The sequence below is a fragment of the Syngnathus floridae genome, chromosome 5 (assembly GCF_059516105.1).
Source record: "Syngnathus floridae isolate MCC-2025c chromosome 5, RoL_Sflo_1.0, whole genome shotgun sequence".
Classification (NCBI taxonomy): domain Eukaryota; kingdom Metazoa; phylum Chordata; class Actinopteri; order Syngnathiformes; family Syngnathidae; genus Syngnathus; species Syngnathus floridae.
The window spans coordinates 6,746,102-7,239,662 of NC_142417.1; the positions used below are offsets into that span (position 1 = coordinate 6,746,102).

Consider the following 493,561-nt stretch of genomic DNA (forward strand, 5'->3'; position numbering starts at 1 on the left):
CTGGAATTAACCATGAGAATCTCTAATTCTTCTTTTAATATATCCCTAAGACTGTAAGGTTGGATAAAACATATTGAAAACAATCAATCGGTCAGTTTATGCGTCTCAAGTCCTGGTGCAAAATCAATCAAATAAAACTGTAAGTCCATTATTTTCATTTTGAATAACTACGAAAGGACACAAAAGAGTCAAATAATCAAGACAATGATGTTACCCAGTGGTCAGGGTCCCCTGGTTTTACTATCCTGGGGTGGGGCAGGTATGCGAAAGTACCCCCATGGGCCCCTCTTTCCTGAGGAAGCTACACAACAACCTGGTGGTTAACTTTTTACAGGTGCGCCGTGGACACTGTCATCTGAAAGTGCATCACAGCATGGTGCGGCCGCCGCACTGAAGGCTCATTAAAATCACTCGCCTCATGATTGGGGCCCACCTAACTACAAATAGGGGGGACATTGAGCAGGCCGACTGTTGTCAAGTATGGGCCCTAAACATCGTCCTGCCCACTACCACCTACCTCTGTAATGAATCGCAAAACAGAACCCAGAACACACTGCCATTAAGTTTTGACATTGAATTTAAATTTTACAAATTTATAGGCATGAATTAGTCAAAATGGCACTAAAAAGTATTCATAGAAAATGCACACATTAAAACTCTTTCACTCCGTCTCTCATTTTTGTTCAGAAAAGAACATATTTGGCCCATTCTTTAGGAGGGTGATAATCATATAGCACAAAAAGCATAAAATAAAGACAATGTGGATGATACAAACTATTATTTCCTCTGTATCTGAAACACAGGAAAAACTTTGTCAGTTTGTGTATCTTTTATGAAGTATGTATTTGTATGCATCGTCGTGGATGTGTGCCAACAGACTCTGCAATGCTGTTTCACATTGGTCACAGCAGCCTTCGACTTTTTTTCTGCTGATCTCTCGTTTCCTCTTGAAGCCAAAAACCTTGAAAACAATGCTCTGAAGGTATAATATTTGCGCTCTGGGTGGATGTGCATCTTCTATTCAATACATTATTATTTGCTGTATACACATACAACTGTATTTGAAGGATACAGTAAAATATCTACAATATTGTTAAGGTATGAGAAAGGAATTCAGAGTTTTGCCTGGCTTCCAGAGGAATACGGAATTCAGAATCCCTAAAATTATTGACCATTTTGTGCATGTATGTATTGTCAATATGTGCATTTATTATCATGATTATTTAAAAATATTGTCTGAATATATTTTTGTATTTAAATTAATCATTGTATTTCAAACTGTGTTTAAATGTGCATTTTTTAGTATAGAATTGGTGCAGCTGCATGGCCCTGGTGCCTCGGGTATCAAGATTACTACATTTCCCACAAAGTATTGCGCGCAGTAAAACTGACGTCAGTGTCCATCAGCCAATCGAATTCCTTCGTACGCGGAAGAGGGAAATACGGATTGTTACCCTCGTCTGGGACGAATTAACTTGATTTCTTTAGTGTAAAATGAAAGCGATACATTCAATACGCCACGATTTTGTCTAGCTATTTAAGGGTAAGTAGCTTTTCGGCGTTTGTTGTACGTATGGCACCGTCACCAGGGTGTCAAAAATGCTTGGAAATAGCTAGTGCCTGTTCGTTGAATTATTCAACGTAGGAGGCTTGTATACATATTAATTTTCACATTTATATTGAGATAACACACGTTTGGTCCAAGGTAAAGGAAAAGGCACTCCCAATAGACCAGTTATTGTATCGCTAAAGTTTCCAAAAGTGTATTATATTTCTTAAATCTACATTTTCCTTATCCGTTCATACGTCTTCAGGGTTTTCCTAATATTTTCACACTCTTTTATAACACCGTTAGTTTTAAATAGAAAGTGAAGTTTTACAGATTTGATTATACTGGAATAATATAAACAGTCTCATAATTGGAACAGCAAACCGACCCCAACCTAAAATCCACAAGCTTAGTCGAACAAATCTTCAAAGATAATATTTGACCAGTCACATCTTATTCCTTCTCCGGAGGCTCTCTGGGCAGTCAGAAACTAAGGCAGCAGTTGAGCGCTTTTTGTGCATGTACATATATTTGTGGACAATTTGTGTGCTTGTTGTCATTGTGTACTGAATGTGCAATATGAACTTCCAGTATAGGATAGAAGTTTTGCATTGTACTCTTGACGAAAGCTTAAGTTCGAAAGCTACTGCAATGAGCAACTTTTTGCTTACTATATCGTCACATGATACTTGTCAGCTATAGTTAGCAGTTGCCTTGGTGATGGCTGTGTAGCATTAGATGTTATGACATCACAAAGGTTGGAAGCCCAATACAAAAGGACTGCTGCGTCTTCCACTGGTGCTTTGACATGCACGATTGTAAACATGCTTTTTGTAGTCCACAATGTTTTCACGGCTGTTGCGATTAGCCTTTGACATCTACGGCCTGGCCTGCCAGAAGATGTTCGGTATGTTCTTCGTGGCAGAGAAGGATCGTCTTGAGAAGGAAGTGAGGGACCTGCAAGCGCAGCTCCAATGTCTGGAGGAGCAGGTCAAGTCACAAGGGCCCGCCGTGGAGGAGCTCTCGGACAAACTGCGACTGGAAATGGACGAGTACAATACCCTGTGGGAGCAGGTGGAGTATTTGACCAGAAAGGTGGAAGTGGAGAAGATGAGGAAAAAAAGCGAGAGTGATCTTCTCCAAAAGGTACGGGACATGGGTTTGAGAGACGAGCACGAGAGGATGAGACAACTCCAAGAATTGGCCACGGAGGGAGACCACGTGGCCGTCAAAGGTCCGACGCATCCTTTCCCAAAAGAAGAGGTCGAGGGCGACGAGCGAAGGTGGAACGAGATCTTTGTGGAACTGATGGAAGCAGAAAGCCAGTTGTCTTATCAGAAGGGTCTGGAGGAGGTGTTGGCCTTGAAAGAGCGCCAACTTCGCAAGGAGGAAGCCCAGAACAACCTCCTCCAGTGGGTCATTGACAAGGAGAAGGTGTTTGCCGCCGATTACGAGAATGAGTTGCAGAGACTTTACAAGAGCAACAAGGAAGGCATTTCTCACAGTTGAGTAAAAGTTTCAAGAGAAGCAACATTCATTTGCAATGAACACTTTTATGTATTCACTATCAAGGAAAGGATGATCTGCACCACAGTAGAGACTAATGGCGAGTGCGTCAGCCACAAATCAAAAGCGGATGGATCGGATGTTCTCAACTTCCATGTTCCATGCCAGAGTATAAAATTCCTCCTTTGAAGAAGGGTATTGGATGGATAGCTGAAGTCACGTTGCTCTCCTTCAATTAACCGATGGTGATGCTGGTGGAGGACTAACTAGTGCGCTTCATTTTGTCTCAGTTGCTTCAGAACACTGACACTATTCACCATCAATTGATAAATCAGTCAATCCTAATGCCACAAAGTTTTACAAAAACATATTTTTTTATACAGCTCTTGTGTTGCATCACATTAAATTGTGTACCCAATGGCCATGTGTTTTATCATTAAAAAAAAAGAAAAAAGGTGATCTGTAATGTTTGTGAGTCAGTGCGTGTTTTTTACTTTTTTATAGTGTGGCCTTATTATTTTACAATGTGCAACCTTAACCAAAACATGATTAAATTTTGATGAAACCAATGTGAATGCTTACAGGCTCTCTTCCTGTTCCTTGACAAAACACAGTCCGTGACTTGCCTGTGTAATTATGATAGTGAACACATCTCTCTTTTTTTTTTGAAGGATCCTCGTTAAAAGTGAACCATGTCTCAATCAGTGGTCCGAGTCCAGCAAACAGAGATGCAGTTGTGGCTGGACAAAGTTGAGGCTTGGGGCCAAGCCGACAGCGTGGACGTTCACAAAGATGCATGCGCTCATCTGTGTTCACTGAGGGATTTCCTCCAGCGACTTCTCATGCACATTGACAACATGGTAAGTATTCAAACATACAGTAGGTGTTCTTTCATACAAGCATGCCTGGTGGCTCGCAGACTTGACACTCTACCCGCTGAGAAAAATTATCAATTGCATCAGCAGCCAAACGGCCGTTAGATTAATGATGCTACACACACACACACACATGCACACACTCTTCAGCTTCTGTCCAAGCCAACCCGTGAACAGTAAGTCCAGCGTTCGAAGGCCAACAGAGGTTGCTCTATGTGCCGCAGAGGTTGCCTGGCTGGCAGCACTGCAATGTTGAATTTGTCAGGTAATAGTCGCGCTGGGACCTACAGTGCTAACCTAATGTATCCCCAAATCAGCTGCAGCAACCTTGGGCAGGAAGGTGCGAGGGCAGGGGGGTTATGCAGAACTGTGAGATTTCAGTGTTGCTACGACCGCAAGTGCTCTATCTCCCTCTGTAATCGCAAACCTGTTGGAATGGTGTGCTTGAATAATTTTCATGCAACGCTAACTCTAAATGGAGCTTTCTTGTTTAGCTAAGAAAAAAAAGACAAGAGCCGTCCAATGACTGTCAAATATAGAGTGGTACCTTGACTGACAAGTTTAATTTTTGAAACGAGCGAGCCTGTAACTCAATTTAACTCTCATATCAACTCAGGCAAAATGTTTTTGATTCGCTAACTAGCATAAAGATTGGTGCAATGGAAAAGGGGTCATGGGGTCTGAGGAGACCAAATATTGTTATGGCGCAAATTGAGATTTAATGGAATGATGTGACGTTGCACAATTTTATTGACACTATCCCACAAGCCAAGTCAATGTAAATAATCGGGCATTAAATGGCCTTTCTGTGTAAATCCAGACAAAGCGTTGATAGCTATGCCTAAAAGAACAGAACTTAACATGAAGGCCTGCATGAACATTAAAAAAAAACAAGATCTTTCCATCTTCCAGTCTGCGAGCATGACTCCGGGCTTACGTCATGCCGAGGTGCGTAAAATGAAGAATTGGTTAAGAAACAAAAGCTGCTATAGTTTAATTGGACTGAAATCCTTTTTACAGGCACTGGAGTCATAAAAGACCATGTGAGGATTGCCTGCTTCTTGGCAGTGCTCCGCATCCCTTGATGACTTAACTGCTTTCTTGTGGCCGATGCCCAAAAAGTGGTGTTGAATAAGAACAGTTGCTCTGGAAAACAAAGTGGATGTTTCTCATTTGCTTGTTGATCTCCTTCAGGTTTCCAATAACTTTTGTCATCTAACTTTCCAAAATCACAAGCAATTAGGATAGCATCTCACTCAACTGAATGAGTCAAGTTAACCATCTTGTCTGTTGCCTTTTTTTTATTTTCTTTTAAGCCATACAGCTACCTAATCATTTGCTACTCTGAAGAATTAATTGCAGTTCACCTCTTTTCAATGCCTCTCCCGCCCTCGTATCAATCCCTTTCTGTTCTTTTACGGCGAAACCCCATGGAGGTCTTTATCAAGGCGTTTCCCCATAAAACTGAAAATTACATACATACTTTCTGCCTTAGGCGTGGCAGTAGTGGGTCTTTGAGGACTTGGATTATATCTTACAGACTGGGAAGGTTTGAGATCCATACGGACAAAATCCTTCTTAGACGGTTTTTATGTGGGTGAAGTCGCCACCATAGCATTGAAGCACATCCGTAAACTGCGTAAAAGCCTTCAGGCACAACAAGCTTTGTTTTGTTGTTTTGATCAACATCGTCACTAAAACTGTCGTTGTGACACAATAAAAAGTTAGTAAAGCCATTAATTATGGTTTCTTTGCATTTCGGTTTTTAGAGAGGCGGATTTCTTTCAACTGAAACCGCTGTGATTTTCATGTCAGACAATCAATGGAGATTACAATGTAACCAAAAAAGAACAAAAAAACTGATGTGCAATTATTTCACTGTTTAGACCAGGCCAAAAGCAGGAAGTTAGCATTTTCCCCCAATGATGCAGATGTCGTCTAACCGATTATCCAAACCTATTGAAGGCCCATCATTTGGTGAAGCCATGTGATCGTATGAGATCTTTTTCTACTTGGAGGCCCAGTTGGAGTTTCTCTCTGCTTGAGCAGCAGCACATTGCCTCAATTACACTTTTGCGCTGTGTGGCCTCCTCCTGCAACAAAGCTATGCTGTTGAACTTAATTAGCTCATAGTTCAAACATATCATACGGGCTCGCTACGGGTTAATTAGATTCCGTAATACTGTACACAGGCTGGGCTATTTGTACGCACATGTGCCGACATTTACTTCAATATGTTACCGCTGGGTTTTGGTATTTTGTTGTTTTTTGTTGCTGGGGGGCACTCACAATAAATGTTGCTAAATCCTCCAATGTAGCGCTCTCAAACCCTCTCGCAGACTTAAAGTGCCTGCCGGGTGAAATAAAGCACATGGTGGCTTGCGAGCTCCATAAACAAACCCATGCGCACCCAGAGAGTATAGAAGCATGGACTCCAGCCAGGCTCTGCTCCGTCTTTCACCGCGGCCGTTATAGCGACAACCGCAACATGAAAATGAAGCGGCTCTAGGAGAGCGGCGAGCCGCTGCCCTGGCAGACCGGTCTCCCCATATTGTCGTAATCCTGCTGAGATGGCGGGAATTTGGGGAGGGTTGACGTCGACCAAAATCCAATGTAAAAAAAAAGTGTTGCTTATAAAAATCGTATAGTGTTGGGTGCCTGTTTGTGTTTCTATTCATAGAACCACTTATGTTAGCTTGTATTATATTTCATTACAGTTAAGGAGTGTTGACTTGTGTTTTACATGTAAAACGAAAATGAAATGAGTGATTTTCTTTTGTCTGTTCCAAGGGTTCCACAACAGAGACTATGAAGAAGATGCCTTTGCTTGGCCAGATTGTAGGTCGCTTGTGCTGGAACCCCGTTGTCACTGCTGACGGTGAGACAGACCCCTTGTGAGCCGCTGTGAAGTGTGTCTTGCAGGCTATTTGTTTTCCCCAACTGTGATGGCGATTGAACAGATGAGTGTAAGATTTTTTTTCTTTTAACAGTTAAAAGCAGTGGGCTGATCTTCCAGTGTCTGTGGGCGCTATACTCTGAGCAGCCGGCCAATGCTTTGGAAAGAAAGGCTAACCAGTGGATACAGGTATGATGGATGTTATCCAGTTGATCTTCTGTGGAACCTTCTAAGGGAAAAAAAAAATAGAATTATTGTGCAGTTTGTTTATTAGTACTTTTCAATTCAGTAACAGTGCAGGCAATTAAATGATATGTTAACTCTGGTAAAATACTGCCCCCTATAGGTGTGAAGTGTGGAAAATAACCTGCTCCCTTTTTATTACAAACATGGTTTAGTGCACTTTTTTGCTTTGTGTTGTCTATTCTCCTTTTTAAATGATTACTTGTGTCGACATATTTTTGCCTTCTCATTTTGTTTCCTCAATGTGGGCCTGTCACCACCACATGTTAGCCTTCTGACGGTGTTTGAAGTCTACTGCGTTCTATCTTTGCAGGAGGACCACACAGTGACGCCTGTAGCATGGCGGGGTCTTTGAGGAGATGATAAATAAAGTGTGAGAGTGTTATATTAGAGGACTGGCGATTGCTCTTCTTTCAAGGGGTTGCTTTAGTGACTCAAGCAGTGTGAACCACAGACGGTCCCTGGAGCCTTTGTGGTTGCTTTCCGGTGTTAAAACATTGCCCTGACTCTTAGCTCACACTGGCTGTAATACTTTGTGTGTTTTGGAAATCATTTGGGCTACATCAACGATTCACTTCTATTTTGCCGTGTCTGCTTTTATTGCATCCTATTTAAATTGGATTTCTTCAAAGCTTCCTTGATGTTTGCCCAAACTGTGCTCCGGCTTTATGCAGAAATGCATACAGTATTTCTGTGGAGCTACGGGTGGAGTAAGTCAAACAGCAAATGACATTTCAGTTCCTTTTAATTGGGATTATTTATTTAATATCCAGGTAAATAGCAGTACAAGGCAAAAATGGTAAAAGCGAAAGTGAGAGAGGTGAATCTGCATTCTTGAACCGACTGTGGTGGATCTCAGATGTTGTCTATATATGCTTCTCTCATTGGTTTGGGCTGTTCAGCTATGTCTTAGCCAGTGCCATCTGCTTTTGTATACATGGCTGCTTGGAAGGGTATAATTGCTGCGGTGTCTCCGAGCCAGCTTGGTCGCTGGCTGTTTTTCTGGGAACATAAGATGACTTTTGACTGAAAACATTTGCCGTCCAACAATGGGTTTGTCTTTCATCGCTGGTGATCACGCCCTTTTGTTCTATTCTGAAGATCCAGCAGTTGGTCGTCATTGTGTCTATCCAACCAGGCTTCCTTCGCCATCCTCAATGTGCCTTCAAACCGAGCTGGATCACTTTTGTGTGGACTCGGGCTCGGAGGGCGCTCAGATGGTAGTGATTGGGGTTTCTTTGGTGAGGCGACGTGGAGGGTATGACCACACAGCTCCGCCAACAGCGCAGCATTCCAACAATTCTGCTTGTCTCGCTTTCCAGTCCCCACCATTCCCTTCTGTCCGCAAAGTCCACTTCTTGTGGTGAGCTTATTACTGCGGTCCATTGAAGTCACCAAACGTTGTAGCAAAATGTGAGGCCCTGTTGTCCAAAGTGCCTTTTCTAAACAAGTCTATCACTTTAATGTGGTCCAACAGAAACGGTTACATCAGGGAAACCAAACCTCTTCAAACCAAACCTAAAATGTTGTTTTGGAATCACTTGTTGCTTTTATTCCAACTTTGGGTATAATTGCCCGGATGAAATCACCATTTACAAAATCTCCCACCACAAAAAGCAGAGTCCAAAAGGCTCTTTAGTCAACATTTCTATTTCATCCGTTTAGCATTTCCTCTCCTTGGCCCTTCATTATCACCATCACCACCGTCAGCCTTTTTCACAGTCAAGAATGATTCGAGTTTATTGGTGTCGTTTTATCAGTGTGTGTGTGTGAGATGAGGCCCCTTCTGAAAAATGCTTGTAAAACACTGAGGTCCTTTGCAACAAAGAATGCTCACATCTAAAGGTCTTCCTCATATGTTGTCAATACATTCTTACCTCCTGGAATGCTTTTTTTATTTTATTTTTTGAACCATTCCCGCTCATGTCTTTGAAAAGATGCCAACTGAGTTGTCCTCAATTAGCTTTGATGGTATCCACCTTAGGCATTGTTGCCGGAAGCATAAATCTGCTGCTTCATATGTATTTTGTTGCTCCGACTCCCACAGAAACTGTTGTGTCAACTTGCCACCGAAGATGACGAATCACTAGCCAATTCTTTGCTCCAACATTTACATGTGTCGCCAACTCAGTACCACCTCCAAGTCCTCCGAAAGGTATCGTGTAATCATAATGGTGGCTGCTATGATACAGAAAACACAATAATTCTTTCCCCACTATTCAGGTGGTGGCAGAGTTGCAGAAAGACATTGGAAAAAGCTGCTGTTCACTGGGAGACAGAAATGCGAGGTGATCCCCGAAAAGTGAATTCTGAATTCTGTAGACTGAAAAGATGTACAAGAGAAGTAAGCTGCAGTGTTGAATTTTTAATCGTGCAAAGACACTTGATAAAATCTTTGTGCGCAGGTGTTCATGTGATAGGATGGTGGCGACATGCGAGGCTTGCGTTCCCCTGGTTACTTGCCCCGAGGTTGCTCCTCTCATTGGAACTTTGCTGCAGCGGTCACTAACATGTGCACAAGCAACTCTCCCGTGTGACTTCCTGGATGCTCTAAGCTCTGCCTATAGCAGGTACTCTAGGATACATTCAGAATATATTATTTATCACAAGACTTTGTCGTTTACGATAATTTTGTGCTCATAATATTTTTGTTTTGTTCTCGTAAAGTTTAGACTTTTCATGACTGTCTTCTAATATTTTCTTTCCTTTTAATCTCGGAAAATTACAACTTCATTGACATATAATTACTGCTTGTTTCTTTGTAGATTTGCAACTAATACTTCTATTATACTCTCATGATATTTGTAGTCACTTTAAATTATTGACTTAAAGATCACTAGTTCCCCTCACTCTTAAAAAATATTATAATGTAATATAATATAATAATGGTAAATATTTATTTTCTTACAGTAACAACTTTAGTCTCTTTGAAATTACTTAACCTTAAAACCTGAACCCCAAATTGTGCTTTTGTTTTTAGACCCTTCATATTTCTCCTACATTGGGTTTTGACAACGTTTTAGGTGATTTAATCAATGATTGGGCTCGGCCTCTTAGCCCTCCCTGAATTGTAATACTTCCACTTCACGTGGTTCAAGCTCCTTTGGCAACAATACGTGGCACATGTTGCTTTTCATCTTCCTCCTATTCTTCTAGGAGCAATCAATGTTAAGTTTGTTGCGTATATCAGGACACAAATCAAAGGCTCTAAATTCTTCATTTCACTCTGATTGCATTGTTTTAAAAAGAAACCAAAGCCGAACCGCAACATCTGGTTAACAGATGGTTTCCCCTTCCGATGTGACATAATAGATACGACTTGATTTTTCACAGTGGTCGCTTGTCACTGGAGGACCAGGCTGTCGTGGCCCTGTGGTATCACAGCCTGCCCAGCCTGGAGGAGACGGTGCTCGGTCTGTTGGAGTCCACCGCCTTCGCTGACGCGCCGCCGTCACCGCAACAGCTCAAGCGGCAAATAATGCAGTCGCTGCTGGTAGGTTTGCTACACTCCCGTTAAATCACTATTAAACAAATGGGACGCTTGCCATTATACATTTCCCTTATTTGTCTCCTTGGGTAGTAATGTAGCATGTAGTCTTATGGCAGAAAGATCAAACAGGCCGTTGTACTCATCGGCCCGCAAATAGCGTCTCAGATCTGAATTCATTATTTTAATATTACCGTTGTTTTTCATAACATGAAACGTTTCCACAGATTAGGTTTTTTTTCTTCAATAATTGACTGTTTCCTTTGCCGTTGTTGGATTTGCCTAGTGTGTGTCTCATGTCATTTGGCCAGCTCCAAACTGCGTCTCACATCATTTGGCGTGCACCACACAGTCTTTATTGTGCGGGTTAAATCGTTCGAGTACCCGCTGCCTGAGCCCCCAAACCCCACCCCACCCCACCACCATCTCATACGCTCGGGTTTGTACAGTGGCAAAGTCATTGATCACATGATGATGATTAAGGTAATGGAGAAAGGAGTGTTGCGAGAGAAATGTACAAGCCTGTCCTACGTAAATAGCGTCACAAATCATGTTTGTACATGGGGAAAAAATCGCTTATAGAGACTGTTTAATATTTAAGTTTTTCATTCTTTTCATCTAGTGCAGTTTACTCATCACTTTTTATTGGTGAAATTATCACATCTTTTACATATTTCAACTTTTTTTTATTTTTACGACTCAGTTGTTTTTAAAAAGTACATTTTCAATGTGGGCTGAGCACTCCTACTTCGTAAGGTTAAACTCTGGTGGGAAACGATAATTTGGCCGCCCTCTCGTCACGCTCAAGTTTTTGTCGGGCATGTCACTGCTGCTTTCCAGCATTGATGGTCCACTTGAGTTGCGTTCAAGTGCCTAACAATGCACACTTTTGCAGTTTCAAGTTCTGTACCCATTAAATAAGAGAGATGACTAACACTGCACCGAGAAATACTGAATATCCGCCTCTTGATTGCACTCGATGACCATCTAACGTTCACACGAGTTACTAATCAAGTCTGACGAAAAGAGGTTTTTGTTTATGTCAGTCCGAGATTTGTTTATGCTTTCATCCCTTGCTGGTTTACCTCTTGTTTTTATCACCTTGGTACACACACACGCACATGCGCGCACACACACGCACGTCTTTAGTGAATGTTCTTTAAGATATTACATCTGGTGTAGTGTGTCTGTCGTTAAGAGAGTAGGAGGCAAAGTTTAGGTTTCACTTAGCCTTAAGGTTGTTTGGATGTCAGATGTGCACACACATGTGCAAAGGCAAAAAAAAAAAAGGAAAAGTCGACTGGCTTGTGTCTCTCTTCTCTTTCTTTTCAATCACCGCCGCCAAATGGGGAAACCTGACATTAAGGCAGACATTCCTCGTTGGACTTATGCCGCCACCTCTACGTGATCTATTCTGATTCGAGCCCCAATGACAATAAACCTTCGCTTCCTCGTTTCCGAACGCCAAAGTAAAAAGAAAAAAAAAACAGGATGTTTGTTGCGTGCCGTAATTGCAGCGGTAAGGTTATGGAGGCCAACGCGAAAAGGCCCGTCCATCTGTTTTGAATAGCAGGAGCTGTGGCACAACCTGCAAATGCCCACATTAGGGTGCATTTGCATGCATTTATGTGGACAGTGACATGTCGCTGCAACCCACCCAGCCACTCGCTTACACGCAAGCTGCTCTGCTTGCAAGGCTCACCTTTCTCAAGAAACATGGCAAGAACATGATGAAAGGTGGTGATGTTGTAATAACATCAGGAATCCACTAGATGCTGCTGTTTACCCAAATCTCCGAACTTCACATGATCGACGCCCGCTTACATTTACAAGGGAAAGAATAGAAAATCTTAAAATTACTTTCGTTCTACTTCTTCTTGTAAATGTAAAGTGTATTTTTGCATCGAGATAAATGTATGTTTTCTGCTGTCAAAAGCTCACATGAACAACTTAAATGACACCCAAACAAGAGTTCAAGATGTGCTTCAGTCCTGTGTCTGTATGAGAGAGTACGTTATTATGGTATTAGTGCTGGTTATTAATTAAGATGTGGAAAATCCGAATCAACTGTCGAGACATAGAAGAGGGAGGAGGTGCGCTGTGCAGCTGTTAAGCGTTTGTGCTGGGGCGTTTTTAGAATGTGTTAAATGTAAAACACATGATGCGCTTACAATATAGTGGTGGGGATGTGTGGAGAGACGGGAAAAAAAAGAAAACTCGAGTTAGGGCCAAAAAGTTGATCTGGAGGGACATCTAGTGGTGTGTATTCACAACCAGCTTGCCTGTTTTTCCAGCCCAAGGCCTGTGCTCAACACTGCGCCATCTTCTTGGTGGTGAGTGACATCTTTCGGTGAGTCAGTCTCACTTGTGTCCACTTTCCCTATTGATATTCATCTTGTTATTTTGGACTGACTTGTGAGCATGTGTTTTTGACAGGTCCATCCTAAAGAAACAAGAGGATCACCCGTGCATTCGGGATCTCATCCAAAGCTTTACCAGCTGCTTCTATAGGGAACTGACAGTGTCGCATACACAGGTACTCATTCCATGTGTTTCTTGAAAATATTTTTCATTAACAGAGCGTTTGTTGAGTGTCATATCTCTAGCTACTAAAATAAATTTGTGTTTTATATTTTCATTGGATATTATGTCATATATGTACACTAATATTTAGCCTTTTTATATTATGATTTCATTGATCAAAGTATATTTATTACACTGCTCAATAAAACACAAGGTCATGTTATGGTTTATTTTCTTTATTTGTAATGTTACATTTAATTCCCTCTGTGTATTATGACCTACTCTGTTAAAATAAAGGTCTCCCTTGTAGTTTTACAACCATGTTAATGTATTACTGTTGTAATATTACGACCATGTACTTTAACATTTGCTCAGTGTAGTATTGTAACTATTTGTTATATTTCCTCATTAATTTTATGACTTGAATGTAACTTGCATTACAATGGCAATTTTTGAGTTGAAGATTTTTTTCCATTGCAAACACTAGATGGCAGTGGCAACTTACTCAATGCATCACGCTGATGTCTGCTGTCACACTGCTCAAATGCCAACCAATTACACGCTACATTACAACACACTCTCAACCAGTTTGTCACCGCTCCGCAACCTCATCGTCACAGCGACATTTGTCACATTTGTCATTGGCAGGTTGCCACTCATTCATTCTCACTTTTTTTACCCTGTGTCCCTTCAGACATCTTTGAAGGCCTTCTTCCCTCAGTCTCCCCCAAATCTGCTGCTTCCGCTCTTGACCCAGCCGTCAGGTCAGTGTGCGTGCGCGCGTGTACGTATAATCACTCAATGCACAATACCTTGTATTGTCCGAACAAGTCGCGGCTTCCTGCTATGTATTGAATGAGCACTTGTTTGGCCAATCGATATTAGTTAATGACAGTGGTGATTGCACTCACATGAGGTTCATTCAGTGTCAGCCATCACCTATTAAAAGTATTAAGCAACGGGTGCAAGCTTCTTCCTTGTAAGCCACCGCCTGTGCACTCATCGGTCAAAAGATTAGGTGCACTTTGCGCAATCAATATAAAAGCTTAGTTCTACTTTTACGTCAATATTGCTTGTTTGACACTGCCAGGCACAAATACAAAATGAGAACAGTGGCAAGGAGCTGCTGTTAGCCACAGCTAAAGCACAAATGTTCACACGGGGTATTTTTTATGTTTGCATCTTTTTTTCTGATTTATTCATTACTTTTTTCCCCACATTACAACGTAAGATAAAAAGTATCATTTAAATACCCCCCAAAAAATCAGTAAGGTAACCAAATGCTAAAAACAAAGTAAGTAGTACATGTAAAAATACTAACAAAAATGCTGTTACATCTCAAACTAAATTAAGATTCTTAAAAAAAAAAAAAATCCCTCTTGGTAACACAATTGTGACTGCAGAACCAGTTATGAGCAGATGCATGTCATTTATGTACTATGTTCAGCATTGCATTGAAGAACTGCACAGTCTGTACTTCATGCTTCATGCCATCAGAAATGTGTAGCAAATAAAGGTCACCACATTTGATATGTTTTTCGTTTTGTCAGTATGGGCATGTCTAGTCGTGCTTATCAATGTATGCCCACACCTGGCCTGCATGCGTAGAGGAACGATTGACATGAATGGTGCCATTAAGGGAACACTGGAGTGCAGCCAGAACTCCGAGTTAATGATTCCTACTTATTTTTGTGTGCGCGCGAGAAAGGGCAATTTTTCACATCCGCCTGAATGGAAATGAGAAGTGTGACAAGTTGAACATTTCACTTTTTCCCCTCACTGACAAGTTGCCTTTGCATTGTTAAAACACGGCTCAAGGGTTAAGCCAGGATAACTAAATCCTGCTTACTTAACACACACTTAATAAGGCACACTTGCACAATAGCACAAATACTCAATCATAGGAAATAAATATGAAATTAGATGTCTTTGTAAGGCAAAGCTTGCCGTATTGGATGGAGATCATTAAAGTGTTCTTAAAAAGTGTGAATTTTCCTAAACTGCAAAGTCATCTCTTGTTTGTCGAGAGCGGAGTTTTTAAATTGGGGATGTTTCTCCTCGAGTACAGCTCGCTAGGTTGCAAGATTTGCAGATGGTAATTGAGTGTAAAAAGTGCAGATTTGAGTGCTCTTTTTCTCTGTGTGAATGTGTGTGTGTGCATGTGTGTGTGTGTGTTTGCCTGCGTGTGTTTGTGTGCACGCACACCAATGTGTCATTTGCAGAGGCGTCTGGGGAGGCTCGCACACGTCACCTGAACTGGCTCAGCAACTCATTACGAAGACTGACAGAGGAAGCGGAGGCAGACGGCGGCGGCGGCATCGGCGGGTTGGATGCTCCATCCATCCATCCATCCATCCATCCATCCATCCATCCATCCATCCATCCATCCATCCATCCATCCATCCATCCATCCATCCATCCATCCATCCATCCATCCATCCATCCATCCATCCATCCATCCATCCATCCATCCATCCATCCATCCATCCATCCATCCATCCATCCATCCATCCATCCATCCATCCATCCATCCATCCATCCATCCATCCATCCATCCATCCATCCATCCATCCATCCATCCATCCATCCATCCATCCATCCATCCATCCATCCATCCATCCATCCATCCATCCATCCATCCATCCATCCATCCATCCATCCATCCATCCATCCATCCATCCATCCATCCATCCATCCATCCAAATCTGAAAAAGAAATTGTTTTATATGATATTAAGGGAAAAACAATCAGGCAGTTAGATTATTTGTCCAAGTGTTCAGTCCAATATCATAATGTAATGTCATGTCTCGCTAGTGGTGGTGTTGGCGTAGTGTTTGAGGCCTGGTTCCTGCTGGTCCAGTGTTCTCATTGGGTCCACGAGGCCTTCCAGTTGCTGGCCACCGCCGAGCCCCAAGACTGCCACCCCTCGCTGTGGCTCCTGACCTTCTACCACCACCCCACCAACAGGGGGCACCAAAGGAATCAACAACTGGTAATGCTGTCTCCAAAAACAGTGTCGCTCACAACACAAAGCAAAAAAATATGTGGCTCCTTCATAGCTCATTTAAATGCTAAAACGTCCTAAGAAATACCCTTCCAGCGGCAATGTCTTGCATGGAAAATTGAGTGGCGCAAAATGTCAACCCCTGAGATCTCTTAAGTGTTAAATTGCTAAGAGCAAAGTCGTGGCTGAATGGGATTGGGGGTGTGCCATGTGTGAAGAGCAAACACAGAAGGAACAGAAGGAAGAAACACATTAAAAAGTAAATAATGGATGACCGCTATCGGAGGGAGGAGGAGGATGAAGAAATATTGATTGCTCCCTTTGGGTCGCCTTCTCGCATAACGGAGGAGACACGCCGTCCGTGGCCGTCTTTGCACAATTGCGCATGTATTGATTGACTTTCTGCTTTGGATCTGCAGGTACGTGTGCAACAAATCTGGGAGCAGATGCGCATCCTTTTCTCAGATGATCATCTTGACCCTGGGGAGCAACTCCGCGATGCGCTGGCCGTCATTTCCGCGAGCACTGGACGGCCATCGCCGTTACTGACCCTCGGCCTGGCGCTCAACTGCGCCGTTTTCTCCCGCCAGTCGCACGGCGTCTCTGCTCGCATCGTGTGCACGGTGAGGTGGCCGCCATGCAGATAGGTTATGTTCCGTATCATTAAACCTACTTTTACCCCCAAACCCTTTTTACAGTGTATGTGGAAATAGTGCACAGCAAGTTTGTGGACGCTAATCTAACGTTACAGTGAGACAAGTACGCCATTTGTGCGCCTCCGTGTGCACGCCGTCGAATACATTTGCATATAATTAGGCCTGTGTATGCACATGGGCCAGGTGGCGGCTGCGTCCGGTCCGCTCAGTGAAGCATTACGAGTCCTGAGCCTGCTGGAGCATCGGCTCGGCATGGGAAGCGGCGACGGTCCCTCATCCAGTGACCCCTGCGTGACCTCTGTCAGGATCCGTCAGCTTCAGAATGCGCTCGCCATCCCTACACCACCACCACCACAGCAACTGGATGTCACTCATGGGGGATACGCCCACCTCTCACATTCACCCAGGTGAGACGCACACACGGTAACACACACTGTTGAGTTGGGTGTCAGTTCAGGGTCTGCTTCGTGAGCAATGTTAGCATCGTTAATGAAGGCCACGCTCTGGGCAGTACGTGACTCTGTATGAAAGGACAGCGACGCAGTCAGCCTACAATGAATAAATGTCAGACTTACTTGAGCTTAATCTTGGACAATATCAAAGCAATCGCCCAAATTATATCTGTGCAAAATAATGTAGTAAGTGCTCAAAACTAAATGACTTTTTCCTTGTAATACTGCAACTTTTTTTATAGTACAATTATCTAAATTGTGAAATTACTATTTTTTTTTTTTAATCAATTTTTAATCGTATCATTACAACTTAATTTCTTGTAACTTCACAACTTTTTTGAATTTGTAATGCACAAATACACAATTCTCTAGTTCTGCTTTATACAAAGTTTAACTGTGGAACTCTCATTTGAAGAAACTAAGATCTATTATTATTATTCTATCTATCATGACCCCATGTGCGCTTCCCACGTTCTTATTCACATTGTGCTGTATCCCTTACATGAAGTCATGTGTTATGTGTGAAAACACCTCAATGAATTTCCAGTCTAAACTCTGCACAGCCTGATTGGAGCTTCAGACTAAACACAGCACAAACACATGGATCAAGTTCTTTTTTCCATTTTTATTTCAGCAGTACAAAAAAGTGACATTTTTGTGCATGACCACAAAGGTTACAATGAAGCAGTGTCTGTCTTTCAACCTTTTTTCTTTCTAATGTTTTTTTTGGGGGGGGTTGTTTCCTCCACAAGTTAGCAGCCTTGGCCAGACTGTCGGATCCCCACAAACATTCCGAGTGGTCGACACAGGTGCCCCACCCTCTCACGACCTCCTGTCATCTTCTCATTTGTTGTCAGCAGCCTTGGAGAAGAGAGAGAAAGAGGGGTGCCCATTATGGAACCGGCGTGACAAGGCACATGTTGGAGTGTATACAGAACTTTTACATTCCCTCTAATAGAATCTACAATCATTTGGGAGATTGATACACACCATTTTGCTCGACTCATGTGACTGTTGTTGGTCAGTGAACTGGACGCCTGTTCCTGCTGAACTGAGCCAGTGGTTGTGTACGACTGATTATCAGCTCAGTAGGCACAGGCGGCCAAGCCCATTTCTTGCTGCCTATCCATCATATGCTGCATTTTATGATATGATTCATGTCTGGGGGTCTTTCGTGCTGTGAGTGTAGTTAGTGAAAGGTGAAGCCAACTCTGTTTTGAGACCTCAACGCTCACTCACCTTGTATGGTTTTAAAAAAGTCATAAACCATTCAAACATCAACCTTAAATCCATCGAGTGCTTTGCCACTATCAACAGTTTGATTGCGCAAATGAAGAGATGCCTTTCTGGTCTTGTGCCATTAGGGCATCATAAATCACAGAGGCTTCTCCAGTATATATGTGGGCACTGATGGCTGTCATATGGCCATTGCTCTCTTTAACGGCCCTTTGATGGCCATTAGTCTTTTAATAGGCCCTAAATATAGGTGGACTGATGACACGCTCCGCACGGACGGACCTCATTTTTAATTCACACATCCGTGCTCGTTTAGACGGATGGCACCCTCTGCCACACGCGTCACTTGAATGTCCTATATATGGACGCCTCGTGCTCCTTCATCAATGCGTCAATCAGTCAGGAGTTGGTGGGAAGCCCCTTTTCTGCTATTCCTTTTCTTTTGTGGACAATGTTCTCCTCAGGTGCAGAACTTAGCCACTGTGAACAAAGAGGAAATCAATCACTGTTCACCAATCAGCTAAGCTCTGTGCCTGGCTGGAGACAACACACACGACCTGTTTAAGACTCACGCACGCACAAACACACACGAAGAGCCTATAGTTCTAATCACAGCCAACTCCTCACTCTCTCCTGGATAATCATGTCTTCAGTTGGAACTGTGTGTGTGTGTGGGGGGGCGTTGCCATGGTAGCCGGTCAGGTCAGGCCTGTGTGGTAATCCCTGGCAATGTGATTTTTATCATAAGTCACAAATCAGCATGCCAGGAACCCCCACAGCCCAGACAGTAGGCATCACGACACAATCTTGCGCCTTACCCTTTCCCTCAAAAATTCAAACTTTCCTCAGTGGATGTGAAGTGTACAGGAAAGAAAGTAAATGACTAGACCTTTCCTTTCATTGGCCACGCTCAGCTAACCTGGCGATATGCCCCTCATTAGTGGATCAAGAGGGATTCCAAAGGCATGCGGCGCTTGGAGGGAACGCTGGGATGGGGAGACCACCCGTCTTTCCTTTTAAAGGCTTTGAAGAAAAAAAAGCCCCAATTGACGGATGGATGTGTTTTCAAAACTTGCTCTGATCTCAACAAGAAATACAGTTAAACCTCGGTTTTCGACCACAATCCATTCCAGAAGGCGGTTCGAGAAGTGAATCGGTCGAATTCCGAATCTATTCTTCCCATTACAAATAAGGGAAAAATTTTTAATCCGTTCCAAGGCAAAAAAAAAAAACCCCTAGCTAACGGCTAACTTTATTGCATGAAGGGATGCGCTGTTATGCAACAACGGGGAGATTATGCTTCTCTTTGGGTAATCTTGATTTTATAACACTTAAAATAACGTGTATGCATATATACGCCTAAATATTGTTATCCAATATATCTACTGCAATTTCACATTAGATTGCTGGTTTGAAATTTACTTTTATTACTATTATTATTATTATTTTAGTTAACCATTAAAACCTGTTAAAACTTGTCTGGTGTTTTATTCCTTGTTTTTATTTTTTGGGCAGGAAAACAAAAATCTGACATTTGGTGAACTGCTTTATATGACAATATGTATGTTTTACGTTGTGTAATATGTATTGGTGTCCCCAAAATAAAGAGCAAGTAGTCAAATACACATTCTTGACGTACAAAAGAATGCATAAAGTTATTAGGTAGACTTGAAAATGGTGGTGTACCTAATGGAGTGTCTGTGTGACGTCACAGATCAACCAGCCAATCAGGAGGTGGGGGTGAGGGTGGGTGTGGCACTTTTCACTTTCAGTTAAGCTTTGGCCAGGATTTTTCCCTAATGAACTGGCCTGTTATTAGGTACACTTGAAAATGGCAGTGTACCTAATGGAGTGTCCGTGTGATTCCCTCGTTAAGCGCACCTGCGTGAAAAGTTTCTGGTCATTTCACGTTTTGCAAGAGCTAAAACTTTTCACGCAGGTGCGCTTAACGAGGGAATCACACGGACACTCCATTAGGTACACCGCCACTTGAAAATGGCAGTGTACCTAATGGAGTGTCCGTGTGATTCCCTCGTTAAGCGCACCTGCGTGAAAAGTTTTTGGTCATTTCACGTTCTGCAAGAGCTAAAACTTTTCACGCAGGTGCGCTTAACGAGGGAATCACACGGACACTCCATTAGGTACACCGCCACTTGAAAATGGCAGTGTACCTAATGGAGTGTCCGTGTGATTCCCTCGTTAAGCGCACCTGCGTGAAAAGTTTTTGGTCATTTCACGTTCTGCAAGAGCTAAAACTTTTCACGCAGGTGCGCTTAACGAGGGAATCACACGGACACTCCATTAGGTACACCGCCACTTGAAAATGGCAGTGTACCTAATGGAGTGTCCGTGTGATTCCCTCGTTAAGCGCACCTGCGTGAAAAGTTTTTGGTCATTTCACGTTCTGCAAGAGCTAAAACTTTTCACGCAGGTGCGCTTAACGAGGGAATCACATGGACACTCCATTAGGTACACCGCCATTTTCAAGTGGTGGTGTACCTAATGGAGTGTCCGTGTGATTCCCTCGTTAAGCGCACCTGCGTGAAAAGTTTTTGGTCATTTCACGTTCTGCAAGAGCTAAAACTTTTCACGCAGGTGCGCTTAACGAGGGAATCACACGGACACTCCATTAGGTACACCGCCATTTTCAAGTGTACCTAATAAAAGGCCACTTTATTTATTTGCGTATACGCTCACACCTGGGATTGAACCAGGTTCATACTGAGCGAGAGCCCGTGTCACTAACCAGTCGGCTATTTCGACCTGGAAAACCATTACCGTCTGCACTCCTTTCTACTAGTGATGTGCATTCCAGTTCTTAGGTGAACTGAATTTTTAGAATCGGTTCACTCAAAAAATTTGTTCAAAAGAATCGTTCACCGAATCGTTCGCTACACTATTTATTCTTTTTTTTCTTTTTTTTTTTTACCTCGTGTAATTGGCGAATATAAAAACAAGGAATAAAACACCAGAAAAGTTTTAACAAATGTTTATTTAAAACTAATAATAATATTAAAAGTAAATTTCAAACCAGCAATCCGATGTGAAATTGCAGTAGATATATTGGATAACAATATTTAGGTGTATACATGCCAAATACATGGTCATTTATTATCCCAAGAAATAACTGTGTGGCAGCTGTGGCTCAGGCCGTAGAGCAGGTGGTCTTGAGGGTTGGTGGATCAAAACCCACTCCGAGTCAAGTGTTATGCCCCGAAAAAAGCCTTACTATATGTTTTTTTTTTAATTAAAAAAAAAGCCTTACCATATATGGTCTTTTTTTTATTTAAAAAAAATAGCCTTATTATGCGTATTTATTTAATTTATTTATCTATTTATTTATTTACTTACAAAAAAGGCTTACTGTACATGGTTACGTTTTTTTATTTAAAAACAAAAACCTTACTATACATGGTCATTTATTTTCTACAAAACAAAGCTTATATACACGGTTATTTTGTTTATTAAATTAAGCCTCATTATAAATGGTCTTTTTTTTTACAAAAAAGGATTACTCTCCATGTTTGTTTTAAATTAAAAAAGCCTTACTATACATGGTCATTTATTATTATTATTATTATGATTTATTATTTTTTCTTTATTATATGAGACCCCGAGGACTGCAGTTCGACACCCCTGCTCTACAAGGTCTCTTTTTTTTTTTGATTTAAAAAAAAAGTTTAAAATTCTTACTATACATGATCATTTTTCCTTGAAAGGGACAAAGGTGGAGACAAGATGTACAATTGTCACACTTCTGTTAGCGAGATTTATCAGGACACAGCCAGCAAAAAGCCTTTCATATCCTGGCAGCTGGCTGTCTAGTCGTGTGTGCGTGCGAGAGAGATAAGATAAAAGCAGTCTTCTGGTAGTGACCTACGTAAAATCAGATTTTTAATGTTGGAAATCAGTCACTCAGGTTAATGTGGACCCGAGTTGAAAGCAGCACATCGAGGTCATCTCCACAGAAGACTGAATCTTGAATGAAAATGTTTTTCTTCTTGCAAGCATGTTGACTAGTCTTATATACGCTCAACAGACAGAAACATTGGGACACCTTACCACTGCATCAACCTACAGGCAGTAGAATTGGAAGAAAAAGCTAAAATTAAGTTGTAAAGGTCTTTATGCTGGACATTTTACGCGAGTAAAAAAAATTGGACGCTGTTCATAGAAATTAATGAGAATTAACTGAGAATGGACACCGTTATAAAAGCTTGTGTCTGGTCTGGTTTGACTCATCAAACACTCCGGACGGTGAAAATTGCAGCCATACACAAACAACAGAGGACGTTTAAGGGTTAAGGCTTAAAAATGACACTGGCTGATCCACTCCCCCCGGCTTTCACTTTCCGCATTCCCAAATACCTTCTCTGACAAATGCGTCCTGATGGTGCTACTGTGAGTGCCTGGAAAAGGCCCCTTCCTGAGACTGAAACTATGCATGCGCACACACACAAAGCAGGATCAGCGAGGAATGTGTCACTGTAGGTAAGAAGCGAATCCCAAGTGGAGTGGAAATCTACTTGGGAACATTAAACCTTAGTTTGAAACCCTGACCCTAGTTTTAAGGACCTCAAAACAGCGCCTGTCTGCATGTATTCAAGACAACACATACCTCCACCAAGGCAAGTGTATAACCTGTGAAATCAATGAGTAAACACATTTTAGAATTCCTGCAGCGTACCTCAGATTGCCTCTATTTTCAATGGTGCAAAAGTATTTGGACAGTTGTCACTATCGTCAAGGCAATCATTGACCAAATACTTTTGAAAAGGATATTGCACCAAAAAGTGGACAGCAAGTTTTACAAAAAAAACACACCTGTTTAAACAGGTTAATAACCTTGGGGGAGGTAATCCTGAAGATAAAACAATGTACTGGGGATACCATAAGCATAAATGACATCAGCAATGAAATCAATGGAAAGATTTCATGATAAATTAGTCTGCTCATTGAAATGCTGCTGCCATGGTAACAGGAGTTCAGAAAATGTCATGTTGAAATTACGAGCGAACGACAAGTAACAACAGACTTGCCTTTACCTGTCAGAGCACCATCTCCTCCACCAGCCTGCGTGCCGATCGGTCCATTTCCTCTCGGGCCAATGAAAGGCAGCGACGAGCCAGCGCCTGCTGCTTGGCGTCCTCCTGAACCATCAGCTCGCCGTACAGATACACGCCCATAGCCTACAGTGATGCAAATGCGCCGTTTGATTGTATGAACTAGTTGATAACCATGTGTGTCATGCGTCTTTACTTGATCATGAAGTAGGAAGTGCTCCACGTGGCCGTAAGCGCTGGCATATCTGTGCTTGACCACCAGCTCGCACCAGCGATGGCGCACCTGTCACAATACAGGTTCATCTTAAATTTGTCAGAAAATGCTACTAAAAACAGTACTAACCTTTGTAATGAGGTTCATAAAATATAAATCAGGTTTAAGATGTAATTGCTCAAGCCTCATCACCCCCTCGCTCTTTTAAGTTCTGGTCTCCTTGAGTCGGCAAAACACCCGAGCGCTGAGCTCCACGCCTGGCAGGCAGCCACCAAAACACTTTAAATGGAGCTGACGGCTCATCTGTGCTGGCTGAAGGCGTGAGAGTGTATTTTGGCTCCAGTCCTGACCCGCTGCAGTCCAGACGTGACGTGACGTTCTACGAGGGAGGCTACGCGCGTGACCTTGTCAAGGTCGGACGTCAACCTGATTTTTCAAGATGCTCATCAAGAAAGGAGGGAGGCTTGATTGAATAAACGTGATGCTTGACCACTCATAAACAACAGGATGAACTTTGGAGGACAAACACTCTCTGTCTTCTTTTCCAAGGTGCACTAACGGCTTGCCTCCATTAGGACTCTAAAAACTAACATCGAACGCATCATAAAAAAACACATAAATGATGAGTGTTTTTAGGGCCAGGGTGGGGCTGGAACAGATTTCAAGTCAGTTACGAGTTTGCTCAAGTCAAACTCATAAGGTAAAACCATAGCATCAAAGGTCACCGCACCAAAAATTGTACACTAGCCACAAACCTTTGCGATGTTAAATTATGAATTGTTGTTTCCAAGGATAAAGTAGGTGCTCCATTGCCAAGGTAACATGAGAAATAAGCAGGTGGAAAGGCGTGGGCGGCAAAGGCCCACGTCAATTCCCGCGACTGGCGGTTTGGAGGACTACTGTGCCACGCTCAGCCCGTGGTGGCGCTCACTGACTCACGCACCCCTGCGCAGCTGTTGCCATGGCCGGGTTACATTCCTGGGGAGAGCCCTGGGGCGCAGCAGCTGCGTGGACTTCACGCTCTTATTTTTTTCTCTTAGGGCCCCTCTCGCGCTTACGGAGACATTCCTCTATTTATTAGTACAGCCCACTACACATCTCCGTGGTGTCAAAGTCGTTGTGTAAAGTGCGTGATAATGTGTGGAAACATTCACGGTTCAACTTCCAATATGTGACAGTAATTTCACTGTTATCGATTAGAGTGCTGATGATCAGACTTGAGTGAATTCAAAATAGTTTTTAAACATGCTGAATTAATATATGAGTCTAACGCACATTTGCTTTGGCGATGCACCAAAACGTGTTCATTGTGCGCCATTTGGAAGCTGCTTAGATTTGAAAAACTGATGCGTTCAATGCGTTGGACTGACATGACCTTTGACACATAGGAAAAAAAATAGGGCATGTCTAACAAATATCTACATTAAATGCACATTTCAGTGTGCTCACACACACACACACGTAAGTCAGAGGCTGGACATCACATGGGAAAAGGAAGTGGGCCAAAGTCACGCAGCAGGCCTCATACATGCAGACACATGCGCCACTCACTTTCGCCTTCGTACATGCGTGGTCACTCACAGCGTCCCACAGGGGCAGGCAAATTTGCGGGTAGCTGCCCTATTTCCTTTGGCCGACTGAAAGCGAAGCTTCGCACGACTCGCTCACAGCAACGCCGACAACTTCATACGTTTAGCATTAAAACAGATGCCGCACTTTTCCAGGAGCTTTTCACTTCCAATCAAGTTGCTGTGACCAACACGAATAGCAGCATAATGTGTTCCTCCCTGCGATGGGCTTTCTTTTCCCCCCGCCAAGCATCCATCCATCATTTTCCACACCGCTTATCCACATTAAGGTCATAGGTGAGCTGGAATCCATCCAGGCTGATTATGGGTGGGACGAGGTGCCAAGGGGCAACCGACTAGCAAAAAAAGACAACAATAGTACTTAAGCTCAGTTTTCCAAGCTCAAAAAGAGGAGTCTTACATTGTATAGCTACCGCTCTTTCACATTAACTAGACAATATAAACACAGGAATTGAAGTAACCCAAAAAAGTGGCAGGCGTTAGCCCAAACTCCCACAAGACTCAACAAGCAGAGGAGCAAAAAGTTGAAGTGGAAATGGCCCCATTTGGTGGAAGGTCTGAGCAATAGTCAATTATTTTTTTTCATTTTCCATGAGTGAAAATGGGTCAACCGCTTTCCAGGTTTTCCAGGGCAACTGTGACTAAACGGTCATGAAGAGGTTCAAAATACGACAAACTACATGAAGACAAATAGTTTGTGGCTAAAGTCCAGGGAGCGTTATGAAAATTGTCGCTAGGCTATCATCACTCTTGTGCAGAGAAGATGCAGAAGAAGCACACTGACAATAAATCAATTGAGATGATGAACACACTTCTTCAGATGAGAAATGTTCCTCAAGAAAGGTGTGCGTGTGTTCATGTGTGTGTGTGTGTTCGTGTGTGTGTGTGTGTGAGAGCGCTTGTATTTGCCTAAGTGTTTTTCCATGCACCGCCATGTGCATAATGGCCCCGTGTATTTTTAGTACACACTCAAGGTTTTTTCCTGGAAACTCTGGAGTACGACTCTCCTCCCGTGTGCCGGGAAATTCAACTAAGCGTAGCAATTGTGGCCCTGGAGCCAAATTTTCAATAGGCCGACGACAAGGACTAAAAAAGACTTTACCTTGTTTTCACTCCGTGACCGTAGCTGATTTAGAATTGTTGAAAGCTTTCCCAAAGGGAATAATATAGAGCGAATTGATTAGCTGAATAGATAAACTTTTATTAAGTGTACTGGTTTATTAGCCTTAACCGTCATACGTGTGTGAAGAGAACTTAACCATCGAATTATACATTTCAAATAAAGTAGAAGGCACGTTATGGAGCGGAGTAAAACCATCACCTGGAACACTTTAGAGGTATTACCGAATTTAATAAACAGCACCGTTCTTGATCTGTATGGCACGTTAAGTAGTAACATTTCTTTCTATGTTAAAAAGTTTAGATTATTAGCTATTTTCAGTTAGCATGTGTTTCATAAAATCAAATAATGAATTGGATTGCTGGCACACTAATAGCACGCATATTCTGCAACTGCATTGATGCGAGGCAAGGGTCGTTGGTCTGTGAGGAGATACGTTTTTTTTTTTTTTAATGAAATCACCTGTTGCCATCTGTTTTTAAGGGTAAGTATTATTTTATTATTTTTTATTTTTTACTATTTGCCCTATTCTACGGCTATCACACTTTTTGGTGACATCACATATAAAAAGTGAAAGAAAAAAATCAAGTTAGTCCTTTCGATTCTCACTAAGCGAAGGCGTGGCGGCACACAACAGTGGTCTAAACTTTGGTTTGACTTTTTTTCGGCATATTCCACCTTTAAAATTGTCCAACTTTCCTGTGCTTCCACTCATTTCATCATGTACTTAATGCGGCGACCGGCGGGTGCAGGAGAGAACAAATAGAGACAAGTAAAGCACACATACACGCTCATTTTGTTAATAGCACCATTAAGGAACTTTGTGCAGCACAAAAAAAAAAAAAAAAACATGACGAGCATACTTGTGGGATTTTACTCAGTAATGGCGGCTGTAAAGAGGAGAGTTGCTATTACGGGGAGAATTTACTACGCATTACTCAGCGCGCTGGAAGCTGGGTCGGGAGGCGAGAGGAGACCTTGCACTCGTTATTCTCGGAGACTGCGTGCGTGTGTGTGCGTAGCTTACCTCAGCGTCTTGATTGTGTAGGTCGTAGGCGCGAGACAAAATGCGCATGGTGGATGCGCTCAGCTTGGCTTCTTCTAAGAGGAGCTCCAAAAGCAATACAAGTTGCTCTGAGGTTACCTGTAGACAAAAAACAAATAATGACCCAACGTTAATAGCTTGACCCCAAAAATGTGAAAATACTGTGCCTAAATGCCACCTCGCGCTCGTCAACTCATCCGAATGGCGCGTATAACATATTTGCAAACACATTTTCATTTTGTGGCATTTCCAAGAAGTTTCATTTTGTACGCGGCGCAGAGACAGAACACATCAATATAAGTCAATTAAAGCATCCGTTGGAAGGCAAGAAGCATGGAGATAATAAAAGGGAGCCGAATGCGGTAATGAAATAAATATGCTAAACTGAGCGCATCCTTTGCAACTGGGGGATATTAGCAAAAGAGGCAGAAATGGAGTGTAAAGCGGAGGAATTAAGAAAGCAATAAAAGTGTAACATTTTAATAAAGCTGAAGGAGCAAGTCGACTCAATGCTGCTTGCGAAGGGCAAAAGCAGCAGAGGAAGACCTCTTCAGAAAGACTAAAAGGCTTGGACTTCTTTTCCTGTTGAAAGGCCACGAGGGATGGCGACAAGTCAGCGGTGAATGGAAAAGATGATTCCGGCGATGGATGTGGGCTGCTATGTGCTACGGTGATTCAGACTCCTCTGGGGAGGGAAGGCTCTCAGCTCCCAGACGAACCTTCCCTGAGGGGCTTCCCTTCTGGGACAACATTAATGGCTCAGGCCTCCATGGAGGCTCATTTGAAAGTTAGTGTGAGCGCGTGAAGAACAACTGGGAGGAAGACAGGAAGTAGATGTTCTCATGCAACATATTTAATATCCATCCATCCATCCAATACTGTAGCCTACAGCCACCCATCCCATTTCCATCTATATTCCATGGCCAGTCATTCGCAGGGCACATATGCATAACTGCAGAAAAACAAACGTATAGTTTACAATGAACCTAACACACATGTGTTTGATAGATGAATACCCAGAAAGAAACATGTGAACATCATAAGCAAAATTCTGAGACGAAATTTGAATCCAGAGCTTCAGAAGAGTGAAGCGGGTGTGCTCACTATAATTTCACCGTGCTGTCACCTCATAATATATTCCTCCTATAACCGAGTCCTTGAAACTGCTTTCCATTTCTTAACAAAGAAGAAAATCCTGATCGATGGTTGGCCTCAGTTATCCGAGTCTTCAGATCATCTAGCTACCCTCAACCCCAACCTGCAACAATCCACACTTTCCACCACCCATCTAGCCAACCATCTCTGTCAGTCATTCAAACCGCCCATCAACCAACCACATCTCCAACCATTAAGCCTCCATAATGCAAGCCAACAACCCATCTAGCAAATATTCGCTTCCAACCATCACACCAACCACTCGTCTGTTTCACCCGTCATCCAGCCGTCCATCCAACTCACTGCAAGGAAACCCCCAACCCAAATCCAGAAGCACCAGCATGCAGTTGTGGCTACTGAGAGCACACATGCACACACTGGAGAGCCTTTAATGTGAAAATGTGAGATCCAGTCTTCATCTTCACTTTACGTCCCTCCTCTTCCCATATTGTAAAGCTCGAGCACTCTCTGAAGTGGGGCCCCCATCTCTGGAGGGCTTCTGTGAGGCCCACCCATGATCTCACTCACCCTCTCACTCTTTAAAAAATTCCAAAGCAATAAACCATAGATCTATCGCACACACACACCCACACATACACACGCACGCACGCACGTAGACACACACACACCTCTGCCAAATGTGGTGTGCCTCTCTGCACACGTGCTGCTAATCAATATGTCTGCGCCACTGTCGCCATAACAATTTAGCAGCCAGCAGTGGCTCATAAATAAAATCATAATGCTCTACTAAATATGACGTCAATTATTCTACTGTAAGATATAAATGGCAGTTTTTCTTTTTACTTAAACACCAACATGAACATGATGCAAAGATGTTTATTTGGACAACTGCATTTTGGGGATATCAAACAGGAAACAAGGCCGACGGGATGATGTAACAGATAAGTCATGCGGTTTCCCGAAATGTAAACCTTGATGCAAAGAACACGGAGAAGAGATCACATGTCAGGCTCTACTAAATAGACCCCATGCAATGTTTGGGCATCTTAGTGAGCAGCAAACTCCATTACAAAAGATTACTGAAATGCTGAAGTGCTGCTGTTTTAGTTAGCAACAGAGCTCAAATGGACAATAGTTATCTTTTTCACATTTGTGTGTAGAAAACCGCGCAAAAACAGTTACGACCAGTGTTTTTGTTCCTGATGGGAAAGGTGGGGCAACGTCTTAAGTGCATAACACACCTAATGACTATTCGAGGAAACCCAACTCAACCGCAACGGCGAATGGATCGCAACACAATACAAAAGAGACTTTTACATACTTTGCACTCAGACTTGCTCATTTTCTGATTTATTGCTCATTAGCATGGCTTGCATTGTGTTTGTGAGTGCGTGTGACGCACAGAGAAAGCAATTACGGGGGAAAGGTGAACTCCATTGCTGAGTGCTCACTTATTAATGAGAGAGCCGCTAGAATGGCAAACAACCACTTAGCAGCAAGCACACACAAAAACAACACAGACAAACAACCACTCACAAACAAAATGCAACTTTAAAGAAGCATCACATTGGACACCGTCGTTGAGAATGGCAGAACGCCGCGGGGCAGATTGTCGTTTATAAGACGATAGGCGCCCTAACATACACGCAAAGTGCTGACACAACCGCCGTCAGGTAAATATTGAGCCAGGTCTTGCAAAGACCTCGGGGAAATCACACTGCGCAGAACAATGGCGTGTACACATCCGCTGTCATAACAACAACAGATATGAATGTGAGTATCGGTCGCTTTGAAAAAGTCCAAATATCTCACGTGGGCGTACGGAAGCATGGGAATAAGCCAAAGCGGTCATGCGGTTGTTGCTTCATTGCGTGTTTATGTAACCCAAAATTGAGAAGACCACGGTCGCACACACACGTAAACACTCATGGTTGCAAATTCACATCAGAATCTATCTTGGCTCGCTCTTGGGCGCTTCACTTTCAGAGACAGCCCAAAGAGATTTAAAGGGGTTGTCCAGATAAAACATTTCAATCCTAAATCTGTTTCTGGTCCTTGCCAGCAATCCATCAGGGTCTCCATAGCAACGGCACCAAGTCGAGCTCGAGTTTGTACAGTAAATAGCAGAGCGAGCCGGTAATGGCCCCACGCTTGGATTGATAGTGAACCTTTCATTTTCTCCGTTCATTCCATCGCATCTGCCCAGCGGTCACAGGTAAGCCTTGGCAAGATGAATGCTCATCTGCTCCATTATTAATTAATTACAGCTTTAACTGGAGATGATTGTAAGTCAACGACAAAAGCATTCCTGCAACGGGGAGACACACAAAAGCCTGGAGTAAAGAGTCAAGGATTGCTGACTATAAAATGTATTGTATATAATGACCCCAAAGAACATTCTGCCATTGGCACCTTTCAAAGGCGCACAGAGGTGTTGCTAATGCTTTCTTTCCCCTGCTTGCGTGCCCGCTAACCCCCAAGGGAGAGTGCGCTGCTTGTTCAGTCGTAGCGCATTAAAGGGTTTGGCGACGTTGAATAACTGTGACATTATAAAACCAAACTGTGATTTCTGAGAGGCCATTGACTTGCGTGTGTGTGCGCGATGCCATTCAGCCGCTTGGCTGCCTTTTATTTCTGTCTGACCGCAGGCTTGTAAAAAGCCATTCTGGCTCCAGCGGCTAAAGGCCTCGGCGTACGTGTCAGGTACTAAGGTTTCACTCGCCCCCCCCCTCGCCCGGTCCCTTCGTTTTTATCTTCCTCGGCCGCCCCACGTCTCCATGGTGGTCTGCTCTCCTGCGACAAGCCCGCTTCTCGTCACTCTTCCTGTCAAGCGCGCCTTTGTCTGCCCCCGTCTTATTTTAGCCTTGATTTAGGACTCCAAACATTCATCTGCTTTAACTGCGGTGGCGTTCACGGGTCTTGACGAGAAACGGCGCGCCGGACAGCTGCTGGGATTCGGTGCGGGCCGCGACAGCCTAAGTGGCATCACAAACACTCGCACGTTTAATTAGCCCGTAAGTGCTCGATACGGCTGCTCAGAATTTAAACGCGGAGCAAAGATGGGGCAGATGGTGGGGAGTAAAAGAGCAAGACGAGAGACTTTAAAGCCAAATGATGTAAGGCAGATAAATAATGGTAAAGCGTTGCAGTCATCGAAGTCTCTCTCTCTCTTTTCTCTATACCCCAAATAGTCAAGTCATAGTAAAGTCGATGAAATAACCGCATCCCGCCCTCACATGTTACCAAGATGTCCCTCTTCTCATTATACGGCTTGCAGAAGCATGTGTGGGAGACTTTAATAAAAAGGTACAGCAGAGATGACGGAAAGCTATAAATATAAAAGTCCATAAATACGGTAAGTGGCCAGAGCAAAATAAAATTCCCAGACTGCGGGGATATGATACTGCAATCTTGTGGTTTCATATGGTCAAAAGAGACGTTATTAAGAAAATAAAAATAAAAAGAGGCTTGCTGACATTATAGAATTTGCAAACCAATTTTCTGGTAATGGGATTGGAGATTGCGAAAGGTTATCGGCCAGTCGCACGCTAGCCGTTGGACTGGCGCTATCATCTCCTCCGGCAGTGTTTACACCTGCTTCTGCTGCAGCACGCCGATGATATCGCAGATAGTTCCGGTCACAGACTGATCACTCCGCCGATGACCTACAGTTGGTGTAATCTGATCATTACGGGAATCGGCAGCCCGCCTATCATTTGAAAAGCACTTCAACAACTGCTAGCTAAGGAGCGGATCCAGGGCTGCGTTTGTGTGTTCAAGACACACACGGAGAGAACCCCGCGGCAACAGCAGCCACGATCAATGTCGCATTGATGTGCTCTCCGACTCGGGAATGTTTGTCGCCATAAAGATCAAATAATGGAAGGCAAAATATTCAAAACACACGCACACACAGAAATGCCAATCAACTGGGGCCATTGGAAAACAAACGTGATTCATTTCATCTTTTCGCCCGATACGCTAAATGGTTTTTTTCCACCGATCCGGCCGGGAAACGTGACACGTCCAATCAAATCAACAACCAGAGGAATTAAGCACTTGCCTCTGGCTTGACAAGCAGCTGGTCTTGAGTATGGTCACTTGTTATCCAGAAACAAAGAAAAGAAATATAAATATTTGTTCAGCAGTTCGTTCTTCACTGGTCCCACAATGTGGAAATTTTCGAGGTATTATCGTTTCTTGTTAACATTTATATCACTGACTGTAAACTATTTCCAGCAAACACATGGAAACAATATGCTGTACTGTCCTGTTTATCTCCTTCTCAAAAGGTCACTGACGGGTCAGTTGCAATAGCCTGAGGCTTTGTTAGAATGCGTGATGTGTTTGTGTGAACACAGCTACATCACACCCCTGCTCAAGTTTTTACACATGTAGGATAGTCGCAATCCGTGCTACATGTGCGTATTAAATGGCTGCCAGGTCTCCAGAAGTTCCCACAGTGCCCAAGCTTTCTGTCTAAGTGTCTCCCACTGCTTGTTGCTCTACGTAGCGCCCAATCTGAAGAGTGTACATTAACAGTTTTCGACCAATCATAGAACAGCGTGGGTTCACCGAAGGATGGCTAGGCAGAGGTTAAGCTAGTCAGAAATATCCCTGTGGGTTTTGCCATGAGGGAAGATGGTTTGTGATGCCAGCATGTGCACACCATCAGATAACTTTCCATCGCCACTTTGTTCTGTCTTTGTGCAGCTGTTGTTATGTAAAATGATACCTTCCTGCAGTTGGGCCCCGATCGGCAAGGCAATTACCACGTTTTCGCTGCTGCTCATCACCACTTTGACTCAATCATTCACACATCCACACACACAGCTCCAAAACCAGGAGGGAGTTTAATTAATCTCCAGCACTTTTTGAAACCCACAAATGGAGCCGTCCCGAGAGAATGCCTCCCTTGGAGCCCAATCACAGTTGCCGCAATTTGCCATTCCGTTGACGATAGAAACGTAAGCAACTCCTCGGCTACCCTCACGACTGGTTTTTATCTTTACACCTTCATCCTAGTTTAGTGATAGCAATTCCCCTGCAGGACGGGGGTTTGTGTTCTGTTGAGTCTGGGGAGTTGAAGATAGAAAAGTGTCTTTTTCACTTTCCGGCTCCTCTGCCAATGTGTAAAAAGACCTCTTAGATCCAATTTGGTCTTCAACTTGGGGATTGAACCCAGGGTCTCGGAAGCAGCTGCCTAGCATTGCCTTTGAAAGGAGAAGATTTAGACAGCGTGCAGAAACAAATGGATCAAATGAGGGCATGATCTGAATGCGGTGCATTTTCATAACTGAACATTTGGACCTTTAGCCTGTGTAACAAGGGGGGATGAGGAGGAAGTGATGGTGGCTTCAGAACAACTTGAAAAAAACAAAGAATTGATGACCAGTTTTTGGCCAGATGGGTGGTCCTCCGTTTATGGCTCAGTTCTAAGGCAGCGGTGTACTTTGAATTTGCACTTACAAAATACAGAGCGGTCTATCACTAAACTATGTTTACCCAGTAGATAAGTCATAGTTACAATCGAAATTTGGATGAAAAACACATCCCACCTATAGATATAAAAGCCAATAAAAAAATATTACAGGCCTAGCTGAGCTCTCCTTGTGTTCTTACATCGCAATGCAAATAAACTAGCTTATTTCACGACCTCATTATCTCTAAACCTCGTATATCTGACTGTCGTAAACCTAGGATGAGCTGTAAATTCCTGATCACAGTAAGTAGTTCACCAGACAAAAAATCCAGCTAATATTTCATTGAAATATTCCTCCCTTTGTGGAGGTACTTTCCTGCCAAACACGAGGAAGACGAAAACATCTAACATCCAATCACAGAAATTCTTGCTAGAAATCAAGGAAAAGGGTAATCTTAAATTGAGTTATATCACAGACTTTTAACACCATCATTGTAACAAATAAGGTGCTCAAGTATGAAATGTGACTAAAGGCTGAAAATAGCTGCAGTCCCAGATTTAATTTCCTCTTGTCATTTATTCTGGCCCCGGATCCCGTGGGGTGTGGGAGGTAAAATATCATCCCTGAGGGGTGAAAAGAAACATCAGTCACCTCTGGCCAAACTGTAGCTTCCTTCAAGGACTCCTAGATAAATATTTGAAGTGGTGGATGCAGCTCGTGATAATTGCTGAGGTTAAGAGGGTACGGCCAGACGGGGGCCAGCAGTGGCTTAGCACAGGAAGGCTGCGGGTTCAAGGCCAACTACACCCAGAAAGAGCAGATGACCAACTGCAGACAGGAGAAAAAAACACTAAGGTTTTGTAGCATAAAAGGATTGACTGTACTTTTTGCCATTGGGTGCTATAAGGAAAATAAGTGTCAGGAATGGCTGCACGTTCAAGATCAAAAAATGCACACAGAGAGCAGACTATAGACTACAGACAGCAGGAACAATGAGACCAAAGATGAGATGACTTGCAAACAAGAGCAGGGAGTGGCGGCGAGCGACGAATGGAGAGGAGACGGCACAGAGACGCTAGCCAGAGCCAATGAACAGAAAGGTCATGTTCAGGAAAACACACTGTGAATTTGCTTTTGTGTCTGAAGTCAAAGTACATGAGAGGTATTCAGAAAGGACTAAAAGCAGTTACCTTGGGTAGGGAAATGCTCATAAAAGCATAAAGTCGCACACGCTGGGCACATCAACCCACGGCCAAAAGCGAGACGAGAGGGTGTGGAAAAGGAGAGGTAAATGAAAAAACACATGGCAAGAAATGTTTTTTTTGTGTTACATTAGAAAGTGTAAACTCCTGGGGAAGATAATCCTTCTATTTACTGCGATAAGCCCGCATCCAGCCTCGCATCACATGATAGCCCAGACGCCCAAACTGCCTGCAGTTGGCACCGACTCGATGGCTTTCACACGAGTGCGCCGGCCTGTCTAACGAGATCTGAGATTACAGCAGACTTTGGATGGAGTGAGACAATAATTCCATGTTGTCATTCCTTTGGCAGAGTGAATTACAGCTTCTTTTGTGGGGGAACATATTTGTCACCGCCGTGGCTTTCCTACTCTCAAACGCTAACGTTGAACCATCCTAACACTGTGAAATTCTGAAGATGGCCAAAAGTTCAAAGTGGGAGCTACCATCGTGCATGCGAGAACTCGGCAATAAATGATTTATTGTCCTATTTTTGTTGTTTCGCTGTCTTTTATTTGGCAACATCTCCAACAACATTGCATCTGAGAGGTTGACAAAATTGATGGTGTTTTCATGACTTGTTTGGGATATTATTCGGAATCTGGTTCACGGGCAGCATGGTGCCTTCCTGGCTTTTATGAAGTTTCATGACCAGCTCACGAACATTCACCATGCAGTCTCTCTAAAACGTTATATTACAGATTAAAAAAAATCTCTCAATGTTCTGAGCTCCTTTTCTCCAAGAGAGTCATACTGGGCGGAATAGAGCTATCCAAAGTTGGAGGTCTGAGTATATACAGCTCAGCTCAGCTTTGGTTACAATACTTTCATTTCAATTTTCATAGGATGACATAACGTGGCCTCCTAATCCATAGAGCTGTCTTCCACCTACAAATACTATAGCTATTGGCTTCATATCAGAATATCGATGTCCGTGTAAACACAACAGCAAAGATAGCTGTATACATTACAAGCCAGCTAGTCAGACGGGGATCCAAGTTTCTATATACCCTTCGACAACACACGCACGCACAGATCTCTGGCGATTGGTTTCACGCGCAAAGCTATTCATCATCTTTGGAACACAGCAGCACACAGCTGACATCACTTTTTGCATGCATGTGCAAGTATGCGTGTGTGTGTGTCTCTTTTTGACGAGGCTAATTGCGTTAGGGCCGTCAGAGGGCCCCGTTGGCTCCCCAGTCGTTAGTGGGACCGACAGATGTTTCAGCGCTTAGCACGCTGCAATAATTACACACCAAAACATTAGCCAGCGTACCCATGAAATCTATGAGGCGTCACCGAGAAAGAGTGTCTCAATTCATCAGCCTCCGCTAAAAAAGTCATCATACCGACCCACATTTTCTTTTTTATGTCACGTCAACACGAAGCAGAGAAAGGAAAATTACAGAACATATCACAAAATGTCAAGAAGAAGAGGCAGACTGGAAAAAAACACTTGAATGCAACTCTCGGTGCGTTTTCATGCTCTTTCTATACCACCAATTCATCAAAAGATGACACCAAAGCCCCGGCTGATAGAAAATTAGTAATTGGTGTTAAAGAGGTTATGGAGAGTCTTTGTCATACGTTTATGTTTTTACTCTGCTGATTGGTTATTAATGAAAGCTCAACTAAAAAACAACAGCAGGCTCGCTCTTGCTTGACAATTATTTTTATGGGTTGTGAAGAAGACACACATGGGGCCCACATTTCCGGTGCATTTTTATTTATTTTTTTAACTCAGATCATCTGTGAGCTATTCTATTCTATTCTTCTATTTTCAAGGGTATCATTTTAAAATGAGTTTGATATTATATTCAAGTGTTTTGGGACAAAAAAAACTGTGGTGTAGTTAAGGTTTAATCAATTAATATCATCAGTTCTGAACATATTTGGGATGCATATTTACTCAGACAATAAACACAAAAGCGACGCAAAGCAGAGAATCCCTCACTTGAGAGATTTTAAACGACCCCAAAAAGCAGAACTGCTGCTGAATGATAAATGAGACAAATACACACTGGCACCCTCACATTGTATCCCCTTTGCTCATTAACGCAACACGAACGGAGCCATCGCTCAGAATAAAAAAGTCGGCTGCTACTGATAGATTGGAAATGTCTACCTTTAACTGTGGAAAATAGGAGTTTCTCTCTCCGTGCAGCACAAATCTTACTTACTAATTGTTGTTTGTTAGGCCAAATTAAACAGAAGCCAGGTAACAACAACCTATTGATGCCATGATTAGTGTGAGAGAACACATGCTCGGGACTTTTTCCCGAGTTAAGGATAAAAGTGAGTGTACGATGGCCTGAGTGTTTTTCTACTGTCGATTAAGTGTTCTTCGATCTCACCTTTATTGTCATATCGAACGACATGCACAAAACTCCACCTGTCATGACGTCTCGCTAGGACAGATCGAGTTGAAGCTTCAGCGGGCCTTCGTGTTCTCTCACAGATAAAGCAGCCAATTTTCTCTATATGAGCACCTTTCTGTATTTATCGGCATCTCACCCATTTATGGCAGGGTATTAACCTTTCACCTGGAGTGGAATTGTCACTCCATTCCACTTTCTGTCCATCCATTAGTTCCTCCACAGTTCCTGCTTGAAAAACCCCTAAAAGAAGGCCATCTATAAAATAGGCCACAATCTATTGGCCAGCCTTTATTTGCAACTAGACTTCTACCAAATGCACCTTTCAAAGTCCACTTTCCAAAAAATGGCATTTAAAATACTTGCATGACCCCTCAGGTATATCATGGGTGAAATTGAAGGGGCGTGTCGTGCATTAGTAGACCAACCTGATGCCTCACTAGAGCTGATGATGGAGTAATGCATTGTACAAACACAGACACAGCATATACTGTTCTTCTGACCATTTCCCATCCTGCTGTGATGAAGCCTGTCCGGAAACAGCCTGCCATTTCCCTGAAGGTTCCAATCGCTCCCCTCCTGCATCATCTCTGATTCATTGCCAATAAATGCCAGAGACGCAGGACCAAAGAGAAAGGGAAAGGGTGATGGAAGGCTGGGAAAGCAATATAAACCAAGAGACATTGATGGGAAAACAAAGAGCAATGGAAAAACAGATGTGTGAAAGATCTCCTCAACACCAGCCTTGCCAGAAACAGTGCTTTGAAAACATGACAGGAACGCTTCGTCAAAGTCAAACCGGAGAAGTGTTAAGTATAAGGAATAGAGAGAAGAATCGCTACCCCAACGATGAAACCAAAAGCATTGTGTTTGAGGCATTTTGGACTAATTAGAAGATCTTCACTCAACTCGTTGGATAGTGGATTTTTTTTTTGGGGGGTGTTGATGTTGCTCTTTGCTCTCTGGTGGATCCATGTTTGAAAACGCCAGATAAAATGTTCGCATACTGTTGTTTATATCCTAAAATAGAAATGAGTAACTGTACATAATTTTGAAATATACCAACGCTCCTCTGCACTTATTCCAATTTAACTTCAATCACGCTGAACTATTAAATCCTTCAACATCCTCGCATATCATTAAATTAACTCGACCAAGACTCCAAAGACCAGTGAAGTCTGTTCCCACAGACGTTCAATAAGCTGCTTCCATAATGAGCAGGAACCAAGTGGCGTGTTTTCATAGCGTCATATCGAGTCAAGTGGGAAGGGGCAGACTGCAGCGGAGGTGCAAATGAGGTGACGGCAGCATTTTGCCTTCCTGCAGTCGCTGCCAAAATTAACTAACATATTGCACGTTCTTATTTTACCATGGACGACAAAAATAGTGTAGAAAAACCTGACAAACGCAATGGTTGACTCAATTGTCGGAAGGAATGTCAAGAATCTAAGATTATCTCTCGGATGTGTTTATTTGGAGGAAGCATGAGAGGAAATATTGTTTAAATACTGTGCAAACCTGCACATTTACACAAAAGTCGAAGTGTTCGTTTGCGTTCTACTCAAGATATGTACAACAGAACTCCCACAAGTCATTAATAGTTGTGGACCATAAAGCTCAATGGAGGGAAAAGACGCAGAAACGCTGCAGGCATGCTAAATTTAATCAATTCAGATGATCGTGTGAGTAGTCAAAAGGCCCGCAAGGAAGTCCAGGTGAACAATTTGATCAATTTTCCATCTTGCAAGTGCTATTTTTAAAGACACCTTATCAATGCCAGAAAAGTCCTATTAGGCGTTCCCAGCCATTTGCCGCTTGGAGGTTTCCTGTTCTGACCAAGAGGGGCAGACGGCGGCCTCATTATGTCGACCACAGAGGAAAATGAGAGCAAAATGAGGCCCATTACCACACGGCCATGACTAATATTCCGCTATAGACTTCTCAGCACACCGGACACATGTATGTTGGCTACATGTGCGTACGCTCGTTATACCTGTCTACGAAAAGTAACGGAGGTTAGGCGTAACAATCAATAACATTACGGCAGAAACACGTACGATGGCAAAGGGGAAGTTGCTCATAAACTCGGACTTTATTGGAATGACCAGAACTGGCGGCTCAGCAGGGGGTGTCTGGCTCTTTCTATCGCTTGACTTAAGAGTGTGTGAGCGCTTGTGTGTTGTATTCCCTAATCATCCATCAGGTCATTAGCCCGAAATGCCGTCCGAGCTACAGACGCTCCACCTCCCTCAAGCTTTTCTCTTTCTCGACACTCTTGACCTCTGACATCACTGCATTCTTCAATTAGTTTACTTCCAATTCTGAGATACTCAAGATACCAAAACTGCAACTGCAACCAACAAAACTTTTGCACAGTCCCGGCCCTCCGTTAGACATTGAAGAGTATAAAAACGTGTCAATTCCTGTATGGAATTTGCACAATTTTGCACAAAACCAAATAGCTGAATATACATTTTGAGGTACATAATTGAAACAGCTCCGATTTTTATGAGGGCTGGGGAACCTCCAGCCCATATACGGCCTGGCCTGCGAGAGTCTTTGATCCGGCCAGCCATGCAATTCAAAAACAAACAAAACCTCAGCGGAGCCACTGTTAAAATAGCCAAAACAGTGCAACCCACGATATCATAAAATATAGAACATTTGTTCATTGCGTCGTATTTTTTCATAGCGGGTAAGTTCTGAATGGCCCTCAGAGGACTTTCTAAAAAAAAAAAATGTATGGTGAAACATTTCCCCGAACATCGTATAGTGCTAAACCTTTCATACAGTTTCCAGTCAAGTCGTAACAACCACCTCCTTAATTTCCCTCAATGGATTCTTTAAGTATACAGAAGGTCCTCGGTTAACGACAGAATTTAGTTCCTATGGCAACATAATCCGAATTTGTATTCGTCAGACTGCGCAATAGTCTCTTATTAACTTACAACAACAAAGTAGTGAAGTCAGAATCACACCAAAATTACACGTGCCTTTACGAACTGTGCCACGGGAAATAACCCAATTCCACCTAATTAGTCCAATTGTTCTTTCGACTATAAATAATGTACCTTTGTTTGCCTTTTAATGCCAGCATAGCGACAGGCAGGCAGAACAATGAAGACGTCTCCCACTAGATGGCAGAAGGTACAATTAGCCTGTGCATCAACCTGTTGCCGTTCGCACAGCAGAGCTTTGTGTTCAACTTGTGTGAAGCCTTTGTTCAATGTGTCACAAGATTTTCTCCAATATAAATATGTGCCTTGGATCAATCAGGTTTGAGGAAACAGGGATCTATTCGCACTTATCTTCATGGCCCTTTGCTACCTCCTTTCTGCTGTCAATAATATTCAAACAACAGGCTGGTGGAGAGAGATGCACAGAGGAGGGGGCCGAGGTGAAATTGGACTATTAGCGTTTGAAGTACATGAAGGAGTACTATAAAGTACACCTGGTCCATCCATGGGGCAATCTGCACACACATCAACAAAGGGAGGAGCGTGCCTGGATGCAGGGGAGAGGGTTGAATGCAAAGGGGAGGTTTAAAAAAAAAAAAAAAAAAGGTGGCGGTAGAGGGGTCACTTCGTGTTTCCTTTCAGCATGGCTTTTATGGTGTAACTTCAAACGCTGACCTCCCCCTCCCTCTATCCGTCCAGGCACTCGTCCCCTCCCTCTCTCTCACTATTGTGTACGGCCAAGTGGACAGCAATTGGCCATTCTTTCATGAGGTGGATTATGGCACCCTCCCTTCACTCCATCTTCCCCGCTCTCCACCTCCGACAGGAAGAGGTCCTTTTGCTGCCACTTTTGGAAGTAAGTGTTTGTGCACGGGTGTGCGCCTTGTAAATATACCAGACGGTAGTTTCAGGCGCTTGAAAAGAGGGGCGCTCTACAGGCATATGCAGGCCCCTGAATGGAAAAAAAAAAAAAAAGGAAAAGAGTGTACTAATCTAGATCTTTCCCAAAAAAATTCTTGTCCGGGCTTGAGTATGCTGTGAATTGCAGCTACGTGTACGTACAACTAAGTTTTAAATAGACACATAACAATACGTTGCAAGCTATATAAAGTGGTACCTCTAAAGTTCGACACAATATGTTATGGGACGCTGCTTGGAAACAATGATTTCCCATAGGATAAAATGAAAAGCAAACAGTCTGTTCAAGAGTCAAACTGTCGACATTACAGAAGCTCGTGTTCTCACTAACATTCCAAACTGCTAAGTGTAAAAATAAGCTGAAAACTGTTATGAAGATGTAAAATCAATACTAGACTTCTCACGTGTCTAATTTGTCATGCAAGTCACTTTAGCTCATGCTAATACTAAAACATGCTACCTTGACATGAGTACAGCAAGCTAAACACAAAATCGGTCTAAATTTGAGCATTTTCCATTTGTGAAATTATAACCAGAAAAGCGCCAGTGTTAACATTTGGCCCAGCTTTTGCTTTTCCTTTTCTTTCTATTTTCTAGCAGTATATAAGCAAAGGTTAGAGGGCTTTGCTAGGTGAGGGAGAATTATTCCACCACACACGAAGATTACTGTAAATATAAACGGTGTAAATTCCCGCCATGCAGAGCCCACTGCTGGTGTGTGTACAGAATGAAAACAAATTTCCCCATTTAGCAAAGTTGAGCAAATGTTCCCTGGATGTCCCAGGAGCAAGTACAGTCTTTCAAAACAATGTGTGCGTCAAGGCACACGTTTTACATTAAAAAAAATCTCACTGTTGGCAAAATTGGATACGCTGGTTGATGTGTGTAAATTCTGCCATCTAGTGGAATAGCACTTAATTGACTGTCACAATATGTCAGTGGCATAGATAGTTGAACAAAGAATACATTGTTTACAGCAAATACATAACTTTTATACCAATTGGATCATTTCCTATGGCATACGAGTTGGAAATTCCAGATCTAAACTATTACAGACAATGAGAAAAGCAAGCACGCACTTTGTGATGTCTCCCACATTTGGAAAAATTGCTTAAGACGTTAAAAATGTGTATGCGTGTACACTTTGTGTCTTTCTCCTCGAGTCCACATAATTTCCCTTCCGTATGTTCTTCTCTCTCGCCGTTGTCTGAAAACCCCTTTCTTTCAATCAAGTGTAAAAAAGACAAAGCAGGCACGTCCTTTGATATTCTCAATGTATGCCAGGCCTCGCGTGAGCTGGTGCATGACAGCAGTTTTCAAAATTCAGAGGTCTGTGTGACTTATGGGGCATATTTTTGCTGACTTAAGAGGATCCACTGTATCATATTAAATGCCCTTACTCCTGCACAAAATAATAAATAAATAAAAAAATGGTTTGTCAAGTGCTTCATACAGTCCAGAAGCACACGGAGGGCGATATATAAACGGCGCGCTACTCTGGCTAATGACTCCCGGCCCCCTGCGTGGCTCTTGGATCAGTGTGCGTCCATTAATGATGCAGGCGTATGTGCGTGTGTTTGTGTGTCAATTAGTGGGTGGAAGGGATTAGCTGTCCCTGGGGATACCTAATTAACGCCACACACACGTACTTGTATGAGTGTTGTTTTTTGGGAGCTCGGTACTATTTTAGTGGGTGATCTACAGGCCAATGTGACAAGTACTGCAGCGAATGAGACAGACCTTCACTGGCAGAATGTCATGGCCAAATTGCGTCCACTCTTCCCTCCCCCTCCTTTCTCATACACACACACACTGACCATGACCGCATGCAGACTGAGTGGCATGTGATGTATACAAGTGCTTAAGAGGTTAAATATGTGGGCAGAGGGTACACCACATCAACAGGCAAGTGTGTCTATCCTACGAGCCCCGACACAAACATACGCGACATTTTGTGATTTGGGGAAGAAAAAAAAAAGAATGCAAAAGAGCCAAGTAAAAGTTGTGTTAATGTTAAGTCAATTGCCGCTTACCTCTTTGTAGTTCACCTTGGGCTCTGATCGCTTCCGCTTTCTGCCCTTCGCCTGATGACTGAGGAGAATCCATTTTGCAACCTGCGGGAAAAAAAATGAGGCGGGTGGGTGGCGGAGGAGGAGGAGGGGGGGAGCAAAGAGAAGGAGGAGGGAAATGAGGGGCGTAATGAGGTGGAAGAAAAAAAACACCAAAAAGTAGTGTTGAGTGAGCTATGAGAACAGGGGGGGGGTAAAAAAAAAAGTGAGCGGCGAGGGAGACAGTGAATGCACTTAACCTGTGTGTGACGTCGCTGGAGTGGAAAGTCACACTGGGATTTATTTGAGAGAGTTGCTCAGTGAGCCACACTAGCCTTAACTTAACATACAGTGCACAATCTCTCTTTCATTCTCCTTCTCACTTGCTCTCTTTTTTTTTTTTGCAGACAAACACATTAATTCCAACCTCTCAGCGCTCCGTCACGCTCCATATATAACCCAGACAAACAGACGACTGAGACAAAAGAGTTAATAGTGAAAGTGCAGCCCTGGAGCGCCCGCAAAACGGAGCTGCATTACACAGTCCAAAATGTGCACTTTTTGCTGCGGCTTCAGAGGGAGTCATTCTCAAGTATCTGCCACAAATGGTGAACTTAACAGGAGAAGGGGGGGGGGGGGGGGGGGGTATTTGGGAACTGTACGGACGCTTTTTGCGGAATGTGATAGGAGGCACGGACAGAAAAGCAACAGATGTACAAGCGACGGGCACTGGGAGACGGGGGAAAGAAAAAAAAACAGATGTGAAGATGAAAGATGCTATCAAACATGAAGAAACACAAGATTGCAAAACAGACAAACAGTGGCTGAGAGTGCCAGGAATAGGAAATAGTTGAAAGTGGAAGACAAAGGGAAAATAAAGACTTACCTCCTCCTTGACTTCCTTCACGAGCGTCGCCTCAGACCACACGGCGCTCCTTTCGTGCAGCCACTGGACGACAGAGGAGGAGAAGAGCCGTGAGTGATCGGGACAGAGTGGAATGCTGTGCAGAGAGAGAAAGAGAGAGAGAGAGAGCAGGAAGGGGAGGGAGGAGAGGTGGGAGTGCAATCACTCGCTTCTTGGACGGAAACTCGCGACTTGACTCTTTGGAGGAGGAAGTGGATGAAAGGCGATATCTAACATCAGAAGGAACGATCGCATCATGCTACACACGCACGCACACATAACCAAGTACAAACACACACACCACTTACTTTCTAACCTTATTAAAGGCTTTCAGCAGGTCTGATGCCAGAGTGATGCGGACCCCACATCAATAGACAAAAGGAGCACTCACAGCACGGACCTCCAAGACTCAAACCCGCAAAAATCACTAAGTGAACGGCTGTGATCGTTATTTAAAACGAGGACTGTATCGTGTTCAATAAACAAAAAATTAGTCCGATGAACTGGATGGGCTTTGATGTTGAGATTTTTCATTTGAAATTCAAATATTTTCGTAAATTTAATCCAATTTGGTTGCAACTTCATTGAGGAAAAAAAAATACTCATGGACATATACAATATTTAGGAAATGAAAACAAAATTATAATGCAGGACACCCCCCCCTCTCTTCCCTTCCACGTTTCCACAAAGGGCCAGTCACGATCCAGCCTGTAGTATCTTCTCCATTGGCCACATACAAAGTCCAAATACTACGAGCGCATGCCTCAGTGTGTATGACACAAAGCTACTCCAGCAGAAATAGCGTGGCAGGCAAAGATGGAGAGCGGCTCAGAGGAAGTTGTCAGAGTGGGCTGCGGAGAAGCCAGTGAGTGCTGAGGCAGTAAATTGGCATTGTGTAACGGGATAGCACACATAGCTCTTTTTGCAGCCTTGATCCGCGCTGCCATTCCACAAATAGCAAGACTTTTTGTCTACCTCGCTGCGAGTCCCCCCGACACCCCTGTCCGTGTAGTGTCTCTTCCAGTCAATCAATATTATCTGGATTCACCATCATCTCATCGTGCTCACCTCACTTTCACCTGATTTTTTTTTTTTTCATCTATAAAACGAGGCTTGTTTGAGGCTAAATATTTCCAGTGTTGCAAATAAGATTCACGTCATTATTGTTGGAATCCCATTTGTCCATATGCCAGATCCATTCAAACTTCGAAAGCTATTTTTGTTACATCAACCAGTGATACTGTAAGATAAAAATACAAATATGGAGCGGTTAACGTTGGCTGAAGGGGCCGCTCTTGTAAAATCGTGGGCCATATCTTTATTTAAACAAAGTAGCTCAGCCTACATGCATCCTCCCAAAGAGACTGCTGAGTCATCTGTTGATGTGTCCAAAATAAGCCGCAACTTGTCTTTCCATTCTGGTTCTGTAGCTGCGGGACAGCTAAATGTCATTGTTTAATATTGCCTGCCTTTCCGCAACTCAAGCCTCCGCCGAGAGCCCCGCGGACGCAGGGCAAACACCACAAAGTCAGAGAACCTTTTCTTTCCTTTTTGAAGCATGTTTGTGTCCCGCGTACACGGCATACACAAGCGCGTGCATTTGTAAAAGGTTTGGATCGATGAGGCTGATCTGATTAGGCGGTGACTGGCACATCAAATGCAAGAAAAAAGGCCTCTGCTGCGGGCCAATCGGGTACGACAAAACACAAGTCTGCTCCCTACTCTGTCAGAAACAAGCTCCCACCCCTCCGAACCTGAAGGCTCCTGTTACATCATCAAAATGAAAGCTCCCAGCCAGACGGTAACACATACACTGCTGATTAAGATGAGTCATCATGAAGGGGAAAAAGGACAATCGACATGCGGCGAACGAGGATTGATTATGGAACTGACAAAGCCAAAAATGACGCTTATTGATGAATAATCACGCGTCATCTTTAAGAGTCGTCGCTCATGTAAAAGATGTGCTTCATTAGCGCAATCGTCAGTCATCCCTCCAAATTTTTGTGAATTAGACCACAGACACTGTGATTTATGACAGTCCAATGGAACTACGTGTGACTTCATTTGTTGTTAATGAATGGAGCCCGTCGCTCCCGTGTTGATTTGCCGACAAGGATGATTGATATGTGCAATATTCACCACATGCGTGATGATGTCACAGCCCGCAGTAGACACAAAGTGGCCATCAAATAGCAAATAAAAGGGAACCGAAACACGAATTGCCCATTGAAATCGTAATAAAAGAGGTTTAGGATTACTTCAAATAATAACACACTGCACACTTCATTTGGTGCAATCAAATGAGATGCAATGCAAGAGCCATGTTGAAAATTCTGCCTCGAAGACAATAAAGCTCACCACAATAAAAATGATAAACCTATTGCCAAATCAATAGGTGACCTATTGAAACAGAGTCCCTCCTTATTTTAGGTCACTAGGGTCTTCTCGGATCATTTTCTTCAACATTTCAATTTCCTCTCACTTTTAACTCTCTAGATATTTTTGACTTGCTTCGTCCTCATTACACTTGTTTTTCATCAGGACATTTTGTTACAACTGTTGTTAATTTCGTGTCTTTTTCTGCTGTTTTTGGAAAGTTCCCGCTGTTATAATTGTATTTATAATCATGCTTCCTGTTCAGTGCATGCATCGCTATGAATGCTTAATGAGAAGCATGTGATCTGCTGCATCTGACGATTGAAAGGACCAAAAACAATTCCCATGTGGTGCTGTTATATTACATTATTTTTTTTTACTTAATCCATAACAACTCTGTGAACCTCAGATGACAGACGCCAACAATTTTGGCATTCTCTTTTATTGTAATTGTGGCCTTTTCTGCTACTCTCCTCCTTTTGTATTTCATTATTATCTACTTTTAATCATTCACGTGCCATTTGGAGTCTTTGTGGCTCATTTTGTCAACCTTTTCACGTGTTCTCACTTCAATTTTATCGTGGCTCTTGTCAATTATGACTTTTTCTCCTGCATCCTCCTTGTCTTGTCACGTCTCTTGTCATAACTGACTAAACAAAAACTTTTTTTACAATGCAAATAGCAAGTGTAAGAACAATAACAACCATAGTGGATTATTTAAAAAAATCCTGTTCACTTCAGTCTTGAGATTGTTGGCCTTGGCATGTATTTGCCGTGCATCGCAATACATGCTTAATAAGAGGCATGTGACTCGCTGCTGCGTGCCATATAATTGGAAGGAGCAAGAACATATAAGTAGAGTGATTTATGTGAGATGACAGTGAAACATTACATGTGTGCTGCAGACACAGTCTAGCCAATCCATTTAAGAGTTGATGTTAATACTAAAATGAAGAATTAAGAAAGAAGAAAAAAAAAAAAACCTCACCTTGGGAATTCCTGGTCGATCCAGCCAGTCGGCATAAATGGTGTCGAGAGTTAGATCTTTTCTAAAACACAACGGCACGAGTGTTAGTATTTTCCCAATTATTATGAATATTATTGCCCAAAATACCCAATGAAGTCAAGGCTGTGGGAATATGTTAACAGCAGATTCGGGGTTGGCGCCAACACCTTAAACAAAACGTAGGGCACACCCAGAGAGGCATGTCAAGACAATCAAGTCAATTTCAATGTATGCCGGGAGAGTAAACAGAAGGCGCGTGCGGCTGAAAAAGTCGCAGCACACACTCTGAGACCCTGATGCTTAATAAACAGAAACGTGCGTGCAGACATTCCGAGAGTGTTTGTCATTCTGCACATATACAAAGTACACACAAAGGATCATGGTAAACACAACATATTTCCACATCATTATTCCGAGTCTGGGCTTGAGGGGAATTCCACACTTGGCTAGGCTGACTCATTTATGGCACATTAATGTGTCAGTGAAGTCGTGAAATAACATTTCTAATTAAACTTTTATGTTAAACCTTTGGAGTTGAAAAAAAATAAAAAACAAGCGTACTGTAAGAATGAGATAATGTTAAAGTTTTATTTAACAAAGTGCTAATCATAACCTGCTCAAATAAAATTGAAGCAATGTTCCTTGCAAGAATGTGTCAGAATGCGATGCATCTTATCAGGTCGTTAGATTTAGGTCAGGGCTCTGGCTGAGTCATTCCAAAGCATTTTTGTTAGCCATTATGTGCTAGTAGTCATCTCGAAAGGTGAAATTCCATTCAAGCTCATCTATCGAGCAGACATCTGAAGTTCAAGGGTCAAAAATGACATTTGGAAGTCACGCTGCCGTACCTCATCGTTGCTTTAGTTTTTGACATTTTTGTAAAGAGGAAAAAAAAAAAAAAACGATACTCATTTTATTTATGCTACAGAGTATAAATTTCTCACACCAGCAAGATTGAACTGTTTAACAGTCAGACTCTGGCAAGCTCATGTTGTCACAAATTTTCACCAGTCCACGTTTAATGGCCAGCCCATGTGAGCAGCACATGTTTCGAGGCTGTCGCTCTGAGCGGCCATGCTGTTAGTTATTTAGGACTCCTGCTAAACATTTCTTAAAAATGTCCCTGATGGTTATGCTCAGTAGGGGTGAGAGAACTCGTGCGATAGCCTGGCACGGAACTTGCGCTGTTCCATCATCTCTGACGCCAGCAGTGGCCGCGGTGGCTCGTAATTGCAGGCTAGGGGTTAGCTTAACTAGCGGCTGAGTGTTCTTTGAAGTATTTTCATGGATGTATGCGAGTGGTGAAAGGGCGAAAAAAAAAATACTAGAAGAGATGCACTCTTTTGTGTTAAAAACATTAAAAGTAGATACTTATGAGTATGGGGGAACAATTGGCTCCACATTGCATTATCAATGGAAATTTAGAAGAAAAAAATAAAACACTAATCTAAGGCAGTTACAAATTCCATGTTTAATGCAACACGAACATAGATTAGCATGTCTATCCCGACACAAGAATTTATCTAAAGGCTTCCTCTGTCCATGGATAAAAAAAAATACCGAATGCTAAAAAAAATGCCCTGGTCTACTGTTGAGGAAATCGTGTAAGTGTTGAAAATATCTGCAAAATGTCAACAATGAATACCGGTACCGGTATCGGAACTGGATGATGAAAAATGGCCCCGATGAGAGCAGCCAGTTGTTTTCATGTTGTACATAAACAGCGATTGCCTCTGTTAATCACCTCCTCTTTTGAATAGACTGACTGCATTCTCAGTAGTAATCAGTGACTTATTTTAATGTGTGTGTTTTCCTCCACCTCCTTTAATGCTTCGCTCTTTATTTTTTATGTTTGGACGGTTTACTGGCGTACACCGTGGGGACCGTCTGTAAGATGAATGCGGCAAGTGCCCACTCACATCGCCCAGTGTAGCTCTTGTAGTGGGCTGTTTACTGGAAGAGGCATCAGACCCAAATATTGACCACCGCCAACTTCCTCTCTGTTTAATTCAATCAATCTCTCCTAGTCAGGCAGGCACACGGGAGGGAAGGACAAAAAAAACAACAACGCAGACAGCAGACAGAATGGTGCTGAAGGCCGGAGAGGCGAGCGCCACGAGCAGACGAACGCAAGTGAACGGGGCCAGACGAGGAAGCGTGAGACGGGCAGTGGGAGAGGTTAATGAGGCAATCATGAGAAATAGAGAATTGAGTGATTAAGCCAGCACCGGAGAGGAGGTTGAAAATTAGAGAGGAGGAGAGCGGGAGGAGCGCTTGTCCTTTTACACTTCAGTTAATACTGGAGTGGATGAGACTTGTGCTTACAAGGATTGATGTTGGGGCCCGGCCTTCACTGAGCGGAATCGATGAGAATCAAGGCCAAATCCGGCCAGACTCCCCTGACACTAAGTTCTGCTCCAAATCATAACAAGTTACTCAAGACAATGCATGGCAGACACACATATGCCCCAATACGTGAACGATTTGAAAATGCACCCATTTGGAGGATGCTCAGTGTTTTGAGTGACAGCCAAAGACCCAATCGGGTCACCAAAAATACAACTCTGCCAGCTATTTTATTGATCATCATGCAGGGACACATTTTCTTGGAAAAGCACTTTTGATTTATTCTACAATGCACTCATTGTGGAGCGCTTGTCCTCAGGCTAACCCAGCTGACTTTGGCCAAGGGGACAAAGGGGGACACCCTGGACTGGTCATCAGTCAATCACTGGCCACACATTCACACACAGACAATTCTTCAATTGCCATAGAATGCATATTTGTGGAAAGTGGGAGCAAGAGCAAGTACTCTGCGAAAAATCACGCAGCAGAAGAACAACATGCAAATTTGACACAGGAAGGGCACATTCAAATCAAGAGTTAAATCTCAAACCTCACAATTGCGAGGCAGACAAGTTGACCGCCTATACTGCTGCTTATTGATTTGTGAAAGTGACTTGTAAAGAATTGTAAAATTGACTTGTAAAATATCCATGTCTGTTTTCTAATCATAAATCCATTTCATCCCTGCCGACTTTGAAGAAACGCAGAGCACATATGTGGCTTTATCGCAATATACTACGATATTTTGGGAAAATGTAATTCATGTCAGTAGTTTGATTCAAAACGTGAAACTCATTATGGAAAGTCACTGCAAAGTGTGAAATATTTCACAATTTGTTTATTTTTGGGTAATGATGATTATGCGTAGGATAACACCAATTCACTCTGTCAAGTCATGAAAATATTACGTCATTACCATTACATAACTCCTAAAATAAATGAGCTATTCTATGCTATTTAAATTCATTGAACTGCACATGTAGACAAACAACCATACTCACATTCACATCACTGGAATCTTTGCCAAACCCAACATGCATGTTTTTGGAATGCAAACAGAGTTCCCAGAGAAAACACATGCAAGTTCGATGGAAACATGCAAGCTGAGTTCCAAACACGGAACCTCAGAACTGTGAGGCACTCATCCTATCTAGGTCAATGTGCTGGCTCCCATACATGTATGTATTTTTGATCATGCCGATCATATGATGATATACTTTAATCCATTGGGGTCCGGGGAAGTAACCCCATTCCCATTTTGTGTTTGAAAATATTTGGCAAATAGACAATGTTCAGGTGTGACCTACTTATATCCCATGAGGACATACATATCCCGTTAATGCCAGAACTGTGCCAACGAGTACATAAGCCCAGCCCAGACACATAAAGCCTTGTGTCTCTGAGTCAATTATTCATGAAAGTAAGCATCGGCCATAAGCACTTGATGTGGAGTACATACCTCGCAAGGTCAGGAAAGGTAGAAAGCAGCATTTGCAGGAAGTCCTGTCAAACAATGATCGATAGAAATGGACACATTAGGGGAGGTGTGTAAGAGATTGTGTAAGACCTTAGGTGTTGGATGCCAACGTGTTTACATTAGTCCCATTACTTATCAAGAAAACAACAGCAGCCAGGTGGAATCTATCTCACGTACACACAGAGCCATTCACACAGGTGTGGTTGCTCAGACACCAGTAGAATAAACACACGTCGCTAAGCTGATGTACGGTCATCAATTTTGGGGGGGGAGAAAAAAATATTGTAACACAGTGGCAGTCAAGCTTAGAACGCATCAGCATCCAATTAATTTATGGAAATAACACAGCGCCTGGGAGGACGGGTCACATTAAACGGTTCAAATCGGAGCTGAGATTTGATTAACAAGCGCGGAGGAAACTGCGAGCCACCATGGAGATTCCCAATTAATGCCATCGAGTGGAAATTAGGGCTCACCTGAGATAGAATGAGTTGCCCGTGGTATTTCTTCACAAATAATCTGAAGAAGTGAATAAAGTGCTGCTCTCCCACTTGACTGGCCAAGAACATGAGGAGGAAGTAACCCTATAAGGGATGGGTCAAGCAAATAACATTTATTTATCAGGAATGTACACACTGGAATGATTCAACATGTTCTTCTAATAGTTATGCAAGCAGTGTTTGGGGTTATTTATTCACTCGACTGCAGATGTGTATTAGGAGGGAGGTGTATAATGAGCAGACGTCTGATTTTGGTCAACTAGATTTTTGAAGAAATATCAAACAATATTACTGCTATGGTGTCGAGTGAAACTGCAGTTTAAAATAAGATGGAGGGACACAGTAAAGGGCAAGGAATATTATAGCGATTACCAATGTCTGAGGAAATGCGACAAACAAAAAATAATAAAATACCGCAGTGATTAAACCCTTAGTAAACTACAAAGACAATGTTGAGTCCATTCACAAACATTTGCAAACATAACAAAAAAACAGTAATGGTTCTAAAAATGTGGTTTGTGGACCAACATTGGTTCCTAGGAAACCTTAAGTATGATCCATGTTTTAATGTCCAGGGGTTGCAAATCATTCCACCAATACAGTGCAATACAGAATGTAGGCAACATTTTTCAGCAGTAAAACCTCCTACATCTAAAATTGGCCAATTTATTTTTTTTAGTCAGTCCCTATGTTGGCTTTAAAAAGAAAAAACAAATCATTGTCCAATCTAAGGTGTTGAAAATTGTTTTTTTTTCTATGACAATACATGTTAGAGGTTCAACAAAAAATACTAAGTTTCTTCCTTTTTTACTGAAAAGTGGAGATGCAAGGCTTCTTTGGAGATATATTAGTTGACAAGTATTTGTTTTGTTTTAATCAAAAAAGTGGTTCAGGCTTGAGAATCAGGGTAAAGCCACAATAACATCATGTTCATTAATGTTGAATTGAAATAATAAAAGGTTCAGCTTACTAATTATAGTATTCATTACACGTTACATAAATGTGAGTAAATTGTCATGAGAGTAAGCTTTTTTAAGTTGTGCTGGAAACAGCAGCACTCATTGCGATGAATCATTTTCCACAGATGCTGAGCGAGAAATTGAACGCTGGAACCACTTAACCCACTGATCCACTGTGTGAGCCAAGAGTTCCTTCACTCACCTCTCAGTCAAACTTGGAAGATACGCAATCCAGTACCGTAAAAAAGTGTGACAACAAAATAAAGATAGATTTCCCCCAATATGCATTCAACACCTTGTTGCTGTCATTTTTGGTGGTGCAGCTTAGTTTTTCAATCACTGTCTGGTTTTCCAATGGACTCACCTTGAGGTAGTGCACTTGCAGGAAGGATTTTTCTGGGTTGAGGGCATGTCTTACTGTGGAGGAGCCAGATTCACTGACCTGACCTGTTTTGTCCATGTTGGGTCTGCATAAGGACAAACAAAGCAGACAAACAATCCACATCACGATAAAATCTAACACAAGAAGCAAAACAACAATAGCAAGACTGGGATATATTCCAGAATGTATGAGTGTGTGTTTTATAAATCGCACTGTTTCCACAGAGTAAAAGTACAATGTCAGCAGCAACGTTAAATTCAACGACTCAGCTCATCTTTTCAGTGGTTAACACCTTGCTACCACGATTTACCCGAGGCACCCTACAAATTCATAAAAGCACGCTACTCAGTGTTTATATGATCTCATAGCAAAACGCTGCTTGCATTTTACTGCCGGTGACTCACCAGAGGAACATATAACACAAGAAACCCACTCGGTGAGCACGCACGGGAGAAACTAGTGGCGGGCTTCTCTGTTACACAGATACAAATCATTCCTCGGACCCCCGTAAAAAAGATAAACAAACACCTACAAACCCAATAAATCCCGGGCAAACAGGTGAGTGACGTGGGACGCTGTGCAATGATAGTTCCAGTTAGCCCGTATTGATCCGGCCGGGCAGATTAACTCAGTGTGCCAATAGGAAGGCCTTGAAGGATGGCCCCGCTGACAAATCGATACGGCAGGCGCCTGGCCCACCAATCAATACGCCCCCTCATCACCAGCTACCACTTTTCCAACTCATGACAGGGATGTCAAATGAACACACAGGCAGACACGGAAGTCCAAAAACGTGTCTAAAATCACACACTTGCGGCACAGGAAGCACGAATTCAGGGGGTTGGGCATCTGGATTGAGTTGATTGATTTCTGATTTGGAAATAAAAAGATGTTTTGAATGAATTTGTGACAAACGAAAAAGACTACAGAAACCATTTACTATCCGTTTCAATATCTTCTGCAACCCATTTGTTCAGTCAAGTACTTGGGCATGAGTTGTTCGTCTTTTTAATGACACATCAATTATGATGATTGAATTGAAGATACAAGATGTTCTGGTTAGATTTTGTTTACACAGTATTTGTTCGGCAAGCCAATTAGTTCCCCTCTAAAATAAGCCACTCCATTGCACAACGCCACCATTGTTGAAATTTCCCAACAAGCAACAACTGACAAATTTATTGCAATCCATCTAAGGCAGCCAACTAATTTGCACCAGTATGTTATCCTTGGTTGGCAGTCGTTATGTCTTAAAACATAAGTGATATAACATCCATCCATCCATTTTCTGAAACGCTTAGCCTCACAAGGGTCGGCATAAAATCTTTACATTGATTTAATCTGTTGTTTTTCCATTCAGATTTAATGTACAAACAGTTTAGCCGGCAAATTAGATGGGATTTTATCACTTTGTTCATTAGGACTGCAATATGCTTCCTGCTTCAAGACTGAACAACAACATAACTCCAGTAAACTGGTTGGGCATGGGTCTCCTACTGATTGTTTTTGGACATACACAGCCATGACACCAGTTAAATATCACATGATCATCAAAAATTTACAATTATGAACGTTTTTAACCAATCACAACCAAGCACAATGAACAGAAAGGTTAAGTCACGTGAAATCAACTAACTCTGAGGAGGCAAGCGGAGGAGGACTTGGGAGAAATGGAGAATGGGAGATAGATAGGAATGTTTGGTTTGCTCGGTGGACTGAGGGAGGAAGTCATCAGCTTCCTGGAATTTCTAAATTTGACTGGACAACTCTTGCGAGGGACTTTCATCATGCATCTGTAGGCGTTCGACTCCATGTACGCGTTTGCGTCTGTCATATAAATGACACCGAGTGACCTGATTTGGGTTTACAAAAAAAACAAAAAACTCAGTAATGTTGAAGAAGTGAACATATGCGCTAAAATGGAAAATGGCGTTAAAATAATTTGCATGATGTTTGAATCATTTATCATAGGTTTGACTTGCCGTCTGTCCACTCTCATACCCGTCGTGTCAAAATGCATCTGCTACTGCTGATAAGATGAAACAGACTTTTTTTTTTTTTTTTTGGCGGGCAGCAGGATATGCACTATCCCTGGGAAATCATACAGCGTGAGTGGAATTTATGTGGAAAGTGAGTGTCAGGCAGGGGATTAGCGAGCCAAAGAGCAACTGAGGAATGGGACAAATACAATGACAGAAATTGTATTCCTACAAGATATGCACGCCAAACACACTGGCGGAGTAGCGCGGCGAGGAAAAAAAAACATTTAACCGTCACTGCCGTCTTATACAATGGATCTCCGCCCTTGCCACTGTCCAGACCTGGCATGTTCGGACGTGTAAATCCCTGCCTCTCTTTTGTCGGAGATGATTTATTGCAGCTTTAAGAGGAATCACTGCTCGCTGCCTTGGAGAATTGCACAATAGGTCAGTGTATTTCAGAATAAATGCTTCTCTTATCTGCCTCGTAGGCCATATGCGCGCGCGAGAGGGCGAGTGTGCGTCCATTCTTGTGTGTGTGCGTGTGTGTGTGTGCATACACCTACCTGCCTGGGTGTGTCTGAGATTGAGCGACCGAGGGAAAGCGCGGGAGGAAATAAGGAGCTATTACTGACAGGACTTAATGTCAAAGGGACACACGCGCACCGGCACACACCCACCCACCCACCGACACACGCACACACACACGCACACGAGAGGTTTATAGCACCGCAAGCCATATCCTGACAAATTACACTGGGTTGACTGTGGAAACCGGATAAGGTAGAGCAGGGCTCCCAGCAGCCCAGTAAATCAGCAGGGAGAATGGTGTCTGGCCCGGGCCACCCTAAATATAACTCATCTGAAAGGCACTGATAAACACGGGCCACGGGCCGCCCGCCGCTGGACGAGCTGCTGTCGATGGTGACCCACTGAACTTGGACAGCGCAACCTGACATTTAGCCTTTGTGAGCGTAGAACTGCTCGCCTATCTCGCTGCGCTTCCTATTCTTTGCCCCTCGCGGCATTCTCTTCAACCTTTCCTCTGTGCATTGTGATAGCTGCTGTGTGTATTTGTGTCCTGTTGCCACGCCGCCGTGATGTGCACAAAGTGAACGCTACTAGAAGACGCTACTAGAAGCAAAATCAATGGGCGACATGTTGTCTCTCTCCAACCTTCTTGTGACCCTTGTGCTCCATTCATGCCTAAGGCTGCAGAGCTATAGGTGAACCTTTTGTCCGACAATCAGCCGTGACGAACACTAGATGAAAGACGAGTACGAGTGAGTGAATTCGTGATGCTGGTTTTTTTCGGGGTGTTGTTTATTCAAGCCTGTCAGCTGCAGAGAAACCTAATCCTGATGCTGCTAATCACCCGCGTGTCTGTCCGTCCCCCTCATAGGGGAGCTCCCTGATGAAGACTGCCAGATAGCTCTAAGTTTAACCCTTCGCTCTTTCAGTCGCATAGCTCGGCTCACAAACAAACCCATTCATCCATCGCGTTTGTCCTCATTAGGGCAGCAGGTGAGCTGGAGCCGATCCCAGCCGTGAGACGCAGGGTAAGACGTGTTGAATTTAGAGCCTCTTTGTCAGAGAGACAAGGTATTTATCCACCTTTGCCTTTCACACAGATCCAAGCGAAGGGGCGCTACACATCATCCTGCCATCAGATGATGTCAACTCATAAAATACCCGTTGGACAGTATCATAGCTTTCCATTAGACAGGAATGGAGACGTGAGCGTTGAGCTTCACGCCTGTACCCCGCCAATCTCTTTATCACATGAACCTCTTTTACATGTCTGACACTCCCTCCGAAAATTCAGACAAAAGCAAAACACTTTGTCCCTCGCGTTTAGTGACACGCAAAAAAAGCCCAACGCTTGCTAGCTTTAACAGGCTGTGTAAAAGCGACTGAGATCACTTTTCAATGAAACACTGCTCAGCAGAGGGTAAAATTGAGTACTTAGCTGTTTTCATTATGCTCAGACAGCACATTATTTGAAAAATCACACATTTGAAGTTAATGCCAACCAGAAGTAGAATAAAATAAATAAGAGGCTGACATGCACACTATTGCTGATTATAATTGCAAATGTCAAAAACAGAATACGCAGCGAAAGCTTGTTAAACAAAGTTGCGGGGTAGCTACAATATTCCCACCCTGAAACAGTTAACTCCAGTCAGAGGTTTTCTGATGCCACAGTGATTTCCAACAAACAGGGTGCGGGTCATGAAGCTCTACAAAGAGTTGGCATGTGCGTGTGGTCCCTCGTGTTGGCCGCACAAAGAACACAATGCTACACTTCACCGAGATAACTTGCTGCACTCTCCTGCCACACCTGCAGCTCTGGAATGCTTTTAGTACGCTCACGTACAGGACAGGTATGACAAAGGCTTAGCAACTCATTTGTTGTTTGACATCAGCTATGGGAAGTTGGGCGGGCTATGGGAAGCTTTATTCCGCCAGAGAGACAAACCTGAGAATCTGAAGTTCCTCTCCGGAATTTTGCAACTCGTCGGACAGTCTTCGCCATCTCAGCAGCGCCTTCAAGTTGGACTCTTCTGCTGCTTCTGGCTCAGAGAGCTGCATGGAGAAACTTGTTAATGGCATGTTATATGCAGGAGTAAATACACATGAAGGACTAGCAGATGGGTAAACAAATGTGCACACAATCAATCAAAGTCATTGAAGTCACCTTTTGGGATTTAGAGACAATAATTAATGTCAGGAAATACAGACTACATGGAATTATGTTGCTGCTTTGGGAGGGAAGCAAAAGCATACTTCCACTTTTGGCTGTGTGTAATGTGCGTTCATGAACCGCAAACAAAACAGGACATCTCAAACTAAGGGGGAAAAAAAAACACTGTCAATGAATTATATCAAGGAAAAACACAAACACTCCACCACGTTGATTTTAAGACTGGACCAAAGCTGCAAATAAGTCGGAAAATGTCTGGATCAAGTCGGACCACACATAGGCAGACTTTACCCCGCCTTGACCCCGGCTCTTTGGGAATACACTGAGGATATTGTCTTCAGCTGCTGATGTTTTGATCATGTGACTGCGAGGCTTTTTGAATTTAGCGCAAGGGTTGTTTGCACGAGAGCACAGGCGATAATGGGAACCTTCTGCTTGTAATTTTACCACCTGTCTTTGCAGCCAACAGTCCTCCCGAAAAAATCCATGGCAGTAACACGGACGTATGATGTATTTTCTCATTCTCCTCAAGACAGCGCCAATATCGCAATTTAACTCGGCTATCGTGATCTTTCTGGAGCGCTGGGACAATTAAGTTACATGAAATAATAGCGGCAGTAAACTACAATAAGAGCGGTCCGGTCCGTACTTGCTGTGCTCGGGCCCAGATAATGTCCTCTAGGTAAGTGGCAAATCCCTCGCTGATCCATTCCTCCGTCCAATCCCTGGCCCCGATGAGCAGACCGAACCAGGAGTGGGCGATCTCGTGGCACAGCCTGGACCCGCACAACGACGGGCTGTTTTCTCTCGGAAATGAGCTGCCGACACGCAACACACTCTGAGACAGGAAAATGATGTGCGGGCTGGAGGAAACAAAGGACACACACAAAGTAGTAAGGGAAAGCCAGTTGGAATTTGACATGAAACAAACCGAATAATACGTGACTGTGAGGGAACACCAATATGACATCACCGGAATTTAGTAGCGTCACAGTAGCTCCAGAAGAAACAAGCTAACATGTAAAAAGAAGACACAAAATTTCCAGATGAGACATTTTGAGCTGATTTTCCACACTTACTGTTAAAGAAAGTTTAGCCGTCATTAGGTTCAACAAAACAATTTTGTTTTCAAGCGGTTCGGCCAAAATGTAACAGCTGAATCCTTCACAATCTCCCCAGGAGCGCAATCACCAACCACAAGTGGGAAAAATCAATTAAATTAAATTAGCACTTTTAAGAGGATTTTATTTGACACGACTTCAAGGCAATGCTGTAAATTATAGTATAAAAAAATCACAGTCCGACTCTTTTAAGCTTTTTCGGACCCAAAGGAAAATACTCGGCTCACTAAGCTTATATTTAGAAAATGATCTGTAATTACTGCACATCCGTATCTGATTTACTGGTTTGCGGAGATTGTCGCGATTTCATTTGACGACAGGCGGCTATCGAACATGTGGTTTCACTTATGATATGGGTTCAGATGATGTGCCTCAGAAGTTCAAGTTTAGAAACAGGGATGCGCCGGCTCTGCTTGCACTTATCCTGATAAGATGCTGTATGTTCACAGCGATTCGATTGAATCCAGTCCTTGAATTTGCTTATATGGATCTTTTTTTGTAAACAGCATTGGATATAACAGTTGCCTCATTAGCCACTAAGAACACTGATGAAAGTGATGGCTCAACAAAGAAGGGATTAAGGAGCTTATTTGTGATTAAATTCAAATGTGAGTAAATGTGAGCTAAACAACACTTTCATTTCATCATTTCGCCCGATGTGCGTTCTTGATGGCTTCTTGTTAAAAGAATTGCGCAACAAGTAATGCAAACAAATGATAATAATGATATTTGACAGCGCATGAACTGGTGAGAAGACTGATGTATTTTGTTCGAGATGAGATCTTGCCCCAAGTGGAGGAGTTTGAATATTTTGGGGTCTTATTCACGATTGAGGGAAGGATAGAGTGGTGGATCGGTGTAGCGTTCGCAGTGATGCCGATTGCATCACACCGCAATTAAATGTGATGTTTCAAAAGGTCAAAATAGTTAGCAACAGAAAATAAAGCACACTTCCAAAACATTTCAGCACAGGAACACGTGACACATGTGACTTAACCATGAGACCGCCCTGACAGAACAAGAGGGATAAAACGTCAAAGCCAAGGTCACGGCTGAAGACATTTCCTGAACATCCTTTGCTTGTGTCTTACGTAAGCGTCTTCGAGTAGCCCGGGGGCTGTGGGTGGGGGTTTCCCAGGCCCACTGTGCGCGAGAGGCCGGCAAGTCTGCTAGGGGAGAATGGAAGATGGTGGGGTGAAGATGAATGCATTCTCTTTGTCTTGGTCTGCTTGTTATGCTCACAGGAACTTAAGAAGTCCCAACTGCTGTTGACCTGACATGGATGGAAGAATTTGTATTTAAGTGCTTTCGAGAAGTGTCACGTCAAAAGTTTTACAATGAGCATATTTATGTGTTAGAGTAAGCCGGGTAAAATGGCGGTGGATGAGCTTTTCAAATTTCCTATCGGTATGAAATCAAATGTTTGGCTCACATTTAGTATGAGACCATTCCTGATTTTCGAACCTCTGAAGCGGAACCAAATTCCGTTCAAAACAATGTTTTCTGTCTCCATCATTGGACATTTATTAACTAAGTACATTGAACACTAGTAAATTAGTAGTTGTCATCAAGGTTACATCAGAATCCTGAAAGCGCGATTACATTTTGTTTCCGCAACAAAGTCAACTTGAAAGCAAGTAAGAAAAAACAGCGAGTGAGGCTAAATTGCATCTGCTTGACAATCAATTTAAGAGCGTCATAAGCTGATGTTGGAAAGACTTGTCTGTTGTGTCTCTGAGGAGAGTTAATCAAATAGAAAGCAGCTTCTGTTGTTTAGCAACATATCGACATCATACAAAAGGGTCTTATGGGCATACATCTCAAATGTAATCCCACGTTTCTCCTGATTACTCCAACAAAGGCGCTCCCCGGAGCAGCGCACGCTAACATTCGCCTTACGACTGTCTTTGTAGCCTAATCTTACTCCCCTCCGATTGGATAAGCATGCCTTTGTTGTCCGTTCCGGCGGCGCACATGTGCGTGAGTGAGCGTGAAAACACAAAGACAGCCTTTCAGCGACGCCGTTTGCACACGCTCCTCGGAGGGAGGCGGAATCCATCACCACGGTGACAAACGGTGTCATCCCACCACGGCCGGGGACACCAAACAACGGCATCTTTCACGTTCGTTGGTACACTGACTGACAATAGTTGGCACGGGGGACCCGTGGAGGCGACCCGCATGGGTGGACTTGCAGAAACGCAGAAAAGCAGACTTGCACACCTGCGTTCACAATAGATGTGAATATTAAGTAAGCCTTCAAAGCACTTTCATGCCATTTAATAATTCCTTTGAAATGTATGTCTGGCAAGACTACAAAAAAATTACCTGCGTATCCCAGCTGTCACCGAGTTGTGGACTCTCAAAACCAAACTTTAGAATTTCCTGCATTAAACCTGTGCGATATATCGCGGTGTGATGGAAAAATGTTTGCTGGCCTACAAATCCAAGTGAATCAAGTTGAAAGGTGGTCTAAAGATTGGATAACAAAGCAAATACCTCAAGTAGTACATATAACCCAAACGGGTCTTAAAGACTGATTAAAGCCCACTCGTGGCCTTTCATGTGACAACGGGGCGACCGCCACTCACCCTGGGTGAGACGGCCGGCCCTGAGCGTCAGGTGTGTGCCAGGGCAAGTCTTCAATTTAGCGGGACACAGATTGCAATAGCGTTAGGTTCCTCCATCTCTCCATCCATTATTCATCCCTCCATCCATCATCCCTGGCTGTAGGCCATTTATTCCCCAGCGGGACACTGCCATGCATAATGCAAGAGGAGCCCTATCATAGTCCTGTAATTGACATCCTCAGCTCGACTCATAGCAGGGACACTACTAAAACATCCCAGGGAGAGAAAATGATGATGTTGATAAACACGCAGTATGGATACTGTATGGGTAAACAAGTGGGTGAGAAAGAAAAAGATAACATTCAAAGATAATTTGAAATATAGGGAGCGATTTTGGGGAGATGGTAGGAAAACAAAATGATGCTCTGAAAGGACCATATCAGACAGGCGATTCAAGAAAGATGAAAAGAGAGAGAGAGTGAGAGAGAAAGAAGGAAAAGAAGGAGCAACTTTGTTGAACTTGTTGAGGTGACCGGTGATCGAGCAATGTGTAATCCACCTTTTTAATCACTAAATTCAAAATTGATGGATAGATTTCAGCCAGAAATATGATTACAGGAAAAATACACCGGTACATATGAATATTTCCCACCAAATAACACTTTAGCCCAGATAAGAATAACCTCGGCCACTGCAGGAGGAAATACTGTAGATTCAAACATGCAAACATGAACCTTTCAGTGAGAGGGGAAGGAAGTACAGCGATGGACAAAAGCCACATGAAAGATGACATTCGCACAAAGTACGTTGTTGTCTATTCTTTTCTATCAACGGAAAGGTCGCCTGTTCCTAATGTCAGCCGACGGGAATAAACTTTGTCTCCCCTCCCCACCCCTTCCTTCTTGGACAAAGTCAGTGGGCTATTTTCGAGACTATTTGACCAAACTCCTACCAGCCTTCATCCTTTTTTTAACAAGTCTGACTCCCAATGTCTGGAATTCCAGGCTGGCTGCAGATCAGCTCTGTACTTCTCAGACAGTGCCCCCCCCCCCACAGGGCCAGGCCAAATGCCAGTCCATGTAGGGCCAGATCACATGAGCACAGGGGCCAGACCAGGGTCCCCAGAGAGATGCCCCAATCACAAAGATTGTATCGCAGTCAAGTCTAGAAATAAATAGCAGCTATCACAAAAAGGATCATCTGCTGCACTGTTTTTTTCTAAATAGAAATATTTCATAGTGACATAAATTGGTGTTACGTTAGACTGTAGTTTTTGTGGCTGTCATGTGGAAGTTCCACTTTGCATCACATGGACGGCATCTACACGAGTAAAAACTGATGAGGCCAAGCGTGCCCTATGTAGGCTTTCTGAAGAAAAAAAACAAGACCTGACATGACCCCCCTTCCACACACACACACACACACTTGGGTAAAGTCACTTTTGATCCATATCAGCAGAGCAGTGATAGCTGAGCTGTCCTCTCCTAACAATAAAACAATTCTGTGCCATTCATTCCTGGTCTGATGTCATGCCAGAGGAATGTCGGTGAGTTTATGCGTATGTGCTTATTATATATATGTGTGTGTGTGTGTGTGTGTGTGTGTGTTGGTAGCGATGCTACGGCATAGATTTCAAACATTACAAACACTCAGACTGGCGAGCCGGCCGTCTGCTCCGATTGTGTCGCCCGCCGCCGTTTCTGCCGGCGAGTCACGTAGATGCTGCGACAGGACAACACATCTGTTAAACGACTGCCTGCCCTAAATGACTGCTTGTCACTCGCGGCACGCTCCATTATCAGAAGATATTTATGAGCCGGTGTGGGGGCCATACTTTAGGGTTTGTTCATGTCACTGATCTAAGCGAATTGGTTATGTGCTTTCACGCTCTTTTGCATATCTATTTAATTTAAATGTTTCTAATGAACGCATCTCCTGTTGGTATCAAGGAGGCAGCTATAACAACACACGATATCATACTCAGGTGTCAATGGCTGCATGGGCTAGTTAGATCCACTTATAATATACTATTAATAATTAATTGTATTCATTTATGAGAAGACGTAATTAGTTCTCATAAATATTAGGAAAAACATCATTGTAAACATGTCTTCAGCAGTTATTTTCAGTGAAGTGCAATGCATTAGACATTTAGACCAAAAAATCTCTGAATTCGCTTAAAATATTGACTGCTCCAATATAAAATAAAATAAAAACAAAAACATATATTAATAGATAAATAAAATAAATAAAACTATTGACTGCACCATCGTTTGATGTTGTGAAAACGGTGTCAAAATTCTAACAAATCCAAAGTCAAACAGCATCCTGGAACATAAGGTTGTAGTAAATTGTGCCAGGTCATGCAATAAACATAAATCACATTTTAGGAAGTCAAATTTCAGTTTACCTGGCTTTGACACGTATCAGTTTGTCAGCGTTGAACATGACACGCATAGTCTTGCCTTCATGTACACATTTGCATGCAAAACAATCAGCCATCGCACAGCACGAAAGATCCCCCCCATTTGGCTTCCACCGATGCCTCAGTGAAAAGGTTCAGGCGGAAAACACATTTCTAATGGTAGGTGATAAAGGGAATGTTGTTCCTTTGCTATGCAACGCCAGAGAACAAGGTTCTGAGGTGATAGACTGTGAAAGCGCCGCATCATCTCCAGAATATAGAAGGAAATCGTAAAAAAAAAAAAATCATCATAAAAGTTAGGTGTTATATTGAGCTCATAACTGCACATTAGCAAAGCAATATGGTTGGAACTGCTGCACCGACTAACATGGAGCCGATATGCTGTGGCAAAAAGGCTACGTTTTGCCATGGAAACAGTCTGCAGTCATACAGATGTTATTTTCTATCCACCTACCTAACAACCTAACTACCTAATCTAGTGTTGCTATTTTTTTAACCCCACTGATTCCGCACAATATCATACATTTTTAAAAAGAACAAAAAAACGATCACGGGCCCGGGTATGTTTGTGTCACAGGTATTTCTTGCAGCAAAATTCCAAAATTGATGGGGAGAGGGGCACACTGGTCAGTGACTCTGCTAGGGAGCCAAGTGAATTCTAAAAGGTATGTTTGGCACAGACACTGCTCATCAACTAAAGGATGCCATAGATACTGAAGCATGGTGGTGGCAGAATCACGCTTCATAGCTCTTTTTCCCAAGGGCGCGATTAGAGTAAAACACTCCTCGGCTTTAATTATACAACATGAAAAAAGCATGACAATGACTATGCGTGCCATGTGACTACATATGCTTACACCGCAAAAATAAAAAGAGCCCATTACTAATTGCCATCTATAAAATCACAACTTCATGTCTCAGATTTCGTCCCCTCAGTACAGAATGCAAGACGTGCATCGTACAGAGGACTCGGAGCGCAGCTTTCTCCCCGAGGCTTCGCGCAACGTGAGGGAAGAGGAAAATATTACAGCATAGCTTTTCGCAGCACTTTGTTTCGCAGAGGTCCCACGCCCATTAAAGCGTCTGGCTTTGCACAGACAGATGAAATTACCCTCAGCCTCAAGGTTCCACACAAACACACACACACACACAGAAAGCTGAGGATACGCATGAAGAGCAGCCGTGTCCCCTACGCTGCACAATGGATCCATCCATCACTTCTTGCAATGGGTTCTGTGGACTCCTCCATTAGTTAGGGGAATGGGTGAGCAGGGACAGGCCTGTCTTGCCGTGGCCTTTAATCCAGAGTTATAGCACAGTGTGTCTGCTTTACTGTTACTTGCGGCACTATATGCCAGCTGTTGCCGGCAGCTTCGTATCTGAGGGCAGTTCGATGCAACACATCTCGGTTATCCGATCATTGATCACAATGGGGGCGTAGAGACGATGTCACCTCCAGGGGAAAAAGGAGGGGGGAGATTCGAGAGTGGCTATAATTTTGAGTAATGCCGCAAATGCATTTTTACAGTTGCTCGTAAAATCCTTAAACTATCAAAAATAAATCCTTCGTTGATTCTTGCCGCAGAGAAATATTCACACTTTTTCACGACAAAGTGTGTCAGCCGCGCCTGTCAACTGGAGTAAAATTGCCCGGCTTGAAGCTTCAATAGGAGGTAAAACTTTATTGCATATGAATGCTGGTCTATTGAAAGCGTAGGGAAATGCTGGATAAAAAAAATGCCAAGATGATGGATCTGGGCCTTGTGTTCCTCAGGACAGCAGAAAGATCACAGTGCCTTTAGCGAGCAACAGAAATGGAAAAAAAAAAAACTATATCTTGATCTACGTAATTTTATACCCCGGGAAAAATATATACTGTATCTTGATGGATTTTTCTTAATGATAACATGAAATGAAAGACTATATTTTTACCATTCCTCAATTTATTAATAAAATGGAGCAGTGGGCTCAAGTCTGGATTTCAAGCAAGTGATACACTTTCAAAGTAGGCTTCCAAGTGTGAAGAGCAGCCAAAGGTGCATGTAGAGTAGACAATGCCGAGCTACCGAGAGCGTGGAGAAAGAATCAAGTGCCAACACTTTGGATTTGTGAGCTGGGAAGAAAGGTTCCAGGAATAAAAACGCTCTTCCAAAAAGTCTTAATTACTTGTAATCACATTAAAGTGTGCACAGGGCACTCCTCCATCCTCTGTGCCTGTGCAAGCATGCGGACTTTCCTTTTCACCCCGTCACGGTGCCTCTATGGCCCTACAGAAACGGAGGACATCCACTTAAGGCAGGAAGAAAAAAAAACTGCTCATCCTTAACTACTTGATTAACAGATGTCGCCCTCCCGATACAAAAAAAGAAGAAAAAAAAAAATCACACCTTCCTCTCACAATACCTCCCAAGTCGCTCCTGAAAAGCAAAGACTCCTTCGCACACTTCTAGAGTTACGGCACGGATCGAGTCGGAGAGGAGAGCAGAAAAGCAGGAAATCCTTTGAGACGCGATAAACAAGAGAGAGGAGGACAAGACGAGGGGGAATAGCAGAAGGACAAAGAACAGCGGCTTTTAGCGGTTATTTGCGCTTTAAATGGACGTGACTAACCAAGTGTGTTTGAAATTGACGGAAATGAAACTGTCGAGGTAGGGTCATTGAACACAGATTTAGAAGTTTGATAATAGATTTACTTTATTTATTTATTTGAGAGGTTAAAAAAAAAAAAGTAGTGTACCCTAAATTTTCCCAAGTTTCCCAACCCTTATTAATTTGCAAAATCTTGATCTTGGCTCAATTTACTCATCAATGGTGCACATCCGATGAATGCTAATTATTATTGTACACCGGTTGGAAATCACGGCGCTAAATTGCGGCTCGTGAAAGGGCGAAAGGATCAAATATGGTGAGAAACTGTGTTTGATGGCGTGTGCATTCGATGAAATTGTTTTGTACATTTGTTCTCACATGTAGGTGGTACAGCTTTTAATCCAGTGCGCTTTGTCGTCGGCAAATTACGTCAGTTTCATGGATTTTCTGTATGTAAATGTTCACTTAGGCGAGCTCACGAGCCGGTACTAAAAGCACCAATCTTGTAATTAGTGGCCGACCACAAAAATCACGCAATCATGGGCTCAGTCCAATAAAAGTTTAAAAAGGTGTCGCTGCACTAAAGGGCATCGTGGCAGCTGGATAGCGTCCAGCGGGGTGCCCAGAGCCTCAGGCAGCCCGGCGAGTAACTTCCTCCTAAATGGGACCGATGTTACTTCCTGTAAGACCATAAACATGGGATGTAGTCAACTGAAGTCAAGCTGAAAATCCTCCGGTGCCACTTAGTAAGGTCAAGAGGTATACACCGTGGTATAATTCGCCCACTATGACAGCTATATGGCCACTGCACTGCAAGCAGAAGGTCCGTGATCCTTTTTACCCAATTTTGTTCAGACAGCCACCTATCAGCTAAAAGGCTTAAAAGGAATCAATAAAAAAAAAAAAAAAAAAAGAGGATTAGGAATTTATCCAATGAGGTCTGAAAACTGTTTTTGCAATGAATGTCAGACACACAGGCTTATCAGAGTCCACTATCAAGAATGTAGGGTCATCTCACGTTTGCCTGCTGGAAAACAACATGACAATGACATATGTGTGTTTGTGTGACATCATTCCACAACACGTATCGTGACCATTACACGAACAATGGATCCATTCATATCGAGACAAGCACAGGAATCCGTGTGTCAGCAGTGAAGCGTAACACCCTCATCGCTCATGCCACTAAAAAAAGGTCCATTTCAACACTTATGTCATTTCACGACAAATGTTTTTTCGGGGGCTGTGATTACCACTTTCTTAGCATGCCCTCATTTGGCCTTGCTACGAAGCTAAGCTCATTTCTGATGGGTTTGACAAATCCAGCAGGTACAGACCTCGACTTTAAAGAGGGCAGAGGAAACGCGGTGCCCTTCCTGTCACTCCCATTTGGAGGCAAATGACGTAGCGATGCGACGAAGAGATAGTACGTGGTGTTCTCGAGATGACTAACGCAGTGGAGCATACACATACAGCTCCAACTACAGCGCCATTGACAATCGTGGGTCTCCTCCCCCAGACCAGATGTCTGTCATAGCAACTGCACTGAACCAAAAGAGGGAGCGCAGTGCCGCAGGACATCATGCAGACTGCCACAAAAAACAAAAAAACTTCAGCACTGGTCCAATATACTTCACGTAGTGTATTTGTGCGGCGCGCGACTGCACATGTGGTTGCGTTTAAAATCAGGAAATGTATTTTTAGAGCGGGTTTTATGAGTCGGTGACGTCATTACGCTGGTGTGCACTCTCCGCGGAAAATGCCAACTCTTCCACTGCCGTACGGCCAAGAAAGAAACTTTGAAACACAGTTCCTGTTGATTTCATGGGAATCGGTGTTCAGTAGCGCCGACCCAAATGGGTCAGTACCGAGAAAAGATCAGTACCCAGCCCCAAGTACGAGTTATTAGGATACGGCGGGAGGGGAAAAAGAATCGTTTCTTTCAAGGCCCCTTTTGTCTCTCAGCAAGAATTTGAAACTGTTCTTCTCCTTTCTACCCAAGCCATCTCTCTATTTGTGCTCCTTTTTCCGGTGTCAATTTGTCTTCCTCGGAGAAAAACGTTGACTAAAAGAATTTCTTTAGCCAAAGAACACGAGGCTTATGCTGGGAGGGGGAAGGGGGGGGGGGGGGGGGACACTTGGTTCTCATAGTTATATAAAAGCGCCTAAAATTGGTAAACTCCATCAAGTGCTGACTGGCGTCATGCCTATATTTGTGCAAGCCATATTCACACATAATTGTGTGTGTGCTGAGACTACACAGCGTGGCAGTCTCCGAATGCAGACCTGCCCTTACTTGACTTCTTAATCTTGCGTTTCCTGCCCCCCCCCTACTGTGTATCTGGGTAGAAAAACTTCACACCACTGTGAATCCTCCACCTCTCCCTTTCCTCTGGATCACAGTCCAACAGCTTCATGCCTGCCTGCCACAGGGCCCTCCATTCCTGCTGTTTCCACCGGGCCACTGCACAAAATCGGCACTTGGCCCATTCCCAAGATGTTCCCACATGCCTCCCAATTTCGAGATTAAATAGCGCTCGTCTCTGAAGTCCTTCCAGAGGCTAATGGCTTTTGTTGCTGGGAATAATCCGCACATCCTCTCCCACATCCCGGGGGTCCGCCGGCCTGTTGCGAACCCCGCCTCGGTGTCTCATCTCAGTCTCAATCTTCCATTTTGGTTGACCTCCCCACCATCCGAATGCACAACTCCCCGCTGTGACGTGCGTGGGCAACTTGGGACCCAAACCACCCGCGACGAAGGGAGGATTCAAGCTAGATGACCGAGCTGAGACCCATGTCGAGTTTTATAGGGAGTCAATGCAAGTGTTGTCTCAAGCTTAATGAAGTCCTTAAATCTTGTTCCCCGGTAGTGAGTTAATTTTTAGCAGACAGACAAGGGCGGGGAGTACCATATTTCCTCATAAGTGGGAAGTGCTGTTTATTTATCAGGCACCTATTACAGACGAGGAGTTTAAAAGTAAGGAAACTATAGTTTTATTAGTTGAAATAGATTTATCGACAGATAAATAATACGGCTTCGTGCGGCGAGTACGTCTGCCTTGGAGTTGTCAGGCTTGGGGTCAAATTTCATTGAATGTACTTTTTTTTTTTTTTAAATGCAGGAGGAAGTCAAAGTAGATGGAGAAAATCCACACAAACAAAGGGAATGTGTTTAAAAGACAGAGATTTGAACCCAGAACCTCAGCACTGGGAGACAGATGTTCTAACCACTAGGTGCAGTGCAGAGTAAGCACAGATGTGAGTGGAACGTAAATGGTCAGAAAAACAACAGTCGGTGTTGCCATTTTAGTTAGCAAAAGAGTTCAAATGGGTTCAACAATGAAATCTCACAATTGAAGTATGACCACAATATTTCCCCGAGGCACCTATTTGGGGTGAGGTGTTTATTTTGCCTCAACAGAGACACCTATTAAAGTGGAGGCCACTATTTGCAGAAATGCGGTATGAAAGTACTTGGGAGCTATCCTCTTGAGGAACTGAAAACATCTATCGGGCAAAAGCCGCAGAAGAGCAGCCTGTGTGTTAAAACTTGATGTGCTTTCAAAAAATAAATGCAGCACAGGAAAAGATTTTTACAAGACCAAGGGATCAAGATCAAAGGGCATTTAGGGGGAACATTTGCTGCAATAAATGTGCAAAGTTGAGAAGTGGCCCAGGCAGCGACCCCGACGCTGTCCAAATGTTTGCGAGAGAAGCTAATCTGGGGCCGTGACGCACGGAGCAGGCATTTGCGGCGATGAGCTCACGTCCAGTCTTGCGAGGGAATAAAATAACAGAGACACGGACAACGTTGACTGAACACTTGGGCTGCCGAGATTAGACTAGTCACGATTATGTCGACAACCCAATCCGTTGACAGCTAATTTAATCGACATGTTATTTATTTATTTATTTATCTATTTATTTGGCTCAATGCCAGCACATTTAAAAAATATAATAATTACAGAGAATGTTTTTTTTCTGATATGAATGTTAATCTAATGTCATTTTCATTTCAGCATTATAACATGAGTATCATCTTGATAAAAGGATACAATTTATGGTTTTATTTAACAGACTAACAAATGTTAATATTAAAAAAAAGGCTGAACATTAGGATGATAAAATATTTTGGAAAAAGTAAAACCTTACAAGTATTAGGTCATACTGATTTTTGTTTTTTAGAAAAATTACAAATAATCAGTCAGATTTTTATGGTGTTTAAAGGTTATTATAATACAAAGAAATAGAACTCGGATTTTTTTGTCTTAAAAAAAGTTTTTAAAAAAAACAACTGGGTAATTTTTTAAAAGTTTAAATACAATATAATAAGATATCAAAAAACGTATGCAAAAAAGGTTTTGAAAAAGTCCAGTTTGCAATGTTTCCATATAAAAGACGTGCGAGTAGGTAGAAGGTGAAGAGGACATGGTACGTTGAAGGCGTAAAAAAGATCTGCATAAAAGCAGATTTATCTACTTTGCGGAGGACCGTGAAGGAGCCTTGCCGCATCTCTGCCCCCACACATCAACAAGCAGACCTCGGCTTACATTGCACGCAAACACATCAACACATAGCTGGCTGTTAGACAGGAGAGCCTGGAGACCACCTGAACCACTGCTGAGGAGTGCAGAAGGGGGGATTGAGGGGAATTGAGCTCAGGATGAGAGCTTTTTGCAGATGTGGGATGTGTAGGGAAGATGAGGTAGGCCCAAGTCCAGTTTTTACGCAAAGGAGATGAAGGCCACATATCATAAGCGGAGATAACTAATGGGGAGTTACACTTGGACCCTCCAATTCTGCGAGGACCTCTAAAAGAAGGCTGAGGGGAGGGTTACATGCAAAAACCAGCCATGAATCACACTCCAGAAACAAGTGAAGTGGAGCCCAGGCCGCAGATTAAAGCGTCAACAGCATGGCAGCCAAACTCAATGTTTTCGTTGCAATGCGCAAATTATAGCTTGCGTCGTCCAAAAAGGCTAAAACACCTCAGAACATATCATCTGAGGATTTATATGTCCAGCTTGACCAATGATCCAGTGAATACATACAGTACAACGATTTCTAATGAACGGAGTCGGTCTATATTTGCTTTTTTGACCACAGCCACGAACCGGTCCTACCAGAAGGTAACTAACCGTTTCTCTCTGTCCGCCCTGAGCGTGTGTTCGTACCTGGCCATGCCCAGACTGGAAAACCCCGCTGGCACGATGAGGACATCAAGGCGGGGGAAGGGATGAACTCCCAGAACCGCCTGGGCCGCGGCTAAACATCGTGGCAACAGGGCGAGGATTCGGCTCTAGGATGACAACATGAAATACATTTATTGAGAACATTTATTCAACAAAGACAGCGGGAAACAAAGGACAACAATGGAGGACAGAGTGCTCACTCCATTCTGGTCCCCTCTGTTGATAGGCAAATTATTTCATCAAAATAATTTGTGTAAAGCATGAGTAAAGCTAAAATCTTAAAAGTATTTAATACAAAAGTTTAATACATCATTTTTCTTGCTTAGTTTAACAGGATATTCAACTGGGACACAGGAATAAACAACTTGAAGCAAGCACACTTTGTCTCTTTTTGTGAAGGACTACTTCCTGCCAAAACACCTGTCATGCTCAGGGAGGGCAAAATAGGCAACATCTGCATCTTCTCAGCACTCACATTCTTTGGAACCATGGTTAGGAAAAAGCTCACTCGTGAGAAAAATCAAATCGACGGCGCGACTGATTGTGACTCAATCGTTAAGCCAAAGCACCATTGCGTTATCATCTGAAGGGTGAACGGTCCCAACCTGAGCCTTGTGCAGTAGGCCGGTGGGTGCAAACACGCGGTGCGGGATCACACGCTGGGACTTGAAAGCGCGCTCGATGAGGCGGCAAGGGTAGTCGCCATGGGAACAAGGGAAGCCGTCATCCAACATGGCTGAATGGTCGAGCACAGAAACGCTCTCGTGCTGAGAGGACGAGGCCGAGCGGGCGGTCCGCTCTTCCCTTGGAACGCATTGAAAAGGAAAAGACAAGTTTAATCCAAAGTTAATAAAAAAGCCTTTTAATAGACTTTTCCCATTGAGAGCAAGCAGTGTGCGTGAGGTATAATACTCCTTCCATGTGTGCTAGCTCTTTGTTCTAAGCGTGGGAATGAAAGTCGTGGAAATATGGACTATAGACAAAACCGCTCCTAAAAATATCAAGGTGTCACTCTGCAATCGTATTCTTTCTGAACGCAACGGCCAGCCAGTGCTGACTCCGTATCCGAGGCTTTTCGAGCCGCATCCAAGTTTCCTTCCAGCCATTCACTGAAAATAAAGGCCTGCCTTGTAGTGGGAGATTCCTGAGGCCGGCGGCAGGCTACGGCTGGACTGCCACGGGAGGAAAACCAGGGCGGGAGGAGGAGGCTTACTGGAAATCACTGGCAGACACAGCAGGGCTGAGGAGCGGGGACCCTAAGCCAAGAGCGCCCTGCAAGCCAGTCCCTCACTGTAGCCTCTATCCATAAAAATGTGTGTCTGCTTTACTTGTTTGCACTCCAAGGATAATTTCTACTGGGCGCCGAATCCAAAGGACGGAATTCTCAGCGCTTTGATGTGTTTGTCATGAAAAGGCTGAGCGAGAGCTGCTGCACCCTAAAGCTCACCATGTTTGGGGGGAATGAAAAGGGAAAGGTTTGTCATGGAATGTGCAATGGCCAGACTCGATTTAATGACGCCAGGAAAGGAGGAGCTCTTGCCAAAATATAAAGCAAACGGTACAAAAAAATAACACGCTACCTGCCAGTGTGGAGCCTGGAAGCTTTTACTATTTCGCGGCTTGAACCTCCGCATGAGGACACTGGGGCGGACTCCCCAAACTCATCAGCCCTTTCGCTCCGCCCTATTACGCACGCGGGAAGTAGTTGAGCGGGGACTTGTTGCCAGCGGCCCACTGCCAAGGTGAAGGTGGAAGCCGGCATGGGCATCGTAACGTAGTAGTTCCACAGCAACAAATCTGTGGAGACGGGAGACAAAGGCTTGTAAAATATCTTACGTGCTATGTTTACATGAAATCAGGGAGAAAGGAATGCTTTCATTGTTTGAGTACAGATGTTTTCCAGATCAGTCAGACTTTTTATACCATGTACCACGTAAAACAAAATACATCCTCTCCAAGTCCAAATGTCTAAAAAGGCAACTAAATGGACAAATTACAACATTAGGTCCCTTTACTCCATAAGAGTTACAAAAAAATCATACTTGTGTCCCCATTCTCAGTAGGCACAACCTGCTCCTCCCCACTCATCAAGACCACACAGTCGTGGGGGGCCCGCACTCTGGCCTGCCACGTTGACATGGCAACAGGCGGCTCCTGGCAAGGGAAGAGGGCTCGGTTGTTGATGGGTGAGCCGGCGGTGTACACACACGCCCTGGAATGAATAATGAATGGGAGACCAAATTCAAACACCTGAAAAGACTAGCACAATTTGGAGTAAAAAAAAAAAAAACGCGGTAAAAGCATGTATATTTAAAAAAAAATACCTTGTGAGACATATCAATATTTTTAGTGATGTTTTTGTTTGATGGTTTGCCATGTTTTTTTCTAATAAATAAAAGTTGGGAAACAATGGATTATCAGACTGCCTAGTTTGACTCACCTGTTGTCCTGGTCTTTGGTCCACCTCACCGAGCCCCCTAAAGGCATCGTCTCATAGTAAATCCTGATGGCCCGAGGGAACTCGCGTGGGGAGGAGACCCCCGGCTTCCACACATGCAGACTCCAGCGACCAGTGTGAAAATGCAGAGGACCACCATCCTGGTCAAGACCAGGTGCACGGCTGCACGCTGAGAAGAGCTCCTGCTGCCTCCTCCACTGAGCAGAAGGCATGGAGAGCAGCTTTTGGATAAGGTCAGGGGGTCCGACGCCAGGAAAGGCGTCCGACAATGAGGTGACGTCTACTTGCTCCACCTTTGACACAGTGATGTCACAGCAGTCCAGCACTAAAATGAAATGACCTTCCGATGAGGACTTGATATGATCAGCTGCCATCCTGACACTTGGAAAATCACTTGGCCGTTGTTCAGTGTTTCTGAACCATGCAGTTTGGTTCCCATCATGTTCCTCGGGTTCTCCAAAAATCGTAGGTTCCAGGAACAGAACCACGCTACCACTAATGACTTTCCTGTCAAAACAAACAGCTAGGTCAAGGGCATAGTGCTTGACTAGAATGTGGCTGGTATTGGCACAAAGTGGAAGGTCGTCTGTATTCGGGTTTAGGTCCCCTTCTTGGTCCTCCATGTCACATAAAAGACAAATAATAATAATTCAAACGTTCGAGTGACAGTATAACGACTTAAGCTCTAACATTTGAATTCCATCGAGACAGAGTGACAGACAGGACAGTTAACACAGGTGCAGTGATATGAAGTCGTGTATAAACTTTGCTTTCCATGCGTTCACAGACCCTGACTGAATTTGAGCCGTGATAAAATGCCCGACTAACATGACCTCGTTTTTATTTTAATTTCAGTCCCTAACGTCAGAACAATAGCAGTAAAATTTAGTATAGAATGGAGAGACTTGACGAACCGCTGAGTCTGACTGACCTGACCGCCCCTCACCGACACACGAAACTAGACCGCCAAAGGTGTCGAAATGTGATGACGTCAAACAAAATTGACAGGAGGGAAATGTAGTTCTTTTCCCATCTCAGGTCTTTTTCATGTTACATAAGTCTAATTGATGATCATCTATTGTGTGAATATCTTGAATGTATCAAATCGCACATATGTTGCGAATTAAGTTCGAAACAATTGCTACGTTAAGGAACTTCAAATGCAAATAACGTTGTCCTATAATTGTGACGTCATAATCTCGCGACTCCAGTAATTTGTAGTTTTTCGTTCTTTTTCCATAATCAGTGCATTGAAACTTTTAGATGGTATTTTCACTTACTTGCTGAAATTTTTTCTAATCTAACCTACATAAAAATATAAAATGAAGATGCAATTCTTCTTTTTAAGTTAACAAGTAATATAGAGTGACAAGAATATTCTATTGTTTATTCAGGTGCTTTGCCAGTATGTACAATACATGTACAGTTAAACTTCGGTGTTGTAAAGAAAAAAAAAATGCAACAACATTGAAATAGATTTAAAAAAAAAAAAGATTGAAAAAAAAAAAAACATTTATACAGTCAGGTACACCGACAACATGTATTAGGAACAAGAATAAGCGCTGTTTACAAAGACATTGCTCCTTTTTTAATTGAAATCTGCAGCATTGAAACGTACTGACAGAAATCTATTAACCACTCTCAGTACGACCCAGTTCGGTTTACACAATTATACATGTATTGATGAACTTATACATCTTTCTGAAATTGTCACTCAAACCCAAGCATTCTCATTTATCTGTGTGTATTGGTTCTCACTGCTTGTGAAAAATTCCTTAAAGTTGTGGTCAGTGAGTCTTGCCATCTTACAATACATCTCAAGGCCAATTATTATATTAGTATGCCTCAAAACTGGTTTGGAAAATATAATTTCATTTAATAGAGTGATCTGTGTAAAAAAATGTTATGAAGTTTACAAAATAGTACAAAAATATGTAATTTACCAAATGTGCCTTGGATAAACAAGCTGCATGAAAATAAAGAACCACCGAAGGCTCGTAAGTGAAATGAGATATTTACAGGACCACTTAGAACATATATCTCCTGGAATACATTGTGCCAAAAAGTAAACACGAACTTAAGAATGTGCACTGGCTTTTGAAATTATTGCTCTGTAAATTTAAAAATATATATACATTTGGCACTGTGAAACTGCAATAAAAATAGTTTAATCAGTACCAAACCCTGACTATTGTTTTTAATCAATATTAATGTAATCTACAAAATAGATTTTAAAATTAAAATGCACTCTTTCCTCATAGATTTGTAGACTATTTTGTGTGTCATGGATCACATCTATAGTCAAGCTAGTACAGATTAAGTCCGTCCACCGCATATAAACTTGTCAGATAACTCCAAATAAGTTAAATAATAATTAAAAAAATAGCAACCTCAAATTTAAACATACAAACATTTAAATCGCACGTTTTACGCTCAGATTAGAATTTCAAAAAGCCCTTTATCACCATTTACAGTACACACACACACACACACGCACGCACACACACGCACAGCATTATTGGCACAAAAATAAGGTCCTAAGCCAGCAAGAACCTAATGGTGAAGATCTCAAAATGTTTACAGCATCATTAGGACATGTGAATATGTTCCAGTGAACGGCTCCATGCATCAAGTCCTGCTCCATTACAATGGAAAGGTCTATATTATTATTATTATTAACACTGGTTATCTTTTTGAGAATTGTGAACCAATTGTCGCGGGGTCCATTGAGGTCGCTGTTGACAATTTATTCCGCCCCTTCACAAAGCGCCACATCCCCGATTCACCGTGGCCCCTCAGGAAACTTCCTCCTGGGTTTTGCGAAAACTGAGACGTTTGAAGGAGTCCCTAGGAAGAAATACCAAAGTGTAAACATACCGAATTTGAGCATTTCCTCTCATAAATCTTGTTAAAATTTTTATTGGCTCTATGCATGTTTTATGTGACTGTAGAAGAGATTTTCAATGATTCAACTCTAATTTCCTGTTAACAGAAATGTGATGTACGTCGATACAGTATACACAAGCATTATGCAAATAAAAGCTGCTTCTTTATTCAAATGTAGCTCTAATTTGAATGTGTGGCGCTGAAGCAAGTGACTTTCACGTGAGCCTTCACCTGTTCTCCAGCCGAGGTCTGATGATGGGCTTGTACAGCTCGGGGATCTTCTTCTCCAGCATGGGCCTCAGGTTCTCACGCAGGCGGTTATAGTTTTTCTTCAGCTCCTGCTGGTACTCCTTTTGGTCTGACGTGATCAAGTGCTTATTCTTCTCCACCGCCTCGCCGCACCTGCAAGGAGGAAAAGTGGTTTATAAAGTGGATCCAAGGCTTCTTACGGTTTTATGGTGCATAATCATAAAAGCACTCTTTGAGGATCTATTCACAGCGGCACGTCGACATTTGCATTGTGTCAAATATCATAGTTCTTTCATCTGCTTTATATTGTATAAGTGTTCCCTTTACTGAATGAACTTTCAGAAGAAAGCTTCGACTTGACTTTTGCATATGATGTCATGACCACAAGCCTAAAACCAGGATCATGAGAGACTCCAAGCAAACCAATTCAAGCGTAATCCAACCTCATACTAACTGCAGCCTGCATCCATTTGACACAAATTAAGAAAGCGAAAACAACCTCAAAAGAGACTTTTGGATGTTTCCATCCGCTAGTATGTAACAACATAATCAATTGCACGCCAGAAGCCGAGCCACGGAATTACGCGCAGGAAAGAGGAACATGGGTAGATTATAATAATAAGGCAAAGCGTCTCAAGTGGGACAGTAAGCATGTACAGGAGGTCCGCTTGCGGTCCTCCACAACGACAAAGCGGTCCGCAGCAAATCAGGGAGACTGCCGTGATTACAAACACATGTCACGGTTAATCCTCAACTTTCGAATGCGGGTGATATGGAAAAGGGATTGGCGTGTAACACAATACGGTGCAGTAAATAGTCAGGCGCACGCTTGACCTGAGGGAAGGCTTTTCCGCGACAACGTCTACTCACGTGGAAGCTGGGTGGCTGCCGCATGACGAGATAATGACATTTACGCTCGTTACTGAAAACTTTTAAAAAGCTTTTTGGTTCAAAGACTGGGCTCAAATGAGCACTGGATGCTCAATTCCCACTATGCTGTGTTTCACACATTTATTTGTATAAAATGTTGTTGTGTCTTGATTAATAATCTGCCATTTTAACCAACAGTTTTTTGGGGGGGTTTTGGACAGTACTGTGACGCCTGTGAGAAACCACATCTCCACAATGTTTACCATAATTACATGACGAAATCTACATAAGATGATTTGTTGCAGGGCTGCCTATTAGAGTGCAGAAGAAAGCTTAGAACTAATATGACACTATGAAAAACTAAACACTCAGATTTTCCCTGCTGTCACACAAAGGCCCCATTCCCCCTGGATCGAAAATAAGAACCGTTTCGGAAATTACAGTAAATATTTGCCAACCTGCTTGTAGCAATCAGCACAGACCGGAATGTGACATGCGAGGGTTTGGAAAATGAAAACCACCTTTTGGAGGCATAAAGGACCAATGGCTAACCAGGTCAACATACACATGCAATGCAGTACACACTTTTCTTCCTCCAAAATTACTTGAACAGACGCATTTCTGTGAGCAGGATGGTTCAAATTATCGTTTTAATTATTCCAAATACAATGAATTCCTTGGGAACAATGATGCTTTGAATGGGAAGAAAAATAGCTTGGTGATAACGTGCGGAATAAAAGCTTACGCTATCATAGAAGGGGGAATGAAGAACAGCTCCATGATACAATGGCTCGTGTTCATTTCTATTCATCCTTCCTGTTTGATTAGTTTCACAATCAGCAGTGATCATCAGCCATTTTGTAACTTTCATCATTCAAAAGTCAAGGCGGAACCATTTTGATTGATTGTGTATTGTATGCTATCTATGTAAAACTTTATTCCAAACTCATTCCACAGCTTTGGTGGCACTTGTATTAAGAAAACCGTTAATATTATCAAATGCCAGTTCCAAGATAGCAGAGAATTAAACTATTGCTGTTTGTGACATTAAATACCTGTATGACGTCATCATCAATTTATTTTCAAATCTTATTAACAGTCGTTAAAATATTTGTACACTTTCCATGAGCAAAATTAACATCCTCCTCCTCCATTCTTACATGGCTTTCGCTCAGCAACGCCATCTTACCTCATAATAAACTCCTTGAAACACAGCCGCAGTTTATTGTGGTGACGGAAGAGCTTGGGGTCCGCTGGGATCTCATTCAGGAAGACCTGGGCCACTTCCAGCGGGCCCTACAATGGGGAGAGAAGGAGCCCAAACACACAAAAGTCAAGGTTCAAGAAAGAGAAAGCAAAAACAAAACCTCAGGAAGGAAAAAGGAGCTTATGAGAGGAAGTGGAGCAATGTTGGAGCGCACCAACAAAAGAAGAATGAGAGATGTCTTCCTGTCACCCACTATAGCAGTGATGTTCTAATGCTGGGACCCAAAAGTGGGTCAGTCTTGGTAAAAATTACAATTAAAAAAAAAGATTTATTGTGCATCCGATAGACAGCTGTAAATATGACGAGAAGGATTTTAAGAATGTGGCTTGTTGCACATTGTGAAGAAAAAGGGCTATAAACCCCAATGTAATGAAATGTGTCTCATTTGCATAATTTCATACATTTAAACATGCACTTGTCATGTTCCTCGTCAGTTCTTGGCACTCTAAAAACAAAACTGCAAGAACACTTTTTCATAATTCATTTGTGCAAAATGTGCAAAGTGGGTCATGACTTAATGACGGGGTTCCACCGACGTTTTCCCATTTTCATATGCATTGTCGTCGTCTAATAGTGACAGCAGTGCAACTGGCAAAAATGTCTAGCTCTTACTGTTGTCACTGTGAATTGAGACCTTTGGTAGCTTTGATTAAAAAAAAAAATATCAAAGTGTCTGCACCACTGGGACAGCAGCAAGTTTGTTTTGCTACAAACGTCTCTGGATCATCCATTGCATGAAAAAGGGAAGGGGAAAGACTAGATGACACTTGGATGTCTCGCTAAGGATGTAAATTAAGACTAAAAGAAGGAATCGAAGAAAATTGTTTTTATGAGGCATTTGTTTGCCTGATGGCAAATCCTCCCCTTGTCTCACGATGGGACCAGCTGAGGAACTCCTGCCACTCGCTGTTTACCAGCTATGACACCTGATGACTTTTCATTGCTTTTCTTTGTTTATCTCGAGTCAATTTTGTTTGGATTTTGTTTGTTGCTATTTTTGAAAAACGTGAGCTACAGTAGAGAACCCCTATCCCAAAGCTCTCGCCATTTGGCTCCTAGTTTCCAAGTACGAGACGTAGTTATCCTAACATATTTGTCACGAAACCGCAGCACCGCTCGCTCGCACAGCGCCCGCTTCATGACAGGAGCGGCTAAACAGCTCTGATTAGCATCCAAAAAAAGCTTCTTTCATGTACTGCGGACCCAAACAGAAGGAAAAGCCAGGCCTCCTGTGCTGATTACGCCGGAGACGCGGATGTTTACGGAGCTGCTGTGCGTTACGCAGCCGTCGGGTCCTGAGTGACGAGACCTGTCAGATTACACGTTCGGAGATAAAACACGGGAGCGTCATCTTGACATCCAGCGCGCCGGCAGGACCTGGAAGCAATCACATCAAAGCGAATCTGGTTGGGGCGAAGCGCGCACGACACATGAAAGGGAGGGTGGCCATGAATTGACATTTTAACTCAATGCGAGGGGGGGATTAAGGTTATGGATGCTTCAAAGACTTTGATCATGTCTCCCACCTGCAATCTGCCACTACAATGCTAATTGTAAATATGATAAGTTAAATGGAAATAATTTATGCTGTCTGTTTAAGACTCCCTCCCCTCAACTGACACATTTAGAGGGGAGCACACAGGGGACAAAGGGGCGACGAAGAGAGAAGACAAGCGTTCGGGGGGTAATATGACCCACTCAAGAATAATACCCAATGTTTTGTGGCAGCTGGGAAAACTTTCTAAGGCCTTTCAGGGGTCTCACACACACACACAAACACACAACACATGTATTACCTGGTTAACAGTGGCTCCCACTGAACCTTGCAGCAACATCTGTAACATAACAGCATCAGGTTGCTCTCTGTGCGTGGCCACCGCCAGCTCCCTGGTCTTCTTCTGCATGTCCTCGATAGCCACCTCAATAGGTGTCAGGTCAAACTGGAGGAAGAAAACTTAACATTGTAGGTAACCTCCAAATATGGCCACAATGTCTTTGGCACACTACCTCCTCCTTCTGGATGACGTTGATGCGGGTTTTGACATATGGGAACGCGTGCATTGTTGTGAGGATGGTCTTCCTCTTGTACTGCTCGTTGAGCTCGCCGCGCGGACGCCCGCTCTTGGTGAAGGGCGTGGTGTACATGAAGCGCCGCAGATTGAAGTTCTTCTCGAAGTTAGTCATTCGGTCTTTCATTTCGTAGTCGTCGAAGTAGGGCTCAACGTACGTAACCTGGATATAGGCCTGCGAAGGAGCACAAGTATATTCACTGAAAGCTACATCATTGAATGCATAACCAAGATCATAATTATTTTTGTTTACTCTATCTTCAGAGATTTTCTTGTTTGGTGGCGTGCAATTAGATTTATGCTAAATAAAATGGGTACCTTGGCTCAATAAATGTTGGGAATAATAAATCATGAGCAACAGAAAGTGTCTTACCTTGTTGGGGTTAAGTTGTTTTCTGTCAACAGGCGTCGAGTCTTTGATCATCACTAGGACGTTCTCTCCAAAACACTGCCCGTAAAAGTTCTGGCAGCCAGAGAAACATGCACATTTTGCACGGCAGCGTATCATTGTTTATGATTATATAGATGTGATCAGTAATTAAAAATCACTTAAAGTGTATTTGTTTGCTAATGTAATGCAGCAACTCTATCTTGACAGTGCCTTTGAGTCACAATTCAGGGAACAACCAAAGTCTAGCTTGGCAGCTATTTGCGGCCCGCTGCACTTTTTTTTAATAGCCTGCCGCATGAACTAATAATAAGATAGGGTAAGAGACCTGTGTTTCATGACTCAAAGCCAAAGTGGGTTCTGCAAACTTGCATTTTTACCTTAAGTGCTGTTCATAAATGGTGGATTGATTTTGTTTATTCTTCCTGCTCATATTGAATGTGAGCAGACCTTTCTAGAGCAATTAATAGAAAGCTCAAACAAGTCATCCCTAATGTAGACACTTTATGCTACGTTTGTCTCTCACCTCTAGCCGGTGAGATATCTCCGGCAGGTGAGTGATGGCCGGCTCCTTGTAAATGAATTCCCGCTCATCCAGGTCTCCAAACTTTCCGCCGTAAAAGCCCACCCGGAAGTAGGTACCGAACATCCTCTTGTGGCCCTGCAGGGAAAGGCGGACATATATCTCCATTATGACTTTCTCCACAGTAGGACATTACAGAGTCATTTTTATTTCTTCTTATTGCCATAAAGGCCTGTTTATGGGCCTTTTATGAGTTCCTACTGTCAGTGACTTTCAGGTCATTTAAAAGAAACAGATGCTGTTAATAAATAAAATAATGAGTAACACAACACCATATTATCTGGGAAGAGGACAAGAGAATAGATTAAATTTATTTTAAACTATCCTCAAGTTGTTGTTTGCATCCTTGTGTACTGTTCTTGTTTACCATGTTTTGTAAATCTCACTATGAACAGCGTGTTTTCAGCGGTTGTTACCTTCTGAATGATATTATCAAAGGCTCTTTGCAGTTTGTCGTGAGTGGACGCCAGCTTCTTGAAGTCACGGTGAGCCTCCAGGATGGGAATGATAACCTTGTAGACCTCGTTAACAGCCTCGTACAGACCTCCCTGATAAGAAAAAAGTAGCGCCGTCTGTTACCATGGTGACATACAGCTCACCAATATTAGACACTAAGTGACGAACGGATGAAAATGGTGGCATGATTTGTCCATTACATTGCTGAACAGCTCAGCGGCCTGCTCCAGCAACCCCACGAGGCCACTCTCGGTGAAGTAGCGTCCCGAGCACACGCCATCCTCGTCGGGGGACAGGATGTCGTCCGACACGGCCGACTCTTCCAGCACATTGGAGGAAATGCTCTGAGGGGGGAAAATCCATGGCTCCAATCAATCACTTAGTCCTCTTAATCAAATTAGCAGTCACATGGCTGAATTGAAAACGGGGAGCAGGAAATGGAACTAATGTGATGACCCTCCAATCAATGACCTGTTGACTGCTGGAGGTCAAGATGTGTTGGGCGCACACATCTCATTGCTAATTGTGTGTGTGTGTGGGGGGTTAGTTTTTCATTACTCGTAGCAAGGAGGTTATTTTGTCATCGGCATGAATTTGTGCATTTTAGTTATTTATAGCACCTTCTGATCAGCAGGCATTTAAAATTAATTATTTATTCACTCACAATGTTGATGTTGTTTAATAATTTAATTAGTATCTTTTAATTTGATAACAATGGACCAAAATGTATAATCAGCAAAGATTAAAAATCGGATACCTAGCAGTTCAACGCAGTTTAATGAGAATCCAAAAATGTTTAGCTAATCATATGAATGCAATATCACATACACTTTTGAATTGTTATAAAAAAAATGTTCTGTGATTATGACATAAGCTGATGTCTGCAACGGTGTCCTCTACCTGGAAGGTGACACTGCCAATGGGCAGGTATTTGTGATCCTCCAGCATGCTGAGGTACTCCGCCACCAGAGCAGCGGCGTGCACCAGACACATCGCCGACTCTGTGTAGCATTTCCTGTTGTTGTGCTTCTCCGCCATGTTCTGCAGCCACGTCAGACGCAGGTCAGGAGACGTCTGGTAGCCTTTTGCTATCCTGTGGGGCAGGCAGGATGGAGGATGTCACTGCTATTGATTTACTACCCAAGAGCATCATAAAGTCTTTTATTCTAAAAGACGATAATCTGGTTTAAGATTCATGAGAGGGACAAAATATTACAAACAGCTGTCAGTATCACGCAGTGCACAAAAACCACAATAACAAACAATTTGGTTGACATTTTGTCCCAGCTGAATTGAGGTTGGCGGCGGCGTACACACGAGACTGGTCGTCAGTCAATTGAAGCAGGCAATATAGGCAAAATTAGGCGGTTGGTGAGTTTGTGCGGGAGGGTCTGGATGTGAACTGTGGCCATCATAAGCTGTCTTGCTATGTTGTCATATGTGCTTCTTTTTTTCTTTGACGTGCGGGTAAAAAAAAATTAATCTTATGGCTGAGACACAATGCAAAATGTCAGACAGGCAAACGAATAGCAACACCGGTGTGGTACGGCCCTTTAAGCAGTGCGTCTATTTAACACAAACGGTACAGCAACACAAATAGAAGGACAATATAACAACACTCACAGGTATATACTCTTTATTCTCTGTGAGAAATAACTAATAATACTGCAGCTTACTTAGTTGTGAAACTATTTCTTGTTGTATGTGTATGACTTATACTAGAAGAAGCAAAATGTGTGGCGGGAACGGGACTGGAATTAATCTCCATTTCCATACATTTCAATGAGGAAACACAATTTAAAATGTGAGATTTTTGAGTTATGAGTATGGCCACAGAATGAATTAAACTCCTAAGGCAAGTCTCCATTGTAAACGGCAAACATATTCAACAAAAAAATCTGATGTCCCAGAGCTGTGATAAGTGGAAAACTGTGATGCCTTTGAAGCATTAGAAGAACAACAATTTTAATGAAAGCCTTGAGGCATTTACTACAGTATTTATAAGACAACCAAATTATGGAAATTATTCTCATAAAAGGAATTCATGTATGCATTGCATTTAGATGGAATGCCAGTTATTCATTTTCTTCGTTAACATTAATTGATGAATCTGGAGGCCAAATTTTTCATACCCTACAACAGAGCAACAAGTGTGGCGAGCTCGCCGGGGTGATTTCAGGTGAAAGTCTATGCACTTCCGTGAATAAGACTGAAACTGGAGCCATGCGTAATAAATAACACATGTAACACGACACATGCCGTGCGCATATGGTCCTTTGGTCTCCTCTGAACCCACTGTTTGCATTTGCATGTAAACAAAAGCGGCTCAGAGGGGAGCCAAAGTGCTAGCACATGGTTGCCATGGCGAGGCAGGCAAACAGAGGCAAAACAAACCCCAGATAAAGAGAGAGAGAAGAGGGTGTGGTGGGAGGAAAGTGTAGAAGGTACCTGTACATGAGGTCCATGAGCATCTCCGGATCCTCTTGGAACTCTCGCATCTTCACCGTGTCAGACAAGATGCTGTTGAGGTTCCTCAGGAGCTCGTCCACCTGGAGACCGAATTATTTATATAGCATCAATATGTTCATTGTAATATACACATTTGCTGCATGTGTTTGTTAAAAAATACAGTACATGGGAAAAATATTAAATTGTAATTGCAATACTAAGGGGAAATAAAATCCCAATCAGAATTTCGTTTTATTATTCGGTGCTAGATAAAATCATAGTTCAAAACATGTGATGTGATTGTATTTAGGAACTAAACGTATTGTAAATTTAAAAACATGATACCTGCTGGGGCAACTGTGTGTTCTGCATCTCAGCATCCTCCTCGGCGTAGGCTAGGATTGTGCGCAGGGAGCGTCTCAGGTGCTCCTCCTCAAAGTCGGAGGATTTGCCCACTAGGGAGGCTAGCGACATAGTAACCTGCATCTTCACCCTGGAAAAGTTCTGCTCCAGACACACACACACACGTATGATGTACGGACAGATAAAATTATGTGTATTGTTTTGCTTGTTGACAGAGGTGAAGAAGTGTGCCACATCCCACAGAGCAGTATCTAATATTTTGTCCCACAACTGCAGCTAAATTTGTCAATTACCCATCACGGCCTCGCCGAGAAAACAAAAATGACGTCAAAAATGTAGCGTGCAAATTGAATCAGCACCCGAACGCATCATGGCGATATTGAATCAGGAAGGCACAGTGGCCTGATTAGGTTGCATCCTCTGCTTGCTGTTGTTTCGCCATTCATTCTTCACACTACCTGTCAGTGACAAGCTACCACATGTGCGCACTCAGGTTGCGAGTGTGTACGTGTGTGTATGTGTGCATGTGTGTGCGCGCTGAGCGCCATCTATCTCCGACATGAGCGGCAAAGCGGGAAATGATCCCCCATTAGCAGAGACATAATCACCCATGGATCATCTCTACGGCCCCATTCTGTTCAACTGAGCATGGAGCCGCAGCCTAACCACCCATCACTGCCCACTAATGCACTTGATGTGTGTCTGTGCGCGCGTGTGTGGTCAAAAACTGCGCCTATATAATAAGATTTGTCTCATCACTCGACATCTCATTTTCTTTCCGAGTTTTTTAGAAGCATCTGAAGCACAAATGTCAGCTTGTGTGTTTTTCGGCGTGAGCATGATGTTGAAAAAAATGGCTTGATATTAGGAAGAAAATTCTATTTGAGTGAGTCACATGGCCACTAAGCTAATTCCCAATGCTGCATCGTCTGCATAAACAAATACATGGTGGGTTGGAGAGGCGTGCACGTTTGTGTGAGTACGAGCGCGCATGTTCCAGAGGCTGCTGTCTGACTTTCATTACACTGCGAATGCTGTAAACGCAGCAAATATCAAAGGAGCACGCTTAGTTTCATTTGAACACACGCACAAGCAGAACCACTTTAGGCACTACTCAGACCCACCACAATCATATGTTGGACATATGCTGGAATTTTGTCATTGGGATTTAGAAATTATTATTCACTCAGACACAGTTGTATCTTGACTGAGTGTTTCAAATTACATGCTCTTCAAATTCAAGTTGTTGCTTGGTCCATTTTTACTCTGTATTGCGAGCAAAAAAAATTCTGAAAATGAGACCAAGACACACCACCACTAGATGGCGGCAATGGGCACTAGGCTAATTCCCAATGCTGCATCGTCACATTTGGACAATCAGATCACACTTGGGAGTGCTAGGATTTTTTTAAGGTAGAATTTGGTGTCACAATATTGCAAACTGCTATTTTAGCGAAAGGCTTCATAGTCATATTACTGATGATCTGGCAGTGACTATTGACTCATATATACTAACTATATAACTAAAAATGGATCTCATTACATAGCGCAGCAATGTTGTGACCCGGGAGTATCTCCATTTCAATACACACACACAGTAACCCAGTGTGTGTGTGTGCGTGTGTGTGTGTCATCATTAAAGAGTGGTAAGTGTGGGGGAGGCAGACAGTGACACATCACTCTGCTCTCTATTCACCCGCACATACTTCACCAGAAACTTTTTTTCTACCAAGAGCTGAGAATAGAAATAGGAACGACATAAAAGCGGGATAAAATGTGCATGTGTGTGTGTGACAAAAGCAGACATATCATGAGCCATTCCCTTCTCTTCGGTGCACTTCAATCCAATTCCTTCAGGTTAGATAAGGACTAAAAGGTCACCCGCCATTTACTTTGGTCTGCGGCCGGTGGCTCAGATAACGTCGAGTGAGTGATCACAGGATGTTGACGTGTGTGCGCTTACGCTGGCATTGCTGTAGCTGTATCTCATGATGAGGTAGAGGGTGGCACACGCCTGGCTCCGGTTCTCATCCACCGGGCTGCTGCAGTACTGAAGGACCTTCTGGCACAGGTCCGCACATTGCTCAGCCTCTTCTTCAAAGAGCAGCTCGCCAAACTTCAATGAAGGAAATTGAGGACTATTATGCCATTTGCAGAATAATATAGTCAACCCCAGTTCAACAAAGGAGGAGTGCAATTAACAATATGACTAATAATCCTGTGGGGTACCTTAACAACAAGTGCCCTGAGTGTGCCGAAGGTGTGTGTGAGGAAGGTGGTGCTCTGATTGCAGGTGAGCGAGTGGAGTAACACCTTCAACAGACCACCCACCACGCTGTCCTTAAAGTCCGCCAGTGGCACCGCCTGCATGGAGGACACAAGCAAAAGGAAATGATATTCGTCCAGATTAGTCTGAGAGTACACTACCAAAGATAGCTGATGTATTTTTTTTCCAAAGTGCTTCCACCCAAAAAGTGTAGAAAGACTCATTTTGATCTGACATTGCCAAGGTTTGCATGTGTGTGGGCGGTTTATTTAGATACGTGAATGCAACCAATTCAAACTGCTTGGTCGAAATTCTACAAAACATGACTGCGAATATTCTCATTCATCTGGGTCTTCCCACAGGACTGAATATAAAGCAACTGATGTTCACGTTAACGTGAAGCAAGCAATTCAATGACCTGAGTAAAAGGAACTCAATTCAATCAAGTGATCGTGATAACACACAATCCTCCACTTAGAGGAGTGCTCATACTGACCTGCACGATGGTTTCCAGCAGGTCCAAAACGATGAGGTTTGCCTCTGTGGCCAAATTTCCACTGATCAGAGCCTCCTGATCCAACTCCGCCTTGGTCCTGGTGCAAGGTAAGATGATGAATACTCAGAATTGAATGAGTGGCGTATGTTTGGAGAAATGAAACTAGACATACTTATCATGTCTGTCGTTGGTCTGTCTCCACTGGGTTTGATCTTTTCTCCAGCGCAGGTTCTCTCTGTGACCTATGGATCGGTCCATTCCTGAAAAACAAAAAAAAAATAAGAACATCAGAAAGTAAACTATGTAGTTATGATGAGCAGTTAAAAATGAGCTCTGTGGTCAGCGACCACTTAATTAGGTATACCTAATCGAAAAAGACAACAACTATAATAACAGGTGCAGTATGGCCCCATCTTACATTGCAATATTTAAAGATTACAAATAAGTCAACATTTCAATGGTTCTATCTGTTTTTAAATAACTAGACTAGACTAGTGAGCTCTGGAATATTCCGGAATTTATGAACAAATGTCAAATTTAGATTAAAATGAAATAACGAGATAGTACTTTTGGCCATGTTGACATGAGAACGACCGTTACGAACAGAGAAGGTCTTTAAGGTCTAAAATGGATAAAAATGTGCTCCCTGGCGGCAAAGTCCCTCAAAGTGCGCGTTACCTCCGACTCGCTTCATCATCTCCCCGCGGGCTCCCATCCCTCTCAGCAGGGCTTCTTCCAGCTGGAGCTTAGCCTGCAGGGATTTCTGTAAAGCTTGTGTGCTCACTTTGTCGCTGCTCTGATGAGCCTGGACACACACAAATACAAATAATGGAGAGTTATTGACCAACAAGGCCTATGAAAGGACTCCATGCCGCCAAGCAAACTGACCTGGTACTCAAAACAGGACACGCAGATTGTGAGGAGCTCCAGCAGCTTGTTGAGCTGCGAGGGGGGCATGTCCACAGTCCAGCGTTGGATAAGACCCCGGTCGGCGTTCTTCATCACCCAGAGGAAGCAAATCAGCAGGTGGCGGCTTGTGTCCGCCGCCAGGGTGGCTACCGACTTCCCCTGCTGTGTTAAAGAGTGAGACGCTTGTCAGAAGTCAGGCAAAGGCTTATTTGAAACTACCAATAAATCCTGCAGATCACCACAATACATTGCCTGGCCTTGAGTAATCTTACTGTTATATTTTTGCAAAAAGATCCCTGACATCCCAAACTTAAATAAAAAAAAAAAAACTATAACAAAACACAAAGCAGCAATTAAAATTAAATATACTTAAAAACGTGGCAGATAAACTTATTTCTCATTGAGGAGCTGAAAGTAGAAATGAAAAGAATGAACACGGTGGACAAAGAAACCAACAAGAGCACTTCAAGCAAAATCCATTCCTGATGTTACAGGTCACTGGAGCCTATCCTAGCTGACTCTAGGGTACACCCTGGATTGGTCGCCAGCCACAATTCAACAATTCATGAATGCACCATTAACACCCAAATGTCCTGCTCTCACGGGAGACCCTGATGCAGCATGCACACACGTTGCAAGGATGGTCGACTACCTCTTTTCCTCATCTAACGGACGTGAAAATCTACTGCAGACTAATTCACCTTCATTCTCCTGATGATGAATTACGACGCGAGAGGTCTACTGCTGCTTCACTTGTGTGGCAGCTCTTGATAAATGTGGCCATTATCGCCCCAGTGCTTTTGGGTGTCCCGCCTCGTGGTGGGACCCAGCCCAGCTTTTTCCCTAACAGACATTCTCAGCTTTGACACAAAAACGCTGCTGTGAAAATATCAATGAGGTGAGAAAAAAGCAAAAAAAAAAAAACATTGATCGAAACGGCTGAAGTACATCAGCTGCCATGTTTGGAACTATGATGAATATCAAGCCGGGGGCTGCGTTGTGTGAAAGTCACTTTTCCCGCTGCAGTGGTGTTTCATGCAAAAAACAAAAAAAAAAAGAAAAGCATTCTGGGGTCACTAGAATGAATCTCTTGGAGGTGACTGTGGAGTTTGATAGGTAGATACTACAAATGATGGATGTGTTTTTTCAGATATGACGACCAGCTTATAACAGCATTGCATATAAACCATTTTTGCGCGTGTATGTGTATTGGCGTGCGAGTGGCTCTGACAGCTAATCAATCTACCTCAGCGAACTTCACATATTTGGCACAACACACACACAGCCCAAATATATATACACTTCTAAAAACAGCCTAATAGTTGACAGTTTTTTACCATGGATGCCATGGAAACAAGAACGCTCCTCCCCAGCGTGTTGAAGGGGTTCCCAGCGATCGCCATGGCAACAGATTGATTGATGGGCGGCACGCTGTCAAGGTCGTCCTCAGGTCCGCCACTTTTGTTCTTTGCGCCGCGTGTGTCTGACACTGGAGACAGACACACGGACTAACTTGCAAGGCGCACAACACCTACACATACTGTACAGTAGCTTACAAAAGAGAGCACACCTCAAATATGTCTAATTTGATTGAACAAAACCCAAGAAATCATACCTGCTTATAAGTAGCCATTAAATTTACTGTTCCCTTACTGGTCAGTAAAAGTATAATATGGCACCTCATGGCAAAATCATCTGAGAAGAACATGTGTTGCTCTTTAAAATGAAGGCACTTAGGGGTGTGCTCACTTTTGTTGCTAGAGCGTCAGATATGATTGACTGTATGTTGAGTTATTTTCAGCACAGTTATACAAGATGCACACAATCTATCGAACATTATAACCAGGGTAGGATTTCAGTTTTTGGAATAATACATACCTGTAAAATCCAGGTAATTGGTGGAGTCAATGATGATGCCCACCAGGGGCAAGTAGAGGGCGGCCATCTTGGCTCTGACCTCGCTCTTGATACAGCGATGGTCCAGATCGTGAGAGCACAGCAGGCTGAAGATAGCGTTGATGGCCTTCCTCTGAACCTTTCCCCTAAAGTCAAACAACCAGTTACTCAAGATAGTGAGGCTAACATTTAGTATTTCATCAAACATAGTTCCTCCTTTTTCCATACCCTTCAGATTCCATGTCGAGGGCTGCATTGAGCTCGGTGAGCAGCAGGCCAGTGAGGTAGTGCTGCTGCTTGAACTCCTGAGAGAGCTCAAACAGGCCCAGGATCCTTTGCTGCTCTTGGAAACTACACGAACCAGAGCTCTGTATGGCGACACAACACAGTACACGCGTGTTCACACTCATTCCATGCAAATTTCTGTCTAATTACCAGTACATCAAACAACGGACAACGACGGACCTGTGAGGAAATGGACGGGCACGGAGAGGCAGGAGCTGAGGCTGGACTGCTGAAAAACAGGCTGAGGTTGAGGTAGTGCTCGTGACTGCAAAGGATTCGCAGAAACTCCAGACGCATGCTGATCAGTGTTGGCATCGAAACACTTTTGGCGGACATCTAGACAAGAAAGAAAAGAGCACACTTAAGAATGCCGCTGACGTGGAGGATAAGTGGCTGTGGGGTTTGACCTTGTGTCCATGTGCCATATCGTGAATGAATTGCACAACTCCACAAGTTAAAATACTTTTTTCATACATACTAGACACATACAATATATTTTCTTTCACGGTGTTCATTTTGATTCTACATACTCGAGGCTCTGCTCATGCAATTAGGAGCCACTCCACTCCCGGTCGTCATAGTAACAAAATCCATATACTTAACATTGGCTCAGTAGTAGCTGAGTGGGTATACAGTTTCTCACAAGTGTTATAGCAAAGTAAAACCAATATAGTCTGCTATAACTCTTGATCCTCCAGTTATTTTGGCAAACACAAAAAGCATGTCTGTCACCGAGAAAAAAAAAGAAAAAGCATATTACAGCTATGAGCAAACTCCATGAAAAATGCAAAGGCTAGTGTTGGGTTTCTAGTCAGACACTTGTATTAATATTAACTCAGTAAAATCTCCTGTATGTGATAATGCTGCTTTAACATCATGCAGGTGTACCTAATGTAACGTCTATTGAGCTGTACCTGATTACAGTAGTTTTTCACCAACAGGAAGACGAAGCCCCGGTCCATGAGAGACAGCAAGTCGTAGAGGAAGAAGGCCAGACTGATGTTAACTTTCTCTGCTTGCTCCACCTCCTGAAACAGACGTCAACAAAGTACAATCGGCGAAGGGTCTCGCTTACACTGAGCTAAAGAGGCATCAATGCCCTACCTTCTGTTGCTTGACTAAGATGGTCCCGATCTCAGCTGTGACCACGGAGACGATGGTGGTGATGTCATCTTTAAAGCGGTCGGAGAAGCGGCTCCTCCGCGGTACGTTTTGATCCAGCTGGGACACGTGCTGGGCCATGCTTTTCACCTGTTTGGAAGAAATTCGGGAAAATACACAGGAATTGATCCCAATCAAGCGGCATTTTGAATGCATTGTAATTTGCAGGTTGACCAAAGCACATTTAGGGGGTACTCATACTTGTTGTTGGAACTATGCTTAAACCCACTTGACACCTAAACTTCAGAACTGACGAGTGAAGTGATTCTCCAAGTGTGGTACTACTAGTGCCTAAGTGCCACTCTGTTGTGTTTAAATAGCTTTTAATCTTGAAGAACTGTTTATTTGTAATTAGTGTCATTAGCGTACATGTTTGGCTCATGAATAGTATTAACTAGCGTACTAGCCTAACACTAATTAGCACAATCTGACATAACATCATCACACATGGGCAAACAAATATAGGCACTAGCAGAACACAGAGGGTGAAGTCATTAAAACACTCTTTCTAGCATTATTATACAAATACAAATGTGGGCAATTCTGTACAAGCAGACTACACAGGCTATTAGTGCCAATGGGAGAGAAGAAAAAGACTTTCAGTTTCACTTTTTACATTCCCCAAAGTGTAATCAACAAACATCAAGAAAACTGGACAGCTTAAACCCACAAGATAAACTACTATATCAAAAAATTGAACCTAGCAACAACACCTCATACAATAGAAATGACACAACGGGCAGAAAAAAAAAAGCCTATTGTCAATTTGTTTTTAAGCTGATCCGAATAAAACAAAAAAAAAAACTTATCTGAACTCCGCCAAGGTAAAAGTATAAAAATGCATAGTATACAGCCTGAATTTGATTCATCCCTCAAGTGAGGTCAGTGCAGGACAAGTATGACTAAGTGAGATTAATGGAGAGGTTGAGAATAAATGTGAGTAATGATATGCCTCAGTAAAAACAAAGGGAGCGAAAGAGGTGAGAGAGAGAGAGAATGGGACAGAAGAGAGATTCATGGTCAAATGATGTGATACATAACACATCAACATCTCTCTTTTTTTTTTCTCTAATGTGCCAGTCAATAGGCGGCATTGTATATTAAATCTACTGACCAGCAGCTCAAAGAAGAACCAGGCATATTTGTATGCGTTCTCCCTGCACACTCCTGTGCTGACCACCATTTGCAGGGCCAGCTCCTCATGAAATTGCTGCAAGACACAAAAACACACAGCGCATGTATAGAAATCGATTATTTTTGTTACCAAGTGGCGGAACTTGAACGCTGGGAAAAGAGAAAAAACTTATACCACACTGACACCTTGTGGATTCACAAAATGCTGGTTTGTTCTTATGGTATGATAACTATAGTGAACCAAAAACACTGTGCAATGGATGTATTTTCTGCTCACGTTGCAAACAAATCTGGCTAAATCTGGTATAATAATGGTTTTATTTAGGGTCTCTTGTGCTTTTACTGTTTGCTATTAGCATTTTTTTTTTAAACGGTTTACTTGTTTGTACACCAAACTTAATTGTTAGAAGGGCAACATAAAAAAATTATTTAAAATATAATAATAATAATAATATAGTAAAATAAAATAACTTGAAGCTCTTTTTATACAAAGACTACTCTTAATACTAGTAATCATTACCCTCATTGTAAAATACTGTTCCATTTTTTTCCTTTGTTAAAAATCTGAAAATTAAGCAGTAGTAGTTGTGTTTAAAAAAAATCTGTATTCTTTAAAGGAGACGCCTAATGGACATTGGGAAAAATATGTCACAGTAAAACAACTAAAGTCTGTACTATACACAGGGTAAGTGTGTTTTTGGATATAATTACAGTTAAATTGTTAATTTTTGGAGAAGATATTAAGTCAAAAAGTTTTCATATGTAACGTAAGTAACCATAGCGACGCTCCCCCCTGCTTGTACCTTCCTGCTGGAGGGCCTGGTGGTTCCTGTTGCGTTCTGATGGCTGTTTGTGTCCAAAACAGTTGACATGCGACTGCCTGGAACGTTGTGGCCCTGCAGACAAAAACACATACACACGTTCCATCACAATGAGCATGATGGATGTCCTCATTAGAACTGCTGTCTGCCAGCCTATTACAATAGCTAATGTACTGGAGGAGTAGGAATCAAATGACGTGAGTGATTGTGAGTGCGAGTTTGTGAAGAAGCATGGTGGGTGATCATGTAGAAAAAGTGTGAATGTACCTGTGCAGCAGTTCTGAAATTATTTTTTGTGGACCTGAGAGGTCAGGACTTCAATCATGACTTAATTGTGGTCATACTTAAGTAACCAATTTTAGGATTTAGGAATTGCTCGGATAAAACCTACGGAAGACTTGACTTGAAAGTGCATAAACAGCTATGACATTAACTTCAACCATCACTATAAAGGCCATAAAACATGTGTATGACTTGCACAAATGTGACTCACACCCAACCTCCAGCATACCTTGGCAGCCAAGATGAGCTTGATTTCGGCATCCTCGGCCGATGAATGCGGCACGGGGATGTCGGGGTTGCTGCTGCTGCGGATCCTGGACTGCAGAAGCGTGTTGCCCACCGTGGTCGCGGATGCACGGCCCATCGTGCTGTACCGGCTCTCTGTGGACGGCAGCATCACACCACCTGTTCCTGTTTGCGGCCAAACACAGATTTGTATGAGCTCAGCTTTAGAGTGGACACTCCCTGTCCCTGTACTCCACATTCCCAAAACATCATTAAGACAAAGACATTTACTTTCACACAGAAGTGCATATTTATCAGTGCATACCATTTGGAATGTCTCGAGGGGGGTCAGGTAGACGAAACACCCAGTAAAGGTAGGTCGCCAGTAGGCTGTTTCGACCCTGCTGGTCCTTGGTCAGCTCCTGACTGTTATGCAGACTGTTGACAATGCACACCACCGACTCGAAGGCGATCTGGGCCAGGTTGGCTGAAATGTTTTTTTTATACGTCATGACATATCTACTGGACGCATTGAGGTCAGCGATATCATCAACTGAACTCACCGGTCTGGCCGCCAATGAGCATGGGCTGCATGATGAGCGTGAAGAGATTGTCCAGAACCAGGTGTAAGAAGAGCACAAGTGGCTCCAGGCTGGACGACGCCAGGGAGATGATGCTGAGCTTCAGCTCGTGCTCCAGTTTGTTCTCAGGAATCTTCTCCTCTCGGACACGCAGCGGGAACGTGGCGCCGCCCTCCAGCGCGTGACACAAGGTAAAAAAGCGCTCCAAGTGGTTGTCCTGGTGGGTAAAGCAAAAGAGTGGGGAAATTGTTGTTGATTTTTTTATATACTGAGAAATTACTGAGAAATGTGTTGTAGAAAATGAAATATATGAAGAGCACATATTTTGTTTTCACTTTTTGTCCATGTTTAAATTAGCATTTTAGCCATACATCTAGTTAAGAAGTGTGTGGCCCTATGTGACCCCCCCCTCCCTCACAAGCACCGATGAAAATTTTCCAACGACTGTTCTAAACCATGAACTGCAACTGACCTGAGTGTGCACAGAGGACACAGCTTGGACCTCCAGATTGAACAATCCCTTGTGACTTTCCATCCACTTGACTGGGATGGTCTGAGAAGAAAGTTTCTGCACAACAAACAACATCAAAAGATAGCAAACTCTTATCCGTACTTATACGGGATTAAAACAAGTGGATGCTGATAAGTATTTTTCCACATGTTTACCTCAGCAGTGTGTAGCGAGTAATTAGGAGGTAGTCGCTCCAAGGCGATGGGCAAGCAGAACTGACCCGTGTGCAGTCTCTCATTAATCCATATGGGCAGCCACTATATGAGGAGGTGAGCACAACAAAACAGTGTTACCTCAGATTTAACAAAAAATAATAATAAACAAACTGAATGATGGTTGTGAGTCTTACAGAGTAGCCAATGAGCGTTTCACAGCTGTTGCACTGGTTCTGCTTCTGCTGGCAGCTGATGTGGTAAAAGGTGAAGAGCAAGTGGTGTCGCTCCGTCAGACGGGCAGGAAGGGCCAGCTTCACTTCCTCGTAGAAATCCGGCGATCTGCCCAAAAACGACTGTCAGAGGGCAGGGCTCCTGACCGCTCCTAAATGGTGGCATTTTGCTTTGTGCGACAAGTGAATGCCTTTCATCCGGTTTAATCACATTGGAGCTTATTTAAACAAACATTTTAAACTCATTGTATTTCAACACATTTAACAAAAAATATGCGATGGGTAAACATCATTATGGAGTTATATTAATGTACTTGCTTGTTATGGTAGGTAACAGGTGTGTAAACTTCCTGCACAAATTCAGACCCACTGGATTTGCCGAAAATGAACTGAGGGGACACACAAACACGCAAAATTAAATTACTGTGAACAGTATGTATTTTCATCATTATTGATAAATAGCAATCAATGAAAACTGTGGCAGAGGTTAGCATCGGAACCCAAGTGTTTTGTTGAAGGAGGTACAACTATGCAAACATTACATACTAGTATTATAACCTATTAAAGGACGAGTCAGAAAGATACATTGGTTAGTATTTTTTTTTTCTGCTGAGAGTTTGCATCTGTACTCACAGGTAGAGCGCAGCTGGGGTCCTCGCCACTCATAAACTGGATTTTGATGCTGATGTTTCGCGCAGACGTTAGCCTGTTGACAAAGTTCAGCCTCTGGGGATAAATAAAGAGCAAGTTCCTGCAGAATGCAAAGCAAAAAAAAAGGTGATGTATTTCAGGTTTCAACCGCTAGATGGCAATAGTGATACGCAATGAGCAATTTAGCTTTTTACACAAAATTATAACATCTTGAACTCAGTGATAGGAAGTCATCATTGAAGACATTGTCAGAGCATCCATGCATGTTTTTGTTTTTACAATTAGAGTATAGGGTGTGCCAAAAATTTGACATAAATGACAAGCAACAAATCAAGCTCCTTTATGCAGTGTTATTTGAGGCTTCTCGAGACTGAGAGTCCCTCCAGAGCAAGAGAAGTTCAGCTCTCTGAGTCTGGACTGCAAATGAACTGGCTAATTATTGATTTCATACTTGATAGGTAAACTAATTGTACACAAATTAACTTTCCACAATGTCCCTTTCAAATTACAAATGCAGCATAATGAAGAGAACAAGCAGCGTGACTTCTAATGAGTGCGACATGACTGTTGCTTGAGGCATGTTAGAGGAATAAATACTGTTTCTGTTGAGACAAGGAGACGTGTTTGAACCTTGGGCTATTTTCTTTTCCTCCTTACATATCTGTATTTCATATTTGAGCATTTTGCACAAATGCTTCCAAGGCTTTCACAGCGGCTCACCTGTAAACGTTATGAGGGACGTAAACTTCACTGGAGGGGAACTCCAGCACTTCTTTGACGTGCCGAATGTTCTTCTCGGCCACAGGAATCAGGGGGATGAGCTCGGTGGACAAACAAGCCTGAGGTAAGTCGTGCAGTGGAGTCATGTCCAGCTTTATGCAGCCTGAAGACAACAAGACATCAATGTGACTAACACTGACTATTTTCACCCCAAAAAATAATATATTATTTTTCTAAACATGACAAGCGGGCACCTGGTATCGTCTTGATTCGTCTCTGTGGAGTGGATGTTTTTTTAATCTCATACAGGAATTTCAGCAAGTCTTCATCACTCAATCGATCTCCTTCCTGCAAGAGGAAATCAAAGAAGTTCCAATACGTAATGCGCTAGACGATTTAAAAATCTGGCCTTACATTGCCAGCCTCATAATGATGAATATTGGTGAATCACCCAAGATATTTCTCAAGTTGCCTGAGCATCAGCGCTAACGTCACTTTTCTAAATTGTGTGTGGTGGTTGGAGGAGCTTTCGCATCCTAAACTACTGATTTAATTTTAAGACAATGGCATGTTTAGCCTTCAAACTCGATGTCTCCTTCCAAGGTTAAATACCTTGAACCGTTTTTACAGCAGCTTGACGTGGATGCCAAGCATGGTTTTGTATTAATGGAATGCATTTGGAAGATTAAAATTTTGGACAGGACATGATGAATCTCAGTATGACAATAGAGTTGTTTTTTTGCATTTTGAAGCCGGACCTGTTTGAAGATGGTGTTGATGGTGATGGTGGCAGGCTTGAAGGCAGAGATGTTACACGGCTGCTCGTCAAAAGTGCTGAAACGTTCAGAGTTCCTCCTGGGCAGCTGCCCTTTACGATCAATGCTGCTGGATTTCCCTAATGAAGATAAAAATACATCTAGCTCACATGACAAAGAACAAAAAAGGAGGGGTGTGTGTGTGTATGCAGACCTTTTATGCTGTCTGAGTCTGTGACGTCGCGGTCGATGGCTGCGGTGCTGATGATTTCCATAATGTTGACGGTGGCCCAGGCGAAGGGCATGCGGTAGCGACCCAGCCTATGGCAGAAGGCCTCGGCCTGGCCTCGCAGTTTCTCTACCTTGTCCTTGTTCTGGAGGGACACAGGCACGAGTTCTTTAAATGCGACCGACATTCACAAAAATGATATACTGTACTCTTATGTTACCTTTGACAATTCACAATCCCTCAATGTCATGTAAGGCTCGGCGCAGTCGCTAATTTCGCCCTGCTGGAGAACCTTTTCAATCTGGAACACAAAGCACAAAATTCCATAGAAAGAATAAAGTTCAATCAAACTCAACATGAAAATCCATTAAATCCAGAAGGAAAGCAAGGAAACCATAGCTTCTTCTTCTTTTGGCTGCTTCCGTTAGGGGTCGCCGGATAAGTATTCTTTTTAGATGGTACCGTAAGATTCCATGCTCACCTTGATGACCAAATAAATGTCGGGCGAAGGGTAGGTGACGGAGAAGATGGCCGACCGAGCCAGCGTGGAGGGATCTACATGAGGAGTGTGCGATCGCAAGAAGCTTTTAAACTGCTCAGAGTTCAGGTCACAGTGGAAGTTCTCAGATATCTGAAAGAAGAGAATGGTCTTGTCTCAACATCAAATGAGAGTGCAGAGAGTGTCCAAAGATTTGGAGTCTTCAATGAATTTAACATTAGGACTGGTTGATACATATTTAAATTGTACATGCTGATGCTCAGGGGGGCTCAAGTTTTGAAACGTCTTTGGTATTAGGATAAATAAAGCAAATCTCAGACAGTGGGAAAAATACTACAAGTGCTGGTGAAGGAAATCAATAAAATTATAAATATGACTTTCAATTTCCCGAAAAATCTCATATTGTATTTTCTGGCCAGATTACCCAGCCATAACTAATTTTATTTTAGCTCCCAATCAGAAAGAGAAAGGAAATTTCTGTATTGTAATTATGCCCAGATCTTGTGTCAATTTGTACTAAATTTTCATGGTGCTGGATGACTCCACACATTGTCTGATGATACCAATCTGAAACTAAAGTAAAGTGAAGCACTCATCTAAAAACGTCTCGCCTGTTTAGCAAGAACATAAACGTCACAAACATGCAATCAAACTTGTGATCTGTGTGCTGCTCATAAAAATTAACAGCGCCAGCAATAATTGCCAAAACGGAGGATTAATACAAGCTGGTTCAATGAGTACACATCCAGCGTAAACCGCTGCAGTATTATCATCACAACCTCAGGCTATGAAGAAAGCCACATGTGCCGGTCATGTGATCCTTGTGATGCTTGGCTTTTCCCCTCACTGGGCTTCTTTCCAACATGGCTGACCACACTTAGCACCGCAGCAGACTTTGCGGTCGGCTCAAAAAAAGGAGCACCAGATGTCAAATAGTATCCGTGAATCCTGTGACACGCTTGGTTCTGTCACTCTCTGTGTAGATGAAAACCTCATGTTGATAACGGGCCATGTTACAGGAAGCCAAATGCAAGGGGTGTGGTTAAAGAGTCATCATCATCGGTCTTCTGCTAAACAAAGGCGTCAAACAAAAGCGCCTTTGTTGTGACCTCATGGTTAATGACAAACATATTTACTTGTGAAAATGGGCCTTTCAACTTCCAGTGTCCAAGAAACAATTCTGAACAGCAATATTAGCATTGATGCTATTGCAAACACAACATGATGGGTCCACTAATAAACCCATGTGTTTTCAAGTGCGGCAAAATTTGTACAGTGCTGCACACAAATACGTACATAATGTTATTTTTAGTTCAAGTTATTACAGATCACTGCTTTTGTGCCCGTTATTACCCATCAGCCCAAATCAGAGTCATCAGCATCGGTTCTAAGGCGGTCAGAAGAGGGCAAGGCCATTGGCATAAAAGCCCATCACACTATCACCACTAGCTATTAATCATGAGCTAAATCCTTCCGGCCTCTTCATCCACAAACCCCCCTCCGTTAAATCAGTCCTTCAAAAACATGCAAACAAAGTAGCCGGTTGGGAAAAATAACTGCCCAGCATTAGTAGCAATTGAGGCAAAACATGCTGTAGATTACACTGATCCCTCACCGACTTGAGTGCATGAAAACATGCAGTAAAGCAGGAGGCACATGGCACGCAATAATAAAATCGGGGAGGTGGGAAATAATGAAATAACTCAATATTAAAATAACTGTGAGCTCGGAGGGGACTGCTTGAGTCCTGAATAAATTAATTAATAGTAAACGCTTGACCTATAAGCTTTTTTTGTTACTAGTGACTTTTCTTACCTTTTTCTTCTCTTTTAGGTCATACAAGGCCATGGTGGCAAATATGGGCTCGATGTCAATCTCAAACCTGAGAAGAAAAGAATCATTCAGAAATGACTCAAGTGCTGAAACGTGCTGATATGTAATTGACGTTTCGCCCGGTGCTATGCTCGTATCGTATTTCTATTCTACTTCTTCCTATCCCGTGACTTTGTTGTATCTGGAATCACTTTGTAATGTGAAATGTGTGTATGAAGCCAGGAAATACATGCAGTGGGTTATAAGAAGGACACGGTTGTGTTTGCGTATTTGTAAATGCTATAAAGGAGTGTGGAGATGTTGTAAATTAGTGGGGGAGGGAGGGCAACTGTCGCCAAGTATGCTGTCTGAAACCACGAATGGACGCAACATCCAAGAATGTGCGATGTGTGAGATAAAAAAAAAGCCTTTAAAAACATCTGCCGGTGAAGTCATACAGAAATTTCCAACATACTTGATGGCCTGGCATCGGATCTGAATGCGGTCTCCAGTGTGTTCTTTGGGGCATTCGGGGATAGGTCGAATCTCCACCGCATCTTCCTGGAACACGAAAGAAGTCTTACTTTTGGAAACTATGCAAAAAAGAGCAGGAGGAGGAAGGATTGAGTTGCTAAATTAGTGTCTTTACTTTAGTAAAATACTCCTTTATTTAGCAACAAGAGTTCATTTGTTTGGCACAAATGACAACAGAAATTATGACCAGACTTTTGGCCGAGTTTATCAGAATGGCCAATATTTTGCATGTCTTTAATTTCCCGATTGTCCAACGATGTCATTGAAATTGAAATAAGACATTTCAGCTGCACATTTACCTGTGAGACAAATTCATTTTGTCCCCTACGAAACAATTTAAACGTCACATAGCGAACCAAATACAAATCCCACTGAATCAAACCACGTCAGATGGTTTAAAACATATAATGCAAACCCCTAAAAGTAATGGATGATGCCTCACCTCGTCAATGGGCGGGTACAACGCAAAGACCTCAGGGTGTCTGTTTCCCTGCCGGCTCTCCTGGTTAAAGCGGTCTAGTTCCTCGGGACTGCTGAAGGCCAGCAGCCCCGGCACCCTCTGATCTGGAGTCAAACAGCGCAAGTTGAAGTCGGAGGACGTCAGCGTGCGGCCAGAGTCATCATTCAGCCCCGCTAGAGTTGGAGACTTGACCTGGGCAGATGGCAAAAAGACAGGGTTGAATATTGAAGGAAAGAAAGGGTGGAGGGGAGCTGGTGTCGTTGAATGTGAGAAAAAAACGGAATACTAAAACAACCTGATCAATAAATGTCATTCCAATGTTTTGTGAAGCGTAAAAATCACACTTCAGATTTGAAAAGAAGTCTCTAGTTATTATGTTGTCAAGGACACTAGAAAAAAGCTGACAGGCATCCAGACAGCCCTGACAGTCTTGACAGTCCTGACAGTTTTTTGCCCCCAGACAATAACACAAAGTTGTCTGGTCTGCTCAAGGTATTGAAAGGCTCTCCTCAACATGTGTGCCTAATGCTGCGGCTGCTAAAATGTAATCAAGTCATCAGTATGAAAAAGGAAATCAAGCCAAATGTGATACTTTGCAGTCCAATGAAACTGGAGCTGCTTGTCAATAGTATTGATGCATTCTGCAGTTGCGGATGTAGCTTTGAAAAGAAAGACATCCCATTAGTCGGCTGGATTATTCGATTACAGGATGTACAGTTATTGTAGCTTTGTGACATTTAGGTTATGCATATGGAAGGAATCTAGCAAGATCCAAACCAGTTTTTTTGCCTGCTCTTGTTTGGCCCAACTCATCACTTTTAGTCAACACAACAGAACATTTGTATCATAAATTATGCCGCTGTGTACCAATCATTATTATCGTGGATAACGTTGGTACTGTACTGCATCATACAAAGGAATATTTTTAATATTTTGGCTGCCCTGATGGTCATTAGACTTAGTTGCAATTAACCAACTGGAGCATCTGCTCCAAACAAGTTAGGGCGGGCCATGACATCAGTCAGCTAGAATTACTCCACAGGCATGACCATGCCGCTCTTGTCTTTGAACCTTCCTCCATACTATCCCCTAAGCTGTTCTTGTCTCTTGGACTCCCGTCACACATCAATCCCATATTCCCGCTGTCAAGAACCGTCTGGGCATTGAGGCCACGACAGCAAAACGGACCGTGACGTGCCGAAGGACAATCGCCCCGTTCTTCCCTTCGCTGTCACACTCTATCTGGCATGCAGATCATGGGAAGCTGGCTGCTCCAATAAAGACCTTTTTGGTTTGGGTGATTAAGCGGTGCTGGCATAGACGGAGTGACAGGGTGGGGGAGGAGGGCACTGAGGATGGTGAGGACTCAGATTGGCTGGCGCTGCCGCAAGGCCTAGAGCCCAAGTGTTGGTTCATTTGGGACAAAAGAGGATGGGAACTTGGCACCAAACGCCAGTTGTGGGCCAAGAAAGGGAAATGGGAAGTAATTAAAAGAAGAGAACTCCCTAAAGTATGTAGAACCACCAGTCCACCATGTAAGATTAATCAGCTAACTTGAGAGTCAAAAGTGTGAAACATACATACATACATGCGTGACAGAAAAGCCACTGGTGTATTGTCCACTTTCTACCCTACCCCCCACCCCGTTGTATTGTTGTTTCCCTCTCAAGCCTCAATCAGTATGGACTGCCATGCCGCTCTAACTTCAGGCCTGCTTCCCACCAAAGGCTGCATATTCGGAGTTGTAGAGCCAAACTGTATAAAACAATATGAGAAGTCATGGAATTTAACTATGACCACACAAAATTATGGGAAATAATTTTCTGACAAAAGAGTCATAGCACTAAGAGATACAATTTTGTAATTTCATGAGAATAATTTAAATAATCCCAAAATTACAACAATAAAGTGGAATAGAAATATTTAAATAGTTACCCCCATGCCACCTACACATCCCTATGGTGATGCTAACCTAGATTTTTTGTCTTGTTCAAGTCCAGCGGGCGCGTGGAGAATTTGAAGTGACTAACGCAATACGAGTGTGACACAACAGCTGAGAGGCAGGTCAGGAGTATTACATAATGATAGAAGAAGGAAATGAATGAGTCAAGGATGGAACTTCTTGCCTGCATGACAGAGGTTATTATCTAAAGCTCAAGTTCCCTCAAGTCTTCTTGTTCCGACAGCTGAGTTTGGACTGCTTGTGGTGACACAACATGAAATATTTACATTTTGCTATACATGACTCACATCCAAATACAGTACTAATGTTGACTTTCTGGAGTCCCTTACTACTCTGCAAGTGTGAAAATAAACAATAAAAAGCAAAAGTAAATATTGATATTAGTAGGAGTGGTACCATATTTCTGAAAATGTAAACATATAGAAGAAATTACTTAGTATTTAAAATCACCCTTTTTGAAAAGATTTGAACTATTTTCCTCCCTCCTGCAAAAGATTACGCTTTGCATCTTACTGGTGTGTTTTCTTTGAGGGACTTGACGTCAGACTCAAAGGTCTGCTTCTGGAGGAGTTTGTGCAGGCCGGCTCGATCCGAATATGCACTCCAGCCATCGCCTTGGCACCTTTGAGGACGCACAAACACAAGTTAGTGAGTGAGCGATGCACACACTAGAAACAACAAAGCATGGTTACCGCTGATACACCTCTGCACTTAGATAACCAGACACATCAAAGTCTTGCACACTAAGATAGTGTCTGATTTAATGCATCAGATTGGAGGTGTGTATTTATCGGCCTCTCCGATGTGTGTCGTTTCCTTTCTCCAACCTCTCAAGGAACTCAAGTGTCTGCAGAAAAGCCTGCACAATCTGCTTAATCTCAGATTTTCTTTTTTTCTCAAATTGAACCCTCCCCCGATTTCATCATTTTAAAAGCTATGATAATCGGTGAAACTAAAGAGAATGGGACTGGCTGAAAGGCCTGACCTTCTAGACACCACAAGCCAAGGTTGGGTGTAACTCTTGACGCAATCCCTCACATGGGGATCCAACTCCACTCTGCAAAATAGAGACAAGATGGAATGATTACACATTAGCAGAAGAAAAGCTCAGAGGGAGAAACTAAGTAACAAATGACTGTGGACATGAAGACTATACACATACTATTTGTTCAATGCCAGGTTTTTGTGGTATCAAAATTTTCCACCAATGTGAGTTACAATCAGCTCAACTCAACTCAAACCATTACTGATTTAAAAAAAAAAAAAAAAAATCAATCGTGGGACAATTTTTTTTAAAACGTTTTTTAAAAAACATTATAAATCTAACACAAGTACAAAAAACACAAAACAAAAATTTTGTGGTACAAAAATTAAACAAATATTTAGTGTGGTTTCCCCTGACACTGATTGGATTTATCTACCCAGGTAGCTACTAAATAGTTCCTATGGTGATTCACATTTGTGAGGAAGCGACCCACCCGTCGTCAGGGACAGGATGCCGGATGGTACGACACTCCTTCTCCACCAGGTCCACCTTTAGGTCATCGTCGGGAAAGTCGCCGAGCTCCTGCATCAGGGCGGAATCGCCACTTTGCAGCTGCGACATCAGGAACTCCTCCAGGTCCAAAGGATCCACCGCGTCATACGACTGCGGCTGAGGAACCAAATTGAAAAGTTTAGGACAAACATAACTAAATGCAGTTCTATTTTTCTTCTAAGTCATTTCGGACAACTGTAAGATTCCAAGCAGCGCTGAAAATTAGTCTGGTTTACACTTCTGAACATAAATGTCAGAATTTGAAGCAGAACCTCAAACTAAGTGGCATGTGCGTTAAACACTATCCCACTGTGCTACTCCGTTCAATTTGTTCTATCCGTTCAGTTTGACTGGAACCAGGAGAATACATTAGCAGTAATCAGTAATGAAAAAAATGATTATTCTAAAAGGCTATTTTCTGCTACCTCTTACCTGTCTCGAAAAAAATCACAAAGAGGCCTGCATTAGACAGATGGTTCTATTTTTAGCTACCAGTACAATTCACAGTCACTCTTGCACCGAGTCTTTGCCTGAGTGAGCTTGGAACACAGCATCGAAAATCATCCCAAAACACATTGAAGCTACTGTCGGTGGCACTTAAAAGAACACCACAGAAGGTAGGGGAGGCAATGCATAAAAAACAGGTACACACACATACGCACAAACACACACACACAAAAGATGGATGCCAGAATGAGCAAGATAATGACAACTCAAAGTTAAAATGATGTTGCCTACATCAATACAGTAAACGCTTGATGTCCTCAGCAGACCTCACGAGGCCTCATCTCAGCATGCAATAAAAATATCGTTAGGGTATCACATTTACTTTTCCTTTGGGCTGTTTTTTGCAAGAAGAGGAAGATGAATCTGTGGCTTTAGTAAGTCGTCAGGATCCTCGTAGTGTTGTTACTTGTTATCATAGTCAAGATAGAATCTTGGCGATAGGCTGAAATAAGGTCTACCGTTAAATGAAATAAAAATAGAGAGCTAATAGAAAAGTAAGATTATCTCAATCAAATTAACAGTGAGGAGAAATTACTGCAGGAACATAACATGATGAGTCACCGCTCAAGCCGACAATTGCGCGCCAAGCAAATTCCATTTACCTACAGACATGTTGCTGCACATCTGTCCACCCTAAGGCGTGGTTTTTAGCAGAAAATTATATCGCGAGTGGTGAGCATTAATGTTCAAGGGGTAGATCATTAGGAGCAGACGCAACCTCACTGTCTGCATCGTCGCCATCGTGTCTTTCAAGCGTGGCGGCAAACTAGAACAAATGAATGCAAATGTATGCATGCCTCTGATCAGTGCATGTTGCTATGTGGAGGCAACACTATATTTTTTTCAGTAGTTGATGTCTGAGTATTAATCATTTATATTAAAAAAAAAAGTTAAGAAGGTTAAGCAAAACTCAGGAAGTCAGTTCAAAAATCTCAGTACATAAGATTTTGTAAGATCAAGCAAAGTGTACAGCACAGCACAGCACAAAAAATGTGTCATTTCAACAACTGAAGTAGTCTCTAAAAACAATTTTAGCAAGCCCGTCCTGATATGTGCTCATAGAGAAATGCTGCGGACTTACCCTGACGACAACTGAAAAGTGACAGAAAAGGGGAAGCGTGCAAAATGGCGCATGCCGGATGTGAGAAGTGACAGTGTGCACCTACACTGCACGGCGCCCACTGCTTTTTAATGAAACTAAGCCGTGATGCAGATCCTCTTAAATATTATCCATCCTCATATTCCTAGAAGCTGAAAAGTACAGTGGCTCAAAGATCAACCTTATCAAACAAATGCATTTCTTTGGCCAGTATAAAGTCTTTAAATTGAGCTTTGAACATAAAATTTCAGACAAACCACAAGGATTAACAGGAAGTGACATCTGCACGTCCTCCTTCCATAAACTACACACACAAACACACATGCAACTTTTCTTTTTAATGTAAGCACCGTGCACCACACTTTTAGGTTCTGATTTGAATTTCAAACAAGAACCCGTACACCTGCAAACATAGTGAAGACAAACTCGATTGATGGATGAATCTGTTTGCCATATGAGTGAAAACAAAACTGGAAAAGCCCATGGAGGGAATTCTGAAAACAAATAAACAAGGAAACTATCATCCCAGAGATTATGGCATTAAAAATCCCTCTCCCACATCCCAAATCCGGCCATATGAAACATTTGCCCATGTAAGCTGCAAGGTAGGCAGACCCCCATCCAGCCTAGCTCCTGACCCACTTCGCAAGCAGGTTAAGGATTAACCATGTAGCAAGTCGTCACAAGCTGGAAAAGAGTTGAATGGTGAGAGGCATCCTCCTTCAAGCCTCTCAGTTGACTCGTTCATGCATCTTCACTGGGGAGTGTGCGTGTGTGTTAAATCAAAGGAGCACACTCAGTCAGAGAGAGTGAGTGTCAGGAGTGCCGCCTCTGAGCTTTGGAAAACTCGGTCGGCTCGGGCGAGATGTAGGTCGGCAAATGCAGCGAGGAAGGGTGGGAATAGAAAATGAAAGTGTGAAGAGAGGGTTCACAAGAGTGAGAGCGGGAACAAATCCCTTCGACGGATTACTGAGCATCAGCTTGACAGAACCTGAGTGGCTCCGGCTCCAGCTTGTCACCAACTTTGCAGCAGATGAAATCTCCCAAGTATGTTCAAGTACAACTATTGTACACATTCTGATTTTTAACATCTTAAATGATTTTTATAGAATGTGACAGATCCTTGCTTCAGACAATCACAATCATTTACAATCATAAGAGTCACGTTTGTGAATAATAGGACAAACTCAGTGTCAACAAAGCACAACTCACCACGGTGAGGTACGTCGTGGTTGAGGCGTTGGAGTTTGTCCGTCTGTGATAATAGCCATAGTTGCCACTGAAGTTTCGCCTGATCTCGGCAGATGAATGCCTGGAACAAAACAATTTTTAGACTTTCAAATGACGTGTTCAGACACACATCCGACATTGTTGAAACTACATTTTAGGCATATATCAAGCAACAGGCATGTCATGGGACTTAATGAGTGCTACAACTCCAGCACCACCATTGTTCCCACTCGCATTAGTTTGAATTGCTCATCCATGGTGATTCCATTCACACTATTGTTCCCTCCATACTACAGAAGCACAACTCAGTGGAGGCTTTGTCGCGTTGGCACCCCGTGGAATAAATATGGGGTACTGATTTAAGAGTCGGGCTGTGGCAGAAAATCGACATGACATTACAATGGAAGGTTAAATTCAAAGACAGTTGGAAGATACAGTGGGTGTTCATGTGCGCTTAGTTGCGTGTTTGCAATGCCAAAAAGTGGGTAGGCGAAAGAGAGAAAAGAAGAAACCATTGAGGACGTTTCTTGCAGCTCACCTCTATGCTTCCCCAACAGAGAGACATGAATATTTATTTAGGAAAATTACAACAGCCTGGAGGTAACCCTGCATCATGTGATCAATTGTGTTCTAACTTTGGAGTTTCCACTTTATGTGGGTCTATTTTATTTTCTAAACACAATAAAAGCAGCCACTTGGGAGGGGGGGTGTTGACTTTTTATATCTATCTATCTACAATAAGGGCAGGCCATGCCAGTAGTGAACCCACACCACAGTGCCGCCCACTTGTCCAAGTTAATGCCAGGTTCCAAATAGGAAGGACGAGTCTTGCTAATTACAACTATGAGCCCAGTCCAAAGTGGAGGCGCAGCAAAGCGCCTAACTCGATGCATCCACCAGAAGATTCATTTGAGAATATTTAAGTGTATTTGATTTTCTCGGAAAAAAACAATATCCATTGATTGTAACATACTTTACATTATAAGCCTTAGGCTACAGAGGAACACAGAAGAAACTGTACTTATTCTTCTACAATGCTGATGTCGACCAAAATAGTGTGGAATATTCCTCCTAATTCGCATAAAACTCTTAGACGGATTATTACTATTTCCAGTATTTCCTTAGAGGGGGGAAAAGCATTGAAAGATACAAGATTCAAGTGGAAGGGATCAGAGGTAAACAGATTGTGTTCCATCTTATACGCTCTAGTGTAAATGTGACACACCTTCCATTTACAAACAACGTCAAGTGTTATGTGAGTAAAGACACGACATACCTGGAAGGTAGGGGACATGCTCGGTTGAGTGAGCTGCATCTAGTTTTCAGGGCAAAGTCCAACACTAGAGCTTCCTTTTATGTAATCAACACTACTCTGCCTGTCATTAGAGAGCCACGAATTAATATAGGTAAGGAGCAGTAAAAATAAAGAACAACAGACGTTTTAAACACGGGTTACGTCACGGGTCTGAATGTCTTCTTCGCTCAACATCACGCCAAACACTCATATACTGAAGCCTTTATGATCATTTTTATTGCCTGTAGTCTATAGGTTATTTTTGAGATGAGTGGATGACGGCTTCATTATCTTGACCGAAATGAAATAGATCATTTACAAAAAGTCTCAAAAAGAAAAGGCAGACAACATCTGGATTGCAAGACTGGAATGCTCAAGTTTCACTTTTATGCAGCAACTGAGCCAACACAAAAGAAAAACATGACATTTTTCTCCGACCCCGAGAGAGTATTGACCTATGACTGTATTAATATTATATGTGTAGCAATTCAAGCCTTGTAAAACGTTTTTAACAGTCTACTTCTAAAGGGGCAAGCCCTAACCCTAAAACCACAAAGTACACTACAAATTTTCTGCCTATATACTGTACATTCCACGACAATAAGCAGAAAAAAAAAAAAAGGCCTTCCATATCCATGTCACTACAACCCTGAATATAAAAGTATCATTTGCATGTGCACGAGCATACTCGCAAGCACACCCACTGCGGTTGGTCGCCTGCTACCATTCAAAACACAAAGCGCCTGGCTATAAAAAGAGCAGGCAAGTAAAACAGTAATCAGGCCTTGCCAGCAGCACACAGGCATTATTTCATCACAGCACACAAGCAGCCGGTGACTATTGTCTTCTTTGGACCAGGCCGTCCTTTTGCTAGAAAAAAAAATATCGGGGTAGCATTTAGGTGCTCTGCTAATTTTGTTCAGTAAAATGTTGGATAAAAATGTTAACGTATCATATTTGAGTATGAAGACACCGTTCGTGCAGTTGTGAAGAAACAATCACGATATGAAGAGTTATGTGTTGTATTCTGCTGCGTCAGCCCAGTCTGGGACGTCAGGGTCTTTGATCCCGTGAATGACCGCTAAGTCATTTCCCAGCCGGCTCTCCCTTTCAGCTTGACGCTGTCGTCCCGAAATAAAACCCCAGCGCAGCCAAGCAGTGGTGCATTGGCAACTCAGGCTGCAACAGTGCGAGAGATGTCCCAAATTGTTTTGTTTTGGGTTTTTTAACAAACTAACTTTAATGACAGGACAACTGGACAACTAATGATTAAGTCAGGAAAGAGTCACACCCTGAAAAAAAGACCACTAAGAGTCACTTTACTCAGCTGGAAAACAATAATCATGTAACATCATGACCAAAAAATTGTCCATGTATTGCCGCAGTTTACGATCCATGTTCCAAAATAATAGTAAGTGACAAAAAACATGTTGTGAAATAACAGTATGCTTTGAACCAGCCTGTGGAATCAAAAACATCATAAGTCCAAAAACAAAACACAAAGTGGTAAAACAAAACTTGGGACAGATTCACAAAAGGAAACAGATACAAAAACTGACAAAGACAGAAAGAAAGCAGGATACTAAACACAAGCAAACTGACAAGATACGAGTGGCTGAGGGAGCAAAATGAACAACAAAAAAAACAAATGAGATAGACATGTCCATAATGGCCAAGATGTACTTATTCAAATCCTGTATTTACTCGCATTCTTAGAACCTGCTCCCAAGTTATTTGGCTCCCCCAATAGCAACTAATTTTTTCTTGTGTCACGCTTGCAGGCCTGCACTTGCTGTGTGTGCACATGGTGTGTTTTTGTCAGCACTTCTGCAATCGTTGCGCAAGTCTTCCTGAATATGTGACAATCCCCCCCCCACACACACACCCGATACCCCATCATCACACATTTTACCAACTCTTACTGACACATTCTGATTGGATTTCTGAATAGGGAACTCTGCTCTTGATTATCTCTCTGCATATAGTGATACATCAGCTGGGATAGTCTCATGCCAGAATGGAGTGATGGAATTTAACGCTTCAGGGCATATGAGGTTTGTCAGACAAAGTTTGGTCCATTTGTTAAAAACTAAATTCCATGCAGAGTGAGTGGCACAAGTGTGCCAATTTAATGGAGGAGGTTGCTGGCAGGGAGGTTGACCACGTGGTGTTAGCACATAGAGACAAAAACTACAAGTCTTCCGAACACAGCTTGCCCTCCCCAAAAAAGACCACCTCCCGTCTTCTGGTCCAAAGAGGAAGTGGAAGAATAACAGAGTGTGGTGTGGCGTTGACTTCAAGAGGATTGTGGTGGCGGGATGCCCCCGCTGTGTGTCTCATCCTATCATATGTCTCCAGACTTTAATGGGCCGTGCTGCTATCAGCTCCATCGCGCTTCAGCTTCCTGCCAGGGGCAGGCACGCACAAACACAGGAGTAAGCCCAAGTGACCAAAACAAATCTTACTGCCAAGTTGATTTCAATTCTTAATACGTTTTTGGAGGGCTTTTTTTTGTTAGTCCGAGTAAATCCCATGTAATTCAATCCGGACCACCCCCGGTCACTTAAAAAGTATTGAACGGTGGAGACTCCGCATCCACAGCTGTTCTCACACCTGCTACCATATGGTCATGATAACCACCATGCTACTTCTCTTCATGGACAACTTCTTCATTCTGCCTTCTTTTTGCTTACAATGAAAAAAAAAATCATTTTGTGGTAGAAAAGTGAAGTGAAACCGGAGCAGCACTATGTACAGGATTTCCTCCTCAAGCACTGTTGGAGAGTCTGGATTCATTTTGTACCAAGAGACACATCCTCCATATGGGTGGGATTCATGTTAAACATTAGTTGCGCTGATTTGTAATATTAGAGTGGAGGTGGTGGACTAGCATCAAGATAAGACGTTATATGCTAAAACCTATGCAAGGCTCGTCTTGACTGATACTTTCACAAATCTTTCCTGTTTGCATTTGACATCTGCCTTCAGAAGATAATGTGCCGTTTGTTTTGTGAAGAAAGGGGTTTTGTGGACCTTTGTGTAAACCTGGCAACCCACTACTACGCTGTGAAGCGGAGTGCAGAAGCCACGTTGTGAAGCAAGTGTCATGGAGGGAATGCCTAGGATGATTGCATTTTGATTCAAGGATTATTTTCAATACGATCAGGAAAAAAAAAAAAGAGTGTCTTAAGTTATTACTTGGTAAAGACTATTTGACTTAGTATTTCAAATATAGTGGGGGCTTGAGACTTAATTGCAACTTGTACATATATGACTTGCTCCCACCTTCATACTGACCAGAGTCTACAAATGGGTGCAACAATTTACGCGATTAATTTGTCATTAACAGCGCTGTCAATCGTGGTGAATCGACGGACTCTGAAGAAGAGCATTATCTCAGCAATGGAAAGTTTTTTCACCTTTGGTTGCATTTTAAATTTCATAATATAAAAAATAAAAAAACTTTATAAATGTTCAAACATTTTCCGCACATTGAAGGCCAAATGTCCATTCCTGTGCAGTGCATTTTTTTTGTTTTTACTTTTATCATAAAACGGCACAATTCTTCGCATAAACAAAATGTCACTATACTGACAATTACTTATTTAATTGCGATGAGGGAGATCATGTCACTATCAATGAGCATATCATTGGCGTGCGTCCTTGGGCCTCACGGCACCCTGCAAGCAGCTGCTCTGCTGGCTCATCAGTGGATTCAGACAGCGGCCCAAAAATCCCTTACATCCCCATGCAGCTGAGCTCAGCGCTGCACAGCAAAGCAACATCCTTGATGTGTCATGGATTATGAAAAAAAATAAATAAATAAAATCACTGTGCAACATTCCCTCTGGAATGGATAAAGGATTTGACATAAGATGAAAACAGTCGCACGTGATATGGGGACTATTTGCTATTTGGATTCAATTCTACAACTGAACACCACAGGAACTGGTATTATTAAAAAAATAACCAACACATGCTCATAATAACATTTGTTCAATTCTTGTGTGATAGATCTCATTTGACCCTCAGTTGAAGTGGGTTGGAGTTGAAGGTTCGAATGGGAAAAGGGTGGATAGGGACAATACACAGGATTGAAAAATGTTACAGTAAGCACTTTGCTTACTCTGCATCTCTCACATTGGATGACTACGTTGCAAAAGTGGAATGTGCAAACCTCTGCCAAGGCTGAACAATCATAATTGGGATCAGCACCAAACTGGACACATTCGTAGAGGCAAACCTTCCTATGCTGGATTTTTTTCCCCATTTAGATGAATGTATAATTCACTGATCAATTAAACACTGACATAATAACTCTGTGGCAATCTTTTGACAAAACTGCTGCCGTGAAAACAATATAAAACACTTACTCTGTGCATGTGGTGAGTGCAGCACAAACATCACAATTCGTCAAACAGTTCATTCAGTGACACATTTTTGTAATTAGGTGTATTTTGAAACATTTACTTAGTTGAGTAATTCAATGGCTGGGTTTGATACGAATGCAGATTGCAAAACTAGAAAGACTCTAAATCATCTTTAGTTATGCATAGTTGTTTGTCTCTAGAGTCTACGGAGGCGACCAATTGAGGGTGCACACTGTTTCTCAACTCAAGTCAGCTGGAATAGGTTTCAGCACTCCCATGACCAATAAACCAGATAGAAAAGGAATGAATGAAGCAGCTTATAGTCACAGGGAGTGGAAGTAAATAATTTCCCACTGTATGACAAGATGTACATTCATTCACCTGTGCATCCACATTCTGGATAAATATGTGGCTCAATAAAAATTGGAAAACACTACTTAAAAACCATCACGTGCCTCATTACAAAAACAGGGAAGCGTCACATGCATTGACAGTTATTCACAGGAAGCTCCCGTTAGGCTCTTTTAATGAGTTAGCGTTGAGCATAAGACACAATGGACTTCCATGTACAGTAGTAACTTCCTCTACACCTGCAGGAACTATGAGCACATGCTTTCTCATATAGATTACAGCATAATCACTAGTGTGGCACACCACAGGATATAATGGTAGTGCGTGGATCTATTCACCGGAATACAGTAGTAACGCATGGAGTCAATTTTAATAAAGTCGAGTCGAAAAGAGAGAACAAAGCCGATGTAGCAGTAACCTGTTTCCCTTTGAAAATGAGGCTGACTGTTCCCCGTAACAACTGGTCAAAACAGTTACACAAAAACATTAAAGAGTTATTGTTGTTTGTTTTGTTTTTACCTGTTGATTTTCAAAGCAAAAGCCCGTCGCTCCGCACTGGTCACAGATGCCATGGGAGACCGGAGGTCGAAAGTCCGAAAAAGAGGGGGGGGATGCTGCTCAACCGCTGCCGGTCGGTTGTCTTCGGTGTGTTGGGCTGAGTTCTGCCTGCCCGTGGCTTCTCTTCACCCGCCCCGGCTGTCACAGAGGGACCGCCTCCGCACTACAAGAAAAGCTCTGCCGTCGTCAGAATGCGCGCGCTTCTTGATTCCAGAGTCCGGAAGTACGAGTTCGTGAATCTACTTCCTGTCCGGGCGAGAAGTGCCAGAAAACTAAAAGGCAGGCGCGAGAGCCGGAATTGAACCCGCAACCTCTGAACTGTGGGGGGGACGTGCTAACCATTACTACAACTTGAATTTATATGAATTAAAAAGAAATTATGTGTGTCGTCTATAGCCGTATGTAAGTAATAGTAGTCGTTTGAGAATTTATGTTTAAAAATTACTTGACTACATTTAAACATTTAAATGGACAAAGACGTCCTCTATCAATTTTACACAAATGTGGTTTAAATGTTTGTATATTTAATTTTTAAACTGCTGCTTACTGCAGCGGAGCTAACAAATGAAAGGTCTATTAGGGCCCTCTTGTGATTATTATTAGTTCTTACATCCATCATATACATATATAAAATGTAAATTTTACATACACATGTATGTGTGTGTATGTAAAATTTACTCAATGAAGGTCAATTTTTTTATTTACCTTTATAACGCATTATTCTTGACGTTTTTAGCTTCGTTTTATCACCCGGACCTTCCTTCGTTGTGTGAGCCGGACTCTTAAACATACTGCACACTGCCACAACCTGTAAACTGAGCAGACAGAGCCACTACTTTTTATTAGTTTATTAGTTTTAGTTTTATTACTGTTTGGATTTCTGTATGACTCAGCGGGTGTTGGGTATTTTCCCCCTCTGTATACGTTATTTTTGTCTTTTTAACCAAATAGGAACCTCCATCTTTGGTGATATTATTAGCCGGACTGTCAACCACGTTGTACACTGTTACCTCCTGACGTCATACGCTCCGATACTTTTCTAGTAAAATAGTAGTAACTCCGATTGCCGGTGTGATTAGTGCTGCATCAGGTAATCGTTTTGCCTTGCTTTGTAAATTGATAGAAGAGTAGCTAGTGTGCAGTCATTGTAAATTCGAGAAGAACGTAGGGATGAATCATGCTAGCTTATCGAGTTAATAAAAGAGGGTGAATAATATTAAAACCTAAAATCTTTTTGATTGTTTTCATAATCTTTGATTTACCCCACGACAGACAGACAGACAGACAGACAGACAGACAGATAGATAGATAGATAGATAGATAGATAGATAGATAGATAGATAGATAGATAGATTTCCTTTCTTATGTAGCTAAATATCCATCCATCCATTTTCTGAACCGCTTAGTCCCCACGGGGGTCGCGGGCGTGCTGGAGCCTATCCCAGCCATCAACGGGCAGTAGGCGGGGGACACCCTGAACCGGTTGCCAGCCAATCGCAGGGCACACAGAGACAAACAACCATCCGCACTCGCACTCACACCTAGGGACAATTTGGAGCGCTCAATCGGCCTACCAAGCATGTTTTTGGGATGTGGGAGGAAACCAGAGTGCCCGGAGAAAACCCACGCGGGCCCGGGGAGAACATGCAAACTCCACACAGGGAGGGCCGGAGGTGGAATCGAACCCGCACCCTCCTAACTGTGAGGCGGACGTGCTACCCAGTGCGCCACCGAGCCGCTGTAGCTAAATAATGAAACCAAAATATCTTCCTTCATAGTGATGCAGTCAGTGTAGTTCCATTAGTCTCACTGACAATTAGAAGTTAAGATAATAAATTGTGGGGGAAAAAGTCCAGTTACTTGTGTTACTGCATCTCATGTCGTGTATCAATGAAAGATCTAGTGAGTGTATTGTCTTTGTGTTGATTCAATAGATCATTCTGTCTGTTGCCCAATGGTTTGAACGGGATGGAGGATGAGGACGATTGCCCAGAATTGGTGCCAATTGACGTGCAGTCTGGTACACCTGCAGAGCAGATCCCTGTCACCATCATCACTGGCTATCTTGGTGAGGCATGCACCTGCATCGTGCATTCTATTTCTGTCCATGCAGTCACTTAGTCAGAACAAGAACAGAGGGGTGAACATTTTTCACAAATATTTATAATTCTATTTATGCTACTTAATTCCCATAAACTCCCATTGTAGATTTCCAGCTTTGGAAAAAAATAATTTTGCAACCCGATTACTGTTTTTCAAACCAAGGTTAATATTTGTTCTTTTGTAGGTGCTGGAAAGACCACCCTCTTGAATTACATCTTAACAGAACAACACAACAAGCGGATTGCAGTCATACTGAATGAATTCGGTGAAGGTAAAGCTCATGTTGATCATGCTGACTCGGGGTTCCCGGTTCAGTAGTTTTCCACCGGAGGGCAGCATAGCTGCACCTATGATGGCCAAGGGTAAATTCACAGTTGTGATCAAAATCATTAAAAAAAAAAAACTCATTCAAAAGTCTTCTGGGTCCAATTAACTGAATTTCCATTTGTATTTTATCGAGTTACAGTATTTAGTGGATTTATTCAGTCTCTTTGAAAAGCATTTTGCATGACTCTATGCGATGTATTTTTGTCTCTTTTTTTTGCTCATGTTCCAAGTTACCTTATGACATTCCTTTTCCCTTATTCATGAACTGCGTTTACTCTCTTACAGGAAGCGCACTTGAGAAGTCCCTCGCCGTGAGCCATGCTGGAGAACTTTACGAGGAGTGGCTAGAGTTGAGGAATGGCTGCCTCTGTTGCTCTGTCAAGTGTGTCCATTGTTGAGATTCTGTGCCAAGTTATTGATTTTTTTTTTTTTTTAACATTTCTTTGGCTCTTGCTACAGTTTACATTTTCATTTTCAGGGACAATGGGCTCAAAGCCATCGAGAACCTGATGGAGAAGAAGGGCAAGTTTGACTATATCCTCTTAGAAACCACGGGACTTGCTGATCCAGGTAACAATAATTGCCATTATTATTTTGGGTTGGGTGGGGGGTGACTTCCGAGTGGACCTTGGAGGAAAAATCACTCTCAATAGCCCCCCACAGACGCATATGATTGGTCAAGCTGTAATAATAATGATGATATAATGATAATAATATTATAAGAGACCAATCCTGTAATTGGACCTTTGCTGACTTGAACTGGAGCTGAACTGTCCAAATTTGACCTTTTTAATTATGTGTGTATAAGTCTAGCACCAACTGAGCCTTGTGCTGAAGTGATTGGAGGTGTCAGGGGAGGTTGGACACATCGCCATCTTCAATCCTTTTGACATGTTATTAGAGCAGACAAGCTTGTTATCTACTGCTCTTGGCCCTGCCGCTGCTGTCAATCATAACGGCAACTTTAGGGGAGGGGTCGCCCCTCCATCAAGAGAAGGGTCGGATGACTTGCACGAAACGTGTCACTCAAACACTTTGTTTTCATTACACGGCCATCAAATAGTTACAATTGCTCTCTATTCCAATCTGGCAGCTTGACAAAAGTGCATTATGCGAACAAGATGTGGCTGCCACAGTAACACGGAGACCTGTGATGACTTCTTGGATAGGAAGATGGGAGCAAAATATGCGTAGCAGCTGAGCTGGAGATAAACAATCAAAAGCCTTGGATAATGACAGCTGCATCTAAGAACTGGCTTGAAACTTAAATGCTGAATGTGTTTTGTTTTGTTTTGTTTTTTAAATAATACTCTTGTTTGTAGCTCAAAGTGCCATAATTTAATTTTGTGCTGAACATAATTTTGTCTTGTTGAAATTAGCTCATTTGTAGGATCTGTTTCACATCTGAACATAAGATTTCATTTGTCATCCAGGTGCCGTGGCGTCCATGTTTTGGGTCGACGCAGAGCTCGGCAGTGACATCTATCTGGACGGTAAGTGAGTTGATTTCATCTTAGCTGCCAGTCGTTGATGGCTCCATATAAGTTGCATGTTAAAAGAAATATTAGTGTTACCAACACTAAATTACATTCAAACTAGTATTTCTGACATTAAGGCTTAAAATTCAATCAAAGCACAGATTTTTTTAAACGTTCTTTGTTTTCACACAAATTAAAAGAACATTGTGTGCAACTTTTATAAGAAAGTCCTAAATGTAAGACAGTCAACTCTGAAAGTTAAAGGTTGTGCATGGAAAAGTAATTTCAAAACATTACTGCAGGGAGTGGCTAATGTGTACCCAAATGGTACCTAGTATTTTGTGGGGATGACATATTTTGTTTGCTTTTGTTTTGTTTTGTGTACATGAAGCCAATGCTCAGCTGTCCGCTGTGTTGTTTCAGGGCAGTTGACCAAATGTCAAATTTGTTGAGAGAAAAACATCTCCCTCTGTCTCATGTCAACACAACAGACTTGAAGTCAAAACACCAAAAGGCTGCATGCAATTTAGTCAAGAATGTGCACAAATTGTCAGAATTTTTTTTTTTTTACACCTCGTCATCTTGTTTCTCTCAGGCATTGTGACCGTCATTGACGCCAAGTATGGACTCCAGGTATGCTATTGCATGAACATTCCTTGAATAAAGGCTTTAATGTAAATCACAAGAATTGGGATATTCTGTAAATATGTGATAGGGATTATATGTGCAACTTTATCCACAAATCTCTCCTAAAATGAGATTTTCATTGATTTAATGTCTTCAGTGTGTTCTCAGTAATTAGAATAAATGTAAATAATTAATTAATAGATCAGGATAAAAATATGTTTTGTTAAATGAAAATCACTCAATCTATCATCAGCTCAATAACTGAGCGATGCGAACTGCTTTTTTCCTCACAGTTAAAGCATTTTTTTTTTAAAATAATAGAATCACCACATTGCCCTTAATGAAACATAAAACATCACCTCACACACCAGGGAGACGCACCTAGAGTGTGAGAAAACCGTTTTTATTTCAAGATGGAATGGCAAAACACGCCTGTTTCTAATGCAATACTTATCATGCGCATTCAAATAGTGTTACTTTTAAGCCTGAATAAAGATGCTAAACCCACAAAATTCAAAGTTTGCAAGTGCAGAGCAATAGATAGCACACAATAGCAGTGTCACATGAAGACACACACATCCTACGCTCCCGAGGGCATTTAGAAAGAACAGGACAAGTGACACCTGCATAATGAGCTCTATTGCAAAGGTGTCGAGCCTGCCCAAGTGACAACTTTGGTGGAGGAGGCCAGATGCCAGTGAGAAGAACTTCCAGTAAAGCAATCATTCCAATACAGCTCGCTCTTCATATGCTCTGCAGAATATCATAATATCTAAAGTCTTTTGACCAAACTATTGCAACACGCAAAACACTTTTCAATGCATTTTTTTACATTTCCTTTGGCTTGCAGAAATGTATATATGACATATATACCTACTAGTCTGCTTCTTTTTTTGTAGCATCTAACAGAGGAAAAACCTGATGGACTTGTGAATGAGGCAGAAAGGTTAGATTTTTTTTTATATGTTAATGAATGGGTTTATATCCTAAATAGACTACTTTATATATTTTGTGATAATGAGCGGGATTCTCAGCACCCATCTTGAGAGTTTGAACAATGTTTTGGACTTGATGTCACAAAAGCTCAGCAAATCTTGCAAGACCTGCAGTGTAATTCTAGCCTAATAATTTTGCTGTACTAATAAATCTTGTATTTTGTATCTTTTGTAGGCAGATTGCACTCGCAGACCTGACAATTATCAACAAGACTGATCTGGTGAAGGAGACGGAACTTGTTCAACTCCGAGATGCTGTCAGGTAAGATCTTTGTGTGCTTCACCATGATGTGGGGACATGTTGAAAATGATGGATGTGGTGGTAGAAGGAATAACAATTGCTGCTCCCACCCCCAGGTCAATAAACGGTGTGGCGAAGATCCTGGAAACCCAAAGATCAAGGTAGTTAGCGCTGTCGTGCTCACAGCGGGGTCTTATTTTTATCGTGAGATTGTAAAGCGTCTCTGCGGGCCGCCCTCTTTGCTTTGTTTATAAAGTGTGGCGGATGAACTCTCCATGCTGCCCCTGCTCAGATCTTCATATCAAAGATGAAGGGGCGTAGGCGTGACATTGCGTCAGAGGGCCTGCCTCCTCTTCCTTCTCACCCACACTCACATGATGAAAACATGCATCCGTGCAGACGTGCACGGGTGTCCAGTTACCCAGGATGCTTTGCTCTCCTTGACCCGGGGTCCTCCTGCCAACGGGGATTGGGTGTGCGTTTACGTTTGCCGAGACTCTGTTGGCTTGTTATTGGACCCAGGTAGCACCTGGCTGACACAAGCAGCGTCTACCAAAGGTTGGGGAGTGTGTGTGTTTGTCCACCCCCACCACCAAAGTTCACTCAAGGGCAAGAAGATAAAAGGGGCCACGCAGCGAGGGGTTAATCAGAAAAACCTTCTCATAAATCGATATATTTTTGCGTCACTTTCAGGCAACAAAAGTTTTCATTTCTGCCTTAGGCTTAACCCACAGTGTCTCTAAAGGGATGAGAAAATGGCACAAAAAAAGTCTTAATTTGATTTTCTTCCGTAGGGTGTCCCTCTCAGAAGTTCTTGACCTTCATGCTTTTGACTGTAACGATGGAGCAAAGTAAGTTTTACCATACACACCTTAAAAGAATAAACTCATCATACACAAGAATAAGTGTTAACTTTTATACGAATACATTTTGGTCATTGATAAAATTAATATGAAAAGAAGAAGCCAACATTTTACAGAAAATAAAACTACTAAATTGTCCAATTTTTGGTAAAGTCAGATTTTTCAATCCTCTTTAATGTGATTTGCAGGTGTGTCTGGTGAGCGTAAATTCCCGTGTTATTTGTTATTGTACCGGTTGCTAGCGTACGGCGATAGCAGTGTTCTGCCTCGACAGGCTTTTGTTAGCCGTCCATCCGAAACGTGTAGCCAACAGTCTTTGACAGTGTTACTCGCCGTGTTGCTTTTAATTAACAGACTCTTTTATTGTGCGCCCCCCAGCCCACCCCAGGGTGGTCATCATATTGTGTCCCCCTTCTCCCCTCTGGTAGAATGTCATTGTCATGAATAGAGTGAGTGTTCATCCCTTCATGTGAATGAAACGGGCCACGGCGTTAAAGCTCTCTTACATGCCCTCGCTCAGTGTGTGTGAGGCCAGCTGCAGAGGATTAGAGCCGTGTGTGTCCGCCGGCTCCCGAGGAGTCCCCCTTGTCCCAACAGATAGCTCCTTTCCCCCTCGCCTTTGAGAGTCGGGGAAAGAGGGGGGCTCCTCCCCTCCCCAGAGCCCACGCTGGCTGTTTGAAGTGGTCCCCCCTGCCGCTCCGCTTGTGTGGCACTAACTAACAGCGCATCGGGCTCAAACCGCTGGGCACAACATTTAGCCTCCTTGTGAGGTCAGCCGGACTGGGAGGGGGGGAACAATAGGCCGAGTTTGTTTGGTGGCTGCAGTGAACGTTTTGCAGGCTTTAATTGCTATTTCTAAAGTTTTCACAAGTCCATTGAGCGGTGGTGTTGTTAAGCATTGATTATACCGCAGGATGGGGGAAATAAACCAAGAATGATTCCTTGTAATCTTTAGAGGCAGTTTACATACGCACAGTGTTTATATTAAAAGGGAGGACATTTTATTGGGTTGGCTCAGGATGGGCGAGTATCGATTCCAGATATCTTATCGGTGCCGATGTCAGCCTTATTTCAAGGTATTGGTACTCGCAACGGCGGACGCCCTTTTGTGTCCGTTTTACGATCAACAATTAGAAATGCCCACGCAGATCCTGCTAATGCTTTGTTTTCAGACTGTTTACGGCGTTTCCATGGAGACTTTTATGCTCTTGTTTGCTTCCACTTTTGGACTCATTGTGGAAAAAAAACAATTGTCATGCAAACAAATAGCCAAGGCAGTGCCAGTTTGTCTGATAAAAACAAGATTGTATGAATGGATGACAGCAAAAGCCGTCAACGATGAATATCTGGAGTCTTGTTGACCGCATTGGAGGATCTCAGAGTCACGCTCCTACTGTACCTGTAATAAATGTAAGATCTCAAGATTTGAAAAGATCACATTGAATTCTATTTCTCCTCTTGACAGTCTCGTAGAGAAGCTGCACCTTGTGAAACCAAGCAGACCTCATCTTGACAAGGTATTGTCTCATTCTCCCACCTTGTATTTTTTTCATCACTCCCTTGGCCTTTGTGTTTTGTTTGCTAATTTCTTTTGACACATCATTTCCTGCAAGATTAAGGGAATGCATTCACCTGGGGGCCCAAAAACTTGTGCCTCGCATCCCCTCGGGCGGCGACACCACGGTGTAAACTCCCTCCCCTACTTTTTTTTGGGGATGGTGATCAACTTGGAAGCTTTTGATGTTGTTGTTTTTTGTGTTATCTTACACATAGAACTACTTTGAGTCATGCACGACATATTAAGAGTGTTAAAAGTTGGAGTGTATTTTATCTTTTTACAGTAGCAGATGATATTTAAGTCGACCAATATCAAATTTGTCATATTCCAAATGTATTTCTAAGGCCTTTTTCATCAGGTGTTTTCTTTAGAAATGAGCCTAAATTGCTCATCACCTCAATTTGCCTTCTATTGTTTGATGCCCATTAAGTTTTACCACAGGATGGATGCAGATGAGACGCGTTTGTGTGTGTAAATACCACCATTGTCGTCTGTTTTCTTCACGTTGCCTTTTCCCGCATGAAGCCAAACCCTCCGTCAAGTAATCCCCCAACACAAATGCCACCCCCTCCTCAGCCTGTTGCTCTTTTCATGTAAATGAGAAGACTGTTTTGCTGTTGTTATACCAAATGAGAAGGAAGTGTGTAACCTTAACACTTTGACACAAAAACAGCAAATATCTGCAAAGTGCCCCTTTAATGCCACGAGGAAGTTTCGAGAGGAGGGTGAGAAATGAGGGACGAGAGCAGGGTGGGCTATTTTGCACTATTGTTTGTAAGCTGAAGAAGAGAGGTGCCAAGTGGAGTTGTGCATTTCAACATGGTCGTTAACATTGTCATCATCCGGGGTGTCTTTTGTTTAACCGTCTTAATGGCTTTTTTATTCCACAGTCTTCTGTTAAAAAAAGAAAATGTGTAATGTGTTGTATTTTGTTTTTAACATGCTTCTATAATTTTTTATCAAAATGTTACATTTGTTGGAACAACTTCATTATTCTCAAATTCTGCTTGTATGAGCTGGAAAAAAATACTATACTTTTTTTTTTGTTTATTTATTTTATCTTATTTTTTTCTCCCAGCAGAATTTATTATGTCTCTTGCTCATGATCTCATGATGTACCTATTATTGTGGCTAGTGTCATTGAATGAAGCAGAAAAGTTGTCATTTGTTTTAAAATGAATCCTCTCCTGTTGTCAGAGTATTTTGACAGTGACTTTTGAAGTGGCGGGAAGTCTTTCAGAAGATGCTCTGAATCTTTTCATTCAGGTACAAACACATGTTGTGATCCTCTGCTTTGCCTCCCCATTCCCGTTCCCCAATTATCTCACTCACAATGCGCCTCTTTGAGAAAGTAAATCCTTTCTTTTCTTTTTCCACACATTTTGCAGGATCTCCTCTGGGAAAAGACGCTGAGGAACAAAGAGGGGCAACCCATGACTGTCATCCGCTTAAAGGTACAGTAAAACAAAATAGTTGCCTCAGTAGCAGGCAGCCATCAATAACCCGCACCCTTATTTGTATTCATCAGTCCCGAGTCCCTTTCTTTGGCCGTGGGTTAATCTGTCACCAGTAACATGTGACGTGCGTGTTTCTAGGGAATGGTGTCGCTGGCAGCCAAAGCACACCAATTCATGCTGCAGGGGGTCCACGAACTGTATGAGCTGAATGAGACTCCCCAGCTTTGGGAGGAGCAGCCGCGGATCAACCGGCTGGTCTTTATAGGTAGAGAAACAACACGTACCCAAACACACACACACACACACTGTCACATTGCTTTTCACACATGTTCCCTTGTGAATGTTCACTAAATCCAGCTAATGTATAACATGGTCATTGAAGCATGAGTCTTTAGAATCAACAAGAAGGATCGGGGGGGGGAGGACATTCACATGACATCTTATAAAACCTTTGCCTTGTTTAATGACTAATAGAATGGTGCTTAGTCAATAACTAATGTCACCGATTACAGATAGTGGTAAAAGCACTAGCGTGATGACAATTTCTGTCCTTGCTGACTATCAGGGAGGAACTTGGACAAAGATATTCTCCAACAACAGTTCATCTCCACTGTGCTACAAAGACACAAATAATCTGCAGTGCTTCTCCTGGAAAGCTGCCAATTCTACAGCCAGTCTTCTGATTTTGGTCAATCAAGAGACTAATTGAGCGTCATGTAGGCATGGAATATAATGAAGGATACCAGAGGTTAGCTAATGTTAATGAAAAGTCCAGAGACTCCAGACATTTTACTTTGAAAAGTGGTATCTGATTATGCTGATGTTTATATTACAAATGTACTATGATCATGGGGTATGGAATACAAGTTACAAGTAACAGATTACAAGGCTGTATTTTTAATTAACATTGGAAATTTCACTGTGCAATGAAAGTCATGCATCTGCAACTATTGTTTATCCTCACAATAAACAATTTGATTTAGCATATTTACTCTATTGGTTTTTTTCTTTCACACAAAATGAATATTTTAAGGACTATTTTATTGTTTTTCACATGACAAACATGAACATTTTAAGGACTATTTTTTTGTTTTTCACATGACAAACATGAACATTTTTATTTTATGTATATGTTTATCTACACAAAACAGAATATTTTGCATTAGTTTTTCTTGTGCATAAACATATTTTTTGTGATTTGTTTTAATCCTAAAATAGTTTATATTTAATATTTGTTTCAATCTTAAAATAGTTTATATTTAATTCATGCCATTGTCTATTCTACTAAAAAGGAAATAAAGCGTACCCATGTGCAGAAGTGAACTTGTTCTTTACTTTTCATCCAGAACATGCGCTTAAATGATTAACAGGTCTGTGCTGACATGTTGCTGCTTATGCATTAAATTAAGTCTGTGCACGCCATACTTGATATTTGGTACCGTTTAAAGTTGCCGTGTTGCTGTCATGTGAGCACCATTAGCCTTGTCCCCAATGTGCACACATACACTAACGCGCTCAGTTCAGGTGAGGAAGTGGGTGGAGTTTTCCCAGCACTGCTAATTTGCAATGGAGATATCGTTTTTGTTTGTGTTTTGTTTTTTAAGCACATATCCGCTCACTTTGCTTTGATGATGGCTCCTGCTTTATTCAGGTCGGGTTGTAAATCCCCCCCCCCAACCAAGCCCTGGGTCGAGCCGAGCGGCACCGTGCAGCTGGGCCGTTTCCTACTCGATTCTGATGCTGATTGGCCTCGTTAATATCGGCCATTGGCTCTTTTCTGCACTGCCCGGCGGGACGTCCCACCATGGCCATTTTCATGGTCACGCCCCCCTGTGGCCATCCCGAGGTGGCAAACTAAACGAACCCACAGGGGAGTGGGGTGGGAGGGCGAGTCCACCAAGATGGAAACCTTTCAACAAGGCGTGGTGTTACTAAGAAGGTTTCACAATACTCAACATCCGATACACTCTCCTCCCATCTGCCTTTTTTGTCAATGGATGTTTGGAAAAGTAAATCATTCATCCATATTTAAAATCTTTTAAGTGTTTTGTTTGTTGCAAGAATGCACATACTGTACATTATATAAAACTGTATAAGTGGCTCATTTTTACTACAAAAACTACATTGAACATGTTTGCAATGTTATGCATAGTGCTCTTATTTATATTGAAGAGAAAAAAAATCATACTGTATTTAAAGTTTTGAGCCAGGATGGCCAAGCAACATATTGCATATTATAATTGTATATTATAATTATGTGTACCACGTTAGTTCTTATATTAACTTCTTTATTCAATAGGACTGCATTAAATATACATGCATTATTACTAATAATAACGTATCTGATATATTGGGGGGGAAATAGTAAGTTTTACAATCTAGATTCAATATATTGTAGTCTACATTTCTTGCTAATGTAAATTATGTATAAATCACTGCATAATAATGGCAATTAACGATCATGCTAAAAGCAAAAAAATCACGGGGCGCATTACTATTTTGCAATTAAATAATGCTCATGTATAGTTCCAAATGACGCTTCAAATCTTTGCCTGTAATTACAACTTAGCAGAGTCCCATTTGGAAATACATAGAGATTTAAATATGATATAACGTGTGCATGAGTAGTTTGACTCCCCCCACCTGTTCGCTCTCCTTTGGCCCCCGCTGCGGTAAGGGGATCTTGTGATAGGCCCAACGGACCCCCAACCCGGGTGGGTCTACCCTGCTGGGCAAAAGCCTCCCAGCTTATAAAGCTTCTTCCCCCAGGTCAAAGCTGAGGTGGACGAGCGAGCACATGCACTTTAACGCGCGAGTGGTTTGGGTTATTACGCACGGCGCGTCGTGCTTCATTTGCGGGGGGAATTTTCAACCTTTGTGAGTTTTGCCATGACACTTTCCGGTGATTTTGAATCTTCCCCACACACCGAGTTGCCTCTGGCAGAGGATGAGATCGACATCGTGGGTGAGGATGACCCGGAGCCCGCCGACCTGGGCTCGGGTGCCGACTCTTCGGGGACGGAAAGCGAGAGCGGCTTCTGCTCCGGGAAGGCCGGTGGGGGGAGCCTGGTGAAGCCCCCTTACTCCTACATTGCTCTCATCACCATGGCCATCCTACAGAGCCCCCTGAAGAAGCTCACCCTGAGCGGCATCTGTGACTTCATCAGCAACAAGTTCCCCTACTACCGAGACAAATTCCCGGCTTGGCAGAATTCCATTCGTCACAACCTGTCGCTCAACGACTGCTTCGTTAAGATCCCCAGGGAGCCGGGCAACCCCGGCAAGGGCAACTACTGGTCCCTGGACCCGGCCTCGGAGGACATGTTTGACAATGGCAGCTTCCTAAGGCGCAGGAAGCGGTTCAAGAGGAATCCACCCGAATTCGGGAAGGAAGGACTCGTGTTCTGCTGCCGACCTTTCGGACAACCGTACCCGGTGCAGGGGCGCGTCACCGCGACCGCTGTGGGCTATGCGCCGCTGCAGGACGGCGTCATGATGCCTTCTCCCTCGTCTTATCACCTTTTGCCGCAATCTCGGAGCGAGTCCACTGGACCAAAAGAGGTCAGAACTACAGAAAACATCAAGTCCATGAAGGGCGTGCAGGGCAAGTGCTCCTTCAGCATAGACTCGATCATGAGTAAACCGGCTCCCACCAATGGGGGTCCACATCAGTATCCCCTTGCTTACCCACGCTTCATGTCAAACCATGTGGCCCCCTTGGTCCCCACACTCCTGCAGAACCCAAGAACTCATTTTGGACCCCCTGCCATGCTGAGTGTTACCCCTTTCATCAGTGAACAACTAAGACGTTCATACCCACAGTGCTGAGGTGTGGTTGTTAATATTATTATGTTGGTGTGATCTTTTGTGTCATTACTTAAGGCACGTGTTTCTCATTTCTTAAAGAAATAATTGGACTGCATGATATTTATGTTGAGTAAAAAAATTCTATGTTTCTTTAGACAGTATTACTCAAAGTTTTTACATCAAGGAGGCTATCATCTATGTTGTAAAATAATAATAATAATAATAATAATCAAGCACTGCCATCTTGACCAACTGCAAGTACACTGCCAGTTCAAAAGTTTGGAGACAACTTTCATGTAAAAACATGAAACTGTTTCAAAACGTTTGACTGGTAGTGTATATTTATCCATATTGTATGCCACTGTAACATTATTCTACATGTATTTATTTGACTTCAACAATAACAATGGTTTATCTACAAAGTGTTGACCTGGCATCTGGTGTTTAAAATTGAAAATTTGCTTTCTTTCTGTGCTCTACTGATTAGTTGAGGCTTAATGTACCGAAGGACTGTTGTTTATAATTATCCCTCTAAATAAATATTACTGCTGTGAAAATAGTTTTGTGTTGCTGCTTAGTTATGTCTGTAGAGTTGTCAAAAGTACTCACACTCTTGAGTACTATACTGAAGTGCAAGTACGAATACTTGTTCTCTACCTGAGTAAAATTTAAAAAAGAGCAGACTGAGTACAAAAATTAAAAAGCAAAAATCATTGTTTGTTTTTGTTTCATCAATCAAAGTAATCTTCCCCTGTTCTAAATTGTCTAATATGAAGTAAAATAGTAAAATTTGTGAAATGAATGTCATCTTTATTATGGAAGGACAGTATGTGCTTAGTAGTCAGTCACAAGAATACAGTAGGGCGTAAGTGAAGATTTTCCCCATTCTGCCCACACGATGCCGCTATTGATCAAATGTTGTGCGCAACTTTTTTTAATTGAAGAAAAACACTAAATTAAAGTATTCGATTACATACCAATATCAAGCGCATGTTTTAAAGTATGTTTAAAAGATTTAAGATAAGAGACTTGATCAAAGATTGTAAAAAAAAAAAGGCTTAATATCACTTTCTATAACTTATAAAACGGTATACAATTGAGAATTCAAGCATAGTTTTTTTTACTGTCTTTCTTTGGTACAGTCCCAACTGTCCAGTCCCATCAGTCAGAGTCTATTTTTATTTGTGATCTGGACCCTCCCAGTGCTCTGTTTCCCCCCTCTAGTGTCAGTTGTTCATGCTTATTAGGAAGAGAGAAGAGCTGTCACGCTGACTCTGTTCCGAGGGATGTAGCAGCTCTCTGGTGAAGAGGTCTCCGTGCCTAGCGCTTTCCGCTTCTCCGGCTCTTTTTTACTGTTGGACCCTTTCCCGCTTTGACGATGGAGACCAGCCCGATCCCGGTGGTGACGGTCCAAACCACCCCCTTCGATGACCAGCGGCCCGGTACCAACGGACTCCGGAGGAAGACAACCGTGTTCGAGGGCAAGAAGAACTACCTTCAGAACTACATCCAGAGCGTCCTGTCCTCTATTGACCTCCGGGACAGACAGGGCTGCACCATGGTGGTGGGCAGCGACGGACGCTACCTGAGCCGGGCGGCTATCGAGGTGATCGTCCAGATGGCGGCCGCCAACGGGGTGAGTTTGAGCGGGGGCGGTTTTGGAATCGGAACCCGCAGCCAGATTTCCCAATAAACTTTTTTTTTTTTTTTAGTTTGCAAACCAATCTTAAATTTAAAACTTTAAAAACACAAGGTTGGAAATATATCAAGCGTGTAAAATGAAGCTTTGTGAAAAATCAAGCCCTACTCTCCGCTCTCAAATGCTGAGGGCAGCTAGTTAAAGTTAAAGTCCCAATGATTGTCAGGATCAATTAGATATTTGGTTTCAGGCTTATTGGTTTTTCGGCTAGGCCGACGCGTGGCCGACGCGTGAGCGCACTTTGTTGTGATCGGATGGCGTTGAAGTTTTTTAATCGATGACAGCGGAATAAATCAGTAATTTTGTAGTATATTAAATATACAAGTGAGCAATATTTTTGGGTTGGTGTTGTGTTAATGTTGGTGAGCAACAGAATTTCTTCAGTATCATAACTTGAATGATGGTGACGGTGTTTGGTGGCTCAAGCAAGATGGTGTTTTTGTGATTTCCTGGAAGGTAGTGACTTTAGAAGTGTCAACATATAAAAAATATAAAGGTTTTTGAGTCAAAGTTTCATGGTGTGCGTTGTTAACTGCTCTGACCGCATGTGTTGCTGGCTGCGATGTTTGTGTGCAAATATAAATACGAGAAACTCAGTTTGAGACACAAAGGGAGAAAATTGACAGTGACTGTTTGTATTAAAAAAAACTGCAAGTTGGCTTACTCCACAGTCCAAGTCCCATTGCATTTGAATTGGAGTTGCAAAATGGGTAGCCCGAGTCAGTTGCTTGTTAATCCGACTCCAGTGTTACAATCGCGGCTGCTGCATCACTTTTGACACATGGAAAGAATCCGATTAAGTAATTATTTGTGTTAACACGAGGAAACTTGACAGCTCTCCAAAGAATGAAAGCTGGAAGTGAGCGAGAAAATCCCCACTGCTCCACTCTGACATCTTCATAATTGCTTTGGAGCGCCTCCAAGGGAACATCTGAAGGGAATCTGATTTTGTTTTGGTGCCAAATGTCTCTGAGTGTCAGACTTATCAGCACTTCCATCCATCCTGCTCTATTTTCCGGTCTTGTTCCTCTTCATCTCTCTCTCTCTCTCTTTGGTCAAGCTTTTGAGAGGACAGGAGTCAAGATGGTCCCGACATTGTGCTGCATATCTTCCTTTAACATACGCATTATGCATGCTAAGGACCACAAATGCCTCTCTGGTGAGGAAACGCCTATTATAGGATGCTGATGCCATTACCGGGTTATATGCCGCAGACAATTATAAATAGTGTGGCTCCCTCTGTTGTGTTATTGAGGCTCCACTTGGCATGAGGAGAAGCTAACATTTTATATGTGGTGACTATAGCTTGGACACGCCCTTCAAATTGTGTTGATGGTAACAAATGACTTCTGGATGAATCAAATGGTTATTCATTGTACTTTTCCAAAATGAAGACGTGATAGACAAACAAATGGAAAAATCGAATTTGATACATTAATTATTTTGGTGAAATTGGATTCACCATCTCAGTATTAATTTTAAGATGGTTGATGACACACCGCTGTTTTTGGAGAAACATTCATCTGGGTCTTGTACCTGTGATGTGCAGATCGGTCGCCTGGTAATCGGCCACAATGGCCTCCTGTCCACCCCTGCTGTCTCCTGCATCATCAGAAAGATCAAAGCCATCGGTGGGATCATCCTCACAGCCAGTCACAACCCCGGAGGTCCCGGAGGAGACTTTGGCATCAAATTTAACGTGGCTAACGGAGGTGTGGAAGGAATATGGCCAGTCAAACAACCTCTTGTTTAGACTCTCGTTTTTGTAAGAACCTTTGCTCCTTGGTTGCTTTTGGGTTCGTGCCACAGGCCCATCTCCAGACACGGTGATGGAAAGGATCCATCAGGTGAGCCGCACACTCGAAGAGTACGCCATCTGCCCTGACCTCCGCATCGATCTGTCCAGACTGGGACGACAAGACTTTGACCTGGAGAATAAGTTCAAACCTTTTCGAGGTACACTTGCAGGAGTAAAATTATAGTAAAAAGTACAGTAACTGAGCATGCCTATGTATAAAACCTGACTGTGCTTCCAGTGGAGATTGTGGATTCTGTGGAGGTGTACCTCCAACTCCTACGAAACATCTTTGACTTCAGCGCCATCAAAAGTCTTCTGACAGGACCAGGGCAGCTGAAGATATGCATCGACGCTATGAATGGAGGTGAGACCACCGTCATCATCCTCTTGTGATAAAAGCCAACTGAGCATCTTGTCAGTGTTAACGGCATCTCCTCTGCTGTTACAGTGATGGGCCCTTATGTCCGTAGAATCCTATGCGATGAGCTTGGGGCCCCCGCTAACTCCGCCGTCAACTGCGTTCCTATGGAGGACTTCGGGGGCCGGCCCCCCGAGCCGAACTTGACGTATGCCTCTTCGTTGGTGGATGCCATGAAAGGAGGCGACTTTGGCTTGGGCGCTGCCTTTGACGCAGACGGGGTGAGATTGGGTCAACTAGCTGCTAAATGCTAACGACTACAGTATAGAGGGTGATAAGCAGTGTGGCGAGATAGTGGGCACTCTAACAGCTGTTTGGTACTACGCAGACTCACTGCCACCTCTTAAGGAACAAAGTGGTTTAAAAAGATTTTTTGCTCCTGCTAAAACGGCCACCCACACACACACTCGACTGGAAGGCCACGTTGGCGTCTCCACCAAATTTTTATTTTTAGGAAGTTACAGTGCTTGTGTGAGAGAGAAGGATGATTATGGTAAAATATTTGACTTACTGATGGATTGCTATGAAGAGTGTTAGTAATTATTTATTGTCATGAGACACAGAGACCCATGATAAAATTTGTTTAAATATGACAAATGGGAAGATAAAACAACATTAGAGACACATTGAATGTTTATCAAAAAATGTGTGTTTGCTGCTTGAAAAAATATACAGCTGTTGCATTTCTCAGTACACAGGAAAAGAGGGGATTGTTTTATTACTTTTAAAAAAAAAAATACTTATAAATATCTTGGGGGAAAAAAGTTTCTGAGGCCGCAATAAGTAGCTCAAATTTTCCACCAAGTCGTCCAATTGTAGGCGCACTGTGTCCTGAATAAATGATCTTATCATCAGGGGATTTATGTCATATGAGCTCCCATCACGATCAAAACCGACCCAGTGATTAGCGAGGGTGTTTGTAAGATATTATGTAACACTGTCATCGCTATCTGGCAAACTCCTTCTACATTCAAAAAAATATATCATTGTAATTGTTCGTATGTTTAAATGCAAGTGTGAATGTGGCCTGCAAATGTGCAGCGAATCCAGGTTGCACCTCAGCTTTATTCAGGTGGTAAAATATATGTTATATCTATCAGGACCGCTACATGATCCTGGGAGAGAATGCCTTCTTCGTGAACCCGTCGGACTCTGTCGCCATCATGGCCGCCAACCTCTCCTCTGTGCCCTATTTTCGCCAGCTGGGAGTCAAAGGCTTCGCCAGAAGTATGGCCACCAGCGCTGCGCTCGACAGGTACAACACACAAGCGCTATGCTTACTGAGTGGTGTTATTTATTTCAGGGACTCTCCGATGACGACTGACCTCACACTGAATTTGCGACCGTGTAACCCCCTTCTAGCACTCACATGCACATATAGTACTATATGCACTTTTACTCACAGCCTATAAATATGACGTGTTATGTGAGGGTAGAGTAGAGCAGGGGGCATTTAGTGAATGGGTGCCATCGCTAAAGTTAGGGCTGTTAAAATTGTTCCACAAAAGTGCATGGAGGAATTGGGGGAAGCGCAGCTTTGAATTTGCCACACTGAGCTGATCAAAATTCAACTTGCTGCGGTTATTCATCATCATTTTTACAATATTAGATGTCGGTGAAGATTAAGTGCAAATTTGTGGGTTGTTTGAGGATACGTGAGTAGGAAAGTCAAAAATAAACACACATGCTTAAGTTAGATGAGCCCTTTTTACTCTGGAGGCTGCAGTGTTGTACTCCTCATTCTCTACTTTGCTGCTGCTACCTTCTTGGACAAAATGTCTCCTTTTCATGGCCAAATTTATCTTACAAAAAAACAAGACTAGGAATAGTAGAGCCCAGGTTCCTTGTTTGTCAAGGTACCACTGTGCTTATGAAACAACTCAACAATTCCCTCCAAGCAGTTATCTAACCAAAAAGAGGTCTTTGACAACTTCTAAACCTCAACCAGAGTTGTGCTTCGTCACAATTTAATATCAGGCTTCCGATATTGGAGTCAAGGAAGAACTCCCATTTCCAAGTAAAGCTCCAGCATGCGGTGCTTTTTTGTCCAAATGCCAGACCAAAGCTTTTAAATCTCAGCTGATCTCTCATCAGTGGAGACGGGTCACTGGATGCTATGTTTGGCCAAATATGAAGTCAGTGCCAAAAGCTGATAATATTTCACCTCCTCTCTACTTGTTACTGCTTTGAATGTACTGAGCAGATTGTAGTGATGTTAGTAACCTGGACGTTTGTGTTCGTGTTGGGTGTAAACATGCTGTTTCGGGCCTCAAAACCTCATGGGAAAACTAGGGTTATTATATTTTTTTTGTCTGTGTGGAATGTCAGGCTTTCCGTTCCAGCCTTCACATCCCTGAGGACAACTCTGGTTTACTCTTATTTGGTCATTTATCCCACCCTCGTGTAAACAACTGCACTGGGCACTCTGGGGGCTTTATTTGTGCATGGAATGATTAATTTACTCTGTATCCATATATTGCATCTCGAAATTTTAAGAAGTTGACTTTCAACTATTATAGTCATCTCTCATCGGAGCCCATTTGTACAGTGACACATTCAGTTGATTGAGTGGAAGAGAAAAAGGTTATTGTGAGTAGAAGCTGGCACACACTTTGAAATGAGCATTACCGCCACCTAGAGGCAGGGGCGTCCCACCAAAACTCAGGCTTCCATTATTAATTGTCATCACGAACATTTCAAAAGTTCACTGCTGAAGCCATTTAAACTATTGCTAACCAAAACAGCAGTACTTAGCAAGGCACATAATCTCTTGAATGAATACTGCGTTGTTTTTTCCAGTGAGTTTCTTGCGCAGTAATAAAGATGGTCTCACACTAATGTTCTAAAAATAATGTGCGTTTGAAATCAAAAAGGCCCTCTGCCAAAAAGCCCCGGTCTACATTTGAGAAAAACTCTCAGACCACTATTTGTTAACAAAGTATTACTATACACTCAGTTCGGTCTACCTACACACAATTGCTCATCTCCTTTCCACCGCGGCTCACTTTCAAAGGCGACATGAACTAAAAGGTTCACAGACTCTGTTCATTTACTTTATTAAAGTGGACAACCTCTTGGCTCGTCATGAAACATTTGCTTCGCTTCATTTAAAAGTTCATGGGAACGCTTTACGAGAAAGGGCTGCTGGTTGCCAGAAGAGGCACATAACAAACACATGCTTCAAAAACTAAATTTGTTTTTTATTGTAATCTTCTTAGGGTAGCCAAACTCATGAAACTGGCATTGTACGAGACTCCTACCGGTTGGAGGTACTTTGGAAACCTGATGGACTCGGGCCGTTGTTCCCTCTGTGGCGAGGAAAGTTTCGGGACAGGTACGGCATCTACTCAAGCACAAACAAGATACAACGACTCTTGTTAAGACATTGATACAACAGTTTGACCAACATGAGAACAAGTTCATTTAGTGGTAAGCATTTGAGATAGTAGGAAAGGTGTTAGGATCGGAATGGACCAGGGTTTGAGGGAAAAGGTAGTTGGAAGGGAGGATAAAGGGAACAAATTAAAAGAACCAGCAAACTAACATAACTTCCTAACAAAACAACGGGACTGACCGACCGAAGGACAGGGTTGGCTAACAGACAGAACAGAAAAACAGGAATCAAGAAACAAGAACAACATCCGCGACCCGGAAGGGGAGTGAGGACCAGACAGGACTTAAATACAAGATAGGTAACAAGAGATAGGTGACTGTGATTACATTGATTGAGGTAACACAGGAGGGGAGGGGCGACGCGAGCAGAAACCATGGTAACATATTGACATAATAAAGCAACCGGGGACGAGTCGTGTCACCTATTGCAATCAGAGAACTCTGTTCTCACAGGAATTTAGTCGGATTTTTTTCCCATAAAAAGTTAATCATTTGAGAACTGACATATTTTTGTGATTAGTTTAACATGTTTTGCATTTTTTTAATCAACGTTACTTTATGAGAATAATCTTCACATTATTTAATATAAAACAGAGGAGGCAGTTCCCACAAGATTGTTAATTTTTTTTGTACACAAATTAATTGAGTAATCAGTACAGCATTGGCCTAATTTTAAAATTAGCTGAGCAAGCTGTCATTTTTAGTGTCGTTGCAGTTGCAAAGCACAGAAAAAAAATTCTCGTGAATTTAGGAGGATTTTATTGTCACGCAATTTGCCACTTGATATTTGTGAGGACACATTGAGCAACTTATTTGCTAGCCCTGCTTATTTTGGCAGGAAAGATTTCCAATGGACGTCCATGTCTTTTGCTTTATTATTGATATGACATGTTCCAAGACTCTCGCCTCAGAGTACAATTTGTCTTTTAGCGATTGAGAAGAAGGCCAACTAAAAGGTCCTAACAACTCTACCTCTTCTGTATTTTCTCTTGAACACACGGCCATTCTCCGGCGGATGAATGCATCCTGACTGCCGCCTAATAGATGTTGTGGCCGTGACCCAGGCTGCCTGTGTAAATAATCCCCATTCTTCTGCTATAAAAGGAGATGGGAGCTCCTTTTGAATGACTCCAACACGCAGACAAGGCCCGCTGAGGCACACAAGCACATTTGCCGTGTCTACCTGCCTCCAACTCTGTTTCTTAGAGACGACAGGGGAAAGTGAAGGGCTGCGCGAGTGTGTAGCAAAGAGCAAACTCGACTGCTGGGAGGAGAGAAGTGAAAGGAGCACTCAGAAGAGCTTGTCTGTCCTTTTAAGGCCAAACAGCTCAAAGGGGAGCTTTGCAGTAAATCATCTCAACTGGACGTGACTTTCCCTTTTTCCGAACTCGCTGTCATTGCAGTTTTGGAAATATCATTTATGATTATCATCATGTGTTGTGGTACGTTTTATGACCCCAAAGAAGTCTCTTAGGTTGTTGTCATGTGATAATAGGATCTGATGAATTATGTGATCCCAGACAAAGGCAGACAGACAGCAAGACTGGGATTAAATACTGGCGACTGTCACTTTCCCAACAGATGTCAGTCACAGATGCTCAGGATCAACAACAGAGGGAGGGAGCAGGTTATGCCAAGTGTACAAGAGATTCATCTTTTTTTTCATGTGGTCCTTTTCTGCTCCACGCCCTTTTAGGGAAGTGTTGCTCTCACATTGGTTCTTGTTAAAATGTCAATGTGTTCCTAACAAAGTGTGCAGCTGTCCATGTGAGGCAGCGTAATAGCTCCCCAATGAAGGGTGTTAGCGTAGCGTGTGGATGTGTGTGCATCTCGGGGTATTATTCTCGCTTCGGGTGTGAGAGGTCTCGGGTTCAAATTCCAGACGAGCCCTTCTGTCTTATAATGACCATCATCGACGTGAGTCCTGGAAACCAAAATGCTAGCTCATGTATTTGTTTAAAATAGTCACTTCCCTCAAGTAGACACCTATGTTTATATTATCAGGAACAGATTAATATCCAATTATTTCAGTTCTTAACATTGAATGTCCACACTTATATGTTAAAGTGTTTACCATTGAACTCTGCTGCTAACCAAAACAGCAGCACCCATTAGGATTCTGGTTGACTGGTTACTCAACAGCCTTGTGTTTTTATGTTTTCCTGCAAATATTGTGTACAAATTGGAAGCACTGAATTTAGAGATTGTCATCAGAATGTTGTATTTTCTTTGCCAGGTTCGGACCACATTCGTGAAAAAGATGGTTTATGGTCAGTGTTGATGTGGCTGTCTATCATGGCCGCTAAAAAACAGAGCGTGGAGCAGATAGTCCGAGAGCACTGGGCCAAGTTTGGACGCAACTACTTCTGCAGGTAAACGCGACATTTGTTTAGAGTTATCACGTCTTAAAATATTTACTTCACATTTGTGCCTCACAAGCAAGTCTGTTGGACTGCAAGTCATCATCCCTTGTATGGATGAAGCCAAACATAGCTCCTCAGCGTTCACCTTTGTCCACTCCTCTTTCTTCTCCTCCAGTCGGCCTCCCCAGTTGCTCTTGCTTTAACGTCTCCCCAGTGAGCAGCAGAGAAACTAACGAGAGTAAATGTTCCCGATGACAATTGCTGCTGCAGCAGCTTTTTGTGTTCCCACACTTGGTACACATAAAAAAAGACAGTGGCCATGGTCAGGTAGTGCGCTCGTAAAGCCTTTAGATGGCACTGCGTTGGAAAAAAAATACTTAGACTGAAAATATTCCACTGCAAAACTATTTTATGTTCATGTAGAGAAGTGCTGCTTTTGGAATAATTTGATGTGTCTGTTCCTGCCAACTCTTTTAGTCCCTTTTCAGATGAAAGGAATTAAAAAGAAAATTCACAAAGTCACAAATATCCTTTGTGTCAGGTTTGACTATGAAGGCCTCGAGCCCCGTGCCGCCTTCTACCTGATGAGGGATCTGGAGTCGGTCATCTTGGACAAAGCGTTCAGCAGCCAGAAGTTTGCTGTAGGCGATCACATGTACAATGTGGAGCGGGCCGATAATTTTGAGTACATCGACCCGGTGGATGGAACGGTAGCAAGAAACCAGGTGAGGGCTGATAGTAGAATATTGTTTAAATTAGCTTTTTCCAAAAAAACATCACTGTCCAACTGCATATTATTTCTCTTGGAATATAAATTAAGCAGCAAATCTTCATCAATCCCAGGGGTGGCCATTTTGCCTCTTACTGTCAACTGAAAATGACCACAGTTGCTCAGGCTACAACCAATCACAGCTCACCACTTTTTTTTGAAGCTCAGCTGTTGAAGCTGTTTATTTGCATTGAAAGTGCAATCATTTTAATCATACAAAATTGTGATGTGACTTTGTGGTAATGTTGGCTCTTCCTGCTCGTTGTGTTTGGAGACAGACCACCCCTACTCTGCTTCATCTGAGGAGATCCATGTTTGGATAAGATGGTGGAGCTTTCATTTTAAACCATAAACAGACACACGTACACACACACTTAGGGAAGTCTGACTCTGTGCGCACTTCCTGTATGCTCCCCTGTCCTCCATCGAAAGTTTTCCCAGCTGACTTCCATTGAGGCTCTTCTAAAACTCCTAGCGCTGACACTTGCCCCTCCCTGCCACATGCCTGCCACATACACACACGCACTGTACTCTGCTTTGTGCATACTAGCAGTTGGCCCCAAACACGCATACCAACACCCAGCCACTTTGTGCGACAGTTTTATAGAGCGACAAGGAGAGCGTCATTCATGCTGCTGATGAGAACAAAGTGGTACCACAGTAACAGTTTCTCCAAAATGTGGTTTTAACCTCACTGGTAAACCCTCCATGCCCAGTTGCTCTCACTGTGTTATTGTAACCCACATTCCTGCCAGGCCAGAATTATATCAGCTGTCGCCTCCGCTCTCCAGGAGACAAGAACACACACACACAGACACACACATATATGCTAACACATTTTTGGTGAACATCTAAATATCAGTAGCTGGGCCTTAAGGCATAGGTTGTAGCATTTGATTTAGATATAGCCACGACAGCAGTTGGACGCTTCACCACATCCACCTATAAAACAATCCATGAGTCTTAAAGCAAAAATGGCACGGATCGGAATGGAGCTGGGCGACCAAATGCAGCTCGGACCAGGGTTTATCGAGGGAAAAGGTAGTTGGAAGGGAGGATGAGGGGAACAAGACCAATAGAACCAGAAAACTGACATAACTTAACGGACCGACCGACAGACTGGCTAACCGAAACAGCGCTGACAAAGACAGGAACCAAGAAACAAAAAAGACATCAGACGACATCCGAAAGGGGAGTGAGGGGCAGACAGGACTTAAATATAAGACAGGTAACAAGAGGTAGGTGACAGTGATTACATTGATTGAGGTAACACAGGAGGGGAGGGGCGACGCCAACAGAAACCATGGTAACAGATAATAAAGCAACCGGGGACGAGTCGTGACAAAAATATTAGACACCCCTTTCTGGATGATAGTTCCACATAAACAAACCTATTTTAACTGACCATGGAAGTGTGGACATGTGAGACAAAAATGTTGCTTTAAAGTTATTGAAAACATTGTGTGACATCAAATTCCCAGTCGTTCCACTGCCCATTTCCGTGACGACAGCTAATCTTCCCTCAGGATTCTTAAACATTTCTTCAACAGTATGAAAGCCATCCCTGCCAGGATGACTAAATAAAATAAAAAGTGAACAAACTCATTTAAGACAAATAGTCCCATTTATTCACCTACAGGCTGACCAGTAAATATATACGCTACAAATTTTAAACCTACATTAGAGGTAGGAATAAAGAAAGGAATGTGTGCTGCTTGTGACATCTAGTGAATGATTGCTGCTGTTGCACATTGAAGATGCTCCCATCCGCTGCAGTTTGTTTTTCAGTAAAAAAACACAACCACTGTACATATATGAATGAATGTATCATTACTATTATAGATATATATTATATATATACTTTTTAAAATTCATTTATTCATGTTCACATATATAAATGTTTTAAAAATATATATATATATTATATCTATATATATTCTATATATATATTCTATTATATATATATTTATATACGTACATACATACATACATACACATATACACACACGCACACACACTGAGTATATATAAAAGAAGACAAACCTGGCAAACAAAGTAACTGCACTTCCCCGCCCCCCCAGGGTTTGAGAATTGTCTTCAGTGACGCATCCCGTCTGGTGTTTCGGATGAGCGGAAGCGGTGGTGGCATGGGCGCCATTATCCGCATTTATGCAGAGTGTTTTGAGAGAGACCCTGAGAGACATAGCAGAGAGACGCAGGTACTGTATGTGTTTTCATATATGACTTTTGACACTGCTTTCCAAATGACAGATTTTATAATATTATGTCTGTCTGCACCTTCATGTGACTCTGTAGATTAAAGTGTAGAAGTGTGTGACTCAGATCACATTGTCAACTTTGGTCCCAAGCTGTGTGTTGCTCAATGCAGGTGGCGCTGGGTCCTCTCATTGCCATCGCGCTCAAGATCTCCAACATCCACGAGAGGACGGGACGTCGCGGTCCAAATATGATCACATGAGTGAAAGGAAATGAAAGAAAAAAAACACAAATTAATGCAGTCAGAAAGTGCATAGAAAACAGCCTTCCAGGAATGCGTATACAGCCTAAAAATACACTGTTCTCCCTAAAAGCGACCATCAAATAACAATTGCAACAGGGAGTTTTTGAATTATAGATGAAAAATGTCTAATGAATGCGCATGTGCATTTATTTGTCTTTTACAGAGTTGGTTTGGCAACTATCGGGAATTATTTACCCACCTTCATGCTGAGACACTTTTCCCCCTAATGTTGTTTGTATGCACCACTATAAAACACTTGAATGTAAAATTGAGCAGGCAATGCATCAAAGCTAATAAAGCCTTGTGAAATAAATACGTTTGAGTTTTATATCAAGAACGGGATTGCGGATTTCATATCACACATTAATCAGCAACCCACTCAAAATGTGTCAATTTTGGTTCTCAACACTGGATTAACAGTATTCAAGTCTGTTGCATCAAGATAAGAAGAAAAAGAGTCAATCTTTACAAGGACTGAAATTGACATTGCGAAACGGAACTCATAAACACGCTGATTGCCGTGGTTACGAGTTGAGGATGTTCCAGTGAATCTCCGTGTGGATGTCTAGCTGTATTTATTTAGCACCCACTTGTTATTGCACCATCAGGGCTTATATATTTCACAACACTTAGGTCAATCAAGCATAAAAGCATTTCTGTTTTTCAACACGCTTAGAGTTAGCACCAATTTATTTCTAATATATTGCCACAGGTCATATATTGTTGAAATGTAAATAGGTTAAACTGACAAGAAAATATCTGTTTTGCTGCTCTCGTCTTGAAATCAGGTAACAAAATGTCTAGTAACATTAAGTTATGTTACACCATTAAAATATAATTTAAATTAAAACCAAATCACCAATTGAAAAGGAATATGTTCATAAAAACAAATAAGTGATATAAACATAAAATGTGAATTAAAAAACAAGAATATCCAATGCTATGTCCTCTTTGGTGTCTCTCTCCATGGACGCATCTCGTCTGGTTAACTCTGTGCTGATGTCCACTTCTAAAGAACATACATCTTCACCACATCTTCCCGCTCCATGGTGAGCCACCCCTCCTCCGCATGTCTCAAATGCAGTATCCTCATAAGGTGGCGGCTGTTCCCAGCTCCACGTGCAGTCCGGGCTTTGCGTACTGTCCTGGCAATAGAGTGGCGGTGCCAGGCTCAGAACTACCTGAACCCCATCTTGGACTTCCACGTCCTCTGGATCTGCCTCTGGACATCGGTGACACGTCTCGGACTCTTGGTAGGGTGGAGGGGGTGAGCTCGGCCTCCTAAACAAAATAGTGGATATGTTTCATTTCTTTCTCTACTGTGTGCCGAGAGAAGCCCAAGTTTATTCTTATTCAGTGTAACTGACCTCTCGATGGTATACACTTCTATGTTCTGCTCATGTATCTTCATCCTCCTCCAATCGTCCACCGCACTCTTGCAGGCGGGCCAGATGATGTTGGCAAAGACAGGCAGTAAGCCGACAATAATCAGGACCAATGGGATGGCTGGCGTGTCCACCACGCACACAGACACAGGGAAAGCCACAATGAATGACGCATGGCAAACACACAGCGACCAACCAGCCAAGCACCTTCTTGCCATTGTATACGATTTCTGATTATCTTTGCAGGTTGGCAAGATGTCTTCAAATTAGACCAGGAGTCTTCTCACCAACAAATAACTAGTGTGCTAGAAGATGTGGCTATATAACTGATTATTTGAAATAACACAGTGTGGCAGATGGGAGGAACACATCTTCATAGAGACAAGTCATCAAAGATAAAAAGAGCGCATGACATCACAAAGGACAAACATCACCCAACCCCTAACTGTAGGCCTGCTGGGCGAGAAGCCTACCACTGAGTTCCCTGCCTCACCCAAAGTCAGCTGGGATAGCTTCCAGCACATAAACTGTGCAGAGAATGGGTGGACATGGCATATTCTGCCGGTAGAGGGCACTGTTGGCCATATATTGCGTTGTCTGAATGGAGCCTCTGCTCACCTCTCACCAAACACCACATAAAGATGTTGATGATGAAGATGATGATGAAACAGATGTTTCAGGGCTTCTTTTACATTTGTCAGGGCTTCTTTTACATTAGTCAAGTGTAACTTACTTTTTAAGTCACAGTAGTAAGTACAAATAGTCCACCATGTTCATTTCCTGGTTTTTGGAAACAATTTGGTCATTTTAATGTCAGTATGTGCATTGCACATAACTTGTGATGGTCCTGGTTGGTCCACCAATATCATCGGTCACTAAAGCAGGTGGTCCAGTGTTGCTATGGAAACAGTGAAGCTAGTGTTCTCAGTGTAAATCAGTGTACCATCATTTATTATTTTGAGGCAATTTTTATACATACTGTTGCTTTCTGATGCAAGTGAGGTCATTTCATTTTTGTACACTGCGTTATGAATGAAATGACAGCCACGCAAGGTTTGGTAGCACTTTCATGTTATCATCAGGTGTCAATTCCATTGAGTGGCGTGTTGCACCACAGCCATGTTTTTTAACTAAGCTTGCTATCTGCACAGATGATCCAGTGATGCCTCCTAATGGCGGCACTAAGTTCTTACTAGATCCTACTTTAGATTAGTGTGGCTCGTTTACATATTCAGTGCGCTAGTGTGTCATTTTCAAGAGGGTAACGATGATAAGAGCATCTTGTATCGTACTTCTCTGAATTTGCAGCCATTATCTCAATGTGGGTCTCGGGTGAGTTGGAATGTGTCCCAGCTTATATTTGGACGACAATGGCGGCAATTCCAAAACCAGACATCAGAACTGTGACACAGACATGCTTACCGCTAAACATAGTCTAAGCATTATCTTTGCTGAACTGTCATGCGTCACACATGTAATTAGAGTAGCGTGTGCATACATACGTATGCACATATATGACTGGCTTCTTTTAGATCTCATTATGAAGTGATAATAATAGACAGAGGGCCATTAGTGATGAGTGAAGGTGTGACAGTGCCTGTTATTAATCAAATGGACTTGATGAGGAACTGCCAGCTGCCCTCTGATATTAATAACACAAAGTATCACAGTTTGACTTCACGCTGCTAAAAGTGCACAACTGTGGACACAAGTAGATTCATGTTCACATGTGATTTGTCCCCTAATGTGGGCCATGTTATGTTGTTTTTTCTCCCATCCAGCAGAATTCAATGTTGGACAAGCAATGGAGAGAAAGATGGATTGGCGTCCCAATATTTATGTCCATGTACAATGGAACACAACAAAAACACAACAACAAAAGTCCATCCTTCCAAGACAGACGTCCGTCAGTCTGCCCGCCCATCCGTCCATCCTCTGACTGCCACTTCTATCTCCGTAACAAAAAGTTGCAAAACGCAACTTGCACCAAAACAGCACCCCGCAGGTTTCGCAGATTATCAGTCTGCCTCACACCGCCACCTCACTTGTGTTAATAAACACAGCGGGTGCACGAGAGGTGCGTTGCAGAGACAGGCAGCGGTGACAACAAGGTGATTCAGGCTGGAGCTACCCTGCTGTTCTCATTCCTGATTTATATTCAAATGTTTTGCACCGCTAGGCTCAATCAGGAACATGAGCACCTTCAGCAAAAATAGATTTTGGATGCAGTCAGTCCATTGCCAGCTCTGAGCAACTAGGAAATCATAGTGGTACCTTGACATGGGAGTGACCAGTGCCTGACATCCCTCATTGGGCCATGGTCCTTAAAGGTACACAAAGTGTTTCAATAAATATTAATGGGAAAATTGTACCCGTAGTGGCAAGACACTACCATACGCATTTAATATCTCTCTTATATTGGATGACAAGCTTGAGCGGTGCGTCATGCATATACGTCACGCACCAACGCACGTGAGAATGTAAAAGTTGTCCATGTTGGCGGCAGATGTCATCAGAGAGTTGCAGCTTTTACATGCCTCCTGGGTAGGATGATCGCTTGATAAGGCCAGAGACATCCCATACGCGGGCCTTGGGGGAGAGGTAATAATGGCGGCGTATAATTCAGGGTAATGAAGGCTGCACCACTAGATCAGTCATAAAGAATGATAGCGAGGCAGACGTTTGACCTCCCCTGGCAGCCCTCTACTCTCAATAAATGTGTTTGCTCACCACAGCACTGAGACAAAAGCAAAGAGAGAAGAGAGGAGGAGAAGAGGGTGGAATTTGGACTTGATTTAATGTTAGGCAACATCCAGGGATCACATCATGGAATCTGATTTCAGCCAAGGAAAAGGACTGGACTCTATCCTTTGAACATATTGAGTCTATTTTTAAACAGGAGGAGGGCAAATGAAAGTAGTGTATCCTTAAAACATTACCACTGCTCTCAAGTCATGTTTATATATATCGTTTTTTTGGTTGTGGATATGAATCCATCCTGGAACTTCCAGGTGACCTATCCAGGACATAGCCCAAAGTAGTCACCTTGGCAAGGCTTCAGCCCGCTTAACCATGAACAGAATAAGGTTGAGTTGACAAACAGACAAAGCCGCGCCGATAATATATAACATCATCATCTCCCCAGTGGAGGTAACAAGTGGGGCACACGCATGGTTCGTCCCTGCCTGGCTGTACAGTTGATCGGTATGCAGGCTGCGTGGAGCGTCCTGTGGGCAGACGAGGGGGGCGCTGCTCTCTTCTACATGTCTGCTAAATGACAGTAATTATTTTCCTGGGCTGCAGGCGACTCATGCATGTTTTATTTCCACCTGCACCTCCCCCATCTGCCTGCGTGGCTACGCGTGGCACACACCACGCCGGAATGGGGGGGAACATTTTATTTCTCTCCATACCTTCTTCCTATGAGTCCCACCGGGTTCCTCCAGCTTCTATTCTTTCACCGAGGAGGCCCTGTCTTTTTTATGGCTCCGGTGGGGTTAAGCAGGGTCTGACAGATGCTGTTAGGCTGCTCTCATGATGGTCCAGATACAGATAAAGATACCTAATGGGGGTTTGTGCACACTGGCTGATGTGGTAAGCATTTTACTTTAAAATGGCAACCATGTTTCAATTCAGGTCCTGGTGTCACTCAGGCTATGCCCACAGCTGCACTAAAAATATACTTTCTATTCTAGAAACAGGTTTTCCCTTTTCTAGTGTTTGAAACAACCTCCAGCCACACAAGAGTGCATTTGCAAGCTGGTAGGTGTGTGTCAAAGCAACAAGTGGCAAGAGAAACCCCCAACACAAAACATTTGTTGTCACTTCAGGAGAGGACACATAATTTTGGTAAGTGAAGGGGAACGTGGAAGTGGATACACTCCAGAATATAAAAAAGGGGACATTTACCATCCCGAAAATTAGATATGCACAAATAATCAGCGACAACCTTCGATTATTCAGCAATTACGCATTTTGGCATCAACATAACAATGCTGAAAGCAACGCGTAATTTAATAGTTTGTTAACTTTTTAAACCGTTCATATTGGGATGATTGAATGAATGGGGGGGGAATTTTACATTTATTTTACATTATTCCGGTCATTTGGGTTAGAAAATTGATCAAAAGATCGACTTGAACTAGTGTGGGATTTGGGGTTGAAGAGGATAGTAGAACTGTGGGACCATAGAGTGAGGGTGGTGGAATGCATGCTAGGCAAAGAGCCAAAAGCAACCAGAATATTTAGGTAATTACCGTATTTTTCAGAATATAAGTCGCACCATTTTTCATAAAATTATTTCATAAAATGTTCAACTATAGTAATGTAATTAATATTATACGTCAGTCTTTGCTTGCCAAAAATATGTGAGTATAACTTAGTTTCCTTCCAGCTAAAAAGGCCAAATTTGCTTTTATGGGAGGCAGGGGGGCATCAGTATTGCGATATGTGGACCCACAATGCATGCTGGGAAATAAAATCTACTTGAAACAATAGAGAAGCGTCCCTGCTGGATGTCTGTCAAGGTTGGCTGACAAACTCATTGACTGAAGGAGCTTGTCTATTTTTCTTCTTTGTCTCCTCGTTCCTCCATAGCGCCGTGTTGTGTGTCACTTGGTCCTGTGACACGCTCGCTCGCTCGGCGCCACTCGGGGGATCTCTAAGCCCCCCGCTGCTTTCATAATGAACATGTGGCTTGTCTCTCTTGGGCACAATTGAGCCAAATTCATAGGCAGAGGACGGGGCATTAGCCAGATGGTGCTGTGGGTGGCATCCTTTCTCTGGCCATCCATTAGAGCCGCGCTGCTGACAAAACTCCAATTTGTGCACGCAGACATGTATCTGCTTTCAATAGCACATCTCTCGATCTGTGTGTATGTGTGTGTTGGTTAAGTGCATGCTGGATTTCTCGAGGGAGAAAAGAAGTTCAATAAGACAAACGATTATACATGAATATATGTAGATGCAATTCAAAAATGGAAAAAGGATTGCCAGCTGCTTATGTTTGATTGAGTTGCTGCGCATATAGTTTTTATTCCGCCCATCGACGCATTTGGCTCGCTCACAGCCATCAAAGTCCAACGTTATCATTTCAAAAGAAAACTTTCTGTAGTGATGACTCATGAGCAGTTGACGCCTACACCACAGGCTTTATAATTGCCTATCGATGCTGCAGGATAGCACCAAAGCACTATTTTGCTGTTAGACAAAGATACGGTCCGACTAAATGGAGATCAATATGCTTTTTTTGGGCCCAAGATGCCACGAGGTAGAGCCATAGCAACACAGCTTTGACCTGAGCATAAAAACAGCGAATAGACTATTTTTTTTAGTGAATAGCAAATGATAAATCCCCTCAATAAAAATTCCACAAATGAGTGAATTTGCAAATGGCAAATACGCAGGGGGTACACAGTATGTGTCCTTCAGCTTATCGTTCCCTCCTCCTCCCTTGCAGTGTGGTGAATGAACAAAAACCAAAAAAAAAAAAAAAAAAAAAAAAAAAAAAAACCTTGAGCAGTAACATTGAGGATTTTGCTATTACTTAACAAGGGCCCAATATTGTAGAGTGCAACAGCATAGTTGGTGGCAAGGGGGATTCATACAGATGAGCTTCTCCTTCCGAGGACAAACCAGTGACCCATCAACATGATCATGACAACACGGTGCCTTCAAGGCTCAGCTTGTGAATATCACATGACCAAACATATGCAAATACATTTCAATGGGCATCAAGTACTCACCAATTTTCACTTTTCATGGGCTTGCCCCCTGTGAACATATGGCAGAGGAGCAATACAGCAGCAGGTCCTTGTGTAAAACCCTTGCAATTGCACCGAACTCGGTGGTAACAATAAATAAAAGAAAGCCTCGAGGACGCCCAGCTCTGTTAACATACCACTCACTGCAACTACTAGTACTACTGCTGCTGCGTGCAGGAAGGCTCTTTATTAAACACGCCCACTTGATTAACACAGGTTAGGTCACTTAGACAATCAATCAACATTTTTTGTTATTATAACAAATAATAATAAAGGAGGAGGAACTTGCTTCCACAACTACACTAGAAAGCTGTCTGTATGAATTACAAAATAAACATTAAGGCAACACATTTTTTTCCATTACTGTGCCGTCTGCTGGATGTGGTGGTACACTGCAGCCATTAGCGGAGGTGTCGCACGGTCCCCATGGCAACCGTGTGGTAATAGGCAACAGCCGTAATTCAATCTCAGAGGCTGAATGATGGTGAATGGCCGAGTGTCTGCGAGCCATCTTTAAACACCTCGTCTCCCCACTCAACTTCCACATCTTCTCCTAAGCGTCTCTTTCTCATTCAAAAACTTCCCTCCTCCTGGCATCCCTTCCACTCTCGTCAATCAATACCTCATACGATTCCTCTCTTCTTGCCTCCCCTCCTGACATTCCGGCTCTGGAAAATAATAGGATTTCATTAGTAGCACTGGATCTTGTTGTATTACTCTTATCCCTCCCTGAAGAAGGTCGGGATTAGTGTTGGTGGTGATGGTGGGGGGTGTCTGTAACTACACACAACGCTAAGGTGAGGAGGCAGGGAAGCAAATTGAGGCGAGACTAATGGTGTGACCGACCAATCCCGCGGATCGTTACAGAAGGAACTTAGTTATGGGGCGGTGCATAATGGCTGTCATTGGTTGCGCATATAGAAAAAGCCTGAGAAGGGCTAACGGTGTTTACAGATGGGGAAGGAAGGAAGAAAGGAAGGAAGGAAGTGGCCACGTTTGCATCCTTCTGCCTCTTGTGCTGCTGCACCGTTTGTGCACTATCAATTTAGTTTGGCCATTGCAACTTTTGTGGATATTTAACAAAACTCCACTTCATGTATAGAGCAACCATAGCTGCAAACAAAGACATGCACATTAAAGTGAAAATCAGACCTACAAACAGAGACAGTTACAACAGTAAATTAATAACAAACAGTAAACACACTAAAACGATGCTTGCCTTGAATGGTTTTGCAGTGAGAGGAGAAAAGGCCTCTTTTTTGTTCCTCACGACAGCTTCATATTAAAATTCATGGCGTCTCTCAGCAGCTAGCACAAATGTCAGCGACGAGGGCCGTGATGTATGCTCTCATTCTCTTGCCTTCCTGTCGCTCCATCCTTCTTTTTCCGCTCTCTTCCCGTCTTTGTTCCAGTCGGCTGGAAGCTCAGCGCCTCCTGCTGCTGCTGCTGCTGCTGTTGCTGGAGGAAAAAGAGGGAAGTGAAGTGGACGTGGATGACTGAGCGGGACGTCACGCTGCTCCTCGTTTAGGCTTTTAATCAAGCAGTCTGCTGGGGAATATGGAAACGCATCTCTTGCGCTCCTGTTTAGGCCCACGTCCTCGTGGTGTGCATGTTACTCGGAACACGCTCGAACAGTGGTTCTCAAACTGGGGTCACCGGAACCCCTAGTTGCAGGGCTGCCATTAGGGGTCCGCAAAAATCATCTGAAATAATTTACACAACCCACCCAAAGTTTGGGATATTGGTATTTTGGAGAATATTTCAGGTGAATCTAAATGAGCTTGGATTCCGAAGTTTGCGAGGAACACCGCTGAGAACAAGTCTAACCATGTCATTGTCATCTATTTTAGATGTTACACGTGGAGTTAAACGTCTGCTGAGCGTATTTGCAGAGGGAAAAACGAGGAGTCAAGTGGGCTTTTCCTCCATTTCTCTGCTCTCATTGTGACATTCTAAACACTAGCCGACAGATTTAAAGCCCCGGCAGGGACATCCGGCGCACACTAGGTATAAAAAAAAGAAATAAGTTTGGAGCAGGAGAGGAGGTGACAGTATTTTTTAGATGTCAGGCTGGTCTTAGGTGCATAAATCTATGTGTAATTCATCCAGTGTATCAAGGGTGGAGGCTAAACAGGAGTGTATACTGTTTGTTGGCTCGGCCCCAGTCTGCTCCACAGAGGTTTCCCGTCATAATTCATCCCTTTTCATTTAGCTGTGTGTTCGCAAGAAGAAGAACAAGAAGGAGGAGAAGGAAAAAAAGAAAGTTTTTCAAAAGAAGAAGCAGGTTGGACAGTATCGCTGACGTCCTCGCTCAATATCCTCCAATTGCTTATAATCATTACAGATATCGGAGCCACTAAAACATTTGTGGGCCGGAGATTGTGGGAGGTGTAAAAGTAAACGACGTGTGTAACTTTGTTCAAACATTTTTGGACTCCTCCGAGGCTCGTAGATGTTCAGCGGCCTGCGAAATGTCCCAAAAAAAAAAGAAAGAAAAAAAGAGGTCCAGTGTGTGCGTGTATGTGTGAGCGCTCACTGCTCAGGGTGTAAGTTATGGTCGTAACTTTCCCACTCTGTCAGGCGCTTTAAGCGTCTGTCCTGCAGGACACATTCACGGGCCGGCCTTAAATAAAGTCCTTTAAATAAAGCTGGGGGGAGCTCAATAATGAGAAAGCGGCCTGTCCGCTTTTAAATGAACCCGGGCACAGCTCTTATTAATGTCCCCTTATCGCTCATCATGGCCGCTGACCTGCTGCCGTAACCCCGCCTCCCGCCAAGTGGTCGCCGGCCAAGTAATTGAGGGCAATTTTCAAATTAAAATTTAAAGCCCTCGTCCATCTCGGAGAGAGAGAGGAGCAGGGTTTGGGGGGCTGAGGTCTTGGTGAGTCGGGCAGGTAGTCCGTGATGAACGAGGGGCATTAATCTCCATGACAGAGCGAGAGAGAGGAGTTAACGGCGGCGATAGCGGCGCTAACGGATTTAATTAGCATTTAATCAGGTGCCTCGGGGCAGATGGAGGTGGTGGGGTGGGGGGGACGGGGAAGAGAGGAGATCAAACTCTGGCGGCCTTCTGGAGGACGACGAAGACGAGTCCCGCTTTGCTGCGGGACCGTGTCGAAGAACAAGCGCCTGTGATCCTTTTTTTTTTCTATTAGCCGTGTAATGCTAACGAGCTTGAAGCGTCCCACGTACATGAAGCGACGCACCAAAAGAACCACATGAAACGTCTGTCATTCAAAGAGAATACGTTAACATCACTTACTGTACGCCTTGCTACGATTGCCCAAACTTGGGTCCTCAGTTCAATTCCATTTTAATGTATCCCTTCAGGCACTGGTGTCAAAGCAATGGCTTGGGGGCCGTTTGCGGTTCACCGTCTATTTTTGTGCAGCCAGAAGCATATAATAAAATTGACCTTTGACGACCTGCAATGCAATAGCTGCTGAAGGGTGAATTTGAGGGTGAATGGTTGTCCATCTCGCTCTCATCACCTGTGACTGACTGGCGACCAGTTCAGGGTGTAGTCTGCCTTCCATTAGATAGGATAGGCTCTCCATGAACCCACTAGAAAACCACAGTATAGCTGGGTATTCAAAAATCAAATCCAATTAAAAAAATGTTCAATTCAATTCAGTACATTGCTATGTTCTCTGTGCACTTTCAAGGGCAAATGAACATCTGCTTAATACTCGCTTTGCACACACGGCAAGACACCTGAAACTTGAATGAACCCCTGATCATCATCATGAAATGATTATCGCTGCTGTCTGACCAGGATGATGACATAGATGCTCCTGTTCATCAATCAGTGCAACTTATGTGTTTTTTTTAAACAGCCTTTTGTTCTATCTTCAAACTATGTTCTTTGTCTTAGAGGTGAAAGTTGAAAGGCGGACAGACTGACAGCTCCGGTGAGTAAACGTCAGCCTTGATGTAGCTCGAAGGCGGAAGATGTTGCCGTGGGTTTTCAAATTCATGCTATGTTTTTTTTTCTTTTTTGGGCATGAAAAGCAGCCTCGTGTGATCACGATGTCATTAGAAGTATACTCTCAGACAGGCCTGCTTGCGCTCGCTTGCACCCACGGGACGTCATTACCAGCTGCTAGTGAGGCAGGGACCTGAATGCAGGTCATACACACACAGACACACACACATATGCATAACTATCGAACACCTGAGTGTGGCCTCTGACAGCAGAGCGTTACTTCTGTTCCTAAAGCTGGTGAATTTCTCATTATCCAGGTTCACACTTCTATATTCCGAACACACACATGCACACGCACATCCACACACGACTGTTGGACTCTTGTCCCATAACAATTGGACATAGCACATGATAGCAGAGATTTACTAGTATGCTAAAGCTAATAAATTCCTCCGTATTCAGGTGGAAACCTCTTTAGACAACGTTAATAAACACGCAAACACAGAGAAACATATGCATGGCAGGCAGGCATCTGTCACATATCAATTGGACACCTGAGCTTGGATTCTGACAGCAGTTTCTTTAGTTTATAAATTGATGAATTCCTTGATATTCAGGTGGACGACATTACACAAACGTGCAAGCGCACACAAACACACACACGCTTCATTACTGTTCACACAGACAGTTGTGGTGTTTTTGTGTCAATGTTTAATGAGGGGGGGCTGTGAGTCAGGGGACCTTGCTGCTGTCAGGAGCTCCTGTAAGTCTGCCGCCGCTACCACCTGTTCCCACCCGCTCCCTCAAGACCCCTTGACACACACGCACACACACACACACACACGCACACACACGCAGTCAGGTAGCGCAAACAAAGTGCAGCAATGTAGTCATCCTGCAGCCCGGCTGACACCACAAAGCAAAATGGGGGGACTAGCAAGGGATAACATTTCCACATGACAGCATTGTGCACCCCCACCTGATTTCTCTGATGGGCATCTGCCTGCATACATGCTATAATGACATGCCCCCCCCCCCAAAATAAACCAAACTGACAGGGCATTAAAACTAGGGATTGTTAAGATTTAGCGATTTCTTTGGCATTTCAACCCGATGACAAGATTTTTTTACTATTATTCGTATCACCACAAACGACAAATTAAACGATTCAAAGGGGCATTTGCTTTTTTGTTTTGGATTACCGAAACCACCACGTCTGAGGAACAACAACCTATCAGAGACAAAAGATACATTTTATTATTACGACTAACTAGCTGTAGGGTCTCAACGAAACATTGTCAGGTGATTACGAAGGGAAGTGGAGCAGAAGACGTCAACATTTCAAAAATTAACTTTTATTTAAACAAAACAAAAAAAAGAAACAAAAAAAATCAATTATCGACTCATTAACAAGATTATAAAACAGTGATTTAGTTACATAAATAAAGTGATATCGGCGTATCAAATTTGAATTTCATAAGCATGTATACATGGGGTCGTCGTAATAAATAAAAAAGGGGAGAGCTTTCTACACAAACAAAGAAAGAAAAACAGCTAGAAAGACTCAAGAGGAAATTGTTGCGAGACACCGGACAACGACGTATGCACTTTTTCTTTTTTCTCTCAACCACCAGACACACATGTGAGGAGCTGCTTTGTCGTCAAAAGCAGGACGAAGAGTTAATAACACAGCCATTCACTTTTTTCCTTTCTTTTTTTTTTTATGTTTTCTTACTAATTAAGGACACTAAAGCTGGACCACCGCCTCTCACCCCTTTGAACGCGTTTGGTTGTTAGACAGAACTCCTGTTTGGTTACGTTAAAGCGTTAAGACAAGGCAAGAAGAAAAGGCTGCTTTTTTTTTTGTTGGTTTGTTTGTCGAGACACTCTTAAAACAAAGGACACAAAAATGACGGTGAGTAAAAGTCAGACCTTAGTTGACGGGTGCGCGTGATATGAGACTCACTTAGTGTCGATTTTACTGCATGAGAAATGAATTTAAAGTGGATTAAAGCGACAAAAAATGTGTTACTGGCCCCCAGTGAGTACTTTTGACCTCCCTTCCTGGTGTGTTTGCTTTAGTCAGCAGGAATGAAGTCTTGTCCTCCTGATATGTTTCCATCACATAAACCAAAAACAAATAAAAAGGAGACAGGAGAGAGAGAGAGAGAGAGAGCAAACTACAGCGGCTTCAAGTATTTCACATTACATAGAATACTCTGTATAAATTAGTTAACATATACTTTCAGCTCCTCCATATTCAGACATATACTATGGCATATATACAGAGTACAATAAATGCTCGCTCATGTCTTTTTTTTTTTTTTTTTTTTTTTTCCATTGTCCTGTAGTCAGTCGTTGGTTTTGTTCCGCCTTTTTTTTTTTTTCATGTGGAGGAAAAGAAGAAATCCCTGAGAACGTTCCGGTGGACAATTAGTGGCGCTTGCACACTTTTTTTGTTTTTTCTTCTCAACAGTAGAAAGTCTCATTGCAATGACACACAGGGAACCGAATGACACTGGCCTATTAAAGAAACGGGAGAGGGCAAAAAAGAAAAAAAAAAATGGCAGAAATGAGATGGGGAGTGACGCACGTGCTTGTAGCCAATCCGAGGGTTGGGATAAGAGCGACTGATGAACACCGTGTTATATTATGTGCGACAAATCTCGTCCGTGACGGCACGTTTCTGCTGGGAGCAGGTTCCACACTGCATCAATGAGGTAGTCGCTCCCCGTTAAACACAGCTCCAATCATTGGGCATGACAATAGGACACCTGCACAGTCCAATAGGAAAATGCTAATGCTCACTTTTCATGAACATTGTCAAAACATTTTTGTATGTTAAACAGATTTAAAAATCTGTTATGATTGACTAATTGTTTTAAGGCATCGTTTGCCTAGATTATGTAACATTTCTATTCATTGATTTGAAACAGATTTCTTGTGCGCTGTTAATTCAATTTCTTTTGGCTAAAAATAGTGGAGAAACATGTTTCATTTGACAGCAAAGTGATATTAATAAAAGAAATGTGCGGATTGACTGGAACATTCAATGTTTCTCTGTGCAAATATTACAAAAATGGAAATATTTTGTTTTCCACAAGAGAATCAAAGACAAGATTCTTTAGGATGAAAAATGACGCTCACTGTTTTGTCTTAACTTCCTAAAAACAAACTTTTGAAAACAATTTAGCAGATTTTTCTGAAAAGGTGAATTTCATGTTTAACCTTCATGAAATTTGACTTTTTGGCCATTTTCTACTGTCGAATCAACAGTACTGCTATGGCCTCAAAATAGGAATCATCCAATCACATTTGACAAGATTGAAACAGCTCAGTAGAATGCAGCTGCAATAAAACAAAGTCTGGAATTTCAATAGCGCTCTTATATCGGATTATGCAGGTGTACCCAGTGTTAATTTATAATCCGGGTTGGATTAAATCCAATGTGCCACGGCTGCAGATCGCCGCATACATCACATTACACAGGTGGGTGCTAAGAGCACAGTCGTGCGTATTGGCGCTGGGAGAAAACTAATGGCTGCTCAAGTGCTCCAAAAATGCTGATGGCGGCTTTTTTTAAGATGTGCAGTGCTGCCTGGCGCCCCCTGTTGGGGGGCCCGGGGGCCAAAGGGGAGGTGCTCTGTGTGTTTTTAAAGCCTTAGTTTCTCTTTCGAGGATGCAGGTTTTTTTTTGTTTTTGTTCTGCTTTTTTTATGACGAGCGCTACTGTAGAAGGCCTTTAGCCACATACTGGTGCATCTCAACACACTGAAAACATTCATTTGAGGAGTTCAATTCAAAAACTTGCTCTTACATTGAGTGCTGGCGGGCCGTATTTGTTTTTTTTAAAACGGACAGACAGGGCAAAATAATTTGAAACAATAACAATAATGTTAAGCTTTTGCAAGTTCTTTTTTTGTTCCCTTTTGTAGTCATTTAAACAATAAAACAATTACCGAACATTATTTCTGACTTCAGAACTAATGACTCCTCAATTTGTTGTGTAAATATAATGAGACGATTAAACATTTGGTTTCACCATCATAAAGGCCCTCCAAGGGGAATCTGTAATTGTGCCCCATGACAAAAACAAGTTTGACAACCCTGATCTATATCGAGATTTCACTCCGTGCTGTGAATCGAGAATTGCCTTATTGAATTCAAATCCTGAATTACAACAGAGATCCTGATGTATTGAGATGCACCTGTACAACGCAACAGAGAAAGATAAAGATGTTTGAAAACAAAATGTTGTTCTCCTTTCATACACACGCAGACCCACAACATTCACGTGACAAATTTCCTCTCGTGAAAGAAAAAAAAACACTTCTGTACAAGTAGTAGTAATAATATTATTATCAATAATAATAATAATAATAATAATAGCGATAATGTTTGTAACGAGATCAACAGCAAGAACAATAATACCGCGTGTGGCTCTGTGGAGTTTGTTTTTTTCCTTTTCCGCTTCATCGCTTCGTTTCCACGTCCGTTCTCTCTCTTTTTTTCCCGGAAGTTCCAAAAAAAAAAAAAAAAAAAAAAAAAGGCAGACTCGAGTCGGTAAAAAAAGTAGCGGCGCTCAGCCGAAGCGCTCCCTCACCAGCATCATGAGTTTCTTTTTGCCCTTGTAGATCTGTTTCAGGTTGTCTATGAACTGCGTGAATTGGATGTGTCCGTCGTGCGCCATCATGAAGGTCTCGCGCGCCTTCCCAAGGAACTCGATGAACTCGCTGTAGTGGCGCGGGCTGATGTGCGTGAGGCGCGAGTGCGTGGTGTTGATGTAGGCCCCGATGGTGGCGTCCAGCAGCTGCCTAAGCGGCGCCTTGTCCAGCGACATGAGCTTGCCCGAGTTCCGCCGGCTGTGCAGCGCCGACACCATGCCCGGCGTGGTCAGCGTGCAGCGGCGCAAGATGTCTGAGAGCACGGTGGCGCACTTGACGCTCTTCACCACCAGGGGGATGACGGCGGCCAACTCGTTCTTGCCCAGCGAGTGGCTGAGCGCACAAGCCCACAGCACGTCGTTGATGGCCGGGTGCGTGTCCTGGTTGTAGCTGAGGTTGAGGTGCGCCATGGCCAGCGTGGCCAGCTTGTACGCGCGCATGGGGTAGCCGCGGTGCTCCATGTAGCGTGCGATAGTGAACAGCTGCGTGTAGCTCATCCCCGTGGCGGCGGCGTCCAGTACAATCTGGTAGGCTGTCTCGAAGGCAATGTGGTCCTTTTCGCAGAGCGTCAGAGCCGACAGGGCGCAGTTCTGCGGGTCCTTCATGGCGCACTGCAGGGCAAGCGTGCGCGCCGACGACGCCAGGTTCTCCTGCTGGTGGCAGTCCAGGTGCAGGCGCACAATGGTGCTGTTGGACATGACCGTGGTTGCCACGATGCTGGTGGCCTCGGTGGGAGTGAACAGGGTGAACCAGCTCTGCATGATGCTGTCCAGCGCGTACACCCCTGACACAAGCACGCACACACACAAACACACACAGGTTGGTCAATTTTGGGAACAAAAATTACAGGCCATGCTCCTGGCCCACTACAGCAGTGGTTCACAACCAGTGACAGGAACGTCCCCAATCTTACCTATTTGGTCCAAAAATTATTTACAACAAATAATGGGACATTGTTTCACTTTGTTGACAGGCAGAACAATTAAATGCTGTTCCAGTTGATGTCAATAAACCTACTTTGCGATTGTGCAATCAGTCCACAATGCTAAAATCTTCCTGTACTGTACTTAAAACATATGAAACACATCATCGACTGGTCGACTTTGAATTGAGAAAAAAAAAATTGAGAAAAAACAAAAAATGAAGGTCAGCCTGGCCTTCATTTTTTGTACAAAATGCCCCTAAATTGAGTACAACTTAAATGAAGGCAAGCTCCCTTACCAACTTCAGTGGCACATGTGACTAACCAGCGCACCATTTCCCGCCGCCTCCAGTTTAACGTGGACAGCGTTATTCTCATCACCTGATCAGGACAAAAACAATCGGTAAGGCAACAAGACTCCAATAGAAGCGTTTCATTTTTGGTCCTCTAGTGTTGGATGAAGTGGACAGAGCCACACTCGGTTCTGCACCCCAGTTACCTGCAGTCCCAGCTCCAGGGCAACTTTTAGCAGCGTGATGTCGGGCAGACTGTCCATCAGAGTGGCGATCTTGAACGCGTCCTGCGCCAGTTTGAAGATGTGAGACGACGAGTGGATGTTTTTCTGGATGGACTCCAGAACTGTCTCCAGCCTGCGACTGTCACCTGAAATATCAAAAATAATAAATCTAATTATTTTCTGCTTGTAACTGTCATGTTTGGTTTATTGCATATCTAAAAATATGGTTGAAAAGTAACAGACTTTGCATCTTCCTATTTGATACCTTTTGCCTATACTTTTTACTAAAACTAGTACAGCTTTGGTTGCGTGTGTTGGAGTGCGCACCTTTGGCCGCGGTGAGCATGGTGGAGGCCAGCTCGCACTGCTGAGACTCGATGTGGCTGAGGGTGAACCAGCGCGGGTAGCGATTGGGCACCACCGACACAATATGATGAGGCCGCGACAGGTCGCCGGACGACGCCGTTGACTCCAACACGGGCAACCTGAATGGTGGGATCCCAAAATATCAATAACATGTTCACCTAGGGGTGTACTTACTTTTTTTGACATGAATGCTTGAGACAGCAGGAACTGGAACTCAGAAGGACACGGTCAGAGCCAGCAGGAACCACAAAGTGCGAAGACTCACAAGAGAAGCAAGACAAGTTTCTATTCTGACTCGAGCGCTCTGTATTCAAAATAATGCACATCTGCTAGATGCAGCCTGGCCAGCGTCTGGATCAGAAGATGAGACGCACGAACTCTTTGGAAGGGACAGTTAGCCAGTGCGCATCACTGACTTTTTTCCCCTCCACTCTAATTGCTTCTTATCAACTCGGAGCCCGGCAACACCTGCTGCGGACAGAGGAGCCTCACCCTCTCATCATCCTCATCATCGTCACGGCAACACTGAGCAGGCCGAGCGTTCCGCCGTACCTCATCTCCTATTCCGCTTCAGTCTTGAGCCACGGTTCCCTTTTCAAAAGGTCTCCTCCGCTTCACAAGGCAGCAACCTGGCCTCCTCTCCACCAATCACAAAGCTAATTGAGTCCGCGGGGAAATTAAGGGATTCACCTTCCAGCCGCACAGGGCCTGGACACACATCAAACAAATACCGGCACACACACTCGCATGCTCACACTCTCATACACAGACCTGCCCTTTTGGAAGACATCAAAGCAGACTGGTGAAAAGCAAGGCGATGCTAAATGCCAACTTTCAATTCCACTGCGCGTGATGATGTCCGATATGAAGGCATGTTCAAAAACACTCCACTTTCTGCACCGCAATTACCTTCAAGTGAGAAGGCGATAACAACCCTGTTGCTTATAGATGCTACTGTGACCTTGCTACCTAATGAAGTGCAATGCGATAAACTAATTTAAAGTTAAATACAACTGAATTGTACGTAAAGGTAATGATTCTTTTGTGTACCAGTAGAAGGGGCCCAAGTAGCACACTTTCGCGGTTTTAGACACCGATGGCCGGGCTACGACGGAGCTTGAAAGTGGCTGTGGAGCTTCACCCAACCTCATGGGTGAAGTACCCGGCAGGGTGGTGGTGATTATGTAACGCAGCCCCACTGTTATGCAACATATGGCCCCTTTAAGCAATGCTTAGCGTTGGCACTGCTTTCATTTTAGCAAGCTTCTGCTTTCTGTTCTGCTCATTCTCATTGGTTTGAATACGAACTAAATTTGAAGAAATAGGATTTGGATAGTGGTGACAAGTCTTTGTGCTATTTGGAACATTTGTATATTTTCCAGTGTTATGTTTTAAAATTTCATATATATTTGTGGTTGATTTTTCATTATGTTGTATGGGTGAGATAAATAGACTCCACTTTTTGCATGACCACAAAACATCCACACTGCAGCAGGAGGTGATAAAAACCCTGTCGTGATACATTCAGCAGTGTGAACATTTGCACTTGCTGGAAAAATGTGAGGTTTTCTTCTCTCTTTTTTTGATGGTCAAGTAACAGCCGGGCTCCTTCCTCTCACGCTATCCAAAAAAACAGTCACTAAAAGCCTTCGCCACATTGGGGGCCCTTCTGGAAGAATCCCGGGGTGCGGTAAAGCAAAGCAAAAAAAAAAAAAGGGCCCCGGGTAAAAATGATGGAGGCCTCATCAACATTCCACGCTTTGTTTGGTTTGCACCAGAGAGAGCCAGAGGGCCTCCAACTGGATGGGAGCTCGACGTGTTAGGGGTGGAAATCCATACTGGGCTTTTGTTGTGCCGTATCCAATCCCCAAAACGACGGTTGCGCAAGCATTTACTCAAGCACAAGTACAGTGGGACCCCAACCGTGGGATGCAAAATGGTGAATGTAGGCTGCATCGAAAACATCTTCGTGTGTTGTGCAACTGTCGACTTTCTGTAATGCTTCTCTTCATTTGGGTCATGGGTGAGCCAACTATGAGCGGGATGCAGGTTACACCTTCTCTTTTGCCAGCAGCCAATCGCAGGGTAAAGATAAAACATTCAATTTACCGAAATAGGTTTAGTCTTTCCCATTTCATTGGACTTCCCTGACTTTAATTACTACATTCCTAATGGCCAGGACTTTGGTGCCATCTTGTGGCATCTTATAGTATATTCGAAAGAGCATAAAAACATCAACCACAGAAAAAAATGCGAATAGGTGAACTGATGAAGAGTGAAACTTGAAAGGCCAATGTTAGGTTTCGAAAGAAAATTGTACCACTGGAATCCAAAACCGACCCTAACCTTAAGAAAAGTAACAAAGATGTATAAAAAAGCTAGAGGGAAAAAGAAAGCATATCCTGGTTTCACTCCAATCCTAAGGCCCCCAGATGAGATATCTGGTCAGCATCACCATGACGACCAAGCCTCCCCTGTGTTACAGTCCTTTCCTCATCTCGACTGTAAACACCCTTCGGCCCTCGTCACTCTTGGAGCGCTCATCCATCAGCTAAGCTGCACATCCGCTGACAAGAGCCACGTCCATACATAAACCACGTTTGGGCGCCTCTGGGACTATCATCTCTTGTCATTTGTCAGAGCGTTACAGAGAGTTCACTTTATTAAGGACTCCACATGCAGGGAACTATTTTAAACATTACACTTGATGTAGAATGTTTTTGATGCGTCTGCCACAATTTAAAGCCAATGTCATTGCTTTAACATTGTCGCAACGAGAGCATAAACAGTGCTGCGTCGGCAAAGATTATGCGGCGGATCAAAGGTTGTGGATTATAGCGGGGATCTAGCTTCATTAGCATTGCAAGTCTCGTATCGCCTATGGAAATCTCAATATGATAATACCGGCCGCTTCGGATTCAGCTACTCAGCTTCGGAAGAGCGCCGATAAGGAAAATGTGCAAGAGCGACAAGATTGCGCTTCTTCTTCATCTTTTCCTGCGCTCTTTTTTTTATTTTAACCTCACGAGCCAATCAGACAGCTCCGCCCACGCTAAGGGCTGGAGAATGTTTTAGTAAAAAATGTACATAGGATGACTATGTTTAATATGGATTATTAAAAGTAACATAACAGAAGCAGCACATGTGCAAATGTTTATTTGCGCCTGAATATTTACTCAAATTCTTCATTTAAATTAACAACATGTTCCTTTCTTACTAATTGGGACCACTTTACAGTAAGAGAAATTGTTTGCAAGTTGAGGCCTTGGGTACTATAACTGCTTTTTATTTTGCGACAAAAAAAAAGGAGAATTTTTTTTTCTTACTATACAAAACCACCATATTTTTAATCCTAAAATTGGAGGGCTGAAAAAAATGTCTGTTTCCATCTCATTATAGTGCACTTGCACTTTGTATGAAATCTACTAAATTATCATGGAAAAAAAAACTTCTCTTTACACACATGATTAAATAAATAGCTGCACAGAAGCAGCCTTGCGAAGTCAAACACAAAAAGCATGTCATGTGAAAAGGTCTGTCACTTTCTCTCTCTCGCTCGCTCTCGGTATGTATCAATGATAATGTTATAATGGGGCCATTAAAATAGCCCCGGCTCCTTTACCTCCTCCCCTATATTTAACTGTCCGCCATCCCGTGGGAGCGCTGAGCTATACGCTCTCATATTACACTACGCTACATTACACACATTCATTATGTGCTGAGTAGACACCACCGGGCTCCCACGAGCACCCATAAGTGGCCCGTATTATTCTATATCGGCCCGTTTCGCACCACAGCGGGGTGTACGGAGGCGTAACAAGTAAGGGAGGCTGAGTCGGGGAAAAGTTTGGGGAGTGAGAGGCAGTGCACTCCATTCGACAAATCGTTCACGTTGCAGACAGACAACCAACTGTAATTTCCCACACTTCCCAGTTCCTGCTGGCCCTTTTGCATGCAAAGCAATGTGTGTTTGTGGTGTGTGTGTGTGCGTGTGTGTGTGCGTGCCCCCCTTCTCCTCATTACAGCCACACTAATTACACTCTCATTAATGTAATTAATATCCACTGATCCAGTTCCCGTGAGTCACAACATCAAAACACAGCAGCGCAGTCTGATTAACACACATTGTCCACACACGGCTGCGCGCACGCAAACACACACACACACACGGGAGACCCAAAATAGAGAGATCACACACACACACATGGGCACGAGCAGGACGGAGGCCAACACAAACACACACACACATGTTAAACATGCACACACACTGCAGTCTTGGTGACGAGATATCAAACACTACTGTACGATCAGTGTCCTGAATTATTAATTCAGTTCAAATGATTAACCCGAGCGCTTCAAGATTGATTAAACAAACACAATGGCCAATCTTTGAAAGCAAGTGCGATGTTGCAAACTTTCTTTTTTTTGCTCATTTTAAACATTTTTGATGGTGAAGTCAAGTCTAAAATTACAGTTCTGTTCTATGCAGCGCCACTATTCTAAATGCAGTATTCTGGTCAATATTGTGGCTGATGAATTAAGGAGCAAAATCTGTATCGGGGCGTCCATTTTCCCTTGCAGTCAACTGAAAATGACATCACAGCTTGGCCAATGTCACGGCTTACCTGTTTTCCGGGTTTAGTCACATGATACTCATATTTCGCAAGATGAACCCTTGGGCACTGTGATGTCACTTTTCGTTCCCAGCAAACGGCAATACAAGCGGGCACGTACTGGGCTCGAAATGTGTTTGTTGTTTTTACTGTAAAGTTTATGCGTGTGCGACACGGTGAGCTTGTATAGTGGATAACGACACGGCTGAGTCACCAGAGAGCAGTGCTCCACTGCTCAACAGCCCCTGATTTGTTTGGTGATGACTCAGCACAGATTAAGTGCTTAACATTCAGTCTTGCGTGCATTAAATGGGGTGCGAGTCCCCAAAGTCCAGATCTCAGCCATAACACCCTCCCTTTCCCCTACAAACAGAGTGGATGTCAGGAGGTGACAATGGTTTTGTGTCTGCTCAGGAGACAACCAAGGTAGCTATAAAAATAAAAAAGTGTGTGTGTGTGTGTGGTGCATCACCTACCGCATGGCTCTCAGTGCAATTTTGTACGCCAGTTCAGCGTCATGAGGTAGGAGGGAGGTGAAGAGATAGCGGGCAAAGGTGTGCATGGGGACGCTCTCTCGATGGACGATCTCCCCGAGGCCGGAGTACGGACCGGCTGTGTGGAACAAAACACACAAGCTCGTCAGACGAACTGTTGTTTTCACCATTGTTTTAACCTGGATTCCATGCACACAACTCTCCTCTTTTTACTAAGAATTCAAATTTGGAGGTGGTCTACTTCTTTCCCATTATTTAGATTTTCCTTTCCGCAAAGGAATTTCTTCAGGTTTGTGATTGGCTAAAATGCCCTAAAGCTCCACCTGTGGTTTGGCATGTGGTGCGTTTTCACGTGGGCTGCGATATTTTTAACCCTGTAGTGAGAAAATAATGTGTTTAAAAATAGTACAAATACACATAGTGATAGAGTGGTCTATCCGTTGTGACCACGTGGTGTTTAAACAAACAATGATGTCAAAAACCATATGCTCGGGCTTGGACTTGCACTCTCTCTCGTGTCCCACCCGACGCCGTCGTTATTTTAAACCCCCTCGACCGCAGACCACATCACAGGGTGGCGAGGTTGTGGTCTCTAAGGGCCGAACGGGGCGCGGGAGGGGGCTGGCGCTCTCGATTAGAAACAGAGCCAGAGGTGGGTGGTCGCACCAGGCCCTGGTTTAGATGCTGATGGGGGTTTGGGTGGGGACCGGAGTCAAATTTTGACTCCTCCCTGTTGTGGCATTCTGTAATGTAAATGAACACAGGGGTGTGTGTGTGTGTGTGTGCTGACACAATGCGCCGGGTGTTGCAAGGCTAAAAGGTTCACTTTGGTCAGCTCAGTCTCTATTTGACGCCACAAAATGAAAAGATGAAAAATGAAGTGGTATCTTGACTTGAGGTGATGCTTTGGTTTTCTTTGTTGCCTGTCAAAATTTAAGTTAGCTCCTCGAGTGAAGTGGTAATAAAAGTCACAGTTGCCAAGGTAATTTCAGTAATTTAATGAATGGGGGAAAAGTCAAACAAATATAAAATGAGAACGGTCATAAGGAAAGGCTGACTCATGAGGTCAAGCCCCTCCCTTCCAGATAATTACCCTTTATAAAACCTATCTGCAATCTTTAAAAAAGTTTCTATGTTGATTCAAATTGGCAAATCAAGGTACCACAGTGGTGAGTCACAATGTGAATGCTGTTATGAGTGTGGATGTGTTTCAGTGAGTGGTAGTGTCTCACACGCACGCAAGAATTGGTCCAAGTCCAGCATTCCCTCCTACCTTCAAGCAGAAAGACAGCCTCCTTGCGGAAGATCTTGACCAGGGAATCGTCCAGATCCACTTCCTGAAGCTTGGCCAGCAGCTGTTCCTCATTGCGGCACACCTTCTCCTGAGCGTAAAGGCCGTCGGGCATGACGCGCTGCTGGCCCAGACCCATCAAGGCCGTCTCCACCGCCAGCGCCACGTATGACTCGCCGTCACCCAGCAGTCTCTGCACGGGCATCCGCTGGAGGTCTGCCCGAGTCACCACGCTGGAGCAGTCTGTTGAGAGAACCATGAGATGATTATCAGATTTGGGTCCTCTTAATTAGCGATCACACATTTGCTGTTAAAAACATTTGAATGAAAAACCAAATGTTCCGTTCTCGTTCAGTTTTAAAAAGTACAGTCACTAGTAACTAAACGGCCAAGAAAATAAAATAAAAACTTATGTAGGACTTGATTTAGGTCTCTCAACCTAACATTTATGAAATTGCGCACTAGGCAATTCATTGGTGAGCATTCATTCAGTTTCATCAATTTGAATATACACATCATGAGCGGTAGCTACCTGAGAGGTCCAAGCAGGTATTAGATCCCTCCTCTCCTATCCGTCCCGACTCTGTTAGGGTGCTGAAGAGGGTGCCGATGGGATCCAAAGGGTGTCCCACCCAGCCCTCCATATTTGTAATGGAAGTGTGGCCTTTATGGAGCAACTCTGAGACAAATAATACATTTATCAGCATACAACTCAGAAAGATAGTGTGGAGTGAGAATGGAGCTTGACCTTTTTTGTGCCGGCGGAAGTGCTCGAGTTGCCGCTGCTGTTGTCGCCGTAACGTGTTGACTACGGCGATGGCCAGACGGAGTGCTTCTCGTGGGTAACCGTGGGAACGCAGGGCATCCACCCTGGCGCAGGCTGTCGGGACGTGTTCTAAGATGAAAAAGAGAGAGATGGAATTGAAGAGTTTGATGGACATGTCTCCCGTGTTTCTATTCTCTCCACTCACCGTGCCACAAGGGCCAGCCGCGCGCGTCAAACAGGGAGCCCTCCTGGTTGTCGTGGTAACAGTAGTTGGCGTAGAGGTCACTGGCGATGATGTGCTGGAGGTGGCGGTCCTGCCAGTGCAGGTCGCAGGCCTCGATGGCTCGAGTGAATACGGTCCTGTGAGGCCGCATCTCTGCGAGGAGGAGCATCATCAGGAATTAGAGAATAGAATAAAAATCAGAAAATACATATTTTAAAATGTTTCTTTTGAATACCAAAAAAACAAATTCATTGTTTCAAACCTTTTGAAAATTAATGCAGCATATAATAGACTAAGCCAGTGACAACAGATTTCCAAGCATAATTTCCAAATCGAGACTCAGTTTTTAACAGGGTATGAATGTTTTTCAACAAAGTACTCGAATATTAATAAACAATTGAGAAACAAAATAACAGTACCGCTAATTATCCAAAGGATTACATGCTTTGTATGCTCACTGTACATACCAAAACCAATTAAAAAAAAAACTGCCAGGCAGCTAATTAATTTCTATCTTGAACGCCATAAAATGAAATTGACATGTAAAATGAAAAAAAAACCTGTGCAACACCGACCTTGGTTGCTGTGAGCACCCTGAGGGAGCGAGTGGGTGAGGTTGGGCAGCTCGTTGCCGTGGTTTCCGTCCTCCCAGGGGCACACGTCCACGCTGTTCCACCTGCGCAGCTGCCGCAACCATGATGACTTTTGCTCCGCCTTGCAGTGTGGGTTCAGCACGATGCACATCCACAGGGCGCCTGGTGGTCACCAAAACACGGAATGCTTTTTGTGCTCAGGGGCCATTTTTTGGTCATTACTCTGGACGGCCTAAAAAGCTCACGAGAGCAGCCCCGGGCCATAACACACAGCCACATCCCAAATTAAGAGGGTGTGTACACTTGTGCAACTACATCATCTTTTATTTTATTTTTACTTTCCCTCTATAAAACATTATACAGGTTGCATTATTGGTAGAAAAAGTTTTGAATTGATTCAGCCTGGTCTCATTTTATTTGTCTCAAAAAATGTGGCATTTGAACAAGGAATGTGTAGACTTTTTATATCCATGGCACATCTTGAGGGTGTCTTTCAAAGAAGCACAGCACTCTTGAGCGGCCTCACTATTTTCCTCCTGGAGCACATTTTGTACCCCACAAAAAAAGTATGTGAAAGAAATTAACTAGTCCCAAGGCAACGTAGACTGCGCACACATCATTTTGGAGCAAATTGGAACAAACAGAATATGAAAAGTGTTTCAGTCTCATGAGATGTGACTACATTTGGGGAATTTTACTCTGTAGACTTGTGTTGCAAGCCCCATTGTGTGTGTGGAAAGAAGTTGAGGAGAAAGGGCGAAGACAAGGACGGGTTGTGAAGAGGTAAAAGAAAAAAAAGGGGCTGAATATAAAGAAATGCAAAGGAAAAAACTAGGAAACGGAAAAGAAGCTGCGGACGATGACGCTTGGCTTTGAGTCTGGAGGAAGACGAGGAGCCGCAGCCTCAAAAGGAGGCAAAGACAAAAGAGCGAGGATGAAGGAGAGAGGGAGAGAAAAGAGTCGAGCAGGGCGACGTTGAGCGCGCATCACGGGGAGCGATAAGGACTCGAAAAGAAGGGTTTGAAGTGTCGACTTCAAAAAGACGAGAGCCGACGTACACGTCCAATTCCGGGAATACGTGGCGCTGAAACGGATGAGATCATTGGGCTGTCCAAACAAAAAGTGCACAACGAGAGCAAAGAGACATGGTTGTCAACAATGTGAAAGACGGCAACAAAGGCTGGAGACAACATGGCGGCTGTCCTGTCACGAGGCATCAAATAGTGCTCAGCTGAAGAATATGTGCAGGGATTTATTTTTTTTTTTTTGCAGGGCCGTGTGGTGGCCATGTTTGCAAAGTGTTCAACTGCAGTCCGGCCATGTTTGTGGAGTGTGTTGCAGCCATGGAGTTTGTTACCGAACGCCTGGCGTGTTAATCAAGAGCAGTGCAGCCATGTTAGAAGATCACGTGGCAAAATGTCATGTTGGGTGAGTGTGTTGCAGCATATCAGCCATGTTTGGGGAGCGTGTTACTGCATCTTGCCTATGTTTGAGGAATGTTATTGGGCCAATATTCACACTGGACTTTCTGTGTGGGTGCGCCTGTGTGTGTGTGTCTTTCGCTGTCTGTGTGAGCTGTCAACAATAAAGAATAAACACACAAACACTTCTGCGTCTGATTGACACTGTCATAGTAAAGTCTGGGTCCGATCACCCACCTTGTTGAATCTGCGCGTCTGTGTTTTGTGTACTGTGTGTGTGTGTGTGTTTGCGCATGTATGTGCGTGCCGTACCCAGTTCGTCCCAGAGCTGTCTGTACTTGTCTGTCATGGTGGTGCCTTGCTGTCTCCACAGCGCCAGCCGGGGGTCGGCCATGAACTGCTCTGTGATCAGTGTTAACATCCTCGCTCCGTTGGAGTCACGCATCTTCAGCATCTCTCGCACCTACAGGGGCCAATAGGGAGGGGCGTTAGCATGCAATAACAAACACAAACTTGTAAGCGGCTTAAAAAAGGTCACTTCATGGACACTCAATGAGAAGAAACACACAAACTGCAAACAAAGGTCAGGTATAACAAATGGAATCGTGCTCTGGTTTCCATCAAGGCCAAAAATCCAGACCGAGTGGGTCACAGACGTTCTTGGTCACGTTGCAATCAGAATGTTAGCAGTTAAATAAAAACAAAGTGCTTTATTTTGCATGTGAATCAGAATGTTTCTTCTCGGTTGAAAGTTTTGGAAATCGGTTATTTTTCTGCATCGTCATTCACTTTCCTCCAACTTAACATGTGGCCAGTCATTCATGTGAATCAAAAGGCAAAAGAGAGGCAACTATGAAGCTATGCTTTCATGAGATGATTTAAATACATTTTTCTTTGACGCATTGGATTTTCCAATGCCTTTTGAAATGGTCGCCTTGGTTGCTAATTGTAGCATTTCATTTCCACGGTCACATCATGTAAAGAAATACAGACACGCTTCTTGGCGTTGAGTACTTTGGGCGTCCTTGCGCTGATGCCGACTCGGTTTGAGCCTGGAGGACGTTCTGAAGGCGGGCATTCATCGGAGTGAGAAGACGGACCACACATTGAACTTAAACTGGTGACACAAACTAGTTGTTATCGACACTGGCTGACACACAATTCCACTTTTAAATTTCACATGTCAGCAAAAAAGAGAACCGGTGTCATTTATTTAGGTGTCATATCTTTTCTATACGTGTATTAGGTTTCAAATTCTACTCTGTGTGCGTGTGTGCATATGTGTGTGTTTGTGTATGTGTATACATAAATACAATTAAAAGAGCATGGAGCCGAGCAGCCTGGACGTTAATGGTATTGCTCTGCTGACTTTACAAAATGCACACAACACATTAACGCTAACCTCACCTTTGCTACTGTACTGTGCTAAATAGTGCTAACTTTTGATTTATGCTATCAGATGCATATTAAGCAAATCTATGGTAATAAATGGTAGGAATCAGCTTTTGTCGACAATTATGAAAACATTTAGAAGAAGTAATGATAACATCGATATCGTGATATTTAAATGGCCAGGATATCATCGTTGTCATGCCACAATCTTAAAAAGAGCACATCGCCGTGAAAAAACTCCATAATTCCAATCAGTTTGTTTTTATAAACTACTTTTACTTGACATACATTGTTTTACTGAGGTAATATGATTACCAATACCTCCTCCCTCCATCTGCAGGTGTGTAAATAAACACCCCAGACTACCATTTGAAGCCATACGGGGTACCTTTGTGAAGGCGGAATGTTTGATGGCGCGATTGGATTTTATTAGATTGCGGAGGTGTACCTAATGTCGTGGCCCATGAGTGTATATCCTTACATACTGCATATATCGTCCGCTGGCTCTCTCCAGCAATTAGCCGCAAGCTAAGAGGCAGCACAGCTCTTCTAATGCATGTGCCAATGCGCGTTGGAGATTACTTGGAGAACAAAGGTCTCCTCTCAGGAGGGAGATGAGGAGTGTATAAGTGCACTAGAGAGGGAAAATATTAACCAGATTCAGAGTAGAGACTACATTTGTCTTGTTGTGGTGAAAAATAAAAACCGAAGGCGGAATGGTGTGTCAGGGATTGAATGTGTCGTCGTGTTTGCGATGTGTATGTGGAAGGAAGGAAGAACGCCGGCGGCTTTTGACCTTGCTGAAGAGCAGGTTGAGCTGCTTGCCCGAGCCGTGGTACCCTCCCTGGGACAGGAAGAGCTTGACTTGCTCCTGAACCTGCTCCTCGTCCAGATGCCAGCAGTTCTCGTCATCCACGCTGGCCCCCGCTGTGGGGTCCGGTGCCCCTATATGAGAAATACATGTTTGACTTTTTAAAAGCGTAATAAAGAATAATTACTTTGAGCCTAATTTTTCTAAATGAAAATTATTTTACTAAAACTTCATTACAAGTCACAATACCAAAGTACAGTAGCAACAATGACTAACGTAGCATGTCTCGTGCACATTAGCAATGGCTTTGGTGAGTGAGCGGGTGAACCATGCTCACTCCGAACGACCCCTTTAATGTATTCGCACGTGTACAGGTGAATAAAAATGATAGCTACCGTTGTACACAAAATGGGACGGAAGCAAACAACTAAACAGAACAGACACTCCTTATTTTAAACCTCCCTGCAATCATCCCCTTCTCGTTATCGCTCCGCTTCGAGAGGTAAATAAGGGCTCTATATAGCGTTGATTAGAGGCATCCAATCTCCCCTTTACTGTCTGTGTCCCATTAATGAGTACGGCATTGATCCTACCGCAATTTGCCTTCATCCCTGAGTCGATACCCACACGCGCACACACACAAGTAGGGAAAGGCCAAACGACAAACCAGGTACAAATGACTGCATGGTTAAATGCATGCATGGCCTACATCAAATATTGAGTAGGAATTACAGAGTAGCTCTCTTCCATAGAAAGCATTGATGATACAATCTGGATAATCATGGAAAGTAAAATTCATATGCAACAATCACTTTCATTCAGAATGTATCATCCAACCAGATAAACGTATCATCACACTACGATTGTATGTTGACCCCCCAAAATTTAGCTCGATATTTCTGCAGCTAAAAAAAAAAACAAAAACTCATTAAATAGGTCATTTACCTACTAATCAATCATCATGCAGGTCCTAATAAGATCTTAATTTCATATCTTGTCATTCGGCTATCAGTGTAGCGCCTGATACACCATCAATGAAATATTTTTCCAACACTTGCCTATATATAGTGGCTGTATAATAATCCATACTTGCAAGGATGTCAATGATTATACAGATCGATATCCATGTAACCAGGGAAAGGAAAACCGCTATCAAGCCATCAAAGACGGGATCATTGTCATTGGACAGAGTAGCATCCAATTAAATGTGATACTTTGCATACAAGTATCACGAAGAAACAGATGTGTATGATAATCCTTTTTTTTTTTTTAATGAGAGCCTGAGGGGAAGTCAAGTCAAAACAATGTTAAAAAAAAATGTGCCAAGCAATTTTTGTGCAAAGTAAATTGACCCAACTTAGGTTGGGCCAATTTGAACCCAAATTGGGTTGTTTTTAACCCAGCATTTTGACGGGTGTATTCAGCACACACTCACCGTGGACCTGGTTGATCTCAGAGTTCTGCGACAGGATCTCGTCAGCTAATTTCTGTGCGGTAGGTAACACCTCCGTGTGGTGGACAGAGATGAGATACTGGACGAATTTTTGCAGCTGGTCGCGGCTCATCTGGAACAAGGTTTCCGAGATGGGCAGGTGCAATTTGACCTGCTCGGGCTTGCGTACCCTATAAAGCGAGAGTGCCACCACGTGGGCGCAATAGAAGATGTCCTTGTTGCCGCAAGTGCACGTGACCGCCGTGATCTTGCAACGGTCGAAGCTGACGCTGACGCTGCATACGAGTTCGGGGGACGAGGGTGTGGCCGGATCCGTTACGGTGCCGCTCAAGTGGAAACCTGGAGAAGAGAAACACAAAAGACAACGTTGCGTTGAATTAAATGTTCAAACTGTGCCTAGTGTAAGTCATTTCAGTGTAGTACATTTGTTACAGTTCAGTTGTATTTAACTTTTAAGTACCATACATTTCATCAATTACAATGATAACATTCACCAAAAAATACGTTTTACTTTTTTATCTGTCTCTTGAGTATGGCAAACACTATACAAATATGCACGTGTGTTTTTGTTATTTTTTTCCCCCCCTAAAAGGCTTTCGCATTTTAAAAAATAAATCCTGCGGACCCCGCTTAAGTGAGACATCTCATCAAGTCCACATCTGCAATGCATGTGAACGACAATGAGGAAGTGAGCAGCGTGTGGAGACGTTCCAGCATGAATTATACTCCCCCTCTTTCCTTCTCCTCCTCCCACGACTTTGAATACAATGTTTGATCTTATCCCTGACTGTGCTATCTGGTGGCGCGGCCGCTTTTTATTATGGCGAGATGAATATGAATGAGCAGGGCGGGGCGGAGACACACACATGCACAGGATGAACATATGAAACAGACACGCACACGCTTGGCCGCAGCTTGAGATCATGCATTTATTAATAATGGGAGTGGTTAAGGAGCGTTATGAATGCATTGATGCGCTCAGGAGAGATGCACAGGCGAAGACATACATCACCTAAACATGTTTATCAAAGGGTTCGAGCGCACGCAACGCTGTTCTATCAAGCATGTATTAGAGCAGATATCAAAGCGGCTCCTCCAGTGATGTGAGAGGCGAGGGAGGAGTTGAATATTTCATTGCGTACAGATGGAAATGGGACACATGCGTCGGCTAAACAAGGGGTCAGTTATCAAGGGTCTCAGAAAATGCAACCCCAGCAGTTTGGATGCTAAATAAAACAAGTCTTTGAAACACTTTGGAAATATACTATTTGTCATTTCTACTCCTAATAAACTTGTTACTTTTGTCTCTTTCCGTAGATTATGATGACGTAAAAAAGATGGAGGTAACAGTAAAGTTGGTACTTTGACTTCAACCAGTCTTTTTTTTCGGTACTTCTACTTGAGTTCTTTTGCCGCCTCTGCTGAGAACATCAACCTATCTGCAACCATCTGCATGAGCAGGAAGTGCTGGTGGCAAATATGCAAACGTTGCCAAGGAAATACGCTTATTTCTTTTTTTTCCTACCGCGGTGAAAGCCAGCTGGCACAAAGGAGTACACCTTTGCAAACAATATTCACACAAGACGTGGTGAGCGCGGAATATGGCAGCCGCCTGCATCTGCGCTGATCAAAGCGAGCCAGCGCTGCTGCGAGGGAGTCACGCCGACTCACCTAAGTGGGACAAAAAGGCTTACAACCGTGCAGCTGATGCGACAACGGAAGACTAAACAGGATTCTGTTCGTGTGTAACGACACACAGTTAACAGAAGGCTTTGGAGAAAAGATGTTACACTTTTACTTTTGTTCCTATAATTATGTCAAAACCAGTTTCGGGGAATCTGTGATAAAAGAACACTGAAGGCGTCCTGTAGGAAGGCTTTCTCAGTGCAAGAAGTGTCATTGAGTTGGTGATAAAAAGGTCGCCATGGCAACGGCAGGGATACTATCCTCCTGATTAAAAGCTGGTGCACTAACAAATTGATGCTGAACCACTTTTGTCTACCGAGTACTACGTATTGTTGCTGGAATACAAAAGTGTTGTTTGTGAGCGTGTGTGTGTGACATGTGAATCATGAGGAGTCAATGAAAAGAGAACATCAAAAACACGTGAGAGCAAAGACAACAGGAAAAAAAAAACATACTAATGCAAAGAATGAAACAGCTGCGCCATCTTTTTGTTTCCAGCGTTTTTCTGTTACCCCTCGTGAGGCTAAATTAACACAATTCTTCTTCAAATTCATCACACATGGAGGATGAAGTGGTGATAAAACTCATTCAAAAGTCTGTTTTGTTTCGCCCTCCCACCACCCAACCAGCCAACCAACGCTTGTGCTTTTCCCACAGCTCTCCCTCTCACTGACAGATGGGTAGGTAATGAGTTTCGCCTTTCCCCGTCCAATCGCCTGGGCACCAAAAAGTGCCCCCCCACGCCAAATATGCCCTTTTAATTTAGCCAAGTGCTGAGTACAGGGGTATTACTGTTTAGCTACACACACACGCACGCCGTTCACATCTCCCATGACTGCTGGTTGGGCGGGTTTTGAAACCTTCCATGTCTCATGTGCTCGCTATTAAAGCGCCTGGTTCCCACCCCGGTCCACCTAGCACCCCCCACTCCCCCTACCCCGAGTGGTGCTCAGGGCTCTTTTCTGTGCCGGTTCAAGAGGCCGGCCTTGGCTTTCAAAGTAACCATGGCGGCCATTTTTAGAACAAGGCCTTAGTGAGGTTGCCCTAGAAACCCCTCCTGGCCGTAGCGGTGAAATCACTCTTGGCCCGCGGCGTTGTGGAAGAGCCAGCCAGAATGAGTGCGTGTATATGTACTGTGTATGTATATATGTATACATGGCTCTGATTAACTGTCTTTGAGGAGAAATTTGGCACTTTAATAATGAAATCACACTCACGCAAAAGCTGCTGTGGGCCACAGCTAATGCCCGGGCGCTCACAAGCATGTCAAATACCACCTGAATGGGCCCATTTAAGTATTTAACACAGACATGACAATTTATACAGTATTTTCTATATATCTTATGGTTGAGGTTTGTGCGCATGCTCAAGTGTGTTTCCAAACATGTTTTAGAAAAATTCAAGTCATATAGGTTAGATTGAAGACTCTAAATTGTCCATTGTGTGATGCGAGTTTGAATGGTTTTCAGTCAATATGTGTTGTGCAATTGGCTAGCATCAAGTCCAGGGTGTTGCATCACCTAGCGCCCACACCATCTCACCTGTAACCCTGACCAGGATGAGCGCTAGAACATGGATGGATGAATGCACCGGTTATTATATGATTTTCTCCAAAGTCGTTGAGTCTAAACCTCATCCCTACACGACACCCATTTCTTGGAGGAAAAGCTGCAGACTGGGAAGTCTTCAACATAGCAAGACAGAATAATGCTGCCTTTATCCGTGGCCTATGAAATAGGATTTAGCTCCCCGCGTGAAGGCGGCCCGGCAGGGATGGCGGGCGGCACTCTCAAAGATACGCACAAAAAGCGCTCAGTGTCCCAAAAAAAAAAAGGGGGGGGGGGGGGCTGAAATTAGATTGAGCGACAAACATATTTCTGTAATTGAGTTAAGATCCCAAGTCAAAGTAGAAGACGGGGAGTGGTCATTATGTTTATTGGCTGAATTGGGAGTGATCGTTAACAAAATCTAATCGGGGTGTGCGAAAAAAGTCTGACTCCATGACTGATTTCGCTGTGAAAGCGAGTCAACAAAGAGAGCAAATAGATGTTAAATGTGCCTGTGCTCATCCACTTTGGCCTCACACATTAATCAAATTACCTTGTCAGACAAGATGAGGAAAGGGGGGGATGCAACACAAGCTTTTTATGATCCGAAGCCTGTGAGCGCCTGCGGCCGATCGGAAAATACGCCATCTGACTCCCGTGTTGACCAAAGATGGCTTGCGAAAAACCTCATGGATAAAAAGGCTACCGGGTTGGAATCCGATCCCAAAAGCTCAGATTTGCAGTGGGTCGAAGAGAGGTCGCCGCGCAACCCCCACCTTTAGACCCTCGGCACACCCACAGTCAAAAGAGCTCCCCCCTAATCTCCACACCGCGACTCGATTAAGAGGTCTTTTCGGATCTCCGAGCATGTGTGGTCCTATAAGGAAGCACCCAAACGGAGACCATAAACAGAGATCAATGCTATCCTGCAGGAGACCTTGCCTCAAATGCGTGTGTGTGTGCTAGGTGTGGGAGGGGCAGGAATAACACAGCTGAGCTCCAAGGGCGGCCATATTTATGCCTTGAACCCTCCGGGGAGTGCGAGGAGCCTTCTTCTCCCCAGATGTGTTTTCCTCTCACCTCTCTCATGATCCCAACTTGCTTGTGCAGTGCTACCCTGACATCTAAGTTACCAGTGCCCCAATTTACAGCTAAAGGAACTTGCATGAGGGCAAGGAGTGCTAATGCTTGCTCGGCTGTTTACCGAGTCAAACACGTGAATACAAAATAAGAAAACATACAAGGAGCTGCTGGAGGACACAACTCACACACCAAGACGCTTACACGGGATGAAGCTTCTGATGTCACTCACTACTAGGCCACGCCCCAAGTCAAGGTACCGCTTCAGAGCTTGAATTAGCATTTGATGATCTTTTTTCGTGTGCATGCTAATCATCAGGACAGAATGGGATGCGCACAGAGGAGCCCGGGGGGATGGTTGGGGGATCGGAGCTGTCACTGGCTAGCGTTTGCAAGTGACAAGCCGCCGCCAACTTGCCACTTAGTTGCCAAGCGCTACATCCAGAGTGACTTGCAATTTTCCAACTATCACTTTCAAAATGGATTGTAATTCCGCAGGACAGGAGGCCCTGTCAGTGACGGATCCCAAAAGGTTGGCCGCTCTGAAGGATGGGCGGCAATGCAGAGACAGCTGAGCGTCTGCATGAGGAAGAAATCGAAACAAAAGAAGGAATGAGAATTATAATGGGGCGGCTGTTTGGACAAGAACAGAAAATAATTGAAACCACCACTGGATTCCTCACAATATAAATTAAAATGAACTATTTTAATATTTGCAATAATATATAATATACGTATTTGAATGTATTGACGTTATCTAAAAAGTAACATGCATTATCGGTGTGTCCAATGGAAAGCATGTCTCCTCACTATTTATTTGAAATGGAAAATATTCTTTGTTGTTTTATTGGCCACAAAAGAGGAGCTTGATTTTTATGGGAAATCAACAAAATATAAAAAAAAAAACATCACTTTACATTTTATTGAATTGAATGCATTAATATGCATATATAAACTATTAAATGCAGTAATAAGTAAAATTATATCGTATTTATTTCAAATACTTAGTCAAGCAACCAACAATCCATTTTGCAGCATTGGTGTGAGAGTTCTCGTCTCTCTGGGGCGACATCAGTGAATCGTTATTGTGCTTTTTGCACAATAAACAAGGCATTGCCATCATAAAGCTGTATGCTATATTCGGTGTGTACATTTATGTAAATTTACATTTTTATGTTCTCGTTAGCTTTAAGACGGTAAGACATCAAATTATTCAATAAAGCCACCGCCGATAGCTGTTAAGCTTAGTCTACCTCAGCCACAAAGGACAGCCATTTTACAGTACCACTTAATATACAAAAATTCAAACAAAGCACATATTTTGGGACTATTTATAATGTATTTTAAGAAAGCTACAACCAGGAGTGACAACTACTTTTTCAGGTCGAAATGCTTTGAGGCCTATTTGCCGACAACTTTGTATCAATGGTTTTTTTTTGTTCTAAAATTATGGAGCTCAGGTTGAAAGCATCCCATCATCTGACTATATACCCAAGTCACTTGAGAAGCTGGTGGCCTGCTAATTCCGTCTCCTGGCTGTACATTAACTTAACATTATAGTCATTTGTGTGTGAGGTTCATTAGCGTGAATGAAATTACAGCAGGACCAGGGAATGAATGTGCGTAATTAGCGAGAGGTGTGTCCCAAGAGGGCTGCTGAAGCTACAGTATATGGACTGAGCCCCATTGAATAGCCATCGCGTGCTCCTTCAAGCCTAACGACATAGCCATATAGTAGCGGTAGTGGAGCGTGGTCAAGCCGAGCGAGCGAGGCCTTTTCTGCCGGCTTAAACGCCATCAGAATCAATCACCAACATTTCCAACCCTTAGCGCCAACATTTCTTCCATGAAATTTCAATCGCTCTATTTCATGGTATTTCTATTTCCAGTACATGTGGATGCTACGTGTTACTGCCATAGCAACCTATTTAATCTGGTCAGGGTTTTCAGAATCAATCATGCTGACAAATGTAACCTATTAGCAATGAGATTGTGCCTTATTTCAATTTTAGTCACACGGGCCTGGCACATAACATCTGCATTGTTTTGTCCTCTGTTCTGATTGGTTGGTAACGGTCAAAATAGTTAGAAGCAAGTTCCACTAGGAAAACACACAATCTTTATGCATTTAATTGTCTGATTGGTTGGTAAAATTGCGACGAGATAGTGATTGTATTAAGTGGTGGATGAAGTCAGGTAAGTCCCTGCAGAAGGTACCAAATGCACAGCACGCCACTGAGTCGTGGAGACATGATCATGCTGGCCCAGTGAAGTGAGATGATGCCGCCTGGAATCAGTCAAGCGTGAAGAATAAACAAAAGAGTCAAACAATAAATGCAGCTCAATGGTTTGGAATGTATGTATAAGTCGAGCTTGTGTGTGTTTGTGTGTGATTAGCACAAAATGACATTGTGCCAAAATTGATTACATGTGCCTTCTCGCCTCAATTGCACTTTGACCCATAATAAATCATTTTGATCAAAGGCCTTTGGAGGATTTGTTTTGGCGTGGAAAAGTTGTTGCGAATGGAACACGACGCACTACAAAGGCGTGTGTTACAACACAGAGGCCAACTGAAAATAATTATTTGCATGCAACCGGATGTGCACGTGCACCAATGCAAGTAGCCTTGTGTGTTTGTGTGGATATTATTTAAGTCCAGGAAGTAGCCAGGCAAATGTTTACCCTCCCTATTAAATGGATTCAGTGACAAAGTTGTTCGGTAGTATATGGCAGCAACAGAGCCGGCCGGATGCAAATTGTGATGACAACCATAGCGCAGAAACACAAGTGTAAGAACATAAGAAAACAGTTTGACATCATTTGAAACTCATCTTACAGCATCACCCTAAAAAATAAATGGTAAAAACGCTCTGGTCACTTCTTCCGTTACGTTAACAAGCCAGACTAAGCGTGGGCTATTTGTTTCTCACTTGAGATGTCTTTGACACCAGCAACCATTTTCCTATTTGGTGTCATCTTGTGACAGAAAGAGCACAGACGACACAAACGTGTGTTTCAGCAAATAGCTATCGAAAGTTTCCATAAAAAAACATCAATAAGTGAATACTAAACTGTGAATATGCATGGGGGATTACGGCAGCATATCATCCATTTTACTGTACATTATAAATACATGTGTACGTTTTATCAGCCAGGCCTGATACACATCACTCACGTCGGCTTCATGCATACACTCCTACTGGCTTTAGTGGCTGTCTACAATCACCCTCCTTCTGCTCCCAAACAGCTCCTCCTCTCTCCTCAATAATTGGCTCATCTGCGGTTGCCCCCTCCCATCACAAACACGCACGCACACACACACGAACACACACACACACGGGGAATGTTCCCTAGCCTTGTGCTGACCCGTTGTGTGTGTACTGACGTCACTTACTAGACAAGGGGAGGCATCATTCCAGACACACACACACACTCACACGCAGAGTCACACACGTGCACACATAAACACACACACGCAAAGGCCCCAGTCGAAGGGGTGGGGTGAAGGAGGGGGGAGCATTCCTGAGCAGGCACACAGACACACATCACCACGCCTGGCGGAGGGGAAGCGTGGGGAGCGCTCAGCTGTAGCGGGTAGGCGGGGTAGAGCAGGGGGGATGGTTGGCGGATGGGAGACGGGGGAGGAGGGGGGGTCGTGGCAGTGAGCCAGCGTTCCTCTGAGCTCAGCACTTCCCCTTTCAGCTCCAGCCAGGCGCTGCTTTTTTTTTTTTTTTGCGTAACGCACAGCAGCCCCTCGCCGACCGGACCGCCAGCTCCATTTAACCCCTTCCTTCCCGGATGCACAGAGGTCACACCGGCCGTTCTCATCATCCTCCGCGTGTGTGCTTGTGCAAGATCCCTCCACCACCACCATCCTGCCTAACAGCCCCCCAACATCCTATTATATAGCTCATAGGTTCATATTATTACCTTGACACACATGAAAGAACACACGCATGCACACACCAGGAAGTGAGTTAAGCCTCTCGGAATCCATTTTCTTTTTGTTTTTAACAATGCTGAGAGGCTTTGTACTGCTAAATGTTCCTGTTATTGTTCTTTGATCACAGTGAGGGTGAAAAGTGGAGTCCAAAAAGTACAACATTATTACAAAAGATAAACAACTCCATGCGGTGTGCCCTTTAATCTTATTGCAGTCCATGCATCCAATTTGTACTCATTAGGGTCAAGCGAGAGCCTATGTCAGCTGACTTTGGTAGACACGGGACTGATCGCCAGTCAATCGCAGGGCGCCTATAGACAGACAAGCGTTCAACTTTGGACTATTCTTAACACTCAGAGGTCAGAGCCTGTGAGAACGTTTACATGCAGTCAATACATAAAAGTAGACGATTGGTTTTCAGGTTTTAAAGGCCATGTAAACGTGAGCAAAAAAACCCCCAAATATAGTCTTATTTGGGGTTTTCAAACCCTGAAGAGGAGATAATGGTTTCTTTTTCCAACAAAGGGCTACAAATAGCCTCATGCAGAAGTGGCAAGACAAAGAAATCTCACGGCTCACATTAACCACAACAGACAGTTCTTGGCGGAAGGGTGGGCCACGCAAGGAGGTGAGCCTCTCTCACGTTTTAATATTGCTTGACACACGTCGCGCAGCATCTCTCAAGTCCACATCAAATACCTTCGGTCAAGGGGGCGGCGAAATGAAGGGGCGGGAGGATGAAGACGACGGTAGAGGAGGCGGGGGGGAGTGTCTGGAGAAAGGTAAGAGTACACGGGGTCGATGCTGCTGCCTGCGGGCTCTTGCTGTAAATATTGACGTTGATGTTAGGAGCACTCTCCCAAGGATAAACTATAAAGCAAAAGGGAGGGGGTAGCATCACATGCTACAGAAGGGGGTGGAGGGTTGGAAGAGAAATCAATGAGGGGTGAAGCCTCGCAATCGGAGAATTGAGATCCTCTTCCTCCTCTCTGGGTGGCTTCGGTTTCAACTCTCACGCTAAAAGCAGACATTACAGAAAACATATCGCCTTTCGCGCCAATGGAGATGAAATAGACCCCCACTGGAGGAGAAGAGAAGAGGAAAGACCCAACCCCACAGATACTCTCTTTTGTTGACATCTGTATGTGTCGCCATGACAACCCGCCTAGTGCAAGCATCCGTATTTGCATTGGAGGGAGCGTGATTGTTGGCAAATAAGAGGTGTGCACGGCGCAGCCATTCATTGTGTGTTCATCACACTTGTTTGCCTCACGTCGTCTGTTCGATGATTGCGGAATATAGGCCCGTAGCGCCGTCACGTTAGACGACTGAGGACATCATCCCGAATGTCGCTTGGTCTTTGCTTCAATAGCCCCCGACACATGCACTTTTGTTCACGGGGGTATGAACCCAGCGCCATGGCAACCAGAAAGGACGTTGGAAGGACCTGCGAGTTCATCGCAAAGGATAGAGAATGTGTTTATGTGTTATTCGTATCCTGTGGGCAAGTCAGCATTCACCCATGAAGTAGGTCAGTGAAAAATTTCCCAAATTAGGTCACTGGCAGTCAATGGATGCCAATGTGTGTGTGTGTGTGTGTGGCCATGTTTCTACCATGCGGTACGCTTCGGTGGGCAGTGTGGTTTGAAGACCTGATGTGGCGCCCACGTCGGGGTGTGTGAAAGCTGCGTCAGCTTTGTAAAAGCCCGTGACATCATAGTTGAACAAAAAACAACAATATGAGAGGAGCACATCAGAAATTAAGAGCAGGAACGAAAAGGCCATTGAGTTGTAACTGGTAGCCCACCTAGACGATATACAACGAGGTGAGCCGCTAAACGACTGGTAGCCCCAATTAAAAAAGTGAACGCCACTGCACCACTTCCTGTTTCCACCTTCTGTTATGAACACATTGTTAGCATTACAAAGTACTAGTAATAGAAAGTTTTGTGAAGCAAGTGGACTCAAAGCAGTAAGACTCCAGAGTGGACTGGCTGACTTCATGTGAGTTTTCCCAAACAAAGTTGTGTTACTTCATACAAAAGCAGAATGAGGCATCAAAACTGTCCCAAAGCAGATTTTTTTTTCCCCCGACCAACTTCAAGCAGTCACTTTTTCTCTGCTCCAACATCGTTTGCATCAGGAGGCGTGTGCATCAAACAAGCCCTTTTGATTGAGAGTGCTTATGAAAAGCAGTCCGATTCGGTTACAGTGCCTAGGTCTGATTATTTAGCAGCCCTCCTCCTTTTCCTCCATCGGGCCCCCTCCAGCTGTTTGGATGGCTGCTCGCTTGTCATCTGCCTCTGTTCCTTCAAGTTTCTCCCCTCCCCATTTTCAAGAAGCCACAGTGGGAGCGCGGCTTGTTGCCGATAAATGGCGGAACACAGGACACTTTGAAGTGCGCGCTGCGTTCCGAATGTGCTTTCATCGTCCCGCATCTGTCAGTCAACGTGAAGAGCCCAAAAGGAAACTTTTTTTTTTTTTGCTGCACAAACCACGCGCCCACCCTCCCCCACCTGCCCCTTTGGTTTCCTCTTTGTGCATACACAAACAACCAAAATGGCAACAACAGCCAGAGTGGGCTGGATAATAATCCACAAGGCGCTGCTGCCGTGATGTGAGCGAGAAGCTACGGCTTGTGTAGCGGTGGTTCTGTTTAGGTCTCAATTAATTGTTAATATGAACCATGACACTATCAACGGCCCCAATGGTGAAATTCAACTAGACATGGCCACAACACTGCAAAAACTACTAGTGGCCCCCAATCAAGAGGAAGTTTATCCGTGGGGTGTTTTGAAACTCCATGCAAGGGGCGAGGGGTGTCAGAGAGGAAGTGGAAGACCACTGACAGGTGTCTTCTATGTGCAAGACCCCCAACCTAATCCCGCAAACCCGCAGCCTAGCTCTGTCAGCCACCGAGCTGTCCAAGGGAGGGGGACGAAAATCTCTGTTCCCTGGGCAGAAATCAAACCGCCAGGAGATGTGACAAGGCCCCACTTCCCCCTTCCACCCCCCGCCATCTGCTGCCAATCACACGTCACATGCTTCGCACCCTCGCCCGATGCGCACGGTGGTCGTCGGTGCCAGGGCCCGAGCTGTCTCTGCAAGTTAAAGAGACGTAAAGGAGAGAGCGAGCAGACAAAGAGTCACATGCGGAAAGAGGCCTCGAATGCGCGAGCCGAACGTGGCTTGGAGGAGGGAGCGAGCCACAGTGAGTTACAGTGACTAACGTTACCAGCCAGGGAGAAATGCCTGGAACAGAGCGGCCGGGTATGCGAGCCAGAGGACTGAACTGCGGCCAGCCTGGATGGAGTCTCGGTCCAGATAACTTGGGCTCGGACCAAGGGCCCAGCCGCAGCTCGTCGGCGACGGGAAGGAGGGAGGGAGAGGGGGAGAGGCGTGCTTATGGGCAAAACAGAGAGTGTTTAGAGGCTTTTCAGCTGCAAAAGTGGGGATGGTTGGAAGGGAAGCGCTGCGAGTCAAGCCAGCTGAGCTGGATCCGAGGCGCAGAGGCAGGGCCGAGTCGGGGCGGCGGAGAGAGGAGCCAAGGGCTGGAGGCCAGAGGAAGGAAAGGAAAGAAGGGAGGGCTGGAGCATGGCTGGGGCTGGGGCCAGGGCCAGAGCCAGAGCCAGAGCCAGAGCCAGGGGCCCCCAGCTTTAGATTTAGTCAGCTGTTCCCCTGGCCAGCAGCTGGAAGGACATACAGAAAGACGGGTAAGGCAAGGGGGGGAGGGGTTAACAGGAAAGCAGAGAGGGAGAGATGGATGCAGGGGTGGGGATGGAGGTTAAGGAGGTGGACGAAGGAAAATCCATTAGATTCCAACTACTAGCAGAGGTGGCAGAAGCATTCACACTCTGTAGAAGTTAATGGCCTAATCATAAAAACGGAAGAAATACAGCCTAATTGCGTGTGTATTTTTATTTTTTTAAAGATTTTAGCAGACAGAGACTCTTTGAATGCCAAAACCATTATTGGAGTTGACAATAAATTCTCTTCAATTCGGCCATGGTTGGAGATTATCTTGCTTATCCAAATCTGTCGCCGTTATTACTAATCGTTCAGTCCTCGTTATGTTTAGTTTTCCCACTTTTTCAACACTTCAAGACCTCAACTATGGTTGACTGCGCTTATATCCAAAATTGGTAACAAGTCTATTTTGACAAAGGTGCACTAAATAGCTCTTTACAAAAAATACCACTCTAGTAGAAGAAACCTGAAAAATCTACTTAACTACAGTCAAGTATTTGTACTTGGTTACTTCCAGCCGCTGCTGACTTTAGCATAGACCGGAGAAAGCGCAGACAGGAGGTGGTTAAGGCTCACTGGCTCCCCTCCTCACTGGCTGGCCAGCCGCTCAGGCAACAGTCCTGCTATTCATTGTGGACCGCCCGCCGCCGTGATCCGAAGCACGCTCCGAGAGCTCTCCGCTAACAGGTGCCATATACGCACAGTGTGCACTCACTTGAGAGCTAAGACTATGAATCAAGAAAAATGAGGGTTAGCAAGTACTGCAGAAGAGAGAGCATAGACAAAACAGGGATGAGAGACATTTAATTGCACATATTTGGTTTCTAGGAAAAGCACGATCATATTCCACGGGACAGAGGCGTTGCGGCTAAAAAGCATTTTGGCCGCGAGTGACTCAGCAGTGAGATTTTGCAGGTGTGCAACGCTTGCGTACCTGGGCTGTGCAATGCATAACAATGAGCTCCATGTGGCCTGCTGCTTCCTTCATTTGCTTTCACAAATGCCACAATTTTACATACCAAAAAAAAAAGAGGGCTTTCCTTAAAAAGGAGCCATAAAAATAACTATGCAGCAGGAAAAGATGAAGCAAATCCAATTTGAGCTCAACTACAAAGGTTATTGTTTACGACGGAGTGATGTCACCCAAATATGTTCGGAACTCCAGCACTAAACGTGGTAACTAAATGTGTCTTCTTGAACCATATGACCAAACGCAAACACTTGACTTGTTTCCTTAGCAACAAGGACTGTATGTATTTTCATCTGCTTATCTTTAAATTATTATATCCAGCTATTTAAATCAAAATTATACTCATCAGATTGAATCGGATTTAAGGAAAAAAAAGATGGACGTTCAAACAAATCCGTTGTAACCCGCACTTGATCCATGTTGTGCAGCCATTTAAAAGCAACATGGAAAATCCCATTTAATTTAGATTAACTAAATATTGGCAGTTAAAAATCCACGCTAGCCCCATTTTTTTGTCGTTTTGTGAAACAGTTAAATGTTCAGCCTGTACTTCCAATAGATGTAATGGAAACAAAAAACTGTTCTGAACTGGTTTGTCTACAATGTTTTTTTTAAGCAGATCTAACAGCTCCATTGCGGGTTGGGTCATGTAAACCTTAAACAGCCCTTTGGCTTTCCTTGTCGAGATGCGTGGGCGGTATGACGAAAGCCGCGTCAGATTTTGTAATAGTTGGACATCATCCGCCACACATCATCGTAGTAAGAATGTAGTTTAGCAATTAAGTACAGAAAAAAAAGGAATGTTTCACAGTACAGGGAAGTTCAAAGTCATTCACTTGCTCAAAACGCATCTTGTGAAATATCTGCATGGAGGCCATTACGGAAGATTTTTACACACTTCCCACACAGACACGTACAGGGAGTCCTCACTTTACTGTGCTGCCAAAATGTGAGGTTTTGAGCAAACACACAGTGAAGTCCTTTTTCAGATCAGTTGCAGTTTTTCATTCTATTGTTTTGCATTTCCCACCTAACGCCTAAAGATAATTTAAGAGTCTTCAGTTCATCCAGCATACATGTTTTGGGGACGCGAGAGAAGCCGGACAACGAAGGGAAAAAATGCCACACAGGAAGGCCAGAAAAATCCGAACACCAAACCTCCGAAGTGATCGCTCCTCCGCAAACCATACCAACTGGTGGATCCAAAGCTTCATACTTGAAAAGGTATTGGACCCCTCCTTCTTCTCCGTCCCGCCTCCATCACTCTCCTGACTCCCCCTGCACCCATCTGCCGTCGTCGTTCCTCAGCTTCCCTGCCATCTCATCCCCCCCGTTTGCGCCCCACTCCCCTCCGCCCCGCTTAATGGCGCAGGCATCCAGTGTGGAATATAGATCAGTGCGAGATGGATGGGACACCGGGAGCTCCGGCCAATCACGTAGGTCCCAGACCAAAGATTAACTAAATATTAGCTGACAGCGAGAGAGCGAGGCCGGGACACAGCTGCAGCTGCCCGTGCCACGGCTCATGGAACAAACGACATAGAGTGGGTCGGCCTCAGCCGGGGAGGGGTGCGGATTCGGGTGTGCGCATGCAATCAGAGGCGCCTTGGGAGAAGAAGTGCACTAATCAAATTCTCTCCTGCCAAGGCGGACTGCGAGGAGGTAAAAAACAAAAAGGGAATAAATCTTTATTAGGCGATGTGTCCCCTGCTTTATCGATCGCTTCGCCCCCTTCCCTCGCTCGTCCCCCTCCTCCTTTTGTTATTTTAGGAGCGCGTCTGCCATCCGCTCCAATCCGGTCGGGCCGTACATCAGAAACGACCATTACCGACGTCTCCCCGGGCCGGGGTGGCCTGTCAGCGGCTGTGAAAGGGTTAGGAGGTTAGATGACGTAGCCGCCCAGGAGGGACGGCTATACGCTCGCCAGACAGACAGACAGGCAGCCAGATATGAGGTTCTGGGCAAGAATGCAGACGGACAGGGTGGAAATGCCACTGCGGCGGCCAACTGTCAACAACACTACGACGGCTTTTGTTGAAAGTCGTGCACGGTTGTGCAGCAAAAAGCATGGCCGAGACCCAATAGAACAAGGCGCGGTAAAACGGGTGCAGGTTTTCAAGAACAAAAAAAAAAAGGAAATAAATCTGAGACTCTATTAAATATGTCCACAGGAGTAACGATAGCCCAGTTTTAGCACGCGAGCATACTACGTAGGAATGTTTTTCTCCCCAACAAAGGGAAGCTGTCGTACACATGCTGAATATTGTATAAAGACAAGCGGTCGACAAGCACTTTACCTGTACAAAACAAGGTCTATGTTTTATTGATGCTAGCAACTCAAGTAAACAAGGTTACAAATCGAAGCAGACGTGAAAGCTTTTGCTTCTCATGAGAATTTTGACAGATTTTGTGCAAAAAAAGGCTTGAGGTTACTTACGCTGGATTTACACCACACAGCCAAATACCCAATTGCAATTAAATGTTAAATTTGATTTGTTTGCTTCCACTGAAAACATGAAATATTCGATCTCAAAATACACATACACTCAAATATTAATAATACAATTAGTAAAGTAATAATTGACCTGACTTGACGACTCTTCCATTGATGAGAAAAACCTCCATACGTGCCATGATTCTGCTATATTTTAGATTTCTTTAGGTTCGTTTTTTTAATGTCAATTTGCGGTGATTTAGCACCAAACTGGGATCGGTGTAAATCCAATCGGCACACTCTGCAGTCTGCACTCACATTGGCGGATTCACAAATAAAATGTTGAGCTGCATTTTCAAGAGACTCTGAACATATTTGATTCCATTCCATTTTCTTTCTGTTCTGCCAAGATGCATATCCCAATTCTGCCACTTGAGCGCAAACAATTGGAATCGTATGGCTTCAGCTTCGCAATGTCAATCCAGCCTTAGTGATTTGGCCTCGGTTTGTCTCAAACCAATAATCACCCCAACACAATCAATGGAACGCTAAATGATCCATTAATCGACCTAATATTACGCCCAGCGCGGTTTTCCTGTCTGCAGCTCAAAACTCAAGACCGGCTACAAACAGAACAATTTGTACCATTTGCTGCAAAAACAGCCCAAGAACTCGAGGCCTAAACATGAAAGAAGTTGTTTGCCCGAGCGAAGCGTGTATAACATAAAGGGGAGGAATTGCCGGGGAAAACTCCAGAGAGCTAAAATCACAGCAAATAGGCCGAGTGTTGTTCCTCCTAATTCTAGACATTGGTAAACACAGCTTCTAAATGTAGCAGCAGATAGCCCTGAGGTCACGATGCGCACTCGCTTTGACTGGGAACGAGGCGCCGACAGGGAAGAACGCTAGCCGTGTAGGCAAGCCATCCTCGGGGAGATTGGACACAGGAAGCATTATGGAAACATGCCGTATCTAGATAGGGTCAGTGTAAATAAGATATGAGTTTCTATTGCCCGGCTTGGGAAATGAAATGGGGGGAAAATTGAGAAGCGTAGAAATGGAGAGTCTAAGAGCATATCAAAAGGAGAGGGAGGAAAAGAGACATGCGAGATGATTAGAAGGAGCTCGAGAAGAGGAGGGAAATCTATGGGTGAGTACAAAGAGCAATAATTAAGGGTACGTTTACACAAAATGACCCAGTAAAAACAGGGACCTCAGCGGAAAGAGGATAATGATGTCATGTATGCCCGGCCACTAGTTGGCAGTGTCAAAAAGGCATGCAGCATCTCTTTTGTCTGTCCCCAGTTTGGCGTATGAAAGTAATGAGACTCTCCTGGACACAGTTGAGGTGTGGTTATTGTTTATGTTCCATGCTAGAAGCACAAATGATACTACAGGGACTCGTTTGTGTTTTCAGAATTTAACTCTCGCGTTATGATAAAGATTAAATCGACCTGTTAAAAGATTATATTTAAAAAAAAATGTCAAAGCATAAATTAAAAAAGTAATAGTCTTTTTTTGTTGACTAGTACTAGTTGACGTGTACTATTATTTGCAAAAAAAAATCTTTATTTCTTTTTTATCTATGTACTGTATTTTTGGATTAAAAAAGGAAAGCAAGTGGATAGGCCCATTAATATTTCTGGTATACCAAACAAACAGTATATACACAGGAGGGTTAAACAGAAATACTAATGATGATGTATTTCGGTACAAAAGATGTCCGTTTATTCCCATATGGTCTAATTTGGATACGAGTCATGCCAGAGTAAAACGCACAGAATCGGATATAGTCGGATCAGAATCAGATGATGCCACTGGCCTAGAGTGCCATCAGATGTATCACTTGAAATGTACACTGGAAGTGTGAATTTCAAATCCTGGCATGTTCAGGCTACCCAAAAAACAGCATGGGTGCAAATGTCTCTTTGAAGTGAAACAAAAGTGAAGCAAGCCACGTGGCTGCCTGTCATACCAGGACGACCTCTCCCTCTCGCGTTTTCAGCCGAGCTCATGTCTCGCATGCCACAGCGGCCTGACATCGCTGCACCAGGCGCAGCCAGAGGCAACTAGTGCGCTCTCGGCTTCCCGACACCGCCGCCATCACCGCCACCCTTTCCCGCATAGCTCACATTGTTCCAGAGGACTGCTGAACATTCTGAAGGGGTAAAAAAAAAAAAAAAGCTACTTTTCTAGGCCCTGTCACACGATGCAAAGGGGAAAAGCTGAATCGTTTTTTGTTTACACTGTAAACCTTTTTAAAAAGTCTCCATGAGCAAGCTAATTATCATTTATTATACCTCGGATTGAATTTATAGAGGTGTGGGTAACTTTTTAATCATCTACTATAAGCACAACTTCATTTGTGTTTAATATTTATTTTCTGAAATAAAAACAGTTTTTAAACGTTCATTATCAATTAGGGGGCTGTGGCCTATGAGACGCTGCGCTGTTTGTATTCCCGACGTGCATTTTATTTTTAATACTGAGCAGTATTAGGGTTGTGGGTGAGATGGAGCGCATCCTAGCTAACAATTTTTAGCCTCAAATGAGCCTAACATGAATTAATGGACTTGTATTCCCTGCAATGAATGGGCGTTCACCGTGTGCCGATTATAGTCGCTAGCCTAAATCTGGCTCTGATTCCTCATTGCATGCCGGTTCCAGTAAAAAAAAAAAAAAAAAAAAAAAGACTTCAAAAGCCAATATTGTAGAAGAACTGCTTCTCTTTGCATGCACAAGGCCAGCTCGGTTGTTTATTGGAAAACAATAATGACAGCTCGCTGGTCTAAGTAGAGCAATTGGCCACTGGGGGGTCGGTCTGACCATGATGCTCTTTGGCTTTAGTAATCCCTCAGGGAGGGGGGGGGGGGGGGTGTAGGGAGTAAAGTGATGAGGTCAACGCTGGGACAGCTCGACGAGAGAACACCCCTAACTCGTTGTGCGCTTGCGTGGCAGGGGTCAGCGACAGGTAAGCCCTCATCGCTGTCGGTTGTTTATTCTTAGGCGCCGAGGTGGTGGCGCCCCGGCATTGCCGAGCCAAGGAGCGCCTTTAAGAAAAAAGAAAAATAAGAAACGAAGCGTGTGTGTGCGTGCAGGAGTGGAAAAGAGATAGCGTGGGAATGAAGACAGACGGGAATGTCATCCACCCGCTTATCATTTACATGCCTCACCTTTTAGTATTGGCCTCACCGTAAACACTCTTGGTGAGCCCTTTGTGCTAAGATAAACATCTCAAGTGGCTAACTATTAGCACATCGTGTCACTTTAGCTTCGGGAACATTTTTGCAAGACAACAGCGGGTAGCTTTCCGCTCTTTACTCAAAAATATTCACCGATTACGTCCGCACGCACGCACGTCCGCAAGAGAAACAGGATTGGCAAAGTAGTTTGGCTCCTGGCGAGGAAACAGATGTTGATCAACATGCACCGAGAGCTTTTCTTCTGTCTTAAAGGACAAATATTTTTGCTCTTTCCGCAATTCAAAACAATTCCTCAGGTGTTTCAGTAACACGTGCGGCATGCTTTTATCATATTTCGAACAAACTAGATTTCACTGTCCACAAAATGGCCACTCACACAAAGACTAGCTCGCATACAGCATCCATACATTTAAACATTCCACCGCAGTAAGCAAGCAAGCCACTTTGTGCTTATTTCAGCAGGCCATTGGTGCAACTAGGAATTCATTAAAAACAGAGAAGGGAAAAAAACACGTGAGCATCTGATAGGAGAATGCTGAGTGCTGCATTCCCTTGTTATTATTGCCCAATCGAAGGGCAGCGTGGCAATAAAAGTCATTAAATGAAATAGGGAAAAAAATGGCTTTTAATAGGCCGCTGTCATTGTGGATTTAGTAGGGCCTTTCTGCCGCCGCCCCGCCTGCCTGCTCGCCTTGCTTGCTCCTTCCTCGCGGGGAGGAAGAGGAGCACCGGCGGATTCCTAGACAGTCTCGCAGCTGACGCAAGGCGAGCAGCCACAGTCTGGGAGTGGAGACAAGTGGAGTTGGAAAAGGGGCGGGTGAAGGGGGACCGGGATAGGAACTCACGCAGGAGTTTTATTACTTTAGCCGGTTTATTTTAACAGGGGACACACAAACGGACATAGTGATAGGGCGAATTGAAAATGCGTTAGCGTGAGGGGTGATTTTGAAAAGCTACATCTGGACTGTGGTCGTGAGGAAAAAGCTGGAAGCAACCATGTCTGAGGCTGGGAATGGGAATCAGAGGGAGAGACGGGGGGCTGGCACCAGTGGGCTGGAAAGACTGGAAATAGGGCAGAGACATTTGGACTCAGTTGATGGCAGAAGGACAGTCTTGGTGAAAAGAGAAGTTAAAGGCTGGGTGTGGAAAAGAGAACTTGGAGGGGATGTGTGGGTTTTTTTGAGGTAGGGGTGATTCACTTGGGGGGGGGGGGCATGACACACACACACACTGTCTGGGACCGTCTGGTGTGCAGGGGACTTAACAGGCTGTCGTAAAGGGACACGTTTGATCACCCACTTCCTCGTTTCTGATGCTTTTCCAGACAAAAAAAAAATGACAAATGTTTTTTTTTTTTTTTTCATCGCATATGGCAGTGATTCTGTTTTGATTGCTTGTCGGCCACACGCACACACACATCACAAAATAAATTGGGTAAATTAGCATTTTAATGCCTGTCGCCAAAATAATCAGGCGATTGGAAGACGTTAATGGGAATAATTGCCACACTTGAGATGGCAAACACAAAAAACAGAATGTGTTTTTCCTCCAGACACATATACTGTAAAGACTTTGAGAGTTTTATTTTTATAATGCCATAATGACTACAACCATACGTAATTAGTATCACTAAGTACAGCACAGACATCAGCAAAACCTGACAAACAAGTGAAAAAAAAATGATAGCTTAATAATGGACAGCCATAATTGTATTTGTTTGTCCATCTGCAGGGCACTTCCTGGTTCGTGAAGGGATGACCAACTTGGCGGCCATTATCATGGTGCTCGGTTCCATTTGCCATTTTAAGTATGGCAGGAAACTGCAACATCTAGGCTTCGTTGAATGCACCAGTGGGAATGAAGCACAATGACCATCAGCAATAACGGAGAATGACATTCTCCTGTGTTGAATTCTCAGCATGTGGCTGTTTTACCCAAACAGACACAAAAGGCAACAAGGAAAAAAAGAGATGATGAGACTATGGATCATTGCAGCTAAGTGGAGACTGTGGAGTACAATACAGCAGTGTCCAGAGTTGAGGCACAACAATGGTGTGAGTTACCAGGTTACCACAAATTTCAGCGCCAAATTTGACAAATCTTAAGCCAGGAGACAAAGACGACACTAAGGGCCGCTGCAATAAAGTGGAGACTATGGAGTGTAATACAGCACCTAAGTGAATAGCAGTGTCCACCTTTGCGCTAACATGCTAACATCCTAAAGCCTCTTTGGGTCTTGGAATGGAAATGTCAGACAAATAGCAAGCAAGAAAATGGGACCAAGAGTTGTATCCCCAAAGACAGTCTTTCACATGAACGCAGTCGCTGCCCCCTCGCCGTCCCTCACGGACAGCCAGATGTTTATACTCGCTCCAGGCTCGGCCATGTTTCCATGACGATACAAGCCCTGGGTTAGTCACATGGTAGATGCTCAATCCAAGATTTTGGCTCACCTTTGAGGCTGCGAGAGGGTTATTGTGCGAATGCTGACGAGCGTTCATTGTTATTATTCTGCCAATTTCCGCCGTCCTACTCCTTCCACATTACTCAGCCCATTCAAAGCATTTCATTTGAACTTCAAAAATTCCCAAAACAAAGGACACATGGTGAATTACTTTCCACATACCCAAAAAATTCCACACCCCTAAAGCCAATTTCCCATCTTTCCATATCCAAACTGTTCATCAAAGTTACCACAAAATTCCAATCACAGAAATCCAAAATTCCACGCACTTCACAGTAAAATTCACAATAAAAATCCTATATTTAAAAAATATTTTTTATACAATTTGTCCCACCTCCAGTACACATTGAACTGATTCAAACAATTTCAACTCTGCTGCTCATTCAGGAAATTTTAGGAAACAATCCCAAAATTTCACAGTAAAATACTCATTGACTTTCCTCTTCTACAATTTTATACTAATTCAAACGATTCCAACTGGAGAATTGGTGGGGGGGGGGGGGGGGGGATGATTTCCCAAAAGTTCTGAATCATATTGTGTCAGCAACTTGTAAAGCTGTCACTTGGGCGCTGCGCATGTGGGCTCAATTTTGACTGGCATTGAAGGAAGAGGAGGAGGAAAGATGAAGAAGGCAAAGAAGAAAAAGAAGGAAGAGAAGGAGCAAGAGAAGAAGGAGAAGCTCTGAGATCCAGATCCAGCCACCCACACTTGAAAACAGCCCACACACAAAGACGAAGACACCCTCAACCACCTCAGCTTGACGGTGTCTGGCGTGCGACATGCTCATGCAAGATTTATGCATCATGCGCCTCATAAATTCTGCACCTTTCTGGACAAAATGTCAAGCCCTCGCCATAATAAACATAGTTAAATTAAACCCTCTGACAGTGTCAATCAAAAGTGAGCATTCTTATCTGTAATGGCAGAATGCATTTTGATGCATATTTGAACTGGATCTCAATGATCGTGACAAGACTAAAAAAAAAAAAAAAAAATGCGGTTAGCGAGTCAAAATTTGTGGGAGGAAGTCGGCGTACACAAAGAAACTCCACACAAACAAATAAAATATGTGCCAACTAAAAATTCTGTGTAACAATGTGTTCAAACAGCAATTTTTTAAATCTCTTTTTTCATTGTTTTCTGACAATTTATAGCAGCTGAAATTTGAGATCAGACTGGATTCAGACATGATACACTGACAAAATGTAAAAAAAAATCCTAAAAATAAGTAAGTAAATAGATAAATAAACTTTATCACTACAGTGGCAGTGTAAAAAAGCAAGGGGGGGGGGCAGGAAACCACCTGCCTGCCTGTTACTTGACTACCATGATACAATATCAAACAAAAGGAAAAAGGGAGAGAGAGAGAGAGTAGATGACGCAGAACCCCAATTAAGACTCTCCCGAGCGTGAACAAATTAACCCGAGTTACGAGCAGAGACGTGCGTGCGTGTTCGTACACGCACACGCATACACACACCCTGGCAGAAAGGAGGTGAACCGGAGCAGGATGACATTCACACTCAAACAGGCGCCACTCCCGCCCGAGTGATATTTGTAAGGCGACATGGATCAGTCGCACCACTGCGGGCACTCTTTTTTTATTTTAATCTAATTTTAACCAACTAAAAAAGCCTCGTCCCGTGCGCCTCGTCATTGAGATTTGGGGCAGCTGCTTGATAAAACTGACATCTTTTTCCATGTGAGAATTTCCCCTAACAAGGGGGGAAGGAGGCGTGCGGCCTAATGACATTGCGGAGAGCGACATATGCCAGGCATCACTATGTCTGTCGCTCCTCGGGGACATTACGGTAACAGGATAGTAAGGAGGAGGCGGTGCAGTGTGTGTGTGTGTTTTACCTCCAGGCAGAAAGCCCTGGAGACAGTCAGAAGGGGGGGGGGGTGCGAAGAAGAAATACTGGCGCGAGGGGTCAGCAAGAGGAGGAGGAGGAGGACAGTAGATGAATGGGAGAAGAGGGGATGAACTTGACCCAGTCTGGAGGACTAAAAACAGGAAGGAGGGTAATGAAGTGGAAACATGCTTTGTCATGCCTCGCCAAAGCCATAGGATTAGACTTCTATAATTAGAGGACGGGGGGCATCATAATGCTAGCCTTCCTTTTGGGCCACCGTGAGCAGCTACGGTTAAATTACACAAGGTTCGTCCTTGGCTTGTCGGGGGAGGGCGGCAAAGAAGCTACCAAGAGGTGGAAGGTTTCCGAACGTCTGAATGGATATGACCGCGGCAACTCCAAGGACGATGGTCATTCAGGGTACATTAAGATAATGACAACTTTGGAAAAACACAAAATGTAATGTGCACTCCAGATCGTTAGATGGCGATATGAGTACCGATTGCGTGCCCTGCCACCTTTTGAGAACAGATTACATTGCTAGCTAGCAGATAGCTAGCAGATAGCTAGCAATGTAACTATAAAATACAAAATATTATATTTAAATGTTTTTATGTTAGACCTGTGCCTTTAAGAGGCAGGACTTGGTGGGTCAATTACTGTGGTTATCCTTTTCCACATGTAACCTACAGTAAATCATTTTATAGTTAAAACATACAACATAAATATGGTTTCTTGCAACAGACATATGATCAGCAAAAAAAACCCCCAAAAAACACAGTAACAGGGTACAAACGGTGTACAATAAAAGAACTTCAAAAAGCACACTTGGTTGTTTAATCATTTAAGTCTTGTGGATTTCTGTAGCTTCCTTCCTGGAATTTCCGAGCTGTTAGCCAGTAAAGCGTACATGAAGAAGCTCTTAAGAGCACAGGTAGCCCACCTGACATATTCATCACTGCCTGCACGGAGCACCGGACCGTCGGCTTCCGTATGAATATTTATCTGAAGAGTGTTGCCGTCGGAACAGATGAGCTCGCGAGGGGGGGAGCGAGCGAGCCATCCATCTCACTCGCTCGCCTTTGCCGCTCCTCATCCTTTACTTTTCTCCTGCAATCACCATTTCAATACCCGCCTTCCCCCTCCTCTGGGCTTCCCTGATATCACCCCGTCTTTTCCTCTTCCCCTTAAACGCGGCCCACCGCCACCAGCCTCTATCCAACCCCTCGACCGGGCTGATATATGTATGCTAAAGGATGGATGGCGAGAGGAAGGGGGGAGGAAAAAGTGTGTGATTAATGTCTTGGAGAAAAAGATAAATAATCACAGGAGACTGGGGGCTGGTAGTTGGCCTTAGGGGAGCAAATATGGAGAGTTTTACGGCTGGGGGAGGAGGAAGAGGAGGAGGAGGAGGAGAGGAGGAGCACGGCGACGGCAGATCCATTCAAGTATATTAGCCTCCCCCTCCCACACGCACACAATAACCTCAGCATCTATTCTATTGCGCTACTGTCTTTCATCATCAACAATGAATCCCATCCCTGTGACAGCACACACACACGCTGGTTTTTTTCCAGGCCAGTGTGTGTGTGTGTGTGTGTGTGTGATGGGCCAATACATGTGCCGTGTGATGTGGCTGACAGCCCCGTCCAGCACTCCCCCCTCTCTCTTTCTCTACCCTGTGCTGCCCTGCTTTTAAGCCCCTCATCCTCCAGTGGCTGCCTGTCCCCTGGAGTAGATTGCATCTTTTATTTATCATTTTTTTTCCCTCCTCCTTGGCTTTATTTCTTCTCTACAGCCAACCACGCTACATAACCCCCCCATGCACAAAGAAAAAAAAAAGTGGAGCAAAAATTGCAATCAGCATAACACGTTGTCGTCGTCCTCCTGCTGTGTGCTCGCCTGTCATCCTCGCCTCTGTTGTGAGCGGATGAGACTGACAGCCCGTGCAGACGAGGACACAAACACATGCACAGACCGTCACCCCCCGCGTCCGCCGCTCTTCATCTCACACACGCACACACTTGCAGACAAAGGACAGGCAGAGGAACCAATTAGACGATTAATTGATTGTTGGGAATGATTGCGATTGTGCGAGATTGATTGCTGATTAATCGCGTTTTGAAGCAATGGAGACAAAACGGAGGGCTCCGTTTAACGGATGACGACAGCCACGGGCAGAGGGGGTATATTGACACGGAAGCAGGAGTTTAGAATATTCAGAGAGTGCTCCCATCTAAGGTTGGGCAGGATGGACTGCTGTGACAATGATCAACTGTTTCCATGCCCGTGTTGCAGGGAGAAGAATTGTGCAAAGTGTAGCCATGCCAAAGTTGTGGGATGTGTTGATGCAGCTCAACTTCCCATCGCTGATGTCATGGTTATCTTCGATTTGCTACAGGCAGTGGAGTGACTTCCATGCAGACTGACATGGAAAAGGGAGTTTAGAACATTCAAATGGATGTTCCATCTCAGGATAGGTACTATTTGAATAAAAAATTTGTGAGCCATTGCTGGAAAAATTATTTTGAAATCACACATCCGCTTTTTGAGATATTTTGAATTTTTGTTATTATATTTGGCCTATGAAAGCTTGCACAATACTGATTTAACCACGCATTGTAATTTATAGCTTTGACGTTTCTGAAAATAAATACAGCTGTTGCTGAAACTAACCTTTAATTCATGAATATTATCATTATTATCATTATTAAAACCTGATGCAAGAGAAATAAAACAATCTATTAAAAAAATGAGAAATTTTGTTGAGCAATGTTATTGATTACTTGTTGTTCAAATACGATATTACAATTGATTACATCTCTGTATGTTCTGAAATTCTATTTCCCTACCATTGTCGGATTACAGTGCTGAGAAAAAAATGTTACTTCCAATCGGTGATATCACATCCCCTGTGCTCTTTTCAAAAAGTGCTGCGACTGAATCAACAGCGCCTCTGCTGGTTGCAGCCTAGACGCGCACGCCGTCAAAACAATTGACGATCATTTGCTTACTCATCAATTACACTACACACTGACATGAAAATACTTTAGTTATGGCTTGTGGAATTAGCACACTGTGCAACATTATTATTATAACAATTAAAATAATATATTATTATTAGATTTGTTGTGTTTGTTGTGCTCTTTATTGTTAAGTTTCATGTTAATTTAGAGTAACACGTTGTGTATTTTAGTAAGTTTGAATGAGCGATGCCGTGCTCCTCACCTTCAATCCATTTTTTAATGCGCTTGTCATATTTATTATTGCACGTGAGTTGGAGCCTCTCCGTGAAACAAAGATTCAAACCCAGACCTACTGATTGCAATCCAGATCTGCTATCCACTACATAGCTATTCTTCCAATGGTGACATCTATCCATATGTTTTCAACAGCGCTTCTCCATATTAGGGTGGCAGAGCTGAACTGACTGTGAAGTGAGAAGTAGGGTTCGGCAAGGACGGATGGGTTATTCCCACTCAAATTATGCAAAATGTGAATTCTTATTACCTTAACATGCAGGGTTTTGCAATGGGAGGTAAAATGAAAGAAACCCGATGCAAACTCCAAGTGGAGATTCAAAACCAGGACCTTTCACTGTGAAGCAGACATGCTAAGTGCTGGTTCAGCATGCCGCCAATGAACTAATAACAGTTCATTTCTCCTTCATTCTGTTTCTGTCCTCAATCGAGTCCCAAAACCCCAACCCTGGAGCGTGAGCGTCCAATGAGTCTAATAGTGGGGAATCTGGTAAACAGGCCAGCTCCAGAGGAAAGTGGATGAGATGAGAAGAGAGAGGAGAGAGGAAGAGGAGAGGGGAGAGCTGCCCGCCCGCCTGCCTGCCTGCCTGCTCCATGGCTACTATTGTGCGCTGCACATTCTCCAAGCCCACAAGAGCTCCAGCCATCTCCGCACGCAGATTCTTTGGAGGCATAGCGAGCCAAGGAGGAGGAGGAGGAGAAGGAGGAGGAGGAGGAAGATCATGCATAAAATCTTGTTTGCGGGATGCGTTCAGATTCAGATGAACCAGGGGAGGGTAATGGGATTAGAATCCTGAACATCTTCCAAGGGTGTGGAGTGGGATTGACAGCTCAGAGTCCAACGCTCTTGGTGAAATATGATGAGGGGGAAAAAAGGCGAGAGATAGGGGGGTGCTTAGCCAACATTCCCCACTCTCTCATAATAAAACTAGGTGAATCATTTGCATCCAGCAGCCACATACGTCCTGGCATTGACAGAGTAAGAAAGAGAATGAGTGTTTGGCAACCAAAATAGACGCACTGTGGCTTTAAATCGCCCCAGCCCTCCCACCCTTCTTTTCTAAATATCGTCTATTTAGCCAGCGGTGAAAAGATATAGGGGGGCTTTTGTCTGTGGATCGGTCGGTGCTGGTGGGGGGAGAGCTGCAAAGGCAGAAAAATAGGAACAAAGTGCTATATAAGCTTCCAGTGGAACGGGAGGGGGGGGGGGGGGGGTGCTTCGGGCAAAGGAGAAGTGGGCTACGATTACGTGGAAATACCCGGCATTGTTTACACTAGAATAGAAAGAAAAAAAAAGTCTGGTGTTGATTGGCACTCACCGACTTGCAGTACGTTGTCCACCCAGCCGCCCTCCAGCAGAGTGACACCCCGTAGGAAAGGCAGCTGAGTCTCGTCGTTATTGTCCCCACTAGTTCCACTCTCCTCGGCCCCGGCGTTGAAAGACGAGTACATGCAGATCTCCTTCTCGCTCCGCGGGAACGACCAGTATACGATCCGGCGCTGCACGGGCTCCGGGATCCGCTCGAAGCGCTCCTCCACCCGCTGGAAGGGCCACTTCTCGGCCACTCGGCGAGCCGCGATGTCGAGCAGCGACTCCGGGTTGTGCGCTTTGCCGCTCTGCCCCGCGGTAGAGCCCGAACCGCTGCCTCCTCCGCCGCACAGGACTCCTCCAGCCCGCTGCCCCTGCCTACATGCCGGGTTGTAGCCGGGCCGGCAGCAGAGCCGCTTGGCTGGAGGCTGCTGGACTCGCTCGGCCATGTTCGCACCGCTTCCGACCTGCCTCGCCGAGCCTCTCCGATCATATAAACGGGATAAGGAAGAGAAAAGGGTCACTCTCGCGCCGATTGTTTGCCCTACATGGGCAGGTGAGCCTTATTTGGTGATGTGGGCGGGGCTGAAATGTCGTCACAGAGCCCTTTGTGTGCAGCTGGGCGTGGCCTAGGTGGGGGGCTGCTGCTATAAAAGGAAGCGGAGGCGGAATTCCCGAATGTCGGCAAATCCTTTGTGAAGCCGTCGGGGCGCGCGAGGGCGGAGCCCCGACGGCCGACGGGGTCTTTTGAAGTTTTGCCTTCTTGTTGAGAGTTTAAAGGCGGGGGCTTAATCCAGAGGCGGTCTCGGTGGCTCTCAGCGGGCCCAAGGGGGGGCGAGAAAGCCCACTTTTTTCTCCCCTTTCATTTTTTCTCCTCCAGTGGAGCTGGAGTTGCAGTAATAACATGATGCTTGTTTTTTGAGTGGTGTCCCCCCCAAAAGCTGACTTTTAACTGTTAAAATAGACAAAAGACAGGGTGGTAAAAGTTAGTGAAGTGAACATGAAAATGAACAACACCATTTTGACTGAAGGGGCCATGCACTTGGGACCTTGGCCTTGTAATTCTCAATACCACCACTTTCATATCAGTATTACACAAAAATGCAGCGTACAGAACTGCTATGTACATCATTGAATATAGTTATCTAAACTGGCTAAAAACAGCATAAACTTTCTTTGTGGAGAGCGCATTGCCACAGCAACTGTGCAACAAAATATTGTCTACTTCCCCCAAAAATGTCTGCTGTTTCTCAGTGTCTGGCCACAAGATTACTTTCCCCTAACAGTCATTAAAAAGTCGTGGAGGTGGAGGGATCCAAAATGGTGGTACAGCTATTTGGCGTGCCCACCTTCCTGTGTGTGTTCCTACTGTGACAAGAAAGCGGAGCCATGCCTTTGCGGGTGTTTGCTCGTGGTTACATTGCCGGCCCCCGGGCTACCCACCACTGACGAGACGCCCAGAAACTACCGTAATAATTAAAACAATTCAACAAAATGGCTGGCGTGCTCCTTAATGGTCTATAAAAGGCAACCAAAAGTATGCCTGTGAATGAGAAATGCTAGCAACGTGTTCCCAGCAGCCCCCGTCGCGACTCATGCGAGGGGGACTAAAAAGGCTGCCCTTTGAACCTCGTTGAAAGCGATCCATGCCGTATGGAGCCAGCAGATGTGGCCTAACCTGATTTGGTTTCAATACTTCCCCACAGGAAGTTCACAAAGCCAGGAGGTCCTGCTTTGTTATGTTAGTCATCTTTCTCAGAGGGCCAACGAAGCCTTTTTGGCTCCCTTTCTTCTTGCGGACGGGAGTTATTGCTTTATAATTTGCAGGATTGTTCAAACAGAAAATTTACTGGTGATCACATTTTTTCCATAATAAAAGCCAGGTGTCATATGTTTTTGGTGTGTGTGCGTGATTTTTTTTTTTTTTACAAGGTTACATGTATTTCACGGTGTGACTCTTCGAATAGTGGTCTGTACTTTAATACAGACCGTCTCTGTTAATCAGTACTCATCTACGATAAACGCCTCAATTTCCCCCCTTTCATTGAAAAGAAATTAAATAAAACAATAAATAATACAAGGGAAACGTGGTAGCTTACAAGTTACAATGCATCTTTGCATATAGTTGTTATAATTACAAACTTTTTATAACTGAAGTATTATTTTTGATTGAAATTAGATATATTAAATGAAATGTACATATTACATAGTTTCCACTATGATATGCATCATGACATTATATGACATCACAGCAGCATCACAGGGTGTTTTTCTTCAAGTTCATCCAAGAAAAATTCTAAATTATGTTTACTCGACAAATTCTGGATAGTTTTATGAGATCCTATCCTCTGGTTCCATCCATCCATCTATTAATTTGTTAAAAGGAAACATCATAAACATCTAATTATGAATAATTAATTAATTTGTAGCTGTCCAAGTTTTTCATGTATTCATTATGTTGGACATTTTAATCAGAAACACTGTCAAATTCTGGTCATAGCTACCGTTGTTTTTACTCTGCATAATAAACATCACGAATGTTTGATTTATCATCCCAACGAACTACAAATCCCATTCAACACTCGGATTACGTCACATCCTTCCCAGCACTGCATCCGGAAACAGGAAAAGAAATCGAAAAGGGGTAGAAATAAAAAGAAATCACAGCGCGCAGGTTAGTATCTGTCTCACTTTGCAAGTTGCGAGCATCGGCATTGGAACTTACCTTTTAAAATCCGCACATGTTCGCATGTTTCGTTTGCTGAGATTTCGTCTTTGATGCAACTCAGACCGTTACCCGGCTACTGGTTAGCTGATGATGCTAACCCCGTTCAAAAGTCTCGCTCAAATCACTCACGGAGGCAATCAAACTTCACGTATAATACTAACGACAGATGAATAGAAACGAATTGTGATAATTTTGCGGACGTGGAGCTATTTTTTTCGTTCGTTTTGAATGATGAACAAGTAGCGAGCATCAAATTAGTAATTATTCTAAAGGTGTGACGTTCATTTTACTCACTCATATCGGCGAGTATACGTTATTTACGTCTGATTTAGCTCGAATTCATGCTGCCGTGCCTCCAGTTTATGCTGGTGGAGTAGTTAGCTCGTGCGCCTCGGAGTTCGAAACCCGTCTTCTGGCTTAGTATGCGAAATGCAATGTTTACCCCGTGCTAAACATGTTGAGAGTTCAAGTATTAAAATATTGAATGTGAATATGGTTGTCAACGCACATATGTGATTAACACGCTCCACTGAATGTATCTACAAACTAAATTGGGAATTGACTGCCCATGATATATCGGGGTACCAAAGATAAAATGCAATATAACAGGAAACACTATTTGTACTTTAGTTTTACACTCCATGACGTTTGCCCTAATGTCTCCCACTTGTCACCCAACCACTGATGCACTATTCTTTCCCCAGCACCATGATTGAAATGATGCGAGCATGGGTCCAGTACATAGTGGAGTGGTGCGCCAAGGATCCCTATGGCTTCCTGACCAGTGTGTTGCTGGCACTCACGCCCCTCTTCATCGCTTGTGCGCTGTTGTCGTGGAAACTGGCCAAGCTGATCGAGGTGCGTGACAAGGAGCAGAAGAGGAGGCAGCGGCGTCAGGAGAACCTGGCTAAGGTGAAGAGGAACTAATAAGATGGCTGTGTGGAGGATGAAGGCCCGCCCACCTGTTGCCTTCACCGCCGCTGCAGATCCTTTAGGGCAAGGATAGTGCGCGCCTGCACACCACTGGTCGAACAGTGTCGAGACGGACATTCCCGTCGGACTTTCCTCAGCAAGAGTCTGTTTGACATTTTTATACACAGGTTTGCTTGTCATTGTGTGTAGCGTTTGCCACACATAACATTCCTTTTTTAACATCTGCATTGTGTTCAAATGAAATGAAGCCCTACTGTACTGAACCAATTTATTTGTAATCAATAAAGTTTTCATGGTTGCTTTAAAAAAGGTCCAGATTTTTAAAGTTCGTGAGAGTATGTACAATAATGTGATATTCTGAGCCCATCTTCCCCAGTCATAGTTACATTTTAAATTTGATAATGGAGGCAATAAACATTGTGTGTGTGTGTAGGTCCTTAAGATATATATTTCCATAAGATAAAATGTAATGCTATTTTTTGTGACACTGCGATCAAACTAAACCCTCCCAACATTGTCAGGTGCTTGTGTAACGTTTAATAGCATCATAAAACACAGCTTCCTAATTTCTGGATGTACAATTTTCTTCAAACAGGATGCAAATAATATTTGTATTGCTTATTAACACCAAATGAATTGCACTTACCTGCCACTTCATTAGCAGCATAATGAAAGAGCTCTGATACAAGAGCTGAATGAAAACAGTCAGCCTTTCTTTCTGTGAGATTGCATTCTACTGCCAAGTGGTCTAAGTCCATACCACCGTCTCTTCAGGTTTCCTGTTTGGGATTAGGACGCCAGGAGCCCGGCTGGAAGGTGTTGGCGGTGCTAGTGGGCTCCTTGCTGAGCTCCTGCTTGCCAAAGCTGGTGGCGGCCGCATGGCCCGCGGCCACAGTCCTGGATGGAATCGCCACCAGGCCTTCATCGTATTCCTTCGTTCTCAGGGCCAAGTCTTTCTCCTCCACTTCCCTGGCCTTCAGCTTGATCTGCTCCCTGTAGGCCTCGTTCTTCATCAGCTCCTGCGTGAATGCACACCAATCATCATTTGGACACAAATTGGATTTTGTGACAAAAATTTGCTAGCTAGAAGATAACAAGAGATAAACCTAGAGCGATCGATAGCGACAAATATATAGAGGGATAGATAATCTGACTTCATTTTTCCCTTTTTTTTTTTGGAGGGGTACACAAAGCAGCATCTGCTCACATTTACAAAAAAAAAAAAAAAAAAAGCAACTCAAAGTAGCAATGCCAGGAACAAATGCGCATTTATGACAATGAGTGAAACGTCTAATTGTCCACGCTTGGAAAAGCCTGCTCAACCAACATTCCTACTCTAAACAGCTCCCCCCTCCCTCGCCATCACTTGAGCCATGTCATAAAAAGGCCGTGCCGACTGGGCTGCTGCTGCGGCGCGCTGGCCTGGAAAAGTGAGCGGCGCGGCCAAAAAAGCGACACTTTGGGGGGAGAACGGAGGCAAACATACCAAGCTGCTTTTCCAGCCTGTTAATGACAGGATTTAATCCAATCAATTTATGTCAGACTTGGACTGGGAAGAGAGACAGAGAGAGGTGACAAGGGGGTTTAGGGTAAATGTGCCGGGAGTGAAGCCTCGGTCGGTCCAGCTGTCGACGAGCGGACACGAGGCAAAGAAAATTGGAATAGAATGTTCTGGCACAGTGGTGGGTAGGGATGGCACAAGCCCGCTGGCGAGGAGAGGCGGCGATCGAGTGAGCGAGGGATTTCCTACATCGAGCCACATTTCGTTTGAGCCCCAAACCGTTTCCAGCATTCTCGCGTTTAAAGAGCAATTAAAATCCGGAGAGAGCAACACAAGGGAGAGGAAGGAAAAAAAAAGAACCAGCGTTCAACATTCCCATCTAGGAGAAAGCCATAAATAAAAAAAAACGACACACACGGACCTTCTGCATCCATTTTGTACAGCTAGCTAATCTTCATTAGCAGCAATCAACAGTAAGACATCATCAGAAAATTAAATACTCACATAAAGTACCTGAAAAATCAACTTCAGCGCATTCACGGGCTTTAACTAGGACATGATGTTTATTTTAATGCTGCTCCCAAAAGTTGCTCGTTCGAAAGCGAAAGATAGAAACCAAATCAAAAGCCTCTCCTTTGCCTTGAAAGCCCACCCCCCAAGAGTCCAAGCATCATCACAGCAGGGATGCTGCTGCTGCGGTGGGGCGCTGGCGGGGGAGACGTACCTCTACAGAGGGAGCCTCCTTCCGTCTGCCTCGAATCCAAGCTGCAGTAATAATAAAGAAAAAAACAGATAGTGAGAACACCCACACAAACAAAACATGCAGTCATATTTCAAAATGGCAATTATTTTTTTAAGGTGCCGCAACCCCTTGTTGGGGCAACCTGGTCCTCATGTGGAGTTGTTGTGGGTCCAACGCTCCAGAAGGTGAATAATTCACAATTCAAACATTTGATGTCTGAGCTACCGTTGTGCATTACAGCTTATCTCGTGAGACCTCAATTCATTTAGCAAAATTGTTGACACCCCTTTATTTCCCATCGGAGGCCAACTCGTGTCCTAGAACAGATTACGGTGAGCAACGGAGGAAAGGAAACAGTTGCTCGAACCAGTTGGACCACTGAGAGTCCTGGAAGAGAACGGGTGGATCCACTCTGATCTCGGAATTTGAAAGCGCACGTGCTCTGTCATTTCTCATCAGTACCTTTGTCCTCTTTCCTCGCTTCTCCTGTCATATCACTGCACTTTTTTTTTTTTTTGAAAGGAGCTCTATTTTGGCTGAGCTGGCTGCATAGCCTAGCAGGTTAAAGGAAGCCAAAGAGAGTGAGAGAGAGATTCTCCAACTCTTCCTCCAGCTAGCGCTGGGGATTCTGGGCCCTCTTTTATCCCTTTTCTTATTTGCATGCTGATGAAAATGCATGAGGGATGGGGCGAACCGGGATGAGGGGTTTAAGGTGGATAAAGCCAGCCTGAGACAGAGGGAAGCGTTTGTATCCACTTGTAAGGAACGCTATTTTACCGGCACACTTTTATAACGCTGGCAGAAGGTGTCTGATTAACCAAAAAAAAAAGCATTCACAACCTCCATCTTGCAACGCGAGTGTGGAATTAAAAGAGGAAAAACATAAGCGAAGGCCTCGGTTTGATGCTTAGAGAGGGACTGGCGCTCACCGTCCCACTCGATTGGTATGCTGCCTTCCGTATATTCGTACTCTGCGGGATTTGAGGCCTCCACCATCCTCTTGGCACGGACGAGTCTCCCTGAAACAAAAGGAGAGGGCGTACGAGATGATGCAAAGCGGTACAAACAAAAAACAATGACAAGTCTCACTTACACACACACACACACACACACACACACACACAGATACACACACACAGGCCCCCTCCTTGTGCGCACATATAAATACATGGAGGAATGACAGCGCTGTGACAGACCATGGATGATTACCTCGTGGCCCCCGGGCCCTTCTCCTCAGATCTCGCTGAGTGGCTCCAAATCTGGGCTAAGCCTTTATGCAAATGAGGCTCCCTTTCACCCGACCAACCACGGCCCCCCTCCGACCGCCTTTCGCCGACCAGCTCTACCAATGGCGGCGCCGCGGCTAACAATGCCCTCCAAAATCAACATCAAGCCGCGCAGGAGACAAAAGAGGTCAGATATCAGAGGGAACAGTAGGGGAGGAGGGGGCAGGCACGAGCCGTGTGGAATATTAAGTGCGCCTTTTCCCTATCTGTGTACGGCACGAGGCTCGCCGGCAGCAAGGCCGCCACCAATTATTTTGGTGGAAATCTGCTGATTAGACAAGTTTGGCTGGCACACAATGACACGGAGATGGCGACGAAGGAGGAGGGCGGGCGGGTGAGGATTAGGAGAATGAAAGAAAACGCCTTTGTATGGCGTGCAGGTTTTGCTGTCTTTCCACAGATTCAGCCTCACAGGTAGTCAGTCGCACGTCCGGCCACCCCCCCCCACTGAGAGAGCATGAGCGTTAGGAGGTAAAAAGGGGGACGGTCGACAAGAGAGCTAGAGTGATGATGCATGGCAAAACATGGCTAGCAGGAGAGAAATAGATGGGCAGGGAAAACAACACGCTCCAAAACACAGACAATCGTCAGGATTCCATCAGCGTACGGCGGTAGCTGACTGGATGCGGACTGATGGCCTTAATGTTTAGATCTCTCGGATACACGTACAAGGGCACCAAAATGGCAGCGTTTAACGTAAGAGTAATTAAAAAGGTCATTCATTCGTATCTTTGTTATTCATCCTTCGGATTCGAAGACGACCACTGACTTCAATTTAGATCGATGATTGTATCTTAACGTCAATTCAAATGACAGCAATATTATTTTAAAGACTTTCATATTATCGCCAGCGTTAGCCCAGCGACAGTTAGCACACCGCTGTATCCCAAAACAGAAAGACAGACTGATACTTGGATTAACGGCCATTACTGTACTAATCTGTTTAATTGGTTGTTGGGTTATACATATGTGATATCACGGTATGTACGTATACATATCCGCATTATGAACCCTTGGGATGAAAGTATTCCCTTTGTAAACACGCCCATAACGGTCCCAACCGAAGGTTATTGCGCTAGCATCTTCTCAGCATGTTTACTGTTGCTGTGAAAAAAAACAAAAGCCGCTTCCAAGCGGCTTCCACTTCTGCAATTATGCCTTACGAGCTTGTCTCTATACTTTATGTGCCCGCCTATATAGTAATCAGGACAGCTAATTAGGGCTAGCATTGCTTTGGTTCTGCTTTGGTTACGAGTAGAGTCACAAAAGGGCCTTGTCGGCTCCTCAGCTTCTTCTTGATACACAGGTCGGGGGGGGGAAACAGGACGGATTCAGGGCCACTCATGCTTGTCTACCAAGAAATTGTTTCAGAGAAAATGCTATCATCTAACATCTATCTCCACCCCCTCCATGATTGCAGAACAAAAACAAATGCCAGCAAACAAAAGACTCTGGTCTCCACTCGTAGCGAGCAAATATGTTTAACAGGTATGCTAATTATAAACTGATCCCATTCCATATTTGCATTGGGTGTGGTGTGGGTGGCAACGGTACAAAAACGGTATCCCCTCCACTAACACAAGCAAAGTGTTTGGCTATAGCTAATGCCGAACTAATATGCTTACTGAAAATCAAGTACACCGTCTGCATCGCTTTCCTCGGCTAGGTTCCGACATGGTTCTCATGTCTCGTTACTTTTGCAGCATGACTAAACCCCTCGGCCCACCGAGGCATTTATTCACGGATTTGAATAACATATCCAGTGTGTCCATATATCTCTGAAACACAGCGGATTCTCCCACGACATATACACACTGGAAGGGGGGGGGGTGCTTCGTGAGCTCTGCTGGTAACCTCACATCTAGGACAGCTGCACAAAAACACGCGCAGGCCGTGGTTACACAACCACCCCTAGAAATGATGCAAGCAAAGGCAGCAGTTGTCCTCATGAACAAAATACTTCACAGTGGATTGTTACTGATGGTGGTGAAGTTACACACAAATAAGCGTGTAATGTACAGTACACGGCAGCTGTTTAAGTGCGAGCATGACCACTGCTTGAATTTCTAGAGTATTTGTTTATTTTAAAAAAAAAAACATACATAGTGAGCTCAAATTTATGGGCAGCCTTTTGACTTTTTTATGTCGTCTATTAATTTTCTTGAGTAGGTACTTAACAGCACTAGCCAAACTGTATGTGATTTGTTTTTCCCAATGTTTACATAAAATAATGTAAAACAAAATTAAATAGTGTTTTTCTATGACAATTATCTGAAAAACTGACACATATTTTATTTTATGTTTTTTTTCTTTAAATACTAAATATTGAATTATCAGTCCTGGGCTATCTTCTTGGTATCATTTATAATTTCTTATTATTTAATTCCCTGTTGCAGAACTACTTATGAGTGTAATACATGCCATGTGACCGACCAAGCAACTCATTTTCCTGGTATAATTAAATAAATATTCCGCCATTTAAAGGAAATGACATTCCATAAATCTGTTGTTTCATGTCTTGATGAGAAAATATGCACGATATTACATCAAAACAAAACATCTGCAATGGAATGAACTAGTTTTAAAAGAGTTTTTGCTGGACAAATTAGCTACCCTTACTATACGTAGTTGTGCCTAAGTGTTGTGGCTGCCATGCTTTATGCCTGAAAAGCAGACTACCATTATAAGGTGACTTTGACCTGCTTTCGTTGAAGACCATAAACGCAAAGGACATGAGAAGGCTACGTGTTGCAGTGTTGTGTGGATTTCCATTAAGACTTTTAATAGCTTGCATGTGAATCACATTAAGTTGCTGCTTGATGAAAACCCAACATTTCCTGCACTTTAAATGTAATTAGAAAAGCTTTTACAACAATTTAATAGAGGGCTTTTATTGCGAATTAGATGAATGTAATAATATAATAGCTATTGATTGTTATATATATCATACAGTCCTATAAGTGAATTGCATTACAATTGCATCTCATCGTCATGGTAGTATATTGTCCTGCCCTCTTTAAACCCAACCAGTTAATGGTTTCCCCGTGTTAAAGCTTCATTTTGGTTTTTTCCCTCCTGTGGTCAAAGTGCTTGTTTATGTGGGAGTAAAAAAGCATTGTCTAAATTTGTTTCTTTCTCTATTTATATAATAAAAGGTCACTTTTTAGTCCGCATAAATGATGTAAGACAACAAGACTATTATGTATTTTTGAGTGGCTGTTATCGTTAAATCTTGACACAACAATAGGAAAAAAAAATCATAATAATGTGACCCACAGAATGAATGGCAGAAATTTCAATAACACGCTTCAGTAAAACTTGGATTTTGACTCTTTAGACAAATGACTGCGTCTGCCAACAAAATATATCTTTTTTTTTGGTATGACCATGACAACATAGCATGATGAAAATCCCTTTAAACTCATTTATCCAACAATTTTTTTTGTAGCGCTTGTCCTCAGGTGAGCTTGACCTGATCATGGCTGACTTTGGATGAGAAACAGAAACTGGATTAGTTGCCAGCCAATCACAGGGCACGTTTAAAACTACTCTGTGGAGTTTTCGATCTCATCTATCACTGTAGGAAATGAAAATACATCAAATTAGCAGATTTCTTTTCTTTCTTTTTCTTTTGCTGCTACACCTTCCCTGAAGTCCTCTGGTGCCCCCCGGAGGAAGGAAACCTCCAGTTCCCAGTTGAAATTGAACTCTAACAACTGACTTTTGACTTTATGCAATTTTTTTTCTGGTCATTCAATCAAAGTGGGACAGTTGAGGGCCCCCTCCCCCCTCGTGGAGAGAGAGGTGAGAGAGGCATGAAGGGTGTTAGCAGCTCTCGATCTCAGCGGGACCCTTGTGACAGCTCTGCCTCCTCATCACTCACTAGGGGGAACCTACTTACCAATATGCACGCACACACACAGGCTGGTGAACAGGCAGATTAACCTGAGGGACAGGAGTGAGGGCGCTGCCTCTCACCGTGAAGGACAAACAGCGACATTGCGTCGGGGAAGGGGGGGGTGGGCAAAGAAGGGGGGGGGGGGGGGGGGGGGGGTTGGGGAGGGGCTCCGGCAGCTTTAGGAATGAAATCCCCGCTGCATTAATATTCATGAGCCATCTCACCTGTCTGAGTGCAACTCGTCTGCCAGCCCCCAGGTGGGGGTGGGGAGCTAGGGAGGGAGGAGACTTAGGGGTGGAGCGCTGAAGGAGGTGAGATGGGGGTTGCCGTGGCAGCAGTGTGGCGTGCCAAATTCCAACGGCAGGCACGCCTTCGCTAGAATATGACGGCGCGTGTGTGCTCTGAGGGGGGCTGCTCTTTGAACCCTGAATCCACCCTGCTAAACTCAATCACCTGCGCCAACTCACCCGCTGTCTCTTATACACAGACACACACACACACAACCCCCAACTTGACACATCATCTCCCAGGTGACTCCTGCCGGGGGCGACCTAAGAGTTTCTTTTTTTTTCCACCTCCGCAATGTCGTGGCGGGTGTCCCTAGACTGTCAAGCGCTCACTCTTTTGATGGCTCCCGCAGATGTCAGCGAAGGGGAAAACAACCCGACTGGAAACATCTGCAGAGAAACTGATAAACAAATCATCCCTCTCCGACGGGTGGACCAACGCCTCGCCGGAGGAGCACCTGACTCGCAGCGGGGGGAAAAGTGGGGAAGAAGGAGCATATTTCAAGCCTTGGAAAAATAAACGACCACCCGTAGCAGATTGTAGTTTGAACCTGCAACCACGAGACCCTTAAAATCACAATTTATTTATGCATTTTCAACACTGTCACAAAAGTGACCTCTTGTTTCATAATGGGATGGAAATAAATGGTAAAAAGAAATAAGAAATCAATGCCTAAGGATCCCCACCCGCAAGAAGCTGGGTGAAGCGGAAAGTCGGGGTTTCCTAGCTAAAGCTACTACCTCTCCAGATAAGCGGAGCAAAATGGATGGATGGATGTTGATTAAAATAATCATTAGTTACAGCTAGAATAAATTGAAAATATCAATAGTGGTTGGCAAATCTTACTTATGATCGAATCAGAATCGGCAGCAAAAAAAACCCCCCAAAAAAACGGAAGATCCGCACTTTAACTATACCGTGGGGAACCAAACTGAACTGGACCACCACGAGCAAACCGACTGCAGCAGAACAAAAAGGCAGATTGAAGACGCCCATCTGCACGCCTGGACCGAGTCTCGTTTATTTCATTCCGAGGGAATGGACAGCCTTATGAAGATGGAGTGATCCGATAAGCATCAGTGATGCCAGGGAAACCAGGTAGCAATCCGGACTCTCTTGCTTCCAATCTCTAATCTAACTGGGAAGGGAGGGGTGTGTGAGGCCCGTAACCATGGTTACCTATTAGCTGTGAGCCTTGTGACGCAGAGAAAGGGTTTAAAGGAAAAGGCCAGCCGTTGTTTTGCATCCGCTGTGGAGAGAGAGGAGGAGCTTAAGTGTAAAGTAGGCCCGCTGCCGCTTGGGCTGGATTTTTTTTTTTCATACTTTTTAAATTCAGCCCTCATTCTGTTTGTCCCTGCCGCCACTGAAGCCACTGAGGCTGAGCAAAATAATTCATACAGAAGTAAAAGAAAAGGAATGCTGATTTCCCCCGAGTGTCACTTTTAACTAAACGCAGGCACGCTTGTGGGGAAGAGGGATGCGATACCCCCGCTCGCTTAAGACCAACAGTCCTCTTGAAGTCAGTCTCCTCAGTACTGGAAGAAGGGGGGGAAAAAAATGGTGGCGAGCCAGGAACTCAGCGTCCTTTTGTGTAACCCTCACCATGTGTATGATGTCCATACACAGAGCTGTCCACCCCTCTCCATTCACCTCCATCACGCTCATCAAATCCCCTTCCCGTTAACCTGCCTCCACCTTCTCCCGTCTGCCCAGTCCACCCACTCATTTCACCCTCTTTCTGTCAGAAAAAAAAACGCCTTTCACGCTCACCATTCTTCTCCTTCATGCCATCCGCTCTGTAATTTCACCCCGGATGTCAGCACTCCCGTTGTTCTTTGTCAGTCACTTTCTTTTTTTTTTTTGAAGTCTCCTTCTCTTTCCACCACACTGTGCCTTATCACTCCCGCTTCCTCTATGCCTGTCTGCTTCATTAAAATATTCAGAATAAGTCGGGACCTTTTGTGACAAGAAAGCCCTCCTCGGGTGGCGCAACATCTTGCCAGCCCATCTGAGATTAGAACACCTCGGTTGGTGAATTGCATCTCTGCGGAAATAAAACCATTGCTATCCGTCGCCCACTTTTGAGTCTGCGGGTGTACCTAATGAAGTGACCCGCGAGCGTACGCTCAAGTTCAAGGCTTGAAGTGTGAACTGTGGTGACATTGGCAGCATTGCCCTACTTGTGATGCTCTCCCACTGGAATATGTCGTCTTTGATCTCAGCTTGAGCATCCATCTTTGCAAATGCCTTTTTAATTTAGTAGTTAAGCCACCCCATGATGCTCCATCTCACACACACGCACACACACACGTGCCTCCACTTGGCAACCGGCACCGTGCAAGATGAGCCAAACACACTCGTGTCTCCATAACGATTAAACAACCTTCATTTAAACCTTGTGCACCGCAAAGCTGCTGATCAATTAGCGTGATTTACTGTAGCGGGTCTGGACAACACCGATGCGCGGTAAACGGCACCTTGATGTCCTACTGTAGGGTAGACCTTCCTTCATGGCACCCGAGGGACGACTTGTGGCAAAATAAACAGCCATTTGGACCCGCGTCTCCCTCCGCTGCGACTCTTTCCATGAAAATAAGCGGCTTGAATCAACGATCTGATGACACGCGGCCATCTGTTGTTGTGTTAAGTGTGTTAGGGCATGAAGCGGGGAGGGGAAAGAAAAACACACACACACACGCAAGCAATCGCTGATTCCTTTTAAATACAAAGCCGATACAAATGCGCACACGCCACAGAAACACACACCGCCCTCGCAGTCCCGAGAGTCGCCCATCCTGAAATAGCCGAGTACAGGCCTTTTCAGTTTGGACTTGATAGGTGAGAGCTGGCTGATCAAATAAATAATAGACAAAAGGCAGAGGGATGGTGATGGTGCACCTTTTTGTCTGACACAGCGTGGTGCACCTCTGAGGAACCTCTGAAACCCTTTCTTGCTCCACACACAGGGAGAGGAGAGGAGCGATAGATTAAAACTGCATGGCAGACGCTGCTAAAAATGAATAGGGCTAAAAATACTCCCCTTTTCAGGCAGACATGAAAGAAGACTGCCTTTCCTCTGTCCGGTATTGAGCAGCCATTGATTCCCCGAGACAAAAGGCTACACCTCCTCAAAGAGGTGAGAAAAATAGCAATCATACAGGCAATTATTTTCAAATGCGCCTGCAGCGGCCGATAATGTCAGCGCGCCTCCTTTCTTCCTAAATAGAAAAAGGAGGCGACGGCAGGCGTCGGGGACGGCAGGCGTCGGGAACTGCGGGCGCGCCGCCGTACCGGGGCTTGTTCGTCACTTCGGCTTTCATCTGGTTAGCGTGACACGGCGCCCCGTGCGGCGGGAGGCAGAGCCGGCCGGGCCTGGGAAGCGAGTGCACAAAAGCAAGGGAGAGAGTGGAATGAATATTGATTACGTATTCATGCGGATGGAGACGACTACAAGGGTCGGCAAGACCAGTGCCCGTAGACAAGCATCAGCGGGGCACCGTGGTCGGGCAATAGGACGGCGCTGGGTATCTACAGTTGCTCCCTCTCCAGGCATGCACTTCACACTGAGGCCTGTTCGTTTTGATGTGAGGCACTGCAAGGGGTAAGGGGGGAGAGTCCAAGCCATTCCACCATACTGAACTACTCTTGTGTACTGAATCGCAATCTCGGCTGGCAAGGCTTCAAAGGGAGAGAAAGTCGAGAGGCGGCAACAAAAGGAGAACTGGGGCCAAGGGGAGGACGGACTTGCTGGAGGAAAAGAAAGAAGTCGGCATGAAGACACAGTGAAACTCAGGCTTGACGTAATCATAAACAATAGAAGAGGCCCAATGAGCCACATATCTATTGTACTGTTTTGATTATTGTCCCACTTAAAAATTTGATTTGTTGATACCACAAGTTGCAGTTTTTAGGTAGTTCTACTAAACAACTGTCCTATATATGATCAAAACAACCTCATGCTTTTTGCACCAACAAGGCGGGCGTGTCCTTTTAGTCCTCTCTCGGCACAACTATTAAAGTCTTCATACATAGTTTACTACACGCAAGATTGCTTACGCCCCAGTTTTCTAAAGTTAACAGTCCGAGAGAGGTAGAAAATGGGAGCAGCAAAGCATGGATAAAGGTAGGAGGATGGACCACAAGCACTGGGGGATGAACAAATGAATAGAAAGAAGGAGGTAGAGCGGAGAAAGCTTTCGCTCACCCTGCCCGAACCGACGGCTGGTATGCAGCGGTGAAAAAAAGCTCAGCGGTCCAAAGCCTCAAGGCCACGAGCCCACGCTTGGCCTATCAGTTTAAGATCAAAAAGAGCTGGCTTTAGCGAGACATATGGCCTGAATAATGCATCTGCTTTTATTTTCACCAGCTTGGACCGGGCAGAGTGGCAAGAAAAAAAGGACATAAATATGGACAGAATATATTGCTTTTTTTTTGGGCAATGCATCGGCGTGCTCACACGTGTGTGTGCACGGCGTCCAGCGTTTTTTTTTCTCCAGCAAGCCGGCGGTGTCACTCATTGAGATTGGCCAGTCAAACGGTGGCCTGTAGCGTGATGGGAAATGGGCCTGTGTGATGTCTCATTTGAATAGTCTGACAGCCCGCAGCCTTGTAATGAATTATAAATATGAGGTGGGCGCAAGTTTCCCCAGCAAACTGCAAAGAAAAAGGTGAAGCACAAAGTCAAGTTCAGTCAGAATGAAACCATGCGTGCAAGCCTGCTGGAGGCTGGCCTCTCCGCCTCCAGACCAAGACGTTAACTTCACAAGAAGAGTTCATTATTACTAAACGTATATAATCTATTTAATCAAAATGCGTGCCATATTGTCAGAAGATGACATAAAAAATAATTTTGTATGTAATCATCCATCCATTTTCTATACCGCTTATTTTCATTGGGGGTGTGCTGGAGCATATACCAACTGACTTCGGGCAAAAGGCAAGGTACGCCCTGGACTGGTAGCCGTAACAGGAGTCAGCATTTTATCTGCTATGCCTTTCACACAGAACTCAAAGTCCAGTCTCATGCAATGTATACAAATTCAATATTTGTCCTAGAATTGCGTAATCAATCACAGACATCATCCAGACTCTGTTACCGCTCTGACAATACCTCAGATGATAGAAAATTGCTGTGTCGACTTCATTCCATATTTTTTGGGGCAGAGGAATTTATTGAGACAGTAAACAAGAAAAAGAGGTGGAAAGTAAGGTTCTTAGAAATGATGTATGTAAAAGGGCTTCTGACACTAAATCAAAGGCTTAATCATATGGAAAGGTGACGTGGACAAAAGGTGAAATAGCTTTTACAGGTTATTTAAAAAAAAAAAAAAGGCTTCTGATAGCACCCTCTCAAATGTCAAAAATGACCAACTTGGTCCCCTCAATTCTGTCAGTGCTGTATATACAGAACAAAACATTATAAGCAAAATGCTTATAAGCTTAGAGTCTAATACATCCTGCAAAACCGGAAGCTTGACAGGTTGGACCCCACAATTCTGTGTTGATACATAACACAAAAAAATGAAAAAGGCAGAAAAGGTCATTGGTTGACTTCAGTTCTCCATTTTGTGTTGACAACACAACAACAGAGAATAAAGGTGAAAAAATGATACGACCTCTGAAAGATGAGATTTGTCAGGTAGGCTATGCCACATCATTCTGTGTCATTCTGTGTTTATGCGCATCAATGCCGTTTATACAGAATATTAACACTTCAAAAACGAGGGTGGGGGGCAGTTTTACATTCAATGTGAGGGGTTAATTATTTTGATTTTCAGGTTAATTATATGGACGCCCAAAATGGCAAACATCCATTAATCCTTTTATCTCTTAAGTGTTATTGTTTTTCAGTGTTTTTTTCTTTTACAATTTAATTTAAAAAAAAAAAAAGAGCTACAGTATACATCGCATCTATTTACTGAAATCAGCAGATGAATAACTATTGAGCCTCGTCCTCCATCTAGCGGTACACGTGAGGTACTACAGAGGTGAAAAGGCTGTCAAACCAAGAGTGCATACACTTTTGAAAGTTATACTGGCAAAATTCTCGCAAAATCCACAAAACATTGATGACAAATCGATCATAGATGTTAATTTGACTAGGGTGAAACGACATTAGATGAAAAACATTATGTCCAAAGCAGGCAAGACCATCCATTGCAGACATCGTAGAGGGGAACAAGACCGTATTGAGTCAATTGTTTATAAATTGACTCTGCTTTAAACCATCCTTTACTGAATTGTTAGGCAAAATTGCATCGACCTAAATTCTACAAGCCACTACATGGCTTACCTGTCCATGTCTTCTGTTCGGGGATAATGTAATATTTGTTCCCCAGGTGGTCCGTGCCGACGTGTTCCCGTACCACGCCGAACGTCCTCCGCAACGCCCCGACCATTTTATTCATATTTGCAGGAAAGGGGAAGGTTTTAGTTGTCTTCTGTGCACCCTTGCCAACGGGGTTGCGCTTTACTCCGGTTGTTTATGAAAGACTTCCGGTAGATGGTCAATTGTAAATAAACTGAATGCTGGTTGGCCAACTTCAGCAGGAGTCGCGCCTTGGGGGTGGGCAAACCTTGAACAAACTGCTCTCCAATTGGACATACGGCGGATTTGCAGAACCAATCTGCTCATTTGTTACCGGAAGTGTTTTTTTCCCCTTTAAAAATGGCGTCGTATCAGTGGCAAAATGAAATTACAAACAAAGCCACTTAATTAAGAGCTTACATTACATTGTAACGTGGATGTTACCGTTGCATATAGAGCGATGGATGAGCTGTAATGTCAAATAGTGTGACAAACTTTTTTTTGTTAGAAAATCTCAATTTTACGGCAGATAGCATGCCAGCTCTTTTGTTAGCATCTAACAAATCTTGCATATACACAAATTTAACCCCCTGTTATGTTTTTTTGAAACAATGCTGGGTTATTTGGCAGCGAGGCGTGCCGGTCTGGATGACCCTCTGCGACTCAGGCGGGTGGAGGCGACAAGAAGGTAAACACATGCTCTTTGACACACCACTTGCCCTTGCAGTAAATAATACTCTTCCTTTTTATGCATCTTAAAAGAGTACTAAGCCTGCAGTTGAATGCAGACAGGGATGTGGAGAGAATCCACGCAAATGGTGTCAATACCGTTGACATTGAAGTCATAGAAGGCAAATAGTGAGTAAATGTATATCTTTATTTTCTATGAATTATAGTAACCTCTCCCCCGGCCTATAGTCACGTTTCACGTTTTTCCCCTGTGGAACTTATGCCCATGTTTTTACAAAAAAAGAAAACCTCACTAATTTGCATTCTTTAGTGCTCTTTATGGTTGAAAAGCAGAAACATGCCACAAGATGGCGCCAGCGTACCATTTAATCATAAACGTAATTTACGGGTGACTAGGAATATGTCCCCTTCATTTTTGTTTAGCATGTTGTCTGGCGGTGCCGATGGAGTGATTGTCATCTATGACCTGGAGAATTTTAGTGGGAAACCACAGTACACCTGCAAGGCTGTCTCCACCATTGGAAGGTGAGTCTTGACCTCCATTTATGTTTTATGTCCAGCAGAATCTCTTTAAATCTTATATTATTCACACAATTAACAATTTTCGATATAATTAATTGTAGGTCCAGCAAGCATGCCCACAAATTCAGCGTAGAGACGGTCCAGTGGTATCCTTACGACACTGGCATGTTTGTATCCAGCTCCTTTGACAAGACAATGAAGGTGTGGGACACAGAGACTCTTAAGGTAACACATGTCACTCCCACACACGTGTGACATGGCGAGTTATTGGTGAGGCTGTGTACCGTAATAATTGATTCCCTCGAGTTCAACTGCTGTGTTACCGTGCATCCATTCATCGATTTTCCTATAGCATTTGTCCTCCTCAGGGTCACGAGTGAGCTGCAGCCTATCCCTAGTTGACTTTGAACAAGAGATGGGGTACACCCTGGACTAGTTGGCCAGCCAATTAAAACTCTATTGTAAATGCTGCCTTCAGAGTTTGTCAGGTTCATTCAAGATTGGAAATCTCAAAAAAAAAAATCTCTAAAAGTGCTAAATTCCATTTGAAGGCGTGGCCGTGTCAAAGCTTCCGACTTTGTAGGTTCCATTGTACAGATTTGTCGTTGCCGCCCCCTTTGTCTCTGTTTCCAATCTTTGTCTTCATAATTGCTTCATGCTTTCTGCCTTCCTATGCCACACTGTCGCAGATGGCCGGTTCTGCCTTGAGCTACAGTTTCACTGGCCTCATGGTTACATCACAAGTTCAAAGAAGGGTCAAGAGAAAAGAACCTACTGAACCTTTATAGCTTGTTGAGTTTTTTTGTGTGTCTCCCACAATTTAGGGAGTATGTTTATACAAACATAGGCTCCTCTGTGTGCCCCATTGATAGGCTGACTAGTGGCAAACTGACACATGGTGCAGCAACAGAGGCTTTTTTGTATTTGCTGGAGTATTTGCAACAGCTGCACCAATGCGATGCCATTCTCGATTCGAAATTGCTCCTGTGTTTGTTTGCATGTGCACTGTCAAGGCTGTGCAAAAGGAACAATAATGTTTAAATGGCTAAGGCCGCCACCAGCCTCGTTGTTGTATTGCAGTCAAAGGTAGGGACAATTTACTTAATAGTTTGCAGAACACAGTTTGGTCAATTTAAGGTAATTGTTTTCGGTTTGGTTTGGTTTGGTATGCATTGAGTCATGGTTAATTCATTGATATAATCACTGGTGTCTGACATCTGACACATCATTGTGACAATCTGAGGTTAAAAGTAGGTGAGCTGGCAGCAAGAAGTGAGATATTAGGAGTTTCAACATACTTGTCATATTTTTGGCAAAAAAAAGTTATTTTTAACAAATGTTGAAAAAATAATAAATTAAAATGTGGATTTTTTTTCTAAACACCCCTCTTGTCGTCATTTTCCCCTCAGCCCGCTGAAGTGTTTAAGTTTGAAGGCACCGTCTACAGCCACCACCTGTCACCCATCGCTAGAAAGCACAGTCTTATCGCAGGTAGGCATTTGGGTGCATGCTCTTACTCATTAAAACCGAGCGGAATGAGCAAAGGCTCGGAAGTGTGATGTGTTCTCTATGCTGTTGCACTACTACATCACCGAGCAGGAACAACAGGTTACCCATACCAGTTGTCTTAGTCATACATGTGCTTCAGAGAAAGAAAAAAAAAAGTCTCTCTCTGTCCGACGACTGTTTGTTGATCTAGAAAAATCTTTGAATCAATCTGCTATTAAAAAGAAACTCAACAGTTGAATTTGATCATTTTATATTTTGGAAGAATTTCACTTGCCCTGATGTGCACGGACTCCTTTGTTGAGCGCACCGCGGTTGCTTGTGATTAGCAGTTGTTATCTGTATCCTGATTCACCACACCTTGTTTCTGACAACCCTGGGAGTCCAGTTTTGGAGCTTCCTCCAAGCACCCCTCCCTTGTTGAACTTTGGTTTCGAAGGAATGTGTGACAATGTAGTTTTTAGTGTGTCTTTCTGTGTGTCCTATCTTGTCAGTTGGCACCGAATATCCTAAAATACAGCTGTGTGACCTGAAGTCCGGTTCAAAGATCCAAGTCCTGCAGGGTTAGTGTGCTAGATGAAAACACACACATATACATTTTTTATTTGAATGCTACAGTATCATCATCAAAATGAAAAGAAATCACTTTGTGCATCTAGATCATGTTTTTCACATTTAAATTGAACTAGTCAAATCAATACATTTTCTACGATATTCTAATTAAGCGTATGAATGATGAAAACTAACTTCATCCCCACCTCAGGTCATAGAGCAGAGGTCCTGTCTGTGCGATGGTCACCCAGATACGAACATATCCTAGCCACTGCCAGGTAGGCACCAGTTACAACCCACTTTGCTCCTACTGGTGAAATGCATGAATGAGAAGACTCAAATCTGCTGGAAGGATGTAGCTTTACAAGTTGGATTAATGGGACTTTCTTCTTATTTAAGTATGTCACACACAATTAATTGCAGCATGACATCTACTACACTGAATTGAACGCTATTAATTAAGCAGGTATTCTAACACTCTGTCAAAATTAACAGAATAATTTTGGTTACAGCTTTTACACTGGGTCTTGTTATATTGTGCAGGCGTACCTTAGGAAGCATCCGGTGAGTGTAATTCACCCCCAGAGACCCATCAAAGAGAGAAATAACAGGCAGCAGATCATTCCACCAGCTCATTTTGTCATTCCCCTCCCTAGCCATCTGGCCACACGGTAGCCTGAAGTCAAAGATGATGGCTGCACATCTCGAGCACTCCACTATACGTGTCACCAAAGCATATGGTGGATGCTGGCCCTCCACCTGTTTTATGCTACATTAGACCTACTAATTAATCTAGTGGGACCCATGCGCCGCTCTCCCTTTGGAGTCAAAGTGATTTTGAAAACAACTGGCACAAAACAGGCACGTGGTGACGCACGCCTTTGTGATATTTAATTTGGCTGCATGGTTAATCCCCACATGCAGAGAAATAACAATTAAAGGTAACAGTAGGTATACCAGGCTAATTCTTCCTCTACAAATATAATTATGCAAATTTTTTTATTGACACTGTCAAAGAAAGATGGGTATTTAACATCTTATCTAACATCTGAAGTAGCTGCTATAAGTCCAACAAACATGGTGATTTGTCTTTGCCAGTGCTGACAGCAAAGTGAGAGTGTGGGATGTGCGTCGGGCATCAGGTTGCCTATTTACGTTGGACCAGCACAATGGAGACAAATCAAAAGGCGCTTCTGAGGCAGGTATGCATTCACTCACTTAGGACATTTATTTTGTATTTTGTACACTGTGCTGCAGGATTTAGGCAAGCTATATGTATGTTTCTGAACTGTATCATTGGCTTAGTCGCTAATCGTTAGCTTAATAGACCATGAGGAAAATAAATTGCTGTCACAATTTTGAATTGCTTTTGTGACAGCAAGTTTAAATGATGCTATTAGGCTAACGTAATGTGTTTTTCCTATCAATACCCAGCAAACACAGCCCACAACGGCCGAGTGAACGGCCTGTGCTTCTCAAGCGACGGCCTGCACCTCCTCACGTCTGGGACCGATGATCGCATGCGATTGTGGAACAGCGCCACAGGGGAAAATACCCTGGTATGTTAGTTAGGACTAATTGCATTGTGTGTAAATGATCCTATCTCAACCAATAAGAATGGATTTGCATAACCCGTTGTAGACTTCTTTAATTGGTCGCATGTGACAACATCGTTAACATTAAGGCTTGAGGAAAATCTGCCATTACTATGAGACCGTAACGTATCCCTCAGATGTAATTTCCAGCTCGGCTGAAATGTACAGGGGTTGCTATTGTTTTTTTGTTGTTCCACCTCCAAGACTCAGCATCACGTAAGAGGTGGAGAATCTTTCCTCAGGGGAAAACAGAGCAACAGTCTTGAGATGGTTGATAGTTGAGCTGAGGAAATTGAAAGGGCACAGTTGAACAAGTAGGACTGAGTACATTTTCCAAACATCCCTTTGTAGTAGCAATGGTTAGTATTTGGGACAAAACACATCTGTCATGATTGCCTGTTTTATTTAAACATCATTCCCTGGTTTTAGTATGAACGTAGTCTTCACCCGTTTCCCTCAGGTGAACTACGGGAAAGTGAGCAACAAGAGCCGCAAGCGGCGTCAGTTGACGGTGTCGCGGGGCTGCAGTCCGGAGTTTGTGTTTGTGCCGTGCGGTAGCTCAGTCGCCGTGTACGGCCTCCACACGGGCGAGCTGGTCACCATGCTGCGGGGTCACTTCAACTACGTGGACTGCTGCGAGTTCCACCCGGACCACCAGGTGAGATGTCCCTAAATGGCCAAAAATATCTCATCCTCCAATTGCTCCTAATGGGGCACGTTTGAGCCTATGAGAGCGAGAGGACATACCACTTCCAATGCATTGTGTCATGCAGGTTTTGTTTGTACTCTGCAGTGGGAATGCCGTCAAGCGGCTTTTCACTCATGGTTCAGGGCAAAGAAGCCACCAAATGGCAATCTGTGTTGACCCCATTTTTTTGCTTGTGTAAACCTTTTTTTTTTTTTTTATTTACTGTACTTGCAGGTAACAATTCAGCAGTCCTTCTGCACGTGTGTGTGTGTTTTTTTTTTTAGGTATTCATCCAAACATACTAAATACAGATGGGGAAACAACACAAAAATAAACTAAATACATCCAGGATAAATGCTTTCTTTTCTTTTGTTTTTGACAAAAAAAATGTGCCTGTCAGAAATTGATGGAGCTCATTTTGTGTACATATAACTTATTTGTGTCTTTTCCCGGCATATAGGAGTTGTACAGCGCAGGTAAAGACGGTAATATACTTGCATGGGTTCCGGTCCTACGTGGCCCGGATGTGGAGGAAGAGTCAGATCAGGTGACATGATTTGTAATTTCCAAATCCGAAAATGTTTGTCGGTCCGAAATGATGAGTCATCTACTCATTTACATGCATGACCATGAAAATCTTTTGTCAGTTATGGCTTTGGTCTACTGTTATATGATAATCATGACAGGAATGTAAAACGACGTCACGCTGTTCTGCTCCACACTTGCATCACCGCATTCTGTTTGAATACTAAGGCGGTAAATCCAAAGCGCTGTATTTTAATGTTGATGCTTCATTTAACTGTCATTTTCAGGATGCTGCAGTGAGGTCGTCAGTGGACCCCGCTTTCCAGGACAACTGGAGCAGCGATGAAGACTAATGATCGCTTCAAGGTTTCAGCAATGGACTCCAGCATTGTTTGAACTATGGTGCTAGCAAATTAACAGATTGACAGATTCAAAAAATCATTGTGAAACAATAATCCTGACATCATGGTTTACGTAAGGATTAGTAATGATTGACTTGAGAGGACTGCTATACACATACAGTATTTGTCAATTCTCCTATTGTATTTTTACTAAACATTTTCTTGCCACCATCTGCAAATCAATGGATGGGTGTTACCTTGCATTGCAAAACATACATTACCGGTATGCCTTAAGTCATTCGTGGTTCAAATTTGCATCTGTGTTTATGTTGGGAGCCCTGTTGTTGAAACTCATGATATGATAAGAGTAATACCAAGCAAGGCCTCTCCCTGATGCCCCTTAAACATGTTCGCTTTTGTAAAACTTAATTATTTTTAAATAAACTGACTGGCCTTTTTGTGTCCTGTATATAGTTGAATGTGTCAACATTTTTTTGAATACTTTTTCTATTTATAAAAATAAAACCTCTTGAAAAAACAAACAGCCTTGTTAAGAAATTTGCAAAAGTATATTAAAAAAATACATCTTTGTTGAAAAATACTTTTTGTTACCAAAATCTTCCATGAATCAAAACAATAAGCTGACAATTTTTTACCCTTTGTTGATAAAAATGTAAAAAAGGAATACAAATAAATAGATCTGATATAAAAAGATTTTTGTGATTTTTTTCATTTAATAACCTTTTCATAAAAAAGTACATAAATACATATATATATTTAAATGTAAATACGTATATACAAGTTTATGTTTTGTGTATTTCTTTTGATTGAGAGTTTTTTGTAACCATCTAAAGGTGGAAGAAGTACAAGAACATTAATTAGTGCTATACAATGTGTGTGTCTGTGTGCGTGTGTGTGAATTGAAATATTTTTATTTTTATTTTTATTTTTTCAGATTTTGGGGTGTACTGTTCTTATGGGGAAATGCATACTGTACACGCTGTACCGTTTCTGTTCAATTATCGAGCATGACAGAATCAGTGTGACGCATCGCATAGGTAAGGCATTGTGACGTTATAATGAGGCATTGCCTCATTGACTGCCGAGTCCAGGCACCGGCCAATCAGCAACCCCGAAGGACTCGAGACCCGCCCCCTCAAAAACGCCATAAATTTCCACGGGCGCGCGCATCATTAAGACGTGAACTGAGCTCAAGACTCACCTGTGCAAGTAGAGAGTCATACACGCCCCGACTCTTAATTCTTTTTTTTTGTAACCGCAGTTCAACGTTGGAAAGGATTTCTCACTGGGTGGTTGTAGGACAAATTTCCAGGTAAGACTTAATTTTTAAGCAGTGGAGTGTGTGAACGTGTGCGTTGCAACTGCTGCTGGACTTGTTTTTCATCCCTTGCGACACCGCATCACAACCACAAACGTTCTTTTGTCCTTGCGATTGTCAATTTAAGACTGCGTGTGACTCTAAAAGCAGGTATTTGGTGCTTTTCAAAAATCCTCATTTTTTTCTACCTCCGTTGATGTTAATTATAACTCATGCTAATAAATGGGCGTCGTTTAAGTAGGCGCTTTAATTTGCCCATGTTTGCACATTTTGTGCTGGTATAAAATGGTGCTTACTCCAGCCGACCTCTGAAAACTTGTCCCGTTGCCAAAATGTCTTTTATTTTGTCTCTCCTGTTCGTACTTCCGCTACTATTTTGTATTCACGTGTACTTCCCGTCTTTATCACCAGAAACCTGCAGCGATTTCCCAATAAGGACTTCCGGTTTCCACTTTTCTGCATTGTTCCTCAACTGGATTGTCACAACTGGTCTTGTTTCATAGAACCAGTCAGGCCAGTTAGTCGTACACTGCAAAGTTGAAATAACAAGTTTTAACATCTCCAGTAGGACCGTTAATAAGCGTTAATAATTGCTTACACAGCAGCTTGGTTTTTTTATTTTTTTTTTTATTATTTTTTTTAATTCTTACCTGCTAAATAATTTTGAAGAGCCAAGTAAGCTGCCCAACAGAAATAAAATGTTTATCTGCATTTATGATTACTTCTTCCACTGTTAAAATGTTTGCCCAAGAATAGATTATTCAAGAATATAAATATAGATTGGTACTGTTGGCTGTGAGGCTGTTACTTATTGTACTGCTCATACAGTACTTGCTTTGTGTGGCCTGCTTGCCTGCCTTGTTGTCTTGCATGCGCACGAGCACGCATACCTTTTAATTCTTGCTATTCAACGAAACTAAAGAGTTGGCAAGCCGAATTTTATTACCTTGGAGATATGTGATACAAATCAACTTAGTTGAAGTACACAAAACATGCTAACAGACCTCCTGTCCTTTTCCCCATAAGCTGAACTTGCGACGATCTCACAATGGAACTGCATGATATCAAGTCTTCAGTTTCGCACATGTATGATGACTTCATCCGGAACGCAGGTCAGTTCCTCCGCCACAGTTTTTCTTTTATGATTAAACTCCGGTCCTTACCCGTTTTAACTCCTGTTGCAGACGCTCGTACGGAGAACTGGCTGTTCATGGCATCTCCCATCGTGCAGAACATCATCATCATGGCGTACATCTACTTCGTCGTATCACTGGGCCCCCGCATCATGGAGAAGCGCAAAGCTTTTGACCTCAAAGGTGTTCTGGTGGTGTACAACTTCAGCGTGGTGGCACTCTCGCTCTACATGTGCTATGAGGTGACTCAACATAAACTGTTACTCATCATGCTCGCTCACGGCCCGTACGCGATGTTGCCGCATTGGGTGCATGTCAAATGACTGATTTGCTTGCTTGAGTGTGCAATATTAATGATTTAAAAAACATGTTGGAAATTTTGCTTGCCAATTAACTAGAGTGTCTCTTTCTAGTTTTTCATGTCGGGATGGGGAACAGGATACTCCTTCCGCTGTGATCTCGTTGACTACTCTGACTCGCCACAAGCTACAAGGGTAAATGTATTTACATGGAGTCCTCTGTTTCTCACAGCACCATTACACTATAATTTGTGGTACAATGGCAGTCTAATTTCTTTGGAAACAAGTCATTTTGTTAGCTAATTTGATGCCCGGTTCATGAAAGCCGTACCTCCGTTAGACATTGTCATCGTTGTAAATTTAAGATGCATTCAATGACAACTCAAAGTAGGAAGTCTCAAAATGACAGACATCCATGAAAAATTCAATTCATTCACCAAATGGTAAAGATGAGTATGTTGTCATAATTCTAGTAGTCGAGGTGTAAAGACAACCACGCTTAACACTAAAATAAAATACAACTTCAGATTTGTAATGCAAAGAGAAGCGCAACAGTGTCACCTAGTGGCAATTTTCAATTTTTGGTTTATGTCTCAGTTTCAATTAGCACCTTCAGAAACGGATGTTTGTAATTCTGATAATCAACACATGGACTGCCACGCAATTCAAATTGAGTTTTGCTCTGTTTTGCAAAGACTGTCTTTTACATCATGCAGTAGTTTTTAAAAGTTGCAACTGGCTGTGTGACCAAATGCTGAAAATGTCTCTGTCCAATAGATGGCAGAAACGTGCTGGCTTTACTATTTCTCCAAGTTCATCGAGATGTTGGACACGGTAAGTCGTGGCGGTTGCGTAGTCAGTCTTGGATCTAGACAATTTGACAAATATTACAATTTGCCCTTTTTGTTCACTCTCCATTAAAGGTTTTCTTTGTGCTGAGGAAGAAAAACAGCCAGGTGACATTTCTTCACGTGTTCCATCATTCTATTATGCCGTTTACCTGGTGGTTTGGTGTTCGCTTTTCTGCAGGTAACACAAGCTCTCTACTTGTGGCCTTAGTTTCATTTTACGTGGTTTTTAACCATATACTTCACCCCGCTAGGTGGTATGGGGACTTTTCACGCCGTGCTCAACTGTGTCGTCCATGTCATCATGTACTCTTACTACGGCCTGACCGCCTTAGGGCCCAAATACCAGAAGTACCTGTGGTGGAAGAAATACCTGACCACCATTCAGCTGGTACGTTACGTTTGCTTCCCCCGTTAAGGCTGGTTTTGCTCCATGTTGCAATCTCCAGATTTTTCAAAAGTGGAAGGTTGTTGCTAAATGAGAATACCAATGGTAGCCATTTTGTGTGAGAGTCCAAGGTCCTGACCCCCCCCCCCCCCTACTTCTCGTGTACAGATCCAGTTTGTGATGGTGACCACGCACATCTCGCAGTACTTCTTCATACAGGACTGCGCCTACAAGTTCCCCATCTTCATCTACATCATCGGTCTGTACGGCCTCATCTTCCTCTTCCTCTTCCTCAACTTCTGGTACCACGCCTACACCAAAGGCAAGCGGCTGCCCAAGGTGCTGCAGGCCCAGATGTGGGCCCACCATTCAAACGGCGTCATGAATGGCAACGCTAACCACACCAAAGAGGAATAATTGGCCGCTCGGCACGGGGCTTTTTTTGTGGCGGACTACTGCTCTGGTTTAGCTTTTTCTACTTGCAAAAAAGAGACAATCTTTATAAATTATGACCAGTTATATTTAACCCCAGACAAAGGGAACTTTTGTATTTTAATATTTTGTATTGACTGTATAGTTAATTAAGACACGACTGTATAGTTAATTAAGCCATGGGAAAAACTGTCATTTATAGGGCTTCTCCAACGGCATGACTGAGACTCCATGACCCTGATGTGTGCAGTGCCCCTCTTAAAAGTGACGGGTTGGTGTGATTTGTTTTTTGTTTTTTTTTCCCCACATTTATTTTGTCTTGGTGGTTCACTATAAAAGTTGGAGGGTAATCCATGTTGCCTTAATATTAGTCTTTGCAAGGCTAGTTTTATGGTCACATGCATACAGAGTAGGGTGTTTACTTTTATTTTAAATATTTCACACCTTGACGTTTGGAGTCACAGATCTGATGTTTTCAGTGGAATGTTCTCTTGAAGTGTGACCAATTGATCCCTGGAAGGAGAGCCAGGGGGCGCTCTTGTGGAGCACCAGGGCATTGTTCACGAAAAAAGTTGACTGTTTACAGTGACATGTCTTTGGGTCAGTCACAGGAGTGTCTGTGTATTATGATGATCTTAAGCTCCAAAGTGAATGAAACGGCGCTCCTGTGATTGACAAAAGGAGATAAGAGTATGAGATCACTGGTGGTGTGTATTTGAGAAGAGGGTTAGTTCGAATGATGCAGTTCATGTTCACGTCTAATATCCTGTTCTCAGTCCAATTGTTAACCATTTAAGACTTATGTGCCTTAAAAAGTTGTTTATACTGTTTTATATGTATTTATGTATAATAAATGTTGACTATGTATTTGTTGGTTTTAGATCTTCATTTTGAATTTCACTTTCATTGTCAAATTTCATTAGGTGAATGATTTTAGATATGTTTCAAGTTTTAGCTCAGGGTTTTGTAGGAACTTCCCAGTTTTGCTCTAATATAGTATAAACTTGGTGTTGAAACCAGATTCTAGCATGGAGAACAAACTCACAAGAAGGTCAGGGTTGAGATTCAAACTAAAAAATGCTGCCATTTAGGGAATGGTGAACAGGGAAAAAAAAATATTGGCCACTTGGATGATCTGAGAACACAATGTGAAATAGTTGAACGTCAATTGATCAGGAGCAGGAGAGTCCAATGTCCTATTTCTAGGCAGAGGTGCGCACACTGATCTGTCTACTGTCACCACACACACTGCAGAATGCTGCTGCTGTCAACTCTGCCAAAGTACAGTGTGACTCCTAAACTATTCCATAACAGGACATTTTGAAATGGTTGCAAAATATTATAGAAATGTCATATCCTACTTTCCAGTAAGTTAGTCACTAAAATTAAATGGAATAACCTTTTAGGAGTTTTAGGAGCTTAAAGACAGATGGAAGGCTGGCAATAGGATCACAAAGCTACCAAACAGGAGTGGTTTTTGAGAGAGCCTGTTATTTTTCAAATGCCAGTCACGACCACCATGTTAACAGAAAAGAAGGGAAAAGGTTTCTCCATATGCTTTATTTTGTTAGAAGCGTGACATGACTTGCACACCAGTGATGAGCCAAAGTGTGATACACGGGCTCCCTCTAGCGGCGCCTGAACTCAGAATTTGAAAAAAGTTCAAAACTGCATACTAGTATCGTGCCCCAAAACCTTTTGAATTAAAAGTGCAGTTCACTTTTATTTAACTTCAAATAGAATACATTTTTAATTCATTTTTGTGAATTGTTAGTTTTCAAACATCGATTTAGAGTTTTTTTTTTCACTTATATATATGCAATCTATTTCATCGACTCGGAACCTTAATTCTAATGCCAACCCTTAAGAGTTTGCCTCTTGCGGCTATGACTGTTTATACCATCACGAGTAGGTGGAGATTTCCGTGGCTTGATCTGATTTGGTTCGAGGAAAAAAAAAATCTGCGTCAGTTCACAATTGCTGATTCGAGCATGTGCGGGTGGGTGGTGACTGTAGGCAACGATGAAGTGGAAAATGAATGCGACTTCATCTTGAATCTTTCTTATGCCTACTCATAATATAATATTTAATCCGCAAAATGGAATATATCCTACAGGGCTTTTCTACACTTTGATATTAAGGCACCCCAAAGGGTTTGACTGTTAAGTTGGACTTTCTTGACACTCTTTTTTTTTCTTATTTGTGCTTGCACTTTTCTCACTGTGACACGTTTGCACTTATTGGCGTGTGGGCATAGCCAGTTACCTCAATAATGGTGGTTTGTAGGAGACAGAAAAACAAACAAAACCACAAACCTCATTTGCCTTAAAGTAGAAAAACATTCCACAAACTGCAATTAAAATAGTCGCTCTCGCCTTCTCACTTTCAACTTAGTGAAGGTAATTTTTAAACGGTCTGTAGGCTAGTCTTATTACTTCTGCTTTAAAATACTCCAAATCCAAACTGATGCACAATTTGGACCGAGGGGTGTTTTTGTCACTTTTACTTTAACTTTGCGGAGCACCAAGTTTTCACACCTTACCCCACAAAGAACATCCCTCCTCGTTTCATTTTTGTGATGGCAATTGCCAACAGCTTCGCCTTCATCTCGTCGTGCACAGTACTGGAACAAATGTGATTTTCACAGGTTCTTATCTGCCTTGCAGCACTGTAACACATCTCCAAAGTCGACTTATTGATCACTGTTTTTTCATCCCCTTTATAAAATAGAATTTTCCCCCATATCACTGAATTTGTTCCCCTCTGTTTTTCATTCATTCCTCACGCTACGATGAGTATTCCAACCGATTTATTCAGTGGATGTTTATTATGATGCAAAGATTCAAAATGGAGGAGCAGTGGAGCCTTTTGCATAGTATTTGCATAACCTTTCCACTTCCATGAGTTTATGAGCCTCGCAGTGGTCCTGCTTGCTTTGCTGATTCCATGTCTGCATTCCTCTTTGCCTCACTTCCCTGAGGGACTCGTCCGTCTCCTCTCCGGGCAGTATCCCGGCTCCCTTTTTTATTCCTGTTGGGAAACAGGATGTAGCGCTAGAATAGCTAGTTAAATAATGGCTATACTTACTGCTAAGCAAAGCGCCGAACAGCACTCAGGAACAAATTCAAGTGATGTATACTTTAGTACACAGGTGTCAAATTCAAGGCCCGGGGGCCAGATACGGCCCACCACATCATTTTATGTGGCCCGCGAAGACAAATTGTGCATCAAATTCGTGTCGTTACTAGAATTGCAAATTGTCTTCACTTTTAATAATATGTTTTTTTTTTTTATATTTGACCAGTTTTTACTCGTCTGATTTGAAACCGAGTTATTTGTCAGTTTGTTTTGTAGCTTTTATTGTATATAATATGAGGTGCTCATACATTTATTTGGGTTGACAGTCATAATGGCCCTCCGAAAGAAGCTATGACTACAATGCGGCCCGCAAAAAAAAAATAAAAAATGAGTTTGACACCCCTGCTTTAGTAGAATGAAATTTGTCATCGGACTTCAACCCTTGTGACTGCACTTGTACTAACAGATAATCATACTAGATTTCATATGGACTTTTATTAGGGAATAAATGAATATGTGGAATAGAGGCAGGCCGTCCCGATTTTCCCCTACGAGTGCAATCTGTTTGCTATGTAGCACTGCCACATGTGACCCAAATGCAAATCACCAATTGGCTGCATCTTATTCAATTCATACAATCTAAACTACAGCCAGTGTTTTGGTTTTATCCTGTATGTTCTCTGGTGCAGAAAAGACATAGTTGGCTGATGGCTCACAGTGAGTGAAACGCCTTGGGCTAAACATGTTCCAGCCATGTAAGGAAAAAGGCAGAAGGACTAATATGATGTGATGACTAGTGACACTGTTACATAGGTGAGTGTCTTTTTTTTCTTGCAGTGTTCGTCCCTACGTGGCACGAGAAAACACAAACACACAACTTGATCCCTAAGGACATTTTAAGGACTTTTTATACACTTATGGGAAAGTGACAAGAGCTTCATGTGGTCATTTTTTAGGTTACATTTTGTTCTTAGGGTCCAGATCAGGATATTTTCTTTCCGCAGCATATCAATGCCTAAGGGTACATTGATTTTACAGTGTGATAAATATCACATTGCCACATTTGACATTTTCCCAAAAATCCTTTTAAATCAAATATTGATCTTAATGTTTGATAACCTCTCTTTCCTCATTCAGTGTGTCTCTGAAGAAATATGCCACAGGTTCGATGTCCAAAGGTTTTAGCTGTCTCATTCAATGCGCTTCACTTAAAAGCAGATCGCTTTGGAAATGTCGCCGTTCTTACCATCGCACACAGTGGCCAGGAATGTAACTCAATTTCTGGGAATTTTAAAAAGCAGCTGGAAAAGAAGCAGCTTTCTTTGCAGCTCTTGGCAGGACATAGTATGAAACAGCATGCTTGGAATTATGCTTCAAACTAAATTAAATTTCTTATCAGACCCTTTCGACTGTCCGAAGGCCATTCAAGAATAAATAGTGGTAGCATTTAGGGGTTAAATGTTTTTTGGACTTCTCACAATAGTTCCTTTTTTATTTTTCTGTTCTTAAAATTCTGTAGCAAGTCAGCTCATATGCTTTGAGCCCATGGGCTATAGTTTCCCTGCCCCAGTTTAAAAAGATAAACTGTGTTTAAATTGGTTTTATGTGCGTTTTTGTAAAGCTGTGCGCAGTTTGCAATTGAAAAAAACCCCAAAACGTCATATTTGCTGCAGAACTAAAACTATTATCTGAAAAAATGCACCTATCTTGTACTCTGTCTGACTCTGCAAGAGATTAATGTAATTTCCAATGAGAAAAAAAAGGTGTTTGCAAAAAATAATAATAAATGGAGTGTATTCAAAATTAATCACCACTTCTCCCAATTAAATCAATTGTTTGTCAATTACCTCATGCGGTTTGTTCCACTCTCCAGGGCGGAGAGGAGGAGGCGGGGGGCCCGTCCGTAAGAGCCGCACCATTGGTGGAGGTGGGAAGCAGGAAACACTGTGACGTCACCAGGCCGCGCGGCTGGCAGCTCGTTGAGGAGAGTTCCCTCCTTCCTTCCATCACGAGAAAGCCTGAGCACAGTGAGCAGGCAGCAGGAGTGGGAGCATGGTTGTGATGATGCATGCATGTTTGTTTTGGTTCTAACTGACTGGGACTACCAGAGAGGGGAGACACCAAACAAGGATCAATACATGTAAGTTTCTTTATGGATAATAACAATAGCTGTGATGATGAATGCAATACAGACAGTCTTCATGCTGTGAGAGTTTCTTTCCCCCCACATTGTATATTACATTAGAATTCATTGAGTTAATGTGCTGTGAGAGATGCGTAGGTTGCAGGAGGAGAGTGCTGCAAACTGCATTGCCTCACTTTGACTGAGGAGCTCAAGGACTTCATCCCCCTCCTCCTCAAAATCCCTGGTGTGACTTTCAGGGGTCGCGTCCCAAACCGTGCCGCAGATTCTCATAAACTTCACTAGGCGAACATAAACTACACTACTTTTATTCTACGTCACGTGTTGCCATAACAAAGTCATGTACAAATGATAAAGAACATGAATTAGTGCAAAGTGACCTATTGTGACTTTTGGAAAACCTGACATATGGAAATGGAACATAAAAAGTTGCCCATTTGTAAATGTGTGTGTGTGTGTGCTTGCATGCATGTGTGTTGTAATCATTGGTACGGAATGGGTGTGTTTGCATGTGTCACACTTTCCCTTGTTCCACTGCCACATGCAGTTAAGATGATTTGCTTTGCAGAGCTACACATTTCCCCGGTGGAAGTTTTGGCTAACCTGTCACAGGATTCTAAATTGAAACCCAACACTAATGCAAAATGTATAAACAACACACACACAAGTGTCAAGCATATGGCAGCTAACCAGGTGGCGCAGTGAGCTGGGAAGCTAATATAGCAGTCTAAATCTCAACTCGGTGCTCCTTCTTGCCAAACACAAAGTGACGTGGGAGTGATCACCTTCGGCTGAGAGGCAGAACAAACTAAATGGGAAGTAATTCCAATCATTATACATGTAGCAGCACTATACACGATTAACGTTCACATTTTCTTTTTCTTTTCTTGCAACTAGTCTATTTTGCACAAAGTCACAAAAGGCCAAAAGAAAAAAGTTTCGATGCTGGCTAAAATGAGGTTTGGTGAGGACCTATGCTAAAGTTACGCTTGTGTCTTATACAATATTGCTTAAAGAAAAAGCCACAACAGATTTTGTAACTTCAGGAAATCCCTAAATTCAATTGTTATATCTATATGTCGAGCGTTGCCATAACATCAATGGTAATGTCTATTTATTTTATCTTTATATAGAAAAACAAATAGCCCAAGTGAAATTCAAAATGCACGATTTAGAGTCTACAATAAAACTTAGGTTGCATGTTTTTAGGAGAAAAAAAAATACACCCGCCGAGCCTCATGATCAGATGTGGCTACATGCAAATAGTCATCCATGCCCAACATTCACGTCAAGGAATCAATGAGTCCTTTGTCTCACCTGCACGTCATCGTCACCTTACGTCACAGAATTCACCGTTTAATTATCAACATGGCAATGAGGGAGGGTGGGGGAAATATTGTCTCAACTCTTTAACTTCTCAGTCAAGCATCTATTGTGCATAGCAAGACCCAATTGGGGCGTGCTGACTTAGCAATTTGTTGTTTTCACATCATCACGGCCAATGACGAGATGATGCATTGTAGCAGTTGTTTGTTTATATGAAGCACTTAGGGTAGGGGATGCATAGCAGGAAAAGTACATTACTCTCTTGCTGTCTTGTGTGCTTACTTTCCTACAGCAATAAATAACATAGGCCTAATCTGTAGACCTTTATTTAGCATTTTATGGACCAGCTACTCCAGTGCTGAGCCATTTTTGTCCCTTTATGGTTACCATAGGCTTACTTGTGTTTGTCAACGCAAAAGCTATGCTACATAGCAGGAAAACTCAGTGACCTGTAGAGCTCATTAGCTCCAATGAGTCCAGTAGTGAGCCTTCTTCTACCCAACTAGTTCCACCTAGTAGTAACAGAGCCTGATGACGCCTGTATAAATGCTGGGATGGCGAGACAGATGTGTGAAGTTTCACACTTCAGCCACTAGTGTGTTGAAAGCGAATTTTTTTTTTTTTCATACATCTCGCCAGACCTCCAACTGGTGTCGTCATTTAATGATCCGATTGCAGGATGGTGACTCACTGCGTAACAGTACGAGTGGTTGTGGAAGTATTTCACCTTCCGTGGCTCATTAGAGTGCCTTCAGTTAATAACGAGCCAGATGCACCCTAAAACAGGGTACACACATACTAGAGCGGTAATCGATCTGAATTTGACAATTTTCCCTCCCTTGCAATCAAAGTCAGCAAAAGCCGGATTGTCTGAGGTCTCTGAACGATTGTGCTGTGGTGAGGTGTGTTGAGAGATTACCCCCCCATCCTTCTTCTCCTTGGAATATGGCAGGCAATCATAAATTTGAAACCTATTGAATATTTACAATCACTTTTTGTGTTTGGTTCAGCGCCCCCTGCTGTCAACTAAAATTGACATAAAAGTGCCGTAGGGCTTGCATCGCTTGCCATTGTTCGTAAATGTGAGCTCCCGGGCATATTGACGTCAATTTAAGTGGACTGCAGGGTGGGTGCTGCATAAAATTGCACCCTCCTTGGATGGCTAAAAAACACATCACAGGGTGTTTACGGTATTTACCGATAATCGATACGGTACAGCAACCGGAGCTCAAGAAAATCTTCAATAATCAGGCCTTTTCTCAAATTCATCTACGTACATCACTTTTGATAAAGTGTGATGACAGCATTAGTCAAGTTCATGAATAAGTTTTACTCTTTCGAGTTGATTGGGAAAAACATCGGCCCTGCTTGCTTCAGTCCATTTGGAGCATTAAAGGAGCGTGAGCATCCCAACATCTGCCACACTTTCCGAACGATGTGCGGAGATGAAAAGCAGCCGTGTACGTCACGTCTGCTCGTCTCCCCCTCAGTTCAACCACTTTGATCCGGAACACGTGGATGTGTGTAAATGTTTATCTGACTTGAGTTTATTCCAGATGGTCCTCCTTTCTGAAAGGAGTGCTTTTTAAAAGCCATGCTGAGAGGATGCACTGTGGTGCTTTGCAGAGGTGAAAGTTCAGGGGGTAATATTGCAGAAAATGAGGAGGGATGGGGGGCGGTTTGCCTTGGTGCCAACAAAGTTAAATGTCACATATTTCCCTGAGCCACTCTTGCCATTTCATAATGGAGACTTAATGGAATATTATATAAGGTGCTTATTAAAGCATATTCATGACTGTAATAATAATCCTGTGTTTGTTTTTATTAGCGAGGCAGCGTATCCACACACATTTTTAGTTTCAGTACATTTTAATTGAATAGTTGGTTCCCATAACAACACCGAACATGTACCGATGCTATTTAAGGTCATTGTATAACATCTCAGTTGTATTTATTTTTTCTTCAAACATATCTCCTCAATGTATCATGTTAAGGACGCTCCCTGCATGCAGATCTTGGCGGATACTGTCACCATCCCAGTGATTAATGCGGCACGCATCCAAGAAAATCTAAAGACTTGTGTGACTTTTGAACTCATAAAGGATGGTTCTCACTCTATACTTCCTTAAAAGGCAGCTGTGTACCTTCACAGGTCATCATATATTAGCTCAAGCACAGGTGGTCTATTTTTTTTTTTTTTAGTCCAGGTCGAACACAGTCCTGAATATATTGCAATTTGCTTTGCTGCATGGGGGGGTCAAGGACATGTGCCAAATGGTCAACAGGTCCTGGATTTAGATCTTGGCTTGGCCTCAGGCTTCCTGTGTGGAATTTGCAAGTCTTGGTTTTCTCCAGCGACTTCCTACCACATTCTAAAAACATGCCAGTTAGGCCCACTGAAAATGCAGAATTCTCCACAGCTATTAAATGAACTTTGAATGGATGTCTCTATGTTGCCCACTGACTGACTGAGAAGCTAGAATAGGCTTCTGCTCTCAGATGGACACAAGCTGTAGGAAATGACTAGACACATGGAATGAGTGTGGCCATAAAGCCAAGAAAAAGCAAAACAGACATTAATCCTTTGATTCATCTGAAGTGTATTAAGGTCATCATGGCTAACAGCAGTTGAAACTTTGGACTTCCACTGCCATGGATGAGTGGTTATGGATGTGGCATGTGGCTAAAGGTCCCCAGGTTGTTGTCTGACAACTTGAATTGGTTTGACGTTGTGTAAACTTGCAAGCCGATGATGATAGAGGATGTGTGTGGGAGGGTGTGTAACTGCGTGTGTGCGTACGTGCGCGTGTGCGTGACGACACAGTGTGACGCGGGACATCAGGAATGACCTCGCAGGGAAACGAGTGAGTGGAGGAAGCAGAGAAGCAGCTGTGTCCCAGTGCTCATCTTTTGTTTTCCTTTCTCCTCGTCCGCCTGGACGTCCTGCCATTGTGTTTGTTTGCCTGCGTCAAAAAAACTAAAGTATCAAGCAAGAGGTTAAAAACACTAAAGACACTGTGGGGATTTGGGAATGGAAGGCGGGGGAATAGAGGGTGGGCTTGGATTTATGATATCTCGTGAGAATGATACGATGTGCTGCGGAGTACCGCACAACCGGAAGGTTGTTAAACAACTTTTGTTTTTTGTTCCGGAACCATGGAAAATTTTTCCATTACAACTGTTGACATTTTCACTGTTTTTTTGGACAGTGTCACTCTCCTCTCTGGCCTTTGCAAATGAAATTCCCAAGGATCTCAACTCCTTTAAAAGGAAAAAGTTACAACAGTGATATATATAGTACATTAGTGACTATATTAAGGAAAAAAAAAATCCAATATATTTAATAAATAAATGTGACTATAGATAAACATAAATATATGCACATGCAAAAGCGCACAAAACAAACAAACAAACAAACAAACAAACTAATGAATATAAGCTAAATAAGACATAAAGAAATACATAACAGACATAAATTAACCAATGGATAAAACCACAATAAAAAATACATATAAATGAATAAGCACTCCATGTAAAAAAAATAAAAAAAAATAAACTCCTTGTCGGCTGACCTATTCTTACTTTTACATTCCTCGTGTGATTCTCATTTCATTTTTGAGGAACACAGATATTTTACTTACTTTATTCACATAAATGCACAAAATATTCATATAAAATAAAATAAATATATAAAATATTCTCAGCACGATGCAGCGCAGTTATATGCCACCGCAGACATCCACAATAAATAAATACTTTCTTTAACGAATAGCTCTCTGACACACTTATCTTTGCAAGGGCGGAATTTTTCTACACTGTGCATATGCAAACGACGTTATTCGCTTGCAAAGTCATTGTTACAATTTCAATCAAAAGCGGCAATTGAATAAATTGAAAATGCACGAATGAGGTGCGCCTTAAGGCATTGGCATTTATTTGTTTGGCTTACTTGAACTCGTATTAAGCTACAGTACGGTGAACTGCACATGTGCGAGTGAATCATCCTCAAACCCCCAGTTAAGGTCTGGATTGAACAGAAAGGGAGAAAAATCTCCACAGCTCTCTGCTGACATCTGCAGGTCTGATAGTGTAGTACAAGTTAAAGCAGAAAGTGTAAAGGCGCAGTTGATAGTCAAGTTTATTTGTATAGCCCTAAATCACAAGCAGTCTCAAAGGGCTTCACATAGACAAAAATTGACAATTATTCTCAAAGCATCCCCTGATCTTAAGCTCCCAAAAGGGCAAGGAAAAACAAACAAAAAATAAATAAGATAAAAAAATAGGTCGGTAACTTGATTGTAAATTGACCACCATGAGTCAATCCACTTCCACGTTGGCACAGTCAGGTTTCACAGTACACACGGACCTCGAAGGGAAAAAACTTGCAAAGCTGCTTTAAATCTGGAAAAAGTAAGTCATGATCATCATTAATCCGCTTCCAAACAATTAAGATTACCCAATAGTGGTTTGCACGCCTGATGTCTGGATGTCTCGAAAAAAAAAAAAGGCCTTTATTGTAAACTTGCACGCAAACACATCAACAGACACTTTGCTCCTCATAACAACAACACAAGTCCGCAAATTAATCGTAGCCGGCGTGATACATATTGGATGATGTTAGTTTGATAGGATCATTCCATTTCTGATTGTGGTATAAGGAGGATGTGTAGTGCGGGCTATGAGTCACTTCCTTTTGCTTATTATTTTGGGGTATAAATTCCAAAAACATTTTTTAATTGAAGACAAACCTGTCCAAGGGCGTGAAACTCTGTGTGAAATGAAAGGTTGTATGGTGACCCTATAGTATGTCCCCAGTGATTGATTCCCACTAAGCTGAAATCTCACATTTACTGATGTCAGGCACGTTGGTAGAATTTTAAATTGTGCAAGCCTGTTCGAGGAGTAATTTATCAATGCCTTAACTTTAATTTCACACACTTTCCACTCCACTCCCCCTTGTGATGACCCAATTTCACAGCACAAAAACCAAACAACAATATGAAGAACATGAGTCATACTTGACGCCGGGAGACAAGACATAAAAAGGGTTTCGGGAGCTGATTTACATTTCAAGTAAATATATTTCATCTCCCCTGTCCAATTGTTGTGAAATTGTTTCAAGGTGCGACAAAGGCCCAGTCGCATGTCAAGAGATGAATGGCGATGGAAATCCAGGCTGATATGTTAGCGATCACAAAGTAGTAATCCCACCTGCACCGACTGACATCTGTTGGTTCCACGGTTGTGTGTGTGATTGCATTTCATGAGCTGACAGGCCCTCGGTGCTTTGATTGTACTTGATTTATGTGGGGAGAGGCAGCAGGACTGGAAAGGACAGGACAAGGTCGTGCTTACCCAGCCGCCCAGGATCTGATCCTCTTCTGCGTCCCCCCGTAATAAAATATCATCCCACTGAGCTTTTAACTCATCTTTTCTTCTTTTTCTGGTGCTGGCATGTTGAGTGTAGCACCACTTGGAGGAGCCACTGCTGCATTAGATGCTTCAAGGAGGTAAATCATTGATTTATTTATTTTGCTCTTCCCTACCAGGACATTCATTTTGGGTAATACTAATACATTTAGGCAAAATTGGAATGTATTTGAAGATCATTGTCAATTTTATATGGTGATTTATGCTTTTATTTCGAATTCATTCATCCCACAGGAAATAGGCCATTCATTCCCGAGTTGAGCTGTCACCGTTTATAAGACGTTTTTTGCAGTATGGGGGATTTTAATCAACATGTCACCATAATTTACTATAATACTTAAATAAAAAGATTACAGCGGCTAATAACGAATCTGAAAATCAGTAATGTGAGCAGCAGAACACAATTTGAACACTGTGTAAAAAAAATAATTGTTGTGATTAATAGTATTAATAAAAATCAATTAATTGCCCAGCCCTATTAAATAGATGTTGCATTATGGACTCATCCTGAATTGCACATTCCTTTCTTCTGTTTATTATAATCGTCAGCAGAAGTGCATTATATTGAGCGGCCAGGACTGTGATGTGCTTTCCTCATTTCAAGTTAATGTCACCCATGAGCAAGATCGATGATGTGATTGGCTGAACTTGAATGTAGGTTCTTGATGCTTGCGCAGATGCAGCTTCGCAAAAGCTCTTTTTGACAGGTGCTCCATTCTAGTAAATAAAAATCTAAGCTTGGATGTTTGTGACTGCAACGGGCGAACGCCCACGGATTTTTTTTTTTTTTTTTAACAAATGGAACAAAAAAATATCCTCTTGATTACTATAGTGAGTGCGCAGCTTTGCTTTCAAAGGGAATAAAAGCATCAACAAGCTCATTTTTCCTGATTGGACAGCCATGATAAAAGACTAAGTTACTTTTGTGGGATTATTCAATAAGCAGCCTCGACATAGAGAAAAAAAGACATTTCACAGAGAAAATTGAAATCCAGAAGCCCCGTTAGACAGCCGTGACCTTCCTTGGCCGGGTGCACCCTTGTAGCCCAAACATTTTTTTTTCCCGGGTTAATGTGATGAACTGTCACTGCACTTTTACTGATGGCGGAACATTCAACAGAGGACATATCAGTGGGGCAAAATGACATTCACAGAGGGTAGACTTGTAGCCAAGCTCTTTGAGTTCATCCAAAACATTCTTTTATTTTCTGTAGAGCTTGTTCCTATTAGGGTTGAACGAATGCTAACCATCTAAAATGTCATTTTATGAAACTATTACAGTGGAACTTAACTTGGAACTTGCTCTCAGCTGCCATGTTTGAAAATTATATTGACAAAAAAACAAAAACAAAGCCAAACAAAGCAGTTGGATTTCCATCCATCATACACCTAAACCACTTTGGACAACTTGCTAGCCTTTTGCTCACTGACAGGCAAAGAAAAGCTCCCCGCGAGGGATGTGCAGCCTTTTAGAAACTAAAGAAACAAGTTAACTTTGAGCTCAGACAGAAATCAACCTCCTGCGGTTGCGCTATCGGCACACGCTCCACATCTACTGATCATCCATCACGCACACGAGCAGCACACAGAGGAGAGGAGTTCCCCACTAAAGCTCACACTCCCGGTCACAATATTAGGTACGGTTTTACAATCTAACATGGGGGTGTCAAAATCTGGTCCGTGGGCTAAATGTGGCCCGCAGTGCAATTATATTTGGCCCGCAAAGACAAATTGTGCATCGACTGTATGTGTCAATATAAAAATTGTGTCTCCACGTTTGAAAAATAGAGAGCAATTTTTACTACCATTCATCTTTTAAAATGTGGAACAGTTTTTTTTCTCAGATTTCAAACTAATTTTTTGTGTAGTTTACATAATATGAGACGTTCATACAATTTTTTTGGGTTGACAGTCATAATGGCCCTCAGAAGGAAACCATGACTACGACAAAAATGAGTTTGACACTCCTGATCTAACAGGTTCCGAAAACGAGCGATGATTTTTGCAAAGATAACCATGCTCACTTTTGATTGACACTCTGAGAGGTAACATCCAGGTTTCGCTTTTTATTCCCGGTTCACTTGTTTATTTACGTCCTCTATTCAGTTTCTTTCTGATGTATTGACCTGAATTTTTTGCAATGACAAGAAGGTATTTTTCAAGGATTGTTAGTATGATGAGAAAGTTTTGTGCTGTTTAGAAAGTTACATTTTTCACTCTTCGGATGACAATAATCGTCCCTAGTCTCCACTTTGCTGCAGCAGACCTTATTCTCCTCTCGAATAAAAGCGTCACTGTGGCTGAACGTATCCAGCCGGCGGGGCTGCTCCTATTTTATGAGCACTTGCTGCAGCACCCCTCAACCTCTTAAAATGAAATCTTCTTCCTAGCCGTCAGAAAACAGCTACCGTGTGAAGACCGAATCCCAAAAGGAGGCTCTGGGGCCAAATGTATAACAAACAAGCTTATTAAATGAAGCAGACTGATATGTTCAATGCAGTGTGATTAATGCAGGTTTCCGCAATAATATTTTGTTTGGCCTTGGGCTAGCAACCCACTGAGCGGCGAAGGTTTGTGAGTGTCTGCAAATGTAGTGAATGTTGATTTTTCATCAAGGTCTGATGGTTGCAGACATTTGCCAGACATTCACCCACCAATAGTTATAATTGGCACAAACAGTTTTTCTTATAGCCATAACATTTTGAACATGTGCAAAATTTGAGTCTGTGGTGCAATTTCTAGTCAGTTGTATTACAACCAATCATGGCTCAGCTTCAGAAAACTGGTCAGCCTGAAACTAAGACTTGGCTACTCTGTCATTTTCAGTTGATAGCAAGTGGCAAAATGGCCACCCTCTAAAATGGGTGAATTTTACTGCTTAACTCCTATTCCACAAATGGAATAAAAATCTAAATGTATTTGGACTAGTGGAGGCACATACAACATATTGCAAAGAAAATTTGGAGGTTGATTTGCCCTTTAATTAACCAAGGCATTTTAAATGTGAATCCACCGTGTCACTTTGTAAAGGTGCCCACCTTGGATTAAGAGAGCGAGAAATAGCTGAGCAGTGAAGTTATTTCTGTGAGAGACTTATTATGCAAGTGTGGTTTGCCGGAGTTCCCGACAGATGCAAAATGTCAGCGCTTTCAGGAGAAGATGTTCATTAGCGTCTCTCGGCACGCTGAAGGCTCCAAAGAGAAGCGGTGTCGACTGAAATGCAGGGATCAGTTCCCGTTTTCTAACCAAAGCATTGACAAAGCAACTGGCTTGTGGAGTCAAATTTATATTTAGGATATTATAATGTTTAAAATAGATGTTGGGGTGAGGCAGTGCATAAACGTCAAACGAATTAACTTTTGTTATTGTCCATCAAAACTGAGCATTATAAACTGAGGTGAAGCAAAAATATGATGCACAAGGTTGTGCGGCATGAAATTAATATTCTTTTCTCATATTCCAGCTTTTTTCCCTGAATATTGACTTATTTTTCATCTTGTTACGATTTTGTTTTTGTAACTTTGACTCTCAAGAAAATATGGAAGCTTCTTTTTCTATTTTGATAGCAATCATTTCCTCATATTCCAATATTACTGGCATAACAGTCTGACTTCATTCTTCTGATGTTACCATAGTAATGGTAGGCTATTTTTTTTCTATGAAATATTAAAAAAAACACTTTTCCTCTTATTTTAGGAAAATTAGGACTTATTACCGCATTCAAAATGTTCTTGTTAAAACATCAGCTTTAAATCTAATCGTACAATTCTTTTTTTTAATTATTCTCATGGCTTCATTCAGATATTATTTTTGGAACGTTTATTTTTACAATATTAATATTACAATATTTTACAACATTTGGACTTTTCTCTTATCCTCGCTTTCTCTTTCTCATGCATATCTTTTAATATTGACTTTATTACTACTATATTCAGACTTTATTGTTGTAGAAATTGCTACTTTTTTTTCATTGCGAAATATGACATATTTACACAACCTCTTTACACCAAAAGCCTTCGTAAGACACCGTTGTTTTTAAGTACATATCTCGTAAAGCAGATCAGTACTGTTGATAACTTGTGTGATAAGCATCTCCTCCCCTTTGCTTCCATCCTATCTCAAGTCTGCAGTAATTACCAAGCCGGGCTGTCACTCCGCAAGTCCGCATCTATTTACTGGAGAAGGTCCCGCTCATTGGTTGCACTCGTCACAGTGCTGTTGACAGGGTCAACGAGGAGTTCCCTCCAATATGGGTCATGTTGCAAATGGCAAGCGAGGAGGAGAATGCAAATATCAACTCGGTGGAGGCTAGAAGTATTATTTAGGAAGACTCACATGGATCCAAGTTTGTATGAAGTCGCTTGCTGACTTGTTTCTATCAATAGTTGTGATCACAAAGCTGAGATGCTGAGGTGCATGGGCACATATCAATCATTAGATTAATCTTTCCACTTGCAATTCTTCAGATTTATCTCTCGTGGACTGCAAACGACATTTTCCACTCGGTGCAGAACATTCAGTTCAGTCCTGTCACGAAAAGACAATAAAAAGAGAGGGAGGCAGGTGTCTGCTAGGGGTTATTAGGCCAGGTAAACATAACAGGCTTGTGTAACTCTGGCTTTTAATTCATTGACCTTTACCTTTTACAGCCTAATGCATTCTAATAGGCCAGTGGATCCCCGTATGAACCCCCCCCCTCACCACCACCACCCATACACACACACACAAGGTTGTCAAGGAGATCAGGGCATCATGGTACACTTACAAGAACCAAAAAAAAAAAACCAAACCTAACGTGATTTCCAATTCTTTATGTACAAATGCTATTAGAACATCTTGTCAAGCTTCTTGCTGAACACACACATTATGTTCTTCTCTGTCTTTGTTTTCACCAGCACCCTTCCTGATTAACTGTGTGAGTGAGCCCTGCCTTGTTTCCGGAGGTTGCGCACACCATGCAAAAAAATGACCTGTCTGTGGATGACACCCAGCGGGACAGCGTGAGTAAAACACAGCTCACCTACTTTTTATGCCCCTCATTATAATACTCATTTTTCATTTATTTACCTAATAAAAAATATATTTTTTAATAACGCTAATGTACAAGGGCATGGTACATACATGTACAAAATTAATCATTGTTATTGCCTTATAATTAGATTAAATTACTTTATGGGGGAGCATTTTCAATTAACTGCAGACAGGTAGAGCTTTATATTGGTTTCAGGGTGTGTCTACACTGTATGTGAGTTTTAACTGATATTAAACAATGTTACCAAGGTATTATAATGTCCAATATGTCAAGTGAAAGCGGCGTTTCGAACATAAAAGAGGTATTAAAAAGTAATGAATCAGACTAACATGAACCAAGGGCAGACTTAAGGCTGCTTTAGCACATAAAAAAGGATATTAAAGAATAATGGATCAGTGTGACATGAACCAAGGGCAGATTTGGCGGCCGATAAATGGCAGCGCATAACATTGTGGAGCAATCACTAATTGCAGAATCTCCACATGACTTGGGACTTTTTATTATTGGCCGAGAACTTGTTTACAACCCAAACCAATTCCTAGCGGTTCAAGATAATGTCTTTGTGTGAACAATAACATCTATCAATTGCAGTTACAATCGTTTTTTTTTTCCTCACGGGAAAAAGGAGGCATTTATTTGTCTTAGGTGTATTTGGCGAATAATTGGACAGATGTTCCATTTGTACAATCTTATCTCCCAACAATATAACATTTGTAAAGGCATATTTTTTTAAATATATATTTATCAGTTAGCTAACATTGAGTCCAGTTGCAAGTATGTGAGAATAATCAATATAAGAATTTAACCTAGTTATTGAAATGTCACAACTTTCACTGTGCACAAATAAAGCATTAAATAATAGCTAATTACTCCAGACTACAAAGAACACCTGGTTAACAGCTACATTTAGTAAATGTTAATTTTAATAATAATCATTTTTAAAAAATTTTTTTTTAAACAAAATATTTTTTGCCCATGTCATGTGTGGAGAAAAAAAATCCTGTAGCCTTCCGTTTTTAACCAAGATTTTACACGACATGCTTCTGTTCATTGTGCCGATGTCGTTCAGTGCCCCCTGCAGAAAACCAGCCCAGAAACACAATGTTTCCATCACAGATGATGTCAGAGCTGAGCGCGAGTTATCTGTCACTCACCGCAGGCTGTCTGGATTTAATAGACGTTTCTTAGAAGTCCTGATAAGTGGCGACAGGTTGGAGCAGCCATGTTTAACTGGAGCTGTAGCTCGCATTGACCCGCCGCGGATGGTCCTGGCCTTTTCCTTTCAGGCATGAACAAGAAATTCGATTTTTCTCGATAGCCGTCGATCCCCAGATGGAAATCTCCCAAATGGGCTGACACGAGAGACCAAATGCATCGGGTACACAGATGGCACTTTTCTCTCGGCGGGAAGTACAGTAAAGGCCAAAAGCGTAATAAGATGTTAAATATAAATGGAAGGTTTAAGCAATTCCCATTGATGTTGTGTGTTCTTCACATGATGGGGAAAGTATGAGTCACGGCAAAAAGATGAGATTGAAATGTCAAAACGACCATTACAGCCGGGTTACGATGATCCACTCGGTTTGGAAAGCGAGGAGGGCGGTGGGGGGTTGTCACCACTGAGACGCCAAGCTTCTGCCTTCTTCTTTCCATGATGAGCAGTATTGTTTGTGACAAACATCCCTTTTGGAGTCAAGTTTAACCTTGGATGAATTGGTCCATAACACATTTTCTCAGGTGCTTGGTAGATTTTTTTAGGGTCCCTTTGCAGTGGAGTGATTGCCATTAGCTTTAGTCTTGCTGTTTACCTCCAATACTAAACGACTGAGTTGTGCTGCTATAAAGTGGATAAATCCCATGGAGATATTTATTAATATGGCTTTATAAAACATGCTTTCATTGGTTAACTTCATAGAATACGTACACTGATTTTTTTTGTCACCTACGGAAAACATCTGAAGTGGGTTTTAGTATTTTCTGGAGTTTGGCTTCGCCTCAGAGACAAGCAAGTAAAACTGCAGACAGCTTCTTTAAATCAAAAGGAGTTCAGACACTTGATTAGAAGACCTCTTAAAATGGAGATTTTCTAAGCACGTCCAATTGATAGGCACCCCGGAGATGGTCCCAAAACACGAGCTAGGGTCGATACAGTACCTCCACTGGCCTGCCATTGACCTGACGTACCCACTTTTGAAGAAGAGTTCTGTCAACGGTTACAAAGTTCTCCACATTGTGTCAAAACACTGAACAAAGTACAGAGGCTACTGAAGTTAATGCAAATAGCTCATTTGCAGGAAGAATAGGCAGGCCAAGCTGGAATTTATGCTAAAGTTCAAAAAGGAGCCTCGATAACTCAAGTCAAAGTTTTGCTAACTGATAAGACAAAGATGAATCTTTGACAGAACGGCTAGAAAAAACAATCTGCTCATAATTCCTCAAAAATACAGGCTCATCTGTCAAGCAGTGAAGGATTAAGGGGCTTTTTTGAAAACAGGCTTTCTTATCATCATTGATAGATAACACATAAATTCTGAACTCTACAGAAACGTTTTGTCTGCCATGGTTTTTTGATCAAAATTGCGATTCCAGACACCTGAAAACTGTTTTAAATCACAGTATGTCTTTTTAAAGCAACCCAGTGGCTGTGACTAAATGATATTGGCCAGATGGCTTGATTAGAGCTAAACAAGAAGCTTATGTGAAAGATATTTGGCAAGGTTAATAACAAGATCTCTTCAAAAGCCAAGCTGAGTGAAGCTTGCGGGTAAAGGTGGGGAAAAGAAAGAGGCGGGGACATCAAGAGGACAGGTAATTAAAGACGTCAAAGACAAGTCGGGACGCAAACACGGCGCCCAGTCGTGAGCCCCGCAGAGGTAGCACGGGGACGCAGGACTGCACTTGATGAATGCGTTCCTGGCTCATGACGCTCTTGGGGGTGGCCCGTGCAATCAGGCGCGGCTATTGATGAATAGTCATGAGTCACCTTATCAGCATCGCCATGGCAACACAGATGCATCTGTAACTCCTGCGAAGGCACCGAGAGAGTGGGCTGAATGCACCTTGAGCGGGCCCAGAGCCAGGTAACCATAAACGATGGATAAATGAGTCCCTGTATGGATACAGAAATAAATGAGGACTTTAATTTGTTAAGGCAAATGAAAATGCAATTAAAAAATAACACATTGAGTGAACATGCAAGTGATGGCTGGGAAGCAGAGGGAAGGAGAAGTGGGTGACAAGATATTAAATGAGCAGAGCTAGGCAGCATCGGTGCAGGACGACATCATAAGAGAGATGGAAGAGTAACAGCTGCCGGAAACAAACAGTCATGATATGGAACAATGGAGGAGTGAACAGTGATTCATTACAGCGTCTCTACAGGACACATCTCGTTGTACTGAGTGACAACAACAGTGTGAAGAGTCCTTGTGAGTAGAAATGACCTTAAGGAGCCCAGTCAGTATATTGATTTTGTTCACTTTGTGCCCAAAATAAGGTATGCTGAGGACTTATGTCGAAAAAAAACATGCATTTTCTTTTTTTAGAAAACTGCGAATATTATTTTTGAAGCTCTAGTTGCTCAATCAATCAGTGCAGGACATTTCTTCTAATGCTTATGCCTCAACTTGAAATTGATTCCATAAATTGACAATTTTTAAACAACATGGAAAATTGGGAATGTTATCAAGTGTATTTTTACGAGCTGCTACTGATTCAAGTAGATGCAGTGTAGGAATGTACAATTATTTTATTTATTTATTAATTTTTGGGCCATAGCTAAAATGGCACTCAATAAGGCACTGGGGCTTCCAGCATAAGTTGCCCCTCCCTGTTAGAGATTTGTTCACTCAAACAATATCTTGCAAGAACCACACGGAGACAAGTAAGTCCTTTTTGACACCTGCAGGTGGAGAGTTCACTCACTCCAGAATGAAGTCTGAACCCTTGTTCCTGCGAGGGGATATTTATTAAGAGAAACAGAGTGGGGGTTGAGAGTGGGCAAATGGCCGAAGCCCCTGGCTGATCAAAGCACAGCAGGGGGTCCTTCACGATGTTGTGTGAACAAAACACTTTGGTTGCTTCCTCTGCAGCTAGTCAATCAGTTCAAAAGATCTTAGCACTTTGTTCTACTACTTTTGTTAAGACAGGACAAGCGAGTTTAATTATTACAGGTTACATTCCAACATAATCATAGGATAAAACTAACCAGAAAACCCTAACACTCCCCTTCCATATAATATCTTGAGAGCCTTCAATCACATTAGTGGATTTCTGGCACAATTGCACAATATTTAGTTATTCATAAAAATAATAAATATACCTTGGCCCATTTATGCTGCAACATTGTGCAAATGCCTATGTCATAATTAACACATCAGGTACGTGTCCTTATTTAAACTCCCAAGAAGAGGAAGTGACGCTGGGGATGAGACCACCAGCCACGAGCCGGTCAAAAGGCGGAGCCCCATAAGCCCGTTACCTTAAAAGCCAGCTGGTGGCTAGCAGCAGCAGCATTAATAATTGTTGTCAAGAAAAAAGTTCTTTGTTCCCCTAAGGCCCTCTTCCAAATTGTTATTTGTAATGGGACAATCCTTCTTTGAAAGTTCAGAACTTCCATTCCCATGCCATGTTTTATGAATCCCAATATTGCTGCCTTAGGCCATTTGTGGAGGTTTCCGTGGCAGTAGCTCAACTCCCCGTAGCTGAAGTCATGTTCATTAGACTGCAATTGCTCCAAGACATTTCAGCAGTTCCTTCAACACAATCGACTAAATCTCAATGATTATAGTGCCGATTACAGCCATGTCATGAGAACATCCATCTAGACCAGGCATGTCAAACTCATTTTTGTCGCGGGCCGCATTGCGTTTCCTTCGGAGTGCCGTTATGACTGTCAACGCCTTATATTATAGGCTACACAACAAACTGATGAAGAACTAGCGTTGAAATCAGAGCTTAGAAAAACTGTTCTAATATTTTAAAAAGATGAATAAAAATTGCTAGCAATATCTGTAGTTTTTAAAGGTGCAGACAATTTGCAATTTTAATATCGACACAAGTCGATGCACAGTTTGTCTTCGCGGGCCACATAAAATGATGTGACGGGCCGTATCTAGCCCCTGGGCCTTGAGTTTGTCACCCAGACCGTCATCTTTATGTCCTCATGATATGGAACAATGGAGTGAAAATAGGAGGATGTTATTTGAGGAAATACGGCAATTCACCAAAACATTTTGCCCCGAGTAGAAGTAACAGAGCTCTCAGGGTCCTCGCTATCAGTGATTGGCCAGGACTATTTATTTGTTTTTGGGCCACTGCTTATCTACCTGCTTTATTTATTCATAGAGGTGGTGAGCAATCCACTGCTTATTTGAAACAATTAAATAAATTAGTAGCCAGCTTCATTTATATGTGTCTTTTGCCTTAAGCCTGCCAAAACTCATTTGTTTTAGCTATCTGTTCCCGAAAATTGGGTCTGTTTGTCTGCTCGCTCGGCCTGATGTTGGAGAGGTAAGCGAGCCCACTATTTCTTTATTTCTTTATTCTTTAAACCCAGTCTAAAAGGAAAACATCAGCAGCCGCCCAAACATTCTCATTTCACAGCCTGTTGAGCGCATTTAAAGTGTGATTAATCTCGCAGGTGTTTGGCAGCACGCTCAGCGAGAATGTAGGCCCGATGTATGAAGAGTGATGTGCGAACTCTTCTCGGGAAGGTCGTTATGGAGATTTCACGGTAGGATGAAGCCACCTTCCCGTTGATGTCAAAGTTTAGTCGCTTTCAAGTCATGGCTGACACAGTGAATTTCCTTCCCAGTACAAAGCAAATATAAAATCGATGCCTTTCGGTGCGAAGACGGAATAAACTGCAAGTAGGATGTTCTTTCTTTCGTTCTATTCTTTGACATTGACTTTTGGTACAAAATTACAGAAAATGTGCATTCGTTGCCCTACCTTGACCCCACCATCTCAGGAAAAAAGCTCCAGCTCACCTTTCACCCTGAACTAGATAAGCTGCGGGAAATGGATGGACAACTCGCAAAATGGGTTTCCATGTGCCGCTCTTGCTTCCACTTTGAGCGAATTATTCGCCATTTCTTTGTATTCCTTCCACTATGCGTTTTCGAGGTGTTTGTTCTACATCATCAACCGGGCTAATCCTCCAAACTTTACATTTGACAGCTCACTATTCCCAAAACGTCACACTTAAAATTTCTGCCCAATCGCAAAATATTTCTTGAATGCCGTACAAGAGAAAATTTTGTTTTTCTGGGATTTTATGGTTTATGAACATATGAAAAAAAAGCTGACTGAATAGACTCAAGTTATTCTCCTACTGAATGAACAAGTAAGAGTTAGCCACATTCTTTCATGCCATAGCGTATCCTGGGGGCATTTATTTACTTGGGTCACATAAGGGGAAGCAGCAAAAATGAGGAAGCATTTTTAGAATTATATATAAATACTGAAATGAATTAAATTGGTGTTTAAAAACAAAACTAAATAAAGCATGAACATTGGCAAAAACAATATTGTAGAGTGATCACACGTCAGCATCTACTTGAATTTGAATCGATTTTCTTTATTGTATAAGGCAGTGTGTATAAACATTAAAAGTGCAAATACCAATGCCATCTGAGTCCCTGAAAAAAGTTTAAGTACCAAAATAATGACATAAAAATAATGGCCCAAGAAACAGGTGCAAGCGTTCCATTACCGTTGCATAATGTATGAAAACATCACGAACATTTAGGTGCACGTGTAAGCATGTGCTAATCGTAGTCGGAAAATACTTGTGTGAAACTCACGATATTTTCGATCATGTTAACATAAACAATCGGATCAAGTTCAATACTTTACTTGTTTTCAACATCCGGTAAGAATTCCCAGTTTAATTAACCTCTCAGTTATTATCTGTGTGCGAGCAATGCAATATATGAACTGAGCACATTCTTTTTTCTCCCTGATTTTTAAAGAGTCATTTATTACCCTAAGTGGGAAAAGGCAGGCGTTTATTTCTCCTAAGTGGGGGAGAGGGATGCATTTCTCTGCGGATGACTAATAGTGGCACAGCCTCTGTCGGCAATAGCATCTAATTGTCAACAAAATAAACAGTAATAAAATCAAATTCGACGACTGACTTTTAGAGAAGAATTTCAAACACTGCCACTAATCACCTTCCCCACCTTGCAATGTGTTGCGAAAAATGTGACCTCTACACACAGATAGATGAGTTAATTTTTACTGCCTCCGGGATTCTGAGCCAGGTGAGACAGCAGATCAAGCTGTTAAGAAAAAAATAAATAAAAATACACACATGGCTGTAAATTCCAGGGTGCAGCAGATAAACCTCTCCTTTTACTCAAGTGATAAGCCCATATGTGCGTGTGTGTGTGTGCATGTGCGCGTAGGAAGCACAAGTACTCACAGTCTGTCTCGAAGTCAAAGCATACTAAGAGAAAAATACTCCTGTAAAAGCATACCAATTCAACTCCATCAGAAAAAATAGGTAAAAAAACCCCTCCTGATAACAATTTAAAAAAAATACACCATAGCTTTATATTTTTCTTATTTGCTGCAAATTATTCTGGTGGGCCACAACATCAGGCTCCTCTGAATCTGCAGCTTGGAAAAAAAACTAATATTTTGACAAAGTTGTAAGTTCTTCAAATTTAGGAAATAAAAATATGCTCAGATACCTTTTAAAATCTACCGTATGAAATGTGTTTGTCATTTTCCGCCACTGTGTATTGAAAATGACCAAATCACGAGGAAGATTCATATCGCTCTTTACGAGAATCACCAGGCTTCACCTCTTCACCAGCTATCAATAAACCGTAGACGAAAGCTCACTTGCAAGTGTGTTTCAAGAACATTGTTCCGCAAGCGAGACTGCTGGCAGAAAAATGGAAATGTTAAAGAGCTTTTTTTTTCCCTCTGTTGTAAGCTGGTGATTGAGAACTTCTCCAATCGTAATCTCTCTTATTCATCTCCTCCGCCCTTCCCCTTTTTAACTTCTTTCCCTCGCCTCACCTTTGCTCAACAGTCATTTCAGATTCACTCTCCGATAGAGTTGATTGCGAAAATCATAGTGTGGAGATGGATGATGGCACTGCTGATGAAAAGTTGCACTTTTTGTGGGCATACTGTTCGCGGGATACCTTGTGGCTCCCGGTGATGATGGCGAACTCTCATATTTATTGCTGCGCCTTCGGGGAGCTCGCAGCCTGAAACCTAAAGAGGAACTCAGGCCTTACTAAATTCAAGAAAGATTGCAACACTTGGGACAGATGGTGCTGATGGGATAAACAGCAAAGCACAATAGTCATGTTCAAGATGCGCATAATGTTGCAGCGGATTACATAACACACTAAATTCAATAGGAGTGAAACCTTGCAATGTGCAAATTTTGATATCCAATGTCATTATAATAATATAACTATCTAATAATTCTATGCAGCTTCACATGTGCTTAATATGTGCACTGTCACACAACACGCATTTCCCTATTTGTCTTACTCTTGAATTTTTTGTGCCATGTTCAAACTGTTCAAAATGTCATCTACTTTGCAGTTAGTGTATTTTAAGAGTTTTACTCAATAATTACACCTAGAGAATTTTCAGGTATTGTCAAAACTAGAGATTATTAAACTACAAAATGTTCTTTTTATGCTCATTTGTGAGTTCGATGTTTTGATATTTTTTCATAACAATGCCTCTGAACTTTTGTTTTTAGAAGAAGCATTTGTCCCGCCCGCACATGCCACAATCGTAAACAATTGTCCCACCATGCTAAGTACACCATAATCTTGTGCAAAAGTAAAAACCCCACACAGGCCACATTTGTAGTCACCTGAGTACTCAGGACAACAGAAATAATGCGAAAAAAAAAAAACCCTGAAGAAATGACTTCCTCTTTGCTAATGAAGCCATCTAATTGATCTGAATTAATTCATAAATTATGTATGAAACAAAATGTATCTGGAAAACCATTAATTGCTCCCATGATACTGCCTGATTGGAATTGGGAAATTGTGCCAGATGTTGAATAGGGAACTGAGGATGTTGAGAAAAATCTATAGCGTGCGCCGCATTGATATAAAATTATTTAGATTCTGCACCACAGCGAGGATATCTCTTCAAATCAAGTATATATTGTGAATGTGTATTTTTAAGGCCCATGCAATCAAAAAGTAAAACCAGATTTCCTTTGGAGTTTATGTTCAGCTTCCCAGAGTTGTGCAAAGAGGGAACAGGAGCTTGCTTGCATTGATTTATTTTGCTCTCCCGCAGCCGCCAAAACCCCAAACACAGGTCCCGTGAAACCAGCAAATGATTCTGGACTTGTTCTTTAGGCGGGAGGCAAGCTTTAACTCTCAAGGCTGCTGGCGTGAGATGTTGCTACACCTTCAGCGTCAAATAAGGGCCCCCAAGCAATAGCTTCTTTTACATTATATTCTTTGTATTTCTTCCTCACTAAATCAATAATCCACTATAATTTATTAATGTTAACATGGGCTTTTCGTGAATGTATCCGCTGACTCGACTTTCTCTGACCACTGTGTTTTTTAATATCACCGGTTTTATCCAATGAACTGTCACGGGTCGCTATCTCGCCTCTGAAGTGGCTCCAAAATTTCTCGTTGCTTGTAACAATTTTTTTTTTCCTGTTTTACTTGCTCCCCGCGGTTCTATTGTTGACAAATTTAACTGCGGACTTCAGTCTAGGCCGGGATCTGCTTGCATCAACGAAAACGTAATAAGATATTAACAAGAACAAGTCCCCTGTGGAAAACGGAAGTGGCCGAGAGAAGGTGCTGCAATTGTGAACAGTCGGACCGAAGCTCTCATCTCAAAGATTAACTCCACACGTGTGTCATGCTATATCTTTTTGTCATTTTTTTTTTTTTTTTGTGAGTGCGATTGGATTTTTGTGTGGTCTTGAAGTTGAACTGGATACTCAAATACTTCTGCCACCTCCTAACATCAGCAGCATCGAGCACCGGGGATGCTAACACTGCTGAGCACAGCGCCATTTAAAAACACAGAGGTATAACGTGATTACTGCCATTAATCTTAAAAAATAAATAAATAAAAGAAGCCTCCGTTTTTTCCCCATCTACATATGAAATCATATTTTTTAAAGAGTCAAGTTGTTAACTCAAAGGCAGAAGATGGTAAGCGGAGTAGCAAGTTTGACCTTCCACATTTCAAATAAGATGATTTCGGCGCCGTCTGAATGGCACATCAAATGCAGAAGAGTCACTGTCGGCTCATTAACCTTAAACTGATCCCACTTATCATGAAGTGTCTCTTCAGACATTTGGTGGCGAAAGGTTTGCATGAGCAAAAACAGCAAACTTGATTCCATGTTGGCAAACAGATGTGTGGAATCTCCCCGACACTACAAACTCGCCTCAACAAGGATTGCATCTGCCAAACACGGCACATTTTATTTTGTAAATCGTAGAACGTTGTGGGAATAGTCTCTTAGCGCTCGTGTGCTAATTTGCGCTTGTTTTTTCAGATCTCAATAAATCAGCCACTGAAGCCTTGCACAAGCGAGTTAGACCCAAAGACTGCAAAGGTTAAACTCATACAAACAATATGATTGCAGCATCTTGTCTTTTCTCGTCACATTACGGTGTTAACGGTTATTCGTTTTCCTCATTGGATGATGAGATTAATCATTTTACCTTGGATCGTCTTAAATAGTGAGGTTAATCAAATCTGCCCCTTTGTGCCCCACAATGACAAGTCGCAGTCTGTGGCGCTGAGCGTAATGCACCTAATTATGTGGAAATGGCAGCTCAATGGCTTCTACAATGACGATTGACACTTTGATGGATGCACGCGGGCATGCGAGTTCGTGCTCGGTGAGGCGTTACCTGGACTGATAAAGATGTACAGTGTGTTGATGTTCACGCTACAGAGCTTCACGCTAATCCGCAGACTCATTTGATTACGCTGGCCCAGGCCATGCATACAGTCGATGAAAATCCGGAACCTTTACTAATCCTGTGATGAGCCTACCAGTGCTTTTCTTAACTTTTTAATATGCAACTTCTGTATGGTTTGTTTACGTAATCTTCAAATCACTGCCTGCAGTGTTGTCAAATTGATGGTTGGTGTTCAATTTGTTGTTGAGCTGTCGGGATAGAGCGCGTTTCAAAAAGGTGTTGGCTTTCAAAACTAATTAAGTAGACTGCATTTGAGTTTTTACTGATCTGTGAATGCTAATGTTAAAAACAGTCCTATAAACGAAGTTGGAACTAGCAAGTTTTGAATTCAGCCTCATTTCACTCCCGACTTTCGTCCATGGCTTGTTTATGTTGAAAAGTTGTAAACACCAGCGTCAAATAATCCGTTCATGATTGATGGTCAATGCTTTCTGCAACAAAATACCCTACAGGTTTTTTGATAATAATTAAAGATAAAATTAAGTACATGAGATGGGGTCACAGATCGATGATAATCTACATCTCACTGCAACCCTTGACAGGATATTCAATATACAAAACGGATGGACTGATGCTGTGCGCGTGGATGATGTGGCGCAATGAGATACGGAGGTCCGCTGGCAGGGGGTTACCCCCCTGTCAATTTAATGTTGTTGTTAAGACACATTGGGGGTTCTAGGATTGCATTTTCCTGACAGAAATTCACCAGGTCGACATATAACTGCTCCAGATACGCCAATCATTCCTTCTACCGCCTGTCAACTGAAGTCTCAACCTGCCCCTGATTCCAATGCGAGCCAGAGGAAAAACTTAATTCATATAATATTTGAGAAGAGGCCTCTGAGTTCTTAGTAATGCCGCTAATTCGGCTTCTACGCTAATCTCTTCAGGCGTTGTTTACAAGCTTGTAGTCTTTGCTTCAGTGACAATTAAAGCGGTACTTCCTCAAGGAACACAAATTAGGGTTTTAAGCAATTGCTATTCTGTCAGTCTAAAGCTTAACGGGGTGGATTGTTTTAATTTTCTGTGGCTTTTTAGTTAAACAGATTGCCGTCTCACAATATTTGTATAATTGCTTAGTCAAATATTCTCGCTCCAACAGAAGAGTGCTTTGCGGTACTTACTGGAACCTGTAGAAGATAAGGTATGAATAGGGACCCAACAGCAAATAAACCGTGTCAGGCTAATCCAACCTTGACCTTTTTGTCGTAAAGCAGGTTGTTTAAATGGTCTATCTCAATCCGTGGTTTTTAATGTGTCTATTTTTAGTGAGGGGCGCGGCGCTGCTTGTACAAATGGTGTGGAACTATCACCTGGAAAAGAGCCGCGCGGGATATCCGTGCTGACGTCTGAGCCTCACTTCACGGGACAAGTTTTCTTATTCATGCACAACAAATGAAAACTCTGGGCGGTTTGCTGCAAGATAAATGGGCACCATATCTCCCTCAGTTTATCATGCTGTTCCAGCCTGTGCATTTGTACCTGTGTATTCAAGTGTGGCCTGAATCAAGGATACTCCTGCGAGCGCTCAATAGGCAAATAACTGATTACCTTTCTACCTTCCCTACGGACACTTTACCAAAGGAAACCCAAACAAAACAAACAATAGAAGACATTAAATTGAACTCCCTCTAGTCCATTTCCAGCCATCTGAGCCTTGGGTTTATTGTGTTCAATAAGGATTGGAAGAAAGAAAGCAACTCACTCTGGAGTTCAGTCCATCACAGACTGAAAGAAATGAGTCATTTGTTTTGACTATAATGGAGAGAGCCTCCGAGTTGCTCAGCATTGCGCCAGCTTTTACGGTATGGCGATTATTTAAATAATCTGTTCATTTTATGCTGCATCAGTCACTTTAATGTGCTCCTACCGAGTTACCTTAGCGTCTAAGGTGTAACCTCAGAGGAAATCACGCGATTATTTGCAATAAATGCAATCCACCTTGGTGTGACTCAAAGCCACACAAGCGTATGGATATTAAAAATAGCAGCAGAAGCTTTGCATAACTGAGTCATGTTGCGGGTCATGGGTTTTGCTCCTTTAGGGGAGTGAAACATTTGTTTCTCTGGTTGACGTGATTTTTTTTTCTTTTCAGGATGGCTCGGTTAAGACAATTCCATTCATAGAAATGAATTGTAAATGGTGAAGGAAAAATATTTTATATTTTGCTGTTCGGATCCACTCCAGCTACGGCAGAGACTATATAGCCGCCTCGGGCAAAAACAAAGATGGTGGCAGGGTCTGACATTAAGCCTTTATGAGTTGAGCCATTTTGTGGTTTCAATAGTTTTTATTTATTTATATTTTATTTTATATTGAATCTATAATCTTTTGTCTTTTTGCACAGAACTGTCTCCCTCTGAGCAGAAACTCTTTTTGTCATCTTGAGATGCATTTCTGCAATTCTTTGTCTTACTTAGCTCATTCACCATCCCAGTCACAATGCATAAATGGCATGGATGTCTTAAACAAAACAGCGGTAATCCAACTTTTGTATTAGTATGACATTAAATGAATTTATGACATCATTATCATCAAGTTTGCTCACGACACGACTTGCTCGATCACCGGTGGAGACGAGACAGCCTACAGGAACGAGATAGCTCAGCTGGTGTTCTGGTGCAATCAAAATAATCTCTCCTCCAATGGTGTAAAGAAGAAAGAGATGATTATTGACCCAAGGCAAAATGCATCTTGTACTGTTTGCCATCAGTGGGACTCAGGTGGAGATGGTGAAAACTTTGCAACTCCTCGGTAGCCACATGAGCGATGACCTCACAATACATCGACATCCGCATAATTAGTCAGGAGTACATTGCACACCATCAACTTTGATGTTGTGGATTATTTCAAGCCGTTCTGTTTATTTCTGTGATGTGCGTTGACAGTTCTCATGAACAAGTGGTGGAAGAAATGACCTCCTAGATTATTTTCTGGCACAACTTTGACGTGTGCTCGTGCTTGTATGTCAACAAACGTTAAATGTGCTTTGATGTGGATAATTTCAAACGGTTCTGGATATTTCTGTTATGCAAAGTGACAGTTATCATTAGCAAGTTGCAGAGGGAACGATTGTTGGATTAATTGTCAATTTGATCTGGCTCATTCTCGCCGTGTGGTCTTTCAGAATTTACCTTTTTTTTGCCCTCACAACATGGTTACTCCAATATGTTCTTCCCTGGTTCCTCAGGTGTCTGACGATTCGACGGACTCCCCAGAGCTGGGTCCTGTCACCTGCATGGAGCCCTTCCTGGTGCGGCGGCTGTCTTGCCGAACGGTGCAACTGCCACCTCTGGCCTTCAGACAGGCCGAGCAGGCGTACTTTGAACGCAAAGCGGAAGCCGATCCGGTCACCGTTCCTCCCCGGCCCAACAGTCTCCCACTTCGTACGCCGCCTCTCATTGCCATCACTTCCGCTGACACCAGCAGGTAGGAGCACATCGAGGCTTTTTCATTTATATCTAACAAGAACCTTTGAGGGTACATATTGATGCAGAAATGTTGTCAAACTAATGTGATTTTAAAAAATGGTTAAGGTCTTTAATCACTTTAATCCGTTTTCAAATGATAATGAGGATTAAGATGTTCATTCCAGTCCCTTCAGACTGAGGTTCTGAATTTATTCTGGCGTATGCTTTGGTCATTCATCCTGCATATGTAATTGCCTCATAACTTGCAATTTTCTTTAAAATGACTAACTGCCAGCTGCTGTGAGTCATCATACTTAATAGATGAATGTGTCACTTTTCTGAAACATGCCTCCATCCAGCTAATAACAGCGTTTTGCCAAATGGAATGTAAAGCAACACATCTTTTCATATTGGGCAGTGCAGAATAGAACACTGCGGATTTGCTGGCCTTTTCTCACACGACAAAACATGTTCGTCCATCCATCCATCCATCCATCCATCTATCCATCCATCCATCCATCCATCCATCCATCCATCCATCCATCCATCCATCCATCCATCCATCCATCCATCCATCCATCCATCCATCCATCCATCCATCCATCCATCCATCCATCCATCCATCCATCCATCCATCCATCCATCCATCCATCCACTGACCCCTACAACATTAAAAATAATGATAATATAAAAATAAATCTCAAGCAATCCTTTACAGAGAGCTTATTAGTCTGTCTCCACTTGAAGAAAACAACCTTGTGATAAATGTGGCAAAAAAGTCGCCCACTCCGAATAAGAGACTGTACCGGTGTATGTTTGCCCTATGTGATTCTTGAGAGACAAACAAATCCTTCCTCCCGCATTCGACAGCCAAAGACGGCATTTCAATCACGTAGCAGGCTGAAATAGTGGCAGGAGTTCATTCCATGGTCAAATTCATCTGTCAGTGGAAGTCCGTCAAGGAGAAACAAGGGCTCTAGATTGTTGCCCTACCTGGTGTACGGCATAGCGTAAATATGAATGAGGCATGCATCGACACAAAATCAAGTTTTTACGCTCGAGCGCAATTGCTCTGTTTACCAAGATAGATAGTCCAAGGTCTTCTCTGACTCGGATGGTTGATTCTACAGTCGCTACAGACAAGTGCGCATCTGTCACGTTATCAACATACACACGTCTCTCAAAGTTCTGTTCCAAATAAGGAATGAAAAACATGCCTCATCCTCCTCATGTTGTTTTTGTGCTTGCCAAGAATGCTGCTACCTGCAGTGAGCGGGTAAACAACAAGGACACCGGCGGCCGCCTACTAATAAGGCTTGCTATGGGGGCTTTCATTATCGAGACGGGATAATAAAGCCCCGCTAATGGAATTCAAAGGCAAAAAAAAAAAAAAAGGGTGATCAATAGAAAAAAAAAGATGTCGGAAATTACAGTCTACTGTGTGGATTGCATGATCAGGCAACTTTGTAACAGTTCACACAAATGATTTAGTGTTCCTTTATAAGAAGCTTTTGTCTGCCTTGCTGACATTTCTTTGGCTTTGTTTACCATGCGTCACCAACCCAAAAAGCTTCGACTTGTAGCTTAGACTGAATCATTCTGCCATCAGCCAGCGGGAAATGACGTAGGATGAAGAGACAGCCCAATGTTGGCTGTGTGTGCTTATTTTTACACTAAAGTGTCAAGTGTGTGTGTGTGTGTGTGTGTGTCTATCATTTTCAATAAATTGGAAAATGATTGGGTGACTCTTTGAGGCTAGTTGAGAACAGAATGGGACGAATTGATTATCTAACACTGCCTTGTTTTCTTCACTTCTCGGAGGTGAAACATCCAATTTTACGACAATTTGCTTGTTTGATCGGTCATACTTGTGTTAATAAAAGACCTCACCAGGACTCATTTTTTTATTCTAATGAAGTGGTGCAGTAAGGGTTCTGGTGGAAATGAAATTCAGAAAAGTCCCCAGTAAGAAAAGCTACACTTGGATTTTTGTCGTGGAATGCTGATGGATGGATCACTGGAGTAAAGATGCATGGATGCATCATTGTTACTCTTAGTTTAATGTCATTATTTTCATTTGGTTTATGTAAGTAATCCTTACATGTTCGCTAAAATGAAGTCCAGTGAGATTTTCTGGGCTCTTGGCTGACATCATAAACAGCTGAGCTTTAAACTTTTGTGCAACTTTAGTATCAACTGCAACCAGACTAGAAGATGTTTAGATGTTTCAAATCGGTAGCAACACAGTTTATCACGGTCGACATCAATGAATAACTTAAAAGGCAACGTAGAAGGCAAAAGTCTGGCATGCACGTGTGTGACCACTCCAGTATATGAGCCAAATAAAAACAAAGACAAGTTCCTGAAGATAACAAATGTATGTATTTTAAATTCAGTCTAGAAGCAAAATGTCCTTTGTGTTTTTATTGATAAATAACTTTAATAATAACAAAATGATTTTGTTATTGGAACTTGGTCGCTTTGCTGAACAACTCTTTTAATACATACTATTTATTAACGTGTTGGGCTAATCCACTGTGGGGGTTAAAAGCCACGTACGTATTTCTAGATCAACCCCAATCTGTCCAGTTAGTGTGACAGCTCTCAAGCGCTCTCACATATTTGAAATCAAATGCACAAATCCAGAATTTGTAAGTGAGGGAATGGGTTATGGAAAGAATGTTAACACAGGCTATGCATCTTTGCCTCGCTTCAGGCATAATTCATTTATAATTCAATACGCAGTGTGGAGATCTATACAAAGGTGCCACGCTTTAATACTCTCAACTTTGACTTTTGGGCATATAAGGCAACGCAAGATGCATTTTAATAATTCGGTGTGTGCGAGTAACACAAAAGATGGAGTCAAGAGTGCTACTGTATGTTTTTATTACTGGTAATCAGTACGGCAAAATTCACATGCGAGATTGTGGGAGTAGATGCGAGTGTTTACCAGCGAAGTAGCTGTTTTTGCTAAACAACGTGACGTTGATGAAACGGTGTGTTGGGGCATTTGTAAATTTGCAAATTGTTTTCAAACAACATTCTGGGGAAGCTTCAGAGAGCACGGAAACTCAAATCAACACATGTTTATGTGACGCCGCAAACGTGTGGATTGTTTCGAGCACTCTGGACGGTAATTAGTTTGCGTGGCGGTTAAGCAGCGTGCTTGCTTGCTAATTGTCATCAATGTGTACGTTTGGGGATGAACAGGCTGGTTCTGTTCTAGGGTCGAAGCCACCTGAGATGGATGAGGTCATTGACACCCATCCCTAATTGTGCAGTGGTCATTATGGATTGCTGAGGTAATGACCTCATTTCCATGAAGCGTTTAAGAGGGGAGACCCCAAGAATAAGTAATTCCGTTGAGTTGCCCTTCTGGATGAAGGTGCAGTTTGAGATAGGTCAAGTATTTATACATTCATTTATATGCATTTAATTTTTGTTGTGTCAGTCCGTCCACATTGGGGCCAAGTTGGGCCGTGATCTGGCAGATGTGTGGCAGCTGGCTCCCACTTTGTGATGCTCTTTATCACAATCGTCAGCTCTGAATTGCAAAAATATCGCCTGGAACGTCTTAATTTTTATCCCCCCATCAAGCAATTGAGATAATTATTTATGATTCTCAAGTCTTGGCAGAGGTTTGAGCTCTGCTTATTGTATTTTTAATCACATTCAAGCCTGTGTTCAATGGGACTCACCCAGCACCCACTTGCCACCATTTAAAGTGCCTCTGAATATCCTCTTAACCCCAAATGAAGTTCAGATTTGATAGTGGGGTATTCCTGCCATTTTTTTCTACTGCGGACTGAAAATTGGTGTTCTTTTGGAATTATGGTAGAAAATATTCAACCTTGGTTTCATTGCATTTGAGAGAATTCAAATATATTTTTACAAAATCGAGGTCAGACATTGTTGTCAGAACCAATTCTGAAATGACTGCAGCTCCTTGGCGATGTCAATGTTGTGCCATATTTTGATGTTGACAAACTTTACTGCATTCCAAAACACATTTTTATTTTTTTAAAATTTCTGTCTTATTCTTTGTATTGTATTTATATCTGTGAATGACCTAATTTTCTCATTTCCCTCCCATTTGAAGTCTGCTCTGCACAGTTGTAAGATGTTGTTTTTATTTTATTTTATTTTCATTTTAGTATCATTATTTATTTGGAGCACTGGGCTGTTTTCCAGCTGTGAGTGTGGTTAAATGATTGGGCCAAGTTGGGCCACCCTTTGCCTCCTCACGCTCGCAGGATGGCAGGGGAGGTGCTCTGGGTGGGTCTCTCATGTTTAATGTACGCTCCTGCCTGCTTTCCTATATTTGCCGCCGGATGTGGATCCTGCACAGGAGCATTCGAGGAGGGAATGGAGGCGTGATTTTTGACTTAAAGTTCTTTCTTTTCTTTGCACATTAAAAGTTGTGCACATACAGAATTGGTCTTCAAGTGAGCATGTGATACCTTTTCCTGGAGTGGGCATGAATGTAGACATTACTTTGGGCAAAAATGCAACTTTGGACCTCTTTAAAACCACATGGATGTACTGTGGGTCAGTAGAGAGATAATTCATGGAGTTGAGTTTAACAAGCCTTAAAGTTTACCTACACTAATGCTTCAGCCAAACATTTGCATTAGAAAGCACCTTAAGTATTGTTAAAAAAAAAAAGAACAGGAGTGAAATGGAGCAAGGCAAAGTGGGGACGCAGCCCTCGGTGGCCGGCGGCGGCGTCGGAGCCGCCGGCGTGAGTGCAAAGGCTCCCAAACATCTGTGGAGGCAGCAGAACCAGGCTGCGCTCTCGCCGCTCCACCACGCTCTCCTTGTGCGCAAGAGCCACCAGCGCGTCAGACAGCGAGGCTTCTCCGACACCGAGCGGTACCTCAAACCACTCAACATGGACCGGACGTATGCCGTGGACACGGGACACCGACCCGGACTGAAGAAATCGCGCATGTCTTGGCCGTCGTCGTTTCAAGGTCTTCGACGGTAAGCTTCGAGCGTAATGCGAGCGGGGTAGGGAAAGGTGGCGGGTACAAATTGCTTCGCGATGGGCGGTGTGTGCAGGAGCGACCCGGTCTTTTAGCAGCTCCGGTTCTTTTTTGTAGAACTTTAGACGGGTTTGTTGCTTTATTCTGCTATTTTTTTTAATTCTCTCTTGCTTTTCAATCAAGACGCACATTTTGCATCAGTTTTTGACGATGGACGCGGTTTATCTTGCTTTTGAAGGCAGCAATGATACATGAAATTTATTGCAACTTTTGATGTTTTAACTCCCAAATGATCATTTTGGAGGTTATTATAAAACGAGAAGAAAATAAAATGAAAGCACAATGTAACACAAGGTAGTGGCTGCCTTCAGGTGCAAATGACACCGAGCTGAGGTGTCGCCCCACAGGCGGGTCACAGGAATTATAACATATGCAAATCAGCAGACGTGTTGTGCACTGATCCTTAAGAATTATTGCCATTTAGCTTTATAAACCCATTCCTACTCGTGTGAGACATAAGGCATTTTGCACACTTAGGCTCCAGTTACATAGGTGGGAAGCCTACGGCCGGTGGGCCATACATGGTCCTTAAGAGCATTTGATCTGGCCCGCATCCATCAATCTATTTTATGTACTGCTGATCCTGTTCAAGGGTGCAGGTAACCAGAGTTTATTCCATCTTAAATTGGGTTAAATGCAGACTATAATACAGCCTGGGCTGGTTCTGGTGCCTTTGACAAACGGGGCACATAACCATTCGCACCTAGAATCACACCCTTCTGAGTGGTAATTGAACTCATGCTGCCAGCGGAAGTTAAGTGAGCAAAACGCTATTGGCCCATGCAATTCCGCAATTGAGACCTGAGAGAAATCTATGAATGCTCATAATATATAGTGCACCACTTTTTGGAAAATCAAGGCAGCATTTTGATCTCGTGCTTAATTTGCATGTATGTGTCTGTCCTGAGATTAGGTTGTCAAATTACGGTTTCTCAGTCGAACATCTTATATTGTCCATAGTTGTAAATATGAGTGTGAACATTTGTCTATTTGGCCCTGCATGCGATTAACCAGTCCAAAGTGTATACTGCCTCTCGCTCCACCTCACCCACAACTCTGAGGACGAGATAATAGATGGATATTTGCTAATTATTCCCCCCCCCCTAATTTACTATGCCTCCAAGATGCCTATAACAGGATTAAAATGGTTCTGCATCCCTGATGTATCGTACTGTACATATGCGCGATGTCCACAATCCCTCTCTCCTACTCTCCTGAGCATTTTATACAGACACTCGAGTGATGACAGCAACGTTTTAATGAAGCACTTCCTGCACACATTTATGCACAGTGGCAGAAAGGCAAAAAAAATAAAAAAATGGCTGTGGTGTATACGGGAAGTGCTCTAATTACTCACATGTTCTGGGAAAGAGAGAGCGAGCGACAGAGTGGATGGGAGGGGGAAAAAAAGCATCTAAGGATGAAATCTGAGAAGGTCACCTCAGCTCCCTTGTCTAAAGTGACTGTTAGGGACGCAGGTTTTATGTCAAATCACTTGATGTAAGCCCCTACCCCACAACCACCTCATTGCTTTTTCTTCTTTTTTTCCCCAAATATTCTGGTGATGAGAGCCCGTGAGAGTACTTGCTGGCCAGCTACGGAAAAGCTGTTGGTTTGTCTGGCTGGCTGACAAGAATAGTTCCTGTCTTTTAGTGGCAGAACAGTCACATGGAGGAGAAGCCCGAGCGAGAGGGAGAGAGCGTAGCAGGGAGGGCACGCGAGATCAGAGCACAGATGGAAATGACACAGCCATGCAACCGCTTTGCTGCACTTAAACACCCTTGCCGTTAAAAAAAAAAAAAAAAAAGAGTAGCATGAAAATGTGTCTTTCTTTTGCCAACATGTTCTTGTATGCCGTACGACCCCATTCAAAAGAGGGCAGCACTTCCCAGGTTAACGGCCAGCGAGGTACCTTGAGCAAATTACACTTTACACCAAAGACTAATTATGTGAGTGATACACTGAGCTGTTCATTGCAAGGAACAAAAACAAACTGGGCCCAATGAAATTTGCAGCAACATGCTCTGATTTTTAGTTGGTCATGTTTTGTTTTTTTCCATGTCACATATCCTTCCTTCTTGTCCTTCAGCTTGTATTCTGTCTGGTTTGGATGACAACCTGCTAGTCGAACGGATCATAACAGTTGACTAAAACGATTTTTTCCATGATACTGTCTCCACTTTACTGCGGCGGTCTTTTCACCCGCTGCCTCTGAAATAGAATTGCATCGGTCAAGACATAAATGCAGGAGACCCTTGTTGTCATTTTGGTCTTATAGATGCATTTAATGTTTTCTGTTGAAGTAAAAAACCATTTGCCTCTTTCTTTGTTTCTGCGCTGAGGAAAAAAAAATGAAGTCGTCCAGACCCAATCCGAACTGATAGTGGAAAAGCGGCATTGTTTGGCACACAACTTTTCAGAATGGTAAACCTTCCTTTCTGTATCACAGCAGAGTGAGAAAGTGAGAAAGTTCAGTGATGTCGAGGAAGGTGACAATAAACCAAGTACAACAATGGAGGACTTCCAATTTTTTGACATGCATCTCATTACAAGAAGCAGGTTACTCGCATTTTGTCTTTTGGAGGTCACGATTCTTTCTCGACAAATCAAATGACGACATTGTGTCTTTCTGCAGCCTTCAGGTTCTGTCCCTACTTGTCTTGTATCCCAAAACCAGCATGTGTTGTACAAAACAAAATGGTGCACCGCTGTAAGATACATTAAGCCTTCAGTAAAAAGTAGCTGGCCTTCCCCACCAGAAGTGCTTGTCGTGCTATTTCATGCGAGGCTTGTTGTTTTAGTGCTGTACAGCAGTTTGAAGGCCACTTGTCGTCCTTCCCAGACGTGCAATAAAGTAAGTAAAGCCGCCCAAGAAGATGAAGAATATGACGCTTTTGGCTCGGCATCGCCGATGTTGTTTATGCGAGCCGTACTTTGGAACAACCTCATTAAGCCAGGCGACGGCATGCCTCATTTCTTCGCATGAAAACCTCAGCGATCAAGTTGCTTCAAGGGAGATAACGCTGACACATCTCCTGATTATAGCAGACAGATATAAACAACTATCCGGCCACTGTCCCCGAAGAGGAATGAGAAAAGCCGGCGCTCCCCCCTTTGCCTTTCACTCTTACCATCTTGCGTATATGCAGAGAGACAGCCGCCCTTTCCCCAATGACTGTGGATGTTACAGTGCGTCCCCGAGTGACTGGTGCAGTGCAAAGTCCAGCGGCCCCCCTTCAGGTACAACACATCACCCAAATGTGTCACAATGGAGGCGGGCCTTGGATATAGCTCAAGGCTTCTGTGAGACCTCAGTGAGAATCTGGAGCATCCTCTGATGACAACATGGCATTTCTCCCGTTTCTACCCTGTTGCAGAGACGCCACAGGGGCCGCTTCAGTTATGCTACACGTCTTTGCATCCAGATATCTTTTCTCGCCGTCCAATGTTTGACTGGAAAAGGAAATGATGAAATCAAAACAGAGGAAAACGTGGAACGGCTCCATCTGGACTGTTGGTACTTTTTGTTTTACCTGCGTCCTTCGAATCTAAATTGGATTTGACAGTCGTGGTGTTCTTTAGGAATGGTTAAAGGTAGCTGTAATCAGATTTGTATTTTTTTCCATTGGTCGAGATCCCAAGCAGAACAAAATAGGGAAGAAAGTGGGACTGACTTGCGCTCTAGCCACTCTGTGAGCTAATTGAGTGCAGGTTAGCTTCTGGCTATCAGACGTCCTGGTTCTTGGGATGCTTTTGGCAGTTTTCTCTCTAATCACTCCTACTGTGGCTCCCATACCCAAGAAGGTTTTTTGCAAATATTAGCATAATCGTTGCTCATCTTTGAATTCTAACGATGTTTGCGAGGAACCCCATAATCACATCCCTGCTGTACTATTGACTATGTACCATGTGACCTCTACAAAGAACGTGAGGAATGTGCTAATAAACGCCGTGCCCTACATTCCATTAGTCAAGATTAGCATCAGAGTTCATAGACGGGATCACAAAATGGTTAATTGTGATTTTTCAGTACAACAATGCACTCATTGGAGATAGATAGAAGTTCCAGCGTAATGATCTATCAATGGTACCCGCCTCCTTAGCGGACTGACTCATATCTGTTCATTAAGAAGAGCTCAGTGCTTTAGCCAATGCTTTTTAAAATTCTTTTTTCTAAGGCTTTAGCACATTAGGGGGTTATAGAAGCAGACGCATTTAGGTGCCCCCGTCGAGGTCGTTTCAGCCAGTCGGATGTGGAGTAAAGCCTCTGTCGACTGAATGAGAACGCTAACAAAGGTCAGCAAGCATTCAGCATCAGAGTCAAATCATCAACGTTATTATGCACAAGCCCAGGCAGTCACTACGCGCCGGAAGCCTCGCTTGCAGCTAACCGTGGCAACTCATCAAAAGCTTTCCTCATGAGCAACGTTCATTGTTTACTTGGTCACACCTGACGAGGAATTCCATTTACGATCAACTCATCGTGCATTAGACAATAAAAGTCATTGTCAAATATCTGATGATGTTTATTTGCTTCAACTATTCAGCTTTTAATATGTTTTTAGTAGGTTGCTGTTGGAGTAATTGTTCATTTGCATGACTTAATTCGCACTCCTGTCGCTCAAGGCAATCTTTAATTGACTGGAGAACAGTCTTGGGGTGTCATCTATCTGAAGTCACCTTGGGGACACTTCAGCTATGAAGTGGGATAAGCTGTATAGAAAATGGATGGTTTTAGGAATTCATTTAACCTTGTGTTATGTTTTAAAAAAAAAAGAAAAAAATCTTATGTGATTTTGCTCCGAGACTACTCGTTCCTTCACATCTGTTCAAGCTGCAAATGAAAAGGAAAGTATCCTTGACTGCTAAATGCAGTCAGCATATAGTGCAAGGCTCCCAGTGAATCATCCAACCCTGGTTTATTTTTTCCCCGTTGTCAAAAGTGAGATAGAATAGATAGCCAATGAAAAGCTAGGTGATATGACTGCTGGCCTTTCAAATAAAGCAAAGTATACGAATGCTGTCAAACGATGTGCTGTCACGTTGGTTTCACTCTTCCTCAGACAAATACTAAAGTGTTTTCGTCTTGCCTTTCTATGAACATGATTGCTCTCTTGCAATACCTGAATCACAAGTTTATAAGCAGGCTTTTCCCATTTAATTCGATTATTTTCATTTCTTTTGGGAACTCTTGGCTAATTATATTTCTGTTCAATGTCATACTTGTTAAGACTATATTTTTGGTTAATTATGCATGCAAGTGAGCAAGATGACTGACCATGTTTTGTAAATAGACAGTTTAGCACATTTAGTATGCCAACTGGCACATTTTGTTGCTGAAATGAAGTGGCAATTTAGACAACTTTTTGTATGGAGGGAAAACTAATCCTTTTTATTGTTAATTTAATAAGACACACTTTTCAATTATGCAGTTTATATTTGTAAGCATATTTAATACAACCTTTTTAATATTAATCAATTCGTCCATCAATTGTTAATTTCAAAATGTTTTATTCATTAGTGTCTGAGTATGTGATGGTTTGACCATAATATATATAGAAACTATTAAAAATTGCTGTGTGTACCATGTTTTCCAATAGATTTGAGCCATTTGCCGGGCTTATCAAATGTATGGACGGACATGACTGCTACTGTGAGTCAGAGCCTCCTTGCCTGTCTTGATGCAGGGTGATTTCCATCAATCTTGGCTGGCTACATCGTGTGGATCACATGGCACTATTACATAGAGAATCACTTGCTCGTCAAGGCTTCGACAGACTGTACGCACACGAGATTGTGCTGACCGCCTGCCTCTGTAAGAAGCGACACATTATATTGAAAATGACTTGCCAGTCACATTTGTTTTTCTCTAACCATGATTTACCACCATGTGACGGTTGCAGAATTTAAATTGGCATCATATCATTTCCCTGTAAGAAGGTGAAATCGTATGTGCTTAAAAAGAAACCCAAACGACAATTGGCTCAAATGCAACGATAGATGAGAGAGAGGAGGCATTGGACACATTCATGCAGCTAGCTTCTTCTTCAGAAGTAGAAGCAATGACCACTGGCCACGGAATTCGCAACGGGGAAAACGAACAATGCCAAATGCCAGATGCATCCGCTCCGATAGAGATATGCTTGTTGCAATCACACACCACAACTGCTCGTGTAAGCGCGACGTCGACTTGACATTTTAATCACGGGTTTTTTTCTCACTTTCCTCGTGTCTTTTCTTATTTTGCGATCAAAAGGCTTTCTCCAATTTGCTTGCTGCCTTGTGTGCAAGTTTCCACTGTGGGATTGGAATTGATGAATTTGCAGGCCTCAACATAGTATGGAAGGCAGAAGAGGGGTAAAACGCTGCTTATGTTTGAGGAGCTGTGACCTGAGTGTGCCAGCCACTTTGTGTTGATAGATTTTTTTTTTTTCTCTATTCCTAACTCGGACTTTACCACACATCTAATTGTCGAATTTGCCAAGTCCAAATGACTATTTGAATGTGCGCTTTGGACGCCATCCGTCCATCCATCCCTCCATCCATCCGTCCATTTTCTAAACCGCTTATCTCAAGGATCGCGGGCCACTTTGGTCTTGTCAAATTCTCTCTGAAAAGGCCAGGCAAGTAAGTAAGTGCTGGCTGTACTCTTATGTCTAATACACTAATTTAACAGAAAGTTGCACCGTGCAAGAATACTAAATGTAACAATAAAGAATCAAAACTGTAGTTTCAATTTAAATCTTATGTCAGAGATTGGCAATTTCCTGCTAATGTATCACTCTGTGGGGTTCTCTTCTATCACTCTGTGCTACTTTTTTATAGGTCAGCACATTGCTGTCACTCTTGGACTGACACAAACATGGATGAAAATAGTTTAAATTCCTGGTTAATTTTGAGTTAGTTGGTCACTTCTGAAGCATTTGTCCCACTTAGTCGATTCTTCACTGTCACATCTTCCCCACAAGTCCCCGGGAGTTGCGTGACAATGCTAGTTTTCAACGTCAATTATTAAATGCCATATGCATTCACTCAGAATAAAAGAATGCTTTTCTTGTCAATCATATGCAAGATTCATTTTTTGGCATGGAAAAAAAAAAGAAAATTATTTCTCTCTTTTATTAATTTATACATAGTGGTCATACTGAGAAGGAAAAAAAAAAAGTTCCAGGTTGCCTTTTGAACAAGGAACTCGAGTTTGCTCAGGCTTTTCAAAACAGCATGTTCCGCCATTGCTTTGCCAACGTGACCGAGGAACAAAATCGGCTAAATTAATCATAATGATTGAAAAATAATACCAATTGTTTTGTTCAGATTAGATACAGTTTTTGAATGCCAGAAGCTGGTCGTTTTTAGACGACATATCACTTTTGGAGCCGACAAGTATCTGTCCGTTTTTCAAATGACTAAAGTCATCCAAAAAATATTCAGGTAGATTACAGATAACCTGAAATTTGAAGTCAACCCCCAAATTTTCTTCCTAATGATGCACTTTCCAACTAATAAAGAAGCTGACAGCACATCTCAGATGGCAGAGCTGCTCCGTGGTGGTTTGTAAAGAGACATATCGTGTCTGATGCAAGCACCCATGGGTGTTATCTCGCTCGCTTGAGTTTCATCCAAGCTCTTGAAACATGAACAAGATTTCCGACTATGCATGACCACAAGGGAGCTTGATAGAAGAGCTGTCGGTCATGCATGCCTTCATAGTCCAATCCCTTTTCTGATTTATTATTCATTTTTGTTCCCCTTTGCCAAGTTTCCTTCTATGATGTTCCCCATTATTATTAATCCCTACTGGCATGTAAACACACGAGGGATTAGATTTGTGTGTTTCATCATAAAAATGTACAGGTCTTGGTTTGAAGGCGATAAAAAAAATATTTTATGGAAACAGTAAATTTTCTTTCCCTGCCACATTTATGTTCTCCAGTAGTTGCACAATTTTGTCTCACTCTTGGGTATGATTAAATGGTTGTTGTCTAAACATTAAACTAACTTCCAGCATAGTGATAGCTATCAAATTTAATTTCCTGTCCTGTATTGGGAAGAGGAATGTTGAATATTGGTACCAAAGCGACTCATTTAAAAATGTCTGATCAAAGGTGATGGACTAATTTCATTCAAGAGTTTGCCGCAAGTTTGCCTCCACTCGTTCTCCGTATGGCTCGCTTGTTTTTTTTTTTGTCCCGGCAGAAAAAGGCATTTAGAAAGTTATTGGTTTCAAAACAAAGCACTGTCGGTTATGTATTATGTCTGAAAAAATCCCATTAGAATTCTCGTCGGCATGTTTTTAAATATTCATAAAGGATTGAAAACACAATTTGCTATATGAATAAAATGTCAGGGCAGCTGCTTAACACCAAACAAGTTATGGTAAACATAGCTCTTTTTTTTTTTCTATGGCATTAGGGGATTAGGCATTAAGTGGCCTGTCTCTGTGTTTATTTACTACATATACTTTCAATGTTTTTTGATGCCTTCAGCAAGAGTCCTTGGCTAATTTGGGCCAAGGATTGCAAAAGGCCATGGTCACTGTTTTCTGTTTGTTTTCAAGTTGAGTATCGCTTGAGTTTTAATATCTCTGTTGTAGAACATAATAAATTGGCTAGAGGCCATGTCCTTCTCAACATAAGAACTTAGTTTTATTTTTCTGGTAACACATAGGATTGAGTGGAACAGCAGTTATGGATGGTTCCCATTACAATATATTGGTTGCGGCAAGAGAACACACATTTATTATTATCTATACTAACTTTTATTTCATATATAGTCATCATAAATTATGAAAAATATTGGAGGTTTTTCAAAAACTAATATTTTGGGTTGACTTTGGTGATGTAACTGAATTTCCTTGATTGACTTTTGTCTTGAGACATTTCCAATTAGTTTGAATCCATGGATTATACTCATTCTTTGACTAACTGTTTGTTTGCATGATGTCCTCTTGTACATCAAATTAGATCAATCAAGGATGAAATAGATGGATACTGTTTGGGTTGCATCATAATCGGTTTGCATTTTCTCAGAATACGTTCACAGAAGGGCACCGCGATCATTTGAGAAATAGTTGCCATGGCTACATTAGTTAAATGGGCGCGCTGATTTCATTAGTGATGAGATCTCACGAGGACGCTTTGAGGGCAGCGGGCATAGGACAGGAAGGGAGAAAAAATGCGACCAAATTATTTGAGGATGTGCTGAGCAGATGGGAAGATTTTTGCTTTTCACCCAACAATTTTGCTGTCAATATGAAGATGCGTAAGAGACTTTGAAAACTTTTTGTGTGGCGTGATGATGAAAGCTACTACTACAAATAACACAAATGTCTGTTTAATAGATGCCAGGAAGAAAGGGAACATTGCCAATTTGCTTGCACATCATGTTTTAGTGAGGACCAGAAATGCACATGTACATGAATATCGGTACTCCCCAGACACACGGCTTTTGAATCCAATTATATGGAACAGTTTTTTTTTATTCTTTTTAAAAGAGCTGAGTTCTAATAATTGATCCATTTGGCCATTTAACATAAAATTAGCAGGTTTAAGCAGATTTTGTTCTTTTCCTCCACTGGCGATCCTTAAGCCATTTTCATACTGCACTTGCTCAGTGAGTCCAAAAGGCCTGAAAGAAGTCAAGTCAAAACCTTTCTTTACAATATTTCTATGCGCACCCCCCAACTAGTCTAAACACAGATTTCAGATTATTATTGCTTTGGATTAATATGAAGCATAAAAATCTATTAACCTCAGGGGGTGGCGAGTTTGCCACCGTCAGATTATTTTCGGTTGACAGCAAGTGACTAACATACAAAATGGCAGCCTGCCGAGATACGTATGCATAAAAATGTGTGGATTGTTATGTTTAATTCATATTCCACAAGCGCAATCATTTTCAGAAGACCTTGTTTATGCTTGTAGGGGTGCATAATGTAAAGAAATGGTGTGATTTGACTTCCGCTTCAACATTGCCTTTCAACAGTTTGACGTCAGACGCGAATACTAGGTCAGGACTCCTGCCATGATGACGATTGTTCCTGAACAGGAATGTGCTGTAGTGTATCACTATCATAAAAGCATTTGGCAATGAGTATTCACCACCTGCAAGCTTGAATCACTCCGCGTGCACCGCTATCGTCACCTTAACTCATGGACACTAAAAAAAGCTCCATTTCCTGGTGTCCATCTGTTTGTGCTGAAGTTAACTTCCCGAGATAAGCCAGTCTCACACAACAGGGAGATTAAGGTTCCTTTTGCTAAAAGTAAATTATGATTGTGGGAAAATGTCATGCTCTGCTACACTTGGTTTTATTTACACAGATTGCAATAGCGATGGCAATGTACCGCAGGGAGTAATGCATGACTGAGTCTCGCATCCCTTTGGAGTGGTCAAAATGACTCTTGCTCATGTGTTACTTATAGGAAGAGTCTGAAACACGAGGGAGATGGGTAGTCATTGGATTCATCTATTGTTTTATAGCTTAAGTCCTTATTAGGGTCGCAGGTGAGCCAGAACTTCTTGACTGCCAACTATCATAATTACAAAGATTCCCAAAGAAAATTACAGAATTACAGAAAATAACGCCAAATGTGTGTGGTGTTGTCAAAGGTTGTCCCACTCTCGTTTCAGTCACTCCCATCGGATGCCGCTCCTCCCTCACATCCTAATTGAGCGGCTCCACCCAAATGTTTTCTCAGGAACCGCCATCTCATCGGCATTCGTCTTGGCTCGTTTTGTGCCGAGCAGCAGCCTGTGTGGAAATAATGGCGGAAATTAGATTTCCAACCCATTGACATAAGGCGCCAGCACATTCGGATCAAGAATACTGATTTTCACATTTGACTAAAAAAGAACTGTGAGATGATTGCTGTAGTTGAGATCCAATAAAGAAAGTCTGTCTCCAAAGTTGCGAGAAGCACAATACATAAATAAGATATCAAGCTTGTGTGCTATTGAGAGTGAGGAATGCCCTCTAGCATATTTCCCCTGAGTCACTTTTTAATGAGACTGCAGGACTGTCCATCATATTGAGTCATTGTTTTTTTTTTGGTGTGTGTGGGGCTCTAATCTGGTCCCAAAGCTACATTGCTATATGCTGTAAACTGCTGTCAAGCTCTGATTTCGATACAATTTTTTTTAATGCAGTCTAATAAAATAGTACTTGAATGTAGCCGCTTCAATTTGTGGGATGGAGTTCTAAAAAACATTCATCAGATAGTTCTACTCAAACAATTTCCGAAATATCCATTTTCTCCTTATTGCTTTTGTTTGCTGATGCGTTCAGTGGGAAAACGGCATTTGACTCTGAAACTACTAATGAGAAAAAAATAATCTTTGCCTATAAAATTAGGGTCTATGAAAACAGTGATATGATAACAAATATATATTTTTGTGGCTAGAGAGGAATGGCACAACGTGTTACATTCCAAAAAGTAGCATGATTGTATAAGCTGCTACATTTGAAGCCAGTGGACTCCAAGGTAATCAATCAGAAAGCTGTCTTGCAGTAAGAAACAGGTCACCAAGCCTTGGTGTCACCTTCATACAGTAATGGGTCAAGTCTTTTTTTTTTTCCAGAAAATTTTAGTCTATCCTATCCTATATTGTAAATAGTGAAGCAGCCCCAAGATATCTTTGTGGATTGATTGGCCCACATTAAAAGGGTAAACGCGTAGGTTATAGTTTGGCTGTAGAATATAGTTTTAACTTTTCTCCCACACATCCCATTTAAATTGCAAGTCAAAACAACGTCTGCAATATTCATGCATAATTACAGAAGTGGCTAGTCTTTGACTCAGTGGAGTGACTGATTTATGTGGCTGCAAATATCACCCTAGAGCAGAGCCTTCGTTCCATTTCTTTAAAATTAGCTTTGGGGCATTTTGTGTATTAATCTAGTGGCCACTTTACATAAGGTACACAAAATGCAATACATGTAATCCAAAATTGTTATCTTCCTTGTGCAACATTATTTCCTTCGATTAGCAGCGTTTCTGGAGGACATATTTCGAATGTCTCTGACTTCCAAGGATCTAACTTGGCATGAACGCAAGTGGTTACTGCCAAGTGTGTTTTTCAGAGCACAACCTGTTTCTTACTGTCCTCTTCTTGAGGAGACTCAAGTGACGTGTGACTCAAAATGCCACTCACTGATAATTGTCGGTCTCTCGTCGCCATGTATTTTTTCTTCCCACATTCCGCTTAGTTTGGTTTTTGCTCTTTCAAGTGTTTTCACCCAAGGGTACAATTCGGCTTGCCTTGAAATGCTTTTGAACAGTATCTGGCTTTGTTTCTATAAGCGTGTAGGTGGCATGCGTCAGCCAAGTACAGTAAACGTCGTGACATCATCGCAGTGAAAGAAGGTGCAATTAGTGCCACAACAACACAACATTGTCGTCCAAGGACAAAAACCGAGGACATCCATGTGGCGCTCGATTGCCAAAACGTTTCTCTGCTTCGTCCCCCCAGAAAACATTGGCGAGCAATATAAATTGGAAAACTCTGGTATTATTTGTATTTCCAGGGTAGAATGCTCAACAACAACTGGGTCAGCTACGTAAATAACAGAACATCATGACAATAGATTCATTCGGTCGATGAATTCCACCACGAAGACACACAGTAAAGGGCAACAGTTCAGTGCTGGCCTTTTTGTGTTGTCTGCCAACAGAGACATTTTGTGTCCTCCCACTTCCAGTTCATTCCCATTCAGCCAATTCAATAGACTGCGGCCAACCTCGAGGTACCAAATTACGTTGGATGTTGAAAAGAGCTACTTTTGTGTAATCCTGCATAGCTTTTGGAATTCGGGCCTTATTTAACCGTACTTGTAATTCGTCCTTGGGTAAACTTGAGCTGAGTAGCAAGTTAATGAATGGGTGACCTGCACACTTTTTTTCCAGGATTTATAAGCATCCTATTAAAAAAAAAGTTGTCAAAGGTCAACACGCACATACACACACTTTAAGAAGTAGTCCGACAATTCGTTGCGTGTTGCTGTAAGCTTCCACCCGAGGGCTTTGGGGGAATGGTGAGGGTTGCTTTTCTTGATGCGTGTCTGCTTTCTAAAATTGGAAAGTGCCTTGTCATTCGTTATATTCTGCGAAGGTTGAAGACGACACAAAGTAGTAGTCATGGTGGAATTGTTGCTTGTTTCACGTTCCAAGACCGCTCCAACCGCGGGCTTCTTTGTGCTACTCGGCAGTCAGTGCTTCGCTTTTGGGTCAAACATCGATTTTTCTCCACAATTATAAAACTGCTAAGAGCGTAAACAATGACACAGGGCTTGAAGTACTCCACTTCCAATAAACTCAGGCATATTGTGCTCACAGGTGAGATTTCAGGATGAATTTATAATCCACGCTAACCTTTAGAGGTGAATTTAATTTGACATTCTTTAAATATTTGAATACGCATGTTTAATGTTTCAGTATTTTTTTTCCACCATTCACTAATAAAAAGCTAGTGGCAGATATTTGGTGGTCTAAAATCATTTGAGCAGCCAGGAATCCTCTTCTCGCTACTCTGGCTTTCATTTGTCGGCCCAGCCCCTTCACTACAATCCTTTTTGTATTTATTACTATAAATGACACTTAAGAAATGTAGGGGAAGCCCTTGAGGAGGAAAAAAAGATCGTCTAAATTTGTCTGAAATTCTTCTCATCTCACCAGTTTAGTCTTTTCATACACGACATTTTTCACTGTCGGCGAGAACTCTCTGTGGGATTCATCAGTGCCATCTGCTTTGGAAAGCATAAGTCTGCTAACATGCTTGGCTTCTCTGCAGATGTCACTTACCTGATTTGTGCCACACTAATGAGAAGATTTCCTAAATCTGTCTCTCTGGACCTTGATAGGTGAACAAAAGCGCCAAAGATCTCTTTTGTCCTACTTGCTGAAAGTAGCATTTAAGGTGACATTTTGCTTTGAATGCATATAACTGACATGGATCAGAATGCTATGAAGACCTTTTTAAGTTGAAATGCTAAATATTTGAGTTAGAGAAGCACAAACCTCTTTTCCAGCTTAAAACCCCAAAACAGAATTAATCGCAGCGTCCATGTATGTTTGGTTGGTTCATTTGTTTCCATGGCCTGATATTAAATGCCAAAGATGAAGATGTTTTTGCTATAATATATTAATTTAGCTTTCATGAATGTAAATGGAGAGCTGCACACCCCTGGTGTTTACTGTTGTCTGAATAGTGAGTGACTCGACTATTTAATTGCAGTCAATCACATGGTTGCTGGTAACCTCGGCTGTCTGTCATTGCCTTGTTACGCACTGATGTTTATTTTGCTTTGACTTTAAAGAATACCTCTGGGCTACATTTATGGATTTGGCCTCCTCTGGGATCCAGCCGGTAAATATTATCAACACAAGCAGCTGTGCAGTCAAAGCGCGTCAGTCGGTTGTGATTTACAATCGAACACACTGCAGTAATTACTCTTTTTCGTTTGCTACGTTCAAATAACTAATTAATTGGTATGCTTTACATGTTAGCCAGGCCCATTAGTGACACAGCGTCCAACTTTGATCATTTCTCTCTAAAGGGCAGGACATTTCGAGAGTGTGTGGACGGTTAATCAACTTTCAAAAGCGGTCTCAAGATAGCTTTGTTTTATGGACAGTAGTGAAACCTAGCCTTTTCGAGGTTGGCTTTTCGAAATCACTTTTTCCCCCCTAAAATGCTTTAAGTCAAAGTCAGCTTTATTGTCAATTTCTTCACATGCCAAAGACACACAAAGAAACCGAAATTTCGTTCCCCGCTATCCCACGGTGACAAGAGATGGAACACAATAGACAATCAAGTAAACAACAGCGTGCTGAATAAATAATGAATAAATAACACAACGAATAAATAAGAGGAGCAAAAAGGAGCAAGTGAGCGTACAGCAGACATTCCAGAAAATGACGCAAAAGTGAAGCCACAAGATGGCACCAAAGCCTTAGCTAACAGGAAAGTAGTAATTGGTTTCAAAAAATATTTTGAGAGACTATAAAGGCAAGAGAAATATCCCACAATTTTAGGATAAATCTCACGTGCAAGTCAATAATGAAATTTTCTCAGATTTTTCTTTTCTTTTTTGAATCATTAGTTTTGCTGATAAAAGCAGTCAGGAGGTTAGCAGAAGCTTGATGGGAAAGTTAATGCGCAGGCATGACTTTGCTTTGCGTTTGCCCGTATCTTCTCCACAAGGTGACTCAAATGTGAAACGGTAAAGAATGAACAGATTGTCGAGGCACCCCGGGGGAAGGAAGTCAATGCACACCGACTCTCCTCTGACTCGGACTCGGCTGTGGGAATGGCCTCGTTCGTCTCTGTGCCTTTTAGAATGGATGAAGAAATCCAATAGAAGCACTTTTCTGAAAATGATGATGCTGATAACTGCGCTGTTTTCTTTTGGCACTGGTGTCACTGTGCCTGCGGGACCTTCTGTGCACCTGCACAAACTGTGGAAGAGGCAGACAATACAATGAGAAAATATAATGTGGAGTGACATGCAGAACAATTAAAAGCTAGCCTGCTTTGTTGTCATGTTGCATTCACCAAACAGCTTCATAGCATGGTGTTCAACTACTTCAAACACACCTAATTTATGAGTCAATTAATATGAGACCATTATCATCAGTAATACAGTCCAAGTCAAAATCGGTAATCCATCACTACGCTAATAACGCCATAATTGTAACTACAAATATGAATTGTCGGATAAACTGTTTATTAGGAACTCGGTGTGCCTTTTTGTGCCTCGTGACAACATATTTGTAAGCTTGAAACATTTTTTTTGTCAATTTTGTCGTAAACCCAGAACCCTCTGTGCTAGAAAAGAAGACTGAATTTCCATCAACATTTTAAGAGTGCATCCTTTTCATCGGGAAAGCAATTTTGTAAGTTTTGTGTAACTCTGAAGCCCCCCCCCATCCACTGCATTGGTAGAGAACAAAAAAAAAGAGAAGCGCAATCAATGCAAGATGATGCTCTTAAAAATATATTCCGCTATCATTTCAAAGAGGTTAGGCTCGGTGCATATCATTGTATTGAATCCAAAGTCATCTGTCCGTCGCCTATGTGTGTCTAGTTTTATTTGGACCTCAGTCCAGATTGCCTGTATTTATTACATAATGCGATGTCAAAATTGGCATAGGCTCCAGTTGCTTATTTCGAGTTAGGACATGGAAAAGGATGGATACAAATGGATACTGTTAGAACAATATACTGAGAAAAGATTGTTCTATTATATTTGAGAGCTTCTCATTTGGGGCTGGTGTTTCGCAATCACAAAAGCTTTACTGTGGTTGTTAATTGTGTTATGATAGCTTGAGCACTTTGACTTCAGCTAAATGACTGAGTCGTGGCTAACCGTCGTAATGCTCGCTGTTAATAGCTCGGAAGTCTTGTCTTATCATCACAATAGACTCTGAATGATCTTTGCATTAGTTGTTGGAAGGTCGACGCGCGCTTTTGCTACCACATCCCACCAAGGTGTTTGCGATTAACAAGACCCCAGGGGAGGGGGGGCGGGGAATGTTGCAGAGGAGAAGGAAGGTTATATGTATGTGTGAGTGCTTCCATTCAAGTGCCTGCGTCCTCGCAGAAGCACAAAGGTGGGACATCTAATCAGCCAGTGAGCCACAAAGCCAATTCCCGAGATATTCGTACATACAGAGAAGTAACACCACCCAGCAACGCAAGCAAAGCTGCTCTCGAAGACGCAAGCTAGAAAGAAGCTGGAGCCGCCCTTCCTGCAAAATGACATACATTTCAGTTTGCACGTTTTCTGAAATAGTGCTCTTCCCGCTAAAATATACCGTGCATCAATTATCCTACAACCTTCAGACCCAGCTTGGCTCTGTAAAGTTTTTACTCACTCTCCTTTTTCTGTAGCTTTATGCAGCACCTCGGATGATTTTAAAAGACCCCTTTCATATATATATATATTTATATTACTGTTTTCAGGAAATAGTATTAGTGACATTTAAAATCTTTATTCATTCTGTGTCATAGTAATTTTATTTTACTGAGAAGTGATCACAATATTTTTTGGGGTAGAAATACATACATTTTAGCAGTCATAATATTTTGAAATACAGTATATAATAAAAAATGCATTTATAAAAAATGCAGGCATTTCCTTTAATAAATGTTTCACCTCTAATTAGAGCTGTCAAAATGTCCATGGGCAAGGCACCGGTCCCTAATTTCCTCCCAGTGGGCCTGGCACAGCTTCTTGGATGGCAGCAGCTGTCCCACCGGTGTATGAATGATCAGTCCCCCCTATAGGTACATTCCATTTACATTTTTCTGAGACTCTACTGAATACTGTAGAGTTGAGAAAATAAAGAGCTCCTCTCAAACACATGTGTGAATTAGTATGGAAAAAAATGCCTCCTAAAAGAACATGCAGTTGAATAGTTAGAGATGCATTTGCAAAAAAAAAAAAAAGGCCTCCTCTTTAATTAACGCCACGCCATTATTACATACCTCATTCACTCTGCAGTTGAGAAGATGGAAATGATTTTGTACAAATAATAAACCTCCTCTCTAATAAACATGTTGTTTCTATTAGGCTCATCTTCAGTTAGTACGTCACCTCCCTACTAAATCCATTACCTCAAATAAGCACGTGTTACTCAATGCAATCCAAGATTTTTACATTTCCATATTTCTTGCCATCAGGTTTTAAATATAAATATTAAGCCAGGACTAAATACCTCACCTCAAGGTATATTCCACCTTGCAAATTAGACCAATAATTAATGCACTGGCAATTTAAATTCAAAACGGCTTTAGGTCAGATTTTTAGGCCCCATAAAACCAAACATGAATTTTATGCTATAACTTGATCCATAAAAATTTGATTAGGTGCATTAAATGTGATCACCTCAGGCCATAGAAGAATAACGTTGTGGAACAATTTTCCTCAACTGACATTTATATTATGTCCGTGAGCACGCCACTCCCATAAAAGGTCTCTAACATGATGACATGAATAAGTTATGACTTTCCTGTAATGCACATGGAGCGTACATGGTTGACTTATTGGGCTGTGGATCAAAATGATGGAAAGAGTGGCCCTTAGAGATAGGCACTTGTCGTTTGAAGTGGCGAGTGGATGCTAAAAAGCCCGATCGCTACACCAGAGGAGATCCCAAAGCGACTCTCGAGTCCTAATCAAGGGGAATGTGACGGGGGCAAAAAAACTTTCTTGCCTCCCCCCCTGCGCGCAACTTCTCCCTCTGTGAAGTTTTAATATATGACTTCCATTTAAAGTACATATAAAGCTCCATGCGGGCATCTCTACTTTCTATTTGATTTTGTCAGGAACTTTGGAAAAGAAAGTCTCTCAGACTGTTGCTGGCGACTATTTGTGTGTCGGCGGGTGACCACTCAGATTCCTCAAGGGACGGAATAGAGAGCCTTTCATGCTAAGTGCTAAGGGATGTAGCTAATCAAGGGGTGAGTGAAACGGCATCCTTGATCAGCGTCATGGCTTTGACAAGGGAGCCTCAGAGCAAGCGGGTCCATTTATTTTTAAAGCCCTTGTGTGTTGTGTTGTTTTTGAATTCCAACTTGTGCTGTGAGGGAAAGCTAACAGTCCAAGTGCCCCTCTGTATGCAAAGCTTTCTGTCGCGTGTGCATTTTAGATTTTTACTGACTCCAACAATGCCAAATCCCAGGGACATAATTAATATTACTGTTTAAGGAACAGCTAAAAGAATTTGCACACACATTCAGCTAAATGAAGAAATGCGCCAACGAATTTCATTGCAGTTCTGCTTACCTTAAAATATAACTATTCATAATACGCAGACAGTAAAAGGCACAGGTGCTGTAAAATGTCGTGGCGATTGCTATTCTATGATAAATTATGTTTTCTTTACCACACTGTTGTCTGAGGAATAACAGACACCATCTAATGATTATTGAACATCATAATCTGTCGATGATGCTTCTGCCTACTAACACTTGCGTGTGCAACCAAGTCAGGTTTGTGTATCTGTGACACAATAAGGTCTATTCCCCTGTAGAGTTTTTTTTTTTTTTTTTTTTATGCTATGGGGTGGTGGTGGCTCAGAGAACAGAGCATCAGGCTCCAGCGAGGTCAAAGAGACAGCGTCCTTTGGGGCCATGGGCTTGGAAGAGTGCACGTTTGGAAAGGAGATGATGGAATAGAGAGGCGGGGGGTGCAGGGAGCGGAGGAGTTGCTGTGTGAGCTCAGCACACTTTGTAAAGCTGGACAGCTGTGTTTCAAAAAGCACAAAAAAAAAACTGCTGAGGCACAGGTGCAGTACTGCAGAAAGCGTTTCTTGATTTGAATTAAATATCGTCCCTCCAGGCAGTTATTCTGAATGGAATTTGGTACGGTATAGTCGCACTGATGATGGCAGTGAAATATTTTTCACTGCCTTGCGATTAATTGGAAGTGAAATGAAAAATCTGCGTAATAGCCAAAGCACAAACCCTAATCCCATAATGGAGAGGGGTTTCTGTATTTTTTTCCTTTGCAACCTATGATTTGGGATGTATCTATAGCATTTAAAAAAAAGTAGCATTGCGTCAATTTTTTCACTTTGATCTCAGTCTCTATCCATCGTGAATAGCGAAGGATTCCTGTAGTATAACGATAAAAGCTTGACTCAAGGTCTTTTTTCAGAGGGAAAAAATGTGACGACCATTAATCGGTCTGCTCTTTGCAAGGAAATGTGCATTTATCGGCAACATTGTGGTCTATAAATAAAAATAAAGAGAGTAAAACCAAAAACCTTTGTAGTGTACTCCCATGCGGACATCTCTTTGTACCGGCTGACCCAGCATGATCCCATCAACATGCGTTCCCTCTTTAAGCAACGATGAAATGTCTCCTGGGTTCTGCACTTGATGTCCTCCGCTCAAGCCGAAGCACGCACTCATTTGCACACCTAGAACAAGCTCAGGAAAAAGGCCCGGCCTGCATGTTTTTGACTTCTTCCTCGGCTAATTCCCGGTAGACAGTCACAAACTCAAGGATGCATGACGGGACGAATAAGAATGTAAAATTAGTCAAAAGGTAAGCAGAGCTGCATTGAGTTTTGAGGAAGCGAGCATGGTAAGATAAGTGTGGTATCTTAATTGCTGTTCTGTCATCAAGTGCTGCCTCCATGAAGAAAAGATCTAATCTACATATATCCTATCTTTGTGGGATCTTCCCAGTTTTTAGATTTAAAGCACTCGTTAGCTCCGCCCCCAGTTCCACAGTGCAACTAGCAATAACACGAAGGTTTAGCCTTGATGTCACATCCCCAGAGCTTCCAAGCTGTTTTCCTGTATTTCTCTCCGGCAGTTCAAAGCGCAGAACCCGATAGAAGTCCTCATTTTTTATTCAATGGAACGATAATGAGAGCATATTAAAAGCAAATTGACTGCAATTTCATAAATGTCTACTCCAGTTTTCTTTTCTGTCCGTTTAAATTAGTTGTTGTCGGTTGGGGGTGAAAGGCTGTGTTTCTTTGCAAATTTTGATTTATTCATCGACTTTATAAACAGACAGATTAGGCTGGTTGAATTATACATTCACATTTTAAGATGACATAAGCATTTTTAAACACAATTTACACGCTGGGCTTTTCAATGAACAGTAACTAACTAGCTAAAGTGGAATACATAATTTAACTCGATTCTAATCAGCTAGCCAAAGTTTTATTATCAATGATTGCTAATCAGAATCAGCGTTAGCCTGCTTTAAAAGCAATAAGCACACACTTGTCCATTTTTTAGGTTAAAAATTGGTATGTGGATACCCTGCTTGAGACTAAGCTCGGTTCTTGTCATTTTTTTATTTATTTTTTTAAGTGAATCCAAGCTGAAAATAGACTATTCATTTAGGAGTCATTTTATGAAACACATGCTTAGCATACATGAGGGCTGCAGACAAGAAAGAAAATGGGTCACTTACGTTATTAGTGTCAGCCACCATCACTGAAAGGGATTCATACGTGACTTAGCATGACCTCTCTCTCTCCATCCCTGCATGCCTTCCTTTGCTCCCCTCTTGCATTTACATATTCCTTGTTCATGAAAGAATGCATGTACTGTGAAATATTTTCTTTCCACCAAGGAAATTATTTAAAGGTTCTGTAACGTGCTAGTTTAAGCTTTCCACTAATTATATATTATCTTTGGCTCAATGGCGATATTATTTTGGTGGCTGTTTTTCTAACCCCGCCTCTTACATTGTGGTTGCCACGCCCCTTTCATCACATCATCTAAATAGTAATAAAGTTTCCGGAAAGGTGCGTCTCGGACGGGGAGGCCGCCCATAGCGCGCCTTCATCTGTACATGCATGTGTGGGCGAGCGCACGAAAATGGACTCGGTAATATTTCAGAGCAGCGGAAAGGATGTCGGGAAAGTGGGCGTGTGTTTAGTCTGAGGGGCGGTACGGGGGAGAGATTAGTATTTTAACACGCTTGGTAGAATATAGAGTACAGATGCTTTAAAGTGAATTCATTTATTTTCTTGCCTGTCGACATCACAGAATCAGTTATGATTCATCGTTTGCGACCTCACTGACTTTTCATTGAATGAGGGCGGAAAATAGGAAACACAATTATTATTATTACCAAGGACATTGGTATTTGTTATTGCTGTTGTCGTAATAAGTTTAAAATGACTCTTGAGTTCCAATATAAAGGAACAGATGGGGTCTGGGAGGTTCCTTCTTCCAGGGAACGTCGTGACAGTAGCTGGCGACTATTTGCGGCGATGCCCTCAGCTTCTTGTCTTCCTTTTCTCTCCCACGTTTGTGTGTATGTATTCCCTCATCCATGTGCTCATTCTTATTCATCCTTTTACTCTCACCCAGCATCTGTTAGCGGCCGCTCGCAGCTCCTGTCAGACTTGGCAACCAGCTCCTGCTCATTTACCTCCTATACCTTCCTCCCTCCTCTTCTTCCCACCTGGTCCATTTCCCTCTTGTGTCAAATCTATAAACACATGAATGTACAGGTACTGTGCCATAAAGAAAAACAAGACTCTCACACTTTGGCTTGTCGCTATGCCACATGCCCACTTTTAATCAAAGCTTCCAGGAGTGTGCTAATGGATCCAGCCTGGGGTCTGTAATAATACTTCTTTTCCAAGTTGGGCTTTCTGAGTCATTATTCCGTCGAAGGCACACTGCTCCTGAATGAGTAATGCCTTGGAAATTGCAATAGCCTCTCAACAACATGTCAGGTGAATTATGAGTGAGAGATGTGTGTTCGATATGTAGTTATTTCTTTCCCAGATTCGGATGTGGATTTAGGGAGGGAACACATCACTTGAATGTAGTTTCTCTCTTGTTAACCTCAGATTCTTTTCAGTGAGAAAAAAAAAGTGACATGAAACCTGAACTCAATCTAATTGCAAAATGAATGAATGTTGGTTTCTTGTTCAGCAGTTGTGTGACATTCTTGAAATTTAATTCTTTTGAAAGAGATCATAGAAAAATTATTATTTAGTTTGCCATTTGTCATCACAAACAACCAAACCAAAACACTAATACACTTGTGTAGAATACGCACGCACGCACACACACACACACGATGCTTTTAGATGGTCTCACTTGGTGGATGGCTGTTTATGGACTCTCAAGTTATGTTTGACCTCAGAAGTATTTTCTTTCCAGAACTTTGTCTCACTTACTAAGACACCCAACAATAACTTATGGATATAATTTATATGCATGCGTGTTTGTGTGGGTGTGAATTATTGACGGATGGTGTCATGCAAATTCTAGTCAGTTATTCGGGCCATTTGTGGAGCTCAGATATGCAAATTCTGCCACCTTTTTAACTCAAGTGATGCTATTACTCACAATGTATGCCTTGACCTGACACTTTGCCGTTTGCCCTGGTGTTTTGGCCAGAAGGGGTGAAAGTGGGTGACTCGAGGTTTGGTCTGGACCATTGACCACTTGTGGGACAACGGGACCACTCAGGGTCACCATGGCAGCTGTGCTAGCCGATGAGCCAGCCTGCCCTACCTGGCAAGGTGATGGGGGCAATAAGGAAAGCAAACAGAGAAAGTAGGATCAAGGATCTGTGTGCCGGACTGGAAGGTTTGCAGTCTTTTCCTTTTTAGGAGACGTACTATGTCACCATCTGACATGCTTTCAGCAAAATCTAAAATAAATTTGGATCTTTGCCTGAAATGAGCAGCAGATATTTGTCACATTTCCTTTGAGGTTCTGAACGTGCACAAGCAGCCAGCCCGTTTTTCTCATTTTTAAATGACTAACAACCTCAGTTTTACTTGTTATTCATCTTAAGTGAAAGCTCCATAAATGTTAAAGATGTTATAAATAGTGCGTGTCAGTCTTTGCAGAGCATCTCGAGGAGATTGCTGCACCAATGCTGCTGTCTACTGGTCAACTAGTGTTACTGCGCTTTAGTTTGGACAATTATTGCCTGGCACCTCAAATAGTACAAGATTTCTATTGGATATTTGCAATATATAGTAAATATTGGTTATTTGCTTGTGTGTTAATTTTCTTGTGTAAAGTTATTTTAAAATAGAACTGCTTTTGTAGTAAGCGCATGCTACTCTTTGGAGTAAATGCCCCGGATCACTCTATTTGGCAGTGTTCTTGTATTTCTTTTAGTAAATAGGCTCCTAATGAGAAGTAATATTTAAACTTTTATTATTATTATTCATTACTTATTACATTTATACCGTTTTTTTATTTCTCATATTTTTTTCACAGAATTACTAATGACCAAGATTATATCTCACCCCCAATATGAGTGCTGTTCATTGGTTCATGTATGTCCACTAGAGGGAGCCAGAGCATTAAAACGGATGTGCACAGTCTATGCTGAGGCAAAACTAAATTATATTTTCAGTGTGTCCTCTTGGCAAATCAATTACCTATCCCTAAACTTTGTGTTGTGTGCTTGTTCCAGGTCTAGCTAACGGTTACGTGCAGTCGTGTACATCATACTAAATATGCTAAGCACAGTCGAGTGTTGTGAGCACCGTCTGGAGTGCCCCTTCACTGATAACACCTCACGCTCTCGACTGCTGTCCCCGCATGACACTGCCTCAGGGAAAATGCATTTACACCGTTGCTCACTGATGCACATTCATTTTATGTTATGGTTAAGTAAGTACTTTTATCAAAAGGGGGGAAAAAAATGAAACCGTCTGACCATGAATTAAATCTTGTCTATGCTTTTGGGTATGAGTCACACTTTGTAATGTATCCTTCCGCAGTGTGGATAAAAGATGTCTAAGAGTGACATTTATAGCCTTCTCTTTATTCTATGTTGTGCCCTTCGTGTGATAGATAATAAGTCTGGAAAGCATAGACGTCAATCGGTGGAGGATTTCATCCCTGGTGATGCTCAGCCTGGCGTCTTTTGCAACTGTCTTCATTTCTTACTTTCTCCTGGCATATTTTCCCTTCAGTTTTGTCTTAAGCAAGCGAAATGCATACTGCAATTGGATTCAAGTTGGGTGATTGACTTGGCCAACACATAACTTTCCACTTCTTTACCTTAAGAAACTCTTAGGTTACTTTCACAGTATGGTGAAAGTCATTGACCATCTGCAGTGTGAAGTGCCATCCAACTTCTGGATATGAACGGAATTCCGAATTCTCCCTGCTGCTTTTGTCAGCGGTCACATCATCAATAAATACAAAGGAAGCAGTTCCATCGGCAAGCTATATTTGCTCACTAGGCTGTGGAATGGCTCAGCAGCCAATTTCCCCATTTTATTTATAGGTCAGACTATCACCTTATCAGCGAAGCATGGTGGTGGGAGGGCAAGGCCGTTTAACATTTGAACGTTTTGGTGAATTTATTCCTTGGAGAAATTGTCTGGAAGCACCATGGCAGCAGCTTCTTATGCAGGGCTCACTGTTCTGTGATGGCATTCCACTTGTCAGACAATAGATTTTTTATTTCTGCTTGTGGTTGTGTTGGTGAATTTATTCCTTCAACTAATGATCTGTATTCATCGATTTTCTACTTTTTTTTCCTCTTTTCTTTTTTTTTTTTTTTTTAAATCCTTTGGCCTTTTTTTTTAACGAATCCACTTGTTCTTGCATCTATGTTGCCTCTGGTAACTAGGTGGGGGCGGTTTGAATACACGCTTTCTGTCACGTGTTGAAGGCTTGGGGAGAATTCACATGAAAAAAGGTCAGAGGAAAAAGAAGCAGAAGTGAAGGCGGTAAGGAGAGAAACAGCAGCGTGAGATAAAAAAAAAAAGATGGCTGGCAATGCTGGAACGCAAGCTGCCGCCGTCGAATGTGTCACACGGTTTGCGCTTCGCCGATTCAGCCATCCAATGATGTAACGTGCCAGACTCGGCCGACTTAACAGCCACATTGCGGCATTTCAATTCATTTGAACATGATTATGCTGAATTTGAATCTCACGGAGCCATCTTTCTCTGCAAAGGAGTTTGAATAGACATGGGCCAAGATTGGCAGAAAGAATGCTTTTATTCTGCCTTGGAGATGCAGAACTGATACTTTAGTCTGGAATGATAGCCAAGAAATGGCTCTTATGTCGCCCCGATGCTGCTTGCAGCCACTAGAGAGCATATTTCTCCAATATTTGAAGATTCTGTTATATTGTGGCTATTAACCAGTGCCATGGTACATTTTCTTAGTTTCTTTGGTGGTACAAGCTAATTTTTTTTAGATGATGTTGGCAGAAATGGTTGCATATCCTTCATGTTTTTCTACGGCCTATTTATAGTTTTTATCTCCAGTTGACTTAGGGGATTGGTCATTCATCTATTCCATTAAAAATAAGGGAAATAGAAAGACTACAAACCAAAGCTATTTGGGAGGAGGGGGGCTGTTACATATTATGAAAGCATGCAGTTAATTGATGTTCCTCTATTAATAGTTCATACTATAAAATCACAAAAATATGGTCTCAAAACACTTATTGTTTTCATTTTGAATAAAAAATGTACATGCAAACATTTCATATACTCTAGAACTCCCACTAACGACCCAGGCTAAACTTATCCCCTCCTTGTCGCACAAAGATTGGTGATGATGTATCACCTCTAGTCATCTGACATTAAATACCAAACACAAATATAAATCAGCACCACCACGTTGACGTCTTCACGAAGCAATCATAGCAATAAAAATAATCAATAAGTGCTACTTACCAGGCGTTAATGCTGAGCATTTAACAAATGCAGCTTTGCTAACCTTTTGGCTTGAACGTCATTGCGGGGGCGTCACACTCATGGGGAATGTTTTTTTTTTTTGTATCATATTGCCTGCCTTTCACTTTCAGTTTGCGTTTTCTCACTGCTTAGCTGGTCATATTGTGGGCATAAAAAATTTGTGTGATTAGGAAATTCTGAAAATTAGGAAGTACACCATTGTGTACTCGCACACATTTTCAGATAACAAAATATGTATTTGTTTAATGTCACACTTGATGACTGGAGAGGCACCCCGGAGACTCGACTATTTACAATTGTATTTTTATTTTGCAACTTGCCACGATAAAGTCAATTTTCCAGCTGACGTCCCCTGTGAAGTGATGCATGCGTAGGCACACACTTGGCATTTTCGGCTGTTCCTCGACATATCTTCATGTCGAGCCTGCCTTCAGCTCCCTCAATAACTCATGCGGGCTTTTAGCGCCACACAGCTGCGCTCTCAGCATATTTCTATTAAAACATCTTCACAGCGTCACTCAAGCAAACTGTATTCCTCCCTCTTTTTATCCTTTATTAAACACACACACTCTTGCGCGCACAACTCGCTGCGTACAGCGCCAAAGGATCAGTAGCTTGTAAACTGGCTGCAGTCAGCAGTCATTTTCTCTGTGTGTGCGCGAGTGTGTGTGTGTGTATGTCAGGAGGAAAGATGGGAGGAGGAGGAGGAGGAGGATGGATGAATTGCTTCGATTGGATGGTGCAGAACTCCAACAAGCCTTACTGGATTTAGTCGCACTGGGCTGGTGATGGTTCTCAATGGTTGGATTTCACTAAAACAGGGGGCACACACTTATTGATTTAGTTCAACTACTGCTGCCAGATTTGGATTTGCCGGACTGTGCCGCTGCTCTGAAAGACGGAAATCCCTTCTTTTTTTTTTTTTTTTTTTTTTTGCCTGCCGCCCTCTCTCCTCTCTTGCATCGTGCCCTCATCTTCTCACAGCAGACATCCAGTGTGGTTGCAGACAAAGGCAGCAGCCTGCCTCGGTGATCATCTCTTGATAAGGAGAGGGGAGGAAAAAGGGATTTTAACATTTGATTTTTCACTACCCTGAGGAATTTGGGAAGGTGCAGTGGGGGAGGGTTTGCAGATTCATCACTATATGGACTGAGGTGATTTTGTCTTTGGATCCCGGGCATCTTCCTGGTGCTACTGGTTGTGCTGGTGGCCAAGCCGCGGGCGAGGCATGGCCCAGCAGGCAGCCATGGGGCCGACGCACCAGGACACCCTGGCCGTGCCCCCCATGCCCAAGCACTCGGGCCTGAACGAGGACCTGGTGAAGATCCTGCGTGAGAACCTGCTGCACCCGGAGAGACCTCGAGGACACCGGCGCTCGCCCTCCTCCATCTCCCCCCGCCTCTCGCCGCGCAATTCGCCGAGGCTGCTCCGCCGCATGCTGCTCAACAATAACATTCACAAGCAGAGGCGCTTCACCGTAGCGCACACATGGTGAGACAAAATACCGTACTTTAAAAAAAAAAAAAAAGTGTCCTTGCTTGTGGCAGCTGCGTGATGTGTGTTGACATATTTAAAGCATTCAACGTACTGCTTACTGTTTTTACTTATAGAACAGGGCTCGAGACTAACTTTATGTGGGGTATAACTATGAGCACCGTTGCCCCTAATCAGAAATTTTAGTGGCATGAATCACAAATTGACTTGCAAAGTCCATAGTCACATTTTCCAATCATTTTCACAATATTGGGAGAGAGAACATCAGCAAAATCGGTTTTCATTTAAAAGATGTGGGGAATCGAATCAAATTGAATCGAACCATTTTAAAATCTATCGACATATGTTTATAATCGTTTTTTATTGGAGAAGTATCTCATTGAGGGAAAGGTCAGATTTACAGTAACCTACTGACAAGTGAATTTATGCCGTAAAATGACAACCAAAAAATTGTTGCATTACACTCTCGTGCCATAACGAATCAAAACGAACCATATCGAATCGTTCCACCAGGCATCGAATAGTCTGTCAATGGAGAAATACACACGCCCTCATACAGGAGCTGCTGTCAGCCCCAGCTCACATCTGGATACTCACGCAGGCCCCGCCCGCCTCTTGAGTTTTCAAAACTCCATCACTTTTTCCATCATCGTGTTCCTTTTAATACACCTGCCTGCCATTAGTTTTTGGACTGTTAATTAGCGCTTTATTCATGGCTGTCTGTCAAGCTTGGCTGCACCCACCCACGCCTTGTTCGTGCTTTCATCTATTCCCCGGTTGCCTGTATCGCCTTAGCTCCCTTCTCCCCCCACCCATATTAACCAGTCCCCCCCCCCCCCCCCCCCCACACACACACACACGCGACAATATTCTATTCTTGATGTCATTCGCTGGTTCCTTGATTCATGACAGTGTGAGCACGTGACTGTTCTGAATTTACATATGGCACAAGGTGAACGAGTTGACAGATATGATTTGCTAGGTTTTCCTGTCATTGTGATACTGGGGTTAAAATACCTTGAAATCATTTGGTAGACATGTCTATGGGGATTAGACCGCTAATTTTACCCTTGTGACATCTGCCTGCTTTACTTCTTGGTTGCATAAAATATGGCTTTACTTCATTTGTCTCCTTGCATTGTCTGTCTGGAGTCTTTTTCTTTATTAAATTTCCCATCACTTTTATTACGGCTGTTATCCAATGTTCAGGCGCCCAGTGCTCGTATATGTTGCGAGCGAGCGTGCGTAATTTCAATTTTATGACTTTTATTATCTGTGTCTGTGCGCACACATGTCAATGCAACGATTTGTCCGTGGTAGTTATTTCAGGTTATGTAACCATTCACACCACCATCGTTCTCCCCAATCAGCCACTTTAAGGAGGACTTTTTTAAAATATTTTTTAATATTTTCCAATGTTCTTAATTAATAACCAGAGACTTTTTTTTATTGACTCAAGCTCTTATCCACAGTGATATGGTGGAAAAGGGTTGTTGCTATCAAAGCTTTTTTTGCTTTTTGAGTAAATCTGAATCATTGCCAGAAGCAAATTTAAAACCGTGTTGAATCATTTCCGTGTGGACTCTGCATGTCTTCTACTTCTCTGGAGGTCCTCGAGCTTCCTGTTTGGGGATCTGAGCCAGATGTCCACAAAACAGTTGAGAAAGAGTAAACCCAGATCTGGCTTATATTTCCACCACGGGGTGTGTCAGGATAGCCATAGCTGCGTCAGCTATGTAAATAGTGTGACATCATAGCAGTGCTCTCCACCCTTTAACCCGCTGATGGCTTAAGCAAGACCCTGGGCAGATGGCCTGGTGCTACAGAACAGTGCATTCATTGGAAATTAATGCTATGGCTCATTCATAGTAAACAGTCAAAAAAAGGCTAAATTAAGAATATCCAATCCAGTTGTCATCCTGATGTGACGGTTTCTAAAGCAGTTTCATCTTAGTATGGCTTTTAATGTGTTTCAAAGACTCCAAACCGTCTCCATTTTCGTACCAAATGTTAGCCATTTGGTTTTCTTTCTTTTCTAGCATTGGCTGAATGACACGGAATTAAATAGAACTACATTCTTTTTGGATACTCATATTAGTGAAAGATTAGAGGAATTTCCAAGTACAAAAACATGTGAAAATAATACTTTTTAGGCCATAGGTGTATGCCGCATATAAGCAACAAAGTGAGGGACATCATCCACACATCATCCATACAGCCCTCAGATGCCCTTCGGCAAGAAATTACTTCTCTTCTACTCTATCATTTTAATTTGACATTAAGTCGTGACTCAGATTGAACCAGAGTTGCTTGATAATGATAAGATAAATCAGTCAGTCTCTACTTTTTACATTTTTGACACCAAGTCTGATCATGATTTATGGATTGGATTCATGCCTTGAAACTGAATTGTCCTGTTTGTTAGAAACGTGACTCAAACTGACTATGTGTTGATATGAAGCGTGATGTGTCAGCTATCCATGCAAATGCAAGACAAACATCCTTATCGTCGTGACCGTGGTCTTGCAAGAGAGTAATAGTCCGAGGCGGGAAGCAAAGACAACGCCGAGGTAATCAAGGCAATTTTGACGTTTAAGGAAAAAATGACGACAATAAGAAGTGTCAGACAGACGAGATACAAATGATGTGACAGATGAGGAGAGAGGTGTTGTATCGTGAGGGCAAAGGGAGAGACAATTTATTTATGAGAGCGCGACAGACACCAGCGCAATTTACCTCAATCATCGCCTTATTGTTTGACTGCTGCTAGGATTCGCGGGGCCGCTGGGTGCTAAAGTCTAGTGACACAAACGCACGCACACACACACGTACACTTAGCCCTCAGTGGTAACACTCCACACTTCATTAAGGAGACAATGCTTCTCGGCGGACTGATTGGACTGATGTACAGCTTAGCTACTCAAATGGAAATTGCTTGCAAATTGTTTTCTCTTCTATCATCAATGCGAGCAAAATGCTGATTGGCCAAAACAAACATCAAAACCTGTCTCATAATTTAAAAAAAACAACAAAGAAATAAAATATATCACCTCTAGGGTCATATAAAATAGCATTGATAATTGTGGTGTCACAATGTATAGTTGAACACAAGGGGTGAAGCAACACATGAAGAAAGACAATATACTCATATCAATACCACTTATTTCAGCAAAAACACTAATGACATGATTGTTGCTGCTTCCTGAGTCAATCGTGAAACTCAGTTTTGTATGTTTGTATTACACAGCAGAAGGAACACCAAGGCTGTAACAGATTAATGCCATTTCCATTCACTTTAGGAGGAGATTTGATATACGTGTTTTGCGTAACAAGCTTGGTCACTGAACAAATTAAATTCTTAAGTTATTATATTCTGAAAATGTGTATGTATAATTTGTGTGTTTTTGGAGGAGGGGGGGAACCAAATAATAATTCATTCTAATTTTATAAGATTATTTTATTGATGTAATTATAAATAACTAATCTGTTTCCAATGAAATAATAAATGAAAAAACAAATACTGTAAAAATACATTAGAATTGAAAAAATATATATGGATGTAATTATAAATAACTAATCAGTTTTCAATGAGATAAATGAAAAAACAAATACTGTAAAAATACATTAGAATTAAAAAAAATGGCTAGATTTGATGACCCTTGATAATAAAAGTGCTCGCTCGATAGGTTTAAAGATGCAGCTGGTGGGACATACTGTACCCATTTTGGAGCTAACGGAACCTGTGCATGTGCAAACAGCTGATAATGTGTTTAATGTAGGCGGAGCTTCCAATGCAATTGTTGGCAGTATTACAGCTCTTCAAAGGGACTTTAGTGTAGCTGTTTGGGATTACAATAATTTCTTGTCAAAAAGCCAGGAGTGTTAACAAGCAGCAAGATAGTCTACCTCAGCAGAATTAAATTGCATTTGGCTTTGGTGTCAATAAAACAACACCAATGGCTTGGACATGAGCACATGAATGCGGATGGTGAATACAAATGAGTTGTGCTGTTGTATGCGCAATTGAAGTGACAGCCTTTTAGCTTATTGTGACACCTCCATTACCAAAGTAGCACCTTGTGCCACATGTTCACACGCGAGCATTTAATTACTCTGTGAACGATGCACTCTTGATATAAACAGCGCTTTGCTTGTTATTTGAATCCTTTGCATGTGTACATGAATGTTGATTTCATCAGTGACTGACAGTGGAGTGCAGACCTCTCCCAATGTAGAGAAGCAACAAAGTAGAGGGTTGTTTTTGCGGTTGGTTTGACAGACCACATTGTGGCAAGTAGCAGTTTTCCGTAATCAGTAGCTGACAAGAGCGAGGCAAGAGATGCAGCGGATGCTTACTGGACAGTTAATTCCTGTTTTGTATAAGTGTGATCATTTTGTTTGTATCTTAGCTTGCAAGGCACTTTCATGGAGAACGAGTTAAGATATTGGTTGTGTTAACTTGAAGGTACATTTTGCAGGTTGAAAAAAAGGGAAACTGTTATACAAATGAATGAATGAATGACAGAATAAATAAATAAATAGATAAATAAATAAATAAAGTTCCCAGTTAATTATCACAGTTGCCAAATTGAAATATCAATTCACTCCTTTCCACCGTAATTGGGGGTCCATTGTTTGTTGTTATACTTCCTACCCCTCCTCCACCAATAAATAAATAAATAAACCTCCTAAACCAACAAACTCCTCCTTACGTTCCCTCCGCCGTAGTCGCAGTTTTCAACTTTCCTCCCAACTGACCCTGAAGTATTTTAATGCTGTTGCACAACCGCATCCGATGCTGCATTGCAACAGTGCGACTGGCTCTTTATGTAACAGGAAGAGTGGGCCACATCAGTGAGGCGGGGAGGGGAGGGAGGGAGGGGGAGAGCGGGGGAAACAGGTGGCTTTGGCAGGTTTGCGCTGATGCCAGAGCTTCCTCTCTGGCCAAGCGGGAAGCTTGCGGACAGATGATTGACGGACAGGCGGATGGATGATGAATGTTTAATGTTTGGCTCGGAGTCCAGGACCAAAGTGCATGACTGGCTGATATCATCGTTTTACGCATCTTTATTTGATGGCTTTTAGCTGGATTGATGCAATACAGTTGTATATCACTGCAAACCGCAACCACAGTAAAACTCACAATGATGAATAACCCCCCTCAAAAATCGCCAATAGTTTGTAAAAGCTGAATTTTGGATATAGCTGTGGTCAGCTGCTTGTCTTGCACTGATGTTTTAAGAAAGAGACTTTGACTGAGACTTTTAGTGTGCAACATAAACATAAATATAACTAACATAAATATACATTACTGTCAATCAAAACTGGCTGCTATTCTTCCAAAGACATTTTTTTTATATTGGATAGAATAAGACTGCAGGTATACCTTGTTATGTCTTCTGCATGTGCCACAAGAAAGAATCTGCAATTAGGTAATGACATTTTTGGAATCCCCCCGTAGGACAAATAAGGGAATATTTTATCTAAATTGCTTCCTCCTCTTTTTTTATAGTCTGGGCTAGCAGCAGCATCTTATCGCAAACCCCCCTCATCATTATAATAAAATCCGTGCTCTGCATTGGCCCCTGCTGCTGTACTGATGGGCGGCTTGAGCAGTGGCTCATTTTGAATTTGTAAAATCTCCTTTTATTCAAAGATATTTATTATGTTACTATCAATTGTTCACAAGACGATCCACTTTCTGTACGTCCTGTCATTTGCTGTCATTTTCTTTTCTTTCTTTTCTCATAACCATAGCCTTCAGCTCTTTTTCTCCACAGGCTCTATAGCTACCTTTTGATTGTGCCATTTCTATTAATAGTCTCTTCAGGGCCACGTCGCCCGTTGTTTGGGCCTTGCAGTCAGTCCACGCTCATGCTCATCCTTTCATTTTAAAGGTGTAGCACATGTTTTTCTTCTTCAAGTAATCAGCTTCTTTTGAGGTCGCGGCAAAGAAACGAGGATTCGTCGGGTTTTTATCAGCTCAAACAGTCCTCTCGGCCCAGGAGAATAAATGATTTGCATATACATATATTTATGTGCGGCGACGCGTCTGCTGTATCTGCGGCTGCTGCTTTTGTATCATCATGTCGTTTGACAAAGACGGACAGATTGGGCATACACGATTTTGCTCGTGATGCTGCACGCTATCACAGACACGCATTAACTTGTTCTGTCTGGCGATCGGGCATTAGTCATGTTTGTGTGACTCAGCTTTGACTTTGTGTACTTGTGACAGAGACGGTGATGGTCGATATAAGATAAGAGAGAATTCAGGGGAAAGAAAAGTGCTGCTGTCTTTCGTTGTTTGGTTCGGATTTCATTACCACGTTTGAGCAAATAGGCTGGGGGTTATTTACACAACTGTCGATGTGTCAGGTGGACAACACATGCTGTTGGTGGATCAGCCACTGCAAATTTAAAATTAAAATTCATGGTAGAATAAAAAAGATAAAAATCATCATTAGGAAAAAAAATCCTGATATTCCCATTCATATCTTCATAGTTACTGCTGTTTTGGTTAGCAACAGAATTTAAATTGGCTGTTCAGTATTAACTCCGAAAATAAACCTATATAGAAAAGCCGCTTTCTCCACACTGCTGCGTTGTTGACAAAATCGGGGTCTGTCTGTCTGCTCCCTGCAGGGCGGGCGTGTACCAAACAATGGCTGCAAAATGTGACCTTTACTGGAGGAAATGAGTTATTGAAGTGCGGGCGTTCAATCCTGCGACAGTCACAGAAGACGTGTGATGCTCAATAAAGTGCTTGTGTCATTTTGATAAGTTACAAATTAACCTGAACACAAGACAGTAGCACTTTGGTGGCAATCTACATTAAAAGCAAAGAGAAAAAAAAAAAGAGTAGCACAATGTTATATAACTCACACGTGGTGGTGGTGGGGGGGGCAGATTTCCTCAATTTTCCACTTAGACAATAGCAACCGCGTCACCCCAAACAGGCACATCCTGTTTGGGGGGGGGTATATGATTACAAAACATACTATTAGAAAAGTATATTCAAGAATAAATGTCAAGTACTCTTTGCAGTTGTGTCAATAAATGCTTCGACAAAAATGAAGACGAGGTGAAATGATGTGGCAGATATCTGAAATGACGCTTTACTCGACATACTTGGGCAGAATAGAGCAGTCTGTACAAATGGTTGGCTGTACTCAGTGTTTTTTGGAAATACAAAGGTCACATGGTAGACATTTTGACAATGAGTGGATTTCAACTGGTGCAGACACACCAAGGTGTCTCGGCTGAGGTTAGCACACCGACGCGTTTAATTAAAGTGTGACAAGAGTGAATGCGCCTTGAATGCGCCCAGCTGCAGGGCTTCATCAAAGGCTTTTTTGATATGCTGATATCTTGTTTGATTCAACCCAATGACGGAAAGATTCTGCCAGTGGCCACTGCACCATACACACACATACACATCCCCCATTGCTTCTATTTTTAAATTACATTTGAATATGGAAACGTAGACAGTTTGAGGCTTTTATTTTTGTTGTAGAGCAATCCGTGACAGATTAATATCATTTCTAACTCTTCTTCCAACATTATTATTAAAATTCAAAATTAATGGCTCGGCTTAGTAAAAAAAAACAATTGGAATGCATATCCGTGATCATCTTTGTCATTTTTTGCACTGCTCCATTTCTTGCAAATTTCACCAGTACTACTCTGACTAATAGTTGATTGCAAAGAAAAAATTTAGCAACTGATTAGCTGCACCCATGATTAACGCGGTCGACTAGAGAAATAGTCTGAGAAATCTCGCGTGTGACGTGTAGATAAGTGTCGGGGAGTTTTTAATGTAGTGTCTTTTCTTGACGACATGATGGTTTTAGCCTTACGTCGTTATCGCCGTTCAAAGATAAAGACTATATAACTCCATCATTTGCCACATATCCCATCTCATCCCGAGGAGCGACTTAACGTTGCGTGACCAAAAATGAAAGTTGAATGTTCCCTAAGGCTTTTTTTATCACATTTAGTTGAGTGGGGTCTTATTATCTGGAAGGTGAGAAGCCTTAATGATATATTGCTTTGGCTTGACTCCATTGGTCACGGTTGCCTATAAAATGACTGCCTAAGCTTGTTAAGGAATGATAAGACGTATAGATGATCCAAACCTTTAGTGCCTGGGTGCACTGCTCATGTGTTTCAACTTATCCAGCAAAGGTATTTAATGAGGATAAGTGCGCGTCTAATGATGGATGGTGGCATTGCACAGTTCGTTGGACAAGGCGACTGTTTAGTAAAGACTCAAGTAGAACCGATGTCAGAGGAAGTGCTTCAGATGAAAAGATGTCTCTAATCATGGTTGGATACATTGATTTTATTCATAGGCACTTTTGTGGGCACTCAAGGATATTGTGCTGACCATGAATGCGAGTGTCGATCTCAATGTGTACATGCACTTCTCCCTGAGCTGAATCTTAAGGGAATGAAGCGAGGCTGCCAACCAAGTCGGCCGTGTTGCCTCCCACTACGGCGTAAACACCCCCTTTCTACCTGTGCCTGTCTAAGAAAATACCAAAAGAAAACTAAATTGAGAAATATGGAAGAAAGTTAAATTTGTAAAATGTCATGGAATTTTTTTGTGTAATTGTTTATGTGGCGAGAATGTCAGTGTCGAGCCTCACATCATGCTGCTCTTTGGACAGGAAAGCAGCTGGCGTCTAAGGTGTTTGGTTATTTGTTCAACTATGACCTATGGGGTGGATCGTCCTCCTGTGGCCGCTCTTAACCATTTGCATGTACAATTTACATGCAGATGTCCCCTGTGTTGTTCTGCCATTTATGTCATCCCTTGATCGTTTTTCACAGCGACCTCCCAATATCATTTTATTTATTTATTTTTTAACGCCTTGTCTTTTATGTGCATGCAAACATGCCTGTGTAAATACACCTGGCGTCTTTTGTCTGCGTGCATTATTCGCATATACACATGCAATGAATGCATGTTTGTGTTACGCCAGTGGATTACTTGTGTGCACTCTTGTTTTTGTCAGAACCTATTCTGATTACCACTCATCCGCCGTCTCCTCTGCCTCTGATGCACTCCCTCGTTTTGATTGAATCGCTTCGGCGCTTCACGTGGTGATAAATGACAAAAATGAGCGGCGCTCTGCGAGTGTGCGAGGTTACTACTCTGCAACAAGTTTGCTTCTCTGCAGGAGAAAATCACATCAAAACATTAAAACACACTTTTTAAAATCACTGTCATGTTGTGTTGACCTCACAAAATAATAGCTGCAGTATTGAGAAAATTCCAAGTTTTTCACTTTGTGCTATAGTTGAATGTTGGTGGGCAGCACAGTGGTTGAGTGGTTAGCACGTCTGCGTCACAGTTCTGAGGTTTGTAATTCAGCATTTTCCCCCACATTCCAAAAACATGCATGTTGGGTTCACTGGAGAATTATTTATCTATTTTTTTTTAAATTTTTCAATACGTGAGCGGAGAAGGGCAGAGGCAGTGTAGTGGAATTGTGGTTTTGCACATCTGCCTCATAATCGAGACATTCTAGGTCTAACTTTCTGTTGGAACACTCCCTGAAATCACATATCTCAGATCTTGATGGAAAAAATGTATGCATGTGATAAGTATGTTATGTTGTACTTCCTGATGTCCAGCCATGGAAACCTATCGATTGCATTTGCAAGTAAATGCTATATTGTGTCTTTTTTGCTATCTTCTTCTTATTTCTTATTATTCTGAAGGCTTCAATACAAGACTTATATACTACAGTTAACATAACCTTTTGATTTAGTTCACCTCAACTTAGCTTTGTTTCTAAAGAGTTTTGTACCCTGACAGATGTTTGAACAGCACGTTAATGTGTGACTGAGCAGATGGCTTTAAGGAGTGCAACTAAGTATGTGTAATGTGTCGAAGAGAAAAAGTTGAAGTGGATTTGGTGATTTGGGATGAATGCTGTCAGCCTCTGGCAGAAATCTTTGAAGTTTTTCTCTTCACAGCTGTGACAGCTGTAGAACACATCTGAGGATTTGAGTTTATTGAATAGTGATTTTTAATTGTTGTGGTTATTATCTTGGGCTGGGATTCATTTTGGTCCTGGCAGTCAGGCTGCATGTGTTTCCAGCCGTGACGGCCAAACGATCTCGTCTTCAGGTCTGGAACTGGTCGTGACAAGATTTTTTTTAAATATTGTCATTAAGTTTGACCCTAAATATTTTTTCTAAACTTTTTTTTCCCCAGAGTTTGTACAATTTCTATATTGAAACTTTTAAATTATATATTTTCCAATGCAGCTTTTCAGGTATGTTATCATACATAATTCACATGGTGATGTGTTACAGTGCCAGGTAAGTGCAGCGTCTGGCCTGGGAATTGAACTGGAGTGGAAAGATTAGTTCAGGTACCTATACTTAAAAACAGAAGATGGACCTTGGATCACCTCACTCAGCTTTCGCGATGAAGCCTTAAAACCAACTTCGAGGGGAGTCATTTATTAACCTGACATGTTGCAAAATGGTTGTTGATCATATGTAAGTCTTAGAATTGATTTTTTTTGGTCTCCTGGCGAGATTTCATAGCAAACTCAAGAACATTTCCTTAATCCCAAATGGCTCAGTATCTTGGCAACATGCGCTGCAGTAATGCCCACACATCAAGTAAACAAGGAAACAGGAAAACACACAAGACAACAGTTACATCACATCCCACCCACAACATGCACAAATACAAGAGCACAAATGGATGTGCACGCTTCAAAATGTGCAGAGGTGTATCTGAAAATATCCTTTTAATCTGTTGTGTTTGCTTCAAGAGTGTTTTATTGCAACACTTGAGGTAGGGCGAGTGTTATGGTACCTGGAAAGGAGAAGACATCAGATTTAAGTTTAAAGTGGACAGTCAGGAGTAGTTAATTTAAAAAAAATATTTTTTTTCTCGCTATTCGCAGCTGGGCTGAGTCCTTACCCGCTGTGAAAAGCTTGCAACGCCTATAAATATTTTTTTTTACAAGATGCCGTTTCCATCCACATGTTTTTGATGTACATGTTAAATTGTTAAACAAATCCATCTTGTGTTAACACAGCAGTCGGAATACAGTCAAGAGAGAAACATTCTCTCAGGGTGAACTCTGAATGACCTGCAGTCACAGTACATCTCCGGCAGCAGCCGCAGCAGTGGCGCTAATGCTGCATGCCGCCGCTATAGCCATGGCAATGACAGAAGTTGACATCGTTCCAAAGAATGCGAGCACACGCGCCACCGTTCTCTCCAAGATCCCACGTGCCTCTTTGTGAGCTGTTGCTTTTTAGATGCTCCCCAGAGGGCCTTGTCACGTCCGTCCCGCCTATTGATTTTTCTCTCCTGTCCATGTCGCCGACTCTTCCTGACAACACTTGGATGTGAACTCCTCCTCATACCTGCTGCATTAAGTATTTACTTCATCTGTCGATGCATGTTGGATGCTGTGGCATTCCAACACCTGCGTTGCTATTCCTCGCAGCTGATTGTCTTATTGATTTCCTTCATTCCTTCCCTCTTTTTCTTGGCCCGAGGTTAGATCTTGATGAAATCCAAACAGGGAAAAAAGATTCCACTGAGTAGAAAAGCTTCTATAATAAAATTGGTCAAAACATCCCAATTGGCTCTTCCGTGACCTTAACCGTCATTTTTTTTCTATGCTGCCTCAATTCGTAAAGCTTCACAAACGTATGCATTGGAAAAAAAATTCCATCACAGACATACAGCCATTTTGTGTTGAAATAATGATAGCAGATTGAAAAAGTAATATCCAGCACCTTAATATTTTACTCTGGAATCATGCAACAGCTACTTGTGCCATGTTTGATTAGGGAGTTGTCATGCAACAACTTGTCCGTGCTTCGTGATGCATTTCTGTGCGTGTGCGTGCGTGCGCTTGTCTTCATGTTGCGGCGGAGTGGATCAAATTGATTTGAGAGCCAGAAATGCGTAATCTTCTTCCGAAATTGGTATTCGACAGAAAGCTTATCTCTGGAGCCAGAGAGGAAGAAGAGACGAAGCAAGCGAGAATGCCGGGTTGACGAGTCGGAGAGTAAAATGCAAACGTGATTGAAGTCATAGCCACCGTTGACTTTTTGGTTTATTCTGGACTACGGAATAATAATCTTTGTCTTTGTACAGTCTGACATGTTATTTTCTCAGATTTTCACATTCTTGCAGGAGGCTGTAAAGAACATTATACTAGCAACATCACACAAAGCGTCCTTACAAGTAGAGACAGGAACAAGGTAATGCGCTAAGGCAATGCCGATGGCGGAGACTCGTCCCGTAAATCACACGCTTGATTCTCGACAAACGTCGGCGGGTTGAACTTCAACGACCCCGCTGACCTCTCAGCCTTGCCGTGTGACTTTTGAGCGTCAGCTATGAATCGGCTCGTCGTTAGAAAAAATAGCTGGAATCCATACTGAGCTCGATCAAATTTTTATATTTGAATCTCATTACTTAAATTGGTACAGCGTCTGTATTATTCATACAGATGGAACACGCTGCGACGTTAATCAGATCTGGAGGTTTTTTTTGTTATCCCAGGAAATATTTCACGTTTTCTAAGCAGCACACTCGTATGATTTATGTAAGGTTGAGACTCTCTGCACGGCTTTTATAAACACCTTTAAAAAGACGTACTGGGTCATTTCACACTAATGAGCGTCTTCAAACTGTGACTGCAAACTGCTCCCATTTGGAGGCTGAAACACACCCGAGAGATTTTGACAACTGTAATCCCGTTTTTTTCCCCCCCTGCATTTATTTTTTTTTGTTGCTGGCTTGCGCAGGGTGGGAAAGTGAGCCAGCGACGTAACATTATTACATCTCTCAGTATGAAATTGTAATCCTTGTGACTCATTTGCTGCAGACTCGCAACCTCTAATCCTCAAAATTTGCGGAATGCTCACAACACAGTCAACGCCTTTAATCTATATACAAAAAAAATTAATTATTTAACACATTTACAGTCTGCACACTTTCTTAAATGTCAATGAGAATTGATTGGCTCTTTCATGAAATATTTATTCAGCTCTAAAGATGCATGAGAGACAGTTACACAACTCACCCATCACACATTTGCCGATAATGTTGTCACAGTGAATATCGCAAATGAACATCTTCTTCCTCTCATCTGCGAAACAGGTCAGGTACTAACTGTCATAAGTTCAGAGAGACAGACGGACACGGGCAGCTGAGGCCATTTGAACTGTGCTAACCAAAACAGCAGAACCTACAAAGTATGTAACAGGATGTGCACTATAACATGCAGTGTTAAAATATTTTTTTTTATGGGGATATGCTGTGTTTAAAAAAAATTCCCTCAAAAACGCTCCCCCTCAATGGGCCTGTTTTCCTGCACAGTGTGTCGAGAGAGGGCGGAGGATGTCTGCCAAGGGTGGGAAAACGGCAAACAGTGGCTTCCCAATTGTGAGGAAAGTAATGTAAGCTGCTACGATTAGAGCGGAGCTTGGGTCTGCTCTCTTTATTTGTTATGGAGCTTAAGTTCTTAAGCAAGCACCGCTTATACATGAAGCCCTTTGTTTCTGTACTTTATGACTGCATCTTATTGTCATTTACAATTTATCTGATATGAGACAGCAAAAGTACTGATTCTTGTTTCAAATATTCCACGAGTATTCGTACTGTGCACGGCGCACCCGTTTCTCATGCAAGTGATTAAAATGTGTCGTAATGGAACGCCGGGCGTAATGAGGCGCGCACACCTGTTAGCTGCATCTGTTTTGTTAGATGCAAGCTGTCACCCTTCACTTAGGACCGCACTCTTTGAAGGTGACGACCATTTGATGCTGTAAATCCCCCCGGCCAAGTATCCCGTCACCACGGTAACGAGCCTCGTTAGGATTTTGTCTCTGGAGAGGCTCGTCCTATTAGTCTGTGCACTTGAAATGCACGTGCGTCTCGTACGGTATCCGGTCAAAAAGCAACACCTGAGGTGGCTTTTGTTCGGGTGTAGCTAACATGCATCCAACTGTTAAAAGAAATCATTAAAATCCATTGCTGCACAATTGATTGACAGCATGTTTCAAAGATGGTGCGGTGCATCTTTGTGCACCAATTTGTTGATATGAGAAATGATGGGGAAAAAAATGGACAAGCTGAAAATAAGCTTCTGAAGGTGAAAAATATGGTTCTAAATGTTGATTACCCATACTTAGAAATTGTATGTCCTAATTGAGTGTATATACACGCTACATCTTCTGACTGTGCTGTATTTAAGCCATTATTTCTCCATTACCTTATGTATCCTAGCAACCATTAACCTCTCTTACAGGTTAGCGGTGTATAGGTAAAAAGCAATACACATCATCCTGAGTCTTTATGAATGAAAAGTAGCCATGTACCCATTTAGTTTTATCTTACTTCCCATGCTTCAGTGAACACGACCGCTATAGAAAAGCCACAATGGTATCACCTTTGTCCTGTCGACTGCCTCATTGGTGCTCGTGTAGTCGTGCTGTACACTGAAAATGCAGGATTTAATATAAAAATAATGCAAAATGAAGAGTGGAACCAGGATTTTTTTATCTTTTCTACTAAAATTTGAGTTTATGTATTGGTGTTAAGAAATCAATACACTAATCTGATTGACATTGATACCAAAAATAACAATTTTTTAACGGTAAGTTGTTTAAAAATTAATAATTACTGTACGATGGATGCTATTTTCTCTAGCCCATCTATGGACTTTTATATTCTGTAATATCATTGCGCTAGCAGACTTTTAAGTTCACACTGGTTATAAACGCAATTTGTGATTCCTTTTATGTTTAACTGCAAAGTAATATTCGACTGGGAGTGGCAATAAACAAATTGAATAATTGTTTAATATCTACCAGACTCTTGTAAGTGCGGAGCCAACACTTAAGAGCCTGACTGAAACCAAAACCTTTGCACAGCAATTTTCAAGCAAATTTGTCGAACCCTCAGGGAAATGTTCCACTGGTTCTTGTTCTTTTATAGATGTCATTACACTTCAGAAGTAACTGAAATTATCATACAAGTCCACGATTCCCCCCCACACACACTTTCTCCCATTGCAGACATATCATTCTATTTTTATTCGAGCTATGCTGATAACGAAGGCGGGTGAGCACAGAGGAACGCGAAAGGCTCGGCTCGACTCGATCAATAAGCCGTAGTGCAGGAAGCTAAAGAAAGATGTTTTCTCACCACTGCAGTGAATTGATAGAGTCTCCCTCTAAGTGTGTGCGTGGTGTCCATTACGCTGAGGGGGTCAAGGGCTAGCTCCAGTCATCTCAAATGTGCTCCCATGCTTGTTTCAGCACAAATTACACTTGACTGGAGTGGATGGATTAACCTCTCTCTTTCTTTCTCGCTCCCATTCCACCCTTCTTCCCTTCTTCTCTTCTTTTTATAGGTAAGTTGCTGAAGTGAGCATGAGGTGCCCCTAAAGGTAAAGCATGCAGTCATCTGCTTCACTTGGATGCTTCAGTCTGTTGAATATTGATTTAAAAAGCGTTACATAAGGTGGCATATTAATAAATATCAGCATCACCAAGAACTGTAGGCAGTAGTTCTTCACTGACACCATGTTTCCTCACATAGTGATCTTCTCAAATGTAGATGGGTGGAGAGGATTTTTATAACACTTAATGGGTATAGTAAAATTTATCATTATTATTTATGAAGGGCTGAACATTTTAATTATTATTTTCCTCCAGCCCTGCAATGTTGTGAATGAATGAATTGTCTTAGCTCACTCAAAATGTTTACACAGATATACATGCGGTTATTTATTTTCAACACCATCAACTCATGCGATTTGTCGATTTAAAACAAAATAACAAAAATAATAAGCTGCAGTATTTCGAGAGCAATATTTATTTTGACTAGAGTTTGGGCCACTAACTGAGGAAATACGGTCCTCACCTTAAAAACCACAAGTCAGAATTATGAAAACAAGGGGTTGCCTCTCTCGCCTAAGCAGCAGTGTGTGTTTCTTTCCGGCCGCCGGCTATGTTGTGGTTGGTTGCTAATCTGTTTATCTAATCAGATTCTGAGGTTAAGACTCATTAACTTGCGGGATATTGATCATGCCGCGTTGTCTTCTGCAGCGGCCCACGCCTGCGCTCCAGGTGGGGAGCGATGCAGCTTTTTTGTCACATGGCTCATCAATCGATCCGCCTCGTCTCAGGGTTGCTGCGCGCGTGAGCTTACAAGTGTAAAAATAGCTTGCTAAGGAGACACGGATTCCTGGAGATCTGCCTTAAAGTGCATGGAGACGCTGCTGGAAAAAAAGTGTAAACAAATGATAGGCACTTAAATGTATTCGTGATGAATGAAGAGCTTCATCTCAACGGAAGCTCCACATTTCTCATGTATTCATATTTTAGTATCTTAATTGCATGTATTCCTGGAAGACATCGTTTCATTCCCCCCCTTCACAGCAAGCTTCTTAGCATAATAAAGTAATTGTAAATTTTAACATATCTGCTCCGGCATTCAGTGAATGCAACTGTATTGAACCTAAAAGTTAAATACAACTGAACTTATGCAGTGTCTTCACAAACCCGTAGAGGCAGTGCCTCATTTTGAGAATCACTGACCTACCATTATAGAATGATGGTTTTTCATATTTGAAACTAAACGTACTCATTATCGATAATAAAAATGTCAAGTTTGTACATAGATTTTGAAAAATGGCTTGAATCAATTGAAACGCTCTTCAGCTAGTTCTTGATTTAAGATATTTCATCTTATCTTACTAGATCATTTGCATTGAGCATATTTCCCCTCAACACTTTGTTGACATTTTTCACTTTGTCCGACCTTTGTGGCGTTCCACCATAAAGGTTCCACACTAGGTCGTCTTCAACCCCAGTGCACTGCAGTCAGACCACCCACTCCCTTAATCCCCACTTGTTAAATAAGACATGGACGTAAATCTATAACCGTGGTGCACACGTGTTAAATAATTCATCGCTTGAACGGCCATCATGTGTCACACCCGTTACAGCACAGCGGCGTTGATTTCGTCGTGTCGAGGAAAGGTTGGGAGTAGCTCGGCTGAACGCGTGCTGCAGTTTCTGTGTGTGTGTGTGCCCATGTTTTGTGTGCGTGTGCACGTGTGCCAGGGCAATGCGTCATACTGCGACTTGCAGAGAAGCCCGGGAGCTCCCCTCTGCCTGCTCCCATGCCGCTCGCTCCTCGCCGTTACGTAACGATGCTCGCTCCTCGTTCACTTTCAGTGGCTCTCTTAAACCAGTGCTCCTTTTGAACAACTTCATACATTCGACCTCCCGTTTATAAAATGTTAACGTAAAGTGAGCTCTTGTGTTTCTCAGCTCTAATCGTGTTTTGTTGTTGTTGGAATGGTCTTTAAATAAAGTTGAGTAAGTCCATGGAATCAATCCATCAGTCAGTAGATAACATTGGAATAAAAGTAGAACATAGGTGCCGCAGGTGCTGGCTTGGTCATTTTACTTGAGCGAACAATAATACCCGTAACATGACACTGTTGATCTCTGCGGAGAGGCTCTCTATTTGTCTGTGCCTTAAACTGATGACATCATCGGGGACCTGGTGCTGCTACACACCGGGGGCATGAGGCTCCCACTAAAATATTAACATGTGGCCGCAGGAGGTGCATACTCTTAAGTGCTTTGCATTATGTAGCATACACTCAGCGGTCACAACATTCATTTAGCATTCGGTCTAATGAGATCCAATGTAAAAAATAAATTGCTCAGAAGCTGAGCATTACTGTATATAGTTAATGTGGTGGCCGGGGTCATGCTAGCATGCGTTTGTCATCCCAGTCCATGTCATCCCAGTCTGCCAGGGATCCCAGGGGACTGACAGTCGAGCTTCGTTTGGGTAAAGACGATGTGTGAATGAAAAGGAGGTGAAAGTTTGACTTTTAAATGTCACAGGAGCCATGACCGCATAGGCACGCACGCATGAACACACGCACACACGTAGAAGGGTGGCCGGGTCGCTGCTGTGTGCCCCTCAGTCGCTGCTGTCACATCCTGTCAAGACACAAAATCCACAACACCCCGCTCGCTCGCCGCATCTGCACAGAGAAAAGCCCACAGCAATACTGATAGCGGACCGCTCTGTGAGTCTTACCCCAAGAGTTAATTCATTTAGATTTAATCTACAATGGCCCTATTCTCCTAATTGAATGTTTGTTGACCGCTGTTTTTTTCCAATTCAATTGCGACCAAATTTACCACCTTGGCAGGCCAGTGCACACTTCCAAGCAGATCACTTGAGGCTACTCAACAGCAGTCTCCATTTTGATTCAGCGACCATTCGTCTTCTCTCGGAACTGTCTGGAGTGTAGTGGTTCACATTGTAGATGGCTTTTGCAATTTGAAATAGTTTGCAGTTTGTCACAGAGTTTTTCGCAGCACTTCTGTGATGCAGAAAACAGAACTGCCACATAACCTAGCCGAGAAAAAAAACAAGCCGGTCCACTAATATTCTAGACCACTAACGTGGATGATTTTAGGGATCGGTTTAGAAGTGAATGTGCCTCTCAGTCTTATGTTTTTTCTTCCGCACTTTGTAGACAGAAAATTAAACGTAGCTTTTTTTCTGCCTGGAAGATAATTTTATATCCCACAAAGATCCACCTAACCTGTAATTACTTTAACAGTTTAATGTCACACATGTCCGCCCCCATGTACATTGACAACGCACTTCCCGTGTGCTGTTCTTTCCGCCTTCATAATTCATGCCCTTGAACGGAATTTAAGACAGTGGGGAAAAACACAGGACACAAAAAGCCATGATTCATTTCTTTTGCACAAAATGCCCTAAAAATTCCTTCGAATGTGTCTCGGTCTGAATACTCCATACTAATATCAGTATGAGTATTCATCGTGTTTGTGATTTTTTTCCGCTTCCTGTTTTTAATCCTCAAGTGCGTTTAAAGCACAGGAAGGAAAAATAAAGCCAATGAAGTCAAGCCAACAAATGTACTAACATACCTTATGTAAGCTATAACGTCATATCTAGTCGAAAATTTGCACAGATGCTAACAACATGAGTAGTCTCCTGACTGCTCTACCAGTATCATAGAGCAATAAAAATACACATTCCAGGGTTGTACGGGATGATGTGTACCATCAACATCACCTCTTGGGTCCCATATCAACAGGATAACTAATTGATTCCAATTTATCGTTTCTCTTTGAGAATGTAATTTCCCCCCTAGCTCCTGGTAATTACTGTATCACAGGGTCACTAGTGGGCCGCACCATCCCCCTGCGGAATTACTAATCACGCTCACATTGACGATCAGTCCATGCAGCTTGGTGATTAAGGCTAGCACGAGTCAGTCGGCGCAAAGGGGAAAAAAGTCAGCCCGAGTGTCTCGACCGCACCAGTGACACAACGTTGGTGCAATGCAGGAGGAGTCTATTTTTGGAGGGCTTGAAAAACGGAGCTGAGAAATGGAGGTGCTGGGGTGCACTGCTTGATGGGCAGGGAAATTGGGACAAAGTGCACATGCAACAGTGGCTGTGCGAATGAGAAGCATGTAGACATATTGTACATTTATGCTCAACATATACAGTCGGCAATCCCCCGCCTATTTGCTATTCACAAATTTGCCAATTTCTGCTTTTATTTTGGAAACTATCCTCTGTTACTGGCTGAAAACCAAAACCAAACCCTCGGAGAAAACCCAAAAATGCAAATTGAGTACCTGCAAACTTGTCAAACTGGCCCTAATGTAAAATGGAACCATGACCAAATACAAACACTTAGCTGTCTTTGTGGTGATATGACAAGTAGACAAGGTGAAAGTGTCAGCTCTACACTTCCAAAGCTTCCTACTTCCTTTCCTTTTATGAGTTACTAAAAAGTGCTCCATCTGTAAAATCCGGCAGCTCTTTGAAGCTGATTTTCTTTTTGGAATAAAAAAAAAAAAAAGCCATAAAGGCCATAAAATCAAAGAGAGAGTAGGGGGGGCTGTTCCACTACTTATCAAGTGAGCAATTTCTTCTCTTGCCACTTAATCCTTCTTTATATTCTTCAGATGGCCCTTGAAGCCTCCTTGTCACCTCAAAAGTGCCCCCCCCCCCCCTAGTCGATGCTGATCTGATTACAAATATCTGCCTCCAACGGGGAATGAGTTACCATTTGCTGAAATGCCATCGCATACACTTGTGTGAATGGCAAGAAGGAGGGCTGGTGCCTCTGGGCTTTTTGCACAGCAGCACACCTACAAATGACGGACAGCCGACCTTCCTCAAAGGAGCTAAGTGGGTACCTGGTTCCACTTTTTTTCACCTCCTTGGGGAGCATCACTTTTGCATTTGGATCTTATCTGGAGTATTCAAGTGTTTTTATTAATATCAGCCCCGGCATTATCAACATGTAGGTTTTTATTAACTGTGTACGTTGGGACTGTTGTAAAACCCGGCAACCCGTGTTGTTGAATTAATTGGATTTCACCTGCTACAAAAGCGGTCACATGACCAGTCGCGGTGTCATTCTGTCAAGTCTCCGCTCCGTGATCGATGGAAGTGGAGATACAGCGTACGGGGTTAAATTCTTTGCTAACGTGAAATCGATACCGACTTGTTCGGCTGTGTAATCCCGCCTCTTTTCATTGGGCGCCCAGGGTCACACGGCAGTGCCGGTTCACCAATGCGATGGGATGCAGGCGTTATCTGATGAACGATACTGTCCATTGTTCTCCTGCTAGGGACATAGCTGTTTGAAAATGACTGGGAAAATATTACAAAACAAGTCGTCATTGACCCTTCAAGTACCTTTCCTAAACCTCATCTTTTCGTCTGAGTCCTGCTCTCATCTTTGTGTACATCTGCACACTTTTAGCGTATTTGTTTTAGCCTTTACTGCCTTCCTCTTCCTATTTGTGTCGACTGGCAGAATGAGTCGTGACAACTCACCAGCGTTGAGTGGATCGGGGGCCAAGAGCCCGCCGGGGAAACGTCTAAGATTATGCAATACGACAAGCAGAGGCATACAGGGACAAACAATGTCTATAACTATCACCACTAAAACAATCAAATCTAAAAAAATATCAGCGAAGAATAAAGAATAAATTGCAAGACAGGAAATTCTATAGTCATGTCAGATTGAATCAAGTGTTGAGTGTAATTCAATTCATAGACACTTGTGTTGAAATGAGTTATTAACTTTCATTCCAATCAGTTTATTTGTAAATTCAGTTGTTGCAAACTGCTGGAGGCATTTCTACAATTATTTGTCTATTTTTGCTAACTGTGTCGCCATGACGTAAATGGCGCACCATTAACATGAATGGAGGGACATATAAACACAAATATGGCACCCTGCAATTTATTTCTACTTAAGCCAAGACTTGGAAGAGGTCTTGTTAGTTTTGCGACTGTCCTTTGAAGCCTCCTAAATGAAAACGTTTTCCCTGTCGCCGCTTTTACGACACTAGTCATCCTGCTTGCGTGCACAAACCGGCCACAGTCTCCCTGCGGGACCGCATCTCGGTCTCGACGTTGGCCACAAGCGGATTCCCCGCCCGTCATCAGCTGCCCCACCCAACCCGCGTAGCCCAGAGGTGCAAGTCGACACAGGCGGCGAGGCGGTCTGGACTCCTGGCAGCGTTTGAGAGGCTGCTGACGTGCGTGTCGGGCAGGAAGTGTGCAAGAAGCAGCGTTGGATCCTGTTTTTCAGACCGCAAGCAACTGGAGTCGCGCCACTGCTATGACTTGCACAACACACACACTTAGTGTGCTCACCCCGACCTCCACTCATAACTTCCTCGCAAACCACTCCCCTATACCCAAATTCCTAAACGCATGCACGCACGCAAATACGCATGCTTTCTCCAATCAGTGTCAATCACGCAGTTGGGGGGGGTTGTCATTATCTTCACACCTCAGTGCTTATGAATGACATCGTGACGTATGACCCTCTTTCACACTCTAAATAGGTTTGAGCTTGTTCTCACGAGAATGCTGCAGGATTTTGTACCACGGTGAAATACTCTAATTCATAGAGAACTGACTTGCCTGTAGAATTGGTTTTAAATCCAATCATTTTGAGAGACAGCTTGACTGTTAAAAATGTCAACCATAGTTTTGAAAATGAAGGAATGAGTGTTGCTTTTTGTGGCTTGCATTGAATGAAAAGGAAACACAATGCAGTTTAACTTTTTGACATTTCCTATTAAAACCTCCAAAAAATGCAAAATACCCCAAATCTAAACTGTGACTATGCCAATATGCAGAAGTTGACTGTAGTATTAAGTTGCAATTTCACCATTTACCACTAGATGGCAAATATGGCTGAGATACGCTTAAGATGTAGTAATATTTTGCAAATTTGTAATGCTACGCATTTTGAGATGCACAAAATCAGTCAGTTTGTTATTCAGGAGGTTTGTCCTGCCCTTAAATTGTATTTTTTAAGTAAGAGAACCCTTTGCACCAAGAAAAAAAAAAAAAACGCAGAATGTGGTTATTTTGTTGTTTGCTTCAAAGCTTCCTTTATGGGTTAGGGTAGTAAACTTGCTTTGAGTAATGTATTATGAACAATGGAAAATATTAAAAGCATGTATTTTACTCATGTGCTTGTATTTTGACACATATTCAAAATGACATTTTTGTCATACATCTGGTTAGGAAGTATGTGGTTTTATGTGCGACCCCGCCCCCATTCCAGTAGCAAAAATTGTGGCCCCCTTCCAGCATTTATGGTTTCATGCGTAATTGACGCTCCAAGGTGCTGATGTAAGAGAGGAATGTCTGTTTCTGGTTAATAGTTAGAGGCTAGTTAACATCCTGTGTAACATGTTTTCAAGCATGCTCCTGCATGTTTTTATTGCGTTCCACCCGCACGCGCACAAATGCAAAGCAATACGGCTCTGCTTGCTTGCGATGACGTCGGCAGACAAACAAAGGCGTACTCCGCAAAGAAAAGAAAGGTGCGGCGGCAGATGGATATAAGTGGGAGGAATTACTTGTGTCAACCTATGTGTGTGCACATTAAGTACACACTACCGCTGTGTGCATGTGTAGACACGTCGCTCAGGAATGGTAAGAGGATCAATAGGTTTTAGCAAAGTGGAGAGAGAAAGCACCCGTCTTATGCACAATCAGGACATCCCACACGGGGAGGAGGAGGAGGAGGAGGAGGGAAGCAGCGATAGGCTCAGATGGTTCATTGTTGTTGTTTTTTTTTTCCTCCTCCCTCTCTCTCTCTCTCTCTCTCTCTCTCCCCCTTCCTATTTCTTTACGTTCCTCTGCGGGATGTTGAGAAAGTAAGCGAGACAAAGCAGAGCGCTTTGCAACATGCTCGGTCACGCTAACGCCACTCCTCCTCCTCCTCCTGCCCCCGCTGCCCCCCGTCAGCTGTTCTCCGGAGGAATGACTCCCTGAAGCCGGCTCACCATGTGGATGCGGGGCAGTCATTTCCAGACCTTTGCCGGAAGAATACCGAGGAAAAAAGGAGCGGCGGTGGCGTCGGCCCAGAGGGCTCGGCGTGGGTGGCCGCACTGCTGGGAGTCCATACGCTGCAGTTTGGACACTGGGATTTTATCTGCCTTTTTATAGCAGCTTTTTTTTTTCATGAATTTGAAGGTGCTACTTTATTTTTAAGTGCTTTTTTTGATTGCAACCAAAGACTTATATTTATGGCTGTCTGCTGGACTCCTTTGGTATACCACTGCAGCATGGGACACCACACCGGTGGATAGACTAACTGAAATCCGAGTGAGAAAAGAGCTGAGTCAGCCTGAGCATGAAGCCCGGACTGTGTCCCGGTGTCTCCAATGACAGAACCATGAAGCACCTTAGCCACTTTCCCTTTAGAAGACACTCCTGGATATGGTGAGTTTCAACAAATAACTCCTGCTGACCTTCCAACCCCTTGCAACCTCAGGCCAGGAAACGTATTGTGAAATAGGCCACAGATTTCCTGTTATTTTTCTTCTGCAATAAACGTAAACAAGGAGGGGAAAAAAAATAAGTGCAACAAGTTGATGTTTGCTGCTTTTCAACAGCCAAACAAGCCAAGGGAGGGAAAAAACTTGATAAATGACTTGCTGGGTTGTTGGCTCTTTCTCCTGCTGTCTGGTTGTTAGTCATCCCAATGAGGCTAAATGGTTTGTCTTTTGGGAATACTGCAGGTGTGCCATATACGCTTGAAAATGAGAGGAGGTGCATAGGGACGTTTTGTGATATCAGTGCTGTTTCGTGAAGGCAAATTGGTTCCGTTCTGCGGCCAGTAAATGGACCCAAGTTTATCTTTGCATCATTTGAAGTAGTTTTTCTGTTGTGTCTGCAAGTTGAGAAAAGTCAGAGTTGAAGACAATTACTTCTGATACTAATTATGATTGGTTGGTTCTGCGGGGGCTATTTATTGACTCATTCCATATTACCACTGAAACCAGAAAATTCCTTGATTTCACCATCCCCATTCTGACTCATTGCTGTTCATAGGGGACAATGGAGTTTTTACAAGCTATGTAAAAAACGCCTCTGATATTATATTCCTCCTAAGTAGGAAAATGTCTCTGTCAATTTCATCCCATTCCCAGGTTGGTGCCATTTCGAAAAAAAAAAACAATGGCAGTATCAGCGTTTATAGGTAGCTCAGGAAAATTGCCAAGGCAACTCCATGTTGGAGACATTTATACACAACAGCCATGCAGAAGAAAGGCAGAAAGCTCGGACAGTTAAAGCGGAAGGATGATATATATATATATTTTTAAGAATACACTGTGTAAGCAACAGTAAAAATCGGGTATTCTGCTTTGTATTACATTTGTGCAATAAGAGTTAAACAAAATTCATCAACCTAAAAGGGGCGCCATGTTGGGCATTTCCATTCCGGTGTCGATTGAAAAATACCGTTCAAAAATACGATACTGGTTCCATTGGGAAATTCTTGGGTTGACTTTTAAGGAGGATTCTGATATTCTCAACAAAGGTGGGAAATTTGTCCTCCCACTCAACATGTTGTCTATGATGCCAACTTTTATATGATGTTTCTGATTCTACTACCTATTTAGGAATATTGCTGACTCGAAATGACCTTTCCTCCCTTCTGTTTTAGTGCGTCTCACTTTGCAGTTTTACAGAAACTTTTATCTGTTTATTGTCACGTTAAAGTTCAGGGAGTTTTTCACTCAAGACACGCAAGTTGAACTGCTGCAGCAGCGGAAACAGACATTGACGTACGTGAAGACGTTAGTGTAGTATCTTTATTTTACAGCACTGTCATGCACGGAAGAGGGCGGGCTTTATAGACAGGAAGGTGCCGTCAAATAACCCTTCAGGATTGCTTTCAACATGCTCAAACATCCTTGTTCCTCTCACGAAGCGTGTGCTTGCAAACACGTCAGGGCAATAGTTTTTAATATGGTGAAACCTTTTCTGTACTGACCTATTGTTGTTAGTGTGTGTGCGTGCGTGTGTGTGTGTGTGTAGTTGCATAGCCAAAGCAGCTTTCAGGGGGGCATGTATAATTCATTACACCTCGATAACAGAGCCGTTCCTCTTCTGTCTGTGCTAGGTGTAGAATGCTATGATGAGATATGACTTGGGACATTTAGTGTAAAATCCCACACATTTTTCATACCCAACAACAATTTCACGCAAGTAATTGCTTAACTCTCCATCAGTCCAATGTGATGCGTTCCGAGGTCACACTTTCCCCATCAAACCAGTGATTGATGTGGTTGCCTTCAGCACTGCTTTAAAAGCATTGAAAAATGGAACCCTGACATTTGTCCTGAGGAATGGAGCGATTTTTTTTTTTCCTGTTCGACCAGTTACGGATGACGGAAAGTATGTTTTTTTTTTTTTTTTTTACCAATGTTTTACTGGTTAATGGTCAATTTTCATTCCTGTGCCTCGACACCCTCCTGTCTACCTCTTCCGCATTAGCCCGAGGCGCTCCTCTTACAATGAGACACTTGTTATCTCGCTCTTGTCTGCCATTGCCCTGTGTCATTGATTGCACTTGCACTCAGGCAAACTTTAGATGACTTTCTTTCTCTGCCAGTTGCTTTGCTTTTGAAATGGGCTTTTTTTTTTTTTTGTGCTTTGGAGAGAGCAGAGACCTGCTGTCACTTGTGGTGACACAAACACATCACTCACTGTTTGCAGAGTATGCCAAGGATCCCTACCAGCGCTGTGTGTGTATGTGTGTGTGTATGTGTGCTGCTCAACTGCAGCATCAATCTTGCCTTCCTACTCGTTTGTGTGATGCCGGTGCGCTGGCACTCATTAGGTTCTCCACACTCTCCCCACGGTGAGGCCAAGCAGCTCAACACATCGTACCTTTTTCCTGCATCAGAAATGTGATGTAGTGGAGAGGAAAACACACAAACACACACTTGGTGGACAAAGTTTTAATATGTAGCAGGTTTAATATTTGTACCGGGTCAATGTCATGCGGGTGACTCATTGGCCAAGCAGATTTGGTATTATAAATTGAAGATACATAGCTAAAGAAAATGCCTACATTAATGGTTTATATCCAAAATAAACCACACAATTTCAATATCATCGAATACTCATTTTAGATTGCCCCTTAAAAATAAATGGTTTACGGATTATTTGAATTTGAAAAACAAAACAAAAGATGCATGTTTGGGAGAGGACCTCCGCTAACAACTGTCTTTAAAATCAAAACCTAGAGCATATTTTATGTAGTGTGTGAGAACACCGATGTGTCCCATGAGGTGCGCGGTGCAGCGGTAACTTGATTATAAACTGACTTGAAGCAGAACAGACATGTTTCTCACAGATTTGTCTCGCTTTCGTGTGCATGGGCGCTAACGTGGAATGTTAGTTCTTGCCCACAAAGACCTCCTTGTTTCAACTCCTGTTTTTTTTTTCGTTTTTTTTTTTTTGAGGAAGCAACCATTTGCTTGACCAAAAACAGTATTTACTTAATTGTGTGTATTTTGCTTTGAGGCTCGTCATGTCCAAAATATTCCTTTTTTTTCTCCACACTATTGTGCATGTTTGAGTTATCCACATTCTCTTTCATACATTGTTGCTCTTCTGCAGATCTGCAGGATTGTTGAATTTGAACGTTATCAGGATATCAGTGTTATCGTATCACCTGCCATGAACGCAAAAAAAATAAATTACATCATAATAATCACAAGTATAAGGCGCCGCTACATGACATCATCCAAATAGAAGCTCAAAGTGATGCTCACATTCAGTATGTCCAGTGTCCTGCAATTTTGCATCCATGAGGCATTTTATCCAAGAAATGTCACACATTTTATTAGGACTCCTAGGATCTCTTTCATTTTGTGATAAAGTGTCTTAATATGTCTCCTTTTGTGCTTACAACTGGCCGAAAATCTCTTTGGGCATCGCAGTGAATCGGGTTGTCACTGGTCAGTTGAATAAAGTCTCCGGAATGACACAAAATGGTCATCTGGAGCCCCAAACAAGCCCTGAGGTCTTACAGAAATAGATTTGCGCAAATAAAGTTGGACCAAGACCAATAAAGATGTGAGCCTTTCGACACACAATATTTGTCTTTGATAGCAAGGTTCAGGTATGGCTACATGACACCAGAAGAGGCTCCCCGAGGCCCCGTGGTAGCTTTGAGATCACATCAATTGTAAATATCCATTTCTTTTTCAATTTGATTTATCAGGTCGTGCTTTCCACACAGCAGCTGCTGCACGGGGTCGCTCAATCTGGCATTCATCTCTCCCACATAGGGGGTGAAGACGGACAGATCAATAAGAAAGACAGACCACAAGCTGGCGGTCATGACGTATGTCTTTGTGAGCTGTTGAAAATTAGGAACATCGCCGCAGTTTTGACTCAATGGCGACTGGCTGACTGGGAATAACTAATTGATTTGGGAGGGGGCTTTGAAATGTGTTTTGTTTCATAGAACAGGATAATGTTGACAGATATCGAGACAAATATCGTGCCCAGGTTTCTGTCTCAAAGGCATTAATTCAACAACGCGTTTCTTATTGTGGTTTCCAATAGCGTACAACTAATAAGAACATGTTCAGAAACTGTTTGCAACCGTTTGCAACCCGAAATACTAACATTTGCTACATGCACAAACTCTTACAGTCAAGTAAGATACGGGCTTAAGATTTTCTAAGAAAGTTGTTACCAACTAACTGGCAGAATCCAGTGCAACACAATATTGTTTAATCGAGTCACATCCTGTCTTTAATTTAGGAAATATAGCCGTTAGGAAACAAGTTATGCTTGTTTGTTAGTAATGATAATTATAATGTTCACTGCCGTGGGAACAACCTGAGCCAGAATTTTAATTTAAAGTGGCACAAAAATGAAACCTCTCAAAGTTAGATCATGAATCTCTTGAAGCTAGTTAATAGCGAGCCACGGAGGCTGATCCTCTGCCTAGCCACATTCCCAAACTCAGATTAGACAAGCCTTTGTAGTTTCCTCATAAGCTGATTCTGTGAAACGTAATACGTGCGGTGAATCAGAGTGCCACTGTGCAGCCATGTACGTCAGCCTTTGACACAAAAAAAAACCTGAGGCTAGACCAGCGATGCTATCAAGCACGGTCCTTCCTGCATGAACAAAGAAGACGTCTACTTCAATAGTGCCGCCGCTGCTAATAAATGGCAATGAAACAAAACAATGTGGATTGAGTGTTGCAGTTGCGTTTGAAGGAAATCATCTTCTAATAATAATAAAGATATCCTGTTCTCGGAGGGCTACTCTTGGACGTAATAACCTTTATCACAGTTGGAACCTAACCCAAGCTGGATCAGTACTATCCACATATAATAAAGGACCACAAGCCCCGCTGTGAACAGCGAGGAACCTTGAGTACTTGAGCGCCACCACCTCCACAACAAAATCACAATAATTGCCTTTATGTATTAATAGTTTGAACCTGAGGAGAGCAAACAACCTGGGAGTAGCTTCTTCAAACAGGAAGGCCGTTTATTGTAAAAATAAAATAGTTCATTCTCATTTTTGATTATTAAGAATTATTTTAATATCATTTTGATAAAATAAATTCATAACACAATCATTTACAATATAAATTAAAAGGATAATAAATTGAAGGAATAAATGTCAAATAATTTAACTTTTTAATAACAAATATTTTACAGTTAGTTAAAAAATAAAATCCATTTCATGTTTTCACAATGTTGTGCATTTCACTTACGATAAAAATAAAAATATAATTTAATGACTGAATGAATAAAACAAATGGATTTCAGTTACCCAATTTCATTCAAATGTGTTCTAATGAATGCAACAGATGTATGAATATGAGATCATTGGGCTGGATTAAGAGCAGAGCCTGTAGGGTTTACTTTTCCCATCCTGATTGTATAATATATGCACATCCACAGTAAAATTCATCAGAAAAAAGAATGGCAACAAAAGTAATGGGGAAAAAAACTTTTCTATAATTCTCTTTTAGAGTAATCCTACTAACAAACACACAGTCTTTGGGAACCTCACGCCCTTGGAGGAGGTAATAAGCACTTAGCACATGGCCAGCTGCAGTGGTGCAATCGCGTCCCTCGTGGTCAGTGGCGTCCGGAGGCGGTGCCTGACACGCGTTCCGGGAATCGCCCTCTTTAGCAGCGAAGCTGTATGACGCCGACGATTAGGATGACGATGGTGTTTATGGCTGGCTGTAATCAACGGCTTAGACGGGCTTAGAGAGGGAGTCCCCCCTTGTACCTGCTTGGATCGGATCATAATGACAGACTTGAAAACGTCTACATGTTCTTTCTCTGGATCACTTCTTCCACCCTAAATATTCTCTTTTGTGCAAACATTTAGAAGTAATGTTTAGCCAGCACTGTACCGTGCGTGTGCATGTGTTCTGGCACACGATGAATGCAATGGCTTCCTTGGAGGAAACACACTCCCACTTGCACAATCCTAACTGTTGCTGTACATTATTCATCCATGTGGTAGCACAGACTCTACATTGTCAGCGTGTAAAGTCAGTCGTCATTTAGGACTTGCACATTTCACACTGACATTTCATTTCCGCCGCAGGATTTTTATTCCTTCTATTATTGTTGTTGTATATGTGCCTTTATTTGTTTTTGATTAAGGTACTCTGGGGACTGTCACAATGTTGTAGTTGTGGCTTATTTTTCCGGAAAATTTGAGCCAGATTCTCAATAGCACAACCAAAGTGGCGTTTCACTTCTCTTCATACAGGTGTCTTCGTTTTAAAACAGAGTTCCATTTCTACAGCGGAAAAAGCAGAAATGGGCTATGCTCTATAGATAACCTAAAGAAACAGATAATAATTGTATGTGAGACTTTAACCATAATAACACTTGAAAATTTTAATAACGATCAAGAGTCATGCCCCGCATTACATCTGTCGAGGTTTGATTCTTTTTGGTTCCTACAGGCCCACATTACTCTGAATAAATGTTGCAAAATAGCCAAAGGAAGAGCAAAACAGATGGAGTTGTCCATCAATGTTACTTCTGCAACTGTCCAGATTACCACTTCCGCCTATAGGCTATTTATATGATTATATTTCCGTACAAGGAAATGTTTTGGAAATATTTGTGACCTCACCAAAAAGCACAACTGTCAAAGTTTTACACTGTTAATTAATTTCCACAGTGGTTTTAGGAGTAAACTCATTTAATTTGCTTGTAATTGCATTTTTTGATGGTCCTCTTCAACCCATGTGGAACCCTATGTTCTTGTTAGTGATAATGTGCTGATATAAACTGCACATGAACACATGGTGTAGTCGCACACACACACACTTACAAAGACCCTGCAGCGTACTAAGCATGTGTGCGTGTGCGTGTGTGTTGGGGAATATCCTGGATTACCTGGTGTGTGTTGGCACACAATGACAGGCTGTCCCCTCACACACGAACAAACATGCTCACAGTCTAAAGGGGTTTCTCTTGTGGACTGTCCAAAATGTTCACACAAAGAGAAATGTCCACACAATAAAGGTAGGACGGACGGCGAAGATTTTGTCAGGCAAACAGAGAGAATGAGAGAACGACACACACAGACACGCATACACACAAAGGTTGTCCAAGAGCATGTGGCCTCAGCTTTCGTTCAAACACTCTCACTCGCGTAGTAGTGATGTCATCAGGGCTTTAATGAGGGATTACTCTGACATCAGCGGGCCCACTGCCAGGTTAAACCTATTAGCTGCCCCATGTGCTTGCAGTGTACTGCATCTTGAGTGCTATGCTTGCATGTGTGCGGCCATGCGTAAGGTTTAAGAGGCTCCCCACATCCATTCATCTTTCCATCAATTTAGCACGTCTCAAGAGAGGAAGCCAGTTTCACAGTTATTGTGCGCCAACGACAGATCCTGCAAGGATTTGACAGCACTCCCGCGGTGACCATCTTTGTGTCCGTAATCAATGGAATTGAAAGCCATTGTTGTCGCGCCATCACTGGAACGCTGGCAAGGCAATTAGCAGTGCAAGTTAATGAATCAGACAGAGTGGAATATCTCAAGTGCATTTTTATTCTATATTAAATGAAAACCCAACGCAAAAAGAAAAAAATGTGTGCTTAAAATGTTTGCACAAAAGCAATGTGCAGTTGAGTAAATAATCAGACTATTTTATTTGTCATTTGAACGCATTGTATGCGGCCTTATTGTGATAGAATCTTGCACGTGTTCTTTTGAGATCACCTCCCATCGTGTTGCGTGTACATCACGTCGACTCTCGTCATCCTCTATTTTGTCATCATTTCTTATCCTTAGCAACGACATGCTGGTTGGTTACCTGTCCGCTTGTCTCCAAGGCAACCGCATCGTAAACATGACTCGCCGGCCACGGCGAAAGGTAGACAGGAGGTGCAAGCTGAGGTGAGACGCGTCATTGGTCGAGAGACGCTCGGTTGGACTAGCCTCTTGGCCACGCCACTGCCGAATCTTCCTCACAATAACTTTACTCACCCATTCACACACACACACATCGTAAGATGAATAGTCAGTCTTTGTCAACCTGCTTTCCCGTGGCCAAGGTGCAGTTGCCATGGTGATAATCTGCCACCTTAACATGAGCTGCGCAGAATGGTTTCTTTTTTTTTTTAACCCTTTACCCACCGTTGCGGAGAATTCAATTAACTGTGATGTATGTGCCTTCTGTACGAGCGTGTCAGCCAGTGGCGTAAGATAGATGGCCCTATAGCTCATCCCCACCTCTTTGTCGAATCGGATTGTCACTCACGGATTGTGTTATCTTTCGAGAAACAATACCACAAAGTACGTAATGCACTGACTTGGCTGCAGTGTTAAGTATTTGTCAACCCACCAAACTCTTACAATGTCAGTCAGTCAAAGTATCCAATTTACTCGTTAAACGTGAGGTTTGCACTCAAATCGGAACAAAGTGCTCATACTGCTGAATTTCGATTGTTAGATTTATGCAGGGTTTCACACTCCAGTGAATTTGCTGTATCTCTACATAGAACAGATCATTCCTAGAATATGTCAAGGAAGCTTGCGAGAGAAGGACAAATTAATAGCCGCTGGGTACTATACCACTGTGGCAATGAAAGACCACTTTAGAGGGCAATGTTCTGACTCAATGGCATTAGGATGGGCCTGCAGCTGCTTGTGGCACGTTCCACCAACACAACAGACTTGGCTCAAAATAACCTAGCTCTATCCCAATTCGGAGGGCGGCATCGATTTTACAGGCTGTAATTTGACAGCCGATGACGTCATAATGACAACATACATCCCATGTCAAAAGCACCTTCAAATAAAGACCACAAATTTGGTGTTTTCAACAATTCTTTTGTTCAGATGATCTTTCATCCAAACTTTTAATGAGAGCCATACGGTGAACTCGTGATTAAATATAGAGTACTTCTGTCACCTTTGGTTACATAGCAGCGTGCGTCAGGGAAGGCAGGATACCGAGTGACGGCAGTCGTGTTGTCATTTGCTGCGCTGACAGGGTGTGCAAAGCATAGTCTGCTTGTTGTGTGAGGAGGCACAGGAGATGCTTGTCTCTGCACTGGAGCGTGCGTGTCACCTGCCCCGACACACTCGACTAAATCACTACATGGGTAGTGTGTGCGTACGCGGATGTCACAGGGCCCACCGGTGTGATGGCATTGTCATGCACACACGCACACGATTTGTTGTCACACGCTGTGTGAGTCTGACAGAGTGGCGTAGCAACAGGAACACCGCTGAGAAATACAGTGTGTGTGTGTGTTTATAATCTTGAATTTAAATTAAAACATAATTCTCGGGCATGGAGTGTCTCTAAATGCTACTATTTATCCGTTTGAGTAAAATGAATGAATGTTTTATTTTGTATCAACTATTGTCATTCAGAGCATTTATTTGAAAAGTCAAAATACCAAATCATTCCGGTGAGGTTTTTTGTGGGTCTGTTGACTCGTGTCCGCCTTTGTGATGTGCTACTCCCTCCTACTGGTGGAAATCGTCAGTTACAGGAGTTGAATGGGTGTGGGCGATAGGCTTTTGTGTCCTCATATAAACCTATCTTGTGTCCATGGTCACAGTCTGACAGGGAAAGATTTATATTGGCTAATGTCTGGTAGTTCTGGAATCATTTTTAAGTTAAAGGGGGAAAAAGATTAATAATACATCTTTTATGATTGTCATTATTATTACTTTGTAGTTGTCGAAATACGGTATTCTGATTGTGTGTTAAGTAAGAATTAAACAGCAGAATCAAGCAGTTTTATCCATCTCAGGGTTGGCAATTTTGCCACTTGCTGCCAAAAATGACATGACAGTTGCTCAGACCTCAGGCAAAGACTAGTCACGGCTCCGCTTGCAAATGTCACATGACCAAACCCAGCACACAGGTAAGCCATGATTGGTCCTTACCTGAGCCCGAGCAACTGTGATGTAATTTCCAAATAATTACAACAAATAACAAAAAATAGTTTATTCTCATTTTTCCATCACTTCATTACTTCTATTTTTCTCAACATCAGGCAACTTTGAACATATTACAGCATACAGAAATGCATTTGTTGTATTTCTTTTGAATAAAAATGCGAACAAAAGAAAAAGAGCTTATGTTCATCCAAAACATCAGCTTCCAGTAATAAGGTCCACTCAGCTATTAACTGTCTAAACTGTTTTTGCACATGAATGTAATTTATGAGCAAAGTGACTTTGAAAGTGTGCTCATGCAGCCAGTCTCCAGCATTACTAGAAAACACACTTGATTATGAGCCGACAGATATGATAAATTAGTTTGCTCTGCATTTGCACTTTGCCCCCCTCCTATTGCATCCCTCGCTCTTTCTCCCTCTATCATCTTTTTCTCCAAGTCACACCCACCGCTTCCCTCGCTCTCTACACTTGGCTCTTCTCCTTTTCACTAACACTGGACGCTGGAGCCTCGGTGGTACCAACTGGGCTCTGTTGGATTTCAAATAGCCCCCCCTTTCCCGGTCCCATGAACCCCCGCCCCTGGTCGAGATGAGTTTGCCGGTCAACTCCGAGTACCTGTCTCTGGAGAGGATAGCGCGCTACCGCCATGCCTGCTCCAACGGCTCGCCCTACGCCACCAACAAGCCCATCGACATCAAACCTCGCGGCAGGAGAGGGTATGCAAGGCAGAGGGGCTTGGCTAAATTGAGTCCAAAAAGTTGTGTGCTTGCTTTGAGAGCCAGAAACTCAGCCTGAAGTTGAACGGCTTGCTTTGTGTGCATGCTTATGACCGCGTATCTGCTGAGTTCTTCCACCTGCTGTAGTTTACCACTGTTTACTCAACATTGTATATATCTGTGTTGTGTGTGTGGGGGGAGTTTTATATCCCCTGTGGGCCCCAAACAAGGATCACAGAGGACCCTCGCCCTCAGAAATTCTTCTGATATAGTCGATAAAGAATTTGCATGTTTGTTTGGCATTTTGATGCATATGATATTTTTCAAAATCTACTGGCGGATAACATATGGGAAAATTGTGCAAACCCCGGCAAATTATTTATTTATTTCAATTTGCATTTAATTTTTTAAGTGATGCTGCTGGGCCTGCGAAGTGAAGTAAAACTAACACTCCAGATATAGTGAAATTTTAGAAAATTGTATGTATTGTAGAAAACTTTGTTTGTTTAAAGTTTTCATTGAACTATTTAAGACATGCTGCTTTGTCTCGGAGGTACCCAAACTTTTTGTAGGAATTTTAAAACAAATTCTATTGTCCAAGATAAAAAGAAAAAGAAATTTCAACATGTTGAAAATCTGAACAGCTGTTTCATAAACATATGTAAAGGTACTGCATTACAAATATTTTATTTTAATTTATTATTTTATTTATTTTAATTGCAAATACATATCAACTCCAATTATCTGTTATCAACCTCCATGACTTCTAATAATTGACCTCAACCTTAAAAATAGTGTAAAACGACAAATAAATAACCATTTTTCTGTAGCCAATCAAGTTTTGATAGTAATAATGATAATAATAATTAAATAATATTATTAAACACGTAAAATCTGAATTGCGCAAGCTTTCCTTGGTCAAACCAGAAAACAAAAAGGCATTTTTGATTTATCCTCAAAACTATGTTGAGACACAGAGAGCCATCTCTGGTTAAAATTTGACCAGTGTAATGATTCAAAGGCATGTTTTCCAGAATGTAGCTTTTTAATGTACCCGGTGTACCTTTTTATTGCTAGTGTTTGAAATAGTGGCCAGTGTCAGCATTTTCGCTTGGCCCCCTTCAGCTCGATGCCCCGGGAAAGCGCCTGGGTCGCTGCCCTGTTGCAGTGTCTGTTTGCATGTGTGCCTTTGTGTCATATTCCCATATTCCTCATTTTTGCTTTTTCCGACAACAAGGTTAACGACGAATGAACACTCAATCAAGGTGTTCAGGCGCACTGCTCATAATCCGTGCACTCTGTGTCCATTAAGGCCCCGCACAGCAAATTTCAGGACCTTATTAGATCCATTATCATGCTGCCATATTTTTTTGTGAGCAGCATACACTCAGTGACCTCGAACAGCAACACAGGAAAAAAAAAAAAAAAGTATAAATGTGAAATCTGGATATTCACTTGTATGTGGCCAGTGTGTGTGATGTCGGAGTATTTGCATATGAACTTAAGATAATGGCTGTGTAGACATATAGATATGGTGGAGCCTTGTCAATAGCGCGCCTGAGCCATCTGTGCTCTGCTTCCTTTAGTGCTATTTATGTATATTTCAGCGTTTACTTAGAGTGCTTTCTCTATGTGTACCACAAGCGAGACTCCCCCCCCCCCCTAAACAAAATCAATCATTTTGTGTTTGTCGGTTTAATCCGTGCTGCAGCTCTTTGAGGGCAGGCTTAATGCTGCACTTGCAGAACAATCAGCACTAGGTGGCTGTCTTGTACATCAGGGGCGGGCAAGATTTTTGGTTTCACTTATGATGGACCGTTTGAGTCTTCTGAGGGCTCCACTGAAAGAACAATGGTGTGTTGAATTTGCTCCAATTTTATTTTGGGACAAAATAAAATGATCTGGTTTCAGATCATTTTATTTTGTCACAAAATTATTTTGGTTCCAGATATGCCACTTATCTGGAGTATCTGGATCCATCTATTTCATGCAACAACTTGACAAAAATATTTGAGTAAAAAAAAAAAATTCTTTGCACTGAGCTAATATTTAATTTTATTTTTGAAGTTATTCTTATTGTTAATATTGAAAACACTATACTGGAAAATCTTTGTCCATATCAAACAGCGCTCGGTTGTGATATTTGTCTTATGTAAAAGTTGAAAATGCCCCTAAGAAGTGTTGCATTGAGTTGAAATGTGATTTACAGTATGATGCAGAATCTTGGCTCTAAAGAGCCTGTTTGTTTGCTGTTTTGCAACAAGTCTCAAGTGTCGTTTTGAGTTCGCTTTTATGGTGTGTTGAGGTGTGTTTACGATGACGCTCACACGTAATGCGTACATGTTTGTGCTTGTGAGCTCACCGGCACACGCACAAACGTACGTACGCAGCATCCTGCATTCACCTCAAGGCCGCCGATACCGCCACCTTTCTTTCATAACATGAAAGCCCATGCCTGCAATTGGAGTGGATGACCGCGGTATTATCAGTCAAAAGGGTCGGCAGGCCGTTTGTTATGCTTTGAAAGGGTTTACAGATGGACGCATTTCCATCTGCATGTCTTTTACATACGCTGTGCTTGCCGCGAACAAAAAGGAACCTTACGCCGACTGATGTCACGCTGCCGTCGCTTACGTCTCTGGTTGGTCGGAAATGTACAAGGCTGCTTTTAAATTGACCTCGGGGCGTCTTGGGTGTTCTTCTTTGTCTGTGTAAAACCGCCACAGTTTTATGATGGGGGTAGGGAAACAGTTCTTCGCTATGCAGTTCTAAAAACACAAGTAACAATGAAAAAGCCCCTGCAATCTTTTTTTATGATGAATTTCTAGCGTCGGAGCTGTTGAAAATTTTGCGACCAATTCGATGCCCTGAGAAAGAAATGATCTGGATGAATGAGAATATTCACAGGAAAATTCGGGTACAGAAAGAAAGAATGGAAAAAGTTTGGTCTTCTCTCTATGCCATCATTGTACGACTGATAGGCAATTAAATTAAGGCATAATATTTTGATAGTGACACTTTTTTGCGGCCTTGGCTCAATAAAAGGTTGGGAATCACCAATTGAGGATACCCGCACCTGACTGGGGCGCATTTGGATATTTTGTCACTAATCATCGATTCTACTACAATCATTTTCTGGGGTTCAGAATTTAGTATTGAAAGTATTGATTTTTTTTTTTTTTTTTTTTAAACTATGGGTACTTATCTGTCACTTTCTTATCTCCCATCAAACACATTTCCAGTCCACTCCCTCACATTTTCTTTGCTACAGTCAAAGAACATATGGGGCCCGTGGCCGCTTCTCCTGGCGTCGTTGCCGTTGGTTTTAGGTTACCCTGGCAGCGTGGGTGATCGACGCGTGAGATTGTAAGGATGCCTGGGAGTTAGCGAGAGCTGAAAGCAAGTCCCGCCCTGTAAGGAATTACTATGACCAAAACAACCCCTCCCACTTGCACTCAAAAGCCTGGCTGCAGCTGTGGAGTGAGGCAGAGAGAGCGCGAAGAGTCATGTAATGCTTCCACTCGGGTGAGGGGTCGAGGGTGCCGAGTGGGGGAGCGGAACCCAGGAAGTTGTCTGGATTCCAAACGAGCCTTGAAAGGAAGTCGGGAATCATCTGGAATACGGACGACTTGGGAGCATACAGGACTGGAGGTCCAGGTGGCCCTTGAGTGGCTGTGTTTGGGTGGCTTCATGTGTGTGTGCTTGAGTAGAGCAAGTGGATGTGGACGAGAACGGGAGAACATGAGTATCATTCTAAAGCCAAGGTCGCGCTCCACCAGCTCGCTGAAGAACACTGAAGGAATATGGTAAATAGTAGAATTGACAATCTTCATTCTGTCTTCTTTGTGCATCTGTGTGCGCGTGCGTGTGTGTTTGTGTGTCACACGCTATTGTTCACCATTCCTTCCTTCCTGTTTGAGTGTTACTTATACCTCCTGTTGGTTTACATCCGACCTACGCCATATTACACTCCACAGTCTCCACTTTGCTGCTACAGCCCTTAGTCTCCTCTTGGATATAATTCTCACAGTTGCCTACAGCTAAGAATGATTAGAATGTCAATGGAAATTTAAATAAGATGACACCAAATACAAATGAGTATCAAGTATCAAGACCAGGAAATAGTTTCTTGGGAAAGGATAGTATTGTATGTTGGAAATATGTGGCTCCAGAAGTCACCTCTTCTGTTTAGAGATGGTCTTTTCACCTTCTTGTAGATGGTTTCCGTCACACCTCGTACACACCACCTGTCCTCTCTGTCAAGAATATATAGATTTTTTTTTTGTCTTCTCTGATGTCACCATGCTGTAACCGACGTACCGAGAAGTAAATACTGAAGCACCTCTTTCACGTCTATTGTATTGTTGTTTTTTGTTAGCGTTTCAATACCACATGGTTTTGAGCTTCCCAAGGTACTATTTTGAAGGTAAAACTTGTGAGGCTGTAACTGTGCAGTGAAAAGGGGCATTAGCGTCACTACCTACCTGAGCGAGGTCATTCATTGGGTTATATAGTCTCGCACTTCTCTTCAAGCCAGTTTTGAAGCAGTTTATTGACAAACTGCAACATGGAGAAACTTTGATTAATCAATTCATCAGTAAAATGTTCATTTGTTGCCAGTCTAACATATTTGGGGCAATTTATTCTTCTAATTTGTATGCCCTGATCTCAACATCAAGTGTCATCATATTTCCTACGATGAATTGTCACAAAGTGCATGGATATTTATTAACCCAACTAAATTTCCATAGTCGGAAGCGCAGTGAGATGACATCAGTTGAAAGTTTCAGGCTTCGGATCTCTCGCCCTCTCTGGGTACGCGGACTTCCTCAAACAGTCCAAAAACATCTACGTTACGTTCATTGAAAACTGTGTGCCCTTGTTAATTGACTGGCTGTCAGTCCATCTATGTACTTACTCTATTAAATAGACCCAAGCTCACCTGTGACCCTCATGAGGACAAGCGATGTAGAAAATGGCCGGATCGCCGTTGTATCCAGGTTTTAGTTTTTTTTAACTGGTGGCACCCCTATAGGGCCTAAGGCAAGACTTCAGGTTTCAAACGGTCACTGGTCCCCACCATCTCCATTTGTCCTACGAAGAAGTAGTCGCTCTCTTTCGCTTTGGTACAGCAGATAAACAAAGATGCAGCCCGAGGCGCAACCTGCCCTGCCCTCGTCTTGTCTCGACTCGTCCTTGGCTGTCAGCTCGCATTTCCTTCTGACAAATTGTCCTCCTGTCGCTTCCACGCCGGGAGGAGGGAGCCCGGTAAAGATGCTCCTCCACTGTCGTGCTGTCAGACAGTGCTGAAATAAATCTCCAAATCCATGCTGCGATCATACAGGACAGTGGAGAACGCCTCTTCTCTGATTTCCTATTTTTAACTACACCCTTTCATCAGTTCTTTCTTGCACATTTCTGTTATCTCTTTATCACACGAAATATGAAAAAAATAGCTCTGAAAGGTGTGGGAGATTGTTTGGCTTCGTCTGTTAGGATAAGACAGTACTTTACTCTGGTGTTCTTTTGTAGTGCTTGTTTGTGTTTGCATGTGGAGCTGACACCCTCGGGTAATGTGCGGCACACCTCCTGTCTCAATACCACAACAGAGATGATATCTGTTTATTTTGAAGTGAATTGAAAACTGGGAGTGTTAAGGTCAAAAGCTGGTCAACTTTTCCTCTGCATTTAACAAAACCCAGAGCAGCAGCCCTGCTTAGCTTTTGGCTTTGGCATGGTAGCAAGTCTGGGACTTATGGGGGACATTCAGACAATGGAGCTTGAAAGTGACTCTGGAACGTAGCCCAGACTAACTAGTAATGTAATCAGTCTAGTGGTGGTTATTATGAAAAGCAGGCAAGTGGTGGAGTTGCAATGTGCTTAATTCAGCTCATTAGTTTTCTGAAGCTGAGCTGTGATTGGTTGCGACCTGAAACTGGCAACTGTGATGTCATTTTCAGTCGACAGCAAGTGGCAAAAAAGTCGACTCCAGAGATGAATACAAACAAGGGAATTTTGCTGTCTAACTCATATTCCACAAATGTAATATTAATCAAAATGCAGCATTTAGACTAGTGGGGGCACATACCACATATTATTGTAAAGAACGTTTTTGGGTTGACCTCCCCTTTAACCAGCATTCTCGCCTCCTCTGCCCCACTTCAAAAACACAGATGATGGCATGCTGAGATGAAGCGTAGAGGAATGGAATTGTCTGACGTTGACTTGAAGCACTTTCATCTGGACTTCGTCTGCCGTCAGTCGACTGAGCGATGATGCAGCTCGCATGTGCACAGGACCTGTTTTATATTAGTCACATTCGAGTCTTTAGATTCCTAGTGGCACGCTAGCGGAACTGGTTGAGTGCGTGACCTTTATTTTGCATGCGTGTCACGACTGAATGGCTCATCTGAATGGAGCATTGACAGTCAGCGTGGAGACTACGAGCAGCGAGTGTTGACTTTTTTGCGCTCCATCTGGCAGAACAAGATTAACCAGACGGAGCTGGATGACACAATTTGGCTACTTTTGTATGCTAATTTTCTCTCCGAGGACATTGACACCACTGACATACATTGTTTGTAAATAAAACAAGAGTTTAAGTAAATACACCTTCAAGGCTTAATGACATTTAATACTGCAAACTACAAGAAATATATTTTAAAATCTCAAGGTAATAGAAATTGCAAAATATTGTGGGGCAATGTAGAGTTGTAGAGTAATTTCATTCAGAAAAAAAAACCTGTTGCTTACCCCCTTATTCATAAATGTAAATATAGTAATATAATAATAATAATTATTATTATTATTACTATAATATTATTATTATTATTATTATTATTATTATTGGATATTGCTTTGGTTACATCCTCTGTTTAAGTGCCACTTAAAATGTGAGATTACTCTGCACTACGTTTTTCTTCTTGTTTTTAAATGAGTTAACAATTTTGACTGCTGATGAAATCATATTGACCAACTGTGACATGCACCAAGCAGAGGCTGACCTGCATTGTCCATATTTGTTTACAGAGTAGATGTGTGGCCAAAGTGGGTGAGGCAGACACTTGTGTTCGTGGGCCATTGATTTTTTTTATTTTCTTTTTACAGATAGAAAAAAATGTGAATGTAAAATTGTTCATTTCAACACTGACATAATTCATTCTATAAATGAAATACACAATGGTGCATATTAGAAATGACATGACTCTTTATAATGAAAATGCATTGTGGGCCTGATTAAAGTCTTATGTGGCCCCCAAGCCATACTTTGCCCACCAGAACCTCATTTGTTCTGCGTAAGAACTTTGTACCATGCTGAATGTTCTGTATCAAAAATACTAATACGTCCCACACCGTTACACACAGTGTTGATAATTAATAATCTCACACCGCTTGTGGAGTGTGAGGAGAAGTCTCTTTCAGTGAAGTTTCCTGACATTCGAGCATGCAACTTGACTCGCGTGGGAAGCATTGTTCCTTGCCGGCCATCTGGCGTATTTGCTATGTATGGGCAGTTAAAGCTAGAGCTTCTATCTTTGGACACGTTACTGTCCTCTTGGAAGTCAACGGGACATATTGTTTTATCACAAAGGCAGATTAGAGGCGTATTTGGAATCTGCTGACTCTTCAAATATTTTCTTCCTTGGCGGCTAAGTCGTTCCTTGTTGGGAATTGTGGAAGAGCTTCGTGTCAGAGTGGAGAAGGAAAGAAAATCTTCCGTTGGGTGTGACGTCAAAACTCAATAAGACATTCCCAGAGAGGGTGTGTTCTTTACCACCACCACACACACACTTAGACACATACAGTGAATTGCAAATTCCAAATGCGGGTGGTGAGGTGATTTACTTTATAACACCTTTGTGACCATTTTTAATTTGCACTAGACAAATACTCGATATATATTTATATAAAAACAACTCATACTGAAACTCATCCAAACTAAACTAAAATGAAGTGCACTCACTCCCCACCCAAAAAAGCAAAACAAAATAAAAAATGACAACAGAAAAAACAGTGACATAGAAAAAGATTATTCAAGCAGAATAAAAGGGTAGGCGAAAAATTGCCAAGTTGACTTTGTCTCCATTCTGTGTCGGCGCTGTTGGTAAAGACCATGGGGAATACAGTTTTTATTTTTTTATTATTTATTTTTAGTAGTGTAAAGGGTGCTTGTGTGAATGTGAGGTTTCATTTTCATGCCTGATGCTAAATATGAAGTGTGGCGCTGAGAGGAATGTAGTGCAGAGATACCGGATGATGTCCAGTCAACACAAACGAGGAGTTACTGGAGTCATACTGGCTGTGTGTGAGAATATGAGTGTGAGAGAAAGAGGGAACAATTCGATTGCCCTTTCCTTGCCAGCCAAAACTGACACACACACTTAGCTGCTGCTGCTACCCAGACAACAGAGGGTGAGAACCCAGTGTTGAAGTTGTTGTTGGGGGGGGGATTCCTCGCACTTTGGCTCACTGTAACATAGCGACACACACAGATAACATGTTCATCCACATTTAACAATTTTAACGCTTCTTTATCAGTTATCACAATTGGAACCAAAAGTACCATTTAGCTTTTTCCCCAAACACACATTGTCACTTTATGGAGTATTTAATTGTTTTTAGCGAATAATGTCTTTTTACACATTAAATGACATGCAGGAGGTTCCTATAGAATATTTTACTGTTGATCTAACATGTGTGAATTGTTTGTACTCCAGTGGTTGCTATTCCATATTGCTCTCGATGTGTTTAGTATCGCTCGCACCTACTTCTTGCTAAATGACGCATAAAAGATAAGCGGATAAGTTCAGACATCATAGCGAAAGTATTGGGACACATCTTCACTGCACGTACCAGAAGTGAAATGGTCCCAGAAGCAGACATTGACGCTGTATCTCAAATCTGCTTACGCGGCACTTGGATTGGCAGATAGCCGATATGTATCAGATATTTCTTCATATTTGCAAGAGGCCTGAGTCTGATTTGAAGATATATCAGTTGTGTGTGGTTTTTTTTCTTGTCTTCATTTGGCAACATGTAACTAAATTGTTTATCTTGCTGAGTCAAATTTTCCTTTTCTTATGTCAGAGAATGTATTTCTCCTGAACTGAATAATATAGTCCCAATTACGTGAAATATCGTCCTTGTTCTTTTATTCCCACTTTTTTCCGTGAAGGTATGAATCAGCGCTGATGAGAAAACGATTCACGCGCTCTCAAAATGTATTTCCCTTTCCACCGTTCCAATTATCCACGTGTGTACGGCATGCCTCAACACATTGCTGACGTCATCCTGTTGCACACACACTACAAAGTTAGTCACACAGGATTAAGGATGTGCCCTTATCCACAGTGAGGATGATGATTATGTGCAGGGGGGCACGTCATAGCTCGGCGTCATGGGATGCCCCCCCCGACCCCCCCAGCCTCCCTCACAACCATTTGGGATTATGAGATGGGTCAGCAACAGATCTCCCCTGCCTGTGACACAAGTACTAGTCATTGGCCGGCCGATAAATTCTCTCTGGAGACTAAGGCCTTCGGGTTGGTGTTGCCGAAGTGGCAGTGATTAGCTGTTTGAGCCGTGAGTCAGTGGCATCCCCCAGTGCAGGGGTTGTGCTCAAGGGCAATGTTAGATTTTTAAAATAGATTGCTGAGAAAGGTCATTAAAAAGAAAAAAAGATTAAAAATGGTCCTTAATTTGAGATCATAAATTATTTAAATATTTTTGTTGTTTTAAATATAGTTCAAATAGGTCAGAGTACACTTACTGGATACAGAATACATGTTGAGTTTATATATAAGTTAAAGGGGAAGTCAAGCCAACAATGTTATATCTAATATGTTGGGTGCACAACATCCCCGATTTTTACATATCATGGCCCTGTTGACGTTTGTTTGTTTTTTTAGTTTCGACGTGGACAATGGAACATCATCAGGTCGCAGCCCGCTGGACCCGATGGCCAGTCCAGGATCGGGCCTCATCCTGCAGGCCAACTTTGTCCACAGCCAGCGGAGGGAGTCGTTCTTGTATCGCTCAGACAGCGACTACGACCTCTCGCCCAAGTCGATGTCCCGAAACTCCTCCATCGCCAGCGACATGTGAGTGCTTTGGACCATTAATTTGTTTTCATTTTTTAAAAAATCCACCTCCATGTTCTCCTGTTGTGCTGAAAGCTTTTTATTCTATTTTTAGACTTTTTTTTTGCCTGTCTGAGTGTGTGTCTGAGTGCCACAGCTGGATGTTTATCAGCACAGGTCATAAAGCTGCCACATCGGCCACCTTTGGCTCTGGAGGGAAGTGTGCATCACCAACAGCTCGCCGAGTGGTGTCACATCTATTCTTATCGCATATTGCACGCCGTCTGCGCGGTGAAGAATCTTAAATCACTGATTAAACCACTGCCGTTGACACACTGCTCTTTATCGACTCAACACTTGCCCCAAAAAAATCTTGCTTGTATTGAAAATTTAGCATTCACCAAAATAATAATCCTCACTTTGATTGACACTGCCTCCTTCATATAAAGATAGCATGCTCCCCCGCTGCTATCCGCTTACATGAAGCAGTCAAACGGGAAATGGAATTATTGGGCGAAAATGTAGCTTTTTGATCGAGCCTGAAAAGGAAGATGAGAAAAAATAGCAATTAATGGACAAAAAAGTAATCACCTGCATTAAGCTTCAGACATTACGCGGCCAGCATATCATGTCATGTGTGTTACGTTTCATCGATCACCTGATCAAATGTTGACGGTGAGCTTTGAGGTCACCACCACTCATGTGCGTGACTCACCGTCTCTGTAGTTCGGATTCCTTTCAAGAGGGAGCAAAATGCGTAAGGGCCTCTCCCTCACCTTCCATCCTGTTGGCTTTTCCCAGAATCCATGAATAGGAAATCCTCATGCGTGGAAGCTTTCTCTGCGTCACAGCAACGTTGTGCCAGCTGCATACCGAAAGCCGGCTTACAAGAGACGAGTGCCTTAACAGCTGATGATGTGAAATCGACATGATGGAGTGCATGACAGACACTGAAACTTCTCATATGACGACACCCCATCTTTTTGTGCTTGTCCACGAGATGTCCACAAGCATAGTAGACAGTAAAACCTTTACATACTGTTACTTCAAATTCTCCTTCTTGTGTTTTCCAGCCATGGTGACGACATGATTGTAACGCCATTTGCACAGGTAATCATTTTCAACCCCATTTGTTCAGGCTTCACAATTGCAAGTCATACTAAAAACACAAAAACACACCTTCTGCCTTACAGGTCCTTGCCAGCCTAAGAACTGTACGGAATAACTTTGGAGCATTAACCAACCTGCAGCAAGACAGAGCGTCGAATAAGTACGTTTGCGCCCCTTTGTGGGGAAAATGTCAGCTCTACCTCAAAATGTGGTTTTGTACCCCCTCCACTGTTCATCAGTGGTACTACATCAACAGCTTTACAGCTTTTTATTACTTTTAGTTGCTGCATGCATGATCCAAGTGTAATAATTAAATGCCTATGTCAAATATATGCTTTGGTTTTGCCATCCAGGGGGAAAAAATATGTAGGAAGTGTCTGAGTTTATAAACCCGATTGTGCACAAATAACAACCTCTGGCCTTAATTTAACACTGTTGCTAATCAGAATAGCAAATACTATTTTAATTATTGAGCTCTTTGAAACTATGTTGCTAACCAAAACAGAGGCACCTACCAAGCATTTGAACAGATCAAATAAACAGAGGTGTTCCCTGTTAAGTATTCTGGGCAGCTTTATGTAGCAAACAGTGTTTAATATAATTTCAGTGTTGTCTAATTGAAAGCCTCCTTCCCAGCTGCAGTTCAAACACACTTGACTAATATTTGCAAATATATGACCTGTATGTTTTTTTTCCTCACAATAGGAGATCACCCATGTGCAACCCACCACCCATCACCAAGACCACCTTTACAGGTCAGTCTATGATGTCAGTATTACATCCACTGTGTGTTCAAAATATCATATGAAACTTTCGGACCCACTTTATGATGAATGTTGTTGTTCCTGGCGATGATATTGTTGAAATGAGCTGTCTGTTTTTGGTGGTAAGAACACACTTGTCCTAGACAGGTACTTCACTTTGATATATATCACAATATAGACCAGGGATGTCCAAACTATGGTCCGGGGCCAATTTATGACCCACTGTCCTTTTTTTACATCTGTGCCAGACACTAAATCATGACATGTTTCTTACTTAAAAATGAAAAAACAAATCCAAGAGGTTTGTGTTATCCTATGCCCTTGATGAAAACAACAAATGAGAATCATCATCATCCTAATAATAATAATTAACTTTTTTTTAAATAAAATTGAGTAAGCTTTTACTGATATGTCCCTGATATAGATTATTCATAGTAAAATTCCTATTTCACTTTCACATGCATTTATGCATGGAAATAGGAGGTTTCACTGCATTGAAAAAAAATCAAGATTATCTACTTGCCGATAAATCGCCCGCTCCTTTATATGGGACGTCTGTCGATGCTGCGCTATATTTAGAGGACAATCATACTGGTTAGTGGCCATTATGGGCCCTGCCATAAACTGGTGACAGCTGTGAGTCACGGTAGTGGTTATTTGAGAATATTGACGACCTGCAACGGCAAGGCAGGGACTTCATCGATGGAAGATTAGCTCATGGTTGAAGTAAATCAGACAAGGCCTTTCTCTCAAATTTAGTGCGCGCGTGTGCGTGTGTGCAGGCGGGCGTGTATGTTTATAGTATATAATAGAAATAAATAGCTGAATAGTTGCATCAACAGCCACTTAGTGCGCCCAACTGGTTTGGAGATGCGTTCAATCAATCAATTGCCACAGTTTTTAATTGAGTCAAGAATTTGATACACCCTTGGCTCAGAACTACATTAAATCATATTACAAGTACAAATGACCTTCCCATCACTCTGTTTTAAGAATCAAATGTGGCCGTTGATGTTCAGGGTGCCTCTTTGTCTCCCTCCCGGTCCAGTTTCGCCTGCCCGAGCGCTCCGCTTCGTGGTTTGTCTGCAGCCGTGCGTCTGTGCAGCAGCAGAGTGGCCTCTCGGAGCACCCGGTGTCTGATGTCGCACTAAGCATGAGAAGAATGTCATTGACGTCAGTGCAGTCGCTGTCAGAAAGGGTAGCACCCCAGTCGCTGACACCCCAGCCGGGGAGGGCAAACGGGGAAGAAAGACGACAGACAGACAAGATGAGTGAGAGAGAGGAAGGAGGATTATTGTGACAGAAAGAGGAGTAGGAGGATCTTGTTGACAATAGCCGGTGACATAGGAGCTTCTTCATGACGAACGCTTTGTGTGACCGCACTGATGCTATTGTCACTCGATGGCAACGTTATACGTATGTCATTAAAGCCCTAAAGGAAGATGACGGCATTTTGATTTGATGTGCAGAAGATAAAAATGCCCTAAATGTCATATACACTTTGGAGTTCAACCAAAAATATGCTCGCAAATGTTCTGTTATTAAGCCTTTCTACAATCAATTTTTCCAAAATTATGTTCTTCAGGTTTGTTTTTTGCTTTGGATGAATGATGCGTCTTAGTAAGTGTTACAAGGAAATGTAACATATTCCTTGATGTCCATTGTGCTACTTTTTCATTTAGATGCAGCTTTGGCGGCATCTTGTGGTGTTTCGGAAAAATTACAGAAAATGGCCATAGCTGAGTTTTTTTTTAGTGAGTAGCTGCGGATAGGTTCCTCACAAAACACACCAGTACGTAAATTTGTGAATAGTAAACCGCAAATACGCAGGGGACCGATTTTATTCTCCCCTCATCGCATAGCATTAGCTTTGGCGTCTATCATCTTGCACGCCATGTTAATTGTTTACCTCCTTGCTCGGTGCATTTATATGCTGGTCATATATTTGACGTGCACGCTCACACGATATAGCAGGAGCTGCCATGGCGCTCTCCTGCTCCTCTTATAATCCAGTCCATGTGTTATCGCCCTCCCTTTCTCATCTACAGTGCAGTCCTCTCAGGCTTTAGGTACAGCACGTTTTGGCTACCAGGGACGCCGAAGCAACAGCAGATACCCCCCCCCCCCTTTCCTATCCCCTCATCCCTGAGCACCACCTCCATTTCTTTACACACACAGCATCTGTCTGGCTAGCATACAGGAATCTACCCTCACGGATACCATGGATGTTTTTATTTGCACACGCGGCGGCTGAAGCATCATGTGCTAGTGTTACGTGCGCTGCGGTGCGTGAGCGTGCGTGTGTGTTTGGTAGTCATGTCAGGATGCTTCGGCGGGGATCCGAGGCGTTTGTGAGCCCCCCGGTCGGATCCGATGTGTCTCCTCCATCCTCCCTCCTCCCGAGCCTGCTGGGCAGACTGCTCTTCATCCTGCTACATGACTGGAATTACACTTTTCATATGAATGACATTGTGGAGCTGCTGAGGCAGGAAGTGGCGTGAACGTGCGCGTGGGCTCTCCGCTTGGGCAGCTCTCTGGCTTCTATGGCGAATCGTTGTTACCCTCTATTAGCATCTGGACAATCTTAATCGTCCTGGCTGACGTCAAATCTGTCTGACTTCCGTAGAAAAGGACGAAGGATTCTGTTCTCGGACACAGGGACCCCAAGGCTCTACTCCCTAGACACCCCCCCACACACACCCTTTCCCAAGAACTGGTCCGTCCAGTATGAAGAGTCACCCATGTGTCTACTCGGGGTATCCCAGCTTAGCCGTGTGTGGGGTGGGAGACCCCGGGCCTGGGCCGTCCACTAGCCCCCTGAAGCGGGCCCTTACTGACCCCTTACCGTCCTGTCTCGTTCCTGCAGAGGAGGCCTACCAGAAACTGGCCACTGAAACTCTGGAGGAGCTGGACTGGTGCCTGGACCAGCTGGAGACCCTGCAGACCAGACACTCAGTCAGCGAGATGGCCTCCAATAAGGTAAGGATGACCAACCATGTGTACTGTTGTTCCTCATTTCGTGGCCTGGAGGTTTATTTACTCAACTGCAGAGAGTGCCAGGCATCTGTGCTGTGTGACCTTTTTATTTCCAGCACAAAATGATGATGATGATGGGTGATGACATGATGTGTCATATTTCTTGGTTGGCTTTTCACTATACAGGCTTTGTTTTGAGGTGTGGTTGAAAAAGGGCTGTGGCTAAAATGTTTTGGGGAGGAAAGCTGTGGGAGGTATGATGATTTTTCAGAGGTGAAAGCCGTCATATGACAGGGTCAATCAGGGGTCAACAGCGAGGTGCTCGCAGGCTCCACTCAAGGGCCACATGAGCTTGTTTGCGGGACTGTTCTAAAAGGGACACTTGTGATTGATCATTTGAAAATGTGGCAACATGGCATTGCAGGGAAAAAAAAAAGAAACTTGGAAGTTTGAATGGTTTAGATCAGTTGATGTGGAAGGAGCAAGAAGTGGGAGGGTTAATAATAAAAAAAAAAAAATCTCTCTTCAAGATTTGCACAGAAGAACCTTTGGAAGGTTGATCCTCAAGTTGAAGCACGTAGATGTAGTGCACATCCGCAGTTATGCTGACCCCGTGTCGTCTCTACGTCACTAATGGCAGCCGCTCATCTCTTAGCATTGTCAGCACATCGCTTTTAGCCTGCCAGCAATAGCATCATCGTGCAGCCAGGGAGCATGCTCAGTCAGCGTCAGTGTGTGCGCCATGTGTGTGTGTGTGTGTGTGTGTGCAGCACACTCTGAATGCTGATCAGCTGCAATGATGTCACACCTTGTGATGTCACACAAAAAAAGGGGGGGAAGTAGGTGGATGATGGAAATGGCAAGACAAAGGCACAAAAAGGACTGATGTCAACTGGCACCAGACATGCAAGATCATATAAAATCGGGAATATGTGTTGTGCCCCCCAAAAAAAAACCTGCCACCATCACCACCTAGCATCCACAGCTTTACAATATTTGGTTGCCATGGCAACAGCTACAGGCCTAAATGCAGCCACCTTGTAGATGGTGCATTCACTAAAAGACGGAGCTGTTCCTGATTTGTTTAATATGGGAATGCTAACAGCCAATCATTTCTTGGCCTTCCTATGAAAATTTCCACTCCAGTGCTTTTAGTATGGACACAACAGGTGTCATTGTATTATTTAAATATTATCTATCCATCAACATTTACATTTAACTTAAGGAGATGCTACAGACACTGGGAAATCCCTGTGTTCTTTGTTTTTGTTTGAATGTTGACCAAAGATAAGTAGATTAACTGAGAAAAACAAATCAGTCTATCTGTAACTAGGATGCTGATTGGAATTTTGTGCAGATTGGAACCCAGAAGTGACGGCCCATGGAAATGGAGATTTATTTGCAAACCCATGTAGCAGTTAGTGTTTTTTTATTTCCATGTTGACTGTTTCTATAACAGTTCCTTAGACGGAGTACCCGTCACATCCAGCAGATGGCGGTGTTGTGCGGATAGGTGGTTCAGATAATGGATGGATATTTGCATAGTGATTCAGAGGTGAACTTGAAAATAAAAAAATAAATATTCAATTTAAGTGTATTTTGGGCAAAGTTATTTATTGGTATCAAATATTGCACATCCATCAAGAAAATCAATCATCCTTTTTGTAAACAAGACCAAAAATAAGCATAAAGAAAACATACATAACATATATAAACAGTTAAAATAGATTTTAAAAAAGTGGTCATATACGATACCTTATTGTATTTCAGTGGCAATCACATTAGCATGTGCAGGTGTTCTTTAGAAAGGAGTAGATATTTTTGGTCGGTGTGCCAAAGAACAAATTGCTTTGGGGGCCTGGCTCAGACTGGTGTGACACTTTGCAATTTGTACCCGATACCTTTTGTTCACACCTCCTTTCCCGGCTATCCATACGTACGAGTGTGCATTGCATAAGAGATACACGTGCATGTGCTCATGCGCTTTTGTGATCAGCCAGTGGCCTCATCTGCTTCACTTTAGCTGTAAATGACTCCCATTGCAAAGTCAGAAGAGATGCTTGCTCTTCGTTCGCTCCATTTTACATCCTGACAATGACATTGTGTTCTATTCATCTCCCAAAACAGCCCTCACCACTTTGAAAGTGAAGTTGAATTTTGAGCTTTTACAGCAAAATTGATCATTTTTCTTGGTGGGAAAAAAAAGTCAAGCCAAGTTGTAGCAGACGGGAATCACAATATTATCATCACAGGGTTTGATCCCAGGCCATTGTAGTTTAGAGCTGTCACTATATAAAATATTTTTAGATTCGATTATTCTATCGATAACTCCATCGATTAATCGAATAATCAGATACAAATTATGGATATTGTTTTGATTAGAGTTAATAGCAAATTAATTTGGTATTATTTAGTGATCAAAAAACAACTAAACAGCAGTCAGGTAATATCACACTCAAAAGATTGATGGTCATTGTTTTCTAAAGTAAAAGCAGATGTTTGCCAATGTCTTACTTTGATTAAATACAAAATCAGTTTGCTTCCATGAAGGAGTAGAAAAATCAAACAATTATTACTTTAGAGAGCCTAAAATTAGAAGATTTGAGAAAAATCGATCACTTGATTATTAAAATATAAGACGATTATCTTGATATAGGAATTGTTTTCGATTAATCGATTAATTTTGACCCCCCCTGTATGTAACTGTCATTTACACATTTTCAATAAAAGACAGGCGCCAGACAGCAAAAGATTTACTTGTTTGTTTGATAAGTACAGTTTGTAAGTATTTTGCCACCTTTGATTTGTCAGCATTAATTATTTAATTTGTCTTTATTCTGGCCATCTGACATCATCCCAATGACTCAGTGTTAAATGTGTGAGCTCAGCTTCCTTTAATATTGGATCTCTTTAGTCACCGCACAGTACACACCGGCTCATATGATCTCACACACGTATGACGATGCACACACATGCCCCAGCGTGGCGGCGCAGGACTGTACATTTTCCACAATTTCGGGCCAATCGCTCAGCTGGTGACCTCAAGTCTGCTGGCGTCCAATCCAATCAAAAAGCAGGGTGAGCTCACCGTCCGCCCGTGCCCCGTCTCGATTGGCTGCCGTCGCTTTCGGAGCAGACTGTGCGTCGCGGGGGAGGATCATGTCGCTCCCTCTCAGCTTAGCCGAGCAGGCAAGGAAGGACATGACACAAATATTCCACTGCTTCCCCATCTCTTCCCTGTGGCGGTCCATCCTTTTGTTATTTTTCTAATCCTCGCATCCGATCTGCTCCCCGCATCCCTCATGAGGATGCACGATCCGTCACGATGTGCTCCTGCTTGATCTTTTGGGGAGTCACATTCCACCTGACGTTCCTCAGCGGATGCTAGCGGGATGTGAAGCATCATGAAGACACTCTCTGAACTTCAGCTTTAATCTTGGGAACTTTACATTTTCCACTTTCTCTTTTGTGGGTTTCACTTTTGTTTGTTTTGCCAAAATGCCTGAAGTTAATTATTTGTTCTCTGTATCCTGGGGATACATTAAGGTAAGATGTTATTTTAGCTGGAATAGTAATAGATAATAAAAAAATTGGTTTTATAACCCTTTATTGGTCATTTCATCTTTCATTACATTTACAAAAATGCAATATTAGTAGAATGACACACTTTTTAGACGATAACGGGCTGCAAATAGAACAAAAAAATCATACGTATCCTGACTTGTTCAAAGCTATAAAAATCTCACTGCTTACTAGTGCTATAATAATATGAACTTTTCTGTGATTAAAAACTGACTTAGTTTATTTTTTATATGGGGCGGAATGTTTTCCCTCTTTTGTTGTATCATTAGTTTCCTATGGTTATTGAATTTTATTTATATAATTTAGGTATATGTATATTTTTTATTTTAGGTAAGCTTCATCATTTTTCCATCCATCCATTTTCTGAATTCTTCTATGGCCAAATTATATTTAAAGCTATGCTACTCATTAAAATAAATATGTAACAATCTTAATTGAAAATTTTAAACGTGACAAAGGTTTAGCTGTCCTCTAGAGAGCTTCGTGTGCGTCATACAGCTTTTCAGGCTGGAACAAGGCAATGAAACACAAATTACTATTCATTCATTTATGTGTGCTTGTTTATTTATTTGAGTCATGTGTTTTCCGTCACTTTTCAGTATTCAGAGTTTTTATTTTATGAATCACAAAAGTGCTCTTCGGATGAACCTTTGTGTCCATTAAAAAAAGGGGAGGTGTTATTCAATAGCACAAACAATAGCGCAGTAAGCACTCTCGTGGCACCGTAATGGTCTATTTCAAGTGATCAATAGTAAATACCGATTCCCGTGTTTCTGTCAATATGCATGCATAATGTGTTTAGCCTGAAGGAAGTGACTCTTTTACCTATTCTCTTTTTTTTTTATTTTATTTTTTTTATGAGTTGTTGCGCAATTTTGCTATGGAAGCACTATGGAAAATCCTCCGATTTCAAGCACCCTCAATCCATCAAATCACAAAACCGCAACTGATAAGTGAGCTCCTGCCACTTCAATTAGACCCGCGTGATGTAAGGGACAGGCACAAACTGACTGTTACGCAAGAAATGCTGAACTAAATATTAGGTTACGGTGAAAGATGGCGGTGCACTCGCAAGGCATCCAATCAGGGAAAAAAAACTTTACAATGATGATTTTGAGATTAATTTTTGATTTAATTCGTCCAGATCCTACTCTGGAGCCACTTGCTTGTTTTGCTTTTTGAAAATGTTGTTACAAGGGTTAAATCCTTCCTTGGTATTTGGCCCAAAGGACGGGACACCCTTGCCCAAAATATCGTGACAAAGCTTGATCGCATGCCCTAGCCGTGCCCTGGTTGTCATGGTAACAAAAGGCAAACTTATCATAGACATATCCATCCATTTTCTATCAGGCTTATCCTTAATAAGGTTGTGGGCGCGCAAGCACCTGCCCCAGTTGACATTGGGTGCTTACATTAATCCCGTTCTTGGCTACAGTTTCTTCTCATTTTTGTTTATACAGTTTCAGTCAGAGCTTTTAACCTCAAGTTAGAATTTGTTTTTATATTCCATGTTTGTATTTTGACAACCTTGAAACATATCGCACGATTGATTGATTAGTTTATGCCTTTAATACATTTTGGAAAAATGTGTGCAAACGGTTTGGGGAAGGAAGATGGTTTGCTGCTGATGGTTAGATTAGTGTGACGTGGAAGAACAACCTCCTGGATAAATGGATGAGCCAGTACTTAAGTCTAGAATGTTTTGTTCATGTATTTGTTGTATTCCACGCGGCGCGTCCCGAAGTGACCCTATAAAGAGACACGTGTGTTTCTTTGCAGTTCAAAAGGATGTTGAATCGAGAACTGACTCACCTGTCAGAGATGAGTCGCTCTGGGAATCAGGTGTCTGAGTTCATCTCCAGCACCTTCCTAGGTGAGACGGGTTCTTCTATATTCAATTTTTTTATGAGGCGCCATATTGTCCTGTTTGATCTTCATGCTAAATCCTCTATCAGCTTTTTGGACCATCATCTGATTCTTCCGACTTTTGCAGACAAGCAACATGAGGTCGAGATGCCGTCACCTCAGTCTCAAAAGGACAAGGAGAAGAAGAACAAGCCTATGTCTCAGATCAGCGGTGTCAAGAAGTTGCAACACTCGTCCAGCCTCACCAACTCCAACATCGCTCGCTTTGGCGTCAAGACGGAGACGGAAGATGAGCTGGGCAAGGTATGCGCCTATTTTTTTTTTCTTGTTCCGTTCAACCTTCACTGTTCCAGCCAACATCTATGCAGTAATACCGTGTACCAGAAAAGCTCATCCCGTGTCTGCAGTATTAAGCTTTCGCCACTAGATGGTGCTAACAGACTGTGTAACAACTGAGTAGTTTAAAATTGCTTTACAAATAACAAAAAAAACACCATCAATGAATTAAACCTAACAACAACACCAAGATGACACCAAAGTAGTGCTTTAATTGTGTCAGTTTGGCTTTGAAACTCAAATACATCCTGTGATTCTCCAACAGGAGCTGGAACAAGTGAACAAATGGGGCCTTAACGTTTTTAAGATCTCCGAATTCTCTGGGAATCGGCCACTGACAGTCATGATGTACACCATATTCCAGGTAGTACTTCTTGCCTCCTGCTCACCAAAAGGTATTAAGTCAGCCTTTGGATTTGAAAAATTAATTCTTTGTTTCAGGAGCGAGACTTGTTGAAAACCTTTAAAATTCCACTGGACACCTTTATTACCTATTTGATGACCTTAGAGGACCACTATCACGGCGACGTGGCCTACCATAACAATATCCACGCTGCTGACGTCACACAGTCTACCCACGTGCTGCTTTCCACACCGGCGCTTGAGGTCAGGACCACACACACACACACACACACACAAGCACATTTTTTGTTTTTTATTAATTTATTTATTTATTTATTTGCAAAACTGAGACCTCTTCCCTCTTTGGTATATTAATTGTCAAATTGTGGCATTTTTCTTTAAAAATGTTTTTTCTTGTACTTGTGATTTTTTTTCCCCTTGTAATGCCACTTTTGTGTCATTTTTCTCTTGAATAAGGGCTTTCTTTTCATAACCCTAGAAATTTTCACACAATTCTATTTCCCATTAAATTCCATCTTTATTCTTGTAAGTTTTTCATTTTTGTTGGAAAACTTTCCCTGTAAAATGACATCTCCAGTGCCATACGTAACATTTCAATTTAATTTTCTTGTAAATTAGTACTTTTTCCCTGTAACATTTTTGCGTAAAAATTACTACTTTAGTCCTGTGAGTATCACCTTGAGTTTCCTGTCGTAAAATCATGATCTTTAGTTCCGTGACGTATTGCAAAATTACTTGCAAAATTATATATCTTCCAACACTGACTTTTTCTCATGTCCTTTTTTCCCCACAACACTTTCAGTGTTCTTAGCAAACAGGTTTTTTCTCGGAAAGTGATGTTTTTAGTCTCGTAACACCAAGTACTGAAGAAGAAGCGCGTTCACGCTCGCATACACACGAGCATGAACGCACCAGTGAGCACACCACAATAAGCTTCAATCAAACCCGAGCTCACTGCAATCAATGGCTCGTGCTTGTGGGGATATTTTTAACTTGTGCTTTTCTGATTCCTCCTTCCTTTCTCTCTCCCTTGCTGGCAGGCGGTGTTCACGGACCTGGAGATCCTTGCCGCCATTTTTGCCAGCGCCATTCACGACGTGGACCACCCAGGAGTATCGAACCAGTTCCTCATCAACACCAGTGAGTCTATAAGCGGTGCTATCTTAGCACCTACATCACTTTTGGTCACACAATACTCTCTCCTCACGTGGGAACACACACACACACGCACAATGTGTTTGCTTGTGAATATTTTCTTTCATCCAGGTCATTTGATTGTCAGCATTGAATCAATTACAACCGAACTGTCCCGGCAGTCCTAGAAAAGCGAACATCAATTATATTTAATAATCAAAATCATATTAATATAGTATTTTGAATATTTATGAAATCAGTAAGTGCTCCACGGAAAAAAGTTTCTAGACAGGGAAATACAGTTTGCTCCTATTCATATTGCAAATTTAAGAAATTAGATGTTTATTTCGTATTTAAAAAAAAATAAAAAATCAATCACTCACACACACACATACACACAGACTTGAACAAATGCGAGGTCCACGTGGCAGAGCTTCACGTGTGTGCATCTGTTCACGTGTGAAGACAGGTGACCTCGTGCTGTCAGGAGTTCAAAGTGGCTCAACAAACGTGCTGTTTAGCTTCAACTCAACATTATTAGCCACTCAGGCTAGCAGCTCTTCTGGGAAACTCAGCAGAGTCACTTTAAAAACAAGTTGCTTCACGAGCTGGGTTGAACGAAATGGCACAACCGTTATGAATAGCACTATTTCCGACCAATCATCGTTACTGAAAGTACATTTGGAAAATCTTCACAGAGCTTCTCTTCACCTTTTGTTACATCACAGCCTTATTCCAAAACGTTAAATTTTGAAGAAAAGAAGAAAAACCTTTTCCTTACTTAGCTTAATTGTCTCACTGTTTCCGTCCCGGCAGACTCTGAACTGGCGCTGATGTACAACGACGCATCAGTGCTGGAGAACCACCACCTGGCCGTGGGCTTCAAGCTCCTGCAGGAGGAGAACTGCGACATCTTCCAGAATCTCACCAAAAAACAACGACAATCATTGCGCAAGATGGTCATCGACATTGTGAGTGCAAAAATATCTATCTGTCTGTCTGTCTATCAATCCCTTTACAGTTGAGTTTAAATCTTCCAGTGTTGATTTATTCTCCTGATGAGTCCTAACGTGCTGCTTTCCATCTTAGGTGTTGGCTACTGACATGTCCAAGCACATGAATCTACTGGCTGACCTGAAAACCATGGTGGAAACTAAAAAGGTGACCAGCTCAGGAGTCTTGCTGCTGGACAACTACTCCGACCGGATACAGGTCCATTTTCACATCATCCGTCCTAAATACGGTCTATTCCAAAGTCCAATTGAAAACTTTTTTAATAATAATCGCCAACTTGATTTGTAGGTTCTGCAGAACATGGTTCACTGCGCCGACCTAAGCAACCCCACCAAGCCGCTGCAGCTGTACAGGCAGTGGACCGACCGCATCATGGAGGAATTTTTCAGCCAGGGCGACCGCGAGAGGGAGCGAGGCATGGAGATCAGCCCTATGTGCGACAAGCACAACGCTTCTGTCGAAAAGAGCCAGGTGAGACTCTTTGTACCTCTTTGGTGGTTCGTGTTGCGTTGGACCAACCAGGTCAGTCCTCATGAAGTGTCCCCCCGATGCGCAGGTGGGTTTCATCGACTACATCGTGCACCCCCTGTGGGAGACGTGGGCCGACCTAGTGCATCCGGACGCTCAGGACATTTTGGACACGCTTGAGGACAACCGGGAGTGGTACCAAAGCACCATCCCCCAAAGCCCCTCGCCCACCCTGGACGAGCCCGAGGACGGCGGGCGGCACCCGGGCGGGGATAAGTTCCAGTTTGAGCTGACACTGGAGGAGGACGGCGAGTCGGACACGGAGAAAGACAGCGGCAGCCAGCCGGAGGAGGATGAAGAAGAAGAGGAAGATGAGGACGAGGATGAAAACAGCTGCACGGACTCCAAAACCCTCTGCACGCAGGACTCGGAATGCACTGAGATTCCCTTGGACGAGCAGGTGGCCGAGGAAGAGGAGGTCGCCGAGGAGGGCGACTCTCCCTGCTCGCAAACATGTGTCGTGGAGGAGGAGGAGGAGGAAGAAGAGGCTGTAGCGGAAGGGAAGGAAGATGAGGCGGAAGTGAAATCTCCTGACACATAACAGTTTAGGGAGTGATGAACTGCTTCTTAGTAATGATTATTTATAGAATTTTTATTTTGGGGGGGGTATGTTTTTATCTTACTTGTATGTTCCCCTTCTGCCCTGCTCAGACACTGCTTTTAAAAGGGAAGTCAAGTCCAAAATCTTCTCGACTTAAATTTGATGGCGCTCCGCTTCTCTATACACAGCATTCTGATATGTGCTGTATTTGTGGAACATGAATTAAGTAGAATCTGTCTTAATGTCAGCAGCGAGTCGCCGTACAAGGCAAAATGGCCGCCCCTTGAGAATGATAAAAACGGGTAGATTTAATTAATTTCATTAATTCATGTTCCATAAACACAACATTATTCTGAAATACTGTATTTAGACGAGTGAGGTAGTTTAGAACATGTTGTGAAGACATTTTTTGACTTGACTTACGCTTTAAGCCTGCTCTAGACTGTAGCACACGAGCAAAAGATGATGCTGCAAAATTTCACGCATGCTCGCACTAGGCCGTTTGAACCGTGCTTGAGTCCACAATGTTTAGTTGTGATGGGTACACTTCACCTCAGAGGTGGCCCGGCACGATTTGGCACCAACATGCAACGCCGACATTATTAAATTAGAAAAAAATAAATGAAAAAAATTGAAATAATCCACAGAATAAAAACAAGGCAGTTCAAAATAGTAAAAAAAAGTCCACCTCGTGCGCTTACAGATGGGCAATGTGCGTGTCATGTAATTAATAATAATCGCCACTTTGCAATAGAAATAAATAGAATAACTAGAAAAAATCCAGAGTTAAAAAAAGCTGCGGCAGACATTGACATGCAATTTTCATGTCATATGATTATTATTTATATCCGTGCCAGTTATCCATGATAATTGCCCTCTTGTGAAATCAGCATGAATAGAACAACTAAAAATAATCCACAAATTATCCTCTTGCATCGTGCGTAGTTGAAAAAAACCCCACAATGTCAAAAAGTCCACATCTGACTGTCATGTGCTTCTCACCAGCTAATGGTAACAACCGCCACCTTGCACATTACAACTGAACAGAACAGCTAGAGATAATCCACAGAGTAAAGAAAGAATTGTGGCAAAACCAGCACGGTTTCAAATGGCCTTTGACTGTAAAAGGCCTACAGTATGGATCAGGCTTCAGCCGACACCCAGCACACATGAGCGCCGCTCAAACATGAGAAGCGCACGTCTGGTTCAAACATGTCCACCCACCGGTACTCTGTCACTTTTTGTTGTTGTTGTTGTTTTTGCACTCAGGAAAACTTTATATTCCTGTTCACACTAAGGTGCCGTATTTCCTGCTCCATCATTTGACCTTCTTCTCCTAAGTCTGAGAGGGTGTGTGTGCGTGCGTGCGTGCATGATGGCCTTTAGAAACACATTACGGATGTGGAAGTCTTCCTTGGAAAGTGGAGGGATACTGTCTTTGTCTTGTTGTCTTCTGGTCTTTTCTACACTTTTGCTTTACTGAGTGAGAGCGTACAATGAGGTCTTTGTGCGTGTGTGAGAGACTCTTGTGAGGTGTTTGCACTTGCTCCGATAGCATTTATACTCCTTAATCTACTCCCACTCGGCTAACTTGCTAGGACTTTATGATTAGCTTTTCTTTTGACCATGGAGGAGGTGGAAAAACAAAAAAAAACACAAGTTGAAGTGGGGTGAAGCCTTTAAATCTTCTTGTTGCCTACAGTTCTTTTTGAACGCATCTTGAGACAATGCAATGCTTTCTAGTCCATACAATGAAAAAGCACCTTTTTTTCTTTTGTCAAAGAATTTGTCCTCGACACAACGAGTAACCATGTTTAGTGATTAGCGGAGTGATTTTTTTTTTCTTATTGTTTTGTCACTTCCTGTTTTGTTTTTTTTCACTGCATTCAAGTTGGTAGTTTGTAATTTATTTAAATTTGATCTTTTTTTATCCCAATATTTTCAACTTGTATACCTTGCTTTTTTCCATTTTTATATCATTGTTTATTTTTATTTCCGTTCAGTGTCGTTTCATTTTCAACTTCAATCAGTTTGAGATGTTTTTAATTAATCTAACATGCCAACTTGTCTCCCTCACTCAAACGCTTTTTTTCACCATTTCCACACATGACTTGTTAATATATTTTTTCCTCCCTTAATTTGAATCCTATAAAGTTGGTACAGTACATAAGTCACTGTAGCATAGAAAAGCTTGCCAGTTTAAAAACCCAAATATTATTCTTATATTTTTCCTTCTTCTTCTGTGTACATAAAACACAATCAGCAGTTGCCAAAAAAGAAAAAACACACTTGAAGACTGCACACTGATTTATTTTTCATTTTATTTATTTTACTTTATTTGATCTCTCGTTTTGTTTGTGCCAAATGTTTTCCCCCTCCATTTTTCCCCCCCTCATGCTCACCTGATGCCCTTATCTGTAATACGATCTTTTTCGGTTTAACCGCTGTTTACAAACATGATATTTGTTGTTGTGTATATACTATATAGTTATTATTATTATCATTATTATTATTATTATTAATGTTATTACTATCATCCGTTTGTTGTAAATGGTCAACTTTTAATCATCCCTTTTGGTGATGGTGTGGCTGTAATCGCGTACCTCTTGTTGAGAGAATGTGTCAGAGAAAAAAATAATCATAAGGTTTTAAAAAATTGTTGCTTGGGGTGGGGGTAACTAACGAGGGGGGTTTAAGCCAAATTCATTTCTAAAAAGCAACTGTTCCTTGGCTCATGGGCTGTGCCTTAAATCCAACACTCTGTCGCCCTTTTTTTCTTTCTATCTTCTTCTGCTGCTGCATTAGAAACGTACAGTGGCCTGCAAGGACAAAGTTGCAAAACTCAAAACAAATGTCCATGTTGTTGGAATTGTGGCATAAATCACAATATTATTTCGGATGGAAATTTCACAATACAGTAATTATGCTGCACGGTGCTGTGCAATTGAACCACCAAATGTTTAAAAGAAAAAAATGTGACATAAAAAGTTTTAACAAAAAAAGACTTTGAAACAAATAAACAACAATCAATGGTCAGTAGCCTCGCAACAATACATATAAAAATTGACATAAATCAACAAAAAATATGTTATAGTCACATTTAGCAATACAATAGGGAAACAAACATTTAAATGTATTTTGGGGAACTTTGTGCTGTGAAGTTGTCACAGCCAAACAAAAACACATGTTTTCATCAATCAACAATTGGGTCTTTCACAACAAGTAGATTTGTTTTGCTTCTTTGTTTCTGCTACTTCTGGGCCACCGTAACAATGGCCCTCACCTCTTGATAAAATGCCTTTTTGTTTCACGTTTGAAGCCAAACCTTTGCTCATGGAAAGCACACAGGCTTGGCGACACACACACACACGTGCACATTCAGCCGCTGCTGCATTAAATTTGGCTGAAACACTGACAATGAGTGTGTGTGTCGCTAATAAACATCCCCCTTCCTTCCCTCCTTCCTTCCTTCCCTTCCTGGCAATAGAACACAACACTCCGGCAAACAGAGACGCTTCTTCTGACACATATACTGTAGATGCTAAACAGCCCTGGCCCAATGGAAACAGTCTGTTGTTCTTCTATGTGTTTTATTTTTTAATGGTATGAAAGGAAAAACACAAACTGTAACTTTGAAATAAAAGAAGAAGAAAAAGAAGAAAATAAAAAGGTCTTCAGGACAATTATTTTTTGGGGTTATGTCTTTAGAATGCCAACTTGTCTGGACGTTTCACAGGACAATTCCAAATGTTATTTTAATGGAATCCTTGTTGATTGCAGTCTATTGGATAGAACTGTAGAGCATAACACTTTGTGTATAAAAAAGTAAAAAGAATGAAAAAAAAATGTTTTATATGCAATGGATTAAATAAAAGCATGGGTTGATTCTGCCTAAATTGGGTATTCCATCATTTTTTTCAATTATGCATACAAAAAGACACATTTAGCTAAATTACATATTGCAGTATTCAATTTTCCCACAAAAAGTAAATACATAAATATTTTAACGTAATTAATAATTACACATTTTTAAATTAATTGAAATATTTGTCTGTTTGAAATAAGATTAAAGATCAAACTTTGCAAAAAAAAAACTTTTTCATATTGATAAAAAACAATAGATTACTCATCAGTGTTGAGAAAGTTTATTTTGCGTGCACGTTACGCACCTGCGTAAATCAAGGAAAACGGAGCGTGTGCGCGCTCGTCTGACCTGCATGTCACTAAGGATCCCAGGAGGAAAACGGAATGAGCAAGAAAAATCACTGCAGCACACAACGCAGGTCAAATACAAAGTACCAAAAAGGAACCGGTAAGCTCACTTAAATCCTCTTTGTGTCAATACGAGTGACTGGGGCATTTACATAAATCCATTCAAAAGTTTGTTTTAACTCAAAGGGGGAAAAAAATATTATATATTTTTCTATTATTTATGTCAAACTTTTCATAGCTATTTTCTATATACCTGCTTTTACAAATAATATGCAAAATAGTAAATGTTGGAATTTGTTTGCTGGTAATGAATGATTTCCCTCACTCTGTGTGCGCGTGCGTGTGCGCGCGTGCGTGCGTGCGTGCATGTGTGCACGCTCAACACTGGGTGGTGCTAGAGCTAATATTATAGTGCAAGTCAAAACGTTGACATCACAGTGGAAATAACAGAGGACCCCAGAAGGACATTGAATTGGTTTTATTTTCCACGATCTCAAACATAACTTTGTCATATCTCATCAGTTCTGCAAATCACCCTGCTCTAACGCAGACATTTTTGCTTGAGATCCATACGATAATATCTTATTTCATGGCTATTCATTGCATCAAATTCTAACATTACGCACACATTCTGGCACACGCACACACGCACACACTCATGCACAACGTCTCGTTGAATCCTCACGACAACACTGCAGTTTGACACGACCGACATGTAGAGCGGGGACGCCATCTGTTAATTTTTTTTTGTCTTACAAAATGATTTACCCAAACAAAATGGAACACACACACTGTAGTTATAGTGATGGAGAGAGTATTTACAGGCTTTTAAAGTCAGAAAATATTGCACTTATTGGCCCATTTGCATGTCACGGCGAGTGCCGCAAGCATGCTTTTTTTAAATCTGTTAACGTAGCATTTATATATATATATTTATATATACTGTACATGTATACATTTATTTTATTCATAATGTCAAGGTCATGCATGTTCCTGCTATTTTGTTGCCTATACACAACAAACAAACAAACAAACCTAAAATGAGTGTGGTTGTTTTTTTTAAACCTTTTTGTCTTTTTTTTTGGCACACATATTTCATTGATTGCAAGTGTTCTAAAAAAGCCAAAAGGGCCTTAAGGACACAAAAAAATCAACTGGTTACAGCTCACGTTTGCAGTGCCCTCAGCACCCATTAAGAGGAGCTCTTTCTTCATTGGCATGCTGACTACAACAGGAAACGATTCTAATCAACAATCAATTCCCCCACCCCATCCCCACTAGCTGTGTAGTACACTTCCTGTGCTGTGTCATTGTTACGACATTGTCTTTTTAAGATGAACATGTGATTGACCTTGTTACGGCGGCATGCTAAAAAGGGCATCGATGGAGTACAGCGTGAAAAAGTAAAAACGCAAACAGAAGTCAGGCCATGATGGATGCTTAAAGGCCACTTTTTTAACGTGTGAAAACTCCCAAAAAGTTCATTAACAAACACATACTCATTGAGGAGTGCCCTATTTGGCAGCGTAACATTTAAAGTAGACATATGATGGAGATTTCACTTTTTAATGGCTTGTATCCAAATAGTTGCATGCTCACTTGTGTGTCTTATTTTAACTAGGGTTTAGAATTAGGGGTTAGTGTTAGGGTTTAGGAGTTACTTTAGTGATCAGTTTATTAAGACATCTAGGAACTGTTTAAAATTGTGAAAGCATTTGCATAATATGTCTCCTTTAAATACACAACACAATCACTGTTTTTCATTTGTTTGGATGCTTTACAATGGAGTGGACTACAAATATGGAGGTTATTGACAGTGTCTCTAATAGCACATCCTGTAACTTCTTATTTGCTCGCATTAGAAAGTGACGAAGGTTAGGCGATAGCACGACAGCATTTTAATATCTCTACCACTAAAGGGCCCAGATGGCGAGGGGAAAGGGAAGAAGGATTTGTGGGGGACAAAAACACGATACAGTAAGTGGAACTAACAGTTGCAGCTGGGCTGCTGCAGCGGCGGAGCACTGTCTGTCAGTTTGGCGGTGGGCGCTCCAGCTGTAACGGCGGGGTCGCCATCCAAGCTGTCGGACATCTTGTCGCAAATGAGGTCGACGAGGCGCTCAAAGGTTTGCTTGACGTTAATGTTGTCCTTGGCGCTGGTCTCGAAGAATTCAAAGCCTTTATCCAGTGTTTAACAAGAAATTTGTACATTTACCATTTATGTTTTAATAGTTATGCAGTTTTTGCATTTACATGAGCATTTAGAGTTAGCATTTCCTGAAAGAGATTTTTAAATACAGATACTCAATATAGTTGATAGGAGAGCTTCGTATGTCTGATTCACACTTTAGTTCAAGGTGCAGCCCGCAAATAAGGTCTTTCTCACACTTACCCAGCTGTTCCGCCAACAGCCTGCCGCTATCCACCGACACCACTCGTTCCTCTTCCATATCACACTTATTACCAGCAAGCACCACTTGCGCATTATCCCACGAGTATGTTTTTATCTGGGTCGACCTGTGCACAACAACGTAAGAATACATGCTTCGGTCAACAAAGACAAAGACAAAGACAAGTTGTTATTGGGTCACTGGATTGCATGGAATCTTTTCAGCTGAAACGGAGAGATGGGCATGTTGTGAAGTTGGTCCGCCATGTGGACAGGTCAAAGGTTGAGATTGCCTCATCGTTTGTTATGTGAATCACTGCTGGCAGGAAAGGGAAAGTGGGTCAAGTGCTGTTCTGGGATGAACATGTGCACTCCTATGTAGGTTAATTTTTTTCTTGTTATTACGACTGCTCCAAACATTGAGGCAAATATTTATAAAATCTTCTCAGGACAGACATGCGGAAGTCGAGAGGTGTAAAGTGAAGAAAAATGCGAGTCGTGAAAGCAGGTTACGCACTTTTGGACATCCGACATCCGCAGATCCACTTTACTTGATTGTTAAAAAGTCCTGCAGCCAAACGATGCGTCAGTGTTTGTGCAAAAGAGTCCCTGTGACTCAGTGAGGCGCATTGAGAGAAAGAGCTTAAGGAGCAAATATCTCCTGTGGTGCTGCAGCCCCACTCAAAAGTAGGCCAGCGAAGATGAAGGCTTCCAAAAAACAGGAGAGCAAAAGAGGCGGCAAGACAGCCAGACATGCTGTGTATGTGTACAGAGATACAGTATGACTCACTTAGAGAAAAGAAAAAAAACATCTGTGTGGCGCGGCGGCACCAGAATAGGAGGTTTGTCGCAGACAGGATACGTATAAAAACGTCACACAGGAGGAGAGAATGGTTGCCATGGCGATGCCTTTTTTTTTCGCAATACGTCGCAGGGTGCGATGGGAGGAAGCGGAATGAAAGTGACAGGCACAAAAAGTCGATACAGGGTGCAGATTGGATTACTCTATGACAGGCAGTGAAATTTAAAACGGGGAATGTAGCAATAAGACCAACAGAATATAGCAGTTCGGTAATGTTTCAGTTTTGGGCTCATGTTCGGTTGTATCTTGGTCCTTCTTAGCGTTTTTTTGTTGTTGTTTTTGTAAGCATTCCTCCCTCACAACCTCTGCTCGTCTGGTTCTGCATTTTCAGGGACTACAAAAACTTGAAATGGTAGCTTATTCAAAATGATATATTGTCCATAGCGTGTTTGCATGAGACTTTTAACAAGCAGTTTCGTATTCACCACCCAGAAACTTGCTCTCTAAAAATGATTGAATGTGACCCAATTCAGATGATGACACAACACTATGCGACCTTGATTAGCATTAGTCTATTATGCATGTCCTGTACATAGACACTAAATATAAATTTGCCTACATCATGACAGCCCAAAAATAAAAGCCTACTAAATAATAAACTTACCAATCCTGCACGGCGCCAAAGGATTCCTCATTGGTGATATCATACATGAGGATGAAGCCCATGGCGCCGCGGTAGTAGGCCGTGGTGATGGTCCTGTAACGCTCCTGGCCTGCTGTGTCCTACACACACACACACACACGCACACGCATGTACTGTTCACTGTCATGTGCATACATAACTGTCCATGACAATCTGATTACAAGAGAGTATAAACCACGCAGGATGCAATGGCCGCATTTAATCGCATCCTTTGTGTCGTGTTCACCGTGCGGACATCATTCTGCTGAGTGCCTCGCAATAAATCTGCACTGACACAGAACAGTGACTCAATTTTAGCGTCTCCTCGAAAAGCTCAGCCAAGCTGTGTAAATATTTTGTTTCTAAGTTCGAGATAGAATTTCTTTCTCAGCTTTAATATTGGATCTCATTCGATTGCGTTTATGTAAAATTGCTGATGAATCTCCAACTAGGTCATTAGGAAAAAAAATGGAATGATTTTAATTAGTTAAATCATATCAGTGGTTCAATCTTTAAGTAAATTGAGATGCAACTGCATAATTGTTACTGTGGCTGGTGTAAATCCCGCCCAGTGGAAAACCAGAACACTGCAAAATATCACCGTGGAAACAAACGCCCGCCGTTGCACCTTTTGCTCTGAAATCTCAATGAAAATGCAAATGACGATGCTTTGATGTGCTTGATTGTAGAAGAGGACGTGTGGGCTATTTGTTTACTCCTCGTCCCGTTTGCCACAAGTTAGATAACGACAACACGAGGTCTGCCGTTTGCGCTGGGCAGTTTGTTCCGCCCACAGTAAAGTGTGTTTTGCGGGGAGCGTCTGTCTGTGAATCATGTTGGAGGGCTTTTTTTGGCTGCTCCACTTGGCGCCACTTTACCACGCTTTGCAATCCGTCGGCATGCGCATGGCTATCACCGCAGTGTGCTCGCTGTAGCTTGAGGCCTGCTCTGACCTTCACTCTGCAGAGATTGAACTTGCATGTATACACACACACGCACACACACACCACTGACCTTTTAACTGCTTGCAATGACACACATAAAAAATATGGAATAAAGACGTTGGGAAAAAAAAAAGCTATGGATAATTGTGCTTCCCTTGCTTGATTATACAGTCCAAGATGATAGTACAGTTTTTTCCGAGACTCATTAGAGAAAAGCTGAGAGCATTGCTCCGGTGATTTGTTGTCATTTAAATGTCAAGAGAATGACTGGAATGAGAAAAAAAAACCTGCTGAGTCGTGCAAATGAAAAGCTGGGCTGGACGCTGACAGGAAATCAATGCAAACAGCTGACACCATCAAGCAGAGAGCTGTTGGGCGGAGGCATTTATTTTTGATACTAATTGACTTTGTCAGTTATGTTTTATAATCTAAACTATTAATATTGCAAATTACATGTTTGCAGCCATTATTTCAGTAATGGTGGGGAGTGGCACCGATTTGTTCAAGCCAACTTTTATGAGCATAAGATCATTTGGAATTATGGCAAAGAAGCTCAGCCCTTGTTTCATTGGTATCTTGGTCTATTTTTTTCTGTCACTTTTTAACAGGCTTGGGTAATTTGTCATTAAATGTAACATACTAATTTAACTTACTGTAGGTTTGCAGTCTAGTTTGCTCCTTCTGGCATGGCCAGAAGGCAGCATAAGTCTGTCTTGTCTTTTATGTCTGTGATTGATTGTGGCGAGTTGTCACAATGCATTCAAGGGCGGTTTAGAAAAAAGGGCTACAACATGTATAAAAAGAATTGACGTGTGCTAATGACTGTAAAAGTGGGGAGGGGGAGCGGAGACAGATCCGAGACAGATTTTCTTTGCTATTTTCAACATGACTCGGTTCCTATTACTGGATTAATTTTGCGCTAAATCATCAAATATAGATAAGATCCAATAAATCGCTGTCATACAGCAGCCATAAGCGGCTCGCTGCAAGTGTCAGCTTAGACCAATTAGAAGACGACCTGGTAGTTACTTGAGAGCAAGGAGGACATTTAACTAAAAATGCACGCATCAGACGGTCATGATGCTGTTGAAAGCAAATCTCGGTAGTTGAATGTCAGGGGCTGGCTAATTGCTGCAAAATAGTTTAACAACAAGACATGCCGTTTTCGACAGGAACGTTAACCTTTGGCGTGAAATTTAAGAGGCAAGGGAAAATGGGTGACAGAGCAAGAACGAGACAATGTGCTTCTGCAAGTCCTAATTAAAAAAAAGCTTCAGTTCAGCTTCACTTCCACATACAGGAAGGTGTGACCGTGTGAGTGTGTGTCCTTCCCCTCCTGCTGAGCGCCAAGCTAACACTTACTGAGCTTCTCTCACAAATGTTCAGACTTCCATCTGCCTCCCCAATTCCAATGAATGTCAAACCACAATGACAAAATGCATGATTGCGGAGAGGACTTTTTGTTTTATAATCAACCCTTAAGTTTGTCATTTCGTACCCATATCTGCAGCTTGATCCTCTTGTCATTTTTGTACACCGTCTTCACTTTGAAGTCGATGCCCACGGTGCTGACAAAGGCCGAGGTGAAGGCGTCATCGGCGTAGCGGAATAGGAAGGACGTCTTGCCCACGCTGCTGTTGCCGATGATCAGCAGCTTGAACATGTAATCGAAATTTTGGTCACCTCCCTCCCCTTTGCCTTTTGCATCCTGAGTGGCAGCCATCTGCAACGAAGAGAAGAGAGGATGAGGAGGCCGCTATTGAAGGAGAGGCTGGGCAACGTCGTGAAAAGGATGGGAAGGGGCTGCATTTGTAAGCAGGATATGGCTTTTACTTTTAAGCGGTCGACAAGGGAGTGGCCGGCTGGCTAACAGACAGACAAACAAACACAAATCATTTTTATTAGCAGTTCAACCTTGGAAGATGTCTGAGGGTCATTCCATGATAATATAATAAAAAATTCTAAGGCTTAATGGCTCATCTGGTTTTATGATGGCCAATGGCCACTATTTTGCTGCGATTTAAAATTTGATTTTTTTTTTCTTCTTAGTGTGATTTTATTCTTGTGACATTTAAACGTTTTCTCCCAACATTTCAACATTATTCTCAAAAGGTGGGTTTGAGTCACATACAAAGTACATTACTATGTGCAAGTCTCAAGTCATAACTTTCAAGTCTCAAGCAAGTCTTAAATTACAGAGGAATTAAAAATCAAGCAAGTCAAGTTGAGTCAGCACCAAATTTGACGCAAGTTGAGTGAAATCATGATGTAGATCAAGCAAGTGGCAAGTCAAGTCTTAAAATTTTGCTCAGTCACGTACATATATATACATATATACTGATTCAACACAAAAGTGCACTTGTTACATTTAAATGAACACACAAAAAGTACATTTACATCTTTAAATATTAAACGGCTTGAGGCTATTGAAGTAATTTATGTATACAGTACAGTACTTATATTATTTAGAAAATAATTTCTTCACTAATGTCTACATGAGCATTTACACCCATAAATGTATCCAACACTATTAGTGACAAATATTGACATGTTATACTTTATAGTATTTGAACGTCAACGTGTACCGTAATGATCATAGATACAACCAAATTATGTTTTGGTTTCAATCTGTTTCCTAAATCTATTTGTGTGTAAATGAATGAGAGGCATACATGCTGTATACTGTGTGAGTTGTTGCTTTATGAAGTTCAGTGAAGCTGACGTGCATTACAGTTTTGCTCTGGCATGTTGTTTGGTGGAATTTGTCAAGCAAAATGATCCAAAACCCCCCAAATAGTACCATCTGTTGAATTAGGTGGGGCATTGCAATCCCTGCCCCTGATGCAGAGTCACCAACTGAATGCTTCATGTAAATACAATAACCTTCTCTCACTATGTTTGACCTGCTCGTTTCTACGTCACCAACCGGCCACTTACCGACACACACAGACACACAACGACACACACACACACACACAAAGACACATACACACACAATCATCTTTGCTCCAAGGTGAACCGTGCAGGCAAAAGCACCGCATTCACTCGTGCCAAACATATGCTGCCTTGCTATCATTTTAAAATAGAATTATTTTAGCATCCACTTTGCATCTTTTTGTCTACTATGAAAAAAAACACTTGCAACCATTGAGGAGCTGTCATTTACACACACGACTAATAAATGAATAATGAATAAAAAGAATGACACGATGTGATAGGAATGGAGGAGGGGGGTAGAGGGTGTTGGTAGTGGGGAGGGGGGCATACCGGCTAACGCTAGCGAGGTCATTTATGACGAATTATATGAGCCATTCACAGATGAAGCCAATAGACATGCTGATAAACAAACCTGTCTCCAAGGACTTTGGCTCGAGTTCAATTTGTGTCAAAATTATCCTCCTTTGTTTTAGTCAATATTTGTTGGGTTTTTGTTATTTTCCGTCTTTTTTCCCCCTCTCCTTCTTGCCCACTGCGCCTCGCTCGTTGGCTGTGTTGAAGCAATTTCAGCACCAGGGAGCTGTTCCCTCCACCTCCCCCTCCCTTCTCGCTTTCTTCTACCCCCCTCCCTCCTATGACAGTACGAATTGCTACTGACGTCATGTATTATCAAGTTGTAGTTTTCTTACGGCTCAGACGCGGAAGCGCATCCACTGCCGAAAAAAGGAGCGTTGACTATATTTACCAGCATGCAACGCGGTACGTGCGTACATAACCGTGATTTACGGTGACAACGGAGTGTGATAAATAACCTCACGGCTTGCGTGTCATAAAATACCGCTTCCTTACCTTGCCGTACAAGTCCATTGTGTTTAAATGAATAGAGATGAGGACATCAATAACGTGATTGCATAAGCTTGAAAACTACTATTGTGCAAGCATGGGGACAAGTATGGGCGATTTTATGGAGCTTGGAGTCGTCTGTGATAGGACAAGTGGCCGGAAAAGTGTGCTCATAGGCCGGCTACGGTGGGAGCTGCCCTCCCCCGTAATGGTGGCTCGGGCGTTGAAGTCTACGCAGTACATTCGCTCCAGAAGCAGGTAAGGTAGGCTGCACTAACAAGCCTGCTTGTGAATCGCAGCACTTGTATGAATAAACAGCATATTTTCACAATGCTTCTGGGCACTTTTCTTCATCTTGTGGCGTTTTTGCCACGCTTGCAGCCAGTTTTGATAGTTGTGACGTGCGCAATGAATTTGTAGAAGAAAATACGCAATAAAAGAGATCAAATATTTTGATTAATCACCAGATAGTGCAGGAGGCACTTTTTTTCTAGGAGGTGTTGCGTGGCTAAAAGGTCCAAAGTAGCGCCCTGTGCTTTTTTGCACAAGAATCGATCTGCTGCTTGCTACTAACTAAAGGCCAAACTCGAGTCAAGTTAAGGTCAACACTTGGATGCAACTGAGCTAATTTAGACCTTGGCAAATCCTAAACCAGATGTCACTACAATGATATAAAAAAAAAAAACACTACATGCAAAAACCTGTAATGTGCATGCATTTTTTTTTATTCTCCAACACGTCTATCTCGACATAGAGTAGGGACAGTACTAACCATCTGGACACCTACCCACTCCTCACCTTACCCCGTCCCTATTTGTGGAGGGAGACCAAGCCTCGCACCGAATAGCGGAAATGATGTCAAACTATTACTTGTCTTGCTAAGGCCAGAGATTTTTGCAAGTAACGGGGTTAACAATAAAATGAATATGCCAATATGTGGCAGTAGTGTTGTTCAACAAAATCTCTATTATTAGAGAAGCTAATACTTCACCTAATTTGTTAGACAAAAAAGTGAATAACATTGACTGCTTAGACCAGAGAACAAAAACATGGTTAATCTTTTGAAACACTTTTCTTTCATAGAATTGTCAATGGAAGACTCCATCGAAGTGATCCTGCAGGACTATGAGAAGGTCCTTCCTTTGAGCAATCCTCATCCGGTGTTGTCGGCCTGCACTGGTGCCCTGTTCACAGGTCTCTATGGAGTGTGGAGCCTCTTCACCATGCCCGGCTTCCGGAAAATCCCGCACAACCTCAAGGTGCTTCAATGTTAGCCCCCCCCCCCTTTAAACCGTCTGCCTGATTTGTGTAAAAATCAATGCAAAATAATACAGACTTGCACATTAACAATCATTTGGGTTTTTTTTGTACGTGTGTGTGCATAGTGATAGCAACAAAAGTATCAAAGAAAAGTCACCTGTAACCTAAATTGCATTAATTATTGTACATATGAAAGAGATTCTTTGTTGGACATAATGCAGACTCTTTTCCACAATCAGACCAAGAAAACACGCCGATCTGGAGATGATTGTCCCTAAGTGAGTTGTAGTTTTGTGCAATTACCTTGCAGTTTAGTCATCTTTTCCCATGATTCCCTAACATGTCAATGATATGCCAGTAACCATAGTGGATAAATGATCATGCATATACGCGCTAAGATAAACCCAGTACAAAAGATGTATCAGGAATCCCGCCTTTGATAGTAATTAATTGGTCCACAAATTTTTACTTCATTTTTTAATCTGAGATGCACCAGTGTAATTTCTGTAATAGTTTTTAATAATCTTATTGTATTTGGATTGTGTTCAGATTATTTAGATTTTTTTAAAAATGATTAAATTAAATTTATTGTTAGAAATATCTAATTTTACATTACTTGTGTCTAAATATTTCATATTGTGTTGAATCTATTGCAATGTTTTTAACTATTCCTTATGGGTGTGGTTTGCAATGTTATGATTACATATAGTTCAAGTATTTTTAACTTAATATGCATGTTGGCTGCAAGAAATTAGAAAGGACCTATATAGTTGTTAGAATACATCAAAACCTATATTTGTGAAGAAAGGTTCTCTTATATAATAAGTGTTTATGGGATAGATTAGCTTGTGCAGATGTACCTAATGCAGTGTCCAGTGGGTGTAATTAATTGATGTATGTGTACTTTTCTCCAGGTGCCCTATTTGCCCTCCTGTAGGGATCAGACATGGAACATCATGAAGCTGCTTGATGGCCGCACAGGTCGCTTAGCAGATCTGGGATCAGGAGATGGGAGAGTGGTGGGTGAGCTGCTATGCCTAAGCTTGAAGTGTGTAATGTATTGCACTGTAAAGGTAATAATGGTGGAATTGGACTCCAGGAAGTATCGTGGTGACCTCTGCCAAAGCTAATGCCAATCTCAATAAATTAAATTTGATGCACCTTGTGATTGACTTGCAACCAGCCCAGCGCTATAAAAAATCTTAAATGACATGGAGAAATGTTGTTATCTCTCAGGTGTTTGCTGCCTCCTCTGCTGGCTTCAAGTGCACTGGCTTCGAAATTAACTCCATTCTTGTTGCGTATGCCAGGGCAAAGGCCCGTTGGACCGCATTGCCTTCCAGCCAGGCTACCTTTGTTAAAAAAGACTTTTGGAAGGTAAGGTGGATGTGCGATTATTTATTTATGGATCTTAGACTAACGTTGAATTTTATTTCTTCTATCCATAGACGGATTTATCACAGTACAACAACGTGACGGCTTTTCTTGCTACAGGAGTGGTGAGTTAACGTTTTCCTATCATTACGCAATAGCACTTTGGCTGATGCAGCCTCTCCTGATGGTTGGACAGATGGAAGTGCTCGGAGAGAAGTTGCTGAAAGAGCTTCCTGACGATGCACGAGTCATCGCTTGCCGCTACCCTTTCCCCGGCTGGCCTCACCAGTCCACTGTCGGCTCAGGACTTAACCAAACGTGGGCCTACGACATTGGCACTGTGAGGTCCAGTCTGAGGCAAAATGTCAAATAACGTGAGGGAACAGTAGGTCACTCAGGTGACCCTCAGTTGTGCAATGCTTTTTTCATTAATGTTGGACTGAATGTTTGGAGTATATCTGAATGTCCTGCATGAGTCAACCACCTTCAATAAGCCTTCAATAAGACAAATCATTTCCTGCTCGCATGCAAATTTTAACATGTGAAAAACTAGCAGGTGAGTTTTTTCTTTTTAAGTGTAGTTCTTTAAAACTTCTCATTTGTTTGACCTAATTACTATGACATTAAATATGAAAATACTGTAATGGATTTTTAGTGACTTTTCTGGTTATATCTAAGTGGGCATCACTAGTGCTTGTTTGGAATAATGTAGATATCATTAAGTGGTTGTTTGTACAGTGTTACATAAAGAATATTAACAACATTGAAAAATTTAGCTTGGTGAAGATTGAGAAAAAAAAATAGGCTTCAACAAATTTAGAAGTTGCACATGAAAACTAATCCACCACGTACGAAAACTTCTGCAGGTTTGATGCAAGGTAATATGCGCACTCCATTTACCTAAGCTGAAATGCACTACACGCATACAACCACCCAGGGGGCGTTCGTGCTCCAAACAGCTGCAAAGACGGACTCCAGCCAGGACTATGCTTGAGAACGACTAAATACATCAACTGCATATCTAATCCCACCTAAATTAAAATTATTTGCTCAGAATATTCAAAGTGAATTAATTTTTTGTGTGATTTTTATTTTACTACTAATGCAAGAAAAATAGTCACAATCATCAAACACCTCTTTAGAGTTAGATATAAAATATAAATTCATTTACTATACCTGTTTTGGGCTGTATTTTCATAGCAATCGACGTAAGAGGAATGTTGTGACGCCACAGAAGGGGCGGAGTACAGACCGCGCCGCAGTATAAAACCCAAGTGCGCGCTCTGGATATGCATTGAGAGTGTAGACAAGAGCAAAGGCAACTCTCATATTTCACAATAAATGGAAGTACAGAGGACTATCGGGCTTCAGCAACCCAAGAGCGGCAACATGTGCGAATCCACGCCGAGGTCATGCGAGCCTCGGCGGAAGAAAACCGAGGAGCCCGGCGCTCCTTCGGAGATGTCTCGAATCATTACCGACCCGGCCACCGGCAAGTGCTACTGCCGGGGCAAAGTTCTGGGAAAGGTACAGAGAAAGAGAGAGAGAACTTTTATTTCTGCAATAATTCAGTCATTCATATAAATAATATTTTGTCTTTGCAGGGCGGCTTTGCCAAGTGCTACGAGATGACCGACCTCTCCACCAGCAAAGTTTACGCAGCCAAAATCATCCCGCATGCGCGCGTCTCCAAGCCGCACCAACGGGAGAAGGTATAAACCCACACATAATACAGTTGTCTCCAAATTTAATAATCACAATTATTTTTTCTAAAGTGTTTTTAACCATTTTGATGTTTTTCCATGTCTAGATTGACAGAGAAATCGAGCTGCACCGAATACTCCATCACAAGCACATAGTGCACTTTTACCACCATTTTGAAGACAAGGAGAACATTTACATCCTGCTGGAGTACTGCAGCAGAAAAGTTAGTCACATGCACAACTTTTAAAGCATGCGGGCTTTCATGGGCAACCTTTTTCCTACCGTTTTCCTTGCCTGCACTCCTGTCCTGTCCTATGGCATCTTATTGACTACTTGTTGCCTCCTTTCCTCACACGGCGTAGCACTGTGCAAGTAAAGGCATGCAAATCTAGTATACTCCATAAATATTTAACCTGTCGATTCACTGAGTACTGACCTTTTTTGTCATTTGTTGTGAGCATGAAGTGGTTTTTTTTAATCATTTCATTTGGGTTCTACCCATTTTTAAAACTTTATGGTAGAAAAGAAAAAATGATCTGTTAGTGATCTAACTACTGCACTGCAGCAGATCAGTGGCTTGCCTCCTATATATATATTTGTTGTACCCATCCCACCCATCCATGTTTGCGTTGTACCCCGACTAGTCTGCATTTCTGCCCTGTGGCAAATTGGATGCCTGACCCTTCTTCTTTTTTTGCAGTCATTAGCACACATCCTGAAGGCGCGCAAAGTGCTCACCGAACCTGAGGTACGCTACTACCTGCGACAGATCGTCTCTGGGCTCAAGTACCTGCACGAGCAGGAGATCCTGCACAGGGACCTCAAACTGGGTAAGTCTTTCGTGCGTGTCGAATAGAACAGGAGCCTCGTCAGTGCGCCCTTTCTCATCTTTCTCACTTATCCCGTGTAGGTAATTTTTTCGTAAGTGAATCCATGGAGCTGAAGGTGGGCGACTTTGGTCTGGCAGCCAAGCTGGAGCCGGTGGGGAACAGGAGAAAGACGATCTGCGGGACTCCCAACTATCTATCCCCCGAGGTGCTGAACAAGCAGGGCCATGGCTGTGAATCAGACATCTGGGCCCTTGGCTGTGTAATGTGAGTAGACTTCTAAATGAGTCCTAATGTGAACCCTCAAAGTGCTGATTGTATGAAACGGTCAGGAAGTGCAACTTGTTTGACTTGAATTGAATGGTTGTAAATGATGGTGGCATATGAATAGTTCTAGATAGCTTACCTTAACCCCATGAACGAAATCACGGTAGAAAATAAATGGATAGAGCCTTACAAGCACCATCTATCTTTTTCCAGGTACACAATGCTCTTGGGAAGGCCACCGTTTGAAACCACCAACTTGAAAGAGACGTACCGGTGCATCCGCGAGGCTCGCTACTCGTTGCCTTCCTCGCTATCACCGCAGGCCAAGCAGCTCATTGCCAGCCTGCTGGCCAAGGTGCCAGAAGACAGACCTGACCTGGAACACATCTTGAGACACGACTTCTTCACACAGGTGATTTTCCAAAGAACAAAACCTCCATCCGCTACATTCCTTCCTTACAGTAAGATGCTGACCCACTTTGGTGTCCGTTTGCAGGGTTTAAGTCCTGAGCGTCTGTCGGCGAGCTGTTGTCACTCTGCACCCGATTTCCACATTTCAAGTCCCGCCAAGAGCTTTTTCAAGAAAGCTGCAGCGGCTCTCTTTGGAGGCAGACGAGACAAGGTCAAATACTACGAAACTCTGAGTGAGTAAGACTCATTTACCGATCACCGTGAATTCGGTAGTAATGATAGGGTTACAGTAATAAAATACGGATGTCTTGCTCTCACCAACCCGAGGATGTAAAAATGCTGACTTGTGGGTCCCATTAGATGAAGGGAGCGTTCGATTTCTAATTTGGTTTATGTTACATTTCCCTGCACGAGTGCTGCCAAAGGCCCTGGGCAGATTGAATTGGCATCTGGAGGCCGAAATCAGATTGAACAGTCGAACATATATTTCATGGACAAACACACTCGACTGAAGAGAGTAAATTGTTGGAAATAAATTAATATCATTTGTATTTTATATTTGGGTCATTGCTTTAAATGGCCAATTGAGAAGTCCTTGAGAACTGCTTACAGCGAAGCACTTGTGTAGTTTAGCATTACATTGCATCAAATATATTTTCTCTTGCAGATAAATTAACCAAAGAAGAAGAGGAGATCTACAAGCTGCAGCATGACCTGGAGCGAACTGTCATCGGCCAGCAGCAGTGCAAAAAGACAGCCGAGGTATGGATGAATTATTCACACTGGCAATTTTCACACGGTCCCTAAGTGAGCAAGTTATTCAGAAGCCGGTTATTTTCAACCATTTTAAGTTGAGTCATAGTGGGAGGAGATGAATCCTACTCCATCGCTATCGCACATTTTCAAACGCTGTCGTCATTCGTTTCATCCGCCTCAGAATGGAAGTCAACTTCCGCCATCTGCCCAAAGCCCCGTCGCCCTGGCAACAGAGAGCCGATCCCTGACGACGACGCGAGATACCATCCGTTTAATCGTCAGGGGGAGTCTGGGGAGTTGCAGCAGCAGCAGCGAATGTGAGTTCTTACGGTGACATTGGTAAACTGGACACTTCTTTAGGTACACTTCACAATTTATTGACATGTAATCAAAGAGACGTATAAAGAAATCCTGCATTGTGCCTCGTTATACTTTCCGTATTGGTGGTACATGCTGCTGCCTTTCACGCAGGCGACGCAACGGACTCCATTTAATGATTGCTGGACTTGCAGTATTTTTCTTCCGTCTCGCTGACTGACAGCACTGTGCAGGTGTACCTAATGAAGTGTGACCGTAAATCAAAACATGAAATGCTTAAATCCATACCCTGTCGTCCCTGAAGGTTTGGAGTACAACACAACGGGGAGCGTCGCCGATACGGTCGCCGGTGTGTTGAGGGGGTGCCTGGAGAACATGCCGAAAAGTGAGTCAACCATATACGACGTACCCAACAGATACAGTTTTGAGGTTATGAACCGATTTAACTGGTGGGTTGGAGAGCGATAAAACTTTAGCCGCACCGACTCAAAGGCTTCAAGCCGAAGATTATGATTCTCAACTACATAAAGTCTGTAAAGTTTTATCACTCCCTGAAGCAACTGCTGACTCGTGCTTTTGCGGATGTGGAGTTCCGGTACAGACATAGAGGCGCTTCACAGTTTTGCGTAATTTATGTTGCGATGTAGCTCCGTGACTTATCGATTCCTCCTACCAATATGGATTGTAAAAAATAAGGCCTACCCCCCACACTGACACCTACCCCCATCCACAGTGGAGCTCTCTTGCTAATATTGGCCTCAGTAAATGTCAGTACAGAAATGTACAGTAACGTATGTTTTGCGATGCCTTCAGGTAAACTGCAAATTATGCCTTATAAATCTTTCCCAAGGCCTCCACTCTAATGGACATCTGCCCCCTCACCCAGCCACCATTTACCGAACAGAACAGAACATTTGTGATATTAGTGCACTTATTTGATTGTGAAGAATACAAATTGCACACAGTCCTCCTGGTAAATGTATTCTAACCCCCCCCACTTATTGTTCTTGTTGTGTTTCGCCCTGCAGCCGACAACATTCCTCAAAGTGCAAATAGTTGCGGCCTTCAATGGGTGACCAAGTGGGTGGACTACTCCAACAAGTACGGCTTTGGATACCAGTTGTCCGACCACACCGTGGGCGTTCTCTTCAACAATGGCACTCACATGAGCCTCCTGCCAGACAGAAAGTACGTGCCACTGTAAATGTTGCGCCATGCAAATGTTGCTATTCAGACGCTGCCAAGAAAATGATAATCACAATATTTGAGCTTTTTGCTCAAATCAACGTTTGTCTGACTCTGTTTATCTTCTATTCATCCCCAGGACAATCCATTATTATGCAGAGTTGGGCCAGCGCTCTGTTTTCCCCACCTGCGAGGTTCCTGAACACTTTGTGGGCCAAGTGACTGTACTCAAGTACTTTTCCCATTACATGGAGGAGAACCTCATGGATGTAAGTTGTTCATTCCGTTTCTAAATAATAGCATGTTGCGGCCTGTCGGATACTAACAGTGTTGTGTTTCTAGGGCGGCGACCTGGGCACTATGACGGATGCACACATGCCCAGACTCTATCTGCTTCAATGGCTCAAATCGGACCGCGCCCTCATGATGCTCTTTAATGACGGCACTTTCCAGGTAAACACTGCAGAGGAAAACATGGGTGGTTGCCAGGAGCAGCAAGATAACAACCTTATATCAACATTAAAGACAGAAATTTCTCTTGGCAGATCTGACATACAGTCATTGTGCTTTTTCAGGGCTTTATAATGTTAAACCGCCAAATCTGTGTCAGAACTGCTGATGGATAAAATTTTCATCAGAATCAGATAAGATTTAACAAAGATGCTTGTGAGGTTCTTTGGGGGGAAAACAAAGACAATGGTTTCATTGTCATTGTGGAATGGGCTGTAGCCTGTAGCATATCTTTCTTGAGCACATCAGCTGCCTCTTGAAAAATGTAGGCATGGATACATGGAGTCAAATAAAGTCAGATGACTGCACCAGGATGTTGAGTTAAAAGTCAAACATAAGGGTCTTGCACATTTTAGCTTCATCCTGTAATTTCACCTGAAAGCTCCATGGCTCTAACATCTTGTTAGGTGAGTGTATACTGAGCCGCACTCAAGAAAATTGGGGAAATGAAACTTGCAAGCATCAAAAAGAATTCAGATCATTTGTTTAAATTATGATCAAGTAGCCCCCAAGGTTGTTCCCTCCACTAATTGCAATTTGTGTTTCAGTCCATTTCACTTTCCTGACCCAAACCTCTATTTTCGGGAATGCAGAATTGAAACTCTAAACAGGAAGCCCAAAACAGAAACAGAAACAGATCATTATCAGGGGAAAACCTCTTTGGTGAAACAAAAAATACCACATAGCCTTACGATCCCTTTTGGTTTGTCAAACTCATTTGCACTCATTATGGTCCTGGTTCAATTGAGAGGGCACAGATCAGATAGCCAGATTTTTTTTAACCAAATTTAACAAACCCTTTTTGGCTATTATTAACTGTCATTTGTCATTCTTCCCAAAGGTGAACTTTTACCACGACCATACCAAGATCATTCTGTGCTGCCAGAGGGACGAATACATGCTGACCTACATCAACGAGGACCGCGTCTCCAAGACCTTCAAGCTCAGCTCGCTGCTGGCATCCGGCTGCCCCGCCGACTTGCGCGAGCGCATGCTCTACTCGCTCAACATGCTGCTGCAGAGGTGCAGCTAAAGACCCTACCCTGCTTAAATATGTGAATTCGACACATGGACTAACACATCCTGCAGAGCTATCGGGGAGGAACTGCCCAAGTGGAATTGTGGTGTGACAACAGGTTGTGGATGATAAAGGAACTCCATGCAAGAGAGAAGAGATGACGTTTGACTGGAGGAGAGTATGTTGGACCTGGGAATGTTGGTACGATCCAAATGTGTTGGACAAAGAACGAGAAGGAGGATGTCTTTTGGAAAGAGCGAACAGCTGGGCTGGCACCAGCTTGAAAATCGAAAAAAGAGGCCGCAAGACGGTCTCAATATTGTAAATGATGTACAGTGTAAGATAACCTGCCATACAGAAACATGCTAATATGTGTGTGGTCGGGCCAAGGTTCAAGTGGTGGTAAAAATGTGTACATCTGTTTGTGTGTGTATCTGAGTCAGTGTGTGTGGGAGGGTTGTAATTTCGTGCAAAAAAAATGAACAGCGAGTTCTTTAATGACGACCAGACTGAGCGCACAGGGGTGGGGGAGGATGTTTTCTTATCCCAGAATGCTTAAAGAGCCATCATCATCATTATGGGAAAAAAAATACGACATAACTTATTGTGTACAAAAAGTGCCGTATTTATTTATTTAATAATAAAGTGCATTTTCTTAAAAAAAGTGAATATGTGTGAATTTTTCTTTTCTTTTCTACTAATATTTTACCTATTAACTATAATATAAACAAAACTGGAGACCATGTCACTGTAATGTGAGCAAACATACAAACTCGATCAAATCACGATTTCCACCGAATGCCAATTTATCTTCATATCTCCCTCATTGTTTTTTAACAGACGTTTCATGCAGCAGTTTGGAAGTTGTTTTCCCACGCCAAAGAAATTAGTTGCCAAGGGGAATAAAAGCTAAATGGACCATAATGACAATCTTGTCTCTTTCCGGTCCAAATCAAAGCAAGTGCGATATCTGAACATGAGGTAGATAGAAGAGGTTGTCAACAATAAAGGCCCATCTCCAACTCTTGTCTCTTTCCGGTCCAAATCAAAGCAAGTACGATATCTGAACATGAGGGTTTGAAGCACATAAATGAGCGAGACAGAAGAGGTTGTCAACAATAAAGGTCCATCTCTGCAAAGATGACCTGATGTGACTCTGACTAACTTGTTTCACTTAGAATTGATTTAGGTTAATAAGTCGTGCCTGTCTCTAAATGAATTAACCAATTTGTTTACGTGATCAAACATACTGCATGAGACTTATGTATTAGCATCTGAAGGAAACTGGCTAAAGTATTTTATTTTTTAAATCGATTTTAAACTCTCACTGAGATTTATGTTATATAAATGTCATTCAATTTATTTATTTTTTACATTTTAATTTTATTTATCATACATCATGATACTTCACGTGGACGATGAAACTTTACTGTACAAATTTTATTCCTACAAAGGGAAAAATGTGGTAGTTTTTGCTCTTCTGAATGTCAGAGATCACTGCCTCTACAGCTCACACTTTGTCATCCGAATGTTCAATTGATTGTTTAGTTGCACACCTCTTCACTGCTGCATCTTACTTAGCAATGAAATGTCTGCAGTCCAACATAGATACTTGAGTCATCCACTTCAAAAAAATATCAATGCTCAGTGGAGCTCAATAATACATGGTTCAAGCGTACACATACCCACAGAACAGGAAGTAGCGGTCCACGTGAGGGAAGGAGTAGGAATTATTCATGCGGTGATACCTCCAGGGTCCCAGTGCTTTTGACGGTAATGGACGCTCCGAATAGAATGTTGATGTTAACTTTGCATGGCATTCAAGGGCGTTTTGACTTTGTGGCCTAACAAACACGGACCAGCATCTGCAACAGATGCATGCAGACACGCACCTGAGAACTCACTAACAGGGAGAAGAAAAGGTAAGAGGATGTCAAAGATACAAAATTAAGGACATGAAGCATGATTAATATTGGTAGAAGAAAAAATCCCCACAAAAATACAAGGAAAAATCCAACCAAAAACACAATAAAATCCACTTTAAAAAAATCCACCAAAAAATAGCACATGATCCACATGGAGAATCCACAAGACAAAAAATGCACAGTAGAAAAAAAAAAAAAACCTGGCAAAAATCACATAAAAGCTACACAAACCAATATACAAAAACAAAACGGCACAAAAAAACACAAAAAGTGAGAAAAAAAACAAAGAAGAAGAAGAAGAAAAAACACAAAAACTCACAACAAAAAACTCATAAACTTGCATGTTTTTGGATCATAGGAACAAGCGTAGGGGGAAAAAAATAACTCCCCCCTAAATTCGCCAACATGTGAACACAGAACTTCAGACCAAGCTGATGTTACTTGTTAAAACGCCGTTACCGTTACTAACAGTGAAACGCGGCACGTTACTCGCCAATCAGCTTCGCGCAGGTGACGCATGACACTGCGCAAGGCAATGGCGGGGCTTTTGTTTGGGAAAAAGAGACCAAAATGGAGAAAATTATCATCGTAGCTGCCCGTGCTCATCCCGAGTATGCAATATTTGTTTGTATTACACAATACTTCTGTAATACCTCTTTCTATATCGGGGCAAAAAAAACAAAAAACAAAAAAACGAAAACGGGAGCAGGCTTGGAGGACTTTGAGTGAGGAACTTGGCATACCTGGTAAGTTTTTACGTTTTTCTTCATTTGTTTTTTTTTAACTCTTGGACTGTCCAAAGACGCAACATTGTTTACATTACCATATAGCGGTCACTCCGTGCTGAAACTTTTTTATTTCTCCCCTCAATGGAGTTTTGCTGTGATTTTTTTTTTTTTTTAATGTGCAGTGTGTGTTGTGTGACAATTTATTCATTTAAATATTATTTTACATTGTTGTTCACTAAATATTAACTTAAATCAAGTACTGGTCTATGCTGTTCTACTCTATGCAACTGTATTGACATTGCTTAAAAATCTGAATTCCTTTAATCATTGAACATTTTGGAAAAAGTAATGTAAAAATTACTTTCCCTAGTAATTTGTTACATTTATGAAGGGCCAATTCAATTACTAATTCAATTACTTTTTTGGAAAGGTAACTAATAACTTTAACTAATTACATTTTGGAAGTAATTGAGCCAACACTGATTATGCCAATTTACAACTAAAGACATGGCGCTTTTCCTACAGAGTTGGTTTAGCTCCTTTTTCCATTAAAGAGACAAAATGTGATTCACACAATTAGTGTGAACGCTGGTATCTAATTTAGAGTTCATATTGGCAGTGAGGCACAAGCAAGGCAGCTCCAGCTTGAGTCACATCGACTAAGGAGATGTTGTAGTGCGTGCGGGTAAGCTGAGCCATGAGCTTGAGCTGATGTGACAAAGGAATCCTTATATCGGCTTCTTCCCTCAGGTTGTGTGCAGGCAAAAGCATGAGTCAGTGGAAATTATTGTTATGAGGGGCCAACCGAGACATCATTTCACATGACCTCGCTCACACAAAAACCGAAATGCTCTCACATGCTTATAAAATTGTTAAAATTGATATGAATCTATTGACGTGCCTCAACAGTGTTTCTGTGATTTATGTCAAGCAGTGTGAAAGAGAAGCTTGGGATGTATGCATCTCACGCCACCCTATGAAAAAACTCAAATGCTGTCAGGGCACTTGTTACTTTCATAAGCTCTTCTAAGGGATGGGGGGGGGGGATTGGTCTGGCGTTGCGACTCCCAAAGCCGTCACAGTTGAACGATGGCTTCACGGTCAATTTTCTGTTTCTTGAACAGAATTGTGTCGCAACAAGGTGCCAAAGACGTTGAGCAAAGCTCCCCCGAAATGTGTCACGTGATTAAATGCAGCCCTGCCTAGTCAAGTGAGAAAGCGCGACAGGCTTCAAAGCTGCGTTTCAAACTAGTGACTCACAACAAGAAAGGGATGTAGAAAGCAAATCCAAGACAGGCATGCCCAGAGTTCCAAGGGATCTGGGTGGGGCTGCATTGCTCAACAAGTGCGAATGCTCAGATGCAAATCATTAATACTTAACATACCGGTTGGGATCGGTCAGAAAGTTAGCTCCAGTTTATTTGCACTGGGGCCAAAACCAACATTTCACAAGAAACAATCTTCTACTGTGTCAAATGCCTCGTCAATAGATAAGGCTACACAGAACCATTCATTTTTAAGTGCAGAATTGATATCATTAACGTTCAAACAATCTGAAACCAGATTGCATTGGGATAAGGATATTATGTTGCTCAATAAATGACTTTAAACGAGATATAAAAACTTTTGCTACAGTACACAGATTTAAAATGGGTTGATAACGATCCAAGTCTCTTCAGTAAAGGAGAGAGAAAGGCTTGTTTTCACAAATCAGGCATTGCCTTTGTACAAACAGAAAGATTTAAAATATCAGTGACTGGTTGAGCTAAGGCTTTTAAAAAAATAAGCGTCAAGACTCGTATTATTTGATTCTGCACCCTTGATCTTCCTCAACCTGGCTAAGGAGTGGCTTTTAGTATAACAGCATGAATAGCAGACCAAAGAAATGTTGACTGTTGTAATGGTTTTCATTTGAATGAAATTGATGAATTTTTCCATATAAGGGAAGCCCTGCATAGCCAATTGTCACATGCCAGGTGACGTTACAAAAGGCGTCAAGACATTTGTCCATAATACTCCAGCACATTCCTCCTCCTCTCATTCATAAAAAAAAGCTGCATGCCCTTAAAAGAGCGTGACGTGAGGTCAGAGTCGTCAAGCACAACATATCCGCGATGAGCCAATCAAACGCCATCAAGTCTCGCTGTTAAATGTGCAGACTGCAACCGAGCTGAGTGGGAGACACATCACTGTTTCTGTGGCAACCGCCTCTCTCTCTCACTGGCTCGCTCGCTCATTGTCATCCCCCGCGTGTAAACATCTGCAGTTGGTTTGGTCTCTCTGTCTGAGTCATCGCTCTTCTTCTCCCAAATACTGTCGTCAGATTATGTCATGAATTTAGTGCACAGGTTTCACTACAAGATTATTTGCAATAAAAAAGAAAAGCACTTTTGGAAGAGACGTGCATGTGATTCACTGCTGCAGCTGCCAGTACAAAACATTTGCCACCAAAAAAAAAAAAGAAAGACATGATTTCTATATAAGTATAAACATTGTATATTGTGATTTAATTAAAAAAATGAAAATTTAACAAATTTATAAATAGAGGTAACAAATATAGAAAATATATGACAGTTATTCCTGACATTGTAAAACTAACATCCACCTACTAACACCCCATTTACCATTAATTTAATTATTTATTTGACAAGATATGATTAATAATCTATATGAAATACAATCAATATTTTATATTGATTGTATGATAAATGTTTGTGGATGCAAAATTAGAAGAATTAATCAATTTAAAAGTAGTATAATATGAATGTATTTCTCTATCAATACATTTAAATAAATCTAAATGTATTAAATGTCCTTATAGTGGGGGTGCCATTGTCTTGAGAGCCGAGGGGAAAAATAATTTTTATAATAATTACAATCCTTAAACAATGAATGGATTGTTCGGTAGTGGATGTGGGTGTGTTGGCCCACTTTGTATCTTTGTAACCATGTAAGGGCTTGCGGTGTGTTCTTTTGTGTGAGCGTGTGTAACCCTCAACACTGGATGCCAAAGTGCAGGTGTCGTTCTCGCCAAGAAAGTTGCAACGCATGATGACGAGCCACAAACAAATAGACTCATTCTCCGGTTCAAAGTAATACGATGACTCTCGATAATTATAACTTGCACGGGGGTGCATCTGTTTTTGTCAGTGTAAAAGCACACCTGGAGAAGAAAGACTCAGGTCTGACTAGCACCTTCTGGAGTGCGCCTGCACGGCATGTCTGTTAGCAGCTTCTCTGCAGACATTTATCTCATAGGGGCTGTTTACACGACAACGCTTTATCTAAAAAAAATGGATGACAGGATCGCTGGATTTGGTTTGCTTTGTTTACGTGGCAACACTACCCTATCTTAAGAAAAATGGGTCTCTTAAATAGACTGTCAATGCTTACTTTGTAAACATTGTAAGTGAAAATAAGCACGTCATGCTCCACTCTGAAAACAAACAATGGTGGATCACAGCAGCTTCTCGTGCTAAAAGACAATTTCACGTCCTAAAACAAGGGGTGTCAAACTCATTTTTTTTGCAGGCCGCATTGTAGTCATAGCTTCTTTCGGAGGGCCATTATGACTGTCAACCCAAATCAATGTATGAGCACCTCATATTATATGCAGTAAAAGCTACAAAACAAACTGACAACTCGTTTTCAAATCAGACGAGTAAAAACTGGTCAAATATTTAAAAAAAAAAGATATTATTAAAAGTGAAGACAATTTGCAATTCTAGTAATGACACACGAATTTGATGCACAATTTGTCTTTGCAGGCCACATAAAATGATGTCGCGGGCCGTATCTGGGCCCCGGGCCTTGAGTTTGACACCTGTGTCCTAAAAGGACAATTTCTTCTTTCACTTTTGTCAACATACTGAAGGATTCCACCCATGTAAGTATCGGTATGTTTTCATTCAATAGCAACTTTTGTTTGAGCAGGTTCGGACATGCTTCAGTCAAACCCTCCCAAATCGAGAATGACGCTAGTCCTTCTGGCTTTAGGGCATTCCGTTCTTCTGTCAGTGCTTTTTTTAAAACCTGCAATCTCACTTTGTGAAGAGAAACTTATTCGCAACCACTATACACAATAATACGCAGTAACCATGTGGAGGTATGTTCGTCACAGAGAAGAATAGAAAAATCAATCTTAAGACCATATAAGCCTTAAAATGATGCACTTTGCCATGAATGTGACTCATGCAACCTATAGCCTGTGAACTAAAAAGAAAAATCTTCTCAAAGACTAAACCATCCATGCATTTTAACTGGTAACTTTGTGTATATGTCAAAATTTTGATCGTTTTTGTTTTTTTTTTGTATTTGTGGCATTATTTATGAAAATAACATGACACACTTTGTTGCTTCACAATGCTGACGTGAGTGCTGACTCAGAAGCGAGACAAGCGCTGGTATCAAACCAATAAAAGAAGGACTGTGTGAATATTTTTCACCTTCAAAAGGTGTTTAAAATTGTTTGAGATGTTGCTGAGAATGTTAAGAAGGCATATGCCCAATTATGGAGTAGTTTCAGAATTTCAAGGACGCTTACATGTATTTGTTGGCTACGTAATACATCCTAGACAATGACGGTAGAAAGTTAACCCAAATGCGAGGACTGACAAACAAGTTTGTGGCCCCAACAAGTTTCATGACTCAATGGCAAATGGCCAGCTTACTTATCTCATATTGAAAAATAAGCATAGAATAAGGTGCTTAAAAATTGATGAACGTAATTCTTTATCAATAATTTTTGTAGTCAGCCAAGTTGCGGCTGCGTTAGAGTTCCCCTCTCATTAGAACTCAAAACACCTACCTTACGTAATATTCAACAAATCGTCTTCTTACACAATGAGTTTTTTCCAGAGTCAAAAGTACAGTGCTTTTTTTTCTTTGTGTAAATTGTTGTGCCCTCATTTCATTATAATTCATGGGAACATCTTGCGCAACACTAAATTGCCATTGTTGTCTCACGCCACTGTCGCCAGCGAAAATGTTAGTTACAAACATTTTACCACCTAAGTTCCTTGTTCCTCAACATGTTCCAAGCAGAAGTAAGAAGACGAGTTAGACGACAATAATTGGTTTATTGGGCGTCTGTACAAATCACAAAAATGGATTCTTCTGTTGTACTGCAGACGAGAAGACATTAACTCAATGACTGAACATAAAGCGCGTAATAATGCAAGGACTTCGGTACTGGAAGGCCTAATTTGATGTTTCCGTGAATGACAACACGTTTCTAGCGAGTGATGGCGTGCTGTTTGGAATTGTCATGTTGCTAAGCATTATGATGCGTGTGTGTATTTTAGAAATGATCTAGGGGACTGATGTCATCAATAATACATTGTACTTTTACTCCTGGATGATTATATCACATGGAGATATGTCGTGGTTTTGTGAATGTATTGTCTCAGCCTCCAAGGAGTCATGCGACACCACCAAGTGAGCTCCTTGATGCATTCACATCTGTACGAAGACAATTTGTCCTGGGTATGTTCTTGCACTATGACCTACACGTAATGCTACACTGCTGACATCTGAGCTTCTGGTGCATCTTTAATGATGTTTAGTTCAGCTTGATTGGAATCTCTAATGGAGTCCAAATCATCATTTCACTGGCAACGTCTATAATGGATGGGTTTGCTATTTTCGGCTTGGCGTAGAACAAGGACTGTCAATTCAGGACTAGAATGCTATGTGGACAGACAAAAATACATTTTACTGTTTGTAATTATTGCCTCTTGAGTACCACAAGATTTGGTACGAGGGCCTTTATACTAACAAAACATTGCGTCGCTATCCTATAATTCAACCTGAAATGCAAAAACATTTTTCTTTATTGTTTTTCAGGAGCAAAAATACAGTCGGGTATTTCCTAAAACACAGTCATATGTTAAATTTAAAATTGTTTAAATCAAGCTAACGCATATACGACATGCCCGATGTCAATATATCATAAAGAATTCTAGCATCAACTCACCCTTGTTCTAAGTTTTTAAAATGTATTTTCGATAGAAATGACTGATAGAGACAATCTGCGTCTTAGTTGGGTTTGTACACGAGACACCGTGATTCTTGTCCAAATGCCGGGAACACAAGGAGGGCGATTATAAGAACGACATTGATGACGCAGGAGCCTCACAGCAAGACTGTGTGTTTCGCTCTTATTACTAATCAACTGGCGCACGAGAGAAAACGCTGAAGAAGGAGCCAATTAATGTGCGCATTCAGGAATGTCACCATGTGTGCGTCTATTCACGATTGTCTCTCACACAGCTGCGCGAGACCCCAACTAGTTTCTTGGTAGATCTACTTTTTCACATAAGTAGAAGAAAATCGAATAGGGCAAGCCTTTTATTCGCCTTGCAATGGGGGAATTTCCAGTTTTGTTGCAGCAAAGCGAACAATAGCAGCTGTCTTCAAGCTGTTTTCATGCTTTAGGGTCAACCACCACCAGAGATGGGAAATCCCGGTCCAGAAAGTAAAAACCCCGCCACAGTTTGGCTTTAGCCACAAGTGTTTCTACTCCTTCAGGTAAATTCGTTTACCTGATGGTTGATTAAAACTACCTGTAGCTAAAGCTAAACTGTGGCAGAGTTTCCCATCTCTGGAGGTGGATGATCATAAAGCATGAAGATAGCCCCTGACCTCTCTAGATGACTTTTAGACTTCTACCGAGTCCGCCCCCTCAACAACAGGCTACAAGAAGGATTAGGTACAATCAAAATTCACTATGGGCTAAGACTGTTTTATCTCAGATGCTACAGTGGATTGTTACAAACAAAAAGCCGCATGTGTTTGTAGTTGGTGTGAATCAGAAGTGGTTTGTCATCAGACCTGAAGCAAGGAACGCCTGCTCTGTTCAAAGTGGACAAGTGGAGATTTGATTTCACCCATTAATACTCTTGTGATGCATGAAGACATTGACGTATGTCAGCAGAAATTATGAACTGCCGAGTATTTGCAACAGTGGGTGTGTAATCAGGGTAGTGCTTATGAATAACAATTAGGTGATACAAAGTCTTTTTTTTTGTTTCCTTCAACAAGCTATTGAAATACTGAAGAAAAAGCCGCCGACTTGCGCAAGACTTGGACAGCACAAAATGACAAATTTTCCTCATCTTTAAGATGAATGGTTTGGACAGAATGCTTTCATAAGACTCATTTTCTTTATCTCCCAGTCAAAAAAGAAAATCAATTGATGATAAAGCGCAAAATCGGATTCATTGACGGAAGCCATTATCCTACAATAATGGACGCCCTGGAGGTATCAAAATGGACTTTCAGTTCGAATGGGGGAGGATATTTACGAATTTCAACTATAGGAGACACCCAACACGTCATAGAAAGAATTGGTTTCAACTTTTGCGGATTACCATGACCGTGACGACTGAGTGAAAATCTACCCCCCCACACACACACAAATATAAAAGGGACTTTTTTTTTTTAGCAAGTTCATTGATATTTTTTGTATTGCCATTGTGATGGACTTTTCAATGAGAATTAACAGTATGCCATTTAGTAATTGACTGTCAATCAGTCCAGGGTATCCCTCACCTCTCCCCCAAAGTCAGCTGCCACATCAATGAGAATGCGTTGAATAGCAAAAAGACGTCATGTGAATAGTTGCTCGTGATTGAAAGCGTGCGAGGGAGGAAGGGGTGTTGGGGTCTCTGCAGCTGCAGGTGTGCGAGTGCACAAAAGCCATCACACCTTCCCTTCCAACAGGAAAGACTTGGCTGTCTAAGCACAAGGCTTCCTGCAGCCTGAATGATCCCAAATGGCGCTTTTCCTGCCAGAGCGCTTCCTGAGTTAATGAGGCCTCACCACAATGGAAGCATGCAGCTGCCAAGACCTTCTGCGTGTGCATGTGTTGTTTACTAGACAGATGATTTGTCTACTCTTCGTTACACACATAAACTTATACCTCCGTCATACGAGTGATCTTTTGATATATTGTGTATATATTTTTTTTGACTCCCTGTTAGTCGTGCAGCCCAGTGGGTGGAGGCGGGCAGGCCACGCTTCCTGCACAACAGGAAGCCGGGTGCAGGGCAAGAGAGCGGGGAGTGGCTCTTATGGGCTTGATAGATGAGCTCATTTTAACCCATTGTGTCCACTTCCCTCGACAGGTGCACTTTAGCCTTTGAATGGAGCGAGCAGGCCAAAACACAGCGCAGTCGCTTTTTTGCCTTTGCTTTCGATTTATTACACTTTGTTGTTGTTTTTGTTGCGGGAAGTACTGAATGAACACTAAAAGAAGCGACATGCGGTTGTTTCTTCTTAGACTTTGTTCCCAATTTGCAGTCAGTCCTGGTCGACTGGCTTCTGCACCTTCAACAAACAGAAAGAGAAATCGGTGAGATTGGATCCTATCTGAAAGTCAACCATTTCCTAACAGTGAGAGTTTGCGTAATCTAATGAACTAGTTTGAGAGGTGCCTTTTTCAAGATAAAACTTTTAATTCATTAATTAATTTAATCAACCAACAGTTCATTTTACAGGGAAGATGGGATCAATGATTGTAACCTGACACATAGCAGGACTGCTACTATTCAGTCATCAATGCTGAGGCCGTCTCTCCGGTTATAGTTTTATTTATATATATATATATATATATATATATATATATATATATATATATATATATATATATATATATATATATATATATATATCGTCAATATAAGCCAGGTTTATGTATAGCTTCCTTTTGTGATGTCCTTTTCAGCACTCTCATCACTTTGACTTTTAATTTCCAACCAACAGCATTTTCTTTGCACTGATTATGGCAATCAAGGGGGAATTCAGAGCCGTACATGCATCTCATCATCAGCCTTGATAGAAGTATCCAATTAAGAAATCCGCTGCACACAATCAGTCATCCAAAGTTCAAACATAACATCTTATTTGATTGGAGTTGGAGGAGAGAGGAATCATCCTGCATCCTGAGTTTCTTGTCTGTTCTACAAATCAACGCTAATTTGTAGATTTAACCAGTCAGCGTCACTTCAAACTGCCCTCAGGTATACAAATGTTACAGTTATGTAAGATTCTATTGGCACATAGGGACACATTTGAGTCTTTGCTGACATTTATGTTTTGGGGATGTGGAAGGAAGCTCTTGTACAAGAAGACAGGAAGTACATAGGGTTGTCCAGTTCGTACTCCACCTCTTGCTCAATGTCGGCCGGGTTAGACTCTGCCACTCCAGAGAATACTAATGCAGCATCATTCATGATTTATATGCATCCCCACTTTGCTATTGAGGTCTTTTTGCGAGGCCTACTTTTTAAGTGCCTCTCCTATCACTTCCTCCCCTAACTCTGCCCCCTCCCTCCTCTGCTCCCTCCATCATCCCTTATGTCCTCCCTTCCTCCTTTGCACATTAGTATTCCAAGCAGTTCCCGCTGCTCCAAACAGGGAGGCTGTCTGCTGTCTTTGGTTGAACGCTGCTGGAGTGAGACAACCCAGCACGACTTGACGCCTTTTTTTTTTTTTTTTTTACCAGTCTGTAATTACCCACTGCACAGATAGACACACACATTCATTGCACCCCACACTTCTTTCCTGACCATGTGTGCATTCAGCTCTGATAGCTTGCTCTCGAGCCGTAATGGGTCCCGTTTCGACTTCTGCCTTGATAAGCCCTTCAGACGCGAGACATCACGACCCAGTGCCAGGCACGATACGACTCAAGGCGTGACCAGGGCAGAAAATGAGGGGGGAGATCACATGGCATAATAGCACTGCACTCATTTTGTTGACTATCACCTGAAAATTGACGAGCAAAGTGCACCGCACATTTATTCACTATAAATCACAGTCATGTGAAATGCATAACCACTCTGATTTTTTTTTCCTTCCACTGAATAGATTCTTTACTTTCTTTCTGAAAATAATATTAAAAAAATTTTATTCATTCCCTATTTTCAGTCTCAAGCAAGCAGAGGTGACTTGGATTGAATTAGTTGTTTCTGCAGAGTGCATGTCTAGATCATTTTGTAATAGCCGGTTGAGAAAAGAAAATGAGACCCTGAGTGCCGCATCAGCTTGAGTAGAATCACAGACAAGGTTACACACGAGCACGCATGCACCTCCATTTTTTTGTACATCTTGTGCTAAATCATGCAGGTGACAGGCAAATCCATTGCTTTCTTCCATTTCTCCCAGTGACAAGTTGACCTGCTCAACTTTGAAGTTATATAACAAATCCGATAATGCAATTGAATTTATAAAGTTGAAATCGAATTGAAATTGAAATCCAATTTAAAAATGCTGTGGATCCACTAAAGTTGAACTCATCCCGGAATGCCACTTTTACGACATATTCTCAGTATTTTTGCTCCGTTGCGATGACAAATGTACAATTGTCGAGTTACTTGGAATTGAGCGTACAAAAACAAAAAACCACATGCAGCTTCATCAAGTCATCTGATCACATAGCCGCTCTGGTAGATTTCCAGTAAAATTTCCACCGTTTTGCTCATAACTATATTTGAGCACATCTTGCAGCCCACATAGATTTCCACGAGTGTCCCAATAGTGTTTTGCCTATATGTTGTGACCTTGTTTCAGATCCATTACATCACTTATCCACCACTTCACATGGCTCTCTGCCACACAGATGCATCAATACAATGAACCGCATAACCTCACAGGCCAAAGAGGCTACTCTGAAAGGCTCGCACTTCACCCAGTTCGGTATCTGTAAGCGAGTTCTAGTTTCTCAGTAGTCTTTCAGTAAGCTTAAAAAAGTGTGTTTTAATAATTAATCCCTATTCTTATTGGGGGGTAAAAAATAAATACTGACGTCATGCAGACGGAACTTGTAAAAACCCGTTGAAGGACTTAAGGTCGTTTGTTGCATTGATTTGATTTCCTGCTAATTATTTAAATTATTTGCAAATTTGTATGTTCATTTGTTTGTTTTTTAAAGACACCTAAATCTAACCTGAAAATTGCCCAAATAAAACCAAGATATCCCGTACCTTGGTGTTCCTGAGACTTTTATTGTGCGTCAGACTTAAATACGAAATCGTGTCTGACTGTTCTCAACAAGCGTGTTTATCATGGCATTCCTTTTCTGGTGTCTTCCCGGCATAAAACTTTTTATTAGACAGACCGTATCTACCAAATTGCATGTTGTCAAGCGAAACTGGCGTGAGAGGGAACTGAATTCCCCTTAAATTTGTTCTCAAAATTCTGCTGAGTGCTACAAAGCCCCAAGCAGAGTCGATGTTGATGACATATCCAACTGTTCATGCCATTCACGTTTAACTAGCTCTTACATGCTATTCATTTTCAACAAGACCCTCAAATGTTGCCTTGAAACAAAGATGGCCAACTTCCTGTCTTTTCAGGCATGTTTTCTTCAGACCTTTTGTTCTTGTAATCAAGATACAAATGCCTACCTAACCAACTAACTTCTGGAGCTGAATTTTCCCAACCAAAAGTAGTTGAGGACAAGAATGACATCATCTCCAACTGTTCACACCAGGAACATTTCACCAAACATTAACATGCCATTCATTTTCAACATGACACTTTGATGCTGATCACTGGAGTGCGAAACTGTTAAGTCACATTCTCCAAATAGCAAAGTGGATAGTTTCTGTCACTTGCTTCTTTCAGACATGACCATGCATGAGATTACACGTGGCATTTTTTCTTCACTTGGGGGTATGCTGACTCATTCTCAGGCAACCCTGACATTTTAGGCTCATTAGCCTATGCGTGCTTTCGCTTTTGATTTGATGTCGATGATTGGATTTGTGATGCCACAAAGTTCATCATCGCAATCGCTTACTGTTTGGAAGCTTTGGCATAAAAACATGTTGCAAGGTAAAAAGAAAAAAATTGAAGTTGAATTATATTGAAATATTTTTTTTCATGGAAAGTCCTTATTTTCCATGTAAACCATTTTTTGTAAGAGTCGGACGCAACCATTATTATGACAAATGTTATCAGGTGCTTCCTGAAAATGAAACAAACAATGAGCCCAATTCTTCTGTTAAACCCTTTTGGAAATATTTCACTTTTATTAATGGCCAGATGCAGCTCTTCTGTTCACGGTGGATTGAAATAGCACATTTCATCCAAAGCACTTTATATCGCTTTTACTCACTGCCTCACATATTCTTTTGCAGACTTCTTCAGTCATCCAAGGTAAAGGCCAATTCGGGCCAGTTGAAGCATATCAGTAAGAGTCCTTCAAAGAGTGAGCCGGTCATAATGTAAAAGTGCATGATCTGTGACGTTCGCTGCGAGACTAGAATGCCACACTATAGACCGCAGAACTCCCTCAAGGCTCTTGTAGGCCAATGGCGAGTACAGATTTTGTTTCCAAGCTTCTACTAATCCTGTAGAAAATACCTGAAAGTCATTGGGGAGGCTGGGATGTTGAGTATAATGTAAATAAAATCCGAATTTCTTATTTCAATTAGCACTATCGAGTAACAAAAATGATAAGCGTATACGATTTACTTCAGAAATGGAACACAAGTGAAGTTTGGCAAAATTTTAAATAGAGCACAGATACTTGAAAATTCTACTTAAGTACAATAATAAGTGCCATAATTTCAGTACTATAAGGCGAATCAGCTAAATTTAGAGGGAAATCCTGTTTTGTCAATACATAAGCCACATCGGACAATAACACGTAGGTGTTTTAATGTTTAATTCCATATGTACGAGAATATGCACAAGTCGTACAATGTCATAAAATCATGAAAAATCCATAAATAAGCCACATTGTACTTATAAACCGCAGGGTGCAAAGCTTGTGCTATCAGTAGCATTTTATAATCTGGAATATACGGTAGTATTATTTTTCCTTGGATATCTCATCAAACAAATTTATCGTGAAAATGCCTTTCGGAGTCACCGGCTATTGTATAGCAAAGTGTATATAATCAGCAAAATAGCAAGACCATGTAAACACACTTTACACTCAGTAATGGCAGACACTGTCTTTTGTGTAGATCTCTTCAAATGAGTTGTTAGGCCCCTGCTATTTCACATTTCCTTCCGCTGTCTGTGTCATTTGAATGTTTGAGCAGCAGCAGCAGCAGCAGCCTTGGAGTCCAAACACCACGCAACACTCTGCTCATGCTACGTACTCCGTGCAGCCGTTAGTTGACACTTGGTGAAAACACACTCACATGTTCAAATACACACTTGCACAAACACACTGCAGGTTCACAGATGCGTGATGCACACTTTCACAGAATCCAGTTTTTTTTTTTCTTCCCTCCTGCACACACACATACTTGACACAGAGGTGGAGAGTGTTAACAATGCAACATGTTCTAACAGGAATTAAGGAAGCACAGTCACCAATGTGCTTTTCAGCCATTTTAAGTAAAACACATTAAGACAAATAAATTGTGGTGAAACAATGATATTCTGGCATCCAATATGACAAGTCTCTTATTATATTCCACAAGATGTATAGATTTCTGTACTCAGAGACTCTGTAAAATTGCTACTAGAAAATATCCGCATTGACTTTAATCATTCTGTGTCAGTGACGTTTGTGTTGAACGGCAACACGGAACAAAACCAGAAAAAAACTTTTAATGTCATCTCAAAAGGTGGATAATTGTCAACTTCCTCCCTCCTATTTAATGCAGTGCTGTTTGTACAGGCCTGCTTGGACTGACAGTGTAAAAATGTCATCTTAACTCCCAAGATGGAAAATTGCAAGGATAGCTTTGTCCCTCTATTTTGTGTCTGTGCTATTTATGCAGAGCTCTGACGTTGGAAAATTGCCATCGTTTACAGGCAGTATAAAAGGGACTTCTGATACTATCGCTGTGCTTGGAAAATTATTGGGTTGACTTTGGTCGTCCCATTCCGCGTTGTGTTTATACAAGTGAGACGTAGAAAAATTCTGGCTTTTTACAGGCAGTGTAAAAGGTGAAAAATCACACTTTGTTTTCCTGATTGGGTGTCACTGTGATTTATATACAACTGCCACATAGAAAAAGAAAGGAAGAACTGTTCCTACATGAAATGGTGCTTCTGAGTCTTTCTCACTTGGTTGACTTTGTCCTCTCCATTTGGTGTTGGTGCTGTTCATCCAGAATGTGACATTTGAAAACAGGTGGACAAATGGTGGCTTTTACAGGCGGTGTTATAGGAAGAAAATTGCAGGGCCAACTCTGTACCCTCGTTCCATGTTGGTGCCATTTATACTGGAAACTGGAAATTTGCATGGTTAACAAACAAGTTGGGCAGAAAAGCTTTTTTCAATAACCGTATGATATATAAAATGGCTTTGACACGACCTCCAAGTGCGGAAAATGGACTTCATCCATTTATTCTGCGTTAGAGACACTTTTCCATTTTCCTTCCTAAACTTTATATTGCAGCCTTGCAGGCTACAGCCACTGGTCTGCCCTCTCGTCCGTGCGTCCAGACGTATAATTACAAGCAGTCAAGTGGCCCCAAATGCTCTCCGCCTGACCAAGGGAGAGCTTCCGAAAGATTGCGCTGCCCTTTCCCAATCCGCAGAGTGTCTATCAAAGGTCATGCACTTGTCTATCCTTTTTTGCTCCCCACTGCACATGAGCACGGAACAGTGTTTGACTGTGGAGTTTTAGTTTGCCCCTTCTGTGTTGCCGGAATTGTCACCAAAGAGGCACATCGCCAGCCGTAACCACAGTGTGGTCAACGATGATTAACTGAATGTGCCCTTTAGCCCACTTAACCGCAGGGCGCGGGACAACAAGGGCTCCCGAGTGTTGTCATTCCAGCTACACGCGGCCTTTTAATGGGCACACGTGTAACTCTGTAAACAAGATGACTGGAGGAGGAGACAGCGGCTTCTCTTTTTGCCTCACTTCCTCCCCACCAAGAGTAAACAGATAACGGAGGCAACAATCAGTTCGTGGCGGCACACATTAGTTGTGGTTTTTAGTTAGAGATTTTACAAATCAATTAGGGCAATGATTCTAGACCATTGTGGGTTTAATAGTGATTATTTTCCTTTGTTCTGTTTTGACTTGGCAGCATGGTAGCCTGGTCAAAGAACTGTGTTTGAATCTCATTTTGTACGCAATCCGGGTGGTTCTCAGCAAACATGAGAAAGTCTTTTTTTTTTCTTCTATCTTCAGGATCTGATTAAGAGTGCGATTCCTTTTTTGTCTGTGACCCCAATCAGGCCGTTTGCTAAAGAAAATGAATGGATAGATAAATGCCATGCTAAATAATGAACATTTTGTTTGTCTTGCATTATTATGTACTGTGAATGCTGTCAGCCAAATGAAAAGAATCAGCAGGCATATTGTCCTTTTTTGAAAAAATAAAAATAACACCCACAGTTTGAATGTAACTTGACAGAATGTACGTAATTAAACAATACTGGAGTGGATTGTGACGGAGGTCCACGCGTTGGTGCATAACGCCAAGAACATAGCACCTTTGCCGCTTGCTCGCTCGCCTGCTCGTCACCCAGCCCTCCGATGAGTCATCAGAAGCGGCGCTCTTAAAGGATTATGTCAAAAACAATGACAGCCATGGAGCTTAGCTTTATGACTTCCATTTAACGCTTAGTGAAAGTACCAAAAAGAAACGCCTGGGAAAGCCTTAATTGATGACTCACTTCTGCATACCGACTGTTACTTTTTTTTTAATTAGAATATCGCAACTTGGTGAATTTGTGAATTGGTGGCTGCAAATTTGTGTGTGTGTCGGGGGGGGGGGGGGGGGGGGGGTACTGCATAGTACCTCGTCTTGCCAATAGAAAAGCATCAATAACAAGTGAGAGGTGTTTCCTCATAACTTATTTTTAGTTTAATCACTGGGGTTTCAATTTTTTCGAATGTTATGACAGCAATCAAAGTGCAGCTAAAATTACATGCATTATGATTAGCTTTTGTTTAGGGCATTTTATTTTCTCATCATTGTTATTTGTCAGTGAGTGGGAACCAAGGTCTTAAAATCCTCCCTTCCTCCTCTCAGCTCTTTTCTACAACTCCCAGCACCACCATCTTTTTATGTTCCAAACAAGCATGGAAGAAAAGCCTAAAGGTGACCTCATCCATTGTTTTTCCCAGGCTGCACCGGTGCCATTATACGCTGATACACCATGGCTGACATTGAGCTTGTAAACACAAAAGCAAACAAAGCATGAGAAAAAAAAAATGTGAGTTTGTTTTGGAGCAGTGACACGATTTCACAAATTAATCACAAGAACTCGGGTTGTGATTTTTGAGTCAAGCTGAGTTTAAATACATATTTAGATGTTTTGATATGTGTTTGGCATTGCTGGAATAGTACATATGTTCCATCATTTTTTCGGAATCACACAATCTTGATTTATATGGACATGAGAATGATCACTAAACATTAACATCAGTGACCCACATGTCTATTGACAGTGGAAAAAAAAAATTAAGCCACGCAATTCCGTGAAACCTTCCCTTACAAACAGGTTGATTTGCATTCCGTTGTTTTGGAAATGTCACACCATCACACCTTGACGTAATCCAGATGCCACACAAGTTTGACACACTTGAATCACCTGACCCTCATTACTGAAGCTTTCAATGGCATCCTCTTTTGAGTAGAACATTTTCACGGGGAATTTACCTCCTTGTTGCTGTTTCCTGTTCAAAATACAAATGACTGCTATTTGTACTTTCCACTTGGTATGGTTTTAGTGAGCAAACTACATGCGATAACTCAAAATCTTGCAAATGAGGGCGCAAGTAAACCTGTATTAATTTATGAGAGAAGAATTTTTTTATTCTTACAAGAATAAAACGACAAGATAAACAAGAGAATTCCAGCAATTCCACCCAAACCTAAATGCAGCAGTCTCAGACCTACCATAATTTGCTTTTCAAAAATCCCTTTCGAACATGACAGTCCTTACCCTAACACAGGCATCCCTTTTTATTATTTGGGTCATGCTTGTCCTCATTAGTGTTGCGGGTGTGTTGGAAGCGATCCCAACTGACTTCCTGAAGAACAGTAAAATCCACCCTGGATTGGTTGCCAGGCAATCGCAGACTGAAAGTGACAATAACATAAATTAATTTAGGACTATGGTGCCACGGCATGTTTTAACAACCCCATGGCTATCGTACCTTCTAGAAGAGTTTTAGTTATGTTTCATCTTATTTAATGGACTCTTCCATTATTCTGAGCACCATATTGTCTTAAGTATCCATTGCAGCCAAGTCGTCCTGGAATGAGGATTTCCCTAACTGCGGCCCCTTCTCAAGGTTTCTCATTTTCCTCATTAAGTGACTAACAAGAATTCTAGAAGAACTCAGGTTTACTTCTACATTTTAGAAACATTAAGGTTAATCAAAGACTTTTCCAAGTGTGATAGCAATGTGAATGCTTGATTGTTTATATGGACTGGCTATTGCCCAAATACTTCGGAGCCCCAGATGAGTCTCTCATCCAAATTCAGCAGTTGTAGGCTCCAGCTCACCCGTGACCCAAATGAAAAGAAGTAATATAGAAAATGGATGGATGTTCTTTATAAATGAAAGATTGGCAAGGTTATGGTCATAGCTCAGGTTGAAAACAGTAGTCAAAGTGGAGCAGTAAACAATACACAGCAGTATGAGCAAACAGCTAAATAAGCTTTAGCACTTGTGACCATGATTTCCTCTCTGACTTTTCAAAAGCTCCGCCTGTAAATGTCTATTTGCCCTGCAGCCGGAGGCTTCCAAACACATCTATGTGGGAGAGTCCGAACGAGTGAGTGGGAGTGTTTGTGTGTGCGTGTGCATGTGCCCAGAGCATTTATGGGATCCCGATGAGATGATTCACCGTGTCCGAGTTGCAACCCTCTGCTTCTTCTGCATGACTCGACCGCATTTTCTTCGCACACTGCCACCACCTCCTCCTCTTCCTCTTGCTCCCATGGCCCAGTGAGCTCGCTGTATTCGCCTTCTACGTGACTCACAAAGCACTGAACTGGCCCTCTGAGGGTGGATAGTGCTCCCTTCTGCATCATAAACTGGGCTGCTCTTTTAGCATTGTTGCCACACATGCCCATTTCCGGTTTAGTACTTATATCCGATCTATTGATGAGTTTGAAGTTGCTTGTTTCCGATATTGCTGTTTGCTCATTACTAACTCTGAAGACCTAGAGGCACTCTTCACATGAGAACCAGACCTAATTCATAATACATAATGATATGTGATTTTGTGGGTATTTTTCCATTTTACATTACAATAACCTTTTCCTACACCAGTGTTCCCTTTTTGCAACGGACTTTATGTACATAAAAAAGTATATAAATTTGAATTATCAATTTTTTATCCACAAATAACTATGTCTGACCCTTGCATGCCATGGTTCAGAATTGTACTACTTGTAAAATATTTTTAAATATTTTTGAATACGTTTATTGTTTTTTATTGTCCCATTTTACTTTTTTTTTTTATTGTGGAAAACACCGTGAACTAGGCACCAGTCAGTTGCAGGTAGTTTGAATAATATACTTATTAATAACTTGTGATGGTCAGTCTGGCAACAAAAACTGTCACATTATTTCTGAAGAAATTGCTCATTGTACAGCAAAAATGATAGATGAATATGTCACAGCAAGAAGACAAATCAACATAATTTTTAGTGTCATCTTAGAGTTTGTAGTTGCATTTGCTTAAAATTTCATTAACAATTTTATTCAGGCAACAGCAGACTGTATATTTAAAAACGTACTTTCTTGATTTTAATGGTAGACAATCTAGCATGGGTTGCATAAGTTTAAACCCACCGGAGAATTACATATACCTGGAAACAATGCTGAGAAGTTTCAGAGGTATTCTAATGAACAATTCAGGTGCACAAAGACACGTAGCACATACTTCAACATATAGACGCACACACCTTAACCTTTTGTACCACACACCCAAAAACTTCCACTGCACACCCAATCCGGACTAAACCGGGTGCTAAACTGGACCGGGGCCCCGAGTTGACTAAAGTGAGGAAAGGGTGGAACCTCCAGGGAGGAGGAGGAGGTGTGATGGCATCCTTCCTTGGAGGAAGCATATGGAGAGGAAGCCTCACTCCTCCAGAGGCCTGAAGCAACACATTCACAGAGGAAGTCCAATTAATGACATGGAATGTAAGCCATGTCTTTGCACTTGGATTCCCAAAGACGCTCGTGAGTGTCTTTTATTGCGGGAATGTGTTTGAACAACACACAATTCCTAATGGGTGTGTTCCTTCTGGCTATGAAAAAAAGGGGGATTTGGTGTGTTAGTCACTGCTATTCATTTATGTAGTGCAATAGTCTTGTCAGCAAAGCATTTATGGAATGTTATCGCTTCATTGTGGTGAGAGTGTTGAGTGACAAAACTGTTTTATCGTGCCTTTTTTGCAATCACATAGATAATTATGCAGGGCCTTAATTATACAGGGTGTTTTTCATTTGGATTTACCTTTCTGTAGGTGACTTTTTTCTTTTTAGCTTACAAAATATTCAGCACAATATTAATGCACAAAAGTAACAACATATATTCTGGCTCATTTCTCCTAATGTTTTGGCTTTATTCATGTGATCTTTAGAAAGTAAAGAAAGAAAAAAAAGTTTTTAATGTTATGAAACTAAAGTAGGTTCTTTTTCGATAGGACAATCAAGTTTTATGTTTATATTTACAGTGTTACTTCAAATCTACGGTATTAAAATTGTGAGGCAAATGTGCAAATCACCATCCATTGTGCTGCCCAGAGACTCATAAAAAGTCTTGCCAATATCAGAAAAAATATTCCCCCTTCCCAAATATACCGCCTTCTTCATTGTCACTCCTCCCGCACGTGTTTGAGCAGGTAAAAAAAATGTAGCGTTAGTCCTTTCTGTTGCAACATCCTTACAGGAATGCCTTTGCACGTCTGCGCCTCTTACTGTATGTTGCAAAGGAAAGTGGACGTGTTCTTGGCTTTGTCCCATTGGGACTAGGGGTCATCGTCACATCAGAGAGGTTCATCCTGAACTCGAGTGTAACGGAAGCGCAAAGAAAGAGGATGTGTTTGTGCGTGCGTGCGCCTGCAAAAACTCTTTAGCTCGCAGTGCTGGGAAAAAAAAAAGGTGAACTTCCTGTATGGTGTATGAAACAAAATGGCGTAGGATGGAGGGCCCTGGAACAATGCTGTGAAAATCAGGCCCACCCAGGTTGGGGAGCAAGGGCCTTGTGAATCACAGAGGCAGCAAGAGCACAGCCCACATGGTGGAACACCTCTGACACTCTTTTGGAGCGTATTGTCTGCTTAGATCATTATTGTGCACATGCAGGCTACCTGGAGACAATGTAAAGCAATTCCACTTGGGTGTCATTTGAATTGGGAAGTTTCAGGTCATTTAAGCTTTACAAGTGGACTTTTATTTTATTTATATTATTAACCCGCCCATGCTTCAAAGCAAAGAGCATGGAAGGTGTCAAACAATTTTTTGTTGCTGGCCACATCGGAGTTATGGTTTCCCTCGTGGGGCCATTAATGACTTAAATAGAAACGAATGGGTGGATATTATCACATACATGCAACAGAATAGTTCAACAATTTTCTAATTTATTTCGAAATTAGGATTATAACAAAAATGTTGCAACATCTCACTGTTATTAAAAGGAAAGACAATTTAGAGTTTTGGTATTTTAACACGAAACAATGAATTGACACACATAATTTTGCTTTTGCGGGCCACATAAAATTATGTTACGGGCCGGATCTGGCCCCCGGCCCTTGTGTTTGACACAGGTGTTCTAAATTGTCCATATATGTGAGTGTGAATAGTTTGTTTTTTTTGGCTTTTGCCCAAAACTCTGAGTATAAGTGGAATTTTAAAAAAAATGATAGATTTCATTTGACAGTGACAATGCTCTGTACAAAAGCATGACAGGAAGTTGTGTCATGAACACAAATCGGAACATGACATTAGAAATCCAATATTGCAGAATGATAGCGTGCAAAGAACAGTAAGGATAAAAGTAAAAGTACATAATTGGATAGACCTAAAGATTACAGAACATTACTTTCAGACTATAAAGCCATTGGGTGACATTTTGCTGACGCTTGATGGTTGTATATATTTATAAAGTGGTGGGAAGAGCAAGAAACAGGAAGTTTACAGCTCTGTCTTTGTTTTCAGGATGTCACGCAGGCTCTATTTTTAGTAGCGTGGAAATACAATCTGTGTCACATCCTTTGAAGATAAGCGACTGTCGTTGTCACTCACCGCTGCTGCAAATATTCTGCATTAACGGTACTTTGATGAACTGTGTTCCAAGTGGATGTGCATGTATGACTTTTTGGTGTCATCAATGAACCAAACCTGCATGTTTTTTGAATGTAGAAGAAAGTAAGAGCGAGTCGGCACTATCTTGGATTTGAACCCAGAACCTCAGAACTGCGTTGCAGATGTAAGAGTCCTGCATTAGTGAAATAATTCTAACCATCCCCTGAGCTCCTAACTTATCATAAAACCTGACTGGTGCAAATTACGACGTTGTACGTAACAATTTGGCTTATTTGTAAAAGTTTCAAACTTTTTGAGGGAGTTTGGCTTATACTGAGGTGTTGAATAGACCAAATTAAATAAAAACATTTAATTGGAATTGATTATTTATTACATTGAACAAAAACAGCATAGTTTAATTGGAACACAATGCCGTTAAAAAATGTCCCTTTCTTTTATTTTTACAGCGGTGCTTTGAGAGATGAGAGGAATTTTGAACAACAGACATACAGTATGAAGGCCGGTGGCTTTCAAAGCAAAGTTATTACATAATTTAGCACTCAGTGTGCGACTCCACCAGAGATTTCCATACACCCACCTACGTTCAACTGATAAAAAATAATAAAAAAAGACTGCAAAACGGAGCTGTGATAAAAAGGATTAGAACAAGAGAGGTCACACATTTTAAACACGTGACCGTCAAGAGAGACATTTCACTCTGCTGTGGTTTTATACTTAAAGGTGAGAACAGTTTTTGGTTCGCTGCAGCTGTGACTGACACACTCGCTCAATCTTGCTTTAGAAACAAAGCCATGCCCCAGTCTTTATCTGTACGCTTTTCAGGATGAAAGTGGAAAAAGAAAAAATCGTTTTGTGGGCGAACCAGTGAAACGGCAAAAATGTCAGCTTCATGTTGTTGAGTCACATGGGGATAACTTTTTGTAGGTGTGAAGAAGAGCTTGATTGCTTCTCTTATCTGCGGACAAATGCTCACCAGGCATTTCACTTCTTTTTTTTTTGCAAGCAATAATGTGTGGGCAGCACTGTGAAGCTGTGAAACTAAGGTTCCCGGTTCAAATCTCGATTTTGCATCTCCCGACTTGTACTTGTGTGGGTTTTCCTCCAAAATCATACAGTACGTGTTCATTGAATATGTTGAATCATTACAGTATGAAACTTCTTACAGCATATTTTTTTTTTGCAAACTGCCTGACAAAATGCTTTTGTAGGCTTCAGAACTGATTCTGCTGTAGCCATTATCACTAAACATCCTCATCATACAAAAAAACAAGAGTTTGACCTTGTCGTTTCAATACTTTGGAGGTGGTTCAATGAATTTAAAAAGTTATATTTATCTATTAAATATTCGGTTAATTCTATCTAATTAATTAATCATGTATGAAACTGTGATATATAAAATTAGATTCAAAAACTACAAACTATTTATGCTGTAATTATTTTATTGCATTTAACTTTTTATTCATTTATCTCATTAAATAATTGGTTAATGGATTTACTGGCTGCAATAGCAATGAAAATATTTCTGAAGTTAACAATCCAACATTTTTTATTTTACAATCAGTTAATCAAATGAAAGTTTTTTTTTCTCTCACCTCATCTACAAATTACCTGACAATATTTTCAATATTTACAATTAAATGCGGCCCTTGAAAAAAAAAAAAAAAAATTCCCCCTCAATTCAATGGATAGTAATTCCAATTATCAACCACAGTGTACAGACATTGACCAGCATTAAGAAATGACAAATCTAAAACCATGATCAACATGTAACAGTCTCTTTTAAGTTTATGTCTGACTGCATTATGCATCAGTGCTTTTCTTCCATTAGTCTGCAGCAGACTTGCATTAGCTCTGTTGTTGGACATTGGAACTAATGCATATTGATGCCCAGTCTGCTTCATTAGTTGGTCCTCTCCTTTGAAAAACAGTCCTTCTTCTACTTCATTAACCCAAGCATCTGCCTTACAAACAAAAGACAGCATTAGCTAGGCATACTTAATTCATGTATGTATTATGTTTAAGCAACTTCGTAAAAGGAGTCCAATGATGACTCCAGGTGTCACTGAGTTTATCTGCTTGACAAGAGTAGACAAATATTACATACAGGCCAACCTGGACTCAGTGTTCCATAACTTCCCTGAAGATCTGTTGGCGGTGGGAGTTAAAATTCCTTCAGACAGGGGGACTCTTGCTAGATGTGCTCAATTGACCCTCACAATACGTTTGATTCTGGACATAATGATCCTCCTGATCCTCTCTGCAGTTGCATATGCAATATGGACTAAAATGTTTTAATCCCACCATAAGTCTTGTTTTCAGTTTTAACTTTGAAGCGTTTCGCTTTTGTCGCATAGCACACGAACGGGATGAATTGACACGTTTGCCTTGACACATAAAAAAATAAATAAAAAGTGAGACTCTGGCAGGTTTTTCCTGACTTCAAACATTTTCTGTTCTCCCTTTTGTGGTGGATTCTGATGTTGCCATGGAGACAGAGTCATCCATGTGGCTCGTCATAAGGAGCCTCTTGTCCATGACAACACAGCTGTTTGCTCCATCCTTCACTGTGTCCATTTGGTCTCATCACTGAGGGCTCCCGGAAGTAACGCCTTTACCTTTGTAGCTTCACTTTTCAAGTTCAGTAAATCTTCTAAGAATCTCAGTGGGGTCATTGGACCAAATATGGGCATTTCCACCACTACCTCTGCTACCGCTGCTGAGTTAGTCAGAGAAATCTCGCCAATATCAGTGCATGGCATGACGCAAGTGCTGGATGTGTATGGTATACAAACGCCTACGATTAGAAGTGTGCGAGAGAGAGGAAATTACAGCGCCCACTCACACTCCTTGACTCCACCTTCAAGTCACTGCTTGATTGTGTTTCAGGGAGGGAAGTTTCTTTTAAAAAAAAATGTTTCAGGGAAATGAAGTTTTGTTTTTCATTACTTATATAGCTGTACTTCAGAACATTTGACAAATAAGATGTTTTTAGATGACTGTTTCACTTTATGTGCTGATTCATATCATGCATCCATCAAACACTGTAAGCTCTACAAATAATGGTGAATATGTCACTTTCAAGGTCAGGACCAAATAAATGCATAGAACAGTATATATAAATATATATATATATATATTTTTTTTTTTAATGAATTCCACTTGCAAAGGGAGCTAATCTAAGATGAAGACAGTTCTATTTTGTCTCCCTGAAACTTTGATTTGTCTTGTCTTGCCTTGAAATTCAACATTTGGGTGTACTCAAAGTATTATTGTGACATCTCGAATAAGTTTGTCATTTTAAAGCACACACACTAGGGCTGCACAATATATTGAAGAAGTATTGTCGACACGTTAATGGCCCGTGGAATATGCGTACTGCAAAGACATGCAAAAGAAAAAAAAATTCTGACTTTGACCAATCAGATGCAACCTTAAATTAGCATTGGCATCCCATAGGTGTACCTGGGGTACTGACTCTTCAAACAAACATGCAATTTATTTCATTATACATTAGCTCCCCAATAAAAGGGGCTAGCAAAATGAGTAGAACAGATTCCAACCTCCAATTGCATGAATCACTACTTACACCTGGAGTAGCCAAACGCCCCCAGCCACTATTCGTGGAAATGCAGTATTGACTCATGTGTTGATGTCTTTTAATAGCAAATATTAAAGAAAAGAGCAACAAACTCCTCAGTGTAAACATTTAGGGCATCTGTATGACTGTCCCTAGTTGCTCCACAGCTGCCCATTGTTTTATGATGTTCATTACAATAACACCATAAACTTGTCATTTTTACCCTTGAGGCTGCTGCAACGTGTTTACATTAGGATTTGTATCATAAACTTTCAAATGGCTTCATCCAAACAAAGCCTTGCTCTGCTGCTGACCCTCTCAAGAAACCCAGAAGTCAATAGGGTATTTGTCAACACGGCCTTTTACATGATTCACCATGTTGAATATGAGCACAACAAAAAGAGGGATGTCTCAGTCATGTTGCAGCTGGTCTGGAGGGACGGAGAGGGAGGGCGTTTTGCAGCACTGGAGACAGGCGGGGGTGGTGGGGTGGGGTGCTCATCTGTGTCATCACGCACTTTGAAAGCTGTTGCACAACGCCACCAGGTGGCGAGACACCGCAACAGTTTTGAACAATCAATATGTGGGTCTCAAGAATTGGAGTACATTCTGTACCCAACCATTTGATTTCAAATAATCTATATACAAAATACAAAAACATGCATTTTGAGTCCGTCCCAATCTGGAGTGGCAAGGCAAGATAGAAAAGAACCTGTCTTCTTATTGGGAACAACCTGAAAATTCAGATTCACGAATTACAATCGCCTCTAGGATCATCCACTCATGTTTCTCTTCAAGCAATTAACTTTGTCTGCAGGAATTGACAACACCTCCAGAATAACTGCAAACATTTACAATGGTCAGTGGAATGCTTTATAGAAGCCCCCAACTATTGCAATGTCAAAATATATGTATATATTACCATATATAAAAGCCATTCCTAATTGTTCTTTAAAATACAAAATAGCTTTGGCTATGCCCTAAAATGTTTTTTTTTTCTTGTCCATCCCTCTGGATAAACAACTTTCATACCTAATTTAACACAAGTTTTGAATGTTTTATATATCCACTGCACAAGTATGTGGCCTGCGATTGGCTGCGTCCAGTCCAGGGTGTGCCTCACCTCTTGCCCGAAGTGAGTTGATGAATGTGGCAGTCTCACTCTGAATGTTATGTACGTCTGTTTCCATATCATCCACTACCAAATTGAGCAAGGAAATGCTTTGGCAGGAGTCACAGATATACTGTACCTCACCTTCCTTTATGATAAAGCTGAAATTGGCTGGCGACGAGTCTTCAACTCCGGGCTTCAGCTCTCCTGTGACTCAAATGAACACGCACCACTGAAAATTAATGAGTGAATGGAAATCTAATGTTAGCTGTAATGATTGGGGTAATTTGGATGCCAATGTGTTTGCTGCCAGCCAGCCCTCGCAGCATGACACATGAGTGGGATGTTGGCTGGGTCACACAAGACTGGCGGTGCATTTGAACCAGCATTAATGACCTGCGTATGGTTTGGCAAGAGCGTCACAAAGAATTGTCACCCGCCTCTGTCGAACGGATGTCACGCCAACTAGGGTGTTGTTTTTGGCACAAAGATGGCACCCTTCTGGATTTTTCAAGCAAAGCAGATTTTCAAAGCATAGTAGTGTAGTATGGTTTGGAGTTTAACCAATCAAGTTCAAAATGTCCTCATTTGTGATATTACCGAATCCCTCCAAATTTTGGATGTGTTTTGCTTTAGATTTTTTCTTCTCAGTGGAGCAGATCGATGGAAGAGTAGTTAGCGTTTCTGCTTAACAGTTGAGAGTTGAGACATTTTAATATTGTGCCTAGGCTGAGAATGAAGCAATCTTAGAAAAAAAAGTCGTAACTTTTTAGATTTAAGCCGTGTTGTAATGTTCTGTTAAGGCAGCACAATGGCCCACTAATTAACCCTAATGCACACAGGTACAACCACACAATAGTTGCATAAAATCAAAAGGTTCAAATACTAAAAAGAAAATTTATTGTAAGCTCAAATAAGTCAAAAAATTAATCTAAGGTTAGAGAAAAAGATGCTTTTCTTCGACTTCACCTCATTCTTCAACATAAAATTTGCATATCACTTTAATTAAAAAAAAATTCAAAATTTTTTGCAATAACACAAATTTATCTGCACAACATTCTAAAAAATTACACTTTTTCTTGAGAATATAGTACATTATTCTCAAAAAATTGATTTTTTTATATTATTTTTTTCCCTATAGAGAAATGACTCCTCTACCTTACTGTTACCTTCATGGTCATACACAGTAGGCTACCATAAATAGTAATGTCAAGACCATGCATTTTCCACACTCTCATCTACAAAATGTCAAATGGAATTATTGAAACGTCGCTTGTACAGCGTCTCATTAGCTTGTGAAAGTGTACCTAATATATATGACCTACGTGTGGTGGCATTTGACAATTTTGCACACTTATGCCCATGCCCAGTGCAAATGCTTGGTATATGATACTTGATATCTTTCCACACACGTCGTGAGGAGGATGACCTGAGATTTCGCAGTGGTGTGAATTAAAAGGTATTTTGCAACGAGAATCAGTTGTTTTAAATTTAAAAAAAAAGGATATATATACAACGTATGTATATATATTTTTTTTTTAATGTAAATCTACGACGTTTTAAAGGACTCCCGTTAATCTACACTGGTTTTGAATGACGTCACGGCCTAGGCGGCCGGCGCGCTGTGTGATTGGCTGAGGGTCGCCATCCGGGTACTGTGCTACGACTGGCTCATTAGCTAAAGGTACCAATATGGCGGAGGTAAGAGGGAAAACAGGGGAGAAGCGATCGCTCTGAAATCGATATTTTTATCATTTCGTGTCGCATTTTCTCAGTTTTTTTACTAGCGATTGGAAAGATTGTGTTTTTTGCCGGCTGTACAGTGTGACTTTCGTTAAAATAATGTTTACAATTTCAACGGAGATGTGCCTGAATGTCTGGAGTGAGCCTTCACTACAAGGCCGCTGCGCCTTCGCTCTCAGCTGCTTCGGTGTAGCGGCGACGTAAACTGAGACGTAAATTTGAACGTTTGCTTTGAAAAATAATATTTCACGCATGTCTTATAAGGGTGAGCAAACACAAAAACGACACCTTAAGTCGTATATTCGCCACTGCGTTGTCGTCACCGTTAATTCAAAAGCCGTCAAATGTTACACCGCGCCAAACGAAATGTTCATATTTACATGCATCGACGTTTGAGGTTTTATCATCAGTGCTCTGACGTGAGCTCGCTGGCTTTCGAGCGTCGCTTACTTATGTCACTTTTGTCTCTCAAAAACGTCTTCCTCATTGTTTTAAAGTTCTCGTGTGTCACCGTTGCTATTTATTGAAGAATTTTGTGACAGAATTTGTCGATATGTCGTATACGCGGCTCCTGTGGTCTTACACCCGCCTACTGTCGTTCAGGTAACGGTGACTGATGCTTCTCTGCATTTCTGCCCACATTTTGAAGGGATGAAATTCACGTTTAGCTGAAACGTTATTATTATTATTTTTAAATATTATGTTTTTTTTTTTTTTATTCAAATGTAATTTGTGATGTGATTTTCCTCCCCCCAGGCTTCCATTGGGAGTTCAAGTCCAGGTAAGAGTTGTCAATTTTCAATTTATCAATTTTTGGGCCTCACTGGGGGGATGAAAATAAATAAATAAAAGCTGATACAAAAAAAGTAATTTTAGAACAAAGTAGCATATTTCCAAAAGATAAAGTGTTGTGTAATTTAGCTAAAAGTAATAGCTGGTGAAACATTTAAACTATTCTGCGTTTTGTATGTATTGCTAATTTTTTTTGTCTGTTTCTTTGTAATACAGTTGGCTCTTTGTCGTCAGAAGATCATGACTTTGACCCAACTGCAGAGATGCTAGTTCATGAGTACGATGATGAGAGGACTCTGGAGGAAGAAGAATCTCTTGAAGGGGGAGGCAATTTTAGCTCTGAGATTGCAGATTTGGAGAAGGTAAACTTCAAAACGAGATCAAACATGTCTGTGATTTATTTCATTTATACCATGTGCATTTTGATGACTGTTGACGGTTCAATGCGTATCTCGGTAATTATGCGTATTCTTGGTATGGACTGATTTGTGTTGGTACCGATTCACATGAAATGAAACGGTACCATGTTTCAGTTCCGAAGTGACTGCATATAAAACTGGCCAAAGTCAGTGTAGCAGTTCTACAATTAGAAATGTGCCTCCATCACCACCAGGAAGGCAACATGCCTCTCGAGGAGCTGCTGGCCATCTATCGCTACGAGGCCTCAGCTGGTTCCAGTATTGACAGCTCCTCTGGCGACCTCACAGACGAGCTGCCCGACATGACTTTGGACAAGGTGAGCGCCGTTGCCATACGTGAAGTTTATTTCCCAGAATATTGGTCAACCTGACTCATTTCTTCTTAGGAGGAAATTGCGAAAGACTTGTTGTCTGGCGACTACGAGGAGGAGACCCAGTCGTCAGCAGATGACCTCACTCCTTCGGTCACCTCCCACGAGGCCACCGATTTCTTCCCCAGAACACTTCGATGTAAGCAAATTACACAACACTATCCTAACTCATCTTTTAAGTTGGTTATTTTCCATATTTAAAATCTATTTTACGTTAAGAAGCAATTAATCTGTATTTAATTTTAATGGTCTTAATTTAAAAATATCTAATGGCGTAAGTAATAATACAATTCTAAATAAAGAATAGTGAAATGACTGTATTTATTCCTTCAGCCAACGCCGTCTCTGATGGGGATAAAGATTCTGAGTGTGACGATGATGGTCCAAGTCCAGAAGACTCCAGAAAGGTACTTCATTACATTTTGCATCTTGAAACACAAAAATATGTTCATTCATTCATCCAATGTTCCATTTGTGTTGTATCAAAAGGAAATAATGGTAGGCGCTGAGCACCAAGCGGAGGTTCCTTTGACCATCTGCCACTACACCGAAGACGAGAAAGGTAGCCAACTACTCTGTGAACTCGTCCTGCTTTGATTCAAGAATTTCATTGCAAAGTTTCTGTTGACTTCATGCTTCCGACGTTTTATTTTGCAGTGTATGAAGATGAAGATGAGCTCATGTGGAGGCCGGGCACGCTCCCAGAGAGCAAGGTCAGGAGTTTCCTGACCGACGTGGTGTCGCGGACGACGGACGAAAAGGCGACGCACGACAAACTGCATGTTCGAGACAACGAACAAGTCAGTTTTGTTTTCAGCTGCTCATAGTAACAATAGTAGTATTTGAGAGAATGTCTATTTCCCCATTGGTTTCACTCCTCTACTTTCTTGTAATGTATCAGTGTGTATTCAACTCCCGTGTAAATCTTTATCTCAACCCCTTTACTCTCTTCACTCAGGCTTTGCTTGAGCTCGTCAAGTGTAACTACAACACCCATGAGGCGCTTGAGCAATACTGTAGCCACCTAAAATCCTCGAAAGGTAAGACATCAACAAAAACCTCAAATGCCACTACATGTAAAAAAAAGTTTGTGTCTGTGTGCCCTGTTTGCCTTTTGGAGCTCACCCCTTACATTTGATGACAAATTGTTATATACCCCTAAGCGGAAAACTAACTGTCACTTTGAAATGGATTCCTCCAGAAAAATCTCCTCCGTGGTCTGAAGAGGAGTGCAAGAACTTTGAACATGCTCTACAGATGTATGACAAGAACTTTCACCTCATTCAGAAACACAAAGTAAGTCTTGCTGTGGTGGTGATAGAGAATTATTTGCTGCATGGCTGATTGTTTAATGGCCTTTTTTCCCACCTCAGGTTTCGACACGAACGGTAGCAGAATGTGTAGCGTTTTACTACATGTGGAAGAAGTCGGAGCGTTTCGACTTCTTCGTGCAGCAGAATCGCTTTGGGAAGAAAAAGTATAGCAGCTATCCCGGCGTCACGTAAGTTTGACATCCACTGCGCGGTTGGGCTTCAACCAAAATGTCAAGGCTCCAATAAAAGGAAAAACCCTCGTGTGTGCTGCCCAGGGACCTGATGGACAGGCTGGTAGACGAAGCGGAGGGCTTGGCTGTGGACAGTTCGTCGTCTGTGTGCTCGGGAGGTGGCGGCGGCGCAGGAGGAAGAATGGAAAGCACAACGGATCAACAGCTCAGCCTGCTCAACTCCATCACTGCTAGTGACCTCACAGGTCGGTGCTCCTTTCACACTGCATTTCTTCATACTCAATTCCAAAGCAGGAGAGTCGCATATAATGACATTTGATCGCTTAAAGCTAACGTATCATGCTCATAAATCCTTCCTTTTTACATTTCATTCAGTTGTGGTCTATATAAAGTGGAACCGCAAACCTTTTGTCTAAATTCCTCATCATAGCATCACAGGCTCCCCTTTTCTGAGAAGTAGCTTAAGCAAGCACAAGATGTGCGCCTCCCTTTCCGGTCAGACATATTTGCAGTTTTTTTAGCCGCGATGGAGTTGACTTGCGCCACAAACTTTTTGATTGATTAAAAGATGTCAACAGCAGAATGACAACCATACATAACACGTAACAAAATAAATCCTCTGACAATATTTCTGTACACGTCTTGTAAACAAGTGCAGTCAATTTAAAAAGTAAGCGAGCGTTTGCGAGCAGCTAATGAATGCATTTAGCACATTGTGTTCCCCAAGAATAAAACCGCACGTTTGATGCAATTATTCTGATACTCAAAATACACACACAAGAAGTGAAAACGGAGCGCGCATCTCTAAAATCAACAGAAAGACTGACGCTAATGCTATGAAAAAGAGGGCATTATAGACACACAATAATATGAAAGTGAAATACAGTTTATTATTATTTTCGTCATCTAAAGCTTACTGCTTTACTGTGTCCGTCGTTTCCATAGATCGAAGGAACTTCTATACTGACAAGAGATTTCTGAAACACTCGTCCTTGAAGTGCTTCGCACAGCCAAGCAGGACTATGCCCACAGATGTGGGAACTTCGTTCTGAAAAATGAAACTTAATCAGGCACTTGTCTGATGCTGGGGGACAGTGTAATGAGTTGTGAGGATTAATTCATCCAACAACGGAACATTTTGATCTCTCCATATCGGCATCCTTGAGTTGTTTGGACTACAAAAGTCTCTTAGAGTCATAAAGATTGATGGATTTGAGCTGGCACGGTGGAGGACTGGTTCACGTATGCCTCGCAGCTCAGAGGGTACGGATTCGATTCCACCTCAGGCCCTCCAAGTGTGGAGTTTGCATGTTCTCCCCGTGCCTGCATGGGTTTTCTCCGGGCGCTCCGGTTTCCTCCCACATTCCATAAAAAAAACACGCATGGTACATGCACTCTCAATTGCCCATGTGCGAGTCCGGATGGTTGTTCGTCTCTGTGTGCCCTGCGATTGGCCGGCATCCGGTTCAGGTTGTCCCCCGCCTATTACCTGATGACGGCTGGGATAGGCTGCAGCATGCCCGTGACCCCCGTTGGGGACAAGCGTACAAAAAATGGATGGATGGATTTGCGATAATCTAGCCACACCCATTATCTTGTATGGTAATGCCCTCCTAAAGACTGACGTAATAGATAAAAATACGTAATACAAAATATCTTCCAAATAGATTGTAAAAGTATCTGCAGCACCAGGAGGGATTAGATTACATTTTTTTCTACAATCCTGGAGACTCCCAAGTGCACAATCCCCTGCCTATTTCAAAGCTAAAGTGGAGTTTCCATGATATGTCTCTTTTAAGATCACATTTCTACGGCCAGCTTCCTTGTTTAGCTGGCCCGGCAAACACTGATATTAAGTCAATTTTTAAAAGTAGATTAGAAGCACAGAGTCCAAAGAGGTAAGATTTTTCCAAACCATAATTTAATTGGGACGCTACTCTCAGTTTACAAAGACACGTTTAACGTTCTTTTACCACTACCTGAGATGTTTACATGTTTTGGAAAACTTTTTTTTTTTTTTTTTTTATCTAATCATTTGAGTTCTTTTCGGCTGTTTCCTTTGAAGCTCTGAGCAACACCGTGGCGACAGTGTGCAGCCCGGCCGAGGTGACGTGTATGGACTCGTACAGCTTCCCCCCACTGGAGAGCCTCCACCGCGCCTCCCTTAACCATGACGAGTCGTTGGGCTTCCCATCAGGCGGCGCCGATGCCGACTGCCTCAACATGCTGGACGCTGGGTTCTACCACTCGGAGCTGGGCCAGCTGAGCAGCGTATGCGTGGCCAAGGACTGCGAGCGGCCCTCCAAGAGACTCAAGATGACGGCGCCGGACTCGTTCATGGGTGACGTCACTGTGGGCAACCTGGCCGTGGACTTTGAAGCGCGCCGGACCGCGCCGCACCACCACCGGATAGCTGGCGCCAAAATGGCCGTGTCGGTCACAGACTTCAGTGAACCCAACGGGTTTTTGGGCGGGCACGCGCGCCACCACGCGCAGCATGCCACAGCACTTCAATCTGACTGATCTTACTTGTCCTCTTCGTTCTTCCTGTTTTTGCCATGTACATAAAAGACTGACCTCATGTTATATATATCGCGCTATATATATATATATATATATATGTACAGAAATATACTTTTGTTTTCATTTTATTGGTGTACTATGACATCAGTGATGTCTTTCATATAGAACTAAAAATCTTGATTTCTCTCAAGAGTTTATAATAGCCATTTTATGTTTGTCGCCGTGGTAATGTTCATGTACAGCGTGGTCAACATCGCCCTGCCATTCTCTTCCGCTGCCAAAATCATCTTTAGAAGGTGCTTATTTCAAGTGGTACTTTTTGTTTAATCAGTGTTTGGTTTACAGGTACGCAGACATATTTTTCTGTTGTTACTGATTTGTGTGGCACTACATCATGTCAACTCATCTCATTGCCCGTGCAATTGGCCCTGCATTTTGTTTTTCAACAAAATTGAAATGAGAAGTGATGGAAAACAGTGACAACCAAATTTTTAAACGGATTTAATGGTGGTAATGGTTTTTTGGAGTCATGCAAAAATAATGGGGAAGGGTCCCCATCTCCCTCCTGCGCCTTGCGTATGTTTGAGGCCTGTGAAAAATTTCTTGTACTTCTAGCACACTACAGTCACAAATGGCTGAATGACACTTATGTTGTAAAAAAAAGTGCAGAATATGTTGAACTTGGATTTTGCTATCGCTGAAATCCAATAGCCAGAAATTATGTTGGTTACCACTTCTAATTGGCTAACTGGAGCACTTGTTAAAATCCAGTTGTAGTTCTTTGTCTTCATCTGTGTTAATGTTAATCACAGGGTTTGGCAGTGTTCGCAAAAAGTTCAACTGGTGCACTTGAATTCTTAAAATCCACTTGTAGTTCATTGTTTGTCTTTTTTTTTGTCGTTTGGGCTCAATTTTAGGATCAATTTCTCGCCATTGGTTTGTAAACAGCCTGTGTCATTTGAATATGCTGATTGTCTTGCATTCTAACCTGCCTAATGACTTATTGGAATTGGCCAGCATAATTTGTCATTGACCAAAACTCAGCTCTAATTGGACTTTGTCAGTTTGATTTGTACAATAATCCTTGTTTTTAGTAATCGGCCAAATTTTCTAAATTGTTCTGACGGAATGACGACAATGAACTAAAACTGCATTTTAACCACCATATGTTCTTATTTTGGAGATTTGTTTGATTTTTGCCGTATCGCAATCTCCCATTTTTATTCGCCCAGTAGCCCACAAAGCAATGTTAGCATCAAAGAAACAATGTTGAAACAGCAATTTTTTTTTTTTTTTTTTGCAATTGCAATGTTAAGTAACTAATTTTATCATTTTAAGTATCGACACTTCGTTTCTTGTCACACGTCCACATTCTATTTTGTTATTTTGGGTATTATTTTTTAAAAATGTCAGTATTAACTTTGATGCCGCATTGCTATGTGTGTGTGTGTGTGTGTGTTTATGTTGTGCTCGCGGCTGGAATCTTGGCCGTGTAGCAGAAAGTGGTTTTTGTAGCATACCATGTTTTAGCACGGGGGTCTATACGTATCTATGCATTATGTGACACAAAAGGTTCATTTCAGGGGCTGCACATGACACTATGTGTGTGTGCGTGTGCGCATATGTGTGCGTTTGCAGTTCAACACGCACTTGGAGCAATTCATTCATGCTTTCCATGTCATCATTGATGTAAATAAGAATTAGCAAGTAGCCTTTAAAAACTCTAATGACCTGACCTCTAATTGTCAATTTGTGTGCATACAAAGCTTATATTGTTTTAAAATGGCCATGTATTGTAGATATGTACAGAGTTTTTTTTTTTTGCATCATTACCTGGGATTGTTTGGCCTTTTCATATTCTATACAGTGGAACCTCTAACGTGGAATGCAAAAAGTTTGTAAACCACATAAACTGAGATCTGCCCCTGATTCAAACTTGTCAAAAAATCATTAAGTTTTCGGCGCTGCCTTTGGTTATTTTTACAAATGTGGCATTATAAGAAAAAGCAAAGAAAAAACCCCAAGATGCTCAGGCGGTAATTTTTTTTTGAAATGCAAAACGTTGGACTCCAAATAGAATTGCTATTAGGGTGTTGACCATTAATTCCACTGTACAGGATTATGCTTCTCCCCCCCAAGTTAAGTGAAGAGGCTCTGAAAGGCTTCTTTATCCACCGCATGCCGGACCCCCAAATGCCTTGTCGATTATTCTGGTTAAAGTAAAAGAAGGGAGAGAGAAAAAAAAACTTCCTGTATTTGTCTCAATGGTAAAGGGATGGCTGCTGCTCTTTGGGAGGTGACATTTTGTACTTTTGTTTTTTGTATTATTTTTTTTTTTTGTCTAAAGAAAATGCAGTAGGTGGTGCGGTGCAGTGCTATTTATTATTTTGCTCTGTGGTTTGTACAAACACTTGTCAGAATGTAAAAGGCCATTTTCGAAGTGGTATTTTTTTCCCACCACCCTGTGAACTCTGGAAAAATGTGATATTTTATTGTGTGTGTGTGTGTGTCTGTGTGTGTGTGTGCGGAAGCCGGCATGAAGCAAATCAAATTTTATATTTGTTTTTTTCAAGTCATTTTACAAATAAAAGTAATACCTTTGTGAATAAAAACTCCTACAGAAGAAAATATATATCCAGAATTTTAGACAATCAAAAAGGCATCACTATGAGAAATGTTCCAGAACAGAAGTTATCTTTATTGTTTCTAAGAATTGTACATAGACATTCAGGTTTTTCTTTTTGTTGTCGATGTTTGCGCTCTCTTCTCACTCATTTTGTTAAACGTTTTTTGTATTTTCTGTTGTACTTTAATACCTTGTGTACATACAGATCCAGAAATAAAAGCTCTGGAAAAACACCCAGCAGGGAACATTGATATTTTCATTTGCTGTACATGAAAAAAATGAAAAGTAATGCAACGTTTGAGCATATTAATTTGTTAATTTTTTTTTTTTTAAAACCCAGAGAACCTTAACAACAGATGCTGGCTGAGGTGCTGTGTCTAAGTTTTTCCCATCATGCTTGCAACGTGCTTCCACCTTGAAGACTTGCTGAGGCTTAGGGTTAGGCTTGCTCTTGCTGTGATTAGGGTTAGGGTTTGTGTTAGGCTTAGGCTTGCTTTTGCTGTGCTGAGGCTTAGGGTTAGGCTTGCTCTTGCTGTGCTTAGGGTTAACACAAACCCTAACCCTAAGCACAGCAAGAGCAAGCCTAACCCTAAGCCTCAGCACAGCAAAAGCAAGCCTAAGCCTAACACAAACCCTAACCCTCAGCACAGCAAGAGCAAGCCTAACCCTAAGCCTCAGCACAGCAAAAGCAAGCCTAAGCCTAACACAAACCCTAACCCTAACCCTAAGCACAGCAAGAGCAAGCCTAACCCTAAGCCTCAGCACAGCAAAAGCAAGCCTAAGCCTAACACAAACCCTAACCCTAACCACAGCAAGAGCAAGCCTAACCCTAAGCCTCAGCACAGCAAAAGCAAGCCTAAGCCTAACACAAACCCTAACCCTAAGCACAGCAAGAGCAAGCCTAACCCTAAGCCTCAGCACAGCAAAAGCAAGCCTAAGCCTAACACAAACCCTAACCCTAACCCTAACCACAGCAAGAGCAAGCCTAACCCTAAGCCTCAGCATAGCAAAAGCAAGCCTAAGCCTAACACAAACCCTAACCCTAACCCTAACCACAGCAAGAGCAAGCCTAACCCTAAGCCTCAGCACAGCAAAAGCAAGCCTAAGCCTAACACAAACCCTAACCCTAACCCTAACCACAGCAAGAGCAAGCCTAACCCTAAGCCTCAGCACAGCAAAAGCAAGCCTAAGCCTAACACAAACCCTAACCCTAACCACAGCAAGAGCAAGCCTAACCCTAAGCCTCAGCACAGCAAAAGCAAGCCTAAGCCTAACACAAACCCTAACCCTAACCACAGCAAGAGCAAGCCTAACCCTAAGCCTCAGCACAGCAAAAGCAAGCCTAAGCCTAACACAAACCCTAACCCTAACCCTAACCACAGCAAGAGCAAGCCTAACCCTAAGCCTCAGCATAGCAAAAGCAAGCCTAAGCCTAACACAAACCCTAACCCTAACCCTAACCACAGCAAGAGCAAGCCTAACCCTAAGCCTCAGCACAGCAAAAGCAAGCCTAAGCCTAACACAAACCCTAACCCTAACCACAGCAAGAGCAAGCCTAACCCTAAGCCTCAGCACAGCAAAAGCAAGCCTAAGCCTAACACAAACCCTAACCCTAACCCTAAGCACAGCAAGAGCAAGCCTAACCCTAAGCCTCAGCACAGCAAAAGCAAGCCTAAGCCTAACACAAACCCTAACCCTAACCCTAACCACAGCAAGAGCAAGCCTAACCCTAAGCCTCAGCATAGCAAAAGCAAGCCTAAGCCTAACACAAACCCTTAGGCTTGCTTTTGCTGTGCTGAGGCTTAGGGTTAGGCTTGCTCTTGCTGTGCTTAGGGTTAGGGTTTGTGTTAGGCTTAGGCTTGCTTTTGCTATGCTGAGGCTTAGGGTTAGGCTTGCTCTTGCTGTGCTTAGGGTTAGGGTTAGGGTTTGTGTTAGGCTTAGGCTTGCTTTTGCTATGCTGAGGCTTAGGGTTAGGCTTGCTCTTGCTGTGGTTAGGGTTAGGGTTAGGGTTTGTGTTAGGCTTAGGCTTGCTTTTGCTGTGCTGAGGCTTAGGGTTAGGCTTGCTCTTGCTGTGGTTAGGGTTAGGGTTTGTGTTAGGCTTAGGCTTGCTTTTGCTGTGCTGAGGCTTAGGGTTAGGCTTGCTCTTGCTGTGGTTAGGGTTAGGGTTAGGGTTTGTGTTAGGCTTAGGCTTGCTTTTGCTGTGCTGAGGCTTAGGGTTAGGCTTGCTCTTGCTGTGGTTAGGGTTAAGGTTAGGGTTTGTGTTAGGCTTAGGCTTGCTTTTGCTGTGCTGAGGCTTAGGGTTAGGCTTGCTCTTGCTGTGGTTAGGGTTAGGGTTAGGGTTTGTGTTAGGCTTAGGCTTGCTTTTGCTGTGCTGAGGCTTAGGGTTAGGCTTGCTCTTGCTGTGGTTAGGGTTAGGGTTAGGGTTTGTGTTAGGCTTAGGCTTGCTTTTGCTGTGCTGAGGCTTAGGGTTAGGCTTGCTCTTGCTGTGCTTAGGGTTAGGGTTTGTGTTAGGCTTAGGCTTGCTTTTGCTGTGCTGAGGCTTAGGGTTAGGCTTGCTCTTGCTGTGGTTAGGGTTAGGGTTAGGGTTTGTGTTAGGCTTAGGCTTGCTTTTGCTGTGCTGAGGCTTAGGGTTAGGCTTGCTCTTGCTGTGCTTAGGGTTAGGGTTAGGGTTTGTGTTAAGCTTAGGCTTGCTTTTGCTGTGCTGAGGCTTAGGGTTAGGCTTGCTCTTGCTGTGCTTAGGGTTAGGGTTTGTGTTAGGCTTAGGCTTGCTTTTGCTGTGCTGAGGCTTAGGGTTAGGCTTGCTCTTGCTGTGCTTAGGGTTAGGGTTTGTGTTAGGCTTAGGCTTGAAGACCTGTTCTCATTATAATGTAGATGATTTAGTTCTGCGAAGAGGAATGTCAATGGTGAGAAAGTCCTCGGCCAAAATGACCTCCACGTCATCACCTCGGAGAACGTCTTCAGCCTGACGTCGAAGCTCCGAGACGTCATCGTCTCCGTCTTGGCAAAGTTTCTCAGGTTTGTACCTCTGGCTGAAATGATACAAGGCGAGCTTCCGAGCCCCACAGGCCCGCGTCACCGCCGCTGCCATGCCAGGCGTGCTGTGCCCGTGCTCCACCACCTTGTCGCCATGCGCCTCCCCCAGTGTGGCCTCGTGAACCAGGAGGTCGGCTCCCCGGCAGACGGCAAGACCGCCGCCCGGCACCGAGCTGCAGTCTCCCAGGATGCACACCTTCCTCCCGGGGATGTCCTCTTCTAGGACTTCGTCAGGTAAAATCACTCGCCCGTTTTCCAGTTGAACCTGGTGACCCGCTTTGAGGCGCCCGTACAGAGGACCTGGCTTCAGGCCTGAGGAGCACAACCAACCAAATATTGATATCTTGAACTGCTAAATGTGAGAACACTTGTGCTACTGGATGGTGATACTGAAAGTATTTTTTTATGTGGCACTTTGTGCAAAACCTTTGAGCTTCACTGTTGTGTTGGATGCGACACAAGTGTACCTCAAGTTGCGTCTGCTGCGTTGACAGCGTACCAAGTTGTTGGAGTCGTTCCGTTTTGAGTCTTCCGGGACGATCGCGTTCTTGCACGCAGAATCCGAAAGAGGGAACACGATGGAACAACCTGAAGGCTTTCACCACAAACTTGTCATCTTCAAACAGGAAGTAAGTCTCGGACGAGACGTCCAATGAGATGTTTCTACCGGGACGCTCCTGAGGGAGGGGAGGGCTGCGCTCTGCTGTCAGCTACAAACAAAAAACACATTTACTGCACAGTGCAAACATTGCCAATAACTTAAAATAAAATATATCCAGAAAACAAACCTCAAGACTGAGCTGACCCTCCTCTGGACTTTGGTCTTGTGTGGGCTCCAGTTCATGAACTGTAAACACGGAGCACTACTCAGAATATGATTGATGGTAAGTGAAATTCGCCACAGGCTCACCGGCGTAAGGGAAGAGTAGCTGCGAGCCCGTCAGGCCCAGCGTCACCCGCAGGAAGTGACGGAGACCGCGGGGTCCAAATACATCCACGCATTTGACACCTGGCTGAGGGTCGGAGGTCAAGTTGAGGCTGATGGTGCAGAGGAGGCCTGGAAGACCGAACAGATGGTCTCCGTGAAGATGAGAGATAAAAACCTTGCTGATGCGACCTAAGACACACAGGACACCATTTTTTTTTTTTCTTTTAGCTTCTGTGAATAGCTAGTAATGGTAATTGTAATAGTTGTAGTAGATCGACAAGGACTGACCGGCTCGTATCTGGCTCTTCATCAGCTGAGTTTGCGTCCCTTCTCCGCAATCAAACAACCAACAGTCGCCCTCGCTCCGCAGCACCAGAGCCGATGCGCCACGGTGAGGGGACGGGTAAGCAGAGCCCGTCCCCAGGAAAGTCACGTCCATGGTCATAACAGCTAAATTCGCGTCTTTTTCGTTTTTTTTTTTTTTTTTTGATTTATTTAAGTCGGCTGAAATGCATGGCTTTATTTACTTCCGTGTTCGGCGCCAACACTCGTCGCCTTAAGATGACGACACGCTTTGGTGGCGTGTGCGTTCGTAACCTTAGGATAGCTCACTGCCACTGTGAATGTCAAGTTTCTCCCAGGTAAAATCGGTAAGATTTTGTAACCTTGCTCCCCGTCTCGAGTTACGACTGTTGTGGTAAAGCGAGTTGCGCAGTCTTGTGTTATGCGACTGCAGACTCCTCACAAGTCACTTGGAACTTGCCTGATTGCAAAACTATTCAAATTCTCAATAAAAACGCTGAACGAAACGTCTCGTTTTTATTTCCGACTGGCTCCAAGAAATAACAAACACTAAAAAAAGAAAAAGAAAAGTCATAAACGGGATTTGAACCCGTGACCCAAAAAATGAAGAATATTTCACATGACATTGCCCTAACCGCTATGCTACACATTGTAAGCCTATGAATGATTTTGACTATACCCAAAACTAAATTACCCGGCGAGGGTTCTCGATCTGACCCACCCGTGTTAAGTGGCTCCTCAGAACCAACTTGGCGTTCCAAGGCTTCATACCAACCCCGCAGCAGGGCATCATACATTTATGACATGATCAACTTTCTAGATACATAAGGAATGGGTGTGGAGAGAACAAAATTCAAATGCCTCTGAGGACTTTTGAACGTCAACATTGTGCAAAGAGTGCTCTGATGTCAACCTCAACATAACAATAAATCATCCTTAGCTGGGGGGCTGTGCAAATGTACCACCTTTTCAGCGGTAAACTTTTGTATAGCCCACCGCTCACTCTTTCTGATTGGCTGTTTGATCTGTGACGTCACTTGGACACTCGATTAGGTACACCACCATTTTCAGGTGTTCCTCATAACAGGCCACTTCATTAGGGAAAAATCATGGTCAAAGCTTCACGAAAAGTGAAAAATGCCACACCCGCCCTCACCCCCACTTTCTGGTTGGCTGTTTGATCTGTGACGTCACTTGGACACTCCATTAGGTACACCACTATTTTCAAGTGTACCCAATAACAGGCCACTTTATTAGGGAAATATCGTGGTCAAAGGTCAAAGGTGTCAAGCGCTAGTCCTCGGGGCCGCGTTCCAACATTTTTTCCAAGTGACCCTCGTTAAGCGCAGGTGCGTGAAAACTTTTAGCCACTTTCACGTTCAAAAAGAGCTAAAACTTTTCACGCACCTGCACTTAACGAGGGAATCACACGGACACTCCATTAGGCACACCGCCATTTTCAAGTGTACCTAATAACAGGACACTTTATTAGGGAAATATCATGGTCAAAGGTCACAGGTGTCAAGCTCTAGTCCTCTGGGCCGCGTTCCAACATTTTTTCCAAGTGACCCTCGTTAAGCGCAGGTGCGTGAAAACTTTTAGCCACTTTCACGTTCAAAAAGAGCTAAAACTTTTCACGCACCTGCACTTAACGAGGGAATCACACGGACACTCCATTAGGCACACCGCCATTTTCAAGTGTACCTAATAACAGGCCACTTTATAAGGGCAATATCATGGTCGAAGGTCACAGGTATAAGCTGTAGTCCTCTGGGCCGCGTTCCAACATTTTTTCCAAGTGACCCTCGTTAAGCGCAGGTGCGTGAAAACTTTTAGCCACTTTCACGTTCAAAAAGAGCTAAAACTTTTCACGCACCTGCACTTAACGAGGGAATCACACGGACACTCCATTAGGCACACCGCCATTTTCAAGTGTACCTAATAACAGGCCACTTTATTAGGGCAATATCATGGTCAAAGGTCACAGGTGTCAAGCTCTAGTCCTCTGGGCCGCGTTCCAACATTTTTTCCAAGTGACCCTCGTTAAGCGCAGGTGCGTGAAAACTTTTAGCCACTTTCACGTTCAAAAAGAGCTAAAACTTTTCACGCACCTGCACTTAACGAGGGAATCACACGGACACTCCATTAGGTACACCGCCATTTTCAAGTGTACCTAATAACAGGCCACTTTATTAGGGAAATATCATGGTCAAAGGTCACAGGTGTCAAGCTCTAGTCCTCTGGGCCGCGTTCCAACATTTTTTCCAAGTGACCCTCGTTAAGCGCAGGTGCGTGAAAACTTTTAGCCACTTTCACGTTCAAAAAGAGCTAAAACTTTTCACGCACCTGCACTTAACGAGGGAATCACACGGACACTCCATTAGGTACACCGCCATTTTCAAGTGTACCTAATAACAGGCCACTTTATTAGGGAAATATCATGGTCAAAGGTCACAGGTGTCAAGCTCTAGTCCTCTGGGCCGCGTTCCAACATTTTTTCCAAGTGACCCTCGTTAAGCGCAGGTGCGTGAAAACTTTTAGCCACTTTCACGTTCAAAAAGAGCTAAAACTTTTCACGCACCTGCACTTAACGAGGGAATCACACGGACACTCCATTAGGCACACCGCCATTTTCAAGTGTACCTAATAACAGGACACTTTATTAGGGAAATATCATGGTCAAAGGTCACAGGTGTCAAGCTCTAGTCCTCTGGGCCGCGTTCCAACATTTTTTCCAAGTGACCCTCGTTAAGCGCAGGTGCGTGAAAACTTTTAGCCACTTTCACGTTCAAAAAGAGCTAAAACTTTTCACGCACCTGCACTTAACGAGGGAATCACACGGACACTCCATTAGGCACACCGCCATTTTCAAGTGTACCTAATAACAGGCCACTTTATAAGGGCAATATCATGGTCGAAGGTCACAGGTATAAGCTGTAGTCCTCGGGGCCGCATTCCAACATGTTTTCCAAGATTCCCTCGTTAAGTGCACCTGCGTGAAAAGTTTTAGCTCCTGCAGAACGTGAAAATGACCAAAAAGTTTTCACACAGGTGCGCTTAACACGTTATGCCGACATTGATGTTTTAATTTTGTATTAGTTGGATTGTAGTTGATGGTGTTATTATACTGAATGTGTTTGTGTTTGAATAAAAGGTTGAAAAAAAGTCTTGCAGAAAATTTTATTTGATTATGAACCACAAACGTGTATTTCAAAAGTAGGGAAAGCTCAAACAAAAATAAATTACAATTCTGGGGAATATTTATTGACTGTATTTTTTGAGCTGGTGACATGTCAAGGTCCACATGATGACAATTTGACTTAAATTTACTTCCATCTGCAGAAAAACATCTTTTAACAGTAGAATCTATTACCGTCATACTTAAGCTTTAACAAGTTAATTTTAAACAGACTACATATATAACAAGAAAAGCTGCATTCTGAATCCAACATTTAACACAAGACAAACTTGACAACTTGCTTTGTTAATTAAACATTTAGCAGCTATTTACCATCATTGTAGACGTTAACAATCGATTAAAACAGTGAAAGAGGTCCTTTAATTTGACAATGTCCGAAACATCAAGTTATTAAAATAGTAGATTTATCACACTTATTTTTATGCATCTGTATCTATCCAGTGTGTGAGCCAGATCATAGTGACTAAATTGTGCAGCAACATGAAAAAATAAATAAAGCTTTTTGGATACAAAACATCTGAAAACATACTACAAGAAATTAGAAAAATAGACCTACAAAACAGGTCATATTTCACTATATTGATTTTGCAAAAATGACTGCGTTGTAAAATCTACCAAGTACAGATAATATATAAAGCTAACATGCTGAAACAGGTTAAAAACAATGACACTTTTTTCAAGAGTGTAAATGAGAAGAAACAGTGCATTTCAAGACCACTCCCAGCAAGATAAGTAAGTAAATGCTTGTGTACTTTTAAAGAAGACTTATCGTTTGTATTGTCAAGTTTGCTGGGAGGGCCGTAACATAACACACACAAAAACATTAAAGACAACAACTTGCATTGTGCAAACAAAAAAAGGACTAAAGCAGGTATTGTCAAGTTTGCTGGGAGGGCCGTAACATAACACACACAAAAACATTAAAGACAACAACTTGCATTGTGCAAACAAAAAAAGGACTAAAGCAGGCAATACTGACCTACGGTTTCTTTTTAAGCTAACTTTTCCCATGTGTAAGTTTAATATTATTAGTTTCATTCAAATCATTTAAAGAGTGCTCTAAACAACATACAACAGCAAAGAGAATCAAAGAAGAAAAACCAAGGAGTAAGACACATGGGGTTTGCTTAAGCTGCATGGTACATAAATGACTTTTTCCTTCTTGGAGTGAATTCATTTCACTTGTTTGACATGATTTCATGTGCAAAATATATTTCAGTGCTGTCATAAATATTCGTTTCCTAATCAATTTGGAATAACTACATCCCATAATGTATGTTAAGATTTACACAAATAGTTGTGTTGGTCATCTCAGGTACCGTACACATTTTGAGATTTTTTTTTTCTCATTTTGTGTCGTAAAATGACTAATCTGCTAAAGATGTGTGTGGATGAATGCCAGTTCATCTTGTGAACTGTGTTTTTGTGGTGCCCTTTTGCACCACTAGAGGATGCAAGTGTTGAACGTATTGGTTATAGAGGCAAGCAAAGTAAAATGCCCATACTGTCACATGGCAGCTGTAATGTAACATAATACATGTTCACTTGTCCTTTGCGACATGCTTCTAATGAATGAAGGTTAGGAGAGGTGAGTGTACTTCTAGTTCTTAGACTGGGGGCTGAAGCTGACCCCAGGCCAGTCGTAGGTGTCAGGTAGAAAGGAGTCGTAGTTTGTGTTCCACGCAGTGGCGTGCACAAGGGCATTCTTGTCCACAGGCTCCGGGTAGCGAAACGCCATGCCTTTGGCGTACACGTACTCCACCACCTGCATACAAACGTCAAGTTGAGAGCGCGTCATAACAAGCAAATAAAAGTATTCTGTCAGACAACAATCTACGCTGCAGCTGTGCGAGAACAAGACGCTTAGTATTGTTGATGAGTCGAGGTACATGAATAAAAAGATATGTTTGTATAGCGCGATTTTAGATAATGCGTCTTTGTCTTGCCTTGACAGCCATCTGGAGAGAAACTTCTCGGATGTTGGACAGAGGTGGGTACAGTCGGCCTTCTTCCAGCTCTTTGTCGCTCAGCTGATCTGCCAGAGTCTGCAAGAACAACAGTGCAACTTACTGCACGTGAACCACAACTACCGGAAAAACTGCTGGCTTGCTAAAAGCCACAGTCACTTTGTAAACGGCCAACTCAATGTATCAATATATTTTCCTGTATTAATATTCATTTATTGAAGTTTTAATAAAGTTGCAATATCAAGCTGCTCAAAATATTAGAACCTTCAACACAGCAACACACGCTGTGTGAAGTTTTTAAATGTTATGGCAACAGACATACGTCAACATAAGAATAGAGGCGGTGGACTAACACAGGGGTTTTCAACAGCTTTTGGCCAAGCCACTATAACCAAGAATATAACATGCTTATCAAAGTTATGTATGATAATGACAGACCTTGGCAGCTTCCAAGAACACTGTGTCACTGATGTGGCGAACGCCGCTCAGGATGACAGCCAGAGCCACACCTGTCAGCCAGAAAAATATCATGACTCAACAAAACAAAACAAACAACAACAAAAAAAGCGCATATCCGTTGTGTTGCTCACCCGGAAAGATGTAAGCGTTGTTGCCTTGTCCTGGAGTGAGGACTCGTCCATCACTCAGCGTCACAGGTCCAAATGGACTACCGCTGGCAAAAAGACATCTACCCTGTGTGTGTACATCTTATTAGAATTCCAATAAACTCACATACAATGAACCCCCACTATTTTAAGAATTCTGCAAATTAAGAAAAATTTACATGTAATTGAGGCATACACAAAACGCTTTGTAATTGCCTAGAAATGCTCGAAACCCTGAGCAGGTGATTTTTTTTTTTTTTCAAAAGCAAATTCCATGAAGAAGCAAATTCCAGAATGCCAAAGAGCTAATATGCAAGGGTTCACTGTACTTTTCATACGTTAATCACAAAACCACAAATCGTGTACATCTGTTAGCGTGTAGGCGTCCTCGGCGGTGCATTCTGCTTTGACGGTGGGGTTGCTCAGGGCGAAGATGATGGGTCGCTCGTTCAGGGCGCCCATGGCCTTGATGACATCGTGGCTGAACAGTCGACCGGCTCCCGCTACGCCTGCCAGTGAACGAGATAAACGTTTCAAGTTCGAGTCTGAGCTTTCATCTTCTGTGCCATGGTCTTACCAATGATAGCCGTTGGTCTGATGGTGTTGACAGCATCCAAAAAGCTTTGAACGTTCCCAGGACTGTCGTGAACAAATGCTTCCTGGTTGATGTCCGTTGCCTGCTGCCTTCCCTGAAGACACAAACAGTGGAGCCGGTCAATACCACTGACGAATTGTTCATTGAGCCAGACAGGAAGAAACACAGACAGCTTCTGCTCATCCTTATTGACTTTGCCGACCTTAACGAGTAAGCCGTCTTTGTCGAACATCCAGATCTTCTCCCTGGCTTCCGCCTGCGACATGCCTGACTCCATCATGGCCATGACAATCAGGTTTGCGATGCCGAGAGCAGCCTACGGACGTGACAGCAAGTACAAAATGACTACAAAAAAAATCAACCAAACAAAAACCACTAACAAGACCAACTGGTGAATTTTACCTCTCCGGCTCCGAGAAAAAGCACTCTGTGGTCTGTGATGGGCTTCCCAGTGGCTCTCTGAGCTGCAAGCAGACCAGCAAGCGCCACAGCTGCGGTGCCTACAAGAAGAAACATCCCAGAAATGTATATTAATCTTATAAACAGGATGACTATTGCATAAACTGTTTCCTCATGTACAACATTGGCCGAAGGTGACCCACAGAGGCACTGCTCTGTATATCCAGGAAACACATGAGAATCAAAATCCTGTTTCTCTCTCACTATAGTGGCTGGATAAATTAATGTATCTAAATTAGAAGTACAAAATGTATTTTGTGCCAAATTATTGCACCTTGGATGTCGTCATTGAAGGTGCAGTACTTCTCCCTGTACTTCCTGAGGAAGCGAAAGGCATTGTGGTTCCCAAAATCCTCAAACTGAATCAGCGTGTCCTGCCCATATTTGTCCACCACGGCCTCCATGAACTCGTCGATGAGGTCGTCGTAAGCCTGAGAGCGGTCTCTCCTCTGGTACAAGCCCATGTAGAGCGGATCCTTGAGGAGAGTCTGGTTGGGAGGCGAGCACAGGGATGGAGGGAATGATTCCATTTTACGGCTTAGGATTTAACGGCACGCCTTCTCACCTCGTTGTTTGTGCCGACGTCAATGGTGACGGGCAGGCACCTCTCAGGTCTGATGCCGGCGCACGCGGTGTACAGGCAGAGTTTGCCAACGGGGATTCCCATGCCATAAACGCCCAGGTCCCCCAGACCCAAAATACGCTCGCCGTCAGTCACCACGACTGCCTACGAGAGCCAAGCGTTGGTTAATATGTGACTTCCTTCCCTCTGAGAATTTCTAAAAGCTTTACGAGAAGACACTCACGGCCACATTGGTCTCTGGCCAGTTGTCCAAGATGGAGCGGATGTGTCCTTTATCCAGAATGGAAATGAACAAGCCTCTATGAGAGAAACAATTACACTTACAAAACCTTGTCGGGGGATTTTGGAATGGGCTGACGGCTTAAAAAATGTGAACGTAAATAAATGTGCAAAATAGTAAATTGGGCTAATTCCATCCATTTTCAACACCGCTCTCCTGTTTAAAAAATAATAATTCATTCATTTTTCAATAAAAGATTTCAGAAGAAGAAGTGAAGTATGTTGCCCACCCCGGTGTGACCTTACTTGGGTCGTCTAAAGATGTGTCCATACTGCGTGCAGGCCAGTCCGACGGTGGGGGTGTAGACGATGGGCATCAGCTCCTCGATGTCTTCCATCAGCACTCGGTAGAAGAGCCTCTCGTTTCGCTCCTGGATGCCCATCAGATAAATGTACCTGCATGGTTAAAAATTTGAGCATAAAATAGAGTTGGGATTTTTTTTTGTTCCTCCAATCATGCAACATGTTCTTACTTTTCAAGGGGATCTGTCATTTTCTTGAGATTCTTCTGGAATCGCATGGCCTGGAGGTCTTGCGTTTCTACTTTAGGAGGCAGCAGGCCGTGTAAGCCCAAGATCTGTCGCTCCTGTAAAGAAAAGGCCATTCCCTGGGGAAACACACAAAGCAGGAACTGTGAGACAAATAAACCGGCAACATTCAGGGTGGCCTTCGTTCACATTTAGTCAGGAGATAATTTTATCAGTGTCATTCTTCAAATATTTGATTCCACACTAACAGACACGTGCCTTAAGGATTCGCTGGAATTGAACAAAAGATGCCTGCCTCCACTTAACGGAGATTGCACAAAAGCACTTTTGAAAGGGACGAGAGGGGCGTTGTCTGCAGCAAGCCAATGAAGGAGAGAAAAGGCACATGGCAAGGTGCGGGCGGATATGCGTGACGTGCGTACATGAATGTGGCTATATGCAGGGCCTTCCTTCACACACTAATTTATAACATCTGAGTCTCCTTATGTTTGAACATGTACAGTGGGAGGGGAATCCTCTGCAATTCGCAAAGTCATGCTGATGGAACGGTTTTCCTCGCGAGTTTAGTCACTATAGTGAAAAAGTATTAGGTGGAGTGTGACTTTGCTTAAACGCGTCGCAGCAACATTGCCAGACTTGATCACAGTGGGTGAGGGACCCGTTTACGGATAAGGTTGGAATGTCTATTTTTAGCTTAACACTTCTGGTGAGCTCTCAGTTGGGAATAACCGGCACAGAGTGAGACCAGACTTCATTTATGACGTTCCTGCCACATTACAGAGACCATTTTGTAGCCCATTCACAAAGACGGCCAGTGAGCAATTCAAATTCACAACATGACTCATCAACAAAGCTGTGTAAGGTCTGAAATTGTGGCTGACGAATAAATACAGAAATTAATGAATGGTGAAAAATGGCTTTAAATGATTACTCAATTCTCAAAATAGTTGTTGATTAATTTGATGATTGATTCAATTAGAGTCAATTAAAATAAAACTATAAAATAAAAAAAGGATACTAATGTATAGCATCAAAAATTGACAATAAATTACAATTGTAATGGAGACATTTTAGTTCCACTGCAGTGTAACCCATTTCTTCTGTATAGTATGACAACATGTACAGTGATTGTTTTTCACTCTGTCGCACAATAACCATACGCTCATTATGAGACAATATACTGTACACGTTTCAAGCTGACTTACTTTATTGGTGCGGGGGTTGAGCATTAACGGTTTGCCCTTCTCTTTGGTGTGCGCCCATCTGCAGGCAGGAACGAGGGCAGGCCTCAAGGAAAAGCTACTCCTCAGCCGCGACAACATGATGGACCGTCCGCAGTCAGGGAGCCGACAAGCTGAATGGAAACACAGGAAAGAGAGTGAGAGAGGAAGGGGGAAGTGAGACGTTACTTTGGAGATGAGGCAACGGCCGAGAGGGGCCGCCAAAGAAATCAGGAAATAAAAGTGTCATCATGTTCTGGAGATGTTTTAATGCGGTCCTTTGCAGCAATGCAGGTCCAGCGATTGCCTAAAATGGCTGCAGAGGAAATTAGGAAGGAGTCCATGTTGTTTTGGATAGAATATACCTGCGCTAAAATAAACAATGAGTGGTACAAAGAATGGATGAATGGAATTGTTTTCCTCTTTAACGGCGTCTAAAACTATTATATTTGATGTTTCAGAAATCAAAATTAGTGATTTATTACTTATTTTAACATTATCCACAGTACACTACTTGTACAAAGTCAATATGGTGAGTTTCCATTAAAACGCAGTCAAAAGAGACAATTCACACAGACCAGGATTAGAAACACGAAGGTCTTTAATCTGCATGTTGACGTCAGTGATTTGGCGTGTGTTAAATACAAAGCTTTGAGAGATGGACATAATAATCCTCATCTGACTGCTGCCCCACATGAAGGAAGAAGGAAAAGATCACATTACAAACAGTAAGGAGTAGGTGCTTTCTAATATTTTGCTGACCTCATTTGAGAATTGAGGGCTTTGAGCCTGTGACTTGAACTTTGCAGACAGATAATCAAAGGAAATACGTAAGCAATTTCGAGTCTGGGCCGACGTGAGCGATTTCTATTTCACTTCCTGATTGAGAACAAAGCAAAACTTAGGTCTCAGTCCAGATGTATCACTATAACATACTTCCTTGACACCAATTACTACTTTCCCATTGGTGCCACCTTCTGACAGTATTCTGTATTTCTATTTATAACCTTTCAGGCTCATGTGTTTGTTGACCCTGAGCTAAGGTTTTGATGAGCCTGTTCAATATTTTGCTGATAACAATCATCATATCGCGTTATAGTGCACACGGAAACACAATAACTAACACATTGACATGCTTTCATGTTTGAAGTTTTATGATGTCAGGGGCAAAATCAGTGTCACGTGAAAAGGCCTATTCATCCAATAATACAGGACTATTCATAACGATGCTTTTAAAGGACATGGGTGGCGACTTTTCACTGTCACCTCTATGTTTAATGTGTAACTAAGACGGAAGGAGGGCGTTAAGTTTCTCTTTAGTACAGTACAAGACAGTGTAGTACAGTACATTATAAAGAAGCTCAGGCTGCCATTCAAAATGAATGGAGCCGCACTAGCGAGCTAAGTGGCGAGCTTAGCCGCCTGTCACAGCGATAAAACCCATATGTGTTAACAGAACAGACGGTGGACCTTTTAAAGAAGCTTTTTTTTTTTTTTTAAATGAATGAAATACCGTGCCGTGTTTATTAGAAAAAGCCTGTTGAACTGACGCAAACGCACGTCAGAGACTGACATTCAACCCGCCGCCTCCCTCTCACAACTCTTGTCAAGTTTTTCGGTGATGCACATTTTTAAAGGACGACTTACCAGATTTTGAGAATCTATGCAAACGATGTTAGTTGAAATTTTTCAGGGGCATATTTCCAGTAACTCAAACGGCGGCTTCGTTGAGTCTTCCGTCGGCAGCAGAGGATACGGATGCACTGAGAGTCGTGTTGGCTCCGTGAGTGAACGATCCGTTTAAAAAAACGGAATTTCTTTCAATGAACGAGAGTGAACGAATCACTTCCTGCAGGAGCTAAAACTTTTCACGCAGGTGCACTTTACGAGGGAATCTTGGAAAACATGTTGGAATGCGGCCCCGAGGACTACAGCTTGACACCTGTGACCTTTGACCATGATATTTCCCTAATAAAGTGGCCTGTTATTAGGTACACTTGAAAATGGCGGTGTACCTAATGGAGTGTCCGTGTGATTCCCTCGTTAAGCGCACCTGCGTGAAAACTTTTCGGTCATTTTCACGTTCTGCAGGAGCTAAAACTTTTCACGCAGGTGCACTTAACGAGGGAATCTTGGAAAACATGTTGGAACGCGTCCCCGAGGACTACAGCTTGACACCTGTGACCTTTGACCATGATTTTTCCCCAATGAAGTGGCCCGTGATTAGGTACACCTAAAAATGGCAGTGTACCTAATGGAGTGTCCGAATGACGTCACACATCAAACAGCCAATCAGGAGGTGGGGGTGAGGGCGGGTGTGGTACTCACTTTCACTTAAGCTTTTTCCCTAATGAAGTGGCCTGTGATGGACACTTCAATAGGTACACTACACGAGGTAAAAATAAATAAATAAATAAATAAATAATAAATAAATAAATAAATAAATAAATAAATAAATAAATAAGAAAGTGTAGCAAACGATTTGGTGAACGATTCTTGTGAACAAATCTTTTGAGTGAACTGATTCTAAAGATTCAGTTCTCTTAAAAGAACTGGAATGCACAGCTCTAATTGAGAGAAAGAAGATTGGCATTCGCAGTCGAGAGGAACTTGCGCGCTCAGCCAATCAGAAGACGGGGTTCCATCCTTACGTTTACCGTAACTGACAATATACGCATCGCCTTTTTTTAAATTACCCACAGGATGACATCATTCTACCGTAACTTCTTGGGCAAAGTATGGCCACGATTTTGACAGATTTATTGTAAATAATAAAAGGAAAGATAAATGTGTGTATTCAACATTAAATGAAATTCGATAAAATAAATGTTATTATTCATTTTATGATTGTAATTATCTCATATATATAGCACTACATACACAACATATATTTTAATTAAAAAAAAAACAGTGGTCCCTGAGCACACAATTTTGCACATTTCAGTTTTAAATATTGAAATAAAAAACAAATACTTAGCAACTGTTTTGTATTATTTTTATTATTTTCCCAACAAAAACTTGCAAAAACAATCAGCACTTAGCATTCAAACCTATTTACCAAAATGAAAGAGTAGAAAAAGCCTGCAGGAAGGACACGTGAAGTTAAACATATTTGCATTACTCTCAAGGCATGCAGATTGCGATTTGGGGTCTGTGTTTACATTCACCAAGCTGGGAAGCATTGAGCTGTACAGAGGCACGTACGATTGCTGCATTTCTTCAATCAATAGAAAAGGAGCTTAGTAACCATGTGTTTAATTTGTGTGCGTGAGACGTTATTGCTGGTTTTGTGGAAAGTATACAGAAAAAAACAAAATGTGCTCATTGGATCAGAATAGTCAATGAGATTAGTTGACTGCAGGACCTTACTGAATATTTAACAGAAAATAGAAATCCAACAATACCAACTGTGCTTGTGAGTTCAAACGTGCTGTATGTCTACTGAAAATAAAACTTGTTTTCTCTTTATCAATTTTTACCCTGAATGCATGTGTTTTGTGGACCAAAGTTATAGTAAATAATAATAATCTTTATTGCACCCTTGGAGAAAAAGATATAGCATAAGAAACTCATTTCAGGGTTAGGCACACGTCAGCACGATTATTAACCTTGTTAGAGTGTCTTTTCTTATGAGGGTGAGATGCATAAAATTAGCATTTCCATTAATATTATGAAGGGTTTGTGTTGTTCAAATGTGTTGTTTCCATCAGGAGTTCTGTTAAAGTTTGTTGTTTTGTGCTGTGTATTGCAAAATAGTTCCATGAGACTAAAAAGGTGAAGCATTGCACTGCAAATGCACATAAGATGCGATTCAACAAATCTATAAAGAGCACACGACAGCTAAAAAAGTTCACGTGGAATAAACGATGAACCACGAGGGGGAACACTGCAGTACTAGGAAAGAAAGTTCAAAGAAGATAAAAACCTTCAGTTGATGCTCACTTGTTTGCTCTCCTCCCGCCGTCCTTTCCCGTCAACTTTCTCCTTAGTTTGTCGGCACAGCTTTAACGCTCGGGCGATGAACACGTCAAAGTCGAAGAAGCGTTCCTTCTGCTTGACGGGAAGTGATTCGTCGGGTTGGACGTCTGAGCATTTGGAGGTGGTGGTAGTGGAGAGAGTTTCAGGAGGAAGAAGAGGAGAGGTGGTATTGGAGGGTTGGAGGGAGCAAAGAGATGGAGGGGTGATGGGCGGAAAGGGGCTGTCCTCATTGGTGATGTGATGAGGCTCCACGTCCAGGATCTCTGTGGGGGACGGCGGGAGAGGTGGGGAGGAGGGGTAGCAGGAGTCCCGCTCCAGAGATGGACTCGGACTGGGTGAGTCCAGACGGGATTGGGTGCTCTCCACCCAGCGGGAGATCTCTTGAAATAAATCCCCAGTCCCAGTTCCTGCAACCTGGTCTTTCACTTTTATCTGTCTCACGTCTTCCACGCTTCCACCGAGCGGATGAAGGGGCTCCGGCGGGGTGCTTGTGTTGCGCTTCCAGTGAGACAGATCCAGAATGAGGCGGGGTTCCGAGTAGTGCAGAGGTTTGCCATCCCGCCACGCGATCCGGTCCAGATAGGACGGCGAGCCCACCTTGTAGTCGCATGAGCGGCCGCAATCCAGATCGCTGAAACCGCAAACCCGGTCCAGAGAGGAGTGGGAGTGCTCCAGGTAGCGTTCGGCGGAGCTGCTGTGCGAATATTTACGTGGGTCCACCTTGAAGGAATGGGAAAGATAGTAAATGGGTTGTTGTTTTGCCTAGTATTTATTTAATTGTGCCATTTTGAAGATGAATTTTGGTACCAAATATGTCATACAATTATTTGGTGTATTTCAATAAGTACTCTACTATCTAATCTAAAGTCTTGATTGAACCTCAAATTGTAAAATATCATGTTGATATTTTATGGATCAATCTACTCAACACAACAAATGTGAATTGTTGAGGCATATTCTACCTGGGCCTCCTCTAGAAGTGAGGTGCAGCTGGCTCGCGGGTCCCTCTGCACTTCCTCTTCTTCTGTCGTGCTCTCAATATCTGAGGTCATGTGACCGGAAGGCATGCATCCACAGATCCCGCCTAACTGTGGCCAGCACACATCTGTTGATAAACTGAGAATAAAGCAACAAAATGTTGATCTCTAGATTTATTTTTGTAGGGTTAATATGTCGGGAGGGGTCACCTGTCCCAGTGGATGCTGGAGGCCCGGCTCAGACTGTTACTGAGACTGTGTCCCATGACGAGATTGTCTTCCAGTTCATCCTCAATGCGGAAGGGGTGTGACGAGGTGGGCTCGTCCTCAGGGCAAGTGTACTGGCGCAGGAAGGGGTGGGACAGCGCCGCCTCGGCCGTCAGACGGTCAATGGGGTTGAAGGTCAGGATTTGCTCCAGGAAGTCCACAGCTGAGAGGAAATCCGTGACAAAAAAACAAGTCACAACATACGTAAGCATCTCACTCATTTATTGGTCACTCCACTCACCTTCTGCATTCACTTCAGGCAACAGCACAGAAAACGGCTTCTTCACTTTCCAGCCATGATTAATATACGAAGGCATCACCTGGACAGGCAAACGGGACAACGTCATTGTATGCTTATTATATTTTTGTATTCAAGAATGAAAGCAAGCACCTGTAGCAGGTCCTGTCTGTCCTCGTCTCTCATTACTGGCACAGTGTCGAGAATCAGCTGCATCTGTTCCAGCTCGTGAGCTCCTGAATGGAAGAGTATATATATATATATATATATATATATATATATATATACATAGAAAAAAATCTATGCATATATTTCTATATACAAAAAAACTAATATATAATTTAATATATATATATTAAAAATCCAACGTATTTCTTGAAATACTCGTTTTGTTTCTGGCTGTACACCAATTTTCCTTTTTAATTTTTGTTTTTTTTTATAAATCCAATCCCATTAGATTGTGCTAGATAATGAGATAAAGAGCTGGCTTTCCCCAGCATGTTTATTGTAGTGACGTCACCTCACCAGCAGAGAGTGCTACACCAAAACAAGCCATCGAGTACTCTTTAAATAATACTGCAGTTACTTATATAATTGTATATTATGAATATTTGCTGGTATTAGGGTTTCGCACACACACAAGCTGTATGTTTGCCACCACCTTTATAGATTATCACCGTCACTGTATTAGGAAGAAAGTGCACTGGGTTCCCAATGGTAAACATGAATACAGTAAAAGCAATAAAAAGCGATTCCTCAGCTGCTTTGCGGATTGCGGTGTGAGGTGAAAATAAAAGCTGTGTGTGACCGTAATAGTTTAGCACTTCCTGCTGTATGTGCTCCCCTGTGGTGTTGAGCAGGCCGGTGGAGGTCAAATAAGCTGCTAGAGGAGGAACAACATGCAGACTTACTCTGCATCGTTGGTATTCTGCTCACACAATCACCAAGACTGCACAGAGAATATCGACCCTCCTCTGTTGAGGACAGACAATCGCTCAACAGACGCCACCTTGTGTAATGTCGTTTTGAATTATGGGAGTGGCATTCATTGTACATTTTAAGAGAAACAGCTTTTTGAAAATCCACTTGCAATCTTCTGAGCATGAGAGGCCGACCGAGAGCAAACTAAAATAGTCAAAAACTGAATGAAGTTGCCTGATGGACACATCCGCCTCGCAGTTTGGAGGTTGGGGGTTTGAATCCCTTCCTATGTATGGGTGACGAGGACTCTAGAACTGTCCACTCATATGAATACTGCACAATTTCAATGATACCTGCAAAGAGCATGCGTCCAGTGAGCATCTCAGCCAGGATGCAGCCTGCAGCCCACATGTCAATCGCCTTGGTGTAGTTATTAGGGGACAGCAGCAGACGTGGGGAACAATACCACTTGGTGACCAGACCCTCAGACAGATAGCCCTGTGAGAAAACGTTACAATGCCGTAAGCGAGTGTACTGTTCTTCAACACTCCAATTCAATCCAGTAGTTGTTTTTGTTTCAACCAAAAAGACGCCTTATGACAATAAAAGTAAATACATCAATAACTCAATCAAATGAAACTTTATGAGGAAAGACAGCATGACACAACTCTGCATAAAATGTACCTAATAAAGTGAGCAATGACTAAATCAACAAACACTCTCATTGTTCCGCCTTTCTTCCTTGCTCTTGAATAATTTGTGGGCAGAGCTAACGCTGTAGATGCACACAAACATCTCTTGAAAGTGTAAACATTTGTCCATATTGACGCTTCACCCTCCACTGAACTTCCTGCCCAAACATTTCTCACCCCTTTGCCCTGATTTGTCCTCTGCTCCCGTTATGCAAACATACCCCCTTGTGTGGCACCCAGCAGATCTTCTGCCCCCGTGATCTGAACGGACAGGGATCACCTTTCAACTTGCACACACACACTTGCACACAAACACTCACAGAAGCACACTAAGCTCGACTAATGTTACAGTATTTCTGTTGACACTGAGGTAGATCAAACAGATCATGGGGTAGGATTAGTACTAAAACCCGACACTGGACAGGTTATGTATGGACACTTTATTAAGTACCACTGCAGACTACTAGCAAATCCACGAGTTAGTACAGGACATAAAAGCCCACAATGAATTTTTTTTTTTTTGCCGGATTCTTCATTTGAAATACTATCCCTTATCACAGAGTCATTTCAGCACAATGCTTCTTATTCTGAGGATCCCTTATCTCCTGTCTCAGTACCTCAGCATAAGGGACCAGAATAATATCTTCACAATTGCATTACAATAGGTACATTCCACCATCTTCAGCCTGGCCGGCTCTCATATCACACAAACAATGAGAGAAACCTCCTGTTTTCCAAGTGACGGAATTTATACTAAAAATCATTCTAGCACTAATAATGTGGATTTATTACAACTTGCCATAACAGTGTAGAGTTTAATGGCCTCCAAAGTGAATAAAAAGTATTCACTTCATAAGAGAAATTCCAGTAAAGCTGCCATGTTTAGACAAGAGCAAGAGCGGATTCATCCGGTTCAATTTACAAAAGATTAATGAGAAAAAAATGTGTCCTTGGAATAGAAGCGTAAAAAATAATGTGGCTCGTTAAAAGTCGAATTGAGTCGTTATTGTTACCATGGCAACATCAGAGGGCTTCAATATTGGTAGACCAACAAGGACATAAACAGGAGTGCTAATTTTTTTAAATGTGGACAGTGTTTTTACAAATAACACTTGAATTTTCCATGACGTATTGTTGTGTCACCCACTTTAACCGCCAGGACATTGTGTTGGCACTAACATCAGCTACAAGGTTAGCATGTGCAGTCAAGCGTATTGTTTCATCAAAAAGATATTAAGTTTGTCACTCAAACCAATGCAAGCCTGTTATTCACATTACGCCACAAAACAGACATAAATTCATTAATTACATACTATATGAGATACATATAAACATGTTTCTTTATTATATAGCCACGTTTATTTTTGAACAGTTAGCAAAGCCTACCATTAGTATTGATTTGCAACTTTGTGACTGTCATTATAAGATTACTAAAAGTAATAGTGCAATTTTACATTTATTTAGCAACCTTTTTTAAAACTATGTTTTGATTAGCCGCTTTTCAGCACAAACACAAAACAACAATTGAGCGCTTGTTCAAGTTTACCTTATGAGAATAGTGGGGGTCGACTATCCGGGCCAGACCGAAGTCTCCGATCTTGAGCAGCAGTTGGTCAGTGTTGATGAAGATGTTGGCAGGCTTCAAGTCTCTGTGCAGCACATTGGACGAGTGGATGAACTTGAGGCCCCTCAGCAGCTGGTAGAAGAGCAATGTGGCGTGACCTGTGGAGATTGTGACTTGAGTCATGTTTATGCTGAGAAGTATTTGATTATTTTGTTGTTCCTGCAGTGAAAAGTTTTTGTACCTGTCGATAGTGCTCCTTGCTCCAGCACCTGAGCCAAATCTGTTTCCATGCACTCCTGGATGACATACAGGGCGCCGAGCTGGGCAGGGTCTCTGGCAGGCGGTTGTCCGTGTGGCGCCAGGACTTCGTATACCCGGACCACATTCTCATGACGCAGCCGGCGGGTAATCTTCACCTCTCTTAGTGCGTGCTTCACTGAGACGGCATCACGCATGGCCAACTTCTTGATGGCCACACGACGTCCGGTGTGCTGATCCACGGCCGACAGGACCGGACCTGTACCGCCGGCGCCGAGGAGCCTGATGTCGACAAAATGAGCGCTGATGTCGAAGCCGTGGAGGAAGTGCGAGGTGTCTTGTCTGGCCATGATTGATGACTTGCCCTGATTGGAAAGTTGGAAAGATATGAGTTGGACTTGCTTGATTTTTACCACAGTTTTGATTGAAAATGACTTACTTATGACTTATGCCAACATCTGCGGGACACTCATCAACTCTGCTCAAGTATCCATAGAAACAGCTGCATAATGAACAGCTACAAGAGTATTGTCTTCTTCCTCTTCCATGGTGGTTCATTCACATATGTTTAAGCGCCATAGAAAATCAGCGGTGGTCTCTCTGCATTTTAATCTCTCACCCTTCAGTTTCCGGTCGCCGACACTCTGAGCTGGAGGCATTTCAGCACCCCACTATGAGCTTCAGTCAGCCAGCGCATCTGGCACCGCGGCTGCAGGAGGGAGGAGGGAAAGGAAGACAGGTGAAAGTCACACAGCAACAGTCTGCAGAGTCTTCAGTTACAGCAGCGCTACGATCATATATATTAGATCCAGTACGAGGACTGCAGCTAAAAGCATTACGCCTTTTCAAACACAGGAGTGCCTAGTTTGGATTGGCATTGTCAGAGGACTCATTCAACAAAGAACAATATTTACAGAAGAGGTAAAATGTGTGTGAGCGAGAGAGAGAGAGAGAGAGACAGACAGACAGAGACAGACAAACAGACTGAGAGAGAGAGAGACAGACAAAGAGATACAGAGACAAAAACAGAAAGGCTGCATATAGTGGTGCTGGATGGGAGGTGCAGACTAACTTCATAAATAATGCATCACGACTGGAGATGGCGCTTTGTGTGAGTGCGTACGCATGTGTGTGTGTGTGTGTGTGTGTGTGTGTGTGTGTGTGTGTGTGAGTGAGTGAGTGAGTGAGTGAGTGAGTGAGTGAGTGAGTGAGTGAGTGAGTGAGTGAGTGAAAAAGAGCGACAGAGAGAGACAGAGAGATCGAGAGAGAGACTTCAGCAGCTTATGCAACAACATCATACAAATTAGTTCCACAAAATGACTTAAAAGTGGATATTTTTTGCTATTTCAGAAGAGAACGTTATGAAAAATGAAGAAAAGATATGTCTGATTCTACATTAGAGCAGGATGTACAACTTAACGCAATTTAAGAAAGCAGTTTACACATCTTGAGACTTACTTCTCAAAGAAGGATAATTAAAAACACTTTATTTAAATTTTTGTAAACAGGTTAGTTCAGTCTCTTGTGTTTGATGACATGACATGTTGATCAAGATAGCGTTGGTCTATATTTTTTTTACTGCTTTTTAGCATTAAAAATAAAGAAATAAAAGTAGGTTTCTAAAATTACATCACAACATTGTGAATTTGATTTGATCAAAGGAATTTGATGGGGGGCAAAGTTGTTAATGTGGATTTTAAAGCATTCTCTCTCTATTATTCCATTCACGTGCAGCATAACAGTTTACAATATTTATTATGAACTCATGGACTCCACTAGTGGATCCGAGTCTGCAGACCTTAAGAGCCATACTAAAAATAGCAGTTAACTTATTCCAGACACTTGTGTGACTTCAACATTGCCCGAGCAGTTAAGATTTTTATAAATATTATTATATATGGGAAATGTGTTGCCTTCCGCTGTATTTGTAAGTGTCAGCATTAAAGCTTGACTGCATCTTTTTTTGTCACTTCATGCAGCAGCTGCGTGCGTGTGTGTGCGCGCGTGCTGTGTATCCCTTTTCGGCATTACTAAAACACTGCTTGAATAAAATGTGAGCAAAGTGCACCCACTAAAGCCAATTATTTTGCCTTTCCTCAAACAATAAGTGCTCACGTCGCAGAGTGGCTGCACAATACAATCATAAAAGGAAGAAAGGGAGAAAAACATCCTCACACTCACCGGAACATCACCAGTCCGCCCGCCCGCCGTCTGCAGACAAAAGATCCGGTGAACAAATAAGCTAGACAGATGCGAGTCCTCGTAGGGGAAAAAAGTGAATTAAGTAAACGCATCTCTATATCGCGATGCCTTTTTGTTACAAGGGGGTGATACCATACGAGAAGGGAGGGCAGGCAACTGACAGCATGTCGGCGGCACCGGAGTGGGGATCTGCAGATGATGAGATAAGGCGGCCGGCTGCTCCGGAGCCCCGCTGTGTGGACGCCCAGAGGACCGCGGAGAATGGAGAGCAGAGAAAGAAAGAGAGAAGGGAGGGAGATCAAGACACACACAAGCACGCACACACTCTGCAGTTGATGAAGTGCATGTCTCTCATTTCATCTTTTCCCACAATTCCATCTGCTCAGTCAGAGTCCAAGCAGCACCAGCAGTATGCATGGTGACCTCACTTAAACCTTCCTTTCTGCACTCCACCATCAAAACCTCATGGAGTACACACAATTACACAAACGTCTATAATATAAAAAATGTGGTTTTAAAAATAAGTGTTCATGGTTTAATTTATTTTTTAATTTGTATAAAGTAATGGTACAATTGCAAATGAAAGAACTTTGTCAAGAAAATCGCATTGTTACATATTGCTCAGGTCATGAACTAAAAGCAGGCAGAAGAGAGCAGATGGGTGGATGATGTGAGCGAGACATGCAAAACACACCTCAGGTGGATGAGACTCAGGTGGATAAAAAAAAAAAAGCTGCCAGACAATGCACAAAAATAGACATGAGGTGGATGGGGGAGAGGATGGGAAAGTCAGAAGTGAACAGTCTGCAGGCAATTAAGTCAGGCAGAAATGTAAATCAAGCCAAACCAAAGAACAAAGATGTCATGTAGCAATATTTAAGACAAATGGTGTCATTAGGTGGATGTATAAAAATGGAACAGTATTGATATATAAAATCAAAATCAATTTTTTTGTTTATATTTTAGACGCTCCCATGTACATCTCCATTTCCACTGTTGGGTTTACCTCCCATCCATAAGACTTACCTGGATTTACCTTACTTCACAAGCAGTCTTACACAAATTCAAATGCAGCCAGACACTTGTGGTGATTGTCTTTTTTTTCCCTGTTCTATGGACATCAGCAAAAGCAAAAAGATGTTAGATGACTTGCATCGTTATATTCCATCCATCCATTGAGTTTGTATTCGTCAAAGCTTGTTTCCCTAATTTCATTACTGATGCAATAGCACCATCTACAGTAATCTTCTGGTCATTGCAGAAGAATGTAGCCTCATGATAACAAAAAGACTTAAATTGAATTCTATTACTAAGTTTGTCAAAAATTAAATAAGTTAACTAACTTAATTTTGTGCTGAATCAACATAATGCAATGTGAACATAATTGTACTAATACGTAAATTTGATTCAGCCCTGCAAATAATCCTCAAAATAATTAAATTTCACGAGGCAGTTACAAAAAAGCAAAAATATAGCAGCCATTCTTCCACACCATATGAAGAGTGTGATAAAACGACCTTTGTGAATTGCTCACTTTATTATTTTAGAAAGACAGTATAACCATATGGAGCTGCGACTATATTTAATACAGATAACTCACCTAAAAAATGGCATCCTCATTAAAATAAAACTTATGGTGATTAGTTGAATCAAGTCGGCTATAAATATTGCAACCCGACATAAAGCATTAAATGCAGTGCATTCCAAAACTTCAATCCATGTGTAGCTATTTAAAAAAAACAACTGTGAGTTCAATACGGTGGTACAAAAGAAAGACGAAATACTTGTGGAAAGTTCAGCCGAATGTTCAAAAATGACAGCCATGCGAGATATTTTCGCTTTTCATCTATATGACATTGATTTATGATGGCCATTGAAAAACAGCAATAATGAACAGATACGAGGTGGTGAAGTTCAGTTTTTTGGGTTAGGCATAAAGTGGCTGGTAGCCGCTCCTCCGGCTGTTGCTTTTACAGGCAATCACGCATACGCTCAGCATCCCAAAGAACTGCAGAAATAAAGAAGAAAAAAAATCAACTGGTCACAAATTGTTAAAAAATATAGATAAATGAGGTAACTATATTATCGTAGTCACACTAAAATAAAAAGTGAGTCTGAGAAAATTCCTATTTTTTGCTCTTAAGTGAAACAATTGGGATATGCGGAAAACTCATGGAATCGGATATTGTCAGATCAGAATCAGGCCTTTTCCAAATGTGGCTAAAAAATATGATGTTAGAGCAGATGGGATACTCTCCAAGAAAATGAAATCTTCAAAATAGTCTGCATAATTAATAAGTACAGATAGCGGCAAGAATAAAGTGAATTGTACCAGTGTCGCATTTTGCTTACCTTGATGATGGCGAAGCCCAAAATGACCAGCATGGCATACTTCAGCATATCCTGCAGCAGGTGCTCCAGCTTGGCTTCACAACCCTGAAAGCACACAAGCCCCGGACAGTGAGACCTGCTTCATCTCAACATTTGCGCGCAAATCAATGCTGTCCAGCAATCTTAGTTCACCTCTAAATTGAGCAGATTTAACTGGTCCAATCTGCCAGTGCACGGTGTGCTGACATTTTTACAGCAGGACTCGGGCACTGTGCTGTTGTGGCTCTGGTACCAAGTCGTGTTGAACCAGCTGGTGTAGTTACTCACACCACAGCACTGCAACTACACAAGGAATAGAATTTTAACGGAAAAAAGATTAACCTCACAACTGCATTAAAACTCATGACCTGTTAGACACGAGTCAAACGAAAGAGGAACAGAAAATCGAAAGAACGTTGGAGGTGCCAAGTGTCCACTACCAACCTTAGTCTGCAGCAAGTCCACAGTTTTGGTCTCTGGGTTCTCGCCGTCATATTTTGCAAAGACGCTGTTCATGGAGTTCTCCAAATCTCCGTTTACCTGCACACACGTGTGGGAAACATACTCAACATATAAAGGACTGAGTAGCAATTTTGCAGTACGGGCAAGTGCGGTGGTGATCACCAGCAGATGTTACTGTGGTGAAGTAGTAATTCAATTGTGAAATTTATGACAAACAAATGTGTTCCATTCATTATTGTTATTGCTAAATTGTTTGGCCCGACGCCAGCGATAATAGGCTTGCATCATAGAACAATTCCGACTCATGCTGGCTGGGTGGATATTTTCTTGTTAGGGCAATTGTGTATTTTTGGCAAACATATTGTTGAAGACTCACTTTGCCTTGGTAGATGAAGCTCAGCACCAACACAGCAACCTCGGCCGCAAACATCACCATGATGATCAGAAAGAACTGCATGAAACAAGACAAGTGGCAATTCAGATTGGAATTACGGTGAAGTAGCATCGCTCTATTTTTTTAGGTTGGCCACTCACACAGCTCAGGCCCACTTTGGACTCTCGCATGGTGGCGCAGCATCCCAGCAGGCCAAAGATGAACATGACCACACTGATGCCGATGATGACCACGGCCGGGATGACAGTGTACTTGTTCTGGATGAAGTTCTCAAAGGTGCCATAGCTGCTCAACACCTGGGAGCCAACGTAGGCTAAGCCGGCACCTGCAGCCTATAAAACAGCAACACATTTACGATTGAAAAATGTGTGTTTTTTTTTTCTTGGTCTCCCTAGTTAATGTCTGCTTGAATACTTTTTTTTCTCTCGCTTCAAACAAATCCTGAGTTGTTTACCACATCTAGATGTAAATAATATGAAAGCTAAAATTCAGTTTTTTTTGGTCTTTTTATTGTTTGATCTGAAAGTCTAATATCTGCATGCAACAAAAACAAAGAAAGAAATTAACCGTGCCGTTCCAATACTTTTGAAGAGTACCATAAATTGAACAATTCTATCATTGTCAAATAAAACTTATTTTTTTAGTGAGTTTAAATGATTTAAAGTGATTTGGGGATGATAGTTTGTGCTATAGCGATGGTTTGATTATTTGATTGATTATTGGAATTAGAAAAATTTGGGGGGGCTCCATTTTTCAGGTCCTCATTCCCGGCTGATAGTGAAAGTCGACTGCGTTTGTACAAGCAGCTAAAAAGTCCATCTGACCTAACTTGAACTACAGCATGTCAAGTGTGGTCATCAACTTATCTGCAACACAATGACAACAAATAATCTGGTGCAAGCGGTACAAACAAGTTTGTTCTTGGTAGCTCCTGTGACCTCATGTGAGTTTGTCCAGAAACAAGCCCTTTAAGCGCATATCGTCATCGTGACTCGCCTTTTGTTTTATTTGGAAACATGTGATTGACTTTCCAAGCTATCAAATGTGTTCTGTTAATCCATTATAAAGATGCATCACTGTGACCTATTTATTCATTATCAGCACACTTTAATTCCCTTTTCACCTTTGACCAGACTTTATCAGTAAAGAAAAAAAACAATTTTTATGTATTTCAGGGTTGTTTTTTTGGAAGCAGGCGATCACCTATCTTTCCACTGGGCCGCATGACTCATGTCTGTTAATCACCCCACAGTCACGGGACAGCAGTGGGCTTGCTCACCCCACCACCAACCCCCCCAGGCTCGCCTCGTAATCTCCCCGAGAAAGTCTGATCTTGTGCCCATGAAACGAGGCAGCAAAGAGGCTTTGAGTGCGTGTGTGTAAGAAAGTAAAGAGGCAACCACACTCCAGTGCTCTATGGAATGTGGCCAAATCCATCAGAATCTTATGTGGGAGAATAATATAAATATACTTTCCTTTTATGATCTTTATTTCATGTTCAAATAATTTATTTTCTTCAAATATTTCAATGGGGTGGGGTACTCTATGAATGCAAACGTTTTTCATTGTGGTCGCTTTTGTTTACTTCGTCTCATAGCTGAGTAGACAACTCGGACAAATATCTGTATCATCAGTATGCTGTAATTTGTCCAAATATCTTGTTCCTTTTTGTGATCAAAGTCCTTCTGTGTATAACGGCGGGTCTGTCGTACATTTTGATGCACTTTTCTGTTGTTTGCGATCTTTATCCATTGCAAAATCTATAGAATTAGCTCTTGTTTTGTATGTATTCAGCGCAAGCCCCAAGATGACAGCCAACCGAATGATAACGTGCTGTGAAAACCCTGTTGTTACTTGTTAACACAAAAATAAATTTTGCAATAATTCAATGTTATTATGACTTAGAATCTATCTCTTTTACCAACAATTTTGAAAGGTGATGCTCATGAATTGATTTTGTGGGCCACATAAAATTGCCCGGCGGGCCAGATGTGGCCCCCGGGCCTCGGGTTTGATACCTCCAAGTTATTTTCGTTGTTGATGAATGATTAAGGGGATTTCTTTAAAATATATCAAGAATGAGTAAACAGGGATGAAAACGAAGAGCGAGATTGTATAAAAGAGCTGTTTGTTTCAGCTATTTTTCTGCGTCACCACGCGGTGTTGAAATCGGAACGCATTTATCAGATCAAATCTAAGCTAAGTGTTTACATAATACAAAACAGCGCATTGCAACCAGCGAAGGCGACGAATGACATAACCTGAAGTAACCAGATGACCGACGAAACGTAGACATCAGTGACCTAAATGTGACAACGTCAACATTTGATTGGTGGTGTAATATTTAGAAACTTTTCAACACCATTTTACAAAAAAACAATGACTAAATAGAGGAAATGTTGACTTTTATGTACTTCCGTAAAATCTGACAAACGATAAGAATCATGTTTAACGTTTAACGCTTAAGGGGGGCAGCTGTGGTTCCGAATATCCTGGAGACGCCGTTTGATATTATAAAATATTTAACAAAAAGTTTCTCTTACCCAGAACACCAGACTGAGGAAGAGAAGGACCGTCTTGGACGTGATGATGCCGCAATCCATGCCGTCAAGGTGTTTGTTGGAAGACTGAAGTGAAACCAGTCCGGCAGGAGGTTTCGACGTCGATCCGCTTTGATCACGAGGGTTCCAGGCAGTGTGACGTCGCGCGGTCACATGGTCCGGAAGTTGGTTCGGATGCAAGTCTGTTGCAACACTTCCTGGTACTTTGACAGAGAACAATGATTTAGAATCTGTGTTCTAATACATTTAAATCAGTAATTCTACATTCGTCTGACCACGCAGGTTCATTTACCACTCTGTGACAGTGTGAATGTGAATTAGGGCTGCACATATTGGGGGGAAAACATTTGTTGCACATTGCAATATTTAAATTGCTGTAATATTTAACAAGCACCTAATATCTTTATTATTTATTTAATTACATTTTTTTTTCATTGGGAAAAATAAGCATTCTTAAAAAGATATGTTAGTGAGACCCTAACGTGCCCAAAGAAGGCCCAAGGTGCTGTTCTAAAAATAGCTGACCAGACATTTTCCATTATTTTTTATGAATGGACTGTGTTGGTCGCCACGGTATGCACTGGTTAACATGTCCACCTCACAGTTCCGAGGTTCAGGGTTCAATTGTGGCTCCAGCCTTCCTGTGTGGAGTTTGCATGTTCTCCCTGTGCCTGCGTGGGTTTTCTCTGGGTACTCCAGTCTCCGCCCACATTCCAAAGACATCCATGGGCCGATTTAACACTCCAAATTTCCCGTATATCTGAATGTGACTCTGAATGGTTGTTCTTCTATATGTGCCCTGCAATTGGCAGCAACAAGTTCAGGCCTACTACCCAAAGTCAGCTGAGAATACGATCCAGCATGCCCATGACCCTCGTGAGAAGCAGTTCGGAAGATGAATGAACTGTATTGACTGTCTCACTTGAATGTATTTTCCCTCATGGAACGTCTTTTCAACTTACACCACAAATTCAAACTACAGCTAAAGAGAATTGGATATAATCTGTCTTGGTTAAATGACTTAAAATTCATGGGCTTTTGCCACTAATAAAGTTGTCTAAGACTAAGTGTATTTTATTTCATTTATATTTCTGTGAGAACTACCAATCAGAGACTCAAATTTTCTATGTGGACTATTTGGCCATTCAGCCCCAACAGCAAAGAAATTATTGTATGAAAATCCTACTGGACACATGTTTTCCCCAAAAACAACTTCCTGTATCAAAACCAAGTTTAGTAATAACACATTTTAGGCATTACTTATCCAAAACAACAAGGTGAAAAAAGAAAGGGCCTCAAGATATTCATTAAGCAATCAAGTGCCCATCAGAAATCACACGTTGATGTAATATTCCTCCCTCTCGACGGACCATAAAAAATATGGCCCCACAATTATGCCTTGAAGGCTATGCTGGGTGAAGATCATCATTCAATTAATAAGAGCTGCAATGTTGGCGCAGATTTGAATCGGCTAACAGCATTAATTTATGATAGAACATACCTGCAGGGGTGATCATACTAATAAATAAGGATTAAAAAAGCCTAGTCGCTGCGCAGCAGGCAAATTCCTCCACAATAAAGTCTTTTAAACAATCCTTGGTTCACTTTGCGGAAGAGCCCCTGCACTCAGACATCTCTAAATTAAAGAAAAATCCCGCCTTGGCCCAAATATAGGAGTCTTATTACTGTGGTCGCCGTTTGTAATAAGGAGCGCAAGAGTCTGGATGACGTCACGCGTAATCGCTCATCACCACTTTGTCTGAAAGGCTCTCATCTCTCTAAAGTGCACAAATTACTGAGATCCCAAAACCGATAAATATCAGGAGGAATTGGTTTCCTGGCGCAATCGGCTCTTCAGCCACTCTAGCTACAACCAGCTAGGCCATCTGGAAGATCCACAGACTACCGCTGATCAGGCGAACCGGCAATGACACCGAAAACGCAATCCAGGAAAAGTGGGGGTGAGGTTTCCAACCTCATCCTAAATGCCCTATCCTACGGCGGTTCGTCTGGCGTAACCTTGGCCGGTCTCAGGAGAGTCCTGAAGGCCAACGGCTACGATGTGGCGCACAACAGAGCCCAAATCCGACTGGCCGTCCGCAGACTGATGGCCAGGAAGTACGTCGTGCGCACCAGGGGACGTCGCCTAAGGATCAACCCATACGGCCCTCGCAGGCGCAGGGGGGTCCGCATGAGGCGAAGGCGGGGGAGAAGGCGGCGGCGAAGGCGCAGGACTAGAGGCAGAAGGAGGAGACGCTCCAGGAGAAGGCGAAGGAGGGGAACACCCCGCCGCAGGAGAAGCAGGAGAAGGAGGAGAAGGAGAAGGTCGACCTCCGGTAGGAGGAGAAGGAGGAGGAGATCCGTGAGAAGGAGGAGGAGATCCGTGAGAAGGAGGAGGAGGTCCCGAAGGAGGAGGTCTTTGAGGAGAAGGAGGAGGTCTCGCAGGAGGAGGTCCGTGAGGAGGAGGAGAAGGAGAGTCGGGAGAAGGAGGAGGAGGAGAAGGTACCCAAGGAGGAGGCGGCGGAGGAGAGTCAGGAGGGTCCGCAGGCTCAGAAGGATAAGAAGAGTCAGGAGGTACCGACGCAGAAGACCCATACGCAGAAGGAGAAGGAGCAGGCGCTAGTGGCAGCCCATCATGATACGAACTTCAGTTTTCACCAAGTATTCTTATAGACTTCTGTTTATCACATAATGGACCTTTTCACTTTGCAGCCATTCTGTTTAAATACTATTACTGTGTGAAAATAAAACCTTCATAGGCATCTGCTTGGATCTCATTGAAGCTTTACAACCACAGGTTCATTTTTTTGCACAATGGAAGATGCAAAAATTTACAATTTACAATGTTTACAAAAGGGCGTTCAGTAAACTGCTAAAACTCTAAAAATCATATACATGTAATCTCGTCAAACAGGAAAGCATTTCTTCCGCATTTCTTTGTTCCGGCTATTTAAAAAAATAATAATTTGAAATTCTAAATCGTACTACCATCTGTAGCAATTGGTGTGAAATAAGATACAGAATAAGAGCCAAAATGAAAAGAACCCCCTCTTGCAAGAAATTAATATGCACTAGTTTTTGTGGTTGTATAAAAATCAATTTATGACATCTTTACTGAGCAGATGCTGCCTTCAATTAATACAGCATAAAAAAAAAACAGCAAAAATGTTTTCTGGAAAAATTAGCTAGCATGCAGTCCTCTCACACATTTTACATTGAAGCAAGAACAATGTAGTTGACATGTGAATAGATCCCATTTTATATTAGCAAATGAGTAGTTAAAAGGTACGCCGCCAGGGATTAGGTAAAAAAATAAAGAAAATAAACAATATTGGGCCCCATCAATTTCCTCAAACTGAAACTGCAGTAAAATCACCATTGCTTTTCTGCCCATACTGCCTGTTAATCCAAGAGTGTGGAATAAAGGGACCAAGGAAGACCATCCTTCCATGCAATTAAACAAAATATTGATGGATAATGATCAACCTAAAAATATCAAAACATTTAAACCTGTTATAAACTGTTAGAAAAGAGCCCCAAAATATGTTCTATTTATTTTTTAAAAGGGACGTGTGTTAATCAACCATTCTTATGAAAAGTAAATATACCCAATTTCACTAAAATTTTATTTTCATCAGTAGTCTCTGCCAGATGTTAATAAGAATTGTACTCCCCTTAATTTATTAATTATATTCCCAATTGTATTTTGTTGCATTATATTTCATTGTAGTCTTTCTATTATTTCTCTTTTCTATTCTTTCCCTATTTTATTAGTCTATATTTGTAATCATATTCTATTTTCTATTTCTGTTCAAGTTGTAATTTATCTCTTTTGTTGGTTAGATTTTTGTAATTTTATTCAATCTTTCTAATGTATTATTTTGTCTATTGTATTCATATTGTAAAGCTAGGCCTGTTGTTTTTAATTTGTTAGTGTCAATTATTTTTGATTGTATTATTTTATTGTCTACACTGCATTTAATTTGTATTGCCCATTCCATTTCTCTCATGTGTATCATGTTATTGTCTACATTATGTTGTACCGTTTAAGATGTATTACTTATATTGTCTAATCTATATATTTCATTGATAGTCTATTCTAGTGCCAACTGTATTTCTATATTTTATTATGCGGTATATTTCTATTTTTTTCCAATGTTTGTTACATTGTATCATATTGTAAAATGTTCAATCCTTAATTATTTATTCTATTTCTATTGTTGTTTTCTAGAAACACACAAATACATTATTTTTGCTGAATTTTATTATGACATACAAAAGTAAACATGTGCTAAATCATTACCAGTTCACATTGCAAACCACATTATAATCACTTTGCTGTGCAGAGAAGGCAGAGAGAGGGACGCTCATGTGACATTGACTCCGGTTATATATCAGACATTTTACAGACCCGTGTCGTAACTATGATGACACGGGTGCGAATGACACAGGACCACTGACCTGTACGTAAATACGCATCACACTTTGACCCCAGGGCTTGAATGTCTCTAAAACCCCAACGTACAGAGGGGTCAACTCTCAGCTGAAAACCATGAACCGTCTCTTTTTCAAATCCATTTGACTGTTTATACGTTCAATCTAAAGCAGGTCTTACCTGTAGAAATTTGAGAGGTGAGGTATGGTCTCGGGTATCACCCTCCAAGGTACCCAACAAGACCTGATGAAGCCTCAACACATTGATACAAGCAAAGAACCATCAGTCAGACTCACCGCCTCAACCCAAAACCCGAGGGCTGCTGAGGCACCATGTCTCCTGAACCCAAATCCCCGGGGAGGAAATCCGTCAGGCCAGGGGTGGTGTCCAACCTCATTCTGAAGGCCATCTCCTCCTACGGGGATTCGGGAGGCATGACCCTAGTGGGCCTCAAGAGGGTACTTAAAGCCAACGGCTACAACGTGGCACACAACAAAAGCGAGATCCGCCTGGTGCTGCGCAGGCTAGTGGCCGGAAAGCACATTGTGCATGCGAGGGGTGCGGGTGGACGAGGAGTCTTCCGGATCAATCGCTACAGGAAGAGAAGCGTAAGGAGGAGGAGGAGGAGCGGAGGTAGAAGGAGGAGCCGAAGGAGGAGAAGGAGCAGGAGCCGCAGGAGGAGGAGAAGGAGGAGCAGGGGTGGAGGAAGCAGGAGGAGGAGAAGGCGAGGTGGAAGGAGACGGAGACGGAGACGAAGGCGACGATATGGGAGGAGGAGAAGGAGGAGGAGAAGGGGCACACGCAGGAGGAGACGCAGAAGGCCCACCTACAGGAGAAGGAGGAGGAGAAGGAGGAGGACATCAATCCGGAGGCGAAGGAGAAGAATGTCAGTCAGGAGAAGGAGGAGGCTTTCTATGAGGAGAAGGAGGAGACGGAGGATATCAGGGAGGAGGAGAAGGAGGACCTCCATAAGGAGGGGCAGGAGACGGAGGAGACGGAGGCTGTCTGTGCGGAGGAGGAGGAGAAGGAGGAGGAGGGTATCCGTGAGAAGGAGGAGGCCAGTAAGAAGGAGGAGGAGGAGGAGGAGAAGGGCCCCGCGAAGAATCAGGAGGAGGAGGAGGAGGACCCGACGCAGGTCCGTCAGGAGGGGCCGCAGGAGAAGGAAGAGTACAAACTAAAAATCTCTGATGATACATGTATACTGTAGATATTTCACATGTACTCGACTCTTCCTCCAGTAACATTTCACCTCTAAACCTGCTGAATGTCATCGTATAACATCCTGTCACCTTGTCCCTTATGTAGCGTGTGAACAATAAAATTGGAAAAATCCAATGTTTGCCTTTTTATTTAAAAAATATACACTTGAAGACATTTTAGTCCACATTCACATGTATGAACCTTGTTTTAACCATTTAGCCTGTTAGCTGTAATACTATTACCTTGAAATAAGGCTGGTATCGGCACCTATACCTGGTATCGGTACTCGCCCATCCCTAAATAGAAGTATAAATCCACCTATTAGGCTTCTAACACAATTAGCAAACATGGGTGGTTGCTGGGTTTTATACACCTATGTAAATATTGCAATTAGAAAAACACATTTGCAGCTAGAATAGTCATTTACAACATTGACAATGTATAGGGTGTATTCTTGATTAGTTTGAGAAAATACCGATTTTATTTTAGAAATAAGGACATTTCCAAGTGACCCCAAACTTTTGAACGGTAGCATTTACAGGTTAGTAAGTGCCAGTGCCATTTCTCCAAAGTGCGCTTCTCCTACCACAAGTGGGTTGCAAGCTCCCTCTACTGGTACATAAAATAATCCTAAACTTAGAGTAAACGCTTAAACTTGAATGTCTTTAGTACTGTGCATTTGTTAAGTCGATTTTATTTAACTTAAAAGTAAATTAATAGACGCTGAAACCACATTTGAATCATGGGCAACTGATGTATTTGAATACAAAGGGACTTTTAGACATTGTGAACATTTTAGTGTCTTTTTAATGTGGACAAATGCACACCTATCTAATAATCATGTTGTCTAATCAGCATCAAGAGGCGTTAACATTTTCTCCAAATTGTCAACAATGATCATTTGAATAATGATAAACATAATCTGATCTGATCCACAGGATTGATCTTGGAGGTTTTAACACGTCGTAATGTACTGAACAAGTGCATGAAATTGTGATGACGTCAGTACACCGCTTTTGTGAATACGTAAGGGAATTTTTGCAGTTTTAATCTTCAATCAAAATAACATAACTATCGGCTTGTGCGAACACAAGTATAAAAATGGTTGATGTTTGTTTAAATAATCCAAACAAAACGTGTTGCACAAACACGTTTTATTTGAAATAATTAAGCTTCGCATTGCTCTGCAAATGTGCGCTTCCGGTGGATCACGTGAATTCAAACTTCCATATTCAGTTGCCTCCCGTGACAACTGATTAATTCGCTGTGGAATGACGTCGTAAGCGTGATGACATTCGCTGAACATTACGACTTGTCAATTCAGACGTCACGGGTGCCACTTGCGTAATTACGCATCAGACTTTGTACTAAAGACTCAAATAGCTCTCAAACTCTCACGTACAGAGAGAAAACACCCCCACCAAACATTATGAAATGCTTTTTCAATAACTCACGAGGACATCTGCATGGAGTGTTTAGGTGGATAAGACGCATAGCTTGCAGCTCAACGTCAAACAAAACAAGAAAAAAACATTACATATAGTTTGGATTAAGACATCCTTTTCAAGACTGGTGTTTGCATTTGGACGTACTTGATTAGAATGCAGGCGCATCCCACAATGTCTGTGTCAATTGCTCCCAAATCTCCGCGGAGACCGAGGAAGAGGACCGGCCCCACGGTGTCCATCCTCATCCTGAACGCCATTTCCTCCTACGGGGGTTCGCGCGGCGTGTCCCTGGTGGCCCTCAAGAAGGCGCTGAAGGCCAGCGGCTACGACGTGCCCAGGAACCGAGCTCGGATCCGCCTCGCTCTGCGCAGACTGGTGGCCAAAAACGTCATCATGCGCACCAGGGGCCAAGGGGCTTCTGGATCCTTCAAACTCAACCCCAAACCGCCCGGGGCTCGCAAAAAGGGGGCTGTGAGGACGGAGAGGAGGCCCAAAAAGAAGAGGAGGAGGGCAAGGGCGAGGACGAGGGGGAAAGGGAAAGGGAAAGGGAAAGGGAAAGGGAAAGGGAAGAGGAGAAAGGCCCAGGGTAGAAGGGCCAAAAGGGGGCGCTCCAGGAGAAGACGCAAGAAGGCCACTCCTGCGCGAAAGCGGTCTACCAAGAAGAGGAGGAGGAGGAGGAGGAGGGCCCCGAGAAGGAAGACGCCAAAAAGAACCAGGAGGATCCGACGGAAGCGGCCCAAATCAGCCAAGGTCCAAAATAGGAGGCGGAGTAGGACGAGCAGAAGGGTGTACTAATGATCCACGGCGTTCCTGGCATCTTAAGAATCACATGGACCATGTATTTATGAAGTTATTTTGTCTATGCTATCTGTCCTTCTGTAATAGGAAATAATAACCCTGCTGTTTCAGCACTTCCCTTTCTTATTGTCCATGTTGTGAACAATAAAACTCATTTAGCTGAAGTAATCCCCAGGAGTGGCCAATGCAATTTTTCTTCCCCACACTGTCAAATATTTTATTTTCCTAAACATTTCAAGTGAGATATATAAGTACATTTCAAGAAAGGATATTTGAAAAGATCTTGATACATTAAACCGTAATCAAGTTGCATTCAAGACACTATTTGGAATGTAAATTTAGACAGATTTTTAAAAAACATATCTTTGATGTATTGCTGCTTTGTCTTTGCAAAAATGAGGATTATATGAGTTATTAAACATTCAATTTGATGCAGGTTATTTGGGTTATAATTCATAACTCATGAAATTTTCTATAAGCACTTGTACTCATTAGTGTGTTGCTGGAGCCAGGGGAATTCCATCAAAAGAACTAACTGGATCAGTTCAGGTGTAACAATATATATATTTTTTTTAGTTCAGGCAGTCTAAATATTTTGGGTTTGCATATTCAGGCCTGGACTCGTTTAAGCAGTGACCCATTTGGGAATTCTAGAGAAGCATAAGCTCATGTGACATGCACGGCAAACATGCTTCCCTTTTACTTTCACTTCTCTTTCTGGTCATAGGTTCCCTTGTAGGGCCATTAAAATACAAACAGTCCAGGCTGTACAACACACTGATGAATAACTTGTTTTATAATCAGACTGTAAAAATTGCTCAAATATTTAAAAAAAAGAATGGTAATAAAACTCGCGAGCAATGGCTTTCTTTTTTAAAAGTGAAGACAATTTGTAATTTTAGTAATGGCAAAGTTGATGCAAAATTTGCCACATAAAATGATGAGATGGGCCGTATCTGGTCCCCGGGCCTTGAGTTTATCACCTATGGTTTACGGCAGGGGTGTCAAACTCTTTTTTTTTTTTTTTTTTTGCGGTAGTCATAGTTTCTTTCGGAGGGCCATTACGACTGTCAACCCAAATAAATGTATGAGCACCTCATATTATATACAGTAAAAGCTAGAAAACAAACTGGCAAATAACTCGTTTTCAAATCAGACGAGTTAAAAACTGGTCCAATATTTAAAAAAAAAAAAGATATTAAAAGTGAAGACAATTTGCAATTCTAGTAATGACACAAATTTGATGCGCAATTTGTCTTTGCGGGCCACATAAAATGATGTGGCGGGCCGTGTCTGGCCCCCGGGCCTTGAGTTTGACACTTGTGGTTTTTGGGAATCAAAAAAACGTTATGATAATAAATATTGTTTACTGTGGGCAGTGACCTGATAATACCTTTATCAGCACTGATACAGCTGTATGAAACTTATCTGTTGCTGAGTCACACCTGTAAATCACACAGATTTATCAAAGTAGCCCATGACATTGGAATTTATATTCCAATGTTCTAAAAGCTCTTGTAATTAAATGTTTTTTTTTAATCAGTCAAATAGAGTGCAAATACTCTCGGGGCACTGACGAGCCAACCAAAAGGGAAACTTGCAGCGTTTCCTCAGAAGCAAAACCAACAAGTTCCTCCACAAGATCATATGATAAAAGAGGGAGGAACTTCTGAAACTTAAGTTCAGCAGTGTTTACCTCCATTTTAGACACACTCAAGATGAGGGCACCTGTGACTCTCCTGGCTCTCTCTCTCCTCCAAGTTTGTTTGTCGGTTCCCGTAAGCCGTCCGACCAACTGGCTACGACAATGTCGAACCTCCACTAATCTCTCCATCACAGCCCTGGAAGTTCTTCCGGGCGGAGGCTGGGATAACCTACGGAACATGGATATGGGTCGGGTCACGAACCTCAGTTATTTCCATTGCCAGACCACCGAGGATGGACTCTACTTCATACCAGATGAAGTGTTTGTCATACCCCACAAGGAGACAGGAGTGGAGACCAACTCTGAGATAATCAGCTCCTGGCAGGAACATCAAAGCTCAACGTCTCGGGGTATAAACACCGATGCATCATTCTTTTCTCGGCTGAATGCTAAATTCTCGACTGAGAACCAGAGGATGAAAATCCATCAGGTCAAAGACTCTTCAACCACAACCAGAGTGCAGGTGAGGATTTATTTCCGGATATCTTGAAATTGGAAAATCTTGTGCTAAATATGGAGCTATATGGGTTTTAATTTTATTTTCAAAAATGTACGTAAAAGTAATTTTTATCCAGTCTTTTCACCCATCTGGTTAAGGTTTTTGTTACTTTAATAAAAATCTAAAAAATAATTAGGTGCTATTTTTTTTTTCTTTTTTCCAAAAATATTGAAAATGACATGCAATTATGTTAGGTAGCTGATGATATGTAGATACAAATTTATTGGAGACAAATTATTGCAATTATTTTATGGACCGCTAAGCTGTGGCTAGCTGACCACTAGAGGTCCCAGTTTTACCTGTATTAAAACTGAAGATGAAAATGCACAACAATCAAATATTTTCCATTTCATTCTCAGGTTCGCAACCTCCTCTACACAGTTCGGGCTTATCCGGACTTCAGTCTCGATTCCCGTTTTGCTCAGCAAGCCAAGGAGATAGCGGATGCAATTGAAAACAACCAAACAAGGAATGCAAACTACCTCTCAGAGAAGATGGTGTTGGAATACGGTACCCACGTGATCACCAGTGTCGACGCTGGGGCTACGTTGGTGGAAGAGGACTACTTGCGTTCCTCGTATCTGTCGGACAAAACCTCGGATAGTTCTGCCATCAAAGCCTCGGCTGGACTCAACTTTTTTGACAAACTCAAGTTTGACATAAGTAGCCAAACCGTCCAACAGAGCTCGTCACTCCAGACATATCAGTCAAACATTCAGTATTCGCTCATTGAAAGCCACGGCAGTATACCTTTCTACCCAGGGATCACTCTGCAAAAGTGGCAAGAAAATACCAGAAACAACCTGGTTGCAGTTGATCGCTTAGGATTAGCCCTGCCCTACTTCATAAATGCCAACACCTTCCCTGATCTGCCACAGCCTACTGTCAACAAAGTGGCCAATTCTGTAAGCAAAGCCATAGAGCGTTATTACAAGGTCAACACTCGCCCTGGGTGCGTTGACATCAACTCCCAGAACTTCAACTTTCAAGCAAACATCGACGATGCTTCATGCGACGGCCCCGTAACAAACCTCAGTTTTGGTGGCGTCTACCAAGAATGTATTCCTCTTTCCCAAAATGCAGGACCACTGTGTGACACTCTGGCTCAGAAAAATTTGGATACAGGTGACTTCTCCTGTCGAGCACCTTACTCGCCGACTTTACTGAGATCAGAGGTGAGACAGCAAGCTTACAGCGTATACGAATGTCATGATGAGACATACCGATGCGGGATCTTTCACTGGTCCCACTGTCATCGTCAAGTTTGTCAGGACAACTCGTACGTCCGCTCGGCTCGCATAAACACCTACTGGTGTTCGGTCAGTGGCGAGGCTCCGGAAAACTCCGGGTATCTCTTTGGAGGGATCTACAGCCCTTCCCTCTTGAACCCTATCACCAACTCTAAAACCTGCCCAAGAAATTATTTTCCTCAAAAGTTTCTTTCAGACGGTCAAGTGATTTGTTTGAGCAAGGACTACGAGGCTGGCACAAAATACGCTGTACCGTTCGCAGGCTTCTTCAGCTGTGAGTCAAACAACCCCTTGGCGGGGCAACAACGTCGCTGCCCCCCCAAGTTTAGTCAACATCTTGCCTCCGTCAGCGATGGTTGTGAAATCCTTTACTGTGTCCAGTCGGGATTATTCACAGGCGGGGAGCTTCTTCCAATCCATCTCCCTCCTTTTACTAGGCCACCGCTCCTTACTGTAAAAGCCACCAACACAGTAATGGTAATGACTGAAGGTGAAAATAGCTGGGTAAGAGTCGGAAACACCAAGACCTGGAAACTTGCAGAACCCAAAGAGGTTCAGAGCATTTTAAGAAGCTTTAACCAGAACCAGAGTCAGATGTCCGGCGGAGAAAAGGCAGGGGTAGCATTTGGCGTGATAGCCATGGTAGCTCTGGTGCTCGTGGGAGTCGTCTTTGTCAAAAGAAGACTGTCCAGGATGACCTTAAGCAGAGGTTACACAGAAATACGCCAAGAAGAGGCCGTAGACGAAGAAGATGAGACACCGATTCTGCAAAACAATGCATAACAAATGAGGGCTGACATCTTATGAATATTGTAATCACTTGATTCAAATAGTAATCGTAGATCTTAAGCTTGAAATGTTATGTACGGACACTCGAGTGAGCAAAGGGTTCATTTGTGTTATTAATGGTATCTTGACTTCCGAGTTGAATTTGGTTTGTTGAGCACACTTCTGACCTAAATCATTCATATCGCAAATCAGATTTCTCCACATTGAAAGGAATGAAAGCGCCATTAATCCGTTCCAACCACCTGCCAAAAATCATCAACAGGTTTATGGAACATGTTTTTCAATGAGAAAAAGGGAACTGTCCATCTTCTATTGTACAATAAAACATACTGTAATAATAATTAAAATAATAATTATAATAAGGAAGTTTCATTTTCATTTTCAACTTGGGAATTTTGTTAAACTGCTGGCAGACATTCTTGTATGATAAATAATAATGTTGCCTATTTGTGAATCTGTTATTTTTTTCCTATTAAACGAGTCAATTGAATTTCAAGTACTGACATGAATGTAAAAGAAATTTATGCTGACACAATGCAATAAAAGTAGTAATCTTGAAATTGTCTTGCTTGACTGTTTAACGTGTTCAGTTTCCCCAGAGTTCTTTAACACCAACAAACGTTATGTGCTACAAAAAATTTGATCAATCATATTTCTCCTTTGGGGAGCAATTCACGCTGTGCAAGTATGCATGAATCAAAATGGCCATTCTAGTTTGATGCTTGCAAACTAGAAATAAAAACCTGAACACCACAAGTTCCATGTTTGCAGCAGAGGCCTTGCCCAGTTTGAAGAGCCATTTTTATTTTCTGTGGGTTTGCTGGCCCCAAAAAAACACATTCTATCCACATGCATAAATAGACATTGGCTGAAGTGACCTCATAGTTATGGTAAGGTTATCAGCACACAGACAGGCAGGCTTAGACCCTGTATGGACAAAGCGCACATACAAAAGCCACAAGACAATCCCCCTTGCACGCACACATTCATTTCCAGTAAATGTGTAGTTGTGCATCTTGCTCCAGTGAAAATAAAAGAATCACCCTCCCCCACCCAGCTGTGAGGGAATAGAAGGAAATCTTCAACATGAAAACAAACCAGCTCATGCTGAGGAAATTGGAACAGCCTAAAGGGGCGAGAGAGAGAGAGAGCAAGAGAGAGAGACGGAGCAAAAGCAGACAGACATGAAAAGCCCTGATCCATGAATTCCGTCCTTGGTGTTTTTCAAAGAGTGAATCGCAGTCAAAGGTGAGCCACCAAACAGAAACGCTGCCAGTCTGCAGAGACTTTACACTGTCCCTTTGGAGGCTGAAGACATCAAATCTTTGAAGACAAAGCAAAAATTCTGAAGGGCAATTTCTGCACTGTTTTGACTACAGGAAGAACCGGCACCAAGGTTAAGACCCAATCTGAGGTAAGTGTCGACTTTCCCTTTTAGTGCAAAGCCTTTAAATTCTTGCTTTTATGACATCAGTAGAATTAAAAGCTAAAATGTATGAATACAGAAAGGCTTCACTGAATATCAATTCTAGGTAACCATGCCAGGATTCCAAAGAAGTCGCTTTGTCTCATTGGTGTTGGCATTGCCACTCATCCTGGAGGTCGGCAGGGTCCGGGCATGTCGGTTCGGCTCGGCGACGGAGTGCGAGAAAGCCCCCTTTGTGCCCGGCTATAACCTGGCTGGGGAGGGTTTCGATGTGGTCCGCTTGCGCCGGACGGGAGCGTATGTCATTAACGTCAAAGGTCATCTGGCTGACAACCACACATGCACACTGTGTCCAAACCGCTTCCACGGAGGAGAGGTGATTACTGGTGATTCTGTGCTCAACATGAAGTGCCTTGTTCCATACTGTCCTGCCCATCCCATCCTCAGATTCAGAGACTCCCAGCTGCTGTGCTTGACTGGCGTCCCTTCAGTCGTTGCAGCAAGCATCTATCTAGTGCCCTTCACCACTCTGTGGACTCTCTGCTGCGCAGCTCCAACTCGCTGGTGAACAACAACTGGAGTGCGGGTTTGAGCCTCGATCCATATGGCAAGGTAGCGCTCGGAGGGAGCCGCTCGGACTTGGCCAAGTTTGCTCAATCGCAGCACAGCGTGGACAAAGCCACTTTCGCCATCCATGAAATCAGTTGTACTTATTACAGGTAAAAGAACTGACACAGAGCGTGAAATGATTCAATGCTTCCTCAAAAGTCTGTGCTGATTTCTGTAACAAAAGCCGATCCAACGTTTCCATTTAATGTAAAACCAAGCACCAATGTTAGGTGTTTACCAAAACTGATTGAATCGTAGCATCGGCGTACTGTAAAGATTTACAACTACTGTGCCACAGATAATAATACTCGGGTGTGTCGTGGGAACTTGCCCAATTTGACTTCATTGGTTCAAATGACAATTCTTCGAAACAAATAATGTATCTCTGACTGTCAAGAACAAATAATGCCAACTTAAAGGAGTTGCATTTAAGCTTGAGGCATTCACCATGAACCAGACCACCTACGGGAACTAAAACTGCCATTCACAGAAATACTAACTCCCTATTCCCCTTTTTATTTCAGCTACAGACTAGCTGACCACCCTCAGCTGAGCACAGAGTTCACAAAGCACGTGAGCAGACTCCCGCAGAACCTAATGACAAGCCACAGCAGAGCTCTGTACAGACGGCTGATTGACACGTATGGAACACATTATATTCACCAGGTCAGTTGCAGATAAGTGCATCCAGTCAGTTTCTTTGCGTTCTTCACATAGCAACCAAATGTTTGGTTTCATTTCCAAGGTTCAACTTGGTGGAAAAGTGAGGCGAATCACAGCCTTCCGGACTTGCCTGGCCACACTAAAAGGCTTTACCGAGAGGGAGATAAAAAACTGTCTAAATGTCGAACTCCGCATGGCCTTGGGATTCCTACCCGCCAATGCTTCCTACTCCAACAAGTGTGACGGCCTCATGAAGGGCAACATGAGCATGGGCTTCTATCAAGGCTTCATGACTCATAAGATCGAGGTCACTGGCGGGGAGAAATACTTTCCGGACATCCTCTACCAGCAGGACCCCTCCGAGGCCTACCACAGCTGGATGAACAGCCTCCATGATAACCCAGATGTGATCTCCTATGGGATTTTCCCCCTGCACCATCTGGTGGAGGACACTCAGATCAGCACTAATCTAAGGGCAATAATCTCAGAGTATATCCAAGAGAATAAGCTTCAGGAGGACCAGCTAGGTTTAAAGAACTGCTCCCCGACCCCCAACCTCGACCATAACTGCTGTCCTCTGCGAGCTGGCCGTGGATCTCTCAAACTGGAAATCCACAGAGCCGTCAGGCTCAAAGCAGACACCTTCACCAAAACTGACGCCTACGTGAAGATCTTCTACAACGGCAGGTACGAGGAGACGGAAACAGTAATGGATGACAACAACCCTGTTTGGAATGCCACCTATTACTTTAGTTCGGTGGAGGTGGGGCGGGAGTTGAGGTTTGAAATGTGGGACAGAGATGTTCTTTACAACGACCTGGTAGGCATTTGTCTCATCTTTCCTGAGCGAGGAACTCATTCTCTGAGCTGTCAGTTGAAGAAAGGAGTTCTCTACTTTTCATACAGCATCAAGTGCGACACCCACTTGTCAGGCTTCAGGTGCGGACGGTACTCTCCCACTGCGGAGTAGTTCAGACGTAATACATTTGTTAACTCAATGGTAATATCTTCTTTAAGAATTAGAGATTTCTCTTGGAAGTCAACATTAGCAAGTTCCTAATGCAGCCAATGGAGAATTTGTTTTGAGACAAACTCTGATAAAAAATGTTATCATGCTCATTGACAGAAGCAAATGAGTGTCCTACTATAACCATGTACTTTAAACTTGCCTTGATTTTAATTCTACAGAGCTTTGATATTACGATCTTGATGACTACTATTTGATGATGAGATCATTTTTGGATTTCCAAATAAATGTATGTAATAACTTTTGTAATGGCAGCTTTATTTTTCAAGATATGACAGAAATGGCAAAGAACTGTTGAATTCCTCATCAAAATGCTGTCATGGCTATTCTCACCTAACCTCCATGCGCAAGTCTGCTTTGTACAAAAATTCGGTTTACGGTTCCTTCGTTTGCACAGCTACACAAATAGTCATGCTATTTGCTTGAACATTGTTTTATTTATGAAAGGTAGTAAATCCATCTAACATAAAAAGAACATACAAATGTGCATCTGAATCACATAAAAACATTTCAAATGCAGTAAAAGGTAACACGAACACAAATATAAGATGTAGCAGCTGCTTCGAAGACTCTTCAACAGCAAAGCAACTAACTTTCCTAACGTCTGATCCATTGGGTCTACTTTAGAACTTTTCAATTAAGCAATGGCACTTGATGGAACAAATCCTGTTTTTCCTTTTGCAGATACTTGAGTGACTAACAAAATCAATAATAAATGAAATTCTAATGTTTATGGTTACAACAGCCCAAACCAGCGGCATTTTAAAATGAGATTTAGACATCGTAGTGAAGTGCAATATCTGCTTGAATGATGATGATATAGTTAAGTGCAATGTCAAAGAATATATCAAGATAGATGGTGCCTTCTCACGAAGGTCAGGTTGCTGTGACCTCAAGAGACCACGATATCAATAAAGGCACAATAACAGTTTAGCCTTCACTGCTTATGTTCATTGTAAATTATTCATTAAATGTGCTTTAGGCACAGATGTCAGTCCACAGAGGAAATCAAAACCAGGATTATATTTAAAAACAAGAATTAAATAATGGTCAGCAGATGGTTTCGGAATGTGCTCCAGTGCCTGTTCATTGAAAACTCAAGCATGCCCAGGATCAGTGAGGTAAGTAAAATACTGTACCTCAAGTTTGACGTGACTGAATATCATAACCCCAGTGAGGCTTTGAGCAAAGATGCCATATCTTCAGGTAAAGTCCCCTCATCACCTAAAATAAAACCATGAAAATCAAAGATGGCTTGTGCTTGTTAATAAATAAAATTGCTGCATAGCTTTGAAAAATAACATTTTGATGAGCAACAACTTTATTGTAAGTAGCCCATTTGCTCAAATAGTTTTACTTGTAAACGGCAAGGCGTTCGCTGAGGTCTTTATTGATAAGTGCAATGTGATGACAAAATCTATTTGAGGAAAAGGGATCTTTTCTTTTCATCTCCTTGATTGCTGATAAAGCATAAAAAAACCAAACCTATAATGTGTGTGTGTGTGTGCGTGTGTACTTACTCTGCTCAGCAGTTGTCATGTCATGCTCCAGTTTGAGTTTCTTCTGGCTCAGCTTCAGTATGCCCTCCTCAATGCTATCTTTACTAATAAGCTTCATGACATGCACAGTCCTAACGCACAAAGCAGGAAGGGTGGGGGTGGAATTCAGTGTTTTGATTTTTATTACATGTTAAATGTTCTGAAGCTTTCCACTCCGAGATCCAACGTACCTGGTCTGACCCAATCGGTGACAGCGGTCCTCGGCCTGCTTGTCGTTGTAAGGGTTCCAGTCGATGTCGTGCAGGATGACGACGTTAGCGGACGTGAGGTTGATGCCAAGGCCACCGGCGCGAGTGGAAAGGAGGAACACAAATATGTCGTCGTCGTTGTTGAACTCATCGATTAGCACAATTCTGCAAGCGATGAGAGGGCACATTAAACACATTGGATCGAAAAGTATTCGTTATTAGTGCGTGCTGACCTGTCTGCTATTGGTGTGGAGCCATCCATTCGGATGTAACGATGGTTCAGGTGTTTCATCAGTATCTCAATGATGTCCAGCATTACGACGAACTGACTGAATAGAACGACTCTGTCTCCCTGTACGATTAGACAAAAATGAGGCTGAGTTTAAACCAGCAAATGTGATGAGCTCATGCACGCAACAACACATTGTGGTGGACTGAAGGTCCCACCATATTTACGTGCCGCTACATTTTGCATTGCACCTTTTCTTTGAGTGATGCCAGCTTATGTGTGAGCCAATGGAATTTCCCAGAGTCGAGGAGCAGATTGTTGTCCAGCTGATAGGAGTTGATGGACGTGTATTGCTGACACAATTTATGTAGCTCAAAGTCAGACATCACCTCCATGTCCTCCTGGATCAGCGCAGCATTTGCATCGTGGTGAGTCGGCTCCTGACAAAAAAAACAAAAATCACAGTTCAAATGTACTAGCAACTCCGTTAAGGACAGGTTTGGCAGATTAATGAATGAATGTATGAATATTATTTTAATGAATATTTTATTTATTTAAAAGACTCAAAGCTTTGGTACAAATTAGATCTGGTTGATACAGCCTCAATGTTAAATATTTGCAACGGCAGCATATACAAATATTTGCTGCCCTCCTGTGGCCGTTCTACAATCAGGAACTGGGAAATTGGAAGATCGCCCATCCCTCGCGCAAATACACTTGTTACAGCAAACTTACCTTAAGCATGAGTTTGCTCATGGCTGACAGCTTCTCTGTAGTATAGTACTGTCGATGAAGCAGGGGGTGGTTGGCCATCTTTCTTAATTGCATCATGACGTTACACAACTCCTGCTCTGAGAGGACAAAAAAAAAAAGGGTTAATCAGAGTTCCTACACATTTGAAAAATATCCATATTTTTTCCAGATCCAAAATTTTAAACAGTTAACGCCAGAGGAGTTGAACAAGTATCAGGCATTAATGGATGCTACTGCAACTTGATGTTTGAAGGTTGTACATTACTAGCTAGATAAAGAACGTCAATGTTATTTTTTGAGCCAATCGGAGTTGAGTATTCTTCAAGACCATGGTAGAAAACTGTCTCTCACACAAACGTTATAACTTCTAAGTGCCTTAAAATTTTTAATGCAGAATCATAATTTTGTTTTAGAAAGCAAAGTCATTGTAATAGTAATGGCAAAGTGAATATTTTGCCATATAATTAGGTTCCCATTTCCCACACTTTTCCAAACCTGGAAATGTATCAAATAAATCCCATAGTTTTTCATATTTACGTAGGGGCCTCAACAAGTGTATCTGTGTGTGCGTGCCAAAGTGAACATAGCTCACTCTCGCCAGTGGTTGAAGCCTTCATTTTTTTCAAGAACGTCTGGTAGAGAACCTGCTGCTTTTCACTCATGGAGCAGAACTCCAACTTCTCTTCCTTATCAGGTAGTTGCTTGAGGACCTGGAAAAAAGATGAATAGAAAAAAATATCAACTAGTGATTTTTTTTTTATTACCCTCCCAGAGACCAAAAAATGTGTTCATTAAAGATGCACAACAGAGCGGCTCACTTCATTCTTAAGTCTTCGAAGGATGAAAGGTTTCATAATACGTCTGGCCTGAGAGATGCGCTTCTTCTCAAAATGACTCTGCTCCTCCTGGGCCTTCTACAGAAAACAAAAAAGAGGCTGGTTGAAAGAGGCTGAACATGCTGGATTTGTCAATATACACTGCACATAATATATTTTATATGATTACAACACAATATGTAGTATATTGATTTCTCTTACTATTTTTGTCTAAGAAAATGACAACACTTCACAAATATTTTCAGTGTCACCCTACCTGTTCCTGATTGCCTATTCACAAAATTACCGTTTTCATTTTCCACTTTAACCTGCTAAGTTGGTGTAAGTGGAAATTGGTTATGGTTCATCACAGAGATGAAAAAAAGTCATAGAAATACCATAGAAAACATCCTGGAGAGTTGTGTGGTGGAGCTAGAGAACATGGTCGGCATGATGAAGTTAAGGAGTGACATCAGCTCTAGGAGGTTGTTTTGCAATGGCGTGCCAGTGAGCAGTAAGCGATGCTTTGCCTGAAAGGAGAAGACACATTCCCTGAGCTTAAAAATAAATCTGGAAATGAATACAAAAATAAATATATAAATATAATTAAAGATCATAGTTTTCACTATTTTTGGTTTAGGTTTGCCATAGGTGTGGATTTTCTAAAATTACATGACAATCTAATGCAAAGGATTTTGAGAAGCGCTGCCATAGAACACGGTGAACTCACATTGATAGACATGAGATTGCGGTAGCGCAACGTGTTCATGTTCTTCAGCATGTGACCCTCGTCAAAGATTGCATACGTAAGCCGGACCTTCCGGAACAGACTGCGGTCACTTTTGTTCCCAATGACAAAGCTGTACCTGTAGAAGGGGGGGTGGGGGGTGCGGAGGAACCATTGAGGAGTGAGCCACATATATATAAAATAGGGTCTTTTTAAGCGGAGACACTAACGTGGTGAGGATAACGTTAAATTCTACGTCCTTGTTGAGGATATCGTGCTTGAGGTAGTGGCGGTCTTCCGCAGAACCTGTACACAAAACAAAAGCATACTTTGTCTAAAAATATGAAACGATTCACATAGAAATGTAAAGCATCCTACCATAATAAGGTAGGACTTTCAGACTAGGACACCACATTTCAAGTTCTCTGGCCCAGTTATCTGTAAAACAAAGAAACGTTATAGACAATATTTGTGTAAATTCTAACTGAAAATCTTCATGCATCCTAAATGTAATCCTCATTTGATATACAATACATGACTTAACACAGCTTTAATGAGACTATGAAATCAGCATTAAATCACTGGACTTATTTCCATTTGAAAGACGTTTGGGTAAATGTGTATGTTACCAAATGTAGATGCTGGCACAGCGATGAGGTGAGGACCCACTATTCCATTCTGTAATAAATGCGCCAAGAAGGCAATAGTCTGGATGGTTTTCCCCAAACCCTGATCACAGAAAGAGGATCATCAAATCACCCAGCAAATCAGACTGTCTTGATTCTATGTTTATTTGTTTATTTTAAAACAACACAAGGGTTGATTGGACTGCTCTGTATTGCATTGCTTGCGTCTCACCATCTCATCGGCGAGGATACCGCTCAGCTTGTGCTCGTGGAGGAGCAGCAGCCATTTCAGACCGATAACCTGATAGGGTTTCAGCTGGAGCCTGGGAGACAGATATGATCCACGTGAGGAACGACAAACCAACGTGCTAATATTGAGTATACCGAAGCTGCATGCCACTCACTGGCTGTTGAGCAGGTTGGTCTGTTGCAGTGTCTCTGAGCCAGGCTTCATCACCTTTGTGACCTGTTTGACCATCTTGGTGGAAATGGTCTCACATTTGGACATGAGCTCCCGAATAATGGTGCGCTCCTTTAGAACAGTTTTGCAGCCGAGGAGCAGGTCCTCTGACAACCCGTTGGTCTTATGGATTCGTCTGGTCTTGAGAGTAAAGAAGGATGGCATAGTGGTAAGAATCAGATTACATACGAGTGGTTCTTTTCAAATAGTGAAATTTACAAAAAAATAATTAAACAAATGGGAGAATAACTTTCAAATTGTATTTTAAAATTCCTTGAGGTTTCTTTGGGGTTTTCATTAGCTGAAGCAATAATCATCAAAATGACAAAAGAAAAACTGAAATATTTCACTGTGCACAATGAGGTTTCCTTTATGACTTGACCTACTGAAACAAATGAGGTTTTCCATGTTTTTCTATTTTATAGCGATGGACCTGTATATCAGGCTCGAGTGCGGAGCAACAAAACCAAAAGCTTTCTCACCAGGTTCAGCCAGTCTTTAAAGGGTCGCAGCTCTATGATCTTGTTGGCTTTTTTAACAGAACACCCAGAAATGAGTGCCAACTCATCGAGGGTAGCCTCCTGAAAGAACTTGAGGACCTCTTCATTTATGCTTCCCTTGCTTGCAAACGCGTCACTGTAATTGTCAGAGTCGCTGCTCTCCGTATCCTCGTCATTGTCGTCCTCGTAATCGTCAGAGCTCAGCTGCTCTTTAGCGGCGCGGGCTTCACGCTTTCTCTCTTCCGCTCGCGCTTTGGCCAGACTGGTCCCGCTTGCAAACCTAGACAGCATCTGTACGGCGGACTTTGACGAGGAGGAGGTTGGCTTCGGACAAGGAGTAGTTTTCTTGGCAGAGGGGATCAAGTCTTTTGTAAGCCATGAGGAGAGGGTGGAGTTGGAATGTTTGATTGGCTCTTCATCTGAAAAATCATCGCTGTCCACTGTAGCGTTTGAACTGTCGTCTGTAGCACTCGAATGCAACGAATCCGATTCCTTGTCATCCATTTTCTTCTCACAAGATCCAAGACGCTTGACTGACTTCTCTTTGCTCTTGGAGTGGTTGGATTTCTTGAGGGAATGTTGGGTATCATCTGTAAGGAGTAAGAACACAGTTCGCATCGGATTAGCAGAACATATCGCGGGTGACAGATGAATGAGATCGTGTGCGAGAAGGTGTGTTAGTACCTGGGCTGGCAAAGCAAAGGAGGGCATGCAGAGCCTCATCCACATCCCACTCGTGTTCCTCAAGCACCGACCGCAGCTCCTACAATGAGACGGACATCGCTGAGGGGTACATCAAAATGCAATCAAACATTATTTCATTTTATATTATGCCTTCCATATTTACTTGTTCAAATTTGTTTGGGGGAAACTGTTGTCAATTCATAAACTGCTCTTACTCAATTAGAAAAAAATTTAAACGCCTTATATGGTGACAAAATATATAAAACAAAAGATACATTTGCTTAAAACCTAATCATTTTTTTAATTTACCTCCTTGTCCTGATTGGGGAACTTCCTTTGTAGCTTTTTGACCATCACCTCCCGCTTCTCCCAACTTGGTTCGTCGCTATCATCCTGATTATCGTCAATGTATTCAACTTCATCTTCAGATATCTTTTGGTTTCAATACGAGTGAGGCAAAGGAGACAACTGTCAGTGTGAGAGACGAACAGGGACGCAGAACTCTACCAACTAGTTATTGACACCATTTCTTTCAACAAAATTTGTCAGTAATCAAAACTCACCTCTGATTGCTTCTTCCTTTTGTAGGGTTGAGTTTCACCACTTTGCAGTGAGGTGTCTGAATCATTCTGCTTTCTCTTACTAACATAATTTGTGTCTGAAACAAAAATAAAAAGCAATCAGCGTTGACAATGGCGTCAAATAAATCTGTAACTATACAGTACACAGACAAACAACGTCTGATAGCACGTACATACACAAACTGTACACTGTGTATGCAAGTGCTAAGCATTTATAACGACACAGCATTGCACAGGTATCTAGCCGAGGGGTATTTGTCTTTCCTTTTGGCATGGTTTTCAAAGAGATACTCTCCGACAAGCTTAAAAAAAACAAAACACTAATCCTTGAGATATTTTGACGTTTTGTAGCCTTGCTATTATCATCTTTACCCCAAAATAGTGGGTTCAATGAGATAAGCGTGAATAGAAATACTATGATTATGCTTTAACATTTTCCCGGAAAAATACAATTAATCTGTTGTATAAATTGGGCTGGATTACTACTCTATTCATACCGTCATCCTCAGAAATCACCACACAATCAACACTTTCATGATGAGTGCTTGGACTTCCAACAACCTGTGAACATAGCACAATATCCTATTAGACAGGCCCTTTAGAATTTATTTTTGTCTGTATGTGGTATACAATAACATCAATGTGATGATGTGGTGAAAGACAAAATAGTCATTGACAATGTTCTTTCAACAACACCAACAAGATAGCAGTAAGCATAATGATAGTCTTTGTCAACTCACCCCTGAGTGATTCCTCCTTTTGTAGGGTTGAGTCTCCCCGCTCTCCAGCGAGCTGTCAGATACATCCTGCCTTCTTGTTTTGACATAATCTTTGTCTGCTTCCCCCCACCCCAAAAAGACAGCGTTGACCAATGACACTATTTTACTGAATGTGAGCATTCTGAGTTTAAAGCGACAATAGCCTGGTGTGCCCCAGACTATTTACATAGAATGATGTCACACAAAAAAAAATTTTTTTCAATTTTTAACTGCATACAGACATGAACTTTCTTTAGTAAAGCAACAATCTGGGTTGATGATGTACAACTCTCTTCATACCTTCATCATCAGGAATCAGCAGACACGTGGCAACAGCTCCATCCAGTGTACTCGTACTCCCAACGATCTGCAGACAAAACATGTACAATGAGCCCTACTGCTATTTGGTACAGGAAGATGTATAAATGCTTCATTCCCAAAAATAATGATAATTCAGACAACTTTTAGGATGGGTACTAATGCCCTCTAGGACACCTCACACAATATGCATGGCGTGAAAACGACTTTGTTTTCGCACAGTGTTTTGAACTCAACTGACTGCCTTACTCTCATGCAGATGTTTGCTTCCTGAGATGTCCCAAGTGACTTGGACGATTTCCCTGTCTGCAGGTAATCCACAGTCCTATACCTCTCAAAGTAGTCTACCTCGATCTGAATTCTGCCTTCACTCATACGGCTGACAGAAAGTTTGACTTGTCTCGAATTTTTTTTTCTTTTAAACCATAGTACACTATAAATTGCAACATTAACTGACCTACATTCTAATATAGCGTAACTCACCTCTGAGATCTTTTTCCTTGACAACTGAGGGAACATCTCTGAGAGTTTAGACTCTTTTTGACTGTTTTCATCGTTGGTGACATTTGTAGGTGTTTTGACAACAGGATCTCTGAAAAGGCAAAGAGAGCGCAGGATATGAGAATAAACAGAAGGAACAATTAAAATATTCAGAAGGCGTATGTCATCAACCTGGATTTCCTTAAAAAGGAGACTTTCCTCACTGGCTCTTCATCATCATCGACGTCTTCAAAAAGGACTCCTCGGGCATACGACTTTGCTGAATGGGATTTGGTGGATCTCATTTGAGCTGGTGGTCAAAATCAAATGAAATCCCAACAATGAGTCGAATAACGGAACTTGAGAAACGCTGTCATGGCCTAATAATATATCTCTGCATTTATGATATTGTGTTTTATTACAGCTGGGTGAGATTTTAAAGGATGCAAATTATCATCCATTCTTTTACCCAAATGTACAGTACATTTTAAACAAGGTATGCACCTCGCAACAGACAAATACTTGCAATCCCTCAATTTCAGTTTGTGAGAAAAATCAATTGTTCGGTCAATGGATATTATTAAATTTCACTTTAGTGGGCCCATAAATACTTATTCAATATAAAACAATAAAAGAGCAGTGGAAAAAATTGGTGGCAGCAGTAACTAATGCACCCCAAGAACATCTGTAGCCCCCACAGATCTATTCTAAAGGTAGCTCAGTGATGGGACACTGTCACTTATTAAGAACAATTACAACAGAAGATGAATTTTGATGTTTATATAACTCAACTTAAAATGGTACGTTACCTCTGCACCATATATTCAATATTTTGTTCAATTATGTTAAGAATATGAGTGTGCTGTCCAAGCACTGTAGCCAACATTCCTTCACTGTCTTCACATGGTTCATTACCATAGCACCCACAATAAACACAATACCGATGTTTCATATATTAAATGTATGTAACGTGCATCATGCATGTATGTATGTCTCACTAGCTTGTTTGAAGCACGCTAATGCTCATAGTAGCATTTTTTACAAATCTGGCCAAGTGCTAAGATTGAGCTAGCCCCGAACATCAGCATTACTCACCCGGCTTGTTCTCCTTCTCAGACTCGGAATTCACTTTACACGTTGACGCTCTTTGAAAACGGAAACGTTCCAAGTTGAATTGGTTCATGTTGACAAGACGGCCTGAGGGAAAGCTTTTTGTACGACTCCGGTTCGTACGTATTTTTTTCCTTTTTCTTTATAGAGCGAGAGGCTCAACCTTTTCCTTTGCTACCCTAGCTGACAGTAATGAACAACAACGCCCTCGGGTTGTTTTTAAACACAATGGTACATGCTGGCCCTAATACAGTTATCGTTTGGTAATGGTGGCCGTAGTATGGGACTCTTTGAAGGCCGAAGACAAGACAACCGGTTTCCCGCTAAGCAGCTGTGCATGTAGCGCGGTAGAGCCCTGTCATTGGCCAAAGGAGCGGATGTGCGAGAACTCACGGATGAGTGCTGTGTGATCGTTAGCCTATGGGAATATTGACATTATTTATCATTAGCACAGGAAATATTACAATAATGACGATAATATCTATTCTTATGTTTTTGAGTTTAGTTTGCTTATACTGTGTTTCCACATGTGCGAATGCTATACTATGCAAATGAGGGGCAAACGAGCCCTCCCATTGGCCAAAACACCGGATGTGTGCGACGGCCAATTGGAACGTATCCGGCCGGGCAAGAATTCACGAATGGGTCAAGATAGTTTTTACGTCTCACTTCCGCCTTGGCTTTACCCAAAGATGAAACAGGGGCTAGGATTTAACGAACAATATATAATAACTATAACTTTTATGTGCTCGTGTGAATTTTAAATACACTGCATGAACACTGGCTCAGTGTGTGTACAAGCATTTTGATAATTAATTAACAAATACAAAAAAAAAAAGATTTTTCAAAGTCACAAAGAACCCGACTATTTCCAAATAACCCACCTTTCAAAATAGTATGTGTCACTAATCTCGTTTTTAATGTGTTTTATTATCAAATCACCGTTTAGCATTATGTTATTAGCCATAATGTTAATTGCATGATGTCATTCTTTTTGACAGCTGGAATTCACTGGAGCGCCTTTAAAACTACTGCGTCACCTGGGTTGTCCACTAGATGTCATACTCAGATGACAAAATCTAATCCCTACGTCAATTAAAAACCGGTCTTAATTTAATTGTACAAAAGGGGCAGGTTGCCATAACCCATGAACTGTATCATGACTGGTGTCGACTGAGCTACAACAGGTAGGTGAGTGAGTGAGTGAGTGAGTGAGTATGAATATATATATATATATATATATATATATATATATATATATATATATATATATATATATATATATATATATATATATATATATATATATACACATACATACATACATACATACATACATATATATTTTTTTAAGTCAGAACAAACTGGATGTTTTTGAGAAAAAAAAGTTGAGTGACTTTTCAAGTGCAAGTTGAACTACAGGCCTCGGAAGGCTAAACAAAGACAGTGATAAATAATCCTTATTTATGTGTGTCTTGATGGTCAAAGTCAAAGTCATGGGTTTATGGAAGTCATCTGATCATGTGTTTGTATTGCATTCTTACCCTGGTGCACACACAAGCGTACACTGTACACAATTCTACCTGCCATACAGTGCATATGTTTAAATGATTATGCTGGATGATCACATCAGTACAGCGCCACTGTGTCGCCTTACTGTCTCCCACCATCATTGTCATGGAGACCCTATAAGTTATAACCGTGTGCATTTGTGTGTGCGCGTGTGTACTCACGAGGGGACAATGGGCCAACTGACAATGAATCTGATGGAGGTTGTGACCCCTCACAGCAGGATGCTCATACTGTGGCTCCTTGCCTTGGTCAAGGTTTGTTTATGAATCCCAGACACATCTGCGATGAGTCTTCTTAGTTCAATAGCAATAATCAAAGTGCAGCAGTGACACTAATATTCCATATTCATTTTATTCATACATTATGCCCTTGTCTAAGTTCATGCGTGTTATGCGCCCTGGCAAACTCAAAGTCGTCACAAAGTCTGCCGCCATCCAGCCATGGTGGCGCCCAACTTGGCCGAGACCCGACGGCGGCAGGGAAGCACCTTGTTACCATGGCAACCTGTCTGGGATGTAAACTCCTTACACGTACCGAGGAATATATTTCTATACACACACTAATGCTCACACATACTAAAATGAGAGTGCAAACTTATGGTAGTTAATTGATTACACAAGCTCAGATAAAATTTGAATTTCTACATGTCCTTACATGTGAGTGCTTTTCTACAATGCCTTATTTGATATGTTTCAATCCTTCATGAAGACACATTGAATTTAGAAACATGTTTACTTTCAACACAATTTATAAAGCACTTGTTGAAATACTTGGAAAGTTCACATTTCAAACCTGGATACTTTAAGGTAGTCACCTCAATAGACATTTTGTGACTTTTACCTAGCCATCCATTTTGGTTACTGCTTTTCCTAACTGGGGACATGAGCAAACAGGAGTTTATTTTAAGTCAAGTCAAGTCAAGTCAAGTCAAGTTTATTTATATAGCCCTAGATCACAAACAAGCCTCAAAGGGCTTCACATACACAAAAAATTGACAATTATTCTCAAACATCCCCTGATCTTAAACTCCCAGGAGGGCAAGGAAAAACTAAAAAAAAAAACAAAAAAGTCAAATAAAAAAAAAAAATCTTCTGGTATATACATTGTGATATGAGTGACTCAACTTATCAGCTAGTGTTTTGCTTTGGTGTGATAAAAAATATTTGAGATATGACTTAAACCCACTTGACAACAAGGTTATCAAGCCAATCAACAATTCATCAAAAAGAGGTTGATAGAATTACTTGGAGGTTGCTGTTTTTCACTAGACTGCATCATCGCTAGCATTTATAAACTTATGACTCATTAAAGGGCCTTTTGTGCACTTGTTTCTGTCATCCCTCGTGTAACCTCCTTTGGTTGAAGCGGGCCAAGGGTGGGAAGAATCCCATGTTGCGGGAGGTGAAGCCACCAATCACCGAGACACAATGACGGATCCCCCCGTGGCAGACTTACAGAACATCCGTCAAACATGGCTTTGTTTGCTGCGCATTCCTCGTCGCTTTTGTCTTCCCTCGAGCTTGCCTGCCAGTTCATCAGATCATACTCAAACCTCAAATTATGCTAACGTATTTGCAGTGAGATAATGCTAGAGCTCGCACAGATAGTACAGAAATAAAAAAGTGGTCATTCCAACTCAATTTCTGTACTAGAGTAAAGCCACAAAGTAAAAACTCTGATATTAAGTACAAACGTAAAAATTAATTTTTGGTGCGCGTTATGCAGAACACTCAATATCAACTTTACATCACAAAATATCTCGCCATTGTTCAAGAAGAAGCTAACGTCGGCTGGGCTTTTATGAAATCAAAAAGCGTGTTCCCCTATCTTTGCTCTAATTGTGACCTGATTCTGAAAAACAATAAATGTTAAATTCAATAATGACGACAATATAACAAAAAAAACACATCTTGTATGAAAGATTCAGATTAGATTGAATTATTGAATGTCAGAAGCCCGGCTGGCACAAGACATTCACTGTGAATAATTCTTGCCGCCAACAAAAATCAAACAATTCTCTTAAATAAGCCCACGGACGGGGAATATCTTATTTCTCACAAGCTCTGTTATGTAACAAACTGATTTTGACAAGCAATGAGTAGAAAGATAGATATACTTACTGTATATATCTTTGCAAATGTAGCAAAGTAAAAAAAAGTCATCAAAAAAACAAACAGTACAGACACATGAAATGTGTTTCATTTTTTTTCTGTTAGTTAACCGCTGCCTTTTGTTCTCGAGTCATTGCAGGGGTTGCGGTCAACTCTGCATTGGTCTGTTTCATCAACTGTGTTTTAATTAGTTTGAGGGAGACGTGAAGACAGACAGCATGGACAATAGCCCAACCCCAGGCCACCAAATAGAACATTTCACCCTCCCACACACACATTGCTCTTGCTGTGTTTCTATGATATATAGCCAGAAATTATACAAAAAGTACAGGCGGTGTTTGTAAAAAATAACTGAAATAAACCTTACTCACCCCTTTGACGATGCCTGTCAGATCATTTGCGTTTAAAAACACGTTCCTACACTATGTTGAAAGTTCCATGATTATTATTAGCTATTTTTCCCATACTGTGGTAGCATTAAAAAAACATTCAGAGAAAAATCTAAACTCTGCAAAGTAGAAATGGGTGTCACTTTTGGTTTATAAATTATTTTTCGGGGCAAAACTGATGGCACCCCACAAATTCTGCCAAGTAGCCAGTGACTGAAGACAAACGACATAAGCAGGAAAAGCTATTTTGTTGATTTACATGAATGGCTTTTGTACCCGATCGATTTTGTACTATAATTCCAGTAAAATAAATTTAGTTATTTTTGTTGTTTTTACTGCTGTAACCACCAGAAATCATCAAAGAATATCGTATTTCAAAATATTGTAAGGCATCTACTTTAACATACAGCATTTGAATATACTCACACACACAATAGTCGGTCTACCAAGATTAGAAGAAGTCGACAAAAAAAAATCTATTGATTCAATCAACATGTACTGCACGTTTAATATTTCCAAGAAGGAAAAGAGCTGAACTGTACTTAAATCTACTATACTGGACTGAACTGATTTCAGCCACTTTATAAGCACTGCCCAGACACCACGAGTCACACACACTTTTGAGACTCATCTTCTAAGCTGTCCTAAGATGTAAAAATGTGAATATGAACGCTTGTTTGTCTCGACTGTACGTTGGATTACAACCAGTGCGGAGACGCAGGTACTGAAATACTTGCCACGTGCTTTTACTTATTTTTGCTTATATTGTCAATTGGCGTGTAGCGCAGTGTTAAACAAACCAAACATGCGTAAGGTGGCTCAATTGTGAATTCCTGGGAAGAATAGAGGTGACAGGAACACAATGGAAAAACTCATTAAGCTATCCTCTTTGCTGGCACACAGTGGATTTTGTGTGTGTCCGCTCACTGGGGAGTCCGCTACAATGTCAGCAGAGGAATGGACGCCACCCGGGGAGTCTGTCTCCCGTGTTTATCGTCTACTATGTGGCATAACCAAACGTGAGAGAGTGCTTTAAGGGGGGGCCAGTGTCTGAGCCCTTGTGGAGGTTAGCACAGTGACAGCCCTGGCCTGTGTTAAATTGTGGGAGAAAAAGAGCTGACGCGACGGGAGCTGATGTCTGACATGACCCGGCTCGGTGGGGAGCACCTCGGGGAGCTGCTGATGCTGACTGTGTGCGCGCTCGTGTGTGTGTGTACCAAAGCAATTAAGCGACAAAGTGCAACACTTAGAGTGTTCCAGGTTTGAATGGGCCTCTTTACTTTTTCCTTCAACGCCTCTTGTTGATTCTGTAATGGGTGTCATAAAAGAAGCCATGAAAAAGTAGACACTCGCTGAACTGAGGTCTTGCGCAATATGGTGAGATTTGATATTTTTCTGCCCACTTAATCCCACTAAGTTGCAGCAATACATATTTTGCATGTTTTGTACAGAGACCGAGCCCTGAGCAAATAGCGGAAAACCTCAAGTAAATTTCAGCTCATCTTGGAAATGTCACATGACCAGATTCAGGAAAAAAAGGTGAGCCATGATTGGTTGTTACCTGAGCAACTGCGATGTCATTTTCAGTCAACAGCAAGTGGCAAAATGGCCAAAATTAATCAGTGACATAAGACATATATTGTAATTTGTTTTACTTGTTTTTTATTGACTTAAATTGTAAGGCATTTATTTTTAAGGGTAATGTCAAATGAATTTAAAATTAAATGTATTTTGGGATCATAGTTTCTGGTATATTTATGTAGGATTTATGCTGTTAATTAAATGCATTTTGGGATCATAGTTTCTGGTATATCTAGGATTTATGCTGTTAATTTAGGTACTAATTATAAAGATTTTGAGTTGGGGTGCATCAGTTACTCATAGTTGAAGTTTTGCTGCTTCATATATCTCCTATAAATGCTAAGGTCAACTGTACATACAAATATTACTGTGAATGAAGTATGTATGTGTGCGTGTGTGTGTGAAAGAGCACCTTGATGGACATGACACTGGACTTCTCCCGCAGTGTAACCAAAGCTAAGTCCCCCCCTCCCCACTATGTGCCCCCCTCCTTCCATATCGAATGGCTCTCCTTGACCTTCTCGCTCTTTGTCGTCGTCGCTCACCCTCTCACTCCCTCCCTTCTTTCTTTCTTCCACTCGCTCCTCAAGGTGCATTCACGGCTCAGTAAAGTGATCTACGAGCCCCCCCCCCTTTTTTTGGACTTCTTCCACCATCTTCTTACCCCCTCGCCATGTCCCGCCGCTTGTATGATCCTTCCATTCTTTCATGTCTTCACCTCGGTGCCGTGTCTATTCTCTCCTCTCTGCTGCTGCTTTGCCACCAGCCTCTGAGAAATACCCACAAAGGCCCCCACTGTCTGCTGTGACCCCCTCAGCCCTGTCCAAATGCAGCCAAGCGTGGGGCCAAGGAAGGGGGGACCGTTTATTTCGAGCGCACACCCCGAAACCTTTCCCCATTTTTTTTTTTACCTTTACCTCCATTTTACTCACTCATGCTCTCATCCTTCTGCCTCATACTGGGATTTTGTTAAATTCCCACTTGCTGCATCCCCTCCTGCTCACAGTTTACGTCAAAACTATCTCACTGTTTGGAGATGCCTGATTGACACATAAGTGAAAGGGAACATTTTGTTGGCAAGCTTCTCGGCCATTTTGCTTTCAGTTACATGCTAATTAGTCTGTTTGCATCGGCCAGACTCATTTGGTATTTCTAACTACTCATGTTTGGAGCAGTACAATGCAATTGTGTTCGACTACGCTTTCTTGAGTATTTTCTGGGTCTTCTCGCATATCCCCAAAACTAGTCTCACTTGACCATTCAAGGGTCACCCAAAGTAAAGTGGGACAGGCTTCGGCAACGGTACAGAAAATGTTTTTGAGAAGCCATTTATCTTAAGTTGTAAGTTCCCGTCAGGGGTCAAATTTGTGTCAAATCAACTGAAATGGTGGGAATCTTGAAACTGTGAAACTGTACATGTCATAAATATGAGTATTTTTTAATCGGACAGCAAGGGCAGTTTTCAAGAGGGAGCTTGAAACAGTTCCAAGAACTATTTGTTCTCCCACCACATTTGCACAGGTCTTTGAAGGGTCATGAGGGAATTTTGAAAACAAGTCCAAAGTTGTGTACATGTGTATTTTTATGGGACAGCATTAACAAGGGAAATTGAAACAATCTTGAGAACTTTTTCTGTTCCCATCATATTTGCACATTTTCCCACGTCAACATGCACCTATTGGTCTTTGATGGGTTAGGGGCAATCTGGAAACAGTAAAAGAGTAAAACATCATGGGAATAATCACAGATAAATTCTAGCTGACATTTTTAGTAAAAACAAGTGGTGTAAAACCACAATTAAGGATTAATCGTCAGCTCATTGTCAGACAGGCTCTGAATACACTAGATATGTACAGTGAAAAAAAAGATTTTTCTGAATTTACTCAACTTTACTTTGTCAAGTGGTTGCAAGAAATAAAATCATCTGACTCTAGATACACTTTGATAAATAGAAGCATAGTCTACTTAAAATGTATCTACATCCAGATGTATTTAGTGGATGAAATAAAATTGACTAAATTTAACAAAAACTTTTTTCAATATTATACATAATTCAGCATTCACAAACATGAGGATTTGTGTGCGTATGGAATATAACAAGGATTTATTTAATACTTTCCTATGTGACAGTAAATTACAATCTTCATGATAATGACGTTGGGTTGAACTCTAAATTGTACCACCTTTGAGGTGTTCGACTTGCAATGATGTTGGATGGATGGCTGGTTGCTTCTTTTGACAAGTCTCTCTGGTCCTTAGTAATAGATAACTTGCTTCCCCGGCTGTCAATCAACAAGCCAGTCAGTGTGCAATTGCAAATGGCCTAATGGGTCTTGTTGTCCACTTAAGTGCCACCACTGCTCCCCTTCTGTCCGTCTGCCTCTCATGAATAGAATAAGTCTAATGGCGCTTGTTTGCCACTCCACTGCTCTCCCTTATCCACCTCCTGTGCTATCACGGCTGATCAGTGTAGCTGAAGATAAGTGTGTGCGTGCGCGTGTGTGTAGAAGTGCACACTGACCTCTTCCCTTTAAAAAAAAAAAAAAAATCAGTTCCGATCAGGTCATGTTTTCATTTGCCCCAATCAGCCTGCGACCGATAAGAAAATTTGTCAGTAGGAAATCAGAGAGGACCCCCTTGAAAGAGAAGGAGGGGATGAAGGGAGAGAAGTAAGATGATCACAATGTCCACTTTTCTTGGAAGACAAGATGTTAGTTAGTGGGAATTCTGCCAATTCTTGTTTGTTCCAAAGGTTTTTGGTGGGCTTGTTAATACACACCCAACTCATTTAGGCAGGACTTTGTTTACTTGGCTTCTGTCAAACACCAAGTTGGAAACACACAAAAGCTCCAGTGACCAATGGCCATATTAATAAACAATAACCCCTCAAATGAAAGTCTACACCAGTCTCCCATAGGAATCCACATAAAGGAATGTACAATAAGGTGTCTGCCTCTATCTGCTCCAAGCATCCATTTAAAGCTAAATCAAGTCAGAGTGGACCTGCCATGAAAATGAAAACGCCATAAACCGAAAATGAAAAAAAAAAGAGAACGCTATTGCGTTAGTAGCTTGCACAATTGCATCTGCGCCAGTTCGCCTCGGCTCAATAAACGTGCTTGGGGAGCAATAAGGTGTCAATTAGAGGGACTGCCATGAGATTAGTCAGGTTTGTAGTGGGAAGCTTTGGGGACCAGGGGGCGCATAGTGATGAGAGGTAAGCATTGCAAAACGCATTTTGCCACATGTAATATTTAGTTCAGTTTCATTATTGACATCAGTGGATGCAGCTTGTACCTTAGTGTTAAAACATCAACACAACCGATATAGATGACATTTGATTATTTTTCTCCTCATTTCATTTTCCTCCATATACCATCTTAAAACAGTACTGCGGGGAACTGCAAAATTTACGCTGCAACAGTCAGAAGACACAACAATGGAGGAGAACAGAAGGAAGAAACTACTGTTATCAAAGAGGAGACTATGGGCAACGGTAGCAAATAGGAGATTGTGGAATTTAATACTATGGAGGAAAGAAAAAAGGCACAGCAACCGGGTAAACAAAAAATGTGCTTTTCATGGTTAGTTTTGTAATTTTGAGACATAACCTCGAATATTACAATAATGTCACTTTTGACCAATGAGAGACCAGCTTGGTGTGTGCGTGGGCAAAAACTGAACCCAAAGGGTAAATGCAGTCCATCAAAAACAGCCTCATTATTATTACTGATAGTTTGATTTTGGAGAGAGATTGATGACATCAACTAATTTAAGTGATTTGTCAGGTGGCCAATGGGCAATCCTTGTGTGTGCGTGTGTGTGTATGAGACCCAACCCCAGGCCCCTGGGTCAGAGTTCCTGACACACGCTCACACCCAGCGGGGCGACAAAATAATTAACTCTGACTATGAGTGACAGACAGTTTGAACACGCACATACACAAATGCATGCAGAGGGCATTACTTTCCCATAATCCGTATCACTGACAAAACCCATGATTGATTTCCAATAAACACATGCTCAACTGAATGCTTGGATTGTATTGTTTTGTATTGTAAGGGCACATGACTATGAACAGTCTCATATTGCATACACACTGTATAGAGCATAAGAGAATGAATGACTCACAACCTTGCTAGTTTGGCTACACAAATACCTCGCATTGTGACTCACGCTGGCTTTTGAGCATTTGTGTCATTTGACCATTTCACTTAGAAAAAGGGCACTTGCAAATCTTTTAAGAAATGACAAAGGTAAAAGGAATGTCACTCAATAGAGTAGAGACAATCACCAATGTTTACTGGATAACAAAAGTAGGGTTAAAAAAATGACAGTGGAAAATGATGTTAAAGATGAAAGGCAGGAATGTCTGAACGTTTTCCTCCGAGCGCCACATAAAGAAAAATCTAAGGTCACTTGCTTGAAATTCTGGGCTGGTTTGCAAATTGCCCCCAAGGCTGTAAATTCTAAAGTCTTGGATTAAACAGACAATTCCGTTGTGACTTAAAAGTCTAACCCAAGTTTGCATCATTGAAAGCAAAAGCCATGTAAGTGAGGCCTGAGTTTGGAATCACTTCTTAACCTGAGCACGTTTTGACCGTGGTTGGCTCTTGAGGTCCTGCTGGGTTAATCTACTTAAACAGTCAGAGACGGAAACGACTGGAAGCACGCGGGAACACTGTTGGAGGGCAAAACAAGCAACGCAACAAAAGGGGGTGAAGAGTCCGGAGGGATGAGAGCGGAGGTGGTTGAAGATTCCGAAAGAGGTCCCCCCCCCCTTAACACAGCAGCCACCCGCCCCGTGGACTCCCCCGCAGACGATTCCTAGGAGGTGTTGGGTGTCCGCAGTGTCACAACTAAACAAAACCATTTGAAAACAAAGTGGGTGGGTGAATGTGCCGCCGCAATCCGAGCCCACCGCTTTTGTGGCAGTGAAGAAAAACGGGCTCTCAGAATCAAGGGGATGGAGTGGCGAGCACGGGGTGGGGAGGTGCTGATCTTGGGAGGGCAGGGAGGAGGGGAAAGGTGGGGGGGGCACCATTTCAATCCACAAGTTTGCCCCCTGCGCACTCCCCCGCCCCTCCCCTACACACGCATACTTTTAAGTGCACCCTACAAAGGTGAGCAGACTTCATGAAACAGAATCTTTCACACAGAGATCCTGCAAAATAGCCTCATGTGTATTATATGATATCCTTCTGTAAAAATGAAATTATGCTCTTATCTGAAGACAAATCAAAATCTAACAGGCTCCACATGGGCTCTCAACATTGATACTTTTCAATTTGCACAATCATGTATGGTACTTTTTCTAGTAGCAGTGTACCAAGCGATGTAAACCACTGGCGCTCTCTGGTTTGAGGATACTTGGAGAACAATTCTGTCGATATGTATCAATGCACTGGGGCAGCCTGTGTCAAAAAGCTCCTTGACATGCTTGACAAGACCTCCATACCTGAGATTACAGAGGGCACGGAGTCAATTGCTACACATAGAACATGCGCTTCAGGCTCGAGGACACGCACACACATGCACACACATTCAAATCGGCTTCCGTGCAGGAAAAAGAGTTGGGGGGGGGAGAAGGGAAAGTTTCAGGTGTGATTCTGAGAGAAAAGATTGAATAAAGCGCACAAGGAAAACGAAAGACAATCTGTTGCATTAAGCTTGGCCTGCACAGTGCCGGCATAGAGCCTTTTCTACACTCCTCTTTCAGCACAGCGCACCCAGGGGACGGTAATGCTAAGCGCACCTCCATTCTTTCCACACAAACTTTGATTTCCTATTAGGTTCCTCCTGATGGGGCGAGGGAGAAGAGGAAGATGAAGAAGAGGAGGAGGTGGTGGATGTTGAGATGGTGGAGGGCAGGAGGGGAAAATGAAAAGTGCAAAGGAGGCAAAATGCGCAAATGGGAGGTGATAGGATTGGAATCATTTATCTGACAGTTTTAATTGCAAGTGGAGACATTAACATTCTAAACTGTTGTGCAAGTGTAAAATGTGCGACTGATACTTTTTGTTGCAAAATTGTGTAATTGCATTTTTTAAAACTTTTTTCATTTTTATATTCATATTTATTTTGTGCTAACAGCTGATTCTGATTTTATTTTTTTATTATTTCATTTTTTAAATTTCTTTTAGTTTGTGTTAAGAGCTGATTCTGAGCCATTGCAAATAGTGCATCTATATCCAATTTTAGAGCACCCCTTTGCTCTTTGACATGGGTTAGTTTATTGTACAGAAAGGCAAACAAAGAAGTAAAATATGTCTAAATAAATGTCCATGAGATATCACATCATCCACTTTAAGCGAGTGTCAGTTAAAAGACGTCTAGGATTGCACATCTTGTTGCCACAATTGACTGAATGGTAAACGTGCGTGTCCTGAATTTGGTGTCATCGGTTCCCATGAGGGCAATGCCTGAACACGACTTCTCGACTACGCAGGGAGTGGACACTTATTCATTTGTCTCTATTATTGTTCCGAATTTTCTTAGAGTTAACCCCATTTGCTTTTTGGATGGCATGTGGAGACAGTTCCACTGCAGGGTAGTTAAAAAAAAAAAATGCAAAACTTTTTTTTTTTGTCAAAGAAAGGGTGTGCTTCCCATGTCCCGTCTGGGAAAAAAAGGGGACAGATATTAAAGTCGGAGAGGCGAGACGGACATTTGGAGACAGAAACATACCGAGAGAGACAAAAGAGAGCAGTGCAGAGGTAGTCAGAGAGAGAATGATTGATTGATGTGGTCAGTGAGGCGTCACTGATCTCCACGGGAGCCCCCATCCCTCGCCCCCCCAACCTACTGAGTGACTTTTACCAGGTCTTGTTAGGGAGCCCTAAAATATATTTTCACAGTAAACACGGATTTATGGAAATGGGGCATGGCTTAGAAGTCATGTTGAGCCAGGCTGATCAATTCTTACGGCTGGTGTGTGTGAAAGTGATATCCTTGTGTGTTCCCTACTTGCCCCACTCTGAGGCGCTCCACCCATGGCCGGGCTGAGAGCGAGAGTGGGTCTCTCCTGGGAAGTGGACAAGGAGGGAGGAGGGCAGTGCGAATTGAGCCCCTCTGAAAGGGAACCAAATCCAAGCAAAAAGGCTTCAATGTACTGTATCCCCTCACCTGAAAGCAGATACATGGGGGGTGGTGGGGGGGGCTACAATACCAGCAGAAAGAGAGAGGACACTCGTTGACAATTTTTTTTTACCAACGAAGACTTTTTACTCAGCTCATCCATCTCCGGGCTCTCTCTCATCTTGCACCCGGTTAACGTTTATCCACAATAACAGGGTCTGCTTAAATTGGGCCAAATGCAGCAGGTTAAAAAATGCAAACGTGACATCAAATAAAAGTGAATATCATTATGAATAGATCATATTTTTAATAGACTTCAATAAATAATGCTACACATCAGATGGTGGGGCCATATGAATTGTCTGTTGCGTCATAAACTTGAATTATAAGCACCAATGTCCTTATTAGACACCATGCCCCAATTAATTAGCTGTCCAGTCTTCCTTTTGGATAATCAACACAGAGCTCAAATTCCTTGTCAAATCTTCAATTTAAATAATTGAGCAGCACAGCAAAAACATATGCCATACTCCAAGTCTGTTATTTTATCTTCTTCTGTCTCTTTGAATAATAAGAACACCTTCCCCTAAATAGACATGAGACACAATAAAGACCTGCTTATTTTTTCAACTGGATAAATAAACAGCATTTCAAACAGATGACACGCTCCAATTAATAGTCATGTCCAATTGGATAATTGGCACCTGGAAAAGATGTTGAGTCGTCTCAAAAATGCCCTTATCATTTGCCAGAATAAACAAACGCCGCACCTTAGAAAAATGTCCTGCCCCAATTATTTGCCTACCCATTTCTTCTCTTCAGAAATCAATACAGCACTTCAAATAGAAATCTTGGATGCAATTAATCACCGGTGGTCAAACTAAATACTACTGAATTCCCCGGAGAGCTAAGTGTCAAAGTAATTGAATGTTTCACAATAAATTTGATCAACAGAGTGGTGAAAATGACCGCTCAGATGATTTATGAATGAGTGTGTGTGTGTGTGTGTGTGTGGCAACCCTTCCAGCACTCTTACATCGCTCTCATGTTCCGAGGTGTAAAAAAGACCAAAAAGCGCCTGCAGCCAACTCACTTCCGAATGATTCTGGCTTTTCTTTACAAGTGGGCAGAATGGTGAAATCTTTTCTACCGGGTGAGGAAGAAGGAAGAAGAAGAGGAGGGCCGAACGCACGCCCAGGAAATTTGACCCTACAGGAAGACATACTGTGTCAAAGGGAGTAAATAGCCTTACAATTTAAGTGCTTCCTATTGGAAGGTACAGTACACACACACACCCTGCAATTGCTGTGTGTTGGAGTGTAAAATTAGGTTTTCGAGATTAGGGTTGTCACATCCTCTTATATTTCAATAAATGTATGCCGTACCTCCAATAGGCAAATAAGCAGTACTCCCCAGTTATATCCTTGGATAAAAAAATATGTAGCGTCATTCTCCGTTCAATAACTTCTCCCATTTAATATTTTATTTAATGACGGCCACACCTCAAATATATGCCATGCCTCAAAATAATTTTTGAGGTTGTCTACTCCAAATGCACCACCTGCAAATTGACACTAAGCCTGTGCCATCTTTCATTTGAATTATTAGATGCTCCAGCTCTAGTTGATGCCATGCCTAAAATAATTACAGGTCCCATCATGTTATACGTGAATAAAAAAAAACAAAAAAAACAGGGTGCCTTAAGAAGATGGTTTGCCTCGATTAATCTTTGGTTTTGTTTATTTAAATAGCCAAATAGCCACCACACTTTTAATTACCTGTCGTATCACTCACTTGAATAAAGACATCCCCCATCTTCAATAGATGCTAAATTAATTGAAAAAGAACATTATGCATGCAAGAATTTCTGCACACTCATGATACACCACATCCTCAAAACAATCCAACACACAAATGCACACACACAAGCACACACATATACACAGAAAGCCATGTAACGTATTCCAGAGGAGCACCTAGCATTGTGGATAATTGCTGGGCCCATTGTGCTGTGTTTGAATGGGCTGGTTATCCAAGAAGCCTCATGTTCGAGTCCATGTACGTTTGCTTTGAAGGTGGCCCGCACAAAGAGCTAAAGCCTTGCCGGAACAAAAAAAGCTGGGCGACCCTGCTTCGCCCACAAACGGCTTTCATGGAAAGGAACCAACAGATAAAATGATCCTCTTCATTCCACGGGTGCCTTGTTATAGTAGAGAGACCACAGGATGTACAATGTCAAAATAGTTTAACACCTCCTCTTTAGAAGATGGAAAGCTTTTAGCCCGAGGACACTCTCACTACTATACAGGACTTTCTTTTCGTTTTGCTCAAACTTTGACATTACTTTGGCTCTGGAAGATCTCTGCAAGCACTTTCTTAATTGGATTGGATTGCATCGGTTACTTTAGGTATGTCTGGTTGGTTGAATTGGGTGACCTATTCATTTATCCATCCATACATCCATTATCTGTATCTTGACCTCTTGGGGGTCGCAGGCGTGCTGTAGCCTATCCCAGCAGTCATTGGGCAGTCAGCAGGGGCCACCCTGAACCAGTTGCCAGCCAATCGCAGGGCACACAGAGACAATCAAACATCCGCTCTCACATCCCAATCAGCTCACCATGCATGTTTTTGGGATGTAGGAGGAAACCGGAGTGCCCACTCAAAACCCACTCAGGCACGGGGAGAACATGCAAACTCCACACAGGGATGGCCTGAGGTGGAATCGAACCCACACCCTCTGCACTGTGAGGCAGACGTGCTAACCAGTGCCCCACCGTATTATTTTAGTCTATGGTTAAATACTACAATGTAATATTCACCAATTGATGGGGACAGTGGAACAATCCATTCCAGAATTGTAAATGCACCATCAGTTTTCATGTTGTGACTCCATCTTGCATAAAAGTAGTTGGATAACTGAGGGGCCATTTACACCACAGCAGCCTCACATTGCACGACTCGAGCGCATCATTAACAATTAATAGCCTCACTGACTTGCCACTTGTTGCCATCCGACAGGTGCTCAGTGCCTCACAGCTGCACTGTGTGTGATCACCATGGGTGACGCCACACAACATACAGTAATACTGGGTTACTGTTGCTAATGAGAGGTGAGGCTCTTTTGAAGTCATGGGGGCCCACTGGCGGTCTATACAGTTGGTTAAAATGACATCGACTCAAATCACACTGACAACAATTGTCCTTTTTTCCGGGTATTTTTAGATGGAATAAATCATTTTCACATGACATCACATTTTCACAATTGACCGTTATGGAATCAAGCTGAAATCATCATAAAAACATAGGCATTTTGTGACAGTGAATAAATTAATATTCTTTACTGTCATAGAAGCGTAAATCATATAACGCTAAATAAAAACAAAATTAAGTAAAGTTACTCACCCCTTGTTGATAGGTGAAGATAGGTTGGGTTGCCGACAATAGGATCATTTTAAATGTCGTAGCTATTATCACATTTTTCCTTCCTTTCCGCTGCTGGTACACAATGGCACAAAAGGAAAAAAAAAAACACAATAAGACAAGGAAAATAAGAAAAGGTATGGAAACAATAAACAACACTGCATGTGACCGGGAGGGGAGTTTTTTCCCACTTAAAGATTAAAACAGCACGTTTCATTTATCTTTCATTAGTATGGTTTACTAATTGTTGCTTTAGCCAAAGACACGCTCACTTTTGTACAAGTTTAGTTTTCTGTTCTATGGTTATCATCACACTTTCCTTCCTTGTCATGTATTGCACCCATCTATGGTGGCATTTCCTAGAAACCCCCAAAGAATGAGCAAAACATAGCTGTTAAACTTTGTATTTTTTCCCCCTCAATTTAAGATGCCTATATTTTTGGCTTTCAAATTTGCATGACACCTTTTGAGGTTCCACTCTAATGTCATGCATGAAATGATCACTTGATGACTTTTCATGAGGATTTGGGGTTGCAGCCCTACTACAAAAGTGCCATCGTTTTTCCCCTCGCTGTCATTATTCCCCCCGCATGTCGGCCTCCCTCTCTCACCCGCTGCCCTATTGGACAGCAGATGGAGACTGTGGCCCAGTTCTGCCTTTTGTCTCAGGTCCCCAGAGAGAGACCTGGATGTGGCTTTCTTGGACAAGCACACGGCTCGCTCCACTCCTGTGAGGCCGCCTCTTTCTTTCTTTCTTTCTTTCTTTCTTTCTTTCTTTCTTTCTTTCTTTCTTTCTTTCTTTCTTTCTTTCTTTCTTTCTTTCTTTCTTTCTTTCTTTCTTTCTTTCTTTCTTTCTTTCTTCAGACCCTCATTAATTGGAAGCGTCGAAAAAGTTAGTCAATAGTGAAAATAAATTTCTTTGCATGTTTGAAAAATGTTTTAAAGCTACAGTAACTTGAAACAATGTGTTTTATCATTTACAGCAGTACCTTCTCAGGTTACCAGTTTTGCGTGGTTGTTACGTTTCATAATGTGAATAATGCATGCGTGTGTAACCTCCACCTGACCAGTGTTCCACCTGTTGTTCATAAACTGTTCATTCACTGCTTTGACATTGATCCTAAATTAGCTTTTAGAGACAAGTTTAGCATGGTCTAGTTATTGTAGTTTGAAGCGATGGGAGGAAGACAAAAATGTTGTGCAATAGTTTAGACTATTCCACGGGGGTGGTTACTTTTTTACAACACAGTGACACAACTCATTCCTTCAAAATACATGCAAAATTTGAATAAGAAACATCATAATACCACTAACTAATAATCCATCACCACTTTTTTGTTACAAATTCACGCAACCAGAATTTTTTTTGTTGGTCAGGGATGATAATTCATTCAGTGCATATTGTCATTGTCGTGTAAAAAATATGCAACTCCAAACTGGTATTGCACAGTATTTACAAGCTTTCCTCCATCTTTTTATTTGCAATATCATTTGCATATACAGTACATCATTCCACGACTGTCCATTAAAAAGCATGGATCTTTGAGTTTTGTCTTCCTAATATATCTATTATATTTAATAGAGAGTGGCGGTGATTTAATTGTAAAATAAAATGAAGATTAATACTGACGTCTCTGTACCATGACTGACTGACATACCTTTGTGCACTTGATAATAACACAATATAATTTAATATGCTATCAATACTATTCTTTCTCACAGTGCACATCCATGCCGCTGCTTTGAGAAATATGATCTAAGTCCAATGCAAGCGGTAGATGTGATCATTCTAATACAATCCCGGCATATCATCAGTTAATAATTGAAGAGGAGGCCATGATGGGGGCACTGCGGGGTGATTGGTTGTCGTGTCTATCTTCATGAATAATTTCTGACTTTTTGTTTTGAATGTGAGTGCATGTGCGCGTGCGTGTGTGTGACACACTCCCGGCAAAAACTTTGCGATGAGCTGTAAAGATGGAGTGAAAAGAAAGCAGGATGGCTGGAGTAGGGAGGGGAGGGTGAGTGTGCATGCGACCACATGTTTGTTTGTGCTGAAAGAGCGAGACAACCGACGTGTGCGTGCACGCGTGTGCGTGCGTGTGTCCTCGGGGACGCGGGCGCTCACCAGCTGACAGCGTGCAAGCTCCCACTCCGGGGGCCATCCAACACCTTGGCGCATGCACGGACAAAAGCCGCCCGACGGGAATGCACGCTCCTCTGCGAGACTCATTTAACACGCGGGGGAGACCTGCACCGCAACACTTCAACCTGAAAGAAAACAAAAGGAAGGAAAACAAAACACCAGTACAACGTTAAAGCGTTGCATTTTCCGACGCAGTTGTTGCAAGTAAACGCGCCAGGTGGGCACACGCCCGCGCATATACATGGCATATGGCGAGCGAGCGTGTGCAACTTTTATTTACTATATATGACCAGAGAGGAGATCCAATGTTGAATATGCCGTTAAAACTCATTGGGATGAGAATAAAGATGCCCTTTGGGACCGATGTATTATCCACGTGGCCTCTCAGAGAACAACTATTGTTGCCGCAATACATCTGACTTGCACAGCGCACGTAAATTCAATTAATGTTTAAAAAAAAAAACAGTAAACAACATCCCTGTTAAATAAAACAGAGATAAAAGCAATATAACAAGGTGGAGGTAGATTTAAAATGTCAAACTTGTTTTGGGCCTAAAGACTGCCATGCTGGGTTGTTTGTTCATTCTTGCTGGAACACATTGATTCCATTGCCATTGAAAATCATGTTGCAACTGTATTGTATATAAATTTAGAGCTGTTGCGTTACTTTTAGATCGTAAAAATAGACAAGGATTATATACTTTGTTATATCCTACACTCAAAAAGGTTTTATTGCCATTGAAAGAGGTGCAATACCAATAAAATGTCGTTTTTATCTAAAAAAAAAACCCCAAAACAAATGAAACAAAGACGATATACAGCATCTCATATTTTGTTCAACTCAAATACTTATAAACTCCAATTTAACATATTGTAATTTAAGGATTTTTGCTATTTTTAAAAATTTATTTAATGTTTTAGCAGCTTGCAAATGAAGACAAAATATAACAAAGACATTAAGTTTCAGGTTTTGAGTTTGGGGCCTTGCATCGTAGGAATGTCTTTTATTTTTGTTGTACTTTACTTAAGTTTGCAGCACTGCAGAACACAAAAAGCAGCATTCAAAAAATATCTATGCACAAGATGTAAAGCCAAAGAGCACCACTTAGTAATTTTTATTGAGTTTGAATGAAGTCTTTTGTATATTTCATCTGCTAACAAATGGACTTTAACCTTATTTATTCTACCTTTAAAAGTAATCATTAAATCGGTTTGTATGTGGCCAGCATCATTTCTACAAAGCGTTGAAAACAAGAACATTTTTTTTGTTTGCTTTTTATTTCGAAAATCAAATGAACAAACAACGAATGGCAAAAGTATAACTTTTCCAGAAAAGTTAACTATGTATTAAAAAAAAACTATAATCAAAACAAAACAATAAATACACATGTCAATTAATCTCATCCAGTGAAAGCAAAAGACACACATAAAAAAAGAGCAAAGTACAAAAAAAAAGAAGGCAGCAATGATGGCTACATTAAATAGGCTCTAGAATTGGCAGCACTATGCTACAAGCAAGCAAAATTATGACTCATTTTTTGTGGTGTGGAATAAAAATAATTTGTCAAGCCCCTGGCTCATTTAGGCTACACATAATTACTATTTTAAAGTGCACATGGTGAACTTTTGAAGTTGCAAACAAAATAGTAAAATACAATATACAAACATGATAGTAAAAACTCTATTTAGTGAGAGACTGGACTGCTTATTTTTGGTTGAAGTGAAGTGGGGACAGAATGGCGGTGACACCTGGCAACTTCAAATTGGCATGAACCAAATTAATATGTCACAAAGAAATAATCGTTTAAAAACAGTTTGAGAACAATTTGGTTGATACTGTCGGACTTAAGTGGTATTGATATATAGATATTTTTGTGAGAATATGTTAGAAAGAGACGGTATGAAGCTCGTCCTCCTCCAAAGCCATCTCATCCGAGTCACTGAAGTGAGAGTGCGGAGAAAATTCGCCGTCGCTGCGGGGTGAGTCCACGCGTCCACCCGGGCCCCCCACCGAAGGGGAGCCCGCTACTTCCTCCACCTGCAAGGCGGGGAAGGAGACGTCGTCGAAAGCGGTGCGCAGTGACATGGCATCAATGTGCGCTGCCAGCTGGCCCTCGGAGGAGTTGCCCCTCGGCTGTGACAGCGACTGCGGAGCCCCGCCGTCAAATCCTGCGGAAGGCGACGGCGCCAGGTCGCTCTTTGGCGGACTGGAGGCGGACGAAGATGACGCAGGGTCTTGCAGGAGCTCCGCTAGAGCGTTGATGTAAATCTGTGCCATTTGCAGCGTCTCATACTTGGACAGCTTCTTGTCGTTATCCAGAGCCGGGATGACATTGCGGAGAGCGTCGAAAGCGTGGTTCAGGCCGTGCATGCGCCGCCGCTCCCGTGCGTTGGCAGCGACGCGTCTCTGCCGCTGCACGCCGTTGGCTGGCTTGCTGGACGGGGCCCTCTGCCGGGCGGATGCGTCCTGCTCAGGTCCGGCGACCACCAAGCCCTTCAAGCGACACAGGTCCCGGACTTTGAGTGAGCCCTTGGCTGATTTTCGGTAGCTGAGAGGGCTGGGGGGACCCGCCGAGGACGGTGAGCCACTTTCTGGAACAGCAGGAAAATATTTCAGGTTTAGCGGATCCCTGTGACGTCACATCATTTACCTCTGCGCCATTTATGGACCGCTAACAAGTTTTTTTCCAAGAAACTTCGTAGACTTACAGGCATTTTCCCTAATATTATACACATTTTAATTGAACTTTCCATAGTTGTGGAACACTACACTTAAATTTCACTTAATGTTCTAATTACCCACTTAACCGGAAAGCAAAGCACCACACGATTTTTTTAAGCTTTCTAATTTTCTAGTTTTATGGAACGCATCATACTTTACCGAGTCATTAGCTTTCTAATTTCTCTGTTCTTTGAATAAAGTATGACTGGTTAAACAAACAAACAAACAAACAAACAAACAAACAAACAAACAAACAAACAAACAAACAAACAAACAAACAAACAAACAAACAAAATATCAGACTTTTCTTAGCTATCTAGCAAATTAAACTTACAGCTCCATCATAAGTTAAATAAACTTGCCAAAACTTTCTAACTCCCATGTTCTCTAGAGGCACTGTACAAAAAAGAATTTCCGACAAGTTAATGTTTTCACTTAATCTAGATTTCAAAATTTCCAGGAATGCACGGCAATAACTTTCTAATTCCCCAACTTTCTGGCACGCACTATAAGAACTGCATTAACCCTGTCCTAGCTGTTAAATTTCCCATCTTCTGAATTGCACCACAGGAACTTGACCTTTGTTCTAGCATCCCAATAAGTTTTCCGGATCACATTAACATTAAAAAAAAGTTTTACAACAATTTGATGATTGGCATGAATTCTCATAAAAATAGTTCGCATATGCATACAAGCAACAGAATGTCTCACCGTGATAAGAGCCGGTGCTGGAGCAGGGTGAATGTCCCAGGTAGTCTGCCGAAGAGTCGCGTGTGTCGCGGGTGCCGGAGGGCTGCGCAGGACCGAGCCAGTCGCGTGGGTCATTTTCATAGCTCGCTTCTTTGGCGCCTTGACACCAGTCTGCCACGCTTAAGACATCCATGTTTCTCCCCCACGCCGCGCAAATCACTCCTACAGGTGGTGGTGGTCTAAAAACGATACCGGGAACTGTTTGGCTTCCGCGCTGCGTGAGGAGGAGCGCAGGTCGCGTGTCTTGGGTGTCTGGAGACGCGGCGTCCGTTTAAAAGGCGGCACGCGTCTCGCAGCCCCCCTCCTCGCGCAGGTCGCGTGTAGTCGACCAATGAGAAGACGCCCCAAATCATGTGGAGGGGGAGAAAATAATGCCTCAAAAGACACTTTCATGCCCCCCCGTCCAAGTTGGGCTGTTTATATAACATTATAGAAGTGGTACTTTTGCCCAAAAGGGAGTAGGGGGAGTCTGCAGAACCCCCTGCAGAGTACACACGTGCATGGTTTTAGGTGAGAAGTGTGCACCATGTGTGTCACGGGCCTGGTTTAACAATGGTACAGTAGGTTCAGACAAAGGAGGCAAGCTCATTTTCCACCGTACTTAACCGTTTTGCATTTTTTTTATATTCATGAGCCTAAAGTCTTTCATGCAAGTATAATATGGCCCAAGTTTGGATGTCGCTTTTTGTGGGCGTAAAGAGGATTGATCAATGATCTTCAGCAAAAACAAAGGTGATTTGAAATAGTGTATTTCTTCTTTTTACTGTTCTTCATCAGTTAAATACACATGTTCAAATGAAAGAGTGCTGCCATCTAATAGTCGATAGTGGAATTACATCCAAAATATACGGGAGTCTGAACAAAAGAGATATGAACTGCACTAAATAAATAAATAAATAAATAACTAAATAAATAAATAAATAAATAAATAAGTGAAATAATGGGGCTGTGCCCTCAGCACCAATGGAGGGTGCTGTTATCTATACAATTATAATATAATGTACATTGACATGAATGAATAAAATTAACCTTAAAGTGATAAGAACTATGAATGGGAATTACAAAGTCCTGGAGGTTGACTATAATGTGCGAGTAAAATATTCCATTAAAAAAGACGCGTGGGATGGGATGGGGGGACACAAATGGTTCCACAGCTTCGCACTCTATCGCTCTCCTTCTCGTTGCTCCCTTCTATCATCTCCAATTTCACTTGGCTTTTGTCGCGCTTCGCAACCCTTTTGATCCCAGCCTCGGAACGCCCTGTTGGGTGTACGAGTCTTCACGGGAGGCTTCAGAAACATGAGCTGGGTTCCATAGTGACACACGTGCGTGTGTGTGTGTGCGTGTGTGTGTCAACCTGCGATAATGCAAATCAATGTGATCATCACACTGAAGAAGTTAAAAGTGTAAAAGAGCGATCAAAGCAGCACATTTTAAATTGCAGCGTGGCCAATGATACCGTGCACTAATTGTGGTCTATTTAGTCTAATTGCAGCACACTCAATTAAGGATGTTGAATACAGTAGCTCTCTCATTCCCAACCACTGTGCCTCGACACATTCAGTGAGCTGTGAAAGCTCTTCAGTTGTTTTCTAAAACAATGAATCCATCTGTGCCAATAACAATAAAGTAATTAAGATCCCTTAAACATGTTTGATTACCAATATATAAATACAGCATAAACTATGATCTCAAAACACTTTCACTTTTGCAACGTTAACCTTAAAAATAAATGGAGAAGACTCCCATAACTTCCACCAAAACACAAAGATCTTCATCCCTCGGCTGACACGAATCGCACCAGAACTTATTTGTCACCAATTACTAGTTTCTATGCTAGACAGGGCTTTGGCGTTATCTTGTGGCATCTTAGTCATCACAGAAACAGCACTAAAACACATAAATGGATGAGCTGTTTCATGAGCAAAAGCCAATGGGTGAATTTATAAAATACAGTGTTTGGGATCTCATTGTTGATGGGCATGAATTAACGAAGCAGAGCTCTTGTTGGGTTCTTTTTCTTCTGAACATAGCAAGCTATTTCTTCACAATAACATATGTTTCACTTGTTTATTGTAATGTATTTATCATTAACGATACGTGGGAAAAAACTTCATTTTGGGGCTACGTATAACGGATTGAATCTGCTTCCATACATTTCAACTGGAAACCTGTCTTTGATTCCAGAACATTTGGGTTTGTGAACAGTCTCCAAATGAAATAAATTGTTGTTATTCTGTTTGTGGTGGTGCTTTTCCTAAATGTAAGATGTATGCTGTTAAATAAAAGTTTAGAAAAACTACAGTAGCTGATCAATGTGTCTCAAGAAGTAGGGAGTGCACCGCAGATAGCTGTTACAAACATATTATGGGAATATCCTGCAACTAGGCTTCCATCCATATATTTTTTATTCATGCATCCATCACAAGGGACGTCGGTCTGGCGCCGAGCGTTCACCCCTCTCGCCACCTACAAGCCCCCCCCAGCCAATGGGGCTGGGCTGGGCTCCTGAGGGTACCGACAGGTTGGATATTGTAGGCGGCCATTATTAAAGTGTCGCGGACACAATGGAGACTCTATGTTCCATTGGTCATGCCTACGGGTGGCGCCCCCTCTATAGGAGGGGATGAGAGAAGGGAGTAAGGGGGTGGTGGGGGGGCTTCCATCATTCCAGTGCCGGGGAGAGGAGTCTGCGTGCTGCCGCTCTCCATGCTGGTCTCCCGGGAGACCGAGATGCGACAGGCACGCGGCTGAAGTGAGGGGGCGCACGAGAGGGACCTCAAGCCTGGGCTGTGGTTCACTCTGACTGGGCCTACAGGGAACAGCCCATGGGACTGAACTAAAATAGGAGAAATTTGGTCTCTTTTATACAAATAAATAATTAAGTATAATTAAGCAGTGGGCACTTTTCTCCTATTAAAAATAATGCCCATGGGACTGAACTAAAATAGGAGAAATTTGGTCTCTTTTATACAAAGAAATAATTAAGTA

The 493,561-nt window shown here is 42.3% G+C and overlaps 27 protein-coding genes and 7 long non-coding RNA genes across 60 annotated transcripts; 19 read left to right on the forward strand and 15 right to left on the reverse strand.

The window, feature by feature from the left end:
* The first annotated feature begins 1,394 nt into the window (after positions 1-1,394).
* On the forward strand, positions 1,395-20,052 carry fancc (FA complementation group C). Its single transcript, XM_088376029.1, has 16 exons — positions 1,395-1,543; positions 3,727-3,915; positions 6,721-6,808; positions 6,921-7,015; positions 9,117-9,224; positions 9,293-9,357; positions 9,475-9,639; positions 10,403-10,562; positions 12,851-12,906; positions 12,993-13,092; positions 13,774-13,843; positions 15,302-15,404; positions 15,894-16,071; positions 16,503-16,706; positions 16,923-17,146; positions 17,944-20,052. Exons 2-16 carry the CDS (start codon positions 3,748-3,750, stop codon positions 17,945-17,947), a joined length of 1,788 nt encoding a protein of 595 aa, XP_088232155.1. The 5' UTR covers positions 1,395-1,543; positions 3,727-3,747; the 3' UTR covers positions 17,948-20,052.
* aopep (aminopeptidase O (putative)) lies at positions 17,797-75,623 on the reverse strand. 7 transcript variants are annotated; one of them, XM_088376025.1, is made up of 19 exons: positions 74,824-75,612; positions 74,513-74,727; positions 74,115-74,284; positions 73,653-73,869; positions 72,678-72,876; positions 72,055-72,179; positions 60,388-60,462; positions 58,825-59,038; positions 57,951-58,057; positions 53,475-53,577; positions 52,128-52,235; positions 51,634-51,677; positions 47,811-47,871; positions 44,426-44,488; positions 43,525-43,605; positions 27,441-27,557; positions 23,687-23,773; positions 23,473-23,616; positions 17,797-18,052 (listed from the first exon to the last, which is right to left on the reverse strand). In XM_088376025.1, the coding sequence occupies exons 1-18, from the start codon at positions 75,151-75,153 to the stop codon at positions 23,476-23,478; spliced, it is 2,457 nt and encodes an 818-aa protein (XP_088232151.1). In that variant the 5' UTR covers positions 75,154-75,612; the 3' UTR covers positions 17,797-18,052; positions 23,473-23,475. The 7 variants fall into 7 exon arrangements, with proteins under 7 accessions (XP_088232151.1, XP_088232152.1, XP_088232149.1 ...); XM_088376026.1 differs by having other exon boundaries at positions 74,513-75,037; positions 75,462-75,606; XM_088376023.1 differs by having other exon boundaries at positions 23,467-23,616; positions 74,513-75,614.
* Positions 75,624-75,903: 280 nt separating this feature from the next.
* On the reverse strand, positions 75,904-115,839 carry dock8 (dedicator of cytokinesis 8). Its single transcript, XM_088376166.1, has 48 exons — positions 115,592-115,839; positions 109,040-109,139; positions 106,163-106,338; positions 105,670-105,741; positions 105,198-105,306; positions 102,704-102,913; positions 102,203-102,288; positions 101,731-101,797; positions 99,898-100,047; positions 99,637-99,717; positions 99,402-99,561; positions 99,191-99,327; positions 98,687-98,780; positions 98,433-98,595; positions 97,695-97,812; positions 97,380-97,450; positions 97,026-97,170; positions 96,832-96,933; positions 96,638-96,733; positions 96,148-96,382; positions 95,910-96,071; positions 95,589-95,770; positions 95,060-95,152; positions 94,237-94,332; positions 93,066-93,212; positions 92,876-92,989; positions 92,142-92,297; positions 91,905-92,044; positions 91,659-91,822; positions 91,118-91,269; positions 89,760-89,942; positions 89,550-89,676; positions 89,044-89,131; positions 88,872-88,968; positions 88,339-88,473; positions 88,073-88,225; positions 86,092-86,250; positions 85,747-85,847; positions 84,199-84,391; positions 83,499-83,642; positions 83,259-83,390; positions 82,786-82,920; positions 82,245-82,334; positions 81,810-82,046; positions 81,599-81,742; positions 79,725-79,831; positions 77,648-77,818; positions 75,904-77,377 (listed from the first exon to the last, which is right to left on the reverse strand). Exons 1-48 carry the CDS (start codon positions 115,642-115,644, stop codon positions 77,326-77,328), a joined length of 6,279 nt encoding a protein of 2,092 aa, XP_088232292.1. The 5' UTR covers positions 115,645-115,839; the 3' UTR covers positions 75,904-77,325.
* Positions 115,840-116,562: 723 nt separating this feature from the next.
* zng1a (Zn regulated GTPase metalloprotein activator 1A) lies at positions 116,563-126,266 on the forward strand. Its single transcript, XM_088376945.1, has 16 exons — positions 116,563-116,720; positions 117,565-117,698; positions 117,918-118,004; positions 118,346-118,442; positions 118,539-118,630; positions 119,494-119,553; positions 120,134-120,171; positions 121,065-121,111; positions 121,336-121,422; positions 121,518-121,562; positions 122,196-122,252; positions 123,730-123,781; positions 125,020-125,088; positions 125,211-125,276; positions 125,418-125,544; positions 125,845-126,266. The coding sequence occupies exons 2-16, from the start codon at positions 117,599-117,601 to the stop codon at positions 125,910-125,912; spliced, it is 1,092 nt and encodes a 363-aa protein (XP_088233071.1). The 5' UTR covers positions 116,563-116,720; positions 117,565-117,598; the 3' UTR covers positions 125,913-126,266.
* Positions 126,267-128,132: 1,866 nt separating this feature from the next.
* foxd5 (forkhead box D5) lies at positions 128,133-129,107 on the forward strand. Its single transcript, XM_088376551.1, has one exon. It carries the CDS (start codon positions 128,169-128,171, stop codon positions 129,105-129,107), a length of 939 nt encoding a protein of 312 aa, XP_088232677.1. The 5' UTR covers positions 128,133-128,168.
* Positions 129,108-130,313: 1,206 nt separating this feature from the next.
* Positions 130,314-142,360, forward strand: pgm5 (phosphoglucomutase 5). The gene is made up of 11 exons (XM_088376721.1): positions 130,314-130,722; positions 132,335-132,497; positions 132,595-132,741; positions 132,822-132,947; positions 133,032-133,222; positions 134,102-134,256; positions 136,220-136,335; positions 138,631-138,766; positions 139,299-139,482; positions 141,608-141,745; positions 141,916-142,360. The coding sequence occupies exons 1-11, from the start codon at positions 130,465-130,467 to the stop codon at positions 142,003-142,005; spliced, it is 1,704 nt and encodes a 567-aa protein (XP_088232847.1). The 5' UTR covers positions 130,314-130,464; the 3' UTR covers positions 142,006-142,360.
* A 245-nt stretch (positions 142,361-142,605) lies between these two features.
* LOC148397816 (uncharacterized) lies at positions 142,606-145,560 on the reverse strand. The gene is made up of 2 exons (XR_015858696.1): positions 143,415-145,560; positions 142,606-143,328 (listed from the first exon to the last, which is right to left on the reverse strand). It is a non-coding gene; the product is annotated as an uncharacterized LOC148397816 (long non-coding RNA).
* Positions 145,561-154,454: 8,894 nt separating this feature from the next.
* LOC148397817 (zinc finger SWIM domain-containing protein 6-like) lies at positions 154,455-203,098 on the reverse strand. Its single transcript, XM_088375274.1, has 15 exons — positions 202,870-203,098; positions 200,155-201,096; positions 172,627-172,983; positions 171,177-171,325; positions 169,301-169,451; positions 167,550-167,729; positions 166,957-167,127; positions 166,734-166,880; positions 166,518-166,664; positions 165,968-166,228; positions 164,677-164,812; positions 159,549-159,706; positions 159,204-159,367; positions 159,004-159,085; positions 154,455-158,566 (listed from the first exon to the last, which is right to left on the reverse strand). The coding sequence occupies exons 2-15, from the start codon at positions 200,591-200,593 to the stop codon at positions 157,701-157,703; spliced, it is 3,408 nt and encodes a 1,135-aa protein (XP_088231400.1). The 5' UTR covers positions 200,594-201,096; positions 202,870-203,098; the 3' UTR covers positions 154,455-157,700.
* smim15 (small integral membrane protein 15) lies at positions 202,713-204,114 on the forward strand. The gene is made up of 2 exons (XM_088375278.1): positions 202,713-202,818; positions 203,577-204,114. The coding sequence occupies exon 2, from the start codon at positions 203,581-203,583 to the stop codon at positions 203,797-203,799; it is 219 nt and encodes a 72-aa protein (XP_088231404.1). The 5' UTR covers positions 202,713-202,818; positions 203,577-203,580; the 3' UTR covers positions 203,800-204,114.
* ndufaf2 (NADH:ubiquinone oxidoreductase complex assembly factor 2) lies at positions 204,057-218,019 on the reverse strand. Its single transcript, XM_088375277.1, has 4 exons — positions 217,813-218,019; positions 206,978-207,067; positions 206,031-206,071; positions 204,057-204,824 (listed from the first exon to the last, which is right to left on the reverse strand). The coding sequence occupies exons 1-4, from the start codon at positions 217,925-217,927 to the stop codon at positions 204,576-204,578; spliced, it is 495 nt and encodes a 164-aa protein (XP_088231403.1). The 5' UTR covers positions 217,928-218,019; the 3' UTR covers positions 204,057-204,575.
* Positions 218,020-218,153: 134 nt separating this feature from the next.
* ercc8 (excision repair cross-complementation group 8) lies at positions 218,154-224,960 on the forward strand. Its single transcript, XM_088375276.1, has 12 exons — positions 218,154-218,515; positions 218,590-218,685; positions 218,941-219,042; positions 219,141-219,264; positions 220,449-220,530; positions 221,040-221,108; positions 221,309-221,375; positions 222,196-222,299; positions 222,532-222,656; positions 223,153-223,350; positions 223,841-223,927; positions 224,193-224,960. The coding sequence occupies exons 1-12, from the start codon at positions 218,439-218,441 to the stop codon at positions 224,256-224,258; spliced, it is 1,197 nt and encodes a 398-aa protein (XP_088231402.1). The 5' UTR covers positions 218,154-218,438; the 3' UTR covers positions 224,259-224,960.
* Positions 224,961-225,427: 467 nt separating this feature from the next.
* Positions 225,428-229,552, forward strand: elovl7a (ELOVL fatty acid elongase 7a). Its single transcript, XM_088376688.1, has 8 exons — positions 225,428-225,579; positions 226,612-226,697; positions 226,770-226,960; positions 227,132-227,212; positions 227,795-227,851; positions 227,941-228,046; positions 228,120-228,256; positions 228,422-229,552. The coding sequence occupies exons 2-8, from the start codon at positions 226,634-226,636 to the stop codon at positions 228,668-228,670; spliced, it is 885 nt and encodes a 294-aa protein (XP_088232814.1). The 5' UTR covers positions 225,428-225,579; positions 226,612-226,633; the 3' UTR covers positions 228,671-229,552.
* A 4,109-nt stretch (positions 229,553-233,661) lies between these two features.
* On the forward strand, positions 233,662-260,085 carry LOC148397822 (3',5'-cyclic-AMP phosphodiesterase 4D-like). The gene is made up of 4 exons (XM_088377359.1): positions 233,662-233,903; positions 240,700-240,742; positions 245,558-245,662; positions 259,843-260,085. The coding sequence occupies exons 3-4, from the start codon at positions 245,618-245,620 to the stop codon at positions 260,083-260,085; spliced, it is 288 nt and encodes a 95-aa protein (XP_088233485.1). The 5' UTR covers positions 233,662-233,903; positions 240,700-240,742; positions 245,558-245,617.
* Positions 260,086-264,355: 4,270 nt separating this feature from the next.
* On the forward strand, positions 264,356-355,536 carry pde4d (phosphodiesterase 4D, cAMP-specific). 5 transcript variants are annotated; one of them, XM_088377351.1, is made up of 15 exons: positions 264,362-265,048; positions 337,256-337,447; positions 338,500-338,536; positions 338,620-338,696; positions 339,242-339,291; positions 342,167-342,279; positions 347,638-347,731; positions 347,852-348,027; positions 348,326-348,424; positions 348,502-348,666; positions 349,464-349,563; positions 350,374-350,528; positions 350,647-350,769; positions 350,860-351,042; positions 351,128-355,536. In XM_088377351.1, exons 1-15 carry the CDS (start codon positions 264,744-264,746, stop codon positions 351,638-351,640), a joined length of 2,382 nt encoding a protein of 793 aa, XP_088233477.1. In that variant the 5' UTR covers positions 264,362-264,743; the 3' UTR covers positions 351,641-355,536. The 5 variants fall into 5 exon arrangements, with proteins under 5 accessions (XP_088233474.1, XP_088233477.1, XP_088233478.1 ...); XM_088377349.1 differs by lacking the exon at positions 264,362-265,048 and adding an exon at positions 330,759-331,153; XM_088377348.1 differs by having other exon boundaries at positions 264,356-265,048; positions 347,638-348,027.
* On the reverse strand, positions 279,863-285,200 carry LOC148397824 (uncharacterized). The gene is made up of 3 exons (XR_015858812.1): positions 284,880-285,200; positions 282,266-282,390; positions 279,863-280,565 (listed from the first exon to the last, which is right to left on the reverse strand). It is a non-coding gene; the product is annotated as an uncharacterized LOC148397824 (long non-coding RNA).
* LOC148397825 (uncharacterized) lies at positions 292,020-308,338 on the forward strand. Its single transcript, XR_015858810.1, has 2 exons — positions 292,020-292,778; positions 308,195-308,338. It is a non-coding gene; the product is annotated as an uncharacterized LOC148397825 (long non-coding RNA).
* LOC148397826 (uncharacterized) lies at positions 331,481-332,829 on the reverse strand. Its single transcript, XR_015858811.1, has 3 exons — positions 332,290-332,829; positions 331,832-331,907; positions 331,481-331,603 (listed from the first exon to the last, which is right to left on the reverse strand). It is a non-coding gene; the product is annotated as an uncharacterized LOC148397826 (long non-coding RNA).
* A 304-nt stretch (positions 355,537-355,840) lies between the features above and the next one.
* On the forward strand, positions 355,841-367,731 carry LOC148397827 (adenine nucleotide translocase lysine N-methyltransferase). Of its 2 annotated transcripts, none has more exons than XM_088377354.1 (6): positions 355,841-355,952; positions 365,533-365,708; positions 366,624-366,728; positions 366,946-367,086; positions 367,158-367,208; positions 367,280-367,731. In XM_088377354.1, exons 1-6 carry the CDS (start codon positions 355,889-355,891, stop codon positions 367,454-367,456), a joined length of 714 nt encoding a protein of 237 aa, XP_088233480.1. In that variant the 5' UTR covers positions 355,841-355,888; the 3' UTR covers positions 367,457-367,731. The 2 variants fall into 2 exon arrangements, with proteins under 2 accessions (XP_088233480.1, XP_088233482.1); XM_088377356.1 differs by lacking the exon at positions 355,841-355,952 and adding an exon at positions 364,409-364,707.
* Positions 356,316-364,581, reverse strand: rab3c (RAB3C, member RAS oncogene family). Of its 2 annotated transcripts, none has more exons than XM_088377357.1 (5): positions 364,456-364,581; positions 362,168-362,392; positions 359,708-359,826; positions 358,245-358,369; positions 356,316-358,030 (listed from the first exon to the last, which is right to left on the reverse strand). In XM_088377357.1, exons 1-5 carry the CDS (start codon positions 364,471-364,473, stop codon positions 357,840-357,842), a joined length of 678 nt encoding a protein of 225 aa, XP_088233483.1. In that variant the 5' UTR covers positions 364,474-364,581; the 3' UTR covers positions 356,316-357,839. The 2 variants fall into 2 exon arrangements, with proteins under 2 accessions (XP_088233483.1, XP_088233484.1); XM_088377358.1 differs by lacking the exon at positions 364,456-364,581 and adding an exon at positions 364,019-364,189.
* A 623-nt stretch (positions 367,732-368,354) lies between the features above and the next one.
* Positions 368,355-374,748, forward strand: plk2b (polo-like kinase 2b (Drosophila)). The gene is made up of 14 exons (XM_088377353.1): positions 368,355-368,610; positions 368,688-368,795; positions 368,894-369,010; positions 369,488-369,617; positions 369,698-369,881; positions 370,095-370,293; positions 370,378-370,525; positions 370,960-371,054; positions 371,230-371,365; positions 371,671-371,751; positions 372,395-372,554; positions 372,691-372,820; positions 372,894-373,004; positions 373,903-374,748. The coding sequence occupies exons 1-14, from the start codon at positions 368,425-368,427 to the stop codon at positions 374,092-374,094; spliced, it is 1,977 nt and encodes a 658-aa protein (XP_088233479.1). The 5' UTR covers positions 368,355-368,424; the 3' UTR covers positions 374,095-374,748.
* A 1,746-nt stretch (positions 374,749-376,494) lies between these two features.
* On the forward strand, positions 376,495-400,904 carry LOC148397830 (uncharacterized). 2 transcript variants are annotated; one of them, XR_015858703.1, is made up of 3 exons: positions 376,495-376,750; positions 380,500-380,618; positions 400,449-400,904. It is a non-coding gene; the product is annotated as an uncharacterized LOC148397830 (long non-coding RNA). The 2 variants fall into 2 exon arrangements; XR_015858704.1 differs by lacking the exon at positions 400,449-400,904 and adding an exon at positions 397,846-398,106.
* On the reverse strand, positions 393,269-394,552 carry LOC148397831 (uncharacterized). The gene is made up of 3 exons (XR_015858521.1): positions 394,520-394,552; positions 393,609-393,745; positions 393,269-393,339 (listed from the first exon to the last, which is right to left on the reverse strand). It is a non-coding gene; the product is annotated as an uncharacterized LOC148397831 (long non-coding RNA).
* Positions 400,905-404,239: 3,335 nt separating the features above from the next.
* mier3b (mesoderm induction early response 1, family member 3 b) lies at positions 404,240-412,852 on the forward strand. Of its 3 annotated transcripts, none has more exons than XM_088376769.1 (13): positions 404,240-404,342; positions 405,141-405,165; positions 405,393-405,538; positions 405,790-405,912; positions 405,982-406,105; positions 406,300-406,373; positions 406,456-406,528; positions 406,624-406,766; positions 406,925-407,006; positions 407,168-407,262; positions 407,340-407,467; positions 407,555-407,715; positions 409,536-412,852. In XM_088376769.1, exons 1-13 carry the CDS (start codon positions 404,334-404,336, stop codon positions 409,991-409,993), a joined length of 1,641 nt encoding a protein of 546 aa, XP_088232895.1. In that variant the 5' UTR covers positions 404,240-404,333; the 3' UTR covers positions 409,994-412,852. The 3 variants fall into 3 exon arrangements, with proteins under 3 accessions (XP_088232895.1, XP_088232897.1, XP_088232896.1); XM_088376771.1 differs by lacking the exon at positions 404,240-404,342 and adding an exon at positions 404,371-404,649; XM_088376770.1 differs by lacking the exon at positions 404,240-404,342 and adding an exon at positions 404,753-404,987.
* Positions 412,853-415,274: 2,422 nt separating this feature from the next.
* LOC148397833 (zinc phosphodiesterase ELAC protein 1-like) lies at positions 415,275-417,148 on the reverse strand. Of its 3 annotated transcripts, XM_088376395.1 has the most exons (6): positions 416,869-417,148; positions 416,563-416,769; positions 416,441-416,499; positions 416,320-416,362; positions 416,152-416,247; positions 415,277-415,964 (listed from the first exon to the last, which is right to left on the reverse strand). In XM_088376395.1, the coding sequence occupies exons 1-6, from the start codon at positions 417,023-417,025 to the stop codon at positions 415,480-415,482; spliced, it is 1,047 nt and encodes a 348-aa protein (XP_088232521.1). In that variant the 5' UTR covers positions 417,026-417,148; the 3' UTR covers positions 415,277-415,479. The 3 variants fall into 3 exon arrangements, with proteins under 3 accessions (XP_088232519.1, XP_088232521.1, XP_088232518.1); XM_088376393.1 differs by having other exon boundaries at positions 415,275-415,964; positions 416,152-416,362; positions 416,563-416,709; XM_088376392.1 differs by having other exon boundaries at positions 415,278-415,964; positions 416,152-416,362; positions 416,869-417,147.
* Positions 417,149-420,049: 2,901 nt separating this feature from the next.
* Positions 420,050-428,070, reverse strand: me2 (malic enzyme 2, NAD(+)-dependent, mitochondrial). Its single transcript, XM_088376914.1, has 15 exons — positions 427,926-428,070; positions 426,264-426,412; positions 425,044-425,177; positions 424,817-424,966; positions 424,515-424,590; positions 424,274-424,435; positions 423,983-424,196; positions 423,652-423,749; positions 423,452-423,565; positions 423,232-423,343; positions 423,021-423,163; positions 422,640-422,742; positions 422,488-422,558; positions 422,029-422,127; positions 420,050-421,847 (listed from the first exon to the last, which is right to left on the reverse strand). Exons 2-15 carry the CDS (start codon positions 426,378-426,380, stop codon positions 421,683-421,685), a joined length of 1,758 nt encoding a protein of 585 aa, XP_088233040.1. The 5' UTR covers positions 426,381-426,412; positions 427,926-428,070; the 3' UTR covers positions 420,050-421,682.
* Positions 428,071-429,256: 1,186 nt separating this feature from the next.
* Positions 429,257-438,745, reverse strand: mapk4 (mitogen-activated protein kinase 4). 5 transcript variants are annotated; one of them, XM_088375786.1, is made up of 12 exons: positions 438,402-438,745; positions 437,513-437,607; positions 437,355-437,432; positions 435,613-435,882; positions 435,157-435,538; positions 434,898-435,073; positions 433,013-433,157; positions 431,892-431,974; positions 431,742-431,820; positions 431,444-431,663; positions 431,219-431,372; positions 429,257-430,976 (listed from the first exon to the last, which is right to left on the reverse strand). In XM_088375786.1, exons 5-12 carry the CDS (start codon positions 435,521-435,523, stop codon positions 430,206-430,208), a joined length of 1,995 nt encoding a protein of 664 aa, XP_088231912.1. In that variant the 5' UTR covers positions 435,524-435,538; positions 435,613-435,882; positions 437,355-437,432; positions 437,513-437,607; positions 438,402-438,745; the 3' UTR covers positions 429,257-430,205. The 5 variants fall into 5 exon arrangements, with proteins under 5 accessions (XP_088231912.1, XP_088231911.1, XP_088231914.1 ...); XM_088375785.1 differs by having other exon boundaries at positions 437,508-437,607; XM_088375788.1 differs by having other exon boundaries at positions 437,355-437,384; positions 437,537-438,745.
* Positions 438,746-438,893: 148 nt separating this feature from the next.
* tspan36 (tetraspanin 36) lies at positions 438,894-444,821 on the reverse strand. Of its 3 annotated transcripts, none has more exons than XM_088375792.1 (8): positions 444,664-444,821; positions 443,145-443,365; positions 440,742-440,933; positions 440,584-440,658; positions 440,190-440,285; positions 439,899-440,048; positions 439,728-439,811; positions 438,894-439,383 (listed from the first exon to the last, which is right to left on the reverse strand). In XM_088375792.1, exons 1-8 carry the CDS (start codon positions 444,677-444,679, stop codon positions 439,303-439,305), a joined length of 915 nt encoding a protein of 304 aa, XP_088231918.1. In that variant the 5' UTR covers positions 444,680-444,821; the 3' UTR covers positions 438,894-439,302. The 3 variants fall into 3 exon arrangements, with proteins under 3 accessions (XP_088231918.1, XP_088231916.1, XP_088231919.1); XM_088375790.1 differs by lacking the exon at positions 444,664-444,821 and adding an exon at positions 443,765-443,922; XM_088375793.1 differs by lacking the exon at positions 444,664-444,821 and adding an exon at positions 443,760-443,900.
* A 169-nt stretch (positions 444,822-444,990) lies between these two features.
* LOC148397837 (uncharacterized) lies at positions 444,991-445,924 on the forward strand. Its single transcript, XM_088375794.1, has one exon. It carries the CDS (start codon positions 445,090-445,092, stop codon positions 445,783-445,785), a length of 696 nt encoding a protein of 231 aa, XP_088231920.1. The 5' UTR covers positions 444,991-445,089; the 3' UTR covers positions 445,786-445,924.
* Positions 445,925-450,248: 4,324 nt separating this feature from the next.
* LOC148397838 (uncharacterized) lies at positions 450,249-451,211 on the forward strand. Its single transcript, XM_088376749.1, has one exon. It carries the CDS (start codon positions 450,399-450,401, stop codon positions 451,038-451,040), a length of 642 nt encoding a protein of 213 aa, XP_088232875.1. The 5' UTR covers positions 450,249-450,398; the 3' UTR covers positions 451,041-451,211.
* Positions 451,212-452,719: 1,508 nt separating this feature from the next.
* mpeg1.1 (macrophage expressed 1, tandem duplicate 1) lies at positions 452,720-455,846 on the forward strand. The gene is made up of 2 exons (XM_088376748.1): positions 452,720-453,211; positions 453,607-455,846. Exons 1-2 carry the CDS (start codon positions 452,762-452,764, stop codon positions 455,278-455,280), a joined length of 2,124 nt encoding a protein of 707 aa, XP_088232874.1. The 5' UTR covers positions 452,720-452,761; the 3' UTR covers positions 455,281-455,846.
* Positions 455,847-456,277: 431 nt separating this feature from the next.
* Positions 456,278-459,255, forward strand: prf1.5 (perforin 1.5). Of its 2 annotated transcripts, XM_088376823.1 has the most exons (6): positions 456,278-456,534; positions 456,666-456,700; positions 456,819-457,088; positions 457,160-457,431; positions 457,846-457,987; positions 458,067-459,255. In XM_088376823.1, exons 3-6 carry the CDS (start codon positions 456,825-456,827, stop codon positions 458,952-458,954), a joined length of 1,566 nt encoding a protein of 521 aa, XP_088232949.1. In that variant the 5' UTR covers positions 456,278-456,534; positions 456,666-456,700; positions 456,819-456,824; the 3' UTR covers positions 458,955-459,255. The 2 variants fall into 2 exon arrangements, with proteins under 2 accessions (XP_088232949.1, XP_088232948.1); XM_088376822.1 differs by having other exon boundaries at positions 456,278-456,700.
* A 173-nt stretch (positions 459,256-459,428) lies between these two features.
* Positions 459,429-469,643, reverse strand: smarcad1a (SNF2 related chromatin remodeling ATPase with DExD box 1a). Of its 2 annotated transcripts, none has more exons than XM_088376820.1 (25): positions 468,785-469,643; positions 467,882-467,999; positions 467,693-467,801; positions 467,192-467,258; positions 466,874-466,971; positions 466,631-466,694; positions 466,116-466,210; positions 465,862-465,984; positions 465,553-465,631; positions 464,851-465,458; positions 464,313-464,509; positions 464,141-464,231; positions 463,912-464,011; positions 463,661-463,720; positions 463,513-463,588; positions 463,286-463,421; positions 462,954-463,085; positions 462,559-462,654; positions 462,333-462,450; positions 461,723-461,838; positions 461,239-461,427; positions 460,992-461,110; positions 460,741-460,923; positions 460,532-460,641; positions 459,429-460,235 (listed from the first exon to the last, which is right to left on the reverse strand). In XM_088376820.1, the coding sequence occupies exons 1-25, from the start codon at positions 468,870-468,872 to the stop codon at positions 460,174-460,176; spliced, it is 3,234 nt and encodes a 1,077-aa protein (XP_088232946.1). In that variant the 5' UTR covers positions 468,873-469,643; the 3' UTR covers positions 459,429-460,173. The 2 variants fall into 2 exon arrangements, with proteins under 2 accessions (XP_088232946.1, XP_088232947.1); XM_088376821.1 differs by having other exon boundaries at positions 466,874-466,968; positions 468,785-469,642.
* A 262-nt stretch (positions 469,644-469,905) lies between these two features.
* Positions 469,906-483,205, forward strand: LOC148397842 (uncharacterized). 2 transcript variants are annotated; one of them, XR_015858788.1, is made up of 3 exons: positions 469,906-469,986; positions 474,323-474,410; positions 482,653-483,205. It is a non-coding gene; the product is annotated as an uncharacterized LOC148397842 (long non-coding RNA). The 2 variants fall into 2 exon arrangements; XR_015858789.1 differs by having other exon boundaries at positions 469,911-469,990.
* Positions 483,206-488,469: 5,264 nt separating this feature from the next.
* atoh1a (atonal bHLH transcription factor 1a) lies at positions 488,470-490,946 on the reverse strand. The gene is made up of 2 exons (XM_088376587.1): positions 490,532-490,946; positions 488,470-489,690 (listed from the first exon to the last, which is right to left on the reverse strand). Exons 1-2 carry the CDS (start codon positions 490,701-490,703, stop codon positions 488,984-488,986), a joined length of 879 nt encoding a protein of 292 aa, XP_088232713.1. The 5' UTR covers positions 490,704-490,946; the 3' UTR covers positions 488,470-488,983.
* Between the last annotated feature and the right edge of the window lie 2,615 nt (positions 490,947-493,561).

Bases quoted from the DNA above. Each gene is read 5' to 3' on its own strand.
- tspan36 (XM_088375790.1), bottom strand. From the start codon at position 443,885: ATGTCTTTGGAATGTGGGCGGAGACTGGAGTACCCAGAGAAAACCCAC. The intron at 440,659-440,741 runs GTGAGTGGCCAA...TGTTTCATGCAG, and splicing joins CCAAAGTGGGCCTGAGCTGT to TTCTTTCTGATCATCATGGT. The intron at 440,286-440,583 runs GTGAGTCTTCAA...ACGTGTGTGCAG, and splicing joins GCTTCATCTACCAAGGCAAA to GTAAACGGAGATTTGGAGAA.
- LOC148397822 (XM_088377359.1), top strand. From the start codon at position 245,618: ATGCAAAAAAATGACCTGTCTGTGGATGACACCCAGCGGGACAGC. The intron at 245,663-259,842 runs GTGAGTAAAACA...CTGGTTCCTCAG, and splicing joins ATGACACCCAGCGGGACAGC to GTGTCTGACGATTCGACGGA.
- atoh1a (XM_088376587.1), bottom strand. From the start codon at position 490,703: ATGGATGTCTTAAGCGTGGCAGACTGGTGTCAAGGCGCCAAAGAAGCG. The intron at 489,691-490,531 runs GTGAGACATTCT...CTGCTGTTCCAG, and splicing joins CAGCACCGGCTCTTATCACG to AAAGTGGCTCACCGTCCTCG.
- mpeg1.1 (XM_088376748.1), top strand. From the start codon at position 452,762: ATGAGGGCACCTGTGACTCTCCTGGCTCTCTCTCTCCTCCAAGTTTGT. The intron at 453,212-453,606 runs GTGAGGATTTAT...TTTCATTCTCAG, and splicing joins CAACCACAACCAGAGTGCAG to GTTCGCAACCTCCTCTACAC.
- LOC148397827 (XM_088377354.1), top strand. From the start codon at position 355,889: ATGAGCAAGAAAAATCACTGCAGCACACAACGCAGGTCAAATACAAAG. The intron at 355,953-365,532 runs GTAAGCTCACTT...TTTCTTTCATAG, and splicing joins AAAGTACCAAAAAGGAACCG to AATTGTCAATGGAAGACTCC. The intron at 365,709-366,623 runs GTGCTTCAATGT...ACTTTTCTCCAG, and splicing joins AAATCCCGCACAACCTCAAG to GTGCCCTATTTGCCCTCCTG.
- LOC148397833 (XM_088376392.1), bottom strand. From the start codon at position 417,025: ATGACCATGGACGTGACTTTCCTGGGGACGGGCTCTGCTTACCCGTCC. The intron at 416,770-416,868 runs GTCAGTCCTTGT...TGTGTGTCTTAG, and splicing joins GAAGAGCCAGATACGAGCCG to GTCGCATCAGCAAGGTTTTT. The intron at 416,363-416,440 runs GTTTGTTTTCTG...TTTTGTTTGTAG, and splicing joins AGGGTCAGCTCAGTCTTGAG to CTGACAGCAGAGCGCAGCCC.
- LOC148397817 (XM_088375274.1), bottom strand. From the start codon at position 200,593: ATGGCCGAGCGAGTCCAGCAGCCTCCAGCCAAGCGGCTCTGCTGCCGG. The intron at 171,326-172,626 runs GTGAGTGTGTGC...TTTCTCATATAG, and splicing joins TGAGATCAACCAGGTCCACG to GGGCACCGGACCCCACAGCG. The intron at 158,567-159,003 runs GTAAGGGAGCTT...TGCTTGTGTCAG, and splicing joins CACATGTGCCACTGAAGTTG to GGGTGTACGCGCTGGACAGC.
- mier3b (XM_088376769.1), top strand. The intron at 406,529-406,623 runs GTAGCCAACTAC...TTTATTTTGCAG, and splicing joins CTACACCGAAGACGAGAAAG to TGTATGAAGATGAAGATGAG. The intron at 407,468-407,554 runs GTAAGTTTGACA...TGTGCTGCCCAG, and splicing joins AGCAGCTATCCCGGCGTCAC to GGACCTGATGGACAGGCTGG.
- fancc (XM_088376029.1), top strand. From the start codon at position 3,748: ATGTCTCAATCAGTGGTCCGAGTCCAGCAAACAGAGATGCAGTTGTGG. The intron at 13,093-13,773 runs GTACTCATTCCA...GTGTCCCTTCAG, and splicing joins TGACAGTGTCGCATACACAG to ACATCTTTGAAGGCCTTCTT. The intron at 16,707-16,922 runs GTGAGGTGGCCG...CACATGGGCCAG, and splicing joins CTGCTCGCATCGTGTGCACG to GTGGCGGCTGCGTCCGGTCC.
- aopep (XM_088376023.1), bottom strand. From the start codon at position 75,153: ATGGAGGACCAAGAAGGGGACCTAAACCCGAATACAGACGACCTTCCA. The intron at 72,877-73,652 runs GTAGCGTGTTAT...ATGCGTTCCAAG, and splicing joins TCCAGGCTCCACACTGGCAG to GGAAGAGCGGACCGCCCGCT. The intron at 27,558-43,524 runs GTAAGCGGCAAT...TTTTGTCTACAG, and splicing joins CCAAGGTGAACTACAAAGAG to GTAACCTCAGAGCAACTTGT.
- plk2b (XM_088377353.1), top strand. From the start codon at position 368,425: ATGGAAGTACAGAGGACTATCGGGCTTCAGCAACCCAAGAGCGGCAAC. The intron at 368,611-368,687 runs GTACAGAGAAAG...TTGTCTTTGCAG, and splicing joins GGGGCAAAGTTCTGGGAAAG to GGCGGCTTTGCCAAGTGCTA. The intron at 373,005-373,902 runs GTAAACACTGCA...TTCTTCCCAAAG, and splicing joins TTAATGACGGCACTTTCCAG to GTGAACTTTTACCACGACCA.
- LOC148397838 (XM_088376749.1), top strand. From the start codon at position 450,399: ATGCAGGCGCATCCCACAATGTCTGTGTCAATTGCTCCCAAATCTCCG.
- LOC148397837 (XM_088375794.1), top strand. From the start codon at position 445,090: ATGACACCGAAAACGCAATCCAGGAAAAGTGGGGGTGAGGTTTCCAAC.
- zng1a (XM_088376945.1), top strand. From the start codon at position 117,599: ATGGAGGATGAGGACGATTGCCCAGAATTGGTGCCAATTGACGTGCAG. The intron at 119,554-120,133 runs GTAAGTGAGTTG...TGTTTCTCTCAG, and splicing joins CAGTGACATCTATCTGGACG to GCATTGTGACCGTCATTGAC. The intron at 121,423-121,517 runs GTAAGATCTTTG...TCCCACCCCCAG, and splicing joins CAACTCCGAGATGCTGTCAG to GTCAATAAACGGTGTGGCGA.
- pgm5 (XM_088376721.1), top strand. From the start codon at position 130,465: ATGGAGACCAGCCCGATCCCGGTGGTGACGGTCCAAACCACCCCCTTC. The intron at 136,336-138,630 runs GTACGGCATCTA...TTTCTTTGCCAG, and splicing joins CGAGGAAAGTTTCGGGACAG to GTTCGGACCACATTCGTGAA. The intron at 139,483-141,607 runs GTGAGGGCTGAT...CCGCCCCCCCAG, and splicing joins GAACGGTAGCAAGAAACCAG to GGTTTGAGAATTGTCTTCAG.
- smarcad1a (XM_088376820.1), bottom strand. From the start codon at position 468,872: ATGAACCAATTCAACTTGGAACGTTTCCGTTTTCAAAGAGCGTCAACG. The intron at 462,451-462,558 runs GTGAGCCGCTCT...TCTTTTTTCCAG, and splicing joins TTCGAAGACTTAAGAATGAA to GTCCTCAAGCAACTACCTGA. The intron at 461,111-461,238 runs GTGCAATGCAAA...CTAATCGTACAG, and splicing joins TGGCATCACTCAAAGAAAAG to GGAGACAGAGTCGTTCTATT.
- foxd5 (XM_088376551.1), top strand. From the start codon at position 128,169: ATGACACTTTCCGGTGATTTTGAATCTTCCCCACACACCGAGTTGCCT.
- elovl7a (XM_088376688.1), top strand. From the start codon at position 226,634: ATGGAACTGCATGATATCAAGTCTTCAGTTTCGCACATGTATGATGAC. The intron at 227,213-227,794 runs GTAAATGTATTT...TCTGTCCAATAG, and splicing joins ACTCGCCACAAGCTACAAGG to ATGGCAGAAACGTGCTGGCT. The intron at 227,852-227,940 runs GTAAGTCGTGGC...TCTCCATTAAAG, and splicing joins TCATCGAGATGTTGGACACG to GTTTTCTTTGTGCTGAGGAA.
- me2 (XM_088376914.1), bottom strand. From the start codon at position 426,380: ATGTTGTCGCGGCTGAGGAGTAGCTTTTCCTTGAGGCCTGCCCTCGTT. The intron at 424,967-425,043 runs GTAAGAACATGT...TTAACCATGCAG, and splicing joins ATGACAGATCCCCTTGAAAA to GTACATTTATCTGATGGGCA. The intron at 423,566-423,651 runs GTAAAATTCACC...TCACGTCCGTAG, and splicing joins TTTTTCTCGGAGCCGGAGAG to GCTGCTCTCGGCATCGCAAA.
- dock8 (XM_088376166.1), bottom strand. From the start codon at position 115,644: ATGGCATCTGTGACCAGTGCGGAGCGACGGGCTTTTGCTTTGAAAATC. The intron at 100,048-101,730 runs GTAAGAAAAGTC...CTCTTCTTTCAG, and splicing joins ACCTAAAAGAGAAGAAAAAG to ATATCTGAGAACTTCCACTG. The intron at 96,734-96,831 runs GTAAACATGTGG...TTTGTTGTGCAG, and splicing joins ACTCGCTACACACTGCTGAG to AAACTTTCTTCTCAGACCAT.
- prf1.5 (XM_088376822.1), top strand. From the start codon at position 456,825: ATGCCAGGATTCCAAAGAAGTCGCTTTGTCTCATTGGTGTTGGCATTG. The intron at 457,089-457,159 runs GTGATTACTGGT...TCCCATCCTCAG, and splicing joins ACCGCTTCCACGGAGGAGAG to ATTCAGAGACTCCCAGCTGC. The intron at 457,988-458,066 runs GTCAGTTGCAGA...TTCATTTCCAAG, and splicing joins GAACACATTATATTCACCAG to GTTCAACTTGGTGGAAAAGT.
- rab3c (XM_088377357.1), bottom strand. The intron at 358,370-359,707 runs GTAAGTTTATTA...TGTTGTGCACAG, and splicing joins TTTGGCGCCGTGCAGGATTG to GTCGACCCAGATAAAAACAT. The intron at 358,031-358,244 runs GTAAGTGTGAGA...CACTGGATAAAG, and splicing joins GCTGTTGGCGGAACAGCTGG to GCTTTGAATTCTTCGAGACC.
- ercc8 (XM_088375276.1), top strand. From the start codon at position 218,439: ATGCTGGGTTATTTGGCAGCGAGGCGTGCCGGTCTGGATGACCCTCTG. The intron at 220,531-221,039 runs GTAGGCATTTGG...CTATCTTGTCAG, and splicing joins AAAGCACAGTCTTATCGCAG to TTGGCACCGAATATCCTAAA. The intron at 222,300-222,531 runs GTATGCATTCAC...ATCAATACCCAG, and splicing joins AAAAGGCGCTTCTGAGGCAG to CAAACACAGCCCACAACGGC.
- pde4d (XM_088377347.1), top strand. From the start codon at position 330,774: ATGACCAAAACAACCCCTCCCACTTGCACTCAAAAGCCTGGCTGCAGC. The intron at 348,028-348,325 runs GTATGCGCCTAT...ATTCTCCAACAG, and splicing joins CGGAAGATGAGCTGGGCAAG to GAGCTGGAACAAGTGAACAA. The intron at 351,043-351,127 runs GTGAGACTCTTT...CCCGATGCGCAG, and splicing joins CTTCTGTCGAAAAGAGCCAG to GTGGGTTTCATCGACTACAT.
- mapk4 (XM_088375786.1), bottom strand. From the start codon at position 435,523: ATGGCCAGACAAGACACCTCGCACTTCCTCCACGGCTTCGACATCAGC. The intron at 435,074-435,156 runs GTACAAAAACTT...CAATCTCCACAG, and splicing joins GCAAGGAGCACTATCGACAG to GTCACGCCACATTGCTCTTC. The intron at 433,158-434,897 runs GTAAACTTGAAC...GTTTTCTCACAG, and splicing joins ACCCCCACTATTCTCATAAG to GGCTATCTGTCTGAGGGTCT.
- ndufaf2 (XM_088375277.1), bottom strand. From the start codon at position 217,927: ATGAATAAAATGGTCGGGGCGTTGCGGAGGACGTTCGGCGTGGTACGG. The intron at 207,068-217,812 runs GTAAGCCATGTA...CTTTTGTTTCAG, and splicing joins CGAACAGAAGACATGGACAG to GGAGACTCGTCCGTGCCAAG. The intron at 206,072-206,977 runs GTGAGCGCCAGT...TTATTACTGCAG, and splicing joins CATACCAATCGAGTGGGACG to CTTGGATTCGAGGCAGACGG.
- smim15 (XM_088375278.1), top strand. From the start codon at position 203,581: ATGATTGAAATGATGCGAGCATGGGTCCAGTACATAGTGGAGTGGTGC.